Here is a 576,716-nt window from a genome sequence, read left to right on the forward strand (position 1 = left end):
AAAAGATATTTGCAAATGACATATCAGATAAAGGGTTGGAACCCAGAATCTATAAAGAACTCACCAAACTCCACACCCAAAAAACAAATAATCCAGTGAAGAAATAGGCAGAATACATGAAGAGACGCTTTTCCAAAGAAGACATCCAGATGGCCAACAGACACATGAAATGATGCTCAGCGTCACTCATCATCAGGGAAATGCAAATCAAAGCCACATTGAGATACCACCTCATGCCAGTCAGAGTGGCTAAAATGAACACATCAGGAGACTATAGATGCTGGCGAGGATATGGAGAAATGGCAACCCTCTTGCCTTGTTGGTGGGAATGCAAACAGGTGCAGCTGCTCTGGAAAACAGCGTGGAGGTTCCTCAAAAAATTAAAAATAGATCTACCCTATGACCCAGCAATAGAACTACTAGGAATTTACCCAAGGGATACAGGAGTGCTGATGTATAGGGGCACATGTACCCCGATGTTTATAGCAGCACTTTGAACAATAGCCAAAGTATGGAAAGAGCCTAAATGTCCATCAACTGATGAACAGATAAAGAAGATGTGGTTTATATACACAATGGAAAACTACCTGGCAATGAGAAAGAATGAAATTCTTCCATTTGCAGCAACATGGATGGAACTGGAGGGTATTATGCTGAGTGAAATAAGTCAGTCAGAGAAAGACATCATATGCTTTCACTCATATGTGGATCTTGAGAAACTTAACAGAAGGCCATGGAGGAGCAGAAGGGGGAAAAATAGTTACAAACAGAGAGGGAGGGAGGCAAACCATAAAAGGCCCTGAAATACAGAGAACAAACTGAGGGTGGGTGGGGAGTGAGGGAGAGGGGAAAGTGGGAGATGGGCATTGAGGAGGGCACTTGTTGGGATGAGCACTGGCTGTTGTATGTAAACCAATTTGACAATAAATTATATTTAAAAAAAGAAATTACATTTATTTTTTATATGGGATAATGGTTTTGTGTCTTTTTTAAAGAGCATATATCTTTTGAAGATGTATACTGAAGCATTTAGAAATAAAATTATGTGAGGTTAGTATTTGTTTCAAAATAATCAAAGTTAGGGAACACTGGTAGGAGAGTAAAGATAAAATAATATTGATCACATATTGATAGTTTTTGAAGCTGATTGGTGGGCATATTAGGTTCATAATATTATTCCGTTTTTATATATAATTATAAATGTTCACAATAAAAAGTATATGCATACACACTTATGTGCACTTGTATAAGCATACAAACTTATGTGTTTGTATATGTGTATAAATATGTCAAAATTATTTTTAATAATCCCAAAGTAGAAATAACCCAAATACTATCAACAATAGAATGAGTAAATGAATTAAGGCATATTCATGCAATGGAATACTACATAGCAATGAAAATGAACCCAGGATAGCTTCATGAAAACATACTCATGAATCTCATGAACATAATTTGAATAAAAGAAACCAGATGCAACAGAATACACATTGTGTGCTTCCATTCATATACAAGCCAAAAACATTCAAAAACTAACCTAAGGTGTTATAAATTAGGACGGGGCTACTTTCAGAGGGAGGACAAAGATATGATTGAGAGGAAAATGAGGGGTCTTATGAGGTATCACTAATACTCTATTTTTTCTATTTTTCATTTTTATTTTCGAAGTATAGTTGACATACGTTATACTAGCTTCAGGTGTACCACGTACTGATTCAATTGTCTACGATACCCAGTGGTCACCATGACAAATGCAGTCAGCTCCTACCACTGTATAACATTATGACAATATTATTGACTATTCCCTATACTGTTCTTTTGATCTCCGTAACTTATTTCATAACTGGAAGTTTACCTCTTAATCCCCTTCACCTATTTTGCCTATCCCCCCCACCCCACACACACACACCTCCTTTCTGGCAATCACGGTCTTTTCTCTGTATTTATAGGCCTATTTCTGCTTTTATTTGTTCATTTGTTGTTGTTGTGCTTTTGATTCTACATATAAGAGAAGTTGTATGGTATACATCTTTTGATCACTTTGCATAATTCCCTTTGGGTCCATTCATGTTGCAAATGACAAGATCTCATTCTTTCTTAGAGGTGAGTAATGCTGCATTGTATATACATACCACATCTTCTTTATCCAGCCATCTATTCATGGACACTTAGGTTGCTTCCATATCTTGGTTATTGTAAATAACGCTGCGATACCCATAGGGATGCATATATCTTTTCAAATTCGTGTTTTCATTTTCTTTGGGCAAATACCTAGTAGTGCAATTCCTGGATCATACGGTAATTCTGCTTTTAATCCTTTGAGGAATCTCCCTACAATTTTCCACAGTGGCTGCACCAATTTGCATTCCCACCGATAGTGCACAGGGTTCCCCTTTCTCCACATCCTCACCAACGCTTGTTATTTCTTGTCTTTTTGATATCCAGTGCTTCTTAACCAGAGAGATGTACACGGAGGTGTGTTCACTTTGGGATAATTCACTGAACCCTTATGCTTTATGCACTTTCTGTATGCATGTTATACTTCAATAAAAAAATAAAAGCATTAAAAATAAAGAAGAAATAGGCTCTGAAGGAGTGCTTGAGGAACTTTCCTTTTGTAACACCTCATTTTTACTTTTGAAACTGAGAACTTGGAAGAGTCAAGGTCAGGCACCCAACAGGAGGGTGCGGTGGCTACAATGAAAACTGTGCAAGAATGAAGACTGGGAGTGGGAAGGGGTGGGCAGGAACCTAGTCACCAGTAGGAAATGCCTACTCAAACCGGAGCTATAGGGACAGCCCAAGGTCAGAGGTTGGTGGGAAGGAAAGGGTAGGCCACCAAAAGATTGTGTAGCATGTTCTGACTGCACTCTCTATTAAGGAGGCAGTGGGGCAGAAGGGCCACAAGGCAATGAGCAACACTGGGGCTTATAGCACAGAGGTCAGATCTGGACCACGGAGCTTCTTCCCAAGGCATCCATGTGTGTGTTCAAATCTAAATGAATGTTTACCCCAGGGTGAGCTGGGGGAACTCCAAAACAAATGGATAGGGCTGAAAATGGGGTTAAAAATCAGAGTAGAAAATCTGGCCTAGATTGGGGGGTCAGGATGGTCAGTAGATAATTGAAGACTCGGAGGCACTGTAGTCGATGGGAGTTCACAGCTTGTCCATGTTGGTCATTGGACGAGGGGAGGTGGGAGGTCGGTGTCCAGCTTTATTCAGATATAGGGTCAAGGTGGCCAGGCCGTAGGACTTTAACAGGGATGAAATTTACTGTAGTACAGCTTTTGCCCACTGGTCAAATCTCGAATGCAGAGAACTCTTAACCCAACCACCAAGACTTACAAAGAAGCTCAGGTTGAGAGAGAGACCTGTGTTCAAATCCTTGCTCTGTGATTTAATAGCCAAATGAGTGTGAGCAAGTCATTTAATCTTCCCATGGCTTAATTTCCTCATCTATGAAATGAGCACAATAATACTTACTTCAGAGTGGGGATGGAGGAAGAAACAAAAGGAAACACAGGCAAGGTGTCAGGCATACCCCAGCTATCATACTGTAAATGATGGCAGTGCCTTGAACTACCAAGTTCTGTGAGCATTAGTGGATAGACACTATGAAGTCTATTTTGGCAACTCTGCTGTGATTTGGAAATATGCCAAATTCTTAGCTGTGCTCGGTATTGATGAGATGCTGGGCTAGGCAGCCTTGCTTAGTGAGCTAGGACTGTTTGTTGGTTGGGGTTCCGTGAAGGATTTTGCAGATTCGCAGGCACAGTTCCCAAGATGGCTTGCCTTGAGGAAGAGCCCCTTTGTTGCAGGACGGTCCCTGCCATCCATTCTGGGAGGGAGTTTCTGGCATGGAATTACCTCAACTCTAGGCCCGTCATCTTCTGCAGCCTCCTTTGGCCCTGGTCCATTTGGGGGTCGTCTAGAGCTGGGTAAAGTCAAAGTGCCCTTTGAGTCTCCATTACCCCCTCTGAACTTCCCTAAAGAACCCCAGAGCTAACATTGCAGGGCCTGCTGGGGAGGGCTAGGCCCCCGCCCAGCTCAAAGATGCTCCAGTCTGGCTACCACATCCTTTCTTCCCAAAGGCTCACCTCCCGCCTCCTCACTTGGTTCTCTGAACTCCCTCTGCAAGGTCTACAGGCCGCTTCCGGCTGAGCCTCCCAAAACAAAGCAGGAACTCGCACCCAGCCACATCCCCTCCCACCCACCCCAGTCGGGCTGCATCTCCACTATCGATTTCGGTTTGGATAACCATCGTTTAGCCCATCTGGTTCACTTGACCACATCACTTGACAGGTATTGCACCCAGAAAACTCAGAATCAGTGTGGCTGCAACACATAAACACAGTTCTTAATATTCATGGCATATCCATGCAGTGACCATCATTGCAAAAGCAGATTCTGTTTTAGTTGTGGGGTTTTTTCTCGGCGGTGTGAGGTCAGGGTAAATAATGATTGAAATGTGAGCGTTGTCATATGTTTTCCCAGCCTCTGCTCATTAAAGAGGATTCTGACTTGTACTACTTGGATTCTTAGCCTCCCCCCACCCTCCAAGGAGGACCTTGTCTGGCTAGGCCAGTTCTTGGGCTTTTGCGATGGGTGATTATAAGACTGAAGAAGGGAGAAAGACCACAAGATGCACGTGGGAGGGAGGGCTAGAGAGTCGTCCTAGGGGGATTGTCAAGGCCAAGTGCAGTTGTAGTATATGAGGACAGTGGGGGTTAGGGGAGAAAAAGGTTCATAGTGGTTGGTAAACACGAGCTTTTCTGACATCACTTTTTTGCGTGAATTATGTTTCTTTAGCCATAACTCAGCTTCAAAACTGGACCGCATAGATCATGACTTTGTGAATGGTACAGCTGCAATGGACAGAGACTCAACCACATTTCTGAGAAAACTTGGGGAGGGGATTTTAAGGACACAGAAGGGTTTGAATTGGAATTGGGGCATGTCTGAAACAGAAACGGGCCCAGGGGGTGATCTCCTCGATCTTCTCGTGGGCTCCATGGGCTCTATCGGCCGGAACGTCTGCTTTCTCCATTGCCCCATTCCCTCATGCCATTGGATAGCCTCCCATCATTGCACATGGTGTCTGTTCCCACATAACCTTCTGATCACCCGTGGCTCCCACGACCTTCCTGCTCCACTACTGAACTAGTGCCTCATAATTCCTGGAAGAGCAAATCTGATTAGCCCAGCTCATCTTTTTTAGTTGGCCCCCATCATTAGTGACTGCTCAGACTATGGACTGGCTGCCTTGGCCTGGGACACACTTCTAATCCCCTCAGAGTGGCTCAGAAGTGACGGGCTCACCTCTGTGGCTTTCCCGTGAGCAGGGCTGTTAGTAGCATAGTTTCACTTTGTAGGGGTGTTGGGTGTTGGCAAAATGAGGTCCAAGGGTCTGGTCCTGGCACTGTGGAAAGCACAGGCCCAGTATCTGGTCGTGGCTCCGTCTGGTGTTGTGACCTTGAGTAAGTCATTTCACTTCTCTGCACCTCAGCTCTCTCATTATGACCCCTCCCCTCTCAACTATCACAGGGTTATGAAGGAAGACTAAATCAAATCTTATGTGAAAAGTCTCACAAAAGGGGGGGAGCGGTGCCTGGGTGGCTCCGTTGGTTAAGCATCTGACTCTTGATTTCAGCTCAGGTCATGATCTCACGGTTGTGAGATCGAGCCCCACGTTGGCTCCTTGCTGGGTGTAGAGCCTACTTAAGATTCTCCCTCTCCCTCTGCCCCCTCCCCTGCTCTCTTTCTCTCAAAAAAATAATCTTATGTGAAAAGCTATTTCAAAAACATATATGCACCCCTATGTTTATTGCCGCATTACTTACAATGGCCAATTTATGAAGCAGTTCAAGTGTCCATTGATTGATGAATGGATAAAGATGTGGTATAGACATACAGTGGGATACTGCTTAGTCATGAAAAAGAATGAAATCTTGCCATTTGTTATGACATGGATGGCTCTAGAGAGTATCATGCTAAATGAAATAAGTTGGAGAAAGACAAATACCTTATGATTTCACTCATATGTGGAATTTAAGAAACAAAACAAATGAACAAATCAAAAAAAGAGACAGGGTCGCCTGGGTGGCTTAGTCGGTTTAGCGTCCGACTTCGGCTCATGATCTCACGGTCGGTGAGTTCGAGCCACACGTGGGGCTCTGTGCTGACAGCTCAGAGCCTGGAGCCTGCTTCAGATCCTGTGTCTCCCTTTCTCTCTGCCCGTCCCCTGCTTGCGCTCTGTCTCCCTCCCTCTCTCAAAAATAAGCAAACATTAAAAAGATCTAAAGAGGGGCGCCTGGGTGGCTTGGTCGGTTAAGCGTCCGACTTCGGCTCAGGTCATGATCTCGCAGTCCGTGAGTTCGAGCCCCACGTCGGGCTCTGTGCTGACAGCTCAGAGCCTGGAGCCTGTGTCTCCCTCTCTCTCTGCTCCTCCCCTGTTCATGCTCTGTCTCTCTCTCTCTCAAAAATAAATAAACATTAAAGATCTAAAAAAAAAGAGACAAACCAAAAAAAGACTCTTAACTATAGAGAACAAACTGATGGTTACCAGGGTGGAGGTGGTTGGGGGGAGAGGTGAAATAGGCAATGGGGACTAAGGAGGGCACCTGTTCTGATGAGCACTGGGTGTTGTAAGGAAGTGTAGAATCACTATATTATACACCTGAAACTCCTATTACACTGTATGTTAACTAACTGAAATTTAAAAAATCTTGGGTGAAAAGGCTTGGAAAATTTCTAGGGATTCACAAATGCAATAATGCTGACATGCTTCTTTAATACCAAGATACACATTTCTCATTTTATTGGATTTTAAAATCAGACATCTTACAATTTATGCCTTATAACATTTAATGTTGTAGTTTTTATTGTTTCCCTAAATGTTAGAAAGTCTGTGGTATGTCTTACCATCAGTGGCAGATCTTATAAGTAAATAAAATCTGCATTTGCTTTCTATCTCTGTGGACCATAATTTAGCAGTTAAAGCAATGCCCATTTATTATCTCACAGTTTTGTGGGCTCACCTGGCTTTCTCAGCTCAGAGTCTCACAATGCTGAAATCCAAGTGCTGGTGGCCAAGAGTGCTATCACACCTGAGGGTCCGGGTCCTCTTCCAAGCTCGCCAATTGTTGGCAGAATTCGGTTCTTTGCAACTGTAAGACTGAGGCCCTCAGCGCCTAGAGGCTACACATATTTCTTTGCTATGTGATCCTCTCCAAATATGGCAGTTAGTTTCTTTAAGGTTACTTTCTTTTTTGAGAGAGAGGGGGGACAGAGGATCCAAAGCAGGTTGCGTGCTGACAGCAAAGACCCCGATGTGGGGCTCGAACTCACGAACCATGCGATCATGACCAGCACTGAAGTCGGACGCTTAGCTGACCGAGACACCCAGGTGCCCCTAAACCCTCTTTTAAAGTGTTTACCTGATTGGGTCAGGCCCACCCTGATGATACCCTTCCTTTTGATGAACACAGAGTCAACTACTTAGGCACGTCTGAGAAGTCCCTTCACCTTTGTCACACAGTGTAACCCAAACAGAAGACAGAAATGCCACCATGCTCTCATGTCCCACCCACTCCACCCACTGTCCTGGGGAGGGGATTATATGGTGTGTGACCCCTGGGGCAGGAATCTGGGAGCCATCTTAGAAATCTGCCTGCCACGGTATCTACAAATATAACAAACATGACACTGTTATAAGGAAAATTGATTACGACTCCCAGTTTCCTTTTGTGTCTTCCTGCTGCACCTCCGGGCTGTAGCTCTCAGAAGCCCCCAGTGGAAAGATTAATCTGTACTTTTTCTGTAGCCTTTCATTGGGTCACCAATGGCCGGGGTGGCAAATAAACTTCAGCTCTTTCACCAACCTGCTGGGATAGCTAGTCACTGCCCAGTGTTACCTGTCGAGAAGGACTGTCAGATTGCATGTGGGTTCCCCAGAGAAGCAAGCCCCAAGGCCCCAAGGTACTGGTTATAATACATTAACTTCTCCCTTGTGCATCTACAGTGTGATGAGTTGTGTAAATTCTTAGGGCGATCGAGAAAATGGTCATTTCTGTTCTCTGATTCTGATGAGGAACTCCGGTTGAGATCAGGCGGTCTGACATCAAGTGCCGACAGTTGTCACGGGGGGTTGGGCAGGGGACTGATAGTGTGGGTGCTGTGACTTTGCCGTCCCTGATTCCCTGCCTTCAGGATCTGGGGCATCATCATCATCACAGGCCAGCCCCTCTCCTTGAATATCTCCCATGGAGGCAATTAATTCTAAGACCTCTGCGGTAGTGTGCACAGAACACAGGAGAGAGAGGACCTCCCTAAAAGCTGAGAGGTTGACAAGCCTCCCCCCCTCCCGCCCCCCACCCCCCGCACTCACTTTCTAGCTGTACCGTGCTTTGTATCCCTCCTAGGATTAGGAAAATGAGTCAAAGTTCACATCCCTTGAGCTAAAGCTGAAGGCACTGGTGATCTTGGACAGATGGGGATTGTCCATAGAAAGCCTTGCTTTGCCTTTAGGGAGTCCCTAATACATTATTGTTAGTAACGAGAACGCTTGACATCTTCAATCAAATCAACAGAAACCATCCTTCCTCCTTCTTTAGCCTACAACCTGTAAATGCACTTTTCAACAATAACAGTCAAGCGTATTCCCACTGCCGTCTCTTGTAAATAGCTGGGGTGTCTGTTTTGTCTGCACGTTCCACGAGACTGTGAGTTTCTTTTCTTTTTTTTAAATTTTTTTAATGTTTATTTAATTTTGAGAGAGACAGACAGTATGAGCAGGAGAGGGGCAGAGAGAGAAAGGGGGGGGGGGGGGGATACACAGAATTGGAAGCAGGATCCAGGCTCTGGAGCTCAGAGCCCAACGTGGGCTCTACTTGGGGCTACGTGGGGCTCCGACTCACTACCTGTGAGATCATGACCTGAGCCGAAGTCAGATGCTTATCCAACTGAGCCACCCAGGCGCCCCTAAACTGTGAGTTTCTTGAGGAAAATGGACTGTAGCATGTTTTCCCATTTTGTTCCTACTGCCTGACATGTGGCCGATACATAGAATATTCCTGAGGGAATAAATGAACTAGCACATGAATTTACTACCAGTCCTTCATGGACTCAGCACCAGATAGTCCTGGTTTTGTTGTTGTTGTTGTTGTTGTTTGTTTTTTAATAAAGTCCAAAAGTGCAACCTTTCTTCTCCCTTCATCTTTATAAGGCAGTTTGGTTTATTTCAAGGAAAAAAAAAACCCAAACAAATCATGGGAAGAAGGTAAGCGAATGACATCAGGATCTGAAAGGAAGCAGATAATGTGAGTGATTGTTCTTGTGGGCTTGTAACAGGCAGGATATAAATATATGTTAGAGAAGAGGAAATTCAAAACAGGCACAGGGAAGCAGGTTCGAGATTTTGAAGAATAGCGTGTTTAGAACCTGCTTACTCAGGGGCAATCAGACTATGACCCCAGGCAAAGCGTGTTTCACTTTGCTGTTTGAATGTGATGAAATTTCATAAGCCCGGGAGCCCCACCCCTTCCTGCCTGTTTCATTGGAGCATAACTTATTTTTCAGGGGGTGAGGTTTGGGTTCAGGATGAGTACTTTCCCCTTCACTGTCAGCCCCGGTTAACAGAGGGGGTTGCTGTCTTTCTCCTTGGGGATCCTGCCTGCACTCTGTCCCCTCTTTCATGCTAAACTTTAATTTTCAAGGCATTCATGAAACATAAACCCCTCGATTATAGCTTTTCACTAGACATAGTATGGACAACTTGAGTTTATTTTGGTTTTTCAAAAAAAAAGGTAGTTGCTTTCATCTAAAAAAAAAAAAGTAGTTTAACACACAGATGGCTATTTTGAGTTCAGGAAAATGACTTCCCTTGCCCAAGGCAACTTGCAACCAAAGGAACTCAAAGTCCTTTAACTATCCCTTAAACTAACTGGTTGCTACTCTAAATGGCAAGATGGGGTCTGCAAATTGCTCTCCCAAACACTGCAGGGATTCAGAGGCCACTGCTTTGCAAAGAAAACTCCGGGCCTGATGGTGATGTCTGGTTCAACTCCAGACCTGGACACATAGGGTAGACAACGGGACACCGAGGGGTAATGTTCAAGCGCTTGGCTGCCACAGAGCTAGCAAGTTTGGCAAAAGGCAGGAAAAAACACAGAAATTCTCAGAACATTCTACTCCCTCGAACCTTCTACCTCAGTGTGCCCCAGTTGCCTACCCGCTGTGCTCCAGCTCTGGAGAACCCAGAGGCCCCCTGTTCCTAAAGAACTTTAGGCAAGGACTCAGCCTGTTCGGCCTCTCTTAACTTGCTCACACTTTGCACAGGATGCGAAGTTCATAAAGCAGGGTCCTTGCCACCATGTGCTGATAGGAGAAAGATCTGTGTTTTAGACAGTAGATATTCGATATGTAATGTGTCAGATAAATATCCGGGCTCCCAGGTCTCTGATGCATTCCCAGAGTGACTGGAAAAGGGGCTCAGGAAAGCTTCCTCATCTGGCTTCAGGTGCTAAAGAAAGATTCTTCCAGAGTGAAGGCCACATTAACACTGAAATGCCTTCGGGGCCAGGCAGGGAGTAAAGGAGCATAAGTGGGGAGATTATGACAAAGGACAAAGTCCATTCCCTGCCTTCAGGCATCAAATTCAGTAGTTTGTTTAAATCACAGACCCTCCAGAGCATACACGGCTGTGGACATCTTTAGTTGCTAGGCCAAGAGTTTTCCACACCCTGCCCAAGTGGTCTCCTGGACAGGTTGAATGGGTTGTGCTGGCCCGTATGGACTTGGCTGGGAGGGTCAGATAAGCCCTGCACAAGCACTACCCACTTGGTGACTTTAGACGATAACCTTCCCCTCTACGAGCCTCAACCTCTTCATTTGTAAAATGGAGATAATGCCGTCCTCCTAAACTCTGTGTGCGAGGATTCAGAGATTCTGAACATTTGCCACGGTTTAGAAGTAGCAGCGAACCCACGATCACACAGGCTCACACATCAAGCCCCAGATACACAGCATCTCTGGACATACAGCTGGGTCCCACCTAACACCTTGGAGCCTCAGCTCACACACCTGTCTGGGTTCCTCACCTCCTGATTCACTCCAACCCCGGGTCCTGCCTCCCAGGCCCACGATCCTCCTGGGCCCCTGCTGCAGATTTGGTTTCTCTGGTTTGACCCTGGGGGCCCCTTCGCTCCTTTGTGGGAGAGGGTTTGCATCTGTCCTCCAGATCTTTCTAGAGGCACAGGGCCATTCCCCCAAGCGGTGCTTGGACAGAACGCATTGTGCAGCCTCATGTCTAGGTTTTAAGGGGTCCAGGCTGCATCACCCATAGTAGGTATAGGATGGAGGTTCTGAGAACCCACTGAAGATTTGGGACAGAGGGGCTCGGCTTCCATGGCCCTTCTTGGGATTCCAGCAGTGGCTAAATTCTCTATGGCCTCAGAATCTTCACAGATTCTCCTTCCTTGCTTCTCTACTTTTCCCTGACCAAATCCTACCCATGGGCTCAGTCTCAGCATAAGTATCCCTTTCTCAGAGAAGCTGTTATGATTGAAGGTTTATAGGCTCTCAGATTTGTGTCTCGAAGTGCTGACTCCCAAAGTGATGGTATTTGCAGGTGGGGCCTTTGGGAGGTAATCAGGTTTAGATGAGGTCGTGAGAGTGGGGCCCTCACGATGGGGTTAGCACCCGAGGAAGAGACCAGAGAGCCCTCTCTCCCTCGGCCACGTAAAGACACAAAGAGAAGGCAGCCATCTACAAGCCAGGAAGACGGCTGGATCCTCTCACCAGACACAGAATCCGCTCACACCTGGGTTGACAGAGGGGGTTGCTGTCTTTCTCCTCGGTGATCCTGCCTGCACTCTGTCCCCTCTTTTATGCTAAACTTTATAATTTTCAAGGCATTCATGAATGCCAGTGGGTCCATTGTGTAGTATTTGCTAGAGTAGCCTGAACTGACTAAAACCAGAAACCTTCCTTAACTGACAATTATAAGTTAGGGCTCCCTCCCAGATTCTATTCTCTCAGGAAAAATTCTATGTGGTTTTTTTCATTGCATTTATTATAATTTGTACTTCTACAAATCATGTACTTGAGTGATGAGTGTTTTTCAATCTTTTCTTCCCCCGTATTTATTTGGCTATTTATGTAATCTCCGAATGACTTAACAGAAGTTTATTTCCCTCTCATGTGAAACTCGGGGTCGCAAGGGCAGCTCTACTCCACAGAGTCACTTGTTTTGCCGTCCCTAGATGTCACCTCATTTATAGGGTCCAAAATAGCTCAAACAATATCCTCATTCCTGCCAGTGATAGGGCTGGAAGGGGAAGGGTGGGAGCCAAAAGGTGCCCCTGTCATATCCAATCAAATCCCATTGGTCAGAGCCTGGTCACATGACCACATGCAAATGCAACTACAAAGTAGGCTAAGAAATGCAGTCTTTATTCTGGGCACCTATTTACCCAGCTAAAATTTAGGGATACTGTTGCTCCAGGGGAAGGACGAGTGGATGTTGGGAGACAATTAGCAGACTCTACCTACTACCCTTTCTGTCTATGGGGTTAACCTGGTTGCAGGGACCGACTTTCTGTCTGTCAAGACCTTGTACTCAGTGTCAAGCCTAATGCTTGGTCTAGGCGAGAGACGGAATAGATAGCAGAGTGGGGATTTGGAGACATGGACGGGTTTGGGTTACAAGTGACGGGGAGGACCAACAGGGCTTTCCAGGAGGGATAAGCGCCGGCATCTGTGGGAACCGCAGAAAGGCACTTCACCCAAATGTGAGTTTACCTCTTGTGTTATTATCAACCCTTTCAAGCATTTATTCCTTAGCCATCCAGCTCCATCCTAAGCTGTCCAAGCTGAAGTCCCAGCAGAATGTAAATATGGGTTCAAATCTGACTTCTACCATCTAACCAGCTGCGGGCACTTTAGCCCATTTTCTTATCTGTAAATTCAGGATTAAAATACTCCTCGTGGGAGGAAAGGGACTAATGAATGTACATGCAGAGCACTCGATAAATCAACTGTGGCTCTGACACTGCTATGTAACCACTTACCCGTCCTAAAGCGGGCACAGGGAGTATCGATCACTATTTGTCAGTGGACAACACACACACACACACACACACACACACACCCCAATTTCTAGAGAAGAGCTGGTGTCTGCTGGATCTCTACCTGACTTCTGGTTTACAGTGGTGCCTTCTCAGTGTGTTCCAATTTCCCAGGAAACAGACTCTTTGTCCTCAGCTGGGCAGGCTGACTTCTGTGGAGATGACTGGTGGCCCGACACCCACACCCAGTTCAAATGTCACCTCTTCTGTGAAGCCTTCCCTGACCCTTTTCCTCCCATCCGCTTCCTGCTCAGAAAGGCCTGGAAGAATGACTCACTTCCCCCGGACTCTTGCTGCTCCCTGCCCATTGCGATTCAGGCTTTTCTCTCTCTGGTAACAGGGGGAGGTCTCAGGCTGGCTCCATTTGGTATCATCCAAGCACAACCCCATGAGGCTTTCCCTTCTACCCCTTAACTACTCAGAGCCTTAGACCATCAAACAGACACGTTATCCGTACAAGAATAGTCAGAATGTGGTGGAGCAAAATCTTGAGGGCACACATGGGCGCCATTTTTGCTGATTAACAGACAACACGCTGGTTGCCGATGAGATCGAACGCCACGGAGGACAAAGAGCAGAGCTCCCCAGTGCTGGTGATCTGCGCTGCCCAGAGGCATACAAAAGGCACAGGCTATAGATCCTAATCAAGTCTCCAGGACCCCCCCTTGCTTCTGACACTGGGCGGTGTTTTCTGGAATGAACTCTGCACCACCCTGCTCCACAGGGTTCCTCTTGGCCGGGTGGCACCTTTCATCTTGAGCACCATGGGCCCCACTGACCTCTCCCCTCCAGATTGGCCTCAAAGACTGGCTTCTAGTCTTGGAGGGGAAGGGGAAGCTTTACCCTGCCTCACGTTGCGATTTCTAAACCTCCGGACTCCGCAAGGCCAGGCTTTTGACAAAACATCCAAAGCCTTTTTCTCTAATTCTTCTGCATCCTCTGCTCGCCAAGGCGCAGATGTAGGACCATCCGGTTGTCTGCAGGGAAAGGGGGTCAAGGCAACAAGAAGCATGAGTGGGTGCTTGGGGGAAAAACCGGTTAAGGTTTCAAAGATCTTTCAAGATCTTTCAAAGACATCACATTGTCTTGTGGTTGTTGATGCTCGTCTCCCGTGTTAGGCAGAGAGCTTCTTGCACACTGGCACTGTATGTTATTGTTTTTGCATTCAAGGCCTGCATTTGGGCCCCATTTCTGGTAAATACGTATGAAGTGAATAGCCACAAATGTGCAGGAGAATTCTTTGTTGGAAACTGTTCATAACTTACATTTGTAGGACCTTTACAAAGATTTGTCTCCATCCCTTTGTTTAACCCTCAAAACAGTGTCAGTAAGGAAAGACAGGCACTATTATTGCTTTACAGAAACCAGAGAATTGAGAGGCTTGCCTGGGGTAGCCACTGGGTGGCTAAAAGCAGGGCTGAGGCAGAGACCAAAGTCAGCTTGCCTCAAGGTCCATGTTCTGTCTGTTGGGAGGGAGAGAGAAAGGGGCGGTGCCATTATCAGAACCCTGGGTCCCCTGTTTGCATGCTTGGCTGTCCTTTGAAGTAAAGCCTCTTATTTTGGGGTCATATGGAAGCCTGGAGTTTGGGAATAATTTGGACAGGATGTTAATGTCAGTCAGGGTAGGTTAGACTGTGGCTACTTAGCCACAGGCTGTGGGCGGGGCGGGGGTGGGAGGTGGGCGCTGGGACCCCTGGACAATGCGTCACTTGATCACAGTGGCTAATAGGAGCCCTTACCGCTTTAACATAAAGCAGTTCAACTTTTCAGTCCCCTTGACGTTCTTAAAAATTATTGGGGACCTGGGGCGCCTGGGTGGCGCAGTCGGTTAAGCGTCCGACTTCAGCCAGGTCACCATCTCGCGGTCCGTGAGTTCGAGCCCCGCGTCGGGCTCTGGGCTGATGGCTCAGAGCCTGGAGCCTGTTTCCGATTCTGTGTCTCCCACTCTCTCTGCCCCTCCCCCGTTCATGCTCTGTCTCTCTCTGTCCCAAAAATAAATAAACGTTGAAAAAAAAATTAAAAAAAAAATTATTGAGGACCTAAAAGAGCTTTTGTTTATATGGGTTGTGTCTAGTGGCATTTGCAATAACTGAAATTAAAACTGAGGAATTTTTAAAATATTTATTGATTAGTTTAAAAATAAAGAAGATAGGGGCGCCTGGGTGGCTCAGTCGGTTGAGCGTCTGACTTCGGCTCAGGTGACAATCTCCCGGTTCGTGAGTTCAAGCCCTGTGTCGGGTTCTGTGCTGACAGCTCGGAGCCTGAACCTGCTTCAGATTCTGTGTCTCCCTCTCTCTCTACCCCTCACTACCCCTCTCTACCGCTCACACTCTGTCTATGTCTCTGTCTCTCAAACATAAACATTAAAAAAAAAATTTTAAATAAAGAGAGTAAGGATCATTTTACAGTTTTACGTCTTTAACATGAAAGATGCTCGGCGGTGGTGGAATTTGTCTGCAATGAACATCATTTGCCCATCCCTGTATGGGCAGTGGCTCCCAAGTAAAGGGGCTCAGTTCCCACTTTGGGAGTTGGAGGCAGGGACTTGGGAGGTCTTCAGGCGCAGACCCCCCACCCCCTGCACTGGGTGCCAGTTGTATTTGGAGGGCCCACACCCCCACCCAGGGTAGGTTAGATAGTGTCTACTTGGCCACAGGCTCCTGGGGGCAGCAGAGAGCGTGGGCAGGTGCTGGGACCCCTGTCCTAGGACAGTTAGAAGTTTGAAACACTCCTGACCCTCCAGTAGCAGTTGTAGATTAGGGGAGGTTGGTCCTCATCCCTAGGGGATTTTGGAAATTTGCCAGGGTTAGGGGGCCAGGGACCCTAGGTTTGGGAGGGAGTCGTTAAGAGCTAGTAGAAATGTTCTGAGCCCCGAAGACAAGAGCTGTAAATTACAGGGGGCCGGGGCTGGTTGGGGCTCAGCTGTGCATCAGATTGGCTTCATGGAACACAGCTGGAGTCTCCACTCTGTGTCTGCATTCTGTCTCCCCTGACGTGTTTTTTTCAGTTGAAGTACCTGTAAGAAAGTCCAGCCTCTTGCAGCTGGGTAGCAGGGAAAGCAAGGGGTGATTTGATCGCCTTTTCACTTACTCGTGGATATTCTTCCCTGATGCTCCGCAAAACTTGACAAGTGGAAGTTTCCCAAAGATTAGTTGCATTGCGGAATCCAAAACTGTAGCAATGAAAGTTTCATACTCCATTGTATTAAAACCCATTTCCGGATCTTACGTTTCAAGTGGATCTTTGACCCGTGCTGATTTGCATTGCCATGTACTGGCCACTTGGAAACTCTCAGTTTACTGAGTTACGCAGCTCCTCTAAGTATAAGCACATCTCGTTGTGCAATCTCAAAAAGTCACATGTCTTGTTATTACCACTACCATTATCAGAAAAGTCTTAAGTATTGGAAAGCCGTCAAGCTCAAAGGAGCAAATGAGGTTTTTTTTTCCCCACAATTTTGATTTTCACTCAAAAGCTCGAATTTTATCATTAGCTAAAAATATTGTTTATGTGACAGACAGCCTCACTTTGTTCATTTGTGAACAAGCCAGGTATCCAAGGCTGGATGCCTATAGTCATCAGTCATTCTCTCAAGTACAAATTGTATTCCAGGAGAGAAAAGAGGACAGTTTAGCTTGCAATTCAAGTAACTACAAAAGCACTTTTCCTCAGGATAACAGTCTTGCTTTGGTGTGCAGCAGAAATGTTTTTTGTATAGTTCCCATCTAATCACAATACAGTGTGAAACTGGCTATTATTTTCCCCCTGTGAGTGGATGGGGGTGAAGAATACAATGACAGCCAGTGTAGGTTGGGACCACTACCTCGGTTTGCACTAAGGTGTCAGCATTTCTACCCACTTTTGCTTTTGCACCATTAGTGCAAATGTCAACACAGTGAAAAGGCAAATAAGGTCTTAGTATTCTTAGGGAAATAGCTTTGACCTTGACCACCCTCTGAAAAGGTCTGGGGGAACCCTGGGGGTCCCATAGACCAGCCCTTGAGAGCCATTGACCTCAAGCAATAATTAGTGGTGGAAATTCAGAGTCAGCTGGAAGAGAAGAGTAATCATTATTCTTGATATCAGGAGATTTGTGTTTGGTCCCAGCCCTTCTCTGGGCCTCAGTTGTATCTTCTGTAAAAGGGGGTAATAATACAATGATCTTCCTTACAGAATTGTGAGAATTCATTCAGTCATGATGATGCAGCGAAAGCATGTGGCCGTGGATAAAGCTCTGGGGGGAATGAAAAGACTATTTTTTTTCAGGGTCTCTGAGTATTCTTGAGGAAGGGAGAGCTTGTCATAATGCCAAGATGACCATCTCCTGTGTCCATGTGACTCGAGCTAGGAGGGAAGGACCTTCTACCCCAAAGAGTCCCTTCCAGTGAGTAGAAAGTGCCTTGAAGCCTATTCCCTTGCCCATCCCTTTGCCACCCACCCCTGAATCTCAGGTGGGCCCTCGGTTCTGCCCAGCAAACCCTACGTTTCTGTCATCAGTTTATGCTTCCACTTCCCAAGACAACCATAGCAGGCAAACTAAGGGCGCTAGGACTACGTGCAGGGTTCTTACATTTCCACCCAAAGCACAGTCAGTAAAAGGAAACATTGGTGAGCTGGACCTCATCAAAATTAAACCCTGTTGCTCTGCAAAAGGCTCTGTTAGGATGAAAAGACAAGCTGCACCCCAGGAGAAAATATTTGCAAGTCACTTATCTGACAAAGGACTTGTGTAAAAAATAGAAAATGAGCGAAAGACAAAAAATTCACTGAAGAGGATATACGGATGGTAAATAAGAACATGAAAACTGTTCAGCAACATTACCATTAGGAAAACGCAATTAACCACAGCGAGCACCCATGGGGGATGATAATTACACTTAGTTTAGCAAGATGTTGCAGCCGCGGGGAAATGGGACAAGGATACACAGGATTTGTCCGTATTATTTCTTATAACTGCATGTGAATCCACAAGTACTTTGAAATAAAAAGTAGAGTTTAAAAACAAATAAATAGATGATGTCACAGCCCTGTTCTGAAACCCCAAGAGTTTCCTATCACACTTAGAATAAATCTCCAAAATAGCATCCACACTGTCATTCCTGCCACTCTCCCTGCACTCTGATGGACGATGCTTGCTTGTTTGCATATTGCCTATCTCCACGAGGTGAGACTACAGGCTCGATGTGGGTGGGGTCCTTGCCTGTCATGTTCACCACTGCATCGTCACATGCATGGCACATGGTAGGTGCTCAATAAACCTTGTGGGATGAATAAATGAATATAAAAATGGCAAGTCGGTGTGCATAAATGTTTGCTTTGCCACCCATTACTTCATACTGAGTTTTCTTTATTTTCCTGCACAGTAAATCTGCTGAGGCCCTGGGAAATCATTCCTCAAAAAGAAAGACCTAGGTCTAAGTCCCACCTCTGACACCGTAGTGGCCATGTGAATTTGAGTAAATCACATCAGCCTTTTGAGTCTCAGTTGCCTCATCTGAAGTAGGATTGCCCTAAGGAGCCTAGGCATGATAGGACCTCAGTAGCTCTGCCCCAAACCCGGGCCTCCTCCTGATTGGCGTCTCAGCACATGGCACCACCACCCACCCACGTGCCCGAGCCAGGAAGCTGGGTGAATCAGTCTCTGTGCCTTCCTTCTTCACTGCTCCCCAACCCCAGCAGTCGCCAAGTCTTAACCAGTATACTTGTAAATCTCTCCCCCATGTCTCTTCCACCTTTCTCTCTCTCTCTTGGCTACTCAACGTCTCTTGGTCAAACCATTGCAATATCCTTCCTAATTCATCTTTCCCATTCCTCATCCATTCCACTGATGGAGAAATTTTTCTACAATGCAAATCTGATCATATCAGTATCTTACCTAAAATCCTGAAATCGTTCCCATTGCTTTCCAGATAAAGAACAAATCCCTTACCCTGGCACTGAACTGCCCCTGCTCAGCTCTTAATCCCCCTGCCCATCCCTCCCCAGCACTTCCCTGTAAACTCCAGCCATAGGCTGAGACAAGCCATTCTCAGTCACCTTTGCCTGGCTTTGACGTGTTGTTCCATGTGTCTGGATGCCTCTCTATGCTGCCTGACCCCTACAAGACTGTCAGGGTTCACTTAGCATCACCTGGGGGGGCATCCCTGACTTGTTGGTCTGTTCAGAGCCCCCCTATACTTCCATGATAATGTAGATGTATGCCTAGCCCTATCACAGCACTGAACTCAACACATGAGAGGCACCTAACGAATGTTTATCAAATGAATGATTTATGTTAGACATTGATTAGAATGCATGGGGTGCCTGGGTAGCTCAGTCGGTTGAGCACCCAACTTCAGCCCAGGTCATGATCTCACTGCTCATGAGTTCGAGCCCCGCATTGGGCTCTGTGCTGACAGCTGGGAGCCTGGAGCCTGCTTCGGACTCTGTCTCTCTCTCTCTGCCCCTCCCTCTCCCCTACTTGTGCTCTGTCTCTCTCTCTCTCTTAAATACAAAATCAAACATTAAAAAGACTTTTTTTGAAAAAGAATGTGAAACCTGTAAATCTTTGCATAAGCTGTAATGAGCTGTTAAGAGACGTTTTTCTTTTCCCTAGCACCCATTTAAGATAGTTAGTTACAACCTTCTGGAGATAAGCTGGATTTCACCCTGCCCAGGGGCGAAGAAATGAACAAGATGACCTCTGAAATCACCCTCTTCAGACTTCTTCCAGTTCAGTGTGTGACCTTGGCTAAACAATGAAGTCTGGATTCAAAGAGATGTGGGTTTGAATCCCAGCTCTGCCATCTCCATCTAGTAGCTGAAGGACCTTGAGCCTTAACCTCCACGAGGAAAATAATGGGACGTCTACACAGGGCTGTCACAAGCGCTCAATAAGACCGTGAGGGAAAAACACATAGAATGGTGCTTGGCACGTAAGTGTCCAGTAAGTTTTAGTATACCTCCATCTAGTGGTCTTGGCACAAGGAAAGAAAGAAAACAAACAAATAAATAGAAAATGACAAGGGGCAAGAGGCACCGGGGTGTTAGGATAGATGCGGGGGAACAGACGGTATGAACTTGGCAGAAAGTTCCTCCGTCCGTGCAGAGCAGATGAAGTGGCCATAGAAAGGCAGACAGGGACGTGGATGGGAAGGAGCTTGTGAGCGTGGACGTCACTATCTATAGACAACTAGAGCAACTAAGGGTTAGGGGACTGGGAGGCTATTCCCAGCCGTTGGGTAGATCTGTAGCAACTGAGATATTTTCCAGAGTTAGAGAAAGAGATGGTCAAGGCCCCCTGCCAGCCTTTGGCAATCCTGTCTACGGATCATTTCCCTACCCTCCTTCCAGCAATGTATTCTGAGCCAATGCTGAGTCCTGGCTGTGCTGAAGGCTGAGCCCCTGGGGTGAGGACTAAAAGGGAAATCCAAAATGGGCAGCCTGAGGTCCTGCAGAGAGCACTGCCTTTGGAGTCTGGGTAGCCTGGGTTCCACGCTAGGTGAGCCAAAGACCAGCTGTGTGACATTGGCTGTGCCATGTAACTTTTCCGGCCTTCAGTTTTCTCATCTGTAAAATGGGGAAAAACTACTTACTTCAAAATCTTCTGAGGTATTAAATGAAAGATGAGAAATGTTTAGTGCAAGAGAGACGATCTAAATGGCAATTCCCCGAACCCTTTTATCCAACTTGCTGGGTTTTCTTTTATGCTTAGCACTTATGACCTAATATTTTATAAAAGGTATTTCCTTGTTTTCTTTTCTATCTCCCACACTAAAACAGAAACTTCACGAGAAAAGGAACGTTGTTTAGTGTCTTCCTTGCCACTGTAATCTCATCTCCTGGCTGTATCTAGTGGTACTGAGTAAATACAGAAATAGGTTCTATTCCTTTAATTCTTCCACTAGAATGTAAACTCCATGACAATATGAGTGCATCAGTTATCTAGTGCTGCGTAACAAATCACCTCCAAACTTAGTGTTTTAACACAACAAGAGTCCTGGTGTCTGTGGGTCAGGAGTTTGAGGGTGGTTCAGTAGGGCTTCCCCCACGAGGCTTGAGCCCCAGATGCCAGTGGGGCTGTCATTATCTGAAGGCTTGAGAGAGCCTGGGGGATCCGTTTCCAAGGTGGCTCACTCACATGGCTGACAGTTGTTGCCTACTTGGTTCCTATCTTCTTGGACATTTGTTGGGACTACCTTGACTGTCTTCCTGATATGACAGCTGGCTGCCCCCTAGAGCAAGCAATCCAAGAGACCATGGGGGAAGCTGACAATGCCTTTATGATCGAATCTCATAGAACACTGACGTCACATACCCTTCCTATTGCCATAATCCGTGGGTCACATAGTTCAATATCCATTCGGGTGGGAGGAAACCATATAAGGGCATGAATACCGGGAGAAGAGTATCGTTAGGGCCATCCTGAAGGTTGGCTACCACAAGGATAGTTTATTTATTAATGTAACGCCCGTGCCTGGCACATGGTCGGCACTCAAAGAGCATTTGTTGAATGTGTGAATGAATGCACGTGTATAGATGCCGGTCATAGGAAGGAACTCGGGCCCTGCCTTCAGTGGAAGAGACAGACACAGAAAGGGACATAATTCTGTGTCCTGCAGCAGATGATCTAAAAATTCCAGGGAGATGTGTTCAGTCTCCTGGAGATCAGGGAAGTGGGTGACATGTGGGCTGGGCTCTGAAGGGTAAGTTGAAGGAGGAGGAGTAAAAGGAAGCAGGACAGCACATGCAAAGGTCCAGTGGAAGAAAAGGAGACAGGAGCAGAGAGAGGATGAAAAGGAGAGAGCGATAGGTATCATCCGAGTCATGTTTATTTCCTTTTTATATACATCAGACTTCTATCAGTACCTTTGCCTATAGCAACAATATAGAATATTAGTAATATGCTATGAATAATATGGTAGTAACAATATATAGTATTATAGATAGTAATATATCATAGTAGAAATATAATAATAATAAACCACATAATAATAAAAGACTGAGGGGAGAATTGAGAACACGTTGAGATGATGTGTTGCTGAAGTCTATTATCTCAAAGTGGTGTCTACTCAACTGGGTACCCAGTACCCCCCGGGTGCCAGGCTCCAAGTTAGATGCTGACAATATGAAGATAAATAACACATACGGCCTATGTAGGCAGCTAGGGATTAGAGGGAGAGGGGCAAAGGCACGTACACAAATACTGTGACCAAAACCAGAGTAATACAAGTTCCTCGAGGCACGTGGCAAGGGCTCAGAGGGCTGGAGGACAGCACTGTTGCAGCCATTGGGAGGAAGAATTAAGAATATTTAAGAGACCAACTTGATCCATTGTCAACAAAGATCCAGCTCTTTGTACAGATCGATTCAGTGCTTTTTTTTTTTTTTTCTGATGTGTATTCTTGAGAGAGAGGAGAGAAGGAGAGTGAATGGGGGAGGGGCAGAGAGAGAGGGAGACACAGAATCCGAAGTGGGCTCCAGGCTCCGAGCTGTCAGCACAGAGCCCGACGCGGGGCTCGAACTCACGGACCGTGAGATCATCACCTGAGCTAAAGTTGGACGCTTAACCCACTGAGCCACCCAGGCGCCCCGATTCAGCGCTTTTTAAACACCCTTCCTGCATGCCTTCATGAACCAGCGAGAGGCACATCCCACCCTGCCTGCCTGCAAGCCCGGGGAGAGATGACCTGGGGTGGCTGTGGCAGGGGGAGTTGTGGGGTGTTGTGGACATCCCCCCCTCCACCCCGGCCTGCTGGTCTCCTTCAACAGTGTCAGGCCTCAGTGGATGGGCCAGAGACGTGCGAGAAGGAAAACGGGGACAGCAGGCGGCCACACTCCCCACACCCTGGATCCTGACCGCTTGGGCTTGAATTATTACTTAATATTGGCTCTCCATGGAGCTTCCTCTGCATCCTCAGCCCTGAGGAAACGAAAGTACTTCTTCCATGTTCTCCCCGGGCACCCGCTGCCAAGTGCACTGCATGGAGGAACAAATAATCGCTCCCTTTTAAAACGAAGGACCTTGAAGCCAGGGACGGTGGCAGACTTGCCCAAGCAGCCAGGTAAGGGTGAGGCAGGGCTTCTGAGCACCGACGACAGGGTGACGAAAGGCCTTCAGAGGTGGCCTGGGGAAAGTCTCACAGGAATGCGACAGGAGACGCCTGGGAAGGCACCTGTGGGAGGGGCTCCCTTCTCCCCTCCCCCTCAGAAAAGGGACTGGCCAATGCCACCTGACACTAGAAGAGAGCTATACCAGAGCCCGGGCCAAGAATCTCCGTCTGGTACTTTCTACTGCATCATGGACTGTCTCTGGCCTCACAAGACCCCTCTGGGAACTTAAGGAATCTAGAACCCAAAGGACATTGGCCAGCTCTCCCCACCTTTCCTGACCTCTCTATTGTCCCAGGGGAGACCCCCTCCAGGCTCGTGAGGGTTCCCCTACTCCCCAACCATGCTACACACCCCCAGGGCATCCTTCGGCCACCAATGCACTCTTCTTTACATTAAGGGACATTAACTTCACACCTGATCATTATCACCCACGCCACTGAGACAGTGAGAAACACCGTCTCCAGGCAGCATGAATTAATGAGGCCACAGCACCCATAGTGATATCCATAGACCACTAGCACGTGGTGCTAGTCACTGCTGGTGACAAAGTCATAATGCATAGCCTGGTTACAGCCAAGCCCAAGGGAGTAAGAGGTCAGTTCTCCAAGCAGTGGGGGCAGGACACATTCTGGAAAGGTTTCGTGGAGGAGGCATCCTTTAAGCTGAACCCTGAGAACTGTGTCTGTCACACAGACTGGATGGGGAAGGCATCTTGGGGAGAAAACAACTTGAACGAAGACAGAGCAGCACGTGGCATGGGCACGGTGAGTAGGCAGCTCCACAAGGCTGGAGACCCAGGGGGTCAGGGGGACGCGCGGTGAGTGATAAATCCAGACAGAGAGGCACAGCCCAGGTCACAGAGAACTCTGAGACCAAACTCAAAGTGTGCATCCTGCCCTGAAGGTCAATACGTGGGGAGCCACTGAAGGTTTCTAAACCAGAGAGTAACATTGGCGCAGACTTTCCCTTTTAATGGCTGTGTGACCCCAGACAAGATACTTAACCTCCCTGTGTCCCAGTTTCCATATCTGTGAAATGGGGATAATGAAGGTATCTTTTTTTATACAGTTTTTAGGGAGATTTTTCAAGAGATTATGCTTGTAAAGAGCTCAGCACAGTGACTCCCACATAGTAAATGTTCCACACATCATAAACTCATCATTGGTGTTTTAGAAAGATCACCCTAGTTTCTAGGTAGAGAATAAGGCAGCAGGGAATGGGAGTGGACCCAGAGGGCCACATAAGAGGCTATGGCCACAGTCGAGGTGTGAGTGAAGTGATCGTGGCCTGAGCCAGCAATGGAGGCATTGGAGAAGGATGGCACAGGACTGGAACAGGGAATGTTAAGGGCAGAGAACCCTCTGGAATGAGTGGCTCTTGGCAAGTGGGGGTGGTGAGGGAGAGGGAGGAATGCGGATTTGCCTGCTAGTCATGGAGATAGAAAATACCACTTGGGAGACCGGACAGGGGAATGATTCAGTGTTTGTTGACATGTTGCGTTTGAGAATGTTCTCTACCCAGGAGGGAGCAGGGTAGCTAGGCTGGAGAAAGGTCATCCGGGGAACGGTGAGAGTCAGCAGCACAGAGCCGGCAGCTGATGCCATCAGAGAAGACAGTGGCTTCAGATGGCTCAGGAGCTGGGGGTAGCCTCAGAGAGAAGCCTGCCAGGATGTTGGAGACGGTGGGGTGAGGCCTCCCATCACCCACAACCAAAGCAGGAAGTAGACCCTTGAAGTTCTTGACTGATCTGTCATTAAGAATGCTGTTTTTCTGGAAATTGAACGTTATTTTCCATGTCTTAGAAGAGGTTAAAAATAAAAGTGGGACAATCACCTCTTGATGTGATGTATTTTCTAAACAGATTTTCATACGTTGGGTAACAGGATCCCTTTAATGGTTGAAATTTGAAACAAGGCATGACCCCATCTCATGGTTTTAACCCCATCGCCTCTGTGGTCAAGGTCATCAGAGAAGAATTTCCCCACTCTGCTGAGCCAGGTCCCACTGGCCTTTCTAGACACAACGTAAATGCTCCGTCCTCTACCCACTCTTCCTCTCCTACCCAAGGCAGCCGTCGTGGAAATTGTTCTGAATTATGTTCCACAGCAAAAGAAATGAGACATGATTTTTTTGGCAAAACGAATCTCCCAACCTGCCTACACATTAGAATTACCTGTAGAGTAAAAAAAACAAAACAAAACAAAACAAAACAACAAAACACCCTACACAGGCCCTTCCTTAAAGCTCTCAGAATCTCATGGGAAACTTGCTGCGAGGCCAGGAGCAAGAACCTTCGGGAATGGTTTCCTCATCTGAGTGTCCTGGGTGCTGGTCACTGAGGGGATGACACCATCACAGACCTGAGTTGGAGAAGGGCAGTCCCCAGCTGTCCCATGAAGGAGCGATGAAGGCGCTCCTCTGGCCCCAGACCTTATGACAGGAGCCTGCTCTAGCTTGGTTTGCCAGGCCTGAGGGAGTTGGCTAGGTTAGCTCTCCACATCTCTTCTAGACCACCGATGTCTCAAGTTGTGTGGAAAGGACTCTGAGCTAAAGTTTCGGCTCCTTCTTATCCCAGCCATCCCTCTGTGATTAAAAAAAAAGACTCCCTGGAATATTCCTTCTGGTTAGAGAGTGTCCCTTCAGTGATTTCTGTTGGATAAGCCTCTGGGACAATCGTCTCATTATTCTCTTCTACCTTGCGTGACAGTTGTCCTGTCCCATCCTCGTCACTATTGACATCTGGTGCCGTGCCATTCTTTGCTGCAGGGCACTGTCCTGTGCATTGGAGGGTGTTAGCAGCACCTCCAGCCTCTACCCACTAGATGCCAGTATCTGTACCCCCTCCAGTTGTGACAATCAAAAATGTCTCCAGATATGGCCAGATGCCCCCTGGGGGCCCACATCACCCCTGCTTGAGAATGAGTCCTCTAGGGACAGAGCTGGAGGGCTGTGTTCATGGGTAGGTTGGCTCTTTATTTTCTTCCAGAGCTTGTCCCAGTGCCTGGCACTTGGGAGTCGCTCTCTTGGTGGCCGTGAGGTGAGCCCCTGTCCGCGCAGTGGCTCCCACTGACAGATGTGGGGAGGAGAGGGCTTTGTGAGGTGGTGAGGTAGGATGTTTCCCCCGATTGTTGCCCTTCCCTCCTCCCACTCAGGCATGGAGCTGGTCCTGCATTTCTGTTTCTGGAGAGACTTGTGCCTAGACTTTTGCTTCTAAAGTCCATTGAGGTGATCAGGGTTTGAGAACAAAAGACTTTCCTCTGGAGTAAGAAGAGATCTCCAGGGATTTAGGCAGGAGGTAAGAGATAGGTCAGTGGGTCCCAGGAGTCTTCCGGGGTTGTGGCTGGAAATGACGCACCAGGAGACTTGGCCCTGGGCAGGGGCCCACGGGCTTGGCTAAGACCTTGGGCCCCAACTGTGGCAGAGAAATGGCAGAGACTCCTAGTCAAAGACAATGGCCATCCGAGTGGATGGGGGGCTGATGACCAGCAGGACCCTCTGGAAACCTAAGCATTTCATAAGATCCCTGGTACAAACTATGGAGGACTTGGGGAAGAAAAACCAAGAATGACTGAGCTGGGAGATGAAATCTAGGTGACTTATTGAAAAATAAAGAGATGCCATTATTTCTGGCACACCTGACTTTCTGGCCTCGGATCTGTACCATGATAAGTATAAAGTGCCAAATTAATAATAACTAATAATTGTTGAGTGTCTATTATGTACCAGATGCTCTCCTTTTAGCTTGTGGTGAATTGTCTCCTAATTTTCACATTATTCCTCTTAGTAAGCTCCCTTGTGACTGCCAAGTTAAGAGATAAGGCATTCAGAGACATAGTCCAACTGGATGACGCACTCAAGGTCTCGCACACCTGAGTGGTGAACGCAGAATAACAACAGCAAACATGTACAACACTGCATCAGGTGCCATATCCTGAGCCTTACAAGCATTAATTTACTTAACCTTCACAACAGCCTAATGAGGTTGGTTTTGTCACCACTACAGAGAAACAAATGGAGACACAGTTTACATAAATTGTCCAAGTCCTTCAGCTCATAGTCGGTAGACTTGGAATTTGAACTTGGAAAGCCTAGCTGCAGAGTTAGTGCATCTAATCACTAAGCCATGCTTCCCAGACTCTAGGACCTCAGCTCTTAACCACACACGGCTGGATGGGTACCTAGATATTCACAGATGACCGTGTGGTAAAACAGGGTTTTGGTAGGAACCAAAGGATCGTTAGAACCAGAAAGGCTTGTTTGTGTTCCAAAAAGAAGAATCAGGCAAAGCTATGAGTTGTTGGCCTAGCTCTGGAATTTACAACTAATAACTGAGCTCAAGACCAAGTCACCCCCCCCACCAAGAAGTTATTAGCTTTCCTTATCTCTAAAGTGGGGACACCAGGGCTGATCTGAGGATTGATGACTGAGGAGACCATCTGCTTATAATGTGTCCTCTAGGGACAGTAACCACCCGGAGCATACAGACAGGAGAAGACAGGGAAGGAGGAAAGAAACCATATCACAGAGAAACAATGGAAGGAATTGAAAATGTTCAACTGGGGGAAGTTCCAGGGGGAACACAGGTGTTTTCAACGACCCTGAGGATCTGGGGTCGGTATCTCACGAGGCTTCGCAGTTTGTTTTCAGCCACCCAGAGGGCTTTGGGCTCATGTTTTCTCAGTTCCTGTCCCAGAGCAGGCTCCCCGGACAGTGAGTGGACTTTGTTTAGACGCTGATTTGAATGAACGGCAAAGGCAGTTGGTGGGGTTTTCTTTTTGTTTTAGATAACAAGAGAAATATAAATTTGGACTTGATAGTCCGTGAAATCAACAAATTCATGTTATTTTTAGCAGGTGTGATTGTGGCCCTGTAGTTTAGCGAGAAAGTGCTCTGCCTCCGGCCCCCGCCCCCCACCTTTTTAAAAAAGATGGACGTAAGAGTGAAATGACTTATTACGTGGGGTTTAGGCTACAACTTCAGCAAAAATAGGTTGAGCTAGATGAAACAGGTGTGGCAAACCTGGGTGATGATGCCATTGTTTATTGTGTCTTCTATCTTTTTATTATGTTTGGAAATTTTTACAATAAAAAGTAACAAATTTATCCACATGTGATTTTTACCCATAGGTATTTTGACAAGTAAGAACTACAGAGGTTAGATGGCTAACCTTGACTCTCAGATTTCTTGATGTCTCATGTAATGGAGTCCAGCAGCATATAGAGGCAGGGATCCGGGCGGAGCCCCCACCTCCACTCATTTGTACACTTGTGTCAGCCTCACCTGAGGCGTCTTTAAGAACACATCCCAGGCGAGTCAAGCAACATTCTCTACGGGGATAAATAAAAATCCTTGCTTGTAGCAATATACAGCAGTGCTTAGTATGGTAACTTTTGTACCAGAAAGGGTGTAACAGATAGATGTCAGGATGCATATAAAATACATATAAAGACGTATTTGTATTTTCCAAAAGAAACAATGGAAGGATAACCCCAAAAGTAATGAAAATGGTTATCATAGAGGAAGGGAGGGCACAGGGTGGGGAGATGGAACTGAAGCTTCTCTAACGATATTGATATTAAACATTACATTTTACGTGATTTAAAAAATCAGACTAAAAAAGAAACTACCTGGCCACATATTTTGACTTTGGATCAATAGAAATGTTTTACACAAGTTAAACAAATATAAAACGAGTAAAAAGCAATCTGTAAAACCTGAAAACCTGGGCATCTGGGTGGCTCAGTCGGTTAAGCATCTGACTTGGGCTCAGGTCATGTTCTCTCAGTCCATGGGTTCGAGCCCCACCTCAGGCCCTCCACGCGGAGCCTGGAGCCTGCTTCAGATTCTGAGTCTCCCTCTCTCTGCCCCTCCCCCACTCATGCTCTGTCTCTCTGTCTCTCTCTCTCTCATAAATAAACATTAAAAAAACAAATAAAATAAACCCCCTCAACCCCTGAAGCAAACCTAACTGTACATCAAGTTGAAGACATAGCCACACAGAAAAAAAAATAACCTCAAAGAACTTTAAACTCAGTATTTTGACTGTATATCCCTAGAAGTCTTTAAATTGAAACATTTTTGCCCCCCTCATTGGGCATTTGGCAGTGTTCAGGGGCTATTTTTGCTTGTCACAACTGGAGGGTTGCTGCTGGCCCAGAAATGAACAGAGGGTAGAGACTGCCAGGCACAGGTGTGTTCCCACAATAAAGACTTATCCAGCCCAAAAATGTAGTGCCGAGATCGGGAAATCCTGCCCTAAAGGGATATATTGCAAAGACAAAAAGAACAGAACATTATCTTTTCAAGATCACAATCTCCGTATACTGCTAACAATATCGGCATCCCTCTTGTTGTTTGAAATGTTTAGAGGCACACTGTAAGGTAAAGTGAGCAAGTGATTACGTTGACGTCATCAGGATTCAAGAGTTGGCGCACAGGACAAAGAGACGCAAGAATACAAGTGCAGAGAAATCACGTGAAAATTCTGCCATCGTGACTGCTCCCCTGTCTGGCACCTCGGGGCGCCTCAGCCTTTCTCTCTCTCTCCGGGATGTCTGGCCGTCAGGGCCTCTGCAGGGACTTCTCAGGCCGCTCACTGCATAGTGGTCTCAGAGGCCAGGCCGACTTGTGACAGAGCACTGGCTTCCCAGGGGTGGCCAGCAAAACCCAGGCCAGGAAGGGCCATGCCCAAGGTCGCACGCCATCACTTGCGCCAAGTTCCAATGGTCGCGGCAGTCCCGCGGCCTGCCTGGCTTCAAGGAGGTGGTGAGACAGACTCTATCTCTCCGTGCAGAAGTGGCCAGGTCACAGCGCAGAAGAGCATTCAGGATGATAGGTACCGTGTTGCCAGCTTCAGAAAACGCCATCGGCCACAGCGAGGCGGTCGGTGGGGACAGAGCAGGGCCGGCTTCCCCGCCGGTGGCTACAAACAGGGCTTCTGACTCGAGGAACCTCGGGGCTCGGCAAATTCCCAGCCCGCTTTCCTTCCACCCGCCGTTAGCCTACTGACTAACCCTTTAAGATTCATCGAGAGTCTTCCCGAACTCTCTGGGTTATTCCTGATTTCCAGACACACCTGCATTTCCCCCTGGGGGAAGCGAGTCGAGGCCCGGTTACCTGGGAGAGGAAGCCCACAGCTGCCTCTGTATTTAAAGGGGCTTAGGCTTGGAAATCCCCATCCACCTGCCGCTTCTCCTGATCCGGGTCCTCACAGCCAGGCTGCCACCGAGAGAGAAGCGGCAGGGCCAGGAAAACTCTCAGCAGCACTGAGCGCCTGCACTGCTCCGCTCCACCTTCTGGCCCACATCTGCCTCTCGCCTTCCTGCACCAAAACCTGGGAAAGCTGGAGGCAGGAGGTCCCTCCAGGAACTCTGGGCAGATGGGCGCAGGAAGCATAGGAGGTTGGAGGGGCCCAGTTGCAAAGGAACAGATGTCATCCAAAGGCTTTGTCATCCTGACAGCTTCTCCAAACATGGGGAGACCTGCAGCTTTGTGGGCACGGTGCTCATCCATGCTCAGAAAACTCTAGAAATGAATATGTGTGTGAAGGGAAGAGCCAGTTGGAGAAAGTGGGGTCAGGTGGGGGGGAGTGGGGGACTGTGCATAAGAATTGGGGTGGTGTGGAGGATGGTGGCCTCTGCCCTCTCCCACCTCCCTCCAGGGGTCAAGGGTTTTCCTGGGAGCCTGTTCATTTCCCCTCTTTCAGCTGGGGGCCTAACTCCACACTCAGAGGCTGTCAGCTGCCCCATCAGGGCAGGAGAGGAGAGAAGAAGTTTGTCCTCAGCTTCCTATGGGTGAGACCAGGGAGAGGGCTGTGGCAGGAGCAGACCACACTCAGGTGGGCTACTATCAGTGTCGAAGAGGAAATAATGCTTCCTTGTCTCTGTTCGGTTTCTATCCTGGTCCACTCTGATCTGATCGTCCAAAGTAACAGTGAACTCCTGGTAAGGGGGCAGTTCAAGAGACATGGCCTGGGTTTTAACAAATCTTTTTTTTTTTTTTTTTTTTTTTTTTAAAGACAGAGAGACAGAGTGTGAGCAGGGGAGGGGTAGAGAGAGAGGGAGACACAGAGTCTGAAGCAGGCTCCAGGCCCCAAACTGTCAGCACAGAGCCCAACGCGGGGCTCAAACCCACAAACCGTGAGATCATGACCTGAGCCAAAGTTGGACGCTTAACCAACTGAGCCACCCAGATATCCCAAAAAAATCTTATTAAATGAAACTAGAAGTAAATGTTACTTAGTAGTTCCATCTTTACCAAGCCTTCCAGGTCCTAAAGAGCACTGTTGTCCCTGCTGGTGGCCAAATGTCCTGGGTCTCTTTCATTTCTTCTTGCCAAACACACTTTCCCCTTTGGTCTAATAGCACCTCCCTCATTTTGGGTGGGGGGTGAAGGGAAGCTGACTCTTCTGCCCTTTATGTGGTCCTGACCAGGTCCCCTATCATGATGCTCAACACTATGGTGGACAAATGACTCAGGCTAACCAAAGATCTCCATCTCCTGGGTATAATGACTGATTCAGGGTAGGCAGGTGACATAAACCGGGCCAATCAGGAACGTCTCTAAGATTTTACGCATGGGTGCTGGAAGCGATCATGTGCGTCCTCCTCTAAAATCAGGACTCCGCAGGCTTAGCAATGCTGGCGGGGCTGGCCTGGGAATAAACCTGGAACACAACACAGCCGGCAGATGGAGAGTGAGAGAGATCTGATGACACCATCTGAGTCCCTTGTGGGGTGGGGTGACGGGTCTAAGGAGCTTTAGCAAAAAATAAGACTTTGTCCCCAAGCTTTTCTCAAGCACCACTATCCAGAGTTGTCTGCCACGTGGCAGCAGGAAAGACAGAACTAAGGATGTTGCCTTCCTACTCAAGCTATTTATTCAGATGAACTTGGGGCAACTTACATGGAGACATGGGGGCTGGGCGGAGCACAGAGGTCAGTAAATAAGGTTTTTAGACTAAACCTAGGCCAAACTAGATCTCGGCTGTCCTTCCTTATTTGAGCAGATAGACTTAAAGCCTATGTGGGCCTTCTTAGGGAATTTTATTGCCCCGGAAACTACAGGGCTGACCTGACAAAGCCCTTGACCCAGATGCAGGTCTAGGCTCCACCCCCACACCTGCAGGAAGGGACAGTGAAGGCGCTGTAGCCCCCACAAGGGCTACATCCCAGGAGGACAAGGCAGACCCTCCCAAGGGGAAAAGTCAATAGCCACAGGGCATGTCAGCCAAGAGAGGTTCCCCTGGGGGCAGAACCAGGGTTGCCAGAGGGGCCCCTCACATGACTCACTTGCTGGCAGAGAAGAGAGTCTTTTCTGTTCCTACCCAAAGGGATTTGATCATTGCTCTGACACAAAGACTTACGTGTGTTTTCTTTTATCCCTCTTCCGAATGGGACTTTTTACTGCTCTTTCCCTGCTCCTATCCGGCATTCATTGCCCATTGGTGCAGAAAAGTTGGGGGAGTTTTTCTTCAAGTTTGTGGTACCAGTAGGAACCACACTGCCCCTGATTGCTTACCACTCGGGAGCTCCTGGTCGAGCTAATCAAAGCATCTGGGCTTTGGGGCTCATCCCCCTTGGAGAAGGGGTAAATGTGTCTATGTGTGAGAAGACAAGGACCCATAAACACTTGGTGGCCGGAAGCATGGAAAGCGGCAGGCACTGTCAGACATCATCCCTAGTTCTTCCCTGCTTTTAGACTAATAAGACACTCAGATTTTTGTCTGGGCACCTGGCCAGGCTATTTCCAGCCTCCCTTGCTGCTAGTGTGGCCAAGTGCTCAAATGAAAATGAGCAGAAAATGAGCAGAAGTGATATAAACAACCTTGGGTTAAGCTCCACCCCCCACCCCCGCTGCTGGAATTCAGATGTGCTGTCACACTGCTTTGGACCGTGCAGTCAAGGAGGATCCGAGGAAGGGCTGGGTCAGAACTCCCAAACCCACAAACTTTTCCTCTGGGGGCTTCTCTAAATTCAGCAACTCTAAGAAAGGGTAGAAATCATATCCTATAAAAGTTACTCTAAGGGGCGCCTGGGTGGCTCAGTTGGTTAAACGTCTGACTTCGGCTCAGGTCATGATCTCGCGGTCCGTGATTTCGAGCCCCGCGTCGGGCTCTGTGCCGACAGCTCAGAGCCTGGAGCCTGCTTCTGATTCTGAGTCTCCCTCTCTCTCTCTGGCCCTCCCCCGTTCATGCTCTGTCTCTCTCTGTCTCAAAAATAAACATTAAAAAAAAAAATTTTTTAAAAAATGTTACTCTAATACCGGAAAGATAAAAAAGCAAGAGCCCTGGGAAGCTGTAAATTAAGAAGATTAAAACAAAGAAAATAAACAAATGTAACTGCATGAAACTAGCCCTTTTATTTCTGGTGTTAGCAGCACAAGGGTATTAGACGACTTTTCGGGTGGGCTACGTATTAGTCAGGGGAGACCGTTCTCATTCTTACCCTTGCTCTCCCTCTGTCTGTAAAGCGCCTGATAGAATTAGCTAAGGATGCAGAATGTTCTCAGAAGTCTGGCGTTATAAAGAGCAGAAGTGGCTAAAACACACCCATAGTGCAGCCCGTGGCCCCCAGAACTCCCGAGAGGAATACTGGAAATACTATCCTCAGGGTTGGGGGACTGACAGACTTAGGTTCACTTCCAGGGCACCACAGCCCCTGTGTGTGAGTGCTTTGCTACAGGATTAAGTATTGTCATTCTGGAAAAATCAGCACCAACGATCCATGCCCACAATTGAAGTAAGCTCACGGGCCACCTCCTAGGTTCTGAGCCACACAGACTGAGCAAGACTCCACCTCATAGGAGAGAAGAGGAAAACACAGCTCATCTCCACTCTGGCTTTCCAGTGTCTCAGAAAACCGTTCTTCCACGGTGTAATCTTTTCTGTGATCAACGTGACATTTTGTGCACACGTTGTCTGCTCGGTAAGGTGTTGAGAGCACGTAAAAGAATCTCATTTATTAGATTCATCGTTTTAATGATTTGTTTATGTAAGAGCTTGATTGCAAATTTGTAATCAATGTTTAAACGTCCGGGGAAATTTAAAGTTAAGTTTTTATGCTTTAGTTGATTATGTGTAAGTAGCGAATAAATATTTAGAAACGTGAATGCCAGATATCAAAGGGAGTGTTGTTTTAGAGATTAATGAGTTGGCACGTTTGTTACATAAAAGACAGGTAAGTTTTTCTCTCGGATTTAACAGCACTTGGAAAGTAATGCCATGCCTAGCCAAGCATAAGTGTGATAAAAGCTCGTTTATTAACTTCTGGGAGTCTCTGTTTCCTCATCTCTACAGACAACGGGTTGGATTCAATCATTGCTAAGCCTTCATCTCTAAGACACTGGATTATTATTAAAATTCAAGAGCTGTTTTGTTCACGTGATACCACATTTTTACCATCCTGGAGCCATCAGCCGCACAGATAAATGAAGTCCTACCCTTCATAATGACTTAGACTTCCAGCATGCCTTCATTCTTTTATAATATCCCAGCTGCCTCTGTGTAAATAGACTGTCAGCGTTTCATCAAGGCACATGGCTCATTGATAGGTTTGCCAGGCACACTTACAATCAAAACTCAGCCCGTCTAGCAGATAATTACCAGCTTCAGCGCATCTCAGCTGCTGTAGTACCCTTTCTTATTCTGTGCACCAGCTTCCCACCACAATGGAAAACAAAAACAAAAACAAACACAACCCCCCCCCCCACACACACACACACAAAACCGCCCGATTCTTATGACATCTCCATCACAGTTTCACAAAGGCTGAACGTTTGGAAAGTGTTTCCCGGTTTACAATTTCCTTTTCTCACAACCACCCTTGTTTTGCAGATGAACTAAAGCTCCAAGAGGCCAGGTTGACTCCTCAAAATCACACAGCTCGTCAGTAGCAGGTCAGGACTGAAACCCAGGCTTCAGCCCAATGGCTTTTCTAGAAACGTACCCCCAATTTATAGCAACAGCTATGGACCACGTAGGGTTGCCAGGAAACAGCCTTCCACGTTGCTTGAACGTTTCATGTAGGCCTCCAGTTGTATAGAACAGCAACACTAATTCTAATACCTCCTTTTCACTATATCAGCTCTGGCAAAAGGTCTCTAAAGACAGGGCAGAAAAAATTTTAAAAAAGAGAAACAACCGTGGGCTTAATTAAAATGTGTCAATAGAGAATGAAGAGGAGCTCTAAAACGTCAGTGCCCTTCCGCCAGCTGTCTGGCCCTAGTGCCTAACTCCGCTAGGGCGCTAGGGAGGAGTGTGTTTCTTCCCTCTCAACTGTTAACTGCCAACTGCTAACTGCTAACTGCCCAGGGTTGCCTTGCTGATGATGTCACGCCTGGCCATGTGACTCGCTTTGGCCAATGAAATGCGAGCGCAGGGGACCTGCCCCACTACCAACAGAAGCTTTGAAGAGCTATTGTGTATTTCCACTCTGTCTCTTCCCTATATCACGAGATTGGAGTATTCTAGATTGCGGCTGCTCCCACTAGCTTGGTCCCATAACGAAAAGGACATGGAGCAGAATTTCAGCCAATCTGTGAAGATCAAGTCAGGCGAGGGAGAAGTAAACTTTGTTGTAAGCCACTAAAATTTGGGGGATCATTTGTTACTGCAGCAAACGATTTCCCCTAAACTGACAGAGTCAAGCAATGATGCCATTGTATTGGAAATATCTGTCAAGTGTCAGGAGGCTCCTTGAGCAGGTATTATTGTTTAAGAATTGAGTAAATACCTTGTTTAATGTTTATTTATTTTTGAGAGGGAGACAGAGCATGAGCAGGGGAGGGGCAGAAAGAGAGGGAGGCACAGAATCCGAAGCAGGCTCTGGGCTCCGAGCTGTCAGCACAGAGCCCGACATGGGGCTCAAAGTCACAGACAGTGAGATCACGACCTGAGTCAAAGTCAGATGCTTAACGCACTGAGCCACCCAGGCGCCCCAAGCATTGCGTACTTAGTATCTTTCGATCCCAGAACCTATAGCCAAGGGCCCAGCATACAATAGGTCACAAGTGAATCTTTTATGACTGACCTGCTGCGTCAAAGGAGGCTGGATGACCGGTACGATATGAGAATGATACTATGAGTTCAAAATGGAGCACAGATGCCTTAGGATAGATAGAACCCTGCCCTAGTAAAGCTCACGTGGTTACCACTCTGCTCTGATTTCACCAATCCCACTGCTATCCAAGTAATCATATAAGGAGTTGCTGATTACCTCATACCTTAATATCCCACCTTCTATCATCCAAACCTGCACTCCCTAAAACATCACCTCTGGACCTTGCTATCCCCGTCTCCATGAGTCAGCAAGGTCTGTTGACTTGCCAGTAAAACCCAGCAGGAAACATGACATAAGTACTATCTGCCCTGTCTCAGCCCCTTACAGGCTGTCCCTCCAACCCGCCATGACCTTATGTACTAGAAAAGGCAACAGTGCTGGGCCTGAGTTCACCAAGAAGACACTGTGATGCTTCTTTCTTCGTTCACCCCCTGCTGTTTTCTGCATGGTTCCATGGCAGCAGAAAAGCATAGTATTCTGGGTACAGTCTCGACAGAGCCAGAAAGCCCTTGATCAAATCTCGATTGCACTATTTGCATGGCACTAAGGCGATGTAGAACTCTGGAACTAGAAGGGCCCTTTCAGGTTATCCCAAGTGCCGCGGGGAGAAGCTGGCCTCCATATCCCCACAACAAGCAGTCATTGGATGTAGGCGAGAGCAGGAAGGTCCATTTCTTGAACCCCCTTTTTGCTCTCTAAGCCCCCAGTTACATCCACAGCCTTTCTGTAGTGCGGCCTGTTTGCTGTGACTCTGAACTCAGGAAACTGGCGGGACCATGGCTTGGGAGCAGGAATATGCAAATCGGAAGGACCTATTTGAAAACTTTTCTCCTTGGGGCACCTGGGTGGCTTAGTTGGTGAAGCGTCCCAACTTCGGCTCAGGTCATCGTCTCACAGTTCATGAGTTCGAGCCCCGCCTCAGGCTCTGTGCTGACAGCTCAGAGCCTGGAGCTGCTTCAAATCCTGTGTCCCCCCTCCTCTCTCTGCCCCGCCCCTGCCCATTCTCTCTCTGTCTCTCTCAAAATAAATAAATACACTTCTAAAAAAACAAAACGAAAACAAAAGTACTTTTCTCCTTGCTCCTCCTCTACTTCTGACAATAGACTGAGGCATTTCACCAGATAGTGCCCCTAAAAACCTGATCTGAAGCTGTCAGAGGACAGGTCAGTTGTCACCTGCTATATCATAAAGTCCTTGCAGTCATCAGGAACTTTTCCTTCCTGCCACCTGCTTCCTCCTAAACCACAACCCAAATGACTCTGCTGCTTCCAGGGGCAATAGAGGTAACCTACATCCCATTCTTTTCTTAAAATTTTTTTAACGTTTATTTTTGAGACAGAGAGAGACAGAACATGAACGGGGGAGGGTCAGAGAGAGAGGGAGACACAGAATCTGAAGCAGGCTCCAGGCTCCGAGCCATCAGCCCAGAGCCCGACGCGGGGCTCGAACTCTTGGACCGCGAGATCGTGACGAGAGCCGAAGTCGGACGCTCAACCGACTGAGCCACCCAGGTGCTCCCCCGTTCTTTTCTTTTCCTGTCCTTAATGACTGACTTCCGGCACCCCTTTCTCCTCTGGATCTTTGTTCCACGCGGGACCCGTCATCTACGGACTCGACCACTCCATTTCTCTGAGGAGTACTGTTGACAGACTATACAAAACACTGCGCCCAAACAGCGCAATGCCAGGCGCTCTCCACGTTTTGACAGCATGACCTCAAGTTTGCATTAAGGTCCTTAGACTCTGCCACTTTTCTAAGGTGGTCCCACCAAGTTGCCCACGCGAGAGGAAGCTCTTCCGGCAAGGGCCCTCAGAGGCTGCCCCCTCCTGGCGCCAGCCTCTTCTCTCGCTCTGTCCTGACTCTCCCAGGCCACATCCACCGCAGACGTTCTTTGACTAGCAACGGGGTAGGGAGCTCATGTCATACCAGGGAACTTGCCCCTGCACAGAAGCTGTGAGGAGTCAAGCCATAGACTGGGGAGTGGCAAGGGGGCGTGGGATGGTGACACGTGAGAGGATGCAAAAGGTCTGGCCAGGGGCCTAACACAGGTCTGTTCTTATAAGTCTTGTTCAACTTAAAGTTCCAGAGACTTCGTTGGAAATTTTGGCTCATGACGGTGTTTCTCTGAGGAAACAGAAACAAATGCAAAGGGCAGTCCCATGAAGGGGGATTCCGTGACACATTTCTACCAAATCTTTTCAAGGGTCTTAGTTCTTAGAAACGTGGAGAAGTCCCAACATGCATGGTGGGTGCCTGGCGCCATGGGGACAGGAAGAAGACAACCGAGTACATTTCCTGTGCTCCAGACCCTGTTCTCAGCACCTTTCACGTATTCACCACGCTCCTCCTCACAACCTAGGGGACAGGCTCTGTTAGGCTTGGGCCCACTTTGCTGATGAGGAAACTGAGGTGCACGGGCATCCCAGAGCTTGCCTCAGCGGCAGCTTTGTCGGGTGACTGCAAAGGGGCGAAGCTGGGTTTCACGTGATACCAACACTTTGGCTACACGGAAAGAAACTTGGAGTCACCCAGGCGCTCGGTTCTCTAGGTCTCTAACTGGAGCTCTCAAAAACCCTAGATAAGTATCATCACCTCCTATTCTACAGATGAGAAAACGCGACTCACAACAATTCAGTGACTTCGCAGTGTCACAGAGCTAGCAAGCCAGGACTTGAATGCTGGGCTGGAAGTCTCCCTTTTAAGGCGGCTCAGCAAGAGCAAGATGTTCCTTTCCTAAGGCTTTCCAGCTTTTCATGGCAGGAAGTGGTAATGAGCCTGTGTGGTGAGCATGAGTACTGCCCTGGGTCCCCACAGATGGCCGCCTTCTGGCTCCAGAGCCTTGGCCAGCAACACTCCCATCTTTGTGCCCATGACCCAGTTTGGCTCACCCAGTTTAGCTCTATGGCCTATTTCTTCCCGAAGAATTATTTCATAACATTTGCCAAGTAACTATGACAGGCTGAGCACATGACATTCGTGAACTTGGAGATGAAACCAACCCAACGTTCCTTCACATGTGTGGACCAATATTTGCCATCCGGGTAGAAAGACCAGGAAGGGTTTTTTTGTTTTTTTGTTTTTTTTTTTTTCTTTTTACCAGAAGGGAAATTAAGAAGAGTCTCAAGCCTGCCCTTTCAGGTTGGTTTCCTTTTTACAACAGCTGCCCTAAATCACAGGCAGTTGGGGCCTGGATTGCTCGACCAGCGCATACAGAAATTTCTACAGCCTATTAGGATAAAGTCTTTCTTGACCCTGCTTTTGGCAATGCATCTTAAGTACGTCACGCTGGTTCCCTATTGCCAATAAAATCCACTGTCCACGTAGGGTCCGGGGGCTGAAATAAAGGCGCGTGAGTTAAATGTTGGTAAGAGACTTAGAAGTGTTAATTAGGCAACGTAATTCTATACTTTTGAAAGGGCTGAGCCATAAAATGCTGTGATTAAGGGTCTGTCTATACAAGTAAATGGATATAATTACGTGTAAAAGCTCTCTTTCTCCCCCTTTGTGCTCCTCAAGCCCAAACCTGCTAGTTCTAATGTTTCCTTCCTTCCTTTTTCTTTTTTTTTTCAACATTCCTTGGGGACTTGGCTGGTTTTCTTCCCCTTAGCCACAGGCCTCCTACTCTGTCTACTGTTTGGGGGTTACTTATCATCAACTCCACCTGATGGCCCCATTCTCCAGAAACAAATTCATGAGGCTTAAGAGTTTCACAGAACATGGGGTTACAAAAAGAACAAATATAGGGAAATTAAAAAGTCTACAAATTTCAGGGTGCCTGGGTGGCTCAATGGGTTAAGCATCCAACTCTTGGTTTTGGCTCAGGTCATGAACTCTCACTTCATGGGTTTGAGCCCTCTGTCAGCACAGAGCCTCCTTGGGATTCTCTCCCCCTCTCTCTGCTCCTCCCCTGCTCGCTATCTCTGTCTCTCCAAATAAATAAAGTTAAATTTTTTTTTTTAAAGCCTACAAATTTCTTACAGACATGGCCTTTTGTTTTTAGCTCTTGGCTTCCTCTCTGGGTATTTCCTCTCTGGGTACTTCCCACTGGGTACTATAGGACTCAACCCTGATGAGGGTGCTAACCCACTGTTAACTCTCCTGACCTGACTCCCACCCTGGACCATCTTTTCAACATCCAAAACAGGACGTCTTCCCATACTGATGAGAGTACCTCCAGGCTCTTTACCTGGGCCTCCCGGGCCTCTGTGTTCTGTGCTCTGCTTCCCTAGCCTCACCTCTACCACTTTGCCATTCATCCTGTGCTCCAGCCCAGTCTAGTCCTCTTGCTGTGCTTTGAACAGCTCCAAGTCTTTCCACCTCAGGGGCTTTGCACTGACTAGCCCTTTTCCCTAGAACACCCTAACTACAAGCTGGCTCCTTCTCATCTTGTGGGTCTCAGCTGAAATGCCACCTCTTCAGAGAGGCCTTCCTGGATTACTTTATCTAAAGGAGGCCTCCCTCATTCCAGCCATTCCATTCCTTATCATATTTCCCTCTTTTATTTTCTTCAAAGCACTTAACCGCTACCAGAAATTATCTTGCTTGTTCATGTGTTTGTCTCTTGATTGTCCGCATCCACCACTAAGCTGGAAGCTCCATATGAAGGCAAAGACCATGTCTGTCACACTCACTGTTGTCTCCCCAGAAGCAAATCGTGCACATGGGGGCCCTAAAGGAGCATATTGTCTTATTTCACCCGCCACCATCTGGTTAACCGGAGTCACCCTTCATTTCATGTCCAAGAAGCCATTGTTGACTATGACCTTTACATCACACACTGGGTTACCTGGACTGCAGTCATTCATTTACTAAGCATCCATGTTAGAAGGCTATGTGCCAGAGGCTATGTTAGGCAATAATTTCACCAAGTCAAAGGAGCGGTAGGTCCTGCCTTCAAAAAGTTTCTAATCTAACGGGAAGGCAGACAAGTAAGTTAGTGAGGGCGATCCCTGCAGGATGATCTGGTAGGAGAATACCGAGTGCCAAAAGATAGACAAGAGGGGCCTCTCAATCAGACTAGAGGGTTCTGGCCAGGCTTCTAAGAAATGACTCTTGAGCTAACTTTCTTCATGTAAGAGCTAGAAAGAGAACAGCAATATATTTTGGGGTGAGCGAGTCCCATGGGCTAGAAAACCGTGGTGTGGGCACCATGTGCTGGGCTGACCTAAGCAGGCAGTGGGCTCTGGGGAAGGTGTGCTAGGCAGGGAGTCTGGGGAATTTGTTTCTGCCTAGTCTGTTTCTAAAGAGCCGTGTGACTGTGAGTGGGTCCCCTCCCCTCTGAGTTTCAGATTCTCTCTCTGGCTGGCATTTAGTGAAAACTGAACTTGTCTCAATATTCTAGACCTTCTATTCATTCTGTAAGTATTCAGTCTCTATAGTCACTGTCCCCTAACACCGACTTCCTGTGGGCTCACTTTATGCCCAGCAGAGCACTAAGTGTTCTAAAAAATAAAATTAATGGCAAATGCAGTCTTTGCTCTGGAATGCAGTCACAATTTGGAGAGGGAGAAAACAAACCATAATAAAGTTAGGAAAATGAAGCAGTTTAACGCATCTTACATCTTTTGCTAATTGTTTCCCGTGTACTGGTCTTGTGGTGCCATTTACATGCCCTGTGTTCTAATTCTATTTGATCCAGTCTCCCACTTTCTCGCTATAAAAGTGGCCTAGTTCTTTTACTTTTCTAAGCTTCTATTTCAAGATCTGTAAAGTGAGGAAAGTACCAAACTTACAGGGTTGTTGTGAGGAACGAATGGGTTAGAATACGCGAGGCATTTAGCATAGGGCCTCACACACAGTCTGACCTCGATAATAATTGCATCTTCCATGCTGCTGGACATTGGAATGCGCAACAATAGAGATGAAATGTTAAGAACAAGGTTGAAGAGCGATCCATGAAGACTGAGACTATGCACCTTCTGGAAGACCCTTGAGTGAGTTTTTTAAGGAAGTGAGTTGGCTGAATTGTTGGTGAAGAATCAGCAGGAACACAGGTAGAAGGCTCTTGTAATGGTCAAGGAGAAGGTGAGGTCAGGACTGGAATGGAATGGAAGGAGACACTGTGGAGAATCAATAGGATCTTGATGATGCTCCTAGTTAAGGGCTTTGGTATTTTCTCTGAAGGATCAGGCCACCAGCATTTTTTTGTCCCTCCCAAATACCTGTTGCACAGGCTACATTCCAAGTGCGTGAAGCAGAGGTCTGGGGCTGCCTCCTTCCACCTAGCTCCACTCATAAGATAGAGGATTATGGGGGCGCCTGGGTGGCGCAGTCGGTTAAGCGTCCGACTTCAGCCAGGTCACGATCTCGCGGTCCGGGAGTTCGAGCCCCGCGTCAGGCTCTGGGCTGATGGCTCGGAGCCTGGAGCCTGTTTCCGATTCTGTGTCTCCCTCTCTCTCTGCCCCTCCCCCACTCATGCTCTGTCTCTCTCTGTCCCAAAAATAAATAAATGTTGAAAAAAAAATTTAAAAAAAAGATAGAGGATTATGTACATCCTACATGCTAACTTGCCTGTGATCTTCAAGGGTGTCAAGTTCATGAACGTCAAAGGTAGAACTGTTCCAAGCTAAAGGAGACTAGAGGGCCTTGACAACTAAATGCAGTGTGTGGTTCTGAACCGGCTTCTTCTGTGGGAATCACTGACAAAGCTTGAGTGAGTTCTGAGGATTAGATAGTCCTAACTATCAATGTCAATTCCCTGACTTTAATGTTTGTATTCGGGGTACGCAGAATAATTCCTGAAAAGCCATACTGATGAAGATAAGCAATTGTGGTAGCTTGTCTCCAACGTGACCAACCACCAAGTATTTCTTCTCCCCTGTGCACACAGCCAGAAGTACGGTCGGTTCCTGTGCTCCCTGGAATGTGGCCTAACTTATGACTGCTCTAAGCAACAGAATGCTACTGAAGTCATGCTGTGTGACTTCTGAGGCTAGGTCCTAAGAGGCCTTATAGCTTCTGCCAGTGTCTCTTAGAAGTCAACCTCTACCTAAGAAGTCTAAGTGCCTGGAAACCACCGTGCCTGAGGAAGCCCAAGCCAATTCTAGTGAGAATTGCCCCACTGAGCATATCGGGCCCAGAATTCTGAAATACAATAATAAATTGTGTTAACCACTATGTTTGGGGTTGTTACACATTTATATACAATGAGACAGTAGCTATATTTGAATGGTAATGCATTTGTATAAACTTCTTGGTGGTTTTCTCTTTCTTTTTTTGCATGAAGCATATGTTAAGTTCATAATTAAAGAAATCACTTCTTGGGTCACCTGGGTGGCTCAGTCAGTTAAGCATCTGACTCTTGATCTCAGCTCAGGTCTTGATCTCAGGGTCGTGAGTGAGTTCATGCCTCATGTTGGGCTCTGCACTGGGCATGAAGCCTATTTAAAAGAAAAATAAATAAATAAATCACTTCTTTTTCCCCAGTACTTTGAGTTAAGAGTAGCATTGTCTAAATTGTATCTTCCAAGATATGGTTATTTCCACTAGACAGAATAAATTATTCACCATGATGTCTATAGCATCCAACACAATGGCTCATTGCAATGGGGGCTTTGTAAGTATTTATTGAATAATTGATGAATGAAAAAGCATTGAATAAATTCTCCAAGGATGGAAGGCTATTTACTTATTCATTCATTTATTACTTAAAGAGATTTATGTTAGTTTCACATCATACTTTTTTCCAACTAGTTCTATACTCTCTTTAAAGATACCCAAAAGGGGTGCCTGTGTAGCTCAGTCAGTTAAGACTCTGACTCTTTCTTGATTTCCTCTCAGGTCATGATCTTATGGTTCATGAGATCAAGCCCCTTGTCAGGCTCTGTGCTGACAGTGCAGAGCCTACTTTGGATTCTCTCTCTCTCTCTCTCTCTGCCCTTTCACCCCTTTCCTCAAAATGATTAAATAAACATTAACAAGAAATAATAAAAATACAAAAAAGTGAGGCCATGTGTTGAAGCTATGATGTATTATTTTTTTCCCCCTATACATTTATCTCTCCATGTGATTTTCCCTCTGCTTCCCTCTGTGACTTCTATTCTAACTACGTGGGCATTTTGCCACCATCCTCCTCACTTAGTACATGTCTAGGCATAAGCAGCATGAAAACTAGAATCATAAATTAATCTTTTGGGGGAATAAAACTTAAATGACATACTGGGGCGCCGGGTGGCTTGGTCGGTTGAGCGTCCGACTTCGGCTCAGGTCACGATCTCGCAGTCGGTGAGTTCGAGCCCCGCGTCGGGCTCTGTGCTGACAGCTCAGAGCCTGGAGCCTGTTTCAGATTCTGTGTCTCCCTCCCTCTCTGCCCCTCCCCTGTTCATGCTCTGTCGCTCTCTGTCTCAAAAATAAATAAATGTTAAAAAAAAAAACTTGGGGCGCCTGGGTGGCTTGGTCGGTTGAGCGTCCGACTTCGGCTCAGGTCATGATCTCACGGTCTGTGAGTTCGAGCCCCGCGTCAAGCTCTGTGCTGACAGCTCGGAGCCTGGAGCCTGCTTCAGATTCTGTGTCTTCCTCTCTCTCTGCCCCTCCCCTGTTCATACTCTGTCTCTCTCTGTCTCAAAAATAAATAAACGTTAAAAAAAAAAAACCTTAAATGACATACTAATAGCCCAAATTCATCAATATATACAAAGAATTACACTCGTGATCAGGTAGGATTAATTTCAAGAACACAAAAGATAATAAAACATTAAAAAATTTGTTAATTTTTTTAATGTTTGTTTATTTTTGAGAGAGAGAGAGACAGAATACAAGCAGGGGAGGGGCAGAGAGAGAAGGAAACACAGAGATCAAAACAGGCTCTGAGCTGTGAGATCATGACTTGAGCCAGTCGAATGCTTAACCAACTGAGCCACCCAGTTGTTAATATTAATAAAGTATGTTTCACAGATCAAAGGAGAAAAAATATAATCATCCCAGTTTTTTAAAAAATTCTTAGCAAACTAGATCTTGAGGAATACTTACTTCTTTAATATAATAAAAATTTTTACCGAATGAACACTTATTGAGATTCAGCATAGGCAAGTCACTGGTTTAAGTTTTAGGGGTTAAAACATTAAATAAGGCAGGTCCCTGCTCTCAAGAACCTAGATCATGTCCTATTAATCACAAAACATTGCCAGTTTCCTTTTCTGCAGCAGATTTTCTATCTCACAAGTGGGAATTAATCCAAAGGAAATATTTGAAATTAAGGTATTTCCACAATGTTCATTGCAGTGCTATTTTTAGTAGCAAACCTTTGGTCCTTAATGTCCAACAATAGGGGGACAGTTTTGGAAATTCCTTCATATTAACTCAATGGAATATTATGCATTCATTAATAAATTTCATTCAGTACCCACAATTCAGTTACCAACAACATGATACATAGACTAAATCAATTGGAAGATGCATAGTAATATTGGATTACTGTATGTGAAGTAAAGTTAGTTGTAAAAAGTGGAACAAGGTTTCTCAACCTTATTGTTTGCATCAGATAATTCTTTGTTGGGGGATGTTTATTTAGCAGCACCCTGGCTCCTCCCAGTGGGCCTCTAGTGAACCCCTCTGCTTAGTTTTGACCAAAAATGTCTCCACACACTGCCAAATATCCACTGGGGGGAAAACTTGCCTTTGGTCAAGTGCAACTCAAATTCAACATACAATACAACTATGTAAAAACCTGTATGCGAACAAATAAAAATGGGAAGAACGATGAAGAAACAATACTTGCTATGATTATCGGTGGAATTCTGGTCGTAATTTCTTTTCTGAGATTTTCGAATTGTTTTAGCAGTAAACACAGCCCATGTTTAAGATGTGCTTTCTAGGGGCGCCTGGGTGGTTTGGTAGGTTCAGCGTCCGACTCTTGATTTCGGCTCAGGTCATGATCTCACCTTTCGTGGGATCTAGCCCTGCGTCAGGCTCTGTGCTGATGGTACGGAGGCTGCTTGGGATTCTCTCTCTCTCCCTCTCTCTCTCTCTCTCTCTCCCCTTACCCCCCTCAAAATAAATAAACAAAAAACCAAAAAAAAAAAAAAAAAAAAGACGTGCTTTCTAAACAGCCAGATGTAGGAAGAGTTTTCAATTCAAGCATATCAGCAATGCTCTCTGGCTGTGTCAGTTCCCCTGGTGGGCTGATGCGTCATCTTAATTTCCTTTCCATCTCTCCTGAGTTCTAGCACTCCACCAGATGCCTTGGCTGGCTGCACATTTATTTATATGTGCACTAAGATGATGGACTTCTGCTTACAGCAGTTCCCAGATGACCCTTCATCATTTCCGGTGCACCTCTGATACCAGCGTGATGATTAATGTTGTGTCACCTTGACTGGGCCACCTGGTGCCTCGATATTTGATCAAACACTGTTCTGGGTGTTTCTGGAGGAGCTTAACATTTAAATCCAGTGGATTGACTAAGCAGATTGCCTTCCATGCGGTGGGGGTACTTCATCCAATCATTTGAAGGCCTGAATGGAACAAAAAGGCTGACTCCCCCTGCTACAAGACAGAAGTTTCCTGGCTAACAGGCTTGAACTAGAACACTGGTGTTTCTCCTGTCTTGGACTCAAACTGCAGCATTGGCTGTTAGGTTTCAGGCTTTTGGACTCAGACTGGAACTTAACCGTTGTCTCTTCTGGGTGTCCAGCTTGCCTCATCCCTCTGCAGATCAGGGGACTTGTCAGCCTTTATAACTGCATGAACAAATTCCTTAGAATGAATCTTTTTACCTCCCTCTCCTCCCCCTTCCATCTCTTACTGGTTCTGTTCCTCTGGAGAACCCTGACTAATATACCAGCAAAGATTCACCTCCAGTCCCAAGGACGGGGCCTTTCCAGAGAAGTCCCCAACAAGATGTCACCAACTTCGTAAGTTCGTCAGAATCAAACACAAGCACCCACTACTTTGCTCTCCACGTCTAATTCTCACAGGGCTTTGATGTTGGCCTGGCACCATGCTGCTACCCTTACTCAGATGGGACCTTTCTCAAGGTGCAAACCCACAGTAAACTTTCCCGTTGATTCTTCTTTTATTCTAAAGACATGATTTTGGCAAAGTGTCTACATGTACCCTAGAAACAACTTTAATTGGCTTTTGTATTGATTTCACTTCTCCACCCTTACTGCAGGAAGCTGATAGAAATCAGCGGTGCCCTGCTCTGGCTGAAAGAGGACAATTCTTTCCTTGTTCATTGAGGGGTTTTTTTTTTGGAAATGCAGCAACAATGAATTGTGACAGATGCCTTTGGCTCCTGTGGTGCCTTTGCAAACACAGCTATGCAGAGTGGGCTCAAAAAGGTGGCTCCTGTCATGGGACATTTCTTTACTGCCCTGGTGACGGAGAGTGAGTTAGACAGGACACAGCACACGCTGACACAGCCAATAACCCGGCCACATGGTAGCCTTAGGATGCTAATGAGCTTTTAGGGACAGGCAAACTTGCTTCAAGTTTCCAAAATACCCACATGCTACCAAATATCCAAGTGATGTGGACCAGGGGAGAGTCTAGACCTACAGACTGAAAGTGAGGCATCATAGGTTTGAAGATGTTGTTCTTAGCAGAACTCAAAAGGTTTCTGACCAGGTCATGCTGTTGAAACAGATAGCCTGGTTGACAACAGAAAAGAAATTCAGCCAGATGGGCTTAGTTTTCTTCCATCCTATCCATGTAATGTATTTTGTAAAGTGTTTGTGCGAATCAAATGAAATAAAAATGACAGCAATAGAAACCCCTTACACAGCACTTCTTACATGACGGGCACTGATTTAAGAACTTTACCTATATGAATTTATGGGTAAAAATATTAAAGGTGAGAAAAGCATTCTGCAAAGGTAATGTGCTATCATTAGAAATATAATTACTATTCATCGTGATCACGCATTTTTGCATGAGTAGCTATATCCAGAAGCAAGTTCCTGCCATAATAGGGACCACTGAGATATTAGATATTAACGGTGACCAGGAAACAAATCATCTAGCCATCCAGATGGGGCAGTCTCTACCCTTCTAGGAAGCCTCCAGGCCTTATCCACGTGACAGAATCTGCCTTTCCCAGCAGAAACACACAGACACTGATAATAACACTCGAGCCGTTTGCTGCCTAGCTGTCAGGTCATGATTTACTCAAGTTGTCCTTCCTGACTGTTCTCATCAGCCTCCTACTCGACATCCTACTGAAGCCACTTTCCTTCCTTCCTTCCTTCCTTCCTTCCTTTCTTCCTTCCTTCCTTTTTTTTTTTTTTAAGATCTTATTCTTAAGTAGTCTCTACACCCAATATGGGGCTCGAACTCACCACCCTGAGTCGCATGCTCCACCAACTGAGCCAGCCAGGCACCCCTCCCTCCTTTATTCTAATTGCATCTGCCAAGTACTGGCCATATTTCCTGAGCTTTGGGGTCCAGGCCAATCAAAGGTAGGGAACTGGCTCCTCATTATTTGACCCAACCAGGTCCGTTGATCGAACCATGTTGCTTAGGACTGAAAAGTCACTCGCTTTCAAAAAAAAGAGATGAACATTTGTATCTCCTGCCAAAGAGAAAGGAGCAGGGCAGTGTATGGGCACCTGTCTCCTCTGCTTCTGCCCTATGATTAAGGAGACTGTTTATCCAATTATTCCTGAGACAGTCCTGGTTTCCAGTTATTGTCTCAGAATAATTTTTCATAGAGCCTCTTTTCACTCTCCAAGGTGTCCTGGTTTGGGTGATAAATCACATGGTCACTCTATTGGTGGCCCACCGTGGAGTGCTGCATCTAAAGACACTGTAGAGCCAGACACAGTGGGAGTGGGGGCTGGAAGACCAGGGCTTTAAACCCAACTCCACCACTGGTTCAATGAGCTTAGGGACCTCACTTCCTCTCTCAGATCCTCAGTTTTTCTGTCTGCCAAATGGTCATGGTTCCTCCTCTGTTCTCTTCACAGACACGTGGTGAGGAGTAAGTGGCATATTGGTCGGGAAGCACTTGGTCAGCTTTGCACCACTAAGCAGATGAAAGCTCTTTTTATGATGACAATATAGATCAGGAGCCCATTATTTCGTACTATTGTCCAAGAGCTACTAAGAGGTTTTTTTCTTTATGTGAATAAAGAGACTCCATTTTAGAATAAAGACTGCTGGGGCACCTGGGTGGCTCAGTCGGTTAAGTGCGTGACTCGGCTCAGGTCACGATCTCATGGTTCATGAGTTTGGGCCCTGCTCGGGCTCCTGTGCTGACAGCTCAGAGCCTGGAACCTGCTTCGGATTCTGTGTCTCCCTCTCACTCTGCCCCTTCCTCGCTCACACTCTGTCTCTCTCTGTCTCTCTCTCAAAAATAAATAAAAAAGAAAAGAATAAAGACTGTCATGGGTAACAAATGACTTGCTCTGCACTTAGACTTGACATAATGCAGATATCATATTGTAAAGTGCCACACTGTGGATTCTCTCTCCCTCCTTCCCTTTCCCACCCTCATAAGAGTCACCAGGTAATTTATCCCAAAGGAATGTGGTTGATCTTTCCGGATACTGGTAAACAAAGAACTGCATGGTCCCAATCCTTTGTGAAGATGCACGTTCTTGGTCACTCAGCCGGGTGTTTCCTTGGACATTTATTCTTTTGTGGAAAAGAAAAGTCCCAACGCTGATTGCTAAATCTCAGTGACCCGAGGGCCCTGGATTTCCTGCTACAATTGTCTTCTAATGCAGAATCCTGCCTTCACCTTTTCACCCATATCCACTTTCTACAGAGATGATGGATAAGGAGGTATGACTTCATTCAGTGACATGACACGCTTCTTTGGGCAGCTACACTGAGACCTAGTGCCCACTAAATCCACGACCGAGAAGGAGTCACCACCATCCACGTAATACATTCCCAGGCTTGCTCGCCAGAAACAGGCAGGCATCCAGGACATCAGCTCTATTTTATACAGGCACTTTCTGAACAATCAGTGGCCCAATGCCATTAGAGATATCATTTGTCACACCGTAAACTCTGCAAAGGAATTCAAAGGAAGCAAACGCAGAGTACAAAACAATGAGCACTGAGTCAGAGATGTGCCTGTCCTTAGATCTTTCAGGATGAGAGTTTATGAAGCTAGTTCTTAGGATTTCCTCTGCAAGTAGAGGAAATCCAGTGAATGAGTTCAAAAGCTTTAAAGATATCCTCTCACATTAAATAATTTCTTCTTCTTCTTTTTCTTTAGATGTGGAAGGGAGATGAAGAAAAAAGAAAACTCACTCATTCACTCAGTAAATATTTACTGAACTGTGAGGTACCGTTTTAAATGCGTGGAATATAACAGTGATTGCATAGACAACCGCTTCAGAGAGTTGACATGCTAGTTGGAGATAAAGACAATAAACAAAGAAACTAACAAGTATACAACGGAATGTCAGGTAACCATGAATGACCGGAGTGCAATCTCAAGACAGGGTGGCCCGGGAAGAAGGAGGGGCCCTTCTTTCCTGCTCCCAGTGTTAACTTTTCTAAATCTAAAGCTGTCCACCTTTGGCCAAAGGCTTCGTCTCAGTCTTCTTTCTGGAACCTCCATAGGAAAAACTCTTTGAAACCCAAAGCAGCCCCTTCATATGCTAAAGGACTTTAAATTATCCTCTCTCTTGGGGTGCCTGGGTGGCTCAGTGGGTTAAGCATCCGACGACTTGGCTCAAGTCATGATCTCACAGTTTGTGAGTTCAAGCCCCACATCAGGCTCTGTGCCGACAGCTCAGAGCCTGGGGCCTGCTTCAGATTCTGTGTCTCCCTCTCTCTCTGCCCCTCCCTAGCTCACACTCTGTCTCTCTCTCTTTCAAAAAAATAAAATAAAATGTTAAAAAAAAGGTTTTTTAATTATCCTGTCTCAAGACAAGAGCTTGGCAGAGAATGCCATATTGTCTTGCAGCAAAATCTTATTTCTGAGGGTCAACAGCTAAGTATCATCCCAGTCTGTCTCTTTTTACGGTCCCTCAGGAACAAGTGACATTCCCCCAAGCAGGGGAATGGCTCAGTGAACTGAGACAAAAGGTAAAATGCACGTAAGCACGTCAATAATTTAGAAGGCATCACGCCTCACCATTACTAAACTCCTACTGAGTGCCAGATGCAATGCTAGCTCTTTACAGGACCAAGCTAAATAAGATATGGTACCAATCCCTGTAGCCAAGACTACACTGTATGTTAACTAACTTGAATTAGAACAAAGAAACAAATAAACAAACAAACAGGGGCACCTGGGTGGCTCACTTGGTTAAGCATCCGACTTTGGCTCAGGTCATGATCTCAAGGCTCATGAGTTTGAGCCCCGCGTTGGGCTCTGTGCTGACAGCTCAGAGCCTGGAGCCTGCTTCGGATTCTCTCTCTCTCTCTCTCTCTCTCTCTCTCTCTCTCTGTCTCTCAAATATAAATAAACATTTAAAAAAACCCAAACAAAAACAACTAGAAATAAGATTAAATACATTCCAAAAACTGACAAACAAAACCAAGATATGATACTTTCCCTCAAAAACAGATCTAACAGAGCTATAATACGAAGGGCTGGGACTACATTGGTGTTTCTCTAGAGGATGCTACTAGCATTTGGGACAGGGCAATTTCTTAGTGTGCAGAATCTGCCATCATACACTTTGTAGGGCATTGAGCACTTCTGTCCCTTGCTGTCCTAGTTTGCTAGGGCTTCTACAACTAAGTAGCACAGGCTGGGTGACTTAAACATCAGACGGTTATGTCTCACCATTCTGGAGGCTGGAAGCCCAAGACCAAGGTGTCACCAGGTCTGGTTTCTCTGGAGGCCTCTCTTCTGGGCTTGTGGATGGCTGTCTTTTTGCCGTGTCCTCACCACGGCCTTTTCTCTGTGCCTGCATATCCTCGGTATCTCCTCCTCTTCTCATCAGGAGATCAGTCCTATTGGATTAGTGTGACCAGTCCTACTGGATTACATTCGCGTGACCTCGCGTAACCTGAATCACCTCCTCAGGGGCCTGCAAAGCCCCTTAAAGGAAATATTTTTCCAAATTTCCAAATACAGTCACATTGTGGGGTTAGGACTTCAGCGTATGAAATTTGGGAGGACACATTCACGTCACAGTACTTGCCCACTAACTACTGGTAGTTATTTTATTTATTTATTTTATTTATTTATTTTAATGTTTATTTATTTTGAGAGAGAGCGAGAGAGAGAGACAGAGCATGAGCGGGGGAGGGGCAGAGAGAGAGAGAGAGAGAGAGAGAGAGAGAGAGAATCTGAAACAGGCTCCAGGCTCTGAGCTGTCAGCACAGAGCCTGATGCGGGGCTTGAACTCATGAACCTCGAGATCATGACCTGAGCTGAAGTCGGATGCTTAACGGACTGAGCCACCCCAGCACCCATTTACTGGTAGCATTAACCAATGAGAACCAAAGATAACCCAAAACTCCCACCTATTCTCAAATGTGTCCTAGAACTCTAAAAGGACTTCGCATCCTACTGCTCTACAACATGGAGAATTTCCACATTTACTTGAAAGACTTACAAAGGACCACTTGTCTGTCACTTTTGGCTATCATTTAAAAAAAAGTTTTTTTAACATTTATTTATTTTTGAGACACAGAGACAGAGCATGAGTGGGGGAGGAACAGAGAGAGAGGGAGACACAAGATCCAAAGCAGTCTCCGGGTTCTGAGCTGTCTGCACAGAGCCACACATGGGACTTGAACCCACGAACCGTGAGATCGTGACCTGAGCCTAAGTCGGATGCTTAACCAAGTGAGCCACCCAGGTGCCCCTGTTTGTTTGCTTATTTGTTTCTTTGTTCTAATTCAAGTTAGTTAACATACAGTGTAGTCTTGGCTACAGGGATTGGTACCATATCCTATTTAGCTTGGTCCTGTAAAGAGCTAGCATTGCATCTGGCACTCAGTAGGAGCTTAGTAATGGTGAGGCGTGATGCCTTCTAAATTATTGACGTGCTTACGTGCATTTTACCTTTTGTCTCAGTTCACCTGAGCCATTCCCCTGCTTGGGGGAATGTCACTTGTTCCTGAGGGACCGTAAAAAGAGACAGACTGGGATGATACTTAGCTGTTGACCCTCAGAAATAAGATTTTGCTGCAAGACAATATGGCATTCTCTGCCAAGCTCTTGTCTTGAGACAGGATAATTTAAAAAAAACTTTTTTAATGTTTTATTTTATTTTATTTTATTTTGAGAGAGAGAGAGAGTGTGAGCAGGAGGACAGCAGCAGGGAGGGACAGAGAGAGAGGGAGACATAGAATCTGAAGCAGGCTCCAGGCTCTGAGCCATCAGCACAGAGCCTGGTGCGGGGCTCAAACCCACGAAGTGTGAGATCATGATCGCAGCTGAAGTCGGACACTTAACCGACTGAGCCACCCTGTCACCCCTTGGCTATCATTTTTTGATGACAGGTAAGATGTTTCTCTGAGAGAGTGCCTTCTTAACTGACTCCAGTGGAAACCCAGAACATTACTTACGTTATTAGGTTAAGCTGGTGATGCCATCTCTCTTTCAGAGCGTGCTGGCCCAAAGCAACACGCCATTGGGTACAGGCAGGTGGACCCAAAACTGTTATTTATATATTCCCTGCCTAGACTGAATACATTTTTCACAAATGAATATCATAAAAATCAATAACATTCTGTTCTGAGATCTAATGTAAAAAGGATTTAATGAGAAATTTAGAGGGAAGAAGAGTCTCAGGGAAGCTAACAGGTGAATTCTAGATAAAAGGAGAAAATAAAGCAAGACCCTCCTGCCAAGCTGCAGGTATGATATTAAACACACTAACCAGGAAGACTTTTTGCATTTGATTTCCATATGAACACCAGCCCCACGTACTGAGTAGTTATAGTGCCAGGCCCAGTAATGTGAACAGTCCATATATGCTATCATTTCATTGAATATTGTTCCAAGGCGAGTGAAATATGTAGATATTTCTGTAGCTCTTCATTCTTCCTCAACACCCTTACTGAACCTCAAATTTCCAAATGGTGTCCTCCTCTTCTAGATTCCTGTGTCATGTGAGACCAGTTTTGTAGTTTCTGACGGCTCTGTGACTCCAAGAACTATCCCCAAGAACTGGAATTCTCCTCTGTAGCCAGGAATGAGGCCTGCCTCGTCTTGGCTTTTGCCTTCTGGAGGAAGATTGGCTTTCAACAAGGTGGGTGCCAAGATGAGGACATTTGAAGACAACTAACCTTAGGGAAAATCTGTGGCCGAGGAGGAGAAGTGACCCTAAAATTCTAGAGAGTGATATTTGGCACTCAGGACAACATAGTCTCTCTTCCTCTTTGGTAATTAATTCCAAATGGTTCACATTAGAGAGAGAATCCATAATCCTCATAATCCTCTATTATGCCCAGGTTTATTCTTGTTAAACCTAATTGGTACAAATATCACTTTATGTTTGCACGAAGACCCTTTGAGATCATACAAGATTTGGTTGCTCTGCAGTCACTTATGTTTTGCAACAGTCTCACCAAACAGCTGCCTCTAGGGCCACCTGCTGACACACTTCAGAATCTTGAGCATTTAATGTGATGAAGGAAAGAGCCATCCTGATCTATTACGAGAGAGGCACAATCTGGCCTCTGCTCTGTTGATCCCCTAAACTTGCTGTAGCACCAGAATCCAATCATCCTGGACATTTCTTTCCCCTCCCAACCTCCACACCCACTTTCCCGCCCACCTTCAGAAAAGATGTTGCAATCTCCTTGGTATCAGGCTCAACACAGGCAATCCTCTGTGTCGGTCATCGATGGCTCTTGGGCGTCTGATACTTTTGGTGCTCTGTGCCAGTCCATAATCTCTCCCTAAGCCAAGTTTCTACTCTGTTTGGCTCCATCCTGGAGGCATTGAGTCAGGTGCAAAGGTACGTGGAACAGTGATGGTTGCAGTAACAATTCTCCATATATATATATATTCTCCATATATATATGTATATTCTCCATATATATATATGTATGTATATTCTCCGTGTATATATGTGTGTGTGTGTATATATATATATATATATATATATATATATACACACACACACACACACTTCCAGGCCAAGTAATGCAGGGGGAATTGGAAAGGGGGATGATGAAGAGAAGAAAAGGATCTGCTGAGATCATCAGAAAGCCCACCACTGAAAGCAATCAAAATAATCCTCCTAGAACGCTGGGGAAGATGGGTATCACTGTACTTCAGTATGCTACTGAGGCTTAGGGAAATTCAATTTCTTGGTAAAGGGTCACATCTTGTATGTGAGGCAAAGAATTTGCCGATTAGGCCATCACACTGCCCCTCACCACATAGCTTGGCATTACCTACCACTTAGCGATTCCACCATTTTAACCACCTTCTCTTTTGAAATGCAAATAACCTGCAAAGAATAAAACCTGACATTGGACAATTTAGTGCAAGCTGTTAGGATCACATCACCAGCTCAGTACTGTATTAGTCAGCTCAAGTAACGGAATACCGTAACAAAGTGCCATCGACTGGGTGGCTTAAGCAACAGACATTTAGTTTCTCGTAGTTCTGGAGCCTGGAAGTTTGAGATCAGGGCACCAGAATGGTTGGCTTTTGGTGAGAGCTCTCTGCCTGGCTTGTGACAGCTGCTACTGTGTCCTCACATGGTGGAGAGAGTGAGAGAGAGTGAGATCTTTGTGTCTCCTCTTTCTTTTTTTAGAGGTGGGGAGGGGCAGAGAGAGAGAGAGAGAGAGAGAGAGAGAGAGAGAGAGAATCCCACGCAGGCTCTGTGCCCAGTGCAGAGCCCAATGCAGAGCTTGATCTCATAATCACGAGACTGTGTCCTGCGCCGAAAGCAAGAGTTGGATGCTTAACTGACTGAGCCACCGAGGCGCCTCTGTTGTCTCTTCTTATAAGGGTACTAATCTTATCATGAGGGCCCCAATCTCATGACCGCCTCTAAATGTAAATACCTCCCAAGGGCTCCGTTGCCGAATACCGTGACTTTGAAGGTTAGGGCTTCAACATACGAATTTTGAGGGGACACAATTCAGTAGACAGCAAGTACCAAGCCCCTCTCTCAGACACAGGAGGACTTGGGGCTCCTTAGTCTATTCCAGTACTGCCTGCTTCAGACATTTCTTAAGTGAATACTAAAGTCCTATGGTTTAAACAACTGTGAGTAAGGAGCGCTGTAATGTGAGACAGTAAACACTCCCAGTTGCAACTGTTATTCTTATTGACACTGATGCCTGGAGACATCCATGGCTGGGGGAGGGCAGAAACCCCTTCTAGTGCCCCAAGTCAGCCAGCGGGGGGTGGGGGGGGTGGTGAGCGGGCAATCTATCCCAACTCCTGTTCAGGGTGACTCTCTCAGGAAGTCAACGGCAGATGACATTAACTATTTGTTGAATAAATGAATGAAAGAGCAAAGGAAACAAGGGAAATGGAAGGAGAAATCAAAGGACTTGATGGATTTTCCCAGCTTCACAATAGGATATATCCCCATCGCCTTCCAGGCCTTGTACCCTAAGAGTTTATTTAAGCCTTCAATACTCAAAGGCTCTTACTATGTGCTCTGTGCTCAGAATGTAAGAGCGAGACAGGATTCTGTCTCAGCTCACCTGCTGACCTGGGGGTTAGATATCTACCCAGCCTACTACAATAAGACAATATGGTGAGCAAATTCACTCATTTTTAAACTGGGTTAAAACGTCAGTGGGAAGCCATAAAATGGCAACATTGCGAGTACAAAGGAAAAAAAAAAAGCCGAAGAACTATTTTGGGATGGAAGTGGTAGAATTGAGAGGTTAGTTGATAGTGTAAGGACTTCAAGAAGGCAGGAAGGAAAGTGAGTAGCAGTAAAGGGCTCGTTTTAAATGTGAAGGACGAATCTACTGTTGTAACCGGAGGGAAGAAAGAGAGTGGCCTGGGGCGCAGACATAAGTAGATTTGTAGGCTTGAATGGGGGAGATGCAGGGACTGCCTTCCATTTTCTCTGTAATGGAATACTAGGGTCTAGGTGCTTCTCCGAGGGTTATTAATAGCGGTGCCTTGTAAACTAATTGTTTTATATGTGGGTGGATGCCCCAGCTGTCCTAGCGTTTCACAGGTGGCTATATGTATATCTATCCCTGTGCCAACAAAAACAACAGGAGCTTAATAAATGCTCCATTCATTTTTCTTCTGATGATGATGATAAACCCAATGATGCCCTGAAGGGAAAGAATTCGTTCCGATGGGACCCCCTATTATAAGGCGCCTGACAAGTGTGAGGTTTGAGAATCAAGCAAACAAAGGACAGCTTGAGGGAAGGAAATCCACCAGCACGCCCCTTCTGAGCCGGGATCTCAAGCGTTAAGACCAACGAGAGCTGGCCATCCCTAGTTCCTAGAGAGGCTCCCGCAAAGCCGGCCTGGGGGGAGGGGGCTAGGGTAACTTCCTGTTTCTGTCTTCCGGGCTCGAGAGTTTAGGACCCTGGGTTGGTGGGGTCAGGAGGAGCTGGGGGCTACTTGCTCCGGGACAGCTGGGCCTGCTGGGGTGCTGGGCGCCTTGTGTGTGGCCCCCAGAACAGTGAGTTCCTCCCCGGGGGTAGGGAGCCGAGGGCTGCGGGCAGGAGGAGTGGCCACTGCAGCACCCAGGCTGCAGTGTACGCCCGGAGAGGGATCCCGCGGCCGCGAGGGGCCGAGGCCCAGCGTCTCCCCGCCGCACGGGCCACCGCGCCGCCCTCGCCTCCCTCGCCTGCCGGGTCCCTTAAAGGAGCTTGTTGATCTGGCCTCCTGGAACTTCATCCCACAGTGCCCCCAGCGTCTGCCCCTTGCCAACGGTTCTTAAAGCTAAGCTGCAGGCAGTGCGTTTTCTTTGGAAGATTTTCTAATCTAAAGCATGGCCCCATCCTAAGCCCCTCTGCTTCTAGGACAGTGCAAACAGCCCTTCTCTGTGGCGTGACATCTAAGGGACAGCCTTGTAATACCATTTCTGGCCTGTAGACCGTTTGCTTAACCGACTGAGCCACCCAGGTGCCCCTCCCTGTATACCATTTGCTACCGTTTTGCTGAGCCAGTGCTGGGGACCCCTACTACCAGAGTTAATAGTTTCTTAGGGAAAACGGTGCACGGGTTTCTGTTCCCCAGCCTCTTACTTCGTTTGTAAAGACCTTGGTGGAAATCTGTAACTCAGACAGCAAAACATACTATTCCATTTGAACAATTTTTCCTTTTAGGTGTATGGGGTGCCCCCCTCCCCTACTCAAACGCTAGGGCTATTTGTAATTTAGACTAGTTTCACCTCTTCCTGTAACAAATCCCTGGTTGCTGAGGACGCTTAGAGAATGCTCCTCTGTTTGGTATCATGTCTAGAGATATAAATCTAAAAAAAACCAAACACAGTGTTTTCCAAAATAAAGGTCCTCTTTGAGATTGTAGTTTGGGATCACACCTAGCTCTGCTTCCTGCTCTAGTTTCATTGTAATAGGTAAACGAGTGTGAACTTATCCAAACAGGCTTGGGGCTGAATCCTACTCTACCACTTACTCGTTGTGTGACCTTGGGAAAGTCTCTTAATGTCTTTTTTGTTCACCTATAATAACATGCTGGTAATTGTTCATACACCTCCAAGGGCTATTGTGGAAATTACATGAGAAATACTATGTGTAAAGTATTTAGCTCGGTGCCTGGCACATAATAGGCAGTGGCAAGGTGAAAATTAATACCATTTTTTTTGTTTTCCGTGTGTGTGCCTTTGTGCATCCCGATTCTAGGCTCTTGTCTTTCCTGAATTGTGCTGTTGTTTATATCCTGAAATGGATTCCAAGCCCATCTAAACCTGTCTTCCAGTGGTAGATCACATTTTCCAGTCTCTTAAAGTAGGTCAAGAATTGTAGTTGGCTCCAGGAGATAAAGTTTAGGCTAAAAGGGATATTGCGATTATGATAGACTGAGAAAGTGAGTCACGGAAGAATTCATTAGCTTCCCTTTTATATTTAGGGGTTATTGGCTATAATTTTTCTAGCCCTCCTTTGTCCCAACTTATTTGATTTTATTTATTTATTTTTACTGGTTATAGAAATTCATTCTTTTGAAATTGAACTTCAAAGGTTTCATCCTTCTGTCAAGGGCCAGCTTCTTTCTAAACAGAGCACTTTCTCTTTAACTGCTCCTTATTGATTTTTTGAAGTCTTGTTACCTTTTCCAAAAAAACTACCTTGTGTTTTCAATTAAAAGTGTTTCTAAACCCTGAGTGGACAATGAGTATTAGTATTCATTCTAGTTTTGAAGCTTGATGCTCGGACTTAGACTTTAATGTGATTTAACTTTTTTTTTTTTCCCTCGGAAAAAGTAAATTGGCTTAACCCTTAATTCTTTTTTATTTTTTAAATTTTTTTTAATGTTTTTATTTATTTTTGAGACAGAGAGAGACAGAGCATGAACGGGGGAGGGGCAGAGAGAGAGGGAGACACAGAATCGGAAACAGGCTCCAGGCTCCGAGCCATCAGCCCAGAGCCCGACGCGGGGCTCGAACTCCCGGACCGCGAGATCGTGACCTGGCTGAAGTCGGACGCTTAACCGACTGTGCCACCCAGGCGCCCCAACTTAACCCTTAATTCTAAACACTTGCATCTGAGGTGAAATTTTTCTAAAAGGAATTCTAAAGACCATGTTGTTTTTTTCAGTCTGGTCCACAGAACAGTCTGTAAGCACAATTGGTATATTGCAATGGTTGGGAAGCAAGGAAGAAGAATACGTTACAGCAAAGGCCTGCAAACATAACCTGTTTCCCTTCCACAGGATTTCTGACCCCTAACTTGGCCGTGCCCACCACTGATGGAGCAAGAGCAAAAACTGTTGATCTCAGATTTTAGTGGCTTCACGGAGAGGGAGAGTTTGAAAAGCCCTTTTCCAGGTGAGGGATTGAGAAGATTATCCGAATCCATTGGAAATTCAGAGAAGTTGTGCCATGGAGTGTGTAGAAAGAACCAGGGCATTTGCATGGGACAGACTTTAGTTTGATTCCTGTTCTGTTGCTTACAAGCTATGTTAACCTTTACAGCCTCTCTTTTCTCATCTTGAAGAAAAATGCATAATATCTTGTCTCATGGTTTCTTGGGATTAATGAGATACTATATGGCACACGATTGTTCTTAATAAATAGCAGGTACCATTGTTATTTCTGTATTTTCTCAGATTTTAACTAAAGTATTGTTTTCACCTTAGAATGTGTCCTATTCAGTTTCTCCCCTATTCAGATCCCCTTTTTTCTTGTAAGTCTTCCAGAATGAAGCTTAATGAGGTGTTTTTTTTTTTTTAAGATGAATATCCCCCTTGGCAATTACTGACAACTATTTAAATACTTCATTAGTGCTGTTACTGAGCACAGAAAATCCATCTGCTTCTAATGAGCACTTGAAGTAAAACTAGCTTTAAAAACTTTTTTTTTTAATGTAAAAGAATTTATGAGATTTTACTTTGTTATTCTCTCTCTTCCATTGCATTTCAGAATTTCCTTCCTCCGGTAGAGATTAGGGAATATGTTTAGAATATTTGTTTATTCTTACAGGAGATGCAAGTAAGAATCATTTGGAAACTGTACAACACAACTCCAAGGCAGATAAAGAGAGCGCCTCAAAACGGTCTAAGAGAGATGGCCCACAAAATTGTAAGCATGAGGATATAGAAGAAAGTCCATTGATGTCGTCCCAAGGCAATGAGATCTGGTGCAGTGATTCCTATGAGAAGGACAGCAAGTCAGAGAATCAGGGAAATTCTGCAGGAGAAGAAGAAGAAAAACCCAGTCACTGGGGATGGGCTCCCGGGGAATGCCGCAGTGCCTCTGTCCAGCAGAATTCGACCTCCAGGGACAAACCCTACAAGTGTGCTGAATGTTGGAAAAGCTTCAATAACAGCTCTCATTTGCGTATTCACCAGAGGACCCACTCAGGAGAAAAACCTTATAAATGTTCTGAGTGTGGGAAATGCTTCAGTAACAGCTCTCACCTGATTCAGCACCTGAGAACACACACAGGAGAGAAGCCCTACCAGTGTGGCGAGTGTGGGAAAAGCTTCAGCAATACCTCCCATCTAATCATTCACGAGAGGACTCACACGGGAGAGAAACCCTACAAATGTCCCGAGTGTGGGAAGAGCTTTAGTAGCAGCTCCCACCTTATTCAGCACCACAGGTCGCATACCGGCGAGAAGCCCTACGAATGTCCCGTGTGTGGGAAATGCTTCAGCCACAGCTATGTCCTCATAGAACATCAGAGGATTCACACGGGAGAAAAACCTTATACGTGTCCTGACTGTGGAAAGAGTTTTAGTCAGAGTTCTAGCCTGATTCGCCACCAGCGGACACACACGGGAGAGAAGCCCTACAAATGTCTCGAGTGCGGGAAAAGCTTCGGTTGTAATTCGACTCTCATAAAGCACCAGAGGATTCACACAGGAGAAAAACCGTATCAGTGTACAGAATGCGGCAAGAGCTTCAGTCGAAGTTCGAACCTAATCGCACACCGGAAAACACACGCAGGAGAGAAGCCCTGTGAAAGTCCCGAATATGAAGAAAGTTTGAGTCGGAACTGCAGTGCGATAGAAGAGTGTGGACTCCAGCCTGGGGAGAAACCCTACAAGTGTTGTGAGTGCGGAAAGTGTTTCGGTCTCAGCTCCCATCTCATTAGACACCAGAGAACACACACAGGAGAGAAGCCGTACAGGTGTTCGGAGTGTTGGAAAACTTTCAGTCAGAGTTCCACCCTGGTGATTCACCAGAGGACGCACACGGGAGAGAGACCTTATAAGTGTCCTGACTGTGGCGAGGGCTTCAGCCAGAGCTTTAATCTCATCAGGCACCGGAGGACTCACGTGGGAGAGAAACCTTACAAATGCACCGACTGTGACAAGTGCTTCAGCAGAAGTGCCTATCTCACTCAGCATCGGAAGATGCACCTAGAAAAGTCTTTCGAGTCTCCTGAAGTCAATGATTTTCCTCCTGGGTGGACTTGGAAAAACTGTCCAGGGGAAATGGCCCTCATCTCTTCCTTTTCAGTCCCACGTCCATCTTCCTCTTGAGTCCCAAAGCCCATTTATTATTATTATTATTATTATTATTATTATTATTATTATTTCTTTTCTTGCTGGATCATTACAATTAAGGCGTTGCTACAGAGTTTCTTTGGTTTGTTTGCCATAATGTCTGGAAAAAGTCAAGCTCCCAGGTTGGAGGATGGGAAGGCCCTGATCACCAGCTCATTGTATCTGCCCAGTGGGAGATGTTTCCAACGATGGAGAAGAAATGTTTTTTGATTTAAGGTAAGATTGGAATAGCTTCAAAAGAAAACATAAAGAGAAATTCCGGGAATAAGGACACCTGAGAGCTTGAAGCCAAGCTAGCCCTTGAATTTCCCTATTTCCTCTTGCCTGAGTGGGTGGCAGTAATTCATTATTGGCCTCAGGGAGTTATCCACAGAAAGATTCGTTTTGAACAAATAATGTGATTTGTTTTGGTGGGTCTTAAGAAAAGACTCAGTTTTCTAAACACATTTTTATTTGCTGAAAATGAACTTTCATAGTATTTAGAACTACACCGGCTAATCCCGTAGCCACTAGTCACCTGTGGCTATTTAAATAAATTTGTAGTAAGATTAAATGACATTTAAAATCTGGCTCCTTAGTGGCACTAACTACGTGCCAAGCACTCAGTAGCCACATGTGACTGGTGGCTGCTGTATTGAATATCATATAGAGTTTGTTCTTTCAAGATTATCATTCTTCACAGACTCATGAAGGTTTCCTATGAGACTGTAGGAAATGTGCTATGAGGTTTCTGCTCCAAAGGAATTGCAACATAGACTAGAAATGGGATAGAGTTTTTAAGGCACTCCATCTAGAGATTGGCCATTCTAATGCTTGTATGTCTTCTGTTCAACCATCTTGGTAATCCAGTGATACGATCCTGTTGTCTTGGCCAAAACCAGAGTAAGAGGTAGAATTCTTGAATTTTGTTAATAAACTTTGGGCAAATAGGGACACCTGGGTGGCTGTGTTGGTTAAGCATCCAACTCTTGGTTTTGGCTCAGGTCATGATCTCACAGTTTGGTGAGTTCGAGCCCCACACTGAGCTCTGCGCTTACCGTGTGGAGCCTGCTTGGAATTCTCTCTCTCTCCCTCTCTCTGTGCCCCCATCCCCACTTGTGATGTCTCTGTCTCTTGCAGAAATAATGAACTTTAAACAAAAATGAAAAAAGATTTTTGACAAATAGTCTTTTCCCTTCAGTTTTCTCATTATGTAATTCCTGGTTAGATCAGAAACTGGGTTCTTTTTCTAATATTTAACCCCCTGAATCTGAGCCAATGTGCAGGGACAGTGTGCCATTGGAGTCCGAGATTCCTTACTTCCAGTCTTGACAGTTTTCTTTTGCCTTTTGACTTATGGGATGTATGGATCCTCCCTGTTCGCCTGTCCAATGGAAATGATGTTTTGTAAAGTAATAAGTTATTTTTTATGCTCCTAGCCCCTATTTTTTTTTTTTTTTTTTACTGCCAGTTCAAGGAATAGAAAGTCAGGACTCCTAACTTGGTCAGGATTTCTGGCCTCATTTTTAGATTCAAAATATATTTTATGAAGACTGTCTATAGAGATACAAATTAGGAATGTGGAGCCAGAAGAGGCCAGTTAGAGCTGCTGCAAATGCAGAAGGCTGTAGCCGGTAGGTAACGGAATTGCATGGGGATTCGTTCTTCTTTCATGATTGTGGTAGTATGCCTGATACCGGGGAGTTCATTAAGTCTTTTCGCGTTGTTACAAGATTAAAAAATAAAACAAAAGTTAACAGAAGACTTAAGGAACATTTGGGTGATTTTTCTGCTTTCAAGAAGGGGGAGAACATTAAGTATCATTGGCTTTTATATGATCCTCATCTAAGCATCTTTTCACCTTTGTATGTTAGGCACTATTGTCCAAATTGTCTTAAACTCTAATATCTGAGGGCAAGTGTTTACAGTATTTTACCACAGACAACTAAAAGTTTGATTAACGTTTGAGAGTTGAATGTGGGCATTTGCTGTTGAGGCCGAAATTCAGTTGCAAGGCAGTAGCTGTTGGAGTGGTACCCAGTCATCCATTACATTGTGTGTGGCCAGTAACCACTCCTAACCTGCGTCCTCCTCTGTAAAGCAGAGGTCGTGCCTGCCTTGCAGGGTTTCTGGAAGGATTAAGTAAATGTTTGCAAAGCAGCTAGCACAGTGCTTAAAATATTAACGAGGTCTAAATACATGGGAATTAGTTATTATTAATTGAAATAAATAGAAAAATGTCCTCCACACATTTTCAGAAGTAGCAATGTAAGCCGTACCTATCCTACTTGTGAATTCTTAATGACCAACCTCAGGAACCCTGACGAATAAGGTTTTGTAAAAGCACAAGACTGTAGAGTGTTTCAATTTTGCAGACTTTTGAAGAACGCTTTTATGTGATTCGACGTACTGAATATTTTTGTTGTTCTTGAAACAGGATTCAGCGTAAGTCAGGAAAGAACAATATAGCAAGTTCAATGTAAGTTGATTTGTGTCTGAAGACATTAACAGGTACAGTTTATGTCCTGTTAGCATCATTGACCCTGTTTTATGAGTGCCCACAAGTACATAAAACCTATTTCACAAACCTCAGTGTCTATAGAAACATAGATGTTCACATTTTAGATGAATTAAGATAGGGTTTCCTCCATGAAGAAAATAATTTAGCAAGAATCCTTATCTCTTTTGATTGAAAACTAGGAACACAGAGGAGAGATTTGTTACTTATGAGAACACAATAGTAAATTTAATCATATTTGATGCCTGTATCTCAATTTCATTAATCAGCAAATGGGTTTTTTATTTAGCTCCCCAAGAAATAAATATTCTGTATTCCTTATTTGTTTTGCCAGCAAAAAGAATTCTGCACCTGATTAAATAAAGCATTCTTATTTAAGTGATTTGTTTCATAGTTCCTTTTTAACTAAAGAGAAGACTCTTCTGTTCATTTTCCTACTCAGAGAAAGGGCTTATATTTTTTTCCCTACAGTGGAATGGGGAAATCCATGTCAACACATAGGCTCACAAGTGTCGTGGGGAATTCAGTCCCTAGCTGCTGTAGAGTCTGCCAGAAGGCATACAAGCAATAAGAGTCTTACCATAGTGCCTGAGCTGAAGGTTTGCTCCCATCGTTCCAGGCCATCCAAGCTGGATCTACCAAATGAGCCTTGTCCTTAGTGCTCTACATGTTTCCTCATTGATTGTGAGAGGTAGTGGACTATGGCTTGTGACAGTTGCCCCTCATGCACTGGTCCAATATATTCCATCTCTGCCAGTCTCTCACTTTCTGAAATCATGGTTGTGACAAAACCGTCATTGCTTCTTTATTCCGTATTTGAGTTTATGTAATTCCTTTCGAGCGGTATGATCACTCAGCAAAAATTTGCCTGATGCCCAATATGTGTGCAGCAGGAGTTGAAATGACGGCGGGAGGGGCAAACGCATGGATAGACTGATAGGAAAATGTGCAGCTTTTCAGGTGACTACTTTCTCCTTGCCAACTCTTGAACTACAACTTACGCTGAACCCTCCATCTTCAAATCTAATAATTTGATAATCGAAGGAGCTAGAAATAACTCTATAGTAAAATGGGCTAGGTTTGCTCTGTGAAAGCACAAGTGCTTTGTACATAGTGGCGCTCAGTAGTTCTGAGTGGGTATCATATGCTTATATGTTTTCTGCTAATGCTCAGGAATATGCCCTTCCAGGATATGCCTTCCCATTAGACTGTCCACTCCCTGAGTGCAGAGAACAGATTTCATTTCTGTAATCCCAGTGCCCGACACAAAGCCTGGCGTGTGAAGTGTTTAGTGGTTTTGGATGAAAGGCATTTGCCAGTGGTGAAGTTTACTGGAATAGGCTGTACAGTCTCAGCATGCCCCAGGTCCCTTTGACATCATTACTTGTCCAGTCCACGGAGTCTGGGCTAGCTCACAAGTGAAAGTGACAGGCCTGGGAAGCTGGGTCTATCCTTCACGCTAACCCCTAGAGGACCCTCAATTGTCCCAATTGTTCCAAAGCCTATGGAGGGAAGACCTGGGCTTTTAAATTCACGCTGTCCAGGACAGGTTCAGAGTCTGTTTCACATTCATGTTTCAATCACTTTGTACTCTGTTCTTCGCTTGTAAGATTTAGTAAGCAGTGAGTGAGGTGAGGTGCCTGGCATATTCTAGGTGTTAAGAAAATACTGTCGTTCTTCCCTGCCCACCCTCATTTTCTCATAATTTTGCTAAGGATAGGCAAATGCACAGAAATTAATCACTGCTTGAATTGGTTATTTCTAGGTTTCTAAAATAAAGATATTAATAACATTTAGCTCATGGGTTTGTGGGGAGGATCAGTGAGAAACTGTATGTAATGTGCTTATTAGCATTGCTAATACCTCAGTGTTAGCTGATCTGTGATAAAGTGGCTGTATACAACCTTGGGTCTTTGAATCATCTTTGAAGGTAGCCCCAGAGACATGGGTGTCCCCTGGGGCCACAAAAATGGTGCAGTCCTTTTGTCTACCCCATGGACACGAGGACACGAAGGGGTATGACTACACACTAGGAGTGTGTAGCAAGCTGAGTGTGTAGGCTAATAATGTAGCTAATAATGGCAGCTCTGTGGGCAACTACTGCCTTTTCTATTTAAAAATTGCCTTTCCTTTCATTCCCCATCTCTTTTATTTCATTTTTATTCTCTTTTACTTCTCTTTGGCCCTAACCTCTTCTGCCTTGTCCTTGCATATTCTTTTTTTCGCCCCACATGTTGATTTATTTTTGAGAGAGAGAGAGTGCAAGTGGGGGAGGGACAGAGAGAGAGTGGCAGGATTCCAAGTAGGCGCTGACAGCTGAGAGCCTGCTGCAGGGCTTGAACCCACAAACTCTGAGATCATGACCTGAGCTGAAGTCGGACGCTTAACCGACTGAGCCACCCAGACGTCCCTTTCCTTAAATATTCTAACCCAAACTTAGGCTTTTTCTACCCTTTATTTCGTTTCCCTTTCTTCCCTCTCCTCTCTTCCCCTCCCAGCGAAGTAGGAATGAGGTCAAAGCTAAAGATGGTCCAAACACTTGGTTATAAAGATCCAGATGGAAACATGATGCTTGGCAATCATGACTTCATGGGATGTAGCCACTTACAAGCAGAGGTAGCTTGAAAGTGCTAAGTTGGTGAGGTTTGTGATCTAACATTGCATGGCTGGTAAAATCAGTAGATATCCTAGGATCTGACACTGGGAGGGATGATGTGTAAGCTTTGGTTGAAAAAGGATCATGAGGGGCGCCTGGGTGGCGCAGTCGGTTAGGCATCTGACTTCAGCCAGGTCACGATCTTGCGGTCCGTGAGTTCGAGCCCCGCGTCGGGCTCTGGGCTGATGGCTCAGAGCCTGGAGCCTGCTTCCGATTCTGTGTCTCCCTCTCTCTCTGCCCCTCCCCCGTTCATGCTCTGTCTCTCTCTGTCCCAAAAATAAATAAATGTTGAAAAAATTAAAAAAAAAAAAAAGGATCATGATTAATTTTGAGTCCTGTTAAGTCATGTGGATAAATAGATTAAAGAAAATGCTAGTTGATTAGACTGACAAACACAGGTGTAAGATTTCCCCCTTAAAATAATAGCTTATTCTCTAATTATTAAAGTAATACTTATTGCTGATTGTAAAATATACAGAGAAGTATAAAGTAGGAAATGATGTAAAAGTGTGAAGATCAAAAGAAAAATGGCCCGTAATCATTTTTTACAGAGATCACTCACCATAAAAGTTCTGAGATCTGTCCCAATAACTTGTTTTCTAAGCATATATCTGAATAAATGTTAAAAAAAATTGGATCATGTGGGGAGTGTGTGTGTGTATGTGTGTGTGTGTGTGTGTGTGTGTGTATGTATGTATGTACGTATGTATAGTATTGTGTCTTGATTTCCTAATCTTATTGTCAGTTTACTTGTTTTAATGATTATGATGTTTTTAATGACTTCATAAAAATAGACTGAATAATTTACGATAACAATTCAGTTCTTAATTGTTGGATGTTGGTGGGTGTTTATAGTATTTCTAGCTGTTTGCTATTAAAAAGAACACTGTTGTGAACAAGGTTTTTTTGGTTGTTGTTTTGGTATTGTAGTTATGATTGTTTTGCTTTTTGTTGGTACACAAATTTTACTTTACATCTCAAATTATTTCCTTAGAGTGAAATCCTAGCAGTGACATTATTGAGTCAAAGGACATAGAAGTTTTTATTTTTATTATTTATTTATTTTAGAGAGAGAGAGAGAGAGAGAGTTGAGCTGAGCCTTGGAAGGGCAGAGAGAGAGGGAGACACTGAATCTGAAGCAGGCTCCAGGCTCCAAGCTGTCAGCACAGAGCCCAACGTAGGGCTCAAACTCATGAACTGCAAGATCATGACTTGAGCTGAAGTTGGATGCTTAACTGGCATAAAAGTTTTTAAAGGCATATTACTAATCCCTTTCCAGAACTATCTATCAATTTCAGTTGCGCAGTGAAATAATTTTGTTAAACACCTTTTGGGGGAGGGGCGGAAGGAAACCATGTAATTCAGTTCAAGGCCAGTATATTTAAATGTTGGAAACCTCTTTTAAGGTAGTTTGTTTTCCTTTTTCTTTTTTCTTTTCTTTCTTTTTTTTTTTTAAACCCCTCTTTGCCTCTCTTGGGTTCGGATCAGCTGAGAGTCACTTTGGGATGAGTGATTCTAAGAACTATTTGGATTTTTCCTCCCGCGGCCTCAGGCCCGATTCCAGTAGAGGGTGCTGGAAGCTGCTGGGAGACCTAGGGATGTGGCCTGAGGCCCAGAGCCTGGGAGAACCCAGAGGAAAACTGGTTGATGAACCGGCTGGCTACTTAGCTCAGTGTCTCCTGTCACCTGGTTCAGACAATGAAGTGCACCCCAAATCTAGGAGACGAAGGTAAATTCAGGTTTGGTAAATGGAGAAGTATCTTTGTGTTTGTAAAATTGATGCTGAGGAAAAAACACATTGGAAACTTAGGAAGATACCAAGTTATACTGCTCAGAAGACTAGAATCCTCATCTTTCCCATCCTGCTGTCATCACTAATTCAGTGAAAAACTTGTCAGCTGCAAGGATTGATGTTTTACTAAGGGAAAAAACAGCCATACTGCGGGGGGTTGGGGGATGTAAGGTGTGGTCATTGCCATTACCAGAGGTTATACCTGGTTACTCCTAATTCTTCAGATCTCAGCTTAAACGTAACCTCCTCTGGTAGGCACTCCTTGACCCCTAGGCCAGTTTATATCTTGTTACCCTCCAGTGCAACATGTACTTGCTCGTTTTTGGACACGTATCACATCCTTAATTACCTGTATGCTGCTGTCTTCTCTGTTAAACTCTGAACCCCCAAATGACAAGTACTATGTCTGTTCAGTGCTTTACTCCCAACACCAAGCACAGTGCCTGACACAAAGTAGACACTTGATCCCCATGTATTACATTGAATTACATTTCGGCTCAGGTCATGATCGCTCAGTTTGTGAGATTGAGCCCTTTGTGGGGATCTGCCCTGACAGTGCAGAGCCTGCTTGGGATTCTTTCTGCCCCTTCCCATCACACGGGCCTGCATTCTCTCTGTCAAAATAAATAAATATTAAAAAAAGTATTTAAAAACATTTTTAAAAAGTCTTTATGGGGGCGCTGGGTGGCTCAGATGGTTAAGTGTCCAACTCTCGATCTCAGCTCAGGTCATGATCTCATGGTTTGTGAGATCGAGCGCCGAGTCAGGCTCTGAGCTGACAGCGTAGCTCCTGCTTGGGAGTCTCTCTCTCCCTCTGTCTCTGCCTCTCTCAAAATAAATAAACTTAAAAAAGATTTTCTCCCTCTATCCCTCTGCCCCTCTCCTTCACTTGCACTCTCTCTCTAAAGTAAAAAAAATAAAGTCTTTATGGACAGGTTGGATGGTGAGCAAGTAGCTTTAGAGGGTTTTGATCTAATGTGTTACAAACAAAAACATAAATGAAAAAGAAATTGCTCAGTTTGGTACCCCAAAAAAGAGGGGATATAAAATGATGAAAGGAAAGATTGTACTTAATACGTTGAAAAAATGCTTACTGTATACCAAGTGCTGAGTATACAACTATGAATAAGACAAGGTCCTGGCCTTAAGGAGTTGAATCTCTTGAAAAAGTTATATGTAAATTGACAATTATGAATCGGTGACTGCTAAGGCAAAGAGGTGGAGTTATAAAAAGACATGATGATTAATCTGGGTCTTGGGGCGCCTGAGTGGCTCATTCGGTTAAGCGTCCAACTCTTGATTTCGGCTCAGGTCATGATCTCAAGGTTCGTGAGTTTGAGCCCCAAGTCAGGCTCTGTGCTAAGCAGTGCAGATCATGCTTGGGATTCTCCCTCCCTCCCTCTGCCCCTCCCCTGCTCTCTCTCTTAAAATCAATAAATACACAGAAAAAATCTTTAATCTGGGTCTTTAAGAATGGATAATTGAAGAAAGAAGGGCAAGGCTTTTTCTTGAATTGAGAATGACACTTGAAAAGGCACAAGTCTAGTCCTGACATGCCGAACTTAGGCCAACAAGAAGAGGTGGCAAGAACAATTGTGCTCTTTGTTTTAATAACTAGATCTTTGTAGGGCGAGAAAAAAATGCATTCTAGTCAAACGATCCCGGATTCCTGAACCAGATTTTCTGGGCTTGGATTCAGGCTCTGCTACTTACTAGCTGTGTGACCACTTTTCTGTACATCGTTCCTTATCTGTAGCATGGGGCTAAAAACAGTACCTTCCTCATAGTATGGTTGTGAGGACAAAATGAGCTAATATATGAAAAAAGCATTTAGAACGCTGACTATAAGTATCAGCTCTTGTCATGACTACAAAGTATTTTTTTTACACAAATCTAACATGGCACTTTATTAAAAAGAATGATACACTCTGATGAAGTTTTTCTGAAGAATGGAAGGCTGATTCACCATCATCAACTTTGTTAATGTAAGATTTCACTACACTAAATTCACTACATGAACAGAGTAATATATACATACCAGTATATGCTAAAAAGATTTGATTGTTAAAACTTTAATGGAGAAGTTATAAGCAATTGCAAACATCCTATTGAAGACTGAAACAATAGAAATAGTCCCACTAAAGTCAAGACAATGAGAAAAAGAATCAGGAGGCATACATATTAGAAAGTGAGCCAATCCTAGGCCTACCTGTGCTCAAATCTGCTCCTGAAATACCTCATGCTTTGCTGTGCATCATAGGTAGGCCAGTCCCTGTGGGCTGCGTTTCCCAAACTTTCAACTGGTGGCCAGCTAAACCCAACAGGTGAGAGACCACTGGTGGGTGACTGGGCCAAGCGAGGGGAAACAAGGTATTTCTCCCATTTCCTCTCAGCCTCCTACAGCCTCTCTGGCCACAGCTAAGCCTCCTCCATGACTTCTGCACCAGACAGGCCCACCATGCTTTCAGTTTCTTTGGGGTTACCCTGGTCCCCAAGGTGTAGTAACACCGCCTCTTCCTGATTACAGAGTATTTTTCATGGAGTGTATTCTACAGTTTATTACTTTCTCCTAGTAAGTGGCTGATTTTGTGTCATATTTCATTGCCTTCGCTTCAGGCCTGAGTGACAGATTTTTAAAAAAAAATATTTTTTGAGCACACGCAAGTGGGGGAGAGGGGCAGAGGGAGAATCTTTTTTTTTTTTTTTTTTTTTTAAGTTTATTTATTTGGCAGGGGGGGAGGAGCAGAGAGAGAAGGAGAGAGGGAATCCCAAGCAGGTTCCATGCCACCAGTGCAGAGGCTGATGTGGGGTTCCAGGCCAGGAACCATGAGATCATGACCTGAGCCGAAGTCTGATGCCTAACTGAGCCACTTAGGTGTCCCAAAAGAGAGTATCTTAAGCAGGCTCCAGGCTTAGCTTGGAGACATGGCTCAATCTCAAGACCTTGGGATCATGACCTGTGCCGAAATTGAGTTGGGCACTCGACTGAGGCACCTAGGTGCCCCAGTTTTTTGTTTTTGAATAAGCAGAGCCATGCCAAGATTCAAACATAGTTAAATGATGGTTGGCTACTTGATAAGAAAAAAAATCCACTTGTGCTAATTTCAAGTAGAGGGTAATCAAGTAACATCCTGATGATACTGAATTCTCATTTGTAAGAGCTGCTAGAGCATTCTATCATGTTAGCAATATAGGAACCACAAGCAGTTTATTAAAGAATTGTCTTTAGGAAAACGATTTCCCACACATTAAATTGATTTTCTTGAGTCTTTTTCTTGAGTCTTTGTATATTCTAAACAGCCAAATTTGTTGATACCAGTGAGGGTTGTTGTCAGGGAAAGAATTAAAGTCTTGGTTTTATAATGGAGGATTGTTAAAGCAGTAACTGATAATTAAGAGTGATTATTGAGAAACACAAGATTTGGAGGCCAGGAGTTTAACTCTTGGTTTCATCAGTTATCTGCTGTGATCTGACCAAGCCACTTAACCTCTTTGTTTCATTTTTGTTATTTGAGGGTTAAATAATGAAAGTATTTTGACACATAATTACTTTTATTAGCACATAAAACATATATTTGGGGTGGAAAATGGGGACAGTTGCCATACTTTCTTAAACTCAGCAAAGTGTTACAGGATTGCAAAGATTAGATTTCATGAAGATATGAAATCTCTAGAGGTTGACTCTCTCTAGAGGTTGACTTTTGTCTTGTCCAAGGTCACAAAGGTGGTGACAGCGAGAACCTAGGTCTCCACATTCCGGTCACTTGGTCTTCCTGCTGTGCCATTATCGTTCATCACCCATTCATTCACTAAATACATTTTTATGGAAGATAAAAATGGAGCTTAAAACGTTGTGCTAGGTGTCGCTGATTCTGATTTATCAGAGGGAGGTCCTTCCCTTATAGGGACTAGTGGATAAGGCTCAACCACGGCGTCAGAGATTGGGTCAATAAAAATATAACCAATTTAGGCGACAGATGACAATACAGCCGTGCTCCAAGGGGCAGAAACAGAAAGGATTTGTACATTAACTGTGGGGTTTAAGGCACAGGGCGAACCAATGCAATGGTCTCAGCCCTGAATGAATTCCAGGGAGGTCCAACGTTTCGGAACAAAGGCCATCTCTCACACTGCAACTCTTGCACATGTTTTTGTTTCCCCTGGAAGGCTTGTCCTGGACACAATTCATGTAACTCCGGAGGCCTTGCCTAGTCCCCTCCAGGCCCAGGCGGAGGCGAAGGGAAGGACTGCCTCGGGTTCTGCGGTTTCTTGTTGCACCCCCACTCTCGGAGCACTTACGACACACCTGTACTTTCTTTGCCGGAGGACCCCCCCCCCCCCCCCCCGCGTTTCTGATCTCCAGACAACTGGGGCTACGAACACCAGAGCATCTTTAGGCTGAGCACAGTGACTACTACGCAGTGCCTAACAATTTGGGGTGAAGGAAGAAACACCTGGCACATCCTCTTCTTCCTTCTTCGGGCAAACATCTGCCTAACTCGTCGGCTTGAACATCACGTTCTCCACACCGGTTTCCACCGCCCTCTACACACACTAGGCGTGGGAGAGAAAGGACCCCCGGGCCTGACACATAGTAAGCGCTCAATACACGATCGGGGGACGAATGGCGGAACTCCAGGCAGCGGCTTCCCGGGAACAAACTCCACCTCTTCTCCGGTAGGACCCCAGCTGCCGGGGCGGGGCGGCGGGCAAGCTGACCGCGGAACCCAGGGCTCGGCCACCTCCGCCCCTCCGCCCCTGTGGAGCCAGCGGGTGCCTCACCCTCCGCCCACCGGGCGGCAGGCCCCCAGCTCACGCCCCCGCCTCACACCACGCAACATCGCCCTAGCGCGTCACCCGGCGACGCCGCGCCGGCCGCGCCGCCCGCGATTGGCCAGACGCCGCATAGCGCCATCTCGGCCTACGGCGCGGTGCGCCCCCTCATTGGCCAACGGCGGCGGAGGGCGGGGCGGGCGCATTGGGCGCGCAGGGCGGGGCGGGCTCTGGTCTTGCGCCCCGCCTCCTGGTCCTCGCCTGGGCGGAGCCCCTCGGCCGCCCCGGGCACGCCGCGCCGGCGGCTGGCGAAGGGCGGGCTGCAGTTACTCTGGTTACTGCCGAAGCGCCGAGTTGGGGAGGGCAGCGGCCGCCGGCGAGGGATGCTGACGAGGAGGCCGTCGGGAGCCGCCGCCGTCTGAGGAAGCTCCTTGGAGACCGCCGGTCACCCGCGGGGAAACGGAGTCACGGCCTGGAGGGTTCGTGGGGCAGGTGACCCGGAGCGTCTGCAGAGCGGCCGCGCTTGCCTGGGCTGGGGCCGCAGTCTCGAGTCCAAGGCCGTCCTCCGTGGGAAGAGGCAGCCCCGGCGCCGCCCGAGCGTGGGCGCTCCCGCCCCTGGCCAGGCCGCCCCTGCCGCCGCGCCGGGACGTTTCTTTCGTCTCCCCACGCCGCCTGGAAGGGCACCTGCTGCAGGTGAGCGGGCCCGCGTCACCTTTGACGGACATCACCTGCAGCAACCCAGGAGAAGCCCATCCTGGGGAAGGAAATGAATGGGTTGCCGGAAAGATTAGAGTCTGCTCGGAAGCGGTTGCAGCGGGCGATGTTTTAATACTGCTTTCTAAGTCTGGCCAACTTTCCCCTCTTCGCGAACTGTTTTATTCCACCGTGGTAGGATTTTGTAAACTCGTCTGGCTTGAATTGTAATCCTGTGACGGTGTTGGCGGGAGCTCGGCCGCTTCCTCGCGCTCCGTCTGGTGACACGTTTTGGGGAGAACCTCACATCACCAAAACCCCGCAAGGAAAAAGAGGATCTCAACGCTGACCCGGGGTCACCGAAGGAGCCTTTGAACCATGTGGACTTTCTTGGGCATTGCCACTTTCACGTATTTTTACAAGAAATGCGGAGACTTCGTCTCTTTTGCCAACAAGGAGCTCTTGCTGTGCGTGCTGGTGTTCCTGTCCCTGGGCCTGGTGCTGTCCTACCGCTGTCGCTACCGGAGCGGGGCCCTGCTCGGGCGCCAGCAGAGCGGCTCCCAGTTCGCGGTCTTCTCGGATATTCTGTCGGCCCTGCCTTTCATTGGCTTCTTCTGGGCCAAGTCGCCCCCGGGATCAGAAAATAAAGAACAGCTTGGGTCTAGGAGGGTAGGTTGAATTTTAAGTGGGCAAATGAAGGAGTCTCTTTTTTAACAAATTAGGATTGGGGGTCGCTCAAATGTAAATTTTCATCTTTTCTAAAGGACAGAGGCAGCAGTTTAGATATTCTGGTATGAATTCTCATTTAATTTTCGTGGGTTCTTTTTTTTTTTTTTTTTTTTTTTGGTTTTGTTTTTAAGCCCTTGACTGTTCCTTGGCTACATCCTTGACACTCTTGGGGGTGATGGAAAAGATTTGTTCCATTTAGTGTCCGTAGAGCCAATGCTGTCATGACACTGATTTGATTATGAATACAGCTTTGCTTGTGAAAGGGGATGTGAAATATTAGAATCTCATTTTGAAGGAGGACAGAATCACCTTCTGTGATTGGGGGAAAAAAAGATACTTAAAACCTTAGGTAAGGATTGTGTTTGTACCTGAGAAGAAAGAAACCTGCTGCAGGTTAAGTCCACTGCTTGTAAATGACAGCTGGGTGGGGAAAATAACAGAACAATTCGAAAAGTTAGTGGAATAAAAATTAGTTCAGCATTTCGAAGTCTTGGGCAAAACACCTTCCTCTCCCCATGTCGGTGGAGCCTTGAGTAAATCAGTGGAGTAGTGACCTAAGTCATGTGAGTAATTGAGTAAGGTCCTCAGTTCAGCCATGTTCCTAATTCAGAAGCTAGTCGTCAGTCATGTTTGAGGTTATGCCTCCCGCAAAGACAGTGGTAGATGAGGGAGCAGTGGTCATTGACGCCGGAACGTTTAGAGCCTGTTGGCCATGGGTGTTTGGATTTTTTTCCCAAGAGTACTGGGGGACTTTTTAATTTTTTTTTTAACATTTATTTATTTTTGAGAGAGAGCACGAGCAGGGGAGGGGCAGAGAGAGACTGAGAAAGAGGGAGAGAGAGACACACACAGAATCCAAAGCAGGCTCCAGGCTCCCAGCTGTCAGCACAGAGCCCGATGCGGGGCTCGAACTCAAGAAACCGTGAGATCATGACCTGAGCTGAAGTCGGATGCTTAACTGAGTCACCCAGGTGCCCCTCGCTGGAGGGTTTTAAGCACGGGCGTAACAATACTGATTTTTACTTTTTAGAAAGAACATTCCAGTTGGTGTGTGGAGAGTGGCTTGCAGGGCACGAGAATGGAAGCAGGCTCTCAGGTGAAAGATGGCAGTCGTAAGCCAAGTGAGGCATGATGGTGACTTGGAGTTAGGGCGAGTGGCCTCAGAAAGTGGTTTACTCTTTGAGGCTCCGGATTGACATTATTTAACTGGATCCACAGTACAAGGCTTACAGAAGGGAGGACTTCGTTTAGAATTTTGGTTCCACCACTTCTGTCTCTGGGACCTTTGGCAAATTGCTTCGTTTCTGTAAGAACGAGTTACCTCTTCTATTAGATGGGGGTGGCGCTGGTCTTGTTGCCAGTTAAGGAGTTAAATGATTGTGGCTCATAATGAATAAATGGTAGCTATTAAGATTGGTGTAAAAGCGCTCATCTGTTAGGAACCTTTTGACTAGTGCCGCGTGCAGCGATGTGGTGGGTGTGGGTGCCAGCAATAGGAGAGGAGGGAGAGGCAGTCTTTAATCTCAGTTTGAAATCTTCAGGGGTGTCTGAGGTAACTTCTGCCAGGGTCACGGACTGCTCGTTTAGGTGGCTGGAATGCCATTACGTCATGTGATGTTGAGACATTTTGGGGAAGAGAAAATTTGATTACCAGCCATCAATAACTGGTTCTGTATGTGAATGCCTCAGGCTTTCTGCTGCTTCTTAAACACCAGGGAGTTGGTGCAGGAACAAAGTTCCCATTAGTGCTTCGTCTGTTGACCCTTCTTTGAATCACTTAACCAACTCAGGTTCCCCTTCCAGGATTGTGTGTGTGTGTGTCTGTGTGTGTGTGTCTATGGTTTAACAGGGAAAAGTTAGGAAGAAAAACTGATAAGAAATGGCTAAGATGACAAAAAGGGTTTATCTTGCTCTCAGAACTATAATTTAAAAAAAATAGTAATTCTGGTCACTAAGAAATACTTCTGGGAAGAGAAGGCTGTTGTCTTTTCCTCCTGGTAAAGGGCAAAAAGGTAATTTCTGTAAGAGAGACGATAAAAAGTGGAATGGACCCGCCCCAGTCCATGCAGAGTTAAAGGAAGACTGGATGAATATTAAAATCACAGAGAATCAAAATTCTAAGATTTTTGGTTTTGTCTCCTTCCTTTTTGCCCAAGGTCTTTTATTAAAATCCCTTCAAAATGGCATTTGGGCTTATCTTAATCATTAAGGTCAGAGAACTCAAGAAAGATGGTTCCTTGCAATTCTGTATCTGAAACACATTTATATTTGTCAACCCACATACCGGGAAAAAATACTTATTTCGACCCTGAATTATTCATTTTAGAAAACCCAAGAGGCACTGTTATTCTCAGTGGGCATAAATCTCAAAACTGGACTTTTTCATCCTATGAATAAAGATTTTATTGTCAGCCCAATTAGTGATAGTTTTGATATTTATTCCTAAATGGACCAACTGTTTGACTAGGCTCTCTTAGACTGTCAGGATGGGGCAAATGAAATATGTCCTTATATATTAAGGGCTTAAATGTGAAGGGGTTGCACCCCACGGGATAGGATGAGTTATTTTGAACTTTCAGAATTTTCTTGAGTTAAATAATTCTCAATTAATAGATTAATAGCTAGGATGTGACAGTCTTTTTGTTATATAAAAGTAATTTTAGGTTAAGATTTTTCAGATGAAAATCCAAAAGGAGAAAATAAAAATGAATAGTGGAAATAAAAATGAATAGCTGTATAGTTTGCAACATGAAGTCAAAATAGAAGTCTTATGTGATTTGCATTTGGTAGATGCTTAGTATGTACTTGAAGAACTGAGTAATTAATGATAGACTTTTCCCTATAATAAGTCTTTGGAGCCCCTTGCAAACATTGTTTATATTTGGCCTGGTGTGGATTTCTAAATATATCTGTATAACAGCATTTTCTAAATATATATGGAAAATGTAGTATGTATTTCACTTTATTGGGGTATTATTATACATTTTTATTTAATACTTTGATATCATTGGGTTTTTAAAAAAAATTTTTTTTTAATGTTTATTTATTTTTGAGACAGAGAGAGACAGAGCATGAACGGGGGAGGGTCAGAGAGAGGGAGACACAGAATCTGAAACAGGCTCCAGGCTCTGAGCTGTCAGCACAGAGCCCGACGCGGGGCTCGAACTCACAGACTGTGAGATCATGACCTGAGACGAAGTAGGATGCTTAACTGACTGAGCCACCCAGGCGCCCCGGGTTTTTTTTTTAGTGTTTGTTTATTTTTGAGAGAGAGAGACAGAGCGTGAGCAGGGGAGGGGCAGAGAGAGAGGGAGACACAGAATCCAAAGCAGGCTCCAGGCTCTGAGCTGTCAGCACGGAGCCTGACGCGGGGCTCGAACTCACGAACCATGAGATCATGACCTGAGCCGAAGTCTGATGCCCAACTGACTGAGCCACCCAGGCACCCCAGTATCACTGGTTTTTATATATGGTCTGGATTTAAAAACATAGCACTGCATTTGGTGTGATAATATTTGAGATGAAGTTTTTGCCCAAGATAGAAAAGTCCTGAGTGTCTATGTAGTAGTAGCATGATTTACGGATAGCAAATGTAGGTACATAATTAACTTTTTTTTTTTTTTAACACAGCCCAAAAAAGGAACCAGTATTTCAGAAACAACCTTAATAGGAGCAGCTGCCTCTTCATCAATATCTTCTCAGAATGATCCAGAAGTTATCATTGTGGGATCCGGTGTGGTTGGCTCTGCTTTGGCAGCCATGCTTTCCAGAGATGGAAGAAAGGTGACAGTAATCGAGAGAGATTTAAAAGAGCCTGACAGGATAGTTGGAGAATTTCTGCAGCCAGGTGGTTATCGTGTCCTTAAAGACCTTGGTCTTGAAGGTAGGTCCATGTTAATTTTTAGGAGTTAATGTGGTATAAGCGAACCCTCTTCACTTCAGACTGTCCTATAACTGGTAAAAAGATATTTCAATTTATTTACATTTCTAAAAGTCACTATACTCTTTACCAACCAATTTGCATGAAAATGAGAGCAAAGGAGAAGATAAGAATTTAGTGGATGAGGAGATATAAAGGAGACTTAGTGAGATACAGTGAAGTGGCTAAAAAATAGAAATGGTCAAAATTAAAGATTGGAAAACTAGAATGAGGGCATGAAATTTAGTGAAAAGTGAAGGGAGCTGTCATTGGTGGAGTACGTATTATGTGCTCGTTACGGAATCTTTAAGTATCATCTATTAAAGCAATGATTTTAGAAAGTTTTTTTTTTAATGTTTGTTTTTGAGAGAGAGAGTATGTGAGCAGGGGAGGGGCAGAGAGAGGGAGACAGAGAATCCGAAGCAGGCTGCAAGCTGTCAGCGCAGAGCCCGATGCGGGGCTTGAACCCATGAGCCATGAGATTATGACCTGAGCCGAAATTGGACGTTAAACTGACTGAGCCCCCTCGTCACCCCTAAATGATTTTTAAACACTAGCTGTTCATTTAGGAAATACTTACTCAGTGTCTACTTTGTGTGAGGTGCTGTACTTGGTGCCGAAGATATACCGGTGAATAAGACAGATTCATTGGCTACTCTTAAGGATCAGAGTACAAAATATGTCGGGCTCTGAGTTAAGAAAGAGCTTGCTTGGCTCATGTGGTCGGGAGGGTAGTGTAATAATTATGTGAATTGATTCTGGAACTAGATTGCCTGACTTTGAATACCAGCTCAGGCACTGAAAGAGCTGTATGACCTTGGCTAAGTTATTTAACCTCCACAGCACCAGTTTCTTTTTTTTTTTAATTTTTTTTAATGTTTATTTATTTTTGAGAGAGAGACAGAGAGCGAGCAGGGCATAGGGAGAGGGAGACACAGAATCCGAAGCAGGCTTCAGGCTCCTGCTCTGTGTACCCGTTTCTTAATCTGTAAAATGGACATTGTATGTGAGTCCTTGCCTCATAGGTTACTATGAGGCTGAAATGAATTCCTATACACAAAGCACTCAGAACAGTGCCTGGTACGTAGTAAGCATTATGTAAATGTTTGCTGTTTCATTCGAGGAGCTGAAAAGCAGGGCCGTGTCGCTAGAAAGTGTTGGGTGATGGGGAAAGGAGAATGACTTGAGATCAAGGTTGGAAAGACAGGCAGCAGCCACATCATGGAGGGCTTTGCAGTCAGTGGAGCAGGAGTGTGGCGTGATCTTGTTCATGCTGTACGTCTAAAGTGGCTTCAGACCTTTGACAGCCACTCACAATTACAAACACATTTTCTATCCTGACCCACCACATACATACATATATAAATCTGGCTGAAATTTGTTTCATTTTTCTTTTTAAATACTTGTCATGATTCTACCCAAGTGTATAATTCACAACTTGAAATTCATTTCATAATTTATCATTGCATCACACCGTGAAGTTGGGAGAATGCTGTTTTAAAAGAATATGTGGAGATGGTGTGGTCCATACACCGTAAGATGGTGGCAGTGGGGTAGCGACAGTCAGTGCAGAGTCCAGTGCGAACTCATTGCTAAGTCCAAATGGTAGATGATGGTGGTTTGGGCTAGCATGGGAGCAGAGGATATAACGAGAAGTGGCCCAACTGATGTTAAAAATGGCATGACTGACTAAGGGATTGGTGTGAGATATGGGGAAGAAGGAAATATTAAAAAGGATTCCTGGGTTTTGGTTTAAACAGCTGGTAGCTGGTATCATTTGCTGATACGAACAGGCATTGGGGAGGAATTTGTGGGACATGTTGAGCTATCCAAGAGGAGAAGTTAAGCTGAATATGTGAATCTCGGGTGCAGAGGAGTGGTTTGGGCTGGCTGGAGTTAGAGATTTCAGAGGTGTCAGCCTATCTGTAGTACTGAAAAGCCACAACAATGATTGAGGGCATGTAGGGAGAAAAGAGAAGACAGGATAAACTAAGTCCTGGGAAACTGGTATTTGAAGATCTGGTAGAAGAGAGAAGCCTGAAAAGGAGTCTGAGAAGGAGCTGGTAGAATGGCAGAGAAAGCCAGAGCGTTTGGTGCCACTTCATCCAAGAGAGGAGAGGGTTTTGGGTAGGCGGGGGTGGGTATGTGTCACGAAGGGGAAGGGCACTATGTCACGGTTTGCTAACGAAGGGCCAGTAAGATGAGTACAGAAAAACGACCATGGGATTTTGCAGTTTTGAAGGTTGCTTGTGATGTTGACAAGAGGTTTCAGCAGAGTTGTGGAGACAAAGCTTAGACTGAAGTGGGTGGGAGTTTAAAAAATTTAGACTAGGAAAGCACTCTTTGAGTTTTTCTGTAACAGAAAACAGAAGTAGGGCAGTAATGAGATGTAGATGTGAAGATAAAGAAGGTGTATTTTGATACTAGAGCATGTTTGGTGACGGAGATGATCACGTAGAGAGGAATAAACTGATGGCGCAAGAGAGAGAAATGACTAAAGGAGTGATGTTCATTCATTCGTTTAATAAATATTCATTTAGCATGCACCATATTGTAGCTGCTGTTCTAGATGCTGAGGCTACAGTGGTGACCAAAACAGACACAAACTGTTGGAAGAGTGAGAAGGGAAAATAATGTTGAATGGAGTGGTGTGAGGGAAGGGGAGAGGTAAAGAGTGGGCAGATAGTGGGGGCTGAGACCATAGGATTTGATAACCCACTATGTGGATTTGGCTCATATTCCAAAGGGAAGCCATTGGAGAAGTTTAAGGAGTTATTCAATCTCATGTTTTAGAAGTGTGTTTAAAAATATTATTTAGAAGTATTCATGTTATTCTGTAGGCAAAGAGTGGCAAAGTCAGAAGCAGGGGGATCTGTTAGGAGACTGTTGCAGAATCGGTGAGAGTTGATGGCTTGGAACATCCTAGGATCCCAGCGATAGAGTGGGTGGGAAGTGGTCACACTCTGGAAACGCCTTTTGAAGGAAGAGTCAGTAGGACTGGCTGGTAAGTCACATATTAGGTATGAGAGAAAGAGAAGGGTCAGTACTTAAACAAGACTAGAAGACATTACCAGGAAGAGGTCCAGGACCGAACCCTGGGGAACTCTGATGTATGGCGATCAGTGAGGCAAGTGGAAGTGATAAAGGGGGACTGAGGAAGAGCAGTTAGTAAGGAGGAAAAGCAAAAGCCTGCAGGGCCCAGGACCCAAGTGGAGAGAGTGCTTTATGAAGAAGGAAAGTTCTATCTCTGTCCTTTTGGGTTCCCTAACCACCATCTTACCGGAGAGGTTCACCTGAAGCAGATGTAACAGTATCGTGAGACAGGATTTTGTTGCTTTTATAGTTGAACATTAGGCACCATAAATGCTCTCAAAACTGATGACTGTACATAGAACCATTTAGAGATCTAGCTTCAGGAGATACTTCCAAGGCTGTGGTAACAAGCCTCAGTGGATTTTTTTTTTTCAATATATGAAATTTATTGTCAAATTGGTTTCAATACAACACCCAGTGTTCATCCCAACAGGTGCCCTCCTCAATACCCATCACCCACGCCCCATCAACCCTCAGTTTGTTCTCAGTTTTTAAGAGTCTCTTATGCTTTGGCTCTCTCCCACTCTCACCTCTTTTTTTTTTTTTTTCCTTCCCCTCCCCCATGGGTTTCTGTTAAGTTTCTCAGGATCCACATAAGAGTGAAAACATATGGTATCTGTCTTTCTCTGTATGGCTTATTTCACTTAGCATCACACTCTCCAGTTCCATCCACGTTGCTACAAAGGGCCAGATTTCGTTCTTTCTCATTGCCACGTAGTAGATTTTGATATGTAGTTCAATGCAAGAGTAAGGAGAGCCTCTAAAGTATTTTATCGAGTCCACATACCATGAATACCTTTAATATTACAAATACGAATTTTTATTAACATTCATTATGCTATGAATTTCCCCTGAGTTGTGATGAGATGTGGATGATAGAAACACTTGGAATAGTTACTTTTTAGAGTGTGGATTTTTAACATAATATGGACTGATCCATCCTGAGTTGTGTTTTTTTTTTAATGTTGATTTTTGAGAGAGAAAGCACAAGCCGGGGAGGGGCAGAGAGAGACAGAGACACAGAATCCGAAGCAGGCTTCAGGCTCTGAGCTGTCAGTACAGAGCCCAGGGCCCGACTGGAACCCATGCACTGTGAGATCATGCATGGCCTAAACCGAAGTCGGATGCTTAACCGACTGAGCCACCAGGTGTCCCGAGTATGAGTTTTTAATAAGTGATTGCTCTATGGGTTAAGTTTAATATCTAGAACTCTTTTTGTTTTAAAAAAGTTTTTATTTATTTATTTTGAGAGAGCCTGAGCAGAAGAAGGGAAGAGAGAGAGGGAAAGAGAGAATCCCAAGCAGGCTCTGCACTGTCAGTGTGGAGGCCCACATGGGGCTCAAACTCACAAACTGTGAGATCACGACCTGAGCCGAAATCAAGAGTCGGACACTTAACCGACTGAGCCACTCAAATACCTGCCCCAAGAACCCCTAAAATTAATATAAATGCTATATCTTTCTAATAACTCTTAATATCTGGTGGGGAACCTCTTATTTTCTTTAGGATTATTTTGGCTTTTCTTGGCCCTTTTGCTTTTCTCTATGTAATTTAGAAATAAATTTTCAAAAAAACTCTGTCAAGATTATGACTGAAATAGCACTGAATCTGTAGCTCAGTTTTGGAATAATTGGCTTAGACTTCCTGTCCACGAATGTGGTATACTCCATTCAGTTAGGTCTTTAATGCATTTAAATAAAGATTCATAAATCTTGTATGTTTTTTGTTATATTTTTTCCTTGATTCTGGTTTATATTTGGGCTTTCAAAAATGATACCTAATTTATTATATACTGTATACTTGGTTTGAGGTTCAGAAGTTATATGAGGTCATGGCATAAAGGTATGTTTGGATTTTTTATGGATGACTCCACCCCTAGCCTATGGTGAATGGCTTACTTCCATATGCCATGTCTCTTGGTATTGAATTTTTTGTGGTTTCTGTGTTATTGACAAGACATTTATGTATGGTGCTACGTTTCATTGTCCCTGGTCATGGTGGCTCCTATCTCCTATTCAGGAGTGGCCCTTAAAACTCCACTTTTACACTTGTGGTTCTGATGCCCTTATGCTGTTGCCTTTAAAACTTGTTCACTGATTTGACTTTGAAGTTGCTTTTCATTTTTAGCATAGGCAGGTTTTTGTGTTTTGTTTTTTTCATTGTTGGTTTTATTTTTTAATTTGCCTTTTTATAGCAAGCAGTTCTGCATTTTTCTAATGTGGAGGAGTGTTTTCCATGTCAGTTTATGTGATATACTGACCAGTAGTCTAATATTGTAAGTGTGGAGCCTTATGATTAATAGATAGTGATAGCTCTGTTATGTCACTGGCTTCAAAGTTATTGATGTCTAGTGTTCATGAAGCACGAATTTCATTGAAGTGTAGGGTAGTCTTTTTGCCTACTTAAAGTAAAAGTGTGCAAAGTCTGTCGTGTTTGATTTTATCACTAAAGTTGAGACAGAAACAGATTTAAAAAATCTTAAATAAGACCTTATTTATATACTTGTCTTAAGATAGTTTACCCAAGGAAAAATTTTACTGTGCTATTACGCTTTTAACATTTTCTGGTATGTTCTAAAGTGGCCTGTGTAAACATTTCAAGTACTTTCATAATAGAGTTATGGGTTAAGAAAAACAAGCTGTCTCAGTGGCTGGACAAAGCATTATAGAAATATTAAGTGGGCTTCAGATATTTAGGTCAGAAAAGATTGGCAATTTGCTGAGACCCAAACTGAATACACTGCTACTTGGCAGCTCTTAGGATGTCTGTGCACTTTTCTCTGACTGAATTTTAACTGTAATAACTTAAGAACGATACTAAAAAACTAAGTAATTTTGATTCTAGGTCAGAAGTCTAACAAAATTCAGCCAGTTTGTCCCCGACTTGACCTTAAGGGCAATTAAAAAGCATATCAGAAAGCTAATTTATTTTGATTTTAGCTTAGATGTGTGATAGAATTCTTTGTGAAGATTTTCTTTCATCATTAGAACAATTAGAAATTATTCTAATGCATTTCATCTTAATATATTAACTTTGTTTATCATTATGATTTTAGGCCTATGCATAGTTTTTTCTCAGTTGATACTTCATAATGTACTCTACCTTTCTAAGATTAATATTTGGTTTGTTTTCATTTCTTCTTTATTAGTGATAACACTATAGTAAACTTATTCTTATATATAACTTTAAAAATTCTTAAAACTTGGGGCACCTGGGTGGCTCAGTCAGTTAAGTGTCTGACTTCAGCTCAGGTCATGATCTCATGGTTCCTGAGTTCAAGACTCGCATGGGGCTCTGTGCTGACAGCTCAGAGCCTGGAGCCTGCTTCCAATTCTGTGTCTCCCTCTCTCTCTGCTCCTCCCACCGCTCGCACTGTCTCTTGCTCTCAAAAATGAACAAACATTAAAATATTTTTTTTAAATTCTTAAAAATTAAAAATTATATTTTCAGGATGAACATAGATGAATTCCCAAGACTAAGGTGATTAAATCAAAGGATGCTAACTTCTTTGTGGTTCTTGATAATTATTGCCACCATTACTTTCTAAAATGTTATTAATTTACAGTATGACCAGTAATATATAAATTTATCAGTTTTATCATCTCACCAGCAGTTTTCATAGATTTGGTATCTTAATGTTTCAGTTTATTTCATCGATTTGTTTTTTTTTAATCAGGTTTTGAACATTTTCCTGATCTGTTCAATGTTTCCATATTGCTTAATGTGAATCATCCTTAAACTTTTCACACATTGACACTAGGATCTTAATATTTTTCCTATAGAATTTAATCAGTAGATTTTCTATATAAATATTAATCTTTTGTGATATTACAGATTTGCTCAGAGGGTTGTCTTTCAGATGCATTAAGACTTTTGAAATAGTTACTTCTATTAATGTCCATTTGTCCAGATGGTTTCAATCGCTTTATGAAGAAAGAGACTCATTTTCAATGCCTCCATGTCCTTTGGTGCCTCATATAACTCTGGGCATGTTAACAAAATTGATTTTTTTTGAACTGAATTGTTTTGCAGATGCAGTGGAAGGTATTGATGCTCAGGTCGTACATGGCTACATAATTCATGATCAGGAAAGCAAATCAGAGGTTCACATTCCTTACCCTCTGTCAGAAAACAGTCAGGTGCAGAGTGGAAGAGCTTTCCATCACGGAAGATTCATAATGGGTCTCCGGAAAGCAGCGATGGCAGAGCCCAAGTAAGACGACTCAAACGTATGATGTTAAAGAAACACATTTAAACTTGGCCTTTGCACAAATAACCATTTCATAAATTGTCATAAGTGTTTGGGTATGGGCTGGAACATAGGTATTACTAAAGTAGACTGCAAGTTAGAAGAATGTTAGATCTTCAATGCCTTTGTCAAGAATATCATGTGAAGAATTTCCATGTGAATGACACAGAACTATTGAGATTTTTCCTTTGACTAAATAGCGTTTCTATGTTGTTGGATTTAGAGGATAAACTTTTTAAAAATTCTTTTTAATATTTATTTATTTTTGAGAGGGTGAGAGAGACAGAGTGTGAGCAGGGGAAGCGGCAGAGAGAGAGGGCAACATAGAATCTGAAGCAGGCTCTAGGCTCTGAGGTGTCAGCCTCTAGAGAGCCAGACGCAGGACTTGAACTCACAAACCGTGAGATCAGAAGTCCGACACTTAATCGAGCCACCCAGGGGCCCCTAAAGGATACCCTTGTAATTAAGGTTTAAGTCCCTGTCTGCCTATTTGGGAGTTGGGGTTTGTGCTTATGGTATTTTCTGTTAAAAGTCAGAACAGAGGACTTCAAGGGAAAATCCCTTTTCCATTCTTACAAAGGAAGGACCTAGTCTGGTAGGACTGGCTTCTTCTCTTAATTATTAACTTCTATTTGCCCCTAGCCTTTAGGCACTGTAATTGAGGAAGTTTCAAGCATGAGAACCCTCATATCATTGGCAAAGGCTTAAGTGTTGAGTAAGCTAGTGAAGAAGTAAGTGGACTTACCCTTAGGACTGAAAGAATTTGATGTCTGTGGAAGTAGAATATGTTCATTGTAGAAAAATGGAAAAATCCACAGAAATGTACAGAGGTTTGTAAAAATTATCCATGACTCTTCTGACTAGAAGTAACTACTGTGAATAATTCGGTGGATAAAGTCCCAATTCTGTTTTCCCATCTGTGTATGAATTTGTGTGGGTGTGTAAAGTTTTTCTGCATGTACTTTTTTTAATGAATTGAGGTAAAAATCTAATGTTACTTTTAAAACCACTTTTAAAGATCATTAGATTAGTACCTATGTATTCAGTTTTAAGAAATTAGAAAATAAAAACCACACTTAATTCTGAAACCCATTAATGATGTTTTTGCTTATCATTCTAGACCTTTTCTGTGTACATGTGTGCACACGTGTGTCCAGTTTACGTGGGTAAACTGGAGATAAGGAATTTATCTTTTCTTATGTAAGTTGTTTGAGCTACTCTGTTGTGATTTATGTCTGTGTATTTATCCTTTAGTACAAAATTCATCGAAGGCATCGTGCTACAGTTATTAGAAGAAGATGATGCTGTAATGGGCGTTCAGTACAGGGATAAAGAAACCGGGGACATCAAGGTGAGAGATACCAAATATTAGCTCTTCCTAAGAGATTTTGTCTTCCTTCTTTTTCTCCTATTGCTTTAAAAAAGTAGGCCCACCAATTTACTGCTTGAGTTCTCTCTAAGCCCTCTGCAGCAGGATGGGTTTCAAATTGCAACACATTGCCCATTACAGCACCTCACAAGACTATACACACAGCTTTGCAGACACACCACTGGATTAGCTGTATTAAAGACCGAAGTGAGAAAAACAGAAAAGCAGAGGAGCCTGGAAGGCAAAAAAAACCAAGGATTCGATACAAAGGAAATGATTAGAATAAAGTAAACAAATTGTTTCAAATTGTTTAGATCTGAAAAGGGAAAAGTACCAGAATGCCTGGGGAGATGGCAGAGTAAAATAGTTTCCAGTATTTGCTCATTTTGGTTTAGCGAAAGAAGAGAAAGAGTGAAAGGCTAATCTGTTGGTTTTTGTGGATGGGTCACCACCACCTAGAAACTGTACTCTAATGGGGGTGACTGCAAGGTAATATAAATACATATATCCACATTTACAAAAATTCTTCTAAGCCCTAGCCACTGGTTGAAAGCATTATATGAAGTTAGAAAATTCTAGAATAGGGGAGGTGGGTAGGGGAATGGACTAAATGTGTGATGGGCATCAAAGAGGGTACTTGTTAGGATGAACACTAGGTGTTACATGTAAGTGATGAATCACTAAATTCTACTCCCCAAACCAACTACCCTATATGTTAACTAACATGAATTTAAAGTAAAAAAAGAAAAGTAAAGAAAATGCTAGAATAAACATTGGACTCGTCCTTGGACTTTGTGATGATGAGATTCAGTCTTCTGTGGTCCACACTTGCTTTGTAGTTGATTCCTCTGTTGTCTATCAAAGTGTAACTTAACTCCCAGATGATTTGGATGGTAGTACTTTGAAGGCAGGCAGTCCCTCAGGAGAGGAAGTATTAATGTCTTATGCATTAACTTAAGTTCCATAACAGCTTCTTTAGTAGCGTTATCTTCATTACCCTCCATAATGTTGTCCAATAAAATATGTAAAATGTGGTCCTTTTACTTTGTATGTCTAACCATTTAGCTGAGTATTGTTTATCTTTGTTGTAGGAACTCCATGCTCCATTGACCGTTGTTGCCGATGGACTCTTTTCCAAGTTTAGGAAAAACCTGATCTCCAATAAAGTTTCTGTTTCATCTCATTTTGTTGGCTTTATTATGAAGGTACTATAGGAACATAATTATAGAAAAATAAACACAACTTGAAATTTGAAAATTATTAATTCTTTTTTTCCCCCCTAGCATGCACCACAGTTTAAAGCAAATCATGCTGAACTTATTTTGGCTAATCCGAGTCCAGTTCTCATCTATCAGATTTCATCTGATGAAACTCGAGTACTTGTTGACATTCGGGGGGAAATGCCCAGGAATTTAAGAGAATACATGGCTGAAAAAATTTACCCACAATTACCCGGTAAGAAAGAGATTTCATCCACATGGTAATCTGTAGTCTAAAATATCACAAAAGGCTGTCCATCTCCGGTTCTCACTAAAGCTGTTTCTAAATTAGGCCAAAGATAAACATGGCAGGTAAAAAAAAATGCATCTCGTCCGTCAGATACACTGGAGTTGAGCTGTTTTAGCACGTTGAAAAAAACAACCTTCAAATTAAAAAAATTTTTTTCAATATATTTTTTCATATTAATAATTAAATCATTGCTTTCAGGATAATTATTAATATTGGCATATGTGGTACTTTTTAAGGTGGTCCAAATAGCAATCTAAGGTCTCCGAATTCTAGAAATCTCTCTTATACTTAATTACCTTTGTGCTTGGTTTTTGTAGCAATAGTAGATACCATTTATTGAATATCTACTATAAAGTGCTTTATAAACATAACAATCTACGCGATCACCCTGTGAGGTAGGACATCATGATCCCCATTTTATTAATGAGGGAACTAAGAATCAGCAAAAGGTCCTCCAAAGATAAACGATCACTAAGTGACAGAGCCAGTGTGAGGCCAGTTGTGTGTGGCTCATAAAGCCCCCTTTCAGAATGTTAGAGATGTAAGCAATCTTCAAGGTCATTTTTAGTTTTGAGTTGAATACAGAAAGGCTTCATGAGAGTTCAGGCATCTTTGCAAAACGCTCCTAAAAAATGACTTTCTGACATGTTTTTTTGAGACTTGAAGATGTCAGTTAAAAAAAAATCTAAAAAATTAAGATTATTAATTGAAATATTAAAATATTGATAAAATTGAAGAGAAACCCTTTAATATGATTAGATGATATGATTATAGTAATAGGAAACTATCTGTGGTAGGTGTATATTTTGTTTAAAAATTGTTTCTTTTTCAAGTTTTTTTTGTCCTGTTTTGTTTTTAAATAAGCGCCGTGCCCAATGTGGTTGTTTAAACTCATGACCGCCAGATCAAGGGTCACGTGCTCTACTGACTGGGCCAGCCAGGTGCCCTCTGGTTATCTTTAAATCTGTGTGAAAACACTGTTTAATAAGAATATAAACATCTGAAGAGGACTAAGATGGACTTAGATTTTTAATAATGACATTTTCAGGACGCCTGGCTGGCTCAGTCGGTTGAGCGTCTGACTCTTGATTTTGGCACAGGTCATGATCCCAGGGTTGTGGGGTCGAGCCTTGCATGGGGCTCCACCCTGAGCGTGCAGCTTGCTTAAGATTCTCTCTCTGTCTCTCTGTCTCTCTCTCTGTCTCTCTCTCTCTCTCTCTCTCTGCCTCTCTCTGCCTCTCTCTGTCCCTCTCCCTTTGCCCCTCTCCCCACCTCGTGCTCACTCTCTCCCAAATTAAAAAAAAAGACATTTTCAACATTTCAGTATATTTTCACTTAAGCCATTTTTGAAGCTTTTAGGAAAAATGAATTATTCACATTTAGGAAAAAGATAGTCAATAATGTGATATTTTTATTTTTTATTTTATTTTTTTATTTGTTTATGATTTTATTTTTAAGGAATCTCTATACCCAATGTGGGGCTCGAACTCACAACCCTGAGATCAAGAGTCGCACACTTTGGGGGCCTGACTGGCTTGGTCAGAGCAGTGTGCGACTCTTGATCTCAGGGTCATGAGTTCTGGCCCCATGTTGGGTATAGAGATTACTAAACAAAAATAAAATTACAGAAAAAAAAAAAAAGATGCATGCTCTACCGACTGAACCAGCCAGGCGCCCCAATAATGTGATATTTTTGGCATTTTTTTTTCTTTCACTGTAGATTGCCTTTTCCAGTACAGAGGTTCAGAACAGACTTCCCTGAGATCATGGTGGGAAACCATTTGTAGATTTATATTAATATTAGTTAGGTTATTGAAATTCTACTTATAGGAATGGAATAGCTTCAACGTAGGCGTTCTGCGCCTGTATTCCCAGATTACAGTGAGAACTGTATGAAAAGACAATTCATTTCCGATACAAGTAGAAGCATAAAACTTTAAAACTTGGGAGTATCTGAGAGATGGGCTAATAACCAAAGCATTTCATTTTATAGATGAAGAAACGGAAGCTCAGAAAAGTAGAGCTCTCTGCATCTTACCCTTTTTCTACCATACATATATTCCTGCTGTTTGTGAATTGGTAGTACATTTCATCTGTCATTACCAGGTTATGGTGGTGATGGTAACCTAAGTGTTAAATCTGATCCCTGTCAGTGAACATTTGGAAGAGAGGTGGGTGGTTTTTCTCCGTCTCCTCTCCTCTGAATTTGCTTCACTCTCTTCGCTTTTTTGTTCATTCAGCTGTGTGTATCTATTTATATTAATTTTCTCAGATTTCTTAGTCATTCCTCAGCATGAATAACTAGGTGCTTAACCAACAATTGTGTTAATAAAATAATTAGTTCTTGATTTGCCACCAGGATATATGTAGCAACCATAACAGAAGTATAGAAGGTATTTGTTTATACTTGATTAAGAACATGTGATAATTGAAAATTGAATTTTATAAACCATTGGGATTTATTGCAGATCACCTCAAAGAACCGTTCCTAGAAGCCATTCAGAATTCTCGTTTGAGATCTATGCCAGCAAGCTTTCTTCCTTCTTCCCCAGTGAACAAACGAGGTACCATTTGATTGGAGTGATTTATAAAGTATATTCCAGATATGTAAATTCCAAATATTCCAAATATAATATGTGATTAAATGTATGCTGCTGGGAATGATATGTGGGACAGAGAAGTGGTTCCTGTGGATGAACACATTACTAACACCAGAATTAGTTTTATGATATCTTTATTATTTAATGTTGAGTGCATTTAAGTCATTATTTGGGATACGACAGTTAAATATAGTCCTAAATCTAGAAAAGGCAGTTTTCTGGTCAGGGGTATCAGCTGGTAATTTCAGAACACTGTTGATAAATGCTGCAGTCAAAGCCCACTCGTGGTACCACAAGATTCAGTGTGGCAGGGAGGGGAGCTTGTGAACTAGGAAGGGTGATTTGGGAAGACATGTCTCAGGCAAGAAAACGGGGGTTGGGGCAAGAAGGGTTAGTGGGAGTTCACTAGGTGGACAGTGAAATGAGGGACTTCTAAGTAGATGGAATAGCATCTGCACAGGCCACGAAGGCTGAGAAATGGTGGCACTTTCAGTGAACTCAAGTGGTTTCCTGTGACTGGAGCGTAGGCTAGGTGTCAGAGTGGTAGAAAGGTAAGGTATTTATTTAAAGTTTAGTTTTCATTCTGTAGACAGTGGAAAGTCATTGCAACTTTTTTTTTTAATAATAGCTTTTCTGAGATGTAATTCATAAATCATATGGCTCATCCATTGAAGTTTACAATTCATTTGTTTTTAGTATATTCATAGATCAATGCAACCATCACCACGGTCAGTTAAAACGGACTCTAAAGAGCCTTTTTAGGGGCGCCTGGGTGGCGCAGTCGGTTGAGCGTCCGACTTCAGCCAGGTCACGATCTCGCGGTCCGTGAGTTCGAGCCCCGCGTCGGGCTCTGGGATGATGGCTCAGAGCCTGGAGCCTGTTTCCGATTCTGTGTCTCCCTCTCTCTCTGCCCCTCCCCCGTTCATGCTCTGTCTCTCTCTGTCCCAAAAATAAATAAACGTTGAAAAAAAAATTAAAAAAAAATAAAAAATAAAAAAAATAAAGAGCCTTTTTATTACCCCAAAAAGAAACCCTATATCCATTAGCAGTCGCTACTCATTTTCTCCCAACTCCCAGCCCCAGGCATCCATTAGTCAGTCTACTTTTTGTCTCTGAGGATTTGCCTATTCTGGACATTTTCTTTTTTTTCTTTTTTTTTTTTTTTTTTTAATTTTTTTTTTTCAACGTTTATTTATTTTTGGGACAGAGAGAGACAGAGCATGAACGGGGGAGGGTCAGAGAGAGAGGGAGACACAGAGTCGGAAACAGGCTCCAGGCTCCGAGCCATCAGCCCAGAGCCTGATGCGGGGCTCGAACTCACGGACTGCGAGATCGTGACCTGGCTGAAGTCGGACGCTTAACCGACTGCGCCACCCAGGCGCCCCTGGACATTTTCTATAAATGAAATCAGTGGATCCTTCGTAAGTGGCTTCTTTGAGGTTCATCCACATTGCAGTATGTGTGAGTCCTTCATTTGTTTTCATGGCAAAATGATACTCCATGTGTGGATATACTACATTTTAACTAGCTATTCATCAGTTGATAGACATTTGGCTTGTTTTCATTTTTGGTTATTATGAACGGCGCTGCTGTGAACGTCTGTATATGCGTCTATGTACAGACGTAATTTTCATTTTTCTTGGGTTTGGTAACTCTGTTTAACTCTTTGAGGAACTGCCAAACTTTTCCAAAGCGGCTGCCCCATTTTACATTCCCATTAACGATGTATGAATGTTCCAGTTTCTCCACATCCTCAACATTTGTTATTATCTATCTTCTTGCCCATAAGCACTCTAGTAGGTGTGAAGTGATATCTCATTGTGGTTTTGATTTGTATTTCTGTGATGGATAATGATGCTGAAAATCTTTTCATATGCATATTGGATATTTGTATATCTTCTTTGGTGAAATGTCCATTCAGCCGGCACATTTTTTAATTGGTTAAATTAATAAAAAAAACTTTTGTTGAGTTCTAGGAGTTCTTTATATATTCTAGATATAAGTCCCTTGTCAGATAAATGATTTGCAAAAACTTTTCTCATTCCATGGATTGTCTTTTCACTTCTTGATGATGTCCATTGAAGTTTTTAATTTTCATGAAGTCCAGTTTATCTGTGTTTTTCTTTTGTCACTTTGTGCTTTTGATGCCATATCTAAAAAGACTTTGCCCTAGGAGCGCCTGGGTGGCTTAGTGGGTTAAGTGTCCCATGATCTCATGGTTTGTGAGATTGAGCCCCTCTCTACACTGAGGGGGCGGATCCTGCTTGTGATTCCCTCTCCCTCTCTTTCTGCCCCTCCCCTGCTTGTGCACTCTCTCTCAAAATAAATAAATAAACTTAAAAATACTAGCATGGGAAACAGCAGTATTTAAAATAAATAAGTAATTAAAAAGGCTTTGCCCTATTCAAGATTGTGAAGATGTAATCCTATATGTTGTTCTAAGAGATTTATAGTTTTAGCTACTCCATTTGGGTGTTTGATCCATTTTGAGTTAAATTTTGGGTATGGTGTGAGGAAGGGGTTCAGCTTCATTTCTGTGTAGATACTGGTTGTCCCAGTACTATTTGATGAAGAGTAGTCTTTCCCCATTGAAGTGTCTTGGCACTCTTGTCAAGTTAGACTGTAAATGTAGTATGAATTTTCTCTTTCAACAATATTTTGTAGCTTTCAGAGTGTTTTATTACATTTCTTTTGTTAAACTTATTTCCAAGTATCTTATTCCTTTTCATGCAATTGTAAATAGACTTGTTTTCTTAACTTCATTTTAAGATTCTTCATTGCTAGTGTACAGAAATACAATTGATTTTTGCATGTGTATCTTATATCTTGAAACCTTGCTGAACTCATTTCTTTCTTTTTTTTTTAAATTTTTTTTTTCAACGTTTATTTATTTTTGGGACAGAGAGAGACAGAGCATGAACGGGGGAGGGGCAGAGAGAGAGGGAGGCACAGAATCGGAAACAGGCTCCAGGCTCCGAGCCATCAGCCCAGAGCCTGACACGGGGCTCGAACTCACGGACCGCGAGATCGTGACCTGGCTGAAGTCGGACGCTTAACCGACTGCGCCACCCAGGCGCCCCTGAACTCATTTATTTCTAATAGTTACTTGGAAAGTTTTAAATGAGATGGTGGCACGATTAGATTTTTATCTTAGAGGTAATACTCTGTGCTGTCGAGAGTGGTTTGGAAGAAGGGTCAGGCAAAAGCTTACATTAAGGCCGTTGTTCCACGAGGGTGGTGGTGAGAGGTTGGAACGCCGGGCCGTGGCAGTGAGAATGGAAGGTAGGGAGTGGAAACGTGTGTCTCTGGGATGTAGAATGCATGAAAGTTGGTGACCCGTTGGCTGTTGTAGTAAGGGAGAGAGAGGTCCCTTGATGGATTCTACGTTTCAGGCTTAGATGATTTTGCCAGCTGTTTGCTAATATTGGAAATACAGGGAAAAGAACGTAAGTTTAGCAAGTGTGGGAAGGGGTGGTGAGTCGGCTCTCGGGCATATTGTGTAGGAAGTGCTGGCAGGGCGTTGGAGGAGAGGTGCGGAACACCCCTGACAGCCTGAGAGCAGGTCCCCAGAGACAGGTGTGGGCGGGAGCTGTCGCTACGCGGTGGCTCCTGAACGTCAACAGATGGAATTTGCTATGGGAAAACATGCATAATAAACTACTAATAGTATAAAGAAACTAATGCAAAGCAGAATGAAGAGGCCAATGCCAAACCGATATAAATAGCATGCCAGCAACAATTGGTGGAATTAGAAATGTTCCTTGGAGAAGGAGGAATAAAAGCTGTTTATAGTTTGTGGGTTTTTTTTTTTTTTAAATGTTTATTCCTTTTTGAGAGACAGAACACAATGTGAGCTGGGGAGGGGCAGAGAGAGAGAGAGGGAGACACAGAATCCGAAGCAGGCTCCAGGCTCTGAGCTGCCAGCACAGAGCCCGACGAGGGGCTTGAACTCATGGACCGTGAGATCATGAGCTAAGCCCAAGTCAGATCCTTAACTGACTGAGCCACCCACGCACCCCATATAGTTTGTGGTGTTTTTAGTGAAGATATTAGAGAAATACATAAGAAATGTGAATTAATATTTAGAAGCTACCTTTTTAGAAGCTAATATTTATGTGTATTCTACAATTAGTTACAAATGTAACTGTGACGTTACAGAAAATAGTTACCCATAATCTTGCCACCTTCACATTACTATTATGGTTGTCTGTGTCTCTTACAAATACAATTAAATAAACGCTTTGTTGAAATGTTACTCAAGTCTTACGTCATTAAGTGGGCTGACAGGGGCCTGGGGAGCGCGGTCAGGCCGCTCAGGCAGGCGCACCTGCAGTCAAAGGGTGGCGCCTCCTGCCTCTGCAGTTTTGAATCAAAGAGCTGATTTTCAGGTAAGATTCAGTCAGGGCTTATTTGTCCAAATTAACTTCAGATAGGTTTGGAATATCTGCTTGTTCCTGCTCTTTAATTCAGACTGCAGCATGGCTGGGTATCATCTTCCCAGGGCCTGCTTTCTTTATTTAAAAAAAAAAAAAATTTTTTTTTAATGTTTATTTCTGAGAGAGAGAGACAGAGCATGAGTGGGGGAGGGGCAGAGGGAGGGAGACACAGAATCCGAAGCGGGCTCCAGGCTCCGAGCTGCCAGCACAGAGCCCAACGTGGGGCTCGAACTCACGAACCGTGAGATCATGACCTGAGCCGAAGTCGGTCACTCAACCAACTGAGCCACCCAGGCGCCCCAGGGCCCACTTTCTTTAACTTCAAACTTTACGGACATTTCTCTAGAGTGTGCTGGCAGCCAGTGTTGCCATGAAATGTCAGACCTCTTCATTTTTCCCATGTCGAAGACTTGCTTTTTGTGCCAAGATTCTTTTGGTGTTTTCATGAAAGAGGCCTTATGCGTATGTGACAGTTTGACTTCACCTTTGATTCACATGTGACTTTCCCGAGGGCAGGGACCATGTTCTCGTTCTCACTGTATCCCCAGTGTCTGTGACCTACTAGGTGCCCAATATGGACTAACTGAATTTTTGCATCAGCAAATTTTAGGCATGATTTGTTCCCTTGTATTTTCACATCTTGATTTTCTGGCTCACACTCATGTTTAGAAAGTAACAGACGATTTTTTTATGTGTCTTAAGGGATGATGTCATAATCTAAATTCTCTCATTGTAGGCGTTCTTCTTCTGGGAGATGCGTATAATATGCGGCATCCTCTTACTGGAGGAGGAATGACTGTTGTTTTTAAAGATATAAAGATATGGAGAAAATTGCTAAAAGGTATCCCTGACCTTTATGATGATGCAGCTGTTTTCCAGGTAGGATATTCAATCATTCTTTGACAGAGGTGCCTCAAGACAGATTTCTTTCTAGGCCTAAGAGGAATGGGACCTCCTTGGGGGGATCTGTACCTGGGAGGAGCCTGATCCTAAGTCATGGTTCTCAGGCGGCCTTGTTACCGTGTAAAGAATCTGGGAGCCTGTGCACCCCATGAATCTTACCGAATTTCTGTTTTTTTGTTTTTTAAAAATGTTTATTTATTTGAGAGAAAGAGAAAGCGCGAGCAGGGGAGGGGCAGAGAGAGAGAAAATCCCAAGCGGGCTTTGTGCTGCCAGCACGGAGCCCAACACGGGGCTTGAACCCGTGAACTGGGAGATCATGACCCAAGCCGAAATCAAAGTCAGATGCTTAATCGACTGACCCCCCCCCCCAGGTGCCCCAGTTTCTCCATTTTTGTATGAATATTACGTAGCATTGGTTGGCACGGGCCACTTTGCCCGTAGTGATTGTACATTTAGCTTCAGAGTCATGGAGCTCATTGCTCTGGAGATGTGTTCTTGTGTGTGCGTGTGTGCATGTGTGTGTAAATGATGAATATAAGGCTGCATTACTTGTAGGTAGTCCTCAGGATAGACATCAGCTTGAGGGGATTATAAGCACTCATTTGTGCTGCCCCCCAGCTTTACCATATAACAAGTGATCTCTTTCTTTTTTAGGCCAAAAAATCATTCTACTGGGCAAGAAAAACATCTCATTCCTTTGTTGTGAATATCCTTGCTCAGGCTCTTTATGAATTATTTTCTGCCACGGATGGTAAGTATATCTTACTTTCTTCAGTTTTGTTTGTTTTTTAATTTATTTTGAGACAGGGAGAGGGGCAGAGAGAGAGAATCCCAAGCAGGCTCCTCACTGACAGTACAGAGCCCAGTGCGGAGCTCAAACTCATGAACCATGAGATATGACCTCAGCCAAAGTCGGACTCTTAACCAATAGAGCCACCCAGGTGCCCCTAAGTATAGATAATTTTTAATGGAAATTACTGATTTTTAAAATTAAAAAATTGATTTTTATCACAGGAAGGGAACTGAATTATAAGAAAGTTAGTCGTTAGGCCACAAATAGAAATATTTACCAAGTCTACTGACTCCCAACCGGTGGCCCTTAACTCCATCCTTGCGCAAGACTTTTAGCCTCTAGTTATCACGTATCCACCACTTTGTGGGGAAGTGTTAACAGCAATACTTCAATAATGTGTCTATTCATTCCTCTGGCCCAAATCCGCTCACGCAGAGCCACAGATGCACAAAGTCGTGATGGAGGGTCTTCTGGCCGTGGATGAAAACGAAACAGTTGTTAAGCCTTTTCTTCCTTGAACACCAGTTTCGATTTCTGTTCGTTGTATTTTGTAAAATAAGTAATGAGCTTCGTAACAAGGTTAGATTTTTGTCTCCTGCTATGATGCACGAATAGCAGAATGCGTCCCCCTTCTAGTCACTTGAAACGTTCCCATGCTTTTGTATTTGCTTCCACATTGTAAAGTGGCGACGGTCAGTCTGTATATTGAGGAAAACGTGATGCAGCAGAAGCAGTAGAAACGGAGGAGGAGGCGACTGTGCCACGATGAAATCGGACGTTTACGTTTTCAGGAATAAATGTGACTCCAATCCTGTTACCTCAGATATTTACAACAAGCCTACTTCCGTGAACTGGCGATCCAGTTCTTTGGTGACCTGATATGGCACAAGTGCCTTCTGTGGCCTCCATACACGTTATCCTCGCTAAAAGAAAAAAAACAACTCATTGATGGTGGTTTGCCAATCTACCCTCTCTTGCTAACTGGCACGGAAGCTAAACTGGCGGGGTGGGCAAGCAAAAAGAAAAGTTTTGAGTTTTTCTAAGCACTTCTTTTTAAGTTTTCCTAAGCTCTTGAGAGTCTTACATTATGAATTTCAATCTGCCAACAAACAACTTAAAAGAAATTATGATAGAAGAGGAAAGAGTTTTATTGGAGTGAGATTACCTATTATATCCTTTTTTATCGTTCTAAAGAAAAATCTTAAGTATACCTGAAAAGAACATTGATTCTAAATAGATTATTGGTTGATAATACTCTGTTGTGAAGGTTTGACAGGTTACTTTGAAAAGTATGAAAAAGTATACAAATATAAGGCATTATTAATATTTAATATTCACAGCTATTTTTACTTGATAATATGCTCAGAAATACAGGTTGGGTATCTTAGAGATTGGGAGTTTGGGTTCTAGAATTGTGTTTTTATGACCAAAAGAATTTACAACATATTTGCATCATTTAATGAATTTACAACACAGTCAAGGAAATAACACTTAAACAACTTTAACTTCTGAGACCTGCATGCTTTTTACAGTGATTATTTACTAACAGAAAAGTTTGTTCACACTTACGCTATTGCCCATAATGCTAATTATGGAATTTAAAAGAAATTTTGAGTTGTTGAAATTCCAGGACTAGATTTTTTAAAAAATTATAAGGTTTGGTCTATGTTACATTTTTTTCTGACAGATCATTAGCACCCTAAAATAAATGTGTGAATATTTTGATTCAGAGTGATTTTAAAATTTTATTTTAGATTCCGTACATCAACTAAGAAAAGCCTGTTTTCTTTATTTCAAACTTGGTGGAGAATGTATTGCTGGTCCTGTTGGGCTGCTTTCTGTGTAAGTTGTATTTATTTATTTAAATATATTTAATGTTTATTTATTTTGAGAAAGAGTGCAGACAGGGGAGGAGCAAAGGGAGACAGAGACAGAGAGAGAGAGAGAGAGAGAGAGAGAGAATCCCAAGCAAGCTCTGTGCTGTGAGTGCAGAGCCCGATGTGGGGCTTGAACTCCCACACTGTGAGATCATGATCTGAACTGAAATCAAGATTCGGACGCTTAACCTACTGAACCACCCAGGCACCCTGGGTTGTTTCGATGACACAGGAACTGGGTATTTCAGATCTTCTTTGGGACTGCTCAGTTTATTAATTACTGCAAGTCTTTCTTCCTTATACATTTTGTCACTTTACTATCCATTAGAATCTCAATCAGAAGGTAGCTCAGAGAAAGGAAAAAAGCAACACTTAGTCCTGTGTTTTACTTCTGGGAAAAGTGGTGAGCAGAAGTTGGTGGTAGAGGGGGCTAAAGCCCTGATTAAAATAGAAACTTAGTTTTTGCTGGTGGGTTTAACCACTTGATCTGATTGTTGGGAGCCACAGATAACAGAGGAATTTGTATTTAAAACTTAATTCAGTTGACGTGCAGGGACTTGTGAAACTCAGTAATGGTTTTGACAGTACAGGCATACATAGAATTATTCTTGAAAAGTCTGCAGGGTAAAATTCTTCAAGTCTCTTCTCATTCATCTATGATCTGATCTATTATCTTTGGAAAACCCAAGACTCCCACAGGTCAGGCCATCCAGGTACTTCGGACTGAGGTCTCAAGATCAGTGGGACAGCTCAAAACATACAGTTTATGTGAACTAGACTAAGAGTTGCTGGCTTCTCTGACAGGGGGTAGTCTAAGGAGTTTCTTGTAAGAACATGTATCTGTCCCTGTCATCATACAGCGGGCCACACAAGCTTGCAGAGTCCTCTAAAGTGTAGAGCGTGTGTTCAGCTTTGTAGATGATACATAATTAGAACCTTTTTATGAGTGAATTTTAATTGCCGGGTCTTACTAATATATATATGGTTTTTTTTGTTTGTTTTTTTCTGTTACAGACTGTCTCCTAACCCTCTAGTTTTAATTGGACATTTCTTTGCTGTTGCGATCTACGCCACGTATTTTTGCTTTAAGTCGGAGCCTTGGATTACAAAACCCCGAGCCATTTTCAGTAGTGGTGCTGTCCTGTACAAAGCATGCTCTGTAATATTTCCTCTGATTTACTCGGAAATTAAGTACTTGGTTCATTAAGCTAAAAAGGGAACCATTTGTGAACGAATATTTGGAACTCACCAAGTCCTAAGAGACTCTTGGAAGAGGACGTACATAGCAGAGAAGGAAACCACTTCTAAAGTGGAAACTCTTGGACCAAGATTGGGGTTAATTTGTTTTTGAGGTTATTTGTATATAAACATGTAAATATATACTTTGCAATTTAAAACGAAGGGTAAAATAGACATTTGAGAGAAATGATCGTGATCATAAATTAGTGCTAACACTGAGGCTCTGCAGTTTTTCTTTTGACTTTGGGGATTTGGGCAGAGTCATGCGGGACATGCAAATAAAGTGGAGAATGAGCTCGAATGTCTTTGACTCTGTTGTGGACTCTATGTAGCTTCAGGATCATGTTTCCAAAGGAAAACCAAAGCCGGACTGAAAATGCAGAGGGAAGCCTGTTCTGCCTGTTCTGTTAAATAACCGATGCTGGGGAAGTGGCCTTAATCCCTCTGTACTCTACTTTCCTCACGTACCCAACCAGTCAGATAAGGTTCTCTTCTGGGTTCTGTGAAAACGTGTTCACACAGAACAATCAAGGGCTTTAGAAGTTCCACTGTATAACACGAATTAGCCAGGCTGGGATTATGTGAAGAAACGGTGAGTGAAGAAACAAGCACTTGTGATGTCTGGCAGAATGCTGAAAAATCCGAATTTACTGAGTTTTAGTATATTTGGGGAGATCATGGACATCAGAAAGGTGTCATGGAATTTCAGTAAACCCCCAGATATCACTAAAGTAAACTCCTCAAAGAGCAGTAAAACATGACTTGGAATAGTAAGTAACTACTTCAGATGATAATGATAAGGGCTAAAAGGACTTGAAAAGCGTTTATTAAATTTTTTTTTAATGTTTAGAGAGAGGATGAGCAGGGGAGGGGCACAGAGGATCCCAAGCAGGCTCTGCACTGCCAGCACAGAGCCCGATGCAGGGCTCGAACCCACGAACCGTGAGATCATGACCTGAGCCAAAGTCAGACGCTTAACTGACTGAACCACCCCAGGTGCCCCTAAAAAAGGCTTTTATAACAAAAACTTCTCTTTCTCACTTTTTCTCTCCATCGAGGACATTTGCCACATCACAGGTGGTGTTGCTTGCATACCTCATTTGCCTCACTTTAGCACGTGTGGTAGACTCATTCACTTGGTTTTGTCAAAGTCCCTCTAGGGTATTCCACACTTCCATTTTCTGGTTTAAATCTCACGTTCTTAGTCTGGCCTTTTTAGCAGCTGGCTTTCTTTGGGGGCCATTTTCACAGAGAACTAACGATCTCACTTCATGCAGTTAATGTTACCTGATTACAGATGGAAAACCGCAAGGTATTTTTGAGATGCTGCTGGATGGCCACGGACTGAGTTCTCGTGTGCCATGCCAGCCTCCCATGGGGGGGCACTTCCAAACTCCTTATGTATTGGGCAACAATTTGCTGGAAGAACAATTTTTTTTTTAATGTTTCTTTTGCTTGAGAGAGAGAGACTGTGAGCGGGGAAGGGGTGGAGACAGAGGGAGACAGAATCTGAAGCAGGCTCCAGGCTCCGAGCTGTCAGCACAGAGCCTGACACGGGGCTCGAACTCACAAATGGCAAGATCATGACCTGAGCCAAAGTCGGACGCTCAACTGACTGAGCCACCCAGGCACGCTGGGTGACCGTTGACTTTAAAAATTCTGTGCTGGGCCTTGACTAGGCGGGGCTGCTGGGGTGGGGACGGAAGGAGCAGCTGACGTTGGAGAGACACCCAGAAGGCATGCTGGGAACTGCCCCCTCCCCACCCCCACCCCCACCCCCCCCCCGCCGGGGTTCTATGGCTGGAAGAGAACAGTGAACCTCAGACACCAAGAAACTTCCACAGTACATAGTCCGTGGAGCATGTGGTCTCTGGTCCCGGTCTGGCCATCACCTGTGCCTGCCAGCCTGTTGTGGGGGTATCCATGGGACCTACCGGATTCCTCGCTTACCTTCCAGAGGTTTTTTTGTTTGTTGTTTTTTTAAACGATGAATACACAGTTTCGGAATCATAGGCAGAAGGACCCCTTCAGGTACTGGCAATTACTATTTTACTGAAAATCCCGAATTGCACAAATAGTTCTTTAGAACATAAAACTAAATGGATTTATATGTAACAATTACATTCGGCATTTATAAGAGGCGGTACAAAAATGTATTCTGCTCCTACATGATACAAATTGCATATAATACCATGATTTAAACAATATTAATTATATGAACGAGTGCCGTGAGATACATCTTAATACCTGACGTTTCCCACAGTTAAGGGGAGCGATGCAGTTCTACGAGCAGCTGAGTTTCTTCATTTCTAAATTCATTTTAGTCATGGGAAGACTGAAGGACAAGCCTTCGACTGAAGACGCAGATGTCAAGTTACAGGACTGTTCTGAATTCATCAAAGATGAAATTAGGCACGTGTGCTTCAGCAACCTAAAAAGAGTAAACAGAAGAGTTACTTTTTCCCTAGTGTTCTGATTCAGAACAAGGTCACAGTTTTCCACATGCAAGGAAAACAAAAACACCCTTGGCAGCAAGGTGGGTCTCAGGCAAGTGGACTCACAGGGGAGGAGCACTCCCTGAAACCCTGCCTCGCGTTGCTGTCCTTCCTCACACTGGTGCCTAGCTCCTCGGCCCTGCTGGCATCTGAGGGAACGTCCTACGGTGCTCCCGCCACCAAACGCGGTGCTCCCGCCTCCAAACGCGCCAGGTGTGAGCTCCTCGGCTCGGCTCAGCTCTCAGGCTCCCCGGCTCCCCGAGGCACTTGAGGTGCTAGGAATGCGCACGCCTCTGGGAAGTGCTGACAGGTGATCTCAGGTCACCTCACAACTGATCTATGACCCACCTGGGAAGAACAGCGTGTCCCAAGGGACAGGTCGGGGGTGGGGGGGTAGGGGAAGGGCCTCAGCACACAGTCCTGAACTGTTCTTGGGGGAAGCCCAAGGAGGGGTGGGTAGGGTGAATGGGTGGGATGTAGGGCTAGGTGATCTCCAACTGCTAGAAACTGGAAATTTTTTTATTTTTATAGACGGCAAGAGCATGAGCAGGGGAGAGGGGCACAGGGAGAGAGAAAGAATTTTTTTTTTTGTAAGTTTATTTTGAGAGAGCATGAGGTGGAGAGGGGCAGAGAGCGAGACAGGAAGAGAATCCCAAGCAGGGTCTGCACTGTCAGCGCAAAGCCCAACGTGGGGCTTGAACTCCCAAACCAGGACATCATGATCTGAACCAAAATCGAGACGCAGATGCTCAACTGGCTGGGCCACCCACCCATGTGCTCCAAAATTGGTTAGTTTTTAAAAGCAGCGTTTAATTTTTTTCCTGATTATAAAGGGATCATCTGCTACTCGGAGGAAAGTTAGCAAATGCAGAGAAGCATAAAATGGAAACAAATAATCTTTAATCTTAAACCCTTAAAGAGAAAACTCAAACTGGTAATTCTTTTGTACGAATCCCTCCAATTTACACACAACACATACTCAAAATTAGGATCACATAACCTTGTGTCCTTTGCCTCTGCTAAATCTTTTGTTGTTGTTGTTTATTCATCTATTTTGTGGGAGAGAGAATCCTAAGCAGGCTCTGCGCTGATGTAGGGCTCGATCCCACGAACTGTGAGATCATGAACCTGAGCTGAAATCAAGAGTCAGGACGCTCAACTAACTGAGCCACCCAGGTGCCCCTGCCTCTGCTAAATCTTCTGTAATGAACATCCCTGCACACGCATCTTGGTGAACTTTTGCACATATACCCAGCAGATACATTCCAAGCAGTTGAACTGCATGGACCAGGTGAGAATATTACGAGTTATTTTTGAATTAAGCCAAATGGCACTCCCATAGAATAAACAATTTACATTGCCATCAACAGTACTGAGAAGTTAAGAAGTCCTATTTCTCTAAAGATTTCCACGCAGCGGGGGCCCAACATTTTACTTTTTATCAATATGATGGGTGGAAACGGTAAGTTTTACTGTTATTGTGATGTGTGACACCTGAATTAAGGTTGAACATTTTTACAAATGTTTATTGGCCATTTGTATTTCTTTTCCTGAAAACTGCCTATTAATATCCCTTGTCTTTTTTTCCCCCTCCTATTGGATTGGTTATCTTTTTCTCACTGATGTAAAAGAACATGCCACACATCAAGAAAACTGGGCCTCTGTTGATATTTTCCCCGTTTTTTTTTTTTTTTAAATTAAGAGACACTTGACAGAATTGTTTCATTACATTCAGCATTCATGAGATCAAATCTCTAAATCTTTTCCTTTATGGTTTCTTCCTTTGGTGTTTATATAGAAAGTTCTGAGAGCTCATACATAGTTGTATAAAATTTTTGTGTTTGCTGGTTCTATTTTCCATACTAGCCGTATGGATATAAGAAAGATGTGAGGACACTAAGTGGCTATTTTTTGACTATCACATAATGAACTAACGGTGCTAGCACTATTGACTAAAATATTTCCTTACTCCCCTAATTTATGATGCTACTTTCCCTTACATGCAACTGTATGTAAGGAGGCTACATATTCTTTTTTTTGTTTAAAAATTTTTTTTAAATGTATGTTTATTTTTGAGAGAGAGAGAGAAAGAGACAGACTGTGAGTGGGGGAGGGGCAGAGAGAGAAGGAGACACAGAATCCCAAGCAGGTTCCAGGCCCTGGGCTGTCAGCACAGAGCCCAACACGGGGCTCGAACTCACAAACCGTGAGGTCATGACCTGAGCCAAAGTCAGGCGCTTAACTGACTGAGCCGCCCAGGTGCCCCAAGGAAGCTACATATTCTGACCTATTGATTCATCTACTGAGTTTCATACCACTGCCACACTATTATGATCTTTGTAGTTTTACAATAGTTTTAAGTGTTTGGTATGTTTTAAATGTCTTCTTTAAAAACAATCTACTTTTGGTCTGAGTTCTATAAAATTTTTAAAAATCCCCCTCCCCAATGTTACAAAAATTATCTGGGATTTTGCTCATAGCTGCAATAAACCTATAAACAAATAAAAACTACTATTTGAGTTTCCTTATTCAGAATGATGGACTCTGAATTTTTATACTTTGTTCTAAACTGTTATTAAAATATCAAAAATAACTTATTTTTTCTAAACCGTGTTTCTTGCAGCATTTTAGCTTTTTTTTTTAAAGTTTGCGAGACAGTGAGCTCATGAGTGGGAGAGGGGCAGAGAGATGGAGAGAGAATCCCAAGCAGGCTCCGCGCTGTCAGCACAGAGCCCAAATGATCCTATGAACCACGAGATCATGACCTGAGCTGAACTGAAGAGGTTGATGCTTAACCGACTGAGCCCCCCAGGCGCCCCTCCTGTAGAGGTTACTACTCCTGGCTACGCTATTTCCTTAATTCTGTGAATGGGATCTTTTTCACACCATGTGTTTGCGTTAGTTATTCGTGCATTTGCCCTGTACGTTCTCTAATCAGCTTTTCTGTAGTCTTAAATTGGAACAGTTTTCCACATGATTCCAGTGGGTATTCAAGGAAGACAATTACATCCTCTGTGAACAATACAAATTTGTCTTCCTTTGTGCATTTTTTAATTGTCACTTGGTTTATTGCCTTGAACCTGTATGGCCAAAGCCGCGGTGAGAGTCGGTACTGCTGGATCACTGTTACGGCGCTGACTTTAGGGGGGATGCCGCTAGCGTTTCACTATAGCATAAGATGTCGCCAGTTAATTTTTAAAACATCGTCTTTGGCTGTTGTTACGAAAAAGTAACCTAATTTAAAAAAATCAGAATGGCTTTTCGGAATCTATCAAAAGTCTTTTGTATTTTAGTACAAAGCTTTCCACTTTGAGCTGAAACTTACCAAAGTAGAATCATTAGTGAGAAAGGAACAGGAAAGACTATCTTGGGGAGTAAAAAATGAAGCCACTTTTGGAAACCCTGGGTAAATATGATGTTAGTTGTGGTGTGAACTGAACTGAAATTGCCGTGGGAAGCGGGGGAGAAACCACCCACACGATTATTGCCTCCAGGATTCCCTCCCGGACTGCCCATCTATTCCTCTGGAACCAGAAGCAGGGCTGGGCGAGCTGCTTGGGAGCGGGGCGTGGCAGAGAGGGAGGAGGGGGGTAGGTGCGGCGAGAGTCGGGCTTGTGAAGCACCAAGCGCGGTGAAAGGAGGGGCGCTCACAGCTGCGGGCAGAAGGGGGCCCGGGGGGCTCAGAGCATCCACTGGGATGAGCTCCTGGACCGTACCCCTGGTGAGTCCAGGGCCGCTCTGTTTTTTAATTAAAAAAAATTTTTTTAATGTTTATTTTATTTTTGAGAGAGAGAGAGAGAGAGAGAGAGAGAGAGAGACAGAGCATGAGCACGGGAGGGGCAGAGAGAGAGCAAGACACAGAATCCGAAGCAGGCTCCAGGCTCCGAGCTGTCAGCACTGAGCCCAACGTGGGGCACCAACCCATGAACTGTGAGATCATGACCTGGGCCGAAGTTGGACGCCTAACCGACTGAGCCACCCGGGCGCCCCTCCAGGGCCACTCTTAATGGCACATTTTTACAAAAAGGGCTTTAATATTGTCCTTTGTCTACTGCTTACCCTCCTAGGTAGCTTTGTGTACCGAACATAATCCTCCAGAAACAGGAGGGCACCCACGACGTCCGCAGGCATTTCAGGTATCTTCTGGCTGCAACAGAGAACAGTCTGGATCAATGCACCGCTTTGCACGTGGTGGACCCTCAGTCAAAATACTGAGACTAGAGAAACGACAGACCACTAAAGTCAAAGGAGAAAATCTCTAGACCATCCTCTCGATTCATATCATTATCCTGTGGCTGTGTTCTCAGAACATAACCCAGAGGATGCAGTCTGCGCTGAATGGCTTACGTGGACCTCCACCACACGGCCCCCGCTGTCCGTCTAGACTCACTGCTCACCACCCTGCACTTCGTGATTCAAGAACTGGCAGGTCCCTGAACACGCCGCGCTTCCCCAGCCCCCGGTCTCTGAGGCTCCATTTGCTCTGCACGCCTACTTTACAAGTAAATTTCTAGGCATCTTGCCAGTTCCAGCTTAGGTTCTTCCTCCTTTGAAAGGCCTCCCTCACTCCTCTGGGCAGATGGCCTTTTCGTACGCTTTGAGCATCCTTAGCATTCTCCCCCAAGTCTCGGAGGTTTTCAGTTGTTTGTATGTCGGTTTCCTCGAGGGCCTGGGTCCTGTCTTTAGCCTTCTCTCCTCAGCATCTGGGACGGCACCTGCCCCCTACTGTACATTCGAAGGGGTCCAGTACAGCGTCCAGTAACTTCCCATATGGATCCTACTCGTTCACTCACACAACCGCCACGCTGCCCGAACCCTTCCAGAGCTGCGGATGCAGCAGAGGACGTGGCAGGCTTCTCACGGAGCCTACACCCTTTCTTTACAGCGGAAGGAATCTCCAGCTCTTAAAACGATTTCTAATTTACGTACAGAATGGCATCTTCTGATTAATGAAGGATTTCATGGAACTGGATTACCGATTAGTTTCCCTGACGATGTTTTGCTTTGGAAAAGCAGGTTGAAGAGCGGTTACACCTGGAAAAAAGCTGCCGCTGCTCTCGATCTTTCAGTGCAGGACCAGGGGGGCGAGGGAAAGGGAGGGCCTCCGTGCATCCCACGCTCCTGATGGCACTGCACTTGAACAAACCAGAAAGCGAGCCGCGGCCTGATGCCCGTCTCCTGGTGACCTCTGTCAGGGTCACCGGTAACAGGCTGTGCTACAGCCATGCTTTGTAGTCACTGGTGAGGAAGAATCAGGAAGGATTTGCCAGCTCCTGACAGATGGGGGACTGGGGTTGGGGTGGCCCGTGTGGAGGTCACTTCCCAATCGCCTTGGACCAAGCTGACTGTAGCCCTGGCTTCCTCTTCATGGCCCGGAGCCAGATGCACTAGGTTTTTGGGTGCTCACTGCTGCCCTTTGCCACCGACCTCGTTTTGCAATTGCTGCAATTCCATTTCTGAGACTTCCCCATCCTTCTGAGCTACCTTCTGTTTTTTAATTGTTAAAAAGTTGGCTGTTGGAAGCAAGTCTCAGCATACGTCCTAGAAAGACACCCAGCGTCCGTCTGTCGTTGGGTCCGCTAACCAAGATGGGGCAGAATTAGCCCGACTGATGCTCTCGGGGAAAAGAGGTCAGGGGTTGAGAAGGTTGCAAGAGGTCAAGAACCCGGTCCTGCAATTCTAGCCGCACTGCACTCCACACGGGACCCGGAATGAAGGAGCTCATGACCCTCTGCTTTAAGGGGTCAGCTGTTTTTGGAATCCCGGTGTGGGGTTGGGAAACCACATATTAAGTGGTGGGATTACCAACTGGAACCCCCAGAAGAGGTCACAGATGCGGTGAGTGGCCACGGCGTGGTGCACAGGAACAGGTGGAAGTCAGCTTACCTAAAGGAAAAGACCTAAGGCAACCGCTGACATTCACAAAGGAAGGAGACTGCATTTCTTCTAATTTCAGAGCGTGGAGGGAGGCCCAGAGAGCGAAATCTCCGAGAGACAGGATGGAATTTTCCATTCATCACAGTCAGCCACTTTCCAGTGACCAGGGCTGTGTGGCCTTGGGAGGTGATGAGTACCTCACCCAGGGGGGGTGTCCGAGCAGATCTGGATGGTTCCTACCAGGGGCATCTGAGCGCTGATTCACATCCTGGCTGAGGTAAACTAAACGGCCTCTGAAATCATGTCCAGTCAGGGGTGCACTGTGAGGACCTGTAAGGTCATTCCCATTAGTCTTTAAGTTACACTGACCCAAGTGACCAGGCGGTACTCTTCCAGACGTTGGATGTGCAACATGCCAGAGAAATTTAGTCAGCTGGCCTGACCCTTCAGGGTAACAGAGGAGGCTCAGGACCCAGCATCTCCTGCAAATAACTGTTTTTTTCTATCCCAGAGAAGCCACATTTTCGGGGGGCGGGAAGAAGAAAGGGTTTACGAGCCTTGTATCCCATAGGAGCTTTGATGTGACTTCTGTTTCCTCATACACCAGGAACCCAGGCCGTGCCCAGGCTGACACGGACGTGCTCCCTGACTCCCGCTGAAGGCTGTGGGGCCATCCTATGCCAGTGGCCTGGCCAGAGGGCCGGGCTCCCTGAGCTCTGAGCACAGCACCCAGGACAACAGAGGAACAGGCCTGCACTCTCTTCCCCGCGGGGGTCGCGAATCCTGGTCATGACTCGTCCTTGTAAAATCATTGTGGAGCGCACCGAGGGGGCTCCCCCAGCAGGGTGACTACGGATGGGTTGTGTTTAGTTGCTACGAACAAGGTGGGCCCTGATTTGCTTTACACAGCAGGGTGACAGCAAGTCCCATCTCTACGAGAGAGACAACAGGAGGAACTTCGCACGCAAGGTTTATAGCCCATTCTGTAACATTGATTGTTCTTTCCAGACCGGCTTTCGGTACCTTGTGCACTGCTCCACTGTGGAGCGGATAAACTGGCCGATCAACGCCAGGAACTGCTCGGTGTACCGGGAATGAAACTGCTTCAGCAGGGTGAGCAATCCCAGGACGAGCGGTGGCCAGTCCACGGGGTCCGCAGGCTTCCGGCAGACCATTCCTGCAAAAGGAGCGACAAATCACAAATTATGCCGCCAAAGCCAAGGGCTTGCCTTTGGCGATGTTCATTCAGCATGAATGCTTGTGAATGTCAACATGTTTGGGGGCCGCGCCTGCACTGGCAGATGAGTATCTGGGGAACAACAACTCTGGACTACTGTTTGGATTCGGCCTGGGATTGCTGGGGGCTTCCGGTGGTCTGATCCAACAGAGTCAAATGGTTACTGATTTTTATAACCATCGTCACTGTCTCTTTTGGATAATACCATTAACACACGCCGTTGCAGACAAGTTTAAAGATCTGTATCTTTAAAGGGAAACGAGAAAGTAAAAATTAGCTATAAGCAACTTCTGTTCATGGCAGCATGGCATGTTAGCCATGCTGAGCCAGTCTCTTACACGAAAACAGTCTGAATCCCGAATAACATTTCTAAGACGTATCTTTAAACACAACGTGGAACGTTATGTGATTAAAGAATCTGCAGAAGCCTGGACGGTGGAAGAAGGAAATTCGTGGAATGGGTGAGGGCCAAAACTGGCTTTCTCACTAAGGACTTCTGCCCAAATCTGGAGGCCTTGGCCTTCTGCCCAGGTGGCTGCCTGGGGAACAGGAGCTAGAGCTTAGAGTCTTTGAGGGGAAAGAAACACAATGTTGAAAAAGAACAAAGTTGGAAGACTTACATGGCCTGATTTCAAGACTTCTTATAAAGTTATAGTAATCAAGGCAGTACGGGCATGAGGATAAATAGATCAATGGAACAGAATAGAAAATCCAGAAACAGTCCCGCCCTAATATGAACAATTGGATTTCCACACATATCCAAACAATTCAATGGAGAACAAGAAATCTTTTCAATAAATGGTGCTGACACTGGATATCCTCACATTGTACATAGAAAGTAATTTTAAATGGACCACAAACCTCAGTGTAAGGGCTAAAACCACAAAGCTTCTAGAAAAAAACCATAGGAGAATATCTTCGTAACCTTAGGGTTAGTCAAAGATTTCTTAGACCGGACACAGAAAAGGACGATTATAAAGGACAAGTGGATAAACTGGACATTATTAGTATTAAAAATTTCTGCTCATTAAAGTCACCAGTAAGAAAATAAATAGGTGGGGTTCGCCAGGGGGGTTCAGTCACTTAAGCATCTGACTTTGGCTCAGGTCATGATCTCACGGTTCATGGGATGGAGCCCTGCATGCATGCAGAGCCTGCTTTGGATTCTCTCTCTCTCTCTCTCTCTCTCTCTCTCTCTCTCAAAAATAAACATTAAAAAATAAAAAGAAAAAGAAATGGAGCCATGTGAGTAGTGGGTACCATTTAGATTAAAAAAAAAAAAAAAGAGTATCCATAAATATAAATAACTCCTACAACCTAGTGATAAAAAAGCAATCAACCTAATTTAAAAACAGGCAAAAGACTTTAACGCTTAACAAAGAGAGATATGAAGAATGGCCAAAAAGCACGCAGCATCGTTAGTCATTAGGGGAAGGCAAATTAAAAACCACAAGATACCATACACACCCAACAGATCAGTTAAAAGTAAGAGGACTTACGTTGCCAAACGCTGGTGGGGTGTGAAATGGCCCAGCGCTTTGGAGAAAGGCGTTAAACTGGCCAGACCTTCAGATCCCATCTCTGGGCTCTTGTGAAGACCGGAAACTCTCTTACTTAACCCAGAGATGCCAAAACAAGTTATCCTGACTTCCCTAACCTGGGCCTTGGCAACTCTGAATTTGCTCAAGGATCTACCATACGAGACAATAACGGCAGTCAGAACATGGAGAATTAACCCTTTCCAGGCACACAGCGACCACGATGCTTCACAAAAGGAACTTCCGCTCTGAATGCGGCACCGTGGAGATGCTTCCTTAAAGGACAGACCAAGGTAGGCAGGGGTTTCTTAGATCAGTCTCGAGAGCAACACTCGCAAGGTGCAATAAATGTTTTCTTGCGGTCCAAACACCCGGATGTTCCTTCCTAGTCCTCTTTTTCATTATTTTGGTCCCCAGATTAACACGTCAGTTTAATTCATGAAAATAACTGCAGTCAGATAGAGATACATCTCCAGGACACTAAAGGTTTCATTTGTTTTGTTTTGTTGAGAGATCTGGGAATTCAAGGGAATACTTCCTATAAGCAGCTGTACAATGGAAGAAATACCACCTAAGAATGAGACCAGTGAACAAACACTCTTTAATAAAAACAAGATTATCTTTATGCACTGACAATCCATCACTATAAAGGATCATATATTCTTTTTTTTTTTAAGTTTTTATTTATTTTGAGAGAGAGAATGAGCAGGGGAGGGGCAGAGAGAGAGGCAGCGGGGGGAAGGGGGGGGGCGCGGGAGGCAGGGCTCAAACTCACGAACCATAAGATGGTGACCTGAGCCAAAGTCAGATGCTCAACCGACTGAGTCACCCAGGTGCCCCAGAAGTATCATATATCCTTGTTTAGTTGTAACAGGGACCACAGAAGGAGAACGTGGCTCGGAGTCTTGAGATGAACTCTTAAATCCACCTTGGGGTGGTTCTTTACCCTGATTTTGACCGATATACAGAAAAGGGGTTAGCATCAGTGGAGCACTTGCTCCGGGCCAGGTACTATTTCTGGTTGGCCCTGAGAGGTTAAGTAACTTGGCCAAAGTCACAAGGTGAGCCCTGGGAAGTGAGCAGTGGGAGAGCCAGAAACCGGACACATGTCTGTTCCTCATTCTTGCAGCAGTGTTTATGGGGCCACCGTGGTCTGCAAGTCTGTGCCAGGGACAGGTACTGTTACGGGAGCTGTGCCTGGGATCAAGGAGTATTTTCGAATCAGAGAGTAAAAATCCTAAAGAGACTCCACATCTTTATCCTAAAAGGGCTTATGAATTAGGAAGAGAAATACTTCAAGCAAGAAATTCATTTCAGAACTTCTGGTTGAAAAATAATAGAGTTACATTTATAGAAAAGCTCTTAAAATATTTCTAAAGTAAATTGAACTCTATAGCAGACTGTACAAAGCTCCACTTTGATACAAAGTCTGGAGGCAGAGGAAGTACCTGGGAATCTATTAGAAAAGTAAGAGATGATAAAAAATACTCAAGGTAAAGTGCCCAATGGCAAACAAATTCGGGCTATGTTGCTGGACAGGACACACACACTGGAAGGTCCTGGTAGCTGTTGCTCGTACCGAGTATTTTCACATGGCATCATATACACGTCTTAAAGTTTCGATATTCTGGTGTCGGTCTTCTCTCCTTCACCGTATCGTTACTTTTCATACCGCAGCTCCCGATACACATGGGAGGCTCAGGACACTTGTTGTGAGAAGGAAACATTAACCAAGTTTCTCTCACACCATGATCAGCTGCCTCAACATTAAGGACAGGAGAGAAGCAAAGATCCCACACATTTTACAGGTTGGATAATGTTTGGAAATTAAAGGCGGACCGTACTTAGTTCGTGGTAAATCCACTGTAGGGGGACCCGGGTGGATCAGTCAATTAAGTGTCTGACTCTTGATTTCGGCTCAGGTCATGATCTCATGGTTTGTGAGTTCGAACCCCACATCTGGCTCTGCACTGACAGTGCGGAGCCTGCTTGGGATTCTCTCTGTCCCTTCCTCACTCTCTCTGAAAATAAATAAATAAACTTAGGGGCGCCTGGGTGGCTCAGTCCGTTAAGCATCCGACTCTTGCTTTCAGCTCAGGTCATGATCTCATGGCTTTATGGGTTGGAGCCCCGTGTCGGGCCCATGCTGACAGTGGAGCCTGCTTGGGATTCTCTGTCTCCCTCTCTCTCTGCCCCTCCCCGACTCATGCTCTGTCTCTGTCTCTCTCAAAATAAATAAACTTTAAAATAAACAAACTTAAAAAAAAAAAAAAAAGGCAAATCCACTGTCCACATCACGAAGGAGCATCATATTTCACAGGCCCCAAGACATGCACTTTATAAACACACAACGAAGGGGCGCCTGGGTGGCTCAGTCGGTTAAGTGTCCGACTGATCAGGTCACGATCTCACAGCTTGTGGGTTCGAGCCCCGCATCGGGCTCTGTGCTGACAGCTCAGAGCCTGGAGCCTGCTTCGGATTCTGTGTCTCCCTCTCTCTCTGCCCCTCCCCTGCTCACACTCTTGTCTCTCTCTCCCCCTCAAAACTAAACATTGAAAAAAAATTAAAAAATAAAAACAAACACGCATCGATCGAACTAAGGAAAGGGCTCGTAGGTGACGCAGCATTCTCTGTACGAAGAGCTGTTTGGTTAGGTATGAATCCACTGTTACTGTTACTTATGGCAAAAAATGTCATACGGTACCTAGGTTCTTGTTGTACTGAAGTTTTGGCAACTGCGCGATCAAAAATAGGAAGTTGACAATTGGAAAATAGGGTAGGCGCTTGGTTGTTATGTATATCTGGAAAGAGAAAGGGAAGCAAAATTGATGGTCTCTTCACCGTGCGCGATACCGCAGAGCACATTTTCAAACGGGAAGCTTCCACGTTATTTCAATTTGCTCTGCAGACTACCTAAAACTAGGAGGGTTCCGTTAATTTGCCGCCTTCAGAGTCATTTAACGCCACTGACCCCTGCAAACATAAATCCCTATATAAAAATCAGCCCTTCTGGGAAGGGAACAATTTTGCCTAGAGAATAGCAGTTACTTTCCCCGGGAATCCTCTTAATGTCGTGAACCACGGGAGAGGGGGGATGGGCTAAATGGGTGAGGGGCGCTAAGGAATCTACTCCTGAAATCATTGTTGCACTAGATGCTAACTAATTTGGATGTAAATTTAAAAAAAAATAAAAAATAAAACAAGTTAAAATTAAAAAAATAAAATGAAAATAAAGAAGAAGAAGAAAAAAAAGAAACAACCGGAGAGGGGAAAGTGTGATGAAAGCAAAATGCACAAATTCAACTGAGAGCTGTAGGGAAGGGCAGAGGGAGGGAGGGGGGAGGGAGGGAAAGGGTTGGGCAGGAGGAAAGAAGGAAAGAAGATCCACCCAGCCAGCGAGTGGTATTAAGTAAGTAGAAAGCAAGCAAATGTCTCCTGTGTCATTCGCTTTCCCTTGTGCAATGTCACAGAGCAGTCTCCGCCCCCCCGCCCCCCACCAGGTCTTGTGCAGCCTGTACGGTCAGGGCAGATCCCGCTGTCTCCCTGCTTCCCTCACCGCCCTGGGAGGCGGCGTGGCACTCTGGCCAGCAGCCCCAGCTCTGCTCCAACTGGCTGGCTCTGCTACAGTGGAGCCCCGGTGAGGTCATCAGCCTCTCGGCCTCAAGTTCCTCAGCCAACCACGGCACGTTTCGGGGAGCTGCTGAGATGGAGTGATATCACCCACGGTCGGGGTTCGCAGTGCTTGGCACGTGGTGAGCACTCAAAAAAAAAAGGTCAGCTGCTACTCAGGCTCGTGATCTTTCATCCAAGCCCGGGGGGATCATACAGATTTTACAGATTTTAGAGAAGTAATAAGGGGTGTAGGTAACACCTTACCACCGAAGTCATCGGTATTTCTGCATCAAAACACGAATATTCACAGAAGCATAAACAGCCTCATGTTAGTTCGGGACAAGTTTTGCCACCAAATGAGATCTGGCACCAGCTTGTGAAAAGACTTTCAGCTCTCAGAGGTTTCTGGAAACTAGAAGTACAAAAAAGCGTCCGTGGCCCCCAGATGATGGCTGTGATTACTATCAGCCACGGAGGGAAGCGTGTTTGGGCATCAAGGATCAATGCCATCATTTAGCAGCAATTCAAATCCCCAACCCCGGACAAACCTAAAACTGATCTCCCACAGACAGAGTACTTCTCACTTTTCAAGGAACTGTGGCAAACACCGTGTCTCTCGATTCCCACGGCCCCTATCAGGCAGGGAAGGTGTGATTCTCCTGTTACTCGTGGGAGATTGAAACTCAGGGAGAGTGAGGGCTTAAGAGAAGGGAGGTTCCGGGATTGGCACCCAGGTTCTCCCAATATTTTAGCAAGTGACCAAGTGACCAAGTGACCGGGCCGAGTCCCCCTTTGTACCATGCGCCTCCCACCACTCTGTTCCTTATTTTCATCGTTGACCTTATTCAGTGGGTTGTGGATGCCGGCTGCCTCCAGGTAGGCTGTGATCTCATACAAGAGTGTGTTGTCTTCTTTAGGGTAAGGAAGTGAAGGGTCTTGATAGTGGGCTTCGATGTCTGCTAGGAGAGCCCTAGAGGAGAGACACAAAACAACACGAAGCAGGGATAAATGTCAGCGATGAACGCAATTCACGTAGCAGTCAGTACGGGCTATGACGTCATCTTTCGGGGCCTCAGTTTTCTGATCTGTAAAACGAAGGCTTGATCCTTCCAGTTCTCAATTTCTGTACCTGTGACTGGTTATAAGTGGAAAATTTGACCTAGGATTGTTTTCTCTTTTGGAGTTAACCCAAATCAAATGCTTTTACTGTTCCAACTTTTTTGATTAGAAAGGATTTTGTTTCTTATTCTTTAATGTTTGACAGAGTGTGAGCAGGGGAGGGGCAGAGAGAGGAGGGCAGAAGATCTGAAGCAGGCTCCGTGCTGACAGGCTGATGGCGGCAAGCACGATGTGGGGCTCGAGCCCACAAACTGTGAGATCACGACCTAAGCTGAAGTTGGCCCACTCAACTGACTGAGCCTCCCAGGTGACCCTCACTGTTCCAATTTTTCTGAACTGACTGAACTGTTTTCAATACCTGCTTTGTCAAAAGCACTGAGTTATTTATTTATTATTAAAAAAAAGTTTGTTTTAATTTTATGGAGAGCACACACGCATGAGTGGGGGAGAGGGGCAGAGGGAGCCCAAGATAGAATCCCAAGAAGGCTCCACGCTTAGTGCAGAGACTGACATAGGGCTCTATCCCACGACTCTGGGATCATGACCTGAGCCGAAATCAAGTCAGATGCTCAACCGACTCAACTGAGCCATCCAGGCTCCCCCAGATGTTTATTTTTAAGTAGAGGCTGGAAATGAGAGCAGGTTGCTGGTGAGGTGGAGGATGTGACTGCACTCCGGGATGTGTGCCCACGGCCACTGCTGGTAACTAACACACTTCTAATTGCCCTCCGGATGATCAGTGACCTAGTCCTGTGGAGATCCAGCTGTGCATTTGGTAATAACTGCTTTCTCAAACTGTGCAAGAATTTAGCACAAGGTCTGATGTGTACTAAGTGATCAGTAAACGTTGGCTGAATAAATGAAATCCATCAATAGTGAGTAAGAGAGAGAGAGAGAGAGAGAGAGAAAGAGACTGAGACCAAGAGACAAGACTGAGGGAGGAGGCTTACAAAGACGGGTTCGATTCTGTCTTCCCTGGGAGGGAAGGCCATAGGTGCAGACAGCCTCCTTACCCCAAAAGAACGTAAAAGAGTACGTACTGAAGAAACTGGGGTGCTAACCGATAACGAACAATCCGGGCCCACGGATGGCACTTACTTATTGAGATTCTCCAGAGCAGCTGCCAGATGTTTGGAGTCAAACCGACAAGAATAATTTAACTCGTTGGCAATCTGCTGTCTCAGAATCTGCATCTGCCCCACCTGTGAACGAGGAAGAGGAAGAACAGGTGGAACACGCCACGCTGCAAAGGGACGGCAAGGAGGCAACACAAAGACGACAAGTTTTGACTGGAAGGATGACAACATTCCACAGGACTGGACTGGCTCCCCGGTGAAGACCAGCGTCATCCTTGACGGAGCATAAGGAACCCTGCAAGGGATGTGTGGACAGACGCCTATACGCCAACCTCAAATATCCCCAAAGTCCGATATTTTACAAAGTGACCCATTAACGTTCCGTTGTTCATGTATCAAAAAGGTGTCTGTATTGAAGCTCTATTTACGACCTTTTGCAATAAGTTCTCCAAGCTTAGTAGCTGCGAATGAGAAGCCCTCCTTCCTTTATTTGTCCTAAACTGAACTTTCTAGAGTCCTAAGGATGCCATTGTACTCCGTTATCCTAAAATTTGGTGAATATAAACCTATCTGTGTCACCTAGGATTACAGTTCACATAATCTTCTGGGTTATAAAATAACTTACATAAATTTTCCAAAAAGGCCCTTCTAACAATGATAAGCCCTCATCCATGGGTTCCTAACCATTTTTTTTTTTTTTTTTTTTTTTTGGTATCCTGGACCTCTCTGGGAATCTGGGGAAGCCTACTGACACAGTCCAAGAATAATTCTTTTTTTTTTTTTTTTTAATGTTTATTATTTATTTTTTAAGAGACAGAGACAGAGCATGAGCAGGGGATGGCAGAGAGAGGGAGACAGAGAGAGCACGAGCAGGGGATGGCAGAGAAAGGGGAGGCAGAGAGAGGCAGGCTCCAGGCTCCAAGCTGTCAGCACAGAGCCCAACGTGGGGCTCAAACCCACAAACCTTTAAGATCATGACCTGAACCGAAGTCAGACGCTGAGGTGACTGAGCCACCCAGGCGCCCCAGAATAATTCTTTTAAATGTGCAAAATAATTTTTTTTTTTCAACGTTTATTTATTTTTGGGACAGAGAGAGACAGAGCATGAACGGGGGAGGGGCAGAGAGAGAGGGAGACACAGAATCAGAAACAGGCTCCAGGCTCTGAGCCATCAGCCCAGAGCCCGACGTGGGGCTCGAACTCACGGACCGCGAGATCGTGACCTGGCTGAAGTCGGACGCTTAACCGACTGCGCCACCCAGGCGCCCCTAAATGTGCAAAATAAAACATGAAGGATAACAATGGCAGCCAGTTGTAACCAAGTGTAATTCTCAAACTATTCAAAGAAGAGATCTGTGGTACAGAATTATGTTAGCGTGGTGGATCAAGCATGTAATTTCCGAGTAGTGATGAGCATAAGCGATACGTGGAGACGTCTAGGACCCCTGCCAGGTGACGGGAAAGTACCTCTGGTCAGGTCTGGGGCGGAGTTCACATCATTCCAACAAAGTCCCAGTTGTTGGCATCAGGAAGTCAAAAGTAGACTGTAACTTTCTGTGCCAGTGAATTCCTTCTTGTCTGTTCTAGGGAAGCTATCCCAAAAGATTAGCAAGAGAGAAAGAGAGGAGGAGGAATAGGGGGAAGGTGTTTTATAATGTTAGCAACAGTGAGGGAGGAATAGACACATTTCCTCTGAGTGGTTGGCAGCAGAGAAAGGTTAAGAAAAAAAGAGGGGCCTTCCCGAAGAGCAAAGAAAAGATATTTAGATAAATGGAGCTCGTAACAGTTAAAAGTGTTAAATGGCCTCAGATGTATTACTTTTGGCCACTATTCTTACTAGATTATTATTCTACTTACATGAAAAAAATAAAATCCAAAAAATGTTTTTATAAGAAACCTTTAGAAATAGAAAAATACTATTATTTAAAAATTAGAATAGGGCAAGGCCAAGAAGACAGTGGGTTCCCATCAGGCCACTCAAAAATGTCCTTTCAACTTTGATCTGCCCCACGTAATTCCTTCTTTTTAATGTTTATTGTTGACAGAGAGAACGAGAGAGTGAGCAGGGGAGGTGCAGAGAGAGATGGGAACACAGAATCTAAAGCAGGCTCCAGGCTCTGAGCCGTCAGCACAAAGTCTGAAATGAGGCTCGAACTCACGAACCATGAAATCACGACTGAGCCGAAGTTGGATGTTTAACCGACTGAGCCACCCAGGTGCCCCCCACACCCCTGCTCTGCCACGTAATTCCCTCTTAATTCTACTCTATGTCCAGGATTCCCTTGAAAATACCAATCTAGAAATGGAAACAGAAGTAAAGGCAGTTTAACCTAACTTACTCTTATTTAAATATTGAATCTCAGTGACCAACATTTTCTCTTCGGTGCTCACCTACTACAAGCCTTTAAGAAGATTCTGGAGAGACTAAGGAACCTGGGAGGTGATGCTATCTACCTATCTAGAGAGATCTTTGGGTTGTCATCTTTCTCCGTTTCTCTAGAGTTGCAAGGATAGGGCAGCCACAACCGCATACGGCTATTTAAATTTAAACGGATTTAACTGAATAAAATTTAAAATTCAGTTCCTCACTCCCACAAGCCATGTCTTAAGCGCTCAGTACCTACATGGGGCCAATGGCTACCAGCAAACAGTGCAGAATATCTCCATCACTGTTCCAGATCACCAAAAGACAAAAGGACAAATTGGTCCTTTGAGGGCTTTATGTAAAGAGCACTGATTTGCCGAAATACTTGGGTGATTACTGAAGGACCAGCAATTACGACTCACAGAGGTCTGTAAGAGCCACTAGGGAACCTCTCTGACGCATCCCTGCAACCTCCCTCAGCCTCCCACAGAGGTGAGACTCAGGCCTGTCCGACCTCAGGTAATTCTCCATTCCTCCTGAAAGCTTTCCAGCAATTAGACACTTAGCCTGAGAAGCTCTCAATACCTGGACATCACGTGGCTGAGGGACGTCCAGACATGGAACAAGAGGACATCCAGCAGAGCCAGAGGCTCTGTGTGTTACTTAATCTAAGTTTCCAAATTAAAACACATTTTTTTCACTGCAATTATGGGAAATATATTGTGAATTTGGCTGAGGCACCACGAGTACTGTCTCAACGAACAACTAACAGAATTGGGAACAAGAGAATGGAACTTCCGCAAATTCCCACAGCAGCCTACACTTTTCCTGTGGTAGGTGATGTCTGTAATCACGGATTCGTTTTCCACCAGGAAGCCTCCTCTTTCCTCCGAGACAGTACGTAGGCTTTCTGAGGGGGGCAGCTAGTGTTTCCTCCAACTCTGTCTCGTAGCACATGACAATGATTTGCACATGAGTGGTCGACAAAGCGTTGCTGAAGGTCTTGGATCATCATGTGATGAGAGAAAGACACGCGGAACACGCAAAGCCAATGCCACAGCGTGAAGGCAGGAGCACAGATGAGCGACTCCTAAAGTGACTTGGATTTCCATCCGCCATGTTAATCTCTTCACCTCACTTTCTTACTCGTTTCCAAAGACCCAGTGTTCTCTGCAGGGTGTAAGGATAACTTGTGTCCTAGAGAACTTGGCTTTGTAACATCTGTGCGGACACAAGAGGGGAGAGAGGCAAATGTCCTGTTCTAGCACCTACTTGGAGAGGACCAGGGCTAGACACTGACAGAGCTGCTCAGTAAATAAACCTGTCACACCTCAGGACGGAGCACCCCTGAGGGAGGAAGGTTTCCATCTCCTAGTGTGAAAGCACTTCTTGCTCCAGGTCGTTCCAGAAAGAAACTGCTTTCTTCAGGTTAAGCAAAACGATGGGCCACATAAATGAAAACATACTCGAGAACAGCCCAGAAAGGAAGATAAAGGACAAATGAACTTAGAAATAATGATAAAATGAAGTGTTGTATTTTTGCTTTGATGACACAAGAAAGAAGAGTAGCTTTCTTTGGGTGACAAAGTTACAAGAAGATAATAGTTGAAAAAATACAGTACTGATGATCACCCTCTCTCCCATAACATACCTTCATTATAGCCTCGAGATACGCTGTCCAAATCTTCTGTGTTTTGGCAATGGCGGAAAGATAAATTTTATTCGAATTTGCTGAAAGGTGAAAATAAAATTTTCTATTTAGTAAATCTGGAAAAGCTAGTGTTACCTCCATCTCAGACTGGTTTCAGAACACTTACCCACTATGCTTTTTAGGGGGCTGACAGCATTCATAAGGGTTTTCAAGGTATCCTGCACAGTTCTGTCTCTCAGGATAATTTTCTGAAACATACTGAGGAAATTCTAAAACACGAAGACACAACAGAAGAACCAAACATAATGAACAAAATGAGCAACACTCCAATGAACTCAAATGTATATGGAACACAGCCTGGGCTAAGTCATAAAATGTTATAAAGGGTGACAGGGAAATGGCAACTTCTAGGTCCTGTTAGAAATACCCCTTGCTCGGAGGAGTTGTTGGTTTCAAAGAGTCTCAACTTCCTCACATGAAACTCTCAAAACCGGTCCACCCAAAAAACTACTGTGTTGGCCAAGGAAATTCTAGTTTATTCTCAATTCTTATCTACCTGACAAGAAGCATGTATGTGTGTGCCTCGTGTCAGGATAGGAAAGCATGAAAGAAAAGTTAAATCTCTCCCAGGGTAGCAGGAACCATGCATGAAGGCCGAAAGGCTCACCTGTAGCTCTTTGACAATCATAAAGCACAGAAGCCTGTCTAACCCGTTCAGACCGAAAGTCCCCAAGGTGGTCTGGATTTCTGAGAAGAGCCGGCTGCTGGTCACTTCTTGGTGAGTCTTCATATCATACCAAGTGTTCAGCTGGTCAATGTGACATGTCATTCTAAAAGAAAGACAAAAAACTCAAAACCCAAAAGCAGCTCAGAGGTCACCCTGAGGAGATGGGGGACGTAACAGGATCTGGGCACCAGATATAAGGGATGACATGACGTGATTCGTTTCATAACGTCTGCATCCAGGCACCCAGTGTATCTCACGGTGAATGCCCAATGGGCCAGGAAGGCAAAATTCAGTGAAATCACCGTTTCCTGCCCTATGCCAGGTCACCGCTTGGACTAATTCATTTCCACTGAGTTGGACTGTTGTTTGGAGCTGAGCGGAGAGGCCAAGGTCGGATTTGGCTGTCAGGCTGGAAGGCATTAGCGCCCAGTTTTCGCTCCACGGCGTCTTTCCTTAAATTCCCAAAGATGGGGATGTAAGAGGCTCGTGTCATTTCCACTTTGACAAGAAAAGAACTTTGAATCCTGCTGCCCTATCAAACATCTGTGACTACGGCAACAAAGACCTTTCGTCTCTCCTCCCAGTTCTGGTCACCAACCAATGATTCCTTTTAGACTCAGGAGTGCGCGGACGGCAATGCTAACAACCAATGGTATTTACTGAGCACTTCTTCGGTGTCAGGTTCTGTGCTCTTCGGGGTCATTGTCGTCACGGCTCTGCAATACATAAGCTGTGTGACCCTTGTTTTACAGATGACACAACAGAGCGAGGCCTGATTCCAACACCATATCCTTAACCACCATCTTCCTGTTCTCAAGTGCTGGCACGGGGACCTTAAATCACTTCAAAATATGTGCCCAGATCCCATTCCTGGGGTTTGACTCAGCAGGTCTGGGGTGGAAGCCCAGCCTCTGAAATTCCAGTAAACTCCACAGACGACACGCCCCCAGTTCTAAGACACATCTTTAAGGACATATCTTTAAGAAATGAGGCACGGGAGCGAAGGAAGCTTACATTTGGAAGTAAATGGGAAGAACAAGATTTCCAGAACTGCATCCTACTTTAAGGCTTCGAAGAGTCCTGATTCGATCACCCAGTGCTGGCACTCTGAATGTGTCACTTGAGAGGCTCCCCGTGTCGATGAGTAAGCCAATAACATGACATGGAAATCCCAAGCATGCTTAATCCTTCCTACAAGTCTTAACATGGCATTAGGTGGATAGTCTTCTAGAAGGGCTTCGGTGACCCACCCATGGGTACCCAGAGAGCAGGTGTTACAAAATGTTTTGGATCATTTACTCCTTTTGGCCCATGAGTCACAGACAAAGTTCATTTATGCTGTAACTTTTGGAAGAAGTTTACATACAGTGTGCCAAGTTGCATAACTTTTGAAGAGATAAAATAAGCCAGAATTTGAAGGCTGTACAAAGGAGACATGTCATAAGGCCATTTAGCTTACACAAATTCAACTATGCATGCGCAGCCGGACAGAGAAAGAAGAGAAGTCCTCTTTCCTGGGTAATCCCACCAACCATTCTACTCAGTGAGCATGTGCACAGGGGTAGACAGGACACAGAAAACGCGAGCCTGCCCTTCCTTCAGCTGGGCTTCGTACCGACTACCTCATCAGAAGCTCAACTGAGAAGGAGACGTAATGAGGGAAGGAGCGTGCAAGGGTCTCCCATGGTGCCCACCTAAAATATTCTTAAGGGTGGTTTTGACCACAGGAGATGTTCACTCATGTGACTGTGTATATAAACTGTGATCCACTGTATGCAAAGCTATGCAGCCTGCCCTTAACAGCACGGCACTTAAGAGCTGGGCCCTGGAGTCAGAGGGCTGGTGTGTATTCTGGATCTACCATTTAGACCCAGATCTTGGGCAAGTGACTTAGCTTTACTAAGCCTCAGTTACTTCCCTTTAACATGAGAAGAATAACAATGCCTATGTCAGAGATGGCTGTAATGGGTATCAGGGATGAGTACAATGTGCTGAAAAGTGTGTACAAGGTAAATGTTACACAAGTGCGTGGGTGTGGGGGTAATCTCCAAAGGTCAGGGTCTGATAAATGTAAGACCTGGTGGCTGGAATGGAGGAGTGTGCCACTGTTACAGGTACAGATGAGCAAATCCGTAATAAAAAAAGTTTTAACATACTAGGGAGTCTGCAGGCCCAAGGGAGTAGAATGTTAGTTGGAAAGTGAGAAGAACATAAAACTAAAAGGTGGCTGAACAGACCTGAAAGTTATTTTGATCTCCACTTCCTTGGACCGGGGTCTCCTTAGTCCCACTGCAGAAAATACCCAGTCTCAAAAAAAGTGACTCTAATAAACCCACTAGATCCAAGTGTAGTAGGAACAAGGGTGTGATTTGAGGAAGATGTTCAGAGACTTCTATCGTCCACAGTGTTCAAGGCCCAGTGGAATTTAGATACACCTACTTTGGGTCTGTGATCCTCAAGATTTCTCTGCAGAGTCGACCAATAAATGTTACAGACTCGTCCACAGGGGTAAACTTTGGTATTGGGATATGAGTAGACTGGTACATACTCTGCCAGTCCTGAATCTAGAAACAAAACAAAACAAAACAAAACCATGAACATTTAGTACAGTGGGCCCTTGAACAACACAGGGGCTAGGGCGCTGACCCACACAAGGTTGAAAATCCACATACAACTTTTGAGTCACCTAACACTTAACTACTAATAGCCTACAGTTGACCAGAAAAGCCTTATCAATAACATAGTCCATTACCATATATTTTGCATGTTAAATTGGATTATACTCTGTATTTGTACAACATAGGCTAGAGAAAAATGTTAAGAAAATCACAAGGAAGAGAAAATACATTTTATAGTACTGTACTGTATCTATTGGGAAAAATCAGTGTATAAATGGACCCCTGCAGCTCAAAATGAACCCATGCAGCTTAAATCTGTGCTACTCAAGGGTCAACCGTACGTCTTTGATAAGATAACCAGTTATTCTTTTTTCTACCTAGTTTTACAAATATGATGTTGCATAAACAGTGACAATAAATGCTCCTTGGTTTGGAAGAAAAAAACTTAAAACTGGGGTAATAGCCCCTGAGAAATGCTACATGTAACATTTATAAAAGAAGAAATATTTGTGAAAAGTGAAGTGACTGAGGAGAAGTTAGAAGAGAGATGGGAATTTCTGGCTTTTTGTCTTCTAGGTTAACATGCATCGACATGATAATCAGATTCCAAAATATCACAAGGCTGGAAGATGCTTAAACCTTCAAAAACGTCACCTGAATCACGTCAGTTCCCTAATCAAAAACCTACTCCTTGTCAACTACTGACTAAAAATCAAACTTCTCAGCCATGACACTTAAGAATCTGGTGTTCAAACGACCCAATTAAAAAATAGGCAAAGGACTTCAGTAGACATTTCCCCAAAGAAGACATCCAAATGGTGAATGAGCACACGAAAAGATGCCCAACCTCATTAGCCACCAGGGAAATGCAAATCAAAACCACAATGAGATACCCTTTCACCCCTACGGGGACGTCTAGAATTTTGTTAAAAAAGCAAAACAAGAAGCGTTGGCAAGGATATGGAGAAATGAGGAACCCTCAGATGCTGCTGGAAAGAATGAAAAATGCTGCAGGTGCTGTGGAAAATGGTCTGGTGGTTCATCCGCAAGGTAAACACAGAACTGCCACGTGACCCAGCAATTTTGCTGTTACGTGCATACTCCGATCAGGCCAACTGAACTCCTTGATCAAGCCTTCTGAACTCTCGATCACGGGAGTTATGACATTTACAACAGCTTCATTCTGTGGCCATTTAATTACATCTCCCTCCTCCTTAGGACGGTAAACTCTTGGAGGTCAGGTGTCCTGTAAACTTTTCTGGAACCCTCACGGCTCCTGAATGTACTCTGAAGGGATCTGTGAGTATCTAATGCTAACCGATTTTTAGTAACTATTTAAATAAATTTTCTTATTGCTATTTCTGAGGTTCAGGGCATGTATTTTAAATGTCTGAATAACAAATACGGTCCAGAATTTTACAATTTATTTAGATACCTTTGTTCTTAAGAAGTTATTACACTCTTGTTCCACATTATAATTTATAATACGAGAAACTTCTTCCTGCCAAATCTTCAGACCATAAATGTTGACGTAGTCCTGTATGTACTCAAAAGAGCGATGGAATCCATCCATGGTAGCCCCCAACTCTTTCAGCTTGGGCATCAACTCACTTGGCTGTGCAAAAGAGGAAACACAAATCTATTACACTGGGCTAGACTGTCAACCACTAATATCTACATTAGACTTTAAATAAGACCCCTCTCTAAAACACAGTGAGAGTTTAAGAGAGCTTTGGGGAAATACCCATTTCCTACCTCATCCAGCATGAGTGGCAACTTATGTCAGATATTCAGCAAAGAAGAGGTTTCATTCATTTGGGAGGGGAGTCTCACACAAAAGAATATGGAAAATGAACGCTGATGATTTCTCTCATGTCATTTGATGAATACATCCAACCTTCAAGTACTTAAAATATTTTAAATTGAATTTACTGGAATGAAAAGAACCCTAGATACAGATTCTAGGCCCATTTTTGTTTTCTTCCTGAGAAAAATGATCTGTTAGGTCAAGGCAAATAAAAAATTACAGGCCAGGGGCACCTCAGTGGCTCAGTCGGTTGGGTGCTGACTTCAGCTCAGGTCATGATCTCGTGGTCTGTGGGTTCGAGCCCCGCATCAGGCTCTGTGCTGACAGCTCAGGGCCTGGAGCCTGCTTCGGATTCTGTGTCTCCCTCTCTCTCTGCCCCTCCCCTCCTTGCTCTCTGTCTCTGTCTCTCTCTCAAATAATAAACATTCAAAAAATTAAAAAAAAAAATTACAGGCTTTATAGTCCCGATCTGCTTTAGGGTTAAGAAATTCTTTTAAGAAGTGACCCTGAATCACAGATATCCGTTCAATTCTTAAATTGGGGGATCAACAAGTGAAGGAAAGGGCTGGTTTTGGTAAGGATTTTCTTATCATAAGAAAGGATTACAACATAGGATCAAAAAACACATCAGTGTATTGCACTGACCATCATATATCAGGTATGTGTTAGGAGGAAAGGTGTTGTTCACGACAGTTCTGCAAGCTGGGAAGAGAGAAAGGACAGACCCACTTGGTCATCTGGTACCTTGGCTCGGGGGTTGAAGATCAGTCCCTTATGAAGAGCAAAAGCAACACGTTTAACTAGCTCCTTTCTTATTCCATCTTCCAGCAACTGTTTTGGATCCACCTACGTGCAAATCAAAAAGCAATAAATGGCCGTGAGGAAAAGTTCAGCCATGACGACATCCAAAGGAAAGACAGTTTCTGGAATCTGCAGGGAAGCACTTTCCCACCCCATTTCCCAATGATTGGGACTTTTCTCCTTTCCCGTCTCTTTGATCTTGTGCAGCTTGGACAGAATTGTGGAACCTGTCACCTCTTTAGGACTCGGCTGGCCTCCGTAAAACTCATGATGGTAATTTTACAACATGACATCCCAAAGATGGTGGGTATGAAGAATTTTAAAGTGCCTCTCTCATTTTAGTCATTTCATTGAAAGTAAAAAGTGCCTTTTCTTCTCACCAGGAGCAGAGGGGAATGAATGGGCTGGCCTTGCCTTTCTTCCAGACGCCACCTACATGCGCATGGGCAAGCTCAAACTTGGGGTTGGACAGACTTAACAATTCTCTTTTCTTCCAGCATTCTTGGAATGCTGTTTGTAATTAGGGAGATAAAACAGGAAGGCAAATCTGCTATCTACCTCTATAAGCTGATTTGGCTGGTTCTTTTTTCTGTAATGAGAAAGCATCCATTATTCCCTAAAAGACAGTCTCCTGTCAAATCCAGAAAACATCAAATAGTTTTAACATAATCCCTTGAAATTCCCTGCAACTTGTTTCTTATATTTTCAATTTGCAAGGTACCATTACTTTTAAAAGTCATAAAGACAAACGGATGGGTTCCATCTGGGTTTGATTATATTTAAACTGTAAGAATGGCAATTGCAATGAAAGTTACACAAAATACAAGAGCCAGGGAAACATGCTGAGCTACACCATGACTATACAATCAGCAAAAGCCAGACTTCGGACAAACAACAAGTCAGAGGCTGTGCGTTCCTGACCAGATAAACTGTGAGAAAGGAAAAGAATGGAGGAGAAACCTGAAGACTTAAAAGATAGAATGTATTTTTTTTTTTAATGTATTGTCAACAGATTGACTTTAGATAATAAAACTCTAAATGGAGAGACTAGGATTAGGTCAGGGCACATGAGGAGGATCCTGGGGTAGGAGCTGGGAAATTATATTTCTTGACTTGGGTGGTGGTTGTAATAACCCATTAAACTATGTAATTGGATCTACAGCTTTCAGTATTTGTGCCCTATTTCACAATACAAAGGTAAATTATAACCAGATATAATCAACGAGGAAAAAGAAATCAAAGAAGTAACATGACGTTTTCAAAGAAATACTCCTTATAAAGAACAGATTTAGTGAGGGGCACCTGGGTGGCTCAGTCGGTTGAGCATCCAAGTGTTGATTTCAGCTCAGGTCACAATCTCATGGTTCGTGAGTTCAGGCTCTGAGACCAGCTCTGCATTGATGGCGCCAAGCCTGCTTGAGATATTCTCATTCTCTCTCTCTCTCTCTCTCTCTCTCTCTCTCTGTGTCTCTGCCCCCCCCCCCCCCGCCACTCGCATACATGCACACACGTGTGCATGCTCTCTCTCAAAATAAATAAACGTTAAAAAAAAAGATTCTTTATTAAAAAAAAAAACAGATTTAGTGAAAAAGAGTTAACTGTTTTCAAGAAAACAAAGGTCTTAAATGGTCCTTCCAATTTTTCTAAACCTTTCACCAATCTATAGAGTGCTTGCAGCTTAGAGAATGCCCCTTGCACACAGCCCCTTCCCTCACATTTCTATCCCCTCCTCTGAAGTTAATAACAGTTAACCCTTTTCACATGGATCCTCCAGACCTTTCTCTATTAATTTCTACACATAAATTTTGTCCTCAATACATAGTTAATTTAAAAAGTCTAAATGGGACCATAATACGTATGTACACACACACACACACACACACACACACACACACACACACACTGTTCTGCAATTTGCTTTTTCCACTTTAAATTTTAGAAATCTTTTGGTGGTAAAAGCTTTTTTTAACTTTTATTGCTTTTTGAGAGACAGAGACAGAGTGCGAGTGGGGGAGGGGCAGAGAGAGAGGGAGACCCAGAATCCGAAGCAGACTCCAGGCTCTGAGCTGTCAGCACAGAGCTTGATGTGGGGCTCAAACCCACGCACTGTGAGATCGTGGCCTGAGCCGAAGTCAGAGGCTAACCACCCAGGTGCCCCGAGTGGTAAAAGCTTTTTGAACGGCAGCCAAACAATCTCCAGTAGGAACACACCATGATATATTCAGCCATTCTCTCACTGATAAATGCTTATATTATTTCTATTCTTTTTTTGTATGGCTACCTCTGACAGTGAACATCTATACATACATCTCTGTGTATATCTCACTTGTTTTACGTCATATGGATTAAAGGACACTTACACATTTTGTAAATGTCTGAAATAGATGCTTAACATTAGTTGGCTGAAGACTTGTGAGGGCCACCGGATCTGTTACCGAAAGCCGAACTGTTAGACTGGCAGAGAAAGTCTACTGGGTTGAATATGGTCAAGATGATATTCTCCCTGGCTCTCGTCTAAAAGACTATAGCAAAAGATCTTCCTTTCTCGTAAGCAGGTTCTCTTTTGATAATTATTGTTAATTATGAGGTTTTATCATACCCTTTCTGTGCTGGTCATTTTGCATGTAAGATGCTTAATCTGGTCCCAGGATTTATCACCACTTTATGGATTAGTAAGAAGTGACTACCTCCATGTATACTCTTTGCATATCAACTGAATTAAACTGGCATCCGGTCTAAAGGATGTTCAGTGGGTTCTGTGAATATTCTAGGAGTACAATGGTATTTCAGCACACATCCAGAAACCATACACTAAAGTTTCATTTCTATTTAGGTTTTCTTGGATTTTATTAACATAAGTGTTAATCTGGCAATTCAATAGACACACATTTTTTAAAATAAAAATCAGAAATATATAGATTCTACTGATGTCTGATAAATGAAAAAGAAATACAAGCACCATGAACTCTGTGAATGGGCACATCTCTAGTCATCATAGGATTACAAATTAAAATAGTATGGAGATAACACTTGATACTCTTTGGGGAGCAAAAACTAAAACACAGATAGTAACACATATTGTCAAAAATGTGGACAGACACCAGAGAAACAGTCATTGCAGAAGGCAATCTGGCAGTACTGAGAGAAATTAAGTATAAATACACTCTAAGACCTAGTGACCCAGACCTGGGGAGGCAGATTTCAGACACAGGCCCTACAGCAGGGACATGTTCAGAGATGCTCATGATAATGGGGAGCGTTGGAGTGAAAATGACAACAACATAGGTGTCTGGGTCTTGGGGAATGGTTAAGTAAAATGTATCACTCTACACAGCAGTAAGAAGTAACCAACTGCCCAACCCACAGCAATACAAACAAATTTCAAAAGCAGTAACTGGCGAGAAGAGTTGGAAAAAAGAATGAGCCTTAGAGTACAATATGATATAGACAAATCAAACACATGCACACATGAAGTAACACCTCATGTTTAAAATACGGGATGACTTGCCTCTTTAGGGGCAGAAATCAAACACATAGAGCGGGTGCTATTGGGGATGGAAATGGGAATGGGTGTCCAGATGAGAAAGAAAGGATGAAGAGAGGAACGAACACGCATCAGTGAGGACAATGGCCAGACAATGACGATGGGTTACGATCAGCTCAGCTCTCTGCACCTGAGATGCAATATAAAAATACTAAAAGGAAAGAAGGGTGGGAGAGAGTGAGCCAGCTGTTTGGCCAAAGGGAAACGAACTATTTTGTTTCATTATTACAAAAATTCAATAAGTGGCGGCTGGGTGGTTCAGCGGGTTAAGCATCCAACTTTGGCTCAGGTTATGATCTCATGGTTTGTGAGTTCAAGCCCCGAATGGGGCTCTGCACTGACAGTGCGGAGCCTGTTTGGGATTCTCTCTCTCACCCTCTCTCTCTGCCCCTTCCCCACTCTCTCGGTCTCAAAATAAATGATAAAAAAAAATGTTTTTAATAAAAAAATTCAATAAAATGGATTTTTCTTAGATTTAAGTAACTCTTGGGCATGATGAAAAATCAGGATTATAATGCTCTCCCTTCCTCCATCAACAAACGAGTAAAATGAAGATGGAGAGCTGCATGTGAAGTAGTAAGGGACCCAAGATGACAATCGCCTTCCCTGTTCCCCATGGGAGAAACACCCTGGTGACCCAAACTAAGAGTCTTATTACTACGAGGCCACGTGGATGAGTATCAAAGCCGTTACCTTGATGATGCCAACCAAAGTTGTCTTCATCATTAAGATGCCTTCAGTAAAAATGGAAATAGCGTGAGTAAGCTTGGCAACCTTTAACAAAGAAAAAAAAGTTAATGAAGTACTTCAGATAAAAGACCCATCCTTTCTAAGGGAAGTGAAAATAACTGGCTGACAGCCTGAAATGAACAAAGACAGCGGGAGTGATGGGCCCCGGTCAGAAATGAGGTGCTGTGGTGTAAGCAAGGCACTGCCATTGGACATGCTGGGCAGGGTCAGCAGACATGAAATAGTTCTTAAACGCTGACCAATCATCTCCCCTTCTTTGGGCCTCAGTTTCTCATACATAAAAAGCAGGCAGGATTCAATGAGATGGATGGTCCTTTCCAAGTAGAAAAGGCTCACCAAGAGTCTAAAAAGTTAATCTTTACCGTTTTCTACGAGTTTTTTCAAGCCACACCGGGAGGCACTGATATGGTAGACAGGTGCTGTGTTTTTGAGTTAGAATAAATATGTAAATTTCAAGCTTGAAGATTGAAATTCCTGATGCAATTTTTGGAGCTGTGTCAGAGGTGGTAGAAATTGATGCTGGGATGAAAGGTAATGACAGTGGACTTCATAATGTCAATTTCCACTTGATTTCACTTTTTTCACATCTTTAATTTTAAGTTCAGGAGAAAGAAAAGCAGAGGTATTTGGGAGGAACCACCTCTGGGGCTGCTTACTTATTGAGTGGCTTCACAGTCTGGCTGTAGGAAATGGTTTAATGGAATCCAGATTACTTTGAGCCATTGATCTGATGTACAAAGCAGGAACCTGAATGCAAAAGGTCTAGGCAATCTAACCCAAAGAGAAGAAGGGCTGGTTCATCAGGACTGTTCACGGAGAAAAGAGGCCAGCTGAGCTCCCCGTCCTCTGAGAACACTCAGGCAGGCAAGGCCTCAAATAACCCAGGACGCGATAACGAATGAAGCTATCACAGGAGAGTAGGAAAAGACAAATCATAATTGGTCTGGCGCTCCTAGGGATATGGCAGGCGACACAGACCCGTGACACATCGTGGTTTGGGTTCTAAATCATCAAAAGGCAGAAGTTAAAGGGACACGCCACCTCGTATCGTGGGCCAAGCTGAGCATAGTCCCTCAGTTTGTCTTTGTCCAGGCGGGTTGGCACTTCAATGATATCGTGGGTCTGAAGCTTTATGATCTTTAGAAGAGAGGTAAACATGCTTTCTGGAATGATCTGCAAAACCTTTAGTGAAAGAGAAAAGAAGAAAAACAGTTGGATATGTCTTTTTATTTTTCTCAGCTGATAAATGCCAGGATGGCAGTTAAGACAGCACCACTTTGTACACACAGGCATTTGTCTACAGAAAGGGACGGGAAGGGACGTAAGGGGGTACTTTAATATCTGCTTTCAGGCCCACGGCTACATTCTTTCAAATGTTAATTGCTCACAAGATACACAGCTAATCCCCATACACGTGCAGCAAAAAGATGTATCTTTTCCACGTTATAAACTTGTAAAAGACTGAGGTTCGGAGATGTTAAGTAACGTGGCCGTAGCGCAGTCAGCAGGTGACACAGCGAAATTTTGCAGCCAGGTCTGTCTGGCTCCACGCTGCACCGTAAGTTACTGAAACGAGGACCAAAGTTCCCGGGAAAACTTACAGCTCCAACTGGGATGTGCTGGATCTAGATCTGGTTCTTTTACCAACTAGCTCTTTTACCAACTGGTTCTTGACTTTAAAGAAGCCAATATAATCTCTATTCCTCAGTTTCTGTTAAGCACAGAATGGGAGTTAATACCACCAGCACTTAAAAACAGGTGCAAAAGTTCCCTGAAAGTAAAAACACATCTGCGTATCCGCAATACCAGTAAGAGTAAGTTTATTTTCAGGTATTGCAAGTTTCTGGAATCAAGTTAAGAATAAGGGAAAGGAACACGGGTATACTTTTCATAGGGCCCCAAGCATCCTCTTTGTATTTAGAAGAGCAGTCAGTTTGCCAATAAAATAAATGTCACCTTGATGCATTTCTTACCTTTCTCACATAGGACACCAATTCACCAGAGTAATATTGAGACACACTGAGAAGGTCAGGACTATTTGCTTGATTAATACGAAGAAGGGGAAGATCGAGGGCAGAGGCAAGCTGCAAGAAAAGTAGGTACATGTGTTTCTCCATTTCCAGAAGTCCTAGAAATCTCTTTCCAGAAATAGTAACATACCACAGAGCTCTGGGGCTTTACCCAAGATAATGCAACAACCACTGACTCATCAAAGTCATTAATAGTTTCTGACAATGATACACTTTCTAAAAAAACGACAGTAGTCTGCTTTGGTAGTGGTTCTCAAATTGTGGTCCCCAGACCAGCAGCATCAGCATCAGCATCAGCTGGGACTTGTTACAGATGCCAATTTTTTTTTTATGCTTATTTACTTTTGAGAGAGAGAGAGAGAGAGAGAGAGCGCAAGCACAAGCAGGGAAGGGGCAGAGAGAGAGGGAGACATAGAATCTGAAGCAGGATCCAGGCTCTGAGATGTCGGCACAGAGCCCAACTCGGGGCTCGAAATCATGAACAGCGAGATCATAACCTGAGCGGAAGTCAGACGCTTCACTGACTGAGCCCCTCAGGTGCCCCCCCCCCCAGGTGATTCTGATGCCCCTCAAGTTTGAGAGCCACTGTGTTCCAGAAGGCAGCTACTCTTCTATGGAAATCAGACACTGTGACTCATGGCTGACTGTACCCATTCCAATCTGAGAGGTCACAGCATAGAAAAAGCACCATTATCTTCTGTACCACTCGGAAAGCAGCGAACGTGCTTATGGTGAACTGTGATGTGCCGTCAGTTATAAAACCCATCCCCAATTAGAGAGATTTTTAAATACGAAAGAAAGTGCATCTCAGAACTGATACATGAGGTAACTCTGTCAGAAGACGCTGAGTAAATTTTTGCTCATTTATCTCGATCTGGAATTATCTTGGGAGCACAGCTATACTTGTGTTGTCCACCACTGTTCCCTAAACTTTGGAGGGGATCCTAGCTTGTAGCAGAGGCTCAACAAGAGTTTTTTTAAATGAGTAAGTAAAAGGACTTACGTCACATCTGGGGAAAAAAGGACCCACATTTTTAGCATACTGGTAAAACTTGAAAAAACGTGTTTTTTAATTTAAACACTACCTTCTATAAGACATCCAACTTGTATTAATTGAAACTTCCAATATGCGTGGCATCTTTTCAAACTTTGCTCTCATGGAAAAACTAACAATTTTCAGTTTATAAAAATACTTAAATTACCTAACTTTTTTTTTTAATGTTTATTTATTTTTAAGAGATAGAGGCAGAGCACCAGTGGGGGAGGGACAGAGGGACAGAGAGGGAGACATAGAATCCGAAGCAGGCTCCAGGGTCTGAGTTGTCAGCACAGAGCCCGATGCGGGGCTCGAACCCACGAACCGCGAGATATGACCTGAGCCAAAGTCGGACGCCCAACTGATTGAGCCACCCAGGTGTCCCAAATTACCTAACTTTCTAAAAGAATGAAATCTCGGGCTGAATTTAGGCATGAGGTAGTAACGAGGACCAATTCTTCCCTAGTGACTAAGAACATGACCTAACTGTTCTCTGCTTACCTTCAAGAATGTAGCTCTGAGTTTAGTGACCATGGACGGGCTTACCCTTATGCTTTCTTGCATGATAGATGTGAAACTGTGAAGAGAGAGAAATGGTAAGGAGACATCCGCAGTGGCCTTCATCCAGGGGAAATGGTAGGCTGGCCATATTACCTGTCAATTAATTGCCAAGCAAAAGAAAGGTCCCCAACGATCTGCATTGTGATCAGGACCTCCTCTTTAATGTTAATGGTTCGGATCATCTGGTGAAGAAACTTGCGAGTGTCAGCAAGAAACTGACATACTTGCAGATTTGATTCCAACTGGTGAAATTCTTGAACCTGTGTTACATAAACACATTTAATTAAAAAATTCCGAATGGCTTCCGTGGTGTTCATTTTTCCCTGAAAACATTTCAAAAAGGCATGTCATGCACTAAGAATTTCCTGGCAAAATTTCTACTTCAAACGATAACCCTAGAAATGTATAAGCCAAGTCATAACGTAATGCACAGGCTTCTAGGATTAGAAAATGTTCTGCTCTTTTTATTTTCTGTACATAGATGACATAACGAGTGGGTGCTTCTATCTTCCATGTGAGTGCTGATAAAGGCATATTAGAAAATCCTCTTAATTTTGAAGATTTGCAGGATTGCTAACACACAGAGTAAGTCACATTATACCAGGGTGTTGGCACTTGTACATTAAGTTCTTATGTTGTACTCCTTAAAACAAAAGAATGACTCCCCTGTGTCCTGAAGTGTTTTTTCTGTTTTTTTTTTCTTTAACATTTTTTAAATTTATTTTTGAGAGAGAGAGAGAGAGACAGAGCATGAGCAGGGGAGGCACAGAGAGAGAGGGAGACACAGAATCCGAAGCAGGCTCCAGGCTCCGACCTGTCAGCACACAGCCCAATGCAGGGCTCGAACTCACCGACTACGAGATCGTGACCTGAGCCAAAGTTGGACGCTTAACTGACTGAACCACCCAGGCACCTCATCCTGAAATTTTAATGTATGTAATTCAAGGTGCCTGGGCCACGGTCAAAATAAATAGCCCAAATGATAAAAAGCATCTGAGATTCACAAAGTTGTTTGTAGTTGTAATGTAGACTAGAAGATCCAGAAAACAACCAAAATAGGAATGGTACCAGTGGGCAACTGTTTGGAATGGCTAAGGAAACCGACAAGTTCACAGTGGAGTACTGTTTTGTATTGCCATTCATAGGGATCATAAAACCTCTCAAAAGTAATAAGAGCCTGTAAGAAAGTATGCCGGGGCTACCTGGCTGGCTCGGGCCAGAGAGCATTAGACTCTTGATCTTGGGGTTGTGGGTTCTAGTCCCATGTTTGGGTGTAGATATTACTTAAAAATAAAAGAAAGGATGCCAAAGAAAGCATTCATTATATTTCTAAAGATATATAATTATCCCATCTGGACAGGGTTCCACATAAGTATGGACAATGCTTTAAATAGTTTATGGTTATTGTTCTCATGCGTTTATTTTCCATTTTAAACCTAGTTTAAAAACCTAGTTTAAAGCTAGTTTAAACCTACTTAAGCATACAATTAAAATTTTAAGAGTCGGGAAGTATAACCCTTCTTTTTTCAATCTGAGTAGATAATATCTGAGTAGATAAAAAACAAACTATTTTTTTTCCAGAAGAGAAAACATCACATATAAGCATATGATCATTCTACAACTGTGGTCATTGTTGCGCATTCCTTTGTAGTTTTTCTCTCCCCAAACTCTCTCCCAATCTAAAAATGGTGCCTACTTGTTGGGATGAGCACTGGGTGTTGTACGTAAGCGATGAGCCACGGGAATCTACCCCAAAAACCAAGAGCACACTTTACGCATTGGATGTTAGACAGTTTGACAGTAAATTATATTAACAACAAGACAAAACACAAAAAAAAATACAGATTTTGCTTTTACTGCCTTTCCACAATCGCCCAATGTTTCCATGTTGTCTTCATCATTATTAAATATAATTATGTTTCTGCAAGTTGAGATATCATCTTTGTTAGCATTCTTTTCACACTGGTCACTGCATTATTTTCCCAATTTTAGGACACTGGATATAATACCACAATGAGCATATTTTGCTTTTTTTTTTTTTTTTTTTTTTTTTTGCTCTGATGAAATATTCTCTTAGCTGTATTTCCAGGACCAGATCTTCTGGGTGGATCCACAAGTATGATTTGTGATCCAAGAATTGTTATTTATTTATGTATTTATTTATTTATTAGTTTTAGTTATGTAAGTAATCTCTTCACCCCATGGGGGGTGAGAACTCATGACTCTGAGATCAGGAGTCCTACACTCCTCCAGCCAGGTGCCCCATGAACTGTCGCTTACAAAGAGTTTTCTTACCTCCTCCAAAGCTTGTATTAGTTGCACGGTTTTTCTGCCCGCGGCCGTTGAATCATCATAATTTAAAGACAGTATTTGTTTCGAGATCTCCCTGAACCAAGCTTGAAGGTTTTCTATTAACACAGAAACAAGGAGAGACTGCTGAAATCCCAGAACTGTGGTAGCTGTGGCTTTGAATTTTATTCCACAGTCCTTCACAAATCTAGCCCTTATTCACAGACCTTTCCCTCAGTACCTGACATTGCCCTTGGGATTCTCCAAACAGGAACCACCAAAACGCCTTGGGTATGTGACCTAGGGGAGAGGAAACTTTCTACTGAAGTAGCTCAGTCTAACACCCGGCAGAAAAGGTGTAAAGGCCTGAGTCTGTGGTGTGAACCCCAGTGTGCAAAGGTGGTCACTGGAGTGGGAAGGAGTGGGGAAGGAACTGAAAGATTGTGACAGGAAGTTACCGGGAACAGTTTCCTGGAGAACCGAGGGTGAGTAAAAGATCTGAAAAAGGCAGAGAGGGGCAGAGGGATAGTTTGTCATGAGGTGAAGGGACAGATGTGGGCAGAAGCTTCAGGACAAAAATAACAATGGCACGCCTTGGGAGAACAAGGGGCAACGTGTCAGGAGTGTGAAGAACGTGTGGTGAGTTGAGGGGACGTCTGAACAGCTGAGGGGTGCCATTTGCACTCACAGACCAGTTCCACACAGCAGAGAAAGGGTCATTAATATGCCCTGAGGACCCTCAAGGTGGCCGGCAAAGGTCTGAGCTTTTCTCACTGAATCTTTACAACAATCTATGGGGGCAGGAATTGGAAGGCATTTCTCAGGTAAGGAAGCTGATGCCCAGAGACGTTAAGGAGCCCAGGCAGGGTCACACAGTCACTAAACAGCAGCACCAGGCTTTTCTCAACTGTCTGGCCAGATTCAAAGGCTGTGCTCATTTGATCTCATCAAGCTGATTCCCTAACATTTTTGTTTGTTTGTTTATCAATGGGATAAAACTTCACTTTAATAAAAGCACTTACGGACTTATAATGTAAGTTATTTCACGAATTGGCATGAAGAACACTGGTTGTAATTTTAAAGATTTTTTTTTTTTTTTGGTAGGACTGAGGGACAGCTATAGAGTAGTAGATCAAGCATGGCATTCAGAGTCTGAGGTGACGAGTTCAATCCAGGCTCTGAACCGTTGTTACCATCAGCAAGTGATTACATTTTATAGCTTTGATTTCTTTACATGCGGAACAAGAATAAAGATGTCTACCTCATAAGGCTGTAAGGCTCAAACGAGAAATATTTGTGGAAGCATTTCCTAAGCTAAAATATGCTATATAGCCAAAAAAAAGTACCAGATGCTGTTTTGAATGACCTTTAAAGTGATGGTGGGGTTTTCTTTTCTTTTTTCTTTTTTTTTTTTGATGTTGGGATTTATAAGAACCTAAAAGAGACTAGAACAGAGATGAACGTGCCTGATTCTCAAAAATTAATCTGGTTAGACTGTTACAGGCGGTTCCTTGTTTTTCGGACAAAAATGTAGTGACCTGCAAAACATGTTGCTAATTTATATCACATTATTAAAAACACACCAACTTTTCCTACTAGGAATAATAAAGTAATTTGGAAATATATTTTAGGCTAACCATTCGACATCAAATACATCAACAAAAGCCAAATATAGTAATCACAAGATCATACTGATTAAAAGAGTAATTTTTTCAAACAAAAAGCTATACTTTTGAGAAATTCTACTGTATAATTAACTTTTATCAGAAATGAGTTTCATAGTTACAACATTAAGCATTAAAAAAAAAGCTTCTCATCTTAAAATTCAGAATGGTCATTCAGGGGCACTTTGAAGGGTTTCTATCTATATAAAAATTTTAAGTGATACCATGATTTTCCCACAGATAAAATTTCCTAAAAGAAGCAGGATTAATATGATTAACGTTAAGTAAGGCTTGAGCTATGTTGTTTCAAAAAGTCTGCATGTCCCCTCTTCTGCCACTAGATGGCAGGCACACGAGGAAAAAAAAAAGCAGAAAACATGAGAAGACAAGATTCCTGGATACCATCTATGTTAGCAGTTACTAATATTCTTTTATTAAAGATTTTGTTTATTTCAATGTTTATTTATTTTTGAGAGAGAGAGAATATGTGTGCACATGCAGGAGGGGAAGAGAGAGAGGGAGAAAGAGAATCTCAGGCAGGCTTCGTGCTGTCAGTGCAGGGCTCCAATCTCATGAATCATGACCATGACTTGAGCCGAAATCAAGAGTCGGACACTCAACTGACTGAGTTACTCAGGCACCCCTATGTTAGTAGTTAGTAATATTCTTTTTTTTTAATGTTCATTTATTTTATTTTGGAGAGAGAGACAGAGAGAAAGCACGAGCCGGGGAGGGGCAGAGAGGGAAAGAGAGAATCTCAAACAGGCTCCACACCACCAGCATGGAGCCCAATGAGGGGCTCAAACTCACGAACCGTGAGATCACGACCTGAGCTAAAATCAAGAGTTGGGCGCTTAACCAACTGAGGCACCCAGGTGCCCCAGTAGTTAGTACTATTCTTGAGTGAAGTATCCTGAGATGATCAGGACAGTTATAGGTCCTTCTCTTCCTCCCTGCAAATGCACATAAGCTGACACACTATGGTGAGGCTGGGGGATGAGTTATGGACCTACGGACTATGAGTCAGAGTATAACAACCCCTGTAGCCTAACCTCATACTTCAAAAATAAGAAGCCCCAAGTCCAGAGAAGATATGAACATTGCCAAAAGGAGCCCAAAGCTAGAGGCAGCTAAGACTAGGCTTTAGACGTTCATCAGCAATGTCCTAGCATACAATGATGACAATGTGGTTGAGTTTTTACTTTGTGTGTTTCCAAGAATTCGTGTGTACATTTCAAACACAATTATATTTCCTCTTTAGCAAATACCATTTTTCTCCACACGGGTTAGGGGTTTCACTCCCGAAAAGACATCAGCAAGCTCCGTCATCCGCTCTGAGCCCTCCTTCTTGTAATGCTCCCATTTGGCTTGCTTTTCTGAAAGCATTTGCTTGAACATCTGTTGAAAGAGACAGAAGAGATTTACTTACTTAAGAGGAAATCCAAATAAGGCAGTTTACAAAGAAAGCCCTGAGTGAAACCCAATTTATTATAAAAATATGTATCTAAAAGTAACATTACCCCTGACGTCATCTCTTAAGCTGCACTACTTTGTACAAATTGAGGGGCAAAGCTAGACCACTGCATTGGTTTTCAGACCAACTGCACATAAGCATCATCTCATCATCTGGATGGCTTTCAAATGTTGGGATTCTCAAGCTCCCCCATGAAGATTCTGGTTCAAAAGGTCTTGGGTAGACCCAGGAACCAGCATTTTTAATGTGAAATTAAATTTGGTGGCCACTGCTCGAAGGTCCTTTGCAAGTAATAATTTCTGTGGTTGCATCTATTTAAAATAGGTCAGGGAAGGCTGAGCATGATCCTTGTCTGATGAGTGGAGAATGAATTAAATTACCCACAAAAATCTTTTCTTTTGGATCACACAGTAAGTCTGTTTATTAATTCACTCCTTCATAAAATTAAAGGCCTGTAAAGAGTTGAGCACAGGAGGAAATGGTATAACTCAAGGTTTTGCTTTTTCCCCCCTTGAAACAAATTTTAAAAACCTATTTAAAGTGTGTCGCAAAACTACAGGGATTTATTTCACTGGGATCCTAAGAGGTAAATATGAGAATATACTGATTTTTCTCTTAAGAAATTCTTCATTCCTCAGCATCGAACTGAATGTTAAAAGACGAAGACTTCATTGTAGATGAAAGGATAAAGACTGGTGGAATTTTGTGGGGCCAGAGAAAGAGGAATCTTAGTGATCAGGCAGGGTGAGGAACAGTAGGAATTATTTATAGAGTCCATCCTGTCTTTTTGAATGCCTAGGACCGATCAATGCCATTTCACGAAGCAGCAGTGACAAAAATAACACTGTGAGGCCTTCATTACAGACCTAATAGCTTGAAACCCTTCAGACACTCATTCCCAGGTTGACCTCACAAGTTTCATATCTGGTAAGATGGAATTTGGGATAGGGGATGGTTCTCAAGTTAAGAGATGCACCTTCATCAAAAGATTAGAAGAAACACAGGTCTAATTAGTGTGTTTCTAAGAGAATCGGAAGGTGATTCTGGAAAAAGGGTTGGGATGGGAGGTGGGAGAGATAGAGATAAAGGTTAAAGAACCGAGCTGAAATGTCAGACATTAAATATATCTTTGTTTTGCTCAATTTGTATTGGGCAGTTATTTTTATCTTTCTACCAGATCCTTCTCTTTTGAAGATCTTTAATGAGTTGGTCTTCTTTTCTCTCCAATAGAACAGACAGAAGGAAGCTGCCCATTCTATTCCAACAGATTCCAGAAAAAGATTAACGATTAGAAACGCAGGCGTGGTCGGGCAGATGACCCAGATCTGTCCTGATTCCCACACAACAATATTGAGCTACAGAACTCTTGGGTGACTGGCGTCCTGCTTCAGGATCCTAACTGGACGGAGTGCACTGATTCCTTGGGGTGACTCTCACTTGCCTCTGAAGTTTGCTTTGACCAACAAATAAGATGCCTGGTTCCTGCTCTTGGATCTTTCTTGGTCTCTCATTTTGGCTTAATCTGTCTCTCTTCCCCACTGTACTGAGAGCTCCTGGATGGGAGGGACATGCCTTGTTCATTTTTGAATTCCTAGCACCTAGCTGGGAACAGAGCAGGTATTCAATAATGACTTGCTATTGAGAGGGAAAACATGAACACTCTTAAAGAGATCAAAAAGGGGTAGCGTTTCTCTGATCTTACAGAATTATACCGAGACAGGTTACTGAATAACACTCAACACACGCATGTGCATGATGTTAATAATCAGCATGTACTTTTCCTTAGCTACTGAACGGGGGAACACAGTGTCCTCGCACCTAGAAGATAAAGAAAAAACCGGCAGACCACTAACCAGACTGAGGCAAGGAGAATATCAGTTTGGAATGGGCCTTAACGTCCATGGCTAGCTCCTGGCCCACCTGATCCGAACCGCCAAGGCTACTGGTTATAGAACCTAGGCACTCCTGGGTATCAACCATTTTTATTATGCCCACAGAGGCTCTTTTAGGCATAAGACTAATCAACCTTAGAATTTCCTTCAGGGAGCTCAAAATCCTTAAAATCCCTGAGTGGACCTTGTTTAAACACAAATCATCCACCCTACTTAAAAGCCCTTTCTAACAGGTTCTCATGGCTTTGCAGATGAAGACTGAAATCCTACAAGGCCTACATGCCCACCTTTCGACCTCATCTCGTATCACTTTTATCTCATTCTCTCCCCTCTAGCCAACTGTTCTTTCTGGTCCTTGAACTGGTCATGCTGTTCCCTACCCAAGAGGATTCGGGCATATTCTGTCCTCTCTCTGCAATGGTCTCCAGAATGCTCCCGACCTTTGTCTTAGCTAACTCCGACAGGTTCCTTCTTCAGGTCCCTTCAGAAGCTCCTGCTTCTCTTCTCAGGGATTTTAGGTACTCAGAGAACAATGTTCCTTTCCCTTAGAGCACGTATCTCAGTTTGTATTTACGTTTTCATTAGTGCGATTCTCTGATTAATGTCCACATTCCTCACTAGACTGTCACCTCCATGGTCCTGTGCAATTTTCCCCATCACTGTATCCCCAATGGCAGTAGGCACTAAATGCCTGGTAAATGTTTAATCCTGTCCTTTTAGTATAAGAACAATCTCAGACTGCTAGAATCTGTAGCCTGAATCAAAGACTATGACTCGTTATTGAATCTCAACCCTTTAAAAATATTTTTAAGCACAGAAAAACTAAGATGTTGGCGATTATTCATTAAAGATCTTTACCTCTTTGAGTATAAACTCAAATTGTGCAGTGTCCAACAGCAACTGAAAGAGGATCTTGGGATTGTATCTAGAGTCTGTTAGAATCTGGTCCTTGATTTGACGAAGGCGTTTGTTGTTTGGGTCATAAGCTAGAAACAGGAAGAAAAGAGTTCCCAATTTATTCGCTGTGCAGAAAATATGAAATCTAAGATGAATTATTAAAAACGTGCCTCCATTTTCACTCATTTGGAGCATTTGAAAAAGTAATAAGCAAGATGAGAATCAATAATGCGTGACGAAATCAATTACAGTAGATCTACGCCATGAAGTTAAGTACAACTGAACGCCCTGACGTGGAATGTCATCCATGATATGCCGTTGAATGAGAAAAAGCAAGCTGCCGAACAGGGTTCCAAAGCCTGGGGGAAGTGCCTCCAGGAGGCCAACAGGAGGGAAGGTAAAGAATATATGCTCTCCTTCCTGCACATCATGACCCGAACACCACAGAAACTAAATAAGCACTTATCTTTCCCACGCATGACTCACCATCAGGTAAATCACTTGTTTCTGGTAAATCGTGACCTGTGCAATCAGGTCAGACAATTGCCAGGCACAAAAATGGGAAACAGACGTGGCGGAAGATAAATGCACAGACCACTGGCAAGACGAGGTTGTCCCTGGAAGGGTCCAAATCCAGGAGACTCCTGGCTCACAGCGAAGGTGAGGAGGAGGCTGAGTCTCTGGAAAACCACAGTTGGTTTTATGATAACGATAAAGCGAGGGCCTGAGTTGTTCATGTGCTTGAGCATGGAAGACTTTGGTAAAGATTATAAACTGAGTCAGTGTGGTAGAATCCTCAAATTAGAACTGGAGTTTATGGACTGACTAAACGCGACTAACCAACACCAGATCCATTGGACGATTAAACCTCGGCCACGGTGCTCATGCTGTGAGCGAATGTAAACTGGAGAAGAATCGAGGCAAAGAACCAAATGGAAAAAAAACAAAAAACAAAAAACAAAACCAAAAACTGGAAAGCAGCATTTTTTGAGAAAGAGATTTCCAGGATGAAGAGAGAAAGCTGAGGAGAAACGCCACATATTTCCAAAGATACAAAGGATGAAGACGTCCCCCTGCTGTTTTCGCTGCCTAGCACCCACAGGAAGTGGGACCAGATGGAAGCTAGAGGAAAGAACATCTTGCCTGGAAGAGCTGTGAGACGGGCTCTGTGTTACCAGGGGAGGCTGCAGAGTAATCTGGAGTGGACAGTTTACTTTGAGATACTGCCTTATCTGAAAGAACACGTGTTGAAGGCAGTACCTGTCTCAGGGTGGCTCTCAAGCAAAGTTTGTTGATGAAAAACAAAAAGCAGGAGGCTTCACGGGGCCGCTGGATGACAGCCATGCTTAGCGGGAAGGGCACGCAGCTCTGGGTGGGGGAAGCCATTGGTTAACTAACACTGATCCAGCCTTCACTGAGTACGAGGAACTGTGTCAGCTCTGAACAAGCTCAGGTTAGTCCAACCTACTTGTTTTTTCATTAAATCGGGAGCTTCTTAAGTCATAGGCTCACAGACCCTGTGAAGGCATTTCATACAACCTGTGAAGCAAACGAACTTGACGGCCAATAGCGTCTCCAAGAGGACTGTGGGCCAGAAAAGGTTAGACTTGATCTACCTTTATGAGGCACTCAGGTTCAGTCTGTTTATCAACTCTGTGGGCCCATGGCTTCCTGTACTTCCAAAATCGTACCTTTTCCCCCCATCATTTCTCCAGTCTAGAACTTCTTTTTACTTCAGAATCCTTCCTGCCTCCTGTATGGAGCCTTCCCCAGCCACCTTCACCCACTACCCCAAGCAACATTTCTCTCCTGCTCTGGACGAAATCCCACTAAGTGTCTGTTTTACACATCTGGCTCTTATTTACTGGCTTGGCTCTTCAATTAGTTTCCTGCTGTAACAAATTACCACAAACGTAATGGCTTAAAAGGACACAAACGTATTCTCTTACAGCTCCAGAGAGGAGAAATCTGAAATGGGTGTCACTGGGCTAAAATCAAGGAGGCAGCAGGCCTATGCTCCTTCTGCAGGCTCCTTCTGGAGGCTCTGGGGAAATCCTGTTTCCTTATCTTTTTCAGCATCTAGAGGCCACCATATTCCATGGCTTGTAGCCCCTTCCATCTTTAAAGCCAGGAATGGTCTGTTGAGGCTTTTTCATGACTCCACCTCTCTAGTTTTGACTCTTCTGCCTCCCTCTTCCCGATTTAAGGACCCTCGTGATTATACTGGACCTACTGGGATAATCCCGGATAATCAAACCTGACAAAGGGGCCTATTCAGGTGAGCTGTTGACTTGTCCAAGTAGACACAAAAACGACTAACTTAAAAAGCCACTTGATTCTCATCCAAAGGCTAAACAAGTTTTGCACCGCGGGGCATATCTTAGCTCTGAAAGCCTTTAAGTGGAGCCATACAGATGGGCACACCTTTCGCCCATTACCTGAGTCTGCTGTGTGAAGCATCAGCCATCGGATGGCCACGTTACAGTCTCTCAGGCAGTTCAGGAGCCTTGGGATATTGTCCAGAACCATCTCTTCCCTTAAATACCCTTCTTTCAGAAATTGTTGCACTTGAGTGTGCACTCTTTCACTGACGGTAGCGTATCTGCTTGACTTTGAAAAAGAAAAAGCCTGAATTACATTTTCAAAAAGAGAAAATTACTTTCCTAGAAAATGAATCCCATACAGATGAACCCATTGACAAGTAATAACATTTCTACAGGAGGTGAATAACATGTGGACCATAGTTGGTAAGACTCAGAGGCAAGTGGTTTGTTGGACATTTTTTTCTTAATGTTTATTTTTTAGGAGAGAGAGACAGAGCGTGAGGGGGGAGGGGCAGAGAGAGAGGGAGACACAGAATCCGAGGCAGGCTCCAGGCTCTGAGCCGTCAGCACAGAGCCCGATGTGGGGCTTGAACTCACAAACTGTGAGATCATGACCTGAGCCGAAGTCGGACACTTAACTGAGCCACCCAGACGCCCCGTTGGACACTTTTGAAAAGAGCATTGGACTCAGAACCAAGAGAATCCTACCTCCTACCTCTAGCTATGATTAGATATTGGTTTGACTTTGGGGTTAACCTCTCCCTCCTGGTTTCTTCAAATGTCAACTAAAGAACTGTATCCAGTGGTTCCCAGGGCCCCTTCTGTTCTCAACTTGGATAGAAAAGAAACATAGGCTCAACTGTCTATTCTTCCCATGATTCTTGACAAAGGAGGCAGGGCAGAAATATCCAGGAGAAGAGGCTTCTACAGGCAGACGAGAGCACAACAAAAATACACCTCTGCATATTTTTCAATCCAGTGAATTTTCAAACCAGCCTTTGGGGATTTGGGTCATTCTACTTTCTCTGAAGCAAGAGTTACATGTTAAACATCATTAACCTCATCAGGTTAGTTTAAAACTACCACAAGGTGTTTCATCAGACAATCCTGAAATCTTCTTAAAGTGGCACCAGAGAGAAAAGGCAATTTTGGAAACTAATTACAGTAATGAAAAAATTAATGCTCTGATGCCAGTAAGCATCAGAAGCATCACTTTCTCTAATATATTTCCAGGAGACATGAAGTTGAAATTATTTTATGCATTATTTATGGAATGTAATTTACTTGAATAAAACATGCTGAAGTTCTTGGACTCAATGTCGTTCTATCTGCCCCGGAAACTCAAGAACTCAGACAGCCAGGCTGAGGAAGATAACTTAGAAATGTCAAGGATACTGCCCAAAAAAAGATTTGTATGGCTCTGTTTACTTAGGAATTTCCTCCTGCCTTGAGCTCTTATCAAAGAGATAGACTGTAAGCATTTAAACTTTAAGGAGAGGAAGGTCTTCAGTCTTCCTGCTGGTTTCATACATCAGAAATGATAAATTTAAATTACAGTGACGGGGCAGCTCTTTCTGCTTACAGGTCCTGTCCCCGTGCTTTAATAAAAACACCTTCTTGCACCAAAAAATTAAAATAAATTAAATAAATTTAAAACATAAATAGAAATTACAGTGACAGGACGTATTGCGTGTGCTCAGTTACCATCCTCAACATGCATCCTACCAATGAAAACACTAAAATTCCAGCTACCCGTGAAAGCCATTCCATCCACATCGACAAGAATAAACAAAGTCAGCTGGGGCCACGTGACATACCGATTTGTCTTAGGACGCTGGATCTTAAGACCCAAGCCTCCCATTTACATATACCACATAAGTCACAAAATCTGTCATAACCTATCTTATTAGGATGCGCAAAATTCACCTTTCATTCGTCACTGCACTAAAATGTCTATGTGGACATTTTCCAAATTCCTTGGGAACTCTACTCATTTCCCACGCCATAAAGCAGGCTTGTAGCTGTGACAGAATCCTTCTCCGTTGGCCAGCACCTACCTGTTCTCTGACGTTCGAAAGGTCCAGAGTATTGTTTAAAGCAGTCTTTGCAGCTTTGTAAGGATCCCAAGCATCTGCTAGATTAACTGTGATCCCCATGTAAATACTAATTACCTGAAAGAGGACACATTCATCCAGTGTGTTAAATACCTACTCGTCTGGAGGCAGAGTTACAGAAAACACTGCCCACTCCCTCTGGTTCAAATTCCACTGCAATGAAAAACCCCGATTTGCCAAAGATATAGGTAAGCATTTTCTTAGGAGCACTTTGGAACAAGGGCTACAAAAGCCATTGACGGGAACGACTAAATCAGGGTTGACAGAAAAGCAGACTGACTGAACAGTGGCGTTCTCAAACATTTTCACCTCAGCTTTTACGCAACTCAAAGTTACTGAAAACTCCCAAGGACTTCTTGTGTTTTTTTCAAATGGGGTTCTATCTATTGATATTTATCCTATTACACATCACAGTCGAGACATTTCAAAAAATACTTATTCACTTCAGGTAACAGTACACCCATTACATGCTAACAGAAAACTGTTTTTAATTAAAAAAAAAAAAAATCAGACTAAAGGCTTTCCCAAAACGTTTTGTGAGACGCGTGGCATCGCCTTTCGGTTTCTTCGAGTCTCTGCAGCGTCTGGCCTGACTGAAGACAGCCGGGCTTGGATCCGGATTCCGCAGTGGGTCTCCCGCGCTGCCTGCCTCGGGGCCCCTGGGAGTGCCGTGTGGACTTGGCAAAGGGGGACAGGGCAAGGCGCAGAGCACTTCACTCTGTTTCTACCTCACGGACCCCTTGAATGAGCCTTGCGGACCCCTAGGGCTCCCCAGTTCACTTGAGAATCCTTCGAGTAAAGGAAACAAAGCGTTCCTTTTGGGGTTCCTCACCCACCCACTTGAGTCTGTACAAAATTGCGATTATTTGTCCTTGAAGCTTTGCTCAGGGTTGCCTGTGACATCCTGCGGTCCCGGGGGTGCTCTTTTTGGTGGGAGTGGCTGAGCAGGGAGGTGGATCCCCAGCTCCATTTCTTCAACAGTCACTGGGCTTGTCATGCTTCCCTTTTCTTCTCGAATCAGATCTAGTCGTTGTATTTTTGAGAGAATTTTCCATTTTTCAGAGTCTTCCAATATATCGGCATAAAGTTGTTCGTAGGTCTTCTGATAACTTCAAAACTTCTTTATTGTATCTCGGGTCTGCTTTTTCAATCTTCACATATGTAAACTTGCCTTCTCTCTCCCTCTCTCTGATCAGCGTTGCAAAATATGTTTTTATTACTCTTCAAAAAACCAGCCTTTGTGGTATTGATCTTTTAGTTTTTTGTTAAACGTTTATTTTTGAGAGAGAGAGAGAGAGAGACAGAGTACAAGTGGGAGAAGGGGCAGAGAGAGAGGGAGACGCACAATCTGAAGTGGGCTCCAGGTTCTGAGCTGTCAGCACAGAGCCTGATGCGGGGCTCAAACTCACAAACCACGAGATCATGACCTGAGCTCAAGTCGTACGCTTAACAGGCTGAGCCACCCAGGCGCGCCAACATTTACCTTTAAGAACAGTTTTTAGGGGCGCCTGGGTGGCGCAGTCGGTTAAGCGTCCGACTTCAGCCAGGTCACGATCTCGCGGTCCGGGAGTTCGAGCCCCGCGTCGGGCTCTGGGCTGACGGCTCAGAGCCTGGAGCCTGTTTCCGATTGTGTGTCTCCCTCTCTCTCTGCCCCTCCCCCGTTCATGCTCTGTCTCTCTCTGTCCCAAAAATAAATAAACGTTGAAAAAAAAATTTAAAAAAAAAGGAACAGTTTTTAGTCATTCTCGTAAGCTTCGCTTTGTAGTGTTTTGATATTTCTTCATTTATATTGTGATTTCCTCCTGAACACAAAAGTTAGTTTTTTCTAAACATTTAAAAATATCTTTTAAGTGTTGGTTTCTAATTTAATTGAGTTACAGTAAGAGAATACAGTCTGTAGACTAACATCGTTTTTTAAAGCTTTCTTAACTTTGTGATCTAATGTTACCCAACTTGTATATGTATCCTTTCAAATACACACAGAACGTCTATCATGTATTTTTGGGAGAGCAGGATTATGTACAGAAAGAGGTATATTAAAATTTCCCATCATGATTATGGTTTTCTCAACTTTTATAGGTTATTTTGAGTTTTTGCTTTATGTATTTTGAGTATGTCACTGGGTATGAATTTACCTTGCATTATTCTTTCCTAAAAATTTTTTTAAGTTTATTTATTAATTTTGAGAGAGAGAGAGACAGCATGGGAAGTGGAGGAGTAGAGAGAGAGGGAGAGAGAGAGAGAATCCCAAGCAGGCTCTGTACCAGCAGCGCAGAGCCTGATGTGGGGCTTGAACTCATGAAACCGTGAGATCATGACCTGAGCCAAAACTGAAGACTCAGACGCTTAACCAAGTGAGCCACCCAAGCACCCTGGATTATTCTTTTTAATATCATACATGAGCCCTCTTTATCCCTACGCAGGTTTTTCTTTAAAGGTCTCTATGGTGTGATGTAAGTATTTTCTTACTGGATTTTTACTGGGTGGCATTTGCCTGGCATCTCACTCGCTTTTTAAATTCTTTCATTTTTAGCATGTCAGGGGTGTTTTTCAGGAGGGTCTCTTGTAAGCTTCACATAAGTGGGTTTTGACCTTCCTTAACACTAAATGTGTTACTGTTTCTCATTGTAGCACTATGGTCGAAACTCTTTATTATGTTTAGCAAATGAAACCAGATTATCAGAGTTTTCCTCCTGTTTGCTCAGCTCCTAGCTTATAAGCATGATGCGTTCGTGGGTAGGAAGCATCACATCTCACTGCAGGCTCCCTAATCACAGTCTGTGATTCAATGACTGATAAGAAGTGAAACAGAATCTGTTCCCTGAGATCAGGATCCAATTCACTGTACTTTATCAAAACCTCTACGTACAAGGAGAACATCTCATCTACACTGAGTACGTCAAGTCAGCCTTATGTTTTTAAGATTTGAGTTTTGGGGCACCTGGGTGGCTCGGTAGGTTAAGCGTCCCACTTCAGCTCAGGTCATGATCTGGCGGTTCGTGAGTTCGAGCCCCGCATCGGGCTCTGTGCTGACAGCTCGGAGCCTGGACCCTGTTGCTGATTCTGTGTCTCCCTCTCTTTCTGACCCTCCCCTGATCACATTCTATGTCTCTCTCTCAAAAATACATGAACATTAAAAAAAATTTTTTTTTAAAGAATTGAGTTTTGAGTGACACAATGTTAAAAAGTCACAAGCACATCTCTGCAACAATATAAACTTTAACAGCCCCATCAACGTTAGCTTACAGATAGATAAAACTTATTATTAAAGTAACACTCCTATTCGTAAAGTAACAGATTAATTTTGCAAGCTTAGATTCATAAACTAGAAAAGAAGAAAGTATGTTTTACTGCATGTGAAACAGTTACAATTCAGCAGCTAAAGCGAGAACATTTCAATATAGGGTTTTACCTTCAGAGTATCCATTTAAGAGAGAAAAAACAAACCCATGGGCTCTTCACCAAGTTTTACTGACTTACTCCCTCATGTCATGATTCAGGAGATTCTCCACACACTTAGAGTAGTTTCGCCAATGTGACTTAATGTCTCATTTACAACATTCTGATCTCTGGGCTAAAGGCCAAAAGAACGCAGAGTTGGTTCCCTAACAGGACTATTCCAGAGGACAAAAAGACTAATGGTGATACTTGCCCAGTTGTCTGGAAAGTACTTGTCCACAATCTCTCTCATTTTCGCTTGATGGGTGTGAAGAATGGCAGGTTCAAAGTAGAGGGTCACGTACAGCATGGCGGCCTGAGTGGCCAGGGCCGTGCTGCGGTGTTCTGGCAAAGGATATGCGGAGACCTGCAACACAGAGACAACACCCTGAAGAGGCAGCTGTTGGTGACTTGTGAACTGATACACGTGCCCAGTAAATGATGTGGTTCCAGGACGTCCCAGTCTCTCAAGAGTCCATCCCCTCTGGGAATTGGACCCCGCATGCGATCCTCAGACTGTGGCCTCATTAGAGTACAATACAACCAGGGCCGTTCTTCTTGCTAACCACACAGCATTCTCTTCCCTCCAGCCCCTGACTCAACTGCAACTTGAAGTCTTTGCCTCAGGAGGAGAAAAATGTTTTACCCCCATGTCTCCTGCTAGTTGTCCATTTCTAGGTCTCTCTTAAAAAAATTTTTTTTTAACGTTTATTTATTTTTGAGACACAGAGACAGAGCACAAGCTGGGGAGGGGCAGAGGCAGAGGGAGACACAGAATCCAAAGCAGGCTCCAGGCTCTGAGCTGTCAGCACAGGACCCGACACAGGGCTTGAACCCACGAACCATGCGATCATGACCTGAGCCGAAGTCGGACGCTCAACTGACTGAGCCACCCAGGCGCCCCTCTGGGTCTTTCTATCACAGACAGTCTTTCAGAACTGACAGACCCCACACCCGGTCCCCATTTTCTCACTTCCTGTTCATTCTACAGCTCCCTGAAACGTGCCCTGCACCATCGTCTATGATCTCTCCAAGTCACTCGTCACCTCACAATCACGCTGCTCCAACAGCCTCTGTTTCACACTCTCACTTCAGTTCTCTCAAGGTTCCCAGACGCCACCCCTGTTGCCCTGCTTTGCTGGGTGTTCCACTGCCTGCCTTTCAGGTGCTGGTGCATCCCAGGGCTCCATCACCACACGGGTCGGTGACCTGGCTGCACACAGTATGCGTCACCTCAAGGACCACAAACACAAAGGGAGGAAAATGCTACGAGGGTGGACATGGCGACGTGGCAGGGAACCCACAGGCAGGAGTGTGGCCGAGCTACAGGAAGGGTCTGGAGCTGTGGGCCACAAAGCCTTCACCGTTTCCACCCCTTGATGTGTTTGCCCCTTCTCCCTTGCTCCTCTCATCTACACGTGGGAGAATGGGGCTGCCCCCAAATTCCAAATTTTGCATGTGAGGAGTAAACCCACGTGCAGATGATGTTTCTGGGGCCCCATTCCAAATCACCTAACAGGGAATCCGATCCGTCCTGGGTCAAGTGACTGCCCCTGTCCAACCCACCATGACCAGGGACGGGGCAGGTGCTGGGCAGCGAGTGGGGTGGGTACACAGCATACCACAGCCGAGGCCCTGTGTTAGTACGGTCATGGGGCAAGAGAAAACTGAAACTCACTGCCTCAAGACACGGACAAGATGGACCCCATACGAGGCAGAAGGGGTAAAGACAGGCAGTGAGAAGTAGCATGGCCCCTGAAGTCGTATAGACCCAAGTTCAAATTCGGGTTCTGATACTTAGTTACATGACCTTGTGAAAAATTATGAAGCGCCCTAAGCCTTATTTTTCTCAACAGCAACATGAGGATAATGTTGTCCACTCTGCAGGACTGTTCTGAGGAGAGAGAGAACAGTTCATGAAGAAAATCAACTAGGATTCTGGTTGGTACCGAATTCTCAATAAATGGCAACAAATTATGAAGACCCAGTATCTGCAGGTGGCTCCTGATTTTGAGCCGTTTTTAAAACACACACACAAACCTCTTTTATTGATACTTATGATATTCATAAAGAAAACTAACCGGGTACTTGCAGAACTGGGTAGGGCAGCTGTGCTCTGTGACAAATGATACCCGGCTGTTATGGGTCCAATTCTTTGGTAAGAAAAATACCTGATACATAAAATTATGTATCTTTTTTTGTTTTGTTTTGTTTTGAAGATTTTATTTTGAGGTCATCTCCACATGCAATGTGGGGACTTGAATTCACAACCCTGAGGTCAAGCATCACATGCTCTATTGACTGAGCCAGTCAGGTGCCCCTAAAATTATGGTTTTCTTCAGGAAATTGAAGTCACGTGGTAATTTTCCTTGGTGCCCTCTTATATGAGCGATACACATACTGGAGAGGAAAGGGAGGTAACTTCTAAATGTCACAGGGTCTTCACGGCCCTGCTCAAGCCGCCTCCTCGTAGTGACCTCACGTCCCCTTCGCCACCTGCTGCAATCTGTTGCTCCTGTTGTACGCTCCGTGGCACCCTGTGCTTCCCCTAAGCTATCACTCACCTTGCTTTACAGTAATTCCTTTACTTGTCTGTCTTCTTTTCTCAGCTACAAGCTCATTATGGGCAGGGACCATGACCTGTCTTTGTCAGCGATGGCCTCCCAGCACCCAGCTTGTGGACAGGCATGTAACACACACTCAGTAACTCTATGTTGAATGAATGGCTGAGAGAATGATCTTTTTTCCAAATATAGTTCAAATCCCCTCCTCTCCCTGAAATCTCAAATTCTTCCCAAGTTACTATCCCTTTTTCCTCTACCAAACTATAGTAGACCTCAAAAAGTTTGGGCTTTTTTAGGTGCTTTTGTTCTTCTGAGGAATAAGGAAGGGAAGGAGTAACTGAGGAGGAAAGTGAAATCAATCTTTCAAACAACGAAGATGTTGGTAGATTTGATCCCCACCTGGTTGTAAATATCATCAGATCTCAGTCGACCAATGACCATACTGATGAAGGCTTCATTGATAGGCACTCTCCGGAAATAACTCTCAGGATAGTTGGGTGGTCTTTTGGCTCCTGGTTGGCTGGAATAACCTGTACTTCGTAGCAGCTTACAAATATCATCCATGTTTGAATCAGCAGATCGAGCAGCGCTGAACCACGTTCACAATGGGAAACAAAGGGCCAAACAAACCACACAAACCACACAGCTTAGAAACTCAAAAGTCCAAAAGAGCAGAATTTCATCATAACTTGACTTCATGTAGTTTTACATAAGACTCCTGGTCAATCTATGTCCCCGGAGATTCACAATTGCATTTTCAAAAAGCCTGTTATAGCAAACTTACCAGACGGATTCTTACATGTATGTATAGTTAGTTCTAAAGTTGAGGTCCACAATCCCTTGTCTAAAATCTTTAGGGCTGGATTTGTTTCAGAATGCTGCGTTTTTCAAATGTAAGAAATTAACATGGCGTGTAGATCGTATACAACACTTTAGTAGGGTCTCAATTAGCATTACGTGATCAGCACACGTTAATATTTCTGCAGCAAAATTTATGAATTGTCATGCAAATGAGATAAATAAGGACCATCTATAGCCCCCGATCTTGACTGATCAGGTTTTGACTCCAAATGGCTTCAGGTGAGATCAGAGTTTGCTGCCAGGGGAGTTACTATGTGCACGCATGTGTGTGTAGACATGCATATATTTTCTTTGAGAGCTCTTTGGATTTCAGAGTTGTAGATAAAGAATGTGATCCAGTACCCACATTTCATAAGTTAAAAAATAGTTAAAAAAATTTTTGTAATGTTTTTTTATTTTTGAGAGGGAGAGAGAGAGAGAGAGAGAGAGAGAGAGAGAGAGAGAGAGAGAAAGGGAAACACAGAATCTGAAGCAGGCTCCACGCTTTGAGCTGTCAGCACAGAGCCCAACATGGGGCTCAAACCCATGAACCGTGAGATCATGACCTGGGCCGAAGTCAGATGCTTAACCGAATGAAAGCGCCCCGGCTAAAAAATAATTTTAAAAGATTATGTCAACATAAAGTGGGATATATAATCATCGTTTTTTGTTTTTTGTTTTTTTTTCCCTTGGCAAGGTGTACCTTCTACAGAGATTGAATCAAAACATTTGTGATTTTCAGGGTGGTGTGGAGTGGTAATCCCTCAGACTCAAAGAATCTTAGACTTGAGGATGACCTCCTATTTGATACAATAATCTCCTTTCCCACAACTCTGACTTGGCGATTGTTCAGGGTCACTTCAGTAATGGGTCCTCACATTCTAATGAATTCACTGTTGTACCCAAAAGGACAAAGCAGAATTGTTAAAGCTGGCCTTGATGAGCGAACCCTTTTTTCTCCTTCTTTATGTCATTTGTTATTTTTGGTTTTCCAGGTACTTTTGGAAATAGACACAAGGGCATTCAAAGTTCATTTTTAAAGGGCGCCTGGGTGGCTCAGTCACTTAAGAGTGAGACCTCGGCTCAGGTCATGATCTCACGGTTCACGGGTTTGAGCCCTGCGTCAGGCTCTCTGCTGACAGCTGAGAGCCCGGAGCCTGTTCCAGATTCTGTGTCTCCCTCTCTCTCTCTCTGCCCCTCCCCTGCTCATGCTGTCTCTCTCTCAAAAATAGTAAACATTAAAAAAAAATTCAAGTCCATTTTTAAAAACATGGATGATAAAACACCTCATGGTCAAACTGATGTGAATGAATTATGTCTGCTGCAGACACTCTCCTCACATACTGATGAACCTAAGTACATGGGCTAGTTGAGCAGCCTGCAATGAAGGGGCAGCAGTAGCAGATGTCGCTGAAAAGATGATGTCCCCAACAATCCCTTTCTGCTGAGGATCTGCCCCTTTGTCCTATTTATTTTGTCCCAATTTGTAAGTTTAAGAATGTGAATTCTAGGGGCGCCTGGGTGGCTCAGTCGGTTAAGTGTCCGACTCTTGGTTTTGGCTCAGGACATGCTCATGGTTCATGAGTTTGAGACCCATATCAAGCTCTGCATTGACACTGTGGAGCCTGCCTGAGATTCTCTCTCTGCCCCTCCCCTGAGCATGCTCTCTTTCCAAAATAAATAAATAAATGTTTAAAAAAAAGAATGTTAATTCCAGTCTGCACATCTTCAGCTCACATTGCTGATTCCTGCCTATCATTTGTTTCTTCCCAAATCTTGACTTTTTCTCTTATTTTTTTTAAAGTTCATATATTTATTTTGAGAGACAGAGAGAGCATGCATGTGTTGAAGAGGCAGAGAGAGAGAGAGAGAGAGAGAGAGAGAGAAAGAGAGAGAGAGAATCTGAAGCAGGCTCTGCCTGATGTTGGGCTCGAACTCACAGACCATGAGATCATGACCTGAGCTGAAATCTCTAAGAGTTAGTCGCTTAACTAAGCCACCCAGGCACCCCTTGACTTTTTCTAATATTGACCTTACATCCAGATTTTGACTCATTAACTCAGCACGTTGAAATCTGTGTGGTAGATACTGGAATTATAGAACTTTAAGGTGGCTTCTGATTTAAAGACCCTACCCCTTAAAGTCATAGTCCCGGACAGACATACGAAACACGTGATTGTGATATGTGCTGTTGTTTTGTTTCCACATATATTCAGGTGAGAATTCACTTCCCACCTAACTCTGAGAAATAGCTTTCCAAAGTCATCAAACCAAAAATGACACCAGAAAATTTATTCATGTCCCTACATCTGCCAAGGTGTAATATTTAAAAACTTAAAAAAAAAAAAAAAAGAACATTCATTAGACTTCCAACATTCCCAAATTTACCTTTAAGATAAAGAAAATTCAGATTCCTTTTTTAAAAAAAAAAAACAAAAACTGAGGTATTATTGTGGACATGATGATCTATGTGTCTCTAATAATCTAAAACACATAGGCTCCTTTAAGTGTAATATATAGATTACATGATATACAATCTATTATTATGGTAATGATACAAATCTAGAGTAATTGTTACATTTCTCCATTACGTTCAGAAGAAAGAAGAATCTCACGCCTTTCATTCTACATCGTACCGCTGCCATTTACGACGAAAGTAGTACAGAAACTACTTCATTTTACCAATAGCAGTGCTTTTGGGGGGTGCGGTCCCAGCCCTGGGATACCTGTATCGATAGTAGGAAACCAGCATTCTCTCTCGGACCTCTCCTTCGATCTTTTGGTCGATAACCAGCAGCATGACTCCGTACAGGTACAGTGCTTCACACTATGAAGAGAGAAAGACAATGGCCCAACTCACAGGAGTCTACGTTCTTATGGAATGAAGTTGACGAGGCTTAAAAAGAATCACTTTGTTCCTATTCCTCCTAAAGGCTTCATATTACAAGGAGAATGCAGATTTTCCCAAAGGCTCTCACCTTCTGTACAGAATGGGCTTTGAAAAATTTATGGGAAATAAATTTTAATTTGCAGTGATTACCTTTCAATTGGCCTATTTTTGGTATTTCGCTTGGGGCCCCAAATGGAGTCCCAACATTATGAATACCTCTAAACCCTTTACCTGTTTAATGAACTTTTCTTAAGTGACTATCACGTACTAGTTTCCAAGGCTACAGGTCTGGGATGCAGAAGATAAAGAAGATAGGACTGCACCGAGGAAGTTTTCACAACCACCCCATGACTTCCACTCACTTGTAATTCTGCTCAGTCTACTATGTCCTAAATTCAGATATTGTTGATTAGAAGAGAACTGTCAGTTTATTTGCTTCCCTTTAAAGAAGGGTACTTTGTATGTCTTTGGGACGTATGGGAAAAAAGTTGACATTCTTGACTTTCTATTTTAAGTGGCTACTATTACTTACTAGAAGCTGTTTTCCATCTTCATTGAGGAGCACAGTTTCTAAGGTTTGCTGAATATACACACCTTCATTGAGATCATCTAGATATCTAGAAATGAAACCCCAGGGCAAGTTATTCATTCTAATGAGAACATGACCACTTTTGAAGAAGGAATATAAAGATTTTTAAAAGATAAAGACAAGACACCAGACATTCTGGCCTTCAAACGTTTGTGGCCCTTCATGCTCTTTAAGAATGGACTCGTGAAATGGAACTCCCAGTGGTTAGGGCCACAGGTTGCTAACACTGGCTACTCTAAGCAGAAAGAACCGTCTCTAGTCCCGATTTATGAATCATAAGTATCTTAGAAGTAATGTTATAAAGACGTGGAATAGTTTAAAAACTGCTGAGTAATGAATTCTTAAGGGCTGAAAGGAAGAAAATACTGGGTAGTTAGGGATGAGAAGGCAGGCTACGGTTACTAATGCTATAAAAATAAGCTTTTTCTCCACTTCTCCTAAAGAAGATGCTAAAATATGATCATAAGCTACAGGATGGAAAGCCAGATGGCTTAATACAGAGAACAAACTGACGGCTGCCAGAGGGAGTGGGATGGGGTGGGGGCTGGGTGGGCAAAATGGGGGAAGGGGCGAGGGAGGTACAGGCTTCCAGTTATGGAGTCCCAGGGGTGAAGGGGGTGCTGCACGGCGACAGACGGTAGCTACTTGTGGGCACCGCAGAACTTACAGAGCTACCGGATCACTATGCTGCACACCTGAAATGAATGTAAACATTATGCGTGGACTACGCCTCAATGAGAAAAAAAAAGAAAAGAAAGAAAGCCATGACTCAGTACAAGCCGAGGTTATCATACCGCTTCACAAGAGCAGGAAAGCATAACAACACTCTAACATACTAAAGGTGACAAGTGCCACTGGAAGCAAAAGACAATTACGCACAGTAGGAGAGGAACTCAGGAAGGCGTGCACGCTCTGGCACGTTCCTTCTGCACTATTTACCCCCAGAATAAGCTATTACTGAATTAATACCTGTTTAGGTCTACAATATATTTATGCACACTTTGAAAGGCTAAATAAAATCTGGTCACAATTTCTATGTGGTTTTCACGAAACTCTTCATCTAAATCCTGTAGCTCTGGCTTAGCTTCCAGCTTGCTTTCCCATAACTCTGGACCCTAAGAAGAAAAACACATTCATGTGAAACGTCAATAAAAGCATACTTGTTGGTAACATTTTCTTTTTTTTTTTTTTTTAATTTTTTTTTTTAACCTTTATTTATTTTTGAGACAGAGAGAGACAGAGCATGAACGGGGGAGGGGCAGAGAGAGAGGGAGACACAGAATCGGAAACGGGCTCCAGGCTCTGAGCCATCAGCCCAGAGCCCGACGCGGGGCCCGAACTCACGGACCGCGAGATCGTGACCTGAGCCGAAGTCGGCGGCTTAACCGACTGAGTCACCCAGGCGCCCCGTGTTGGTAACATTTTCTAAACAGTCTTTTAAAAATCTGTTCCTATGCTTGAAAAAGGGGATGAGAAATTGAAAGAGGAGCAACAGAAAGGAACAGAGATAACAGACGCCTAGATACGGAATCCCCTTGAAAGAAACAAAGTTGGATTGTAACCATGATCGGCAAGCTTTTAAGTGTGGGGTCCTTCACTGTAAAATACGTTTCACCAAAGTTATCTTTTTAAAAGTGTGATTATGTTATGTTAGGGCTTCCACACAACACCTTTATATTATTTTCAAATTAGTTAGCTGACGCTAAATGTGGTATAAAAGCTTTCCTCTTTAACTCTTTCTCCATAATTACTTAGCCTCTCAGGGTCCCACGCTTCCCAGAGAAAGCATGCTTTTGTAGGAAAGATAGTGTTCAAAATGCTATGGAGGAAGGTTACCTTAAAATAGCTGAAATCAAAGATGATATCTCCATATTTCTGTAGATCGGCTCGGTCTTTAAACCTGAACACAGCAGGGATAAACTCCGAGAGCCTCAGGAGTTCAGCAATGATGGCATTACCACAGGAAACAATCCTTAGGATTGCCTGGCCACACAGGTTGTTCTCAGCTAGGAAGTCCAACATCGTGCGGATGAGTGCCTGGCCGGGAGGAAATGTTTCACTGGCTTCAGAGCTGAGGTCTGTAAATCATTAGATGAAACCAGGTCTGCTGACAGATTGGCTGCTCCATTAAAGGACCTGTATCCCAAAAGGAAAATATAAAAAAAAAAAAAAATCTCCATTTTTAAAGGGAGCATATGTAACACATGCATGAGTTCCAACATGAGGGAAGGGCCTTTATTGTCCACTCCTTCCGGTGTTCCATGTGGATGGACTTTGCTAAGTGAACACTCTTGGCCTGTTTTCTTTTTTTTTTAAATTTTTTTATTTTTTTTTCAATATATGAAATTTATTGTCAAATTGGTTTCCATACAACACCCAGTGCTCATCCCAAAAGGTGCCCTCCTCAATACCCATCACCCCCCCTCCCCTCCCTCCCATCCCCCATCAACCCTCAGTTTGTTCTCAGTTTTTAAGAGTCTCTTATGCTTTGGCTCTCTCCCACTCTCACCTCTTTTTTTTTTTTTTCCTTCCCCTCCCCCATGGGTTTCTGTTAAGTTTCTCAGGATCCACATAGGAATGAAAACACACGGTATCGGTCTTTCTCTGTATGGCTTAGTTCACTTAGCATCACACTCTCCAGTTCCATCCACGTTGCTACAAAGGGCCAGATTTCGTTCTTTCTCATTGTCTTGGCCTGTTTTCAATCCTTTATTCACTTCTCTCTGTGAGAAAGGACCTGATGCAGCTGGCAGGAGCCAGTGAGCATCGCGGTTCCAATGTGCCCTATGTTGGGCACTGATTATTAAATTGTCCTTACGGGAGTTGTCTTACCTCTGGAAAAGATAACTGTGCCTCAAATCCACTCGAATTAGGTGAGGGAGCCACCTTGAAAAAAGTGTTTCTCATACGGAAAACATAGGAGGCCCTTGTTATCAAGGGTAAGACATACTTGAGAAATACTCCTGAGTGACGCTAGAGACAAATGTTTCATACTGAGCGGTGGGAAAGTTTTGATTAGAAAGGTATCTCGGAATGATGTAATTAAAACGTATGAAAGTAAGTTCCGTACTTACCCACAATTTAGAGTAAAGTTGCAACAAGGGCGTACTAACTCAAGGGACATACCAAGAATGCGCTGAAAGTTGATCTCACCAAATTGTAATTTTGATAATACATATTTTGTACTTCAGAGCTGACTTTCATAGCATGATCTTAGAAAAAGGTAATTTTTGCAACAACAAAAAAAATGTTTCGAGGCAGCATTCATTTTCCCAAAGGCCTCTTCCAACTCTTTTTTCAAATCATTATCTTTGAAAGTGTTAATTTTGTCATCATCTTCGCTGTATTGCTCTCCTCTACTTGTTAATTTAGCTAAGTCATCATTGGGTCAGCTTCATGCAGGCCTGAATTATTTTTCAACTTCGTGAAGGCTTGTGTACTTCCTAACATTTGCACTGGCACTGTGTCCTATCGACATGACATTAGCATTAAGAAGAGTGACCACATTGGGGCGCCTGGGTGGCGCAGTCGATTAAGCGTCCGACTTCAGCCAGGTCACGATCTCGCGGTCCGTGAGTTTGAGCCCCGCGTCGGGCTCTGGGCTGATGGCTCAGAGCCTGGAGCCTGTTTCCGATTCTGTGTCTCCCTCTCTCTCTCTGCCCCTCCCCCGTTCATGCTCTGTCTCTCTCTGTCCCAAAAATAAATAAACGTTGAAAAAAAAATTTTTTAAAAGAAGAGTGACCACCAAAAATAAGAATTCAGCCCAAGAGACTCTTTAGTACATGAATATCTGCAAGGGAACTCATCTTACAAGTGATCATTACCATTTTTATATCCATGCCAATGTTTACGTTCATATGTAATCTGGCTGCAGGGACTCAAAAAGTAAACAGTAAAATAGTGAGGACTTCACTGTACGCAAAACCAGAATGTGGGAAAGACTTTGGACAGGAGAGGGCTTCCTCTGCAGCCCCAGCAAAACATTCCCCAACCCTTGTCACATATTTTCAAAGCTCACTCGCGCTGAGCTACCTCGTGTAGTTATCTTTTGTGTAACCCTTAAAGGTTTTCTTGTTTCCTCTCATAAGGCTCTTCTTATTGATTCAGTATTTAGAAATGTCTTCATTTCCTAGGATGCTGTTGACTCTCCAACAATAATTCCCTCCCTCCTTTCCCTTTTTTCCTATAGAGGACAGAACAGGTGGATCCTTGTTTTCTCATTGCCCCCGAATCTAGGCTACACATGTGACTCAGTTTCGACCAAATAGACGTAAGAGGTAGTCTACGGCAGACCCGATAGGAAATTTTTTTTCCCCTCCTGCGATAAGGAGAGAAGCACATGAAATTTCTCTCTTTCCTCTATCCCTCTTCTTCTTGTCTTTGAATGTGGCCCAATGAACATGTCTTGTCTGAAGTTTCAATAGCCACCTTGAGACCATGAGGTGATGAGCCTAAGAGAAAAAAGGCCCCAAACCTGCAGATTGTGCTTTGGAAGGAAAGAAAGACTCTAAATTCTTGTTGAGGTGACTGGCTCCTTGATTCAACTGTTGCGCCACCTATCTCTGTAATCCTTGTAAAATGAACTGTTTTTATGCTTTATTTACTGCTAGTTGGCTTTGGGATTGTTTGTAGGTGGAAGCATTCCTAATGCTACAGATTCATTCATTCAGTAAATAGGCATCTAGTGCCTACTATGTGCCAAGCACTGTTTTAGGACCTGAGGCTACTTCAGTGAACAAAACTGAGTTCCTGCTCTCTCTCATAAAGCCTGCATACTATTGGGAGTGGGGAAGAGACAATAAACAAATAAATACATTAGGTATCAGCCTGTGATCATTGCTGGGGAGGAAAAAGCATGATAAAGAGACGGAGCGTGTGCTGTTTTAGTTTGTGAAAGCCTCTCTGATAAGATATTTGAGCAGGGACCAGAAGGAAGTGAGGCAGCAAGCAGTAAGGGTATCTGGGTGTTGTCAGAAGCCCCTAAGACAGTCCCTGAGGCCCTCCTTCCCCTTATTCATGCCCTGTGGAGGCCCCTCTCCTTGAGTGTGGCTTCCTATCTCTTAAAGAACGGAATATGGGAGATGTAAAAGACATCACTTCTGAGATTAGATTGCAAAAAACCTGTGACTTCTGGCTGGGGCGCGTTCCCTAGCTTGTTTGCTCTGGGAGAAAGCAAACTGTCATGTTGTAAGAGAGCCCTGTGATGAGGGAGTGAGAGGCCTCCCAACAACCACCTGAATGAGCTTGAAAAGGGACTCCCCCCCACAAACCGAGCTGAGCCTTCAGATGACAGCATCTATTCACAGCTAGGCTGCAACCTCCCAAGAGCCCCTCAGCCGAACGCACCCAGCTAAGCCACACCAACTGATTCCTGACCACAGAAACTGTAAGACAATAAATGTCTTTTGTCTTAGCCACTAGGTGTTGGGGTAGTTTGTTATTTTACAATAAGCGATGATCTGGGAGAAGGGCATTCCAGGCAGGATTTACAAGTAAATGCAGAGGCCCCAGGTCAGCAATGCACTAGATGTGTTCCAGGAACAGCAGAGTGGCTGATGTGGCTGGTGCAGAGTGAGCAAAGGATAGAAGCACAGATCAGAGGAAGTGGATGGGGTTGCTCCAAGAGCAGGGACTGCTAAGAAGCCATTACAGTTGTCTAGAACTCTCTCCAATGAGGGTATCCTTTAATATACATTAAGGCATAAATTATTAACAAGGCCTTTCATTTTCTCATGATGTTTACTTGTGAAGGCACGTTGATCTCTGATAGGCTGAATTTCAGATAATTGCATTCCACCTCTTTTTTTTAAATTTTTTTTTTTAACGTTTATTTATTTTTGAGACAGAGAGAGACAGAGCATGAATGGGGGAGGGTCAGAGAGAGGGAGACACAGAATCCGAAACAGGTTCCAGGCTCTGAGCTGTCAGCACAGAGCCCGACGCGGGGCTCGAACTCACGGACCGCGAGATCATGACCTGAGCCGAAGTCGGCCGCTCAACCGACTGAGCCACCCAGGCGCCCCACATTCTACCTCTTTTAAAGTAAACTCTACCCTTAGCGTGGGGCTCCAACTCACCCCAAGATCAACAGTCACATGCTCTACTGACTGAGCCAGCCAGGCGGCCCAATTTCACTCCATTTTTTTTGCACTGAATGGGTGTGGCTGGGAAAATGAGACAAGAAAAAGGAGGAAATAATGGCAAATGGGGGGGGGGGGGAGGGGGAGAAAGAAAAAGTCACTGAAGTCCTCTGAAGACCACCAAACTAACCCAGAAGGATCTAAGGTCTGGGGATACCAGGTCTAAGCAGGAAGAAACTCCAGACACAACTGCAAAGTGGACAAGCTATGTTTCACTGCTGTAACTGCAACCAGATTCTGGATACCAACACAGGCCAGACAATGGGACCATGGAGAAAGCATCTTTTTTTTTTTTTTTTAATTTTTTTTTTTCAACGTTTATTTATTTTTGGGACAGAGAGAGACAGAGCATGAACGGGGGAGGGGCAGAGAGAGAGGGAGACACACAATCGGAAACAGGCTCCAGGCTCTGAGCCGTCAGCCCAGAGCCCGACGCGGGGCTCGAACTCCCGGACCGCGAGATCGTGACCTGGCTGAAGTCGGACGCTTAACTGACTGCGCCACCCAGGCGCCCCGAGAAAGCATCTTTAAAGCAAAACACGATTACCTGCCTTCTTCCCTTCCCTGCCCAAGCAAAAAAAAAAAAAAAAAAAAAAAGATGAACAGATACACTCAGCACCTGCATGCACATGGTCAGGTTAGCTTAGGCCTGGGATAATGACATGGCAAGACTTTTGTGTATCTGCTGCTTATTGTAATCCTTAAATCCTTCCACTGTTGGCAACATTCAAGATATTATTTGGTTACATTATTTGGTAAATACCCCAAGGTTGGCTGAAACACTTGCCCTAAAGAACAGAATCTAAGAACCAACATTAAAGATGCCTAATCATGTTGCAGTGATTTCAGAATTATGTGGCTTTATAGAAGGTGCTAAGACTTGGTTGAGAGTTTTAAAAAATCACTCTAGAGTGAGGTGCAAATAAACACTGCAGAAAAACCCATATTGAATCTTCTATTCAGTGGTTCTTTTGCTGCTAGAGATGAAGAACATTCATAAAGACCAGTTCTTCTCAATATATGCTGCATTACTATTTGGCATGAAATGAAACCAGAGATCCCACTCAATTTCCTAATTTTCTTTTATAAAGCACCCAAAAAGTAGCTGTAACTTTATTTTTAAGAAATTAGTGTGGGGGGAGGAGGTTGGGGGAGAGGGGAAAATAGGTGATGGGCATGGAGGAGGGCACTTGTTGGGATGAGCGCAGGGTGTTATATGTAAGTCAATTTGGCAATAAATTATATTAAAAAATAAAATTAAAAAATTATTTGAAATTTACATCATGTTTAGCTTTATGCAAAAGTAACCATCCTGAAACTATTAGTAATGGTCAATATGTGTGTATATTTGGTAAATTTGTGTGTATAAACACATGAAGGATTGAAAGTGAGTGTTTAGATTAGAATGAATAATATGTACTAGATACACTCATAAATGACTTTTTAAATGTTAAAAAAAATAGAATTTAGTATGGAACTGTGGTTTACAGTTCGGAAAGTAATCCTAGACAATAGACAACATGTTTCAAGAATGCAGCATGGCATCATTATACCAATTACCGAGTAAGTACAGAACTGAATTCTGAAGGAAATAAAATTGTCCGGGGACAAACCGCTGTTTGCCCTACTCAGAGGACAAAACAACACAGGTCTATTTTTATCCTTTCATAAGATGTCAGTTCCATAAAAAAGGAAGCACTGGTCTCCACCTATCCATTATCAGAAACAAAATATAATGGTTGTTGACCAAGATAAAAGTGACCGACAAATCTCTTCCAGAAAAGTTCTAAAATGAGTCTGATCACTCTAGTCCCATTCATAAATCCTGGAAGGGACAGGAGAAAGAGAAACGGGAGGTGCTCCTGGTCGTGGGCCAGTAAGACCTCTCCGTTCCTTCCCCTGACTCCATCACCTATGTTGGAGTAAGCTCCGTGCATTTGGAATCGGGACACCCGGCTCCATTACCGGCTCTGTGACTTATGTTTTCGACCGTGCGACCATACCAGTCAGGACCCTTGGAACTGTTTTGAGAAATGCAAAGAACTCTGGCACCAGCATGACACAGGTGAGGGAATTAAGGTGCAGAAAGCAACAATGACTTGCTCCAACTCGCAGCCCACGGCATTACCAGAATTCAAACCCGGGTCCATCAGACTCTACGAGACTTCGCGAACCACTCAATTTTCTCGAGGGCAAACGGAGGGATAACACTATCTACCCAGCACGGCTCCTGGAAACTTGGAAGGTACAGATGCGGGCCAAGCAGTTGAACATCACTTCCCAAAGCGCCCAGGCGGCGTGGAAAATTCTGTCCACCTAAGTGCAGATGAGGAGCCTGGACTGCGGCCCCGCCCCAGGAGGCCCCTCAGTCCTCCAAGCCGGGCTCCGCATCGAGACCGCACCGCACGCCGCAGACGCCCCTTCGGCCAGCGCGGCCCGGCCAGGGGCTGGGGAGGGGCCGGGGGACCGAATCGAGGGCGCGTCCCGCCCCAACTCACCTGTCATCCGGGCCACGCCAGGGCGCACGTGCAGGGCCGGCGATCGCGGACTGGGTTGGTACCTGGGTCCCCACGCCGCCCTCTCCGCACGCGTCCCCTTCTAGACGCAGCCCTCGATCGCCAGCCTGCGGGACCCCCGCTTCCGCCTCTGGCTCCCCTGGAGGTCACATGATCAGAGGGGCGGAGAGCAGGGCGGGGCGTCATGTGACCGTTCGCCGGCGCCGGCTGATGACGCGGGAGCCCGCGCTCGCGGTTTCAGCGACTAGAGAAGGGAGTTGAGGAAGGAGTTGGGGTCCGGGTGGGGGCAGTCCGGGTGCAGCCAGAGAGAGCTGGGTCGGACATCCAGGTAAGGCAGAAGCGAGGGGTGGCGATGGCGAGGGTGGCGGGAGGTGTCGCCTCCCTCTCGGGCCCTCCGCGGGTGCCCTGAGCTGGGGTCCGTCCACCTGGGATACGGTCCTGGCTCTGCACGTTAAGCAGTGAGGCTTGGGCAGGCTGCCCCCCTTCCCGAGACGCCATCTCTCCGTCCTTCTGCCCTGGTAGGGAACTGATCACGAATTCTTGGTGCAGATTAATCCAGTTGGAGCTGTCTTTAGAAGCAGGGCCTCGGGCAGGTCGTTTAAATAAGCTCTTGTGTCAGTTTCCTTTTCTCTCCTATAAATGGTTGTGAGGATTAGGATAATGAGAGTGAAGCGCCGGAGCACCCGTTTATGGGGAAATGGTGGTTGCTGTTATTGTTGTCAATCTCAGTTCTTTATTGATCGCCGGTTTTGTGAGAGGAGCTGTTTTACATGCTGTAGAACGTGTCAGAGTTCTAGTTTAAGCTGCTCCCAGAGTGAGGGAGTGGTAGCCACGTGAACGAATAGTTGTGATGAGTTTTATAATTGTGTGTGTGTGTGTGTGTGTGTGTGTGTGTGTGTGTGTGTGTGTGTGATGGAGAGAGAGAGGGAGGGATAGTGGTAGCTTGGCGGGGGTGGGGCAGGCAATTGCTTGTATGGCTAGGAGAAGGCTTCATGAACGAATAGTTGTGATGAGTTTTATAATTGTGTGTGTGTGTGTGTGTGTGTGTGTGTGTGTGTGTGTGTGTGTGTGTGTGATGGAGAGAGAGAGGGAGGGATAGTGGTAGCTTGGCGGGGGTGGGGCAGGCAATTGCTTGTATGGCTAGGAGAAGGCTTCATGAAGAAAGAAGTATCCTTGCATCTTGTAAAGGGAGATACAGCTCTGGCTGGACTCCTACAGGTCCCCATGGGCTTAAAGGTCAATATAGTGTCTGTAAATTGTTTGCTTTGTGCTTACCACTGTGCTGTACAGAAAGATGAGAGAGGGAAACAGTATTTAAAAATTTTTTAAATTTTTTTTAATTTTTGAGAGACACAGAGAGCCCCGGGGGGGGGGGGCAGAGAAAGAGGCAGACACAGAATCCCAAGCAGGCTAGGCTCCAAGCTGTTGGCACAGAGGCTGATGGGCCCAAACCCACAAGCTGAGCGATCATGACCTGAGTTGAAGTCCAACACTTAATTGACTGAAACACACAGGGGCCCTCCGGGGAAACTTTTTTTTTTTAATATAATTTATTGTCAAATTGGTTTCCATACAACAGCCAGTGCTCATCCCAACAAGTGCCCTCCTCAGTGCCCCCCAACCACTTTCTCCTCTCCCCCACCCCCCCATCAACCCTCAGTTTGTTCTCTGTATTTAAGAGTCTCTTATGGTTTATCTCCCTCCCTCTCTGTTTGTAACTATTTTTCCCCCTTCCCTCCCCCATGGTCTTCTGTTAAGTTTCTCAAGATCCACATATGAGTGAAAACATATAATACTTGTCTTTCTCTGATTGACATTTCGCTTAGCATAATACCTTCCAGTTCCATCCATGTTGCTGCAAATGGCATGATTTCATTCTTTCTCATTGCCAAGTAGTATTCCATGGTTTATATAAACCACATCTTCTTTATCCATTCCTCAGTTGGTGGACATTTAGGCTCCTTCCATAATTTGGCTATTGTTGAAAGTGCTCCTATAAACATTGGAGTACATGTGCTCCTATGCATCAGCACTCCTGTATCCCTTGGGTAAATTCCCAGCAGTGCTATTGCTGGGTCATAGGGTAGTTCTATTTTTAATTTTTTGAGGAACCTCCACACTGTTTTCCAGAGTGGCTGCACCAGTTTGCATTCCCACCAATAGTGCAAGAAGGTTCCCTTTTCTCCACATCGTCTCCAGTATCTATAGTCTCCTGATGTGTTCATTTTAGCCACTCTGACCGGCATGAGCTGGTGTCTCAGTGTGGCTTTGATTTGTATTTCCCTGATGATGAGTGACGTTGAGCATCTTTTCATGTGTCTGTTGGCCATCTGGATGTCATCTTTGGAAAAGCGTCTATTCATGTCTTCTGCCCATTTCTTCACTGTATTATTTGTTTCTTGGGTGTGGAGTTTGGTGACTTCTTTATAGATTTTGGATACTAACCCTTTATCCGATATGTCATTTGCAAATATCTTTTCCCATTCCGTTGGTTGCCTTTTAGTTTTGTTGATTGGGGAAACAGCGTTTTTTAACAAATATTTATTTATTTTGGGAGAACACAAGTGGGGGACGGGCAGAGAGAGAGAGGAGGAGAGAGGATCTGAAGCAGGCTCTGCACTGACAGGCCGACAGCACAGAGCCGGATGTGGAGCTTGAACTCCCCAACTGTGAGATCCTGACCTGAGCCAGAGTCCCAACGCTCTACGGCCTGAGCCACCCAGGTGCCCCAGAAACAGTATTTTTAAGTTAGCTAATAACTAGTCCTGCCTGAAGCGAATCTTAGACCTGCTGAATGTTTTTGTCTTTCTCCTTCCCCCATTCATATGTTGAAATACTGATGCCAGTGTGGTGGTATTAGGAAGTGGGGCCTTTGAGAGGTGCTTAGGTCTTGAGGGTAGAGCCCTCATGAATGGGATTAGTGCCTTTGGTAAAAGAGGCTCTTCAAGCTCCCTTGCACCTTCGACCTGTGAAGAGGAAGACTGAGAAGGCCTGGGGGCTATGAACCATGAAGAGGGCCTTCAGAATGCAACCCAGCTGGCACCTTGATCTTGGACTTGCCAGCCTCCGGAACTGAGAGAGAAATTTCTGTGGTTTATAAGCCACCCAGTCTGGTGTTTTATTACAGCAGCCCGAATGGCCTAAGACAAGGTCTGTTAGGGGAGGCAAAATAACATGCTTGGGAAGAACTCAAGAAACCTCGTTTTAAACTTTCTTGGTAATCATACGTTCAGGGAACAAAGAGATTATTCTTACTGGGGAAGACTCCCAAGTGGAGGTTGATTTAAACCTGGGTTTCTCAACCACTGCGTGATTGACATTTTGGTCCTGATGATTCTTTGGGGTGGAGGTAGAGGCGGGTTGCCGTCCTGTGAGTTAATGTGCTCAGCTGTACATAGTGGTAGAAACAGGGAAAAGTGCGTCTACGCCATCTGTCCTCTCCATCCATTCTCTTTGCTTCTCAGTCTGAATCTTTTCCCTGGAAATACTCCAGCATTACAGAAGGAAGTTTTCCCCAGCTCTGTGCAAGGGTAAAGTTCCATTCGCGTAATGTGAATTTTGCACGCACATCATAAGGATAGCTACCATGTGCTAGATACTTCCCATTTATCCTGGATTATATTATTCCCTGTATACACTGTGTGTTTTTGTCAGCTCCCGCTGCTATTGAAAAATAGCATAGACTGGTGGCTTAAACAATAGAAATTCATTTCTCACAGTTTTGGAGACTAGAAGCTGGAGATTGGGGCGCTGGCATGGTTGGATACTGGTAAGGACCCTCCTAGTTCACAGTAGGCCACCTTCTTGCTATATCCTTACAAGGTGGAGAGAGAGAGAGAGAGAGAGAGAGAGAGAGAGAGAGAGAGAGAACGAACTCTGGTGTCTCCTCTTCTTCTAATAAGGACACTGATCCCTTCCTGAGGGCTCTACCCTCAGGATGTCTAAACCTAATTACCTCCCAAAGGCCTCATCTCAAAATACCATCACCATGGGGGTTAGGCTCTCAACATACAAGTTTGGTGGGGGTTGAGATGCAGTTATTTCAGTGTTCTTCGTACTTGTTTGCTTTTAAGAATTATCTGGGGTTATTCATAAAAATACTGGTTTCCTAGAGTATCCACTAGGGACTCTGATTTAGTAGGTCTGAGAGAGTACCTGTATATAAATCTGTATTTCTTTTTAAGTTTTTTTATGTTTATTTTTGAGAGAGAGAGAAAGACAGAGTGTGAGTGGGAGAGGGGCAGAGAGCGAGGGAGACACAGAATCCAAAGCAGGCTCCAGGCTCTGAGCTGTCAGCACAGAGCCCGACATGGGGCTTGAACTCATGAACCACGAGATCATGACCTGAGCTGAAGTCGGATGCTCAACTGACTGAATCACCCAGGTGCCCCAAATCTATGTTTTTGAGAACCATGTCAACTGATTCTTAAGATCAGACAAATTTTAGAAAACTACAATATTTGATTTCAATAATGCTGTGAGATAGATAGATAATTTCCTTCAGACTGAAGATAGAGAAGGTAAGCAACTAAACCGGGGTTGTGAAGTTTTAAGTAGCATGGATGGGACAGAATTTTCAGGCATCTCTGCCCATTGTCCATTCTTGTAAGCACTACTCTGTACTGTCGCTCACAGTGTTACAATGATGAAGTTGATGGTAATATTTGCTTCCACTTTTAAAGATTTATCTGGTGGGCATTATTTTCAGTGTTTTATTATACACCTTAACTCATTCAGTTCTCACAGGAATCCTTGACCTAGGCCCTGGATGATTCCTATTTTAGGAGGGGGAAAAATGAAACACTGAGAGGTTAAGTAATTCGCCTGAAGTCATTCAGTTACTCAAATGGCAGAATCTGGCTCTTAACTGAGATAGTCTGGTTCTAGAGGCTACATGCTTGACCACTACTCCATATGGCTTCCATATTTTGCTCTATAATGTAGAAAAATTCTGCTTTTACTGACAGAGTCTGGGATCTTACCAAGTCTATAAATCTGTTAGAACCAGAGGACTGTCAGGAATTTATACAGTATCTATATATATACATTTTATTTTTTTTTAATTTTTTTTAACATTTATTTATTTTTGAGACAGAGAGAGACAGAGCATGAACGGGGGAGGGGCAGAGAGAGAAGGAGACACAGAATCGGAAGCAGGCTCCAGGCTCTGAGCCATCAGCCCAGAGCCCGACGCAGGGCTCGAACTCACGGACCGCGAGATCGTGACCTGAGCTGAAGTCGGACGCTTAACCGACTGCGCCACCCAGGCACCCCTATATATATACATTTTAAATTTATATTTAATATAGTATGGTTTTCAGAATTTAATATGCATATATGTCAGATAAGTTAACAACTACAGATTTTGGAGTTCTCTGTATTAAACTATTTTACTTTTACTACTATCAGTTTTTAGAAAAATGCATCAGATGAATAGTCTACTTTGTCTAACCCCTTTATGTTTTAGGTTTCATAAAACTATGCTGTTGTTGAATTCTTCCGAGAACCAAGGAATGTTTTAAAAGAGGGTATTCTCCCTCCTTTAAAAAACGAAGACCCTTTCCCCTTGTATTGAGCACATCTGTGTTTGGTGGCCCAGATGACAGCACAATGCTTTAGCGTCCCCTCCAGGGATGGAGAATGTTCGTAATAGTGTGGCACTTGTGGGATAGTAGATACATTCATATGGATGTTTATAGCAGTTTTATTTTCTTATGCAGTTATTTTTCTGACCCCTAAATCTTATTTTATTGTGTTTGAAAACTTAGGTAACAATTTCAAGATGCCCGGACGTTCGAGTTCAAGTTCAGGCTCAACTGGTTTTATATCCTTCAGTGGTATAGAATCTGCTCTCTCCACTTTGAAAAACTTCCAATCCTGTATCAGCTCTGGAATGGACACAGCTTCTAGTGTTGCCTTGGATCTTGTGGAAACTCAGAGTAAGTAACAATTAAAACTTATTTCTTCTGTGTTTACTTTGAGATAACCTGGTGTGGAGGCATTCTAGGGATATGAGATACTGCTCACCTTTTGAGTGTTCCTGGGGCAATCACTTAATCCCTCTGGGCATCTGTTTTCTCATTGTGTTCTAAGTACCGCATAACAATGTACTGAGAATTAAATGAGATTGACTTATTCATGTTTCTTCAAATAGTTCTATGCCAGAAGAAACTGCACTAGAAATTTACAGGTTAAAACAGGAAGGTTCCTGTCCTCAAAGATCATTCAATCTAAAGTATGTGACATTTGTGAACTGTAAGGTATGCAAATGCATTATAATAAGGTTATTTTGCAGTAGTTTAAGTCTTCGTGCTTGATAGACTAAGGTTATGCTAGGGGTACCAGCTAGGAAGGCCTCTACCAAAATAGGAGAGTTCAGCTTTGATGAACATTTTTCACTCAGAAGATTTAGAAAGATGTTATTTGCTTTCTTTGGATTAGGGTTGTTTTTATTTTATGTTATGTACAGAGCAGGGGAGCAACAGATTTTTGTTTTTAATATCGCTAGTTTTTAGCGATTTGATTGTGATGTGCCTTTGCATGATTTTCTTTGTTTATTGCCTTTGCATGATTTTCTTTGTTTATTGTGTCTAGTGTTCTTGAAGCTTTATGGATCGTGGGCTTATAGTTTTGATCAAATTAAGAAAAAATTTTGCCACCATCTCTTCAAATAGTTTTTGTGTCCCTCCCCTCCCTTCCCCTTCTGGAACTCTAATTACACGTGTATTGGACAGCTTGATAGTGTCCCGTAAGTCACTGAGGCTAGTTGATTCTTTTCAGGTCTTTTTCTGTCTGGCTTCAGCTCGAAGTGCCTGTTGCTGTGTCTTCAAGTTCATTGGTTTTGTCTTCTGCAGCGTCTACTCTTGTTAATTCTGCGCAGTGAATTTTAAATTTCAGATACCGGATTTTTCATCTCTGGACATAAAAAAGAATTAAATGGAATCTTATTTCTGTCTTCTATCGCTCTTCATTATGTTCATGTTTTTCTCTATATTCTTGAATATACTGAACATATTTATAATACCTGATTTAATATCCTTATCTGCTAATTCTGTCTTCTCTTGTCTATTGCTGCTTCTTCACGTGGACATTGTGTGCGCTGTGTTGCTAAGTGTTTGGATTTTGTTGTCTTCCAGTAAAGAATTACGGCATTTGTTTTGGCAGGCATCAAAGTAATTTGTGGAGTAGGCTAATCCTTTCCAGGTTAACTAAACTTTGTCAGTGCAGGTCAAGTTGGTGTAGATTTATCTTAGGGCCAATTTTGCCTTGTTACAAAGGCCTTCCTGAGTCTCTGTTGATTGCCCGGAGGGTTCAGTGAGATAACTCCACTCCACTGGATGCAATTTGAAGCTCTTCCCATCCTGTGTGAATTCTGGGAATTGATCACTGTATAGCTCCCAGCATTTTTTTCTTAGTAGTTTAGGATTGAGGGGATCTCTGCAGATTCCTTGAGCGCTTTCTGTGCATAGCTCTCTCCCAGTGCTGTCTTGAAAACCCCTGTTGTCTTAGCCTCCCTGAACTCTAGTCTCTGTCTGTCCTTGGTCCTTGAAGATTTGCATTCCCTGCTTGGATTCCTCCTCTCTTGTGTAGGGAGGCGGGCAATTGCGTGACTTACCTAACTTGTTTTTCGCTCTCTGCAGGACTCAGTTCTGCCCTGCCTATTGCCCCAATGTCTGAGAGCAGCTGTCAGTTTTTATTTCATCCAGCTCTCTAGTCGTTCACTGCAGGGGGGCTTACTCCACACCAGTTCATTCATGGCCAGCAGCAGAAATCACCCATAATTTTTAGTGGGTAGCCTTCTAAAGTTCTTAACCTTGACTTGAAGTCTAACTTGGATAAAAGTCATAATAAAATCTTCAGCCATAAGAGAGAAGAGCAGTTGACTATGTTGGAGAGCAGTGACTGGATTGGAACAAATTAAAGTACAGAAGAGCATGTGGGAAAGTCCATGAATTATCTTTGTAACAGAAATGCTCCTTTTCTTCGCCTCTAAGATTAGCACCTTTCTGTTTCCCTTCTGGGTTGCCCAATTTCATCACAAATTAGAATGAACTTTGTTAAAAGAGATGTTAGTGATCACTGAGGTACCATTTCTCACTCCGCGCTGCAATTCTCTTGTTGGTAAGGGGGATTCTTGTTCCCAAGAACTTGGAGGGAACTGATGTGTATTGTTTCGTTTCCTGTTGGTTGCATTTTCCTATACCAGGTGGTTGTCCTTGTTCAACTTCTAGCTCATTTGAAGTGATCACCTTTCCCTGTGCTATGTTATAGGATGTGTATCTAGGCAATTGACTTTTACTGTTGCCATGTCTACTCCTTTTTTCTCCAAGTGTGTTGGTTATTCTGGGAATACTTTCTTTTTTTTTTAATTAAAAAAATTTTTTAAGTTTATTTATTTTGAGAGGGACAGAGAGAGAGGGAGACAGAGAATCCCAAGCAGACATCACTGTCGACGCAGAGCCCGACATGGGCCTTGAACCCCTGAAATCGTGAGACCATGACCTGAGCCGAAACCAAGAGTTGATGCTCAACTGACTGAGCCACCCAGGTGCCCCTGGGAATACTTTCTTTCTTACTTAGTTGTGAAATGAAATTTCTTACATTAGGAGATTTTTCAGGTAGCTGGGGCTTATTTTTCGGATTTTTAAATTTATTGTGTATTCTTCTGCTTTCTTAGGCAGAAGTACTAACTTAATTTATCAAAAGTGTTGTTGTTGGGGCGCCTGGGTGGCGCAGTCGGTTGGGCGTCCGACTTCAGCCAGGTCACGATCTCGCGGTCCGTGAGTTCGAGCCCCGCATCGGGCTCTGGGCTGATGGCTCAGAGCCTGGAGCCTGCTTCCGATTCTGTGTCTCCCTCTCTCTCTGCCCCTCCCCCGTTCATGCTCTGTCTCTCTCTGTCCCAAAAATAAATAAACGTTGAAAAAAAATTTAAAAAAAAAAAAGTGTTGTTAATATCATCTTTGAGCAGTTGAATTCTCATAAGCCCTTTAAGTTTAGTTAAATAAAATTGAGGAATGGCCCTTTTTTTTTTTTTTTAAGTTTATTTATTTTGAGAGAGAACGAGAGAGTGCATGCACGTGCACTCAAGCTTGTGACCAGTGTGGGGAGGGACAGAGAGAAGAGAGGACCCTAGGCAGGCTCCGTGCTATCCGTGCAGAGCCACACGCTGGGCTCGATCTTAGGAACCACGAGATCATGACCTGAGCCGATATCAAGAGTCAGACACTCAACCGACTGAGCCACTCAGGTGCCCCTAGGAATGGCCCTTCGAAAACATTAATGTACCTCAGGTTGTGTCCTCTCTCCTCTCTGCCAGGAAAGGAAGGGTTTGAAAAGAAGGAAAAAAAGAGTTTTGTCAGAAACTCATACTGTTACAGGCAGTTGCTCTTAAAATGTGAGAATTAAATAGTTGGTCTCTGTACATATCTAAATTAATATTTTAAAAGTGCACAATCAAAACTAATCAGTAGAGCAAGTCTTTGAAATTCCTTTATGTGCTTATGCTGCCTCTATTAACGTCTTTGATGTCACCTGTCACATGAGAGGCGTGGGTTTGCAAGACTTGCTTTTCAGAGTTGATTTTTTTCCTCCTGATAGTTTTGCAGTTACCCACAGAGTAAGGGATGGCACTAAATTGTGACTGTGTGGACCACAGTCATACTGATCCATTTTTTTTTTACTTCAAATATATAATTCTTTAATTTTGAGTAAGTAGATATTAAAATTCAGGGTTCTTTTTTTTCCAAAGGAGGGCATAATATAAAGTTGAATTTAAAGAAATGCATACTTGTAAGTAAATATTTGGACTGCTTTTACTGAATCCTAGGTGTTTTAAGTTGCTGTATGAGAAATTAAATAAGTTCTCTAAGATCTAAATAGAAAATAAACAACTTAGCAAGGCTTCATTAGATCTGCTTTTCTCCTGATTACTTTATAACATAATTGCACAAAGCAGATGTATGCAGTGAGCTTTTCTGTGGCATCTATTCTCATTAGGGTAGCTGACTCTTAATTTAAAAATCGGCAGTAGTCTACCTCCTTGGCTTTTCATGTGTTCCCAGGTAAGCTCCGCCTCCACTTAAAATGCAGTAACATGCCATATCCCGACATCCTGAAACCAGTTAATGTTTTCTCTTTGTCTCACGGTTGTTGTTGTTTTTCGTATTTATATTGTATTTCGCTGTGTTAATATGTCTGATCTTCCATTTGAACCTGGTCTCCTTGGGGCAGAGACCTCAGGGTGCTCATCGGTTTTCAGAGGTTGGGACTTAATTTGATGTTTGTCAGGTGTTGAGTGTGTATGAGTTACATAATAAGTGTCTTTGAAGACTGTTCTCCAAATACAGTTATTTGAATCCACTATGTAGAAAATTAAGTTGTTTTCAAAAATCAGAAATTGTGCATTTTAATTTGTAAACCTAGTTTTTTAAGGCTTTGCATTTAATTTTTGTGTAAGAGCTAATTCAGTGCGTCAGAACCACTTAGAGAGGTTGTTAAAACACAGATTGCTCAGCCCCACCATCAGAGTTTCAGTAGGTCTGGATGAGCCCAAGAATTTGCATTTCTAACAAGTTACCAGGTGATGCTGATGTTGACGCTGCTGGTCCATGGACCTTACTTTGAGAACCAGGTGTAATCATCATTTCCTAGTTGGCAGGAAACTTCCACCACTAGGTGGCACCAGAATACTTCTTATGAGGTAGCCTTTGGCCTTAACGATGGGTTTGTTGACTGCGGAGTTCAAGATTGTGCAAAAGGTAAAATCGCTGAATTGTTGGCATTTTGTAGCTTAGAGCGTGAGTTATTCCATCTATCTGAGAAAACAAACATGCTGACTGTATCAGACCAGAGAAACTATAGGCCTATTAAGGTTACATTTCAAGGTGAACTCTTCCAGGAAGGAGGAATAACCGCACATTTCCACTAGCTTCGTTTTCAATTACGCAGGCTATTCATTTGCCAGTGATAGATGTTGACCCTGTCATAAGGCAGAAACATACACTGCTGCTTTGTTATTTATTACTCTGAGTTATCAGATCTTGATTTTTGTTGTTGATTTCATTTAAAAACCACTCTTAAAAAGGTTTACATGTTCTGTTCACAAAAATATGTCATTTTGTCCTTATACTAGAGGGCCAGTAGTGTTTGGGCGGTTTTAGGAGGTTAAAAAGTGTGAAATGTGCTTTCCTTTCCCAACTGGCTTCCTCGGTCAGAAAGTTGAGTAGTTTCCTTTTTGAGCGGGGGAGAGGAAGGTTTGAGCAGTTTGCCTCACCTCACCTCCTGTTGCTGTGTTTTCCCACCACAGAAACTTCCAACCGTCCCAACACCTCCAGGTTTTCTCTCTTCCACTGGCTGTAACGACTTAAAGGTTTGCATGGTTTCTCCGCACGATGGAATGTGTGGAAATCACTGCTTCTGTGCTCTCCTGTTTGCTAAGCTCTCCTGTTTACAATGGGATGTCACTTTCTGAAATAGTAAATGAGTCATCTTTTAGTTTTTGAAACAGAATATGTATAGTATCTGAATACCGCCTGGGTTCTTCTAGACTCTTAATAATCTTTCCGTTGATTCTACGTATTTATATTTGGAGCAAAGGCATGAGTTAGGTTTCGGTGACCTAATAGGGTATGAAAATGACTAATGCAGAAAAAACGGAGTTGGAATCACTTGATCAGATTTAAAAATTAGACTAGCACTTTATCATGTTATCTTTGATCGTTGGAAAGAATTAAGACTAGTTTCATGTTAGGCAAAGATGACAACTCCAGACAGAAGAACAGACTTTAGGATCGATTTTGAAACAGCAGTTTCCTTTTTAGAAAATAAAATTTTGTCTGGTGGTAAGCAGAAAGGAGCTTTTATTAGGTTGGTGATTAACAGTTGAAACCAATTTGATCATTTTAGAGAAGATTGGTATCATTCAGGCCTATTTCTCCTTCGGTCTGTACTTTGAAACTGAGGTTATATGTTCTTGTGCGTAAGTGTGAAGCATTATCTGTATATTACAGCACCGTCCAATAAAAATACAGTGTGAGCCACATGTGCAATTTAAGCTTTTCTATTATCCTCATCATAAAAGGTAAGAGGAGAAATGAAATTTAGTAATATTTTATTTAATCCCATGTGTATAAAATATTATTTCAATATGTAATTAATATAAAAGTGGAGTTATTTTTACATTTTTTTGGTACCAAGTTCAAAATCCTTCAGTCCATCTCCATCTGGACCAGCCACATTTCATATGCTGCTTAATAGCCACACGTGGCAGGTGGCTACGATGATGGACAGCAGCGGTTATACAAGTTATTTCATTTTTCAGTGGCTACCAGAGGACGGCAAGAATGTGAAAGGGTAGTTACATCAACTAGTTTTGCAGCTTTTTCGCAGTTTTGGTGACTATTCAAATCAAACCAGTTGGCAAGATGAGACCATACTATTTACTGATGTGCGTGTGTGTGTGTGTGTGTGTGTGTGTGTGTGTGTGTGTAGTTGTTACTCCTCTACCACTGGTGGGATTGTCATTTTAAGTTTTTCCCCAAATTGTTTAGCCAGCTTAAAATTACTTCTGGGGATCTTATTAATATTTGGTTCCGTCTGAAATGTCATATGCTGATTTGACTCCACACCTACAGTACTTTGATATTTTGTAGCTAATGTGGTAAATTAGTTTCTTAGGATATTGGGCAACCCAGAAGGGTCCAGCCTCTTAACTTCTGCAGCCAGAATACTCTAGTCGCTGTAAATAATTAGGCCAGTCTGCAGTTGACCTTGGAAATGCTAATTTGTTTGTCCCTGGGTGCTGCAAAAGCGGGCTTTCCCTTTCCCTCCCAGGATGGGAGTTAAAACCTTGTTTGGGGAAGTTCTAAGGCACTTGGGGCTGGCTCCTCACACACCTGCTTTGTGCTCTTTTTTGCATTGGGACCGAGTTAAAAGAGGAGTATTCCTTGCAAGAATTTCTTTGAAGGCCTCGTGGAGTTATGTTTTAATGGACTTTGAGAGCAAGTTTATTTACCTTTGGATCTGCCCTGCTTCCTAGCACCATTCGCCATAGTGATGGTTGATTAAGAAGGATTTCATCGCTATTTCATTATATTTCTTAAATTTATTGAAAAAGGACATGGAAGCCATCTTTTATCCCTTCGATTTAGTATTTAATCAGTGCTGTTGTGGCGTCAGATCCAGAAGAAGGTAGCTAAAAAAAGAAAGTAGAAAGAAATGTTAGTTGGAAAAGTTACACCCACTGAGAAGTTATAGGCAGTATTCGGTAGATAGAGGAGGAGAGAGAAAATTTATGAAATCCAGAGTTTCTGTCTCTAAACTGGTGGTGGCAGCAGTGGTGGCTTTTACTTTAAGACAAAGATGTAGGTTTCCTTTTCTTTGGGGCGGTGCTCAGGCGAAGTAATTTTCCCTCTTTACTGTACAATACTGATTCAGAACATTTGTTTGAGCTTACTTTTCACTCTTCCTAGATAATTGTTAGCACTTTATGTTGATCGGTCACCAATTGTTTATTGGCCCATGCCTTCAAGAAGCTAATAATTGAGTTAGTGGATAAGACAAGTACGCGTAAAGATAAAGGAAAAACTTCATAGTAGTAAATGTCTGTTCTAAATGAGATTGTGAGTCTTTCTGTCCTCTTCATGACTTTTTACGTTCTGACCCAGCAGCCTGATTTTATATCCAGTAGGCACACGTGATTTCAGACTGTACATATTGGGCAATTTAACAATAGTGAACGTAGTGCTTTTTGTGTGGCAGCCATGCTCTAAATGCCTCATAGGTATTCGTTTAATCTTTACAGCAGTGCTCTCGGGTAGGAAGGTAACACAGTCACTTTAACATAGGAGTACACTGAGCCTTGAGGTTGAGGAAGGACTGGGTACCATTCTCTCACAATAACCTATTTCAGATTGGAAATAACACATTTTACTTATTTACTCTTTGCATATTCTCAATCTGTTGTCCTTGTAAGTGTCACTTTCCCCTTAATTGCAGCAAGCTTTGAGATAAGTCCCCTTATCTACTCAAGTATTGCTTATACCTGTGCTTATTATAGAGACAACCCGTTTGCTGGGCTCTATCACCATTGTACCTGAAGATGAGAGCTTCTCATTAAAACAATTTGGAGAGTCCATTCCGTGCTAATTTTTGACTTAGAAGGTTCCCTTGCTGAACTTACAAAAAAAAGTTTTCCCTAGGACTATATTTATAAATCTCAATTACCATGTTGTAGATCATCCTTGTTTGATCATGTCTCTAGCCATGACCAAAGCATCTGGCATTTACTCTCTGCAAATAGTAGCTATTAATTTCTATGCCCGTTTTAAACCAGAGAGCATAGTGTACAAGAATGTTCATGATGTCACCGGCTACACCCCTCTGTACACCCTGTCAGAGAGACTGGATTTAGTTCTACCAGGGTGTGCTGTCAGGCCTCCTTGCCTGTGTTCACATGACTTCCTCTCCCTAGAATGCTCTCTCTCCCTATTGACTGATGGAAGGGCACCTATTCTCTTTCAAGGCCAAGCTTAAGTATTATCTTTTTTTCTACAGGTAATTCTTCTCCCACCTAGACCGTACTGAGTTTCCTCTGAGTTGGCCATGCATTCATCCATCACAACAATAGAGTACTTCTTTGCATTTGATTGTTTATAAAATCTATATTCCTACCACTAGATACAGGAGTTTGAAAAAGTCAGTTAATAACATCCTGTTTCCCAACCAGATTTTGGCTTTCTGTCTCTGTTGCAGCTGTCCATTTCTGCTGTAAATAATCTCTATAAGGGTATACTTGACTGACCCCTGGTCTAGACCAAAGTCTTCCTGTTCATATATATACATACACACATATATATATGGCAAAGAATGGGTTGAATATAATGTATAAAGTCTATACTGATCCCTGGTCTAGACAAAAGTCCTTCTGTGATAGTCTCTATTCATATATGTATATAAGGTGAAGAATGGGTTAAATTTTGCACAATCAAAACACAAAGTGATATCTGAAAAGGGATTGTGGAGAGGATAGCAGAAATGTTCTTACAAATAACTTTTTTCCCTAACTCATTAAATTACTGGTAGAAAATAACTTCTGATTTTACATAAAAGAGTATAATGTGAGCTTTAAGAGCTTCTGTATCAAGCTTCTGTATCATGTGAAAAATCCTACTTGTAAAGGTTTTCTGGTCATGTAGATCCCCATTGAAGTGGATGTGCTTAATCATGTTTTAATTTTCTCCTTTCCAAGAGCCATTTATGTTTTTTAAAGTTAGTTCCATGGAGCGCCTGGGTAGCTCAGTCGGTTAAGCGTCCAACTTCAGCTCAGGTCACGATCTCGTGGTCCGTGAGTTCGAGCCCCGCGTCAGGCTCTGGGCTGATGGCTCAGAGCCTGGAGCCTGCTTCTGATTCTGTGTCTCCCTCTCTCTCTCTGCCCCTCCCCCATTCATGCTCTGTCTCTCTCTGTCTCAAAAATAAATAAACGTTAAAAAAAAAATAAAGTTCCACAAATTGTTTACTGAGTACCTAAGTGACAAACACTATGCTAGAAATGTAGAGATAGGAAGATACTCTCAACAAATTTCTAGATCTTGCTACAGATACTTTCTTTCTTAATAATCCCATGAAAATGAAGTAGACATTGGATGGAGGAGAGGGGCGAAGCTCAGAGGGGTTGAGTGATGTGTCTGAATCACAAAGTTTAGTTTGACTGGATGGTACTTATATCCAAGATAGCTTCTGCTCCGTGTATGCGCGCATGTGCTTATGCGCACGCGCACACACACGTGCACACACACGCACTCATTCTTGTGTATGTCATCATGTCCTCTGCCAGTCCTAATTGCCTTTGTATCTATAGGTATTAGGTTTGGTGCCATGAATAAAGAATCCCTCATTATGGGATACAGTTTTGCTGTGATGAAATTTATTTCAGCAACTTACGGTCTATCACCTTAATTCACCTTCATGGCATTTTACTCATGCTAACCTAGTTTTCTTTTTAATCCCTCCCAATCACTCTTCTAATCTCCATTAGCTCCATTATTCTTTTGTTTGGTGACTTTTTAAAAATAACCGCTTTATTGAGATATAGTTCACATACTTTATCATTCAAGTATCATTCAAGTATGTCTAATTTAGTTGTGTCTAATATATTCACAGATACTTTATTTACTCAATTTTAGAACATTTTCATCACCTCCAAAAAAGAAATCCTGTCCCCTTTACCTGGCGGTGCCTTTCTATCCCTCCCCATTCTCATCAGCCCTAAGGAGCCACTAATCTGCTTTCTTCCTCCATAGATTTACCCATTCTGGACAGTGGATGTAAATGTAATCACATAACATGTGGCCTTTGTGACTGACTTTGGTCACTTAACATGATGTTTTCAAGGTTCATCTGTGTTATAGCGTGTACTTAACCACTTCATTCCTTTTTATGACCAAATCATATTCTACTGTATGGTTAAAACACATTTTACATATGCATTCATCAGTTGATGAACATTGGGTTATTATTATTAATATTATTAAGAAATATTATCTTATTATTAGGATATTATTAAGAAATGCTGCTGTGAACATTTGTGTGTGAGTTGGTTCTCCTTGTGGGTTTGATTTGCATTTCCCTGATGATTAGTGATGTGAAATATCTTTTCATGAACTTACTGGTGACTTGTGTATCTTCTTTGGAGAACTGTCTATTCAGATCCGGTGCCCATTTTCAAACTGAGTCATTTCTGTTTATATTTTTGAGTTGTAAGTGTTCTTTATATATTCTAGATATGAGTGTATTAACAGATATATGATTTGCAAATTTTTTCTCCATTCTTTGGGTTTTTAAATTTTCATGATAGTGTTCGTTGAAGCGAAGTTTTTAATTTTGATGAAGTCCGATGATGTGCTTTTTCTTTGGTTGCTGTGCTTTTGGTATCAAACCTAAGGACCCATTTCTCAATCTGCCGCCTGGCGAATTTATCCCTGTTTTCTTTTCTAAGAGTTTTATAGTTTTAGCCCTTACAGTTAGATCCATTTCGAGTTCATCTGTAGTTTGAATTAAGAGTCCAGTTTCAGTCTTCTGCATGTGGCTATTCAGTTGTCCCAGCACCATTCTTTCCCCTGCTAAGGGATCTTGGTACCTTGCTGCACATCAGCAGACCATAGACACACAAGAGTTTATTTTTGGATTCTCAGTTCTGTTCCACGGATGGAATTCTGTTTGCTTATCTTTATGCCGATACCAGCCTGTCTTAGCTGTTGCTTTGTAGGAACTTTTGAAATCAGGAAGTATAGTCCTCAAGTTTTGTTCTTCTTTTTAAAGATTGTTTGGAATATTTGGAGTCTCTTGTACCTCTGTATGAATTTTAGGATCAGTGCATCAGTTTTTTTCTACAAAGAAGCCAGCTGGGATTCTGATAGGGTGGCATGGAATTGTAGATCAATTTGAGGAGTTATTACCATCTTAAAAATATTAAGTCTTTTGATACATGACCATAGGATTTTTTTCCACATTTATTTAGATCTTTAATCTCTTTCAGCAGTGTTTTCAGAGTATTAGTCTTACACTTCTTTTGTTAATTTATTTCAAAACATTTCAGTTTTTTTGATTCTATTGTAAATGTAATTTTCTTAATTACTTCTCAGATTGTTTATTGCCGTTAAATACACTTGATTTTTATGTTGATCTTCTATCTTGCAACCTTGCTGAACTCGTTTAGTAGTTCTAACAATTTTTTTTAGTGCATACGTTAGGATTTCCTATATACAAGATCATGTCTTCTGCGGATAGACATAGTTTTATTTCTTTCCAATGCGTTTGCCTTTATTTATTTTTCTTGCCTAATTTCCCTGGCTAGAACCTGCAGTATGATGTTAAATACAAGCGGCAAGAATGGACATCCTTATCTTGTTCCCGATCTTAAGGCGGAAGCATCCAATCTTTTCATCAAGCATAATGTTTGCAAGAGAACTGCCTTCCTCCTGCAGTGTGCTTCCCGCACCCTCTACTGAGAAAGCTTAGCATAATGCTCACTGTAAGGAGAAATACTTACTGCAGTTTCATCCATTATCACGGAGTGTGTATTAAAAAGCGAATTTTGAGCCGGAAGCCAATGCAATGATTAACTGGCACAGCACACACATGAGCCAGTGGAAGAAAGCTTTCAAGGTGCTGTGAAAGAAGCCATGTTTCCGGAAACAATGGGGGGCGCCCTGGGGTTAGTAGTTCATTCTCGCTGAGGACCGTGGGGAGAGGAGAAATTTCGTAGAGGAGATGTTGACAAAAAGATGAGTGTTTCTCACGGAGTGGGAAGGGCTATTTCTGAGGGCAGCAAAGGTGAGAAGAGGTGTGGGGAGCCTGCTGTGGAGATCTGTGACGCGTCTGAGGCTTTACCCCCCCTTGCGAGCCAACAAGTTAGCCTGCCACAGTTTCCTGGGTGCTGGCAGAAGACGGGAGACTCCTGGGGCAGAGACAAAGGTCTTTCTTTCTTGTTGCACGTTAAGTAGTGGGAATATCACTTGTCCATAGGGTCGCCTTGCTGACCGCCACCTCAAGTCCTCCCGGGGGTGATCTGGAAGGGCCCAGGGTGGTACTGCAGCCTGTCTGTGTCACGGCTGAGGACCCTCCAGCTCGGGGTGCCCAGATTTTTATAACGGGGAAGACACCTCCCCACCTTTTGGACCTGGAGGAAGAGACAGTATGTTTCTTACACATCCCTCTGCTCTGGAGGAACACGCTCTCTCAGTTTTCTAAAGCTTTATTCATGATACAGACATCCTTGGAAAGATAGTCTGGAACAAAAGGGCAGTTAGTGCCTCTGCTTCAAGATGTACAGAGATGTGTGGGAGCCCTCAAGAATTGATTCCCAACACCTGACAGATTCAGGGAGCTTTGATTTGGGCCTTTCTGATATTCTTACCACCACATCTTGCAGCGTCAGCACTTAACCTCCATCAAGATGTAGTACATCTCTCCACGTAGCATCGCCATTTCCCTTTTGGCCAGTTAGGGCCGCACAGTGCTTTGGTTGGCTAGGCAGAGTAACTTAGGACTTTGAGAACCGGTTCTGGAATCCAAGAATCCGGTTCTGGAATCCAAGAATCAAGCTCAGCTCTGCCAGTTATTAGCATTGTGACTTTAGGTAAGCTTTGGTTTCTTCATTTGTAAAAAGGGGATAATATTGTAAAAGAGCCACTAATATCTAATGAGTATTTAACTGTGCGCCCACACACGGCTCCCTTGCACCCTCCTACCTTATTTAGGGTTGACACGAGAATTAAATTACGTGTATAAAATGCTCTCCACTATGCTTAGCCCACAGTACTCACATTTTATTGGTCAATTATTTTGTTTTCGTTAATAATTACGTGGGCCTTTTGCAGGTGAGAGAGCTGGATCCTTAAGAGCTCTTGGTGCAGAGTTAGTATTGTACAAAATTAGTGTTGTACACTTAGCCCTGGTTAAAATGCAAGTTCTGCCGTCTACTGTGTGACGTTGAACCAGGTACTTCCCTGCTTTGAGCTTCCTTTTCATTGCACGCAAAATATAGACGGTGTCTTCTTTTCATGGTTGTTCCTAGTTTGGAACAGTTTATATGCTTTGAATACAGTGTTTTACCTCCTACCTTGGCTGGTCAGTCTGTAAACACTGCCTTTGGTCATAAAGAGAATTAGCAGAAAAACATTTAAAGCATATACTTTATAGTTCAGATAAGGAACGGCACCAAGAATGTGTGTGGAGTAAAGGCCAAGTGTGCGGGAGACAGGGGAGGGGAAGGTGGACATTATCTCCTTCACAGGAAAAGGAGTGACATGTATGATGGCATTTAGGAAGCAGAAACGTGTTCTCGTTTTAGAAAATTAGTGCAGGATTTAATTTCAAGCAAAAAGGATCAGAGCTCCTGTGGGACAGTCTAAAATAGACAATTAAACCAGTTAACAAAGAAAGGTAATGTAATGTGTTGCACAGAAGATGCAGTTTTTTGTTAGTGTTCTCTGTTCTCTTGAAATAGAGCCTTCCAGGGTTTTTTGGTAGTTTTGGAATTTCTTCAGTTTGAAAGAATTCCCTTATACCTGCCTTTTCTTTGTTCTCTTAGTGCTAAACTTATGAGAGCGTCTGGATCTTGACTGGAACTTAATAATATTGAAATGGGTAGTGTTAGCAGCAACGTGTTTTTTTCATTTTTATCAATTTTATCACTTCCAGAGTGCACTGTGTACCTGTGTTTAGATACTAATTGGGAAGCAGGATGCGAATGGTAGTTGTTCCTGTAAGGACCCCCCTGCCAGTTTCACATTCCAAATACCGAGAAACGTATTAGACCCAAATCACGTGAGAGATGACCGGGAAAGTTCTACGAGGTATCCCAGATGCTCACCTGTGAAGCAGTTTCTTTCCTCTTCCTCGTTCAGTTTTTGGCTAACTGATCATATGTTCCAGTAATTTACTTTTCACCCAGATATTTAACAAATATTTGCATATTCACCGCAAGGACACTGGTTTTGCTTTTCATCCTTAGCATTCTTGGCCATAGGAGGTTCCCAAGTGGGGGAACCGGTCAAAATATAAACAAAATTCCTTACATAATCCGCTTGTCACATTTTCAGATAGTTGCGGCACAAGGAGAGCAAGTGACTGCTGTGTGAACAGAGATTTTAACATACTTTCGTTCTGTATTTATTTAATGATTTTGGTTGGTCCCAGTTGAGTACCATGGAAATAGATTTCTCAAAAGAACCTTGAGAAAATACATTTGCTGAAATTTGATTTCATCTAGTAGAGTTTAACAGGTGACTGATTTAACTTTGCTTTTTCCTGAAGAAATCTAGATCTGGTAAAGCAAAGCAATTTAAAATACAGGTCAGGTGCACATACTTTTATTAGAGGTATTGCATGTTTATCATGTCCTTCAGTAATTATTCACCAGTGGTGGCCCCCAGCAAATCTTCCCATCGTTGTACTTGCATGGTCTTCCTCACATCAAGATAAGGAGCTTACTGGGGGTAATCTGTTAAGTAGCAGTAGATGGAGTTGGTACCAGGAACGAGAGTTCAACACACGTTGACACGTGCCCGTATTGCTGTGAAACAAACTACCTAAAACTTAATGTTTTAAAACCACAGACTTTTCTTCTTCTTTTTTTAATGTCTCATGATTCAGTGGGCTGACTGAACTGGGCTGGGAGGCTCTTTCACTCCATGTGATGTCAATTAAGGTGGTGGATATTGTGGGGGGGCTCACCTGGGTTGCAACTTGCAAGGTGACTCACTTACACGGTTGGCAGTTGATCCTGCCTGTTGACTGGACACTCAGATGGAATTATTGATCAGAGTTTGAGGATGCTATTTCATATAGCCTCTCCATGTGGTGTGGGTTTTTCCCAGCATGGTAGCTTTTTTAAGAGGAAGGAAGTAGAAGTTGCCAGACCTGTTAAAACCTGGGCTCAGAAGTTCCAGAGCATCACCTCCAGTGTAACTGAATACATCAAATCCATCACAGGGCTAGCCTCAGTTCATGCAAAAAGAAAATAAAGTCTGTCTATCACTGTGAAGGTAGCATTCATATAGGGATCAAAGGCTTAATACTACATGTACTAGGTATTGCAAATACAGCAGTGACTAAAATAGACCTGGCCACTGGGTACTGAACGGAACCTGGAGAGAATTAGGAAAGGGTCAGAATGTGGTGGTAGGCTCTCATAGGTCAAGTTAAGAAGTTGGGGTTTAGGGCAGTGGAAGCTGTTAAAAAGTTTTAAAAACAGGAATAAGATAGTTGATATTTTGCATCAATTCTCTGGCTGTGATACGGGGAATGGCTTCCTAGGAATGAGTGTGGAGGAAGGCCACCCAGTTGGCGGGGTGTTGCAGTTAGTCCCCTGGCATTAGATGATAGTGACTTGGACTAGGAAGGTGACACGGGTGACGAGAAGTCAGATTCTTAAAGGAGGAATAATTGATGAAACTCCATGATTTATTGAATGTGAAAATTGAGAGAAAGGAAGAAGTCAACGGCGGTTATTCAAATTTTTGTCTTTAGCATAACCATATTGATAGAGGCTCCCACTATCAATTTACTTTACTCTTTTGACCCTAGAGATGCATGTAAAACAGTTTCAGAATTATTAGCCTATACCTCCATGACAAACAGCTTCACTTACAGTGCTTAGGTACAGGTCTTTTTGTCTTTGGTCTTACAGTTTTCACTCAAAACACTGTGTAAGGCTACCTCCGTCAGTTCCCCCTCGCCCTTCAGTGAGGTTAAGTCAAACATTTGTAGTAGAGTTAAATTTCTTTGGCATAGTCTGCATTCTGTCCTCCTTCCCCTGATAACTGATGGCTGCTTTGTTGTTCTCATTGTCTTGTATACATTAAAGTTCTTAGGGAGTTAAATTTGTATGGATTTTGACGCTTTGCAGTCTCTTTTTGAAAATGTGTACTAACCAAGGACATACCGTGATATCTGCTGGCAGCACTGTTGGAAGTGTAAGGCTGAAAGCAGGACTCTGAATGAGGCCATGGTCAGGTTTATAGGTCAGGATTAATGAATCAGGGTTAATGAATCTTCTGTTTTTAGAGGTCAGGAATAGCCCTTATATCAGGAACTTGCATTAGTCACATGCTTGGTGGGGTTTAGAGGATTAGGCAGAGCTCAGATATCAGGTAAAGAGTTGAATCAGGGCGTAGATATTGGAACTTAAGTGATGGCAAACAGAATCTTCATGGAAGGACCATATTAGCTGTACCTGTTACACAGCCAACAGGTGCAACACTCGTAACTACGGCGGGTTCTGAAATGGAAAAAATGCCTGGAGATTGTAGGTACTTGAAGGAAGGGATTCCTTCTTTGAAATCCTGCAGAAATATTTCTTAAACTGCGGTCCTCAACCAGCCTGCCTCAGAAACATCTGGGAGGCTTATTGAAAAATTGCAAAATCAGAGTTTCTGGAAGCAGAGCCCAAGAATCCGCGTTTTAAACAAACAACCCAAGTAATTCTGGTACATCCTGAAGTTCGAGAAGGAGAATCGTTGTGTAGTGAACGGTGAGGTGCCTTGCACCAAGTAGGTGCACTCTATGTGTTTATTAAATTGAATTGCACATTAGCTCTGATAACGTTCTGATAATAGTTCTGAGTAGAGGGCTGACTTAGCAAGCAATACTAATAAAAACACCTAATGCTTACTAAGCGTTTATTCTGTACTAAGTGCTCTTTGACGATTAGCTCATTTAATTTGTATGAAGAAGATACTGTTGTTATCCTCTTAACAGAAGACTGATAAAAATAAGGTTCAGAAAGTTTAGATAACTTGCCCCAAATCACAAAAAGTTCTTAAGTGGTAGGTCCGGAATTCAAACTCAGGCATTCTGCCTCTAGAGTCCGTGTTATTTATGACATTGAGACATATTTGGCTTTGGGGGTTCGTGCTATGCATCCCCATAGTTTCAGAGACAAACCAATCTAAGGAAGAGTAAGAAGCTTAAAATCACACTACCATTTCAGTGCTTCTGCAGCTAAAAGTTTGTGTGTGTTCACATTTTACTGTATTCAGCTTTCTAGGGAGTAATGGTGTAGTGAGTGATGTTCTTGAGTCCTAAGGAGAGGCACGTCTCTTAAAACAATGTCAAAAATAGTTAAAAACAGATACAACTTTAAAGAAAATAATTTGTCAGTCCCACATTAATGTAAAACTATAGTACCATAGAGCATAAGGGTGAGAGACCGGATTTATAGACCTTTAGACCTGAAATGGCCTATTCAGGTCATCTACTCCAGCTCCCTCTTAAAAATAAGTGAACTGAGCCCCAGAAAACTCAAAATCTCTCAGCAAATTATCATTAGCCCCAGACGTCCCCATTTCCGCTTTCATTTTGTTTCTATCTTACATCTCTTTATGAAACAATTAAAATTTGTAACTAGAATTATTTTAAAAATCCATTCCATTTAGATGAACCTAATTAAAAGTTGCACTGATATTCACTGGAGGTTGACAATTTGTAGCTGAAATTAGAAGCAAATCTATTTTGGTAAATTTGGAAGGAACGTTGGGTGCAAAAATAGATGTGAGTAAAATGACTTGGTAGAAAAGTTTGTTTTAAAACAAAGGCTTTTGTAGAATGCATTATTTATGGGACCTTACGTTCGGTTTTGGTTTTCTAGCATTTTAAAAGGCCTGAAATAATTCAGGAGCATAAAAATAGGAAAACAGCTGGTTGAGTTCTAGATTTGTTGAAAATGTAGATTTGAAGTAACAGTTCCTCTTTGTCTTAAAATTCTGTGAATTCAAAAAGAGTCTCAGAGAAAAGGCAAATTCATTATGATAACTTTAAAACATAAATTAAAATGGTGGCTCTCAAATTTTACCACACTTTGGAATCAGATCGCTGTTTCCCACCAGATCCAGTTGTCTGGTGGACGGCCTGAGAGCCTGCATTTCTAACAAGTTCCCAGGCAGGGCTCATGCACCTGGTCGGGCGACCACACTTTGAGAACTACTGCATTGGAGAAAACAAATTGTAATAAAAAGCAATCATAATTTTGTGAGGTAATTATAGACTAAAAGCTGGTTTCTTTGATACCTGCTACGTAAAAAATTTCTGTTGACTCATGTCTTCATACTTTTATAGGAATAGTAAAACCATAATGAAGACACTGAGAGACGTTATGATATTTGAAGTCCCTTCTGAGTCATTGTGATAAGATGAAATTATAGTAAATGTGGTCTATATTATATGGTAGAATGTGATCTTTTAGTAATATAGTTGTCTGAAAATCAGGAATCTGTGTGGGGGATACATTAGGGTAGTTCTCGTGTCCTCATCAACACTTGATGTGGGCAGTCTGTCTTCCTAATTTCAGCTATTCTAATAAATACGCACTGGTGTCTTATGGTGTTTCAGTTTGCACTTCTCTACTGACCAGTCATGCTGAATACTTTTTCATGAGCTTATCTGCCATGTACCTCTTTGGTGAAGGGTGTATCCGAATATTGTTCCCATTTGTTATGGCTTATTATTATTATTATTATTATTATCTGATACTGAGAATACATATACGTATTCTGAATACAGTTTTTTTTTTATGGGATATATGATTTGTGAGTATTTTCTCCCAGTCTGTGCTCTTAACAGATTATTTGGAAAAGCAGAAGTTTTAAATTTTTGTGATGTCCAATTTATCAATTTATTCTCACAATTTACAGATTGTGCTTTGGTGTATTTAAGACCTCTTTTCCTAACCCAAGATCTCAAGGTTTGGCTTCATAATTTTTTTCTAGAAGTTTTATGGTTTGGGTTTTACATTTAGATCTGTGACCCGTTCTGACTAAATTTCTGTATCTGGTTCAAGGTGTGAGATATGGATCAAAGATGTTTTGTTTTGCGTATGATAGCCAGTTGTATCAGCAGCTTATTGAAAAGATTATCCTTCACTGGATTGCCTCAGCTCCTTTGTCAAATCAGTTGTCCATATACGTCTGTATTTCTGGACTCTATTTTGTTCTATTGATCTGTTTGGACTACCACCCTATTTGGATTACTGGAGTTTTACAGTAAGTCTTGAAATTGGATAGGGTTGGGCCTCCAGCTTTGTCTTTTTCAAGTTGTTTTGGCTGTTCTAGGTCATTTGCATTTTCCATATGAATTTTAGAATCTTGTTTGTCAATTTCTACAAAAAAAAAAAAAGCCAGCAGAGATTTTGATTGGTACTGTATGCCCTGCAGCCTAAAAACTACTTGAAGGTTGTTAAGTGATGGGACAGTTAACAGGTTTCACCTCATGTTTCCTATCACTCTGCTCCTTCTTCCTTCTGTGATGTCTAGTATCTTGCAAACCATTATTTCTTTATTTTTAGTTGGAACGTTTTGGTTGTTTCAGGGAGGAGAATAAATTTGGTCCCTGTTACTCAATCTTGGCCAGAAATGGAAGTACTGTGGTAGGTTTTTGGTAAACAAGAGAGTAACCTCAGATTTGTTGCTGAGCATTGGGAACAACATGGAAGAAGGATTGGAGGGAGAAGAGATTGAAAAAGGAAGTCACTAAAGAAGCAAATCCATAATCTGAGGAAGAAATAATAAGGATTGAAATTAACACAGCTGGAGTTGGGAAGGGAGGAAAGGAGAGAATAGTGGACTTTGGTGGGCTGAATTGGTAGAACCTGGGGAGTAGTTAGGTGTGGAGGATGCTAGGAGGGGAGGGATCTATGGTAACTTCAGGGTTTGGGTTTTGCATGTGGTTCAGTTCACTGCGGTTGCCGAGACTGGTGCCTGGATGTGGAATGTGATTGACTAGAGCCTCCCATTTTAGAAATAGTAGCGTACTGTTACAGAACCAGTTAGTTACTCATTGAATATTAATAGTTCTTTATTTCTTACTTCGCAGTTCACTATAATTGTCATCCAGGAAAAGATATTGGTAGGTGATAATTCCCATTACAGAAGTAGTTTACTGTCCCCAACAGAGTTCTCTGAGCCGTTTCTAGTAGATTTAAGTGTTTACGGACCAATATTTCTTCAATATAGAGGAAAGAGGTTTTTGAAGATGGCAAGACAGAGGGGCGCCTGGATGGCTCAGTCGGTTAAGTAGGCTCGGGTCATGATCTTGGGATTCGTGAGTCCGAGCCTGGCATCGGGCTCTGTGCTGACAGCTCAGAGCCTGGAGCCTGCTTCGAATTCTGTGTCTCCTTCTCTGCCCCTACCCCACTTGCACTCTGTCTCTGTCTCAAAAACACATAGATGCGAAAAAAATTTAAGAAAGAAGACAAGACAGAAACAGTATTGGGAGTCACTACCAATTTAAGTCAGTTAAAATAAATAAAACATCTTAGAAATAATAAGGTGCACAATGGGAAAAAGAATTACTTTGTAACTTACAAGTTCCTCTTAAGAACCTGCTCTATGTGTATGTACGACTATACATATGGAATAGTTATTATAATACTTGTGGTAAATTATGATAGATTTATTTTCTGGAGCTGTCAGTAATTTAAGTTTTAACAGATTGATTTGCCATTGTTTTCATGAAATTAAACTTACTTATTTTTTGATTTGACTGTAGTTTGACACAGTGTTAGTCTAAAGTATACAGCAGAGTGACTTGGCAAGTTTTACATTATGCCATATTCACTACAGTTCAGATTTATTTTACTTTCCCAAAAACACAAGCATAGAAATTATCCTCCAGCAGACAGGATTATGACATACAGTTGTTCTCTTCTTTTGTGATTGTGGCTCTTATGCTTTCCTTAAATGTTTCTCAGGTCTTATGCTTTCCTTAAATCTGTTTCTCGGATGTCTTAGATCAACATTTGGGAGGTAAATTATGAAGATATGCAGTTCCTATCATAGGTTTGTAATCCAATAAACTTATCAACAAATCTCCTCCAACTTATTTTTATATTTTTGGGAGACTTAATTTCTATTTAATTAAAGTGTTTTTAGCAACTTTCTATTTTATTTTTGTTTTTGTTTTTTTTTTTAATTTTTTTTTTCAACGTTTATTTATTTTTGGGACAGAGAGAGACAGAGCATGAACGGGGGAGGGGCAGAGAGAGAGGGAGACACAGAATCAGAAACAGGCTCCAGGCTCCGAGCCATCAGCCCAGAGCCCGATGCGGGGCTCGAACTCACGGACCGCAAGATCGTGACCTGGCTGAAGTCGGACACTTAACCGACTGCGCCACCCAGGCGCCCCTCAACTTTCTATTTTAAAGTAGACTCCCCATTTGTAATTTTTTTTTTCCTGGTATAAATTTATTTAAAATGAGTATAGAGATAGGCTGGTCTAAGGCAGTTGCTATCCATGTGTAAGCAAAAAGATCATTAACCTTTTTTTGAGTCGCGATCTCATATTTATGAGCTTATTTGATATTTTTGTTCTTGATCACTCTAGTTCCTTTTCATACCCCCCCACACTTTTTTTTAAATTATGGTGACTTCCCTGCTAAAGTAGGGATGCTTTTTAATCTAACAAGCGTAGATCTTAGGAAGACATTTGACACAGAGTCTTACAACGTGTAGAAATGGGTTATGCCCAAAGGGTGATGATTCTTGAGATAGGAGAATGGATTCAGTTGTTTAATAGACCCCAGTTTGAATGTTCCCTCTACAGCTCATTGGCTATATAACCTTGGTTCAGGGTACTTACCCTCTCTGAGCCCATTTTTGTTGTTCCATCAAATGGGGATAATGGTAGTGTCTTCTTCACAGACTTACAAAGTTTGAATGAAATTGCTTAGCATGGTGTCTAGCACATAGTGCTCAATAAATGTTAGCTGTGATTTAATTTCTTGAAAGAACTGATAATCCACCCATGATCACAGGGGTACACATGTAATGAGTATTGTTACAGCCTTCATTTGTTCATCCATGGCTGTACTTGTTTTTAATTCTGGAATACATCTATAAAAGGGACACGAGCAAATAAAGCATGTTGAGATAAAGGCCGGCCAACTTGATGATCATTATTTATTCTGGAGAAGCAAAGGCTCACAGGTAGGAAATATTTCATAGCCATCTTCAGATCTTTGAAACACTGTGATCTGAAAGAGTTGACTGTTTTTGTGTGGCTCACTACATAGCTCTTCTGCAGCTCCGCAGTTGAGGACCAGGGTTCAAGTCCTACTTCTGCTATTGAGGCGTGATTTAGGTGGAATCTCTTAACCTCCCTGAGCCTCAGTTTCCTCAACCATATGACACCGAGAGTAAAATCACTCTGTATGGATGGAGGTTATGAGGTGTAAATAAGTTAATGTGTGTGAAAGAGTAATTCACATTTATTGTTGTCATTGCCTAGAATTGTTTTAGGGCGATGATTAATCAGCTCTCTCTTTGGAAGGGCTCTAATAATTAGAGGAGTTTGGCAGAGAACAAGCTTTCCCACCACACCTAGAGCCAAACAAAGGCATAATAGTCATATCGGGGCTTTTTAGGAATTTTTGCATGGAGTGGAAGTTTGTATAAGCTGTTTGAGAAAAGTTACAATGTTTACCTTGTTTGCTGCTCTGTCCAGGGCACCTAACACAGTGCCAGGCACATGGTCTGTGCTTGGTAAATATTTGTCCGATGAGTGAATGGAAGTTCCCCTCTAACACCCAAATTGTATTCTTCTTTAGCATCTCTCCTTTCTTGTTTTTAATATGTTCATGATGTTTCCCAGATAAATTTGTTTGCCTTAGATTCCGTTGTCCTTTTTAAAAGAAGGTACCTTATACATAGAATATTAACACGGAGTGGAAATACTTCCTCATTACGGTGGTTGCTCCTGGGGAGGGAGTTTGGGAATTGGAGACACCACATCATTAGACTATTGGAATTTTTCAGCCGTGTGCTTAATTAATTTCTCAACCGTATGCTTTATTAATTTTAAAAAGTGGATGAGATGACTCCATGATTTAATCGGTACTTGCCAAAAAAATAAAATAAAATAAATGAGCAATCGATACTTGCTTAAGTGAAATAGAAGATTTGTATTGGGGCATATTGCAAAGTACACTCAGTTAACAGCAAAGTAGACTGCATTTATTAAGAGTCTGCAGTGTTTAAGACAGCCTGTTGGGTGCTTTATCTATGTTCTCATTTAATTTCCTCAATAGTCACATGAGGTTTAAGCCCACTTCCTTTTGTCTTTGCTGCCACGAGTTCATGCCATCACTTTGGTGTTGAACCAGGTTAAAGCCAGTATCTGTTCCTTAAGCCTCCTGGGATCGTCACATTTTAGCTAGAATTTGGTCACAGCCGAGGACTTGAAGACCAGGGAGAGATGGCAGTCATTGAAATTATGTTGGTTGGAAACGCTGCTGTAACTATTGCTTGCTGCCTTGAATTGACTTGTTTCTTTCCAGTCTGTGAGAAGATTAGATAGGAAGAAATGGGCAAGAAGGGTATAGAAAAAGGGTTTAAGTCATAGAAAAGACAGATTTGACCTTGAAGACTCAAGGGCCTTGTAATAGGTAGCCAAAAAAGGCCAGTGGGCATGTTTTAAAATGGTAGATAGTCATCACCTGACATTCATAGTGCTTTTGATGACTGGTAGAGACCAGATTGTATCCAGAGACCAATTTCTATGATTTTGTGAACTTAATCCTTCATAGAATTTATTTGAAGCCATATTTTGAGTTATACCTTTACCATGGTGGTTTAATATTAACTATGTGTTCTAAGGAAATACCTGTCTATATAATGAAGCATGGTCTCCATTCCTCTGAGGTAGAACTATTTAAGTTAATTTCACTTTCTCTCTCTCTCTCTCTCTCTCTTTCTCTCTCTCTCTCTCTCTCACACACACACACACACACACACACACACACACACACACACAAGAAAGTAATGTTTAGGAGAATTCCTTTAGCTAGAGAACCAATTATTTATTACTCCATGACTTTTGCATGAGCGTATTATTTATTTCTGTGTGGCAGTTCAGACCCTTGTCGCGTGTGCCTTCTATGCTAACTTTAACTTGGACCTGAGGTCAGTTCCTAACTCCGCCATTTGTTAACTGTGTGACCCAGGGCAAATGAGTTAACCTCTAGGGGTATCAGTTTCCTTATCAAATTACATTTAATGACACCTAATTCATTGTTGCAACAAAGGATAGAATGAGTAGTATGTTCAAAGGGCCTGGCACATTGTCGGTGCTCCGCGAAGATTTATGTGTTCCTTCTTTTAATCTCTGTCATGCTCCTCTTCTGGTCTGAGCATTTAAACTTGAAGTCAGCCTCTGTGGAAAGGGGTGAGAGGCGTGTTTAGGCGCTGCTTCAGTCTGTGAACCTCTGGTGCACACTTAACTCGCCTCTCAAGGTATGACACATTTATCCCCTCACCTGTTGAACCTTTTCCTACCTTCTGTGGGCAGGGTTAGGTGCTCCTTGCTTGAAACCACCCCGCCCCCTCACCTGGCATATAGTAAGTACTGAAGCATATATTATTAGGCAAATGAGTTTCTGGACATTAGTTGGCATGGGGAGGTTTACAGAGCTTCTCTCATTGAGCATCATAGTTTTGTGGGTTCAGCTTAGTGCTTTGGTGTCAAGTTGGTAAAAACAGCCAAGAGAGTTTAAGGAGGTGACCTTCACTTGATAACTTACGGTTCTAAGGGTAGAATGCTTTCAGCATTGAGACTGATTACATTTGCAGAGTAGTTCCCATTCTGCAGTAATTTTAACAGCAGATATTTTGTTTGCGCTTACTGTGAGCCAGGCCCCGTGCTGATCGTTTTGTCTGTTTTCTCCTTTAGTCTTCATATCAGCTTTATGAGTTAGATATGGTTATTGTACCCATTATACAGAAGAGGAAACTGATCTAGTGACTAACCAAAGACCACATAGCTAGCAAGTAATATAGCCTAGATTTGAATGTAAGCTGACTCCAGAGCTGGCTTTTTGAGTTTACCATATTATTGTAACTCAATATTGTCACTGTATTATTAATCCCTCTTCTGTATTATTGACAAGAAAATTGTATAGATAAGTAAAGAGGATTATGAAGGTCAATGTTTCTTAAAGATTTCCCCCGTATTCACTGTGTTTCTAGTTGGCAGACCACTTCATGCCATACACTGTTACATTCTCCACCATTACTTCTGGTGGGAGGCAGTTACAGAATGTGGATTCGGTTTTAACTTTTCCTCCACACTAATATCTGTGGGGAGGAATAATTATGGCTAAAGTACAGTGTAGTGAGGAGTAACAAGTTTCTATTAAATATTGCTCAAGCAGTGAGTAAGTCATTAAATTTGACTCCTGATGAATATATAATGATTGCTTAATACTAGGCTGCCAGGAAAAACACACACACACACCCACTCATAGAGGTAGGTGTGTATGTAGATATATGTTGCTAGATATGGTTGGAGCTATATTTTAAGGGAGGAAAGGGTGTGTGTGTGTGTGTGTGTGTGTGTGTGTGTGTGTGTAGAGAGGGAAAGGTATGGTTTATATCATCCTTTATTTGAGTTCACCCAGAAAGAAGAAATTTCTTGTTTATAAAATATAGGCAAATCACTGAAGAGATTAGGAAGATATATCTCTGTTTCAGAAAGTAAACTCTTTCCATTCCTTGGCCCATCTGGTCTAGGAAAGTTAAAGGACAATCAGGCAATTCCCCTGCCCCATTTTCTTTCCTGCTCCTTGCCAAAATGGACACATGTACTCGATGGCATTGAATATTTATCAGATCCTTCTGAGTGTGTGATTCATGTTGAATTGGAGTCAGCAACCCCATAAGAACACTAAATGGCTGCTTTGTCTTAGTCTGGCATTTTATTGATAAAGTGCATGGAGTTGAATGTAATCAACTCTATGTAATTGGTATTGTTCCTGTTCAAAAATGCTTGCGCATGACTTTGTAGGGGGGAAAGAACACCCGATTCTGCAATTTTTATTTATTTAGGACAAAATTTCAGGAAACAACTTAGCCAGGGGCAAAACTATACATTTGAATCAGGAACAAAAAGTTGAAAAGGTTAAGTAGGTGAAATTTGTCTTGGGCGTGCCCCCTAACACACACACATTCACATGTGTCCTAGTTGTAAAAGTAGAGAAGTTTTATGGACCTATAAGACATAAAGCATTTAGTCCTATTCTGGAGATTAGGGAGGATTCTGGAAAGGGATCTGTGGCTGAGATCATAGAGAACAGCAGAGCAAAGCGAAGAGACATCTGGTAGTGTAGAGAGGTAATACAAAGATGTGTATGGACATGCTAGGGGAAAGAGGAGGGAGAATGTCCTCTTTTTCATGTCTGTTTCACTGAAGGCAGTTCTCCTGAGGACCGGAAGGGTGGTAAGAGAACTTGGCTCTAGGTGCTGTGTGCTCAGCCGCTTCAGCTGTTGCCCAAACCTCAGGGCTTGGGCCTAGGGGAAGAGAGTTTATTTCTCTCCGTACATACATGCCTTAGGCTGCAGTTACAGGCAGCGTGGCTAGGGAGGGGCCTTATTTAGAAAGTTGGTCAGAGGTGATACCTTCCATGCTTGCCAAAATGGTCACTGGTCTGGAATGAGAGCTTGAGGTCCATGCCCACTGGACTTGGGGAAGCCAAGGTAAAGAATCTTCAGCTTCCCCATTTCTAGCCATTTGCCTAAAATGGCACTATATTGAGCAAATAAGGTGTGAACAGACCCTCACCAATCTTGGAACTCACCCTGGATAATAAACTCTTAGGAGTCCACACTGTGCTACGGAACAATTCCTGTATTGCTGCAGGCTTATTACCTGCATCTTTGGTCCTAAATAGGGGACTTGGCATTTGTCTTACGTGAATCTACATTTGTAAAAATAGCTACTTTGTCACCTCCCTTCCATTCCTTTTCTCAGATCTATTTCTTCTCATTTTGCCCTGGTCTTTCACAGTCAAGCAACTGGCATTGACTGTTACTGTTCTGCTTTTATAACTTGTTCCTGCCATCACCTTCCTCTCATTGAAGCCTCATGAATTTTGTTTTAAGTTGAAGCGATTGCAACACGAAATCACCCACTTCTGCTTAGTGTGTTCTACAGATCGTGTAACTTTAATGCCTATTCGACACTTCAAACGGAATAGTAATAGTTATAATATTGCTGTTAGTGCATTTTGACATTGAGTAACAGATGACGTGTCTAATGAATAGCGCGGCTGCTTAGATTGCATAATTATAGGTTTGTTTGACTTTAGGAAAATCATATGCAGGCCAACTGCATCCATTCAGAGACTTTTTGTACTATAAAAATATCAGAGTGCTTCAGTGTAAAAGAAGCCCTCCTTCAGTGACTATCATTTTTGATTTTTCTAAGGTTTGCCACTGAACAGGAAAAAGAAAAATCAAAGAAAACCCATCTTTTTAAAACGGGTTTACTTCTGTGGCTCTCTCTGGTCTAAATAACATTTTAAAAGTTCTTCCAGTGTTTGGGATGGTGCTGACCAGGATCTCGGGGTGTAGACACGCAGATTTGTAGGAGGATATCCCCAGTACTGGCATACTTACAGAAACAGTTATCACTTTATAATGTAAATCAAAGATTATCTGTGCCCTCTGGACTTGATTTGCCGGGGTGGGGTGGGGGGATATATTTCAGCTAGTTATTGTGCTAACTTCTTGGAACAGTTCCCTAATTAGCGTGCCAGATGTGTTTGTTATACGGGATCCGTGGACTCACCAAGCTCTCTCCATGAGACTTCCCTGTGTATTTATTGGCTTATAAATGAATGTCCAAGTGTATCACCTATGTATGTTCATTTTATTAATAACAAGCAAGGCTTGATTATAATAAATAAATGCTTACTGAATGGCACATTGAAGAAATGTAAATATTCCTAGACTCCCCAGACCCCGTTTGGCGGGGGGAAGGCAGTCAGAGGCGTAGGTGATAGAAATGGTTTGCCACAGGCTCTGCTCAGAAGTATCTCTGCAACACGAAGACTCCAGGACTTTTCCCTCCCTTCCCCTTGAGCATTGCTTCGCTGCTGTGCTTGCCTGGCTGCTGCTTCCGTGTCTCTTGCTGCTGCTGCTGCTTTTGACCTCATGCAGGTTTGATTTCTTAGCAGCTGGAGTCCATTTCCTTATCTCCTAGCATTTGGCGGGTGACTTGGTTGCGCTCCCAGCCTCTCCAACTGGCCTTGCTGATGTGCAAGGTCACTCTCTTCACCGACATGAAAACTTAGTAATCTTCTAAAAGGGAACAATCATTTTCTTTCTGTTATCGGTTTCGTCTATGTTAAGGAACTCCGATAGCATTTGAGTGGCATAGCCAGTGCCTTACTTAGAATGGATCAGGGGCTGAGATGAAGCTTGGGGCCAGGACTTCGTCCCCACCGACGGCTTGTTCCCTGGATAGTCACGGAGGAGGACTTGGAGGTGCTTCCTTCTCCTCCTGTTTAAGCACCTGTTAGCACAGATGGGCGAGCGCACAGACTTCGCCACCGGGAAGCCTGAGTTGGCCGCCTAGCTGTGCGCTCACTACCTTCATGGTGCTGAGCAAGCTTCTTCCGCTGCTCAGTTTTTCGCTTTTCTCATGTGTAAGGTACATATAAAAAAGTTGTTGTAAGGTTTACTGTAAATGGTGTGCTCAGTATAGTCTTGGCACATAATAAAGTGCTTACTAATTGTTAGCTACAGCTATTATTATTACGTATTTTTTTCATCGTTTGTTACTGCTTTCCATGCTTTATCATCCTCACCGATCTCTTGTAATGCCAGGCTTTTGTGGTACAGTAATAATTTCCTCTCCGAGATTGTCATTCAGTACATTTTAACATGATTTGTGTGCTTCTCCCCTCCTCGCCCGCCTACCTTGCCTCCACGTGTTGGTGCCAGTCTTTTTCCGATGGAAGTCACAATGAAAATATAATAGGCAAAGCAGTTGATATCATGTGTCGTCTTTACATTTTATTTTTTGAATATTTCTTTTGAGAGAGAGAATGTGTGTGTGGGAGGAGGGGCAGAGAGAGAGGGAGACAGAGAACCCCACGCAGGCTCCGAGCTGTCGGCGTAGAGCCCAACGCAGGGCTCAGTCTCACAAACCATGAGATGGTGACCTGAGCTGAAATCAAGAGTCAACACTTAACTGACTGAGCCACCCAGATGTCCCTCTTCCTTACATTTTAATTCAATACAATATCTGAGGCAGGACAATTCACAGTTTGGCGAAATTTTAATTTTCAAATTTATTAACGGCATGTGAGAACATTGATGGAAGAGGCGCTATAATTCTTTATTGGATCCCAGGATCATTAAGGCATCGTTCTTGCGGTCAAATGGGTTCCACTGTGTTTGGAGAGACAAACGCATGTAAGAAAACAAGATTGTTTGTGATTAAAAGTACCAAAGTATCAAGTATAGTTGTTAAGAGAAATTAAGTGAAGGAGGAGATCCTCCTAGGCTGGTATGGTTTAGAAGCAGGTAGGGCAGGGGCGCCTGGATGGCTCAGTCATTTAAGCGCCCAACTTCGACTCAGGTCATGATCTCACAGCTTGTGAGTTCGAGCCCCAAGTCGGGCTCTGTGCTGACAGCTCAGAGCCTGGAGCCTGCTTCAGATTCTGTGTCTCCCTCTCTCTCTGCCTCTCCCCCACTAGTTCTCTCTCTCTCTCTCTCTCTCTCTCTCTCTCTCTCTCTCAAAAAATAAACAAACGTTAAAAAAAAGGGGGTGTCTCCCGGGTGGCTCAGTCAGTTAAGGGGCCAACTTCAGCTCAGGTCATGGTCTCGCGGTCCATGAGTTCGAGCCCCACGTCCGGCTCTGTGCTGACAGCTCAGAGCCTGCTTCTGTTTCAGTGTCTCCCTCTCTCTCTGCCCCTCTCCCATTCGCACTCTGTCTCTCTCTCTCTGCCTTTCAAAAATGAATAAATGCTAAAAATTAAACAAAAAAAAAAGCAGGTAGGGCTTGAGTTCATCCCTTGAAGGATGTGTAGGATTTAGTTTGGTGTAGATTTTCAGGACTTTCCTGTAGGCTGGGGAAATCTTGATAGTGGGAAGATATATTGTGTAGTAAAAGAGCAGGCTGTCCACATACCCACCCCAGCCCACGCCCACTCTTTAGACAACAGCCAGCCCCGAGTGTCCTTGGTCATTCCCAGTTCCTCTTGAATCCTTTGGGGGATTTATTTTGGCCTGTTTGCCTTTTTCATGCAACACTGTGCTCTTTCCTCACGTTGATTCTTTCGTAGGGCAGGACACAGGTTCCCTGTGCCGTTTCTGAAACGTGAATACATATCACAGTGTTAAAAGAGATTATTATCGCAGTTGGGAAATAAAGGTTAACAAGAAGAACACGAAAGAATCCTAAAGATTGCTACTTGACGGGGATGCCCTCCTGGCCTTTCTTCCGGATTTCTTTTGCCAAGGGGCCTCCTTCTAGGTCTTAGGTCTCTGGTCTACAGCCCTTTTTGTGGCTCTGCAGCGGCCCCAGACACTGCCTTTAGCCCGAAGTTAGCGGACTGGGCACTGGGCGTCACCTTCAGGTGGAGTGTGATTCTCAGTTCCTCTCCGACTGGCTTTCTGATCTTTTCTGGTGTTTTCCCTCTCTTGCCTCAGGCTGCACTATTCATCACTTAGGTTCTTCTGCTCGTCCCAACATTCTTTGAGCCCTGGAGCCTTAGGTGAGGCTGCAGGAAGCCACAGATGGCCTCCAAAGATTCTTCCCTCAGGCTTCATGCCGTCCAACCCCGACCCAGCAGCTATCACTCGTTTTCTCCTTTGTGGGGAAGGTTTCCTTGGCCTTATATCTGAGATTGCCATCTGGTTCAAGTCTGGCTAGCATCTGTGGGACCTTGATAATGAAAACTGTGATCCCATTTATTTTATTTTGCAAACTCTTTCATAGCATTTTTAATGTCAAAGGCACATTTTTACTTGCTTTCTAAAATAAAGTCATTTAGTCCCAGAGGGAGATTGCTAACGGTGTATTGAATTCCACTGATTAACCAGACGCAGTAAAATGCCTGCCTTATATAAGTCACAAACCAAACAGTTGTTGTCTGCATAGCACCGGATCCATGTTGGTACCAGCAACACCTCAACAGCTTGTCTCCCTTGTTAACATGTGGACATTTCACAACACTGACCTGTGAGTGACAGTCTAACAGTTTTATTTGGAATATGACTTGAGTCCTTTCTCATACACCATTTTGTTAAAAATGTATTTAATTTGGGGAACGTAAATACAGGTTTTTCTTACATAAACATTGCCCCTTCCCCTTCCTCAAAAACAAACGAAAACCCCTGTAATGAGATACGCGTACAGATACAGTGTGGATTCTGGGTGTTAACAAGCTAGGAGGCATTCTACCAGAAGCAGGTTCATCCAGGAGACTCTTTCTAAAATGTGCTCATCACTGACTACTGTAAGATCAAAACACCACTTTAAAGTCTAGGAAAATCACTTTCAAAAGCCAAGATGTAAGTGCGTTTTCCGTTATTTCATGACTTTGGGATGATCTGTCACATTGTTCTTCCGAGTAGACAAGAAATACTGACATTTGTGTGAGCTAAGGTATGTGAATGGACTATGGGCATTCCCAAATGTGATTGCGTAAGTTAGTTTTACTTTCTTTTTGTTCAGCTCTTTTAATGTTAACATTTGCATTATTTCACGCTCTTGATCTTTTCCTGATCTATTAAATTGTATGTTTAGAGGTTGGCGGGAAAAATACATTTAAAAGCACTTAAGAACATTATCCCGCTTTTCCGGTGTTCCAGTCACTCTTCATAGTCTCTTGTTGCATCAGGTATCTTATCAACAGAGTAAGCATAGTTGTTTCATATTCTGACTAGTAGAATTCCAGTAACTGGTAGAATATTCCAGTCTCTGAAACATTTGTGGATCTGTTTCTGCTGATTCTTACTCTTGGTGTCTTGTTTTCTTGTGTTTGTAAGGTTTTTTGTTGTTTCACCTTTTCCCCCTGTGATCTGCTCATTCTCCTTCGTAATTACTTGCAGGGATTATTTGAGACCTAGGATTAAAATGTCTCCTCCAGAGGGGAGTACCTGTGGGTGCTTTCGGGGTGAGACCACCTCACGCCAAGATCAGAGCTTAGGTTCCCCAGGGCAGCCTAGGCTGCAGAACCAGGAGAACTGGCTTGTGGTCACACTTTTTAAGAAACAGGTTTGTTGTCTCTCCCTCTTACCTCTGTCCTGCTCAGTGGCTAAGGCCAGCCTTGCCACAGCCCGGAAGAACAGGGTGGCATTACCTCTGGTTCCTCTATTCCAAGGAGTAGAGACCCAGCTGCCTGGGGGCAAGCTATGCAACTTTGGCGTTCTGTGCTCTGCTTTTCTTTTTCCGTTTTCTTTAGATTTTGCCTGATTGTTTCTATCTTGTGACTCTTGTTTTTAAGAATTCTCCCTCCCTCCCTCCCCTTCCTTCCTTCCTTCCTTCCTTCCTTCCTTCCTTCCACCCTCCTTCCTTCTTGTTTTACCTGAGTGTTTTTGTGGTTTTCAGTAGAATTGGTCCACATAACCTAACCTACTAGAAATGAAAATCTTTCTTATTTGATCTTTAATAATCCCGTGAGGTTCATTTGCAGATACATGACTGGGCTGCTTTAACCAAAAAGGAAACTGAGGCTGAGCGAAGTGTCGTGGTTGGTTTAAGATCATACAACTAAGTGGCACAATCTTAGGAACTCCTAGGTCTGAGTCTGCTTTTTTTTCCACTCCAACTTTTGAGCCTTCTTCTACAGAGTATATTCTTAGAATTTTGAGTGAAACAGATATATGTTAAGGAGGTCTTCAGACAACATGTACAACCTTTTACAAAATTGCTTAGATGATAATAATTAGATTGGAGCAACTTTTTCAGAAATGACATTTTAAATTGAAAACAATAATTGCTTTCTTTTTCTTTCAGCTGAAGTGAGTAGTGAATACAGTATGGACAAGGCAATGGTTGAATTGGCCATGATGGATCGGGAACTAAGCCATTACGTAAAGGCTGTTCAGTCTGCGATAAATCATGTAAGTTTATACTATTCACCTGGTAATACTTGGTTACAATTCATTGACCTGAAAACAGAAACACAAAATCAAAATTTCCTCCATCCTTTCATATGTCCCTAGCATTACTGTAGCAGCTGTTAATTTCTTTTTAATTAAGTAGTTTATAGAAAAGGAATCGGAAGTGTTTTCCCAGCTAGGCCACCTAGGTTTAATTAGAATATTATGCCTGGGGCGCCTGGGTGGCTCAGTCTGCTCAGGTCATGATCTCACAGTTTGTGAGTTCGAGCCCCACGTTGGGGTCTGTGCTGACAGCTCAGACCCTGAGCCTGCTTCAGATTCTGTGTCTCCCTCTCTCTTTCTACCCTTTCCCCACTCATGTTGTGTCTCTCTCTCTCTCTCAAAAAAAAAAAAAAAAAAAATTAAAATAAACATTAAAACATTTTTTTCACATTAGAATATTATGCATTTTTTTGGTCTTGAAATCTTCAGTGTAAGCCTACTTTGAACGTGAGTAGATTTTTATAAAATCTAAAAACTGCATAGAATGTGTTTTTATTGTTACGTTTACTTCCGCACACGGTTTAGACCAGGCTTAGTTACTCCTTCTCTAGCTTTACCTAATATGCAGCTATTGTCAAATTCATAGGATCAGATAATATAGGAGAATTCTAGAGCGAGTTTAAAAATAAAGAAGGCTGACATTTTGGTTTTTCCAGGAGCCAAACTTATCTTTGTTGACTCCAGCTGTCACAGGAACACCACATAAGGCAGTTAAGGTGGGAACATAGCAACATCCGTTTCAGCAGTACCGGGTTGAGTAAGAAATGAGCAATATGATTGCAGTAATATTTCTGAGAAGTCCTTTGTCCTCTGAGCAGTGGAAACTCCCCTTTGAACTGATTTCAGATACCTGTGTAATAGGGTATCTGGTACTTCTGGTTTCTTTATTTGCCTTTTCTTACTTCTATCTATGGGAAAATTCCAAAAATCAAATATTTTATAAGACTGGCTACTATTCAGTGGAAGATACGTTTTTGAAAATAGTTTATTACTTAAGCCATAATTAAATGAGCATTGCATAGTTATATGTTCATAGTTCTATGAAGTTTTTAAAAAATTAAAAAAAAAATTTTAATGGTTAGTATTTAAGTGTAGTATTTGTGACTTAAGAATATCTGCTTTGTATCCAAGAAGTAGTAAACTCATTCATCTTGTAAAAGTATGATGTTTCTTACCATTGTCGCTATGAGTACTGGGACTGGGAGTATTCCTTCCATAGGAAAATATGAAAGTGACATCACGTTGGGGCATTTGAAACTGGATAACAAAAAGCGCTTATTAGACCAGAGGTTTTCAACTCTAGCTGACCCTCAGAACCAGCCCGTTCCTATTCTAATGAGATTCTGATTTCATTTCTGGAGCAGGATTGGGGCACCAGTATATTTAAAAAAAAACTCATTCTAATATGTATTCAGGGTTGGAGAACACTGACTTAAAAGAACAAGGCTGACTTTATAGACTAAATATATTTTCAACCAAGATCAGGGTTAGGCCTATTATATGGATCAATTCTGCTTTGACCCTTACATTCAGTGGAGGTTATTTGATCGGCCTTTCTATCTTTAACTTGGCTGTTGTGCAAATGTAATAGCACAGGGTACAGTATAGATAAGAAAATAGATTTGGGCAGTTAAAGAACTTAATGTGATTTTTTTCTCTGTTAAACTCTAGGATTCACAGATGTTTAAGGTGTTTTATGTAAAGAATTGACCTCTTCCTCCTTCATAAAGCCAAGTCACTCATTAAAAAAAAAAAAAAAAGACAAGAAGAACGAAAAAAAGAAAAGAAACCTTCACCAATATTCATTCAGTAGTTAACAGCATTTCTTTTTTCTTGAGACGCTACCCTATTATCCCCACCCTACTAAACAGGAAAGATTATACTTTGAGTTTTACCCTACTTTCCAGCCCTAACCTTCCACTAGATTTTGGAGCAACTTGGATTTAGTGATTCTGGTCTTTCATTAGCGGAGAAAACATGTTTTGTGTCTTTTTCTGATGCAAAGTGGTGCCCTCCACGTAAGTGTGATACAAGACCAAGAATCGCAAATCATATTTATGAGGTTTCTCTGACCTGAAACCATGTGGGGGCATAGCGGGAGATATGACCATTATTATTTTGAGGGAAATACTTTACACTTTATATATAAGCTGCGTACTCCTTACATACTTGAAGTTATGGACATTGCTCTTTCACTGCTTTTTTTGGCAAGGAGTAAAGAGTGAGCAGCACTTTGAGAGGGGCCAGAGTGGTGTGGCTCTTTGGGAATAGCAGTGGTCTAGGGATCAGAGACTCTTCCATCCATAGTTCTTCCATTTGCTAAGTTAGATCCTGAGTCAAGAAAGTTAACCTTTAGGAACCTCATGCTCTTCATCTATACAATTCTTGGCCTGCCTATTTCATAAGATTATTGTGTGAATCAGATTAGAGACTATGTGTCAAACCTTTGACATTCATAAAATTTGATGGAGACGTAAGATACTGGGTTTGTGCAAACTCAGATGTCCAAACATTCGTTTAAAAGGTGGAACAAGATCTTAAAGGCAAGTCGTGTTTCCATCGCTACATTTGCCAGAATTGCGATCCACCCGCTGGTCTTTCTGTTTGTGAATTTTCATACAGTTCTAGAAATTTAAAAAAATGTCTTTACATCATCACAGAGTATTAGAGTTTATTGTTTAAATAGATGTCTCTCTCCTACTCTCACCTTCACAGGATTCTGAAGGTCATACACCTCTGAAAAGGTGTCAGAAAGTTTACTTTGGAACCTTTCAGGTGTGGATCCATTTGCCAGCAGTCTCTGGGAAGTCCCTTTGGCACACAGCAGAAGCTCTCAGATTGCATTTCTTTGTCCTTGGAGAAAATAGAGCTCCTATGATCTACAATGCCTGAAGATGTTATTTAGAATCAGTATTTATTTCAGAGCTCTGAAACTTAAAAAAAAAAAAAAAAAAAAAAAAAAAAAAAAAAAAAAAGACTTTGTCCCAGCTGGTTTATAGAGGGAATATTATGCAGTGATCCCTAAAAAAAATTTCACAGTCTGTAAGTCATTCATTAAAACTTTCGGGATAAATGGGTATATCGTCTAGCTGTCACAGCTCTTTAAAACATTCATGTCAAACCACAGAAAGTTGTGCATGAACTTTTGGGAGACTTTCAGTCGTGAACCACACACGTGATGAAAGCTCTTTGAAACCTGTAAAACGGGACATAGACACTCATGGCACCGTTAACTTCTTTTACCGCTGTGACGGCCAGGGGAAAACTTCCCTCGGTTTCATGTCGAGGACAGTGATGTTCTGAACATTATGCTTTTGATGACCTCATGTTTCTTCCCTTGATTTCTAAGCTTTTATTATTTGAGTATATTGAAGTATATTATTCTCATTGTTCTCAGAAATGGGTTTCTTGTTTTCAAACATTCGTTGAATAAATACTTACCGAGCACCTATGTGCCAGGCAGTTCTAGGTGCAACAAGTTAGGTCAGTCACCAAAGCCCACATGCCCACCACCTTCAGGATGTCTGAAGTCTAGAGAGAGGGACACGTGTTTGACAAAGAGCAATACAAATCTTATTAGTGACTGGTGCTGTATACAACAAAGGGAAAATAAAGTGTTCAAGGAGAGTTCATAACTCAGGGGGCATAATACTGCTGAGTGGTTGGAGAACTCCTTCCTCAGGAAGTGGTATTTAATGTAAGATGAAGGTCAAGCGAGCCTCAGCATGGGGATCGTGATGTATAGCTTCTCTGTCTTTGCCACTTCTACATGAAATGGAAGCATCTTTTTACTGGCTGTGTCAATGTCAAGAGTTTCAGACAATTTGAGAAATGAGGCCAGAGAAAGCCTACTGCTTTATATAGAAAGTTTAAAGTATGTAGAGTAGTGGTGTAACATACGTAAGGCTGGCCAGTGATTGATTCATCCACAGACAGGGGTGCCTACTATGAGCCAGGAACTGTGAGTAGTCATTCAAGTCATGGCAGCAGTTGATTTAAGAATAATTTTGTTTCCGCTCTTCTGCTTCTCCGGCCATTTGACTAGTCGAGCAGGGGTCATCCCTCCCAAAGAGAAACGGTGAATTGGTTTTGAACAAACGCTGGTAATACTGTGCATCTCTGTACTGTGTATTTCAGTGCTTATGTGATTCTTTTAAATTAAACCTGTAGTCCCATCTTGGGGATTCAGATTCTAGAGGGTGGGAACCAGTTTAGTTCAAGAAATCTTCAGGTCCATTTTTCAGGTGTGTGTTTTTTCAAATAAGATGCTAGAGTCCAGCCACTGTCGTGGGGGTGATCCTTGCAACTTTCTAACCTTAATTCTTCTGGAGAAAAAGGATGGGCATCACGAAGCTGAATGATAAACATCCTAACAGGCTCAGATGAGTTACTCACATTATTAGCAGTCACAGATTAAAATACACATCCGCTGTTCTTTTCAATGAGCAATCCAGTCCTAGAAGCTTAGCGGACATGCACATTACACTTTGGTGTTTATGTTTTTGTCGTGATGCTTCATTGTGTAATGTTACTTGAACAGACTTTCACTCTTTGTCTGATTTTACCTGTATGTTGTTCTTTTAGTGTGCTGCTTCCACATGTTGTAAACTAATATGGTGAGAGTCAAAAGGGTAGAAAGACACCTCATGTAAGCTGTTGAAACTAACACAATCTTAGATATAATAAAAGAACAAGGTGGGTCAAAGGTATAGCTTCCCTCAGCCTTGTTATTATGCAACTACATGATTTAGAATGTTTTTTGACATATCACTTCCCTATGCCTTCTCACCCTTCACCTTTCATCAGTTTGTAAGCTTTGCCTTTTGTAGATCTTATTTTCAAGTTACCTTAACATCCACTACTTTGACGTGAAATCTTACGAGGTATCTTACAACTTGAGAGTTGCCGTTTCAGTTTCACCAGATTTGGGGAGCATTCCCCACTTGCAAAGTGAATGTTTCATAGCGCCTGAAGGAAGTTTCGGGCCAGAGGATGTAATTTATTAGCTCTGACCATCTACCGACCGAACATAAAAATGTACTCCACATTGTGAGTCATTGACAAAAAAAGAAGGGGAAGTTAGTTTGGGGGTTACAAAATTTGAAGACAGAAGATTCCTGAGCATGACAGAAATTACTGTTGTCAGCACAATAGCAGGAAGGTGAGAGATGACCGTGGAATTAGTGAAAATCTCTTGGAACCATTTGGGAAAGTACTGGAGAAGACCCTGTGTTCCATTCCCTGCCCGCTATACTTGACACAACAAAATGGTGTGTGATCTTTTACCATTTTTCTCGTAAAAAGTTTCCTAATGCTTCATATAGAGCCTTTTGTCTATAGGAATATTGCCCAGGTGTGGGAGTTAAGCAGGAAAAAAAAAAGTTGGTTTTAGGTATTCACTCTGCAGCTACTTGGCCCAGAATATGTCTGTTTCTTTGATTACTGGTAATTAATTTCTGTTCTAGTGCTTTAGAACTCCCGCTGCAGTTATTCCCAAATTATGATGGTGTTTGGTAGCATTTTGTCTAATACACAGAGAGAGTGGTTAGATCTGGCTATAGTACTTCACTAATTGAGTTGCTTCTGTAGGAAAGAATCTAGATCTAAATCTTCTAGGTCACCAAGTGCTGTAGATGCTTTTTATGGGTGGTTTATAGAAGTCCACCTGAGTGTTTTGTAGGTATTAAGTGCTGGGTTTTATTCAAAATTATAAAATGTTTACACTCTACTTGGCGTTAATGTAAGTCTCTAGTGCAGCATTCAAAAAAAATTTTTTTAATGTTTTTATTTTATTTTATTTTATTTTTTCAACGTTTATTTATTTTTGGGACAGAGAGAGACAGAGCATAAACGGGGGAGGGGCAGAGAGAGAGGGAGACACAGAATCGGAAACAGGCTCCAGGCTCTGAGCCATCAGCCCAGAGCCTGACGCGGGGCTCGAACTCACGGGCCGCGAGATCGTGACCTGGCTGAAGTCGGACGCTTAACCGACTGCGCCACCCAGGCGCCCCAATTTTTGAGGGAGAGAGAAACAGAGCATGAGCGGGGGAAGAGCAGAGAGGGAGACATAGAATTTGAAGGAGGCTCCAGGCTCTAAGCTGTCAGCACAGAGCCCGAGGCGGTGCTCGAACCCACGAACTGTGAGATCATGACCTGAGCCGAAGTCAGATGCTTGACCGACTGAGCCCCCCAGGCACCCCTCTAATGCAGCATTTTTTAAAGTTTGCTCCATAATACTAATTAATCAGGATGTGAATAAGTATAATAGGAAAAAAGGATTTCGTGGTCAAATAAGTTTGGGGAATGCTTGATTAAAAGAATTTCCTTAAAGACACCAAAGCCTTTAATATGCTTTTATGTATTGTGATTCTCCAAAGGAAGTACATTTAGTAATTTCTTAAACTTCTTTAACTAGAAAATCTCATTGGAGGAAGAACTGATAATCTACAGAATCCAGTTTGGGAACTGTTTCTATAGTGTCCACCTGCTTATATTACAGAGGAGGCTAAGAGGTCAGCCCAGCAGATTGTGGTAATCTGTGGCATCCAGGGAACCGGGGAGTGCATCAAACTCCCTATCTGAAATTCTGAAACGGGCCTGGGAGGTGTTAGTGTGTCAGATCAGGAAAGGGCCAGGCCTCTGAAAAGACCACGCAATTATTCCAACAGCGAAATGGAGAATGGAGAAAGGAAAAGTATTTTTTATATACGCAGCAATTGCTTGGCTATCGGTCTGTGAAGCAAACAAGACCCCTGTGTGGAGCATCGATTCAGGAGAGCGGAGGGAAGGAAATGTTTTCGAGGAGAGGAAGACAGGAGGGTACAGGGGAGGCAGAAGGAACATAGCAGCGATGTGTGCAGGGAAAGCAAGCAGGACTTTGAAAGACCTGGTTCACCACCCCACCCCAGTTAGACGCTGAGCATCTGGGCCGCAGTGGCCCCCACGCAGTCCTGGCAGCTAATTACTTGTGTCATTTAAATGACATGAATGTTCTGTGATATAGCCACCTCCCGTTTTGTTTCTGACATCGAGCACAGCCCATCTGTAGCGTCAAACCCTTATTTTAGATAGTTTAGCTCCTTCCACACATATCAGACTTTTCAGCACAATTGGTAAGTATTAAAGAGCTTGAGATTGAGGCCTTCCCGATTCTCTGGCAGTGGTGCTGGTGGGCCGGGAAAGGGCACGGGCAGGGGCCTGTGCTAATGGGCAGTGAACGGACAGGAGCAGTGGAAGAGAGGTGGGGAAATAGGTCGAATGGGGACTGGGTCACCAAATGTTAAGGTTCACTGCAAAATGAAAGCATTTTCTTAGCATGGAGCTGAAAGCGGTTGTTTATCAGTCTCATAATTCAGTGGTTCAGTTCCTGCCAGTATGCTTGGACTAATGAAGATCCGAAAGCCTCTTGACCTGTATATACAGAATTGCTAAAAATAATGTTAACAGTGAAATCATGTGGCAGAGACCATCACAACCTACTTCAGAAATTCAGAGTAAGGGAAAAGAGCCTTTGCTTTTTTTTTTTTTTTCTTTTTTCTTTCTCCTGGCTTTTCTACATTTGAGCCCCAAGCCTCAGTTCCTTCTTAAAGTAGGGGTGCTAGTATCAATTAGTCCTAGAGTTCCGGTAACGATGGAAAACGATAGCACGAAAGCACCTGGAATAGTTCTGTCATACTAATTTATAACCTTGCCCAGAGCGTTGTGTAAAGGAGAAGTCATTTCCTGTGATCAGATTTAAATAGCATCTGAAAGGGAATTTTGAGTTAAAATTCAGAGAGGAGATGGGGCAGTAGAAAACCACTGGGGAAAGGCCAGAGATGATGTTCCTTCGGAGGTTGAAGGCAGGGCCTCTCTCCTTAGAAGGCATCTGGTGGTGGTGGGAACAGAGCCTGGGGTTGGAGGGACGTTAGTCCCCATGGTGGTGTGACCAGGAAGGGGTGGGCAGAATTAGGGGGCGGGGCCCTTGAGGAGGCCAGCAAGCAGCCTGGCATTGGCGGTTGAGTTCGAAGTTCTCTGATCACGAAGTCTATTTAACGTCTGTAGCAACAAGCTACAAGAGATTATACCCTAGTTAGTGGTGGTTGAAGCGGGGGTCACACTAGAGGTAAGAACCAGACAACTGAGTAAACACTTTGGTAATTCAGGACCAACTTGAGGTGTCTTCTTAGATAGCCAAAAATTACTTAAAGATGTAAGCAAGATAGTTCAATAAATAGCATAACTATATACCTGTGTGCACAGAGGAAGTCCTCGAGCTACATTTCCATCTTGAAGTCATTTGTGTTTACTTTATTGGTAGCACCCATTTGAAAAAATACCGGGAGAGGAAAATGCATTGGATTTATTGCTCTGATGCATTCTCTGCAAGTCGTCAGCTTTATTTCAAATGTGTGATCCCCATGAATTGTTGACAAGTGAGAGAATAGAGTGTAAGTGGGGAGAATATAAATGGGCTTCATTTTCTCAAGCTCTATGTGAGTTTGCGGTTGTATGGGTAAGGAAAAGCTTTCTTTTAGAAGTGGAGCCAGTGCCCAGTGAACTGTCATTGAGAGTAAACGGTCTTTTTAACTCTGTTCCTCTCTGAAAGCCTCCAGCTTCTCGAAGTAGTATCACTTTATCTTTCCTTCTTTTGTGACATGGCCAACCTGATATTTCAACCACTGGAGCTTTTTGAATTTCATTTCTTTCTGCCTTTTTTTTTTCTTTTTTAGTTTATTTCTTTTGAGAGAGAGCATACATGCAAGCGGGGGAGGGGCAGAGAGAGAGGGAGAGAGAGAATCCCAAGCAGGCTCTGCATGGTCAGTGCAGAGCCTGACGTGGGGCTGGGTCCCATGAACTGTGAGGTTATGACCTGAGCTGAGATCAAGAGTTGATGATGGCTTAACTGACTGAGTCACCCAGGTGTCACCCTCTCCCCCCCTTTTCTTTTTGAAGGAAAATTTATGTCCCATAATACAGCATTCTTTAAAATAGTGAAAATCCTTGTGTTCCTTTCTCATGGGCTAGAGTAATGCAATCAGTTGTTATGAACAGTTTGTAATTATTTCTTCTATCCTGTATTTCATCTTAAAATAATCACTTAGTTATCTTCCAGTAGAAAGTGAAATGTAGGAAGACCAAATCACTGTTACTTAAAATTGGACACGGTGACCAGAAATAGTTTAATCTGATTGCATCACATGATTAATCTCCACGTCCTTGACTTGGGCTTGCTTTTTACCTTTCCCTCTGCTGACACCCAGGGTCTCACACGCTTCAGTGCCTGCCTTCTCAATGCCACAGCTATTCGTGGTCCTTGGAATGTTACTGGTACCAAGGAGCAAACCCTCTCCACCCATCACACTACACTCTGTCATCCTGAGGTTTATTTTAGCCCCCAACATTGTAACAGAAGCCAAAAATGTCACATGAAATACAAAATAGGAACTTTAAATGGACTAAACCCTAGGCGTGCTTACAGCGTCCCTCTTGCAAAATCAGAAATTAAATTTGCTGTGCAGTGTGGTTACACCATGTTTTAAAAAGCCCCAGCAGAAACATTGCATGCTTAGTGTTTTCTTAGAAGAAGTTCTTAAGACATTACTTAAAGCACCTATAAATAATACAGATGAAATTAGGATATGTCCTACCACATTTTCTGTAATAGTGGTGAAATTGCTCTACCAGAATATGAAATTCAAGTGTTTTGTCTTTGTGGCGTAAAAATGTGTATGATCCCATTAACCGTGGTAAACTGTTCGGTGTTAATTTAATTGAATTTAATGAGTGAGTTTCCTTTGACGCCTGTCCACTGAAGAGCTGCGTGACCTTCAACAAGTTTGCAAAATGAACTCCATAGTATCTGTTCATTCCTATCTTAGAGTAATTCTTTGATTACACACTGAGATATAACATACATGAAAGCCCTGGCGAGGGCAAAGTGCTGTATAAAGGCATGGTCTTAGCATTGTCCTGTTAACTTTTAATTTCTTTCTCTTTCCACAAAAATGTCCACTACATGGTGATTTAAATCGGCGAACTCTTCTGAACTACCTGAACTGGGTATTAGTGGTGATGGGTGACTTATTTCCTCACAATTATTTTCCCATCCCACAGTTTAAACTGTGGAAGTTTTACATTTCACTTTTTGTCCTTAATTTAGTCATCTTTTTGGGTAAATGTTTATTTTTGTCTCCCCTCCCCGCCCACCACCCAAGAGTTTTGCATAAATCTCTTGTAACAGTTCAACAAGTGACTCATGTAGATGGGGCTCGCTTAGTCCCTGAGTCACTTTATTATGAAACACTTGAAGTTGAGTATCTATATATAACAATGAGGAAATAATTTTAAACAATTTATAATGTCTGATCTGATAGTTTCAGTGACTAACTCATCAGGCAACAATGGAGAAGGAAATTAATGAAAATTCACAAAGCCAGGCAAAATTAGTCTAAGTAATTAGTCTAAATAAGTCACAGTCACCTTTACTTCCTTCTCCCCCCTTTCCTGAGCAGTTGGTGTTTGATTGATAAGCGTGTTGGGTTGGGAAATAAAGATCTGGCTTCTAATACTCTGCTGCGCTGTAACCTTGGAAAAGTCGTGCTAATTCTATACTTTAGCTTCCTCATTTCTAAATCAGAGTGATAATAGTATTTGTCCTGCATACCTCACTGGCTAGTGGTAGATAAAATGAAATTATAAACAGTAATGTGTTGTGGACCCCTCCCCCAAAAAGATGAAAGGTGATTATTCTATAGTTAACTACATCCTGACAGTCCCCGTCTGACATTTCGTGTCTGAGTGGCCACAGGACTAGAGTGACAGAGACTTCCTGATTCTGCCAAAAAGAATGGGAAGGGAGTCTCTGTTGTTAGCTCTTAGAGCTGGGAAGAGGAAGATCATTCCCAGTGTTTGGATTTCTGAATTGAATCATGGAACACCATCTCCTATACAAGTTACTGTTCCAGTCTAGACAAATTTTTAAGAAGGATTTAATCATCAGTAGTTCGTTGTCATCCAAAGTCTATAAAACCATAACAAAGCCCAGTTGTAGTATGGGTATCATTTTATGATTAAAATGTCCTGGGGGCGCGTTCGACTTCGGCTCAGGTCCTGATCTCGCGATTTGTGAGTTCAAGCCCCGCGTCGGGCTTTGTGTTGACAGTTCAGAGCCTGGAGCCTTCTTCAGATTCTGTGTCTCCCTCTCTCTTTGCCCCTACCCCACTTGTGCTCTTTCTCTCTCTATCAAAAATGAATAAATGTAAAAAAAAAAAAAAAAAAAAAAATAACATCCTGGAAGATTTAGCCTAAGTCTGGACGATAATGAATTTACTTCTCTTGTGGCTTCCCATATTATTTGATATTTGCCTAGGGCTATTGATAGTTTGATTAAACCAGATTTGGAAGTGTCCCCTGGTCAGTCCCCTGGCCCCTGGACTAAAAGTCTGAAACCAGTTTCCTTTGCCCAGGGTGAAGGGTGAGAAGCCCTCTGGGCCCCTAGACCTCTTTAATGATCACAGCAACCCTCCAGGTTAGGAAAAGTAGATGTGATGGACCCTGAGCCTCAGGGAGGTTAAGGGACATGCTGAGGTCACATGGTTATTCTCAAGAGGTTATTCTGAACCTTGATATTTTTTGTTTTTAAGTTTTGTATGTTTACGTAATCTCTACACCCCACATGGGGTTTGAACTCATGACCACCAAGATCAAGAGCCGCATGCTTCTCCAACTGAGCCAACCAGGTGTCCCTGAACCTCTGTGTTTTGACCTGTGATTCAAGGTTATTGTCATGCTTCAAGACAGTTCATTGAGTTTACTCTGAGTTGTAGATTTCATTAGGGAGTAAGAATGCCTTTGTCTAGTGCCATTTATAAAGTAAGCTTCTGATCTTACACCTGTCTTATTACCAATTTCCCAAAGGTAAAGTTTTGGAACATTTAGCTTAAACAAAAAGTGATGCTTCACACTGATCTGACATGGATAAGGGAGGGATTTTGTTAGTAGTAAAGAACTACTTGAGGAAAAGAATATTGCTATATGGAACTGTTATAGTAGAAAATAATTATGTTAGAAAAGATTTCATATTCTAACACTCTATTAGAAAAGACTTTAGAGCAACCAGTATTGATCTTTCTGAAACTTTGTGTCTGTTATATTTTAAAAGTGGCAGTGGGGGGCGCCTGGGTGGCGCAGTCGGTTAAGCGTCCGACTTCAGCCAGGTCACGATCTCGCGGTCCGTGAGTTCGAGCCCCGCGTCGGGCTCTGGGCTGATGGCTCAGAGCCTGGAGCCTGTTTCCGATTCTGTGTCTCCCTCTCTCTCTGCCCCTCCCCCGTTCATGCTCTGTCTCTCTCTGTCCCAAAAATAAATGAAAACGTTGAAAAAAAATTTTTTTTAAGTGGCAGTGGTGTGAATATGAAAGAATTTTAGGGATTTGAGATAAAAATGGAGTAAATTTTTTGTTCTAGATTTTATAGTTTTTATATTTTTCCTAGTTTTTATAGATGCTTTATATTTGTATTATTAAAACATTCTGTCCTTTCCATAACAAAAGTAAACCTTGCCAACATTGCTCTCTTGCTTGCTCTGTGCCTCCCGGTGTGTTAAGTTGTGTTTAGTTAACTCAGGTTGAGTAACCGTTTTCTTCTTGCCAGGTTAGCCTGTAGATTTGTTCATGATTGATTTTTAGAAGCACTGAGGGAGAAGTCTCTCCATGGTCAGTGTGTGGCATGTTATGGAACATGTAAGGAATGTTCACTGGGTTAGTGGAAGGAACACTGCAGTTGAAATCAGAAGACCCAGACTCGTCCTTGCTCCTCCAGTGCCTGACTGTATGACGTTGGGCTAGTGACTTGTCTTGTTGAAATCCTCAGTTTCCTTATCTGTAAAAAGAGGGTGACGCCTCATAGGGCTGCTACCAGGATTAGATGAGATAATGTAGGTAAAATACTTCATGCCTCATAGGAAGTGAGGCTTCACGTAGTAGGCATTCAGAAAATACTAGTTGCCTCTTTTAATCTCCAGGCACAAGGCTGTGAAATTAAATTGGGAAACAGAGTAGGAAAGCTGGTTTATGTTTACATATCATCCCTGTGGAAGGTGGTATTTTCCATTGACTGCCCCCTTTTTTAGTACTTCCAGGGCAAAATATGTGGGAGAATCAAGGAAAATAGGTTGGGGCTAGAAGATCTGGATTTACAGGGTGGCCACCAAGTCTGGAAATGTAGGTGAACACACAATACATGGCTTAATTATATAATATTACACTGCATTATGAAATAGTATTATCTGTGTTTTCAGACTTGGTGGCTACCCTGTGGCCTCAGCTCTGTTCCCTATTAGGTGTTTGGTTCAAGGAAGTTACTTAATCTCTCTGGGCGCCGAGAATCAGATTATGTAAATTATTCTAAAAAGTACTGTATACAGACTAGGAAGCATCCGACCGGTTTTGTCTTGGTCATTGTTTTAATTTTCCTGGGTATAGTAGCTTTTTGATTAGGTTTGTGATGGATAGAATTCATTTTCATTTAGTCAGGAAACCTTTCTCACAAGAGATGAATTGGAAGGGAAAAGGCAATTTGATAGCTTTAGTAGTGGGAAGTAATTTCAAATATCAGGAAGCCATAGTAATTATAGAGAAGGCAGCATCTGAGAATTTGATAGGCTGTTAGGCTGGAGTGAATGGAACAGGTAAGGATAAAGGATCATTAATGAACTACTGGAGCATTAGTAATTCCAGAGTCTTTATCGTGTTGGGTGAGATGTGGTAACTGAGGGAAAGATCCAGCGTCTTATCTATGGATTGCCCTCATTCCATGCTGTAGATGTGTATGTGATATAAAGATAGGGGATTTGAAATCAGAGGTCTATTTACTAGAATCTTTGTGGCACTTAAGAACGTTAGAAGTTACGGACCGAGAGGGGAAAATGTAGTATTTCCGAAATCGGTATTTTGCCTTCTTTCTGGCTCCTACAGTCATACTAAATAGGTTTTCTGATGGACACTTAGCAAGAACAGAAGGAAGAAAACCACTTGCGTTTCCCTTTCTTTTAGATGATAACGGAAATGCTGAATTCCGTCTTTCAGTTATTGAGATCCTCCAGTGACTGGAAGACCCAGGGAAGCAATGGAACATGGTGGAGACGCTCTTGCTCCCCAGCGGTTCCAGGTGTTAAAGGCTGGTCTTCCTGCTTCCGAATGCTCAGAAAGAAAGCACTTCTGTGAAACGTAGCCTTCCCCAGTCTCCTCTCAAGTCTGCTTTCTTCAGGAGAGAGAACCCCAAGTATGTACATCCCTTCTCCTGCTGTCTCCCCTCCACACACTCACACGGAGACTAGAGCAAGGAATACGTCCTTCATTGTTGAGATTCGAAAGCAGGGCGCCTCTTTACCACCAGAGAGCCTCAGTATCACCAGTGACTGCGGACTTGTATGGAAAAGGGAAGTTTATGTAAATGTGTATAAGAAAATCGAGATCCTCAGTAATTGGGGCTTTTCGAGGAACCTTGAATTTGATGGGTGTAACAGAATAAGCAGGTAGGGAAGGGCACATACTATGGGCTTCATGTACTGAGAGTTGCATTGAAAGAATTACAAAGTCAGTTCCGCAGCAAAGAGGCCGTGGAAGAAATAGGATGGGCATGGTTATAATATGGAAAAAAATCAGTGGAACTCTTTTATGTAAATCTCAGTGTTTCTTACATTAGAAATGCAAGTGGCAGAGACCGTGTTCTCAGTCTGTCTTCTCTGCCCCCCCGAAAGGCAGTGCCTCAGTCCTTGATAAGAAAGCATGCGCAATCTGGGAAACTTCTCTGTGACTCTCATTTGGTCAGTGTCGAAACTAACCTGAAAGTCCATTGGTTGTTCAAAGGTCTCCTTAATCATGTAGTTAGAATGTTCATTTGATAAACATTACCTGGCTTATCATTTCAAAAACTGTTAGGAGAATTTTTGAAATCACTAACCGATGGGTTTAATTTCTGTGGGACTGCTCATGAATTTAAGCTGCCCTTCTAAAGAACATAGCATCCCGTCTCACAGACTCATGATTGTCTTAAAAGGCTGTGAAAACACGGTTCTTTGTGTAAACTCTGAGAGAAACTTAACAGGGCCCCTTTGACAGGCTCATGGGAATGGCTGCATTCTAAGCTGCATCTAGAAGGAGGGAGAAAGGAAACATCCGCAGAAGGGCGGAAGAAAAGGAAAAGGACTGTCGCTCTTTTCTGCCACCTGCTCTTTGTCCAACCGCACGTCTCACTTCACGGCCATCGTTCCGTGCTTCCTACCTCTGTTCTCTTTGTTGCCATGACCTGTCTGACCTACGTGGCGACAAAAATAGAGCAGTTTTTAGTGCTGCGTGTGTCTGAGGCTGCTGGTACTTCTTACACGTTACCGCGTATCCTCACGACAGCCTGTGCAGTGGACGGTGTAATGTTTTTGGGTAGAGACGGAAGCTGAGGCGGACAGTTAGTGACATGCCCGAGGTTTTCCACACCTTGTGCAAAATCCGGTGGGTATTGTTCAGTCAGTTCCTCGCGTGACTTCTCTGCTATTGACACCCTCTCCCTGCTGAATTGCTGTGTTCCATTGATGCCCACGCACGGCTGTTTTTCTTCGTCTAGCTCCTTGGCCACTTCTCCATGGTCTCCTTAGTGAACCCTCCTGAATGTCTCCCCGCCCACTCAATCTTTGTATTCTGCCTGTTCTTGGGCCCTTTTTCTCACACTACACTCTCTTCCCGAGAGAGAGAACATCCGTGCTTGTAACTTGAATCGTCGTCTGCCTGCTGCTGAGGCCCAGATCCTCATTTCCGCGCCGGGCACTCGTCTGAGAATCACGCAGACAGATTCGCTCTTCTCTCTGCCATCCCCGCTTTACACGGGCTCCTTAGATTCAGCCTGCGTCGGGGAGAACTTGGCCCCCGATCTTCTTCTGAGCTGCCGTAGCTTGGTGAACGGCGATGGCGTCCGCCCAGCGTCGCACACCACAAAGCGTCTCTTCGTCCTTCCTCCCCCGAGCTCCTTCCAGCGTGCCGCCCGCCTCCAGACTTGACCGACTCTCAGATAGCTCACCGGCCTCCTCCCCGTCTTCGGTCTTCAGTTTCCCCTGGAGCGTTTGCTGCACAAAGCTGTGCCGTCTTCCAGTGTTTTCTGTCTAGTAGCCCAAGCAGTCTTTTCTAAGCTGGACATTTTCATTATTTTGCCTGCCCTTTTCACAGCTTTACCGTCTTCAGCTATTCCTTAACTACTATCAGGATTGAATACAGACGTCTTTCCCTGACATATTCCCCTGCTTAGTCTCCTTTTTTTACCATTCTTCTATGCTAGCTCTTAGAATGTTCTCCTGCCTCTGGCCTCAGTACACATCATCCCTTCTACTGGGAGTGCTCTTCTCTCGCTTTGGAAGCCCTCCCTGGAGGGCCCGATGTCTGTCTGTCAAGTGGATTTCTCTCCTGTGCTCTTGTAATGCCATGTACTCGATCATTGTTTGTAGCGTTTGTACCTATACTCCGCCTTCTCTCCAAAACCGTGTCTCACGTATGCAGCTGTCTTCTCGTTTCCACTTCATTTCCTCCCCGCTGGCGTTTCACATTCAACCTTCCAAAACTAAACTCTTCATGTGTTTACTCCCACATCAGCTGTCCCTCCAGACTTCTCCACCGCAGAAGATGACAGCTATACTCTTTCATTCAGTCAGGGTAAAACCAAAGTTGTCCCAACCTCCTTGTTTCTCAGCCCGTACTCGGCCCATCAGTAAACTCTGTTTGTTTCTATCTTCAGAATGTATTTAGAATGTGACGACCTCTTGGCGCCTTCTGTTGCCGTCACCCTCATCCGGCCATCGTCACCCTTGCGTAGATGACTACAGCGGCCTGTTTCTGCCCTTCCTCCCCCAAATTGTTTCTTATCACAACAGCCAGCGTGATCCTTTAAACAGGCAATCAGATCTCCTCACTCCTGCCCGAGCCTTCCCATCTCTCAGAGGAGGGGTGAAAGGCCACACACACTGGCCTCTTCGACCTGTCCCACCCTCCCTCCGTGTTACTTGTCACCTCACCTCCTTTTACTCTGCCTCAGGTCTCTGTTCATGTCATTTGCTCAGTGAAGCCTTCCCTGACTGCCCGTCATAGATGAGGGCACCTACCCCACCCTGCCTGATTGTTGTCCGGGACGTATTCTGTACGTCATCGCGTGCTGGCAGAACTTCCTATAGAAAGTGGAAATTTTCCGGATCTGTGCTGTCCGGGAAAGTAGCCGCCAGCCACTGGCATTTGAAACGTGACAGTGTGACTGAGGAACTAAATTTGAAATTTTGTGTAATTTTAATTCAGATTTAAATAACCACCTGCGGCCAGTGGCTAGTGTCTTTGGATTTCAGAGCTCCAAATTCCTTAAACATATTAATTCATTCAATATTCATGACAGCCTCTGACTTGATTAGAGTGTACATGAAGAAATCGGGTTTTTGAGTGGTTAAGTAACTTGCCCAAGATCACGTGGCCAGTGGGACAGCAGAGCTGAGGTCGGAAGGTTCTGTCTCTAGGTAAATCTGGTTCCAGGGGCTAGGCCGGCACCCTCTATTCAACTCCCTCATGTCATTCTCAAGAATTGAGGTTCCACAGGCCAAGGGCCATCATGACATCTGGGTTCTTACTGCAGGGGAGGCCAGGAAAGCAAATTTGGGGTTCCGGCCCCAGTGAGGTATCTCTCATAAGGCGGGACATTCCCCAAACATAGGAAAAGTATTCGAAAGGTTCTAGACCAGTGAGCTTAGCTGCTCGACCTCTGTATATACTTTTCTCCCAGACTTAAATTTTCAAACAGCAGGAACAATAACAAAATATGCCCTACTTACATACTGCAGCTGTCTCTCCTCACATGCTCTCTCTTTCCCCCAAAGGTGGACCGGTCAAACATCTTATTAGTTACTGTTTGCAAGTCCAGGATATTTGGGCCACACTTATTTTTTGTGTGTGTTATTGTTGTGTTCTGGTACTCCATAACTAGTGAGCCCCCAACTTTTCTTTTTTAATGTTTACCTATCTATTTATTTGAAGAGAGAGAGAGAGAGAGAGAGAGAGAGAGAGAGAGAGAAAAGCACGCATGAACACATGAGTGGGGGAAGAGCAGAGAGAGGGGAGAGAGAACCCCAAGCAGGCTCTACCCTCGACATGGGGCTCAATCTCAAGAGGCAGATGTTTAACTGACTGAGCCACCCAGGCACCTCGCCACCAACTTACATTTTCTAAAATATTAGGAAAAGGGGAAAGGGAGAAATTAATTTAAAATCTAAATATGTATTTGTCAAACTAAGGAAGAAATATGAAGGGACACTTCTGTCTTAGCTTTTACCATTAGTCCTGAACCCATAACTTCTTGGTATTAACTCCTTTTCTCCACTACCCATTCCATGTTCCCTTTGTTCGCAGCCAGCTCACAGCTGACTGTAGGTTTTTATCTGACTAGAACACGTCAACTTTCACTCCTGGGGTATCTGTGTTCCTGCCTGTATGGAGTTAGTTACGACTTCCGTTATCTTTTACCATTAGAAATGGCAAAACCAGGAGTTATTTCAGGTCCCCGACACACACCTCTCTTTTCTCACTCTGGAGCAGCTATCCTCTTTACCCTTGAAAATCAAGATTCATTGGTCCAACCAGTTCTGTAACCTCATCTGTCTGTCTGTCTGTCTTTTCAGTGTCACAAGGAGCTCAGAATTGCTAGGTTGCAGTTTAGGCTTCCAAATCAGTGGAGGCTTTGTTGAGTCCCTCGGTGAAATCATTCTGCTCGTGGGTACCGAGACTGTTAAACCAGCAGAACTAGAGTTGCAGCCATGGGAGGTGGGGGGGCTGCAAATTGGTCATTAGGTATGGTGACGGGGAGAAGATGTGTACTTGTTCCCTGCTTCCTAGCCCACATATTCTGGCTATTAGAGAACGAATGTCACATATTATTCACTGGTTACAAGCATCCTGTGGGACATTACTCTGACCTTATGAGGTGTTGTCTCCCAGGTAGCACAGGAACTGACTTTCCAGTAAATGCTTTAGCATTCTGAAAGATCGTCTTTCTGGATCATGGGGTACTTGGTACGACCAGAAAAATCACCTTAGCGTCAAGCCACGGCTGTACTTTTTTCACTACAAAATCCTGAGTGAAATACCATAAGGGTAAATAAGGCATTGAGTAATTCTGTGGATGACAGAGGCGTGGCGGACAAGAAAGGCAATTTCAAATTCAGAATAAGTGTCTTTCATACAAGAACTGACAAATGGCCACTGAAGGTTGGGGATATATGCTTGAAATCAACTATGTCTTCATAAAATTAAGATGGGGTGTAAAAGTTCATTCTTAATTGTTACTTGGAGGCACAGGCAAAGCGAAATTAAATTGAAAGGAGATTTGAATGAATGCAAACCATTGGTCACTGACTCAGCATGACCTTGGGCAAGATGCTTAACGGCTGGTAGCTGTCCGTTCCTCACATCTGTGAAACTGGGATCATGACACTTGTGTATGGAAAGCTTTGAACCCCTCCGGTGAAAGGTGCTGTGCAGGGCAGTGTCTGAGACGAGTCTCCCCCTCCTCTCCCCTCCCCGCCACGTGACCTGTGTTTAAATTGCGCGGTGCTTAAAAACATTGCCCATGAAAACGATGTCCTCAAAATTCATGTTGTGCATGCTCTCCCAGCATTTGGTGCGTTTCCTTCACAGCGCTTATCACAGTTGCTGATAGTGTATTTGACTATTTGAATAATGCTTGTTTCCTCCATGAAATCCCAAAACGCATGAGAACAGCAGGGTGCAGGTTAGTCTGCTCACTGTCACATCTCCAGTGCCCAGCTCAGTGCCTGCGTGTGGTTAGGTGTTCAGTAAATATTTATTGAATGGGTGAATAAATGAATAAATCAATAATGCATGTTCACATGAATTCTGCCCAAAAAATAAAGCAAAAAGTAAAAAATACTCGAGAGGCAAAATTAGGAGGGTGGTTCCCCTCTGCCCCCCATATGGGAATCTAATGCTGCATCCCATATAAATAAATAAGTGATTCCCGTTGGTCATAATCTTATGGTGGGAAAGATGCCATGAGAAATTTATTGGAGTAATTTTCAACAGCATAAATGTTTAGTAACAGATGCACACACATGGCAAGTTGCCTCATTCAGCTGCCATCTGTTAGACAACTATCCTAGCAGGACTGGTCCATTAGAATGAGACCAACAGCTCTCTCACACATGTTTAAGTTCCATTTTGAAACTTCTTCTGAAAGCCTTGAAGGAGGAAAGATGTTCCCATGCCTGGTAGGCAGCTGCTCAGTAATGGTGTATTACAACACCTTGGCGAACCATGGAGTCCATTCGATGTGTCATAATGCTCAACAAGGAAGTATTTTCTCCTAAGCGTTTTGTCAGAAGTCAAACTGAATAATGGCACTAGGAAACTCACTCAACTACAAATAATTGGGTCCAACCGAGTTCACTGCAGATTGTGCAATTGACAACAGAAACTGGCATGAGATGAAGGCTGTAATCCGTGCTGGTCATCATTAGTGTCTATGATAAATATATTATTTTCAAACAGGGCAAAGACAGTATAGTAAACTCTGTAGAAAAATATAGTGTATCTCCATATGTACGTGCAATTAGGTTATACCCAGTGAAAGCATAATGTTTCCTGGCCTGGACATGCCTTTCAATAAAAACTTTACCAAGCTTTTTTTGCTAATATAAAGATGGAGACAGTATTGGCCTATATAAATTTACCTTGTGCATGACCAGTTAGGTTGGTGATGTGTCATAAATGTGGGCCAACTTCCATAAATGTCTCAGTGCTGAGCGTAATGCCTGGTACCCAATTGGGATTTAGTAAATATTTGTTGAATGAATGTTTGAGGACCAAGTGAGACAATTCCCTCTGGATTCCCAGCATGAAAACAGGTCTCGTAGCTTTAGATCAAGCGGACTATGAATTAGAGCTTGGAGTACTTAGTGCACCTAGCAGAACACAAAACAAATTGCTTATCATGACTGTGTACACATAATAAACTTCTGAGGGCTATGTGATTTCCAAAATGTAAACCATCAGGTGTGTGTTATTTTGGGAGCCAAACGTCTAACAGTGGCTGTTTTGGAGAGTAAATCCATCTGAGTCTTGGTTTAGTTACAAGAATGACTGATTTTATACTAGATTCTCACATGATTCAAAAGTGTGTGAATGACTCAGCCCATTAATATCCTTAGCTCCTGTGATCTCCCCTCCCAGTGAAATGATAGCTATAAGGCAATAATGATAATTGGAGGAGGAGGAAACCTTGACTTTGCCCTAGGGCAATAAAATGACATACTTAGAGTAATTGCATATGTATATAATACTGTTTGAAAGAAATGAGGTAGATTATAAATATTTAAAATTTTACGTTAAAGCATGTTGGAAATGATACAGGTAAGGATGAAATCCTGCCGTTTGTTCCTACCGTAAACACTTTTCCTGAAACAATCAGCCTCTTCATGAGGGAAAGAGTCACCAGAGACCTAACTTGGTTGTTAACAGCTCATTGATTGCCTTCTCCTTGCTGACATAGAGAAATATTACAGTCACAGGAGTGTTGGGTTCCAGTTAAATGTAGCTAAACATTCACAAGTGATCTTGAGCAGAAACTGAGCAGTTAGTTGGAGAGCCTGTGGAACTTTTGGGTATTTGTGTGTTTTTTCCTGTTCGGTCTCCATCTTTTTGAAACAATTAATTGAACAAAAGTCTGCATATTTCAGAGTCTGTACTTTGTGCATGTCTCTGCTTTTGCTAAAGTCTCCAGTGACCAAGTCACCAGGTCTAGTGGGCAAGTCTCAATCCTTATGTAGCTTGACTTTTCTGTAGCATTTGACAGATCTTGAAATTCCTTCCTGGACTTCAGGGGGATTTTCTTTTGTTTGTCATCTTAGCTCTTGTCCTTCTTCTTTTTAGGTTCCTTTAGCTGCCCCATAAGTGTGGTATTCTCATAGTTTTATCCTTGGTCCTTTTTTGTTTCTATTTATTCAGTCTTCTTGGTAACCCTATTTGTTTCCATGGTTTCTATTAAAATCTATACAGTGATTCTTCCGTGTGGTGTTTCCATGTCAGGCTGCTGAGCTGCTGACCTGTACATCCAGGCACCCCAAAGATAGATGTGTAATGAGTGTTATTGAATATTGAGTATTGAGTGTGTGTTATTGAGTATTCTCTGTGGTTGACAGCTCACTGCTTCATTGCTTCCTTCCATCTATTTTTCTCAAAACACTGTGAGGCAAATACTGTGATTCTTTTCTCTTTAGACGTGAGGAAACTAAGGCTAGATGCACTTGGTAACTTTTCCAAAGTCATTCAGTTAGTAGCAGAGCGTCACGTTTAATCTCACGTCTGGAGCCCACATTTTTAATCATAAATCCTTTGGGTGAGCATATCAAAATGGAATCCTTTACTTCCCCCTCTCTTCTTCATGATTTTTCCCAGTATTCTCTGTCCTGCTTGAAAGGATCGTATTTCATCACTCAGGTAGAAATCTGGGAGTTACACTGGATCCGTAAATATTGTGGATCGCAGAAGTACTTTTATTTTTATGGCTAAAATGTCTCCTCTGCATTAAATAGAGGTTTCAAACTCGTGGGCTTTAGGCTGATGTGTTGTCTGGACTATGCATTGTTTTGAAAACTAGAAAATGTGTCACAAAAATCTAGATTTCTGATTTTTCTTTAAAAACTCAGACTTGCTCTGTCACCGGGCCACAGACATCTGGAGCTGTGTAGCAACTTCCTCTCACCTGGGGCTTGTACTGTCTGCTTACCAGGGTCCTCACCACTTCCTGTTGTCCTTTATTGGGGGTTTCCTCAGATCTTTGCTTGACCAGCCCTGTAGGCATTTATGACACCTGGTAAAGGCTGTGGTTTTGCTTTCCCAGCTGGTCTTGCTTCCTCTCTAGTTTTTGCCCTTGTACTGGAATGATTTTCTTAAATCTGTTACCTGCTTTCTCTTAGCACTTGTGATTTATGTTTCCCCACTGGCTCCTCCCCCCTTAGCCCACAAACGTGTTCAAGGCTGTATGCCAGAGGTAAAAGGAAAAGAACAAAAGTTTTTTAACATCCACAGTGTGCCACAGTTAAACACAAGCATGATTTAATTAATCCTCACAGCGCTGAAGTCGGTGTTCCTGATTCCTAATTCAGAGGTAAGAGAAATCGGAGGCCTGGAAGGATTGTCCCAAGATCCGTACATAGGGTTGTTTCAGATCTGTCTGATCCCGGGTTATGTTCTTTTTCCTCCGTTATGTCACTTTGATTTCAAGCTACTCTTAACCTCTGTGCAAATAAAGGAGTCTCTCCCATCTGTCCCATGATCGACTCCCATCTCTCTCTTCCTTTACTGCCGAACTTTAGTTCATCTGTTAACGCAGAACTCCCTTAATCTCTTTTCTCCTCTCAAGACAGTATCATCTGGCTGCCCCATAGTTCACTTGTTCCTCAACATCTTTCAAGCACCTACTGTACAACAGGAAGTGCGCTAGACCCCAGGCAAACAGCCCTTGCCTCAGAGAAGCTTCACAGGCTGATAGGCTAAGATGGGTACATCGTTCCGCTCCAGGGTACAAAATCCCTTGTAATGAAGTCCAGTCTCTGTTTAGACCTTATCTTACCTGAGCTCTCTTGCGTCATTTTCCCCCAAGGACGAGCATCTCTGTCAAGGAAACTTTCCCTTTTCTTTCTTCTGTGGCATTCCTCACCCCTGGTTTTCTTCTTTGCTTCTTTTAGAGTTCCTTTTGCGTCTCTTTTCTTTCTGTTCCCATCTCATTTAAAATGTCTCTCCCGCTGTGTACCAGATCTCTCCACTCAGACAGACGTTCAGGATTGCCCCTTCTTTCCTCAAGAGAATGTCCTTTCCTTGGTTGCCCATATTAACTGTTACAGATCTTGGAGTCACCGCTCTCTCAAAAAGACTTGGCCATTGTGCTTTAAAAATGGCATCGTGATGCGGTCCGGTTGTCAGCCCCTCTGCCATTAGTCAACCTACAGCAGTAACTTCCTCCCCCCTCCCTGTCTGAAGTGCATCTTATATGCTTGAACTACAGCAGTGATTAAAAAAAAGTTTCTTATGGTATTCTTACTTTACTCCCTAAAACCTCCTAAAATTGTCGTTCCTGCTGCCATCAGGCCAGGTCTCACTTTCAGAGCTGTTCACCACGTGCTCCTGATCGACTTTTCTGGTTTCTCTCCAGTGTAGCTACAGTTCTTAGCACATGGAAGGCACTCACTGAATAGTGGAGAGGGCAGTGGGTAGTGAGTGAATAAAAACCTGACTTTTTCTCTCCCGAGGGCAGAATCAAATTCCCATTATGTAAGTATGGTATCTGTTAAGTTTACCTCTCGGTAGTTGCTATCGTTTTTAAATTATAATGGCATAAAGATTAATAATCTCTGAGGTGTTTAAAAAAATTCTGCTTCAAAAATTTATTAACCCAGTGTATGTGCTGAATTGCGTTCCCCTCGAATTCATATGCTGAAGTCCTAAACCCCAGCACCTTAGAATATGACAGTTTTGGAGATGGGTTTTTAAAGAGGGAGTTAAGTTAAAATGCAGTCATTGGCATGGGCTTTGATCCAGTGTGACTGGTACCCTTATAAAAAAGTGGAATTTGGACACGGACAGCTAGAAGGAAGACCATGTGACAGATGACACAGGGAGAAGGTGGCCATCTACAAGTCAAAGACTTCCCACCTCCAGATCTGTGAGAAAAGAATTTCTACCTAGAAGCCACCTCGTCTGTGGTATGTTGTTGTGACAGCCTTAGCAAACTAATACACCCAGTGTCTTTTAATTCACTTAGGTTTTAAGTCCTGCATCAAGGGACTTGATCTTTGGGAAAGAAATGGACTAAGGATCCAGTAAAATCTCCGGCCATGTCACATTTCTTTGAAGTATTTGGGCTTTGTCCTGGGGAAAGAGGGCCATCCTTACCTTTTTTGGACTAGATTACACTTACGATCAGCTACCCAAAGAATGGCTTCTTTCCTTCTCATCTTGGGACTGTACAACATATTTCTCTTGAAGATACAAACAAAGCAAGAGTCCATGAAAAATATCCTTAATCCCCATTCACTGCATTGATTTAAACAGATAAGGAGTTCGGTATTTTCCAGGCTCTCGTTTTGATTGCCAGAGCCCAGTAAGTTCTGTCTACCACGCATAGCTGTGCCAACCGCAGCATCACATTTCCAGAGAAGATACGAAGATACTTGCTGCAGTGAATTTATGTGCTTTCCGGCAGTTCTATTGAGGTTCTGGCCTTGGGGGAAATGAGTATTTTGAATCACGAAATTTGGCCTATTCAGGTTTTCCTAGTCCTATTTCAGGTCGCCATGTTGTCAATCTCAAAATGCCTATCCTTTCTCCATCTTCCCCGCCCCCATCTTCCAGCCAGCTCTTCTGCTTGGGTGGTAATGGGGCTAAGGACATTAAATATGTTGAGCGGGCTAGAGACTTTACTGGAAAAGAACTTTTGCCTTTACTGATCATCTGCTCAACTCTGCTCTGATTGCCCCAGATTAAATAACAATTTCAGCCCAGAAAAGACCTTGAGAAGGTCTTTTATACCTGCTTATAATAGCACTATTCACGTCTCAGGTGGATGTGAGTCCATTTTATTTTATAAATCCAGAGAGAAAGACTATAATTCTTTTCTGAGAACTTGTCATTTATTTTCTGTATCTACTCTGAACTTTTCATGCTACAGTCTTGAACTTGTTTCATCCTGTCCTGTCCATTATAGAGGTAGAGGATAGCTAGTCACATGTCTAACACATCTCCTATTCTTGAGACATGAGGCATTGTTAAACTGCCTCCCTACCTTCTCTTTTCCAAACTGAGCTTTATTGGTTCTTTAGCCATACAGGACTTATTTCAAATTTTTAATTATGTATAAGATGTGTCATTAAAGCCTCTCCATATTTCTCACAGCTCTCTTTGATGATGGATCCAGCACTGGTTGAATATCACCCATGCAATGAGAAAACAGTTTCTACACTCTGTACCATAAATTACATTTAGGCATTTTGGTTTCATGGTTAATTTTCATTTTTTGATTTTAGCTAATTAAAGTGCATAGCAGTTAAACAAAAGAAGATTATATAATTCTTTTTTCCATGACAAAGGGTAATTAAAACAGATAAATTACAGGTAGTCTTTTGACTTCACACTAGTTGATACTCAGATTCAGAGAGATGAATATATCCCATGGACTGGAACCAAAAGCAAGAATTTGCTGTATCTATTTGCAGTCTTAACACTGCCTCCAACCAACTGGATTATAGTAAACAAGTCATTTAACTTCTTTCTATATGATTTTATTTACTTATGAAACTGAGGAAGGTAGACATCAAGGTTAGATGACCTCTGAGTTGTCTTCCAGCTTAGAAATTGCCCTGTATGCTCTCCTAATGTCAGTTAAGTCTATCATTTGTGGGTTTTAGTGGGGAAGTATATTTGGGGCATGTAAGATTAATTTGTTTGAAATCTGTCAAGTACATATATTGAATACTATCTACTACATGCCACGTGCTGGCAAACGCAGTGATAAATCACACATTTTTCAAAGAGTCTGCATTTTGTTAGGGGAAGTAGACATGTAAAAATAAATGCAGTCGAATATTAAGGGGGCTATGGTAAAAGTCTAAGTAAGGCATGTTGGGCTTAAGGGAGAGTTGGGCTGCAAGGGAGAGTTTGGTGAATTTTGCTTGGTGCAGGGGCATCAGGAAGCCAAATATGAAGGCCTAAAGAAGAGCAGTCACAGTGAAGGGGGTGGGGAGTGGGGGGCGGGGGCAGCAGCTTGACGGCAGTGGCTAAAGGTTGAGGTCAAGGAACTAGAAACAGTGGGTACAGATGATTTTTCCGAGGAGCTAGACTACGAAGAGAAAGTACCTGAGCGGAGCGGGCGGGGGTTAGAGGAGTTTGTCTGTTAAATTGGGGAGTAAGGAGCCAATTCAGAGGTTTTGGGGGAAAGAAGGTGTGGCCTGACAGACGTGAAGATAAATTAGGAATGAACTTGAAGCAAGATTAAGGATGGAAAGAACAGATAGATGGATCGCTATGGTGATAAAGTGAACATAGCAAAATGTCAGTTGTGGCATCTAGGAGGTAGATGAGTGGTAAAATACAATTCTTTCAACCTGGCCACATGTTTGGAAGTTTGACAGTAAAATATTGGGGGGGGGGAACAAAAAGAAGATAGATTGACAGTTTAGCTTTGAACAGAACAGGGGACACTTATTCCTTGTGGCTGCAGATGGCAAAGTTCAAGATTAAAGCCTCAACTTCTTTGTGAAGTAGGAGCCTCTCTCTCCTGCTGGGACAGAGAGCCAGAGAAGAGGAGGCGAGGGGACTGAGCAGACCTGACAAAAAGGAGGAAGCCATGAGGAAGGAGGAAGACTGAGCAGACCTGACAAAAAGGAGGAAGACATTGGAGGGCACAGGGTTGCTCTGGTGTGAGATTTTTCCCTAGTAGTTGTCAGGAGACAGGAGGTTAGTCGGGCATTGGAGGGAGGGTTTAAGAAAGTGATGAGGAGATGGGATGAATGGCTCCCCAACCGTTTACCGGCCATCTGTTCTGGAACGAGTCCCAAGCTCTCTGGTTCTGTTGGGATTGTGTTTTCTACCTCACTGTATTTTTATTTGAATGAAATGAGATAAAAATAATGTTCACAAAGCGGTGTCATTGTTAAGCTTAAACGAAGGCAATTGTGTTGTCTGTCTTCCTCAGGTAAAAGAAGAACGTCCAGAGAAGATACCAGATCTCAAATTATTAGTGGAGAAGAAATTTTTGGCTTTACAGAATAAGAATTGTGACACAGACTTTCAAAATAATGCAAAATTTGTACAGTTTAAACAACAGCTGAAAGAACTGAAGAAGCAATGTAAGTCCGCATGCTTCGCTTTGGTTTGGCTTTTTGAATTTAGGGAACTGACCTGATACGCCGCCCCAGAAAACTGATTTTATAAAGTCTGCCTATCTGCTTGGCTTGATCCTCTTTCTAAATTGCTTTTTATTGTTGTTGCAATTCTGTATTTTGTCTGACTTTTGGTTCAAATCAGCCTGTCCATTTCTGAAAGCCAACAGTTTCCACAAAGTGCTAAGAAAATACCCCAGCAGCCAGACATGGTTACACTGTATTGTCCCACTGCTGGGGAGAGGAATTGGGAAATTAAAACGGAACTGTCTTATTAAAATAGCGATGGTGTTTTTCAAATTTTAAACTGCTGTGCCACGCTTTACAATAACCAGTTTGATTCTGGTTTTGCTGCTTTGGAGTAGTAGCACCGTTTTCTCAGACTAGTTTTTCCTTTTCAGTTGTGGACCAGAATCTTCTTGATCCCTTCTGTCTTCGTAGTAGCATTAATGCCATGCGATCGCGATTTGGATTCCAACATAATTTTGATTTAAAAGCGAGATTGGGAAAAGAAGTGATTCATTGTCCCAAAATTTTGTAGACGGTATTTGACAGGAATCTGTCTTTTCTGTACAGTGAAGTACATCTGTCCTTCTCTTTTCCTCTTTGTCCGCTTAATCCACTTAACAACTTTATGTAATTTGATCGTTTTTGCATTTGCATTGTTTGTCATTGCTTTCGGCTCATGACTCTTTTATTCCTTACAGAATCGTACAGGGAAGCAAATAACTTTTTTGTAAACTTTAATTTCCCATCACCTTCATTTGCATACGGCTGGAGCACTGTGGTAGGGCATGTAAATTTACTTCATGTCCTTATTTGTACTGAGTGTAGGGATTCCTATTTTGAAATAAGCTTTCTTTTAAATATAAGCATTTTCTTTAAATTGATGCTGAGATCTCAAAAAATGACTGAGGAAGCAGCTTTACTTTTGTCTATCTTACAAGTAACTTAAGTTTCACAATTTGGAATGTTTTGCAATCCTGATGAGACTTTTGCTTTAATGTGGATTTAAACAGTAAGCATTTTCTCCACATTTTAGTCTATTTTTTTCTTCTTCAGCCACCAAAATCCTTCTAATATAAATTGCGTGGTTCCCCCAAATGGGTAATAATCCCCCAAACAGGTAATAAAATGATTTGCTAGTGTCTTTCTGATCTTAAAGATGCTAGTGAATTTCAGTTTTTGGTGTTGGTCAAAGTAGCCACATGTATTTCATTTTTCTGCTTGGAGCCAATAATGACAAATTACCCGATCATAATCAAGATCAAAAATTCTTGATTTTTTAAAAAGGTATCTTATGATACATAGTGAAGGATAAATATCCAAAAATATAAATTTCTTCCTCCTTTGTTATTGTTTACAAAAGTATTATTCCCTAAGAGATAGCTGTAAAGGTTTGTAGAATCGTACACTCACGGTGACGCACTTTCTAGTGAAGAGTGTGCAGTTCAGCAAAATGATACGTGTTGGAATCGTGGTTATTATTTCTTTAATTCTCTCTCAGATGGTCAGGGGATGGTGTTGGGGGTGGTTTCCCAAGGCTGGCAGTACTTCACATCATTTGGATAGACAGTTAAACTTTAAACTTGAGACAAAGTAGACTTATACTGAAAGAAATGCTTCCTTATATCGGGTTCCCCTATATACGTAACACTGGAATTAAGACAACTTTCCCTTTTTGTTTCTCCTAAAATACTCTTTTTAAATCTCAAGTGACAGAGCAAGCAAAATAGTAATGCCCTCTTCAAGTGTTCTCTAAGATGTGCGCACACGACTTGCAAATGCGATTTTCAGTGCGTTATTAGTGCTGGCAAAGTAGCACCGTGGGCGATGGATTCTGTTTCTTTAGATTTAATGCTGCTGTGAGGACGCTCATTAGCATCGGGAGCCCACAGTTTTTGCGGAGCCAAGTCGGAGGGACCAGGCTTTCTACAGGAGCCAGTGAATATTTGTTTTGAGAGATGTTCTGAAGGGAAGGAATGATAATAATAATTTTTTTTTCTTTTTTTATAAAGACTGGAAACTACAAGCCAGGGAGAGAGTCTTGCTTCAAGTTGCCTAGTTTGGCAAAGTAAAGGCTGAAACAGTTTTATTGGTCTGCACAGAGCTCAAGGGTCCTTTCATGAAAATCACCACCACGCTCTCACCACCTTTATTTACACAAACCTAAATTGCGTGGGCTTCAGTTTTGCCGAGTGGGGACCCAATCACAGCAACGCCAGGAAGCCCTTTGGTGGGGACAAGTCAAGATGGAGATTGAAATCAGGGGGTCTGAGGAAGTGGCGTGCAAGCCACCTCCCCGCACCCCGCGGCCAGTAAGTTAACCCAGCTGTGGCTCGGCAGCTGGTTCTCAAACCGTCTGGTCTCAAGATCCCTTTACATTTAAAAAATCTACCGAGGGCCTCCGGAGAGCATTTGTTTATTACATGGGTGGTAGCTATTGACATTTATCACGTTAGAAATCAAAACTGAGACCTTCTTAAAAATATTAATCTGTTTTAAAAATCAGTGATAAGTCCCTAACGTGTTACCGTAAGGAGGATTATGAAATATAACCATGTATTTTCCAAACATGACGGAAAAATGAGTGAGAGGTGTGAAATTGTTTTCCATTTTTGCAAATCTCTTCAGTTTGTGGCTTTAATAGGAGGCAGCTGGACCCTCGCATTTGCTTCCGCATTCAGTCCGCTGTGGTACGTTGTTTGGGTTGAAGCCTGTAAAGAAAATCTGGCCTCACACATCGGTAGTCGGGCTTGCTGAAAGGATCGTGCAGACCACCCGAAGTTCTCATTTTGAGAACCACAAATTTGGGCCAGAGGTCAGCGAACTATAGCCTGTGAGTCAAGTCCAGCCTGCCTGTTTCTCTAGGTCCTGAAAGCCAAGAATGCTTGTTTTTTGCCAACATATTTAAGTTGCTGGGGGAGAATTTAAGAGAAGAATAGTATTTTGTGACATGTGAAAATTACATAAAATTCAGGTTTTAGCATCCAAAATAAAGTGTTATTGGAATGTAGACACACTTACTCGTTTCCACATTGTGTGTGCTTTACACTATGATGGCAGAGTTGAGTAGTTACATCGGAGACCATCTGGCAAACAGCTTTTAGTGTTTGCTACCTGGCACCTTACAGAAAAAGTTTACTGACCTCTGGTCTAAACCATAATCAGAAACAAGGACAGTTTTGGGGAGGGAGTGTTTGTTTTCTTTTTGTTTTGTTTTGTTTTGTTTTGTTTTAGCTTTAGATTTTTCCAGTAAATACCACACATTTGTCTTAGGTGCGTTCAAAACACTTCGAGGGACTGCTGTATATAAGTGATTGCATTCGGTGCTCCGAGATAAATAAAAGGCAGAGAAGACAATATATGAAAACATGAAATAATGTGAGAACTATTAATAACAAATCAAAAGCAAAGAAAAATGCGAGAAACCACTGCTGTACAATATAGGAGAGAGTGAGACTAGGAAAATGCAGCTTTTATTTGTATGGCTGATACAACACTGCCAGTCATTTGATAGGCGCTACGTGGAGCTGTATGTTCAGAAAGATTCAGAGGCTGAGTTCAGGCCCAGGATTACGGTGGGAAAGAGTAGAGATAGTACAAAAATCTGGTATTTGCCGTCCCGAGAATGTAAACATAACAGGTACGCCATACTCATTTCAAGATACGATTACTCAAAAGGTAACGTATTTACACTGCACACAGTAATTCTTTTATTAGTAGTTATTTATGTCTTAAGGATATTACAAGGCATCGGATACAACTTCTTTGGACAGTTTACAGACCCCTGGTCTAACTGCAATCAGGGGCACCTGGGTGGTTCCGTCGGTTAAGTGTCCGACTCTTGATTTCAGCTCAGGTCATAATCTCATGATCTGTGTGATCGAGTCCCATGTCAGCCTGTACACTATCAGTACAGAATTCTGTCTCCTTTCTCTCTGTCCCTCACCTGTCCCAACACTCTCAAGTGTCCCAACACACTCACTCTCTCTCTCTCTCTCTCTCTCTCTCTCTCTCTCTCCCAAAACAAACATTTAAACCACAGTCAGAAACAAGGGTAGGTTTTTGGTTTGGATTTTTTTTTTTTTAAACTTCAGATTTTCCTGTAAATACCATACCTGGGGACCCATTGTGTTGTATATTAGAGATACTATGTCTGTCCCAGCTTCCCAAGATTATTACCAAGATCTAATGCGATAATGGATCTTGGCAAACTGAAAGCTTGCTTTAGATTTCACTTATTATTGATATTGAGAAAGGGCCAGTAGAACATGGTGGAAAGAATATGAGCTTCGCAGCTAGAAGACCTGGGTTTGAGTCACTTAATGCGTAGCCTGGCCTCCCTGCTGGTGCCACCCATTTTTCTTAGTTGTAATTCTTGGAGGCATATAAATCAAGATTGATCGGAGATCATTTTTACCTTTGGCAGTGGCGATGATAACTGAGTTAGGGAACAATTCCAAAGAAAAAAGATTCCATTTCCCTAAACGAGAATCATGTTGTTAATTAACCCAAGTTGTGAAACCCAGCAATATGACTTGATTTAGGGAAGACATGACTGTACTTTCTTGAGTAAAGTGATTTTCATTTATCTAAACAATATGTTCAGGCGATTTTCCTTGATGCTTTTACTTAAACTGTCTTCCCTATTCCAACTCCTGGTTTCCTGCACTTTTGCATCAGGAGAACTTAGTTAGAATGTGCGGTACCCCTGTACGGACACTTCCTCAAGTCATCAAGCAATCTTCCTGCCATCCTTTATTCACTCACCAGCTATAGAATTAGCAGGCATGAGAATTTGTAGTGCAGCTCAGCCAGGCAGAACTTGAGGACATTAGACAATAATTTGATATTTAGAAACCTTTGAAATATAAGGTCTTCACTTTGTGATCAAAAGTAGAATGGACTGAATCTGTGGTCTTTAGTATTAAAAAATCTAATCTGAAATGTAATTTTATTGGTACATTGAAATGCTTAGAGGAAAGGCGAACGTTTACTAATCTGAAGACCTTCACCAGAAATTTAGACGTATTTCTGAATTGTATATCCTACATAGAGGATGTAGGATATAAGGTGTGGAGATCATGGAATCCACGAGTGAACTTAGAAATTGTTTCAGTGATGGGGACATTTTATACTGTAATCTTGTAATTACATGGACTCACAAATCAACTCTGTACCCTCACTTTAACACACTTAATTTAGTTATCAAAGGTGATAGAATAGTGAGTGACCATTCACGTCAGAGAAGGATTTACCTGGGCTGCCATGAATGGGGAGCTCCTCAGGAACATTAGAATACCTTCACTTCGCTATTCCTAGTGGGTTGCTTTCCTTTTCCTTCTATATCTTGTCAAAACCACAATGCAGTTCCACAAGGGTGGGGACCTTGATGTTTTGCTTACTGCTTTAGTCCTTGAACTCCAGCCTGATGTCTGGGCACATGGTACCTACAGCACAGGTCCTTGACGGTCACAAGGATCTTCAGGAGAACCTGCCACGCATGCCTGTCTGTTGTTGTTGGGGATAATAGGTGAGGACCCACTGTGGTCAGATCCTGAGGTTATCTGGGGAAACCCAGAAATTCAACTGATTATTTTTCCATTACCAGTTGTTAAAACACTGTGCAAACAAAACTGTCGGTTTGTGACCATTGGTTTTACCTTCTCATACTACCATTTTTCAGTGCTTTGTTAGGCCCTTGACGAGCAACATCAGCTTTAATTTGGCCAATTAACAGTAGACTATGATTTCTTCAGAGAAGGGGGTGGTTTTGTTGTCAAGGCCAGGTTGTGCGTTTCACATCATTTGGGAGTATATAGAAGCCTGGTGGGTTCTACTGAAAAGCAAATGGAGATTTTTGTGGATGGAGGGGCGGGATCTGGGAGCTCTTAAACAGGTGCAGGTGAACAGTGGGGTTAAAGAGAAGATTAGCAATTTCGAAAGCCGGGAGGCCATGCGTGAGTGTTGAAACCTGAAAGGAAAGAGACGAGAACAAAGGTGGTGCCAAGAGGCAAAATGTTTGGCTGTGCCTAGAAATATGTTGGGTGCTTTTCAACTGGGCAAAGTTTTGACCAGCCTGACTCAGTCCTGATAGTCTTCAACGCACAAATCTCTTTGTCATATGATAGAATATAACCACCTATCCAAACAGTGTGCATTGCTGGCCTGCCATTAACCAAGAGCCCAGGACCCTTCAAGGCAGGAATTGCTTAATCCTCCCTATATTCCTTTTGCTCCTCACATACTCAGAGTTTGGTTAATATTTATAAAACTGAATTATTCAACTAGAAAAAGAGGGCCAGACCCTAGTGAAGGCATTGTGATGATAACACACCTTTTCTCTTCAATAATACCTCATCAGTAAAGAAGCGAATAAGAAGACAGCTAGCGTTCAGAAGGTTGGGATCTAACATGAGCAAAGGTTAGCAATCTATATTGTCTTGGAAAATCCTTTAAATTGCTCAAAAATTCAACATAAATGATTTTGTGTGCGTATCCGTTTACCTACTGGTGCAAACGTATGGTGTATATGCTAATACACAGTTTTCAGTGTCAGGCAGCACCATGCTTAGGAATTAAGTATGGCTCTGTTTAAGTGTGACTGCTTAGAACATTTAAGCATTTAATGCAAACTTAAGTTGCTGGCTCTTCCTTAGACAGTTTTATCATCTCTGTGGCCCTCACTTGGTCTTCATGTTTTCCTTGATGATATTGATCAAGCCATTCCCATTTACTTGCTGGATGACCATTAATTGGTGGGAAATGCTAAAAATCATAAGTTTCACAACAGAGACTGACTTTTTCAGGCTGGATTACAACCCCGACTAAGGGTTTATGCTCATTGAGTGAGATTTCTGTCCCATGCAAATTTTTTATTCCTGTGTGTTTGCCTCTCTCCCTCTTCCTCTTCTCTGAGTCAGTGTCTGTCTGACTCCCTTCTGTGTCTCTCTCCCCTTCTGCTTTGTGTTTCCCACCCATGTAGTTTCTCTTTCCCGTACATCCTTACTTGCATCAGTGAAGCTAAGCGGTACCATTCCCATCTTCATGATGAAGCAGCTTCAGAGAGGGTAAGTGATATGCCCAGGGTTACAAAGCTAGTAAACGGTGGAACCAGAAGACAAGAGACGCCAGGGATAAAAAGAGAGCATTAGGGCCAGGTGTAGCCGACCTCCTCCTCCTCCTCCTGTTTCATAGAGTTGTTACTTTCCAGGAAGTTTTACATTAAGGCAGGATTTTCAGTACCAAAGAAATAACTGAGTAAGTGAGGAAAAAAAGTGCATTCAAATTAGATTGATTCTGTTGTGGTGTTTTAATCAGGGCACTAAGCTATCAGGGAGCTCTTTGGCAGTGAGAAATGCCCTTTTTACGGAGCAGTAAAGACACCATCTGCTTTGCCTTCACCTTAGATTTGCCCTAGTCCTTTTGGAAAATAGGAATAGTCGAAGTGATAGGCACGCTTCATAAAGAGCTTGATGTATATGATACTTCATGATTCCTTGTTGAGTTAATGCATAACTGGATGCAATGTTTGAGTGCCTACCCGTGCAGAGGGTATGGTACCTGCATACTTTGTCTACCTTACCATTTATTTCTCACAACTCTACAAGATAACTATACCCATTTTACAGATTAGAAAATGTGCAAAGAGAAGTAATATGACTTCCCTCAGATCATAAATGCTGAAATTCAGACTCGGGTTTGGGTGACATCAAAACCCGTGCTCTTTTCCCTGCGTACCACACTAACTCTTTAAGACACGTGCCTATTTGGTTTTTCTCTCCCTTCAAGCGTTTCATTTATCTCTTGAAGATTTGATTTGTCGTAAGACTCTTGGGTAGTGAACAATTTATTTGAATCTCCCAGGTCATAGATCTGCATTGCCGTACTCTGAGGACACTGGGGGAATCTGCCTCATCCAGCTGAGAGTGAGTCTCTTGCTTGGTCACGTCTACCAAGCAGAGGTCAGAGAGCGGGAATCATACCAGACATTCTGTAGTAGTTTATTTATGTGTTTCATACTGTCTTCAAAGTATGCCCTAGAGAAACAGGTACTTGAAGTGGGGCTCACAGAAGGGAAGCAGTTGACTCAAGGTCACAAAATTCGTTACGTAGTGAGATTCAGACCCAGGTCCTCCTTTTCCAGGTCCTGTGGTTTTGGCAATACACTCAGGAAATAGTGCCTAAGGATACCGTTTCCGGTGTGAATAGTTGCTGTGTTACGGCAGAGAGGAATAGGGTATTTATTGTACTTACAAGTTCAGAACAAATTCCATGAAGTTTATTTCAAGCATCACGACAGTAACCCCGTGCCCGTACATCATCTCTCCTAGTCTTCACGACATCCACATGCGAGGGAGGAATGCACGAAAAACGCAGGCTCTGTTTTTAGCAGACTGAATCGGGGAGGTGACATGTTTACGCAGTGTCTCACAGTCAGGAGGTCACAAGGCTAACAAATACATTCCTGAGGAAAAGGGAAGCTTTAGGATGAGACATGGCTATAATTAAAGTTATTAGGAGAGAAAGGTTCAGTTATCAAGGGTGAAATGAGTCAGTGGCAAGTTTAAACACAAACTGTGAGCCCTGGGTGGTTTTTTCCTCCTGGGGGCTTCCTTTGAGAGTGTGGGATGCCGTCCATGCTCAGAAAGCAGCCTGAACCTAGAATGGGAAGGACCAAATCATGTGTCCTGGGGACGACGTACATCATACTTAAGAAAAGAGTTGTCTTGTCAAGTTATTATTTCCTGAGGTTGCAGTCATTTCCATTTTGTGGTGGTTTAGACGTGTATAATGATACAAGGGGCGGCCCTCTGTAGTCGAAGCCTCGCCCCATTTTTAGCCCCTGGCAGTAACTGTTTTTGTTTCTTTTTCTTTTTTTTCTCTGTACGGTTCTAACTTCTCCAGAATGTTGCATACATGGAATCATACAATATGCAGCCATTTAAGTGGCTTCTTTCATTCAAATGCAGCCTGCATTTGAGATTCAGCCACAGTGTTGTTAATATCCGTGGCTGGTTGCATTGTGTACTGTGACTGGTGCTCCACTGTATGCATGTATCATAGTTTATTTGTCCAGTCACCAGCCGAAGGGCATTTCACTTGTTTCCAGCTTGGGGACGTTATAAATCAAGGTGTTACAGAACATTCGTGTACAGGTTTTTATGGGAATATCAGTTTTAATTTCTCCTGGATGAATACCCAGGCATGGGGCTCTGGGCTGGTATGGGAAGTGCACGTTCAACTTCTGAGAACCTGACCGACTGCTTTCCAATATGGTGAACCCCCCTGTGTCCCCTTGAGCCGTGCAGGAGAGGTGTGTTTGCTGTGCATCCTCACCAGCACTGGGGTTGTTTGGGTTTTGTTTTTAATTTTAGCTATTCTAATAAGTATGTAGGGGTGTCTCATCATGGATTTAATTTATGTTTTTCTAATGATCAGTGGTATTGAGCATGAAGTTCTTTTAATATGTAAATTTTGTATATTTTTTCATGTCTTTCTGTTCACCTATCCCTTACATTTATTCTTTAATTCCAGAGACATTGTAGATGGTGTGCGCAGCAGTCAACCTTAGGGTGTGCTTCTCAGCCCTGCATCAAGGTCACCTGGAAATTTATTAAAAATGCACATTTTCAGGCACCACCCCAGACCTCGTGAATCTGCATCTCTGGGGGTGGGGTTAATCTTAGCAAGTCCTCCAGGTCTCCTGTACACCAGAGTTTGAGAACCATTGGTTTATAGTAATGGCACTTACCTGTCACTGGGTATCATAGCAAATGTGAACGTTAAAAATAAAATCAGCCTGTCCCCACTCTCAGAGATTTAGATTTAGTTGATATCTAATAGGGCTCTCCAGGCATTTCTTTTTAAGTTCTCCAGGTATCATGCTAATGTACAGACAGGGTTGAAAATAACTCATCTAGTAAAGGTTGGTTAATCAGGCACTCTAGAGGATTCAATATCTGACTTCTAATTCTAGATCTCACACAGTTTATTACCTACAGGGCAGGAGCCGTATGTGCACAGCATAGTTATAGGCACCTACCTACAGATTACTCAGGAATAACCTAATGACTTAGATGGCACCTGGTCTCCTGGGTTTGATATAAATTAACTTCATTCATTCTTCTATATCTGAAAGCCTCACTTTTGTATTCCATGTTAATACTTCTTCATTCATTCGGCAAGTGTTTGTTGAGTACGCTGGGAATAGGGCAGTGAACAAGAAATACAAGTCCTGGTGCTCATGGGGTTTACAGTCTAATCTTCGGCACCTTGCTAGCATCTCCTTGTATTCTTAGTAGTTCTGAAAGGTATCTATTCATGTGCATAATTGATAGCCTTAATAATGATCATTTTTGTGTATTTTAAGTACTGTCCTTACATTCGCTAAAGTTTATGTTAGTCAGGAAATCGTATTCTCTTGCTAACTCTTAAACTCATGTATTTAGTCACCTAGATATGTTGAGAACAGTGTTAAGGGTAGAAACTGTCCAACCCATGGAAAGATCTAGAATTTGGAATCTGAAAATAGAAATTCAGATTCTTGCTCAACCAAGTGATAGTTTGTGTTTTTTTAATCAGATCAATGGACTTTTACTTTTCTGTGAAGTATGAGTAATATAATAATAATAATAATAATAATAATAATAATAATAATGCTTCCTAGCTCACAGAGCTGTGTGAGGATTAAATCATATTTAAAAATGAAAAGTGGAAGTGTTTTATAAACTGTAAAATACTCCCCATATTTTAGTTAACCTGATCTTTTTAAACTTGCTTAATGGCATTTTACTTCAATAATTTTTACTTTAAAGGACATACGTTTTATGTTATTAGCAATTGGCATAAATTCTGAAATGCAACGAAGCAAGCTCAGAGTGTTTTAGTCACTTTGTTAAAGTGTTAAAAGACTAAATGAAAGATAAAATATTGTTAGACTATTTAGTAGTTAAGTAATATTCTGTCATTGACAAGGGTGTGAACAAAAAACATGTTGAAAAGGTAACAAATCACTTTTCAGTACAATATTGGTTTTGGCAACCATCTCTTGATAGCGAAGCAGGGAGTGAAGTGTAAGGAACGACGCTTTTCACGTAGTGAACCACCCTGTGTCTGGTGAAATACATTCGTTATGAACAAATATAATGGAGCATATGTTATAGAGCTGCAAGTTTCCCTAACTGCTGCATGCTCCTTTACTGTGTTAGGGATTCTTTTATGTATACACATGAGATTTAACTGGAGAAAATTGGCTCTGCTGTTTGAGCCAACCTATTTACTTAGCTTTTTTTTTTTTTTTAATAGATCACCCAGTGACTTATTTTAAATTCTGTTTTTTTAGTAAACAGTTACCTCCTGTATGCAGAGCACTGTGGTAGGTTCGAGGAACATAGGGAAATAATTAATGTCTCGGGAGTGAGAGAAAAAGGAAACTGGTCACCTGTGATTGCAGGGCCTAGAGCTTGACATGCAAACTTTGGAGAAGAAACAAGAGAGTGAACTAGAGGGTTGATGAAAAATGTTGAGTAGAGTTTTTCAGCATAAATGTGGTCTGTTTATTTATTTAGGTAAAATAATAAAGATCTGGGGCACCCGGGTGGCTCAGTTGATTAAGCGTCTGACTCTTGATTTCAGCTCAGGTCATGATCTCATCCTGAGGTCAAGCCCCACTTTGGGCTCATGCTGGGTGTGGAGCCTGCTTAAGATTCTCTCTCTCTCTCTCTCTCTCTCTCTCTCTCTCTCTCTCTCTCTCCCTCCCTCCCTCCCCCCCCCCTCTCTCCCCTCCTGCTTCCTCTGCCCCTTCCCTGCCCACACTCCCTCTGTCTCTCTCTCAAAAAGAGATAATGATAATAAAGATCCCAGGGTCAGATGCACTAATCAGTTTTCTTTACTATGTAATTCTTCGTGTTTATCATGCAGTTGGATTAGAATGTCAGTTCAGTGAGAGCAGGTCCTTGTCTGCCTTGACTGGTACCATTTCTGGTGCCTAGACTAGCACCCAGCGTGGGACCAATGCTTCATATATACTTGGGGCATTGAATGAATGTTCTCCAGGGAACAAATATTCCACAGCAGACACTGTGACCCACACTGGTCCTGGGAATGGGAGGATGGGGCAAGGTGTGGTGTCCCTTTTCACCCAGATTGCTTTAGCACACCTGGCTGATGACCGCAGTCTGGGTCCAAAGTGTGGCTGCCAATTGGCAGGGGGTATTCCCAGACTTCCTGGCAACTCTTCTCACCCACTTTCTCTTCCCCCCCTACCTCCGGGGTAGGAGGCTGTGTTCACCACTGGGTGCTCACTGATGAGAAGTACTTTCTTTCTCTTCACCCCCACCCCCGGGGTAGGAGGCTGGGGGACCGGGAAGTGGGGGCTATTCTTTGACTTCATTCTAGTTGCGTAAAGTAGGAAATTTCCAAGTTAGACTCTAGAGCTTTTAATTCCTTCCCTGACCATCAGCCTTCACAGCCCTCTCTCCTGTTATGTGGTAGCGTTGACTTCCCTCCTCACACATTATTAAGTTAACGATGCTTTTTACATTTGTTGATGTGGAGCCAAGAAAATACAGTGGTAGTTTATTTAGGTATATATTTTTTCTGCTTCAGAGCACAGTGGTTTTATTTTCATTTACCTAAAGCAAAAGATTATTTCCACAAAGAGAGGAATAGGAATTATTCCTAGACAGATGTGCTGTCTAGTCCCCTTCCCAAAAGCCTCTACCAGTCTTCTCTCCATTTCTTCTCCCACTGCTACTGCTGCCCTCTTTCCAGTTTGACTCTCAGCCTCCTACGTCCTCCCTGCAGCAGACTTGCCTTCTGCCAGTTTCTGCCGGAGTGATGGATCATCCTAAGATAGGGTCATGGTTGTTTGCCACGTGGTCTTCTGGAGACTCCCCGAGCCTTCCAGAATAAAAAGACCCTTGTGGCACCAGGTTTCTGTTCACTCTCTCACCACTCTGCTCACCGCTTTGATCCAGACACTTGCCATCTCCAGAGGGTATTGTGTTCTCTTTTACCTGCGGACTTTCACGCTCACTGATCGCTTTGTGGAGGATACTGCTTTCTCTGCTCTCTCTCCCTCTCTCTCCCCCCGCCCCCCGTCTCTGTCTCTTGTCACTTGCTTAGGACAAATCCATCTTTCTACCTTAAATGCAGATATCACTGACTTCGGGAGGGGGGGGGGGGTCTTCCCCAAGGTAGGATAAGTGCACATCTATAACATGGGATCTTGAAAGAAGTTTTAATCTGGACAGTGATATTGGATATCAAAAATTAGGAGGATTCGAACATGCAGTTGTTTACAAGAAGAATTTGAAGCAGTTTATGGTGGCTTTGAAATATGCTCATTGTTTGTTTGAATAGTGTGCAGAGTGGAAGCCAGTACTAAAAGACCCGATTTATTATTTGATACTTGAAGAGGTATTAAAACAATCCTTTAGAATAAAATATTCTAGGCACCTGGGTCACTCAGTCGGTTAAGCGTCCGACTTCGGCTCAGATCATGATCTCGGGGTCTGTGAATTCGAGCCCCGCGTCTGGCTCTGTGCTGACAGCTCAGAGCCTGGAGCCTGCTTCAGATTCTGTGTCTCCCTTTCTCTCTGCTCCTCCCCACTTGTGCTCTGTCTCTCTCTGAAGAATAATAAACATTAAAAAATTTTTTTAAATAAAATATTGGGTTTTCAAAATTTTTTTTTAATGTTTATTCATTTTTGAGAGAGAGACAGAGAGTGAGCAGGGGAGGGGCAGAGAGAGAGGGAGACACAGAATCTGAAGCAGGCTCCAGGGTCTGAGCTGTCAGCAGAGATCCCGACGCGGGGCTGAAACCCACAGACCGTGAGATCGTGACCTGAGCCGAAATCAGATGCTTAAACGACTGAGCCACCCAGGCGCCCCTAAATAAAATATTCTCTATGCAGCGCTTTGGGTGATAGTACATGCCAGCACAGACATACTTGACTGAAATACATTAACTTTCTCATCTTGGCTGACTCAGTTGACTTGACTAGCAAGTCCTGCCATAGCCCCACCTCTGAAAATAGAAAGTGTATTATTATGTTTTCAGAATTCCAAGCTTTAAGAAGCAGTTAACTATTCTTTGGCTTTGCTCTGAGGGCCAATGGCCTACGGCTGAATTCTGATAATTGCATAGGCTGGAGGTCAGAGTTGGAGAAGAGGAGGTCCTCAAGGAGCAGAAGGTTGAGAGGAGCGTTTTAGAATTCTAGGTTATACATGCCAACATTGTAGTTAATAAAACACACCAACTACATCTGAGGATCAGGCTAAGCTTTGATAACACAATGGTAATTTAAGACAACTCTGTCAACTGAGTATTACAGGCACAGAATGTGTGTCAAGATTTTATAATGTTTTGCTGGTAATTGTTCTTTTGGGACTCGATTCTAATAAAATAATCCAAAATGTAAATGCATTTCATATGCAAAGATATTTCTCAGTGATATTTGGAATTTGGAAGCAATTGAGATTTGTGAAGTCATTAATCAAAAAAATTAAATGTTTAGAAAATGTTTCATCATGTTAAATTTTAGAGGAATAGAGATACTGTATATGTAGTCTGATCACCATTACCAGGCAAGGAAATACTGTAAGCCATGAAATGAAGTAGAAAGAGGCACAGGGCATGAAGACCAGCAGGTAATCCAGTTAGACTGTAAGTACATGGGAGTTAAGATTACCAGGGTAACTGGGCTCATTTATAAAGTTATTTGTTGCCTTGAATAAGACAGTTTAATTAATAAGTCATGGGGAGTGTTAAGTTTTTCATTAGGTGAGCCATCTGATTAGATTCTGACTCTAAGAAGGTAGATCTCGTTGTGGTCTATAGGATAAATTGGGAAGGGAAGAGGTCTTGTTATAATGATCCAGTCAAGTGCTAACCATATCCTGAATTACTGCAGGGGAATAGGGAAAGAGAATTAATGCAAGAGGTGTTGCAGAGGTAAGATCTGGAGGACTTGTCAACTTATTTAAAATAATAACAAGCACAGGGGAATCAGGAGTTGAAGGTGGCTTTAAGGATTTTAGTTTGAGTAACTGGGGAAAAGGTGATACCATTAAAAGTAGCAAGATGTCTCATGAGTTGCTGGTCTTTTGGTGGGAGAATGATTTTGTCGAGTATACTGTGTTTAAGGTGCTGGGTTTTGGCATAGATTGTTGACAAATGGTTAGAAATTAGGAAAGTTTTGATGTCCAACCATGGCCAGAGAGAGGGAGAGAAAGGCTCTCCACATGCTCCCAGGTGATAGTTGGAGGGCGGAGTAGATGAGCCGCACAAGGAGAAGAGTCCAAGAGCAAGGAGAGGAAGAAAAGGAGGAGCCAGCAAGGAACCTTCAGGTGGCTAGAAGGAGGACCGAGGGGCAATGGGCCAAAAGCATTAAAGGGAGAAAGAGTTTGTCTTCCTGACATCATTTGCTTCTTTTAGTTGAATTTCCAGTTACCAAGGATGCACAAACTTCTCAGTCCAGAATGGAAAATTATTCATATTTTTCACGTCTCAAAATTCATAAACTAAATTTTATAATCTAATGAGATTGGGGGTGTGGAATTGGCCATTGTCTATTTTCTGTGTTTCTACTTTCTGTTGGAAGTATTAACAAATACTTTTGGCCTTTCCGGATACGGGTATTTAAAGCAATGAAGAGTGGAGCTCACACCTGACTTCCTCTATTCAGTTTTGTAAACAAGAAATGCACTGTGTAGTTTTTTTTTTTTTTTTTTTTTTTTTTAAATTTTTTTTTTCAACGTTTATTTATTTTTGGGACAGAGAGAGACAGAGCATGAACGGGGGAGGGGCAGAGAGAGAGGGAGACACAGAATTGGAAACAGGCTCCAGGCTCCGAGCCATTAGCCCAGAGCCCGACGCGGGGCTCGAACTCACGGACCGCGAGATCGCGACCTGGCTGAAGTCGGACACTTAACCGACTGCGCCACCCAGGCGCCCCTGCACTGTGTAGTTTTAAATAATTCTCACAGTGGGTAGGGGGATGGAAATGAGGTGTAATAATTTATAATAGAGAACAGGTTTTAAAAAGTCCATCAAAAATTGGTAGTAGCAGTTACTTTTTATTCAGGAGTTGTGCTGTAATCACAACTAGAATATTTTATTTAACAATTAGAATTTTAAGAATATTTAAAAATAAACATGACACATCTAGGAATGGTTTGCATTGGCTGTAAAGCTGAAGCTGCTATGGGATAGAAATTAATATTGTGGAACACACCGCCCCAAAACTTAGTGCCTTAAAATAACCATTTATTTGGCTTGTGATTCTGTGGACTGGACATTTGGGCTGGATTTAGCTGGGTGGTTCTTCTGCTGGTCCATCTAGGCTCACTGCCACGTCTGCAGTCAGCTGCCTGAGTGTCTCGGAGCTTCTTGGTCTCGGGCACCCTCAGGTAGGACAGTTTTCCCTGCTCTCTGTGGTCTCATCCTCCAGCACGCTAGTTCAGGTTCACATAGAGGCAGAAAGGAGAGAGGAGCCTCAAGGCAAAAGCAGAAAGTCTCTGGAGGCCCCAGCTTGGAAATTGCACAGCGTAACCTTTGCCAGACATTTGGTCAAAGCAATCTCAAGGTGGCCCAGATTGATGGGGTGGGGGAACAGACTCTCCTCTCCATGGGAGGAGACAGAAGTACCGTGGCCAGATTTTCAGCCTCCCACACCAGTTCATATTTGTTCATTTCGAATACTCAAATACCAGATTTTAACTACTGGAACAGTGTGTGTGTGTGTGTGTGTGTGTGTGTGTGTGTGTGTGTGTGTGTTACTAACCGTCTCTTCTCAATATGCAGCTCTCAGAAGCGAAGGGTATTTGAAGTAACCTCACTTTTGTGAGTCATCCGTTTGATCAGGGACATGTTTATTCAGATACCAAAGCAACTGAAGAGATAATTTAACATAAGTAAAACTAGACTACAACTGGTTTACTTGCACAATATTTATTGAATAGCTTTGAGTGCCTCCTTGGTGCCTGGCACTGGGATAGGTATTTATGAACACAGAAAAAAGAAACATGGCATAATCTTTCAACAAATTTGTATTCTTATAGGATGAGCAAAATGTATGCCCGTTCAATCCCAGAAGCATATATTATTAATGTGTCAAGGACTGGGCTTTAATCAAAGATCGTACACAGATGGACATGGCTTAGTCTTTTTAGTGGAGCAGAGGAACAGATACTTAAAACCACTGTAATTCAAAGCGAAATAATAAGTTCCATGAGAGAAATATGAACTGAGCGCTATTGAGTTAGGAAAAGAATAGGAGGCACATGACCAACTGCCAGGATGTGTGATTCATATAATTAACACCTGAGTAGGAGAGTGCTTTGAAACCACAGGTGATGGCTTCATAGAGAAAATGAGTTTTGAACGAGACTTTGAAGAAGAGGGAGAATTTGAATAAGTGGAGAGGCGAAAATCCTACTCAATTTAGGACTGAGTTGTGTTTTCCCAAGAAGATAATTATTTAATTAAAGAGAGAGCCTTTTAAAGTGGCAAATATTAAAGAGCATGAGATAATACAGTAGGAAGACTATAGAAAACATTATGCTGGGAAGATGGCTGGCAAATTTTTTTCCCTTTGATGGTGCCAGGGCTTAATCTTTTTATCAGATATTTGTGTCGTTTGGTTGGAAAATTTGTAGGGAATGCTTATTTTACTTCATAAGGGCACTGAACGTTTTCATTTTCATTGAACAGCGCTCTGTAGTCATATTGGTTTAAAAACTAGAAACAAGTATTGTGTGTTCTTGTTGATAAGGAAATCCAAAATTAACCAAAGTAAGGAAACCCCCATTAAGTAATGTTGGCTGGTACTTTCTGCACGTGTGTCCAGACAGACATAAGAGCTGAGCTGCTAGAAAGAAATTGAGGAGATTCCTTTCCTAACTTTGACAGGTAAATTTGCTTTTCAGTCTTTCTGTTCTCCTTTGTCCTGTTTAAACAATTTAAACTATTTTGAGAAGGAGAAGGATTGATTATAATCCATTTTACTTACTGCCAACTGAATAGTACAATACTTAGATATACACCGGTTGCCAAAGTGCTAAACTTACCTGTGTAATTAATAATAGAATATAAGAATCGTAATTTTTATTTTGGTAAATCAAAGGCAGTGTTTCACTGTTTGAGTGGCCTTTACAGGACACAAACATCAGTAGCTAGTCTATCACTGTTTTTCCTTTGAAAGTCAGGCCTTTCTCTCTGGAATCCTTCCTCTCTTAAGTTTTGCATTTTCCTCAGATAGAGAGCTCATTGAGGACAAGAACTGGGCCTTACTAAGTTTTATGTCCTCAGTATCTTGCAGAATTCCTGGCTCCTAATAGACATTCAGTAAGTGGCTGGATTATATTGTACATTCATACACATGCCCCATTAAAAGGAAAGTACTAGAAGAGAAGTGTGGGGAAGGGAGTAGCTTTTCAGTGTCTGTGTAATGTTCATCTCTCTTTCTGAGCCACTTTGCAGACAAAAACTGGCTTCTTATGGCTTTCTCCCTCTGCAGTCTGGCCTCTGGGGCAAGTCGCAGCCTTCCCTGGCCACCTCCATCTCCCCCCTCCTCGGGGCACATCTCACTCAGAGTGCCTTCTGTGGGAAACCTTTGCTACCCACTTCTGCTCAAGATAGCCTGCTCCTTTCTGTAGCACTTCTTCTATATAAATATGCACACACAGAGGCGCCTGGGTGGCTCAGTCGGTTAAGCGTCCAACTTCGACTCAGGTCATGATCTCACGGTTTGTGAGTTCAAGCCCCGCATCGGACTCTGTGCTGACAGCCTAGAGCCTGGAGCCTGCTTCAGCTTCTGTGTCTCCCCTTCTCTCTCTGCCCCTCCCCTGCTCTTGCTGTCTCTCAGAAATAAGTAAACATTAAAAAAAATTAAAGGGGCGCCTGGGTGCCTCAGTCAGTTGAGCATCCGACTTCGGCTCAGGTCATGATCTCGCAGTTGACAAGTTCGAGCCCCGCGTCGGGCTCTGTGCTGACAGCTCAGAGCCTGGAGCCTGCTTCCGATTCTATGTACTCCGTCTCTCTCTCTGCCTCTCCCCTGCTCATGCTCTCTCTCTCTCTGTCTCAAAAATAAAGGTAAACATTAAAAAAATTTTTTTAAATTAAATACACACATATATTCCCTGCCCTTCTTTAAAGTTTTTATCTTTTTGATTGGGTAATATATGCATATAGTATAAAATTTACTAAGTACACAAGACTATGTGATGAAAAGTAGGGTCTTTGCCTCCCTGGAGGCAGGTACTGTTGCCTGTTCCTTTTGTATCCCTGTAGAAATATCTCTGTGTCTGTGTATGTCTCTCGATGGTATCATGTTAGCCATACTGTTCTCCTTGGCTTTTATCACTTGAATATTTTGGATCTCTTTTCATATCAGTACAAATAGGGCTTCTTTATTCTTCTTAATGACTACACGGTAGCTCGTAATTTTTAATCAGTTCCCTGATGATGAGGATAATTGACAATTACCCACATTGCTGCAATAGTCTTACACTCCACAGACAAAATTCCACACAAGTAGGTCTGCATCTGTAAGAAAAATGCTGGTGAAGTTGCTGGGTCAAAGCATATGTGAATTTTTTGCTTGTCCTGTGGAGGACAAATTGCCCTCCGTGAAGATTATATTGGTTTAAATTTCTATCAACAATGTGTGGGAGAGCCCGTCTACTACATACTGGCCACTTCAAGTTTAATTATACCTTTTGGGCCTTTGCCACTTATGTGTCCCAGATAAACTGTTCTTATTCTGTTTCTAATGTTTGTTATCCTTTCGAACATTTCCGTGTATTTCCCTTGCACTATCAGTGCTTTGCTGATCATCTGATCAGATCATCTGATATTTGCATTGACTCTGTATTTCTTAACTTTCAGGAGAATTCTTGTTTCTGACGTTCTTTCCCATGAGCATGTACCTGTCACTTCCAGGTTTGGGTGTGACAAATAGAGTCATGCTGTTCTGCGTCTTTGTGTTGTTTCCCCTCAGTTACACCCAGTGCTCTGGGAGTGTTTATAGATTGATGATCCTAAGTGGGCAGAATGTATCCATGTCACTTTGGAGAAGAGAGGGTTATGGCTTTCTAAATATTTTACACTAGTTCCTGCCTTTGTGTTGAATATTTTAAGGAACATTATTAGCATCTGTTACTCTATATATCAATCATTTTCAGGGCTCAAACCCAGCCTGTTTGCTTTTGACTTTTACCTTGTGAGAGATGCTAACACAAATTCACTTAAAGGTACCAATAAGATTTTATGGTCTGTTTCCTACTAAGGCCTAGATAAAACCTTTCTGGATCCACTCTGGCTGAGAACGTGGGAGGAAGAATCTCTCGAAAGATGCCCTTTTGGGGTAATGAAGAAGTAGAGGGACTTGGCTGGGTTAACAGACTGCCCCTGCAGAGCTGAGGCACTGAGAGCCAGGTGGGAGCTGTGCCGGGAGGCCTAGTTCATAACCAGGCTACGATACCACCTCTCCAGACAGCAAAGTGAGAAGAACGGGGTGGGCAGGGCGGTTGTTAGCCAGCCTGAAGTATTTGACGGGAGGAAGGATTCAGGTCAGAGGTTCCATATGCGACCACTGAAGGTCATTGCGAGAGTTTGAAGTATTTTGACATGTTAGATAGTTTGTAAATTTCGGGTGGTCCATCAGGTGAAGAGAGAGAGACACGGTAGGCTAGAAAGTACTGATTCACAGAATCCGAATACTTCCTTTATTAAAGTAGCATTTCTAGCTGTTGGGTTACAGTTGTATATTATGTGCTGCACAGAACACCTGGCTGAGGAGGCAAGGCTTGATGAAATGCTGGCCTGTTTTCTGATCTCCAAGGCCTGTACCCCGTGTGCCTTGTCCTGATTCATCTGCTAAGTCAGATGCGCAAGGTAGGCATGCAGAGGCTTTGTTCCATTTACCTCATGTAATCTGTTAAAAAAAAAATTAATCTTAGGATCAATGTGTAACAATATTTCTAATCCAAAAATTGCATTTAGTCATAAATAATCGCTGGTCATAGTTAAGTTCCCTTGTAGAAAAAGAGAATAGGGACGAGAAGAACTTCCTTACTTGTACGAGTAGGCCCCTTTATGAGAAAGGAATCTTGGAGATTTGTGCTTTTCTTTTTCTTTTTCAGCCTTTATTCTCTGCCACACGATTTTCCCTTCGAGGAGACTGGAGGTAAAATGAAGCCCATAGAAGAATGTCCTTTCACAGGGCTGTCTGCATCTCAACAGCGTGCATGAGACCAGTCATGTTACTAATTGCGTTCTCACTTGGCCAGAGGGTTAGCTGTTCTGAAATGTGATTTGAACGCCCATATCTTTCGTAGGCCTAAGCTTGTCTCTGGTCTTTTAATAAATAAACATTTTTATTGAGTGATTCAGCTCAAATTTATTGTCCTAAATAGTAGAGTCTACATAAGGCGCTCATACTTCCCCTTTCTTGTTTCTTTCTCCCTCTCCATCTCCCCCTCCCTCTCCCCCTCTCCACCCCCTCTCTGCCCCGCACCATTTGGCAAAGCACACAGAGGTCTGGAAGTCTGTAGGCCACATTAGCCTGAAATGTAAGTTTTCTTTGGCTCGCACAGTGTTGAGATTTGTTGTTTTTAAAATGCACTTAGGTAAGAATTGTGCTTCTCATTGAGTCACTGCTCTGACCATTCGTGTTTGTCCTCTGCTGGTTCACTTTCAGTGTCTTTCCCCGGTAGGCAGTCAAGTTTGTAGTTCTCGCTTTATGTTTAGGCCACCCTGTGAACATAGAATTAATGCAGGAGATTGGAAGGTAAGCTAAAATCCTGCCCCTCAGAGCATTGTAGAGAAGCATTTCACACCGAGTAAAGAACTCTTAAATAAAAGGGGGGGGAGAAAAAGAACTCTTATTTCTGTTTTAAGAAATGTTTGTGAATGTTAGTACCATTTCCTACCAGTATCCTTCCCCCCAGCACTCCTCAGATTTAATTACCATTGGGATGGGTTGGGCCTTACAGTAAGGTAAACACTGGCTTAGCAGACAGAATTAGGGAACTGTATCAAGGTTTAGAGTACCAAGGGTCAGTAGTAGGCTGGCCACTTGCAGCCAGAATATACACAGACAGTGAGGTCAAGACAAGTCATAGGTCGTAGTGAGTTAGACAGACTGGGGAATAGTAATAGCATCCTTGGCCGTGGGGCAAGAGAATGCAGAGTCCAGGCCTCTGGGACTAATGTGCACACGGACGAGTATGAGATGAGATCAGAATAGGCAAGGAGGCTAAGTCGTGGGGGCTCTGGGTCCCAGATGAGGAAGAAGGTCTCTGGGGAGACAGTAGAGGGCACTACGTGGAAAAAAAAAAAAAAAAAAAAAAAAAAAGGACTTTGCTACAGAACAGCCTCCTTTGGTTAGCTCTTTCTTGTTTATTTAACAGACTTTCTTTTTTAGAGCAGTTTTAGGTTTACGGAAAAATCGAGTAGCTAGTAGAGAGATTTTTGATATGCTTTCCCCTCCTCCCCATTTCCCTATTTTTAGCATCTTACAGATTAGTGTGGTGTATTTGTTATAATTGAGGAGCCAATATTAATACAGTACTATTAACTAAAGTCCATCATTTACATTAGAGGTCACTGTATTGCACGGTTCTGGGACGGGATTTTGATGGTAAAATATTTCTAACATTTACTTACCATTTCAGCTGTTTTTCCACGTTTGGTTCAGTGGTGTTTACTACATTCACATTGTTATGCAGTCATCACCACCATGCGTCTCTAGCACTTTTTCACGATCCTGCGCCGAAACTCTGTACCCACGGAACGGTAACTCTGCGTCACCCCTGGTAACCACTGTTCAGCTGTCTCTGTGTATTTGACTCTTTTATGTACCTCGTTCATATAAGTATGTCTGGCTTATTTCACTTGGGACAGCAGTGTCTTCAAGGTTCATCCGTGTTGTAGGGTGTATCAGAATTTCGTTCCTTTTTAAGGCTGAATAACATGCCATTGTACGTATAAACCACATTCTGTTTATCCATTCATCTGTCAGTAGACACTCGGGTTGTTTCTGCTTCGTGGCTATAATGCTGCTAATGAAGATTGGTATAAACATACCTGCCTGAGTCGCTGCTTTCAATTTTTTTATGCCCAGAATTGGAATTACTGGATCAGATGGCCTGTGGGTTTCTGACAAATGCGTGATGTCATGCAATCACTATTACAACACATAGAATAGTTTCGCTGCCCTGAGAATCTCAAGCTTCAACTATTCACCCCCCGCCATCTTTGCTTCTGCTCAGATTTTACTATGTTCCTTCTGTGGACATTTAACTACTTGTTTATATTGCACTCAGGTAAGCTTTCAGGTAAAGATGAGTAGAATCCCAGAGCTATTAGAGTTAATGAAACCAGAGATCCAGGGACTCAGAAAGCAGAAAATTCTGATAAGTTGTGGTCCCTTGGGCTTTTAGATTCGAAAAGTTACCTATGCAATAAACATCTAGGTAACAAATACAGAGCTTTACACTGCGTGGGTTTTAAGTTCGATGTTTGTGGGTATGCAGTTTTGTATTCCATCTGTTTGTTCTGCAAAGCTTTATTAAGCACCTATTATATGCCGACCCCTGCACTAGATACTTTCCGTGGGAATTCACGCTGCCGTTCAGGCAAGTTAGAGACTATCGTAAGAGCTTCCATCTTTTGCACCAAGGAACCCTGTTTGCACTTGTTCTCCAAGAAACACGTGTTTTGTTTCGAAAGATGTCCGTTATGTGACTACACTTGTGCTAGGCTTTCCCAGCTCTTCACTGAAAATAGCTTTTGAACCTCCATGATCATTTTCAGAGAGTCTTTGTGGTTCTCGGTGTCTTGATAAGAGCACTGGTCAGCTTTTGTGCAGAGCGTGATGAGGCTGTGTGACTGTCTGCTCTGTCCTGTCATTACAGCTGCACCAAGGTACTTTGTGCGGCTGTCTTCCGGACTTGGCTTGCTCACATTCCCATTTCTCTGTCTTCTCCAGTTGCTTGCTGACCTAGCCTTTTCCCCTGTACTTCCTTTATGCCAGTGACCATGTACACGTAAAAAACTATACTGGAATAGAACATGAAGGGAAGAGAAGGCTCCTTCCTTCAGGAGGCTGTGTTCCTTAAAGCAGGGGTCTCTGTGCATTTTCCATTGACCTCCCCTATCAGAAGGAGCGTCCGCTTCCCGATATTTTGTATATTTATACATGTTCTGCATACAGTGTGTACATTATTAGTGGAACCTAATATTTTTTTCCATTTTTTAGGTAAAAGTTTTAAATAGAAATTCTAAGATTTTGCATACCACAGTGCATGCATGTATCTTACTTTGAAAACCGGTGCTGAGATGGCTAGCTTTCATATTTTTTACTGAGCCAAATACCTCACCACTCTGTCAAACTGTAGCATAGGGTCTGTCAGTAATGCCAAGGAGTCTAAACATGCCAAGGAGCTATAAACAGACAGGTGTGTTTCATTAGGGAAAAGTCCTAGCATCTATTTCTTTCTTTTAATTTTTTTTAATCTTTATTTTTGAGAGAAGGAGAGAGAGAGTGCGAGCAGGGGAGGAACAGAGAGAGAGGGAGACACAGAATCCAAAGCAGGCTCCAGGCTCCAGGCTCCATCTAAGCTGTCAGCACAGAGCCCGATGCGGGGCTCGAACCCACAAACCGTGAGATCATGACCTGAGCCAAAGTCGGATGCTTAACCGACTGAGCCACCCAGGTGCCCCATCCTACCATCTATTTCTAATTCATTGTGCTACTCAAGTTTAACTCCATGTGCATTTGTAATAGAAATTAGCATGTTCTGAAAAATTGAGATAGTTTCAGATCAGATGCTAGCCATTCATCTCCCACAAAGTTTTTTGCACACCTTCTGAGTGTTCACATTACTACGTTACCAGACTCTGATCATTCACTGTACATGATACCATATAATGATTCCAGTTGACATCCGTAGACCACGTTTTCTACTGTTTCTGCTAGATACTTTGTAAGTGTTGTTTTCTCCTGTGGCTGTACCATCAGAGACATGTGACCGGTTATGCCTCCTAATACGGAGCCAAATGAAATCCATGAACAGCAATCCACTGAAGGTACTTTAATGACACAGACTTTTATATGAATGATTAATGCTGTACTCTCTATATATTGGCTGTTTGGTCTCTGGAAGAGCAGATAGAAGCAGATGGAAGAATAGCCTGAGTTGCATTTAGTGTTTCCAGTGTTCCGAAGCCTGGATGTAAATGAAAGATGAGCATTTCTACTTAATTTATCTGGCTGGATTCCTGTGCCTAATGGCTGCATATATACCATAAACACTGTGAAGAAGCAGCCATGGAAACACTTGTTTTCTTGTTGGGCTAAATTTACTCTGGGTTGAATATTAACACAGTGCCTGGCAGTACTTTAAAAGCAAAAATAGCTTAAGCGTGACTCACTCTGAGTCATTTACTGCTAGTGCTGCTATATTGCCTAGAGCTTGACATTGAACAAGTTGGCAGCCTGTATTGCTACATTTTTTCTAGGAACTCTGAACAGATTTCATTCTTGTGAATTCGCTTGTGCAACGATATTAAATAGAGTAATATGTTTATTTTGTTTCAAAGTCAAATGAATTTGAGAATGGTGAAACTGAAGTATTTTTCTTGGGCTTTCTGGAAAAGCTAGATTCTCAGAATTCTCCTGTGGTTAAAAGACTTACTTTATCTTTTAAAGAATTAATAAAATGTCATGGAGGTTTTGTTTTAGATGCTTGGGCTTTTCTGATCAAAAACATCATACTTCCTGAAAATCATTATTAAAAAACGAGCTTAGTAGTACTACCAAGTAGGAGTCATTAATTTTCTGACATTAGCTGATGAGATGGAAATGTGCCATCCTGAAAGCTTCTTCTCTCCTCCTCCTCCTCCTCCTCCTCCTCCTCTTTTTTCTTCTTTTTCTTCTTTTTTTTAATGTGGTGAGGCATGTAACATAGCCTGCCTTGTAGTTAAGCTGGGTGTATGACCTGTAAAGTTCTCTCTTGTTATTAGAGATTATATAATGGGAAGTTCATTGGTTTTGAAAGGCAGACCAAACCCACCCACGGGATTTCTGTTGGCCCTTTAAATACACATATCGCATGCCTTCCCCCGAGTAACTGTGTGGCTGAGGAGAGAGTGAACAGCTTGTTGGCCAACTGTAGGAAAACTATTAAGGATCGTCAGTTGGTCTCATCTGAGCTGGGGTCAGGATGGCTGAGAATCTAAAACTATATATATGAGATTGGTTTTCCCATGGTGTTGCAATCTTTTATTTTAACATGTTTTTGTGTTTAGTTTTTGGAGTTGCCTAACAGTATAATTTCAACTGAGGCTTAGTTTCAACTCTTTTATTATAATCTGTGGGAACATGGGTTGTTTTTTGTTTGTTTGGTTTTTTTTTCTATTTAAAGGCACTATCATTTTGCCTTAGGATTTCAATGATTTATAAAGAGAGTTTTCCTATGATAGCCTAAAACCAAAATGAGCCTAACCTAATGCTTGATATTATTTTGAAACTGTTTTACCATAAAATTCTTACACTGGGAGATGCAACTCTGGCAGAGAATTTCAACATAGTTGCATAAATTGTGTTTCATATTACAACTTGTTCTCTACTTGACTTCATTGAAATTAATAAAAGGACTCTTTCAGAAGGATCTGGTGAGTTAGCATCATTATTTAAAAAAAAAAAAAAAAGTAAAGAACTTACTCATAATGTATCCTGTGTTGCTAAGTTTTCAAAGTTAGCTATCTCAGCCACACCCGAAAAGCCCTTTCAGAAGACTGAAATTCACTTACCCATTTACATCGCCTTAGAATTTTCTTCCCGATAAAGGAAAGAGTAAAAGAGCTGAGATCAATATGAATTTTCCCTATGACATATGGTGATTTCATGAAAACCTAACATTTGAAAACTGGGTTGCTGCCAAACCTTGAGTGTGAAATGTAGTTCCTTATTCTGTGGTTAAAGAGAACCTTTAAAGCCGGGCTTTCTGGCTTGGACCCTGTGAGTGCTAAAAATATCACCAAGGTGCTTTTTGTATCCCAAAGGGATTCCATCATCCTGCCTTACTTAGATCTAGAGGATCTAGGTTAAGATGCGAAGGCTGCCAGGTCGTGCCGTAGCATTCTCCGGTGTCGTGGTCACACTGACCCTCTGCTGCTACGTTTGGGAGGTATATAAACGAGTTATTTGTGTGGCTGGAAAATTAACTCAAGGTCTAGTTAACCAACGCTTCTCAGGCTGTAAGCTGAAAGGGCTAATCCAGATAAATCTCAGCATAGCCCAGTAGCCACTCTGTGTTTATTACAGTTGTGTAGGTGGGTCTCGTCCATAGAAATGTACAAAGATAACCTAAAGTCTTCGTGCGGGGCCCAGCACACAGTAGGTATTCAATAAAAGCTCACTGAATCTGAATGTACTTCTATGACCAGTAGTACAACTGCTCACCATATGTAGTCAGCCAAGTTTTGTTCCGTTCCTTTCCTTCATTTCTGTATTCAAACGTTTATTGAGCTCTTATACGCCAGAAATGTGTGAGATATTTGAGATAAAAAAAAATTAATAAGCCTTCAAGAAGCGCAGTCTTCACTTGGAGAGGCAGTTAGGCAAATTATTAAATACACTCATCATCTGCTTTTTTTTTTTTTTAAAGTCTAGGTACAAAGATGTCATGACCTTGTGGTAGTAACTTTTTTTTTTTTTTTTAAGCCAATAGCAACTGTTGACATTGTATGAGCACTTACTGTGTACCAGCCGTGTTCAGGGTGCTGTGAGGTGGAGATGGTGGTATCGTTCCCATTTTACAAAGGAAGGTGTTGAGACTCAGAGCTGAGCAGTTGGCCCAACTTCATATTCATGATTCATACCCAGGAAATCTGGCCGCAGAGTCCATGCCTTTAACCATTGCATAAACTGCCGCTTGTTGATTGGCTTTGCTGAGGAAAAAGAAAGGACACTTAGAATAAGTAGGAGAAAGTGGGGGGTCAGTACACCAGGAATAACGGGATCTCTTTGGTGGAGCATTAGATTTTTTTTAAAAAATGAGTGATGATTTTGGAGTACTTTTGCTAAAATCTGTGTTGCTAAAACAAAGTGCCTTCGTAAGTAGGCTAATTCTGAGAGCGATTTACCACGTACCCAGCATATCTTTCTTAGGCTATATGTGCCAGTCCCTGAAATGAGCTGCGTCTGAGGACTCAGTGTTCTTTCACATGACCTCAGAGACTAAAATCAACTCTTAAACCAGTGCAGGGTTCTGCCATTCAGAGAGCAGTGCCTGGAAACAGCTCAGCTCCAAGTAAAGTTTTCCATCATCCGAAGGCCGTGTTCCTTCCCTCGTGTCGTGGCTCTTCTAAGTTCTCTGACAACCTCATTCTGTCCTGTCAACTCCATTCACCTCCAGCCCAACGATTTTTTTTTTTTTTTTATAGTCACCACTACCAAACAGTTATTCAGACCCTGCAGCTCTTGTTTCTTCCTTGGCTCTGTCCACGTTCCCGATGGCTGCAGCTGAAGTGGAAGAAGTGAAAACCATCAGCTGGCCCTGCGCCCGCGTCCTGTAGGTGAAGCACCTCCTGAGAAGCAGGGCGTCCAGGGACAGGGAGCAAAGAAGCTTTTCCAGGGAGGCCCCCTGGCATTTTGTGTTAGTTTCAGTGCTTTGGGGGACATTTGTTTTCTTTGGTAGGGTATTTTTTAATGTCTTGGCCAATTTTATAAGAAAGGGTTTTCTCTTAACATGGCCCACCGTCCTTATTTGCTGAACAGAGTTGTCTCCAAGGACCCTGTGGTTCTCACCTCATGCAGCCCAGCTTTGGTCCACTGTAGGCAAATTATGATTCGGCTTGGTGGGTATAAACGCATTTCCAGGCATAGTACCCGCAGTTCTTTTTTCTTTTTTTTCTTTTTTTTATTTTCCAGTAATGATTTCCAAAAGCTGGATTTTTAATAGACTTGTTACAGCTTCATGGAAGTCACCGAAGTTGCCCTCACTTAGCACCCACATATGTAACACTTAGCAATAATTTACGCTTTTGATTCAGTACACACACTTTATATTGTTAAAAAAAAAAAAAAAAGCACATACAGTTTTCTTCAAGAAAACCAGAATCAAACATTTTGTCCCGGGCTTTTTTCTCTGCCTATTAAACTAACGTCAGGGATCAAGATGATGCGCTGTGGAAAGAGAGGCATTTGTTCCCTGAGGGCATGGCGGCTTCTGACTAAATATTTCTTGCGCCCCAGTCTTTGTGTGAGCTTTCTTTTCAACTTGTCTCATCCTGACATTCTAAAATAACATTTTATAAATTCACCGGAAAGGGAAGGTGACCATACAGTTATCAGATGGTGAACTCTAATCACGGGGCGTTCGCGTGGGTCGCCTGTAATTGAAGACAGTGCATCCTTTGTAGTTGAAGTGCAAGTGAGGACATGGGATGCTCAGGAACAGAAAGGAGACGGGTGGACGGCCGCTTTCCTGGCACTGTGCCCCCTCCCGTCTGTAGCCGGGATAGGTTCTAGATGGCATCCTTGACACCTCGGCGCCTTGAGGGCTTGGGATGCCAGCTTGGGCTTTGCCGGCCACGCTACGTGAGTGTTTCCCGAGATTTTCACTTCCTGACTCCGGAGGAAGCCATGCCACCTGTCAGAGGGAGTGGGGGTCACTCCTGAGAATACAGATGTCATTTTGGAGATGCAGCTGTTGGGGTTGGGAGAGAATATTTGTGGGCAAGATAAAGAAGAGGAAGGGACAACTTTCCCTCTCCCCCTTGCTCCTCCCTGTTTGACAGCCTGGTTGTTTCTGCTTTCTCCCTCGGCTTCCTCTTCTCTGTGCCCTTTAGACGGCACTGCCTTTTAGAACTTGCTCTCTCCCTACCCCCCCCCCCCCGCCATCTTTCTGTGTCCTTCTTAATCCCCACCCTCAGCAGCTTCGTTGTGGACCTGTCCCCCTCGCAGAGGTATCTGCCAGCGGGATGGCTGCTTCAGTCTGAAGTGCTGGTGGCCACTCAGCACCTGCTTCAGAATCAGCCTTTGCTGCCCAGCAAGCTTAGCCAGACCTTCTAGTCTCTTTAGTTTTTTGTTTGTTTGTTTGTTAATGTTTATTTATTTTTCAGAGGGTGGGGGGAGATACAGAATCCAAAGCAGGCTCCAGGGCCCAAGCTGTCAACACTGAGCCCGATGCGGGACTCGACCTCACAGACCGTGAGATCACGACCCGAGCCAAAGTCGGACACTTGACCGACTGAGCCACCCAGGCCCCTTGTGTTCTCTTTAAGTGAGAGTGAGCCCCCCTGTACTCCTCATCCATCTTCAGTCAGGTGGATCCTGACAGTCCCCAGATCCACGCGACACGAGGCAGAGGAGCACCTGCCGTGTTCTAGGCATCGTAGTAGAGATTTCGTAAATGGTGTCTGCACCTGGGTAACAGGGAGAAGGTGGGGGGAGGTACCCCCTGATTTGTGGGTGGGGTGACTACGGCTCAGAGACAGCAAGTCACACAGCTGACAAGTGGCCCAGCTGAAACGCCAGCTGAGTCTTTCCCCGTCCAGAGTTGGGGCTTTGCTGCCTACCAGCTGGCTAGTCCAGTGCTCACTTACTCTTTCTGTGTGCAATCGAGGAAGACTTTTATTAGTATCTTTTTCTAAGCTCTGGCATTAGCTTTTGGTTTTTAATTATGCCTGCATAATTGAGATTAATACTAAAAATCAGGAGGTCTCTTATTGGGCCAGTAAGACTCCTATGTATTTGAAAATCTGATTCAGCATTAATTAGAATTTCTTTATATTCAGTCTTTTCAAAATTACTTTGCTAACAATCGTGTATGTTGTAGAAAATTCAGGTAATATAAGGGTCAAAAAATATAAAGATCACCTATAATCCCACCACTTAGAGATAGCCACATACTAACATCTTCTGTATTTCCTTAGTCTTTTTTCCTATAAAATACACGCTTGCAAAATTGAGATCAGGCTTGTGTCCTGATTATTTCGCTCATTATAATGTGAGCTGATTAAATACTTGGAAACATGATTTTAAAATGATGCCTAATATTCCATTTTATTAATGCACCAGGATTTTCCTCATTGAAACACTGTCCTCTGTTATATTCACTGGTAGTCAGTGGATAATAATGGATATTATCATTTTTTAAAGTCAGCTTGGTAGTTTAAAAATAAAGTTTTTTGCAGTGAGTCCGCACTATCAAAATGCACCATTGTTAGGGCACTTCTTTGCTATTTTAAATTTTATGTATTGTAAAGATTAAAGAATGGTGTATTTTTCAGGGAGAAGTTGTTTTTTAAAGATTACTTCAAAAGTTGGGCCAAGTGGTTGGTGTTTTCTTCTGGTAAAAATTTACTCCTTTTGCAAATGCTTTGATACATCTGTTTATTCAGTCAGCAGACATTTATGAAATCGTTCCTGTACAAGGTGTTAATTGCTGAGAATAAAAAGAAGAAAAGCATGCTTTCTGTTTTCAAGAAGCTTACAATTTATGCAGGTAACATGTATGTAAATGTAATTTTGCTTTTAATATAATTATAATGGTTTAGTATGAGTCAGCGAAATAAATACTAAAGTAAAGCTGCAAGCAGTGTGCAGGGAGAACACAAAGGAAAAGTGGTTAATTCTGATCGGTGGAATAAAGGGAAGACTTCCTGGAAGAGTTGACATCTGAGCTGGGCCTTGAGGCTTGGGCAGAATTTCGCTTGGAGAAAGCAGCAAAGGGCATGTGAGGCTGTGAGTATAGTATAATCCGACCCACAGGCGGCTGGGAGTGCATGGCATGTTGGAGAAAGCAAATGTTCCAGAGGGGCTGGTGTGTCGCGTGCCAGGACCATGGGGGCAAGTGTAATGGGAATGAGGCAGAGGGCAGTAGCAGCTAATGAACCCAGAGCTCGTAGGGGGTCAGACAGTCGGTGCTCAGTTAGTGTGTGCCTGGCTCTCTGCTAATAAGTTCCTGCCCATATATAATCTCAGTTGATTTACATGACAGTTTTGTGAGCTATTTTTAGCACTACTCAAAGATGGAAATAAAAGCTCAGGAAACCTAAGTGATTTCCCCCAAACTCACAAAGCTTGTAAAAGGCAGGACCAAAACTCAAATGTAGTCCTGAGATTCATGGTTTTTTTTGTTTTTGTTTTTTTTTTTTTTTTTTTGCACACTACTTTCCTAGGTGGAGATAAGAGAATAGAAAGCCCTGAAAACTATGTTAGGTGTTTGTAGGCATTGCTGGTTTTTTGATGAGTGATATTATCTGACTAGTGAAGATAATCGTGGTGACAGAGTGAAGGGTGAGTTGGGAAAAGATATCGCAAGGAGCGAGACAAGATTGACAACTACCACAGAAATCCAAGCAAAATGCGTCAACGGTCTAAGTACCGTTGGAAATACAAACACGGGGAGAAGAGATTTGGATGGAGAATTCACACACTGGGAAGACAGATGACAGATGGTCTCAAGGCAGCGAGGAGGTCTAGATTAGGTTTGTGGTCTCAACTTTTTTTTTTTTTTAATCACATACTCCTTAATGGTTACTCTTTTTCTTTCTTTTCTTTTTTTTTTTTAAAGTTTATTTATTTATTTTGGGATAGAGAGTGTGTGCGTGAGCTGGGGAGGGGCAGAAAGAGAGAGAATCCCAAGCAGGCTCCACACTGTCAATGCACAGCCCAGTGCGGGGCTCGAACTCACAAACCATGAGATCATGACCTGAGCTGAAATCAAGAGTCGGAAGGAAGCTTAACTGACTGAGCCACCCAGGTAGCCCGATAGTTAAATACTTTTGAGTATGTATCCAGGACAGAAATACTACTATTTTATATTACTCTCCTTTCCAGCAGATTTTCTTGTGTATATCCATTTTAGAGGTCACTGGAATTAAGAAGAATGGTTGTTTGGGAAGGTTGTCAGGAGGAAAAAGTAGCAAATTAGAGTTTCGTTTTGGACATACAGAGTTTGAGGCACCTAGAGGAGCGCAGTCACTTGGAGATGCTTCATTCAGAGTTGGAAGTGAGCAGTAAAGATTTTAGGAAGTAAAATCATACCAAGCCTCTGTTCTAGGTGAAATTCAGCTTTATCCTCAAAATAGAGCCCAGTTTTTTTTATTCCCTAGTTCTACTTTCTGTAAAAGAATAATTACAGATTAAAAAGTCAGGAGTCTGTTTTATATTATTTTTAGCTACGTAATCTTTAGTTGATTGTTTTAGTATTTTATCATTTGATTCTCAACTAAATATTTACAGATTTTTGAAAATGCTATCCCTGGTGCTCTAAATTAAAGAGTGAGTATTCTTGAAATAACTCTTTTGTGTAGTCTAAAACATGAAAATCTTTTTTTTAAGACCTTGTAGACTGTAATTCATTGACCTATTCAGACTTCCTTAAAATATTCAAAGGTATCAACCCTAAGTGTCTCTTCCAAACAAAGAGATTCATCCTAAGATCAGGATGTCTTTATAAATGGCTTATGCTTTTCAGTAACTTTCTCAAAAGTAGAATTCTCATTTCCTTCTGGCTAGTCCTCTGTTACTGAGTTAATACCTATAAAGCATAGCCCAGAATACTTTCCATTTATTAAGACCCTACAATTCTATGATTAAAGGCACAAATGCTGGTTGGTGTTTTGGGGGTGGTTCAGTTTGGTTTGATTTTAATTAAGAATACTGTTTTTTCAACCTTCAGCCAACAAAATCTTTTACCCTTGATGTTCAAAGCATCTCCCCCCCTTGGGGAAGTAGGGATGAAAAACAGCTGTAGTTCCTCCATCTCATGAAGCTCAGTTCACTTACTTCCTTTTGTTTATTTTCTATTCAGCATCAATATCAGTGTCCGTGATGAATATTTATTGAATACGCAGTGAATAGTGGTACTATTGTAAGCTGATCACATGCTGATGTGGGAATGCACCTTTTCTTTCTTTGTTGCTTAATGGATAAAAGGCACAAAGAACTTAGGAGACTAGGTCAAGTTCATGAAAAGAATCTTTGGTTCACTTGGGCAAATGAGCCTCAAAACACCTACGTAAAAAGGAAACATTCCAATTGGAAGAAATGGCAAAGCAAAGTCAAGTTGATGGGTCTCCCTGATCTTGCCCCTGTCTTTCTTAGACAGCAGAGGGCAGCAGCAGGAGACACTCGTTCTCCCGGAGCCATCAGCTCTCGCTCGCTACCTCTTTCCTTCACTGAGTGTCTGTACAGCTGCCCTGCATTGACAGCAAATAGTTTGAGACTCTTGAGATAGAGGATTAAAGCACTGAACAAAATCATGGTATAGACCGGTAGTTAATAAAAATGACAGTATCTGATTTTACGTTTTTTTTTTAAATTTCTTTAAACGTTTATTTATTATTGAGAGACAGAGAGACAGAGAGACACAGAGTGTGAGCAGGGGAAGGGTAGAGAGAGGGGGAGACACAGAATCCGAAGCAGGCTCCAGGCTCTGAGCTGTCAGCACAGAGCCCAACACGGGGCTCGAACTCACAAACTATGAGATCGTGACCTGAGCCACAGTCAGTCGCCCAACCAACTGAGCCACCCCGGCGCCCCGATTCTAGAGAATTTTTGAGAGGACAGATATTTAGGACTGTTAGTCATAAAATAAACCTGATAGTCTCAGAATGTTCGTAATGGTTTTACAGATGGAAGGAAGCAGGGTGAGCCAAGCTACAGGAAGTGCTATGCTGCAGCGAGGATTTGGTAAATGTGAATGAATGGTTGCTGACATGTCTTCAAGAAAAGAGCTTGTTTCTGTAGCTTATCTGGAATTCACAGTCGGTTGCTGCTTCGTATGTGTCTAGCATAAAACAGCAGTGATTGCCAAAGTAAAGTGATTAAAGCATCTCAAGACTTTTGTTCTAGTTCTGCCACTTTAATATTGATACGTGCTCAGACACCAACCTCTTGAAAGCTCGTTCTCATTCCCTGGGACAGAGTTTGCGTTTCCTTGTGCATTATTACCTCAGAACTCTGATTGTAGCTCTTCTGCGCACTGTAGGTCACACCCCACTAGTGAATAATGACATCATTGTAAAAGGTCTTGACCAGCATTTTGCTATAAAAGATGCTGAACAGGGTAGGTTAGAAAATGCCACATGCACCATGTGATTTCATAAAACTTTTGTCCGTTTCAACATATGTTCATATACACTGAGTTGTGACATAAAATGTCATCTCTTAGTGCAGATCATGTTTAAAGTTTTTGAAAATCACTGCATTGTACCATGCATCACATCATCATGTAATTCTGTCTGTAAATCTCTCCCCTCTACTAGACCAGGCACCTCTAGAAAGACGGAATCACATTTTCACGTTTTCTTTGTCTCTTAATTCCTAATACCAGGACAGATCTGCCTGACAGATACGAGGTGTTCAGTAAATGTTTGTGGAATGCATGCATGCATGCATGCATGAATGTCACTTAATTTCTCTGAACCTCGTATTTCTTTCTCATAAGTTGGAATGTTACCCACCGTATCTCACAGTGTTATTCTAAAGATCAGTTGAGATCATGTATGTGAAACTGCTTTACAGAACAGTTATGAGCGTAATCAGGATTATTGTCTGCAGTAATTTTGTCGTTGGGCAAATATAAGCCTCAGGAGTTGTAGAAATCTTAACTCAGTGTTCTCAGGATGATGTATTTTTTTTTTTTTTTTTGTAGTTCTGTTCATAAAACTGTGATAGTCCTTCGTAGACACCGAGCTAGGAGACAGTCTTGAAAAACTGGGTGGGTGCCTTTTTTAAACTTTTGATTATGAAGCCTTTCCACATACAAAGTAGGTACAGGGAGGAAAATGTTTGCCTCTACCCTTCTGGGTTCCTTAGACTGGTCTATTAATGAAACCGATTTAAGATTAACAGGAGATTAAAAGGAGAAAGACAAACCTAATTGCCTAGGTCCAGGAGCCCCACAAAAATATGAGAGGCAGCTGAGGTTTCTATGCCACCCCGAGCTAAACAGAAGGTGGCAGGAGTCTGGCGCTTCAGAGGGAAGGAAGACACCTCGCAGGGAGATGGGAAGAGCCGATATTTGGTAAACAAATGTTCGTCATGCCATCCGGAGCCAGTGGACCACAGAGAGGACTTCGAACCAGCAGGCTTTGCCAGCTCCCCTCAGCTCACCACACCCAGCTCCCGGTCTCTGTAGTTATCTCTGGTGGTGATTCTCTTCCAGGACCAAGCCCTCTACTTAAATTGTTAGAGGCAGTTAAGCGGGAGGTGAAAAGCTCTTCCTGACTCTTGTGGGCCCTGATTGTCTTCAGCTCAAAAGAATGCACAGGCCACAGCGGTGCATTTCGGGGAGGCTCATTCTGAAAGCACAGTTAGAGGGTGGACTTCTGTGTTCTCACCCCCATCTTCAACAGCCAGCTGCTCAGAGCCAGTTTTGTTTCGTATGCACCCTCTCCTACCTCCCCTTCCCATCTTACTGTGAAACAAGAATAGATTTCTTTTCCCCTCCTCCCTCTCCTCCTCCTCCTCCTCCTCCTCCTCTTCCCCCCTCCTCCTCCTCCTCCTCCTCCCCCCTCCTCCTCCCCCCCTCTTCCTCCCCCCCTGTTTAGTTTGTCAAGTATGTAGAAATTGCCTTAACATTCTTTTAAATGAGTTATTCTCTGACAGGAACTAGCAGGTAAACAAGATACATTATTTCCCAAGATTTTCATATGATGGTGAACAAGTATATTGCAAAACACAGATCACATTCCAGAGTTGTAACTAGTTCTGGAGGCTTAGTTACACAATTGCCAACTCTGTCCTCTTCTGCAGAGATGTGGTCTTACAGAAAAGTAGTCTGAAGCATGATAGAGGAGCACTTTTAAGCTTTTGGAATTTTTGCTTTCTGTCATATAATATTCCTCGAGCTTTTGACCTTGAGCTGGGCAACAAAGTGTATCCAACTGAGACCTCTGGAATACTGGAAAGCAGTAATAAACTCTACTTCGAGACCACAGCGCAGGGCTGTAACATGGAACTCAGAAGTCAAGAGTCCCCTTAGAAGCAGGGAATTTTTAAAACACAGTAAATAAGAATCACTTATTTTATTAATTTTTATTGAACTTTTTTTGGTTTCATAATTTTGCGATTCAGGTCTTCAGATGATACAAATAATTTTAAAACAAAGATGTTTAATTCTGTCACATATTTTATTTATCTAGAATCTTTCTTCCTTCAAGTCAAACATGGAGCTCATTTTGATTTGTCATAAGGTACTGCTAAATTTTGCCCATTGTGGTAAATGAGTTGTCAGTGACTTTTGCGTGTCTCCGTTGTCTTGAGGTTTTTAATGTATCCTGGACATTTTTTCCCCAAATAAAATAGATATAAGTACACTTTTATGTTAAAATATTTCACGATCTATTTATACTAACATAAGGAGGTTGCCCCAAACCCAGTGGGGAGGGTTATGGGTCGGGAGTACCAGATAGTGGAGGTGAAAGTCATGTGATAGGAGTGTCCTGACTCCAGAGATGTTGTGGATCGCAGATCTGGGTAGATTTCTTTCAGGGACATGACCATTTCCCCAGTCTCCCCTGCTGGATAGCTAGAAATCATCTTTTCCTCGGTCATTCCCGGCATCCCAGAAATAGATCCTTACTGATTATTTATTTAGAAAAGTCTCAGGCTTTATCTTTTTCATTCCCTTGGCCAGGGCATCAGTTTTTATTTTTATCAGCATACATCTGGACTCTGATAGCGTTGAGGAGAAACGAACTGATACATTGTGACCGTGCCATTTTATGTGCACTTAATCTTCAACAAACCTGAGAGGCAGGGCCGTTACCCGCACGTCTCAGGTTGTGAAAACTGGACGAGCTCTTACAGGTGTATTCTGTTGCTGAGGAATCTCCTGGCCCTGAGTTTTTCTGCCCCTGTTTGGTACATTCTGTGCCAAAATACCATGATAACCTCCCCAAAATGTAACTCTTGCGTAATAAAACCTATCATTGCTGATGCAGCACTTTACAAATTACTAGGGATTTTTCACGTTTGATTTCATTCTGCACGAAGTACTCCACGAGGTTGGTATTCTGTTACTGCCTTGTCAAGTACCCTGTAGTGACTTCTGTTTCCCATGAAACCAGTGATAAGCTCTTAATATTGATGACGTTGCCCATTTGATGCTGTTTGATGCCGTTGTGTCTGATTAGACATCACGCCCCTCGGTATAAACTGGAGTTGGAGTTAACCTGAGCCAGGGGAGCTTCCTTGGGGTCCTCTTCAGGTGTCGTTCTCGTCTCTTCCTAACATGTGCTCACGCACAGCTCTTGTCCGTATCGCCCTGCTTTTCCCTCACCTCTGTCCTCCCAGTGTGAACTCTACCAGGGCCTGGGACTCATTTCAGGTCCTGCCTTTTTGAAGGAGCCTTCCCCAATAATTTATGTCTTTCTGTCTGTTTTTTCTTCTTGATCTCTCTCATCAGATATGTTTCCCCTTGAATGGAATTTAAAAGTTTCTCTCCTAACTATCAAAATAATGTATTGCTTCATGTAAAAAGATTATATAGGACACTTGAAAATGAAAAGGTTAACTCCTGGCTTCCCAGGCCCCGTTCATAGAAGTAACCACTGCTACGTGCTCTCACAGCCATTATTTCTGGCCATAAACAAGAATGTGTGTGGGCACACACTCACACACATGCCTGTTTACACACGTGGGAGATAGAGATAGATCTGTCTTATACACAGACACCGTCTTACAACTTTCTTTTTTCACTTGACAATGTATCTTGGAAAACTTCCCACGTTGGTGAGTGGAGGTGATTTCGTTGAAAATATTGCCTTGTTGCCTCAAATTGTTTCATGTCAGATCATTTTATGCATCCACATCTCCTCTCCCTTCGAAACAAGGAAATGGCAACCCCTCCGGAACAGGTGTAATTCCATATTCGTTCTCATGTCCGTTCCTTTGCTCTGTACTCTTTGTGCATTGTCTGCATATTTCACTGTGTGTGCCGTGGCAGATTAAGAACGTTTGCCTCCCATAACCCCCAAGGAGTCAGGATCTAGTAGGTAAGACTCTACATTTATACATATAACTGTAACACAGAAAGAAGTTGACAAGTGACACAGATTTCTGTTACTGGAAATACAGCCCATCACATTACTTGAACAATCCTCTTGCTGAAAACAACCCCAACTATTGAATATGTATAAGAAAACATCCTCAGAGCAGCAAAGGACTGAAAATCAGAGGAAATATAAGAAACAGTGAGAATCCATGGAGATTTAGAGAACAGAAGCTGCTGTTGCCCTGAGGGCATTTGATGCAGGCTAATTTGAGCTTTGCCTGCCTCACAGGTAGTGAGACTATACAGAAAGCTAGGAAATGATTAACATAAGATTCAGCATGATGATATGGGGGGGGGGGGCACAGGGGTTTCTGGGGCACTGAGAATTTTCTGTTTATTGACTTGGTGGGAGCAAACAGTAGTTTGGTTTCTAAACAGCATATTTATTTTTTGTACTTTTTAAAATACATGTTATAACTGACAACAAAAAATTAAATGTAGAAGAAGTTATAAAACAGTATATATATTACAATCTCACATATGTGTATATATATTACATAAATGGGATGTGTAATATATAAATTTTGCATGTTGATATAATGTATAAATTTATGTTTATGTATATAAATATGTGTGTTTGGGGCTGCTGAAGCGTGTGCGTGTATGTGTGTGTGTGTGTGTGTTTCATATATGTAGAAAAAGATCTGGAAGAGTATTCACTGCACTACTGGGGGCAACCTTGAGAGGGTGGAGAAGTAGAAAGGAAGGAACTTCTATTTCATGCTTCACTGTTGTTAAATTTTTAAAGTAATCATCAGTGTTATTTGTTTTCGTTTTTGTTTTTGTTTTTTTATTTAAAAATTTTTTTTTCAACGTTTATTTATTTTTGGGACAGAGAGAGACAGAGCATGAACGGGGGAGGGGCAGAGAGAGAGGGAGACACAGAATCGGAAACAGGCTCCAGGCTCTGAGCCATCAGCCCAGAGCCCGACGCGGGGCTCGAACTCCTGGACCGCGAGATCGTGACCTGGCTGAAGTCGGACGCCTAACCGACTGCGCCACCCAGGCACCCCTGTTTTTGTTTTTTTTTTAATCAGACTTACAGAAAGATGTGGCTTCTGTCTCTCTGCCCATAAATATAAAAGGACTCCCTCTGCCATGCTTTATATCACTTGGCACAGCACCTTCTTCTTTTTTTTTTTTTTAAACACACGTATCTTGTTCCTTTGCAAGACTTAAAGGGAACAAGACAATATTGTGTTTATCTTTATATTTCTTGTACCTTAAAAAGAGAGAAAGGCTGTAGGCATCCAGTGGATACAACATTTCCTTAGAGGCTGTTTTGAATGTTATTTTGTACCTGGCACAGCAGTGGGCATAAAGTTGGCACAGTGAGTACAGGTTGATTTGACTTTAACTGACACTTTGTGGAACCTGTAGGCAAATGTGGAGTCCACCTTGCGGTGCCCCTCTTGATCTCAGAAAGCAGGGAAATGAAAATACTCTCTGAAAATTAATCGAAGAAATGAACATCTAAGAGATTAAAGCCAAGAGAGCCATTGTGATCTTAAGAGACATAAAGACTCCTTGGACAGTAAAATTTGACTATACCCTAATTGAGGGTATTGACATCTTAAAACTGCCCAAACATATAAAATCTTCATCAGATGAGCATTTTCTCTGTCTCTCAAACAGAGAAAAAGAAAACCAATCAATTTAATTGTGGTGATACCCAGCAAAGCACCTTCTGAGCAGTGGCACCTGCCAGGCTGAGGCAAGCATCCAGCCTGCCTGGCAGGTGGGTAACCCTCTTGTAGAGAGCTGCAGAGACTTATGCCATTTGGTGCTGGAATCCTGTGTAATTAACTCCACTTGCTCTGCTTCCACGCCCACCACGCTTCCCTGCGGTAAATTTTCCTTCCCAAGGAGATAATTCACTATCAGGCTGATACATTCAGTATACCTGATTCTTCTGTTGTTCACTGTAAATAATAAAGTCGCCTTCTTCTTCTTCTTTTTTTTTTTTAATACATCTGTGTCTTGTGAGTTTTGTTAGCATGAGTCTGCATTCCTGGGTCCAGTCCATGAGATCGGGTGTCAGAGTCTGTGAGGCCCCTCAAGGTAAATACTACCTTGAGGGCATCTGTGGGAGCAGACTGCTGGATGTCCCAGGTGATGCGCATCCATGTCGCCATGCCTCATGCTTCCTTCCCATTCCACACTTCACAAGAATAATTCTTCCCAGAAGTAGTGTATTAAGAACATCTTCATGATGTGCACATTTCACTTAGTACCAAATTAAATGATCTCAGCGAGAGTAGACCCTTTTCTTCTGGGTGAGTATTACTTGTTCGGTTTGGCAGATTTCACCCCTGTATGGAGGGGTGGAATGTATACTGTAGACGCCTCATCATGAGCATCTCTGACAACTCATTTCCAGTTCTGGCTTCTCGGCCTCTTCTGGCTTCACTCTGGCTCTCATCTCATTGTCAACATTGATCCTGGCATCATTCTCAAGTCACACTTCCTAACCTGGGTCTCTCTTGCAGCAGTGAAACCTAAAGAAGATAGAAGACACAATGAGGTCGACAAGATTAAGGATAAGGATTCAAGTAGAGCAGGCAATGGACGAGGTTATAGAATTTTTTTCTTCCGTTCTCATCTTTCTCTCTTTCCTCAGAACAGTCCCAGTAGCATTTGAAAAGGTTTCAGATCCCACACACTGCTCTGGAAACAATACAGCCCAGTTCTCAGTGACATGTTCAGCTCATCTATGAATATAACGGAACTTAGACCAGATTTCAATAAATCATTAACCGCAATTTCTTGCTAAGAAGGATATCAGGGCAAAACCCGTTACAACTCTGAAGTGAGTCCCGGAGGTTTGTTTTTTTGTTTGTTTTTTTAAGTGAATATGGCATCAAATATTACACTGTCGGGTGGGACTTTACTAAATTATAATTTTTCCCCTTTCTTCTCTACTTCCCCTTTCACCCCAGCTTCCAGCCAGAATAACCGATCACTAAGTTTCCCCATAAATGTATCAGGAATTTACCCAGAGCAGTCCTCACTTGTCACTATTATTTAAAGTAATACATTTTTGTGAGTAGATTAAAACCTCACAAAAAGTCCAGATAGAATAGTTGAATATAGAATCTTAAAGGGATGTTTTACAAACTTGGTTTTGAAAAACTATTTTTGTAGCATTCACGATTTTGTCCATTTACACAATTGGAGTTCTGCAGCAGAATTAGGCACTAGTGGATTAATAGTATGTATAATAAATTCATGAGGCTCCCATCTGTGTGCATCACGAGAGCTGTTCTTGTGTGTTGTTAAGTGATCCCGGGGCTGAATTGCTAGACAGGTAGTGTGGACCATTCCTGATTACCTAGATGCTAATTAACTGGTCAAGAGAATTCGCCAGGCCTTTGGACCCAATTCACCAAACGGGCTTTCATTTCCTTTGGATGAAAGATGCTGCTAATGAGGACAGGGTCCAGTTTCCATCTGTTGTAAGTGAGGTTTGTTTCACACCTAGAGACATCTTAGATGTAAGATCAGTAACTACCCTGCGGACTCTGCAGTGGGGGAAGTTAGGCCAGCTGGCATTGAAACACAAAGTAATCAAGCCTGTCACCACTCCGAACCACCTGTCCTACCTTTGTGGATTAGTAACATCTCAGACCGAGGTTAACATTTTCTAAAGCAAACCAGGCAGTATGCTGATATGAAAACTTACCAAAAAAAGAAAGAGCATGTTCTCTTTCTTTTTTTTTTTTTTTTAGATTTTTTTTTTTTTAATGTTTTATTTATTTTTGAGACAGAGAGAGGCAGAGCATGAGCGGGGGAGGGGCAGAGAGAAAGGGAGACACAGAATCGGAAGTAGGCTCCAGGCTCTGAGCTGTCAGCACAGAGCCCGATGCGGGGCTCGAACTCACAAGCCGCAAGATCATGACCTGAGCCGAAGTCGGACGCTTAACCGACTGAGCCACCCAGGCGCCCCATATTAAATGTTTAATTAATTCAGGGGAGGATGCACATGGTCAGCATTTATTAAGAAAAAAGGAAACCCTAGAACTTTCAAAACTGCCTGTGTTTTTCAGAACTTACATACATTTTATCATTTGACCAAAGCGCCTGATACGTTGTCAAGATTCCTGCAATTCAGGAAGTACATAAACTGTACTATGAGTGGAGGAGTAGAGTGAGCCAGGGAAAGAGGGTCACCTGAGATGTGATGAGGGTTTGACCTCCCCCCCCTTTCCTGCGCCTCCCTTGTCATAAGCCTAGCCCACTGCCTTCCTCTTCCTTTTCTCTTGCCTTTTGTTGAAGGTCAGAGTCTAGATAGGGAAGTCACCGGCCAGAACTGAAAAGACCAACTTCCCTGAAGTTGAGCAGCATCATGGCAAGCTGAAGTTTTCAGTTTTCAAAATTATACAGATCTCTTCAGACTTTGATACCCTTTGCATGGAAACCACCCTTTCACACACTGACTGCATGAGGACCCCGTGTAAAATTGTCACGGAGACAGAAGTTCCTTTTTTCTCTCTGTTCTGCCTCAGATTGCAGCCCTCGACTCTCTGACCTTGTCCCTTTTCAGTAAAAGCTTTACCTTAAGGCTGGGTAGCGTTAGGGCAATCCCTGTGTGTATATGTGTGTTGTATGTATGCATCTGCATTTTGGTTTTGCTAGTTTGTAATACACTTCAGAAGAGTCCTTTCTAATCAAGCATTTCTTAAATTTTTAGGATTATTGACTGTTTAGACAGTCTAAAACTGTCAGGATGTATATCCTGTCAGGATGACAGTCTAAAACTGTCAACAAATGTATATACACATAAAATGTTGGGTACAATTCTGTGATGTTCATGCACTGTTGATGCCTGTTTACGGATCTCCACTGATTCGGAACCCCTCTGCCAATGATAGAATTCCAAAGTTGTCTGCTTGCATGGTCACTTGTGGTATATGAAAATGTATTCATTCACCAGATGCCCATCAAATGCCTACTCTCTGCCGGGAACCATGCAGGGCACTGAAATACAGTGTAAAGGACAGTGGCCCACCCATCAAAATTTCCACCGTAATTGACGAGATAGACAAGAAACAGACAATTACAACACAGAATTGATGCAGTTGTAGGGGAAATATAGACTGTTTGGGGGAGCACATCAGACAAGTGTTTAATTCAGCTTTGGTTCCTCAAGAAGTTCTCCTTACAATGACACTGGAGTTATTCTCCCAAGTAGTAGGAATGCTATGTACAAAGTCAAGGGCATTAGACACTTGTGGGTCATGTTGAGAAGTTCAGATTTGATTTTATTTTTAAATTTTTTTTTCAACGTTTTTTTATTTATTTTTGGGACAGAGAGAGACAGAGCATGAACGGGGGAGGGGCAGAGAGAGAGGGAGACACAGAATCGGAAACAGGCTCCAGGCTCTGAGCCATCAGCCCAGAGCCCGACGCGGGGCTCGAACTCACGGACCGCGAGATCGTGACCTGGCTGAAGTCGGACGCTCAACCGACTGCGCCACCCAGGCGCCCTTCAGATTTGATTTTAAAAGGACTTAGTGGAGGGATGATAAGAACTGACCTGTGAGGAAGATAAGAGACTGTGGCATGGAAAATGGGTTGGGACAAGCAGGACGGGAGGCTGGCAGACTCAGCAGTAAACGAAGCAGACAGTAGTAGTGATTTTCACTAAAGTGCTGACTATGGATGAAAGGAAGGGGATGAGTGGGAAGAAAATGAATTGGAAACCATAGGACTTAGCGATTGATTGAATTCATTGCTTCAACAAATACTTGTTGTGCTATGTATTAGGCACTCTTTGTTGTTGTTGTTGTTGTTGTTGTTGTTGTTGTTGTTGTTATTTTTTTGCTGGCCACTCCTGAGCCCTTTGATGTGAGAATTCATGATTCCCTATTTAGCTCAGGTTGTGGGGAATGTGTGAAGTTTAATATATAAGCTCAGGTTACCATCTCGAACCAGAAGTCTATCTGGCACATCCTGATGAGTGGTAGCAGACTAGATGAGACACCATTTCCGTCCTCATGTCCAGCGGCAAAGACATGCAGGCTTCTGGAGTGGACAGCTCAGCAGATGATGGTGCTGGTCACCAGAGATGGAACAGATGTGTCTCAGGTGCTGGGCAGGAGAAGTGTTTCTTCAAGCTATAAATGCCGCTCCTGAGATTTCAGGATATCCCTGTAGTTGAGAGTCAGCATGCTTAATGACATGTTGCTGATGGGAGAAAGTTTCTACATAAACAGTATTCAGGGTGGGGCTTGAGAATCACTGATAGAGACGACAGTTGGAGCCAGGAGGAGTATGTAGAATGAGAAGAGAGGAGGGCTGAGGATTGGACCAGGCAAAGCCGTGGAGAAAGAAGAGGAATCTGATGAGAAAGCCAAAGAGTATAAAGAACGTAATGCCTGTTCCAAGGTGGAGCCCGGGGAACAGAAGGGAGGAATGGCAGTGTGGCAGCAACAGTCAGCTTCAGGATGGTTGTGGGTAGGCTTCTGGTTCAAGAGCGTAGCCTGAGCTCACATATTAAACTTCACACGGTCAGACTCCACTTTGGCTGAAGGGAATCGTGAATCTTCACATCAAAGGGCTCAGAGGTGGCTGGCAAAAAATAATGAAGATATTTTATGCTATATGAATTGTATCTCAGTAAAGCAGTTATTAACAAAAAGAATAATGATGAAAAATCCTCTTTTAAATGTATTCTGACATAATTGTTATACTTAAAAAAGGAATAAACTGTAAGCATCCCGATGTGTGGGGATGGGATAGGGTGGGGTGAAGGAGAAGATGTCCACAAAAGGAGAATAAATTTGTGCCCAGTCACCTACCAAGTTTGTGTGAGGAAAGCAGTGGCGCGTCACATTAGACGTTAGCGGGAGAGTGCTGTTATTCCAATTCTACAGCCAGCTGGGGCGTCATTGCTTTCATTGGAAGGGCACAAAAAGATCATCTTTGACATTGAACGACTTGCAAAACATCCCACTTGTGTACTTGTCCTGAAAAACAAACAAAAATGCAAAGACATGCTAGAGCCAAGCAAGTAATTAGAATAAATTAAACTCAATGAAGGGAAGAATAGTAATAGAATTTTTCTTAAGTGGTATGGAATTAACTATGAATAACAGTTATCCATTAAGTAGTGAGCCATCGTTATGCTAACGATAAAGGATCCCTCAAAAAATGAATGTAACAGACTAATAATAACAGGGACCTACAATTATAAAAATGCTTCGACAGTTTGGCAGGCAGAAGGAAGATATAGGAGTGCCAAGAGACTCCATGCTATCTTACTATTGGCTTCTGTAAAGAAATAAGAAATGAGAGAAATGAAGAAAGCTGTGAGTGAAGCAGGGCTAGCGTAGAAATGGGATGGAAAGTTTCTTGATTGGCCAAGAGTTGGGGGAGACCTTTTAATATGGCTAAGGGACCGGGAGAGTGGTAAGGAGAAAACAATTTGGAGGCATTAAAAAGCAGAGTATAGTTTAAATTGAAACTGAACATATTCATTACCGCGCAACATAACTACCCTACTCTGTTAAAAGACAAGTATTCAAATTGATTTTTTTAAAAATCCAACCATAATGTGATCCAGAGTCACAGGTTAAAAAAAAAAAAAAAAGGTATATAACCACAGATGCAGAGGGAATTTTTTTAAAAAACAATATTTGAAAAGAATAATATTTTTAACCCTATGACCATAAATTCAATCTATAAAATGAATGACCAAAAATAAATTCTTCAAAAATTGACTCTAAATGGCTAAAATGGGCAAAAATCAGACTAAAAGAAAGATTCCTCCTCAAAAATGCAAATTCTAGACCTATTTATCAGTCATTTCTGTCAGATCTGAAAAGAGCAGATATTTCCTGTGCTTTCTAATGCTACTTCAAAGCACAGAAAAATATGGAAAACTTCCCTGTTTGTTTTATGAAACTAGAATGGCTATGACCAAATTCTGTGGGTTTTTTTTTTCTTTTTTCTCCAGAATTACGAACACTGTCACTTAAAATCAAATGTTTGAAGTCTTCGGTCTGATATTAGCAAATGAAAACCACCAGCTCACTGAAAGAAAGAGTACCAGTGATCAGTTCAGATTTGTTTTGATAATGTAGCATTTGCTTGTCCTTAGAAATCAGTAAGGTGGTAATCACACTGAGGGGTCAAAAGAGGAAAGCCTTGGGGCGCCTGAATGGTTCAGTCCGTTGAGCATGTGACTCTTGATTTTGGCTCACATCATGATCTCAGGGTCGTTAGAGTGAGCCCCACCTGGGGGTGGAGCCTGCTTCAGATTCTCTGTCTCTCTCCCTCTGCCCTTCTCCCCTGTTTGCACGCTCTCTTTCTCCCTAAAAACAAAAATAATAATAATTAATAAAATTAAAACGGGATGAAAGCCTTTTGTCTTCCTCTCATCCAAGCAGTACTCTGGTGATCCAACGATGAACCCAAGTAACCAGCTCCCTTTCTTTGTGAAACTTAGTTCCAGTAGGAGAACAACAATAAATAGACAACTGTTGTAATAAGCACACGTAAGATTTGGCTGTGTGATTGATTTCAAGTCAGTGGGGGAAAGTTGGCTTACCCACGAAAAATCTTTGGAACCATTGGCTAATGTTTCAATAACCCTGTTTTAAATCCCCAGTTTATACTTTACATTAAAATACATTCCAGATGAATTGAAGAGTTTAATGTTAAAAATTGAAACCAAACTGTGGAAAGAAATAAACAGTGATTATTTATGCTACGTTATGTCCTGTTAGACCTTTTTAGTCATGTCAGAAGTAAAAGTGCTTAGGAAGACTTATAGCCTGAAGGATAATGTTGCATTGCTTCTGAGACAATAAGGGCAAAAACAGCTACTTTAAACTCGCAAACATTCAACGAAGCATAACATGTTTGCAAGCTTTATTTGGAGGTTTTTATCTGAAAAGAACCGAAATATCTAGGGGGTAAACGCAACATCATTACTTGATCCGTAAGTCCAGCTGTACCAATAAGACTAACTTTCTCAAGTGCTTGGTACTTGCCAGGCATTGTTCTGATGCTTTACATGTATTCCCTCACGTAGTACTCAAAACAGTCATCTGAAGTAGTTACATGTAGTACTTTCCATATTTTCCAGGTAAAGCTCAGAGGCACAGAAAGGTCTCAAGCTTGCCCTAGGGCGCCCAGCTAATCACTGGAAGAGCCGGGATTCAAACCCCATCTGGTGCCAGAGTCTGCTTTCCTAATATCCCTTAAGCTGTACCAAACATGTCTCTTAATTTTCTGACTTACTAAAGTTCTCAAAAAACAGATTTCTGATGATGAATCCAGGTAGGGGAAAAATTTAATCTGTCTGAAGAGTAAATTTGGGTGAGAGCTTCCCAGTTTGCAGCTAAAGATCCTCTGGGAGCCTTTGAGGGATCCTTTTGTCACCTACATCCAATCTTTGCCAGATCTCTGGCGAGTGTTTGGAATTCAAGTTTCAGTTGCCAAAATAACTTCCAGAAAAATCACTCTGAAGAATTTTTGTGTAAAAGATTTCCCCTGTTTACCCCAAAACAAAGGAGTGGACTTTGAATGTCACTCCTTTCATCAAAATACATTTGCAAGGCTGTTTTTTGTTTTGTTTTGTTTTTTTCCATTTGTGACTATGAAAGCAATAGCAGTGTGCTTAGCATGGCCCACGTTTAGTTCTCTTTTCCATGCCACTGAGGCTGGGAGGCAGAAGATTCCAGCAAGCAAGAACAGTCAAGGCTTACATTCTTTTTAAGCAAATGTTTCCCCCCAAATCTGCCATTATTTTAGTATTTTAAGCTTAGGATTTGTAAGCTTATTTAAAGGTGGCATGGACTTTAAAAGCATTGAGAAACGCTTTTATAGGTTTGCTTATTGGTATGGACGTGTTAAGGTGTTCACAAGATGTTTTTCGAAAACAGCTTGCCTTTCTGTATCCTCCCAGATTTTTCTAGCCGTGTTACTTTTCTGAAAAGGCCTGAAGTGCTGTTGCCATCTCATGATACCAGTGAATTTCAGTGTATCCTTCTATTTTTCAAAGTAAGTTTAGTGTATCTCTATTAATAAGAAATGTGGAAATGCTTATAGCGTAAAAAGTCCGTGATTTCCTTATTGTAATAAGTGTAAACACTTACTAATGAAAAGTAACCCACTTTTACTTTTTTCACTCGTATTCTCTCAAATTCAGGTTTGTCTGAAGTTGTTATAGCTATAATTTCTTATAATTCTCATTTATTTTTGTCAGGTCTCTTCCAGCCATTTATTAGTTTTCATATTTTAAATTTATCTGAATCCTGATCTTTAAATGAGATTTATGCTCACAGCTGATAATAATGTTGATGATAACATTAATGTTAGCATACATACATAGCCTAAATGTCTATATATATTACAATAAAACAGCATGTGCAACATCTCATTTTTGGAAAAGAAGCCAAAAGGAAATATACACAACTATTGATGGTGGGATTACCAGTGATTTAAATATTTATTTGTATGTATATCAAAGTTTTGATAGCAAAAATGTGTTATTTCCATAATTTAAAAGTGCAAATAATTAACAGTGGAGTAAGATAGCTACAGAACAGAATAGACAAATGTCAATAGGTATCTTATTCACCAGCCATACCCTTAGAAAGTGTGATGGGGGGAAGGACAAAATAAATAAGCAAATAATATTATCCTCATTAGTAACATAATACATAAAATGCCCAGAAATGAATTTAAGAAATATGTACATCTTTTCAAAAAGAAAACAAATCTTTCTGAGGTACTTGACACAGTGGAAAATTCTATTATGGGCTCCAGCGGGAAGACCACAATTTTTAACTGGGAGAGGCTTGAATGTGTTTAAATGCCCATGCAAAGAGAAGAAAATTCAATTTTTCACACAATGGAAAGAATGATAGTTCTTTAAGAAGAATCGGTAACATTTGGTGCCTGCGTAGATGTGGAGCTCAAGGAAGTACTAAGGGACAGTGATTCCAAATTCCCAACTTAAGCTCTTGGACAGAAAAGGATCTCACTAATAACAGCAATAAAAGAACCATTTATTGAGAACCTGTTTGTATTAGACACTATAACAGTTATTTTCATAAATTAGCTGATTACAGCTTCACCATCTGAAAGTTATTCTTATTAACCCCACTTTTTAAATAAAGTGGGGTTTTATTCACTTTCCACTTTAATCTGTTCTAGGAGATTTTTCAATTTCTCAGATTTCAATTTCAATTTTATCCACTTTCCACTTTAATCTGTTCTAGATTTTTCAATTTCTCAGATTTCAATTGCAATTTTATTCACTTTCCACTTTAATCTGTTCTAGGAGATTTTTCAATTTCTCAGATGTTATACTGGGCAAGGGTAGCTGCATAAACATTGGGTAGGTAGTGCAGATTATGTTATAAATATATCTTTTAGTTTGTCTTATAAAAGCAGCATTCCGTCCGACTTATCTGTATTATGGAATTGCCAAATTAATGTGCCCCTTCCTCCAGATTGCTTAAAGTGAAGTCATATAGGCAGTCTAATTTACAAGGTAATTACATTTCCTAAATGTTCTGCCACACAAGAAGAATTCCGAGAAAAAAAAGTTCATTCTTTTGGGGAAAACCCATTTTACTTTCTTCATAAAATGCGATGATGTATTCAGTTAATTGACAAATCCCACCAATTTTTTTTTTTTTAAATAGATTATCTAGTGTTTTGGAAGCTCCTCAGAAAGCCTAGAAGAGATTGAATATTTTCAGGTCTGTTTAAGTGTGTGCTTCTAAAGCTATAATGAGGTGTCTGTCTGAATTCAGCAAACTAATTTATTATTAGTTTTTTATTTAGTCAAGATTTACTTTTGGAATTAGGCTTGCAGTCTGATCCTCACTGATGTCACATTATTTCATTTCCTTTGACTTTAATAATTACATTTAATGATTCAAAGTCAGATACCTCTGTTGTCTGTGTGATTCAGTCATGTTTAAAGATGTCTAATAACTGAATGAGGTCTTATGCATTCTTTCATATTCTGTTTAATGGCTAGATGCATGTCAATGCGTAGTATTTGAGTCATCACTGTGCCACAAAATATATTACCAAGACATACAGTGCATCATCAAGTAATCAAATTACAACTATAGCTGTAAACAGGACCCAATTTGCAAAAGTAAATAGTGTGCCCTTTAAGAGAAAGAAAATTTAACGATACTCATCATGCAGGTTCTTGGGTTTAATTAGCTCTGGCTTGCTAAAAGAAAACAAAAAAGCTGAGCGTGTAAATAGGATGCACTTCCCATATGTCACAAATTCTGAATCATTGCTATTTTTTTGTATAACTGACCCACAAAGATTCTTTGCTCTGTTTTTTTCTCTGTGTGCCTCAAGTTTTGAGTTTGTTTTTGTGTTTTGTTTGGCAAAATGAAGGACTAGAATTTGATTAGCTCATAAAGCCCTCCCATTCTTAAACTACTATAAGACTTTAAGTCTCATTTCCTTTGGGCCTTCATCCTTTTGCTAATTGATGGGGCCGACTTGTCTGGAATAGAATCTCCGTGGTGCAAATGACTGACTGCGACTGTGAAGTTCTGTGTAGGCAGTTTGGTCCAGGAATGAACCCATTCGCCGAGCAGGTCCATGCCATGTCTGTGACTCCGTGACTCACGCAGTCCAGTAGGGGAATGTGATGCTTTTAAAACATGGCTCCCAAAGCTCTTGACCACTCCTCCCATCGGTTGATGGGGCTGTGCCCTCTCCCCTTGAATCTGGGCTCTGTGCCTGCCCAACAGGAGACGGTGGCAGAAGGTTTGTTCAGTTTCTGGGCCTAGGCCTTAAGCAACTATCAGCTTCCACTTCCTGTCTCTTGGGACACTCACTCTTGGAACTTTGCTACCATGCCGTGAAGAAGCCTAAACTGCCCTGTGGAAAGACCTTGGCAGAGAGGAACTAGCAGCCAGCACCTGCTCGTCAGCACAGTGAGTGAGTCATCTTGGAAGTAGATTTTCCAGCCCTGGGAGAGCTGTACCAGCTGACACTGTGTGGAACAGAGACAAGCCATGCGCACGGAGCCCTGCCCAAATTGCAGATTCCTGAACAGAATAAGCGACTGTTGTGTCAGGTCCCCAGGTTCTGTTGGTGGAGCAAGGAGGTAGTCACATAAACAAGCAATTTTGAAGCAGCGTAGAGTTACAACGGCAGCAATATGTACGGGGCATCCCCAGAACACCGCCAAGAGACGGGTAATCCTTCTGCATTAAGGAAGACTTCCTCAATGAGAGCACAAGTGAACGGAGTCCTGAGGAAGAGTTAGCCAGGTGGGGGGCTGGGGGGGGGGGGGGACGGAGGGTGAGGTGCTCTGGGCAGAAGGGACAACCGTGTGATCAGAAGCAGAGGCGGGAAGTGGCATGATGGACATGAGGAATTAGGGACCCTTAGGGGTTGCTGGAGCATAACGTCGGAGATGGGAAGCACTGATTGATGTAGCCCGAGAGATTAGCAGAGTCTGAGTCCTGGAGGTCCTTGTACGCTAAGTGAAGGCATATCGTGTTCAGTCAGTCTGGTGGTGGTGGTATTGCCTCAGGTAGTGTTGGAGGGAGCCATCTGGTCACATTGGTGTTTTAGATGGATCCTTCTGTGGAACTGTAGGCCAAGTGGACTTTGAGGGTACGAACCCTTCCTAGGGTTAGGTGACCACTGCAGTAGTTCAGGCAAGGACAATGACACTGCGTTAACAGTGCAGTGATCGGGAGGAGCGAAAGAAAACACATTCAAAAAATATTTAGGGGGTTCAGAAAGAAAGTATGAGGTAAGAAGATAATGTTTAGTAACTAACTGGGAGAGAAAGGACAAAGTGAAGGAAGACTTTCCGGTTTCTAAGTTGGGTGACCGGCTGGATGCAGGTGCCACCAGAAGGGGGCAACAGGAAATTTAAAGCAAAGTCAAAAACTAGAGGAGATTTAAGCTACAAATAAAGATTTGGGACAGATACTGTCATAGAGTTGACAGTTGGAATTATTGTTGAATGAGCTCACTCAGGAGAAGAATGAGAAAGAGAATGGAAGATAAAACCCTGAGAGTAGTACCCTGACATTTAAAAGGTGGTCAAAGGCACGGGGTGGGTGGGGGGGTGCTTGGGTGGCTCAGTCGGTTGAGTGTCCAGCTCAGGTCACGATCTCGTGGTTTGTGAGTTCGAGCCCCACGTCGGGCTCTGCACCGACAATGTGGAGCCTGCTTGGGATTCTGTCTCCCATAAATAAATATTACAAATAATAAATAAAAGGTGGTCAAAGGAGCTCATAAAAGATTTGGAAAAGAACGATACGAGAAGTTCCAGGAGAACGAAGGAGTTGTCACAGTAACCAAATAAGTCGTTTCAGGTAGGCAGTAAATCTTTTGTGTCAAATGTAAGTAACCAGTCCAGTAAGCTAGGGATAGATGAGAACACATTTCTGACTTTCGCCAGGCTGGACAAATGGGTGAGTGAATGGGAAGTTGGAAAGTAGACGCCGATCATGTAGCCGAGGGAATGGAGACCAACTGGAGAAGAACACAGGGCATGAGAAGGTGTGGTAGTGATGGTGGTGGCTTGGGGGCGGCGGGATGGAAGATGTAAATGCTTTTATGAGCCGAGGAACTGAGGCCAGTAAAAGGAAGTGGTTGGAGAGAGAAGAGTAAGAAGATGTGATTCATACAGTAACATCTGCCTGGAGACAGAAGGGCATAGGATCGAGGGCAGTCCTTTGAGATTGGAGGAATACAGGAAGGGTGGGTATAGATGGATGTAACTTTATAGGAGGAGGACGGGAAACTGAAGATCAGAGTTGATGGACTTTATTTTTCTCTGTGAAACAGACAAGTTTGTGCACCGAGAGAAGGGAGCAAAGTGGGATTAATAGCTGCATGGAAGAGAGGGACTTGTTTTAGAGTAACGTTTTAAAGAAGTGCAAGCAAGGACTGGCTAGCAGTGGGCGAGCGGGATGGCAGGAGACCCTGAAGGCCCCCACGATGTTGGAAATGATAGTTTTGTACTAGCAACCGTCTGCATGGTTGATTTTATCCAAGGGAATGCCCTCATCTCCAACCCACTCCTCCCCCCCCCCCTTAACTGGCCCCTTTGGCTGCAGAAGTGGGGAAAATGTGCAGTCTCAACCATGATCTTCAGTTTCCACAGAGAAGGAAGCAGAGCCTCCAGGAAGAACGATGTTTTGTTTACAGCAAGGCGATAGAGCACTCTGGGTAAAGCTGGGGAATGATTTGCTTTGTTTTTTTTTGTTTTGTTTTGTTTTGTTTTGTTTTTAGTAATGACATCAGGATTCCCAAAGGCAAAATAGAAAAGATCTGGAAAGGAATCAAGAATGAGAAAAGCCACAGATGAGAAAATGCCAAAGAGTAAGACGTTGGGGTAAAGGAGAGAGGTAATGGGACTTCCTTTTATTCGGTGGCCAGAGGTGACACACGGAAGGGAATTATTTGGAAGAGAATACCTGACGTATCTTTTGTACAAAGCATTGTGGGGATACGCCTGACCAATGGCCCCCAGCGGCTTCTGGCTTTCTCACAGAGCTTTGTAAAGAGGAAGTGAGAGTCCTGCACCAGTCGGGACGGATTCCTGATGTTCAGAGCAACGATGTGGACCCTGGTTGAGTTGGGGGCTCCCTCTGGGCAAGGGCAGCCACTGGCCTTGCAGCAGGGTACCAAGGACCTTGTTTGGGTCTCCCCAGAATCATAGAAAGCCATATTTTCATCCCTTGTTGCTCTCCTCCTCCCACAAATTTAACAGTAATAATCCTCATGAAAATAGGGCTTATCTTAATACAAGCTTTATAGTTTATAAATTGATGCTTTCAACAACCCTGAGAGAAAGACAGGGTAGATAATGTTAGTGAATCTCTGGGGTTAAGGTCATACTGCTAGTAAGCGGCTGAAATAAAAATAGAAACCAGATCTTGTAACTTTTCACTTTTTTCAGCTACGCCACACTGTAGTCTGGGAGCCGAAGCTAAATGGGACTCATCTAAACCAACCCCCCCTTTTACAGATGAAGCAGCTGAGGCAGCAGCCTGGTAAAGTGGAAAGAACCCAGATACCGCAGGTTGGGTGTTCTGGGAAGCCGATTCTGAGGTGGAGGTTGAGATGCAAAAGTTTGCTAGGGAGTGATCTTGGGATCAACACCTGGGGAAGGGAAGGGAAGGGAGGAGGATTGGGCAGAGAGAGAAGTCAAGCTGATGATACAATCTCAGCAGAAGCGTCAGCAGACCCTGCAGGGAGTTCTGAAGGTGGATGACCCTTCAGAGCTGTTCCTGAGTTGGGAAAATAAAGCCAGGCCCTTATACCTCTTTGAGCAGCCGTCAGATGCCAGTCAACTCTCGGAAGGGGCATGGTCTTGAGTGAGGTGACTGTGTGTGTGTGTGTTTGATGTTTGTTTATTTTGAGAGAGCGCACTAGCAGGGGAGGGACAGAGGGCAAAGGAGAGAATCCCAAGCAGGCCCCACACCTTCAGCACAGAGCCAGTTGCGGGGCTCGACCCCACAACCTGTGAGATATGACCTGAGCCGAAATCAAGAGTCGGATGCTCAACCAACTGAGCCACCCCAGACATCCCAAGGAACTCTCTTTTAACTAAAGTGGTCTCCAAAGGGGGCTGGGAGCAGAGGTCTTGCTGGCCACAGCCCTCTGGCTGTTTTCATTCCTGAGGAGCATCTGGAAGGTGCCTCACGACGTCCACCATGGTGGACTCAGGTTGTCTAGACATGGGCTCGAATCCTGGTCCCGCCACCTCCTAGCCACTAGTGGCTAGTCACTAGTAAGCTAGTTATGTTAGGCAGGTTCTGGGTGAGGATTCTTAAAGCCTCAGGATCCTCTACTTTCAAATAGGAAGAATCAAGTGAGAACTAAGCCTTGGCTTCCTTATTTGTGAAATAGAAAGAATACTTGTACCATCCTTAGGGGAAGGGGAAGAGGATCTGGTGAGATCATATCCCAGAGTGCCCATCGCTTTTAGAAAATTCATTGTTCTCTCTGTCAAAATAAATAAACATTAAAAATTTTTTTGAAAGGGGCGCCTGGGTGGTTCAGTCAGTTGAGCATCTGACTTCGGCTCAGGTCATGATCTCTCAGCTTGTGGGTTCGAGTCCCGCATCGGGCTGTGTGCTGACAGCTTAGAACCTGGAGCCTGCTTTGGATTCTGTGTCTCCCTCTCTCTCTGCCTCTCTCTCTCTCTCTCTCAAAATAAATAAACGTTTTTTAAAAATTAAAAAAAAAGAAATGCGTTATTACTATACTATATATAAAGTATCTAGTTCAGTGCCAGATACATAATATTTACCATGAAAGTTGCTCAAGAAATAATTCATTAAAAATGTTCCAGAACGTGTCAGTGACTTTCCGGAGGCCAATGTCAGTGTCAAAGCCAGAGCTAGAATGCATCCTACAACACTACTCTCGGTTTGGGGTTTCAAGTCAAGGAATATGGAAGGAGATTTCTCTGTGGAAGTCGGAGTGGGGTGGAAGGGAGTGGGCCCCTGAATGTGATTTTGAGAGAGTCTGATTCCTCGGGCTAAGTCAGTGGTGTCAGCCCAGTGTGAAAATGCATGTTTCAGAATAGAACCAGGAGGGTTAAAATCAAAGATGAAGTCATCTGAGTAGCAGGACTCCATCAAAATAGCACTGTAGCAAAAAGATGATTACAGTTTGGGACAGGTTGCTTTGATGCACTGGTCTAAGTGTATATTGTATGTATATGACTGCACATGTATATAACATACGACTGCACTTGTGTGCATCCCACCCGTTCTGCCTGCTTCCCTCAGCAGATTTGGATTCGAGTCCTTTTGGTTCCTTCACATGTTTGGTAATGAACCAGGGATAATTCACTTTCTGGGCTTGAATTTCCTTTCCAAAATGAGGATTTAGATCTAGGTGAGCCCCTTTATCTACTATCATGATTTAAATGTTTATTTCCCAATATACCCTACAGCACAGATATTTTAAGACAAAACATGGCCACCGCATCCCACAGATGAATGATCTTGTGTGTGTGCAGAGGAGCACCATGTGTTGAACGGAGCCTACAGAGAAAAGCATGCAATAGCCCTGGTAAAGAAACGCCTGGTACTTAACATTTCAGTAACGAAGGGGAGAAAAATCACTGTTTTGTGAATCAACCAAAGTACTCCGTAGTTATCACAGAATTCCTGTCCTTACCTGCAGTTTTCTGTGGACTTACCTAGTTTGTTGTGTAACATTTATGTGGACACTTTTGGGCTGGATGGTGTGCAAGAGCGAGTTTATGCAGGCTGAACCCCAGCTTCATTCATCTAGGGAGAGAGTGCGAAGGTGGTCAAGTTTGGAAGGTTGGAAACGCTAGACTTTTTTTCTTTCCTACCAGAAAACGGCACTTAATATTCATGTGTAGTCTGGATCCAGTATCATAGGCTTTTACTGTTTATGGAGACATAGGTTTTTGTTTTGTTTTTTTTTTTTTTTTTTTTTGCTTTTTTAATTTAGCTTCTGTCCTCTGCTCTTACTGTTCTTATGCATTTGGGCTTGTGACTTGAGTAGCTTTTGAGAAATAGCAGCTAAAGCTCTCATTGGAGGTTCATCACACATGAGGCCTTTTGATACAGCTCTTTTATTAGTATCTTCAATTCTGAGAATTTAATCGGTACTTACTCTTTAAATTTCTTCTTGCCTGAGCCATTATATGTCTTCTCAGAACAAATATTTGGTCCTTATGATTTTGTAAGCATGGGGTTTAAAGATTAGCTTTGAAAATAGGTCAGGGAAATTCACCTACTTAGCTTTACAGCCAGTCAGGTAAGGCAACTTATAAAAGCAACTCAGAAGCTTTTGAAAACCATTTGTGAAATCAGTCTTTTGTAATTCTGTGAAAGCTGCTATCTGTATAGCTCAAGTACGAATCAGACCTTCCTTCAGTTTTGCGGGCCCCTCATGCATCTGTTCGTTATTATTCATCCATTCATTGTTCATGTATTAATTCCTCGCATACTGCTGTAGACACGGGGGTAACAGAAGTATATATGGAAGCCCGTATTTGTGCCTGTTCTTTGCCAGGCGCTTTGAAACTTGAGCAGTCAATGCTTCTAATAGCTGCACAGGCTGGTTGTGATGGTGTGAACGCTACAGTGGGGGTCCAGGTGCTTTCTTAAACTCCCTGGTAATCTGTGGGACTTTAGGTGAGGCCGATTCTGTGACTGTTTCCTCATCACTGAAATCCTCTTGCTCACCCTCTTTACTTCATGGCTTTGATGTGATAGTGAAATAGTGATGAGATGAAATAAGATAGTAATAATAAAGTAATGAAATGAAATAGTGATTTTGAGAGAGATTTGAAAATTATCAGGCATGGCGTAAAGACGTGGTAATCTCGTGACCGTGATAGTGGTTTGGACCATTTTCTTGCCGCTTTGGACAGGATTAAGGAAGAGTACGTTTTTATTGTTCTCCGGAACCAGATCGGTGTGTAGATGATGGACAGCCTTAAACCGTTTCTTCCACATGTGCCACTACCTTATCTGCCATCCATGGGGCATAGAGTTTCTAGAGATGTCACTGTGGGAGTGATGCCTATAGCTGGTAAAACATATTTGCAAGTATTACACTGCATGAAATCAACAAGTATTGGTTAAGTGCTCAGACTAAGTGGGCAGAGAGAGGCATAAGGGATAAGATGGCATCTGTCTTCAAAGTGGCCAAATATAAATCATTACCTTAATTGCACCTTTCTAAGAACTTGTACAGAGATGTCCAGTTGGCCCTATAATGTTTCCAGGGGCCCTGTCTTTTAGATATCCCTTGTATCCCTTTTGGATCATGGAAGAGATCATCTTGTGAGGAAACTAAAAAATTACTTCTAGCTTCACGTTTGACACACTGCTAAGTGTTGGGTCTACCGCACTGATGCTCTGGGAGGAGACGACAGGTGAAACCCTTCCTAGAGCAAACCCAGTTTTGGACTAACTCAAGAATTGCTCTGAAATATCAGTCCTACATTACAGAGAGATTATTGGGTTACACTCACTGCTATTTCCCATTGCCTAGAACAGTGCCTAATGACAGACTCACTAAAAATGTTTTGAATAAATAGAAGCCTCAGCCTGCCGTATAGAGCTCTTCTGATACTCTGATAATCCCAGATGGTTTTTTTATATATAAAAAAAAATGTTTATTTTTGAGAGAGAGAGAGAGAGAGAGAGAGAGAGAGAGAGAGAGCGCGCATGAGCAGGGGAGGAGCAGAGAGAGAGAGAGGAGGACAGAGGAACCGAAGCAGGCTCTGTGCTGACAGTACAGAGCCCATCGTGGGGCTTGATCCCATGAACTGTGAGATCATGACCTGAGCCAAAGTCAGACACTTAACCTACTGAGGTACCCAGGTGCCCCCAGATTGCTTCTTGAAGATAGAAGCTATACTTTATCCATCTCCAGATTTCCAGTGTGTGACATATAACTGGGTGTTCTAGGTGTTTGTCAGATGAACACATGGACCAGAATAACCAGGACTGTGACGGATGCCCCACAGGAGTGCCTGATCTCTTTCTAGAGAAGCCCTAAAAGACAGAGAAGGACTTGCTCCCAGGAAGTCTGAGGCATGGTCCAAAGTGGCCCGCAACAAATGGGAAGTTTCACTGAAGCTTCTTGTCTTCGTTTCGGTTTTTCCTAAGCTTTTTGATTTGTTTTATTTTATTATAGTATAGTTCACCCACAGTGTCACGTTAGTCCCAGATATACAGCAGTGGTTGAGCAGCTCTGCATTATGCTGTATGCTCATCTCAGGTGTAGGCGCCATCTGTCCCCATGCATCGCTGTTACACTGCCACTGACCGTGTTCCCTGTGCTGTACCTTTTATCCTCGTGACTTACGCATTCAGTAACTGGAAGCCCGGATCGCCCCCCCCACCCCCCCCCGCCCACTGCCCCTTCACCCATTTTGTCCAGCCCCTCACTCCCTTCCCCTCTGGCAACCACCAATTTGTTCTGTATTTATGGGTCTGTTTCAGCTTTTTCGTTTGTTTCATTTTGTGTTTTAGAGTCCATATGCAAATAAAATCATACGGTGTTTGTCCTTGTCTGACTTACTTCACTTAGGATAATATGCTCTAGGCATCCATGTGGTCACAAATGGCAAGATCCCATTCTTTTTTATTGCTGAGTAACACTCCATTGGAGTAACACTCCGTTGGATATATATACACCGTGTCTTCTTTATCAGTTCATCTATCAGTGGACACGTGGGCTTCTTCAGTATCTTGGTTATTGTAAATCATGCTGCAGTAAACAAAGAGGTGCATATATCTTTTCTTCTTTTAATTTTGTTTAACATTTACTTATTTTTCAGATACAGAGAGAGACAAGAGTGCAAGTGGGGGAGAGGCAGAGAGGGAGACCCAGAATCCGAAGTAGGCTCCAGGCTCCGAGCTGTCAGCCCAGAGCCCGATGCGGGGCTCAAAGCCCACGCCTAACCGACTGAGCCACCCAGGCGCCCCACACCTATCTTTTCAAATTAGTGTTTTTGTTTTCTTTGGGCAGATACCCAGTAGTGGAATAACTGGATCCTGGGGTATCTCTGTTTTTAATTTCTTGAGGAGCCTCCATACTCTCTTCCACCATGGCTGCACCAGTTTGCATTCCCACCAACAGTGCATGGGGGTTCCTTTTTCACCACATCCTCACCAACACATCTTATTCCTGTTCGAAGGCACCTGTTCTGACGGGTATAAGGCAGTATCTCATGGTTTTGATTTGCATTTCCCTCATGATTAGTGATGTTGAGCATCTTTTCTGTTTTAAATGTTTAGTTATCTGTTCATTATGAGAGACAGAGGGCACGAGCAGCGGAGGGACAGAGAAAGAGGGAGAGACAGAGAATCCCAAGCAGCCTCTGCGCTGTCAGCGTGGAGCCCAGCACGGGGCTCGAGCTCCCAAACCGTGACATCATGACCTGAGCCGAAATCCAGCGTCGAGTCCCACGCTTAACTGACAGAGCCACCCAGGCTCCCCCAACATCTTTTCATGTGTCTCTTGGCCTGGAGTTTCTGTTCTAATCTTGGCTGTTTTGTTTTAGATTTTCTACTCTATTCATGTCCCTTTCAAAAAATAATTCTCCGAAGAATGGATACAATCAGTATTCCAAGAAGCTACCTCGGGTATACCCTCTGCTGAGTCCTCTCTGTGTCTGTTACACGCAGTGGCACCTACCTGCCCATGCGGCCTGGCACAGGATGGGGCAGGCTCTTCTTTGAAGCCACTTGAGAACCACGGAAGAGACCGAAAGGCCCAGAGAGCACTGGCACAGGAGAGGAGAGGGGAGCGGGACAGCTGGCCACAGTTACCTCCTGGGAGTTTTATTGGGCCATCTTTCTGCCTCGTGACTCCATTCTTCCTAAAGTAATAACAATATTTTTTAAATGTCCTCACCTCTTCCAGTCCCTTGCCCCATGCAAGTATCTCCTTTACTCTTTGCAGCAACCCTGAGAAAGTGATGGTTCCGTGTTTTCAGTGTTCCCGTTGCACAGATGAGAAATCGCAGACCAGCAGCAGGGCTAGAGCTGGGGAGAAGTGAGTGAGGCACTTGCCTGGGGCGCAGAGTTTAAGAGGCTGCCAAAAAGTCAATAGGCAAGATAAATAACATTTTGTATGCAGTCTTTAAAAAATTAAAATTCGCAGGATCTGACAGGGCCAGGATTAAGGTGAGTCGGGCAGTTAAGTGCAGGATTGGGTTCTGTCCTAACATAAAATTTTACTTTGTTCATCATGCATTTCTTTTGGGCGTTCATTTTGATGGCTCGAATATCACGTTAAAATAGGACTTGTTCTGATTAGTGAGTTTCTGTGTACTCTCTTCACTTTGGCCCCCAGGCCGCTGCCTCCCTCACCTCCCCCAGGATGCAGCCCGCCTCACAGATAGATGCCCTTGATCATACGCCTGTCTATAGCAGAGCCTACTTTTGGAGCAAGGCTTCTGGCCTCTTTCTGTCACACCACACAGCTACCTAAAATACCTAATCTTCTTTGCCTCTGAGCCTCTGTTGGTCTTTTGTTGTCGTCGTTCATTTTTTCTTCTGCCTTTAAGCCCTGTTATGTGAGTCTCTTTATTACCCCCTCATGGTCTTTCCGCATATTTTTTTCTGTAAGTATGTAATTATGTACCCTCTATGGTTTTAAGTTATTTGACTTCTAAACATTTCTGGATGAATCTTCTCTCAGGGGCACACTATGAAATCCCTGCCTTGCTTAGAACTAGATTCTGTGACTCAAATTAAGAACGTATGACTATAGCTAATTCTACATGAGCTGAGGGAGAGAAGGTTTTTTTTTTTTTTAAACCCTCAAATTATAGAATGATTTAGTGATTAGAATAACAACAAGGAATTCAGCAGCATGTCCCTGAAATCAAAATTCCTACCGACTTTGCTCTTTAGTGAGTTTCTTGGATAATGAAAACAGTCCATGGTAATGAGCAAACAGCACTGTCCGTGTTCACCTTCTATGGCGGGAGGGTGCATGGGACTACAGGGAGGTATAAATGATGTCTTTCTCTGAAGATCATGTTTTTCTAAAGTACTTATCAATTGGTCCTGCTATATTGTTGGGAAGGACAGATCATTTTCCTTATGCATGCCTTACTTCTGAATAATTTACAAGCATCCTTGAGAATTTCAGGTCTAGTATACCTGTTGGTGGAGGGGTCGGGGTGGGGTTGGTGGTGAACAAGAAAAGAAAGTACTGGAAGTTTTGAGATTAGAAATAGAAGGGACGGGCACCTGGGTGGTTCCATCAGTTTTCTCTCTCTCTCTCTCTCTGTCTCTCAAAATAAATACATTTTTTAAAAAGAAATAGAAGGGAAAATAAAAGACAGCAGTGGTAGAGTTTGGGGGTTTTTGTTTGTTTGTTTGTTTTTTGCAACTAAGTCTTATCAGAGATGAAGGGAGTCGAGGGCAAGGAAACAGACCTTAGAATTATTTATGCTGCAGTGTCTGTTGAGAAGGAGGAGGAGTGATGTTAGCTGTTACGGCGGCCCTGAGAATTTCACCGGATAAGAACTCTGCTTTATAAACAAAGGCCATGAACATTTGGTTTGAGGACCAGACAGAACATCTGTCCTCTTTATTGCTTTCCTTTGGTGAGCACAAACATGTCTGTAGGCTTCCATCCATGTGGTATTTTTATGGGAGATTGTGAGAAGTGAGACTACAAGGTCAGGACCAAATTGCTGAGGGAGCTGAATGCTGTGCTAGGAAGTGGATATCTCACAGGTGATACTAAAACTACGGGAGACTTTTGGTATAAACAAAAGTCTATGCCAAAAAAAGGTTTATATATGCAAACGGTTTAATCTGGTGTCATGATGAAGGCAAGAGAAGAAACTGGAGGCAGGGACGATACTAGTTCGTGTGTTAAAGCAGTAAGTATTTTGAACACTGTTTTTGGTTGGCTAAATTCAAAAGGTAGACTGCAAGCCATGTGTCAGAGGCCATTGGCATTCGTCACCAGCATATAGACTGGTTGTTGGAAGGAAGGAGAGGGGCAGGTGGGTGGCTCAGTCAGTCGCACGTCAGACTTCAGCTCAGGTCATAATCTCGTGGTTCTGAGTTTGAGCCCCAAGTCAGGCTCGCTGCCGTCCGCCTGTCGGCACAGAGCCCCCTTCAGATCCTCTGTGCCCCTCTCCCTCCCCTCCCCTCCCCTCCCCTGCTTGTGCTCTCCCCAAAATAAATAAATATTTTTAAAAAAAAGAAAGGAGGGGGGACCCCCAGGTTTTATCATGAATGCCCTAGAGAATGGCCAATCTTTACCCACAAATGCAGAAGGAACTGTTTGCGAGTGAAGGAAAAGACGGTGTGTTCCATTTCACACATGTTTTCTTTGAAGCAGTGATGTGATGAGCAATTAAAATATCCTTTAGGTGGTTGGAGCTGCAGCCCTGGGACTGGGAGAAAGAAGAAGGCTGAAAGTAATTATTTAGAAGTCGCACACTCCAATATAGCGTTGAAGTTTTAGCAGACACAACACAGAGAGCTGACATGGACACACACATCCATTGGCTAGGAAGAGAAGGGAACTCGAGGCTGAACGGTCTGTGATGGACGACTGCTGGACCCCAGAGGAGCAGCAGAGCCAAGGGAGGGAATGATTTCAGGAGGGCTGGTGTTGCCCCGCAGTGCTGGAGCTTGGAGACCAAAACTAATGAGTAATCGCAGGAACAGACTGGGGCTTAGAAAACGAAAATCGAAATCCAAGAAGAGGGAGAGTGTCAGGAAGTTAGAAGCTAAAATCAGAGGTGATTCTGTTGGAAGACCATTGTGTGAACTTCCAATGAAGTTTAATCCTTAGACTGCCATCGATAGGTGACATTTAAATCTCTTGTGTTGTATCGATCTCAAAGACTCATCTTTTTTAAAAAATATTTCAGTTGTATAGTCCAGTTCTTTTTTGTAAAAAAAATGTTTATTTATTTTTGACAGAGAGAGAGAGACAGGGCATGGGCGGGGGAGGGTCAGAGAGAGAGGGAGACACAGAATCCAAAGCAGGCTCCAGGCTCCCAGCTGTCAGCACAGAGCCCGACGCGGGGCTTGAACTCACAGACCACGAGATCATACCTGAGCCGAAGTCGGACGCTCAACCGACTGAGCCACCCAGGCACCCCAACAGAGACTTATCTTTTTAATCAGCAGATATTTGGGGAGAGATCTTTTGTATTCGCACCAAATATGAGCTTCTTAATGGCTGCTTTTGCTCATTCCCCAGAATAGATGAAGATAAATTTGGCTCTTTTACTTTGAGTAAGAGAAGCCGGTTTAAACATGTGGCCGACTTGGTTTTATGTGTCTAGTAGCATTCCAGAGCAAGGAAGTAAAATACTGATTTCCTTTCATTTTTTTCCTCTTCAATCTGTGGCGCAAACAAAACCGCCCCATCCTAAAACGGCCTTCCTCTGTATTCCACTTACTGCTTGATTAATTTCTTTCCTGTCCCTTGACATAACTTTGGAAGAGGAGGGGTTTTTTTTTTAATAGTAGGAGTTCTGATAGATGTGAACATTCCGTGATCACAGCTTTCTACAAAATCATTAACGCTCTTGTTTTATGCTTTGTGTTTGCTTCTTGGCAGTAGTTCATGGAATCGGACTGAATCGAAAAGCTTGCAGGCAAACTTGAATTGTGTAGCTCCGTATTACAAAGGACAACTTAATTCACTGAGTCGTCGTAACAAGACATCCTGAATCAGTTACTGTCATCACCTGCAGTTAAAAATAATCGGTCAAGAGCCTTTTACCAAGCTGAGGGCACAACAGAGTTATTAACCAGTGTACCTGGTTAACCTGTCCACTGGAAGCTTTTGCTCATGCACTCCGTCATTCATTTAACATTTATCGAGCACATACACACTTCGTGCCAGGCTGAAGTAAAGGCCAGTCACTGACCTTGGGGTTCTTCAGAACCAGCATCTGGTACAAAGCACACAAATTTTAATCCCGTGTAGTAGTAGATGTTACTGTAGCAGTAAGCATCGGGAACTGTAAGAAAGAGCAGTGTGAGGAGAGTAGGATAAGGAAAGAAGTAAAAAATGAACTGGAAACAGTATATGCGATTATGCAAATCCTTATGACAGATTTAAGGAGGAGGGGAAACTGGCGACAGGAAGGCAGGAAGGAGACAAGTCTTCCTGAAGGTACTGTTAAGGTGGGCACGGAAAGAAGGAACTGAATTCGAGAGGTATTTGGGAAGTAGCAGTAACGGGTTGAATGGAAAAGATAAGAGGTGGTAAGAGACGGGATAGAGAGTCAAGGACAGGTTTGCAGCTTAAATGCCGGGGCGGTGGGGGACAAAAGACAGAAGGGTCAGCCTTTGGCTATCTCTAAACATGAGAGAGATTACAGCAGCTGAGTCATCCAAGGCTGATTCAGTCCCGGACATGAATCCTACCTGTTCATCTCTGAAACCAACCATGAAATAAATGGCTTTTGGCCTCTCTGAAACTGAGACCTTTGGAACAGTGCTGAATAGGTATGAATCAGGGTTCATGAATTAGGGTTTCTGCTTCAGGGTTCTGGAAGATGCATCCTTGCTTTTATTGCAGTAGGATACCCTTTCAACAGTGGTTTCCGGTTGTGCTTTTTAATAACTCTAATCATATGTATGTTTTACATTTCACCTTGATGATGATTATTATGACTTAGCACTGTGTATCTTCAAAAAAAAAAACGCCAACAACATTAAATAATTAATCTGCGTAATATCCCTGTGAGTTAGTAGGTGATTACTGCCCCATTTTCCAGATGGGAAAACCCAGAGAGATACTCAGTGACCGACCTGCCCGAGGCTCTACAGCCTCACCTCGGCAGAACTGAATTCTACATCTGCAGTTTCCTTTATCTTATCGCACTCAATACTCATGTTCATTGTCAGTCTTAACTTATTAGATCATGTTTACTATTTCACTTAGAAATCTCAGCATTTAGATACAGAAAAGGGCAAGCAAGATACAGCAAAAAGTGAAAGTGACCAGATGACTCAGCCCTGCCTATGTGGAGGCGGGGAGGGGCCAGGAATAGGAATATAAGCAAGTCTTAACTCCAGTATATCCGGGGAAGGAAGGCCCATTTTCCAGTGGAGCAATGATATCATTCCAGCTAACAGACCAGCCAGTCATTATGTCAGGGAGCCTCCGATGGCACTTCGGTGCAAATTTACCAGTACTCCGCAGCAAGAAAACAGTTATTATAGAAATTGTCTGTCTGTCTTTATATACATAAGGCTGTGTGGTGTGCTGGAAAGAAAAGTGACTTTGGAGCTAGACTGACCTGGGTTGAAATGTCTTCCAAGAGGGAGCTGGATGACACTAGCCGGATCCTCTTCCCGCAGCAGAGTGGGAAAGATTACAGGGTGACGTCGGTCAGCTGCCCAGCATGCAACCTGACAATTACTGCTTCATAAACGGTTGCTGTTATTTGTATTCCCAAAGACGAGATGTGATGCTGAGAGAGCCCTCTGATTTTTTTTCTGTCGGATGACAGGACCAGGTAAATTCAACTTCTGATGAATTACAGACTTTTCTTCAAGGAGCCGTTGAAACATTTTGACACTGAGTCAACTAGATAGGGCATCACCCCTTGTTCACTGACAAATATGGGAAGGTAATTTCAGTAGGTCAGTCATCAGTGTGTGCCTTCCAAAACATTATAGTCATGTTACAGTAAACTTTTTATATTTGTTGCGTCACAAAGATTTATTGAAGTGATAAAAGTTATTATGGAAAACAGTGTGCAGTAACCATGGTAACAGTTATTTGATCTCACAGTAATTAGCTAAGCATTCAGTTGCACAATACTTTCACAATGCCTTCCTGGTTAGTTCATTAAACAAAATTAGCTTTTGTTTGAACTGCCTTCCTACGGCGTCCCAAATTTGATTTTAGTTCAAAAGAATTAGAAAGCGTATTTTAAAACTACCTTTCCGACTTACAGCTTATGGACATATTTGAGGTTGCAACTGGTGTTTATTTCATTCTTTATTTAGACCACAGTATGCTGGCGATTCTTCAGATCATCCCCTGAAGTGTGTGTGTCTTTCAGTTTAGTAAAGGGGGCTTAGGAACGAACGGTAGAGTTGGGAGACCAGTTTCTTAATTCTGGCTCCATTCCTGGCTCAGATGACAGGTGAGGGTCACCTGATATCCTTTCCCGTGACTGTGTTTCTATCCCTATGAAGTGGGGTTGCTGGACTATAAATCTTAGAATCCTGAGATCTCACCAATGTGGGTGTTTCTTGACAACCTGCCTGTCTCCTGATGGGGCAGCCTGGAGCCAGTAGGTGCCCACGTTTTCTAAAGCACCCCGTGCCAGGTGCCTCTTCTGCCCCGTGTAGCTTAACTCATGCTGTATTCAGGTCCCTCTCCTTCCGCGAGGTGGAACATATTATAGATGATTCACGTTGGTGATGATGTCATTCTCAGAGGACTTCCCAGAGCTCTTGAGACAAGGGCGTCTCAAACTGTGTTTAAGAAAGGCATAACTGCTGTATACCCCATCCTCATTCACCCCAATATACAAGTGAAGCTTAAGCCATACACACTCTCTGGCAGATTGGAGGTCCCAACCGCAAGGGAAGGCTTCAAGCATCCAAGATTTCAAAACAGAAAATGAAACAAACAAACAAAAATGTTCCAACTAATTTACTGAAAATGAGGAGGTTCTAAAGTTAGCAAAACAGGATTTTTAAAACTTCAGGGCAAGATTTTTGCATGCATTTATTTTTAATTCCTACCAGCTTAATGACTTTATTTTAAGCTCATTTAATATTTTTTTGAAAATGATACTGGCTTTTAAAAACGAGTTGCTTTCTGATTTGTCAGTCAAGGTCTTCTAAGCTCAGTTAACTGGATGTCACCTACCAGTTTTCAGCTGGGCAAGTGTTTTTGCATATGGGCTATAACATTTCCAGTTTCATGAATATTTATTTGCCTAATTAGGTTGTTTTCTGTGTATGGTAAATGCATGTTGAGTTTCAGTGACTAGGGTTAGAATCTAACAATAAGAATCTATTCTTGATTGGTCTTAAAGTTTGTTTTGGCCAATTTGAAGAGAATAAAAACAATAACAAGAGAATAATAGGTTATCCTAGGTGACCTCAGCCCCTGACTCATTCTTTTCCCCTGTCTTCCTCATTCCTGCCTTTGTCCTGTGTGATTTTGACATCTTTGCTGAAAAGGCCCCTAAAACTCTTCACACTTAATTTCTGTTCCACATACTCTTCCCTTTTCGTAGAAGAGTGGTTTTCTTTCACTGCGTTTGGGAAAAATTTTGATGACCTTTGATGCAACTCTCATTGCTGTTTCTGTGAAAATTTCCCCAATTTCTCTCTCACCTTGTCCCCTGTCCCCTAACCCTCTCGTGTCTTTTTTGCCTAATTCTGGGGCACACTTATTATAACCTTCAGTTAAAATGATCTTCACAATGAGCTGTGAGCTCCACCAGCAGGGTTCCATTCCATATTCCTCACTGTAACTTTCTATGTGACCTCCAAGACCATGCCCATGGACAGCCAGCCAAACCAGTGGCTTCTGATCTCGCCACTCCCTGACTTCTTAATTCTAGGCATTTGTAATTTTCATCTACCGCCCAGCCCAGCCACACTGGATATTTACCGTCTAACTCCTTCCTTTTCTGTAGACCTACACAATTTTCTATTTATGGACCTTCAGTCACTTCAAGAAAAGAGGAAGAGAAGTACTATTTATTGAGCGCCCAGTGCATTTTAGGTACTGTCCAGTATGTTTTAGTCATTTCCACAACCCTGTGAGGTATGAATATTCACATGTTTTATCCTGAGAGACTAAGGTTTAGAAAGATTGAATGGCATAAGAAGCTAATAATTGGAAGAGCTGTAACTTGAACACGGGACTCTGTCTCCATAACCCAACCTTTTTCACTTTTCCCAATTTGTTGGCTCCATTTTCGTGACTCAGCCTGACGTGAATTCCACACTAAGCCAATTCATTAAAGCAGTCACCACTACCCTATATTCCTTTGATCTCTTGGCCTTCCGCTGGGCCATAGTCAGAGATCTACCTCCCCCACTGGGTCTTCTGTCCTGCTCTAGTTTCTAGGTCTCTGCTAAGGAAATGACACACATTCTTCCGGATGTGACTCTTTTCAAAGACAGTGCTCAATTTCGGGTAGACAAAGAATGCCCTATCTGCCACTCACATATTACACCTAGCCCCTACAATGCCCGTGATGGACATTGGCAGTCATGAGTTCATTTTCAATATGGCCTTCCAGGAAGCCATTACCAACCGATGAGAATTGATATAGTAGATTCAACCCATCTGCCATTCTGTTCTACCCCCTAACTTACCGTGGCTGAGTGGTTTTCCTGCTCTTTGTTGGTCTTAACCACTGACAGTAACAAACATCCTAAAACCCTCTTCCTCACTCCTTCCTCCTTCCTCACTTCCAAAAACTGGGTGACTGATTGCTCTCTCGACACACTTTTGCTTTTTGCTTTTGCTCACACTGATTCTTTTGCCTGGCCCACCTTCCTCGTATCCTAGAGTAGTCTCTGTTACAAGCTTCATGAAGGCAAGCTGATGTGTATTGTCCATTGTATATACAGTGCCTGGCAGAGCCTCTGACACATGGTAAAAGCTCATTTAAGTAAAGAAGAAAGGAAGGTACATTTGACACAGGTAGTGTACCGTACATGTATATATCTTTGCGATTCCTGACCCAGTGAAGTCAGTGTTATTGTCCCAATTACAGATGAGCAAATGAAGCTCGTGGTTACTCTGCCAGTAAATGAACCTGCTGAAATGCCATCTCTTCTGGAAAGCCTTTGACAGCAGCATACCCACCCTGCCTCACATGCTGTCTGAAAGCCCTCTTTCCCCCACTCAGTAATGAATTCCTCGAGAGGAGAGAACATGCTTTCTTCATCTGTGTCTCGTGTGAGACATAGGCAGAGTGACTGTCGAACCGTCCGATACCCTGTCTGCTGTTTTACTGGGTTGCAGCCCCCACAACAAGCTTCCATCGGCCATCGTCTCCTTCACCTACGTTTCCCTCCCTCCGTGCTCCCCCTGTGTCTTTCCTGCAGTCCCGATGGAGGTGTCTCCCCCTCACATTGCCTCTCTGGCTATACTACAGTCAAGGCCATCGTGGTAATCATTAGGCACGAGGGGCACAATGACTAAATAATATCGTTTTTAGAACACTCAAAGTGTCGGAAATCTCCAAAGAAAAAACATTGGCTCAAAAATAGTACGGGATCAACAATAAATGTTTAAGCAAACAAATACAGAATCAGGTTTTTTGTCTTCAGTAGATGTTAAATGTATCCATGATTACTGAGAAATCATAGCCAACTATGGAATAAATGAGTAGCAGCCAAATGGTTTCAAAAACAAAGGCAAAAATTCTTTCAAAAATGCCTTGGCCATCAGTTGTGTGTTTTTTTTTTTTAATTTAATTTTTTTTTTTTAGTAATCTGCACGCCCAGCATGGGGCTCAGACGACCCCGAGATCAAGAGTTGCATGCTCTTCCGATTGAGCCAGGCAGGCTCCCTGGCCTTAAAATTATTTTTTAATTTTTTTTAAGTTTATTTATTTATTTATTTTGAGAGCAAGAGAGCAAGGAAAGGGCAGAGAGGGAGAGAGAGAATCCCAAACAGGCTCAGCGCTGTCAGCACAGAGCACAACATGGGGCTTGATCTCACAAAGTGTGAGATCATGACCTGAGCTGAAATCAAGAGTCAGATGCTTAACCGACTAAGCCGCCCAGGCGCCCCATAAAATTATTTTTTAAATGTGGCTTATGAATACAACTTTTAGCATGTTTGATGTGATGTTGACGCTGGGACTCTAAAAGTTAAATATATTTGATATCTTCCAAATTGCCTGGGTTCTCAGACCCAGACAGTTGGATTAATATCCAATTAATGCTGGATGTTAATTGATTGTAGTAAAGTAACAATGGTCATCATCGTTATGAAGGGAAGGAAGTAAGGATATTTTGTTATTCTATTTAAGTTCGTTTTATTTTATTGACAAAAAGGAAAAAGAGACTGAAGGGAATTTCCCCCCACTTATGCAGAATGGGTGCCACATTCCTACGGAGACGTTGAGCAATCTTTGGGGCCCTTGGGTGGTACCAGTAAGAGCCTCTTGAATGTTCTGCCTGGCCCTGTTCAGTGTACTTGCCACCCTGTCTGGTTCTTTTCGAGGATAGGAAGCTGGGGGCGGCACAGAAGCCCTGAGGGCAAAACTTTGCTAGAGCCGATGAAGCAAAGGGACACCGCAGCCAGGACCGACCTGGGAACCGTGCGGGAGCGGAGGGACCTGCGGTGTTTCCATTGTTTGCTTGTGCCAGGCATGCCGGGACTGACTTTCCACTTGCAAGCCGTTCACATCTAGGGGGCTCAGAGTGCTTAACCACTGTTTTAAGTACTGATCATGCAGTGACCATGTGGACGGTGTGGTCGAGGTATTTCCTCTGCAATGAGCACCGAATATTTAAAAGTTCGGTAGATTTTTGGTATGTTTTTGCTGCATCAGGAGGAATTCCCCTACCCGGTTTTCTTTTCTTTTTTTTTTTTTTAACTATAATTTATTGTCGAGTTGGCTAGCATACAGTGTATACAGTGTGCTCCTGGTTTTGGGGGTAGATTCCCATGATTCATCGCTTACATACAACACCCAGTGCTCATCCCAACAAGTGCCCTCCTCAGTGCCCATCCCCCCTTTTCCCTGCCCTCCCCGCCCCCACCAACCCTCGGTTTGTTCTCTGTATTTAAGATTTTGGGTGCTCTTTTCTTTTTTATTCTGCAACATAAATTGCAGTCCCAGAAGCTAATTTGCTTTAACCTGTTCAAAAACCACTCTAGACCTTCATAGCTTTCACTAGCCATGTATCATGTTGGTATGCCGTTGCCTCTGAAGGTTCATACCTAGTATTGTCTCCCTCCTAACCATCTAGCAGGGATTCAACTCACAGTGAGAACCAGGATGGCATTAGAAATGAGGCGCACTCGGGGCGCCTGGGTGGCGCAGTCGGTTGAGCGTCCGACTTCAGCTCAGGTCACGATCTTGGCGGTCCGTGAGTTCGAGCCCCGCGTCGGGCTCTGGGCTGATGGCTCAGAGCCTGGAGCCTGCTTCCGATTCTGTGTCTCCTTCTCTCTCTGCCCCTCCCCCCTTCATGCTCTGTCTCTCTCTGTCTCAAAAATAAATAAACGTTAAAAATTGTTTAAAAAAATAAAAAAAGAAATGAGGCGCACTCAGGGGCGCCTGGTCGGCTCAGTCGTTTGAGCGTCTGACTTCGGCTCAGGTCATGATTTCACATTCATGGATTCAAGCCCCACATCGGGCTCTGTGCTGACATCTCAGAGCCTGGAGCCTTTGCTTCGGATTCTCTGTCTCCCTCTCTCTCTGCCTCTCCCCCACTCGCACTCTCTCTCTCTCTCTCTCTCTCTCAAATCTCTCTGTCTCTCTCTCAAAATAAATAAACATAATAGTAAAGATTTAAAAAAAAAATGAGGCACACTCAGCTGTAGGTTAGAGCCATAGTCACAGGTGAAAATATAAAGCATATTAAATATATTATGTGTTTGTATAGTTATTATAATACATTAATCACCTTGGGTTTTTTTTTTAAATGAGTAGATTCATGCAATCTGTCATCTCCAAAAGTTTAGAAATGCCAGTATATGGATTTTTCAAAGGAAATCATCAAAAAGGACATTCCACTCTTATTACAAAGCTATTCTAGGGGTAAATATTTTGATAGATGTGGTTCAGTGCACCTGGGAGCTGAGACATGGTTGAGCCCGAGGCAGTTAGCACAGATGGAGCACTGAGATATATTAAGGGTTGTTTCTCCCCCCATATATATTGTAAATGGTTGATTGTGGCAGCAGAAACGTTAACATTTTCTGAGCCACTGTCTGAATCAGTTCCTTGTGACAAATGGTCTTATTACTTAAGAATGATAAGGACCGTGCTGACTTCTCTCACACGTAGATTTATTATGGTGTGTGATATATGATACAAGCATTTTGTTAAGTAAGGGAACTAATTAGAATCAAGTCACTAAGTTGCTGTGAAGTCCGCTTGGACTTCTAGCAGATACAACGCGAGCGTTTAGCGTTGGGGCATTTATTGGTCATAAGGCAGAAAAGGATGCATTCAGATGGGAAGATTACTACTTTGATTTTTCTTTTTGGAAGCTAAGTGCTGAGACACTATACAGACTTAAAACATAACTTATAATTTATTAAAGTGATCAAGTACCTCGTCCAGTTTTGCTGGTAGGAAATAGGCACGCAATTGGAAATGTTGGCTGCCTGCCATGCTTGCGTATCTTCTTGGGAGATAGGTTACATTAAGTGACGTTTAAACGTTGTAACACTTTTTCCTCCTTTGAGCGGAAGCCCTGTCTTTCATCAGCCTTCAGAAGTTTGTCCTTATGCAGGTGGCATTGTTTATTAGAGGAACGACTTAGTACACCCAGCCGTCCGGAACTATGTAACCATGAGCTTGTATCTTGTCATTTTCTGTGTTTCTGGTGGAACATAAGTTCCTTGCAGGCAGGAAATGAGGCACATCCTTATGTCCTCCTCTGAAGAATGTTGAATAAATGTTGAAGGATTCATTGCTGAGAAAGCGACAATATTCTTTCAGACCCCAAAGCTGTCAGCGAACAAATGGTAAAGATGTCTTGGAAGAAACCACCAAGATGTCTTTATTAGTAGGAACGTGGGTATGTGAGCTACTTAAAGGAGTTACACTCCCTCCGGCCCGCTTTTGCTGGGAGCTGGCTCATGGTAAACTCAGTCTTGTGTGTCTGCTAGAAAAAGAAAAAGAAAAAAAAAAGCCCAAATACTCCCTCAGAGAGAAGCTGTATAAAATCAGCAACTGAATTTCGTTTTCCAAAGTGTGTTTCTAAACTGAGGAAATGTCCTTTTAAAACCATTTACCTAAAATGTTCTATGATTGCAACATCTGCTAAGCCTATTATGTTCTTTTATTAAACAATTTTATTGTTCTGTGTGCAAACTGCTTATTTGAAGCAATAAAGCTGAGTTGATTGCAGACTTTCTAACAAGCAGGCATTATTTTTTTTAACAGTGAAAGAAACTGCGTATTTCCAATCATACATAGTTTAAAAAAATCCTCTTCAGAAATGATCCCATTAACTACATTTTTAAAGTCTCTCTTTGAAGTCTAGCTGATTGTAACATAAAATGATACTGAATGTATAATTCTAGCAATACTGTTGGCCCCTTCTAGGTTTTTAGTGTTTTGTTTGCTCCCCAGACAAGAGAAAGCCCTTAAGTGTCTGTAGATTATTTAAGGCATAGGATTCAATAGCAAGCCACTGACCAATGGAGGAAATGTTTTTCTTACATTATAATCCAAAATTTCAGTAAGGGCAGTCTCCTTTTATACCAGTGTTGTTCATCGGTGGCTGTGTTTGGATTGCATAAACCTGTCTGATGTAGTGATTAAAGACTTTCTCAAATGCATGTTTAGTTCCCTGCTTGCGGCTCTGCAGACCTCTGGTCTTCCTGAATAGTAGCACAGCTGCAGAGACCACAGAATTTTCAGGACGAAAACCCTGCTCGCCTACCCAGAAGGGGGTCAGTGAGTGCGAATGTCAACTTTTTGCCTACACCCTTGTGACAACTAATAAGCTGATTAAAGGTGGCTTTTTCAAAAGATTCAGTGTTTTTGCCAATGACCACCTTTCTTCCTTAAAACATATCGGTGGGATATAGTTTGCTCTTTGCCCCACCTGTAAAGCATCAGCATGGAGCATCGGACCCGCAGCCATCGAAGGGACGCTGACCTGATCGTTTTTGTGGTAGAGCTTAAAGCTGGAGGCATTCTAGATTTGGTGACAAGTAAACCAGGTTGAGAGTGAGCAGTCAGTTTATTTTGTCCTCTGAGGCAAAGATGACAGCTCAGTCACCAAATGACCGAAATTTCAAGTTACTGTATGGCAAGACTCGTAGAGTCAACTGTTGGGTTGAAGCAGTGATTCAGGAACCTTAGGAGACTCCTGTGTACTTCCAAAGCTTCTTCTGCCCTCTGTGCAGCTTCTGAGGTTCACAACCTCAGAATCCCAGAGCAGCCCCGGAATATAAATAGATAAAATTGGTCCCATTGCGGTTGGTGAGCTAGCCAGCCGATACCCCATCTAGTGTCGTGTGTTTCAGTTTTTCTAGAGAAACTGGACATTGGGACTTTTCTTATGAAATCTCTTAATTTTTAAATATTGGCCATTGATTAGAAATTTAAAGGCAATGTGTAGTTGAATAGCACCTGTCTGCAGGATACACATAGTTGGTGGGTCACATACTTACTTCTGCTCTGCTGATTGCCTTGAATTAAAAGTCGAAACTTAGCCTTTTGGTTTCAGGCTTATGTCGCTTAATTTTCAACTGCAGTTATAACCAGGAGACGGTCTGTACTTCCGTCTGTGTTGACGAAGACTTGGTAATTTCCATTGGGTTCCACTCAGCACACGGTTGCCATGATTGTCTATATGTAATACAGTTGTGTTTGGACACTGAGAATAAAGCTATGTAGTCGGTGCCCTCAGAGAATCTGTGAGCCGCGCAAGAGCAGGATACCCCAGTGCCGATGATCTGTGTTATACATGACTGAGAGCTCCAGCGGAGGCCATATTAGGCAGCCCTGGACTCTTCTAGTGTATATTTGCACGTGAATTATGGATGGAAACCATGATGGCAGCAGCGATCTATTGTAAGAAGGCAAATCTAGCGTAATTGTCGAACGAGCAAGCGAGAAAGCGATTCTCGATTGTACGTCTTGATAGTTGTGAGACCTTGGGCGTATTACGTAACCTCTCTGTGGTCTCGCTTTCCACATCTGTGAGTGGGGATTGTAATAATATCTACATCACAGAGTTCCTACCATGATGAAATAAGATGACCTTGTATGTGGAGCTCTTAGCTCAACGCCTGATGCGCAGTAAATGCAGAGTACTTCTTCACCACTGCTGCTACTGTTGTGTTTAACTCCGAAAGCACTGAACTGAGAATCAAAGGAATTGGGCTTAGGCACCCGTTCTGCCTCTCTTTGTAGCTGGGACCTACTGGAAACCACTTAACCTCTCTGAGCATCAGTAAGATTAGGATAATATGAAGATGAAGTGTAATTAAGTATTATAACACATGAAGAGATGCACAGATGAAAATTGCTGTCCGATGGCAGGGGAGAACTGTGAGCGTAACCACATGGGGAAGGCGCACGGCCCTCGTGACACAGCACCGTCAACGTGGCAATCGTGGAGGAACCCAAGGCCAATTTTGCCCATCCCTCGGTTTCTGCTCAGACACACTGGTCCACAACACAGCCTTAGGATATTATTGGCTTTAGGCAGGGTGGGGGGGTTGGGTTGCCTGGGCGGATCAGTCGGTTGAGTGTTCCGTTCTTGATTTCAGCTCAGGTCATGATCCCAGAGTTGTGAGATGGAGCCTTCTTGGGATTCTCTCTCAAAAAAAAAACAAAAAAGAGAGAGAGAGAGATTGGGAGAGAGAGAGAGAGAGAGAGAGAAAGAAAGAAAGAAAGAAAGAAAAGAATATTATTGGCTTTAGAATGACTAAAACAAAAATTTACAGAATGTAAATTTGACTTTTGGGTACTCCCACTTTATTAAAAAAAAAAATACCCCCCTGAAGAGAGATTTTTCTCAACTCTCACAACTTCATTATTTGATTTGCTTTTGAAAAGGTCCTCACCGTGGCTACCACTCCATGGCACAATGAGGCAGGCCCATGACTGTGGTCTCCTGCAGGGCACAGGAGGTTCTAGCAAGCCGCCTGGGATCTGAGACCAACCAGTCCGTGAGTCCTTGTTTGAGAAGTGAGGAAACTGGTCTACGGACATTCCGGCCTCGTCCAGGACTGCTGAACCAGTGACCTTGGCCCCACCCCCAAGATACTTAGGTTCACGTGCTTTCAGGATTTTCAGCTGTTTTCCGGACTTACCATGGTGTTGAAGACAGGTCATTCAGGCTTGTTTCGATGTCTTTAAACCGCTTTTCCTAAGCAGGAAAATAACGTAGTGGAGATGGAAGCACTCCCAGAGTTTTGTGTTCCATCAATATTACTTGAATCGGAATCCAAAGAAAGGATTTTATCCAATCACCTCATCCTATGATAATATTAGAATAAGTGCTGACAGCAAGAAGGGAACAAAATTGCAGTGGCACAGCCCAGGGAGAACTTTATTTTTGTTTTGCGGGCAAAAAATCACTTAATACAATCAAACGAAAACAGATTGATCGAAACAGCGAAAACCCTGTTCCTGTCTCGGAACTCGTAGGAAGAGAGCCCAATTTGTACATATTCTTTTTATAGCTAGAGTGCTAATTGACTCAGAGATGACACCTGTGTAACTTATTTTTGAAAATCGTACCAAAATCTACGTCTCGGTAAGATTCTAGGAAAGAATTCACAGCAGCTGGCCCCACATCTGCTCGAAGGATGCGGTGTGAAAGGGATGCTAAATATAGTTGGAATTTGAGTCCAATGTACTTCCATGCTGTGCTACAAAGTGTCAATGGAGCTAGATCTGAAGGAGCTTATCATTAAAACAACCTAAAACTGAAATGGTATGGTTTGCTCTGGCAAGCCACAAATATTTACCTTCAGCAATCTTTGTTAGCAAACTTGAAATATAGCTGGTCCGTTCCCACTTGCCAGATGGAGGGAAAGATTATACCAGAGCTTAGAGGAGTAAAAATAAATCACATCAGCACGAGAAAGTGACTTTTTTATAAGACGTCTTTATTCATTCAGTAGCTCGGAAATGCTTTGTCTCTGTTTTTGTCAGTCCTTGGATTTCGTAACACCTGTGTCAGTATTCTCACTCTCCATCTCCTTCCTTCTCTTTTCCCCTCTGCTTTTCCTGTCCTTCTTCCCTCCCTCTCTTCCTTTCTTCCTTCTTTCAGCAAACATTTCTTAAATCCCTGCTCTGTGCTAGAGACTTTATTATACCCAAGGATGGAGAGAAAAATAGAATAGAGGTAGTTTGTGCTCTCAGTTTTAAAAGTTCAAGTGACCGGGGCTCCTGGGTGGCTCAGTCAGTTGAGCATCCGACTTCGGCTCAGGTCATGATCTCGTGGTCTGTGAGTTCGAGCCCCGCGTCGGGTTCTGTGCTGACAGCTCAGAGCCTGGAGCCTGCTTCGGATTCTGTGTTTCCCTCTCTCTGACCCTCCCTTGCTCATGCTCTGTCTCTCTCTCTCTCTGTCAAAAATAAATAAACATTAAAAAAAATTTTTTTAAGTTCAACTGACATAATAGATTTTATACTTTTTTTTTAAGATTTTTTTTAAAGTTTATTTATTGAGAGAGAGAGAGAGAGAGTCCTCATGTGTGCACGAGCCAGGGAGGGGCAGAGAGAGAGGGAGAGAGACAATCCCAAGCAGGCTCCACACTGTCAGTGCAGAGCCCAACATGGGGCTCCATCTCACAAACCGTGAGATCATGACCTGAGCTGAAATCAAGAGTCAGTCGCCCAAGCAGCTGAGCCACCGAGGTCCCCCTCGATCCTATACTTTAAACATTATGTTTAGCTAACACTATACCTTGTAAAGCTCTTAGTAAGTATCAGTAAATAACAGCTGTGTGTGAAAAAAGGCTTCTGTGAAGCCTACAACAACAGACCCAACATAATAGCTACCATTAATTGAACACTTACAGTTAAACACACACACACACACACACACACACACACAAATGCATGCGTGCATTATTACACAGATACAGACACGTATTTAATCATTACAGCATTCTCAGAGTAGAGGTTGTCATCCCAGTTTACAGATGAGGAAATGGAAGCTCAGTGCATTTGGATTGTCTGAGGTTACGCGGCTGATACGTGACAGAGCCAGATTTCGAACTCGGGTTTGTCTTGACTCAAACTTGAGCCCTACACTGTGAGGATACAGCCTGGAGTCCTGTGGGTACAGTCTCCGTTGTGCACTGGTGCCCCCTGCCTCCAGGGACAGTGTGTGCCCCTGTGGCCCCGTTTCCCTAGGCTCCAGTCCCTGGGAGAACGAATTTGTATTCCACCCTCAACACCTGACCTTCTGGCTCCTCAGGATTGCAAGGAATTGGTCTTCAGTGAAAGCTGAAGGTCTTGGCTTTAACGCTCTCCTTTGTAATTGATATGTCTTTTTACAGGGGTAACAACAACAAAAACTGTGCGTGGGCTTTGCCCAATTTTCTGAGACTTCAAATCCCATCTTTACGTGTGTATCATACACCGTCTATTTGCAGAGAGCGTGCTTTTTTTTACAGAGCACTTTCAGGCCTGTGAACTTGCTTAAGCCTCACCATCTAGGCTTGCGGCATCAATCGCTTGGCTCCATTTTATAAGTCAAGAAACTGAGGCCTAGAGCAAAGAAATTGCCCAAAGCTGGTAGCTAATCTCTAGCAAAGCTGAGACTCAAACTCAAATCTGACTCCTTTGCAGCCCAAGAAAGTGCTGTTTGTGCAGCAATTACAATCCCTTGGACTGGGGGCTGTGTTCCGTCGTTTATTACAGAATTTCAGGAGATGCAGACGAGGGGGGTGAACTTTCTAATCTCACTACACGTGCCTTCTCTTATGGGGTTTTACCGCACAAGTCAGAAGCCTCCAGGATTAGTAAGGTAGGGAGTCTATCTCCTATTCTCTGGGGTTGCTCCAAGCCCAGCACCAGTTGCCTGCCTGCTGCTGCTCCTGCTTTCCACAGATGCTCGACAACTCTCCTGGCTAGACACCATTAGAAGCTAAAATTTGTTAAAGTAGATGACCTCATTAGGACAATTTTCCCCTTTAGGACTGTTTCCTTGAGTCACGTTCTCTTGCCAATACTTTTAGTCTCTCCATCTCTGCCGGCTTTCCTCTCAGCCTGGAAACCCACTCAAGTCTTTTAGTCTTTTCCTTTAAAAGTATTGATAGAGAGGCGCGTGGGTGGCTCAGTTGGTTGAGCGTCCAACTCTTGATTCCGGCCCAGGTCATGATCTCAGGGTTCGTGAGTTCGAGCCCCGTGTTGGGCTCTGCGCAGACAGCGTGGAACCTGCTTGGGATCCTCTCTCTCTCTCTCTCTCTCTCTCTCTCTCTCTCTCTCTCTCCCTGCTTGGGATCCTCTCTCTCTCTTTCTCTCTCTCTCTCTCTCTCTCTGCCTGTCCTTTGCACTCTGTCACTCTCTCTCTCAAAAATAAATAAACGTTTTTAAAAAATAAATAAAGTATGATAGATAATAGAGATCGGGACTGCGCTTCTCTCACTTCCCCTTCTCTGGCAGCCTTCTTACAAGAGTGATCTGAACACCCAGGGACCACTTCCTCCCTTCCATTCACTCCTCCATCATGGCGGCCTGACATTTGTGCCACTGTACAGAGCCTCTCTCGAAGATCTCTCCAGCCTTCTGCAGAGTCTAAACTTTTTGACTCAGTATCTTACTGAGTCTTGACTCCTGAATCCTCCTAGAGACTCACTGCCCCCGACTTCACCTCCTTTGTGAGCTCCTTCCTGAGCTGCTCCTGCTATTTCTCAAGGATTCTGCTTCAGTTGTGCTCCTCGACACCGGCTTTCCTCGCTTCGTGTCCGCCATCGTGATTTCAGCTCACCTGCCGTTTGTGTTCCTGAGAAAACTTCCTTAGCCATAATCCCATTTTTCTCCTTCTCTCTCCACTTGGATGTGGCCACGCCGCAGCTTCCACGTGACCTTTATTCCTTCCCAAATTCCTTCTGCGGTCCCTGCCTCAGTTAATGGATCGTCCAGTCAGTCAAAAAACCTGGAGTCAAATCGACTAACCCCCTGTTTCGCTCTGAGCCGTCCCATTTCAGTTGTATTGCTTCCTACCTACTTGTCAGATGTGTTCTCTCCCTGTGCCCTGGTCCTTGTCCCTGCCAGTTGTTGCTCATGTCCCTCCCCGTTCTGAAATGCTTCTCTCACTTTGTTGTTGTTCCCATGGCTAATGTGTTCTTATTCATCCTTAAAGGCTCACCTGAGGCTGTGTTGTCCCTTGGCTGATACACACGTGTCCTTCTGAACCGTCTCCAGATGCTGTGTGTCTGCCTTCCTGGGACACTAGGGCTGAGTGTCCTTAGGACAAGTACTATTCCCTCGTCTTACTCAATCTGTGTACTCCCAGGGACTAAAAAGTACCTAAAACTTACTAAATTCTCAATAAATATTTGTTGAGCTGAATCAGAATTTCTAGAGCAATCAGAACACAGGAAAAGCATTGGAAACAGGAGCTTTGGGGGAAAATACAGGCAACTATCCAGACTTGTTGGTGCAGCTGTTACCCTAGATCTTAGCATGTAGACCCTCTTCCGCCTCACATTGTTGCCAGTACATGAGCTCCTTTTTCTCAGCAAATCTGTCTCTGCCTCTCCTCTGACTCTGCCTAACTCCGGCTAATTCTGTAGGACTCAGCCCAAAGGCTTACCTCAGGACAGATTAGATGCCTCTCATCCGTATTGGTATCTCTGGCAAGGCGCTTATCAGAGCATGGAGTGATGGTGTCCTGTTTCCTGTCTGCCTTTTCCAGTATACTGAGCTCATTTAGGACAGAGACCAAGTCTCACTCCCCTTACATTCACAGCGCCTGACATATCTGTGCGGAACAAAGAAGAAATGGGCTTTGGAAGTAGCAGATGTTTATAGGTGTGCTGTTACAGAACTCTCTAGTGTATAATATAAAATTTAAGTATAAATGTAACATGAATATACGTGTAAAGCTGTAGTTACATAAAAGTTTAAGTTCCTTTTCTTGAGTCGGACCTTCAAGCAATGAATTTTAGGTGTGCTCAGATTCTAGGGTCTCCAGTTAACAGTTGTTAATCAGACTAGCTGATCAACTTACTGAGCTCAAATCAAAGCGTTCATTATCAAAGCCTTTTTGTTTATGAGTACAAACACACCATTGATGTTTATAAGAAGAATTATTTTCTCCCCTGAATGTTAACTAGCCACAAAAGATGGTGCACACATGTGATAGTGTTTTTCACGGAGTTTAAAGAAAATTGGCCTTTGATGTTCTGCCCTTGAAAAGAAATGAGTCTGCAGTATAAAATCACCAGTGAGGAAACAGGGAAACTTCTGGGCGAACACCTGAGAAACGCTGCTAGAATTCCTAAGTGTTCAAATGCAACAGATGCAATGTTTGTCACATAGAAAAAAGAGCTGCATTTTTTGGTGATAGTACATGTGTCTTACACTATGAAAGTGAGTGAAATTAAGTAGAATTGTGCATATTTCATATTAAATAGAAATGTCTCTGTCCAGACGTGATTGAAAACAGAAGACACTCATAAAATAGCTTTCGCAAAAAGAGAGAGAGAGAGAGAGAGAGAGAAAAGGGCCATAAAGTACAGATGTCTCATGGGAGAAGTTGGTTGCTGCAACGTAGGTCAGTAGTCCTCTGTGGTCCGAGCAGTTGCGCAGAGTCATGTGATACAAATACAGTCACGTTCGTAACCATATGAATGCAAAAGAGGCAGTTCTCAAGCAGGCTGGGCCATCAGACAGACAGACAGACAGACAGCCCCACTACCACCAAGCCAAGGATGCGTGAAGTGAAAAGTACAACATAGGATTTATCCCAGTATATGTTATTTATAGGCTTATTGCCTGTTTCCTCCACCAAAGTACAGGCACGTGGAAGCCGGGTGCCTTACCTTATTTATGTCTAATTCCCCAGTACCTGCAACAGTGTCCGACAATAGGCATTCAGTAATATGTATTGGATGAACAGAAACAGATAATATCGGCTGTCCTGGGTGTTACAGTCTGATAATAAAAACAGTCAATAAACAAGCAAATAGTTTTTAGCTGTAACTGTAGCGAATACTAAGAACTTTTTTAAAAGATGAGAGAAAGGAGTTACTAAGCAAGAATAGAAAGTATGGTGGCCATATTGACTTTGCTTATTCATCCCAAGAGGCTGGAGACAGTAATCGTAACGGATTCCATTTGTGTTTTATTCCATTTATAAATTTAATACAAAAAAATTGTGGTTTATATTAAATGCATGGGCTACTAAAAGATTGCTATAAAGAGCCACCTGAAATGTATAAATAAATATAATTCAAATTTGCTGATGACTTTTAATTTTTATCTGACGGTTTTCAATTGGCCGACTCCTAGCCCAGGACTTAGTGTAATTATAAAGTAATTCTCTAAGATAGTGAATGATTGATTAAGTGCACAGTAGCAGCTATGCTTTGCCCAGCTCTGCAGAGAGACCTGGACTGAAATTACAAATAACATGATGCAAAGGACATGTTCTCAAACGGGGAAGGTGGCAAGATCAGATGGTCCACCAGGATGTGTTTCGTCAATATGATGGAAAGGGTGTATCCAGTGATCTTGGTGATAGTTAAAAAAAAAAAAAAAAAAAAAGACTAAAGGCAAAGGGATTTAAGAAATGTGCTTTTTGGGTGTACTTGTTGCCAATATCTAGCAGAGATAGAATTACTCTAGATAGAAGCAAACCAGGTCTCCTAAGCAATAATTACCAAAGTTTTGACCTAGCTATATTAATTAGAGTAACTAACATGAGCTTCTGTATAAACAACTCCAAAACCCCAGTGGCTTATTACTGTGTATATTTTCCTATGCAGAGTTCAGTGCAGATGGGGAAGGGTGACATCTCTATAAAGTTATTCATGGGCCCAGGCTCCTTCCATCTTGGGGCTCCCTCCTCCTCCTGAGATCCCTCCATTCAAGCTGGTCCATGGGGAAAGAATGAGTTTGGGCCAGGCCTACACAAGGAAACACACATTACTTCCACTCACATTTCAGTGGCCGGGACATGTACCACACCTACCTACAGGGAAGGCTGGAAGAAATGTATTTTTAGGGACCTAGGAGGAAGAAAACAAAGTCGATATTGGTGAGTATTCTCAGTGCCTGCCATGCTAGCAATGTGTAGATTCGAGAAGCTGTGGGAAACATGTGGAAAGGGAAATATTGTGGAAAAGGCCTTTGTAGTTTCAAAAGAATTTTGTTGATAAAATTCGAAATGATTCCAAGCAAGTTATTTTTCGAAAGAAAGAAAGAAAGAAAGAGAGAGAGAGAGAAAGAAAGAACGAAAGAAAGAAAGAAAGAAAGTAAGTTAAAGAATTTAGGAAATGTCTCTCAGAAACCTCTTACCACTGGTAATGTTGTTCACCTCTACAAACCGCTTGTGGTTCCCTGTCAGTGATGGAAAGTCCACAAGAAAATTAAGAGCATACAGATTCTGAAGATTGTTGGTATCTGATCACGGTGGTGGTAATTCTGATCCTCTTGTCCAGAGTACAGCTGTGGTCAGGACATACCCATCAAAGGTATCTTCCTCTCCTCCAGGAGGGCTCTGCAGTGCGAAAAATAGAATGTAAACGTTGGTAGGTTGTATTTGTTGCACACCTCCTTCAGTCTGGAGTAGCACTTCCCAACCAAGAATGGAGGAAAGAGTGTGATTCTGCAGCTTTACTTCGATCCGTCCAGTGGACCTGGCTTATATCCGATAACGTATGGTCCTCTCTTGGAACAATGGCTGTCTGTGCCCGAGGCCTGTGTCAGGGGCTCTGCAAAGTAAGCTTTACTACAAAGTAGCTTACATTATTGAGCACTTACTGTATTCCGGGCATCCTTCTATGTGTTCTCTGCCCTCACAGAAATCTTCGTGTGGTGTGTGTTAGTATTGTCCTCACTTCACAGATGGTGGGACTGCAGTACCGACCTGTCGAATAATGTGCCCCAAGGTTAAACAGCTAGGAATACGTGGCAGAGGTCGAATTTAAACCCAGGCAGACTAGCTCTAGAAGTCATCCTCATCAACACTAAGCTGTAGTATCACAAACCAGAGGACCTCCTGGGGACTTCCTGGCATTAAATATCAGAGAAACAGAATGCCGCCTTCCTTGTACTCTCCGGGATCCTGTCAGTTAATCCACGTGAGAAGTAGCTCCTGCCCAGGAAGTTTCTGACTTTATCAAGGGACAGACACACCGGGCAGTTGAAGAGCATCAATCTTATTGTTGTCACCAGGACTGACTAAAATTTGAGGGACATGATTGCATTTCACATGCCCCAGGTTTAGTTTGGCAAGTAGCTGTTAATGGTGCTGATCAGCTGTCCTCGGGGCAAAGTGCTCTTGGTTTGATTTTTTATTTACTGACTCCAGTTGGTTATTTTTGGACATGTATGTAAATGGGATTCGATAAATATATGAGCATCTACTATGTGGAAAGCTCCATGCTACTTACCGTAGGGAATACAGACAGGGGGAAAGCTTAATCGTCAGTGTACTGATAAGTAGGAGCAGTAGGATTACATTGAACATTAGTGAGGTCGCTGAAACTCTAGAAGGCTATTCTTGAGTTCTTGAGCCTTTAGCTGATAGGTTACACACTGAATGTTGTGAAGGAGGTTGACATTAGGGTCCCCAAAGAAGCGGTCCTTACTCTGGTTAGATGATCTGATCAGATTTCCTCTAATCTCTTGTGTTAATATTAGCTGCTTTATTGAGGTACAGTTCACATACCATAGAGTTCACCCATTTAAAGTACACAGTAAATGGTTTTTAATATATTCGTAGCGTTGTGTAACCATCACCACAGTCAATTTTAGGGTATTTTCAAAAAGAAACCCTGTGTCCATTAGCATTCCCTAACTCTTTTCCTCCAACCCCTCCCTTCCCAGCAACCACTAACCTACTTTCTGTCTCTGTGGATTTGCCCGTTCTGGACATTTCATGTAAATATGCATACGGTCTTGTAATTGGCTTCTTTCACGTAGCATGTTTTCAAGGTTCACCCGTGTTGCAGCATGTACCAGAACTTCATTCTTTTTAGTGCTGAATAGCGTGCCATCGTACGGCTGTATATACCACGTTTCATTTGGATTGTGCCTGTGTTTTGGCTGTTGCGAATAACACTGCTACAAACATTCGTGGACAAGTGGGCGTATGTTTTCATTTTCATTTCTCGCGGTATTTGTCTGAGCGTGCAGTTGCTGGGTCATGTGGTAACTCTATGTTTATCCTTTTTAGGAACTGCCAGACTGTTTTCCAAAGCGACTGCACCATTTTACATTCCCACCAGCAGTGTGTGAGGGTTCCAATCGCTCCACGTCCTCGCCGACACTTGTTATTATCTGTCTCTTTGATTGTAGCCGTCCTCGTGGATGTGAAGTGGTATCTCATTGTTTTGATACGCATTTCCCTGATGGATCAATATTGTAATGTTTATTTTGCCAACCTAAGGCAACGGCTTCAGTCTTATACTTTCTTAAGCACATAATGTCTAATGTTCCTGGATTGACTTTCTAAAACAAAACCATAGTTCTATACGAGACATATGTCACTTACGAGCTTAGGGCTGTACCTAAAAGAACGCCAAGGAAAATGACGCGGAGTCAAGATTATGCACTTATCTGGGAAATTTGTTTTGCAGTATGAATTCATTCACAGTGCTTCTGAGGCCTTTATCTAAGCTACTCAAGTACCATTATGTGACATTTACTGGATAATCCAGACAGCACTGGGGTTAAATCGACAGAGTGATGTCACCCAGTAAACACTTGAAAGTGGAGATGTGTGTCTCTTCTAGTTCTATCAGTCGAGATTAGCGGTGGTTCACAGCACAGCGAGCTTTTTCTCCTCTGTGATCCGTCAGTCTGTCTCTCGTCGTGGGCCAATAATCTGTCACCTGAAACTACTTAAAATAGGTTGGACTTTCTTAAATGCCGTGTTGCTGGGATGACATCAGGTTCTGGCTCCAGAACGAGGGAAAGCACCTTCTCATGACTTTTGTTTGCCTCCAGATCCCTTGTTTCCAGGGCAAGCATTGTGATCTTTAGCTCCTTTGCTTAAATACCTACAATTTATGGGTGTACCTTCCGTGTCTTTCCCTTGCATAGGCCCCTGGTGTGATTGTCTTTGTGTTTCTGTCAACGGAAGGAAAAGATTCAGGGCTGAGAAGGTGTGTGAGAGTTCCACCGTCTTGCTTGCACCGGCTAGCAGATGTCTGAAAAGGGCCTGCACGAGAGTCATCTGGGGAGAAAAGAAACAAAAAGTTAATCAAAATTCGGGGGATGTATGCTTGAGAGAGGGTCTCAAGCTCTCCCAGACAGTGTCCCCCAAAAGGGGACCCTACTGGTAGACTGATCATCCTTCCTGACCCATAGAGAGAATGCCCACCCAGGTCTAGATTTTCCCTGTTGGGCTCTACATGTCTGTCTCCAGTTAGCACAGCTCTGAGAAGGTCTAGGAGGGGCAGAGTAAGGAAGGAGAAAACGAAGAGTGGATAATTAATCCCTTTGTAATACATCATTTTATGTTCTGCCTTATTTGGTCCTTAACTTTTAATATGCGTTTGTATAGCAAGCACATTTGTGTTTGGCAGAGATGGGGGTAGTATTCTTGGGAGAATCAATTAGATTTATGGGAAGAGCTTGAACTTTGTCTCTCCAAAGTACAGGGAAGTAAGAACTTTATACATTTACGGAGCTGGCTTTGATTAGTTTTTTTTTTTTTTTTAACCTTTAGGAAATTCTGTTTTGAGCATTCTATTAACTGAAATACTATTTTGGCTAAAACTTAAGCCCGTCGTGGCCCAATGATCATTGTTGCCTCTAATGAGGATCCTGAACTACTGCACAACCATGACCCCTGTGCCTTCAGAATTATCAAGGAACTAAATAGTATTCCTTAAAGTATTAGTAGGAACTTGAGTTCAGATTCTTATTTTTGCAAAATGATTAGCTCTTGAGGAATAGTTAAAAAAAATAATAATTAGCACTTACTGAGCATTGACTATGTGCTAGGCATTTTACTCCTAGCTTTATGATGATCTCATTTAACTCTTTCCATAGCCCTCCGGAATAGGTCCTGTTACTAACCCCATTTTACAACCTGAGGTTTAATGACATCTAGCGCTTGCCTTAACCGGGGCTTGCACCCTTGACCCCACAGCAAACAACCTCCCCTATGTACATGGCATATCTAATCATGAGAAACCACCTTTCCTACAACGTATCACACACTAGAAGTGGCAACGTGGTGAGACAGAGTGTATGGATGAGGGAATGAATGAATGAGAGGTAGCCCACTTCAAGAAGGGAAGCAAATTAAGTTTTGCTGTGGTAGAGTTTTGTATTTTCATTTTTGTCATGATGTTGTTAAAGCTTTTCCTCCTTTGTGTTCTTGCACAAAAACTGCTAAGGAGAGGCAGACCCCAGGCCGAATATTCCTGTAGGAAAATGGCCAAGATGTGTCTTCCACAGACCAAAAATAATCAGAGATTCTGCTTGTTGTTTTCCGTTCAGAAATTAGAACAAAAAGGAACGTTGCTTATACCAGTTCTCCTTCAGAAAACCAAACACCTATGATTACTTATTTTGCATAGAAAAATGGGATATATTTAGAAATTCAGGAAGTAGTTGCTTTCTCGTTGCAAGCATAAAGTTATTGATAGTCACTTGTTCAACAAAGTTGCTGTAATTGCTTCCCTGGCCATTTGACTATGAGATATCCCAAAATCAATGATTGAATTAACACCTCTCTCCCTCTCTCCCTCCCTCCCTCCCTCCCTCCCTTCCTCCCTCTCTCTCTCTCTCTCTCTCTCTCTCTCTCTCTCTCTCTCTAACATACACACACACACACACACACACACACACACACACACACTTTGTGCCTACATGCTCATCTTTAACAGCCTCTGTAGCATACCTTTCATGCCTTTTGTCAAAGTAAGTATGAGAATAATGTAACTACAGTTCTCTTCTTATAAAAATGCCTCAAAGGCAGCACTTCAAGCTAGTAATGTGCTCCAGTGAAAACCCAGATCCCCGGGGTTTATCCCCCACACTTCTTCCCCTCCCCTGCAAAGGTAGCAGTTCTTGAATCTGCTCTTTGTCTCCACTAAGTAGTCATCTTTGATTGAGGCACCTCCTGGGATAGGCAGCTCCTTCTGTTTTCAGGGAGTTCTAAGTGGTGGAAATGATTTCCGTTGTGGAGCCAGACTGCGTGTCCTTTAATGCCTGCTTCTAACACTAACACTTCCTTCTGGGACTGAGACACAGCGAAAACCAGAGTGAGATATCTTAATTCATAGACATTTATTACCTGCTTGCAATATGCAAAGCAATTATGTTTGGAGATATTAACATGTGTGCTTCATGACATTAACCCTTGATGTGGAAGAAAAAGCATGGGCTTTGAAGTCTGATAAGAGCAAAATAATGCTGACTGGACGCCAAGCACTTTCTATAAGTTAACTCCTTAATCGTGACCACAGCCCTCTGAAGTATATACCAGTAATATCTCCATTTTGCAGATGAGAAGACTGAGTCATAGAGTTAAGAAACTTGCTCAAAATCACCTGACCAGTAAGGGTCAGAGCCAGCATCTGAAACCACGCAGCCTGGCTGCGGAGACCCTACTGTCTGTCTCCCCTTGGTTGTGCCGACTTTCAGCCAGAGCTTCAAATCCCGTGACTACACCTGGCTAGCCAGGTGGTGTGGGGAATTTCCTTAAACAGCCTGCACTTTAGTTTCCTCATCTGTGAAAATAGTTTCCTCATCTGTGAAAAGAATCAAAATGGAATACCACGGAACATGACCAGTGGTTCTCAACATCTGTCCTTTTTTTTTTTTTTGAGTTTAGACCCCACCCGAACTTCTGATTCATGTAAATACTTTGTGGTATGTGGTTTGTTGTCACCGACTTGAGACTCTTGTCGTTGTTGCTTCAGAATAAGGAGGGTGTTTTGTGTTTTTTTTTTCATTAATCTTGATAACTACAAAATTCAGTACAGCGTTAGTCAACATTGATAGGATTAAGTTTGGGGTGATATTAAAGAGTCTGACTTCATAAGTCCCATCAGGGTTGTTCCTCAGATACTTAAAATGCACTCTGTTGCCCCTTTTATTGCTGAAATATTTATCTGCGTGCATACTCAAGGCAGAACATTTCATGAATAGCTGATGCTAGTGAAAAGGAATGTATTGTTATTCTCCCTGTATGTGATATTTCTTTACTGCAGCCCAATGAGCTCTTCGGAAAGTACGCTCTCAGGAATATTAATAGCATCACCTACAAACATTTTGCATTTTTAAATCTGTACACAGTGGGACTCGAGAGGTTATAAATATTCTGGTTGATGCTGGCTTTCTCATCATCAAATGTGTTGGCTGGATCAAGAGGAGATACTTTATCATTGTGCTGTCTTTTGAAAGAGAAAGGAAGAGCCTGATGGAAAATGTGATGACTCCTTTAACACACTTATTTCACGAGAATTTGAGGTGATTAATTTCATTGAGAAGAGTTGGAGAACTTTTGAGTGTATGGCAAGAGAATGCCATGCAGCATGAAGACTGTTACTCTGATCACATAGTTTTGGCTTTCTCGAACTGGTCACTTTAAGGGCTGCGCCATTTAGGTCCGTCTGAGTCAGATCAAAGATGACAAGGCAGATTTGGAGATCTAAGGGGTTGTGGTATCTCAGTAGGGTGGTACTGTTCCATTCAACAGTCATTTGTTGAGCACGTCTTATTCACTAGGCACTGGGGACACAAACATGCGGTGGACATTGTCTTTGAACTCAAGTCTACAGTCCATGGGGGGGTAGACAGGTGACTTCAGTACAGTTCAGCAAGTGTTGTGGTGGAAGAAGATACAGGATGCTTCGAGAGTAGAGAGGAGGTCACCTAATGTAGCGTCAGGGAGGGAGGCAGGAGGGTGACGGTGGGGCTGGTCTAGGAAGCCTTCCTGGGAGGCAGAGTGCTGACATGAGTCCTAAAGAATGGATTGGCGAGAGCAAGGTGAAGGGATAGAGGGCATTCTAGCTGGTGTCTGTATCCTCTTGAGCAGTCCTTAGCCATCCTCCCTAACCAGCAGCATCAGCTCCAAATAATGTCCTGTCTGACCCACTCACTTCAAATCCTATCATTATTTAACTGTTGAAGAAAACAGTCATTTCTGTGTCTTAATGATTAGCTGGCTTTGTGAAATATAAGTTCTAAGGAGGAAAAAAAAAAAAACACCCTAAGGCATTTCTGTCCCTGAGATGAACAGTCTGTCCTACCCATTTGGCCTGACCTCCTCCATCATTGAGCAGATTGGCTAGGGAATATGCTAGAACCCCAGCAGCATGGCTGGTGGGAAAGCAGGTCCCTGAGGAAAATCCCCAGCCTGTGTAGCTGACATCCAGAGGAGACTGTAAAATCAGTGAGAGCTGGATAGTAAGCAGCAGCCAAAGTAGTCATCAGCCCTGAAGGTTGTTCCCTGGCCAAAAATAATAGTAGACAATGGCTTGTGATATCCAGCCTATATCACTTGCTAGCTTTATGACCTTCAGCAAATTACTTCACTTCTCAGTGGTTGTTTTTTTCTAAAATAAGTCCTAATAATAGTTCCTCGCTATATCTCACTACAGCAGGATGGCAGGTGGGGTAAGGATTAAACTAATTCATGGAAAGCACTTGAAAGTTTCTTGTTAGGTGTTGGGGGCCAGAGTCCTTGTTCCCTTAGAAGGGGACCCAGGCATATCAAGACCTCTGCCATTAGTGAAGTATTTAGTACAGAACTCCAATTCTGCAAGAGATCCTAGTTTACCACACAGGCCAACGTATCCATTCAGGACTCATTCAACATCTATTTAGTGTATGTCTTCTATATGCCGGGCACTGGGGGAAAATTAGAGCGATCAGTCCTTACAAAGGTCCTAATGTAGAATGGGCCTGGCAGGTTCCAGGAATGACAAGCAGGGCCATATGGAATGAATAAGGGAAAGAAAAGAGAGGACATCAGAGGTAATAAGGGACAGATCTTGCAGGGCCTTACAGGCCATATGCCATTGTTGGGACTTGGAGGTCACTTTGGGGTGAGAGTTGAGAGAGGAGTTCTAACGACTACTGCTGATTATTGAGTTTCTAGAATATAGCAGACACTGTGCACAGTGTTTGACCTGTGTTTTCTGGCTTAATCAGATCCAAAAAGCAGATTAGAATCATGATGTAAAGTGAATGACACTTGGCCCCATGCAGGAAATATGAGGGCTTAGGGAGCTTGCCTGTGTACTTGAGCCCAAATCTGAGTGACTTCGTGACATCACATTGCAATTTAGTGAATATGGGAAATGTGTTTGGCACCATACCGGTGGTAGCAGGGCTAATTTTAGACTCCACTTGACCACACCGCAGGACCCTCGGGGGACCTGGGTACACACTTAGTTCCCGTGCTTCCGAAGGACTCCGCAAATCAGGGACAAAGAATCTGCGTGGACAGCACTCACCACACAAATGGTTCTTCCTGGGCACCAAGCAGGTGGGCATAGTATCAGAGCTCTAGCCTCAGGCTTCCAACATCTTCTCTTTTCCCAATGGGCACGTTAAATGTGCACACCCCTGCCACATTCAAAGACCCCAGTGTCGCTAGGCGCTTGTTAAGGGCAGGGTAGAATCAAAGCCCAAAATACCAAAGGTTCAGTTTCCTGTTCCTAACCACACTACACCAGCAAATGAGGCGGCTTTCAGAACAGCTGTCTCTGCCCGTGAACCTGCAGTTCAGCTTTGACTCAGGAGCTTGTGGGAACTGCCATACTCCTTCCTCTGCAAGATGTTGTTCTCAAACCCCAAAGTCAGGCTGCTCATTTGTTTTGCAGGATCAAACGAGGACCTACCTGAGCATCTTAATTCATACTCCACGAATTTGAAATATATCCTGATCGTTGAGGGAGCTGAACTGTGAGACAAAGTAGAGCGAGGGTTGATTCTTCTCAGCACGTGTGTAAACGAGCTGCCTGTTGCACGCAGCATACAATGCCCCGTACTAGGAACGTGAAGTTGGGTGGTTTCTGTCCCCCTAGCTGTCCGGGGGTGCCGGTAGTGTACAGATGCTTATGGCATACTCTCAGTGCTCTGCTAGCCAGAGATTCCAGCTGCTAGATTCGGATCGAACTGTGCACAGTGAGCAAAACGAGACAGAAAAAGACTACAATGAAATAGTAGACGTGTTACCTGTCAGCCACTTCTCTGTCTTGTGTCTGCTGAAGAAAAAGCGTCCTTTCCACCACTAGAAGAAATACTGGCTGCATTCAGCCCCTCTGAGAGGTTGTCTTTGATTTACATGGGATTTTCATTTTATGCTTTGACTTCAGAGTTTGTTCTCTGGATAAGATGTGAATTCATTGTACCGACTGATGGACAGGCTGGAGTCAAACCGGCTTGTGACTTCTAGTCTTGGAGTGATTTCGATGCAGGTGAATTTTTTGACTAGTGATTAGCTTCACGTCTTAAATCTGTAAGGCAAAGATAATTGCATGTATTTCATTGGCATGGCTGCAGTGATTAAGTGAAACAGAAAAAGTAAACTAAAGATCCCGACCAGTTATTTGTCATAATGAGTGACGGTTCCTACCCCCGTTCCTAACGAGTGTGGCCGTGGACTTTACCTGTGGGAGCCACGGAAAGCTTTTAGGCCGAGGGGTGATTGATGTTGGTTTTTTTTTGTTTTTTTTGTTTTTTTTGTTTTTTAATTTTTTTTCAACGTTTATTTATTTTTGGGACAGAGAGAGACAGAGCATGAACGGGGGAGGGGCAGAGAGAGAGGGAGACACAGAATCGGAAACAGGCTCCAGGCTCTGAGCCATCAGCCCAGAGCCCGACGCGGGGCTCGAACTCACGGACCGCAAGATCGTGACCTGGCTGAAGTCGGACGCCCAACCGACTGCGCCACCCAGGCGCCCCTGATGTTGGTTTTAACAGAGGTGACTTTGGTGTCACTGTGGTGTATGGGCTGCAGTGTGGGGACACCGGAAACACAGCAAGGAACTAGCCAATGGTGACAAGGGTTCAGACAAGGGCCGGAATGAAGACATGCACTGGGTATGGAGAGGAGCCCAGTGTGCGAGTCTTAACGGTAGAACGAACAGAACTTAGAGACTTTGACTTAAGAAGCAGTGAGTTTTCCAGCTAAGGAGGTTTTTGGGTGTATGGAGATAATGAATTGAACTGGTATAAAGAACAAATCAGAAAAGGCCCTCGTTTACTGCAGACGGAAACTATTTGCTTATACAGTTAATATATTACTTGATTTAGTCCTCATGACAACTCTGTGGAGTGATACCAGATTTTACTGGCGTGATATCAGTAATATCAAGGCCATTTTACTGTTGTAAAAACCTGAACTTAAGAGAAGCCTAATGATTTGAACATCGATTTGTCTGACACCGAAGCCTTGCTTTAAACTACGGCAGGAAATAAGCCCTCACTCCGGAAAAGGGGAAGTGGAATCAGGTCGGGAGGGAGAAGATAAACCTTAGTCCTGGAAGTGTTACCCTCGTGCTGCTTATAGTAAGGCAGAGATATCTTGAGGGCAGTTGGAAAACCAGACCTGTCGCTCAAAGGAGGGGCTGAGGAGAGAGGTGAAAATGTGGGTGGTGCTGTCCTGTGGCTGATGTCAGGGAGCAAATGAGATCACCCAGCAAGGCATGTAGAGTTAAAGAGAAACAGACTCTAAGTAAATGACGGTTCAAACGTGAATGCTCTGAACTCCTGGTCCAGGAGTTTGGAAACACTCATACCCATATGCGGTCTAATTTTTCCTGACCCCAGCATCATGCTTTGGTATATAAACTTGCATGGCATTTCTTTTTTCAGCTAGGTATTGAGCGCAGAGTATTTATCAGTCACTGTTAGCCTTCACAGAGCTTTTAGTCGAATGATGAGCCCTAATTTTAAAAGGCAATTAAATGGGAGCACCTGGGTGGCTCAGTCGGTTAAGCATCCGACTCTTGATTTAGGCTCAGGTCATGATCTCATGGCTCCTGAGATCGAGCCCCACATCAGGTTCTGTGATGACAGAACAGAGCCTGCTTGGGATTCTGTGTCCCTCTCTATCTGACCCTCCTTCTCCCAAAAATAAACATTTTTTTTTTTAAAGGCAATTAAACAGTAGTAACAAGCCATTATCAATTACAGCATAGGCTTAAGTGTTGTTATTATAGTGCCCTCTGTTAGGGTCCTATGTAAGACCAACTCCAAAGCCAGACTGGAAAGTCAACAGCCAGGGAATTAGGGTCACAGGTCATAATATGGAATTAGTTTATATTGAAGAAACAAATTACCGGGCCTAAAAATCACCGTAGATCATATCTTTCGGAAATGCTTAAGAATGTTTGCAAGGCAAATTGAGATCATACATCCTGAAATTAACTTGGTTACAGTTTATGCAGGAAGCTGGAGTTTCTAAGTGTGGAAGGCAAAAAGAAAATACACTGCAGATGACTTGGGAGGCTGAGGCACCATCTCTAAGTCGGTCCCACTCAGACATTTTTTCTCAAGTGTTGCAACTTTTTTTCAGTTGAGCACCAGATGAAGTAGTTGGCTTGCCTTGAGGAGCTGTGTTACATGAGAGAAAAAACAACAACGACAAACCAACAGCCTTCTCTTTCCATCACAGATTTGCACTCTACCCAGTAAGAGGGTGCGCTGCACAGTGAGAGGCTTTAGGGAGCTGAGAAACGGCTATTCCCTGCCTCCCACCCCGTCCCTTTATGCACCCCCACTGCGTGTTTCAATTCTGTCTCCACATCTCTCTTCTCTGTCTCTGTTCCCCGCAGCGAGTATGCTTGAGTCTCTATGGATCATGATACAATGTGGCTCCATTCAACCCCATATTGGAGTCCAATATACACACTGAAATTTCTTAAATTTCTTTTTTGCCCTGAATGAACAGTTGCACCTAAAATGTGAAAGTAGCACATTTCTTTTCCACTGACCATCGGAACAGAAAACTTCTGAGCCTTCATATTGTACGGCAAGCAGCCTGGTCTCAAATTATGGCCTTCGCCTTCAGATCCAGTCTTCTTTTGAGAGGTTGTCTAGCTTCGTGGTGAAGAGCATAGGCCCTGGAGCCAGACTGTCTACATTTGAGTTCACATTCCCCCCATCACTAACCGTGAGACCTTGCACAAAATACTTAACCTCTCTGTGCTTCAGTTTCCACATGTGTAAAAGGGTGGTGATAATAGAACCTACATCCTTAGGGTTGGTGAAGAATAAGCAAGTTAATACGTGTAAGCCCTTAGAACTGCACCTGACACATATATAGTAAGCCATCTATAAAGGTCAGGTGTTAGTGGTAGTGCTTCATTATCCAGTGGATGAAATAACATGTCAAGATGGCAGCCAGGCCAGTGAGGACAGATTTCCCCAGCCTGCTGTCAATGAGTCCCAGGTCAGCTCTCCTTTCGTTTAGTGTGGAAGGGAGAGTACAACATTTGTCTCCTCTTCCTCTTTCAACACTGAGGATCACTGGCCCGCAGTAGAACTGAGTGAGTGATCAGTTCAAGCCCCATAGCCAGAGACGAGGAAATTTCCCTTCTCAGAAACCCCCTTCCTTCCCAACGCACGTGCAGTGGCTATGTTTAGAAATCTTCCAGGAGCAGTACAGGAAGGTAGCAAGAAGTGCGCTGTGTGACGTCATGCCTTGTGTATGATAAGGAAGATAGCCAGCCAGCCATGGTGGTGTCTGTGTTCTGTGATCTGTCGTCAGATCACAAGGGGATAGGATTCTTTTCCCTGTGGCCGAACTTCCCCATCAGTCCTATTGAGCTGCCAATCAGAAGACGTTGGTTGACACGTTTCTTGGGCTCATTTGTCTCTGGCAGCAGTGAAGAGGAACAAAGCCTGGATGTTTAAATAGGTGGCCTGAGCTCCCCCTGGAGTCAGCTGGTCACACCTCATATTGCCGTGCCAGCGAACATCTCCCTTCCTAAGCGCCTTCCCTGACTTGTCCTGGTCGTCTCCTGATCCAACCTCCTCCCAACAGGGAGCTGCAAAGTTGTAGACTTCATATTGTCAGTAGAATAATCTCATCAACTTCTTCGAGTTATTTTAGAACCCCACACAGTAGAATCACAACGGGCCTTTTGACCAAACACCAGTGTAAGTTAGTCCCCAGAGGATGTGTCAGATCTTGTTCCTTTCTAACTGCTTAAGGGTTAAAAACCATCACTGTGATCACAGAGGTTGGACAGCAGAGTCTTGTGAACGGGATTCAGCCCACAGATGTATTTGGTTTGGCCCACGTAGTTGTATATACATGTATCAGTTAGTTGCAACATACAACAATTGGTAGATTTCACATAACAATCTGCATCTCCAACGCCTGGTTATAGGAACGGAAGATCTGACAACACTGGATCTTTCCTCCCTCGCATGTGGAATAGTCTGCCTGAGTAGGGGAGCAGTGCCTCTCTGGCCTCTCCACTTTGCTGTAGCCCCGCCTGGCCCACTTCCTGTCCTCCTGCTCATGTCCAGAGTGCACTGGAGTTAATACATCTCTTAGAGCCTGGTGCTATTTTCTTTTAATATAATCCCAAATGAAAAGCAAAAATTCTTCTCATTACGCTCCGTGACCTAAATTGACTAAGATGCTAAATACTGAGTACCCAGGCCTTTGCTCTCTGACTTAAGAGGAAAAATCCCAAGGAAAGCGTTTTTTGTGTCATTTATTTAAAAAAAATCACACGGTTGAAAATTATCCTCACCTGATGATTTTCCTGAGTCAGAGAACAGTCTTTTTCCTTTGACCTTTTTCATGGTGGCATTTTATGCTTTTCTGGTTTCTGCCAGTAAGACAGGCTAAACAACAACCCAAAGCTGAACCCTCTGGCCTTGTCCTTAGTCATCTCCTTTTGGCTGCTGAGAGATTTGAGGTGATAGGCTGGATCTGGGGAAGGGAGCGAGAAGATCTAAAGGGGAAATAGATTGTGTAGAGCCGAAAACTGAGTCATGGGGACACACGATACAAAGGTACCGTGTGCAGAAATAGCCATAAGTTACTTGTGTTGAGAAGCCACTCGCCTCTCTCCTTCTGAGCTACATGGCCAGCCTCTCCCCCAGTTTCCACAGGCCCCTCGTCCAGGCCAGCACGCCTCACTTGGTGAGATCTGCCAGACTCTAAATCTTCCTCCTTTGTATCATTTCTTTCTTTTGTCTTCTTTGCTTTAATTTTTTTTTTAATGTTTATTTTTGAGAGTGTAGGGAAGGGGTAGAGAGAGAGAGGGAGACACAGAGTCCGAAGCAGGCTGTCAGCACAGAGCCTGACACGGGGCTCGACCTCAAGAGCCGTGATACCATGACCTGAGCCGAAGTCAGATGCTCAACTGACTGAGCCACCCAGGCACCCCTATTTCTTTATTCTGAAGTTAGAAGGGCGGGGGCAATCATTCCTCTTTACCAGCTGCCAGCCACCTGAGGGCAATTGGACAGTACAGAGTATAGTGAGTACTGTGCAGAAGTTTATTATCAGCTCACAGAAATGCAGTAAACACTTGGGGGCTTTGGATAGGCAGTCATCTATGAATATTAGTCATTCAGTCCATTATCATAGTTTTCAGTTTACTGTAGAACTGCTCTGTCCCTTTGTTCACATTCCCATGACTCCGATTTCACATGAGGTCGTGGGCTCCTCCATCGAAAAGTTTTTAGTGGCTCTGGTAGGTCTGAAATTTCAGAGTATTGAGCAAAGGTGTCTGCCGAGCTAGAACACGATCTAGTAAGACTGAGCTGTGAAAACACGGAGCACCCGGCCGTGGTCACCAGGTTTTTAAGAAGGGATCATGCAAAGCTCTGGTTGAGAGGACCTCAGAAAAGCAATAAAGCTGGTTTCTTTTTCATTTTTCCTGTGAGAGGTGGGACATCAGCCTGTGTAAGCAAGGCGCTAAAGTGGAATGAGGTGTGGTTAAACAGAAACAATAGGTGATATCTTTCTTTTCGGAAACTCTAATCAGAAAACACTTAGAACATTTGGCTAGGGTCCCAAAGGGTCCCTGGGGGAAACCAGCTCCAAAATGCCAGAGTGGAGAAGATACATATCAGTTAATAACTCAGATGAGTTGGTTCCTAGCCTGCCAGCTGTGAGATTTGGGGCCAGTTATTTAACCTTCTTGCTCCTCAGTTTTTTAAGCCCTAAAATGGGAACTGAACACTATAGAATTGTCATGGGGATGAAAAAGAGATCATGTGTGGAGAATTCTGGGAGCAGTACCTAGCATGTGCTAGCAGCTGCTATCCCGTTAGATGGAAATACATAAAGACTTGTTATCTGGGTATTCAATAGGGTTCTCAAAATAATAACCAATATCATAGATAGTTTCATTTCTAAGTTTTCCATAATTATATTTAAATCCCCAGGCACTTTAAGCCCCTTTCCTCAGTCTCCTGTATGCCCACCAGTATCTCCTTCCTTACCTTTCCAGGGATTTTTGCTCTCTAAGCTAGTCCTCCTCTAATGAATAAAGGCTCGAGATCCAGTCTAGTTGAAGGTTTAGGCTGATTCTGGAATGAGTCACTTGAGATCTGTTTCAGCCTTCTGGAGCTTTTGTTGTTTTCTGTTCGTTTACTGAAGATGATGGTTTTGGCATCATACCTACTGCTGAATTACAATGTAACAGTTGATGAGATTTGTTTATGAAATGCCTTGTGTTTGTAATCACTTATAATAAAGCATTAATAAAAACTGTAGTTTATTTATGGATTTATATAGACTACAAGGGGGAAATCCCAGGACTAGATGGTGATCTCATTTTTAATATGTTACATAATTCCTACAATTGAAACCTAATGGACTTTATCAGATAAACTGGGAGTCAGAGTCCCATCCTGGTCGTTCCTACCTTCAGACTGTCTTCTTTTTGTAAATGGGGGCTGGGGGGTGGAGTATTTTGTTCTGGGGATCTATTGCAGCATTTGCCTTTACCCACCTGCAGTGAACTTTGATCTGTGTACCCAGAGCTAGAAGCAGAAGCAGACCATTTCTCTCCTCCGGTGAATAATAGAAACCACAAAGAAAAGCACTCTCTTCGATTCTTGGATGGAATTAGACACCAAATAAGAATTCCCTTTAGCTAAGTTCTTTGCTTCATTTATAACCTAGGATCTTTGTAGAAGTCTGGAGGAAAAAATAGTTCACAGATTGTTCCCTTTTTTCCCGTAAAATCTCCAAAGAAGGGAATCTTATTTCACCTTGGACTATCAGAAACCTGGACAATAGAAATAGTTCATTTGCTCTAACATAGTTTATGATTTCAGTAGAAATTCTTGTTAAAATTGTCAGCGTGAGTATGCCATTCAATTAATAAACCATGCTTTGTTCATGGTATGTTGTGCAATATGTCAGCATTTCCCCCCTTCTTTCCTGTAAATTGTAACTTTTCTGATGATTCGCATTTAAAGTCTTTTCCTGATTAAGGAATTGTCAGCTGAAATCATCAGGGATTTCCCCATAGCGATTTTGAAAGAAATCTGAAGAATTTAATGTGTTGCTTGGAAATTAAGAAATTTGGAACCGTTTGTGTGAATCTAAATGATGAAATGGAATCAAGCAATGATTGTTTTTCTTGAAAAAAGATAACGACAGAGTCCCAGAGGGAATAGTGCAAACGTTAGAAATAAAGTCTAAGACATTTGATAAACCTTAATGTCTCTGTTCTGTGCTTTGCAGAAGATGTATCTGTTATATTTTAGGAGCTAAACTGAAATAGAAACAGTAAAATAAAACTTCAGATGCTTGGAAATTTTTTTTTTAATTTTTTTTTTTAACGTTTATTTATTTTTGAGACAGAGAGAGACAGAGCGTGAACGGGGGAGGGTCAGAGAGAGAGGGAGACACAGAGTCTGAAGCAGGTTCCAGGCTGTGAACCAACAGCACAGAGCCCGACGCGGGGCTCAAACCCACGGACCGCGAGCTCATGACCTGAGCCGAAGTCGGACGCTTCACCGACCGAGCCACCCAGGCGCCCCTGGAAATTTTTTTTTATTTGATTTCTTGATGTAACAGAAACCTCTTTGTTTTGTTTTAAAGCATTGGATTTTGTTTGAAAGCGTGGATTCACACTTGAATCCATGTTGCATTCACAGTGCCGCCAGAACAAGATGCCGCCAGATGGTGGACCAGGGGAGTAGAATATACTGGGCAGGGCAAAAGGCAAGAGAGATCTAGTTTAGGTGTAAGGGTTATGTAACGAGCTTTCCGCCCAGTGGCAGGTTGGGGTAGGGCCAGTGAGAGACAGCTGGTTGGTGTGGCAGAGGGGGTGTACTGTTTGAGAAGAGTGGTCAGGGGAAGCCTCTCAGAGGAAGTGACCTTTGAGCTAAACCAGAAGGAACCAGCAGGGAAGAGCTCACATACATAGGAAAGGAGACCACATGTGCAAAGGCCCTGGGGCTGGAATGAATGGCTATTCGGGAACCGTGAGCAGGCAGACGTAGCTGGAGCATAAGACAGGAGTGGTGGGATAAGACCCTAAAGGAAGAAAGAGGCAGCTGTGATAAAAGTCCATTAGCAGGAGACAAAACTTAGCAGTTGGGTGAATTTTATGAAAGCTGACTACTGTGGTTCAGAATTCTCCCGACTTTAAAAATGGCATGTGGAAACCACTTTGAAGAAATAGTTAGGGCCTGTATGCCAAGGCTGAACCAGCTGCCAGCTCTAGATTTGTGTTCGATGACAGACAGGCAGTACTCAGTGGTAAAGAGCAGGACCTCACAATTTGCCAAGCTGACACCTTGTTTTGTTGGCAGCTTGCACATAAACTAAGGAGACTGAGACAAATCCTCAAAATCGGTTATCTTGGGACTGCTCTCCTCCCTGGACCCTCAACCCCAGCATAGTAGTCTTCTCACGCCCCATTTTCCTTCGTGGACAGTGGGACACTGGTAGCAAGTCCGGTAACAAAGGAGGAAAAAAGAACCCCCACACTTTCCCTTTGCTTCTCTCAACAGGTTTAAGAGAATTGGTTTTGCAGGACAAAATGAAAAATCTAAGGAAGCCCAAATGCTAGACCCGAGATCCGGTCTACCAGCTGTTACACTGAAATAGTGGCAGAAAGTTGTGCATGCTCTCTTACTGTCACCCAGCCACTAAGGCCTCCTGGGCAGCCCTGTTGGATCTACGTCACGCTATACAACATTTGCGAGACAGTTATTTAGAATCGTAGAAAGTGAAAAAGACGGGCATAGGGTATTCAGAGGCATGACGTATTCGAGAACTGGAAATCACAGGCACCTGGGTGGCTCAGTCGGTTAAGCGTCTGCCTCTTGATTTCAGCTCAGGGCATGGTCTCACGGCCTGAGAGTTCGATCCCTGCATCAGGCTCTGCTCTGACAGTGTGGAGCCTGCTTGGGATTCTCTCTCTGCCCCTCCCCTGCTTGCGTGCACGCTCGCTCGCTCTCGAAAATTAGACTTAAAAAAATAAATAAGTAAAAGGACTGCTAATCAGGTAGGGTAGCAGACATGCAGAGATCTGAGTTACGTGGATGTACAAGGTGATGTGTTCGAAAGAATCCAGCAAGGAGAAGCAAGGTCTCTAATGCATAAGTGGATATCAAAACAGCGGGCTAATTCCTCCCTGCCACTAAAAAGCTTATGCGGATCCCATAAATCAGTAATGTGCTTTTCTAGGTTTGCAGTTTCCTTTCAAGGGGCTTTGCATTTTTCAGCACTCAGCCCCTCCCTGATGATAACCAGGCCCAGGCGGTGGTTGGGTTGTCGGCCAGTTATCTTGTTCACATCTCCGGGAGTAGGGCCCCGATCTGGCGCTAGCTTCCTTCCTCAATAGTCAGTGCCGTGCAGCGACCTCTAGGCCTTCATTCATGCTATTGAGTTCATTCATCGTGCACCATACCTGAACAGTTGTGCCCCCTGTTGAGTGATACCGCAATTGAGTCAGATGCGAGGTGGGGTCCAGACGGGGAACGGTAGAGGGTGAGAGGTACCGTAATAGCAGAAGTGTGAGAGCAACAATTCAAGAGAGGGATCAAGGAGGCCCTCAAAGGAGTAACTAGACTCGCACTGAACAGTTTAAAGGAAGAAGATATAATTAGGCACAGAGAATCACATGAGCTACGACACACACCGAAGAATGACCGTGCACGGCTTTTCTCGTGTGACTTTTCTCATGTGACTAAACCTTCTTTTCCTTTTTGTGTGTGGTGGTGGTGGTGTGTGTGTGTGTGTGTGTGTGTGTGTGCATGCGTGGCACACGCATGCACTGGAAACAGATGGAAGGAGAGTTACAGGGACCAAAAGGAACAGGTGGAATAGAGTAGGGAATGTGAGGCTCCATGTATTGAAACAGTAATATACGAGCTGTAGAGTCAGAAATATCGACACAGTCCTCAGGCAGTTCCATGACCTCAGAGCTCCAGGTTTGCACATCGCCACCATGGGAAAGCTTCTGAGTTGCTCTGAGGAGGAAATGAGGTGTGTTGTGGTATAGACAGGGGCTGGGCTTGGAGTCAGCTAGACCTGTGTTCAAATCTCTCTGTGTTTAAGTCGGCTAGACACGTTTTGCATGTCTCTGAATCTCAGTTTTCTCACTTACAAAATGGGATAATACTGTCTCGCTCATGGGTTTGTGAGGATTCAATTGTCTCCTTCATGAAAAGTGCTTATTAGGACGGTGCTGGGTACATGATAAGCAATAAACGTTAGCTCTTCTTCTCCATCGTTACATATCATAGACCCTTGCTGAAGATTAGCTCTTTCCTCCTAAAGAAATACGACACTTTGCAATTATAAGTCCCTCATTAATTTATTCACTGACTGCCAAGAGAACCTAAGAGAAAACATGACCATTTTTAACAGTTATATTTTCCATGGAGGGAACCTTCCATTCAGGCCTCACTGCATCCATTTTCCTTTGCTGGACAGTAGCCTCGTCTTGTCAAATGTCAGATGATGACAAATGCCATCCCCAGGCAAGCAAATGAATAGCATACCCTCCTCTTGAATTCTGACTCCTAATTGGAGGTAGTTTTTACCCCGTTTTCCTGCCTTCAATAGCACATGCTTAAGCTCAGTACAACTCAGCTTGTTCAACTGTGTATATCTCTAAGCTCAATGTTGTGGGGAAGCATACGGCCCAAGGCTCTACACTCAAGTGACTAACTGCCTTGTTGGGAAAAATAAAACTTAGGCAACAATATGAAGAAAGTACATATGACAAGGTACAAAGTCTATTCTATGTATGTTTATGACACTGGCAGTAAGTACATTGGTCATCCAGGGGAGGGAGAATTTGCTGGAGTTTTCAGGGGAGGCTCCAGGCTTTAGGAACCAGCTTACAGCCAACCAGCATGTCTTAGAATAACCTTTGCTTTTGGTTTCATATCATCCCTCCACCTTCCCAGCAAACCCTAAAGTTGAGTCCATTCTGGGAAAAGGCAGACCTTGCTTTAAAGCCAGTGGTTCCCCAAAAGTTCTTTTGTTATGCCTCTGCTTTCCATCATGCTTTGTAACTCTTCCTTACCAAACTGCATTTACAGGTAATAATTTACATCTTCCATGTGAAGAAATTTGCCCATTAGGGATCTTGATCAGCATTAGTTACGTGAACCCAGTGTTGCAACACTATTACCAAATTTCATTTTGTAGGAATAAAAAGAAACTACATTGTCTCACTTATTAATTCTGAATCTAAGATATAAACTCTTATTACTATCATGTACCTATGTGTACCCAGGAAATATGCAGAACCCAAAAGTCACAGAGGAAAAGGTTGATAACTTAGACTATGTAAAAAATATAAAAATTATTCATGGCAACAACAACAAAAACACCACCCTGAGGACAGTAAAAATTAACCGGGGGCGGGGGGAGGTGAGGGGAATTGTAATTCATATAATAGAGGGTTAATCTCCCACAAAAATTCTTAGGCAGTAGGAAAATGAAAACTAATTTTCTAAACATTCAAAGGACATAAATAGGCAGTTCCAGAAAAAAACAGTGCCCATCACCAGTAAGCATGTAACAGGAGGTTTAATCTTACAAAAGAAATGAAAATAAAGTAACTTTTTACCTATCAAAATGGTGAAGATGTATACATTTGGTGATACTTAGTGCTATAGAATATGTGGGGAAGTAAGCATTCTCAAAAACTGTTAGTAGAGGTATTATTGATTGGTAAAACCTTTCTGGAGGGCAGTTTGGCAAAAGCATTTATGTTTAAAATGCACCTATCCTTCAATCTAACAATGACACCTTAAATAATTTATTCAACAGATAGATCCACATATTGACCAGAGGTATATATGCAGTGACAGTTACTGCAGCATCTATTATGTCAGCCAAAAACTAGAAGCAAGACTTCAGCTTCTGATCAAGATGAAGAGGGACCACACTTAACCTCCACCTGAAACCTTAAAAAAAAAAAAAAAAAAAGAAAGAAACAGTTGTGTTTAAGACATTGGACATCACACATCAGAAGGCAATCATCTTTGAAGACAGAAAACAAAATGAACCCCATGGTTGCTCTAGCCTACTGCCTGGAGAGTCCCCAGGCCACAGTAGTGGGAGGTGGAATGTAGGCAGAACCCTATGGTCTCCCTGATTGGAAGAGATGTTGCTGGGAGTCTAAGAAAGCCAAGATGGCTAGATTAAAATAGAGAGCTGCATAGAGACAGAAATCTGGAGAGTTGAGGTCTCCCTGGGGTATTGAACTGCGTACAAATGATGTCATGCATATAAGGAAACGACCCAAGGCCAGAGAAAGAACAATGTAAAGGATTAGAGAGAACAGTGCCTGAAATTCACAGAGGGACAGAAAATGGTGTCCTCAACAGCCAGAAAGGAAAAAAAATGTACAATTAAAGGGTATTCATTACTAAGCCTTGCTGGGTAGTAGTGGAGAAAAATTAATCGTAGATTAATCGTAGATTAAACATAGCTCTGGTCACCCTGAACAGATCTTAAAAGCAAGACCTAAAAGGATCAAACTGTTTCCAATTAATTTAACTACATCTCAGAGCAAAACTCAAGAATGTTTATAAGAAGACAAAAATAAATTATCACCCCCACAATGCCTAGCATCCAATCAAAAATTACCAGGCAAGCATAGTAGCAGGAAAATGCAAGCCATAATTGGCGGGGGGGATCAATCTATTTGAAAACGAACTGAATAGATATAAAAATAAGCAAGATCATTAAAAGAATTGTTATGACTGCATTTCATAAGTTCAGAAAGCAAGAGGAAAGACTGCCCATGTTAAGACGTGGAAGATACATATATTTAAAGACCTAAATTAAAAAGATGAAGTCTGCAGTGGCTGAGATTTAAAGGAAAAGAAAAAGACACTGAATGGGATTAGCAACAGCATAGACACTGCAGAAGAAAAGACTAATGAACTAGATGACATTGCAATAAAAAACTATCCACAATGGAGCACAAAGAAAAAAAAGGATTTAAAAAAAAACAAGGCACTAGTGACATGGGACAGTTTCAAGGGATCAAATATATGTGTCACTGAAGTTCCCAAAGAAGAGAAGAGAAAGGGGAAGACTGTGCAAATATTTAAAGAAATAATGGCTGAAAGTATCCCAAATTTGATGAAGCCTGTGAACCCATAGATCCAAATTCAACAAACCCAAAGCACAAGAAATAAGAGGAAAGTGACACCAAAGCATATTGTAATCCAATTGCTTAAAACAAGTGATAAAGAGAAAGATGTTAAAAGCAACCAGAAGGGGAAAAAAATATGTTCCATACAAAATTTAAAAAATGCATAAAGATGACAGATATTTTTCATAAAAAATAATGTAAACTGGAAAGCAGTGGAGCAAAATCATTAAAGTACTAAAAGGGGAAAAACTATCAATCCAGAATTCTATGCCCAGAAAAAAAAATATATATATATATGTATGTATGTATGTATATATATATATATATATATATATTAAGATGAGATAGTTTTTCAGACCTAAAAAATGTGAAAGAACTTATCACCTACAAACCTGCATTATAAGAAATGTGGAAGGAAGTTCTTCAAGGGGAGAGAAAATGTATAGCCGGGTCTACACAAAGAAATTAGAGCCCTATAAGTGATACACTAATATAGGTATATATGAGGGTTTTTTTTTCTAGTTACTTTAACCTCTTTAGGTGATTGTTGACTTCTTGAAGCAGAAATAATAACACTTCATATTATATGTAGAAGCAAAGTATATGACAGCACAGAAGCCAGGAGGGGAGAAATGGAAGTATACTGTTTTAAATCTCTTATACATGAGTAGTATATTATCATTTGAAAGTAAACTGTGAGAAGTTACATATGCACTGTGATCTAAAGTAATCACTAAAATACCACAACGAAAGATTATAGTTAATAAGCCTACAAAGAATGCAGTCAAAACAAATACTCAGTTAATCCAGAAGTTACCAAACCAAAGAGAAAAAAGAAGAAGAAAGAACAGATGGGACAGGGGTGCCTTGGTGGCTCAGTCGATTGAGCGTCTGACTTTGGCTCATGGTTCATGGGTTTGAGCCCCACGTCAGGCTCTATGCCAACAGCTCAGAGCCTAGAGCCTGCTTCAGATTCTGTATCTTCTTCTCTGTCTGCCCCTCCCTGGTTCTTGGTCTGTCTGTCTGTCTCTCTCTCTCAATAAATAAATAAACATTAAAAAGATTTTACAGTAAATAAAAATTAAGACACAAAGAGACTAAAAGTAAAAGAATGGGAGCCCATGATGACATTAATGAAAACAAAGCTGATGTGTCTATGTTAATCAAAGATTTCAGAGCAAAGCATATTACCAGGAATAAAGAGGGTAATTTTACAATAATAAAAGGATCAATTCATTCAGAGGATATACATTGATATACCTCATAGCAAAGCTTCAAAATTCATGAAACAAAAACTAATACAACTGCAAGGAAAAAACATCCCTAATTACAAGACAGAGATTTCAACAATAAAAGTATCTCCAATCTTCACCTGATGGGCATTTACAGAATTTTCTAACTAACAATAGCAGAATGTTGATTCTTTCCAAGTACATTTGCAGCATTTACTAAAAGAGACCACTTTCTGGGCAATAAAACATTTCTCAGTACATTTAAAGGATTCAAATAATATTAAGCATTTCCTGGCCACAGAATTCTAATTTCAGTTAGAAGTTAATAACAGAGGCACCTGGGTGGCTCAGTCGGTTAAGTGTCCTACTCTTGTTTTGGCTCAGGTCATGATCTCATGGTCCTGCAATGGAGCCCTGTTGGGCTCTGCACTGAGTGTGGACCCTGCTTGGGATTCTCTCTCTCCCTCTCTCTCTGCCCCTCCCTTCTCCTGCTTGTGCTCTGTTTCTCTCTCTCTCTCTCTTCTCTCTCTCTCTCCCTCCCTCCCTCCCTCAAAATAAATATTTAAAAAGAAGAAGCTAATAACAAATATACCTGGAATTTTTCTAAATATTTGCAAACTAAATTCTTCTAAATAGCCTGTGGTCAAAGAGCGATCAAAGGGGAAATTTAAAAGTATTTTGAAATCTAAATGAAAATGAAAAACACAGCAGATCAAAATATATGAAGTGCAGCTAAAGCAAAACTTACAGAGAAATTTATAGCATTAAACACCTGCCCATATTAGAAAAGAGGAAGTCTCAAGTCAATCACCTCAGTTTCCAGGCTAAAAACTGTAAACAGAAGAGCAAATGAAATCCAGACTAAGGAGATGAAAGGAGAAATAAAAATCAGATTGGAAATAAGTCAAATAGAAATCAGAAAATCAATAGAAAAGGTCAGAAAAAGCTAAAAAGCAGGCTGTTTGAGAAGATCAATACCATTGATAAGCCTTTAGTCAGCCTGAGAAGAAAAAAACAAGGAAAGAAAGATTACACTATTACCAGTATCTGAAAATAGAGAAGTTACATCAGTATAGGTACTATACTGATTAAAAGGATCATAAATTAATATTATGAACAGCTTTATGCCAATAAGTCCAACAACATAGATGAGGTAGACAAATCCCTTTAAAGACTCAAACTACCAAAGATCACTTAAGAAATCAGTAACTTAAGTCATGCTTTCTCTACTAAAGAAACTGAACTGTATTTAAAAACACTTCCACAAAGAAAACTCCACCTCCAGATGGCTTCAAGATGAATTCTACCAAATATTAAGGAAGGAAATCATACCAAGTCAACAGTAACTCTTACAGAAAACTGAAGACGAGAAAATACTACCCAATGCATCCTGTGCAGCCAGAATTACCCTGATACCAAAAACAAAGTTAATACAAGAAAATTGTGGACCAATACCCCTCACAAGCATAGATGCAAAAATTGTAAACAGATTTTTAGCAAATGGAATCCAAATATATATACATATAAAAAGATAATACATCATGACCAAGTGGGGCTTAATTCAGGCATAGAAGGTTGATTTAGCATTTGAAAATCGATCACTATAATTCACCATATTGACAAACCAAAAAGAAAAATCATCCCACAGGTGCAGAAGAAGTATTTGACAAAATCCAATGTCGATTCTTTTTTTTTCTTAATTAAAAAAAAATTTTTTTTAATGTTTATTTTGAGAGGTGGGACAAAGGGGGGGGGGACAGAGAGAGAGGGAAACACTATCCCAAGCTGGCCCCACTCTGTTAGAGCAGAACCCAACTCAGGGCTTGAACTCATGAACTGTGAGACTGTGATCTGAGCCGAAATCAAGAGTCAGACGCTGAGCTGACTGAGCCACCCAGGCACCCCATGTTTTTTTAACTTTTTTTAAAATTTTTTTTTAATGTTTATTTATTTGGGGGACAGAGAGAGGCAGAGCATGAATGGGGGAGGGGCAGAGAGAGAGGGAGACACAGAATCGGAAGCAGGCTCCAGGCTCTGAGCCATCAGCCCAGAGCCTGACGCGGGGCTCGAACTCACGGACCGCGAGATCGTGACCTGAGCTGAAGTCGGACGCTTAACCGACTGAGCCACCCAGGCGCCCCTTTTTAACTTTTAATTCCAGTGTAGTTAACATACAGTGTTATTTTAGTTTCAGGGGTACAATACAGCGATTCTGCACTTCCATACATCACCCAGCGGCACTCATCACAAGTACACTCCTTAATCCCTATCACCTATTTCACCCGCCCTGCACCCACTTCCCATCTGGTGACCATCAGTTTGTTCTCTGTAGTTAAGAGTCTGTTTTTTGGCTTGTCTCTCTCTTTTTCTTTTTTCTCCGTTGCTCATTTGTTTGTTTCCTGAATTCCACATATGAGTGAATCATATGGTAATTGTCTTTCTCTGACTGAGAAAAAAAGTATCTGGATTGGAAAGAAAGTAGTAAAATGTCTTTATTCGTGGCGGACGTGATCATCTGTGCCAAAAAAAAACCCAATGGAACTTACAAAATGTGCTACCAGAACTAACAAATGAGGTTAGCAAATTTGCAGGGTACAAAATCAATAAAAATCAATTCTATTTTCATACTATCAACAATGAGAAATTGGACATTTGAGATGCCATTCATAATATCAAAAATATGAAATACCTATGAATCTGTCTGACAAGATGTGCAAGAAGTGGACGTTAAACACTACAAAACATTGCTGAGAGAAGTCAAAGAAGACCTAAATAAATGGAGAGATGAACCATGTTAATGAGGTGGATTACTTGATATACCTAAAACCTTATTTCTCGCCAAATCAGTCTGTTGATTCTAGCGACCCCAATCAAAATCCCAACAGGTTGGCGTTTTTGTTTTTGTTTTTGTTTTTTAATGTGGATACTGACAAGCTTATTCTGCAATTCATATGGAAATGCAAAGGACAGGACCGAGAGCCGCCCAGATAACTTGGAAGAAGGAACAAGTTAGAGAGCTGCTCTACCTGAGTTCAAGACTTAGGAAGCTCTAGGAAGCAAGCCAGTATAGTAAGATAGACACAGTTACACAGGTTAATGGAACAGGAAAGAGTCCAGAAATAGATCCTTACATAGGCAGCCAATTAATTTTCCACAAAGGTGCACAAAAGACAGTTCTGTGCTTCTCCACAAACACGCAAAAACAATTCAGTGGAGAAGAGTTTTCAACAAATGATCCTGTAGTGATTGGCTATCCACATATTTAAAAAATAAACTTTGAACCATATTTCACTCCACATATAAAAATTAACTCAAAATGGGTCTTGGGTCTAACTGTCAAATCTAGAACCGTGGAGAAATCCTGGAAGAAAGCAGGAGAAACTGTGACATTAGTTAAGGCAAAGATCACTTACATTATAGCACAAAGAGGTGCAAGTCGGGTGGTTCAGTCTGTTAAAAGTCCAACTTCAGCACAGGTCATGATCTCACGGTTTGTGAGTTTGAACCCAACAAAGGGCTCACTGCTGTCAGCGTAGAGCCTGCTTTGGATCCTCTGTCCCCCTTTCTCTGCCCCTCTGCCATTCTCTCTCTCTCTCTCTCAATCTCTCTCTCTCTGAAATTAAATAAATTGAAAAAAAGATACGGCACAAAGAAACAATCCATTGTAAAAATTATTAGACTTGATCAGAATTAAGAACTTAGGCTCTTTTTTTTAATTTTTTAAAATATTTAGAGAGAGGGTGTGAGTGTGTGGAGAGGGGCAGAAGGGGGCAGTGGCGGGGGTGGGGGGCGGTGGACAGAGGATCTGAAGCGGGATCTGTGCTGACAGCAGAGAGCCAGATGCGGGGCTCGAACTCACAAACTGTGAGATCATGACCTGAGCCAAAGTTGGATGTTAACCAACTGAACCACCGGGCACACCAAATTTATGCTCTTTAAAAGCTGCTCAGCAGAATGAGAAGACCAGTGGCAGACTGGGGTATGTTATTTACAAATCACAAATCTAATAAAAAACTTGTATCCAGAATGCATAAAGAACTCTTATAGTTAATAATAAGAAAATAATCCAGTAAAAATAGAAAAAAAAAGGTCTTGAAAAGATACCAAAGTGGACAAAAAAATATTGAAGTGAACAAGTACTTACAAGAAAATACTATGATCTGGGGCACGTGGGTGGCTCAGTTGGTTAAGTGTCTGACTTCGGCTCAGGTCATGATCTCAGTCTGTGGATTTGAGCCCCATGTCGGGCTCTGTGCTGACAGCTCAGAGCCTGGAGCCTGCTTGGGTTTCTGTGTCTCCCTCTCTCTCTGCCCCTCCCCTGCCCACGCTCTGCCTCTCTCTGTCTCTCAAAAATGAATAAACATTAAAAAAAATTTTTTTAAAGAATAGACGTGACAAGCACAGGTAATGATTCTCCACCTCTTTAGTCATTAAGGAAATGCTAATTAAAACTGCAACAAGATCCCACTATACACCCCTATTAGAATGGCTAAAATTTAAAACAAAACGAAATTGACTGTACCAAGTGTTGGCAGGGATATGGAGTAACTCATTCTCTTTCACAGCTGCTGGGAATGTAACAGGATACAACTTCAGAAAGCCAGTTCAACGCTTTCTTTAAAGATGAAAAATGTATTATGGTGCCTGGGTGGCTCAGTCGGTTAAGCTTCTGACTCTTGATTTCAGTTCAGGTCACGATCTTACTTATGATCTCACAGTTGTGAGATCAAGCCTGACATCGGGCTCTGCGCCAGGCACACTGGTCTGGGAGCCTGCTTAAGAATCTCTCTCACCCCCTCTCTCTCCCTCTGCCCCTCCCCTGTTGCAGGCACTCTCTCCGTCTCTCTCTCCAAAAAAAAAAAAAAAAAAAAAAAATACACTTCCACATGACCCAACCACCCCATTCCCAAGTGTTACACAAAAGCATTGGAAGCATATGTCCCTAAAAAAACTTCTGCACAGATATTCATAGCAGCTTTATTTATATTCGTTTAAAGCTAGAAACAATCCAAATGTCCATCAACTGATGAATAAATACTCTATCATAGAATGTCATACTACTTAGCAAAAGCAGGAACAAAACTGCTCATACCTGCAGCAAGGAGACAGAGAAAAGGAGAACACGTAAGACATGAATCTATATATAAAATTCTTTACATGCACATTGACCTCGAGTGGCAGAAAACAGATCAATTGTGGACTGGGGGAGGGGCAGGGGAGCAGGAAGGTGTGGAAGGGAAGGATTACCCAGGGCACAAGGACACTTTGGGGAAGATTGATATGCGCACTAGTTTAATGGTGTTGATGGTCTTATGGATGCGTACACATATGAAGTTAATCAGATTATACATTTGAAATGTTAGTGCATTATAGGTTAGTTATACCTCAGTAAAATAGGGGGTCAGAGGCTACTTAAATGTTAATTAAATAAATTCTGGATGCCTATAAAACAGATTAAGAAGCTATTTTTAAAAATGAAGTCAATCTGTATGTGCCAATATGAAATGGTCCCCCAGATATATTATTAGATCCAAAAAGCAAGGTGCAAGACAATATATATGAACATATCCCTTTTTGAGTATAAAATAGGCATTATATATATGTATGTGTGTACATATAATGTTTAACATATATATAATATGTATATACATATACATACATATATGTATATAGTATGTATATTCAAATACGTGTGTGTGTAGTGTGTGTGTGTGTGTGTGTGTGTGTGTGTGTGTGTGTGTAAAGATTTCTTGAAACATACACAAAAACCTAACAGTAATTTCTGAGGATTGGAATTGTGGGTTTGTGGGCAAGAGAGCAAGGCTTTTACTTCTTGTTTTTCACTTCTTTTGAAATTTTTTTAACCATGTGTGTGCACAGTTCTTTTTTTTTTTTAATTTAAAAAGGAAAACTCTCATTTAAAAAGATACAGAGAGAGGGGCGCTTGGGTGTCTCTGTTGGTTGAGTGTCCAACTCTTAATTTCAGCTCAGGTCATGATCCTGGGGTCATGGGATCGAGCCCCATATCAGGCTCTGTGCTGAGCGTGGAGCCTGCTTAGGATATTCTCTCTCTCTCTCTCTCTCTCTCTCTCTCTCTCAGTCTCTCTCTCTGCCCCCTCCCCCGCTTGCATGTGTGTGCTCTCTCTCTCTCTAAAATAATTAAAATTTTAAAAGATACAGAGACAGAAAGGAAGGGAAGGAAAGAGAAAAGCAAAAGTTGGGAATTGTCAGTTGAAACATAATTGCCGATTGAAAGAGAACTGAAGTATAGTCTGGTTTGTTTTTCATTCTCTTGAGTCTTACAGAATGTCATCTTTTGGGGAGATTTTAAAGATTACTCTGGGTTAAGAAGTTGAATTTATGGCTTTGTCCCAAATAACTAAAGTATCCGATGCTTCACTTCTTGATCAGATTGAAGCAAGAGAGTATTATTTTTCAAATGGCCTTATACATTGAGCTAAAAATTAAAGTTCTTAGTAGTATGTAAGAGCTACCACTGTATTACAAGAGAGCAGGCACAGAAGGAAGGAGTTTAGAAGTCTTTTTCATGTAAGTATTGGGCACAGAATGTAAGGAAATAAAAGGTGTTGAAAGTAAGATTTCTTTGGGTTTATTATAGGCTTGAGCATGTGACGTGTAGGACCCCGTTTCTCCAGTAAGGTGTGAGTAAACCACAAAATGGAAGTATGTAATTGTTGAAGGATTTAAAGGCAAGATCGTGTTAGGTAACTAATTACCGTAGGGATTGTCATGAAATGGGTTTACAAAGAGTCTCAGTATCTCCGAGTGTGTCAGCACACTGATGAATAGATAATCTGGGGACTCCCTTTGAATCTTTGGAGATTAGTATGCATTAAAGAGCTCCTCCTCGAGAAAAGATTGCCATATTCAAGACCTAGCATAGTTGCAGGTGAACTTTTCTAGCACAAAGAAAAACATTTCTTAAGCCTGTTTGCTTTAGGCAGACTAATTTTAAGGAAATAGCACCAGCCAGTTTTCCAGGTTGGCCAGTGACTTTTTCACCCAGAGACACTTCACTGGCCCTCTTCTACAGATTCTTTTGATCATATTTTTAGTTCCCACTTGGAAATGGACTATCAGAATCACGTCTGCAAGTAGCATATTCTAAACCCGGTTGTAGGAACCTTCAGGATGTCTTTAGAAGAGATGCCTAAAAATTAGTTACGAGATCATACATTAGTGCAAGGTGAAGGGGAGCTAAATATGTCCCCCGTTGGAGGATCGATTTCCATGCCTGTCGCATCAGCCTCTAGTGAAAAGAAGTGCATCTAAAAGCATGCGGAGGGACGCCTGGGTGGCTCAGTCGGTTGGGCATCCGACTTCGGCTCAGGTCACGATCTCACGGTCCGTGACTTCGAGCCCCGCATCGGGCTCTGGGCTGATGGCTCAGAGCCTGGAGCCTGTTTCCGATTCTGTGTCTCCCTCTCTCTCTGCCCCTCCCCCGTTCATGCTCTGTCTCTCTCTGTCTCAAAAATAAATAAAATGTTAAAAAAAAAAATTTTTTTTTAAAGCATGCGGAGAGCTATGGGTGTGTAAATGACCCACCGTCTTGAGTCCCCAGGGCGGGACCGGGTTTGGTGCCAGCCCAAGGAGTATTTCAATACACATTTTTCAGTGGAGAAAACCTGTACACTGAGCCCTGCTGGTTTGGGAACTTGATTCACTGCCAAGCCAGAGGTCGGTGATGAGTAGTTCTCTTGTGAGAGCCCAGCTCAGGGATTTTCGAAATGTGGTCTTGAGGATCCTCCATATGATTCAGAGGCTGGTGCACAAAATCCCAACCTTCACTGTTTGGTTTCTAGCATGAATCAGTGGTTAGGAGATCCACCACTGGTGTTTCATCAGAAACCGTTTCAGCCTTTCCATTCATTCCAGCCAGCTGACTTTCCATTTTCTGGTGTTTTTCTTTTCTCTTTTTAGTGGCAGGGCGTTATAATGTTAACATGTTATAGCTAGAAGTGATATCCCAGGCCATCTGGCCCCAGCCCTCTCATAGACGAGGAAATGTCTGGTTACTGCCTTCCTGGGACCCGGAGTCAGATCTCCTGACCCACGCTCAGCGCCTTCTCTGCGGCCCACACCACCCCTGTCCCCTCAAACCGTCTGCAGACCAAAGACACGTGAAGAGTATTGTGCAGACCTACCCAGGATTGGGCTGTGAGTTTAGATCCAGAGAAAACCACTCTTGAATCCTGATGTAGCAACAGCAGGGGGGCCCTCCTCTCTCGGTGACACCCCCACTCTAGGAAACTTCAGCTGAAGTCACAAGACCGGCCTGACGTCAGCCCACAACAGGGCACCCTTTCGTTATAGGTTAAGTAGTTAAGATGTTCTTGGGCGTGTTTGAAAACCTGATGCGGCCCTGCTGTCACATCCCCCGGTTCCTTCAGCCTGGGGACAGCAGCAGCTTCTCTGCAGGAGCCCCCATCCGTGCCAGGACTGGCCGATGTCAGCTTGGCTCTTCCTTCAAAGCCACCACAAAACCTTTGAATTGCCCCCTTTTTTGGGGGGGTATCCTGTTTCCTTTCTTTTTAGTTAATAAGAACATTTCCTTTTGAACCAATATTGTACTTTGCTTATATTTGGGGCGAGGTGTTTATGTCGATTTCTATGTGGATCCACATCTACCTTTGATTACAGACAAGCTCACTGCCAGGTGATCTTATTCTCCAGCCACACACCTTTGGCTTGCCTGGAGACAGCCACCACTTGGGGAGTCTGGAGGCCCTTTAGCTTGTGGTCCCTTTCACAGTATAGAGTGGTAATGAGTATGGCCTCTGGCACCATACCTATTAGCTATGTGGCGTTGGGTAAACTCCCCTCTCTGTGCCTCAGTCTCCTTGTCTGTAAAATGGGGATAATATTTGTAACCTGTCTCCTAGAGTTGTAGCGAGACACATTGTGAATTGGGTTCATGTTCGCCGAGCGTTCCCTTAGCACAGGGCTTGGAAACATAGCACTTAATAAAGCAATTGGAGGTAGCAGTGGTCCCAGGGGTGGTATTAGTAGTAAGAGTGATCATTACTGTTTTTATTAATCGCCCCTTCTCCCCGGGCCCTTCCCAAAGAACCACCACTACGCCACTACCGAGAACTGTTGCCCTCTGGGCCCCTGAGGTGGGGGGTAGAGCCAAAAGCGGGGGAGGGGCGACGGCTTAGGAAGGGGAGGAAAAGGACAGCTTTAAGTATTCAGGGTGTGCAGCTTTCAGAGCGCTGGAAATAAAGCTGCTATAATGAGAGAGGGGAAAACAGCCAGCTTTTGTGGGAGGAGGTGTGGAGATCTACTCCACAGTCCTTTTGATCATCTCAAGCCTCAAGGAGGAAGGTGAGCCTCAGGGGAACACAGATCCACTCTAAAGGTTTGAGGATTTCATGGACTAAACGGTAAGCTTGCACCCAAAAGACTCTAGATTCAGTGCCACGTCTTGTGATTCATTTCTTAAAGCCTTGAGTGCGTAGTAGATGCTAAAGAAAATAGAATTTACATCTAGCCCTTTAGACCTGCCCATCCCAACAAGAAGGGGCAGCTGATGTGGGAACCTTTGTATCTCGGATTTGGATGAGCCGTGGGCATCCCAACCCTGGGTCCAGCGAGCGGCCACCTTCAGTCCCCACCTCCTCCCAGGGCCCATCTGCCAAGTGCAGAGTTTGCGCTGGATGACCCCAGGCTCTTTTCAGTTTTATTTATTTTTTAATGTTTTATTTATTTTTGAGAGAGTCAGAGACAGAGCATGAGTGGGGGAGAGGCAGAGCGAGTGAGACACACAGAATCAGAAGCAGGTTCCAGGCTCCAAGCTTCCAGCACAGAGCCCGACACGAGGCTTCGTGACCTGAGCCCAAGTCGGCGGCCTAACCAACTGAGCGACCCAGGCGCCCCGGCTCTTTTCAGTGTTAACACGATACCCAGCCCACTAAAAGCGAAAGCCAAACCTTGTTTCCTCTCCGCGTAGGGGTTTTGTGTTGGTACACGCACTCTGAAAGAGGTGATAAATGTCCTATGTTAAGGAGAAATTTGGGGGGCGCCTGGCTGGCTCAGCCAGTGAAGCCTTGCGACTTGGTCTTGGGGTCATGAGTTCCATCCCTATGTTGGGTGTAGAGATTACTTTAAAAAATAAAATAAAATCCTCAAAAAAAAAAAAAAAAAGAGGAGAAAGGTTTCTCACAATTCTGAACAAGTCATTAGACTTCGCTGGCTGTTTCCTCACCTGTGAGCCACTTATCAGTACCCGGGGCCCTCCCTCGGAGGCTGCTTGTGAACATTAGATAGTAAACAGATTGTAAAACACTGTGTAAATGTCAAGTGCTGTGTCATAGGAAAGAGTAACCTCAGATGAAGTGGGAAAGCTCAGCATGGGACGCGTAAACCCTGTAAATTCTCTACTTCTAAAATTCAAAAACGTATTTTCTTGACTTTTCGACAGAAAACAACCGAGGTCCTATTACACACTTTTTTTTAATGGATGCTTTATAACAGCACGGTCTGAGGACTTTCAAAATCAGACCAGTGTGGTAAGAAGGCACCTACCTCACTTGTTTGCCAGCCCAAATTGTCTTGCAAGGAACTCGAGACAGGCTTCCTGTGCTTCGAATTCCAACCAGCAACAGAGGCACAGTGGGTAGCATAGCCCACTATTTGCAGTCACAGATTTGTTTGCAGGGGCGAAACTCGGAAAGTTCAGAGAACAGTGGAGGAGGTCTGGTCTCCAAGATGCTTCTTAGAAGCTTCGGTCGGCTACAGGCTTTTCGAGCTCGAGCACGAGCACTGTATTCGTTTGTTTTGGTACCTTTCTCTGAGGAGATCAAAGCTGCTTTGTGGACTTAATCTGTTTAATCCTCACAACATCCCTGCCTTTGGAAGTGGCTCCTATCGTCGTCACTCTGCTGATAGGGAACCCACAGCCAGATAGGAAAACTGCCTTTTCAAGAGCACACACACAGCAAACCAACATCAAGAGTGGGGCGTTGGATTCCCAGTTTTCTGGGCTATATTTATTAATTACCCTCTTCCCATGTGTCCACATTCCCCTTCCGTAAAGCAAATCGAAGAATTCCATACAGAATATACTTCTGTCTCCAATTCACAGATTCTTCCAGAATTGGCAGATTTGCTCAGTTCTCCGATTTGGTGTGAGATTGTCGAGAAATCTTGACCTTCAGTGCTTTTGGTACTAAGATCATCTTTGTCGTATCGCAAGGTTTCTGGGGCCAAATGTACCCGGGTTTGTCTAGCTCTGTGAACTTAGGTTTTCACTAAAATGTGACTAACAGTACTTGCAAGAGAGCTGTGTCAGTGAAATGGAACAGTGTGTATAAATGCTCAGTGTAGGGCCTGGCACACGTGGTGAGCCTTCAACAGATAAGAGCTCTCATGTTATACAGCAAACGGGTTCTTGGGTGAGTTCTTCTCCTGTTCGTAAGATTTTAGCTGAATCTTTAAGGCTGAGTCCAACAGAGCCAGAGACATCACAAGTTTTCTTTTCGAAAGAACTTCATATATTGCTGTCGCAAGCCCACGGCCTTCTCCCCTTCCTCTGTCCTGTTCCATGTTTGGTTACGAGAAGCTGGCTCAGGGAGAAGTTCCCGCACTTTAGCTTGGATTTCTGTTAAGACAAGATTACTTCTTTATTGCCTTGTGAGTCTCATGAACCAACCTTTGATTTCAAAATTCTTTGGGTTCTCATGAATGTGGTAAGGTACCATGCAATATGCTTGGAAATCGTCCAGTTTGGGTTCTCCTCAAGAGAGAGAGAAGATAAGACGATCTAATGGGTTTTGGAACTGGGAAGAGACCAAGTTTTCTGAGTGAAACACTGAACTGTGACTCTAGTGCCGGGCATTTATTGCTGCCTTTGTTCCCATATTGGGGGTGGGGTGGCGGAAAAGGGGTACATATGCAGAAAATAGAGTCCTGGGTCCCGCTCCAGACCTACAGAATAAGAATCTCCAAGAGTGGATCTGAGGATGCAGATTTGTTTCTCGTACAGTTTTCCTTGTGGTGCTGATACCCCGCCAGGCTTGGGAACCACCGCCCAAGGCCATTTTCCAGACAAGGAAAATATGGCAGAAGTGCCTCCTCCAAGATCACGCACACGGTTAACGACAGAGGCCTGCCTGGGACTCAGATCTCCCTCGCTGTCACTCCATGGTTTTTTCCACTACGCCCTCAGGCCCCTGGGTCCACTGTTGACTCAGGAGAAACGGATGAAATCCGTCTGTGTCTGTACTTTTTCATCTGTATTCTAGAGATAAAAACCTCCGACCTTAAAGGGCCATTGTGAGGTTACATTAGTTAAAGGGTGTCCCGTTCACTTCGTTCTTAGAGTCTGTTCTTCAGACAACTGAAAGGGTGCTAAATTAAGCCATTTTGCAGAGAGGTATGAGTCATCTAGTGGCAGCTGTCTGTGCCTCACTGGAGGTGCTTTGATCATTGTCATCGAAATGCATGCGTTAATACTGTCTGTGGCACAGCGCTCCAGGCTGCGCTAAGTGAGTTACCCAGATAATGGGCTCTGCCCTTGAGAGCAGCCTCTGAGGGCTGGGGACATAAAGGTGGTTCACAAAACTACAGAACAACACTGATAGGTGGAGAAGACAGGGGATCCGAGGATACCGAATTCAGAGAATCTAATCTTCCAGCCTGGAAGCTCCAAGCTTCCTGGGGTGCATCCCTGGCCTAGAGAAGTTGACATGCTTCCGCTGTGGTCACTTAGCAAGTCAGGAGCAGGTTGCTTGACCCCTGGGAGTTCTTCCCACCTCCCTGTGCTGGAGTGGACTTGGTTTTTTTTTCTCAAAGTTTGGAATCTAACTGTGTCCATTGTATTTAATCAGGAAAGGCTTTCCTTGGGAGTTCACATTTCAAGGACGTCTTGAGGTGAGGCTTTGAGAGCTCAGGATGCGGCACAGGGAGTAGTGGGCAGAGTGCGTTCGAGAAGGAGTTGGCCAGGAGGGGCTATGAAGCACCTCGAAGCAGTCCCGAAGGAAGTCGTGGCCTCTCTGAGAATACTGAGAGGCATAGAGGCGACTAAAAATTACCCTTTTTGCCTAAACACAAAGAAAGGAGTGAAACGAGGAATGATTTCACAGGCTGGGGGCCGAGGGGGCACACAGGCTCTGGCGGTCGTCTGAATTTTGCTCAAAAAGGGACAAGTGGAAAATGGCCAGAGATTTCTCACTGGGCAGACCACTGACGTGGTGATGTGACCCAGTGAGAAGGAAAAGAGGGATAAGCATGTGTCCTATATCAGAAGAGTTACTGATGATTTCAGGTGTTTCAGATGGAGAACCAGGCATTGCTTCCCCAAAGGGGAAAGGTCACAGTGGGTAGGTAGGTCGATGTGGGACCTCCACAGATGATGTGGTGGCACTGGGGGAGATAGGTCCTCAGAAAACATTTATGGCTCTGTGTTTACTAAGACACTCTAGCAAGGGAGTGAATAGCCAGGACCAGGAAAGTGACTAACTAGGCGGGGCCATGTATTATCACACAGCACCTGGTAATGCAGGGAGAAGCGGGGCAGCACCCCGGTGCCAGTAGGAATGGGTCATCGAAATGGTTTTGAAGAAGATGTGAAGGACAGAGTTGAAGCAGAAGGCAAAAGCAGATACATATCCAGTATCTCAGAATACAGGGAACGGAGAGAGGAAAGGGAGAAAAGAACTGTCAGGTGCTTTATTATGTGCCGAGTACGTTAAATAATCAATGACTCGATTAAATGAAATGAGGCACTCAGTTAAATGCTCAGTCCTTACAAGAGTCCCATTTTACAGATGAGGAACCTAAGGCTCTGGGATCTTGGTGGTGACTTACCTGAGGTCAGACAGCTGGGGGAGGCAGGGTTCCCCTAGCTGCGACCCCGAGCCCCTGGCCCCTTCCACGCTGCACGCTGCCTCGGTCAGAAGCAGGGCACCGGGAAGAGGGGAGGACGGGTCCTGTGCAGAGTCAGAAGCAGTGAGTGGAAGGCTGGTGAGGGTCAGAATGGAATCCTTGGAGCAGTGATGAGGATGCTGGTGGTCTTGTTGAGTGGAGCTGCTGTGGAGTAGACACGGGAGAAGCAGACCCCGGGGAAGTTCACATGGTCGGTAGCACAGTTTCATTCACCACGGTGACACGTTCCCGTCTGCACCACGGAGGATTAAATATCAGCCGCACCCAGCCCGCTCCTCTGGGGAATGTGAATTCCTTGTTGGAAAATTGTTTGTAAGGCACATTTTAGTACATGGGAGCAGGCTGGGCTTCCAGGTTGGTGCATCTTTAAATAATAGTTCCAGGAAAACCCTGGTTCCCGTGTGTGGTCTTTCATATTTTTAAACTGACGGTTCTGTTGGCAACGGAGACATTGACACGAGCAAGTCCCCCGAAAGCTAAGGGAATCTTCCGCCCCGACTGTGCCATGATTTGGCCATCTACGTCCAGTAATATCCCCGGCTCCGACCTTCTTGCCCTTTCGATGACCGATGGGCTACTTCAAATTTGTGAGATGATGTGAATTTGTACGCATTGCAACTAATTCATAGGAGCCTTTGAAAAAATAATTATAATTTGGGAAAACGAGGTTAATCTATATGAGGATTTTGCAATAAGGGGGAATAACAAGAAGAATGGGCAAATGTTTTGCTTTAAAGGTCCCTGGTTTGAAGAAGACTGCTTCATCTCACTGGGAAAACATTCTAGCCACGGATTTAATTTCTGTTACTGTTGCTGACTTGCAACCCTCCTCCTCCTCTAAGTATGTGACAGGTCTGAGCATAACTCTTCTTTGTAGTTCATTGACTCTTGTAAAATAATGCTGTGATTATAAGGTTTCCTGAATACAATTTTCAAAATGTTAGTAATAACCACATTGCACCTACCTGCTATACTTGGGTGACCATCTCTCTTGCTCAATTCCTACTTCATATTGGCCATAGTGAAACATGTTTTCATCACTTGAAATCCAAATTTTATTTGCTAGGTTATTAATGGCCACCTATTTCTGTAACATAAATCAGGATGTTGTGCAAGTTTGGCTTGCAAATAGATTGACTCTTGGAAGCAACAAGTTCGCCTTGAGATCAGTGTGAGCAGTCATTTGAGTGGACTACCTAAATATTCAATAAAACCTTTTTAAATTTTTATATATTTTTCAGAGAGAGAGAGAGAGAGAGAGAGACAGAGTGGGAGTGGGGGAGGGGCAGAGAGAGAGAGAGAGAGAGAGAGAGAGTGAGAGAGGGAGACACAGAATCCCAAGCAGGCTCCAGGCTCTGAGCTGTCAGCACAGAGCCCGATGTGGGGTTTGAACCCACCAATCATGAGATCGTGACCTGAGCCGATGCTGGACACCCAACCAGCTGAGCCACTGAGGCTCCTCAAACCTTTTTTTTTTTTTTTTTTTTAAACATAGTCTGATTCCTCTCTGGGTAAAATTCTGATAATGATTGTCCGAATAAAGGATTCAAGACCATGGTTTTTGAGATGATAGTCTAGAGACCATCGTCTACCCTGCCTCCTATTCTCATCCTATTATTTCTCAGGTAGTAGAGAGAACAAGGTCAAAAACCTTCCAAGTCTCACAGCTGATTGGTGGCAGAGCTGGGAACTTCCAGTCATTCCGGGGCACTTTCCACCAAAGTACTATTTTCTTGTAATTGGCAAACAGTTGACTTGGAGGCATTGTGTTGTTCTACCCTAGATGTTGATTGGGGGAAAAAAATGTCTATTACATAAAAGCTCTTGACAATGTTTCTTATACAATCAGATCAACAGAACACAAGTCTCCTCCTGCCAGATTTCCCCAAAGTCCCCTTTGCTTGAATTTTCTTCATTTTTCTCCTGAAAAGCCATGTTCCCTTTGCACTTAGGAATAAGGAATCTTATTTGTTCTGACAGCAATGTGCAAACCTCTGTTGCATCAAAATTCCCCAGTGGAGTGAAAAACCGATGGTCCTTTTCTGAATTTCATTAGCAATGGCAGCAAACAGTTCATCTCAGAATCTCGGGAGCAGTACAGAAAAGAAAGAAAGATCAAGTTAGCAATTATATAGTTAATATTGTACAAGATGAAAGCCTGCATTATAAAATCCTGAGTGTTGTAAACTCTACTTTTAAATCTGCCTGCAGGCTGTCTGTCCTTTCGAAATCCAGTGTCTGTTGTCAGTAGTAGAATTATAATAAATGAAATTTATTGCAGGAGTAATAAATGAAGTATGTATGGTGAAATTGAACATTTATGGAAAAGGTTTTTTGATAAGGATTGAATCAGGCCATCACAGTGCTTAAGACATCGTAGGATCTGAAATCAGACCAAAGGTTTCTAGAGGATTCTCTGAAAACTTATTTATAGCACTAGCCCTGAATTTATAGTTGACATGAAGGACAAGGATGAGCCGACCCACCGGGGAGGGCACGGAGCACCTCGTCACAAGGTATGACTTACCCTGGCATCTTGTCAAAAATGTTCTATGTTCGTAATTCATATTCGGGGAGGATAAATTTCCAAAAGGGCCCTGACACCTCGCTGCCACGGATGGGTCACTGCCTAGCAGTGAGAAGCTTGGAGAGAAGCACTCCAAGCTTCCTCTCCGTAGGTGCTCCTGAGCCACACACTGAGTTCTCCAGAGGCACCTTGATCTCTTGCCCACGGGCCTGGCAGGAGCCCCCCATGTTGCCTGCTTAGCTTTGCCTCTGGAACCCACAGTTGAAGTTCATAGAACTTAGCCCGCTGTATTTTTTTTTTTAATTTTTTTTTAACGTTTATTTATTTTTGAGACAGAGACAGAGACAGAGCATGAACGGGGGAGGAGCAGAGAGAGAGGGAGACACAGAATCGGAAGCAGGCTCCAGGCTCTGAGCCGTCAGCCCAGAGCCCGACGCAGGGCTCGAACTCACGGACCGCGAGATCGCGAGATGGCGAGATTGTGACCTGAGCTGGAGTCGGACGCTTAACCGACTGAGCCACCCAGGCGCCCCAACCCGCTGTATTTTAATGGCATTTTCTGTGCCAACACTAGACAGTGAGTCCCTTGGTGGGGGACGGGGGTTCCGTCTTACTGACCTTGGTGTCCACAGGGCCCACCACGCACGATGGGCATCAATCAGTGGTGGCGGGTGTGTGGGTGGAGGAGGAAGCAAGCAGACAAGCCCCTGTGTAGCCTACCTTCTTGGAGGCATTTACATAAGAAAGACTGCTGGGGAGATGCTAAGTAATATCAGAATGCCTGACTTTAAAACGCTTTTCTTGCTGGGGTGCCTGGGCAGCTCAGTCAGTTGAGCACCAGGCTTGATTTCGCAGTTTGTGGGTTCAAGCCCCGCATCGGGCCCTGTGCTGACAGCTCAGAGCCTGGAGCCCGCTTCAGATTCTGTGTCGCCCCCTCTCTCTCTGCCCCTCCCCGCTCACACCCTCTCTCTCTGTCTTTCAAAAATAAACATTAAAAAAATAATAAATAAATAAAAATAGAATGTTTTTCTTGCTTAATTTGTTCTAACACGCATGACAGGGTATCTGCCCCTGTGATCAGAGTCACTGAGAATGACGGAGTGACAGACAGGCATTTTTTCTCTCACACTTTGGCCTTCGGTCATCTTACTTCCTTTTCCTTCAGGAGTCCTGCCAGCGCCGCCGTCCCTCCCACAGTCACGTGCAGAAACCTCCTGTGAGCTCCCGAGGTCCCCCAAGCTCACAATGAGCTCTGGGGCAGCCTTCTAGGCTCTCGGCATGTGTTTTCTTGTCCATTTCAGCCCCGGGACTTTGCACCCTCGGGGCCTCGGAAATCGCCGAGGTCGGCGGACATTTACCAAATGAAAGTTGCATGGATCACACCCTGGGCTCCTAAATGAGGAAGAGAAAATACATTTTCTTTACGTTTTACGCCTGGCCCTAAGCCTCCAATGCTGTAGTCTCTTAAGTAGATGAAGTGTCACCCTGTTGAGGGCTCTGGGTTTCAGCTCTCTTCCTGCTGTGAGAACGCTACTAGGTGTCTTTATGAGACCAGGTAAAGCTTTGAAAGCGAATGCTCTTTACCAGTTACTGACAGTGATTAGGTTTAGTTGCCATCTTTGTATTAATTCTGAAACGTAAAGTAACTGAATTCGTTGTGGAAAGTAGGAGAAACCAGGCCTATTTTTAGTAGCCCTTTTTGGTTAAGTCTCCGCTGTAAATCTGTTGTAAATTGAAGCATGTTTGACTATCTCCCATTCCTTTTCCTTGTTCTCACTTTGCCGACTTTGATCTCCTCAGATGTTGAATCATATTTCTGGAATGAAATAGTCACAGGCTTTTTTATCATCTGCTCCTTTACTATTTCATTTAGAACAGAGAACAGAGTGATAAAATTAGACACAAGAGGCCTCTGTGTGTCATCAAGTAACCTAGTCTGCTTTTGGTAACAAAAATAAAATTCCCTCTAAATAATTTCTAGCTCACTCTGAACCAGCCTTGTTAAGATGAATGGCCCTCCGTCTGTGTAGAGTATGGGAAACTCACCTCTCCCTCAGTGGGCCCAACCAAGTTTTTCCTGACAATTAACATTTTCCTTTCCTTAATTTCATTCCATTGCTCCTCGTTATGACCCCTGTAATTAGTGTGCTCATTACCTCCCCTGCATAATTTCCCTGCCTCCTTGATGTTCGCCCTTCGTGTGTTTTGAGCCTGACTCCACTGCTTGCTTTCCAGTCCCCTGCTGCCTTTTCCCTGGACAGGCTCATGGTCAAGGGTGTCACAGTGAGACAGAGCCTCCTCCAGTCACCCCACCAGTTGCCCCAACTGTTTTTCTTTTGTCTTAAGAGACCTTTTAGGGGCACCTGGGTGGCTCAGTTGGTTAAGCATCCAACTCTTTTTTTTTTTTAACATTTAAAAAAATGTTTTACAATGTTCTTATTATTTATTTTTGAGAGAGAGAGAAATGAGTTGAGGAGCGGCAGAGAGAGAGGGAGACACGGAATCTGAAGCAGGCTCCAGGCTCTCCGTACAGAGCCCCACGCAGGGCTCGAACTCATGGACCTCAAGATCATGCTGAGCCAAAGTCAGACATTTCACCGACTGAGCCACCCAGGCGCCTCAAGCGTCTGACTCTTGATTTTGGCTCAGGTTGTGATCTGACGGTTCATAAGTTCAAGCCCCGTATCGGGCTTTGCACTGACAGGATGGAACTTGCTTGGGATGCTCTCTCTCTCCCTCTCTCTGTGCCGCTACCCCACTCTCGCTCTCTCAAAATAAATAAACTTTAAAAAAAGGAGAGAGCGCAAGAGAGACCTTTTAGCTAAGGAAGAGAGCTGGAGTCAGAGAAACGGAAGGCTTTGTAGGAGAGGCTTGTCCTGCGTTGTTGGGGGATGTGAGCTGGTATTTGGTGCCATGTCGCCACTCAGCCCGATCTAGCTTAGACCCCCGCTGCAGGCTGGAGAGTGTGGCTGTAAGCCAGCAGCATCCTTAGCTCAGAAAGGGAGTTGTCCGAGGTCTCCGCATTTTCCTGGAGGGTTTGTAAAGCAAGCCCTGAGAGCCTGTGTTTCTCCTCTTATTCTCCTTTCTTACTTCCTTGGTCTTATCCCTGCTCACCACTCCCTTCTTTTGCTCACATCAGTGTAATCTTCTGGAGCTTATGAACGGCTGTCGGAGTGCACAGCCTTGACGCCCCTCCCCCACGGGCTTTGAAAACGAAAACCAAGATCAACCAGTCACCCTGCTTTGCGCTTTTGGAAACTCTCTCCCGGGTTCTCCTTACCCAAGATGTTTTTGTTGCTGCCTTGATGCATTATTAGGTTTTTTCTTTGAACGAGGCAAAGACATTTTGATTTCATCTTGACTATCATAATGAAATAGACATGAAGGGTGCTAGCCTGCCGCAGAACCGAGCGGTGCCTGCGTCTGGACTCCACCCACCCTCCTGAAGTCCATGCCTTGCAGAACTCTTCTCTGGGTTGTCTGTAGAATCCCTTCTCCACAGAAGAGCTAGGGCATGAACAGAACCAGGTTTAAGCCACCAGGGACCCCTGAAGATTGGATTCCTGAGCCCCGACCCTGTGCCATGCACTAGGAATACAGAGATGAATAGAAGTGGTCCCTGTTTCTGGTCACTTACAGATCAGTCGTAGAGACAGTGGCATAAACAGATAAATACATGAAGTGTCCAGGGTGGAGTGGGGCGGGGGGGGGGGTAGGGGGGGTTGCGGGAGGGGAAGTCCCTGAGTGGAAGGTTTCCCAGAGGAAGGCAGGGCCCTGGTGAGATGCTCTCCTGGGCTCCTCAGTTCCATACGCTCCTGTGTGGCCCGGCCTAGATGCGTAGACCCTGCAGCCACCGTCAGTCCTGCTTCTGCTTCCCTGTCGTGCCCCCGCTTGTTACCTACCCTGGAACAAGTGAGCTGTCAGTGAGAAAGAGAGTCGGTCCCTCTTGACACTTCGGGTGTGGATAAGGAAAAGAGTCGGTGTTCCACGCTAAGCATATTGTCAAGTGCTATGAATGTCATGAAGGAGGAAGTTTTAAAAGTGTTATTTCTTCATGTTTACAGAATGAGCAAATGACTCAGATCTATTGTACACATTCACAAGAGCCATGTCCTAAGCTGATCCTGATTTTGAAGTCATGTGTCTTCCTTTGTATGTGGGGAAGGCTCGAAAGAGGGTGGAAAGTGAAGGGGGGCGTGCGGAGAGGAAGGAGGGCCTACAGACGAGGACTTGGTCCTAGGCTATGTAAGCGCTGGTGCCTTTCCCTGGGCTCTGTGGTATTGAAGATTTCCTACATCCCTTAGTTCCTGCCTTCCTGTCTTGTCTTCTCCTCTCCCCGCCCCCTCCTTCTCCTACTCCATTCCTCTCCTCCTCCTCCTCTTCCTCTTCCTTCTCCTCTTTCTCCCTTTCTCTCCCCCTCTCTTTCATTTTACTTCTTCTTTCCACTTGGCAGCCTTTTTGTGTGTGTGTGTGTGTGTGTGTGTGTGTGTGTGTGTATGTTTTCTGTTAGACTAACTTTAGACAAGGCCCCGAAAACCAAAACCAGATGTCCAGGAGGACCAGAGCAGAATGTCTATGGATTCCTTACTGTTGGAAGTTGGGCTAACTCTGCCCTGACTGGCTCTGAGCACTGCACGCTGGGAGCTGAACTACCTTCCAGTGGCTTCGCTGACTTCGTTGTTGCTGACAGCCTTGTTAAGCCTCACCAGATTTGGACCCTCAGGCTCTGACCTTTTTAAATTTCTTCCATATCGAATGCACTTTGGGGATTGTTCCCCTTTCTTTCTTTCCTTCTTCTTTTTTTTAATATGATGACATTGTGCCATCATCAAAAAGAATTCTTAAGTGTATCAAAAAACAAGTGTTGATACTCCTTATCATTATCATTTGTTTTGAGAAGCTTTACCAAAGTATGCTATTAGGGCGAACTTTATTCTGTTATTAAGGCCTCATTCTATTCTGGTATTTCATTATTCTGTCTGGAGCTCGAATGTGAGGGGCCATCAATGGGGGGAGAAGATAGTATGTAAACTAACTCGTGACATTTTGCCTTGGCGGGGAGCAGATTCGTTTGAAATACATTGTTAGGATACTACACCGAGAAACTACCAGGAACTGAAATGGTGTCTTAGTGCCCGGGTTACCCAAAGTTGAAACTTGGCAGTTTTAAAGTTGAGCAAGTATAAATTTTAAAGTTCCTTTTTTTAATGTTATGATCTCTGGACTCGATTTCATAATGTGTTTCAGTTTGACAAGTCAAATAAACAAATCCATTCCATCCCTGCTGCTGTCATCCCTACTTACCTCATTCATACCGCTTGGTCTCATGAAGAGTACTGGACATGGAAAGTGCCAGCTACATAATTATTCCTCAAAAATCTTCGATGTCTTCATTGATTCCTGCACCATCCGTTCACATATATAGTAGTTACATCGTGGGGACCCGATGGGCTGCAATATTTTGTCAGATTTTCTTTCAGTCTTTTTGTTTCTATGTACCCCTTTTAAAAATTAATTCGTGCTACGCATACAGTTTTAATTTCATTGGTTTCCACCTTGTTGTAACATCAGTGTTTTCCGATGGTAAGGATTGTTGTGAATTACTGTCAGATCTTGTGAGTGGTGATGCCATAGGTCACTTATACTTAGTCTGTCAGATAAGGAGAGCCCCCCGGTGTTTCTCTCTTACAAGAACTGCTGTACTTGTGCATGTACAGTCTGCCCTACCTGGGGAAACTCAACACACTTAAGATAATTTTCACATTCTCTTTTTTTTTTTTTATTTTTTTAATGTTTATTTATTTTTGACAGAGAGAGAGAGACAGACAGAGCATGAGTGGGGGAGGGGCAGAGAGAGAGGGAGACATGGAATCTGAAACAGGCTCCAGGCTCTGAGCTGTCAGCACAGAGCCCGACGCGGGGTTCGAACTCACGGACAGCGAGATCATGACCTGAGCCGAAGTCAGACGCTCAACAGAGCGAGCCCCCCAGACGCCCCAATTTTCACATTTTCGATGACTGATAATTGTACTTTCCTGTGAACGTAGATGGTTTGGGGGCAAGAGAATAGAATCAGAATCAATCAAAAGACATACTGTGGAATAATTTACTTCTTGGAATAGGACCTCTCTCATCTTGCATTTTGGTAAATAGCTTTTGCGCAGAAGTGGAGCAGAGACTATATGATAGAATGACACGCGGTACAACACGGCTCCCTTCTGGACAATTTGTAATTATATCAAGGACCAGGTTGTCGTCTTCCAAAATATTTGCCTTTAGGGGCCTCTGGGTGGCTCAGTTGGGTCAGCGTCCGACTTCAGCTCAGGTCATGATCTCACAGTCTGTGAGTTCGAGCCCTACATCGGGCTCTGTGCTGACAGCTCAGAGCCTGGAGCCTGCTTTGGATTCTGTGTCTCCCTCTCTCTGTCTCTGCCCCTCCCCTACTCATGCTCTGTCTCTCCCTGTCTCTCAAAAATGAATAAACGTTAAAAATTAAAAAAAAAAATATTTGCCTTCAAAACAGTCTTCACCATTTTCATCTTACTGTCAATTTATGTCTAAGTGTAGTCAAAGCATTGTCTTGCTTCAGCAACCGGTCATTCAGTGAATACTTACTAAGTTCTTGCACCTTGCCTGACTCACTGAAAATAGCAAGACAAATAAGGCAGAGCTCCTTTCCTTCAGGAATTCAGTGTGGGAGGAAGATAGACAAGTAAACAAATGATTACAGCATGTACAAAGACCCTTTGGGGGCTGAAGGAGAAATCAATCTCTGCTTTGGGGCTTCACCGAGGAAGTACCTGAATCGTGTATTGAAGAGTGGTCAGGGATTGGTCAGGGGAGGGGCTATCAGGGATGCACAACAGCATGGCAAGTGTGGACGAACGGTGACCAGTTTGGGGTGCATATGGCGGATGGGACCAAGGTGGGGAGCAGTAGGACCCGAAGACGCTCTGGGCCGGCTAATGAAGTCTTGTTGTGTGTAGGAGGCCATGCTCTTAGAAAGACAAGTACCTGGAGTAGGAGGACTAGAATGGGGAGAGACTGAGGCAGAGAGATGAATAAAGAACTTTTTGCAACATTCTACACAGGAAATGCTAGGGACTTGAATTAGGACAGCAGCAGTGAGAACAGAGAGGAGGAAAGAGCGTGAAGGTAGTTTAAAGACAGAGATTGGGAAGGGTATATGAAAATCTCATGTACTGTCTTGGGTACATGCATGAGTGGTACTTAACAACCCTCTAAAATAAGAATACATAAATGAGCCCACATGGGATTTCTCACCTTCTGATCTGTGCTGGCTTCTTCCTCTGCTATGGATCTACAGAATTGAGAGTTGTAGACCCTCTGAGTGCCGGCTAGTCAGAGTTTTCCTGTCATGTGTTGTGTAGCTAAATTGCCCAGAACAAAGAAATAGAATGTGTGCATTGGATTTTCTGATTTCATCTGGTAACCTAGAGAAGATCATTAAACCTCATCCTCTAAGAAGTACTAAATGCAAGTACAGAGTCTGGGGAAGTTTTCGGTGTTTATTGGCTTGGAATGGATACTGTATGACCAGATCTTGACTGATTGGTTTTTGTTCCACCCGTAGAAGGCACTGGGTTCTGTTATTTTAAAACCTTCATATTTTGACAATACTTAAATAAATGGAGGCAAATGACTCCATGATGTCAGCTGAGGACAAAGGGTATGTCTGAAACAACAATAGACAATTAACAGGTGTGTGGTAACGTGAAAGGGTCCATCTTGCTAAATGTGAGCTCATTTGGGGGTGCCTGGCTGGCTCATCAGAGGAGCATGAGACTTGATCTCGGGTCCTGAGTTCGAGCCCCACGTTGGGTGTAGAGAGTACTTGAATTGAAAAACATAAATAGGGACGCCTGGGTGGCTCCGTCAGTTAAGCATCAGACTTTGGCTCAGGTCATGATCTCGCGGTCCGTGGGTTCGAGCCCCACATCAGGCTCTGTGCTGACCTCTCAGAGCCTGGAGCCTGCTTAAGATGCTGTCTCCCTCTCTCTCTGCCCCTCCCCCACTCACACTCTGTGTGTGTGTCTCTCTCTCAAAAATAAGCATTAAAAAAAATAATAAATAGGGGCGCCTGGGTGGCGCAGTCGGTTAAGCGTCCGACTTCAGCCAGGTCACGATCTCACGGTCCGTGAGTTCGAGCCCCGCGTCGGGCTCTGGGCTGATGGCTCAGAGCCTGGAGCCTGTTTCCGATTCTGTGTCTCCCTCTCTCTCTGCCCCTCGCCCGTTCATGCTCTGTCTCTCTCTGTCCCAAAAATAAATAAACGTTGAAAAAAATAATAATAATAAATAAATAAATATTTTTTAAAAAATGTCAGCTCATTTGGAAGAAATAACCCGAAACTCTTCGCTCAGTTTACTTTCAGGGTCTTGGGAGAGTGTGTCGAAAGAGCCATGGAAGTGAAAGCGGGCAGCAAATTGAAGATGTTGATAGTGCTGTGTCAGCTAACAACAAGTGGGCTCATTTAGACCTCACTCCGCCCTGGGGCATGGAAGGGCTTGTCCCATTTAGAATCCTGGGTTGGACAGTCTTCTGGTTTCTCTTTGGGTGATTCCATAGCACATCATTTTTATATTTAATTGAGCATATATGTGGGCACACACCCCCTCCATGCTAGCTCTGTGGGAATGCTGAGTAACAATATGAACAATCATAACAGCGTTTATTGATCACCTGCTATTTGCCAGACACCATTCTAAGAACCTTTCATGGATTAACTCATTCATTCCTCATACAGCTCCATGAAGTAGATATGATTATTAGCTCCATTTGACAGCTGAGGGGATTGAAGTAAAGAAACATAAAGTAACTTGCCCAAGAGCACCCAGCCGATAAAGTGATGGAACCAGGATTCGAACCCAGGAAGGCTGTCTCCAGAGCCCATGTACCTAATTATAGTAGTTCCCTCTTGTTAAAACACCTCCCTAAAGAACCTGGCTCAGTCAGAACTTCTTTTCGTTATTATTATTTTAAAAATGTTTGTAATGTTTTATTCACTTTTGAGAAAGAGAGCGTGAGCAGGGGACGGGCAGAGAGGTGGCAGGGGACAGGATCCAAAGCAGGCTCTGCACTGACAGCAGCGAGCCCGACGCAGGGCTCAAACTCCCGAACTGTGAGATCGTGACCTGAGCTGAAGTCCGCCACTCAACCGACTGAGCCACCCAGGCGCCCCTGGTTGTCACTTTCTCCTTGAGGCTCATCTTGGTTCCTCACCCCACCTTCAGAGATGGTGTAGGTCATTTGCATACTTTGTACAAAAACACATTTATTATTTCACATTTGTTATCATTACGTTCATTGCACAGGTGGTTGAGTGTTTGTAACCTTCTCCCCTAGCAGGCCCGATCTTCATACTCTGTATCTACGCCTGGCGTCTGGGTGGTCTTTGGCAAAGAGCGGGTGTTCCATAAACGCGACTTGTGTGGAGTTGGCTTGACTGGGACACACAGTGCTTGTCCTCAAGGAGCTTTCAGTGTACCTGGAAAAGAATTTCCGTCTGTGGGAAACAACTGAATAATGAAGAAGTTTAAGCTAAGGATACAGCACAGGCAACAGGTGTTTTAGGATTTCAAAGAAGGGATCAGTTGGATTGACGGCTTCTCCAGCTACAGAGAATCTACATGAGTAGACAGATCATAGCTGAGAAAAGGAAGAACACTAATCAGAATATTGACCTGAGGTGGCTGTGAATGAAATGCTCCTATTTAAGGGAGAGCAGAGTCGCACCAGCAAATATGCATAATCCTCACAAGACCGCTTTGCACTCTGTCTCTGTCGTCCCATGTGACTGAGCCCCCAGAGGGCAAGGACTTTTTTGCCAATGGCAGGGATAGTAGCTGGCACATAGCAGTAAAAGTATGATAAGTTAACGTTTATTGGATCCTTATTACATTCTAGCCAGTGCCCTGATCGGATGGTACTAACTCAATCTCTGCTTATTGAAAATTCGTTTGTTGACTTTGGCCATCCTGGGAAAGTTAATGACATCTAGGGAATCTTTGATTATGTAGGCCCTCTCTGGACATGATCTTAATTCTGCAAAAGCTGCACAACACACAGCAGGGTCTGAGCCCGCGCCAGAGGCTAGTGGAGACTAGGAATCGGCTTGTTCGGCGGCAGGCTGGCCCAGCATTCAGGACGGGCCACCAGTCTCCGGAAGAAAGAGATACAGTGGTGGACAACCAACAGCACAGTGGAGTGGACCTCAAAACGATACACGTGCCCTTACTTCTAAGCCAAAGGGACTGAGCCCGCTGACCTACTTCTTTTCCTACTTAAGAGTCTAAGATATGTTCACAGGTGGGGCCGCTGGTAGACCCAGCCGTAGGTTACTTGGTAGGAGAAACAAGGCAGGCATTGCCATAAACACATACTGCAGAAACTATGCAGTTGGAAACTCTGTTAACTAGATAGCCGTAGCGTTTCAGACTGCAACTCCGTGTTCTTTTACACATTAGGGAGGCCCCCACATCTCTCCCCTGTACCAGCTCAGCCCGTCCAAATACGCTGTCTGGAATAGCAAGCAAAAGAAATCTGGACAGTGCAATAAGCATTTCGAGCAGACAGTAAATATTTGCGAAGTATTTTCTTCAGATGCTGCTAACTTGCAAGAGAAAAGTACTTTTAGAAAAATGTTCAGGCTTAATTGAAAAAGCACACAGTAATCAACTTTTTTTTTCCCAGCTGGCATAAAACTGTCTTACTGGTAGCCAAATTTGGGATGCCTGAAGACAGACAAATGACTAATACCAGGGCTGTGTGTGGCCAGGACCAAATGTATTTTCTTACCACAAGACCATGTCTGGACTCTCCTTTATAATTACCACACGGCCTACTATAATTGTAAAACTTATATTTACTTCCTGCATTTGACATGTAATTCAGGGTCCCAGGCCGCACCCCGAGCCAGAGTGAAGTCCTCTCTGTTACTTGCTTAAAAGCTGTAAAACCATTATTGTGTGAGGGTGTGTGTGTGTGTGTGTGTGTGTGTGTGTGTGTTACCATGTCTGTTAAATACATGAAGTACATCCTTGTGAAAAATATGCCCACTCTTGCCTTGTCAGATGAAGCACTTTACTAATCAGACGTTTATTGAACATCTACTCCTCCATGCCAAGGACACTTAGACTCTAGGAAACATCAGTGAACAAGACAACAAAGTCCCCACTTTCCTGGAAGAGAACGGGGGAGGGGGGAGGGACATACCAGAAAGCAGTACTTTGCGGATACGTGCAGTGCATAGTCACAACCGTGTCATGTGACAGAGCACACTTGGGTGGCCTCTTTTAGCTCGGGACATTAGAGAAGGCCTCTCCAGAGAGATAACATTTAAATTGACATTTTAAAATGACAAGAAGGAGTAGGAAAAGCAAAGATCAGGAGAAGGAACATTCCAGTCAGGTTAGTGTATAGACCCAAAGATGGGAAGGAGTGTGGCATGTTCCAGAAACAGAGAAGAGACCAGTGTGAGTCAAGCGTGGTGGGTGAGAGGGAGACGGGTCAGGGAGGTTGGCTGTGAGCGCCACTCATAAGGAGCGTGCACGGGAGCATTGCGACCCTGGTCAAGGCGGAGATTCTAGGCAGGAGGCTACGGCAGAGGTCTGGGCGGGAGGCCATGGTGGTTTGGACTGGGATGTAGTAGAAATCGAGAGAAGGGGCTAGATTTAGATTTAGGGAGTGGAGTTTAGAACCAGTCAACAGAACTTGCCAATGGTTCAGATGTGAGGAACGAAGGAAAATGAGTCAGTAAGAATAATTCCAATAGCATCTAGAAGGATGATGGCTGACTGGGGCAGGCTGAAGACAGGGCTGCTTAGCTCCTCACTCCCCGTCAGAACTAACCATGAACCCACATCTAGGGGTTCAACAGTGTGCCCTCCCTACCCCCTAACTTTACATCACTAGGGAATATTCATAGACTTTTGGAATTCCTCGATTGTTGACTTAATTACTACCTCAAGCATTTCCACGGCTTCTCTTTCCTTTTCATGTTCATTTTATGACATCCGAAGAAGTCACATTCGAGTTACTACCTCATACCTGGACACATCCCTGCTGGGTACTCTGTCAAAAGTGTTAGGGGCGCCTGGGTAGCTCAGTTGATTAAGCATCCGACTCTTGATTTCGGCTCAGGTCATGATCTCACAGTTTGTGAGTTTGAGCCCTATGTCAGGCCCTGCATAAAAAAAAAAAAAATGTTTTTTTTAAGTTTTATCTTTGGATCAGCGAAATCAGTGTGACTGATATTTATTGCCAGATGTGACCTTTTGTTAGCACATTGTAGATCCCGACATTAATATCACTTTCTATAAATAAAGATTTCGGGTGAGGAAATGTTCTATCTCAAGAGAAGTTTAGCTCTTGAGAATCTTTCTCTTTTTAGACTCTCGGGCCATGGGCTATTACTCACCGCATGGCATTCTTCCTCAGTCTTACTTTTGTTACCTTCTTTCGTGATCACGGATGTTGATAGCCACCTACAGTTTCTGAGTTCCCCACTCAGCCTTCCTTAGTGGTCGGCATTGCATTTGAGTTGTGCTTTCTTGCTTCCTCTACCTTTTGAAATTTAAAAATAGAAAATAGAAAACAAACCCACAGTCTTTCACATTGGCTGAATTCTGTTATTCATCTCAGATTTTCTGATGAATTCCACAGTATAACATATACGGTCAGAAATCCGTTGTCAGTTCGGAATGAGCCCTGTAAGAAATGGACAAAGAGGGACCTTAAGTTTGACTACCCAGCACATAATCAGAAATTGGCAGTAGCTGCCCACAGGAGGAGGCTTTGGAGAGTGAATTAAAGAGACAGAATGTTCTTAGCTCTGCTTCTAGACTTTTCTTCTTCTCCAACTTTCCTGAGCCATTGTGAGCAATCACTGGGTTGAGAAAGGACTCCTCTAGGAGTCTAACTCCTGCTCCGTGAATACCAGCAGGTCCTGGGAGACCCAAAAACCCTTCATTGGCCCCATCCCACATCACAGCAAACATACGAAAGTAGGGCAGCCTCCACATTAAATATAATTTTATTGCTGACAAAATTTTTAAAAAAGATTTTCATGGTTTTGCTTTAGAAATAGGTTGGTCACAAGTGGCTTATTATTGCCTATTTATCAGAAATTATTTTAGCATACTTGGGAATTACGAAGTTAAAACCTAAATCCAGCCTGCGTATTGCTTCCAAATGAAATATTTTTGATTGCCAAGTCAGCAATTAACGAAGTTAACCTAACATTACATTTTGTAGACCTTTATCATTTATTAATTCAGCTTTGTAGTTAGCCTGTTGTGAAGCCAACAAATAGTTTTCAAGGTCTCAGACATTTTCACAGCCCTTGAAAAGTTAGAAGGCCCCGGGCTCCGTACGGTTAAAAATGCTCTGCCCGGGAAGTCCTAAGCTCTGAGGTCTCCACTCTTGCCTTCCTCAAGGAATGAGAGCTGCTTTCAGGGACATTTCTCTAGGAAAGTACAAGCTGGCGTACAAATAACAGTAGTCTCCTAAAACAAGGTGAAACCCCTATAAAAAAAAAAAACAAACCAGTAACTGGAGGCAGAATCCCTGGGTGGCAGCCATTAGTTCACTGGGTGACCTTGAACAAGCACTCTGTGGCCCTTTTCCTGCCCCCAGTAGTACTTTTCTGGACAGACACTCCATCTGGCAGAGGTAGGAGGCTAAGGCCATCAGTTCTAGGAACTGAACGATGTGCAGGACCATCCTAACCTGAGACAAGGGTTTCCCTCACACCGTGAAAACAAAGCAATTTTCAATGTTGATGTTATTTTGCCAGAATGAAGAAGGAAGGGAAGGAAGAAGAGAGTAAGGACAGGAAAGGGAGCAGGGGTATGGGGGGCAGGGGAGGAGGAAGGAAGGCACCATCAACACTTGTGTTTAAAGAGCTATTGATCTTTGATGTTTGTGCAAAATGACGTCTCCCTTCTCCAGAAAGAAAAGCTTTCACATGAGAGACTTAGTCTCATTATCCTGTTCAGAAGCCACCCAACATCTCAGTGAGGGGCAAGCGTGACGAAATGAACAGAACATAGATTTCAGAATCAAATAAGCTATCCGAAGGCAGCCCTACCAGGCATGTGTTCAGCAGTTCTCAAAGTGTGGGCCAGGGACCCCTAGGGTTCTCTGAGAGCTTTCTGGGTACCCATGAGGTCAAAACTGTCTTTATAATAATACTAAGATGTCACTTGTCTTTTTCACTATCTTCCCGTAAGTGTATTTTTCCAGAGGCTGCACAACGTGATATCACGACAGACTAGATGCATACACACATATCAAAGGCTAACTATCTTGTCTTAAGCCAAACAGTAAAGATATTTTCAAAAATGTAAAAACAATGCCACCTTTTATCTCTAACCCTTTTTTGTTGTTGTTCCGGAAAATGTAATTACTTAAGTTGTGTTTGTTTAAGTAATCTCTACACCCAACGTGAGGCTCAAACTTATGACCCCAAAATCAAGAGTCACATGCTCCCCCCCCCAACTGAGCCAGCCAGCCGCCCCTGGAGTTGCTTTTTGTTTTAATGAATTAATAAATGCATATTTTTTAAACCCTCAGTCTTAATATCTACTATGGCAAATATTGATAACTATAACCCCAAAGAAATTTTGGGGGGTCCTCGATAATTTCTAGAAGTATAAAAGTGTTCTAAGACCAAAAAGTTTGAGAACCCCTGAGCTACCTAGCAGTAGTAACCATTTATTATTGAGTGTCTCCTTGTGCCAGGGGCTGTGCAAAGCATACTACATTCTTCGCCTCTTTTAATCTTTTCACCAGAGCCATAAAGTAAAGGCTTTCAAAAAAGATCTTGCCAGCCCAAGGTCCCTCAGCTGGAAGTGCAAGAGATAACCAGGTCCTTCTGACTCCAAAGCCACACTCTTGATTACTGGACAGTACTCCCTCAGAAATTAATTCTCTGTCATTTTGAAAAAGCTATTTCACTGCTCTCAATCTGTTTCCTGATCAAACATGGGCAGAATCCTACCTACCCTGCAGGATTCTTTCAAGAGCAAAAGAGTTAACGTGCATCCAAGTGCCCAGCAAGGTTCCCAGCAGACACTGGGAAACAGTTAACCTCCTTCCTTCCGTTCCTTCCTGTCCTTGGCACACTGTTAGACCAACGAGGCTCAGCGACTTCCCTTTTTCCCTCTAGATGGTCTTCAAGCCGACAGAGAGGTTGATGGAACAGAAGGAGTTGATGAAGATATGATTGTGACCCAGAGCCAGACCAACTTCATCTGCCCCATTACACAGGTACCGTCTCCTCCTCCTTCCCAGAAAGACAAAGAGGCAAAAGACTCCTGTTTGCTTTTTAACTTGATCTTACATCCAGGGTAAGGAGGGACGAAAGGAGAGTGATGAGGCCCAAGAGGATAGGTCCAAGACTTTTCAGGCAACCATGCCCTGAGGGATCAAGAAAGAAATTCTTGACCCATAGGCCAACTGACATCGGAGCCATGCACGGTCTCCCTGCCTTTTCCTCTGTGGCCATCTGCCCTAACAATTATCTAAAGCCATGAGATGGGGAGCTTAAACATAGGAAGCCCCAAGATGAGGAAAAAACAGTGCCAAATAATTCGGTGACTTGGAGAAGTTACTGGAAGTGGCTCATTATCATTCCTAAAAGCTGAATGTCTCCTTGATTGCAGGTGGAAATGAAGAAACCGGTGAAAAATAAAGTGTGTGGCCACACCTATGAAGAGGAAGCCATTGTTCGCATGATTGAGTCCAAGCACAGGCGGAAGAAAAAGGCCTGGTGAGTCGATGCAGGAAGGGAAGTGAGCCTTCCCAGTGGTGGTCAGTCAGAGGTGGTATGCTCATGCTAGAGGAAAAGATACTTAAATGTTCCCCCCCGCTAAAGCCCATTCACCTCCCTCAGAGTATAAACATGGAAGCTGGCTTTCTGGAAAAACAATACATGACGGAAAAATTAGTAGTCTGTTCAGGAAGAAGCTAAAGAAATTTCAGCCACACCTTCGAAACAGGAGAGAAAGGACTCGGGTGGCATGTTCATCATTAAATAATAGGAATTTTTATGAAATTGTGCTATAGCCTGAAAAAAAAAAACAAAGGAGAACTCTGATACTGAAAGATTTCTTTTTCCCATTCCGTGTATACTCACCCAAGAAAGAATGGCAGTTTTGGGGGGGGGGGGGGGGGGTTGTTTGTTTGTTTGTTTGTTTGTTTTGCATCCTGCAGTACAGGTAATTTGTTTAAAATGTTCTAGGGGCGCCTGGGTGGCGCAGTCGGTTAAGCGTCCGACTTCAGCCAGGTCACGATCTCGCGGTCCGTGAGTTTGAGCCCCGCGTCGGGCTCTGGGCTGACGGCTCGGAGCCTGGAGCCTGTTTCCGATTCTGTGTCTCCCTCTCTCTCTGCCCCTCCCCCGTTCATGCTCTGTCTCTCTCTGTCCCCAAAATAAATAAACGTTGAAAATAAATAAATAAATAAATAAATAAATAAATAAATAAATAAATAAATAAAATAAAATAAAATATTCTGAGATAAGATTTGTATCCAGAGGTCTGAGCAAGATTTAATTGTCAGGGAAAACCTTTCGCATCTTTAATTACTTAAATAGCTTCCCAAAAGGTTCAAGTGAATTTTGGGGTCACTTCCGTGAGAATTTTTTTCTTAATTGGAATGTTTGGAGAATCTTCCTCTTACACCTTTTTTATACACCTGTTTCACATATATATTTCTACCCCCCACCTGCCCATTCCTACCCCTCTGGCGCTCAACCTGGGAGGACCATGGCTGTGTTCCTGTGACAGTATGGAATCCTGAGTTGGCCCAACTAGCTGAACTAGCCAATTCAGTTTGGCATTTCTTGTGCTCTTATCACAGGTTTGTCCTAGGAATGGAATTGCAGGTGTGACCAGGTCTCAGTGGACTTTTGATAACAGTCACTTTGAAGTGTAGCTCCCTTCTCCATCACCCAGAAATTTGCTGGTCCAGACCCAGAATTGGAATTCCCCACCACTCCTCCTGTGGGTGTGGACCCAGAGATAGGGTATTTGAGACTGTACATAATCTTGATGGTCACTAAGTCAAGTCATTTACCCTATTTACTCTAGAAGAATGGCCTACCGGTTGCAAAATTGAGAGCATTCGAGCACATTTTTTGAGTCCCAGTCGAGACGTTGTATTTCCCTAGTCAACCTTCCAGATTCCCTGTGAATATAATTTCCTTTTGCTTCTCAACGTCTGAGCCTTCCCTTTCTGCTGACTTTTTTTCTGTGTTCGTTCTCGGAAAAACAAACTGCTGGTTTGTTAAAATGATAATTGCTAAGAACAGATATTCCCAGATAGTCCCATTTCACAGCTCGTCTGTCTTAAAGTTTGTGATCTTCTCCCCGGGTCAGATGCGGGAAGGGCGGGCACTGATAGCAACGTGCGTTTCTCATGAGCCTCTGGACGGGGAGAGTGACTACAAGACCCGGCTCACATTTAAATGGATCTTCTTAATTACCTGTTTGACTCTCTAATATCCTTTAGCTTTTTTTTTTTCTTTTGAGGTATACGCGCTATTTGAGCACTTGAGTAACATTTGTCATTTAGAAAAGTTTCTTTTTTTCTGTCATACCTCTCTATAACTTAGGGCAAATTCTGCAGATTCTCATAGCTTAATAATAACAGTTAAATCCAAGTAGAAGGAATGCGGGAGAGTTACAGAGAAGGTACTGTTTTGACTGGGCCTTGAAAAAATGAGAAGGATTTAGGGGCGCCTGGGTGGCTCAGTCGGTTGAGAGACCGACTTCCGCTCAGGTCGTGATCTCCTGGTTTGTGAGTTCGAGCCTCGCGTCGGGCACTGTGCTGACAGCTCAGAGCTTGGAGCCCGCTTCAGATTCTGTGTCTCCCTCTCTCTCTGCCCCTCCCTCACTCGTGCTCTGTCTCTCTCTGTCTCAGAAATAAACATTAAAAAATAAAAAATTAAAAAAAAATAAATGAATAAACCCGGTGTCCAGAAGCGGTGGAGGGGGCTGGGGGTCATTAGCCAACTGAGAGGGCGGGAGCGCGGAACACATTTAGGAAGGATTGTGAGAGGCACAGTTGGGGGTCATGCTGACCTTGAAGTCCCAGCAACACAGCCATTTGGAAGTGTCCAGGGGGTGCAGAACACGTGACGTTTTGGACCAAGGAGAGAGCTCTGAGCTCGAGATGTCGTTGTGAGGTTATTGGTACAGAGGAGCCCAACCCCAGAGGGGCAGCTCGGGGCACGTGACAGCTGACTGAGAGCAAGGACAGGACTGTGACCTGGCTCCGGGCAGCGCCAGGCCAGCCCTGCTCTGCCCGCCTCACCCCCCTCAGCACCCGCCTCGGGGCCCCCACGTGGACCTTCAGAAAGGCGCTTCCCTCATTAATGAAAAGAGAGTCCGAGGAAGAAGACCCCAGTGACGCCGTCTGAGACGTAGCCAGGCGAGAGAGGAAGAAGATGGGGGGGCTGCTTATCGCGGGAGCAGCAGATCACCACTGCCGGGCCTCTTCATCACCTACTCCAGAGCTTCCTGAGTGAGCATGAAGTATTGTCATTTCCCATGATGCATGTGAGCGTGACGAGCAGTTCTGGGTCCCCTTTGTTTAAAAATGCCTGTGACACATCCAGTTTGAGACATCTCAGTTCTCCCTCCTAGATGGTTCTAGTTTACGTCTTGTTAGACTGCAGTTCCAGTCCATTTCCTTACTGGGCGCCGACTGAAGCTTCCTGTCCATGCTTCAGCCTCTGGAAAGACCCCTCTCCACCGGCTCGAGGAGGAATAAAATTGTGGCGACTGTAGCCCTCACGAAATACAGCAGTTAAAACCGTTTCCTGAATAAGTGGGCTGGGTGTGTTCTTACTGACAAAGCCGCCTTGTGAGTCTCATATTAATAACATATTTCCAGTGTTCCACAGTCATTTCTTTTCCTTTTTTGTGAAAGAGCAGGAACCGTGTTTAACAAACAGTCACACTGAACAGCATGTAGAATGAAACCAAATTGACTGGGACTGTGTCGTTGAAGGGCCTCTCTCTCTCTCTCCATTGGCCCACGGGGCATTTCGCCTCCCAGGGCCTCAATTTCTTCACCTGCAGAGTAGAAATGACAGTAACGTCTCATGGAATTTTAGGATTAAAGAAGCAGCGGAGAAATTCCAGTCTAGATCTGGACCAGGACATTTCTTGGCAGTGGAGAAGCAAACCACTTAAGAGAAGGCTCCTTTTGAACTACAGAACGCTAAACAAACAGCGGTCAGGTTATAAAGGTCGAGAACGTCCGTGTTATTACTTACCTCACTGCTCGGTGACACATTATTTGAGACTCAGAGGATGTAGGACAGAGCTACTCGGCGTGTTTAGGTATGATGGGAATCCATCCCACTCAGACTTCCAGAGATATCCATAGACCTCTTGTAGAGCTGAATTGGACCCTGGAATTCTCGGGACCCAGATCCAAGATCTCACAAGACTCAGAATCTTGTACCTTTGAGCTGAGACTGAGGCCAGGGTTCCCTGCCGCCTTCTGGGACCCCTGAGACCCGTGCTCTGTTTGTTCAGTAGACACTTGCACGTTTGCCCACTGCTCTGGTGGCGTCTTCTGCCCTCAGTGACCTGAGTTCAGGACCCAGCCTCTCCTTTGAGGCCGGTAGGTCTGACTTCTGCACAGCAATGACGCGAGAACTTGGGATTGGGTATTGCCACACTTGGCTTGCTCACCAGGATGTCCTGGGGATTAACGAACTAATGCTTCTGTAGAGTGTTATTTCTCCAGAGAAGGAGTGCCCTGATTCAGTATCACGTCATTATGGCCTCATCTTACCCTTTGTAGCTAAAAAACTTGTGTTTGTTTATTCGAGATGGGGTGAGAAACAAGGTTCTCCCCCAGCTCCTGCATCATCTTCTCCAGGAAGTCTCCCTGAGCCCTCATTCATGCTGGGCGGAATGCCCTCATTCATCCTGCCACAGCGCCCCGTGCACCGTGGCCCGCCCGTGGCCCGCCAGCATCATCAGTGGGCTACCTCCTCTCCACGGGCTTCTTGGGAGCTGAAGCCATGGACGAGGGCAGAAACCGTTTGTGTGGCATCTGAGCCAGTTCCATAACCCTCATCATACATTATCCTACTTACCTCTCACGGCGACCCTACGTTCTGTCTCATCTTCATGGAAGAAGAAACGGGCACAGGAAGTAAAGCCACTTGCCCAGAGGGTCACAGCCAGGAGACTCGAGCCCACGTCTCTTTCACTCTTGAGCCTGTATTTGTATCAAGAGGCCATCAGTTCCCCCTTGGGAGGGCTTTTTAGTTAATGCCTCTGTGCCCAGAGTCGATCCCCTCAGTGACGTCAGAATTCTGTTTGACATAGGTCACCCTGGGCTCCATCCATTGTCCTTTGAGAAGAATGTGCCTGTGGGCTCAGCAGTGAGCGTGCAGTTGACCCCATCAGACGTTCTCAGAGTCCTCACACTCCCCCACAGGACCCCTGATGTCACCAGAAGTCCTCCCCACCTCAGCCTCCCCTTCCCCCTCCACGCTTATTCATCATCTGGCTGTAGGTGCTAGAGATTCGGTTCTAGGAAGTGGGAAGAGACCCAGGCCCACCGTGACAGTGCGTGTCCACCAGGCTGGTCAGTATGAAGCGAGGGTGACCCCGGCACACGTTGTCTGAGTGTGTGGTGAAAGTGTCTATATCCTCATAATCTCAGCTGTTGGCTGTCACGGTTGACGAAACAGTTCACTTTGGGAAACCAGTGTGAGACCTTTCTCAAGTGCCCCCAGTCCTTACTCTAACACAGAGCCAAGTCTCCAGAAGGAGGCATCCCTGGGCAGATCACCCCGGTCCTCTGTCCTGTGAGGGCCTTTTTATAGTCACGTTTTAGCGCATGTACCTGCCCCTGTGGGGCTCATTTCAGTATTTTTAAAAATAAATATTGTTAGCAAGCATATTGTCCATTACACTTCTTTGTCCCTTCTTATATAAAGACGCCTTGGTCCAGAAAGCACAAGTCCAGAAGATGTTTCTCCTTCACGTTGAAAAGCTGGGCTTCCTACCGCTGGACAGATGAGTTCCCGCAATCAACTTTCTTCCCCTTCTGGTTTATGTCTTTCATCTTGTATTTGTTATTTTTGCTCCTGTCTTGTAGCTGTTATTTCGTGTCTTAATATACCTGTGCTTTTCGGAGAGTTGTCTCAGGCCACTGGGCTGGAGCTCTGTGTGGGCAGGAACCTACATTTGTATTTCACAGTTGGGTGCTTAGAACCTAGCACAGGACGGACCACACAGAAGGTCAAATGCATGCACGAATGTGCGGCATGCATACAGTAGGTGTATGCAAGAGACCGAGAGATCAGCAAGTTTAAAATGTATGGAAGAGAGGTGCCTGGGTGGCTCAGTTGGTTGCATGTCCAGCTGTTGATTTCGGCTCAGGTCATGATCCCAGGATGGTGGGTGGGATTCTCTCTCTCCCCGCCTCTGCCCCTCTACCCCACTTGCTTGCTCGCTCGCTCTCTAAAATAAAAAATAAATTTAAAATCAATTTTAAAAAAAACAAAATGTATCAGAAGTATGATGATCAGGGATGCTAGGCACCGAGTTGCCTTTAGCCCTGGGAAATAGGAATCCTGCCCCCACTTCAGATCGGAGGGAATAGAGGCTCAGAATGCTAGTAGATGTTGGCCAGATTCAAAACCGGGTCACCCTAAGTCCAGACAGAAGAAACCAGGTGACTTCATGCAGCCCGCTGCCCCCAGAGGAGACCACATCTAAACACAGCCATGGCGTCAGGCACCTCCCCCTCCGTGGGTGACTCACGCGCTGATTTCTTCAGCCACAGCTTTTCCTCTGAGTCTCCACCAACCCACGCAGTCTCCCTCCAGGAGGGACTAGTGGGCATTTCGGAGGGAATATATGCCAACCAGGGTCTCCTAGATCCATCCCCATCCCCAGCCTGGTTTTCCAGTCGTTCTCTTTAGAGATAAAGGGCACTGCCAGTTACCCATGGGGCAGGGGAGGGGGGCAGACTCTGACGAAGCTCAGCCCTTCTTTTCCCTTCCGCTCTGCCTCTGACCCAACAGCGAGTCCTACAGGTTCTGTGTCCGCTTCTGCCCTGAAGCTGGCCACTGCCACAGCATCGGCCACACCGCCCTCTCGCCCGGACTGCCCAGGGCCCTCCTGTTTTCCTGCTTCCACTCTGCTTGTCTTCTGCATTAAGCAGCCAGGGCCATGCTTTCTAAACATGAACCAAGTGGCATCCCTCCCCGATCTCAAACTCTCAAATTCTCTTCATATTTCACATAAAATCTAGGGGTGCCTGGTCTGACTTCGGCCCAGGTCACGATCTCACAGTTTGTGGGTTCGAGCCCCACGTCAGGCTCTGTGCTGACAGCTCGGAGCCTGGAACCTGCTTCCAGGTCTGTGTCTCCTTCTCTCTGCCCCTCCCCCACTTGTACGCGCGTCCTCTCTCTCTCTCTCTCTCTCTCCCCTCTGCCTCTCAAAAGTAAACATTTTTTAAAAATACATAAAAAATAAAATCCAAAGGCCCCCTGACCCTCTGACCTCCTCTCCCAATGCCCTCCCTCTAGCCCTGGGTGTTTCAGCCATATTGACCTTGCTTTTTCACTCCAGGCCACCAAGCTGCTGCCTCCTAGGCTCCTGCCTCTGCCTGGGCCACACACAGCACTTGTTCTCGATAAGACCTGCTCAGTGAGGCTTGCCCTGACCCAGCTAGAGAAGCCTCACCCCGCACTCTCCCCTTGACCTTGCTTCCTTTCCTTCAGAGCACTTAACGTGAATAAACGTATAGGCAGCACTCTTTGGTGACTTATCGGTTATCTGTGTCCCCACTGGAAGGTGGGCCCTGCTTGGCCATGGCCTATGCCCCCAGCACCTGGCCTGGCTCCAGGAGGCACTCGGGGAATAAATGAGTGAGTTTGCATCAGTCCTGATTTCTCAGACATGCTCCTTTGGGGTAAAATGTCTTCACTGAAATACTCGTATGTGAGAGAAGCTCATGCTGAAGGCCTCAAGTTAAGTGATCTTCTTATCCTTTCCAGTTGCCCCAAAATTGGCTGTAGCCACACAGATGTGAGAATGTCAGACCTCATCCAGGATGAAGCACTTAGAAGGGCCATCGAGAGCCACAACAAGAAGAAAACTCGTCACTCCGAGTAGGACAAACACACCTCCCTACAGGGATGTCTGCAGCCTACCTCCTACCCCAGCCATCTGGAGAGAGCGGTGCTTGTCAGAGCACTTCGACTGGCTGCAAAGTATACTTTGTTGGGGTAAAACTCGAAGGTTTTAAGTGTAATCGGAAGCATTTTTCTATGTCACAACAAAACTTCAAGCATATTATATTGTTTATTTTTGAGTGTCCTATAATTTGAAATAAACCTTTGGTTACCTGCGGCGTGCCCTATCCGTGCACCCCCCGGTGTGTAAACTGTTCCAATGGTGCAGGCATGGTGGGGCCAGGCCTTTCGATTCCTAATATTTCCAACTGTTTTTTTATTATAGTTTTAACTGAACAACGTCTTTCAAAGGATATTGACGTGGAAACGTATAGAAACATCCCAGGTGCAAGCATTTTCTATCAGCATCATAAATAACAGCCTGAGGTTCTAAAGCAAATTTACTTTGTCTACTGACAGTTCCAAATATGTAAATGCTTTCATTTGTCATTCTGACCAGCCCAGAACGCTCCAGTAACTGGCTTATCAGGGCAATGGTAGTTGATGCCCTTAATGGAAACTTCGCCACAGCCCTCTGAGAGCCTAAAGTATCGTCAGAAGCAACCACATCCTGACGGTCTCTGCCTCGCTCAATGGCTCTCATGCCCCTGGGCCTTGGGGTTTTCAACCATGAAGTGGAGATGTGAAGCGAAATGTTCTCTGGTGTCCCTTTGGCCCTGAAAGTCTGTGGACTGAGGAGGACCGGCCAGGTCTTTAAATTGAATATCTTCAGATATATTCGAATTGTGTGAAGAGTGCTAATCTATTAATAATTTCCGTAGCAACCTTTTATCAACCAGATACACAAGGAAACCGAGAAACGTTAACAATTGCTAACATTTATTGGGCACTTACTGTGTTCCAGGTGCTGTTCATATCTATGTTCACTCCTGTAGTCTTCACTGCCTGATGAGAGAGGTACACTTATTATTCCCACTTTACAGATAAGTCCAACGAGGCACAGAGAGGTGAAGGAGCCCGTGGAAGGCCACAGAGCTCCTAAGTGGCTGAGCTGGGACAAGACCTCAGGTAGCCCTAGTCCCAGAGTCTGAATTCTTAATCCTGTACTCTCCTCCTCCCTATTGGTTTATTTAGATCTAAAAACCTATTCAAAGACCACATTTAAAACATGAAGCTTCTGTAAATAAACAAGCATATCCATGCGTGTATGCAAAGAGGTGCATTAGCCGGAGTTAACGTCTACTAGGCAGCGAAGGCCATAAAATAACGCATAGTTGAGTTTAAATGCCTAGTCTAAATGGCAGAGTTAATTTTGAAAACACGTTCATGGAATTCAGAAAGGAGGATGACATTCGGTTGTCTACAAACCAAGTCAATTTGAATTTCTTAAGCTGCTTCGTCTGAATCAGACTTCCTGAGGAAATGATTATGTTTTAAGCCAGAACAAACAGGCTTTTCATGGAATGTGGTTCTTTTGTGAAATACTTTGTTTCCTAAACAGATAGCGACAAACATGAAATACTTGCCCAAGATTTGATTTGTGTTTTCCCCGACTCTTTCTAAAGAGAATTCCAGAATATTGGTGTGGACACCAGTATCCGTTCGAAAAATGCCAAATAACACCATTCCGCTGTGGAAGAGGTGCAGCCTTTCGTATCTTGTGAGGTTTTTTTCCTTCTTTTTTAGTCTTCAGAAGCTATGTTTCATGAATTTGTCTAGCCAATTAAACAATTTGAAGTTTTATATAGAATTTATTTTCATCTTTGAAGATTTGCCATTTGGTTGAACTAACATATTTGTTAAATTTCTGTTACAAGCGTTTTCCAAAAGAAGTGAAACCTTTTCTTCAATGAACTCGTATTGCTCGTTAAAAGGGGAGCAGCTCTAGTCGAGAGGAGTTTCTATCCCCTTCTGCCAGGGCGGCCCAGAGTCCTATGTGAGATCACCCAAGGCCCCGCAGGTGACATTTGAAAACCCTACAAGACATTGTAGCTAAATCAATTTTTTCCCGTATGTGACATTTCAGACTTAGACCACTGTATGCACATGGCATCTTTTTAAAAATGCTAGTTCCTTGGGGCACCTGGGTGGCTCAGTCGATTAAGCGCCCGGCTTTGGCTCAGGTCATACATTATCTTGCAGTGCATGAGTTCGAGCCCCGTGTCGGGCTCTGTGCTGGAAACTCAGAGCCTGGAGCCTGCCTCAGATTCTGTGTCTCGTCTCCCTCTCTCTCTGCCCCTCCGCCACTCGCACACGCTCTCTCTCTCTCTCTCTCTCTCAAAAATAAATACACATTAAAAAAAATACTTTTTTTAAATGCTAGTTCCTCGAGGGGCGCCTGGGTGGCTCGGTCGGTTGAGCATCCGACTTCAGCTCGGGTCATGATCTCACAGTCTGGGAGTTCGAGCCCCATGTCGGGCTCTGCGCTGACAGCTCAGAGCCTGGAGCCTGCTTCGGATTCTGTGTCTCCCTCTCTCTCTGCCCCTCCCCTGCTCATGCTCTGTCTCCCTCTGTCTCAAAAATAAATAAAAACATTAAAAAATTTTTGTTTTAAATCAATAAATAAATAAAAATAACAATAACTTCTAGTTCCTCGAAAGTAACTTCCAGTGAAGTTTAAAACATTTCCACACACTCCAAAAGATAAGACAGTTTATCCTTTACCTTGTGTAGAACTTCAAACACGGGGTGTCCGGTTTAAGGCAGTTCCCAGTGAGTGTGGCTTCCTGCCCACTAGTCGCCTCCTGAAAGTTCACGCGAGGACAGGAGGAGGAAGCCCCAAGGCCACCGTGGACTCATCTCTGGCTACACCGCAGGCTCGGGTCTAAGTACCTCAAATGTATCACCTAAGTTAATCCTCCCCACAATCCCAGGAGGTTGTTATCACCCCTGTTTCACAGATGGGGAGGCCAAGGCTCAGAGTCATGAGGTCATTTGCCCAAGGTCACTCGCTTGTGCGTGGAAGAGCCCACATTGGGCTGGAACGGTGAGTGCAGAAGCAGCCCTCTGACACACGAGGCCATTTGCCCCCCGGGGTGGCGGAGAACACATACGTGATCAGACCTGCGCGTCTGCCCCACCTTCCTTATTCCCAGTTCTGAGACCACCGTTTCCCAGGCTCACAGACTCCGTCATCCCCGGGCAGAACCCCCCAAGTCTGGGCGCTCCCTCTCTGTTTCACGCTCAGACCATTCTCTGACCTCCCGTCTGCCCCCTCGCCATATTAATCTGCTAGAACACCGATGGGACGATCTCACATCCTACTCAAAAACGTTCATTCCTTTCCTACAGAGTGGAGTTCAGGCCCGGCACTCAGGATTCTGCCACAGACCAGCTCCCCCCTGTTGCCTCAGTATCCCCTGGGCTCCCCAGCACTCCGGTTCCCCTCTCTTGACGGCAGGTTTCCTCTGGGAGCGGCTCGCCCCGGTACTCCCGCCTGCCACATACAGGCGACCTTGGGTGAGTCACTGTCCCTCCAGGCCTTAGAGTTTGCGGGTGAACCGAAAGATTTGGGCTTCTCCCCAAGGTTTCCATAAACTCTTAAGATTCTGTTTCATGTGTTCAGTGGACAGGTCCTAAGGGAGTATAAGCCCTTTTGAAGGAAAACAGGCTGATACGGAAATTAGTATATATTTGAACCCAACGTGCACATCGCCTCTTCAACTGCTCATTCAACAAATACTCTTTAAGGCCCGCTCTGTGCCATGTTTTGTGTTAGCCTCTGGATACAAAAATCTCCCCTCCGGAGGGGGCTTAGTGTCTAGTTGAGGCAGACGGATATTTGAAAAATAAATCCCATAAGAGGTCGTGTATATAGACCGTGTATAGACGATGGTGGCACAGAGAAAGGAAATAGAGGAAAATGGTTGAGTAACCAAACACTAGGAAATCGGGTACCAAGACTCAGACCAAGTTAAGGAGTCTGTGAAACGTGTTTGGGAGAATGGGGAGTGAATCGTGAGGGTGTCGTTGGAAACTTGTTTCGTTTGGGAGATCTGCCTGCCGGCTTGTGTCCGACTCCGAAGAAGGGACTCACTTCTGAAAGGGAAGCAGTTACAACAGCAGAAGGAGGAGCCCTCCTACCTCGCTTGGGGAGATGGGAATCGGTGCAGCCACTTTGAAAAGTCGGGCTTTTTGAAAAGGTGTTCAACATGGGGCTCAGTCAGTTCAGCATCTGGCTCTTGATCATCCTCTCAGGTCATCATCTCACGGTCTGTGGGTTCGAGCCCCGCGTCGGGCTCTGTGCTGAACAGTGTGGAGCCTGCTTGGGATTCTCTGTCTCCCTCTCTCTCTGCTCCTCCCCCACTCTCTCTCTCTCTCTCTTCCTCTCTCTCTCTCTCTCTGTCTCGCAAAATAAACACACACCTTTTAAAAAAGGTGTTAAACATAAACTTACTGCACAACCCAGCAAATCTACCCTTAGGTATCTACCCAAGAGAAGTAAAAACATGTTTGCACAAAGACTCGTGTGTGAACGTTCATAAGTAATATGATTTATAATCGCGAAAAAAGTGGAAACAATCCAACTGTCCAGCTGGTGAGCGGATAAACAAAAGCAGGAATGGCCACGGTCGGATACTACCTGGAGATAGCTGGAGTGGAAAACTTACGAGCCCATACTATCCTGTGGGACTGAGCATTAGGTTATGTGGAAGAAGCCAGGCACAAAGATCATGTAGTGTATGAATTAATTTCATTATATGAAGTGACCAGAAAAGGAGCACCTGGGTGGCTCAGTCAGTTGAGTGTCTGACATCATCTCAGGTCATGATCTCACCGTTCGTGAGTTCGAGCCCCGCATCGGGCTCTCTGCTGTCATTTCAGAGCCCCCTTTGGATCCTCTGTCCCCCTCTCTCTCTGTCTTCTCCACCCCCAACCCCCGATTGCACAGGCGCGGGCGCACTCTCCCTCAAAAATAAATAAGCATTTTAGAAAAAAGAAGAAAAGCAATGTCCAGGAAAGACAAATCCATAGGGACGGAAAGTAGATTCGTGGTGGCCTGGGGCTGGGGATGGAAATGGAGAGTAACTTGCACAAGGGATGGCTTTGGAGTGAAGGACGTGTTCTGAAACTGGATTGCACGCCTCGAGATTTTCTAAAAGTCACTGAATTCAACTCTTCCAACAGTGAATTTTATGGCATATAAATGTTCCAAACCAGCTGAGTGGAGATCGCTTTACAGGTCAGGGAGGAGAGCGCTTTCTTCGTGATCATTTGGAACAAGCCAGCAGCTATAAGAAGCTATTGGTGCCCTAAATTCCACCGGGAAATCAAGGCTGAAGAAACACAGGATTAAAAAGTAGTAGTTACTAGGGGCGCCTGGGAGGCTCGTCAGTTAAGCGCCGACTTCTGCTCAGGTTGTGATCTCACGGTTCGTGAGTTCGAGCCCCGAGTTAGGCTCTGTGCTACTAGAGCCTCTCCCTCAAAATAAACTTAAAAAAAAAAAAAAAAAAGTAGCAATTACTAAGGAACTGTTAAGGGTTAACGAGAAGCTAAGGCTACTGACTGATAGCCCTAAGAAGCTTAATTTTACCTATTTCTATTTCTTTATGTCCCTATTGTGTAGGTATCTTATATGCATTGATCACTAATAGTAACCAATAGTTCTAATCGACGGCTTTATTTTATGCAAAAAGGTGATTTTATTAAAGCACGGTGATAGGACCCTTGGGCAGAGAGCTGCACTGGAGTCCTGAGGAGCGACTGATGATATCCTTTTAGGTTTGGCGGGGAGGGGCGGTTAGAGATAAAGTTAGTTTTTAAGGGATTTCTGTATGCTGAAAGCAGGGTCTCACAGGACCTGAAGATTTAACTGTTGACAAGATAAGGTTGCTTTCAGTTTTTAAAGGAAGTGTACGCATTAAGGCACACACATAAAGGTCTTGGGGAATGTTCACCCTGCAGGCGTCTGACATCTGTCAGTGGGCTGCAGGCTGTAAGGAAATTTAATTTAAGCTACATTTTTCTTGCCTTTGTTTCCCTCATCATTTTCCCCCCTGAGCGATTTTGATCCTTAAATCTTTAAGGTTGTTGAAAGCGGAAGGTCTCATCTCCCGTAGCTTCTTCCGGCTAGATAGGGGCGTAGAGACGTCCCTACTTATGGGTCAAGATTGGTCAGTTGAGAATTTAATAGGAGTTAGGAAAGCCTCAGGCAGCTGTATCTAGAGCTGATAACATATGGGAGTTTTCTCGAGCAGAAAGGATCATCTGTTGGCTTGAAGTTGTGGCAGTGAAGGAGTGGAGAGACCAGGGAGAAAACAGCAAAACATGTTAAATTAACCAAAAGAAGAAGCCCAAATCTGTCCTTTGACAGTTGACAAAAACCTTCCTTTAGTCCAGGAGTTTAACCAATTATTAAAGGGAGAGGGGGATCATTTAAAGCACCAATACGGGTACTTGTCAATTAGAGACTCAGATTTTTGCGGTAATCTGGAACGTATACACAGCATTTTGTTTTTATGAGAGCACAAGTTCTACCTTGTACAGCAGTGAAAACATCTAATGCCGTTTTATTTTGTAAAATTATTTCGTGCATTCGAGTTATGTTAGTGTTTAATAATATAATGTTATTTTGAGAGTCTTTTAAGGCCTTGATTGTGTAGTGGGTGGTGTTAACCGTTGTATAGACTCTGTTTTGCTTAGTAAGCCGTCAGGTAATTAACGAGAGGTACTTTTACAGAAACAAGAAAACTGTAGGTTGATGGTTAGAGCAGGTTACAAACCCAGTGCTGCCAGGGAGAAGATATTTAGATGTCTGCCTTGACGCCTCTTCAGATGGGAGTGGGAACAGGCAGTGGGAATCAGATGGGTTTTTCAGATTTGTAACTCAAATGTCTGTGTCCTCTTGAATGACCCAGAGGACAACAGGCACAACCATTTTCTCTACATGAGTTTTTGTGACGATTTCTCTGAAGCTTACCTCAAGTCGTGTAGTTTGGGCAAGCAACAAACCTTTAAAGACCACCAGAAGTAGAATTTAACATCCATAAAGGTGCGTTGATGAAACAGAATTTTTCTCTCGAATAGCCTTCATTTCCAGAGGTAGCCGAATCAAGACTAATTTGTTTGTAGATCAAGTCCAGTTTTAACACACTCGGCCTATTTGTTTACGTAAGCTCAGCCAGAACGGCGATTGGTCACGTAGATCTTTGAAAATTTGTTTTGCTGGAACTTTTTACAAGGAATCTAGATTGAACTTATAGTAGCCTCTCCAGGCCCAGAAGCCAGGCCAAGTACTTGCCAACAGACATGCCTGCAACACCTGTCAATTTGGGCGAATTCCTCTTCACGAGGTCCCCAAGATATCCTGAGGTTCCTGCACCTGCCGGGAAGGGACATTCTGTGCTCACCTGGAGAGGATGCTGGGAACTCCGTAAGTGACGTATCTGGCCAACATTTCCCGGGGGCCTTATTGGCTTCATGCTTCATAAAGTCAACCTTAGAATTCCTTACAACTGTTTGGTCTTATCTGAGTCTGTGAATGTCGGTCTCAAATACGACATTCCAGTCAAAGCCTTGGTAAAATAACCAATGTTTCCAACAGTGTCCTGTTACAAGGAGAACAGAGTCTTACTGAATCTATGCAAATAACTAACTGCCATGAAAAGAAAGGTTACTTACTGAGAGCTTTTGAATTTCAGAGGGTTCAGGTAGAGACTACTCTTTTTTTTTTTTTTTTTAAGTATAATGGAGTAAAAGTTCTGGCCATTTCTGTTCTCTGTTCATCCTGCTGTTGGGAAGGAAAAAATTCAGTCCCTAAAGATGACCTCGTAATCATTCAGCGGATGGCAGAATGACCCAATGTAACGATGCCATAAACATTTCTGGTCACAGAAAGGAACATTGAGTGGGGATTTTTTTTTTTAATTTTTTAATGTTTATTTTTGAGAGAGAGAGCATGAGCAGGGGAGGAGCAGAGAAAGACTGGGAGACACAGAATCGGAAGCAGATTTCAGACGCCCAGCTGTCAGCACAGAGCCCAGCGCGGGGCTCCAACCTATGAACAGCGAGATCGTGACCTGAGCCAAAGTCAGACACTTAAACAACGGAGTCAACCTAAGTGGACTCAGGCACCCTGAGTGGGAATTTTTTTAGTGAGCAAATACAGAACTGGTTTTAAAACAAAAAGAAAAAGCAAGATACAATTTTGAAAGGAAGCAACCCAAGGATGGCCATCCTTCGTCGTAAACGGAATACAAACCAGAAGTGCAGGACATTAAGACGGAGTCCGTATGCTGCTGGAATGTATGAGAAAGGTTGTCACTCACCGTCCAGGGACACTCCGGCCATTAGGCTCTGCATGGGAGCCCCCAGCTGAGTTTCTAGGCTACTTTTAGTCACCACAGTTCACAAAGAACACAGAGACTCTGATTAGTCTCTGATTAGAGAACAGCAAAAGCCAGGCTAAGGATGATGAAACATGGGTCTTATGCAGAAAGGATTTGGAATGTTGTTGCCACAGAGAAAAAAAAAAACTGAGGCTTCTGTTTTGTACCAAACAGGGGACTTTGTGAGGAATACGCTCCAAGACAATTGACACTAAGTGCTGTGAGAGGGCCAATGACAGGATCTTCAATACTCAGAAGAAAAAGTACTGTTACATCTTAGCCCAAGGCTCTCATCCGGGAAACCATGGGCCCCCAGGGGACTGTGGATAAAATTCAGAAGGTTTATGAATCAGTCCGGGGGAAAAATTACATCTTTACTTTTACTAATCTCTAATCGGAACTTAGCATTTCCTACAATTATAAACTGCAGTATAATTAACAGTCCCTGTGACTTTATCGCCAATAAAAATGATAACTATTTTCCTGTTGCATTGCTGTGGCTATAAAGGTAAATTTACACTCACCTCTTGAACGACTAAGTTCCGTTCTGTTGTCCGATGGACAAACAGGCATGGGATTTGCCCTCTCATCTTTTACAACTAAAAACCTGGACAACATCTATGATTTTTCAGATGTTGGACAACAGGACATTGGACACTGCCCTTGCTTATTGCCTAGAGAGTCCCTGGGCCCCTTTAGAGAGAGGGGGATCCAGCAGGAGCCCTGGTGGTCAGTCTATATTGAGGAGACAGAGCTGAAGGTTCAGGGAGGGCAAGCAGCTAGAATTTGCAGAGCAGAGGACTGGAAAGGAGACAGCTGCCCAGAGAGGGAGCTCTGGAGATGTTCAGAGGGTCCCCCTGGAGTCCTCAGCTAAGCCATCATCAGCTTGTGCCAGTGAAGAAGCTACCTGGGGTGGGGAAAGAACCTCCCAGAAGATCAGAGAGAACACACATCTGAACTCACACAGGCCTGAGAATGTTCCTTCTCCCACTGGCCAGAGTGGGGCAAAGTTAGCCCTGGACTACAGGATGTTCTCGTCCTATGTAATGATGCTTCAAAGCAAATTTCAAAAGCAAGGATAGGCAAGTTTTTATGGGAAGGGCCAGCCATTAAATATTCTTAGCTTTGCAGGACATCTGTTCCTTGTTGGAGCTACTTAACTGTGCCGTGGCAGCATGGAGGTATAGCACCGACAGGACGTGAATGAATGACGGTGGCTGTGTTCCCATAAAACTGTATTTACAGACACTGCAACTTGACTCTAATTTTCACATGCCGCAAAATATTATTCTTTTTCCCAACAGCCTTCACCAAAATGAAAGATAAGAGTCTAGATCATGGAAATGATTCTCTGCCAGATGGAGGAGTAATGCTATGAGTAAATATTCAAGGTCTGTTGGTTAAGCACCCGACTCTCGATCTTGGCTCAGGTCATGATCTCATGGTTCATGAGTTGGAGCCCCGCGTCGGGCTGTGTGCTGATGGCACAGAGCCTGCTTGGGACTCTGGCTCTCCTTCTCTCTGCCCCTCCCCTGCTTGTGTGCTCTCTCTCTCTCTCTCTCTCTCAAAATATATAAATAAATAAAATAAAAAAGAATTGAAAGAAAAGACTAAGGTTGGTTGAAATACAATACTGCACAAGCATGGAACCTTCCGGAACAGGATGCTTTGGCACCCATGGGCTGGGTGATGGTGGTGAGAGCTCCCTTGTACTTTATTTCTGTTCTCCTACCACATGAGGTACTTTCTACCTCATGATTTATTATGGGTACGTCATCTCCCTCCCTTGGCCGTGTTCTCTTGAGGGTGGGGTCCACAGCTGAATCATGTGTATTTCCTATGCACCAAGGTTTGTCAAAGTAAGGTCCAGGAGCCCCTTTATCAGACACTCTGAAGAGCTTGCTAAAATGCAGATGCCCAGGCCCCACTCTAGACCACTGAGTCAGAATCCTGGGAGGCAGGCCCTGCAGTCTGCATTTTAACAAGTGTTTTGGCGGATTCTGAATCACACTCCATGTGGAGACCGAATGCACCTGGCACACAAAGTTATTAATGTTGAGTTGATAAAGCCAAACAGAACACACACACACACACACACACACACATGAGTTACAGCTATCTAAACACCACACTTTTGTGTCAAAAGCTCCAAAAAGACTGTAGGTAAATACAGAAAGTTTTACATCTTTTTCTTTCTTAATGTTTATTTTATTTTTGAGAGAGAGAAACATAGCATGAGCAGGGGAGGAGCAGAGAGAGGGAGACACAGAGACGCAGAATCCGAAGCAGGCTCCAGGCTCTGAGCTGTCAGCACAGAGCCTGATGCGGAACTCAAACCCACAAACCTCAAGATCGTGACCTGAGCCAAATTTAGACACTTAACAGCTGAGCCACCCAGGCGCCCCAGTCTTTCTTTTCTTTTGAAACGATAGTCTGGGGGCAGTCTGGGGGCGCCTGGGTAGCTCAGTCGGTTGAGTGTCCGACTTCAGCTCAGGTCATGATCTCACATTCCGTGAGTTCGAGCCCTGCGTCAGGCTCTGTGCTGACAGCTCAGAGCCTGGAGCCTGCTTCAGATTCTGCATCTCCCCCTCTCTCTGCCCCTCCCCTGCTCACACTCTGTCTCTGTCTCAAAAATAAATAAAAACATTAACAACATTTTTTTAAAGAAATAAATAAAAAATAAACAATAGTCTGATGAGTAGAAAGCCTTGTGATGCAATTCATCTCAATTCCATTCATCACTGTCTCCCTACCTTTTCAGATTTCACTTCATGGATTTTCTTTAAAAAAACAAAAAACAAAAAACATTTATTCATTTATTGAGATACAGAGAGGGAGGGGCAGAGAGAGAGGGTGGTACAGAATCCGAAGCGGGCTCCAGGCTCTGAGCTGTCAGCATGGAGCCCAATGTGGGGCTCGAATCCACAAACAGATCATGACCTGAGCCGAAGTTGGACACTTAACCGACTGAACCACCCAGGTGACCCTCATGGGTTGCTTTTAATTTACCCCCTTGACAGCATCTCTTCATCTCCAATCCCCAGGGCCTCGGATACGTCAAAGTCTTGATTAAAACAAACCGGAACAAAAAACCTCTCACGCACCTTTCCCCTTCCAAAAGTTCATATACATTGAAAGCATGGAAATAGACCACTGTGGTTCCTGAAAGAGATCTCCAACCATCCCCCTCAGCTGGATCAAGGCTCCATCGATATTTTTGGCGTGGACGTTGGATTCCCCGAGAAAGTAGTGTTTCTCAAAACTCCAGTTGTTCCAACTCCCCCATCAGAGGTTTTGCCGTATCGACTTGTAGCCTGTGTTATTATTTGCTTAGTTTTCTACTCTAATCAAGTCACTCTAAAAAAAAAAAAAAAAAATTTAGCCTTCTCCTAAATAATAATATATGTGAAAATACATAATTACATGAAATTACAGGCTGGATGTGCTAAGTATATTTTAAACATATTAAAGTGAATACATAATTACCGAAATGAAAGAAATAGATGTTCTTGAGGGCCCTACAATCATCCTGGGTGGCCCTTTGGGCAACTCCTGCATGGAGCCCTACTAGGGGTCCAGGCCAGCCCCCAAAGCCATTCCACACCCACCAGGTTCCCCTAAGGACCTCCCTCCACACGCTGCCAGCATTGAAATAAAGAAGTCCCTTGAGAGCGCGTTGGCTCCAGCACGAAGCTTGGACTATTAATCATCGAGGCCCGCCGGCCCGCCCGCCCGCTGCGGTTGGGATTTCGGCACGCATGGGCAGAAAGAGCAGGCCCGGGAGGGGTTGGTTCGTGCTGACCACCTATCCGAGTTTCACTTGAGAAGTGTGAGCCGGGGAATATTTCTGAGCCTCCGGGGCTGCCAATCCTGGGTCACGCCCACAGAGTTCGGCCAGGCACCCCTCATCTCCCCTGGGTCAGTTGCCGTGAGCTCCCCAGCATGTCCCATCTGTTTCCTTGAGGCAGGTGACTTCCTTGTCATGCATGGGAGCTTCCTAGGGGGAAGCCAGCTCTTGGCCCCGGGGAGCGCTTGCGTTCTACAAATCCGTTGTTGCTGTGGGTCTGTGTTTGCCCTCGAGGCCGTGTCCTACACCCCCCTTGTGTCCGAGGTGACTACTTTACGCCAGCAAAAGAAAACAAGCTTCACACCTCACGGAGCTGAAGGTGAGGCGACAGCTGGCTGATGACGGCTCATGACTCACCCATGTGGATCCTGGACCACAGGCGTGAAAGGAGCTCCCACCCAAGGGCACATATCAAGTCACAGATGAGAACCCGGGTTTGGCTGCGCGGAGAGCGACGAGGGATTGCGACATGTTTTCAGCTAACCTCAGCTCTGCAGAGCCGAGCACTCGGGGAGTGAGGTTTAGGGAAGTCAAGCGTCCTTGGGTTGGTTTCCCAGAACAGCTGGGCATGTCAGAAGACGTGAGTTCCAATTTCACTCTCTTTCTTACTAGCTCTGTGACCTGAGGTGACTCCATCAACTTCTCTGCGCCTCTGTGATTTCACCTGTGAAAAGGAGGGATTGCCCTCTGCTCCGCTTGCCTCCTGGGCCGTCCGGATCCAGGGGGACCTCACATGTCGAAGAAATAGAACAGGAATAGCAGAAGCCTGGCTGGACGCCTCAGCCCCTGTTCCTGCTTTCAAGGCGAATGCATTTTGTTTGCATACGTGTGCATGAAGGAGAATGAAATAGTACAAAGTATCAAGCAAACTCATAATGGGCTACCTTGGGAGGGGGCAGGGGCGGGAGGAACCAGGTGTGAGGGTGGGGCGGTTCATTTCCCTAGAATACATATTCATATCTTTGCAGTTATTTTAGTCTTTTTCAAAGATAATTGCACAGCATCGAATTGTACTGCCGGATCCGTGAGGCAGACACAGTCCTTCAGGAGGAAGGAGAGGAGCTACAGTGGTCCGAAGGATTTTACGGACTGGGAAACTTGCCTGTGGCGAGGAGGAGGACTGATTTGGATAAATGGAAGGGAGCAAAGGCATTCTCCCAGGGGACCGGCATGAGCAAAGGTCCTGAGGCCAGACCGAAGAGGAAGGAGTGAAGGGGAGGGGTGGTGAGGGAGAAGAGAACCCAGATTCATACTGGAGATCTGGGGATTTGCGCACCCAGGGACACACTGGTTGCTAGGTCAGTGTGCACTTAGTGCCCGAGTATGCAAGGCCTGTAGCAAATACCAGAAATGTTAGCACTTGTTTCATTTAAGCGACAATGGAGAAAGAAACTCTCAGGTTTAAAGAGGTGGGGGGGGGGGGGGGGGAGCCAAAACCATAAGCAAAAAAGACCCAGGGAGAGTTAAACCACAGAAAATGTAGAGAGAAGCCGTGCTCAGGGATTTAATAAAATTTCCACATCTTAAAAGTGCACTGGGCGGGGTCTGGGAAGTGAAAGACGGAGTCATTTGTACCATCCTTTTCTCGCCCAGGGGAGCCAACTAAGAGCCACCCCAAATGTGGGCTTTGGCTGACGGAGGAAGCAGTGGGGGAGCTGCACCTGTGCAGGGGGCAAATCTGACCTCTCCCCGCCCAGACCAAGGAGTGTGGCAGGAGATGCACTTGGAGCTCAAGACCAGCAGCTTCCCACCCTCTCTGGACGCCGCTCCCTCCCAAACTGCCCGGGGACAGACGGGGCTGAAGCCTGCCGTTCTGGGCTAGAGCCCCGTCCAGGAGCCCCAAGACTGGCCATGGGATTGGGGGGCGAGTCCCTGACCCCTCCCAGCCCTGGGCCCCCATCCCTGAAATGAAGGGATGGGGCCCCTGACACCTTGCAGCGGTGGCCAGGAGGGTGAAGTGAGACCAGGGCTCAGTCGGGGCACCGCTCTCCGTCCAGGCCGTTTGCTCACAGCACGAATGAGAAAGTTGGATGCGGCAGTGGCCATGAGAGCAGGCTCCTAGTGACAAAGAATGCTTCCTCTGCGAGGCCCCTCGCAAGCAGCCTCTCCTGGGTCTCCCGGACTCCCAGCCCCACCAGGCCGCGTGTGAACCGCAGTGGGGGAGGCAAGAGCCAACCCACTTCCGAAGCTGTCCTGGGAGGCACCCCACGCAGGCTGTGGGAAATGGCGCCCATTTCCAGGGGGTCCACCCGACAGACTTACCCGCAAACTCGGGGACCCACGTGTGTGAGATGGAGGCCTCGCGCCAACAAGGTAGGCAACGCCATTGCCTTGGATTTGCATTTCTGTCCTCTTGAGTTTCAACACTTTTTAACGCTCGTTTGTTTTTGAGAGAGAGACAGACAGACAGACAGAGCCTGAGAGAGAGGGAGCCACAGAATTCGAAGCAGGCTGTCGGCACAGAGCCCGACGCGGGGCTCGAACTCACGAACCGCGAGACCGTGACCTGAGCGGAAGTCGGAGGCCCAACCGACGGAGCCACCCGGGCGCCCCGGTAGCTTCATCTTAAGATGTGTGTTGAACAGGTGCTATGTGCCCAGCTAGGCTCTAGGGTTACGGCAGTGAACAAAACAGACAAAAGGTGAGGGGACGTGGACAATGAAGGCAGAGGAGCAAATGCAGGGGTGTGGGGGTGACAAGGGCCAAGGGAAGAGACACGGCAGGGCCAGGGGAAGGCGTAGAAGATGCAAATAGGCTAACGGGCTGGCGGCGAGCTGCTCGCAAACTCTCCAGGGCCACGCCAGCTCCGGGGCTCAGACAGGCTGAGGCCTCTGTCCTAGTTGCCTTTCACGTCGATGTCCCAGTCTGTTTCCTCTGCTCAGTCTGCTTCTTCCGCACCCCACCCCACCCCCACCCCGATGTTGCCCGCGAGAGCGCACCCAACACGCCTGCATGCAAATCTCCATCTCGGAAACTATTCTCAGGGGACCCGACACCAAAGAAAACCCGTATTTCAGAGCTGCTACCTACACTGTACCTCCACTCCATCATGGGTCCCGCTGGCAGTGCGGGCTCGCCTCGGAGCCCCCGTGACTGTCCCAGGGAGAACGCATTCAGAGGGAAGACCCAGGACAGAGTTTCCATCACGATTCCTTGGGGAGAGGTGGGCCTCAGGATTTCCAGGCTGGAAGCGGTCTTTCTTTGTGGCATTCTCATCCAGGGCTTGGCAACCTTCACCATCTGGAAGTTCTTTCTTACTTCAAACCGGAATCCCTCCTTCTGCGATGTATCCCCATTTCCTCTCCCTTTTCCTCCGTGGAGCAGTATTCTTGCCAAGAAAGAAAGTTAAAAGGGAACAAAGACATATGGTTTTCCTATTAAGACGGACGCCCACATTTAAGCAGAAGAGAGGAAAGCGTTCACATTAGGGCAACGGAAATACATTTGCATGGCACCAACATCCGAAATTGCTTTTTTTTTTTAAAGTAACCAAAACAATGAGTGCCTCTTTTTGTGCACTTTATTAAACTTTTAGACTATTAAGGAGACACTGGGGACCCCTCCTCGGAGGCCAGGGTAGCACAGAAAGCCCTTGGATGTGGAGTCCTGACATCAAGCATTCAAAACCCGTTTCTGCCACTCGCAAGCAGTGTGACCATGGTGGTGACCACGGGGAACGCTGTTTGTCTTTGAGACTCAGTCTTCCTTGTACAGTGGGGGACACCAGCTGCCCCGGCCTCTGTCACAGGGCTACTGAGAGTTGATGTGAGGACGTGGAAAAGCCCAGGAAACCACAATGTGCCGGAGTGATGTGAATACGCTACACCAAAGTCCCGGACGGTTTCCTGAGCAACCACCAGGGACAGAAACTCACCACATTGTTTCTACTTGAGAAATTGACGAACCGATAGTAAAATTCATATGGAAACGCAAAGGACCTAGAACCATTCTTTGGAGGAGAGCTAGGGGCACCTGGGTGGCTCAGTCGGTTGAGCGCCTGACTTCGGCTCAGGGCGTGATCCCGAGGTTCGTGAGTTCGAGCCCCGCGTCGGGCTCTGTGCCGACAGCTCAGAGCCTGGAGCCTGTTTCAGGGATTCTGTGTCTCCGTCTCCCTCTCTGCCCCTCTGCTGCTCATGCTCTGCCTCTCTCTCTCTCTCTCTCTCTCAAAATAATAATAATAATAATAAATAAACATTAAATATTTAAAAGAAAAGAAAAGAACCAAGTCCTATGGCAAAGCTGCAGTGGTCAGGTCGGTGTGGTATTGGTGGAATGACGGACAAATGGAGAGTCTGGAAACAGACCTGCGCGTGTATGGATAACTGATTCTGTTTTACATGGGTGCAGAGGCAGTTCTGTGGAGAAAAGATAGTCTAGTCAACAAATAATGCTGGGACATTTGCATATCCATATGCTAAAGAGTGAATTTGGGCCATACCAAGTGCCAGAATACAAAATTTTTTTTGAAAGCGTGGAGGGGTGCAAGTGAGTGAGGGGCAGAAGGAGTGAGAGAGAGAGAGAGAGAGCGAGAAACCCACAAGGGGCAGAGAGAGAGGGAGAGAAGAGGGGCTCACCTGAAGCAGGGCTCGAGCTCACAGGACGCCGGGCTCAAACTCACAAACCGTGAGATCATGACCTGAGCTGAAGTCAGATGCTTAACTGCCTGAGCCGCCCAGACGCCCCCAGATACAAAATTTAAGTCAAAATAGATTATAAGTGTAAATGTAAAACCTAAATCTATGAAATCTCTAGAATAAAAAGTATAGAGGGAAAACTTGGTGACCTTGGGTTAGGCAAAGACTCTCAGATGTGACTTCAAAAGTGTAACCTGTCACATAAATGGGTACGTTGAGTTGCATCAAAATTGTAAAACTTCTGCTTTTTTAAAGCTACTCTTAAGAGACAGATGAGCTAAGCTACAGACTTGGAGAAAATATTTGCAAATCGTATTATCTGATAAAGGACTGGCAACCAGAATATATAAAGAGCTCTCAAAACTCAATAACGAGAAAGCACACAACACATTTACAAAATGGGCAGAAGAGCTGAAGGGACACTTTGTCAACAAAAGATAAACAGATGTTATCGCTCACTCTCTCTCTCTCTCTCTTTCCATTTCCCCTCCCCCACCCCCAACCAGGTGAGAACACAGAAGGCATCAATCTGCAAACCAGAGCGTCCTTACCAGAACTGGACCAGGCTGGCACCCCGATCTCAGACTCCCAGCCTCCAGAAGCGTAAGAAAATAAGTTGGTGTTGTTTACACAACCCAGTGCGCAGCGTTTCTTATGGCGGCCCGAGCAGACTAAGACAGTGGCTAAAGTTGAAGACTGATGATACCAAGTGTCGTCAGGGAAGTGGAGAAAGCGGGACATGCATACACTGTGAGGATATACACGGTACAACCACTTTGGAAACCAGTTTAGTGGTTTCCTACAAACCTAAATTATAACTGCCGTGATCCACCCATTCTTGTCCTAGGAATCTGCCCAAGAGAAGTGAAAACATACACCCACAGAAGGACTGGTTCACGAATACTCTTCGAGACGTTGTCTGTAACAACCACAAACGGGAAACAACCCAACCTTCCACCAGCATGTGAATGGATAAGCAAACGGTGGTGCCTCTATCACATAGAGGACCAAGGCAGGGGGCCCCCTGCGCCATGGGCTGAGTGCCCAGTCCCCAGGGCGGAGCCTGGCAGGTTCCAGGTGGGCTGTCTGACCAAGAGCTGGCCCGGTCCTGCACAACGGGACCCTCAGAGCCTGCTGGGGCCCGAGAGCAGAGGTGACAGCCGGTGGCCATCTGAAGCGTGGGTCTGCAGGCTAACCTGGCCACGACTCGCCCCTCGACCTCAGGCTGATCCCTGAATCCTTCTGGGCCAACAGAAATATGATTCCGACTTCAACTGAACTTCCTCTGGAATTCCCCTTGACCCCTGACCCTCCCACACAAGCCTCCCCACTCTGGGCTGTGCCTGCCTTGTTGTTTGGTTGCTCCTCCACGAGGGTGGCCACACGCTTGTTCACCATTGTTCTTAGCAAGTGGCACACAGTAGGTGTTCAACACGTTTGCCAATTGATCAGAAACATCTCCCATGGGGCGCCTGGGTGGCTCCGTCGTTTAAGCGACCGACTTCGGCTCAGGTCATGATCTCACGGTCCGTGGGTTCGAGCCCCACGTCGGGCTCTGTGTGGACAGCTCAGGGCCTGGAGCCTGCTTCGGATTCTGTGTTGTGTCTCCCTCTCTCTCTGCCCCTCCCCTGCTCATGCTCTGTCTCTCTCTGTCTCAAAAATAAATAAAAACATTTAAAAAAATCTCCTATATGCTAGGCACTTGACATATGACCGCTCATTTAATTTTCTAAACACTCCTGCAGTGTGGGTCTAGTCATCCCCATTTTAGAGATGAAAACACTGAGGCTGAGTGAAACGACTTGAGGTATCCAGAGACACGGGGCTGTAAAGAGGTGGTGGTGGAATTTGAACCCGGCTCATTAGACTCCGAAGCCCCTGAGCTTGCTGCCACACTGGGCTCCCCAGTCTCTCATGATGGGATGACTTGACCTGACCTTTCCCCCCCTCATCGTTGGACCCCCCTGAGACAGAGCCTACAGAAGTGCCTGGCAAGGCTCGCTGCACAGAGGGGAATGAGTCAGGCTGGGTGGCTGGCCAGCGGCCTCCAGTTCACCTGACTGGCTCATGTTTGGGGTATGTCACCTGTGAGCCCGGTTGGGTTTCTTGCAGGTTCCCACGGAGACCGGCCTCTTCTGGGAGCCGTCTGACGCTGCCTTTCCTCCCTGACCAGGCGACGACTCCACTCGCTCTTCCCGAGGCCTCAGCCTTCAGCCCGACCGAATCACGCAGGGAGGTCAGAGCTCATAATTATGTCATTAATCCTCATGTGGCAACACACTGGAGGTTGTTTTCTTAGCATGAGGCAGGGCCTTATGGGGAGCTTCTCTCTCTGCGGCCTTGCCCTGTCTGGGTCCGCGGGCCGGGAGCGGGGAACCTCCTTCCACAGAGCCCAGAGGTGTGGAAATGTGATGCTGGGTCTCCCGCACCCAAGAACCTGCACCCCGCTGTGTGTTGTCAGTCTCCTGGGGCTGCTGTAATAAATTACCATAAACTTGGTGGCTTAAAACAACAGAAATTTATTTTCTCACTGTCCTGGAAGCCAGGCCAAACATCAAGGGCCTATTGAGATGATCCAAGATGATCTCATCTCAAAATGCTTAATAACATCTGTAAAGACCCCTTTTCCAAATAAGGTCACATTCACATGTTCCCAGTGGACAAATATTTTGGGGGGGGCCACCATTCAGCCCCTACATTCCAGAAGTTGCCCCCACCAGTGCCAATTAACCGCATAGACCCTTCCCTCCTTGCTAGATGCTTCTGTCGTCTGTCCTTTCCTCTCCATCCCAACAGCTACTATCCTATTCAGACTCTCCCTTCTATTGCTGGGACTGGTGCAGTAGACTTCTAACCTGCTCCATTTTCATTTCTCATTCTTTTTACTGCTCCAGAAGGATTTTTCTAACCACCAAATTACCCTATATCATTCCTGCTTCACACACTTTAAAAGCGCGAGTCCAAACTCCCAGGTGTGGTGTTTGAGGCCCTGACCGGCCGCTCATCTGCTTGTCCCAGCCTCTGCTGGTGCCTTCCACCAGACCCACCAACACTGTAAGACCTTTAAACAGACCATCCTCTCACCTTGCTTATGCTCCTTGTTCATTTCCCAGTCTACCCGCCAGAACTTCTGGGAGGTCTTCCCCAGTCCTGCCACGCATCCCGAGCACCTCCGTCGGCCCCGGCACCTGTCACTCATCAGCATTGTTCGCCGATATGCCCAGGGTCTTCTTCAATAGAGCTGGAGCTCCTTGGGGGCTGGGATGGCGCATTCTTTACTTTTGTAAAGAGCTCGGCACATAGCGCGTGCTGCGTAAGGTTCACGGTGTAAGTGGCCTCGTAATGGTAAGTCGTGCAGAAGCGGAGACCCTGCTTAACTCATTGGCTTGACCCTGACAGCATCTTCCCCACCCCTCATATCTTAAAGTTGTGGGAACTGAGCTCCTACAAGGCACAGCGGAGTATGCTTGAAAGAAGCAAAGCCTGCCTTGGCCACTAACACTCTGTACAACTTGGGCAGGTCACTGGGTTTTTGGGAGTCTCTATTTCCTCATCTGAAAACGGACACTGATTTTGTCTCCGTCAGAACAGTAGTCGTGTAAACACAGAGTCACGACTTGGCCCAGAAATTCTGCTCCTAGGTATACGCCCCAGAGAAATGTGTCCACAAAAGAACCGGTACATGAATCGTCATAGCATCGTTATTCATCATCGGCAAGAGGCGGAAACAACCCAAGCGCCCATCGGTGGATGAACCGAAAAACAAGATATAGCGTATCCAGACACCAGAATATTGCTCAGCAGTGGAACGGAATGAAGTACTGACATGTGCTACAACGCGGATGAACCCGGAAAACGTGATGCTGAGTAAAAGAAACCAGCCACGAAAAATCACGTATTATGTTTCCATTTCTATGACATGTCCAGAAGAGGCAAGTCTATAGAGACAGAAAGCAGGTTAGTGGTTGCCTGGGGCTGGGAGGGCCTGGAGGGGGTGGGTGAGGGGTGTATCTAAAGGGCACGGGGGTTTCTTGGGGGGATGATGAAAATGTTCTAAACTTGTGCAGCCTTACGAACCATTGAATTACGCACTCTAAAGGGTGAACTCTATGGTATGTGAATTATACCTCCACAAGCCCGTTCCGAAAATAACCAGTGGTGGCAATGCCCCAGAAGGGTCCAAGTGCCTAGGTTCTGGGTTTAAACAGATCTGGGTTTCAACCCTGGCTCCACCACTCACCAGACACGTGAGCTCGAGGAATATTAATTAACTTTCTGGAACCGCAGTGTTTTCATCTATAAAATGGACACAACCCAAATACCTACCTCCCGGGGATGTTTGGGGGATAAATTAGATGAGGCTCATAAGGTCTTTGGCACAGAAAGGGACTGCTTGACACGGCCTGTGATCACCTCACCGTGGGTTGTCGGGGACTTCACAGCACACGGACGAAGGGAGAGCTCGGTTTGTGAGGGACGCTGTGTGGTCTCAGTGGCCGGAGCTCCCCCCAGCGACCCCCGGGGCTCCGGGCAGTGGTCTGCTCCTCAGGAAGCAGAGGAGTGGCTTCTAGTGCGGCCCCTAAACCATGCCATCGCCCTGTGGTGATGCCAACCAGAGAGGGGGAAGGCGGCCATGGCTGCCGTCCACTTCTCCCCCTTGACTCTTTATTAGCGGTAGTAGTATTCTCAAGTTAGTTCACATACAGTGTAGCCTTGGCTTCAGGAGTAGAACCCAGCGATTCATCTCTTACATATGACACCCAGTGCTCATCCCGAAAAGTGCCCTCTAATGGCCATCACCCATTTAACTCACCTCCCCATCCACCTCCCCTCCATCAACCCTCAGTTTGTTCTCTGTTTTTTAAGAGTCTCTTTTGGTTTGCCTCCCTCTCTGTTTTTATCTTACTTTTCCTTCCCTTCCCCTAGGTTCATCTGTTAAGTTTCTCAAATTCCACCTCTGAGTGACATCCCATGCCGTCTGTCTCTCTCTGACGGACTTCTTTCGCTTTGCATAGTACCCTCCAGTTCCATCCACGTCGTTGCCAATGGCAAGATTTCATTCTTTTTCATCGCTTGTAGTATTCCGTTGTGTATATAAACCACATCATCTTTATCCATTCATCAGTCGATGGACATTTGGGCTCTTTCCATAATTTAGCTATTGTCAATAGCGCTGCTATAAACGTGGGGGTGCATGTGCCCCTTTGAATCAGCAGTTTTGTATCCTTTGGATAAATTCCTACTGGTGCAATTGCTGGGTAGTAGGGTAGCTCTATTTTTAATTTTTTGAGGAACTCCCAGGTAAGCATGACCAAGGACGGCTGCCAGGGCACCTGAGGGCACTTTGGATGTAGTGAGTTCATCACTCGCTGTGGTCATCCACACACTCGGTCTGGACCCCTAGTTGCCCTTTCCAGGCCCGAGGGGCCGAGCTGGCTCCCTTTTCAGCAGCGGACCCGAGCCAGAACTTGTCCACAGGGCCACCGAGCGAGCCACGGAGGCGCTCCCGCCGCTGAGACACCCTGCGTCCCACACAGACCAAGCCCTCCCTTTGTCCGGGTTCCTCGGTTTCTTCCTTCACCAGCTCTTTGCTGAGTGCTTGCCGCCTGTTGCATGCCGACCTCGGGATCAGCAGGTACCTGCCCCAAATCCTCAGCAGCATTTGACGACGTTAATCCACCCTTTCACTTTACTTGAAGAATTCCAAGAGACATCTTTTAATTTTTGTTATTTTTTACTTTTTAATATTTTAAAACGTTTGTTTATTTACTTCGAGAGAGATAGAGAGAAGGGGAGCATAAGCCAGGGAGGGGCACCCAATGGCCATCGATGGATGAATGGATAAAGAAGATGTGGTCTGTAGGGGCGCCTGGGGGCTCGGTCGGTTGAGCATCTGACTTCGGCTCAGGTCATGATCTTGGTTGGCGGTTTGTGAGTTCAAGCCCCGCGTCGGGCTCTGTGCTGACAGCTCAGAGCCTGGAGCCTGCTTCGGATTCTGTGTCCCCCTCTCTCTCCGCCCACCGCTGCTTGTACTCTGTCTCTCTCGTCTTTCAGAAATGAATAAGTGTTAAAAAAAAAAATTAAAAGAAAAAAAGAAGATGTGGTATGTATATACGGTGACGTATTACTCGGCTGTCAAAAAGAATGAAATCTTGCCATTCACAACTACGTGGATGGAACTGGAAGGTATTATGCTAAGTGAAATTAGTTAGAGAAAGACAAACCTCGTATGACTTCACTCATATGAGGACTTTAAGATACAACACAGATGAACATAAGGGAAGGGAAGCAAAAATAATATAAACACGGGGTGGGGGGGCAAGACATAGGAGACTCTTAAATATAGAGAACAAACCGAGGGGTGCTGGAGGGGTTTTGGGTGGGGGGAATGGTCTAAATGGGTGAGGGACATTAAGGAGGACGCTTGTTGGGATGAGCACTGGGTGTTATAGGTAGGGGTGAACCACTGGGTTCTACCCCTGAAATCATTATTGCACTATATGCTAACTTGGATGTAAATTTAAAAATAAATAAATAAATAAATAAATAAATAAATAAATAAATAATACATAACAACAACAACAAAAAAAGCGGGGGAGGGGCAGAGAGAGGGAAAGAGAGAGAATCCTGAGCAGGCTCCACACTGGCCGCACAGAGCCCGACACGGGGCTTCAACCCTCAAACCATGAGATCATGACCTAAGCCAAAACCGAGTGTGGGACGCTTAACCGACTGAGCCAGCCAGGTGCCCCAGGACATCTTTTAAAAAGGCACGACGTTCTCTCTGTATTTTTCTAATGCTCATGAAAACAAACGCATACGTATTAAAGTGGAAATGATCCATTCAGGCACCACCTCAGATCACGTGTTAGCTCCGGTGGACGTATGTGCCCCCTCTGGGCACCACCCGCCCCCTCCCCAGACTGTCCCTTCTCCTTTTGGTCCCCACGGTCTCTGACTCGCAGGCTGCAGGGAGCGCTCACTGTGGACCCGGTACCCGGGGGGTGGGGCTCTGCACAGCCCCAGCACCCTGTACCCTGCCTTCACCCAGCACCCTGCCTTCACCCAGGCTCTCCTGACCTCAGCCTCCCAGGAGCTGCCTTCACAGCCGCCATCAGGAGGCTTGCATCTAAGCCCTGCCTCCTGACGGGGTCTTTCAAATGTGCTTGCCCTCCCCTTAGGGGGCCAGTCTCCCAACCCAGCAAGCTGGGAACCGTCCTCCCCTGAGCCCCCTGCTCCTCTACACTCACCCTCCCCACCCTTTTCTCTGGATCTTATGACCGTCTTAAGTGGGTCCCCTCCTCCCCACCTACCACTCTGCGACTGCCAGTGCCTTGATGGGACCCTCGCCCTCCCTGCTGCCGGCCTCTTACAACAGCTCCTACGGGACCTCCCTGTCTCCTGGAGCCCTGCCCCTTCCGCTCCATTCCCGGGAGGCAGCCAGGGCCTCTCTGACGCTCGGTCCCCTCCAGTGTTCCCCTGCCCCCCTCCCCATTCCCTCCTCTTCCCTTCCCCCTCACCAAACTACCCAGCATTCCAGAGCCCGTGGTGCCCTCAGAGCCCCTGCTCAGGCTGAGCCCTTTGCCTGAGATGCCCTTCCCAGTGGCGGCTCGGCTATCACCTCCACCAGGAAGCCTTCCCTGATCTCACCCCAGCTACACTGATCTCAGCTGAGCTTTATTAGGTGGTCCTGCTCTGTGCCTCCAAGTCACACTGGGTCCTGCTCCTCTCCTCACTCTGCTGAGCTCGTCTGCAGATGACTTCAGGGTCCTGACTGTGACCGGTCAGTCTCCGCACCCCAGAGTCTGGTATGTTGGCTGCACCCACTAACTGTTTGAATTGAGCTGACTTTTCATAAGGCCCCAAGACTGTGGCAGGAAACAGGTTGTCACCACGCTGAGGTACACTGGGGCCAGCTGGGAGGAGAGTGGTTTCCAGGGCGGGGTGGGGACGGGGCGTGGGGGGGGCCTTCTCACATCCTTAGCAGCGGGTGGAAATGGCTTTGGGTAAATATGTAGGAAACGTGACTAATACTCAGGCTTCCCCCTGGCCCGCCCCAGCGCCCCTGCGTCGCAGCTTATGCAGGTCCAGCTCTGGGGCCCAGGGCTGGTCCGCACATTCCCAGACAGGTGCTCTGAGGGGCAAGAATCCCAATTGTTCATGTTCTCCCAGAAAAACGTCCATGGTGCTTAGAATATCTGTGCCACCTAGGTCTGGAGTAGTGGACCCCATGTTTCATCCACAGGGGCCATGCGAAGATGGGCAGGGGAAGGGATTTTTGAGATGCTCTGCGGTGTGATCGGCTTGGCCCTCACGATGCTCTATGCGCTTCTTGGGCAAATAAACATCGACAAGAGGGGTCCCCACCATGAGCGCCTCGGAGCCTGGAGCGTGCCCTTGAGCAGCGGGCTAAAAACTCACCGCGTCTTTCCCCAGCTAATCCTCACAAAGGGTCCCTAGGAGCTGGGTGACCCTCGACTCATTTCAGCTTCAGGAAACTGGGTCAGAGAGGCTAAATCAGCTCCCGTGAGAGAAGGAGGCAGAAGGTACAGGGCTGCTTGGCTTTGGACCGTGTTCTTTCTGATGGGCTCTCCGAATAGACAGTGGTCATAACATAAGCTTGTTAAAAACAACAGAGCAGTGGTGCCCGGGGGGCTCTGTAGGTTGAGGGTCCCACTCTTGATTTCAGCTCACTTCATGATCCCAGGGTCATGGGATGGAGCCCCGCGTCAGGCTCTGCTCTGAGTGTGGAGCCTGCTTGGGATTTTCTCTCTCTCTCTCTCTCTCTCTCTCTGTCTGTCTGTCTCTCTCTCCCCCTCCCTCCCTCCACTCCTCACCCCTGTTCAAGCCCTCTTTCTCTCTCTCTAAAAAAACCAAAACATGGGGCTCCTGGGTGGCTCAGTCAGTTAAGTGCTGACTTTGGCTCAGGTCATGATCTCACAGTTTCTGAGTTTGAGCCCCTCGTCCCTCTGAGCTGATAGCTCAGAGCCTGAAGCTCTTTCCGATTCTGTGTCTGTGTGTGTGTGTGTGTGTGTGTCTCTCTCTCTCTCTCTCTCTGCCCCTCCCCCGCTCACACTCTGTATCTCTCTCTCTCAAAAATAAAATAAACATTAAAAAAAAAAGTTTTTTAATTAAAACAATTTAAAAAACCAAAACCCAAACCAAGCCAAATAAAAACCAGACCCGTGTCCACATATGGGAAGAAACCAAAAGCAGGCCCTGATTTTGAAGGGCTGCATACTCCCCCAGGAATCGAAAAGGCCCACCCAGCCCTCCCCCCACCCCCAATACATGTGGCCGACGCGGCTGTCAGGGCGCCTCCTCTCACCAGCCGGGCCGGGCCTGTCCTCCGAGGCCTGCCCTCCTCCAGGTGTGCAGGACGCTGCCAGGGTCAGATCCTGCAGGATTCACCTGGTGTCCGGGAGCTAGCCCAGGGAACCTGGGCCCCCGGTGAACGTACCACTAACCGGGCAAGTGGTTTCACATCTCCAAGCCTCAGTCTCCACATCTGTGAAAAGGTGGGTGGAACCGCAGGAGTGTGGATAAGAGGCTCCAGCGCAGGGAGGCGTGGGAAAGCCCCTGACAGACAGCCAGCCGGTAAAGTGATCCACCGGAGGGGAGGGTCCTGGTGTTATTATCACCATCTGAAGCCCTGAATGCACTTCCTGGTTTCACCTGGCTTCCAGGAGTTTCCCTAGAAAGGGAGCGATGGCCCATCGCTGAAGGAAGGGCAAAGTACAGATGTCCTTATAGGGGATCCGGAACACAGGTAATTGGGGAACTCTGTAACCCGTTCAGAGGACGCCTGCCCCACCCTCTGTCGCCCTGCATAGCTCCCAGTTTGCCGAGCAATTGCTGGGACTCTGAACCACTTGGGGCTGGGGTGCCCTGTGCTCGATCAGCCACCAAAAACGGGACCCACTTGGCCACGTGGCCCACAAGACACAACACCTAGTGCCCAGGATACTCACAGGGGCCCCCGAAAATGGCTCAATTTTCATCTCTTTTGAAACCAGAAGGAAAAAAGAATATAATAATAACGAATATGTAATCACGAATCCAGCCCCGATTATGTTTATCATTACACCGATGCCCTCATAAAATAGAATATCTATTTGTCTATCTATCTGTCAGTCTTATGGAGGAAGGGGCCATGGGAGTCAAAGTGCTGAGAATCCACGAAAGGCCCAGTGAGGCCCTGAGGAAGAGCAGCATCCAGGGAGCAAGGCATAGCCTCTCCTTGTTTGGGACCGCCAAGCTGGAGTGAGTGGATTGCAGACTGACCACAATCCTTTGCAGGACTTGTTACTAAAGAGCAGAAGCAGAGTCTGTTTACCCGGCCCTGGAATCTAGGCGGGCTCTCACACTGGCTTTGGACATCCAACGCGGCAGAAGTGACATTGGGTGAGTTCCGAGCCTCGGTCCCAGAGCTCTTGCAGCTTCCGGCCTCTTGCTTTTTATTTTTTTATATATTTTTATATGCTTGTTTATTTCTGAGAGAGAGAGAGAGAGGGAGAGAGAGCTGGGGAGGGGCAGAGAGAGAGGGAGACAGAGAATCCCAAGCAGGGTCTGCCCTGTCAGTGCAGAGCCCGACGTGAGGTTCGAACTCACGAACCGTAAGATCCTGACCTGAACTGAAGTCGGATGTTCAACCGACTGAGCCACCCGGGTGCCCCGAGGGGATACATTTCTAAAACAGTGCAAAGAAACAGGAGAGATTAAAGTTAGTAATATAGTTTATTTAACCCCATGTATCCAAGATACTAACATTGAACACCTGATCAATGTAAAAAATATTCACGAGCTATTTTACGTTCTTTTATCATATTAAATCTTCATCATCCAGTGTCTATTTCATACTGGTAGTGCTACCTGACTTGGACCAGCCACATTTCACGTGTTCTATAGCCCCTTATGTCTCGTGGCTACCATAGTGGTGGCACAGACCCAGGCTGGTGTTTCTGAATGTTTGAATTTCACTGGCCAGGAAATATTTCCCTCATACTTTTGGAGGCCAATGTTGCCCATTTTTTGTTTGGTTAAAACGGATGTTAAAAAAAAGGAAAGGTCCCACCGTCTGTTGTCATCACATCCCAAGAGAAAGAACTTTAGCTGCTCCACAGAATAGAAGGGATATGATCTCAGATAAAGGGTATCTTCAAACTGAACACACTTACCTCCAAGGAAAACGTAACGCACTCTGGTCATTTTTCTCGTTTTGCCACAGATAACAGAACATATCACTCTGCTCCTGAAACCACAGGTCTTATCCATCGGCCCTTAGAATCACCTGGAAAGGAGCTCTAATGGTATTGATAGCCCACTTAATCTGAACCTCGGGTGGGGGCCGGCATAGGTATTTTAAAAAATCTCCCCCCCAAGTGATTCTAATATGTAGTTTGGGTGGGAAACCGCTCCTTTGGTTCGAACTTAAACCCCTTTCTTTCAGAAATGGGGGAAATAGGTTAAGAGAAGGGAAGTGAGAGGGCCAGCAAAGGAAGGAGGCCCAGGACTCCATGCCCCGAGCCGAAGCCCTTCTCCCCCAACCCTTACCCCGTAAGGGAACAAGGAATGGGGCCAAGGGCTGCCTGGGCCCGCAGAGCAGTAACTCCAAGGGAGCCAGCTGCTGAGATCAAGGTCAGCGGGGTAAGCAAAGAGGAAGGAAGACAGCACTCCCTGAGTTAAAGAAGTAGGTTTTCTTTGTAAATACAAAAGCCTGACACAGCACGTATGAGTAACCTCCACCTTGAACACCTAAGTGACTTTGTTCTTGGCATTTCTTTTGGCTCACGCAAGGTGGGGACTTATCACCTCTGTGAGAGATAGTGAGCAGCCCTTTGTTAGAGTATCCTTGGCTGTAGCCTGAGATAAAAAAAAAAAGATTTAAACGACTCCCTTTGCATCTGGGACCCAAGCTCTGTCGCCGACCAGCAGTGTGACCTTGAACAAGTCACTTAACCCCTATGGATGGGTTCCCACGTCCTGGATTTCTTGGGAGACAGAAATGATGCATGAAAGTGCTTATCCAGGAGCGCTTGGGTGGCTCAGTAGGTTAAGCGTGTGACTCTTGATTTCGGCTCACAGTTCCTGAGATTGATCCCCACGTCAGGTTCTTCGCTGACAGTGTGGAGCCTGCTTGGGATTCTCTCTCCCTCTGTTCCTCTCTCGCTCATGCTCTCCCTCTCTCTCAACATAAATAAATAAACTTAAAAAAAAAAACAAGAAAAAGAAAATGTTTATCCAGAGCCAGGCCGGAGGTAAATTCAATAAACGATAGCTATTATTATGTGAATTATTTTATAAGCATGGTTATGTGCCAGGGACTATTTTAAGACCTTTGTAAGTATCAGGTCATTCAATCCTCATTACAAGCCCATGAGATAAGCCTTTTTGTCATCCTCATTTTATGGATGGAAAAACTGAGACACAGAGTGGCTAAGTCACTTGCCACAGTCACACAGCCAGATGGTGGCTGAGTCATGATCTGAGCACAGGTAGGACTCCAGCATCTGTGCTCTTTGAGGTTCCCTGCGGCTACCCACGTTCTTTCCTCCCCTTCTCTTCTCCCTCCTGGGCTCTCCCCAAGTGCAGACACGGGTCTGCCGGAAGTAGCGACTCTGGGAAAGACGGAGAAGGAGCCCAGAGGAGAGTGAAGAGACGGGATCTGGGAGAGGCGCCCCGTGGCTGAACACCCGTGCTGGGCCAGGCAAGAGGCCAGATGCCTGAGCACGGCCACCCCAGTCCGACTCCCGGCGCTGGGCGCCGGTGGAAGGCTGGTGCTTTATCTCGCTCTCCAGAAGAGCCGGGTGAGGCTGTGACGAGTGAAGGACCCTGCCCTGCAGACAGAGCTCCTTGGAGGGGCTGCCCCCAGCCTGGGGCTCTGCATGGGGCTCTGGGGGAAGTGGACCTACCTTTCTCTGCTCTGCTCATCCTTCCACCGGGAGCACGGGCCATGCCACCCATGCGCCCAGCCGCGGCTGACCGTGCCAGGGAGGGAAGCCAGCACACAGGATCCTTCACTGGGGGCCTGTGGCTCGCCCCATTCTGCTGCCGCAGGCCAGGGAGCCCTCTCTCCTCCCCCCCTCTCTCCCTCTCCGCTTCCTTCCAATCAGCCGCCATTCCATTTGGCCTGCTTTTCTTCCTTCCTTCCCTCCTTCCTTCCTTCCCCTTTTTCTATCGATAAAGGGTGCCTGAGGACACACTGGTAAAAGAAATAGATGTGGTTGCTGGCCTGCCAGCACTTGTGGTCTAGCGGGGTGGGGGTGGGGGGAGACGCCAAACGAATAATTGCACAGAGTTTTCCTGTGATGGTCAGTGATACAAAGGAAGCATCATTGGATGCTGGGGGCAGGAGTAACAGAGCGACCCAGCTAAGTTAGTTCAGGGGTTCGGCGAAGGTGTCTCTGGGGAAGGGGCATTTCAGCTCACACGTGAACAATGGGTGGGAGTTGGTGGGGAGAGGAAAAGGGGTGAGTGGCGAGGAAGAGGCTTCTAGAAGAGGATTTCGCTGGTGCCAAGGCCCTGGGGCAGAAAGTGTCTGCCACTTTTATATACAGAAAACTATGTGCCTGGAATATGATGAGGAGATGAAGTTCGAGGAGGCAGGGGCAGGGCTGAGCAGCCTTGGAGGAATTTGAATTTCATCACACTTGAGAAGGATGTGACACGGTTTCGGTAAACGTTCTCAGAAGTCGCCTCTGGCCACCCCGTGGTGCCGTGCCCTCCCTCCCTCGGGCTTTACTCCGAGCCATCAGCTATTGAGGTCCGGCCAGGCGTGCTGCCCTGATGTCTGATCTCTGTGCCCGCAGAGGGCACACTGACTCGCTCGAGGCACCCCCGCTCCCGCCGGCTCACGGCAGCACCTGTGCTGGGGCCCGGGCCACCTCGTTTGGCACCCCCGGCCCGTGGCCACGCACGTGTGCCCTGCCTTGTGGGAGCAGGCCGGCAGAACATCTGCAAAGCTGGGGCCCCCAATGCGGTCGCTTGGTCCGTCCCCCAGGCACTCCCTTGCCCCACGGATCGATGGTCTGCAATGCACCTGTTCCTCAACTCTGCCCACAGCCTCCCCAGCTCCCCCAGTCTCCTCTCCCCTGCCCACAGAAGCTATTCCCAACTTCTCCCGTGGCCCTCAGGCTTCAGGATCGCCTGCGCCCCTGTTCCCCACTCTTGCACCGTCTCCTGGTGTCTGCGGGTGTTCAGAGTGCACTCGCGGGGCATCCCCAAGTGCCAAGCAGAGGGCCTCCTGGCTGTCCCCTCTCTGTCCCGGACAGGATGGGCTCAGGCCTCCTGGCTCCGGAAAGGGGCACCTCGTGTTCCCGAGAGCTCCCCTCCTCTGTGTGCGCCCCTCCCCAGGAACTGCCTCCGTTCTGTTCTGCAGTTACTGACACTTATTCATGTGCAGGGAGAGCAACAATGGACCACAATCAACCTAGTGTTTCCTGAGAGGACATGGCCAAGGGCCGGCTCTGAGTCACCCTCAGCCTCCCTGGCCGCCCCTTCCGGGAAGTGCGTTCACACTCCACATCCTGCCTCTCTAGGGGAAGAGAGGCAGTGGGGGCCATAAGGGCTTTGTAGTCCGATGGATACTGATACCACAGGGCAGGTCTTTAACTCTGTCACTTACCAGCTGTGCCACCGTGGCCATTTAGCTGAATCCCTCTGAGCTGGCTCAGGAGGAAGAGAGCGGTGAGGCCACCTTGCAGGGCTCTGTGGCCCCTGAGGGACCTCACGACTGCCGAGCACCTGCTGCATGGGGAAGGGGGGCAGGGCTCACACCAGGAAGGCACCACAGACAGTGGCAGACATGATGGCAGACGGCCCAGGGGCCTCTGGGAATGTTCTCATTGTCTCCCCCTGCGCCCCCCCCCCCAAATCTGGCTACTGCCCAAATTCACGGGACACGGTTGAAACAACGGCCACTCCTGGGAGAGTGACATAGGCCCCCGGGGCACTGCCCTTGTCTGGGATGGGCCCTGCTTGGGGCATGTGAAACCACCAGGCAGATGGGCTCAGTGCGCGGGTCAGAAGGCAAAGGGGAAAGAGGCCCTTCTCGAGGGAAATTCCTGCTCTAGCCCCCAAAGACAAGGTGCCTGGATATGCCCTCCACCATCTTCCCCAATTCCCACTGGAGCACCCACCCTCCCTGGCCCCACTGGTGTCACTTGTGGTTCTGGGGACACTCTCCCCAGGGCACGGACAGCTGAACCACCACCTCAGAGGGTGTATTTTGGGGGGAAGATTTAGTTTGCTCCTTACGGTAGGCTCAGGGCGCTGAGAAAGAAAGAAAAGTCAGCAAGAAGGTAGGCAAGGTACGTTTCTGAGCAGTTTAATTAAAAGCACTTATTGGACGGGCACCTGGGCATCTGATTAAGCATCTGACTTCGGCTCAGGTCGTGATCTCACGGTTCATGAATTCGGGCCCCGCATAGGGCTCACTGCTGTCGGCACAGAGCCTGCTTCGAATCCCCTGTCCCCCCTCTCTCTGCCCTTCCCCTGCTCACATTCTCTCTCTTTCAAAAAAGAAAAAAAAATCAGAAAGTAAATAAAAGTGTTCGTTCATTGGAAAGTTATGTCCATTTCTCATTTCATCATTTGATCAACTCTGCAACAAGCCCGTTTTATAGAAGAGGAAACTGAGGCTTAGTACGAATTTGCAGTGGAGGAACTCAGTCTGACCTGTGGCTCTCCCTACTCTAATATTGATGGCAAAATTCAGCTCTAGCTTAAATTTCAATGAGATGACAAAACAAAATAACCCAAAAACAGAGACGAAAGCTCATATTCCGTGGAGCTGTTCCTTCAGAGTCCTGGGACATTTTAAGCTCTCCTGCTTCTGGGCTTTATCCAAGCTGTCCCCTCCACCCGGGATTCCCTCCCAAACCAGGAGAATTCTACTTTGCTTCCAAGATTGTCCCTAGGTGGGTGTCTTTTCCTCTCCCAAAGAAGCTTCTAGAAGCAGCAGCAAATTGCTACTCTCTTTCCCAACCTATAGTTGAGAAGGTGGTGGACAGTCTCAGAACTCCTTGGGCTGGCAGCTGCCCCCCTCACCCCCGATGCTGAGTGCTCCTTAAAGGTGGACACCATTAGCATCACTGTTCTCCAAGCCCACGTGGAATGTTTGTGGAGTGAGTCCACGGATGGGTGGGGTGGATGAGAACCGTCTCAGCTCCGCTCCTGGGTCTGCAGACAAATCTGTGGAAACCCTCAGTTTACGCGGACTGGGGAGCACACAGGCCTCCGCGGCCTGTGGGGCTTCTACACCCTCGATCTTTTACAGCCCCCTCAGCAACCCAGTGAGGGAGACAGGCCAAGGGTTTTGATACCCATGTTACAGAAGAGGAAACTGAGGCCCCAGGGAGGCAATACAAGACTTGTACAGTCCTACAGCTTATCGCTGGCAGAAGTCAGGGCCCCACGCCACGTCTGGTGATTCCAGGCTTCTGTACCTTCCAACACCCCCCGTTGCTACGACACAGAACAAACTTCTGAGTCGTCTGCGGAGGAACGAGAAGGAGCTGTGTGGGGGACGCCACCCATCCTGCCAGCCTCAGGCCGCAGCCCCTTCTCCAGGCTGGACCCCCAAGAACCCCCTTTTTCTGGACTCCTGGAACAACCGGGTCTTCCCCTTCACTTAAGTTTCCACGCTCCAGGACCTCACCACAAGCTTAACACAGGACGTCCCCTGGGAGCAGTAAGCCTGACCTAGAGCAGGCTGTCCTACAGACTGCACTTGACCGGTTCCCTGCTTACTTTGCCTTTGATCCTTGCAACTCCTCAACTAGTTGGTAGGTTTAAAAAATTTTTTGTTGTGAAATAGTACGTATATATATATATATATACACACACACACATATTCACACACGGGAATAATATAACCCATTTATAGCAGTTGTAATGTGTCCTTCTAATCTCTCTACTTTTTTAAAGGAACAAAACATTAGAGCTTCAAGCTACGTTCCCACCTCCTCTCCCTTCCCTCTCCCACGCTTATCTCCTCTCACCACATGCAATTTTCCATACGAAATGTACACCATTGTTTTATGTGTTGTGATTTATGTCAATATTATTTTGCACCTTGCTGTTTTTCACTTACGACGTGTTCATGAATTATTCAGGTTGATGTGTGAGGACTTGGCTCATTTATTTTAATTACTATAAATGTGCCCATCATAGAACTAGTTTCTTTGTCCTCTCCCATCAGAGGATTGCTTTCACTTACTTCTAAAAATAGGTGTGCAGGGGCGCCTGGGTGGCGCAGTCGGTTGGGCGTCCGACTTCAGCCAGGTCACGATCTCGCGGTCCGTGAGTTCGAGCCCCGCGTCGGGCTCTGGGCTGATGGCTCAGAGCCTGGAGCCTGTTTCCAATTCTGTGTCTCCCTCTCTCTCTGCCCCTCCCCCGTTCATGCTCTGTCTCTCTCTGTCCCAAAAATAAATAAATGTTAAAAAAAAAAATTTAAAAATAGGTGTGCAGTGAAAAATCCTTGCACACGCCTTCTTTGTCCATGCGGGAGAGTTTCTCCAGGGGCTTGCAGCCCCCTCGAGGACAGGGATTATAGCCTTCCTCCACACCAACCCTGTCCAGAAACGGGCACAGAGCAGGTTCTTGATCTGGATGTTTGTTCGTTGAGTGAGTGAACTCAATACACTCAAGACCACCCAGACAGCACAGGTAAGGTAACTTCTGCTAACAGCCGGCTCAGCATCCACTCCCCTTTCCTGGCTAACGGAGGATGCCTCCCGAGTGGTAGACGGTTATTGGCTTAAGCCAGTCATAATAAGCCGGCTCCTGCTTCCCCAGCTCCCCACGCCGCCCAGCTGCGGCCACTGAGATTGAAGGGACATCTGGCGAGGAGTCTCGGGGCGGGGGGGACTTTGATCCCCAGACCAAAGGGGGCTCCGAGACTGTCCGCAAAGGCAGCCCCGATAAGATCTCCCATACACACGCGCCTTTGCAATGCGACCCTGCCGTTCCTCCGTTAAGAGGTAGAGTTTATTTTTCACCTCTGTGACTGGCCTTGGGACTTGCTTTGTTTGACCAAAATGTAGAGGAGGTGACATTGTGGGACTTCCAAGCCTTTGAACGTCCAAGAACTTTAGCAGCAAAAGCTTGCTCTCTTGCTTCTCTGAAACCACCATGCAAGAAAGCCCGGCGAGCTGCTTGAGCAGGAGGAGGGCCAGAGAGGAAATATTTTAGGCTCCGTGGGCCATACGGTCTCCATCACAACAACTCTGCTGCCGTAGCACGAAAGCAGACATAGATCATCTGGGAGAGAATGGATGGCCAGGTTCCCGTATATCTTCACAAAATCAGGCAGCGGGGCCTCAGAGAATGAGAGAGCATCTGAGGGAGACAGTTTGCTATTGCTGCCATACTAGAATACCACAAACGCGGAGGCTTAACACGGATTTATTATCTTACAGTTCTGGAGGTCAGAGATCCAAGATGGGTCTTACAAGGGTAAAATCAAGGTGTCAGCGGGGTTGTTCTTTCTGGACGTTTTAGGGAAGGGTCCATTCCTTGACTAGTCTAGCTGGTAGAGGCCACCCACACTCCTTGGCTAGCGGTGTCCGCCCCCCCCCCCCCCCAGCCATGACAATCCTCTGACCTCTACTTCTGTCATTGTATCTCCCACTGCAGCATCCAGTGCCAGTGTGAGCAAGGCCATCTTGGACAATAGGCCCCCCACGGAGCCATCACCTGACTGCCGTCACTGAGGGAGCCCCAGAAACCAGTAGAAGAACCGCCACCTAATCCCAGCCCCAACTCTGACCCTGAGTCACGCGCTAATAAATATTTGTTGTTTTGAGCCACTAAGTTTTGCAGTGGTATCTTACGCAGTGGTAACCAACTGACTGACACAGGGACAGACGTTAATAGAGCCACTTTTTTGTGCCCTTCCCTGCTTTTCCTTTTTTTCAAAATTTTCTTTGTTTTCTTTATTTCGAGACAGAGACGGTGCAAGCAGGGGAGGGGCAGAGAGAGAGAATCCGAAGCAGACCCTGAGCTGCCAGCGCAGAGCCAGACGTGGGGCTCGAACCGTGAGATCATGACCTGAGCTGAAACCAAGAGTTCGAACGCTCAACCGACCGAGCCACCCAGGCACCTCCCCCCCCCCCCACCGCCTTCTCTCCTGTTCTGCCGAGAGAGGAGATAGGATTATCTGGAGCTGCAGCAGCCACCTTGCAACCTTGAGGGAAAACAAACAGAATCACGATATGATTCCACATTGGTGTGCCGCCTAAATACCAACGGGTTTTGTTCCCTTTTGAATTTCTTTTCACGCGAGAAAATCAACCCCTGTTTGTTATAATACTATGACTTCTCAAATTACTATCGTACTATAAGTTCTGACGAGGGGGAGGTAAGGAAGTGCTGAATCACTGTATTGTACACCTGAAAGCAACATTACACTGTATATTAACTAACTGGAATTTAAATAAAAGCTTGAAAAAAAAATAACTTCTAACGAATACACAGCAAGTTGCCAGGCCTCTGAGGTAGCTGGGAAAGGATTAGGAATAGCCAAGAATTAATTTTTTTTTTTTTTTAGTGTTTTTATTTTTGAGAGAGAGAGCATGCAAGCGAATGGGGGAGGGGCAGAGAGAGAGAGAGAGACACACACACACACACAGAATCCGAAGCGGGCTCCAGGCTCTGAGCTATCAGCACAGAGCCCGATGAGGGGCTCAAACCCACAAACCGTGAGATCATGACCTCAGCTGAAGTCAGATGCTTAACCGACTGAGCCACCCAGGGGCCCCCCAAGTAACCAAGAATGAAGAAGACAGAAACGCCGTTTCACCTGACCGTGTTCTGTTTCCTCTCCTGAGACCGACATGGCACCGGCAGAGCACTCAGGGAACGTGCTCCCTGGGGAGGGAGAGCACGGCCAGGACCCAGACGCAGAATATCTGACAGGTGCTCGGGCCCAGCCTCACCGATAAGACTTGGAGCTCTTGTCCCTTGGCCGTGTCTTCTGTGAAGAGGGGTGACTCATGGCTGTTAAGAAACTCTGAGGCCCATGTGTATTTACATGTTGCCCTTTCACTGCTCTGGCCAGGGAGGTTTCCAGCTTGAGGTAGTTATCCCAAGGGAATCTTGTTGGGAACGAGGAGTGGCTGGAAGGACATAGCCCTTGACTCATAGGGAAGAGTCAATAGAGCACACAGGTGAAGGCCAGGTGGTTGTTTCAGAGGAGGGAGATATCCCAGGGCCAGCCTGGGTCCCCTTCTGCTGCACCTTCCTTCTTTCTAGAAGGTACCAGTGCAGTCTGTGGAGAAATCCCCACACTTCCTTACACAGACACACACAGAGACCCCTCCCCCCGCCCCACACACACCTGGACACAGATAGACACAGACACAACCCCCCCCCCAAACCAGTAATGTGACCTCCAAAAGCCCTTTTCTTCTCCATTTTGCAGATGGCAATAATGGCTAATGTTTACTGACTGCTTACCATCACCCAGCGCCCGTGCTAAGAGCCTCACTTGCATTAGCAAAGAAAATTCTCACAGGAAGCCGTAGGTGGGTTTTTTTAAATGCTCATTTGACAGGCAAGGAAACTGAACACAGAGAGGTGTGAACCCAGAGCATTGTCCAAGGTCACGCAGGCTGGAAGCTGGGCAGCCGAGATTAGACATCTAGCATTCTGACTCCAGAGCTCAAACTCTTAGCCACACCCCTGTTCCGCCTGCAGAGAAGGAAAGTAAGGCTCAGAGAAGTTAAGTGACTTGCCTGATGTTGCAGGCCCGTGGTTTGCAGTCTTGATACGGGTACCTTGCTTTTGTTCTCTCTCTCTGTCTCTCTCTCTGTCTCTCTGTCTCTCTGACGCCCCTGGCAGCCTCTGGGCCCTCTTGACAATATCCCCCGCCGTCCCCAGCGCAGGCCCTGGACTGTGGCGAAGTGAGCACTAGACCACGAGTGGGAAAGTCAGATTTGCACCTCATTTCTGCCCTTCACTCATTCCGTGACCTTGGGCAAATCAGTAAATCAGTGCTGTCATCTATAAATCGAGACCGGGGTTTGCCCCTGCCGGCCGAGAGGATTTCATTGGTCAGATGTAGTTAGGGGTGTGGACACCGCTGGATCAACTGCGGGTTGTTGGTGGTGTTTCTGTTGTTTTTCTGATGCCTGGCCTCAGGGAAAGTGTTCTTTGGGACTAGCATTCGACCTGCAGGGCCTTGTTGTGGCAGCTGGGTTTAAGTGTGGGGTTTCCTGCTCCTGCTCAAAATCACCACCCTCCATAAAACGCTCGGGGATGCAAGGGTTTAGCAATCGGTTATTGCGTCAGGAACACTGAATAGCCCCATTCTATCCTCTTCTCCGCCCAGGTGCTGGCTCGTTGGCTGACAGGAGGGAGGGCACCCGGGGGAAGGATAGGTATTTCCTCTCCCGCCACCCGCAAGTGCCCGTGGTAAGGATGTGGGACTTGGGGTCTCTCCCCAACACCTCCTGCAAAGTGCTAGTCCTCTGGGGAATAGAGAGTCGGGGAGCCAAAGCCAGGCTCGGGAATGGGGTGCGGGGCAGGAAGGGATTGGGCAGCGGCCCCCACCTCACCCCCCCCACCCCACCTGCAGAAGCCCCAGTCCTGTCCTGCCGCTGATCAGCCCTACCACAGGGCAAGTTGCACGCCCTTTCTGAGCAGAATGGGAGCCATAGCTCAGCCCCATCCTGGAGGGAGGTCAATGTGCATTTGCGTCCGCACTTTTTTGAACTACGTCTTCGGTAAGGGTCAGCCGTGGCCATCGTTATTACTCTATGACTCTGTCTGGCCTGTTTGGCCCCAGAGGCACTGTGGAAAATCCACAGTTTCAGTCCCTTGGGTCCTGCCACCATGACCTTGAAACGGTTCCCTCCGGCCCCCACGAACCTCCTTTTTGGGGACGGAACTACTCCCACCAAGTCTGTGGGGGCAGTGGTGTGAATTCAATGAGAAAATCGGTCTGCAGGACCCAGCCCAGTGCCTGGTGCAGAGGAAGTGCCCATCAATGGTGGCCTTTATTATGACTCGGGCTTGGATGGGACCCTGAGGGAAGAGGAGCCCGGGAACAGAGGAAGGATTGTACGGAGGTGAATGGGGGAAGGGGGGCTCCGGCGGGGAGCGTCCTCGCCCTCCTGCGCCGGCTGAGCCCTACTTGCACTCCATTCTTTGGGGTGGCGTTTATTCTCACAGCCTGGGAACTGGCGAAGGCGAGGGATGCTTCCAGGATGCAGCAGCCTGGGGATTTTCCCATGCCCTCTGTTTGTTCCTATCCAGGGGCTCGCGGAACATGTTTAACCCTTTCCTACCCCACGAACCGTTTTCCCACAAACATCACTTGCGATGTGGACTCTCAGATGATTGTCATCCCTGAAGGCAAGAGACACTCAGAGGTGTCCCCGAGCAGAAGTGTGCTGGGGCTGCCGGTGGGTGCATCTCTTCCCCATTCCGCGCTCAGTGACCTCCTGTGGGTACTTGAGAACGGTCCTTACATCACAGACATCAACAAATATTACAGCCCAGAACCAATGGTCAAATATGGGCCAGCACCCACTGTCCCCCAAGAACTTGGAAATGAGGTATGGTCAGAATTAAAGCAGGATTGGGGCCCCTGGGTGGCTCAGTCGGGTTAAGCATCCGACCCTTGATTTCGGCTCGGGTCGTGATTTCATGGTTCATGAGTTTGAGCCCCGTGTAGAGCTCTGCTCTGAGAGTGCAGAGCCTGCTTGGTATTCTCTCCCTCTCCCTCGCCCTCTCTCTCCCTCTCTCCACTTCTCTCTCTCTCTCAAAATAAAAAAATAAAACTTTAAAAAATGTTTAAAAAAAAAAAGAATTAAAGCAGGGTTGGTCTTCAGTGGTGGAAACCAGAGAACAGACCATGCAACCCCCAGTTCCTAGCAAGGTGAACTGGAGAGTGAAGGTACTTCGGTGGGCAAATAGTTGGCCTGAGGTCTATTTGGAGAACGATAGGAACGGGCTGGAGTGAGCAGAAACGGAGCTGGTCAGAGAAGAAGCTTTAAGCAGCACCGATGGGGTGAACGGAGCCATAGCGTCTATCACCCGCATCGCTGCCTGGGTACCCATCCTGCCGACTTCCTTCCCCAGAACCCTGACTTCCCTCCCCCGTGTAGCTGGGCGCCCCACCAGTGGACTGGTGGACCATTTTCTTACGGTTCTGGAGGCCAGAAGTCCAAGATGGAAGTGTCAACACGGCTGGTTTCTTTTGCGACTTCTCCTTGGCCTCCAGGTGGTCACCACGTCCTCACACGGTGTCTCTTGCCATGTTTGTTATCCGTGTCCTAATCTCCTCCTCCTAAAAGACGCCGGCCATATTGGATTAGGGCCCACCCCTACGACCTCGTGTTCACTTACGTACCTCTCTGAAGGCCCTATCTCCAAATACAGTCCCAGTCTTAGGTACTGGGAGTTATGGTTTCAGCATATGCTTTTGGGAGGTAACACAAATCGGCCCGTAACCTCAATGACTGGTCAAGACATGGGCATGTGACCCGTGTCTGGCCAATAGTAAGAGAGGATGGAGTAGGGGTGGAGTAGGGGCCTCTGAGGAAAGTCTCCTTCCTCCTAAAGGATAGCACAGGGTTGACAGCACAATTGTCTCCCTTTGAAAATTGTCACACTGGGATGTGATATGGGAACCTGCTGCAGCCATGCGGAGGCCAGCCTGTGCGTGGAGTGGATGTGGAGGATAGGGACAGGGAGCACCCCGTGGTGGTGGTGCTGGTGAACCAGTCAACCCTGGAATCGGCCCACAGTTGTCCTTTGGGTTTAAGAGGATATAAATGAAATCATCCTGAAACATCCCGGTCTCCATTTGAAGCAGAGATGGTCAGGGGTCCGCCTACATACCTCGTCTTTCCATCCACCTGTGCGGGTGGCGGGACACATTTCCCGGCTTCTCCGGAGGTTGGGTTGACTGTGTGACCAAATTCTCACAAATGGAATGTGCAGACGAGCAGAGGGCACGTGCGTCATTCCCAGGCTGACGTGGGTGTGCCCCCTTCACGCTCTCGCCTTCTTCCAGCCAGCTGGAAACTGATGCGGCCGAGACCAGGAACCCCATGTGGATGAGATATAGGAACCCCAACATGGAGACAACTCGTGTCCCTAAATTCTGTCAGTCAGGAAGAGTCACCTCCAGAAGTTACAGGGGAGAGACACAGATTCTGTGTTCTTTTTTTTTTTTTTTTAATTTTTTTAATGTTTATTTTTTGAGAGAGAGAGAGAGAGTGTGTGAGCAGGGGAGGAGCAGAGAGAGAGGGAGACACAGAATTCCACGCAGGCTCCAGGCTCTGAGCTGTCAGCACAGAGCCCGACGCGGGGCTCGAACTCACGGACCGCGAGATCATGACCTGAACCGAAGTCGGACGCTCAACCGACTGAGCCACCCAGGCGCCCCCAGACTCTGTGTTCTTTAAACCACTGTCTTTTGGCTGTCTTTGTCACAGCGGCAGAGCTTTGCCCTGACTAGCAACCCTGCTCCGTAAGGGTGGAGGGAGTTTTGCCAGAGCAAACTTGATGACAAACGTTTCCTGCAGAAGACTTTCCCTTTAGGGTCAGAGATGGCCTCAGGCTGCGGGCCTGAAATAGACTTCTTAATATCTGCCAAGTCCCCTTTGTGGATTCCGCTAGTGCACGCAGCTTTCCGATAATGTGGCTTCCTGTGGGCGGCTCATCTAGGCGAAGAGAATGTTTTCATTGATCTGCCGATGCACACATCCTGGTCTCTGGATGCCTGCCTTTATCAACGTCATTCTCACCAAGTACCGAGTTCCGGGAACCCTGCTCCAGGGAATCTGCCTCTGCCGTGGGTCCACACTCTACAAGGACAACTCGGCTTCCAGAGTGTGGCCCGTGCAGGGCCTTCTTGCAGAACTGACCTCTCCTTCCTGCATGTCCCTCTCCTCGTATTCACTTCATTCTGCTCGTGTTCAGGGCTGTGTAACACGGCCTCCTTCCCCATTCTGCTGGGAGTTCACTGGGGACAGGGCAGCTCCATACTTCGGATGTCTAACATGATGCTGGGCACCTGGCAGGAGCTGGGTAAATGTGGGCCCACTGATGCATGACTCTGGCCATCGATAAAGACCCCTTCCAGAGCCCCAGTCCAAGTTCGTCTCAATGTACAAAACAGGAGTGTTCTTCGAAGGTCTCAGAACAAGTTTTGAGAAATTGAATTGTGTTTTACATGAGCTATGCAAGGCACCCCCCTCAAACCTACACGTGAGGCCTCATGTAATCTCACCCCATAGTTTAAGCAGAGGCACGTAACTCTGTAGTTTCTTAAAGAGAAGGAATAAGAGACAGAAAGAGCAAGTGGGAAAGCACCTGAGGAAGGAGGTGGAGAGAAGGAACCAGGGGAGCACAAATGCCCGGACACGGGTTTGAATCTTGGCTCCCACCTTTCTAGCTGTGTGACCTTAGGCAAGTCACTCAGCTTCTCTGATCCTCTCTTTCCTCAGCTGGCAAATGAAGATAATATCTATTTGCAGGACTGTTGTGAGGATGGAGAGAATGTATGCAAAGCATGTGAGTGACATAGAGCGGGTATCATCAGCAGAGGCGGGTTCCCTTCGCCAACAAAGCAAATGATCTCTGAGCCGACATTCTCCCAAGGAAGGGGGTTGCCTGAACCCACAGGCTATGTGGACACCTACCCCTCAGCAATCTTTCACAGAAAGCCAGGCTTTGGTCTGCCAGGTTCGTGTAAAGTGAGTTGTAGTGTCTGTGCAAACCCCTTGTCAGCTGCCTCTGCTGGGCCTGCAGAGGGGAAGAAACCTCCATGCTGAGAGCAGGGGGATCCAGAGCCATGAGGGAGAGCTGCGCCTCCCCCCCCCCCCCCCCCCCCCCCCCCCCGCCCATGGCCTCCCTGCCACCCTGCTGACAGGGCCTTCCCACACCCTCTGTAATTCTCATGAACTTGCATGTGGAGATGTGTGCACACAGCAATTGGTGACCGAAGTGCTGTGCCCCAGCCCACTTCATCCTCAGCAATCTGTAGAAGAGGCACACATCCAGAGGTTTGTTTGTTTCTTTTCTTTTCTTTTCTTTTCTTTTCTTTCTTCTTTCTTTCTTTCTTTCCTTCGTTCCTTTTTCTTTTTCTTTCTTTCTTCTTTCTTCCTTTCTTTCTTCCTTTCTTTCCTTCCTTCCTTCCCCTTCCTTCCTTCCTTTTAATGGAAAGCCCATGGGGCTCCTGGGTGGCTCAGTCGGTTAAGCATTCAACTTCAGCTCCGGTCATGATCTTGGGGTTTGTGAGTTTGAGCCCCACATCGGGCTCTGTGCTGTCAGCACAGAGCCTGTTTCGGATACCCTGTCCTCCTCTCACTGCCCCTCCTCCACACGTGTGTGCAACTCTCTCTCTCAAAAATAAATAAACATTTTTAAAAATAAAATAAAAGGAAACCCAAACCCAGAGCCCAAACAGTCCCATGCATGGAGCTGGTTTCCTTCAAGAATGAAGCGAGATGAGCTTGGCCAGCTGCCACTACAGGCTAGTTCACGCTGAGTGAGGGAAAATGGTATGTTTGAAGAGGCAAGATGAATTACTTCAAAATAGCCTGCAGACCTCAGATTAGATCACGGTAGGGTAGGACCTTTTTTATTTTGTTTATTTAAAAAAATTTTTTTAAATGTTTTTATTTATTTTTGAGACAGAGAGAGACAGAGCATGAGCAGGGGTGGGGCAGAGAAAGAGGGAGACACAGAATCTAAAGCAGGCTCCAGGCTCTGAGCCATCAGCACAGAGCTCAACGTGGGGCTCAAACTCATGGACTGTGAGATCATGACCTGAGCTGAAGTCAGATGTTCAACTGACTGAGCCACCCAGGCGCCTCAGGGTAGGACCTTTTTTAATAAGAAAAGAGAAAAAGCAGCCTGTAAGGATATGTATGTGTGTGTTTATGCGTGCGTGTGAATATTTTAATATACATATTTGTATATATATTTTAATATGTATTTTATTTTATTTTTTTATTTTTTTAATTTTTTTTTTAACGTTTATTTTTGAGACAGAGAGAGACAGAGCATGAATGGGGGAGGGGCAGAGAGAGAGGGAGACACAGAATCTGAAACAGGCTCCAGGCTCTGAGCTGTCAGCCCAGAGCCCAACGCGGGGCTCGAACTCAAGGACTGCGAGATCGTGACCTGAGCTGAAGTCAGACGCGCAACCGACTGAGCCACCCAGGCGCCCCTTTAATATGTATTTTAAATGAATGTTTTATGTGTTGAGATGATTCACTGGTGAGGCAGAGATAGTAAGGTGTGAGCACGGGAGCCTCCGCAAATCCTGGGAGATACTCAAGGGGACTATGGGGCAATTATGAGCGTTTAGAAAATGCGTCCCTTCCGATCAGCATAGCTCATGCTGATCCTGGCAGAACAGAAGAAGATGTCTCTGGTCAGCAGGGGCACATGATTGGGAAATCCAGGCTGCACTCTGCTGGCTGAGCCCTCTGCCCCAGTGTGGGGTGGTACCCACGCAGAGGACAGGGTACCCTTTTTTTTTTTAAATTTTTTTTAACGTTTATTTATTTTTGAGACAGAGAGAGACAGAGCATGAATGGGGGAGGGTCAGAGAGAGGGAGACACAGAATCTGAAACAGGCTCCAGGCTCTGAGCTGTCAGCACAGAGCCCGACGCGGGGCTCGAACTCATGGACCGTGAGATCATGACCTGAGCCGAAGTCGGCCGCTTAACCGACTGAGCCACCCAGGCGCCCCCAGGGTACCCTTTTCTAGTTAGCGTCTAAAGGTGTCCTATGGGTTGGTGGGACCCTGCCTGATAGACCTCCTAATTTATCCAGAATGGTTCCAGAATGTTGCTTCAGTTATCTATTGCTGTGTGACGAACCACGCTAAAACTAAGGGGGTTAACAATTCTGTAGATCAAGAGTTCAGAAAGGGCACGGTGGGGATGGCTCTTGTTTGTTCTGGGTTCGTTCTGGGCGCCTCAGCTGGGAAGGCAGGGATGGCTGGGGCTGAAGGATCATTCTCAAGATGGCTTCCTCACTCACCTGTCTGGCACCTGGGCTGGGACGGCTGTGGGACAGGTTCCACCGTGTCTGTCCTCTGAAGGGTCTCTGGAAGGCCCACCTGTGGCCTCTCCAGCACTGTGTCCTCAGGGTGGACAGAATTCTTACCTGCCACACAGGGCTCCAGTGAACATGTGTCCCCGTGAACAAAGCAGGTGCCACATATGCCCTTTTAGTAGAAGTCTCAGAGAGGCATTTTTGCTGTACTTGATTGGTCAAAGCAGTCACGAACATGCCCAGATTTGAGACTCCCTGCCTCTCAAGGGGAAAAGTGGAAGAGAAGTTGCAGTGATATTTAAAAAAAATTTTTTTTTTAAATGTTTACTTATTTTCCAGACAGAGAGAGCGCAAGCAGGGGAGGGGCAGAGAGAGAGGGAGACATAGAATCTGAAGCAGGCCCCAGGCTCCGAGCTGTCAGCATAGAGCCCGACGCGGGGCTGAACTCACAAACTTCGAGATCATGATCTGAGCCAAAGTGGGGCGCTTAACCGACTGAGCCACCCAGGCGCCCAGCAGTGATAATTTTAAAACTGCCACAGTGGTCTCCTGTGAAGAGAGAAGGGCAGCCATCATAACTAGACCATCCCACTCCGTCTTGATTGGGGTTGTCTGTTTTCCAGGTTCTGATCCTCTCTTTTCTGCTATCTCTCTCTGTGTGTGTGTGTGTGTGTGTGTGTGTGTCTCATGGAAGAGAGGCTGTCAAGGGAGCATTTCTGCAGAAGCAAACTCAAAGACCTCCAGGGGCCGGGTTGCTAATGTGTGAGGTGACAGGTGTCCCACAAAAAGGAGCAGTGAGGACTGTGGTGAATTAGACAGGGCATGCCTCACTCCTGCAGTGGCCTCGCAGATTGGATCTGGCCTGGGAGCTCCTGGCCTGTGACTCCTGACGGTAAATAAAAGAATCAGTGTTAGAGATGGGTGAGGCCTCAGGGATCATCGGACCAGTGATTTTCAAACTTATTTTCTCTAAAGCAGTGGAAAACTTTTCTCAAAACAAGATCGTACAGAAGAAGCATGATGCAGAACATCTGATAAAGCCTGGAATCCCACACTGGCCTCCTGTTGTCTTCCTAAGGTGCCAACATGGAGCCCTCAGGTTCCAAGGAACCCAGCTTGAAAACCACCAGTTCATATCTTTGTGCAAAAAAAGGAGAAAAGTGAGGTCCAAAGAGGGGAAGTGACTTGCCCAAATTCATACTGGGAGTTAATGGCAGAGATTAATTTGAATGTTGAACAAAGAGACTAGGTCAAGGTCTAGCATAGCGAGGAAACTCAGTAAGTGTGTATTTTTTTCCTGGCTTTTGGGACCTCGTCTTGAACACTATTGTCTTCCTTGGATGTGTCCTGATTTTTTTGTTGTTGTTCATTTGCTGAGGAGTTCGGGTGGGAGCATACTGGATCCTGTATGTGGCTGTGAAGCCTCATGTACCATGAAGCAGGGAATCTCAGCTCCAAGAATTTCCTAGCATTCGAGAGTGGGCAGAATGCTTAGCACCTTCCAAATGTAGCTGCCAAGCACTTACCTGGGCATGAATGAAAACGAACCAAGCCTGAGCTTATGAGAAGCCCAACCTTGTCTAGAAAAATCATACAGGTTTTCTCCATAGTACATAATATGTGAGTTCCTGAAAAGTTGGAGGTAAGTCAATTTCTTCCCCAGTTCAACATGTCCCGAGCACCCAGCGTCAGTTCAGCATCGTGCTGAGGCCAGGGATGGGTACATGCACATACACATGGATGGTCATGATTCTTGTTTCCGACATTTTTTACCAAGCCACATAAGACATACACCAAAGGAGGGGTACCGGGGTGGCTCAGTCAGTTAAGCTTCTGACTTTTTTTTAGAAAATGTTTATTTATTTCTGAGAGAGAGAGAGAGAGAGAGAGAGAGAGAGAGAGAGAGCCTGAGTGTGGTAGGGGCAGAGAGAGAGGGAGACACAGAATCCAAAGCAGGTTCCAGGTCCTGAGCTGTCAGCACAGAGGCCGACCTGGGGCTCAAACCCACAAGCCATGAGATCATGGCCTGAGCCGAAGTCAGAGGCCTCACCGAGCCACCCAGGTGGCCCAGCTTCTGACTCTTGATTTCAGCTCAGGTCATGGTCTCACAGTTCATGGGTTTGAGCCCCACATCAGGCTCTGTGCTTTCAGCACAGAGCCTGCTCTTGGGATTCTTGCTTCCAGGTTCCTACATTTTTACCAAGCCACATAAAAAATACACCAAAGGAGGGGCGCCTGGGTGGTTCAGTAGGTTAAGCATCCGACTCTTGATTTCAGCTCAGATCATGGTCTCACAGTTCGTGAGTTCCAGCCCCGCACTGGGCTCTGCACTGACAGTGGGGAGCCTGCTTGGGATACTCTCTCTCCTTCTTTCTCTGCCCCTCCCCTGTTCATGCTCTCTATCTCAAAATAAATTTAAAAAAATTATTTAAAAAATACACCAAAGGAGCTTGCTAATGGTGTCATATAAAATGGTGTCATTTTATAAAATGGGAAGAATTACTTCCTAATTAACACCTTATGTCCTCATTTACAAATATTTGTATTTGTCAATTTGGATTTTCATAGTAAAGGGCTTTTTCAGTTCTGGCATATGGCAAGTCTTTAATGAATGAAAATTTGTTGACGAAAGGAACATAGTTCGAGAACGGTCAAGGAATACCCATACTTGATAATCACATTTGTGTACGGGTACATACCTCAAACATACTTTTCACATATTGGTACCTGTTTGTTTCCATAAGAACCTCCTGGGGGAGGGAAAGTAGGCGTTTATTATGCCATTTCGCAGGTAAGATAACTGAGGCCCTATAATGAGCTTCCTCAAATTAGTATCTGAAAAAGGTCTGATGGAAGTTAAGTCCGGACTTTGCCAGCAGGGGAAGCCCCAGCCATGAGATCAAGACAACGTTAGCTCACTCGTGCCGTTGGCTGACCTGATCTCAGCCCTACCAGGTGTACATGTCCATCCCCCGCCAGGCATTCAGGTAGGAGGCCTCAAAAGCTTAAATCCTTTTTTCTTTCCCCAACCGCCCACATCCTGCCGCTTTCCAGGGCCGGACATTGAACTCTGAAATCTGGGCCCTGCTCCTTAGCCCCCACATCTGCCCAAATGCCTGTTCTCCCTCCTCACCAACCCCGTGGGTGACGCTCTGCCCTTGAGTACATTTATTTGGTTGACATTTACGAAGCCTCTCCTTTACAGTGGACACTGGGCCAGGGCCCGGAGATATACTGCCAGATAAAACATGGTCCCTGCCCTCTGGGACTGCTGTTCAGTGGAAGGAGCCTTAAGAGAAAGCTAGGTGGAACACTCAACAGCACTCAGGAGGACATTTAAATCTGACGGTGGTGCTGGGGGGGGGGGGAGGGGAAATCTGAGTGGTGTTTTGAAGAATGAATAGGAGTTCACCAGATTGGCAGGAGAAGGGGAGGGAATTCCACTGAGAGGAACGGCACAGGCAAAGGTGCAGAGGTACGAGTTGCCCTGGCATGTTTAGGACCCTGGCAGGAGATGACAAGGGGAAGGGAGGTAAGGAGACAAGGTGAGGCTGGGAAGGGAAGCGGGGCCAAGGAGGGGGCCTACATTTCCACACTGTGGTCTGGCTTTCACCTGAGGGTCCCTGCAAAGCCTTAGGCCTGGGCCTGATATGATCAAATTCCAATTTTAGGAAAAAAGTACTCCGAGAGGTGTGCAGGGAATGGAGTGAGGAGGGAAGGGACACATTTTGTTCGGCATACCACCCTGTCGGCACCTCATGGGTGCACTGGCAGAGTGGGTGCTCACTGTTTGTTGACGGGATGAAGCAGTGACCCAGCAGGCAGCTTACTGAGGAAATCCGGGGGAAGGTCCTGAACAAAGATCGTGAGAATGGAGAGGAGGGGCTGGACGTGGGGAAAGTACAGGGTTTGTCTGAGTCAGGGTCTGGTCGGGGAAACAAAACAGGCCAGGAAGTTCGATGTAGAAGGTTAACAGTGGAGAATTAGTTATAAAAGTATTGGAAGAACAGAAACGCAACAGAACGACATGGTACAGGTGTGGGGGGGGGGGGGGAGGGCGGGATAACCCAGAGATCAGCAACATCAGGAAGCTACTGCCACCCTAGGGCTGGAGGGACAAAAGTGGTGTCATCCCAGGAACCAGAGTCCCTAGAGTAAACCAGGAGTGAAGAGGGAGGGGTGCCAAGGTTGGGGTCCCCAAGGAGCAGACTCAGACATGGAGGCTAGCATGTAGTGGCCTTCCTGGGGAATGCTCTTGGAAGGGAAGGGAATGAACAGGGTTGGCCAGAGGGAAAAGCTGGGCTCAGTGCAGTCTCAAGGAGGGCCTCAGGTGACCCTAAATGGGAGGTCTGAAGCTAGGATGCCCTTCAGAGTCCAACCAAGTTGGGGCAGGGAGGCCGGACCTTTATACTCCAGCCACTGGATATAGACTTCCAGGCAAGGTAGCTCTTCTCAGTCAAGGCAGTTTTCAAAAACGGGTCCCAAAAGGCATCCTGGCAGGTTGGGGCGGATAAATTCTTCAGTCCAGAAGCGGAATCTGGTGGCACGTCCCAACAGCCGTACAGAGGGACTGCCCAGGTGGGGCTGCAGCCGCACAAGTATAGCCAGTGCCCCGAGCAGAGAGAAAGGGAAGAAGTAACTGCTACTCACCTCCCCATCAGGGGTAGGGCCTCCCACTGGGAAACTGGGCTGGAAGCTGGTGGGCAAGAGCCTGGGAAGAGTTTGCAAGGGGAAGCCCCAGAGAGCTGCACAGGGGAGAGCAGGGGCCGGCTCTGAGAGGTCTGGGGTGGCCCCAGAGACTGGCTGTGGGGAATGGGGGAAAAGGGCAGATTCGAGGGGAAATGAGTGGCCTGGAGGGTGGGTGGGGTGGATGGTGGGGACGCCTTTCTCTCAGAAGGTGCAATGAGGAAGAGTAGCCTTGGAGGAAGAAGCTGATGGCTCACGTGGTGTTCGCCATCCAAATGCAGGTGCCTAGCTGGCAGCTCAGTGGATCTTAAATACTGGCACAGAATGAACGTGAAAGAAGGAAAACCTCAGGTAGGCTCCCTCCTGGCCACAGGACCAAGCAAACCTCCTCAGCATGGCACTGGAGCCCCCCAAGACTTCTGCAGGCTCAGCTCCCACCACCTGTGCAAGCCCCTTGGCCTCACTGAGCCCACCTTGAGTCCCCCACTACTCACCATTCATACCCGCTGCTTGCTGCCTCCCCACCCCCTGGCCCCCCACAGCAACAATCTCACAATCCCACACATTCCCCAGGTCAAATGCTGCCTCTAGATGGGACTCCTCCCTAGTCCTCTTTTCTCCCAAACACATTGTAATCCCTCCCATGAGTCCCCATGAGTGCTTCAGAGCCTGAAATCACCACTTACTACCTACTGGACTCCAGCAAGGAACTTAAAAATCTGCAGGTTTCTTTCTCTCTGAAACGGTACAAAAAATAACCCCACAGGCTGACTGTAAAACCGAAGGGATTATGCATAAAGTGCTAAGAACAGTCCCTGACACATTATGTTAGCAATTATTGTTAGCATTTATTAATGTTAGCAATTCTTTGCATTTTCATCTTCTAATCCCCGGCATCTGGCCCTTAGTAGATGCTTAATTAGTGTTTGTTGAATGTATGGAGATTTAATATTAAAAGGATTTATCCTTGGGGCTCGAGCTGGTTTTAGAAAATTAAGCGTTTAGCAGGAGTGAGTACAGAGCCTCTCTGATAAGAGTTATCTGTGTCGGACGTCTAGAGACTCCAGGTTGACCCGGATCTCTCAAGAAAGAGAAACGATAGAGTTTAAATTCCTTTTTCAAGGAGGTTTTTTGGTGCAGGGTCTGGCACACATTTCATGCTCACCCAAATCACGTTGCACGAATGTACGCACACAACCTGGCAGGGATGTCCTGGTGTAGGCAGTATCACAGTCGGTGGCCAGAATGACTTCTACTCCCCTACCCGCCCACCACGGAACCAGGGCTGGCACCGGGCCCCAGACCCTGCTCCGCGTGCGGAGGCCGGGAAGGGGGCAGGAATCCGGCGGCAGCCACGTGGGCCCCTTCCGCTAGCTCCCCACATCCTTTGTTTCCCACCGGCCCCGGCTCAGGAAGCTCTTTCTGCTAGTCACCGCGAAGGGGCGGCCCAGGAGCCTGGAGAAGCTATTTCCGTGCAATCCGGGAGGGCGGCAGGCGCGGGAGGGGCGTGGAGGTGGAGGCAGCGCAGAAGGCCCAGTGTTTGCTTTTATTTCATCCAACAGAAGGTTCTATTTGTGGAAGCGAACAGACGCTGGGGATTAGAGCTGGGAGGGAGAAGGAAAAGGAAAAAAAAAAAAAAGCCACATCCACTACCACGCAGAGGTCTTCCCCGGAACTACCGCGTGGGGGTGAATGACTGATTCTGGAATTCATCACCTTTCCTATCCTGCCTTCCTCTGGCTGCAGCGGGGCCTGGGCGGCGCCCACGGCTCCAATCGGAGGTCTCAGGGCGCGGGGCGGTGGGGGTTCCCTGAAGCGAACGACGTAACCGTCCGGCTGCAGCGAGCTGCTGGTGCAGGGAACTGTGGTGCGCGCGCCCATAGTCCATTGTGCTCGGTGTGAATGGGGAACGCGCACCAATCAGCGGTCGCTTCGTCCCCCGCGGCCCCGCCCCTCCTGCCCACTTCCCCGGGACGCTGACGTCACGGGAACTTTTCCTCCGCCCCCTCCCCCGGCAGCTCGAGCTGGGCCGCTGGCCTGCGGGAGGGCGCGCGCCGCCTCCTGCCCAGCCCGGGGCGGGGGGTGCGCGCGCGTCCCAGCCGGCTCGGGACACACCACCTGCGCCCGAGCGCGCGCAGCTCGGAGCATCCCCAGCCTTCGGGCCACCCCCATTGCCCCCGCCGACCCAGCTCCACCTCCTCTCCCTCCCCCCCCGAGCCTCCTCCCTCCGCTTCGGTGACTGCTTGCCGGGCGGCAGGGCCCGAGTCGTCGCAGCCACCTCATTGCTCAACCCGGCTTCCCAACTGTTTACACAGCCCGGCCTGTGAGTGTGTGTGTGTATACAGCGTGAGTCACCGAGAGGCGGAGGAGGTGGAGGAAAAGGAGAAGGAGGAGTGCACTGGCCGGGATCCGTGCGGCGCACACACTCACTCACTCACACTCAGTCACTCTCTCCGAGCGCGTCTCGCTCGCTCACACACACGCCGGGAGCCCAGGAGCGCGCAGGATCTCGAGCGCCGCGGAAAAGTTGCTCCGGCTTTCTCTCCGGGATTTGGGCTTTGGGAAGTGCATTTGCTCCGCCGCTCCACCGAGCCTGCGGAATCCTGCCCTCGCGGCTCGGGACGTTGGGAACACCAGCCGCCGCCTCCTCTGCCTCCGGGACTGTCGGCGGCCTCGACAACAATAGCGGCAGCCGCCCGGGGCCAGGCGCCCCAAGCCGGTGCCCGCGGGGCTCCCGGGACCCGAGCCGGCCTCTGCTCCCCGGACGCGCGGCCGGCGTGCTTCCAGCGGGCAACGCGAGCGCCCGGGAGCGGCTCCTGCCTTGACCCCCGTGGGGGCCGAGCCGAGCTCCGTCTGCAAAGTCCACCCCGCCGGCTGGAGTAGGTCGCGGCGCCGGCTCCGAGCCCTCAGCGCCTTTCCGCGCGGATCCCGGGACATACAAAGCCGGGGCCGGCCCGGCCCGGGACGGGATGCGGGTCGGTCCGGTGCGCTCTGCCATGAGCGGCGCCTCGCAGCCCCGCGGCCCGGCCTTGCTGCTCCCGGCCGCCCGGGGCGCCCCGGTCAAACGCCTGCTGGACGCGGACGACGCGGCGGCCGTGGCGGCCAAGTGCCCGCGCCTCTCCGAGTGCTCCAGCCCGCCGGACTACCTCAGCCCCCCCGGCTCGCCCTGCAGTCCGCAGCCGCCGCCCGCCGCGCCGGGGGCTGGCGGCGGCTCCGGGAGCGCGCCGGGGCCCAGCCGCATCGCCGACTACCTGCTGCTGCCCCTGGCGGAGCGCGAGCATGTGTCCCGGGCGCTGTGCATCCACACGGGCCGCGAGCTGCGCTGCAAGGTAGGCACCCCCGGGTCGGGACCCGCCGGGGCGGTGCGGGAACGCGGTAGCCCGCAAAGGTGCTTGGGGGTCTCGCCCTCCGGCGCCGGGGGCCTCAGGTGCCACCTGCAGTGACTCGAGCGTGGTAGGCGGCATTTGGCCAGGTTCACCCTTTGGGTGATTGAGGGGTTTCGGACGGGGTGGTGTAATGGGGGCTCTGCGAGCAAGAGGAAGTGCGGTGTTCGGTGGCTTTATCTCTGTTCTTTCCGTAGCGCCCAGTTGAGCGCACGGCGTTCCAAATAAGTTGTGGAATTGAAATGGATTCCAGGGCCATGCCATTCCCCTTCTCTCATTCTCCTCGCTTCCCCCGCCCCTTGTCCTGGAAGGACGCCCTGCAGTGGGTGCCTCCTTGGAGCTTGGAGCAGCTGGCGGCTCTCTTGCTGGGGTTTCAAGGCACCCGGGCTCAGCTGTGGGTGGTGAGGGAGTGGGAGGATCGTGTCAGGCTCGGGTCTTGGGGATTCCGGCTTGAACCCGCACCCCCGGGGATGAGAACCTCATCCCCGCTCCCCACCCCACCCCACCCCGACCCCAGAGATTGGTCTGAGATGGCCTTCCAGTCTGGGCGGGGGATTTGTCTGGCGCGGAAATGTTGGAAAGCCCACACCGGCTAGGAACCCTCGCTTCCATTCATGTCTTTATTTTTCCGGCCAACGATTTTCTTTTGAATATGAGAGATTCCATTCCGGAGGAGGTAGAACTCCTAGAAACGGGGTCCTCCCGCGTGCTCCTCCAGCGCCCATAGACGCAGAACATTTCCCGCAGCCCAGCCTTTGCGAGCCTGACTCCCGTCTCGGACCTCCCCGAGGATCGTCCGGGCTGCTTCCTTTCAACCCCGAAAGATAGGGTCACCCCTCAGTTGAAGTCGCTCTTGGGTTTTCCGCAACTCACCTGAACTCCACCCGCGTTCCCCTCCCTGGGCTTACTGCTGCCACCTACTGTCCGACCTGAATGAAATTCCAAATGCCATCTCAAGCCCAGTGGAAAGGTGGGGGGGGGGGGGGAATCTTTCCTTCTCTGGCCCCCGGGCTCAGAGCGGTTAGGGGAAGATATGTGTGTGGGGTGGGGTGGGGTGAGGGAGGGGGGCGGCAGAGAGATTTTTCTAGCTGGTGCTAGGGCAGCCAGGCCTCAGAGGTGGGGTGGGTCTGGCCATTGTGCAACCCCTTCCAGTTCCTCTGAGCAGATAATAGCTGAATCCAGATGGTGACAGCCCATGTGTCACCGTTTCCAGTTGAGTCTAGGATATGAGTAACCGGACTAAACAAAAGGCGCTTAAAGAGACCAGCTAGCTTCTGAGAGGAGATACTACCCATTTTCCTGGTGAAGGTGGGGCCAAGGAAGGGGGGGGGGGAGATAAACAAACAAATGAAAAAACCTTGGACAACATCCCATACCCCTCCTGTGACAATTTTAACTCAAGGCCGCTTATACCTGAGTCAGACTGTAGGCAGGTTGTTTAAGGCTGTGTTGTCACAGCCTTTCTTCGAGTCATCTGTTCCTTCTGACTAATGACAGATCTTCATGTTCCCCAGCCCCTCCAAGCTTCCACTTGGAGGTTGCAGACTGGCCACATGCTGTGCTCTCTGTGCTGAGCACTTTGGGTCTGCAGGAGGTCATGCATTTTCAAGGACTGCTTTTTCGCTCCTGGAGATCCCAGGGGGCTCCTGCAAACAAGGGAGGGCCACAGAAGGCTGGGGCTTTAGGGCTTAGCTCTCCTGTGCGGATGGCCTCAGATGGCCTCATGAAAGGAGGTGACACATATATGGATGCTTTTAAACCATCCTTATTGTAATCCAGTGGTTATTTGCTAGCCCAGAGCCCTAGATGTTGCCAGTCTGGGGTGTTAGAGGCAGGTGGGGCGGCAGAGATTGGGGGGGGGGGGGCGGGTGTGAATGAAAGGAGCCTTGCTTTCGAGCACAGCCCAATGATTGAGAGCTGCAGCCTGGAATTTAGACGGCAGCCTCTGTCTTCCTAGCCTCCTAAATGGGTCCTCTTCTCTCTGCAGGTGTTTCCCATTAAACACTACCAGGACAAAATCAGGCCTTACATCCAGCTGCCATCACACAGAAACATCACTGGCATCGTGGAAGTGATCCTTGGGGAAACCAAGGCCTACGTCTTCTTTGAGAAGGACTTTGGGGACATGCACTCCTATGTGCGAAGCCGGAAGAGGCTGCGGGAAGAGGAGGCTGCACGGCTCTTCAAGCAGATTGTGTCCGCGGTGGCCCACTGCCACCAGTCGGCCATCGTGCTCGGGGACCTGAAACTTAGGAAATTTGTCTTCTCCACGGAGGAGAGGTGAGCAGCCTCCGCAGCTCCTCCTGTGGCCTTTCAGGGCGCAGTTAGGTGCAGTTAGGTGCAGAGTGTTGGTTCAAATCAGAGCCAAGGGCTCAGTTGTCCCAGACTTAGTATTTAGAAGTCCTCTCCTGAGGAGCCGTGGCCAAGGATGGTTTATTCTGCACTCTCGTGGATGTGGCCTGGGGACATCTTGGTGCTTCTTTCTGTGGGATGTCATATGATGACAGGATGCCCTCCCCACTTCCACTCCAGGATCAAGTTTATTCCCCATTGTTGTCAGAAAGGTCAGTTCTTCTGGGGTGCGGATGTCACCCTGCCCGTCACAACCTGGACCCCTAAAGGAAGTTTTCAAGTCCTTGCTTCTACCAAGTGGGGCCTTTTCTTTTGTACCTAGAAAGTATCACAGAGCTAAACTGTTGTATTTGCAGAATTGTGCCCTCCTCCTCTGTACCATATTCCTGTTTCCTTTGTCTGGCCCCCAATCCTTTCTTTACATCCTCTGGTGACTTTTTAGACCTTTTGTTTGGATACATCTTCAGAAAATAGCCACATTGAATAATAAATGGAAGTTGGCTGGAATTGGTTGCTAAGTATAGATCATGACTTACCTCATAAAGGACAAGATGAGCTTGATAAGAGAATAATGAGACACTAAGATTCAGACTTGTGGTTTCAGACCAGGGAATTCAGGAAGCCGCAGGAGATAAACCTCACCTGATTGTAAGAGGTGGGCCACATCCCTTATGGGGAGGTTAAGAGCAGTACCCTTGTAGAATTGTCGAGGGGTGTGTGTGATTTTGTTGTAGCTTTTCATGCGGGGCTTTCCCCCACCCGTGCACTTTTACCCTTACCTCCAGATCGTAGGAAAGATTACGGGGTTGAGTGGCCATAAAACATGGCTTTGTATCTGACCTTGCAATACTTATTGGAACATACCGATTAGCAAAGAAAAGCCAAGTGTTTGCAATGGAGAAGTTTCCAATTCCTGGAACATGCTCCTTCGATATGTTGATGTGTTTTCTGAAACATGCCTTACACACCTCCTTACCAGCTTTTGAAATCTGCATTGCACAGGCGAATGTCATGTGCACGGAGTTTGGCAACCCGAGGGTTAAGCAATGGCAGGCTGACGCTATTCGTGTAACCAGCACAGGTGCAGGGTTTTAGTACTACAGCAGCCAATCAGGGGCAGACAGTGCGGGTTGAGTCATATTTTCCGTTTACAGAACCAATGGGTATTTTACATAACGACGAGGAGGTCAGGCTGAGGACATACCGAAGTTAGCACATGTATACTACACTCCAGGGAACAGGAAGGCAGGAAGGAAAAAAAAAAAACAAAAACAGCCAGCCCTTTGAGAGGAAAAGAAATTGACCCATTAGCCAGTACCAAATGTTTGCATTTGACTTCACAACAAGTGACTGACTGATACCAGGGCTATTTCAGAGAAGCAGGAAAGAGCATAAACTGCCAGCAGATAATAGAGGTTCCCCCCACGTGGCTCTGGGTTTGAGGGGAATCGGTGAACCGTGGGGGGCTGGTTCTGAATAAGGAGGCACCCGCACCTTCGTAAGAGCCTCTGATTAAAGATGTTTCAGACTTCAGCTGTTACCTGGACAGATAACCCCCCACGTAGAGTAAATCTGCTTCGGTGTTGAGGTACCATCCGCACGTCTGTAGGCCCCGCAACCTTCAAATCCATTAGCCACTTGTGTTTGCTCACATGACCTCTCGGCCCAGGCTAAGTGTTCTTTGCAATTAAACACCCCAATAAATGTAATTAACATTCCTGGCCCCTATCTCATCACAGTTACCACGGTCTGGGCCCAGGTGGACAGAGTTCCCTTTGTGTGTGTCTGTCAGCGTGACGTATGTGCATAATAGCAGTGACTTTGGGCCCCATGTTCTGTGATGCCAAGTGTGGGCCCATGGAGCCCTGGCAGTTTAATGGCATAAGAATAAGATCGGCCTGTAGGATGCTCCAGGCGGGGTGGGGTGGGGGGGCTGAAGAGGTGGGATACACTGTTCTTCCCTGATACCGTGTGTAGAAAATGTTAGCAATTCCCCTGAGACCGGCTCCCACTTCTGCAATGTGAACTTTGTAAATTGTGTAACCCTATTAGGATATCTCTTCTAAGCTCTAGCATAATGAATAGTATCTGGGGCTTTGCATCATACCCTCCCGCCCCAGGCTCTCTCTCGATACTTTGCAAATGTTTATTGCGGTCTGTATTGGTTTGTGAAATCCCGAGTCCTGGGTGGTTGCAGGGCACTGCTTACTGGATGAAGGGGTAAATGGCATTCCTTGGGCCCTTGCCTTTAGTGCCTGTGGGCACTGTTAATAGAGAAGGCCTTGTTTTTCATAGCAGCTGATCTGGAAGTAATAGCTTGTTTCCTCTCCTGCAGAAGCCAGCTCAGACTGGAAAGTCTAGAAGATACACACATAATCAAGGGAGAAGACGACGCTCTGTCAGACAAACATGGCTGCCCAGCCTATGTGAGCCCCGAGATTCTGAACACCACGGGGACCTACTCTGGAAAGGCAGCAGACGTTTGGAGCCTGGGGGTGATGCTCTACACCCTTTTGGTGGGACGATACCCCTTCCATGACTCAGACCCCAGTGCCCTCTTCTCCAAAATCCGCCGTGGACAGTTCTGCATTCCTGAGCACATTTCCCCCAAAGCCAGATGCCTCATTCGCAGCCTCCTGAGACGGGAGCCTTCCGAGAGACTCACTGCTCCTGAGATCTTACTCCATCCCTGGTTCGAGTCTGTCTTGGAACCTGGATACGTCGACTCAGAAATAGGAACTTCAGACCAGATTGTTCCAGAGTACCAGGAAGACAGTGACATTAGTTCCTTCTTCTGCTAATCCCAAAACCTCAGAAACCTCAATTCTCACACATAGCATTTCCATTTCTAAAGATGGACAGGCCTTTTGGCGTGGTGCCAGCCAGACATGCGATGGCGTAAAGACCGTAGCTGCTGAACTCAACGTGGCCCCCCCCCCCCTTATTTGTTATGATGAGTGACTGTATTGATCTGAGCGGCACACACTCTGATCCGGCTGCCCCGCAAAGTTGTTTCCCTTCTCAATGAACCGTCAGCAACTGTCCCGCTGTCAGATGCAGGGGTGGGGGCTGGTGGGTTCTGCGTCTTCATAGGTGGCAGAGAGTATGGATGTCCTACAGGGCGTGTGGTCAAGTGAAAGGAACTCCAACATTTTAAAGGGAGAGGAAGTGAGTCGCACAGTGGCATTTTGGGCAATAACCATATTTCGGCAGGGTGACAGATCATTTGGGCCAATGAACCTGCCATCTTTGAACTTGTCTTTGGGAGCTAGACGTTTGCTACCCCAGCTTCTCTATTGGAAAGTCCATTTTTTTGGGGGGGGGTTGGTTTAACACACACCCTTTCTTCACACTCACAGTTACCAATGACCCTGCTCCATTTTTGGAGCGGACTGTTTTTGGAGCAGAGGAGCCTGCCTGAACTACGAACCCAGACTCTCCTCCATTTCCTGCCAAGACCTCATTTGCACTAATGCCTTCTATCTGACCTTGAAACGTCCCCTTCTTTGCTGTCAGCACTTACCAGCTAACCGTGGAGAAGTATCACAAGAGATTCGAACTCCTGGCTATTTCGGAACTCTAAGCTCAGAGAGACTGCAGATTTTTAACGTTAATTTGAGCACTTGGAAACCGTTAGCTTTGTTGGTTCCCCTGAAACGGGTCAGCCTTTATCCTTTTTCCCCAAGACCATCTCAGGGTGGAGCATTTTGTCTAGGAGAAGAAAGATAGGGAGACTCCTCGCCTCTCCCAAGAGCAAATGGTAAACCTCTCTGTGCTTCGGCGAAAGTGGAGTTTGGATAGTCTTAGACGACTCTCAGACCCACGCATCCCCTTCATGGATATGGTCTGCCCCTGGTGTTGTGTGTCACGTCTGCAGTTTTGCATGATGGGTTGTTAATATTTTAAATTTGATGTGGTTTATGAATACATCTCTATGATCGGCGTCTGGAGTGAAATAGCCCCAAATCTTTCAAGTTGGAAGAGACTTTCAAAGTATCCAGTCCAACTTTTTTCCTCTCTCTGCCATCTCCCAAAGCAGAACCCCCCCCCCCCACCCCACAACTTAACCTTCCTTCAGGTGGGAATCCAACATCTGTTTGAAGGCCTCCAGAGATGGGAACTCACTACCTACGAAAGACATTGCTTAACAGAGAAACTGCAACTCGCATTAAAAACGAAAAAAAACAAAAAAAAAAACCAAGAACCCAAGAAATATCAGTAAATGTCTCAGTACTGAAATCAGGTGGTTAAACGGGTAAACCGAACATACTGTATTTTGAGAAATGGCACAGAGACAGGCAGGCCATCTTCAAGGGCTCCGCCTAGGCAGACAACTAACCTGCATTGTGAGAATGTTGTCAATACCTCACGTACTGTGTACTTTGTATATATATTCTACCTTTTATACCTGTTGTCCGATATGTGTTGTTGTTTTGGCTCTGAGGCTTGGTTTGTTGTCTGTGTCTGTCTGAATAACCTGCGTGTCTAAAACCACGTGAAATGTGAATGATTATTGGCAATATTACCTTGACAGAATCATGGGACTCGGAGAAGAGGGAGGGCAGAGGCCTCTTGCCGCACTAACGCGCTCGTGGTTGCTCGACTGTTGTATCTGTGATACGTTACCCGGCTGAGGACTCTGGGCTGGCTGGGGCTTCTGCCGGGAAAGCTCGAAACACTAGATCCTTCCTGTACATGTGTATATATGTGAACAGTGAGACGACCGTTTCTGACTTGTAGAGAAATTTTAATAAATCGGGTTTCGTAAATAGGCGCAGTGCATTTCTTGGGAGTCCGATCTGCCTTTGCCTTGTGCAATTTCATGCTGGGGATGCAAAGGTCTCTGGCCGCAGGGTTTGGAATATCACAGGGGACACACAGAAGTAAACAGATGATTATTATGCATGACCTTTGGCAGAGTAGAACCCTTTCACTTTTTCCATTGAAGTGGGCAAATTCACTTTGATGGGTGAAGCCGGTTTGGTGACATCAGGGTGGCGAGGGCCGAGAGTTGAGACAGAGCCGAGAGACATTAAAGAGGAGCAAACATAAATAAGGCTTGAGTTGGAAGAATCCCTCTGGCTTTTTTTGATGAAAGCTATGGACACTTAGAAAAGTATAGATGTGTATGCAAATCCACCAGAACTTTGAGGTCTTCATGTGACCCTGAGGGCATCCCAAGCTTCGTGCTGGGATGTAGCCTCCCCGCCCCACTGGGGCATTCAGCTTAGTTAAAATGGCTAATTGAGACATTTCCTCCCCCCACCGTAAGTGTAAAAATGGAAATAAAGGATGGAAAAACTAAAGGCATTATTTTGAAACACAAAGGCAAAGAGAGAAAGGATTTTTATTAGGTTAATACCTTCACTGTTCCATCAGAATCGATTTTAAATGAAATAAATTAGCATCGAGAGTGATTTAAAAAAGAAAAAAACTTTAGGTTGTAAAGTGTAACAAATCTGCAGAAAAATGCACACGAAAGTGTTCAGCTCTGAATTTTCACAAACCCAACAGGAAGACAGTGGCAGAACCAGCGGTCGGATCCAGATCACAAAAGACTGCCCGGATCCCAGGAACATCTCCCCGTCCCTTTCAGTTCCTAAGGGATACCCCTGCCCCGCCCCCACCCCCACACTCCCGAGGGTCACTCCCATGGGGCAGAATTGTGACTCCTCTTTTAACAGTAAAAATTAGAATGGAAGAAATGAGTTCTAAGTTTAAATGGAAAGGCATACAGAAGTTACAGATGACACAATTGCCTTTTTCTAGGACTCAGGCTGAGATCACCCAAGAACGGAGACCTATGACACCAAAGTAAATGCAACTCAGGCCTCGTGACCCAGGAACTTAAAAGAAATGGAAAAAACACATCAGAGGCAGCGCGGGGTGGGGGGAAATGGCCAAATGCCTGAGTAGCTTAGAAACTTAGGAAGCTGGGGGTTGGTCTGGGGCCATCCCAGGAATAGGACCCTTAAACCCCAAAGTTCCTGGAGCCTCAGAATCTGCATTGTCGTGTCTCCTTGCTCCCACAAATCCAGATGAAGCTCGGCCTAGCTCCCTGGGCATACAGAGAGAGAGGTAATACTTTGGACTTCCCTGAGCTTTTTAATCTCAGGATTTCAAAACACTTTGCAAGCAATTAAGGTTACAACACCTCTGAGTACTGTTGTTACATGCATCGAATGGAGAGAAACATGGGTCAGGATTGGCTGGGGTGACATGTGATGCCGCAGATACATGAATGTAATCTTTTCAAAGGTAGGAACAAATCAGGGGCGATTTCAACCAGTCCCATTATAGAAGTTTGGAACAAGAGTGTGCAAACACTGGCTGGGAAGCTGATCATTTGTAATTCCCCTTGTGTTCTCAATGAATGAGCAAATCATTCAAGTAACATCTCCATAACCTTTTACTCATAGTGGAACTTTCTAGAAGTGTTACTCTTTCCCTCCCCCACCCAGTTCCCTTCCCCCTTTTATATTCCCAGCAGCTGAGTGAAATAGGCAAGTCAAATATTATTTGCTCCATTTTGTAGACGAGAACACTGAGGCGTGAGTGCCTTTCAGTAGTTACTCAGGAGTAAGCAGCTCGGAGCTGGGACTCGAACTTGGGTCTTTGGACTCCTTGCTCAACGTTGTTGTTGTTGTGTCTGCACACTGTCCCATGAAGTCTTCCGGTAGAATGATGAGTGGACAAGGTGGTTTGAGATAGTTACAAATACTGAGCCTTAACCCCACTAGTCTCGTCACAACGACCTAGCACATCAGTCATAAAGGTGGGAGCGTCCCACAAGGTGAGAGATACATAAATCAATAAACACTTACTGTGTACCTACCGTGCGCCAGGCACTGTAGACCCTTGGCAAACAGATGACCCCACCTCAGTCCTCCTAGCTCATGGAGTGGGAAGCGCCCTGGGGTCAGGGACTGTGACTGTCTTGTTCAGCCTTGGCTCTCCAGAACCCAGAGCAGTGCTTGCCACAAGGAAGGTGTCCAATGTCAACATAGATGGACAGGTGGGTGAATGGATGTTGGATGCATGGGTGTCTTCTGGTAGGTCAGGGAACCATGAGCAGGGAAGCAGAAATCTTGTGACTGGGGTATCGTTCTAACTCTGAACCCCTTCTGCTGTATGCCTTTGAAGAAGCAGATCTGCCACTGTGGTTCTTATTTGCTCATCTTTATATATATTTTAATTTGAAAGAAAGAGAGAGAGCATGAGCGAGGGAGAGGGGCAGAGAGAGAGAGAGAGAGAGAGAGAGAATCTTAAGCAGGCTCCACGCTCGGTGTCGATCCTACGACCCTGGGATCATGACCTGAGCCGAAATCCAGAGTCAGAAGCCCAGACAACCGAGTCACTGGGCGCCCCTTTATTTGCTTGTCTTTAAAGGGGAGTGATACTCCTTGATTTCTTCCGTCCCTTCAGCTGCTGTTTTGTGAAAACAGAACGGTTCTGTGATTCTGTGAAAACAGGTCCTATAAGGATCCTTGTCAGACTGACCATGGGAATAGTTTCGTGCTTCCTTTTAAAATAATCCAGCAGAGTGATTGGGTTCCCCGTCTAACTTTACTCTGGACAAGGAAAGGCATTGTAGGGACGAGGATTATGGAACTGGCTTGTCAGCAGAGCTCTGGCTGGGACAGGGAAAGTGAGTGCTTAGTAAATCACCCCCTTCCTTCTCCTCAAAAAATAGAGGAGTGGGATCTCCTTACCAACGCCCCACAACTGCCCGTATCAGATTTTGGTGGATTTCTCTAATGATCCCCAGCGCAGTCAATGACTTGGTGGCTCCTAGAAGGCGCAGAAGAGAAAGATGTAGCCAAACATCACACCTCAATCTTCCTGGATGTTTTATGGCACGCACCTCATTCTCTCTCTCGGCAGCCCTGTAAGGTGGGCGATTTGTTCCCGTTTAACAGATGGGGATGCTGAGTTCCAGAGGTTGAACAGGCTGCCTGAGGTCCTGTGGCGGGAGCGGTGTGTCAGACTCCAACCCGGGCCTGGTAACTGTAGGTCTTTGTCCATTCCCGTCCTGGGCTTTGCAAATTGAGTCTGACGTGTTAGGCCCGTGACATGTCTTCTTTTTGGAGCAGCCATTTTGCTGGGGCATTTTCTGCCAGGAAGCGTAAGCATGCTGGAGCAGTCCTGGTTTTGGGCTGTGATTTCTACCAGTTGAGATTTATCAACAGGCTGCTCAGAGCATACTGAGCGCCTTGAAAAGTGCCTCACGTAAATTAACAAGTGATCACCTCACAGCAGCCCTATCGAGCAGTACCGCTATTGTCCCTTTTTACAGATGAAGAGCCTGAGGTTCAGAGAAGGTAAGGGATTTGCCCAAAGTCGCACAGCACAGTCTTCGTTTGCTCATGAACACACCCAGAGCTCTTACTTCACCATGAAGGCCTATTGTCCCTTTGCTTTTGGAACTGGGAGGGGACTTTCTAAACTTTATAAACTATTTAGTCTTCAGTGCAATGCGATATCCTGGAACAGAAAAAGGATATTAGCGGGGACATGAGTGAAATCCAAACAAAATCTGGAGCTTAATCGATAATTTGGTGTCAGTGTTGGTTTCTTAGTCGTGACAAATGTACCATGGAAACTTGAAATGGCGGCACTGGAGCCAACGCCACGAAGATCTCTACGCTATCTTGGCGACTTTTCTGGAAATCTAAAATTATTCCAAAATCACGAGTTCATGAATAAAAAACACTTGAGTCCACACTGCCCCCGCTTTCAGCGAGGGGAAATCAAGGCAGAGACCCAGAAGCCACAGCCAGCTAGCAGCAAGGACACGGTGCCCCCAGCTTCCCCAGGCCCTGCCCTGCTGGGAGCTGGCTGGTGTGCTGTGTGTGACCTTCCAGAACGCGTCTAGAGCACAAAGGGCTGAATGTGAGGCGTGTCCACGGAACGTGTCAGAGGCTCTTCTTGACACAGGACATGACATTTTGAAAAATCAGTTTCGAGGTCTGACCTTTAGATGGGTGACTACTGAGTGTCTCCGGCAGTTTCCTCATCTGCTCATGGCTCTTGGTCAGCCATAGCCGGTGAGCCAGTCTGGGGGCTGTTCCCCGCCTCACCAGCACCAAGGCAGCGGGAGTGAGAGGGGAAATTGCTGCCCAAGGCAGGATGAACCCGCCCCGTCTGAAGCGGAAGGCCTGTGGGACTCGGGGCTCCCGGAACACTCCAGACACGTTTCTCATCCGGGCTCCAAGGCCCGAGGGTGTCTGGTCTCTGGGACGCGGAGAGCCAGCAGACCCGCTCCCTGCCTCCCCCCCGGGGGGACGGTTCCTCACTCTGTGCCCTGCGCCCGGGGAGGGGGGAGGGGGTAGGGGGTGGGGCGGGGCTGCTGCAGCCCTCAGTGGCCCGGAAGCAGTTCTTTCAGGTTCACGCTCGTGTTAGAGACGGGGAAGCCGCGCCTGAGACGGGAAAGAGCGGCCAGTCGGCCGTCGAGGCTCGTTTTGTATCTGGAACTTTCTTTCTCCGTCGCTGGAGTTACAGTTGGGTTTCTGAGCTCCTGCTGATGAGCATTCTTCTTCCTTCTTCGCTGGGGAAACGAATCTAAGCAGGACATTTCCCTGGCAGCCCCCCGAACGCTCCGTATTTCTCGGAGGCGCAGCTCAACAGCCGGTGCCTGCCGGGAGCAGAGAGAAGGAGTCCTTGGAGGCACGAGAGGAGCCCACACGTCTGGAGCTTGGTGCTCGCCCAGCCCTGCTTCAGCACTTGATGAGCACAGACTCGTTTCATTCCCAAGACCCCTCTGTGAGGCAGTAATCCTTTTTAAAAAATTTTTCTTCAGTGTTTATTGAGAGCGTGAGCGGGGCAGAGAGAGAAGGAGGCACAGAATCCGAAGCGGGCTCCAGGCTCCGAGCTGTCAGCACAGGGCCCGACGCGGGGCTCGAACTCACGAACTGTGAGATCACGACGTGAGCCACAGTCAGATGCTGAACGGACTGCGCCACCCAGGCGCCCCAGAGGCGGGAATTCTTATTTGTCCCATCTTCCAGGTGAGTACGGGAAAGCCCAGAGAGGTTAAGTAACTTGCTCAAGGTCACACAGGGAGTGAATGGGATCCGAGCGTGGAGCGGCTCACTCTAAAGAGTATGCCTTTAACAGGCGGGTGGCCTGCTGCCCCATTTCGGGAGGCGTCACTTTTTATATTTTATCCGCACAGTTCAAGTCCTACCATGTCTGTGTGCCCCGACCTCTCCCGAGAGAGGATGCTGGGTATGACACTTTGCGAAGTTAGCGGTAAAGAGGCAGAGGTTTGAACTTCGGGATTAGGAAGACCGAGCAGCAAACCCTGGCTCTGTCGCTAATTGGCTGGAGGGCCCGGACAAGTCGCCCCACCGCTCCCTGCCTCGGCTGCAGTCATAACCGAAACGGCAGTGAGAACATCTACAACAGAGGCCGTGGCCGTGAAAAATACGTGAAAAAATGCTGTGTATCCAGCCCCAGCCCCAAGGTGCCACACAGCTGGCTTGAAACTCAGGCAGATCGCTTCGCGGTAGAAAGAACCCAGGCTGGGAGGGCAGACAAACCCGGATTTGGATCCCAGCCTAGCTACTTATTTGCTCTGTGACCTTCAGCAAATTGCAAAACCTCTCTGACCCAGAATGTCCTCATCCATAAAATGATACATAACCATAAGAGCTGCAGGCCTCCAGCAGGGTTGGTGATAAATCACACCAAGGGCCCGGTCTGGACGGTAGGCAGAGACTAGTGTTCCTCTTGTCATTCTTAAGCATTTTCCCTTCCCTCCTTTGTCTTCCCTGCTCTTTCTCTTTCGGTTCGCGCGCTCGCCAAAGTCAGAGTTTTGGCTGTTTTGGGGTACAGCTTGGAGGGGAGGGTAAAATGGCAGGGAACAGGGCAGTGCCCAGGGGGTCAGCCTTCCTACCACCTGGGGGCCTGCTGACCTTGATCTTAGTCGTTCAGCAGCAAGCAGTCTGGCTTCTCTGACTTCGTCCAGCTGTCCAGCTCCTCCGGGGTGTCAGAAAACTCACCCTGGTGGGGGAAGGGGTGGGGGGGTGACTTGAAACTGCCATTTTGTGGATACTACCTTGATTCCGAAACGGAGATCTCACTGGGATCCCACAAGGAGAGAAGGGATTAAAACAATTGGCACACGGCCAGCGTCTGCTGAGGCAGGGGTAGTTCAGTTCTAGCCAGTAGGGTGGCCAAGAGAGGAGCCTGGAGTCACAGAGGCCCGCGGTGTGGCCCAAGTACTTAGCCATCTCAGCTTCAGTTGCCTTATTTGTGAAATGGGGTTAGTGAGAATTCTCACCTCCTGAGACTGTGCAGTTGAAATAAGATCCTGCCTGGAGGGCGTTTCCCTGACATACACAAAATGCACAATAAATGTTGGTTACCAATAACCAGGGTCAAAGATGGTCAGAGGCAGTAAGTCAACCCATCAGAAAAATATACTAAACAATGCTTCTCGTGAGTGGGCGTGGGGGATCTTGTTAGGATGCAGATTCTGGGGCACCTGGGTGGCTCAGTTGGTTAAGCCTTTGACTCTGGATTTCGGCTCAGGTCACGATCTCATGGTTTGTGCGTTCAAGACCGGTGCCGGGCTCCGTGGATCCTGCTCGGGGTTCTCTGTCTCCCTCTCTCTCTCTGCCCGTCCCCTGTTCTCTTTCTCTCTCTCTGAAAAATAAATAAACATTAAAAAAAAAAAAGATGCAGATTCTATTCACTGAGGCTGGAGTGGGGCCTGAGAATCTGCATTTCCAACCCGTTCCCAGGTGAAGTCAAAGCCGCTAGCCTACCAACCACAATCAGAGCAGCATGGGGTTGAAACCCATTTCTAAATACAGACCTGTTAGGTCTCAGTTGAGATGAGCTAATTCCTGAAAACGGGTCTACTTTGGGTAAATCCGGAAGGAGGGGAGTGCAGAGAAAGTACTGTTTTGAGTAGCTGCTTGGCATCGGGTGTGTTGAATGAATGATCTCTTCGGATCCTCACGGCATCGTTGAGGGATGTTCTCATGTCCACTGTACAGATGGGACTCAGATGTTCAGCGCTCAAGGTCCCAAAGCTTAGCAAAATGTGGGCCCGAGATATGGCCTCGGGTCTCCTTGCCTCCAACCCATCCCCAATCCTGTCCCTCTGTACCTTGGATGCAATGACAGGAGCCTGAGAACCCAGTTGGGACGATCCTACACCAGCCGCCTCCTCCCTTTGCACCTCAGTTTCCCTGTTGGCAGTGAGCAACTCGGGTGTAAGTGACCTCTAAGCCCCCCCCCGCCGCCCCGCCTCCCCACCTCCTGTTGGAAGAGTTCATCTGTCCATGTGTGTTCCACTCTAACTCAGCATTCCCTTGGCTGCGTCCCCACTCTGCTTCCTAACTCGGTGCTGATGTTCTAATTGCAGACATATCGATGTCACCCGTCTACTTAGGAATACCAGCAGAGCTGCTGGACACAGATATCTTTGCCGCCAGCTGGCCAAGCGATATAGAGGCAACCAGAATAAACTCAGCACCTGGTCCAGACAGAACATTCTTCCATACCCCAGGGATGAGCTTCTCAGCGTCCCTGCAGGTAGAGAAGGCCACTTGCGTCAACTTGAAGTCATGTGGGATCTAGTTTCACCTGGAGCCCAGGCTTGGAGTCTTAACCCCCTAGGGCCTGAGTGCTAAAGAGATTCGTTTGAACCTACGTGTGGAGAGGCAGGCAGACAGGCCCCTGTTCCCTGCGTGGGCTCCCACATACCTCCTGGGCTCGTAGAGAACTGGGCAGGGTTTCAGAAGAGCATGTCGGCCAGAGTTAAAATCTCTGGGTTCAAGTCTTGGACTATGACATTGGGCAAGTTATTTAATCTCCCTGGGCCTCAGTTTCCTCTTCTGTAAAATAAGGCAAATGTTGGTAGTTGTCTGGTGCGGTTCTGGTGACAAATAAATGAGCTAATACATGCATACCGTCCCATGCAAGTTGTCCCCATAAATGTGAAATCTGTTAGAGCAGGGATTTCTCTGTTGTGTTTACTGTTGGATACCTAGTATCTGGAATGGTGCCTAGCACATGACAAATGTGCACAAATATTTATTCAATGATTGAATCGGGACCTCTAGAGCGGTGGTTTTCAAACTGTGTTCCAAGGAACCCTAGGGTGTCTGGGACCACAGAATGGTGGGATGGAGAGTACGAGAAGAAACACTTGAAGAGGAACCAGCATCGTTCTGCTCCCTTCCCCTGCTCAGATCCTCTCAGATATATGTGGTTTTCTGGGTAAAATTTTATCTGGAGGAAGATTTTTGCAGCTGAAAAACAGTTGGAACATGACTCATATCCCAAATTTATTTCCTAGACCACCTGCCTTAGATCATGCAGGGTGAGGGTTAAGAATGCTGATTCTCTGACCCCACCCATGATCTACTGAATCATATTTTCTGGGGAAGGAACATGCATTTTTAATCAGTTTCTTAGGGCATTCCTACTCATGTTAACATTTGAAAACCACATGTCTAAATCATTTTATTAGTGGGGACACTGAGGCCCTGTTCGGGGGGCACCTGGCTCAGGGTCTCCAGGGGGATGTTGGAAAGGCTGATGTAAAGGTATCTTAACTCCTAGACGGGTGCTCTTTCCAGGATGAGGCTTCTGTGACCCTAAAACAGGAAAGCGTCTTGTGGAGACCTCTATCGGGATGAGAGGGGTTGTGGGAAGAGACAGGAACCTGGTCAACACTATCTCAGCCTTGGGGCAACTGTCTGCCTCCTGGAGCTTTGACTTTGCCCACATATTCCCCAGGGTAGGCACTCAGTGGGTGTTGGTCCAATGGAAGAAGGAGTGAGTGAAAGAATGACATTCTTATGGAGAGATATAAACAGTGTACCATATAATGGCAGATAGTACTAAGCTCTGTGAAGAAAAGAAAAGTAGGTAGGGGACAGAGAGTGATACGTTGGGGAGCTATTTTGGATAGAACATTTAGATACCTTTTTGGAAAAAAAGCTGCTTCTGAGGAGGTCACACTTGAATAGAGACTAGAGATATGCGGGAGATGAGTTGTCTAGTGGAACATAAAGGGGACAGCAAGTGCAAAGGCCCTGAGACAGGAAAGTGCTTGGTGTGCTTAAGGACCTGCAAGGATTGTTTGAGGCTTACATGAGACAATGTGGCAAAATGGGGACAGTGCCTGCTGCATGTTGGCTGTTATTATTGTCATTTTGTCCTCATGATGTGAAGGACAAGTACCATCAGATTTACCTTTTACTGTATTTATTTATTTTAGTCTATTGTTTATTTAAAAGTCAAATTCATCAAGATATAATTTCCCTACAGTAAAATTCACCCTTGTCTAGTGAATAGGAGGATGAGATTTGACAAATGCTTCCATCGTCAAGCAAATCTGGGAGCCATATGGGTATAATCTTTCGTGTCTGTGTTCTTCCACTTCACGGAATGCTTTTGAGATTCCTCTATGCTGTTTATTGTATGTATACCAATTTGTTTAAAAAAATTTTTTTTAATGTTGATTTATTTTTGAGAGAGAGCGAGAGAGAGAGAGAGAGAGAGAGAGTATGTGTCAGTGGGGGAGGGGCAGAGAGAGGGAGACACAGAACTTGAAGCAGGTTCCAGGCTTTTAGCTGTCAGCACAGAGCCCGACTTGGGGCTCAAACTCATGATCTGTGAGATCATGACCTGAGCTGATGCTTAACTGACTGACTGAACCACCCGTGAGCCCCATGTTCTTTTTTTCTTTTTAATTGCTGAGTAATATTCCATTGTGTGGATATACCACATATTGTTTATCCATTCATCAGTTGAAGGACATCTGGGTTGTTTCCAATTTGGGGTTACGAGTAAAGCTGCCATAACCATTAATGGACGTATCTTTGTGTGGGTGTATGTTTTCATTTCTCCAGATAAGTACCTAGAAGTGGGATTCCTGGATTGTATGTTTACCTTGCTAAGAAATCACTTATTTAATATTGTAGCCATTCGGTACATGTGTCACGTATCTCGTCGTGGTTCTAGATTCCATTTCTGCAATGACTAATGAGGTCCAGTGTCTTTTCCTGGGCTTGTCTGCCAACTCCGTCTCTTCTTTGGTAAAGTCTCTGCTCAAGTATTTTGCCTACTTTTCAGTTAGGATGTTTGTTTTCTTTTTGAGTTGTGGGAAATTTTTTTATATTCCAGAGACAAGCTCTTCATCCAATAACATGTGTGTTTTGCAGATAGGTCTTCCTTGTGTATAACTTGTCTTTTTGGGGCTCGTGGGTGGCTCAGTCAGTTAAGCGTCTGACTCTGTTTCAGCTCGGGTTATGGTCTCACGGTTTTGTGAGTTCGAGCCCCACATTGGGCTCTGCGCTGACAGCACAGGGCCTCCTTGAAATTCTCTCTCTCCCTCTCTCTCTCTCTCTCTCTCTGTCTCTGCCCCTCCTCCACTCACAGTGTCTCTGTCTTTCTCAAAATAAATAAATAAACTTAAAAATTTTTAACTTGTCTTTTCACATTCTTGAAGAGTACCTTTTGAGGAAGTGAAGTTTTAGCTTTAAAAAAATTATTGATTTTTTAAAATTCCAATGTAATTAATATACCGTGTTATATTAGTTTCAGGTGGAGAATATCGTGATTCAACAATTCTCTGTATTTCTCAGTGCTCATCATGACAAGTGTGCTTTTCATCCCCTTCACCTATTTCACCCATTTCCCCCCCCCCCTACCCCCACCCCTCTGGTAACTGTCAGTTTGTTCTCTACAGTTAAGAGTCTGTTTTTGTTTGTTTGTTTGTCTGGTTAAAGACGATGTGGTATACATATATAATAGAACATTACTCCACTGTGAAAAAGAATGAAATCTTACCATATGCGACAACATGAATGGATCTAGAGAGGATTAAGCTAAATGCAACAAGTCAGTCAGAGAAAGACAAATGCCATATGATTTCTCTCAGATGTGGAAGTTAAGAAACAAAACAAACAAAAAGGGTTTTACATTTTTATTAAGGCCAATTTGCCACTTTTTTCCTTTATGGTTTACATATTTTCTGTTATAAGAAAAGTTTTGCCTGACCCAGTGATACAAAGATTGTTATCTATCTTGCATTTACTTTTTTTCCTAAAAGCTTTAGAATTTTAAGTTTCACATTCAGGTCAATGATCCATTTTGAAACCTGAAGTTAACTTTTATATGTGATAGAAACTAAGTTTTATCTGTATCCATCTATCGCTCGATCGATTGTCCAATTGTTACAGGAACATTTCCCGAAAGATCTACTATACACACAGCAAGACAGAGCGATGTAATTCTATACAGAATAGAACTTCCAATCTGTTGTGAGAGAGGGCAGAGAAGGGGTGAAGGCATAGATTGGAGGAAGCCTCGTTTGAGGAGCGGAGCTCCGAGCGACCCGCCAAGTGGCCTGCAATGACATCGAGGCAATGACAATGACATCGAGGACCTCCATGAGGAAACCACCCGCCCAAAAGGGGGGTGCCGGCTGGCCAGGGAGGTGCCCGGTGGGGTGTTTCTTTTGGTGTTCTCAGAGATCTGTGCTCGTCCTGCGTAAACGTCAGATGAGGAAAGCGTTAGGGAACGAGAGGGCGGCGAGAGGGTGGCCGGGACATGCCACACAGCAGCCCGGCGTGGGCCGCGGACTGCAGCCTGCGGGGACGGCCTCGCCTCGCCAATCAAACAGAGCTGGAGCCAGGACACGGATGGCGTCTCCTCTCCCCCCTGTAGCCAGAAGGGAGATGCTGCTGGGTCTGGCTGGTGTCTGGAGCCTCCGCGGTGGCAAAGGGACAGGACGCTGGGAGCCCCGGAAGCAGCCTTGTTTATTCCATTTTCAGAAGGAGGCGAGTCACAGGGGTTTTGCCCAGAGGCAAGTTAGCAACAAATAAAACTCATCGCCTTCCAGCCCCGACATCGACATCGCCTGCCCTCCTCCAGAGCCACTTAGATGTCGACCCTTGCCACTTTGACGTAGGGACCGAGGAGGGACTTCACAGGAAGCTGTTTCTTTCAAGCTTAGTACTGTTGTGGCTCCCATATTTATTGAGCACCTACCATGGGCGCACATATCTTCTCATTTATAGGACCGAAGGATGATCCCTGCGCTCTGGGTGCTTACGTTCAAACTTTGGAAGACATGAATTCGACACGTATTACAAGTGGAAGGGAAACTGACCTTGGCCGAGGGCCTCCTCTGTGCCAGAAACCACATCAGGGTCTCCAGACATTATCGGATTTGTCCCCACAGCAACTCGGTGAGAGTGAGATGGGCGTCCTCATTCCTAATGTAGAAATCGGGGCTCAGAAAGGTTAAGTAACGCACCCACGTGTGCACAGCTAGTAAGCATACGAGCCAGAGCGTGAACTTGAGACTGTCAGACTCCGGTTTTGTGAATCATGCTGCCATATAGGTACCAGACCGGAGCTCAGCTGAGGGCTGTGGGGGTTCCAGAAGGGAACGAGCTGCAGTGTCTAACCACAGGCCCTTACTGCCTGGTGATGGGTGAGCGGAAAGCCCTGTGGTCCTGAGATGATGCAGACAGGTCTGGGTAGCAGTCGTGGAGGAAGCTCATGTCAGAGGGGTCTTCAAGGACAGAGGGCTGTACTCTGTGAATGTGGGTGCTGGGGAAGGAGGTGCTGGAGGGAGGGAGCTGTGGTGTCGATAATAACCACAGACCCAGCATTATTATGTGCCCGGCCCTGTTACACTTTGCAAATATTAACTCGTTTAATCCTTGCAACAGTCCTAGAGGACTGTTAGCATCCCTATTCCTATAAGGGTACTATACTGTTACTATCCTCATTCCACCGAGGCCCAGAGAGCTTCCAGAACTTGCCCATGGTGACATGGCTGGTAGATGACAGAGCCAGGCTCTGGAGGGGAAGTGAAATCAGCCAGAGTGTCATGTCAGACTGAAAGGGTAGGTTGGGGCTAGCTCAAAGAAAGTTCATAGCGAGGCTGAGGAGTCTGGCTTTGGTCCTGTGGCCTTGCTGAACTCTAGGAAGCTTTGGGGTAGGGGAGGGATGTTGGCAGACTTGTGTGTAGGCAGATGGCTTTAGCAGAAGGGCTGGAGATTCAGTAGATGGACCATTGATCCGGAGAGGAGGCAAGATTGTAGGTGGGTCACGGGTGAGGAGGCTGCTGTCCTTACTCCAGAGGGTACTGGAGGTGGAAGCCTGCACCAGGCCAGTCAGTGGGCAAGTAGACAGCCGTGCCATAGGCTTGGGCACTCAGTGGGAGTTGGATGAGCTGTGACGTGTGCCCAGACCCAAAGGAACACCACTATAGCATTAAAGGGCACGGTGTTGGTGTCCACGGAGATGTCGCCAGAATCTGGGATGTGGAAGAAGTGAGATTCCCGTGGGCTGGCTTGGCTGGGGGCAGCTCCAGGGCAGAGGAGGGAGGTAGGATCCTCCTGGAGGCCGAGCAGATGGAAAGAGGAAGTGAAGCATGGCGGCTTGCTTTGAGGACGGAAGAGCGTGGCCAGAGGCCGAGAGGCCAAATCTGCAAGGGCTGGTGTGTACCACCTTCTCTGGGATTTCCCCAGGGGGAGGAGGATAGCAGAGGCCCTACCGCTTCCCTGGCTTGAAAAGGAAATTTGGCCCCAAATGGTAAAGCCTACTGTTCCCAGAGGAAATGCCTCTCTCCAGCCCCGATCTCGCTGCCTAACTCCAGATCTGTCCGTTCACCTCCACCTGGGTGTCTGCCATCTCCACCCAGATGATCAACCGTCTCCGGACTTGGAGAGCCCAAAGCTGTGTGCATCATTGTCCAACCTAACATTTCTCCCACTTTCAAGTTCCCTGTCTTGATGAGACGCAGACATCAATCAGCCTAGTTGGTTGCTCAACACGAAACCCTGGGAATCATTTTAGATTCTGCTTTTCCACAATCCCACATTCTTTCAATGTCCACCTGCTCATTCAGAGTCCTATCCCTCTGCTTCCTGGTTGTCTCTGGTGTTAACGATTATTGGTCATTTAATAAGTGTATATGAGAGCCCGCTGTATGCCAGCTAGTGAGCACAGAGCAATGAACCACAGAAAAATCTCCATCCTATGCAGACAGTGGGCTCCATCTTTTCATAGCCATTGTCATCTCCTGGTTGAGGCCTTTCTTACGTCTTGCCTGAGCTTTGACAACATTTGTGTGGTTGAACCTCCTTTCTCTGGCCTTGACTTTCATTTTTTTTTGGTTTTAAATTTTTTTATTGTTTATTTTTGAGAGAGAGAGAGAGAGAGAGAGAGAGAGAGAGAGAGACAGAGCGTGAGTAGGGGAGGGGCAGAGAGAGAGAGAGGGAAACACAGAATCCGAAGCAGGCTCCAGGCTCTGAGCTGTCAGCACAGAGCCCGACGCGGGGCTTGAACTCACAAACTGTGAGATCATGACCTGAGCCGAAGTCGGATGCTTAACCAACTGAGCCACCCAGGCGCCCCTGGCCTTGACTTTCTATAAGCTATCCTATATAGTGCTTCTAAAATGCAACTCTAATCATGCCATTCCCCTGCTTAATCCTGCAATGACTCCCCATTGCCCATAAGAAGAAAGTGAGACTCTTTACCCTGACATAGCAGGTCCCCCATGATGTGATATGGTCCTGAAAACTTCTCAACTTCCCGAGTAGCTGGCCTGGCCTCGGTGACTTCGGGTTCCTCGGCCACCTCTTCTGTCTTGTTGCTGTGACTTTGTACCCAATGCTCCTTCCATATGGAATATATTCCTCCTTCTCCTCCTGGAAAACTCCTGCTTATGTTCCAAGGCTCAGATTAAATGTCTTCTCCACCTAAAAGCCATCCCTGATGTCTCCAGGCAGAGTCGAGAGCCTTCTCCTTTGCGTTCCTGTGTCTTCCCATTCATCACTATTTTCCAGTACTTTGTGCACTGAAAGAGTCTAGCCTAGAGAGCTAGGACTGGGCTCTATTCATGGTTAACACCTAGAGCATAAGGAAAGCCTGACGCATAGTGGATGTTCTGATACTCTTTGTTGAATGAGTGAATGAATGAATGAATGAGTGAATCAATGACATAGGACACTATGTTCTAGCTACCAGAATTAGGTCTGGGTAAAGGAGATATCCCACAGTCAGGTGCTGAGGGAACTGTGGGTGAGGGAAGCAGGATATGCAGGTTGGCACAGAGAAGGAGCCAGTGACAGTGAGAAGCCACGTGGTATTGGAAGATAAACCCTGGCCTCCGCTTTCTAGGCCCAAGTCTTACTTTTCCTGTCCAGGTGCCCTTGGGCGAGTTACTTTACTCCGTCTTTGTATTATTACTATCACTGTGGTAAAACACACATAACATAAAATTTACCATCTTAACCATGTTTAAGTGTACATTTCGGTGGCATTAACTGTATTCACACTGTTGTGCAACCACAGCCACCATCCATCTCCAGAATATTTTACATCTTCCCAAAGTGAAACTCTGTTCCCGTGCCAACACTCACTTCCCATTCTCCCCCCGCCCCCTGCCTCTGGGAGCCACCATTCTACTTCCTGTCTCTGGGAACTGGACTCTTCTGGGCACTTCATATATAAGTGGGATCGCGCAGTATTTGTCCGTCTGTGACAGTATTTCACTCAGCATAATGTCTTCAAAGTTCATCCACGTTGTAGCGTGTGCCAGGATTTCCTTGCATCTTAAGACCGAATAAATATTCCATTGTATGCGTAAACCACAGTTTGTTTCTCCATTCATCTGTCCGTGAACTCTTGGTTGCTTCTACCTTTTGACTGTTGTGAATAATGCAGCTATGAACCTGGGTGTGCCGATATCAGTTTGGGTCCCTGCTTTCACCTCTTTTGGGTGTATACCCAGAGGTGGAATTGCTGGACTGTGTGGTAATTCTATGTTTATTTTTGGAGGAACTGCCGTACTGTTTCCACAGTGGCTACACCGTTTTATGCTTTTTAAAAAAAATTTTTTTTAACGTTTTTTTTTTTATTTTTATTTATTTTTGAGACAGAGAGAGACAGAGCATGAATGGGGGAGGGGCAGAGAGAGAGGGAGACACAGAATCAGAAGCAGGCTCCAGGCTCTGAGCCATCAGCCCAGAGCCCGACGCGGGGCTCGAACTCACGGAGCGCGAGATCGTGACCTGGCTGAAGTCGGACGCTTAACCGACTGCGCCACCCAGGCGCCCCTTAAAAAAATTTTTAATGTTTATTTCTGAGAGAGAGAGAGAGCACAAGCGAGGGAGGGGCAGAGACAGGGGGAGACAGAGGGCCCGAAGCGGGCTCCACACTGACAGCGGAGAGCCTGATGTGGGGCTCGAACCCATGAACTGTGAGATCATGACCTGAGCCGAAGTCGGACACTTAACAGACTGAGCCACCCGGGTGCCCGTACGCCATTTTATACTTTTATAGGCAATGCACGGGGCTTTCCGCTGTCTTGATGGCCTCATCTGCCCATTGGGGTTGCTGCTACCTGACTGCGTCATAGCTTTCACAGGCATGTTTCGAAAATCAAATGAAACAATGCTTGTAAGGCACTTGCTGAAGTATCGTTCTTGTGCCCACATAAAAAGGTGCTTGATTCCCTGGGGAGCCACCGGCACCCGTGGGAGTTTCCTTACCTGTCATCAGACACACAGCGCCTTCTGGTGACTTGGAAAAGGGACTTGTCTTCTGATGACAGCAGGCTCTTTCCCTTTTCTACAGAAGCAGCGACTACAGGAGGGCTTTCCACCTTGGGGCAGAGTAAACTTACGTCTCCAGGCCCAATTAAAGAACTCTCGGTCTTGTTTAATTCACCAAACCTAAAGGGCATGATGCCAAGCCAGGGAGCATGGCTGTGACTAGTGCCCAGTGCTTCTTTCCAGAAGCTCTCAGTTTAGTGGCCGATACAGACTGTTTGTGATAGAGTATTATTGTCCCTCCTTTAGGAGGCTTGCCCATCTTTGTCCTGTTCAGCACCCATGTGGTCATTTAATGTGCTTTGAACAATGAAATGGGAAAAGAATGAATGTGTATTACTTCTGGGTGGAAGCCTTAAAAGTCAACACCTTTTTAAACTATTTTTCTTTTCTCTTTCTCATGACAACCAGCAATATTTCCCAAATGGGCTGTCCAGTTGGGTTCCAGAGTGAAGCTGAGCAGAGGGGCAACCAATCTGTGCTGGACACATAGGGTGAATGAAAAATAAACCTGTGCTGTTGTGGGCCACTGAGAATTGGGGCTATTTGTTACTGCAGCATAACCTAGCTCATCCTGACTAATACATCAGCCAACAGGTCATCCTAGTGGTGAGGAAAGTGTGGGAAAGGAAATGGATAGTGTTCCATGGGAACACAGAGGAAGGGAAGAGGGAACAAAAATTAACCCTGTAGGGAAAGGTTTCTGATGGTTTCTACTTTTAATCTTGTACTCATTTACTCTTTCCAGTAACTTCTGAGGTAACAATTATTATCCTCATTTTTCACGTAAGGGACTTTCAGCTCAGAGATGTTACATTTCTTAGTGTCTTTCAGCTTGTCATGAATGGAGATGACATTCAACTTGAGGTCTCTCTGGTACCTACATTATAGATTTTTAATAGTAATAATAGCTGCAACTTATGGAGCACTTTTTATGTGCAGGTATCTGATGATGTTCTAAGATCTAGGCATGAAGAACTCAGTTAACCTGTATATCAGCCCAAAGAGATAGGTGTAGTATAATCCATTTTATGGATAAGGAAACGAACCAAGTGACTTGCCCCCTGTCACACAGCTGGCATTTGAAGCCCAGAAGTCTAGATCCAGAGTTCATGTTCTTAACCACTGCACGATGCTCAGTCTGGCTCTTCCATGCTTATGGAGAGACATACGAGCACCCAATAACTCTTCCCTCCATGTGCTCTGCCTGGTTGATCTCAGCAACACCCATGGCTTTAACCATTATCTACCAACTGTTTATTTAGCACAGATCTTTTCCCACTTCTCATTAAATCTCCTTACCTGGATGTCTGGCAGGCATCACGAGCACCTACTTCCAACCCTCTGGAGGTCATCGTTAGACTCCGATTTGCATGCTGTACCAAGTGATCCTCCTGCTGAAAGTCTTTCCATGTCTTACCATTGCCTTCCCTTAGCACTGGTACCCTTGCTGTTCCTTCTGTCTCTTTCTCCAGCCTCATCCTCCTCTTCCTCCCTTTGCTGATGTCACTTTCTGGAACATTCTTCTCTAACTGACTAACTTCCATTGTCCTTTAAGACTGAGGTGAATAGCAGCTTTATTCACGATAGCCCCAAATTGGAATCTATCCAAGTGCCCATCAGCTGGTGAATAGATAAGCCGACTGTGGTACATTCACATGAGAGACTACTGCTCGGCCGCAAAAAAGGAATGCACTGATACACACAACAACATGGATGAATCTCAAAAGCATTAGGCTAAATGAAAGAAGCTGGAAACAAAAGACTACACACTGCATGATTCCAGAAAGTTCTAGGAAAGGCAAAACTGTAACAGAAAACCAATCAGTGGTTTCCAGGGTTTGGGAGTGCAGAGGGCAGGGATTGAGTATAACAACGTAGAAAGGAAATTTTTAAGGTGATAGAAATATTCTACATCATGATTGTGGTGGTGGTTACACAGGTACCCACATTTGTCAAACTCATAGAAATGTATACTTAAAACAGATGTGTTTTGTTTATGAAAATTATTCCTTAATAAAGTTGATTTTTATTTATTTAAAAAATGCTTTATTTTTTTAAAGTTTATTTATTTTTTGAGAGAGAGAGAGAGAGAGCACCATGAGTGGGAGAGGGACAGAGAGAGAATCCCAAGCAGGCTCCAAGATGACAGTGTGGAGCCTGACATGGGGCTTAATCTTGTGAACTGTGAGATCGTGACCTGAGCCGAAACCAAGAATTGGATGCTTGACTGATTGAGCCATCCAGGTGCCCCTAAAGTTGATTCTTAAAGAAGCCTCCACTCAGGGCATTTGGCTCTGGGATGCCTGGTGGGTCTCGGCTCTATACCACAGCACCCCTCACACTGTATTTTCATGGTTTGTTTTCTGGTTTGCATCTGACGCTAGACTTTGAGCTACTTGAGCCTTTTATCACAATATCACTATCTCCTTGCACAGCAGCTGATACTCCCTGGACACTCAAGAAGTGTATTTTTCTTTTTTTTTTTAATTCTTTTTTTTTTTTAAGTTTAAAAAATTATTTTATTTAGTTGAGAGAGACAGAGACAGCGTGAGTGGAGTGGGGAGGGGAGAGAGAGAGAGAGAGAGAGAGAGAGAGAGAGAGTGAGTCAGTCCCAAGCAGGCTCCACACTGTCAGCACAGAGCCCAACCTGGGGCTCGAACCTATGAAGCCACGAGATCATGACCTGAGCCGAATCCAAGAGTCAGATGCTTAACCAACTGAGCCACCCAGGCACCCCAAGGAGTGCAATTTTCTGGTGAAGGGTTATTAATGATTTTTCAAAGTAATGGGGCCACATAAGAAATCTTTTCTTGCCGTCAGGATAAAATTCAGACCCCAAATCACTTGGGCTAGAAACAGCTTTAACCTGAATGCCACAGGCTATATCAAACCTCAGTTAGCCATCTTTCTGGCCCAAAGAGAAGTGAGGCCAAAGGGTGTGGATGGCTCCTGACCACCCACCACTGCACTTGGAGCAGACCCTGAGCAGAAGTTCTCTTGGTCTGTCACACCCTCATCCCTTTATTGGCTCACTTGTTTACCATGCATCCTGGGATGTAACTATAAGCCCCAGGAGGGAAGGGGCGATGTTTGCCTTTCTCATGGAAAGTTCTGGAAGCTTGGCCTGCAATAAAATCGCAATAGTTTTTTTTACATGCCTACATAAATGGTCAAGTTTGGATAGGCAAATTGTTAGTTTGTAGCTAAAAATATTAGAGTCATTTTAATTTTTGAAATAATGAAATGGGGGACAGCCCAGAAATGGATCATTTCCCCAACCCACCCCAACTGTCTTCAACCTTAAATGGTGGTCTGACACTTTGGGAGGAAGAGACACAAGGCAGGCGAAATCTTTGATGTGTTAAAATCTTGGTGACCAGCTACATTTTGGAGGGGGTAGTGAGTGGGACAAGGTGGTTGACATTTTAGAAAATTCTCTGCAGTGATTTTTGTAAAAAAAAAAAATAAACTCTATATTTTAGAATAGTTTTAGAGTTGCAGAAAAATTGCAAAGATAATACAGAGACTTCCCATATACTGTGTACCCCGTTTTGTCTAGTATTGTCTTATATTAGAATGGTATTTTTTTCTTTTTCTTTTTTTGCAATTAATGGGCCAATATTGATATATTATTAATAGCTAAAATTCACAGTTTATTTAGATTTCCTTAGTTTTTGTCTAATGTCCTTTTCTTATTCCAGGATTCCGTCTAGAATAGTACATTACATTTTGCATCATAATTACTTAGGTTCCTCTTGGCTGTGACAGTTTCTAGGACTTCATTTTGGATGACCTTGACAGTCTTGAGGCGTACTGGGTGGGTATTTTGTAGAATGTTCCTCAGGTGGGATTTTTCTGATGCTTCTCGAAGGATTACTCTGGAGTTATGGGCTTTGGGGAGGATGACCTTGGAGATAAAGGGTTGCATTTACTTTTAAGATCTAAATTCAGTTAGTCTAGATTAAATTGTGTTGTGGTTGGCATCATATACTTGCAAAATCACCATACTGATGAGGGACCTGGACCCATGATGGAAACAAAAGACATCGTAGAACCATGTTTTCTGTACCTAACTTCATTCTCCCCTCTGACCCCAAACCAACAATTACTGCAATTTCTGTATCTTGATAACCCTTTCTAAATGGAATTAAACTGAGAGAGAGCCAGGAAACTTGTGCACTTCCTCCTGGCCTCTTTCTGCTTCCGTGTTTCCTTCCTGAACAAATCTTCTCAGCATCAGAGGTAGGGAAATGACTCTGTTCTCAAGGATCTGCCCCATCAGGGAGCCCTCTGCTCTCTCCCACCGATCCTCACCCGTCTATTAATTCTGTTATGTTCCGGGAGCAAAGCTTGGACTGAAAAGGTGATAGACACAGGGCCGCTGCCCGCAGGGAGCTGGGGTTTGGAAGAAGTCACATGCAATTGAACGAAGGCTGCCATACCTCATAGGTCCTGGGAGAGTGTTTATGTACCTGGGACAATGTGGCCCAATGGAGGAGAGGCCATTCGTTTGGGTTTGTAAGAAGCTTGCCAATCAAATGTAATTGGACAATGTAGGATGCCTATCAGAGAATCCCATTAACGAGCTAGGTGGGCTCCATCTGTCATCAGGATTTAACAAGGAAAGTCTTTCCCCAGAGGTGACGTTTCCCTTTCAAGTTCTGCCTGTGCGAGGGTGAATGGTTTGCCCTGTACCCAGGCTGGCCCGTGGGAGGTAACCCAGCTTATCCAGAGGCTGTGCTATGTTGTACCAACCTCTAATCCTTAAATCCTTGGCTCTTTTCCCCAGTGCTTATGTCAAACCAACCTCTTGAGTGCGCAGGATGGTGCTTTGCAAAGTGCTCTGAATCTTGAGCTAGAAGGTTTGGGTCCAGTTTAATATTAATGAGAATTGCCTCTCTTTGGGAGACATATATGAAAAACCAGCTCCCATGCTAAATATCTTATGTGCATTGTCTCTTTCGATCCTTCAAACAATACGTGATAATCATCACATCGATGATTGTTACTGATTACTGAGCATTTATTTCTTGAGATAATTATGATATGCTTCTTTTGTTTTACTTATTTTATTTTTTTCCAGTTTTAATTGAGAAAACGATTTACTTATATCGCTGTATAAGTTTAAGGCACACAGCCCTATAGTTTAGCTTACATATACTGTGCGATGATTACCGCCGTAGGCTTGGCTAACATCCGTCTCTCATACAGATAGAATATTGAGCCCTTCTTACGTGTCAGGGCTGATATAAAGAGCTTGCATAGATGACCGCATTTAACTATCACGACAGCCCTCTAAAGCGCATAAATCTCAAGTATGGAGCTGGATTCGTTATTACCGATGGGACCACCCATCACCTAGGTTAAGATAACAGAGCATTTCCCGCAAGGCTCTCTCGTGCCCCTGCCCAGTTATTACTATCTTCTCCCCAGCCTCAACTAAACCACTCTTTTGACTTCTAGCCCTGAAGGTGAGTGTGGCCCATTGAATAAATAAGTAAGTAAAAAAATAAAATTTTATTTAGGTGAGATTCACGTCACGAAACTAACCCTTTAAAAATAACACAGTGGCTTTTCGTGCATTCACAACGTTGTGCAGCCGTCACCTGTTCCTAGTTCCAAAACATTTTCAGCACCCCACAGGAAAGCCCCATACTCATTGAGCAGTCGGCTCGTTTTTGAATAGCAAATAAACGAATCACACAGTGATTTGTGTCTGACTTCTTTCTCTCCAACTCTCTTGTTAGAGTTACTCGTGTGTGTGCAGTGGGTACCAGTATCATTCCCATTTTATAGATGAGGAAACTAAGGCACAGAGAGATTGTATAACCTGCCCACAGTCATTCAGCTGGCAGTGATGCCTGGCAAGGGGGCCCTAGATCCCTATTCCTGGGGGACACTCCATACTGCAGAGGAGGGAACCAGCTCCAGAGAGCGAGGTAACAAGCTGAAGGCAGCTGGCTAAGATTTCAGAGATTCCTCTGACTGCCATGCCCAAAGTGTTGACCACTAGACTATTTTCCCCTTGACTAACTGTGTGACTTGGGGCCTTTTTCTGGGCCTCAGTTTCCCAATCTCAGTAAAGCCACTGAACCTTCCTTGTCGGGCTGTGGGAAGCTTGGTTGGGAGCCCCTGTAAACTGCGAGGTGCCACACAAACACAGTCATCAGGATGTAGCTATGATATCTCGGTTCTTTGGGAACTTGGCAGGGGCTGGATGGGCCCTGGGGGAGAGCTGCACTGAATGGGGGTGGGGACGGGGTAGGGGTCGGGGGAGCCCAGCCCTTCCTGTCCTCTCTGTTTGTACAGCTCTGGTATTTCCTGTGCTCTGCTCCATCCAGAATCATCATGTCAAACACCTACAATCCAGGATCTCTGCGTTTAAGGAAGGTTCCCCCCCGACCCCACCCTGCCTTATGAAATATCCCTTCCCAGTCTTGTGGCCTAGAATATGCATCAGGTGCTGCTGGAGGTCCAAGGATGGCACTGGTCATCATTTATGAAATCAGTCTTCTGTTAGTCCAGAAGTCAGATTAGGAGAGAAAGGGAGAGTCACATAGCCAGACTTGGAACGGGTGCTCTTTGAGGCACTGCTGCTGTTGAAAGTGTTCCCAGTGGCAGAAAGCATATTGTCATCTTCCACAGTGATGGCTTTATAGTTTCAAAACCTACGAATGAATGAGCAGTAAGGTCATGTCTTGGAATGTCCGAGTCCTGAGTAGCATCTCTTGTGTCTGCCAGGGGGCTGGGATTCCCATGGAAGTCAGCTCTCCTCTGTGTGGGAGCTGTTCTGTGTGTCTGCTGGCAGAAAGGGCCGGGGGCGGGGGGCCTGTGTCCCCACAGTACTGCTCTACTGTCCCTTCGGGCACCACGTCTTCCACTTCAGCCTCGTTCAAATCCCAAGGTTTCCCTTTCCAGAAGGTTTCTGAGGGGACAAATAACAAGAATGTTCCAGAATGCTCTGCTGGCCCAGGGATGATTTGTCAGAGCAGTTTCCTGGATTACGGCCTCTTTCCGCATCAGCAAATCATGTGAAACAAAGTCCTGTCAGCTGTAAACCCTGAATGTGGGAAAAAGAGCTGACATACAGGACTCGTTTTCGTAAAGTTGACATTTCTCATGAATAGCAAATTCCTGAGTGTGGGCAGTTGACCAAGGCCAGGAATTCTCATTAGCTGGTGATAATCAGGCATGACTCGGCCTGCGGAACGCAGCTGGGAGGAGAGGCCGTCCGTGTGGGCAGGGACGATCCATCCCTGATAATCAAGCGCAATCTGGCCAGAGTGGTGGCTAAAATAGTGCGATGCTCTGTGTGGCCTCTAGTAATCCCCTCTGCCTCCCCAGCAGTGCTGCCCTCTCTGGGGACCCCCGCCGCCCCCGAATCCAGCAGCGAAGGGGGTCGTGCCGAGACCCAGCAAAGGTCTTCCAGACAAGGTCCGGCTGGGGTCTGGGACCGTGGCAAGCCTGTGGATAAAGGCCATTCCTGTGCTGGCTGTGGGGCAACTGTTCCTTCGCTGGGCCCTGCAGAGACAGACGCAGGCTTCGGCCCCAGCCTTCTTCCTGCTTCCTGAGACCACGACCTCTTTGGAGTTGAAGGGCATCTAGGAAATGAGTTAAGCTGATTGTTTCCCATCCAGGAGCTCAGACCCGCCCTACCGCAGCCACGTTCCCCAGTCAGTATTAGCGATTTCTTTTTCCTACGGTCACCTCTGTAGCATTTCCTGGTTTTCCCAAACAGAATTAGTCACTTCCTTCTCTGTGTTCCCATAATACTTTGAAGTCACCATATCTCCGTGATGCAACTTTATTTTATGAACACCGTGATGTTCTCTTACGGGCATGTGAGAGCTTGAGAACATTTCTTTTTCTTTTTTTGCTTTGGCTCCTGGGAAGCTCAGCACTAATTTGCAGCTCCCTGCAATCCAGTGGTTAATGTGTGCTCTGTGAGTTGACTTTCTCCTGGCTTCATCTTATGTTCAGCCTTTCTTTCCTCCATTTCTTTATATATATGTGCATTATATCCACCTATGTGGATGTAATTTTATTTTCAAAATAAAAAATATTTTTTGCACTATCAATTTCAATGAGGTGAAATTTACATAAATAAAATGCATCCATTTAAAAAATGCTTATTTATTTATTTTGAGAGAGAGAGAGAGAGAGCAAGCCTGGGAGGGGCAGAGAGAGAGAGAGAGAGAGGAAGAGAGAGAATCCCAAGCAGGCTCTGCGCTGTCAGCACAGAGCCCGAAGCAGGGCTCGATCTCAAGAAATTCTGAGATCATGACCTGAGCTGAAATCAAGAATCAGATGCTTAACTGATTGAGCCACCCAGGCGCCCCAAAATGCATCCATTTTAAGTATATAGTTTGATGAGTTTGACAAACGTATAGACCCCTGTAATTACCACCATAATGATGGTATGGAACACATTTCTGTCATCCCAGTGTTCCCTTGTACCTGATCCCAGCTACCACTGATGTGCTCTCAGCCACTATGTGTGAGATTTGCCTTTTTCTAGAGTTCTATATAAATGGAACCATATAGTAAGTGGTCTTTGTGTCTGGCTTTGTTCACTGTGCATAATGCTTTTGAGATGCACCATGTTTTCGTGTATCCCAGCAGTGGCTCCTTTTCATGGCTTAGTAGAATTCCATTGTATGGATAGATTATTATTCGTTTCTTCATTCCCTGTTGATGGACATATGATATATTTCCATTTTTTGGCTATCATGAATATAGCTACTCTCACCATTTATAATACAGTTTGTCTGTAGGAGAAAAAAAGACAACTATATTAACCATGGTTCTCCAGAGAAACAGAACCATAGATCCTATTATCTATCTATCTATCTATCTATCTATCCATATCTATCTATCCATCCATATCTATCTATCTATCTATCTATCCATCCATCCATCCATCTGTCATTTATTTATTGGGGTTGGTGCACATGATTATGGAGGCTGACAAGTTCTCAGATCTGCAGTTGGGAAGCTAGAGACCCGGGAAAGCTGATGATGTAGTTTCAATCTGAGTCTGAAGGCTTGAGAACCAGGAGAGTTGATGGTATGGTGCCTGTGCAAAGACTAGCAGGCTTGAGACCCAAAAAGAGCTGCTATTTCAATTTGAGTCTGAAAGTGGGAAAAAAGTTGATGTTCCAGATCAAAGGCAGTCAAGCAGGAAGAATTTCCTTTTATTGTGGGGGATAATCGGTGGTTTTGTTCTGTTCAGGTCTTCAACTGATTGGTTGAGGCCCACCCACATTCAGAGGGCAATCTGCTTTACTTTTTTACATGTTAATTTCATCTGAGGACATCTTCACAGAAACAATCAGGATAATGTTTGACCAAATATCTGTGGCCCAATCAAGTTGGCACATAAAATTAACCATCATCGCTAAGTACCAGTAAACACAGAAACAAATACATAATTGAATTGGGCCTGTTTCTCAATTAGGAATGTATTTATCTGCAGATAATAGAGTCTGATATCAATGGCTGGGGCAGAGAGATGTTTCTTTTTCTCACACGTTTAGAAATGTGGAGGTGGGTGCATTAGCTGAGCATTAGTTCAGAGCTTTTATCTTTTTCATCTTCCATATCCTAGTGCTGTGTCCTCACGATCACAGAATGCAAGGTCACCATCCCCAGGCCTTGGGTCACAAGTGAATCCTCAGGTCTTAGGTCACAAGCAAGGCAGAGGAAGGAGCATAGAGAGGCAGGAAGATTGGGAGAGACAGCTGAGTCTGTTCCTTTTTATCGAGAAAGCAGAATCTTCCCAAAGGAAGCAAAAATCATATAAAAACAGGGAGGGGGACAAAACATAAGAGACTTTTAAATATAGTGAACAAGGTGAGGGTTGCTGGAGGGGCTGTGAGAGGGGGAATGGGCTAAATGGGTAAGGGGCTTTAAGGAATCTACTCCTGAAATCATTGTTGCACCATGTGCTAACTAACTTGGGTGTAAACTTAAAAATACGCGAATTATTAAAAAAAAAAAATAATAGAGCAGAATCTTCCCAGAGGCCCCACCTGGTGGATTTCTCCTTATACCTTATTGGCCAGAACTGGGGCATGTTATGACCTCTAAGTTGTGAGGACACTGGGAAGCAGGACTATCACGTCTGGTTTAGTCCAAAGGCACAGTGTTCCCCCAAGTGAAATCAGAGTTCTGTGGCGATAAAGGAGTGTGGGTTGGGCGTTGGGCCAACAGTTAATACCCCCAACACTCCTGAAATTCACTGTTTGTGCCTTAGCATGGCGCCTAACACACAAGGGTGCTTAAGGAACGTGTGTTTGCTTGGGTTGATTTCAGGAGCTCCCTGGATGGGGAGACGGAGTTGGACCATGAATCACAGAAATAGGGGGCTTGGTTTCAGCCCTGCCGTCCCTGGCTATATGACCTTGAACAAGCCACTGAACTTTATGGAACCTGTTTCTCAATTGGATAAAATGGGACTAATTCTTCCCATTCAGATAATGTCAGTAAGAGCACTTTGCAAAGGACAAGACAGATATTAGTCAAGGCCACTATGGCCATGGAACCGCAGAGGTTGGGCTTTCTCTGCGCCTCTTCCTAATGCTCCCGTCCCCATGGGAGCCCATGGGGTTTCATAGACCCCAGGGGAGAATTGCAATGGTGTCCACCCTCTTGACTGGACTTCATCCTCACTATCCTGAGAGTCACGTGGCCAATGGAGTGATTCTCCAACTCTCCTTTCCCCTCCTCTGAGCACACTCCTGGAGACTTCAGGTGGAATCCCGCGCATTGCCTGCTACTCCCTGGGCCAGCACTGTGTCACACAGCTGCTAGGGCTGTTTACTTCACTGACCTGGCTCTCTATCACTCATGAGTCAAAGTTGTGCAAGCTCATCCAACAGCCCCTGCGAAGGATTGTGCTGAACAGCTCTGTGGCCTGGCCATTGGCTTCCACACATGGACCCAACAGAACTCCTGGTTCCTGATGGCTTTCTGTCACTGTCTAGTCTCCTTTTCTTCCTGCTGCATTTTAACGTGCCGAGATCTTCCCCGTCTTGACGTTATCACTTGACCCCACTGGCTTTAGTTTTTAAACTCTCATCCTTTTCCCCTCTGTGTGTTCTTTTTTTTAAAAAAATTTTTTTTTAACATTTATTTATTTTTGAGACAGAGAGAGACAGAGCATGAATGAGGGAGGGTCAGAGAGAGGGAGACACAGAATCTGAAACAGGCTCCAGGCTCTGAGCTGTCAGCACAGAGCCCGACGCGGGGCTCGAACCCACGGACCGTGAGATCATGACCTGAGCCGAAGTCGGCCGCTTAACTGACTGAGCCACCCAGGCACCCCCCCCCTCTGTGTGTTCTTAACTCATTCATCTGCCCACCTCAGCGTTTCGACTGCCTTCATCCCCCATCGCTTACCCTGAAATACATGACCTCCCAAAGCCATGCGTCCTGGGCATGTGCTGGATCTTCTGTTCCTGGTGCTCTTTGTGGTGTCCGCATTCTCCCTGTCACCTCCTTTATCTACTCTCTCTGGTCTCCTTCAACCCATCCTCCTCCAGCTGACCCTTGAATGCTGGTGTGTCCGCTGTGCTGATCTCACCCCCTTTGTCTTTTTCCTCACTCCTCCTGAATGGTTGCTTCTCTTTCTACTTGTTGATGTTGCCCAGATCGGTATTTTCAGCTCAGGTCTCTCTCTTCAGAGCATTCTTTACCCATACAGAAGTGAGATGCACAGATGTTGGGAAATGTGTCCATGTCAGCATTAACCCCGGCTGTTTATTTCATGGACTTGCTCTCAGACTGTCTCTTGGGGAGGAAAAGGAAAGGTGCTTTCTTGAGAGCATACCACGTGCCAGCGACTAACCGTGCTGGGCACCTTTGTGTCATCGCAAATACCCCTTTGTTGTTTCATTAATCCCTGTTTTATAGATGAGGAAACTGAGGACCAGAGAGGTGGAATAAATCGCTCTCGATCACACAGCCAGTAAGTGGTGCAATGGGGCTTTAAGTTCGGGCCTTCTGACACCCAAGTGCAGGCACTCTTCCCATTACACTGGGTATCTCCTGAAAAATCCAGATTTAGACAGGTGGCCTTTAAAATCCAATTAATCCAGGCCCTGTGACCTTTTATGCCATCTTTGAGCTGCAGAATGGGCCCATAACCCAGCAGCAGGCACGGACGCGGTCTCGAATTAGACTGGCTCAGCAGTTGAAGGCTTGGGTGCTCGCAGCCATGTAATCTCATGCAGTGTCAACCCTGAAATACCTTGGGCTGGCGCCAGTGAGATCCAGGGCCAGCAGGACACTGAGAAGGCCATGGAAAATATGCTATCTACTCTTGTCCCTTCCTGGTAAGCCGGGACTCAGATTGTTCTGGAATTGCTTGCTGGTTATAACTGCAGGGAAGGAAGGAGTTAATCCTCCTGGCAGGACCATTTACAAGAAGCCTTGTGCTTTGGTTAGTACAGTCTGCTCAACATTGGAGGGAATAAATGGGCCCTTCTGGGAGTCCAGTTGAGCAGTAGAATCCTTTTGTCTTGGACAAGCCCAGGTCGGGGGTTGGCCTGTCCATAGGTTTCAGATGGCTGGCTCCAGGCCCATGGGTCCTGTCTGTCACATTCTCCTACTCATTTGGCAAGACTCTTTCATCTGTTATTTTTTGAATCAGTCTTCTGTCAAGAGAGTCTTGGGCTCACAAAACTTCTGGACTGCCTTTTCATGTTGCCTTGTTTCTTTCTCATTTGGTGGCCCTTGTCATAAACAAAGATTTTAAAAAGTCACAACACACCATACAAAAACCCAGTAACCTGCCCCCAAAGAAGCAATTTTGGTATGTGAATTTAACCTAAAGTCATCCAGTGTCATCCTGCAAAGAGATGTCTCTCTAGATGAGGCATAAACACAATTTTAAATCATTAAAAGACAAAATGACAAAATAATAAAAAACTCAAACCACAAAGGAAAAAAATGATAAATTTTACTTTATCAAAATGAAAACTCATGCTTTTTAGAAGATGCTGTTAAGGAAATAAGGTGACAGGCCACAAAGTAGGAGAAAACATTTAGAAGATAAACTATCCAAGTAAAAAATGGTCAAAAGACTTTTTAGAACTGCTTTACTGAAATATATATAAATGGCCAATAAGTCTGTGAAAAGATGCTCGGTATTATTAGTGATCACAAAAATGTAGATTAAAACCACAGAGAAATACCAATACATAGCCACTGGAATGACCAAAATTAAAAAAAACTGACCATGCCAATTACTGGTGAGGATTTGGAGCGACTAGAAGTCATGCATGTTGCTGGTGGGAAGACAAAATGGGATAACTGCTTTTTATTATGACGGTAAAAAAAAAAAGAGTTTATTATATTTAGAATTAGCCAAATGGGCTCTGTTTAGATGATTCCAATTTTTTGGCGACATGCAGAATATTATAGTTAGGGACCAAATATATGCCTTCTCGCCATGAGACCTGGCCAGAGCATTGGCTTCTCAGTCTGTTTGATCTGGTGCTTGCTGGCCTTGACGTCCACGATGAGCACCCATGTGATTAAATCGTCATGGCCAACTTCATGGTGGGAGTACTTGATGGTGGCAGTGTTTCTCCTGGTGATGCTCTTCTAAGATTACTTGTATTGCCTTTGGAGCCACAGCATCTTGGGCTGCTGAAAGTAGGTGACATGTGGATCTTCATTGTTTTGGTGGCTCCTTTTACCACTGTCTTCCTAGTCTCCAAAGCCTTTGCTTTGGAGTAGGTTTTTGGTCGAGACAAGGATTACCTATTCCTTTCCTATTCTTACCCGCTTTCGGTGCCTCCTTCATAAAAATCTGGGAAACCATTTGAATGTTTGGAGCGCCTTTACTTGTAATAGCCCCAACCTGGAAACAACCCAGATGTTGTTTCAGCTAGTGAATGGATAATAAATAGTGGTGCCTCCATGCATCACAGTAGTACTCAGAAAAGAACGAAGTACTGATATCTGCAACAACATGGGAGAATCTTAAAATCATTATGCTTAGTGAAAGCAGCCAGACCTGAAAGGCTGTGTACACATATAGATGTGATACTGTGTGATTCCAAACTACAGAGACGGGGTGCCTGGGTGGCTCAGTCAGTTAAACATCTAACTCTTGATTTCAGCTCAGGGCATGATTGCATGGTTGTGAGATCAAGCCCTACATCAGGCTCTGCACTGGGTGTAGAGCCTGCTTAAGATTCTCTCCCTCCCTCCCTCCCTCTCTCTCTCTCTCTCTCTCAAAAAAATAAATAAATAAACAAAAGTATAAAGGCAGAAATTAGGTCAGTGGTTGCCAGGGTCTGGGGGAAGGGGAATCCAAGGGCGTTGACTGCCAAAAAGCACAAAAGACCTTTTGGGGATGACAGAAATGTTCTATATCTTGATTGTGCAGATGGGTACATGACTGCATTTGTCAAAACTCGTGAAAATGTGTTCCCAAAAGGATCAGTTTTATTGCATGTAAATAACACCTCAATAAACCCGCCTAAAAAATAAGTCATAAGATTTGTTTTGAATGGGGGCTTTGGAATCACTGGGTTTGAATCCCTGAGTCCCACATATTATCTTTGTGACACTGAGAAGATATCTTGACCTCTCCCTGTGACCGTTGCTATATTTATAAAATGGAGTGTGCTGGTCAGGGTAGGCTCAATGGCTGTAGTAAATAGACCCCAAATGTAGCATCAGTCAAGAAGGATGTTTTTTGTTATATCACAGTCTAAGGTGGTTCCAGGTTGGCGATGGCTGTGCTCCATGTAGTCATTTGGGGACATTGACTTCCAGTGGCTTTGCCATCTTAAATATGTAGCTTTCAAGGTCACCCTGGGGCTCATTTCAGCCACCCATTCAACCAGTAGTTAAAGAGTGCATGGAGGTTTTATGGGCCAGGCCTGAGTATCACCTCCATATATATTGCCCTGGAGATAACTCAGTCATATGGCCACACCTCACCGCAGAGGAGGCTGGGCAATATAGTCTAGCTGTGTGCTGGGGATGAAAAGAAGAACATGGCTTTGGTGGATGGGAAATGGGAATAAAAAGCAAATGGCAGTATAGAGATAAGACACATAATAGAGGGCAGTAAGTGGTAAGATGGTTGGTATGCATCTCAGGCGTAACATCTCAATAATATTTCCCAGCCTCAATCATTATTATTATGAGTGATATTAGAGAACAAGATCCCCAGGCTCAAATGCCTACAGGAGCCAAGCATATGAGATAACTATGTGAATTTGGCCTGTGTTATAAAAATAGGGAGTGGAGAGCTTCGTGGCAGAACTGGAGAGAACATCCTCTGCCTAATGGCTCCTCCATTCCCCCAGATTGTGAACCCCTGTGTTGAGTGAGTAAAACATATCTGAGAACCACTAATGGTGACTTACAGCAAAGTATCATATCTTGTGGATGGTTGATGACGGCCAGTGAGGCTGTTGCTGTTTATGAGTTGGTCACCAAAACCCATTCTTCTATTTTTCCTATTATTAGAATTGTAGCCAGACTTGTGGATGGACCCTTAGACTGAGTTCTCATCATTCCCAACAGTTAGGGGTGCCGCTGTGCCAGAGTCCCTGCCGGTGGGAGCGGGGTATGCCACCGGCAGGTCTGACTTCGGTCACTGGGCAAACCTCTTCCTTGTTCTGACAACTGCACCCCAGCCATGATGATGACCCATCCTGGACCACGCAGACATCAACAGTACTCTAGTCTAGGAAATGGTAGAGAAACCAGATGTGGGAGCCTGGGTCCCTGAATGACCATGAGGATCAGAGCTTCATCAACGGCTTGGGTGGCTCACCTCGGGTATTTCTCGTGAAAGAGAACCTCCGTATTGTTCAAGCCATTGCATTTTGGGGCCTCTTTGTAATGGCAGCTCAGTGTTCATCTAAGTCATATGGAGAGACTAAAAGATGTGCTCCTTCTACCAACCTTATTGCTTCCGCAATTCTAAGCCAGGCCTCTGCTAAATTCAAAACCACTAGGTGTCAGAGGCCTCCAGGGTTGCTCATGAAGAGTCAAAACTACTGAATGTGGAAAATAATAAAGGTCCAATCAATCAGTCATTTGGTCAACCAAAAGAACATGTCTGCGAATTGTTTATTTTCAGCCTGGGAACAAGAAGGATGCATCTCAGGAAAAGGAGCAGGGAAGGAAGCCCCTTTCTTGAGCACGTTTGATGTGTTGGGTGCTGGAGTAGGTATTTACGGACGTGATCCCAAGTTCATGCTCGTAAGAGTCCAACCACAGGACTGCTGTTACTTTACAATGCAGATGAAGAAATTGTGGTTCAGAGAGATAAAGTAGCTTGGCCAGTAGGTAGTGTCGAGTCAAATGAATGAGCTGGCCCTGGTGGCATAAAGGAAAGGGGCCTTTCGCTGTCTGAGAGGTGCCTCTCACCTTTTGCAGACTCCCTCTTGGAGGTGGGAGCCTGAGGAAGCCCGGATGTTTATGAGGGCTGGTGGGCAGAGCTTCCAAAATTGTAAATCTCACCACATTTTCCCCTCGTTTACAATCCTTCAAAGGGCCTTCATTATTGTCTTCCAGATAAAACCCCCCAGATCTTAGCAATGAAGCCTTTAGTCACTTGACTTCTTCTTCTTCTTCTTTTTTTTTTTTAAAATTTTTAACGTTTATTTATTTCTGAGAGATAGAGAGAGAGAACACCAGTGGGAGAGGGGCAGAGAAAGAGGGAGACAGAACCCAGAGCAGGCTCCAGGCTCTGAGCTGTCAGCACAGAGCCCAGCATGGGGCTCAAACTCACGAACTGTGAGATCATGACCTGAGCCAAAGTCGGTCGCTTAAATGACTGAGCCACCCAGGCGCCCCTAGTCACCTGACTTCTATCTTCCAGCTTCCCCTGTTGTCATATTCCATTTGTATTGTTCACGATTTCTTTGCTCCCTGGCCTCTTGCCCTTTCTGTCCCTTCTTTTGATACATCTTCCCCTTGCGGACCCCTCCTTATGTTTCAAGTGCAGACATCACCTCCTCCAGGAGGCCGTTTCTCCTGACACACCCACTGCTCCTGCTCGGGTCCTCCTCCGGGCTCCCCTCTTTTGGAGCTGTTGATTAGCTGTGTGACCCTGTGCGCATTATGTAACCTATCTGAGCCTCAGTTTCCGCAGCTGTAAAGTGGCAGGCAATCGTCCTGACAATACAGAGATGTAGCAAGGTGGAAAGAGATCATCTCTAGAACCCTTCGCGTCGTACCTTGCTGCAGTAAGCACTCGATGTGTGTTAGCCACTCAGCACCTTTAGCAGAGCTTCGTGTCTGAGTCTCTGCCTCCTGTAGGAGATTGGGATCTCCTAGAAGACCCCGCACGGCGTCTCCAGCATCCAGCCTGGGGCAGGACATGGTAGTAATCAATAAATGTTTGTGTAGGGACCAACCCTTAAGGAGCTCCTCTCACTACTTCCTTGGGGGAAGGCCCAAGTAGACTAATTACGTGAATGACTTAATGGAGCAGTGTTTTAACCAGCAACTGTGGTTTAGGGATATGCGGCGACCTGCCCAAGGCCACACACACAGTACCTGGCGGAGCCGAAACTTCTGTCCTCTGCTCACAAAGGCTGCTTCTCCCATAGCTACCTCACTGACTAAGACAAGGAGATTTTTGCTCTGGCGTGGCAGGGAGAGGGGACGAAGAAGGCACCAAGACCCGTGCCTTTCTCCATTTTGCCCTCCAGAGCTCCAGCCTGAGATGCGGAATCCTCAGCAAGTGCATGTGCTAACTTGAGCAATACCGGCCCCCGCCATGCTCCAGCCCCTGTGTTCTGATGAAGTCTTCGTGGCATTACCTTGCTTATCTGCACAGGAATCCTTTCGGGTGGGAACTATTTTAATCTCCATGTTACAGATGAGGAAACTGAGGTTAAGTAACTTGCCAAAACCACCCTTCGTAAGTAGCAGGTCTGGAATCCAAGCACAGGCCGTGGGTCTTCGGACCCCACACACAAACCTCCGTGTGACGCTCTCTCTGGCTTTCCGATTCAAGTCACACCAATGACCTCGCACATCTTTTCTGTCACCTCCCGGAAAGGCGTCGTGCTAATGCAGAAATACAGAGGTTCCCAGAGGAGGGAATGAAAGAAAACCATGTCCAGTCGTTAGCCCTTGCTAACACTGATGCAGAACTTAACGAGGGTTTGGGTGCTATTCTAGAGACAGGGCGTGTATTAGACTTTCTTGATTCTCACAATGAACCTTCGTGATACTCCTCATCGTACAGACGAGGAAACCGAGGTGCATAATTCCCAAACGGTAGAGCCTGGATTTCAACGCAGAGCCACTACCCCTTGCTGCTGTGTGGGGTGGAGGGAATGCCAGGGGTAGCACTGGGAACGGGCTTTGAAAGAGAAAAGGTCGAGGAGAGATGGACACGGCTGGGAGAGACACCTCACAACGGGGTAGCTGGCGCATCCTTCCTGGCTCGAGCTCAATCTGTGTGGTCATCCACGACCCATGTCTGGCATCCTCCCTGGAATGGGCCTGGGACGCCTGTGAGGAACTGAGCACGAGAGCTGAGCAATGCAGCTCCATTGCCTAGGAAGTGGAAAAGTCTGACAATGAAGGTTCTGGGAGTTTGGAGAGGCAGGGCCGCAGGTCTGAGGGTCCCTTTCATTTTCTCATTCTTCCCTAAACTTGCCCTGCCGGTTTCTCTGTGTCTGAGTCTTTTCTGTTGCCTGGGCCTATAAAGCCTCCTCCCGCCTCCTCCTTTTCTGCTCTTCAAGACCCCTCATTGCCTGTGACGCCCCCTCCGTCCCCAATGCAGAGCCAGCCACACCCCTCCCTCCCCAGTGCCCGGTGGCTGTGGGTGCCACTATCAACACCACTCTGGAAGGGTCAGGTGAGCCTGGGTGCTATCTGGTCTCTGGAGGCTGACCCACCTGCATTGAAGCTGGCAGAATAATTATGATAGTGACTGAACTAGTCCTGGACTGATCAGGATTGAAGGTCCAGAGAGGTAAAGCAGATCTCTGCAGGCCACAGAGAATATTACTAGAGCATTCCTGCCCTGGTTCTGCTGAACAAATCTGAGCCTTTAACATGGGGATTGTGAGACCTTTCAGGGGCAGCGTTTCTCTTCCTGCGGTGTCAGTGTAGACTTCAGCCCTGCTCCCCACCCAACTTATTTTGTCTTTTCAGATGCGTGTGCTTTATTTTATGAAACAGGAAATCAGAGGTCAGAGGTCCTTCCTTAGAGTATTTTAATAACCCTGATAGAGCCTTGCTCGTAAAAAACTCTCAAAAGGTGTTGATTAAACTTTCTTACATCATGCACAAAAATAAATTCAAAATGGACAAAAGACCTAAATGTGAGACAGGAAACCATCAAAATCTTAGAGGAGAAAACAGGCAATAAGTTCTTTGACCTGGGCTACAGCAACTTCTTATGAGACATGTCTCTGGAGGCAAGGGAAATAAAAGCAAAAATGAACTGCTGGGACCTCATCAAGATAAAACGCTTCTTTCTGCACCTCAAAGGAAATAATCACCAAAACTAAAAGTCAACTGACAGAATGGGAGAAGATATTTGCAAACGATGTATCAGGTCAAGGGCTAGTATCCAAAATCTATAAAGAACTTATCAAACTCAACACCCAAAAAACAAACAATCCAGTGAAGAAATGGGCAGAAGATATGAATGGACAGTTTTCCAAAGAAGACATCCAGATGGCCAACAGACACATGAAAAGATGCTCAACATCACTCATCAAGGAAATACAAATCAAAGACACCTCACACCTGTCAGAATGGCTAAAATGAACAACTCAGGAAATAACAGATGTTGACGAGGATGCAGAGAAAGAGGAATGCTTTTGCACTGTTGGTGGGAATGCAAAATGGTGCAGTTACTCTGGAAAACAATGAAAAATGGAACTACCCGATGACACAGCAATTGCGTTCCTAGGCATTTCTCCAGAGGATACCAAAATGCTGATTTGAAGGGGCACACGCACCCCAATGTTTATAGCAGCACTACCAACAGTAGCCAAATTATGCAAAAAGCCCGAATGTCCATTGAGTGATGAATGGGTAAAGATGATGTGGTGTATACATACAATGGAGTACTTCTCAGCAATGAAATAGAATAAAATCTTGCCATTTGCAACTACGTGGATGGAACTAGAGGGTATTATGCTGAGTGGAACAAGTCAATCAGAGAAGGACAGGTATCATCTGATTTCACTCATGTGTAGAATTTGAGAAACTCAACAGATGAACATGAGGGAAAGGAAACAAAAATCAGATAAAAACAGAGAAGGAGGCAAACCATAAGAGACTCTTAAATATAGAGAACAAACCTCAGGTTGCTGGAGGTGGGTGGGTGGGAGATAGGCTAATGGGTGATGGGCATTAAGGAGGTCGCTTGTTTGGATGAGCCCTGGGTGTCATATATAAGAGATGAATCACTGGGTTCTACTCCTGAAACCAGTACTACACTGTATGTTAACTAACTTGACTTTAAACAAATTAATTTAAAAAATAAAGGGTAAAATTAAAAAGCAGATGTTTGTTAACAAAAAGTGTCCAGGGCCAAAGCAAGGTACAAAATCCCTGGGGTTATTTTGGCATTTTGGCTGCCATGTCAAAATATTGCTCTTCTGTCTCATAGGGGTTGACTTTCTGGAAAAAGCTGTCCTGGACAGACAGGTGCTAGGCAGCCATCCCAGAGTGAGACCCCATTTTTCTACACTCAGCTGGGTGGAAGGTTGCTGAATGATCATTAAAGTGCTCTTGCCAGCAGGCGCCCAGGTCCCGGGTTGAGACAGGCGGCCTCAGACAGCCTGGGTATTAAAACGGCTAATTATGTGGATTGCTTCACTGGGAGATGGCAGATAGGATCAGGCTCCGGGAGTCCTGGTGGGAAGGTGCTGTGGGACCCAGCCCTTGGTGTGCTCATCGGTGTGCTGTCTGGGAAAATGGAGGTGCCCCAGCCAGTTCCTGAGGTGGCTGGTCCCTCGCAGCTGCTCCCTGTGACAGTCTGCGTCCCCAGGAGGATCTTGGCGTGGCTGTGGAGGGAGAGATGGGCCCTCCGGGGAGGGGAAGCTCCCGGGCCAGGTAGAGTGGTGGTGACAGATGGCTTGATAATGATCAAGAGGTGTAGCTCTGAGGTTAAGGAGGGAAACACAGTCCCCTGGAAGTAGAGAAAAGAAAGGAAAACTGCCAGGGACGTGTCCTTGAGGAGCTTTTGATCCCAGAAAAGGGCAAGACAAGTCTGGTTTCACCCTTGATCTTGGCTTTACCATATTTCTGGCTCTGAAGGGGGTAAAGGTTTAGGCTGTATTTCCTGTTCCCTATGGCTGGAATTGTCCATACCTGTTGAAAGGAAGGAAGGAAGGAAGGAAAGAAGGAAGGAAGGAAAGAAGGAAGGAAGGAAAGAAAGAAGGAAGGAAAGAAGGAGGGAAGGAAGGAAGGAAGGAAAGAAAGAGGAAAGGATGGAAAGAAGGAAGGCAGGAAGGAAGGCAGGGAAGGAAGAGAGAGAAAACCAAAGATGAATGTGTCATTCACAAAGCTACTGATGAGCAAACAAACAAACCCAGTCCATTTCCCTGAATCTCTGCCCTCATTGCAGGTGCTCAAAGCCCAGAGGGTCTCCTCTTCAGAGATAGCAGATTTGAGATTTGAGCAAACCCAGCTCAGCAGCGAGTCAGGGTGGTTTAGTCAGTCAAGCAGAAATGAGCCAAAACTTTGGAAAGAATCGTCAAACACAGCTCTCAGAAAACCAAAGTGCTGTGTTTCCTACCTATTTAAAAAGATGTCTCCTAGTTTTTGTAAAAAATGGCTAGAAAATACTTGCTGTGTTTGTATATGTTAAAAGCTTGTTACAACGTTCTGAGAAAACACTGAGTTTGGTCAGACTGTCATTTCCTCGGTGATGTTCTGGGGGGGTGGCGGTGGGGATGACGGATGTGCAAAACAAGCTGGCTGCAGAGCCTGTTGCTTTCCAGGAATAAGGCTCGGGTCCTTTATCATGCTAAACTGGAAAAATGTTTCTCCTTCCCTTATAAATTCCTTCCCTCTCCTGATATTTGATGAGATAAAAAGGGTGATACTTCAAGCACAATCCCGGTAGATGCCTGATGACTGCCTCTCTTCCGGGGCCTTCCCCTCCTTGTTGTCATGACAATGTGCCCCTCTCCCCCCGCCCCGCTTGATCAGAAGATGTTGTATTGATTTAGTAACAGCCTTTCTTTATTTATCTGTTGGCAAGGCTGGGGTGTGTGGTGGAGAAAAATGCTGATTGCAGGGGGTACCCTGATGTCCGCAATGTTAACATTCGAAAAAGGAAAGTGAATCCTAGAGCCAAGGGATTCCATAGCTTGTTTGCATGGGGGTCGCGTTGCTCGGAAAAAGAGGCATGGTCAGGGTGCTTGGCAGCCTTTGCTGAAGCTGACCACATCTGTCATCTGGAGACTTTTGCTTCTCTGGCTGTCCAGCGGCATACACTTCTCTCTCTTTCTCTTCAAAAATGTTTCCCCCCAGCTTTATTGAGATGGATTGACATCTCACGTTGTGTAAGTTTAGGGTGTACAACGTGATGATTTGATGCATGTATATGTTGCGAAATGATTACCACAATAAGGTTAGCTACATACATCTGTCACTCACACAATTATATGTGTATAATTTTATATGTTTAATGCTTATGTATATATATTTTATTGGTAAGAACTTTTAAGGTTTACTCTCTTAGCTCCTTTCAAGTGGACGACGCAGTGCTGTTTTAAAATTTTTTAAAAATGTTTATTCATTTTTGAGACAGATAGAGACAGAGAATAAGTGGGGGAGGGGCAGAGAGAGGGGGAGACGCAGAATCCGAAGCAGGCTCCAGGCTCTGAGCTGTCAACACAGAGCCCGATGCGGGGCTTGAACCCCCAAACTGTGGGATCATGACTTGAGCTGAAGTCAGATGCTTAACTGACTGAGCCACCCAGGCGCCCTGTGTATTACTTTTATATTAATGACAATGATAATTTTAAAAAGTCTTACCAACCTCAGTGAAGTTTTAGGAAAAAAGGTAATGTAAGATGTATGTAAAGCCCCTGATAGATAGAAACTTCTACATCAATATCAAGAGACTTTAGATGCAGCCCCCCTCCTCATAGCTAAAGAAGAAAGACTGGCAGAAGGTGAAGGAGGCAGCCATCAGCCAAACCACGTAATTCCTTTACTCTGCATAGGCCATGGGCTGTCTCACCTCCCTGCCTTTCCTTAGCGGTGGCCCTCTCTCGTTAAGACGATGCGCACGCGGCCCTTCGGGGGCAGGGGCCTGAGGGCCTTATGGAGAGGTGCTGGTGGGGAACACACGGGCGGGCCCCGGCTTTCCCACCTCCATACCTTTGCTGACTTCATTTCCCTCACCTGGAATACCCTTCCCGCACCTTCCCTGGTTGCACCCTGTCCATGCATGCGTGCAGCGAGCATTTGTTAAGCACCTGTGGAGGGCCAGGCGTAAAAGTCCTGGAGCGCTTGACAGATGTGGGGAAGGTGTAGGGGGCCCGCGGGAGGACGGGTGGATTCCCCTTGGCTTAGGCTTCTTTCCCTTCTCTTCGGAGCTCACGGTTGCTGGAAGGCAGGAGCTCAAAGCTGGGTCTGGTCCCAGTGGCTTCCTACCTGGAGCCTCAGGCAAGTCGTTGGCTCTTTCCAAGGCTCACCCAAAGTCTCCTGTCTCTTGAGCACATACTCGGTAGGTACTTATCAAGCGTTTGGTGGAGGTAATTAAAAAAAACAAAAACACAACACTAGAACTCTCTGTTCCTCGGTTTCCTCAACTGCACTGTGAGGAGGCACCAGTACTCCTTGTACAGCTCATAGACCTCTCATGAGAATAAAATGAGACATATGACCTCTTGCTGAGGCAAAAGGCTCATGTGACTACTTGTAAGGAATCACTAGTCCTACAACGCAGGAAGAGGGCCAGGATCATTTACCATCTTCCTGAAAGGAAAATGGTTCAGAGATGTTAAGTGACTTGCCTGAGGTTACACAGCAAGCAGGAGGCAGTGAGAAATATTTCTCTGAACTTTGGTAAAAGAGCCAGCCCTCCCTCCTGCTCCTCCACATAAACCAGGGCCATAAGAGTGCTGTCCGCTTTCCTCTCCAGTGATGACCTTTTCTTCCCTGAGTTTGGGGCCGGTCAGGAAGTTTCGGCAAGGTGGCTGGGGCTTGGGCTGCCTGATCGATGCCCAATGGCTTTCTGTTGGCTTCTTGTCTGATGGCTGGGGCCTCTCCTCCCCTATACCCTGGGCTCTTTTTGGAAACACATAGAAAAGGGTCAGGAAAATGGGTTCTGCTCAGGCTGCAGTTGTTTACTGGGTCAGGCTAACTGATTGCAAAACGGATATTGGGAAAGGGTGCATGGGGGGCAGGGCCCGGGATTTTGGGCTGTGGTTGGACCCCAGCAGACCCTCTGACCACAGTCAAGTGCACAGCCAACGTCAGTGACAAGTGATCCTCGGGCCCCCCTGCCTCCTCCGAGGGCATCAAACTTATCAGCACTCTGTAAAGCCCGTGGCCCAGGTGGATGCTGGGCTTAGAATACTGAGGGCAATGCCTGGCACATAGAGCACAACTCATGTTAGCTATTGTCATATATTTTTAAGTTTATTTATTTATTTTGAGAGAGAGAGAGAGTGGGACAGGGGCAGAAAGAGAGGGAGAGAGAATCCCAAGCAGGCTCCAACACTGTTAGCACAGAGCCCGATGTGGGACTCGAACTCACAGACTGCGAGATCATGACCTGAGCCGAAGTCGGGTGCTTAACTGACTGAGCCACTCAGGTGCCCCGGTTATTGTTATTACTAGGATCTCTGTGCCTGGCCTTGCCGGGTGCTCGTTCCGTTAGAACATGGCCGCATCCACAGCCTGTCTCCTCCCTTGATGACTGGTCCCACTATCCACCCAGGAGGGCAGAGTTGGCTCTCCGGATGTGGTGAGAGGGGTAGGCAAAGGAGCTGGCTCTCTGGACATCTCAAGCCCTAAAATAGCAGGCAGACAAGACTTGACTTCTTCCCTCTGGGACTGAGCATCCATTGGGCCACCTGGAGTTACTGAGCTCGACACACGCCAGGTGCCACCAGGTTGATGCATGTTTCTCCATTCCAGAAACAGAGACCGAAATGGATGGCAACAGACACAGAGCACTTGTGGAAGCAGGAGGTGGAAGAGGGCCCTCCCAGAAATTAAGGGGCTGGCCGCTCATACGGATCACATGACCTTGCATCTGAGTCTTACCATGAAGGTGGCCATAGTTCTTGCTGAATCCCTTTGAGATTCCTAGAAAGAATTCCTGGAAAGACATGAAGGGGCAGAAGCTGAGGGTTTAACTTCGAGCTCTGCCATTTATTAGCTTTATGGCTTTAAGCAAGTCAATGTGCTCTCTCTGAGCCTCGGGATTCCCTCCCGTACAGTGGGGTATCACCATACCAGCAGCGGGGGCTGGTGTGGGCTGTGTGCAGACTCCAGTCACAGCAGTGCGTGTGAGAAGAAAGGTGGAAAGCAATAGCTAGGTCCGGAAATGGGCATCCACGTGGGCCTGCAAGCACAACAACAGCCCTCAAACACGGTTACTCTGCATTGTCTCCATCTCGATTTAAGACCAGAGCACCTGCTCTTTAAACCGGAGCCCCTGCTTTGCATCGTGCTTAGAACCTTCCTGGGGAGGGGCGCCTGGGTGGCTCAGTCGGTTAAGCATCCAACTTCAGCTCAGGTCATGATCTCGTGGTCTGTGAGTTTGAGCCCCGCGTCGGGCTCTGGGCTGACAGCTCAGCTCGGAGCCTGGAGCCTGCTTCAGATTCTGTGTCTCCCTCTCTCTCTGTCCCTCCCCCATTCATATTCTGTCTCTCTCTGTCTCAAAAATAAATGTTGAAAAAATTTAAAAAAAAAAAAAGAACCTTTCTGGGGAGACGGACACCAGAAACCCACACAAACGTTGCACGGTAAGCCGTGGTAATCATAAGAAGGGTTCTGGAGTCAGGGTGCCTGGGTTCAAATTCATGCTCTACCTCTTCCTAGCTGTGTGCCGTTGAGCAAGTCAGTTAACCTCTCTATGCCTTATTTCCTTTTTTTTTTTTTTTAATCTAGTTTATTGTCAAATTGGCTAACATACAGTGTGTAAAGCATGCTCTTGGTTTTTGGGGTAGATTCCTGTGGTTCACTGCTTCCATACAATAGTCAGTGCTCATCCCAACAAGTGCCCTCCTCAATGCCCATCACCCATTTTCCCTGGCCCCTCACCCCCACCAACCCTCAGTTTGTTCTCTGTATTTCAGAGTCTCTTGTGGTTTGCCTCCCTCCCTCTCTGTTTGTAACTATTTTTCCCTTCCCCTCCCCCATGGTCTTCTGTTAAGTTTCCCAGGATCCACATATGAGTGCAAACATATGATATCTGTCTTTCTCTGACTGACTTATTTCACTCAGCATAATACCTTCCAGTTCCATCACGTTGCTGCAAATGGCATGATTTTATTCTTTCTCATTGCCAAGTAGTATTCCATTGTATGTATAAACCACATCTTATCCATTCATCAGTTGATGGGCATTTAGGCTCTTTCCATAGTTTGGCTATTGTTGAGAGTGCTGCTATAACCATTGGGGTTCAAGGGCCCCTGTGCATCAGCACTCCTGTATCCCTTGGGTCAATTCCTAGCAGTGCTATTGCTGGGTCATAGGGTAGGTCTATTTTTAATTTTTTGAGGAACCTCCACACTGTTTTCCAGAGTGGCCGCACCAGTTTGCATTCCCACCAACAGTGCAAGAGGGTTCCCTTTTCTCCACATCCTCTCCAGCATCTATAGTCTCCTGATGTGTTCATTGTAGCCACTCTGACCGGCGTGAGGTGGTCTCTCGCTGTGGCTTTGATTTGTATTTCCCTAATGAGGAGTGATGTTGAGCATCTTTTCATGTGTCTACTGTGCCTTATTTCCTAATCTCTAAAGTGGGCATAATAGCAGGGCCCTCCTCATAGGGCTGTTGTGACGTGAGTGTTTCAGAGCGCCCAGAGGAGCACTCCATCAGCACTTTTAAGTGCAACAAATGACCACCCTTCCTGAAGATAACGGCTCACTGTGTCTGGCCACTGTCAGGAGGTGTGGACAAGGAGAAAGCAGGCCTTTCATCTCCCTCATCCTCAAAGCATTTGAGGAAGAGGGAGGAAGGGAGAAATCACTTGCCTGTGGGCTTCCCCTAAAGTGAGAAGTGGGGTCTGTTTTCTGCACTGACCACTGTGCGAAATAGCTGTCTTTTGGCAACAGGTAACCAGAAACCCGAACTGGTCACACCGGAGCACCTGCCCTCCACCCCCACCCCCCTCCGCCCTCCACCCCTGATCTCTGGTCCTATGCGCTCCCGCCCATCTGTCCAAGCAGGGGCAAAACTCCCACGAGGCACAAAGGAGGCGGGCTCAGTCCAGGCCCCAGGGTGCGGCCTCAGGTGGACTCAGGACTGGACTCGGAGCCCATAAATCGAGTTCTGGGTCCGGGTCTGGCTTTGGTTCTGGGGCAAAGTTCTGAAGACTCTCTGAGCTCCAGTCTGCCCTTTGGTGAAATGGGGTTTGTCGTTAACACACCTGGGAAGCAGTAGGTGCAAACACATTGTAAACAGGAAAGCTCAGTGCGTTCTGAACAGCGCGGAAGGGCTTTTCACTGCGTAGAGCTTCCAGCCACCTGGCGACTGTCCAGATTTCTGCACAGCTTGTCCTTGGGGAAGGTACAAACCTTCAGTTCATCGTGTTGATGCTTAGGAGAACCCTGCATGCTGGTGGGACTTGAGAGGTAGGAGGCTGGTCATGGGTTGAGAGACGTGGCCATGTCCTTGATCTGCAGTCAGGAGGCCCGAGTACTTTTTGGTTTTAAATTTTTTAATGTTTATTTATTTTTGAGAGAGAGAGAGAGAGAGAGAGAGAGAGAGAGAGAGAGAGAGAGAGAGAGAATCTGAAGCAGGCTCCAGGCTCCAGGCTCCAGGCTCTAGGCTCTGAGCTGTCAACACAGAGCCCGATGCGGGACTCGAACTAACACAAACCTCGAGATCATGACCCGAGCCGAAGTCGGACACTTGACCAGCTGAGCCACCTAGGTGCCCCAGGAGGCCTGAGTTCTTATCTAGTCTCTTGCTGTGGCTTCAGGCAGGTCACTTTCCTTCTCTGAGCCCCAGTTTGATCCTCAGTGAAATGAGAGCATGTGACAGGGAGCAGCAGGGTATAGACCAGGTAGGTAAAATAGTTGAAATAGTTTTGCAAACTGTAAGGGGTGACAGCATGGAAACAGCACAGGCCAGGAGCTTTAGGCTCCAGTTCTGCCTCCAGAGCAAGCACCCTGTGTGACCTTGGGCAAGTCACTTCGCTCTGAGCCTTGTTTTCTTCATCTGTAAAGGGAGAGGCTAGGGCGGGATCAGTAGTTCCCACACTGGGTACACTTTCGAGTCAACTTGGTGGGTGAGTATGAGAGACGAAAATACCCTACCCTGTCCCAGGCCAGCTTGATGAGAATGTCTGGGGCGGGACATCCCGATCATTTCCAAGCTACCCATCTACTGCCAATGCACAGCCTCTGGCCGGAACATCTGTCCACTTGATCCAGAGGCCCCTTTCCCCTTTTTGATTTTTAGGAAGTTCGTGAGAGATGGTGATTGCAGGTGTTGCCCACACTGGGGTCACCCTCCTCCCTACCGAGAACGGGTCATTCCCAGCAACTTTGTTCTTAATTCTGTGCACTAGATTCTCTTGGGGAACTTTAACAACGTAAAAAACCCCCATGATTTGACTCCACCCAGAGCAGGTGGATAATATCTTTGGGGATCAGGCATCCTTATTTTAAAAGAGCTCCCGGGAGGCCTGGGTGGCTCAGTTGGTTAAGTGATTAACTTCGGCTCAGGTCACGATCTCACAGTTTGTGGGTTCGAGCCCCGTGTAGTGTCAGGCTCTGTGCTGACAGCTCAGAGCCTGAAGCCTGCTTCTGGATTCTGTGTCTCTCTCTCTGTCCCTCCCTCACTTGCAGCCTGACTCTCTCTCTCTCTCTCAAAAATAAATAAACTTTAAAAAAAAAAAAGAGCTCCCCAGATGATTCTAATGTACAGAGTTGAGATCCACTTTCAAGAACAATAAGTGAACCAGAGAAAGCAGAGACTCCAAACTCGTAGCTCATGGGGTCTTTTTTTTATTTTTATTTTTATTTTTATTTTTATTTTTATTTTTATTTTTTTTGTGCAGAGCATTCTTGGCCTGACGTAGCAGATTGTCAGCCTCCTTGTCCTGGATGATGTGCTCTGAGTGAGGCAGGTGGTCTAGAGGTTAAGGGCATGGACTCAGAAGCCAGGTGGCCTGGGTTTGAATTCCATTTCTCTCTCTTTACTGGTTGTGGGACTTGGGACAAACCACATAATCTCTCCGAACCTCAGTTTCCCTGTGTATAAAATGGGGCTAATGATAGTGCCCACCTCAGGGAGCTGTGGAGGTTGAATGGGGTGATGCATGGAAAGTCTACAGAACAGGGCTCGGCAGGCAGTGAGTGTCAGCTATAATTTAAAAGCAGGGATGGCGTCTTGGCCAGTCCAGAGCCCAGGGTTAGACTCTGCTAGTTCTAACAACTTCTTAGGTTGGACTGAAGAGAAGCCTGTGTATAAAAGATAGGCACATGTCCCATTTGTCTGGATAGCCTGCCTTGATGTTATGAAGCTTGCTTGCTAACCCAGTTAATCCTGGTTGTGGGTCAGAATCACTGGGAGAGCTTTTGAAAATGCAGATCACCAGGCCCGGCACCGCCTTACTGCCCTATCCCTAATCACAGTTCTGATCCAGGAGGTCTGGGGTGGGGCCCAGGCAACTGGGATTTGGAAATGCCTCTCAAGTGACTTGAATGTTCAACCAGGCCTGAGTAACTCAATGTGAGGAGTTCTAACTCGAGTATAACTCCATGGATAACTCGATGTGAGCCCATTGACTTACCTTTACATACACATTCATGAATCAGACAAAAGTTCTTTGTCAGTCTGGGAGTTTGGTTTTTGATTCAGACAACATAACTTTGCCAAATTATTTTCTGGTGGTGGGGAAAGTTTTCCACGAAGATACTTATATTTTGTCACCTTGTGGTAGACTGAAAACCATTTAGCAGCAACTCCAGTGGAGAGGCAGAGTCTATTCTGCTACCCTTGAACCTGAGCTGGTCCTGTGAGTCTCTTTGACCAGCAGAAGGTGGTGAAGTGAGGCTGTATGAATTATGGAGCCGAGGCCTCCACATGCCTTGTGGCTTTCACCTTTGCCCCTTGAGAATGCTCTCCCAAGACCACCACGTAAGGAAGCCATTTAGCCAACTGGAAGATGACAGGTCATGTCAAAGAGAACTGGGGTGCCCCAGCTGACAGCCAGCACCACCTTCCAGACTTACAAGTGCGGCTGTCTTGGTTCTTCCACTCCAGCTGACCACCCGCTGAACACAATGGCACGAGTGAGGGAGCCCAGACACAACCAGCAGGGAAATCGTCTGGCCAACCAGCAGAACTGTGAGGAATCATTAGTCATTATTGTTTCACACCACTATGTTTTGGGCTGGTTTGTTATGTAGCAATAGATGCCTGAAATACATCTTATGCTTGCCTTTCTTTTTTCTTCCTTAAAATTTTTTTTTCATGTTTATTTATTTTTGAGACAGAGAAAGACAGAGCACAATCAGGGGAGGGGCAGAGAGAGAGAGGGAGACCCAAGTTCCGAAGCAGGCTCCAGGCTCCGAGATGTCAGTACAGAGCCCCACACGGGGCTCAAACTCACGGGCTGCAAGATCATGACCTGAGCCGAAGTCGGGTATTCAACCGACTGAGCCACCAGGCGCCCCTTGTGCTCTCCTTTCAACTCAGGAGCTCCATCAGCAGGAAAGGTCTTCAGAATAAGGGGCAAAACTGATGGACTAGAACGACCAACACTTTTTCCCCCAACCCCATAATGGTTGAGCCAATGAGCTAAACAGCCCCAGAGGCACACGTGAGGGCCACTGGGGCCAAGGTGATGTAGACCCCATCTGGCCTGTTCACCTTTGAAAGCTTCATCCCATAGAAGGCCTGAGCCTCCAAGTGTCTCCACCATCCCCTGTCTACATTGTGGCAATATCCATTCTGTGGCCCCAGGGCCTTGGAAAACCTGGCGCAATCATGAATGAGTTAAATGCTATCTGATCATAAGCCAGAGGGCCTGTTTTCATTTTCAAAACTCTGTGTGTCAGTGACTCTAATGCAATGTCCAGCAATGTCTTGAGCAAGTGACCGGCAGGGGACATAGGATGCTGTTTACTCAAGATAGCCCCATCACGCAAAAGCAGCTTGCTTAACCGGGTTTGTAAGCAATTGTTACGAGACCACCATTGCAACAGGGATGGCCCTGGGTGATGGTCCCAGGAAGGGGCTGGTCCCCCCAGGCTAAGGTTGAGGCCATCTCCCTCTTTTCAGAATCTCTTGAAAGAGCAGAGAAAAAGCATAGTTAGGAAATCCCACTCAGATGAGAAATGGTCCTTTTCAGGATGGGTCCTGGGGAGGAAAGCTTCAGGCTGCCTGGAAAGAGACAGCCTGCAGATCAGAGGAGGCTGGAGGGGTAGCTGGGACTTGTGGAGGGTGAGAATAATGTGGTCTGGCTCATAGGCCAGTTGCTGAAAGAGTCTTTGAAAGTGTTGGTTTGGGTGATGGGTCTATGGGGTTGGGATGCGGGGGAGGGGGGAGGCTCATTCTCCAGCACCAAAACCATGGTGAGTAGGTAGCCATATGCTCTGCCTACTCTCAGGGCTGGTCTTGTGGGTGTTTGCCTGAAGGTCAGACCATTGAGTGCTTTATCCTTTCTGTCCCTTTCTCTTGGCCAGAATCTCAGTTACTGCCACCATCCACCCCCTCATCTGAATAGTTCTTTAGTATTTAAAAGTACTTTCATATGCTCTCTCAGTTAATATAGCAACTCTAAGAGATAGGCCTTACCACACCCGTTTTACTGTTGGGAAAATTGAGGCTCAGAGAAGTTAAATGTCTGGTACAAGATTCTAAATCTGTGTGTCCCATAGGAATAGAAAGTGAATCAGAAATGGGACCTCCATACATACTCTGATTCTGGTAGTCAGTCACATTTAAAAAAAGTAAACATAAACAGGTAATGTTAATTTTGATGATATATTTTTAACCCAATATATCCAAAATATAATCATTTTAACATGCAATCAATATAAAATTATTGAGCAATTTAACATTCTTTATTCATATTAAGTCTCTGAAATCTGGGGTGTATTTTATGCTACAGCACTTCTCAGTTTGGACTTGTCATGTTTCTAGCACTAACTAGGCACTTACGACTAGTGGCTGCTGTACTGGATGGCATAGTTCTAGAACTTCTGACTCTGTGCTCTTTCTCCTTCCCCACAGCTTCTCAGCCCCCCGTAATATGCATTCCATTTCCTCCATTTCTAAAAGGAGGTTCCTGGGCCAATGAATTTCCAAGGTCTTTTACAGCGCTGAGGTTCTCCCATTCCAGAAGGAAGCCAGGATTCTGCCCAGGCTTCTCTTAGTCCCATGACACAGAGGATCCAGGAAACGTGGAGAAAGAACCCTGAAACCCGACTCAGGGGACTGTGTTTCTTCCTGCGTGGCCTGTAGGGGCGAACAGTGACAGGCACCGGATGTAGGGACACACAGATACACAGGCACATGGACACGAGTTCCCCCAGACTCCCAGGTACAGATGCATGGCACACGGTGACAAAGACAAACAGAGTCACAGCCCCCAGAGGCTGGTTGAGGGAGAGCAGGGATGACAACCCTGAGTGTGTTCTTTCTGTTCTTGTACACAAAACCCAGTTGTCACAGGGGCTGTCCTGCCACTTGAGATCCAGATGAAACTACACTCCAAACCCACACTCCCGCCCATCTCTTCCATTTTTTTCCTGTGCATCTATGTGTGTATGTGTGCATGTGTGTGTGTGTGCACGCGCATGCACACACAGGTCACTCTGTACACGTGTTACTGGGTTACGGTGTAAGAAGTATGTCTGACCACAGGCTGTGGTGTGACAAAGTTTGACAGTAACCATCAGGAGGTTCCCATGGCCCCTCCCAGCCTCACCCGGCCACCCACTCACCTGTCAACGTATTTATAATTCTCCTCCCCTCCCCCATACCCTAAACAAAGGCAGTTGTTTCTTTCAGAGGAATCCTGGAGTCAGCTCTTAATTCCCACACTTTTTCTCACTGTGATCAGTGGATTAAGATTATGACTGGGAGGGAATTTTTAACCTGGCCATCTCCAGCCCCTGCCCCTCAGCCCCACCCCCCCATTTGCCTACCTCAGCTCTCGGGAGGCTGAAGGCGGGTGTCTCCTGGGGAGGTGAGATCTTTCTGCCTGCCGCGGGGTGCCTGTCCCCTGTCGCAGCATCTGTGTTCCCACATGCATGAGGTACTCTTTTCAGTGTCTCATCTAATCTCATCACATTTTCAACATAGTCCTGTGGCGTTCATACTAACTATTATTACCCAGACTTTACAAAAGATACAGTTGAGACAGGGAGGTGAGTAACTTGCCCAAGATCATGCAACTTGGAAGGGGGGTCACTGGGATTCTGTCCTGGTCTCCTTCGGGGCTTCCTGGCCTGGTTCTGTGCCCACAGGCCAGCTCTGCATTGGCAGGCAGAGCTGTGGGTGGATAACAAAATCATCCTGTAGATGGTAGAGGGGTTCAGGATCCGGATCGGAAGGGATGGGATGACTAGTGGTCAGCCTCTCTGGTCGGGTGAGGCTGGCACCAACCTCCTGCCGTCACACCATGAGTTATTGACTCCTGCTCTCCTCAGGGAGGTGGGCTCAGAACGAAAGGTGTTGTGTCTGAGCGTCTGGATTTCTCCTCCTCTTTCTCCAGTTCCACTGTTCCCCACCTACTTAAGTGAGTGACCCTGGCTTGGCCACTTCCAAGGCCTTTATAACTCCGATTGCTCACCCCTGTGTGGAAGGATGTTCCCTGAGTGTCTCTCTTGGCCCCTGGACGTATTGCCCAACGCCATGTTTGTCAAATGATCAACATGGCCCAGTGTTTTGAAATAAAGTTCTCAAAGAGAAGGCAAAAGGTTCTGTTGTTTTCTTTTTTGTTTTTGTTTTTCACACAGAGCAGAGTTTTTCTGCACAGTGGAGGGGTGAATGATCTCAGGTGGGCAAAGCAATCTGTTCTAACTCAGAAAATAGAAACCTGACTGGACTCCCGTTGGCCTTGGGGAGACATTGGTTGTCTTCCCAAAGCAACTGTGAGATGGTGGAGGCAGTTAATGAAGCCCAGCGAGTGGGGAGGGGTGAGGGGGGCGGGGATTGCTCTAAGGTGAAAGGTGGGGGAGTGTAGTGGGAGGGTTGGGTGACAGAGAGTAAGCTCTTGGGCTGTCAGGTGGAGAAGAACATTTGGTTTAGGGGCATATGCGTTTAATGGGTGCCAGGATGTCATAGAAGGTCCAGGGTGGTGTCCCGAGTGGGAAAGTGATTGGGTAGGTTAACAGTATTAAGGGACGGTGCTAGGGTGGGACTTGGGGTTGTCTATGTGTATTGGTTGGAGTGTGGGGTTACAATTTGCATAGTGTATCAAGAGTGTGTTCAGGACAAGTAATAGAAAACTCAATTTGCTGCGGTTTAAATAATGAGGGGAATATTTTTTTCTCATAAAGAAGTCTGGAGGTGGGCAGCCAAGAGCTAGTGCAGAAACTCAACAATATTATCCAGATCCAGCCTTTCGCTCTGCCATCTTGGTGTGTTGACTTCCGGCTTTCTGGTTCAGAGATGGCTGCTGTGCCTCCAGGCATCACGCCCATGGGCCATGCGGGAGGAAGGAAGGAGAGATCACACCAGCTGGGGCTGTTTACTTTTTCTTGGGAAAGTCATAAATTTTCCCAGATGCCTCCCCCCGCCCTTCCCAGCAGACTTCTGCTTACATTTCACTGGTCACAACGGTGCCATATGGTAACCCCTCAACTGCATGGAGACGGGGAAGTTGGTTATTTGGCTTTCCCGCCTTTCTACTAGAGGAGGGTCAGTGTGGGTCAGCCAAACTCTAGTGCTGCCCCGAGAAGGAGATGGAGATGTGTGGGGGTGGGTTGCAGCGTGGGTAAGATGGTGGTAGGGAAGGCGGGGAGCAGGAGAAACACGGCCTTTTTATTAAAGACATCATGCGGTTCAGCTCTGCTGGCCGTGGAGTTCTTGGCGAGCTGCGTACCTTCTCTAGGCTCTGGTTCCCATGTGTGTGTCCACCTTCCTTGTAGGACGCATCAGCTGCTGTGTGTAAGTGCCCAGCACAGGGCCCAGCGCTTAGGCGGTGCCTAGCCACGGGGACTTTGTCAGGATGTGTGCAGGTGTGCATGAGGACCGGTAGCTTCAACACGGAGGGGAGGGGTACTCAAAGTCTGCTCCCCCCATCGCTGTCTTGACCAAACTTGTTCTTGTACAAGCTTTTTAGTCTCGAGTCACTTCTTTTTCGTGTTTCAGGCAGGATCTCTCAGAAGAGCCTGTAGGGTGTGTGTGTGTGTGTGTGTGTGTGTGTGTGTGTGTGTGTGTGCTTGGCTCCCTCAGGGGAGAAGCCCAACGGAGCACAGAGGAGGCAGCCAGAAGGGTGTGGGAGGGAGGCTGACTCCACCCTTCCTTAAGAAGGAGTGGGTTCAGGCAGGATGTCTATCACTTTCCTCGTGGTGCCTTCCATGAAGTGCCCTAGACGACCCTAGAAGGTGAATGTCATCATCCGTTCTAAACACTAGGAGAGTGAGGCTCGGAAAGGCGAGCTTAGTTGTCCAGGATAGCGCAGTGTGTGGGACCTGTGGGTGCAGAGGAGGGCCCAGGGCATGTGGGGTTGGAGGTGAAGGATACCCGGGGCTGGGCGTCCTGGAGTGGGTGGGCGAGCGGTGCTGCCAGTGTAAGAACGACACCCAGTTCCCGGCAGCAGGCTGTGAAGAGACTGAGGGCACTGCAGTGAGGAAACTTCTGTGACTCATTTCTACCTGGCTTTTCCACTGGAGAGCTCCGGAGCCCCGGCAGTCCCGCAAGGACCTTGCTCGGAGTGTTCTCCCAGGGCCTCCCCAGGGCTGGTCTCCTTCGGGCTGTTGTCCCTGAGTCTTTGTACATGACATTCCATTCCTCAGGTGGCCCTCCCTCTTCCCCGCCGATGCCCGCTTTCACAAATATGGTGCAAATCTTGCCTCCTCCAGGAAGTCTTCTCTGACTGTCCCCATGCACCACACACACCTGCTACCCAGCATCAGCACTTAGAGAGCGCCTGGCTTCTGCAGGAGGGGCCGGCTTTACACAAGATGAAAATGCAGATGCTCAGGGAATAGAGGGGACTGTTCTTAACTTTAGAAAAGATCCAGCACCGGCCTTTGTTAAATGTCAACCATGTGTTAGAAAATGATTTGATGTGCGGAAATTAGATTTTCGCCCAGACCACCATTAAGGCCTAGGAAGAAGGGTACTTTTGTTCATATTTAATCATCTACATGTCATTCATATATATATATATATATATGTATATTGTTTATTTATGTTTGAAACAATGCGAGAGACAGAGTACAAGCAGCGAAGGGGCAGACAGAGGGAGACACAGAATCTGAAGCAGGCTCCAGGCTCCGAGTTGTCAGCCCAGAGCCCGACTCGGGGCTCGAACTCACAAACCGTGAGATCATGACATGAGCTGAAGTCGGACACTCAACTGACTGAGCCACCCAGGCGCCCCTACATGTTATATATTTTTTTAAAAAACAAGTTGAATTCCTTCCCTGCCCCCTTTCTCCTTTTGATGGGAAAACAACATAAAAATAACATTAAAGATTTCTTTTTTTGGAAAAAAGAGAAAAAAACCTTTCCACCACCCATAAAGCCTCTTATTTTTGAACATTCCAGTCTCTGTTCACATGCATGCTGATTTAAATAGCTGCAATCGTGGAACTTTACTTGGCTGCTGGGCCATGAGCTTCCTGAGAGGAAGCGGAGACTGATGTCATTCAGCAGGCAGCCGGCAGAATCCCAGCCAGTGGCGGACACCGGGCACAGGGTTATTGTTACCATTGGCCTGGTTGAGTAGAGGGACCAAGTACTTTCATCTGGCAAGTGCAGGCACTCCCCCGATGTGAACCTCTCAACCCTCTTGTGGGGGAGATGTTCTTCCTCCATTTCTCAGAAGAGGACAGCCAACAGGCTGTCCCTTAACAAAGGGATCCCTTAACAAAGGGATCTGCCGTAGTTACAGAATTAGAAAGTGGCCAAGCTGGGATTTGAACCCAGGACCTCTGGGCTTAGAGCCCATATTGTCATTGCGGTAAGTTTTCTCCGCCTCAGCGCTGTTCGCATTTTGGGTGGATCTTCCTGGCTGTGTGGGGCTGTCCTGTGCACCGTGGGAGGCGGAACAGCATCCTCGGGGTCCACCCACCGGCTGCCTCCTGCACTCTCCCCTGCCCCACCAAGCTGTGACAACAAAACACGTCTGCAGACGTTGGCAATTCATCCCCAGGGCTGAGAACTACTGCGATACAAGAAAGAATAGCAGCCCGTGGTGCTGTTTCTTTGATGTTCTTTTCCGTGTTCAGGGCTGCATATCCAGTGGGTACGATGCGTGCGGTTGCCTGCCAGGGCCCCTGGCTGTGTGGGCGAGTGGTAGGTGCAGAGTGAGGCCCAGGCTACGCAAGAGGTCCGAAAATAAGGACTCCTGTCTTCTCTGCAGTCCTACCTGCCTGGCTCAGCCCAGGGGTGACTGCAGAATCTCCTGACACCCTTGCTAAGAATTTGGGACTTACCCGCCCCTTCTCTATCCAGATGTGTTTGGGGGGCGGGGGCTCACATCTACGAGATGAGGGCTTGACTGCTGTTGACACAGTCAGCGGCGTTGTGCAAATTGAAAAAATGCAGCCCTCCGTCGGGCTGTTCCAGGCACAAGGATTGGTGAGCAGAACACGGGCTGGGTTCTTGCTTCCGCTCACCACCTCGGATGCTCTTGCAGAGTCCAGCACCTGCACAGCCGTTCGCAGCGACCCTGACTTAGAAGGTTTCGCTCTCTTTCCCTTCTCCCCTTGGCAAAGCAGGGCCTGGGTAGTGGAAGCCCACAGGTACAGCCTAAATCTGCTTTTTGACCTAAGACTCAACTTTTTCCTTGCCCAGCTTTGCCTTGCACTTCCTCGTTTATTCACTCAACAAACATAATAAACATCTACTTTGTGCAAGCCCCATTTTGGGAACCTGGGGTTGGAGCGTCACAAATGAGGCAGTATATGTAGTGTCGCGTTCCTCAGACTCTTGTTTAGGGATACTTTGAGGAGATTTTGTGAGATTCTAGGCTTTTCTTCCTCTACTTTTAACTCAGATAGCGGGTTATAGCATACTGAAATATGCTATGTGGCAGGGACGGACACCCAGCTGTCTTCTCTTAAGTGCAACATTAAGGTTGGCCAAATGTCGAACAGTGACACCCTTCTAATTTTTGTTTTGTTTTGGAAAGTATGATAATTTTTCATGAAAAGATATGATTTATGCTAATATAAAATGGGGTTGTTATTAAGTGGATTAACAAAGAGAAACGTCTCCTGATTTTTAATTCCTAATGTAGCAACTATCAATAGATATAACCCACAACAATGAAAGCTTGCTGGGACCTCAGTTGTTTTAAGAGTGTGAAGCGCGCCTGAGGCCGTAAGTTCGAGGCCTGCTCCTGTGGCGGACACAGCCCTGGGCCTGGAGGCTGGCTGGCCTGGGCTCCAATACCAGCCCGGCTCTTCATTAGCTGATTGTGAACCTTGGACAAGTTCCTCAATGTCTCAGAGCCTCAGTTTTCTCACCTGTAAAATGGGAGCCCGACGGCCCCCTCCGAGGGTGATGGTGAGAATTTCAACTCGCTCGTTGGAACCTGTGTTCTGCTGGGGGTGTTGCTGGTTCTCGGGGAGAGAGCTGGGGTGGCTTTCAGGGGGACGGGTTGAGTGGAGCACTGCCACGGGGCTGGGGGGTTTAGCAGCCTCCCCCGCAAGGTAAATATGTGAGGATTGGGAAAGTTGGTCAAAGGGAAGGAATTCAGTTTGTGAAATCGCTTCAAAGAGGAATTGGAGGCGACCTGCTTTGCCCTTGATTATTCTGATGGTAACCACTTTTCAGTCCTGTAAACTCGGCTTGCTGTCTCCGTCTCCCTCTCTTTTTCTTGGATAGAGAGGCCTTCTCAGGGTGTGGAGGAGCTGTGCCTTGCTGAGCTCACTAAGGGGGGCTGGCAGCCACCGCCACCGGGCACGTAGCCCCGGGAGTGGCATTAGAGGAGTCCGAAGGCTCAGGCGGGGCTCTGGCCACCGGGAGGCGGTGGGGGGGGGGGGGCGGGGGGGAGCCACAGATCAGTTCCGAGCAGGGCCACCGAGGCGGGGCTTCTCCACCGTGTCTGCCGCCCTGGGGTGGCCAAATGCCTCCCCGGGGAAGCCTGTTAATGGCGCTGAATTTCCACCACGTGCCATTTCTTCCTTGGGCTGAGGTCCTTGTTTACCAGAAAACTCCTACCAAAGGATGAACGACAGAACAGCTTGTCACCAGCCACTAGCACTTTGTGGCAGTCTTATTTATTTGATAACAGACAGCAGGGCTTCGGGGCTGTGGGATGGAGGGCAGCTAAGTCTCGAATGTCCCAGGCTCTACTGAGTTTCCAGCCTCTGTGTTTTGGCTGTGGAGGCCGGAGCCTCACCTGGGCCTTCGGACTCCTCTAATGCCACTCCCGGGGCTGCGTGCCCGGTGGCAGTGGCAGCCAGTCCCCCTGAGTCAGCTCAGCAAGGCACAGCTCCTCCACACCCTGAGAAGGCCTCTCTATCCAAGAAAAAGAGAGGGAGACAGAGGCAGTACGCAGAGCTTTACAGGACTGAAAAGTGGTTACCGGCGGCCCCTCGGACCCATCCCTGGTGTTACGGCCTGACCTGGAGGGGATGGGTCTCAGATTTTAAGTCTCTTGCACCTGTTCTCCCTGTCGCTCAGCTCCCTTTTGCCTTATTTGTCTCAATTCTGGGCTCACATCTTTTATGACTCAAGCTAATTTCGTTAAATCCTGGGAAATGCCAAACTGAAAATTTGCATTATAATGCTTAGGAACCTGGAATGACGCCTGAGGTCTCCTAGTCCTGATGATGCTGTTTACCTACTGTCTTTCTAATGAATTTCTGGCTGTTTCATTTTGGAATCTAGTTGGTGCGGTGGGCAGAATAATCCACCCCCCCCCCCCAATGTCCTAATGCCTGGAACCTACCAGTATGTAACCTCACATGGTAAAAGAGACTTTGCAGCTGTGATTAGGTTAAGGCTCTTGAGATGGGGAGATTATCCTGGATTATCGCGTGGGCCTGATGTAATCACAAAGGTCCTTATAAGAGGGAGGCAGAAGGGTCTGAGTCAGAGAAGGAGGCCTGATGTGGAAAGCAGAGGTTGGGTTGATACCATTAATGGCACTGAAGATGGAAGAAGAGGGTCCCGAGCCAGGGAATGCGGGCGGTCCTGAGCTGGAAGAGCCAAGGAAACAGATTCTTTCCTGGAACCTTCAGGAAGGAATCCCATCCTGCCCAGTGAAACCCATTTTGGACTTCTGACTTCCAGAACCGTGATACAATACATTTGTGTTTTTTAAGCTGCTAAATCTGTGATCATTTGTTATAGTAGGAATAGGAAATGAATGCAGTTGGGAATAGGGGTCAGCAGAAGCTGCTACAAGGGCAGGAAGATACCCGTCAGGGTGCTGTGAGGTCTCCTAGTGTAAATCGCACCGTGGGCTCTAGCCTCTCGGGGCTCACTGTCTAGCCCTGGGAATCAGACTTAACGCAAATGACTCTGATGACAGGGGCAGAGCCATAAGCACCAGGGCGAAGCTCAGGTCATGTGCAGACGACAGAGATGCTGCTTCCGGTCAGTGGGTTTAAGAGAGGATCGGAGGTGGCATTTGGATGGGTCTTTAAAGGGACGGGTGAGGTCCCACAGATGGGCAGAAGGAACAGCACGAGCTCTGGCGCAGACGTGGGAAAGCACAGTATGAGTGCAGAGGCGGGAAGAGAGTTGGGTTTGGAGGCAGGGGGCGTAGCAGGACCTGGCTACAAGCAACAGAAAACTCCGGCTCGTTGGTTGCACCCGGAATGTAGTCCCGAAGCAGGGCCCTTCCAGGTTGGCCAACACGATGGCTCAACTATCTCGTCAGGTGCCCAGGTTCTTTCCCTTCTCTGTTCCGCCGCCCTCATCTCACAGATTCGCCGTGGCCTTGTCCGCCATGGCCCCAGGAAGGCTGCTGCTGGTTCAGGTGGTGCCTGTAGACATGACACTGTCTAGCAGAGAGAGGGTGGGGAACTATCTCTTCACAGGAATTTTCATTTATCAGCAAAGAAGCCTTCCCTAGAAGTTCTCACTCCTCTGCTCCTCTGCATGTTTCCAAGGCCAGAATTTTATCTCCTGCTTACTGGCCAGAGGACTGGCCTAGGGAAGCATGCGTGTGGAAGGGGACAGATTATCAAACAACACTGGGGTTCTGTTAGCTAGGAAGATGAGATGTATTTTTGATAAGCGGCCAAAAATGTGTGCCACAAGACCTGTGGAATTGGGAATGGGCGAGGGAGGAGGGGAGGGACTTGAACGCCAAGTGGGACTTGTCAGTTCATTTTCTCGGGTTTGGGGAGCCATGGAAGGTTCTAGAGCAAGGGTCTGACCTGACCGGAGTTGAGCTTTTGAGAGACCCTTCTGACATCGTTATGGAGTGGAGAGGTGTCCCTGGAGGCCGAGAGGCCAGCCGGGAGGCTACTGCTCACGTCCACATGAGAGGGCAGTGCGAATGAAAAAGAGAACAGAAGTGAGAAGCATCATGGGGGTAGAGTGATGGGACAGGGAGCTGGTTCCTTCTTTCTCCACGTCAGACCCGTCACCAGGTCCTGTTGGCACGGATCCGTCTGCTCTGTCTTCACAGCCAATACCCCAGTTCTTGCGTGCAGCTTCTCCTGCCAAGCTCACTGCCCTGGCGTCTTCCCCACACTTCCTGCCGCCATTTTTGTTCTCCTCTGACCTGCAGTGTCTTCAGCTGGGCGCTATCAGTGCTGTGGGTCGGATGATTCCTTGTGGTGGGGGGCTGTCCTGGGCATCGCAGGGTGGTAAGTAGCGTCCTGGCCTCTACCCAGGATGGGCGATGGATGCCTGTGGTGCCCCCACACCAAGTTTTGACAACCAAAAATGTCTGTGGATGTGGCCACGTGTTCCCTGGGGGCAAAATCACCCCCACCGGGAGCTGCTGTTCCGTTCCTTCCCCTCCATAGCCGATTGATCTTTCAAATGGCAAATCTGATGGAGCCACGCCTTTGCCTCCCATCTTTTTTAAAACGTTATTTTATTTTTATTTATTTTATTCATTAAAAAAATTTTAAACGTTTATTTATTTTTGAGAGAGAGAAAGAGTGAGAGACAGAGAGCAAGCAGGGGAGGGGCAGAGAGAGAGGGAGACACAGAACCTGAAGCAGGCTCCAGGCTCTAAGCTGTCAGCACAGACGTGTGGCTCAAACTCACCAACTATGAGATCGTGACCTGAGCTGAAGTCGGGCACTTAACTGACTGAGCCACCAAGGCACTCCAAAAATGTTATTTTATTTTTAGAGAGAGAGTGTGTGAGCAGGGGCATGAAGGGGAGGGAAAGAGAGAATCTTGAGCAGGCTCCACACTCAGCAAGGAGCCTGACGTGGGGCTCGATCCCAGGACCCTGGGATCATGACCCGAGCTGAAATCCCACTGAACCACCTAGGTGCCCCTTGCCTCCCATCTTAAAAGTCTTCAGAGGCTTCCCCTTACACTCCTGACCCTGTGGTTTCTGCAAACCGTTTGACTTTTAACCCAACTACTCCTCCCTTTCCCCCAGCTTGTGTGCCCCTGCTCCGCCCCCACCCTGCCCCAGTCACTCTGGTCTTCTCTCTGCTCCTCTAGGCCTCCCCATGGAGTTGTTTCCTCCACCTGAAACATCTCTCATCTCTTTGCTTCCAAGCATCCTTCACATCTTGGATCCAATGCCACTTCCTCCAGGAAGCCTTCTAAGATTCCTCCAAGTCTCTCACTTCATGGGGCGTGTCTTCCCTCTCTGCCCTGGGTTGCTTCAGTAGTGCTTGTGTGTGTGCATGTGTGTGTACGTGTGCAGGAGCTGGGTGAGGAGGGGGCCGCCGTGACCCTAGCTCCTTGGTCTCAGGTAGTCAGGCCATGCCGACAGCTTGGTGGCCCTGCCTGCCCACATCTCGCACCTCACCCCAGGTGGCTGGAGGCAGTCAGTTGGGAGTGGTTGAGTTTTTCACAATGAGTTTCCTGAAAGTCACCCTGACTCCGGGCTGGGGATAGCTGGGTGCAGGCCAAGGGGGGAAACATAGAAAGAGAAAGGCACTTCCTGTTAGAAAGCAGAGGCCTGGGAGGTGGGGCTGAGGGGGCAGTGTACCCGGGCCCAGACACAAAGGGGCTGTGGAGGGGCCTCCACAGACGCCGGGACCCTCACAGTCCCATCGACAGGGGCCGGCGTGATCTCCTGTGGCCGAGTCTGGCCGCGTCTGTCCACGTTGTCCTGCAGACGTCTCTCCTGTCCCTTGCCTGGTCCCATCCAGGTTGGGGCACGGCCCTCTGTCCAGCTTGACTGAGGTGGCCACGTCTTTCAGCGCCCCCTGGCCCTTAAGACCCCGGACCGGTTGCTTTCAAATCTGCTTAGGAGAAAAAGGAAGGAAGCAGAGGACTTCCCTCTCACAGAGGCCACCACCCCAGGGAGGCCAAGCCACAGGAGGAGGCTCCTTCTAGCTCTCCCGTAGCTCCAGGAACGAGGGGCCTTCCTGTCTACCCAAGACCCTCCCCTGCCCCAGCCCCCATCCCACAGAACACTCTACTCTCCCGGGCCACCCGTGGGCTCCTATCTCAGGAGGAATACTAGACATGTTTAATAACCAGCTTGCTGTGGGTTCTGCCCATTCATAATGGACGGACACCGGCCATAACGCCTCCTCCCCAGGGCGGCCAGATTCGTTGACTATGCCCCGTGTCTTGTTTCTTCCCTCAGGCCCCAAATCGTATCCACTTATCCCTCTTTTGCAGCTGCCCGCTGGTGCTGGGATCTTGAGCAGGCTTTATCACCCGCCCTGAGCCTTAGTTTCTGAACCTGTCCAATGGGGATGTAACACTAGCATCTAGTTTTCAGAACTGATGTGACAATTCAGTGATGTGGGAAGCTGCTGTCACTGAGGCTGGCACATCACGGGCTCACGGTTCCTCCGACCACATGTTCTAGTTGGCCTGGGGCAGTCTGGTTTGTGCCTGGTGTCCTGCTGTATTTATTAATTGCATCCCCTTTTTTCACTCTCAGAATTGTCCCAGTTTGGACAATAAATGACACAGTCACTGTCTGTTCCGTTCCCTGTCTTCATTGCTGGAGTCTCTCTTCCTTTGGCCGATGGCAGCCGATGTGGAGGCAAAACACTGGGTTCTCGTACAGCCCTGCCACCAAGCTCAGTGTGGCCTCCCTGCGCTCCTGTTTCCCCGGCTGTGTGGAAAATGCCACCCACCCACCTGCAGGGCACGCCTTGTGTGGTCGTGGTCTGTGCCCCCAAGGCCTGGCACCCAACAGGTGCTTAGTTGGGCAGACGACTGCGAAAGGGGCAGCTAGGATTGGAGAGGTCACGCCTGCCCTTGCTTTGCACTCAGGGGGATTCCTGGTGTCTGAGTCAGGGCCGGCATGTGCCCGGTCAGTGCCCCTGAGCCGCCCCAACCCAGGCCAAGGCAGAAGAGAAGGCCCGAGGCACGGGCCCCAGCTTGACTCCTGTTGCTCTGGGCTGTTGCCCTGACTTCTCTGAGCACTTATTCCTTTGGCCTCAGGCTGAGAGATTGGGCAAGAAGGTCTCTCGAGCTGCTGCCTATCGGGCCGGGTTCCTGGCCTCAGGTGTCACATGTTGTAAAGAGCTTACGGACACCGAGTCCTGGGTTTGGGTCCTGATTCTGCCTGTCAGCGACGCTGGACCTCTCAAGCCGCTTAACCTCTCAGGCCACCGTTTTCCCAAGCGAACCGTAGGAACTTCATAAACATCTGACCCTCCCGCCAGGCTTTGCTTGGAACAGGGGTCCTGCTCTCCTCCATCCCCCTCCACCTGACATGTCCCCCTGGGCGGGGAGGCTGGGACCAGACATCCTCGGGAGGCTGATGGGAACCTGGTCATCCGTCACCGTGTAGTATCTGAGTCCAGAGACGTGTGGCCTGTGGCCTAATGCAGACGTAAAATGCAATTTTACCGAGAGGAGAAGGTTCAACAAACCACTGTCCTTGAAAGTGGGCGAACGTGGATAGGACATCGGGCTAGTCCCACCTATTTCCCTCCTTCTTTCAGGACGCACGTTTCCTGAACACTTACTAGGTGCCACTCCCGTGGTCCGTCTTCACTGTGACTCTGAGAAGTGGGTCTCGTGACTCTCCTTCAGGAGGAAGCTCAGGGAGGTCGCCTTGCCTGGGGCGTTCAGACTTACTCCCAGCAGAGGGGAGACTGTCACCATCCCTGCCGAGGGTGCCCGGGGGTTCCTTCCGTTCCTCCCTGCCAAACAGGTGCTTGCCCCTGGGGACTGCCTCTGTTTCCCTCCCCCCCCATAACCTGACACTTGCCGCCCACCTACTTCTCAGGGACGCTTTGAAGACGGATGAGGGTGTGTTCTCCCAAAGCTCCCGGGGCCTTCTGGGCCTCACTGGGGTGGTGTGTTATTAGCGAAAGCACAATGACAGTCGCGCAATAGCCGTAATGAATGCTCTCTAGACATCCTGTCGCTGAGGCCAAGGCAGGCATCATCGGCTCCATTTTCGCGATGGGAAAGCTGAGGCCAAGATCCTCATGTGTGACCTGCCCACAATGTCATGATGAGTCAGTAGAGGCCTCGTGCAGCCTTTCTCTCCATCTGTTCTCCTTCCGTCCCGGGAAAAGGAGGGTGAGAAAGAAGAATTGCCATCCATGGGAACCTCTGACCTTTCCTTAGACAGCAGAGGGGTGCGGCGGATTTGGTGGCCCCAGCCTGGCAGCGTCGGGGAGTCCAGAGCCCCCTCCCTCACTGGACACCACCCCCAACCTTTTCCAGCTGTTATTTTGAGACTAAGCCATGGCCAAGGTGGGGTCAGGAGTGTGTGTATGTGTGTGTGTGTGTGGGGGGTGTGTGTGTGGGTGTGGGTGTGGGTGTGGGTGTGGGTGGGTGTCCTGGTTCTTTTAGCCTGAAAAGGAAGAAACTGAAATGGAGGAGGGAGGTGTTGAGGGAGGGCCAAGGACACATGTTTGCTCAGTGCCTTTCATGTTCCACGTACTTTACGTGCAGTTTGCCATCTCGTTCCCATTCTACTGATGAGGCAACTGAGGCCCAGGGGCATAAGCAATTCATATCAATTGCACAACAGGTGAGAGGCAAAGTTGAGATTCCATCCCAGGCTCACTGGCTGGAAGGCTGTTGTTTTGGAAGTAGCCCACCCTTCCCCTTTGGAATTTCTCTGGGAGAGGTGTGGCCTATGCAGTGTGCATGAGTGTGCAACCCGTACGATCGTATAGGGCTTGCGTTCAGAGGGACTCTGCCCTTGGTTTAGTTGGCTCTGCTCTCACTGTCTTGAAACTCTTATTAATTTGTGAGCAAGGGGCCCTGCGTTTTCAATTTGCACCGGGCCCTGTAAATTATGTGGCTTGTCCTGGGCCTGTGTGCCAAAGGGCCAGATGCTTCTAACTTGTCAAGGGCCTTGAGCCAGTCACCTCAGCCCAGTGTCCCCATCAACACCACAGGGGATCTGGGGGGGAAGGGCCAAGTCGGGCTAGCATCATAGTCACAGGGGCCGAGCCACGAGGGCCTGGTGAGGACCTCTTGCGGGAAGAAGGGCCCTGATGTGGAGAGATCTTGGGGTTCAGCCTCAGAAGACCTGGAACCTGGTAGAGCTTTAGAGTGACTGCCAGGTGCGGAGAGCCCCAGGCTGCTGTGGGTTGGTGGAGGGCCCTAGTCCAGCTCTGAGTTCAGGAAGTTGCTGAGAAATTGTTGACCTATATAATTCTGACTCTTTGATGGTCAAAACTGCGAGGGAAGTGTGACCAGATTTTTCTTTTAAATAAACACGCTTGGACTACTTTCAAAGTCGTCACCAGAAGAGACTGTGTGGACTTATTCCAAAGATGTCACTGCAGGGGATGCTTTGGTGACCTGAGCTCATCCCTGCAGCCCGTGTCTGCTTTTAGCTGCACTTCGGGTGGGCGGAGGGTTCTGTGTGCGTTCTGACACTTGCTCACCGCCTCCCACCTCAGACGCCAGACATGTGACTCTGATTTTCTGCCTCAGGCCCAGTAGTGAGGGCCCACTCAGCCTTGTTCAAGGGTAGCCCGGAAGTCAGAGGTCCCAGAAGAATCTAGCTTCTGTGCTTACAAGGGCAATTTCAAAAGCACACAGTTCTATTGACTTTTTCCTCCTTCTCTGACTTATGCCCCATTCTTCTCATTCCTGCTTCTTGAGGTCACCTCCTAAATAATCTGTGTGAAGCCTAGTCCTTGTCTCAGGCTCTGCTTTTTGCGGGACACAAATAGTTAGAGTCACTTACAGCATTGGTATTCCCTCTTCTGGACTGAGCTTCAGAAGCTGAGACCTGATCTGGTATATCTCTTTGAGCACGGCAAACCTTCCTCTTCCAGGAGGGGGAGATTTCTGGCAGCACGTGATCTAGAGTGAAGCTTGGCACTGAGGTAGGGGATCCAATCTACTTGGTGTGGAAAGGCAGCTGGAGTGGAGGCTAGAGTAGAAGACTGGCCCTTGCCGTGACTTGGGTTCAAGTCCGAGTTTGGTTGTGTCCTTTGCTGTGTGATCTTAGACCAGTGACTTTGCTTTTCTGGGCTTTCATGGGCTTCATCTGTAAAATGGACAGCAGCGTCCAGCTCCCTGATTTGCCGTGAGGATCGAGCATATTTGCAAAATCATTTTGTGGTCAATAAACAGCTGCACACACACAGGTTACGATTGGTTGAAAACAAGATGGCGACTATAAAGTCAAGAGCTGGGGGCCGGTAAATTGTGAAGGCAATACCCCACAGGAGTCTGAACGCATTTGATCAGTGCGAGCATCATTAGAAAGGCCTCCCCGGGGGGCTTCTGGGCTGGGGCAGATATTTTCTGGTTGTGATCACCCTGGTGCGCTGGTTCTGAAGCAGCGTTGGTCCTCCATGGGCATGCCTTGGACACATTACTGTACAGAGAAATGGTTTGGGTTCTGAGCTTGTTTCGTGGGCATTCCTGAGCTAGTCCTTGAAGACAAACATGTGACCTCAGGGCTTGGCAGGCAGTCGGTACCCTGGCCTGGTGGGTGTGGGCGGGGGGCCTGGGTGCCCGTGGGCACCCTGTGCTGGGGTCATCCATCCATTCAACAAATATATTTATTGAGCAACAGCTGTGTGCCAGTCACGGTGCGAGTGTGGGGGGCACGCAGGGAGCCGTGGCTCTTTTGGAGCCACATTCTAATGGGAGAAAAGCTGGTAAGTGAATACAGACAGGAGAGCAAGTTGTGTCATGATGGAAGATAAAGCGAGGGGAGGAGACGGAGGGGCAGAGAAGGCTGCTGACTGAGAATCACGAAGGGTTTGGGGTAAAGGCAGGGGAAATGGGCACTTAAAGGCCCTGACGTGGGTGAGAGAACAGAGAGGGGAGAGGAGAGAGAGGGAAAGTGAGAGGAAGAGAATAGGAGAGAGGAGACAGAAAGTTCGGAGAGGTAACAAGGCAATGCGGAGCGGGGGGTCATGTAGGACTTTGTAGGCCAAGGTAAAGGTCAAGTCTAATCTTTCCCACTAGCTGCTGTGCGACCTTGACTATGTCCCTGTTACTCTCTCAGCCTAGTCTTCTCAAATGCAAAGTGAGGGTTTTTACTAGGGAAGTGTCCCAACTCTAAAATATCTGCATTTATTTATTTATTTATTTATTTATTTGAAATTTATTGTCAAATTGGTTTCCATACAACACCCAGTGCTCATCCCAATAGGTGCCCTCCTCAATGCCTATCACCCACTTTCCTTAGGGCACCTAGGCGGCTCAGTTAAGCGTCTGACTTCTGCTTAGGTCACAATCTCGCAGTTCATGAGTTCGAGTCTCACATCAGGTGAGCTCAAGTCCTGCTTCGGGGAAACACAAGCCCTGTTTCTCTTTCTCTCTCTCTCTCTCCCACTTCTTTCTCTCTCCCTGCTGCCCCACCCCTTCTGGGATTCTCTGTGCCCCTGGCTCAGTGCAGCCTCTCTTTCTCTCAATAGAATAGAATAGAATAGAATAGAATAGAATAGAATAGAATAGAATAGAATAAATAAATAAAATAAAATAAAATAAAATAAAATATCTGCTTTTGAAAAGTAGGCCCAGGCTCTGTCCCAGCCAGTTGAGTCAGAATCTTTGGAGATGGGGCTCCAGCATCCGTGATTATTACACCCCACCCCCTCCAGGTGACTGTGGCCAGCTAGAATCAAAAAACACCTGACTGAGTCTTGGGGGCCGGCAGCAGGAGCTCCCGATGGGCACGTCCCCATCCTTCTGTCCATGCTGCTGTTTTTCCAAAGCTGGGACCACTTTCTGCCAAGGCCAGCGGCCTGCTTCGCCAGCAAACACCCAAATCTGCAGAAAGAGCAGGCCAGCCGCGTCCAGGCCCTTCTTCCTATGCACAGACCCCAGGACCAGAGGGCACAGGGCAGAGGCCACCCTTGGCCCAGGGAGATTTTGTTTACGGTGCACATTTCACTTCTACAGGAGCCGCACAGCTGCGATCTTGCCTCATAGCCGTTGCCAGCAATGGGGGGCGGCCTTCACCCCGCCTGCTAATTTCCCAAGTTCCTCTTTTGGGCATGTGCCTGTCCCTCCGCGTTCCCGTGGCTGCGTGGAAGTGGACCGAGGCCCAGAGGGTGACTAAGAGGGGAAGCCCCTGTGCCGCAAGGCTCCCAGCGGCTCCTGGATTGCGTAAGGGCTATTTTTGAGGCGGTTGCAGACGATGTGATGAATCATAGCAAGCACACATGGCTCTGGCGGGGGACAGTCCTTCCTCATGCTGCTGTGGAAAGAGGAGCTTCTGAAAATGAATCAGCAGCAGCCGAACCCCAGGTCCGTGGGAGGAGGATGAGGGTGCGAGTTACACATTTCCAAAGTATTGGGGTGCGGCCTCCTGGAGCCTGGGCCCGGGGGGTGTGGGGACTCCACTCTTCGGTTTCCTCCGTGACTCAAAGGGCCTCCCTCACCCACTCGAGCCCACCACCTGGAACCGAGTGACACTCCGTCATGGAACAGAGTCCCTTGCACTTAACTGGGGCCTTGAAAACAGAAGAAAGTCTGAGGAAGTGTGGCCTGGGGTTGCTGCTTGATGGTGACACACAGGCTCTGAATCCAGAAGCCGCAGAAGCCTGCCCTTGACTGGGTGGCCCATGGGAGAAATTCCTGCCCATGAGGAGAAGGCCTGAACCACTGCTCTTAGGGAGAGGGGAGGCCGCTCCTGCTCCCCAAGCTCGCAGGCATGTGAGCTGAGAGGCAGAGCTGACTTTGGAATTAGACAATACTGGGGTTGAGGTTGAAATCCAATATGGTGCTTTGGAGTAAGTCTGGGGCATAGGTGAACCTCGGCGTTCTCATTTGTAAACTCAGGAAATAATATCTGCCTGGTGAGACTGTTATTAAGAACACACAGGGGTATATAGGGCAGCAGGTTATATATGCTAAGAACCCAGATTCTACAGCCAGGGGTTTAAGTCCTCACTGTGCTACTCATTAGCTGGGTGTCTTTAGGCAGTTCACCTAACTGCTGTGTGCCCCAGTTTCCTCATCTTTAAATGGGGATGATTTAATAGCAACTATGTCATAGAGTTGATAAATAAACTAATATATATAACATTGAAAGAAGGATGCTGGTCCATAATGAGCTCTCAGCAAGTGCTGTCAATTGTTATATAAACTGAGCATCATAGCAAGTTATGATACATACATTTATTATAGCCAGAGCTTAAGAAGGAATAGTTACCATTATCATCATTATCATCATTACTATTTTTTTTCCAGAGAGCTGGAGTGGGTTTGGATAAAAGCTGGGGCCTGAATTGGCACTGGGGAGAGGAAAATCTGAAGTCAGAAACAAAGAATCCTAAAATTTGTACGAAACCTCAAGAGACCCGAAATAGCCAAAGCAATCTTGAGAGAGAAGAACAAAGTTGGAGGCATCATGCTCCCTGATTTCAAATTATACTACCAAGCTATAGTAATTAAAACAGTATGGTATTGGCATAAAAACAGAGACATAGATCAATGAAACCAAATAGAGAACCCAGAATAAACTTAAACGTATACGGCCACTTAATTTACAGCAAAAGAGGCAAGAACATACAATGGAGGAAAGGACTCTTCAATACACGGTGTTAGGAAAACTGGATAGTTACATGCTAAAGAATGAAAGTGGACCACTATCTTATACCCTACAGAAAAAAATGAACTCAAAATGGATAAAATGGATCAAAAACTTGAATATAAGATCCGAAACCATAATACTCCTGAGCAAAAATATAGGTGGTCAGTTCCTTGACATTGGTCTTGGTGATGATTTTTTGAAACTGGCAGACCAAAAGCAAAAGCAAGAGCAAAAATAAACAAGTGGGATTACATCAAACTAAAAAGTTCCTGCACAGCAAAGGAAACCATAAACAAAATGAAAAGGTAACTTACTCAATGGGAAAAAGTTGCAAATCGTGTGTCTGGTAAGGGGCGAACATCCAAAATATATAAAGAATTCATACAACTCAATAACAAAAAAAAAAAAAAAAGAAGGAAAAGAAAGAAACAACCCACCCCACCCAAGACAATATGATTTAAAAATGGGCAGAGGATCTGAATAGATGTTTTCCCAAAGACATCCAGATGGCCAACAGACACATGAAAAGATGTTCAACATCACTCATCATCAGGGACATGCAAATCAAAACCACAATGAGATACTACCTCACACCTGTTAGAATGGCTATTCTCAAAAAGAAAAGAAGTAACAAGTGTCGGCAAGGATGTGGAGAAAAGGGTACCCTTGTGCACTGTTGGTGAGACTGTAAGTTGGTGCAGCCGCTGTGGAAAACAGTATGGAGTTTCCTCAAAAAATTAAAAATAGAACTATCATATGATCCAGCAATTACACTTCTGGGTATTTATCTGAAGAAAAGGAACACACTAATTTGAAAAGACATTTGTACGACTATATTCACTACAGCATTATTTATAATAGCCAGGGAATGGAAATCACCTAAGTGTCCACAGATGGGTGACTAGATAAAGAAATTATATAATGGAATATTATTCAGCCATAAAAAGAAGGAAGTGTCTTGCCATTTACCACAACATAGATGGACCTTGAGGGCATTATGCTAAGTGAAATGAGGCAGACAGAGCAAGACAAATATTATGTGATCTTTCTTACGTGTGGAATCTTAAAACACACAAACACACACAAGCTTATAAATGTAGAAAATTGATTGGTGGTTTCAAGAGGCAGGGGGTGGGAGGTGGGAGAAATGGGTAAACGTGTGTGTGTGTGTGTGTGTGTGTGTGTGTGTGTGTGTTTAGTTTAAATGAATAAAAATTTTTTAAAAATCTGAAGTCAGAAAGATGGTGGAAGTCAGACTTTGGGCCTCTTTTATAATTCTGCTTGGTTTGGTCAAAAGCAGAAGGAGACTTTGCAATTAGCTGGGCTGTTGGAGAAAGATAAAGGGGAGAGTCTGCTTTGGAGAAGACTGGAGCTCCAGGGCGACCCCGTTTATCTCCCTGCAAAGACGGAATGACTTCTCGAATTGCCCAATCCATATGGTGCAGAGAAGACCCCTAGAGATACCCCAGCAGAACGCCCGGTCCCTCAGAAGAATCAGGCTGCTTTGACTGAGATGAGAATTTCCACTCACACATTTTGTCAGAACAACATGCTGTATTGGGCAAGAGCTAAAAATTCAAGAGATTTTCTGTGGCCGCCGCTGCTGGTGAACATGTTCCCTCATAGATGTGTTGTTAGTAGGGTTTGAAATTCTGGCTGGTAGCTCTTCTATGCATAAGCCTGACAGCTGGGCTTGAGATTAACCTAATTTCTATAACCAGAATGTCCTAATAGAGTGGTTCTCACCCTTGGCTGCAAATTTAGATCACATGGAAAGCTTTGAGAAATAATGGTGCTTGGGCCCCACCCTCGACTAATTGAATCTGAATGGGTAGATGAGGCATTGTATGGTTTAAAAGCTCCCTAGATGGTTCCAGTATGCGTTGAGGATTGAAGCCTATGACTCCACTCCATCCAGCTGCTCTGAATTGACTTTTGTTCTGTTTCTTTCATACTCAGCTACCTGCCCCTCCCTCCACACTCTACCTGGCTCCCTCCGTTCCATGATTCCCTTTTATGTTCTCCTCCCTCCGCTTCATTTTACTGTGATCCTTTCCATTTGTATACATTCCAATGAGTTCGATTTGTTGAAACGATGCAGTCATTCCTGTAGTATTTATTGAGCGCCTGTTGTATACCTGGTATTGATCTAGAAAGGGCAGACAGCAGCATGAAGCAGGCAAAGACAAATTCCTGCTCTCATGAAATTAGAAGAGGAGGGGCGCCTGGGTGGCGCAGTCGGTTAAGCGTCCGACTTCAGCCAGGTCATGATCTCGCGGTCCGTGAGTTCGAGCCCCGCGTCGGGCTCTGGGCTGATGGCTCAAAGCCTGGAGCCTGTTTCCAATTCTGTGTCTCCCTCTCTCTCTGCCCCTCCCCTGTTCATGCTCTGTCTCTCTCTGTCCCAAAAATAAATAAACGTTGAAAAAAAATTAAAAAAAAAAAAAGAAATTAGAAGAGGAAGTAGAAACAAGCTAATATATAGAGGATGTTTACAAATGGAGATTAGAAAAATAAATCAGGGAAAGGGCTGTGAAGAGTGATGGTGGTCAGAGCAGGTGACATTTGAGCAGAGACCTGAATGACATGAAGGAGCTGCTCTAAGGTTATGTGGGGGTAGAACATTCCAGAAAAAGGAAAGAAATTATGGAGGCCTGAGCAGTGAGCACACTGAGGACATTTTCTTCCAGCTCACTCCATTCCACTGTTACATCTCATCCTTTTATCATCCAACCCATCCCAACCCCTTACGGGCTCTGCTATTTTATTATGTTCAGTCCCAACTAGTTTCTTTTGAGTCAGTTTAACCAACTAGGCCACTAGTCCAATGTAAGGTAACAGGTGGAGATACAACAAATGCCAATTCAGAGGGCTGCTGATAAAGACAGTGCTGTGTCCTTGGGCTCAAATCTGGATAGCTGTTCTGCCTGACAACCACATGTTAAAACCATGTGCAGGTTTGGAGAGAAGATAGAAACTGGTTGCCTCACGTGTATTTCCCCACGTGCAGCCCTGCTGATCTCATGAATTTTTTGTTTGATGATACACTCCAAAAATAGGGCCACAGTAGACATCAGAAACCCATCAGGATTCAACATCTATTCTCTTATTCCTTTTCTTACCTGCCGTAGTGTCTGAAATCGCCTTCTTTGGGTTGCTCAGTTAGAAGCCTTCTAGAGATGAGCATGTTTAACAGGGATCAGGTGTCCACTTATTTTTTATTAGAATCTCTTAAAGTTGTACATAGACTGAGATCTTGAGGGAATAAGATGTGAGACAGTGTCTTAGTCTTCCCGGGGTTCGATAACAAAACACCACGGACTGGGTGCCTCAAACAACAAATATATCTTTCTCACAGTTCTGGAGACTCAAAGTCCAAGACCGAGATGCTGGCAGATTTGGTGTCTGGTGAAAACTCTCTTCCTGGCTTGTAGATGGCTGTCTTCTTGCTGTGTCCTCACATGCTGGAGAGAAAAAGACCTCTGGTCTCTCTAACTCTTCTTATAAGGACCCTGGCCCCATCATGGGGGCGCCACCTTCATGAACTCCTCTAAATCTGATCACCTTCTCAAGGCCCCCCATTTCATCTGGGATTAGGACTTCAATGTATGAAGTTTGGGAAGGGAGAAACATTCAGAATTCAATCCCTAATAATAGGCAAGGTTTGTTTGCAAAGAGGGGAATGAATAGGAAAAGATCTGGTAAAGTAGGGGGCATCAGGATACGTGTGCATATCCCAGGAGAGTAGAAGGGCACTGCGGCCATAGAGATGGAGTGAACAAGGAAGGTCAAAGCCACACATGTCTACATCAATGTTCTATCAATGGCCAGACTGGTATCTTGTGTGGCAATTGTGAGACTTGTCTGCAAAGTCATTGACACATCTGCCACTGAGAGGTGAGGTCTATGTCCCCTCCCCTGAAACTTGAGCTGGCCCTCATGACTCTCTTGTAAGCAATAAAACGCAGTAGACTTTCTGCTGTGTGACTTCCATAAATGAGGGCATAAAAAAGCCCATGGAGCTTCTGCCTGGTCCTCTGGAGTCACTCACTCTAGAGGAAGCTGGCTGGCATGTATTAAGTCTAACTACTCTAGCACCACCATGCTGGAGAGGCAAATCTGAGCACCTAGCCGAAACCCAGCCTCCACTACCAGCCATCTGCAACTGGGCCTGGATGTGACTGAATAATTTCGGATGTCCAGCCCAACTGAGCCTTCAGATGAGTGCAGCCCAAATCGGCATAGACTCCAATCTCATGAGAGGTCTGAGCAAGGACTCCCAGTCAAGCCCTTTCTGAATTCTCAACTCATAAGAATCATAGCAACATAAAATGGTGATTATTTTACAGTACATAAGTGTTGGGTAATTTATTTCATGGCAACAGTAACCAGAACACCTTGTACCCAACCAGCTCTTTGTGGCCTGTGTTTATGGGCTGAACATCCAGAAAATGGCAACAGCAGCACACAATGGGCTGTCCTTGGGTAATTGGAAAGGAGAGAGGGGAAGAAAAAGGGCTTCCAGAGCAAAGAACTTAAAGACTTGGAAATGATTTTATTTTTATTTAAAGTTTATTTATTTTGAGAGAGAGAGAGAGAGAGAGAGAGAGAGAGAGAGAGAGAGAGAAAGAGCGTGAGCAGGGGAGGGGCAGAGAGAGAGGTAGAGAAAGAATCCCAAGCAGGCTCCCTGCTCAGTGTGGAGCCTGATGCAGGGCTCTATCTCAGCACTGTGACATCATGACCTGAGCCAAAATCAAGAGTTGGTTGCTCAGCTGATGGATCCACCCAGATGCCCCTGGAAATGATTTTAGAGAGTATCTTGCCCAATGCCCTTCATTGGAGAGGCTAGGGGAAGTGACTTGTCCCAGGATCATATGCCAGTGACCCAGGGCTGGGAAACAAACTCCCACACCTAGACTCCTGTTTTCCTTCCTCAGTTTTCTAGGGCTATGGGGATGGGGCAGTAGGGAGGTTGGTTCCAGTTCCCTGGGATGGGTTTGGATTTCATTAATTAAACACCACTCTAGACCCCTCTGGAAGTGACTCCTCATGGAATTGCTTGCCTAGAATGTCCTCCCTCTCTTCTTCTGTGTGCATCTAGATCCCCCCCCCCCAGGCCATCTTCTTTTTGATGCATTCATTGATTTCATACGTAAATATTTACAAGGCACTTCTTTTTTTCAACGTTTATTTTTATTTTTGGGACAGAGAGAGACAGAGCATGAACGGGGGAGGGGCAGAGAGAGAGGGAGACACAGAATCGGAAACAGGCTCCAGGCTCTGAGCCATCAGCTCAGAGCCTGACGCAGGGCTCAAACTCACGGACCGCGAGATCGTGACCTGGCCGAAGTCGGACGCTTAACCGACTGCGCCACCCAGGCGCCCCTACAAGGCACTTCTTATTTGCCAAGTGCTGCTCTGGGATCTGAGGGTCCCCTTATTGAATGAGGTGAACATTGACCCTGCCACTCTGATCTCCTCATTTGGAAGAAACAGCGCTTACCTTGAACTCCAGGCCTGTTGCCTTTACTTTCTGTAGGATGCCACCCGTCTGGGTAATAATGGGATTCACGACTCATCTCTGGAATGTAAGCTCCTCCAGGACAGGATTAGTGTCCGATGTGTGCCTGTCTCCTCTAAAGCACGTGGCTCTCAGCACCTTGACACAGCTGCCTTTGTAAGGTCTCGAGTTCCCTGCCACTTTCAGATTGGGGGTGGGAGGACTAAGGTGTCAGAGGATTAGATAGGGATCAGCAAAGGAATCAGACACAGGTTGATTTCTATGCCCATATTTTTCAAACTGGAGATTGTTAATTCTTAGTGGGTTTTGAAATCAATTTAGTGGATCATGATTAGCATTTAAGAAGGAGATGTAAGAGAAAACATGGGTATATTGTTTGTAGTAAGCCTTAAAGATTAATTTCTGAAAATATTTTGTTAGATACATATGCACATACTGGTGTGTGTGTGTGTGTGTGTGTGTGTGTGTGTATGTGTGTGTGTGTTCATGTTCTGTGTCATAATGCAAAGTGCATTTCTTGGTCAAAAATATTTGAAAGCCACTGCTCTAGGCTGTATTGCCTTGAACACACCAGTCATAAATAACTTTTTATTGAGCACCTACTGTGTGCCAGGAATTACTCTTGAAACTGAATAGTTCCTTCTCCAGAGTGGAAGTGAAGTCCCTTTGACAGCCCCTCCTGTCTTCTCTCCCCACCCCAGCGAGTTGACATCCCAGGTCGTCCCCCACCCAGCCTGTGAAAAGGGAGCTGCCCCAACAGTCTCCCAGGGAGGCCAAGCAGAAGGTACTGGGCTGAGACTGAAGGGCTCTCTCACCGGAATGTGTCCTGTACAGACAGCCACCCCTCTCTGGGCAGCACCGCAGGGGTGAGATCTGAGGGATATGCATCACTGAGCTGCTTGGAGTCCGGGCCACCATCCCCACACCTACCCCAGCTGGGAGGTTGCTCAATCTTCCAGGCCTCTCGCTTTCCAGGGTGTGTTTTTTTCATTTATTTCCATTCTTAAAGTGCAAACGCAATGACACGTATCCATGATTGGATGCAGGCGGGTGATTCTAACAGGAGCCACAGTGAGGAGGACAGACGGCCCTTGCCCTGCATTTTCAAGTTGTGGGTCACAGAACATCAGGGCAGGCAGAGTGTCCAGCCCCCTAATTTTATGATGGGGAAAACTGAGGCCCAGAGAGGGGATGGAGTTTTCCAGACAGCAAAGCCATGATGGACTTAGACCAGTCATTCTCCTGCAGCTGGGTTCTGTTGGTGGGTGAGGGGGCGCTGGCTGTTGTTGGCAACGGAAGGTGCCTTCACACAAGCTCTTCCTCTACAGCGCCGAATCCCTGCGACAGAGTCTGTCCCTTAGCCTCACCCCTGACCCTGCACCTCCAGGGGAAGCAAGGTTCAGGGCAAGTCAACTCTGCTGCCGTGTGGGATTGACACATACCACAGCCTCATGAGAAAAGGAACGATACTCGGTTTTCCAAACTATCACAAGATAGGCTTCAGCTAAAGCAAAGGCAGAGTCACAGGAAAGATCCACAGTTCTTACTCTGACTAGAAACACGTTGGCAGTATCCCTGACTGGCTGGCACTCTCAGACAGCCCATTCGGAGCCAAAACTCCTTGGGAGAGCGTCAGAGAGCCTTTTCCTGGGCAGCTGTTGGCAAGGCACGCGGGCAGAATTGGTCCCCAAACAAATAAGACCAATAGAGACCCGACTTGAGCAAACCCATGGTAAGAAGGATCTATAGAAAAAAAATCTGGGTTGGAGGGAGTCTTGAGAGCTTTTTACTCAGTGGTTCCCAAAATGTGTTCTGTGGCACCTTAAGGGCTCCCTCCCCTCTTCAGCCAGGGTGGATCTGCCACAGGAGTAGACGCTGTGAGTCTCCTCCTAAGGCTGGCTGTAAACTCCACCACACAGCATCTTTCGCCTTCAGATTTGCCTCTAACCCCATGGAGGCTTACCGCCATTTGTGCCCTAACCGGGACCTGCTGCGGGGCACTTTCTCTTCTGGGTTCCATTCAAAGCTGGCACTCTTGTGTGTGACTTGGGAATTGGCTTAGAACAATAGTCTCCTGTGTGGAATATGTTAAATCCAGAACCCGAAGAGGCTTTCCGGGCGGTGTGCTTTCATCTGAGTCACGTGAGGTGCAAGACGCAATAATTTGCCCTTCGCTTTGGAGGAGATGTCCTGGCCTTTCCCAGAACCCATTAAATCTGATGTGGCAGGACCCTGAATCTTGGTGGGATCCATGTCCGTCCTCTGGAGTGCTTGCATCTTCTCCAGACCTCCAAGGTGCTTGCTACTTCTTGCTCATTGCCTACTGGTTAACAGGAAGTCATTAATATAGTCGCCTGGTGCAACGTTGTGTGGAATGTCCACTTCTCTTCAGACTGTGATATGCCAGGGAATAGAAGGGTCAGGGTGACCCTGGGGGGAAGGCTGTAAATGTAGAGTGTTATCCATTCCACAGGAGTGTGAGCCGATTCTGGTCCTCCTTCCCGAGAGAGATGGAGAGAAACACACCCACCCCTTCAGCAGCCACGCTCCATCCTGGGCTGTGTTAACCTGCTCACTAGACATTACATACAGCACAGCGGTTACAGTTAGAGCTACTACTTCGTGGTGTGGACATCAGTGTCAGCCTCCAGATCCTTCTAGTTACTTTTAGTGGCCAGGCTGGCACATTAAGTGAAGACATGGTGTGGACTACTATTCCTGTATCTTTTAGATCTCTCAGGGTGGCATTAATCTCCGTCATGATGCAATATTGATTTCGATGTTCTGTCTCAGCTAGTGGTGGGGGGGTGGGTGGAGGCAGTTTCAGAAGTTTCTGCTTGCCCTTACCTCACAGGCCAAGCAAACAACATGCAAGTTCTGCCCACTGTCAAGTGTGTCCATTCCAGCTGGAGTCAGGGGCTGAGGAAATGACTACTGGGTGAACGCCTGGAACTTCTATGAGCTACGTCTGAGCAGGGACTCCAATTGTTACCTGACTCCCAGACATTTTTTTTTTTGAGAGAGAGAGTGAGCACGGGGGTGGGGGGGTGGGGGGGACAGAGAGAGGGCAAGAAAGCGACTCCCAAGTAGGCCCCATGCTGACAGCGCAGGCCCCGATGCGGGGCTCGAACTTACGAACCGTGAGATCATGACCTGAGCTGAAATCAAGAGTTGGTCACTTAACCAACTGAGCCACCCAGGCACCCCCCAGACATTCTTATTCTAACAGGGGCCGGGATAGTATTTTGGGTTTCATGTGTCAACTCAGACCTTGTATCCAACAGTCCTCAAAATTGAAAATGGGCCGAGGTCTGGAAACTTGGCAGGAGATCCTGATCTGTGATTTATTCTGATTGTATACATTGAGCAATCCCCTTGCTGGCTGCTCATCTAGCATGCCTTTAGGAATGTCGTGTTTTATTAACATCTTCATAGCCGTTTGTGGGTCAGGCCCCTAGCTGCCTCCATGACTTTGCTGCTTATCACAATATTTGCACTTAGCTTGTTTCTGATGATTAAGTGCCATCTGGCATCTATTATTTTGGGATCCTATCATTCTCATTCCTATCAGAGAAGCCTGGCAGACCCTATGTTTCCTGGCTGAATAATAACTTGGCCTCTGTTAGGAGTTTGGCAGTTGGGAGGTGATGTGTGTGCTTGTATGTGGGGTGTGCCTAAAGTGACCCAGGGTGGGATTGCGGGGTGGGGGCATCATCTTTAAGGGATGGGAGAGCACTAGTATTTACTAGGAGTCCTAGGCCACTTCTGCAGGCTTAGAGAGTTCTGGATGTTCTGAGGCTTCAACGTCCTTGAGTGCATCCACACCAGAGTCTCTATCCCAAGTAACAAGGCTCCACTACTTTCTTCTTCTTTTTTGTAATGTTTATTCATTTTTTGAAAGAGAGAGAGAGAGAGAGAGAGAGAGAGAGAGAGAGAGAGAGAGAATCTGAAGCAGGCTCCAGGCTCTGAGCTGTCAGCACAGAGCTTGATGTGGGGCTCGAACTCCTGAACCATGAGCTCATGTCCTGAGCCGAAGTCGGATGCTCAACCGACTGAGCCACCCAGGCCCCACTACTTTCTAATTAAAGCTCCAAACTTGGCATAACAGGATTGCCAGGGTTGAGATTTTTCTGGTGATCTGTTACTGCTACAATGAAGACCTGGGCCTGATTCTCAGTCCTTTCTGTCTTCTGACTGTACAACATGAGAGTTCTTCAGATGGTGCCAAAGAGGCCTTCTGACTTCTACACTTTTGCCTTAAATGGGTGATTTTCATTCTTCTTCTTTAGTACATTAATGGCATTCAGTGAGAGCCATCCAGTTTTATTGTCATTATAATTGGAACCTCATGCAAGCCTCTCAAAAGCCTGAGGCACTGCACCCCCCAGTTCATTCCCTCCCACAGATAACCCATTCCAGTTTGCCACCAGTAAAAAGGCTTCAAGTTTACTTACTGTGAACTTCATGTTTACAGCCCAGGGGCTGGAGTATCTGCGCCAGCCAGCCAGTGAATGGGCGATCCCGCCCCCCAAATCCCGTTTAATCTGCTTCCTTAGACCACCCCACTTCTGGTACCAACTCCCTAAAGTCAGACACTCTGGGAGATAGATTCTGGGACAGAAATTTGAATCCAGGGTGTATAATGGGAAGTGCTTTGGGAACGACACCTGCAAGGGAATTAAGAACGTGGGATTTGGCAGGAGGCGAACTGAACTCTGACGCAGTCACGAGAGAGTCCTTGGCCGATCCCAAAGGGAGCTCTGAGGCTGAGCTGGCCCTGCAGACTCGTCCCAGACGGAGCCCTTGGAACGTCTACATTGACCAGTAGGCTGCTCGCAGGAAGGAGAGATGACTCTGGGTAGGGCAGGACCCTTCCGTTAAGAACAATTCCTGTGGGGGCGCCTGGGTGGCTCAGTTGGTTAAGCGTCCAATTTTGGCTCAGGTCATGATCTCACGGTTGGTGAGTTCAAGCCCCACATTGAGCTCTGTGCTGACAACTCGGGGCCTGGAGCTGCTTTGGATTCTGTGTCTTCCTTTCTCTCTGCCCCTCCCCTGCTCACGCTCTGTCTGTCTCAAAAAAAAAATTAATTAAAAAAATAAATGTTAAAAATTTTTTTTAAAAATTAAAAAAAAAAAGCAATTCCTGTGGAGGGACAATCCCTGGGTAAGCGAGGACCTGGGTCCTAAAGGGAATCTGGGCAGAGACCACAGCGTAGCGGTACAGCTGTGGTTCTCAAAGCGGGTCCCCAAACAAGCAGCATCCAAATCACCTGGGAGGTTGTCAGAAGTGCAAGATCCTGGGCCCCACCCCAGACCCGCTGCTGACTCAGAACTCTGGGTATAAGATCCAGCAGCCTGTATTCCCCCCCCCCCCCCCCCAGCAGCCTGTATTTTAACAAAACCTCTCAGTTAGTTTGATGCTCTGGAAGTTGCGTTCCACCATCCTACAAGGAGCAAGATCTAGCAGATCGTTAATGAAGAAAAGGATTATGGGAAGTGTCTGCCTAGTGGTAACTATTTATAAATGGCTTCCTTGGTCTATTCTCAAAAAATGCATTCATTCATGTCAGGACTAATGCACGAGGGCACCTGGCTCGTTTGTTTTACCGGCTTTGGCCCTGCGGTGTTTCCCAAACGAGGTTCCAGCAGCCTTCGGGAAACACCAAAATCCCACTGGAAAGGGTGTGGGCATTGGCATCAGGAGGACCTGGGTTTGGAGCCTGGCTGTCCGGCTCCTCTGATGGCGCGATCCGAGGAGACCACGTTCCCTCTCTTCTCGGAAGAAGGAAGGCTTTGATGTGAAGAGCTACAGGAAATCACAGCTCTGACTGTGAAAAATGTGCCCCCCTCCCTTGCTCTGCCAGTGTCCAGGGTTCTAGCTGTGGTCTGCCATGGCCACAGATGTGGTTGCAGGCACACCCCTTCCCTTCCTGGGGCTGGCCCCTAGCTACACGGCCCAAGGGTCTTGACAGATCCTGAGCTTCCTTGCGACCCACTATCCGACTGCGTATGTGTGGGAGTCTACTTGGCCACCCTTGTCCCCCAGACTTTTGGGGCCCCAGGAAGGGAGCAGTCCTCCAGGATATTTAAAATCTCCCTTTGAATACAGTCGTAGCTCCTGCCATGGCGCAGGAGGCCCCGCTTCCATGATGTCGAGGAACTGGAGACCTCTCGGATCTTACCCTTCTCATCCTGCATGCTCCCGCCCACTCTGTCCCTTCCTTGTCCTGGGGCAAACCAGCCTTTCCCATCCGACAGCCTCTGCATTTCAGTTCAGTCTGCTGGAACACTCCGCCCCAGCTCCTTGCATGGCTGGCTCCTTCTCCTCCTCCTCCTCTTCCTCTTCTTTTAAGTTTATTTATTTATTTAGAGAATGAGCAGGGAAGGGGCAGAGAGAGAGGGAGACAGAATCCCAAGCAGACTCCGCGCTGTCAGCACAGAGCCCAGTGCGGGGCTCAAACCCACGAATCACGCGATCGTGACCTGAGCTGAATTCAAGAGTCAGATCTTCAACCGACCGAGCCGCCCAGGCCCCCCCTTGTCATCTTGTGGGTCTCAGCTTCTTGCCACCTCCTCAGAGAAGCTTTCCTGAATCACCCCCACTCAATTAGCATCCACTCCCTGGCCTCAGCTGCTGTCGCATCAGCCTTCGTGGGTCTCCCCGAAAGCGTTGCTCACAGTCTGAGGTCCTCTTGTATCCTTTCCGCGCGGGTTTACTTGGCTGTGGTCTGTGCCATCCACCGGAACACACAGCTCTGTGAGGCCGGGACCTCCTGTCTGGCCCCACTCATGGCAGTGTCTCCCGCTACGGACCCTAGTACACGGCGCCCAAAGAATACATCTGAATGGGTGAGAGAGTGGGGACCCGTTTCTGGGAACTCAGGCTGAAGCTCTCGCTCTCTCTCTCTGGCTCTCGTCTCTGAGAAATGGGTTTCGTCAGGCAGGCCGGCTTCCTGACACCACCACGTTACTGCCCCCATGGCTCATGCCATCCAGCCTCAGGAACTTCTGGGTCATGCCAGATGGGCTGGGCCTGGCTCTGCTGCCGTGAGTGCCCCCTCCCAGCTCCTGGCTCCCGGCAGCCTTCTCAGGGCTCTGAGGCCAAGGGGGGGGGGGGGGGGAGAGAGAGAGAGAGAGAGAGAGAGAGAGAGAGAGAGAGAGAAGAGAAGAGAAAAAGAGGCTGGACTTGGCTTTGCCCTCCAGTAGAGCAGCAAACCAGCGCAGTATCTGGTTTTGAATTTCAGAGAGGATGTGAGCACAGCCTTGGTTACGCCAGCCTGGGTGGGTGGGGAGGGGGATGGAGGGGGTTATGTCACTGGTGAGGTGCGGTGGTGTAACGTAGGGTGACAACACGGGGCCGGATGTGGTGTCAACAAACACGGGCAGGAGCTGGGCTGCTGGCTGGGAGGTGGGGAAGTGTTGGGGTGACCCCTCAGGGAAAGGAAGAGAAACGGTCATTTCCTGAGCAGGTCTACCAAGGCGCCAGGTGCTTTCTCATGGAGAGTTCCATGAGGCAGGGCCCGTATTACTGATGTCACTTTTCCCTGTGAGGAAATCGAGTTTAAGAGTTGAAGTAACGTGGGGCGCCCGGGTGGTTCAGTCGGTTAAGCACCCGACTTCGACTCAGGTCATGATCTCACAGTTTGTGAGTTCGAAGCCCACGTTGGGCTCATGCTGACAGCTCGGAAACTGGAGCCTGCTTTGGATTCTGTGTCTCCCTCTCTCTCTGCCCCTGCCCCTCTTGTGCTCTGTCTGTCTTTCTCTCAAAAATAAATAAACATTAGAAAATAAAAAAGAAAGAGTTAAAGTAATGTGGCCAAGATCCTTTGGCCCAGGAATAGAGAAGGATGCAAAGGCAGTTCTGTCTCAGTTTTGTTCCCTCCTCCTTGGGACTCCGGGTAGACATTGTCCCTCAACTACTTCCCAGCCCTGTGAGGTCGGACAGGTTCCTCACCCTCTCTGTCTCTATTTTCTCAGTTGCATGGTGGTGTCATTATCTTCCCTGGCCCAGTTGAGGTAAGGGTTGAGTGAGTGGCTCTTGTGGAGCCCTTAGAAGAGCTTCCTTCCTGGGAGCACAGAAGTCCCAGCCCTCTGGCCTGGGGAGCATTGGGGAGGGAGGGAATGTAGAGGTGGGAAATGAGATATCCTCTGACCAGAAGCTGCCTTTAGGCCCCTGGAGCTGGAAAAAGTGGACCTGCTGTTTTTCTGAGGGTCTGCTCAGTAGATGTCTCTGTCCACACTGTATGGTGACATCCGGGTCCATCTGCCTCCCACCTTCTCACACTGTTGGCGATAAGAGCGGAGGGAATTTGCAGGGGGAGCGGTGGCTGAGAGTCCAGATGAAAGGACTAGAATGAGGAGTGGGTGCCCACCATGGACCAGGCCCTGGGTGTGGCACTTGAGATCCTAGATCTCACTGACCCTACCTGAGACGTGAAGTTGACAGTCATCCCGGCTCTCTTTGTTCTCCTTTTCCTGACCAGCAAGGTGAAGTTGGAAGGGGCGAGGCCAGATCAGCCGTCACACACCCTCTAGTGATACAGCCGCATTGGAACTCATGTCCACCAAGGAAACTTGCATGGCTTCTGGCTTTGCTGTGACTGACCAGCTCTGTTGGCCCGTGCTTCTCCTCCTTGGGACTCAATTCCTACATCTATAACATGAGAGGTTGGACCAGATGACCTCTAAGAGTCCTCGCAGCTCTAACACTTCCTGGGCCACCATCTTGGAAATTCTGGCCCAGGTCTTGCTTTGTGAAGCCGTTCATTCCCTTGTCTTTCTTTTGCTGCAGAGCTGGGAGGTCCCTTAGGTAGGACCCAAATGGCAGCAACTGGGCCAGTTATGCTGGGACCAAGACTTAGTGTCATTTGGGGTCTCTGGCTCTAAGAAGGATTCCTAGAAACTACACTCTACAGAAGACATGGTATCTTTTTTTCCAGCCTCAATCCAACCAAGAGTTGAGTATGTTTTCTCAGTGTTTTTTTTTTGTGTTTTTTTTTTTTTTTTTTTTTGGTGGTGGGGAGGCTGTCTCCTCTCTCTCTCTCTCTGTCTCTTGATTGTGCTAAGATACACATAACATAAAATTTGCTATTTTAACCATTTTAAAGTGTATAGTTCAGTGGCATTAAGTGCATGCACAGTATTGTACAACCATTACCCCACCCACGCCCAGAACTTTCTCATCATTCCAACTGAAACTCCGCATTATGCAACACCGTAATAAACCCCTGATGCCATTTTGCTTCACCCCTCTCCCCCCAGCCCCTGGTTGCAGTACTCTCTTACACCAAGACTCCATCATACCTGAGTCTCCAGGCGCAGGGAGAAAGAAATGGACCCCAAATGTGACTGATTTCCAAAGGGTCAGGCACATTCGTAAGCACGGGGCAAGAGAGTATGTGTTAGGTTCCATGGTTTGAGTAACACAATGCAGCCTCATGGCTTCCAGTCATCTCTGCCCGAGAGGCGGGTGCACTATGGATCTTCATCAATTGTCCTTTCCTGGGGGTTCTCTCTTTCAGTGTCACTCCTTGTGTTCTTTGACTCTTAGAAGCACAGCTGGTGTTATAAGAACATTGGGCCACTGAGGGTCGGGAGACCCGCTTTCTAGTTCTGGCACTGCCTCCGAATGTATGATCTTGAGGAACCAGCATGGCCTCTGTAGGCCTCAGAAAGCCAAGTGGAGCTAAGAACACCCTCATCTGTCAAGTGGAGTAAGGTATCACCTCTTCCAGGGCTGGGCGAACCAAATGAGCTACTTCATGAAAAGGTGTTGAGTGGAGCTCGAGTAAAAGGGAGAACAGATCAAAACTGTGAGGTCAGCCCACTTATTTCTCCTCATCTCAGGAAGCGGCTCTGAGGGAGATGGCATGGCAGCCTCAGGCCCCTATGGCTGGTTCTAGAGATGCCTCATGGGGAAGTTTGCCAAAGGCCAGAGCGGGTTTTCAGCCTCCCTTATTACCCACCTTCCCCACGGGCTTGGGAGTTTGCCAATTTTAGGCAATATTTTCCTTACGCCTTTGAGGTAGTGTATCCCCCAGCCCAGGGATCGGTCCGAGTAGTGAGCTATTTTTACTACCACACTTCTGACTCCAACCGTGTGGGCTTTTTTTTTCTCCCACAAACCAGTTCTCCAACTCTGCAGACAGCAATCTGGTGTCCTAAATTCAATTCAGTTCTGACACTAACTACCTAGAGTTAGTGCCAGACTCCACGAGTTTCAGGGCTCAGTCTCATAGGATTGTCTTTACTTCAGAGGCTGGTCCCAAGTGTTGGGTCCCTAGGTTACCCACACTGCCATCTGGACTTGGTTATAAAGTCAGGAGGTTCTCCACACCTTCTCCTTTTAAGGTTGGATAATTTACTAGAATGGCTCACAAAACCCCAGGAAATATTTTATTTGCTTTTATTGGTTTATTATAAAGGAGACAAAATGAATAGCCAGATGAAGAGGTACACAGAGCAAGGTCTGGAAAGGTCCTGGGCACAGGAGCTTCTGTCTTTGTGGAGTTGGGGTGTGCCACCCTCCTGGCACACGAATGTGTTTACCAACTCAGATGCTCTCTGAACCCCATTGTTTAGGGGTAAAGTTTTATGGGTGTTTCATAAGGTAGGCACAATTGATTGAAATATTGACCATTGGTGATTGGCTTAATCTCTAGCCCCTCTCCTTTCTCCTTAGGTTGGAGGGTAGGACTGAAAGTTCTAAGCTTCTAATCAAGATTGGCCCTTTTGGTGACTAGTCCCCGCCCTGAAGTGATCTAGGGGCCCACCTAGAGTCACCTCATTCGCATAAAAAAGACTCCTATCACCCTATCACACAAGAAACCCCAAATACTTCAGGAGCTCTGTGCTAGGAACCAGGGACAGAGACCAGAAATCTTTGTATGACCCCACAGGCAGTGAGAAAGGCCCTACTCAACGTCAAACATGAGGTTTAGCCAAATAGAGCTGGGATGTCATTCTATATCATGTTCCTTAGTGAAACCTCCATTCACCAAGGGCATAAGCTGCAGGGATGCTGAGTTTTCACCCCCCTTCCCCATGTGTAAAACAGAGATGTATTAGTTAACTATTGCTGCGTAACAAATTACCCCAAAACTTAGTGTTTTAAAACAACAAACATTTGTTATCTCACCATTTGTGTGGGCCAAGAATCTGGGTGCAGCTTAGGTGGGTCCCCTGACAGCTACTAGGAAAGGGGGCCCCCTGAGTGGAAAGAGCATCAAAGGGCACTGGAGCTGGTGCGTTTGGATGGATAGAGGGATGGATAGACGTGCTTGGGAGGGAGGGAAAGGAAATTTTCATTCATCAAGTGTTTTCTAATGTGTGAGATGCACATATTCCTCTTTCACCTCTACCACAGCACTGTGATGTATGCATGATCATCTCCACTTTATAGAAGAGGAAGCCGAAGTTCCAAGAGATCAAGTGTCTTTTGGTGAACCGCACAGCTTAGGAAATGGCAGAGCTGGATTTAAGAGCAGGCCCATCCAACTCAAGAGTCAAAGCTCCTTTCACATGAAGAATCTTAAAATGTGAAGGTCTCCATCAAGTGTAAATTTTAGTACCATGCATTATAAGAAGGAGAATATCTAATTATCCGTCTGCTTATGTATTCAACAAAAACTTAGAATTCTTACTATGTGTAGGACATTTTAAGGGGTTGGGGATGGTGCAGGGACTAAAACAGACCTGTTCTGGGTTCATAGAGTTCATCATTTAGCCCCCAAGTCTTCCTCTAGGAAGTTGTGACTATTTATCACTCACTCACTGTAGGAACTTGTGACTATTTATCATTCACTCACTGGTCCATCCATCCATCCACCCATCATCCGTGTATTCATTTGGTTGACTCACATGTTTATGCTTTAATTTTTTCATATGCTCACTCATGTACTCATTTAACCATTTTGTCACTCTTTCCCCTCATGGATTCATTCAAGCCCTTAGAAGTTTTTTCTTTGATTCATTCATTTATTCATTCAGATTCATTCTTCTATTCCCTTGCTCTCTTCATTGACCTATTTAATGATATACTAATTCATGTATTCACTCACTCTCACATTCATTCATTTTTTTCAATCATTTACTCATCAAACATTTGTTAGGCCTTTTTGTGTTCCAGGGGACCCAGACACGGTCATCTGCAAGTTCTGTAGAAAGGCGGTTGCCGCCCTTGTCTTTTTTGATGAGCCAGAGAAGAAGAAGCCTCTGTGGTGTCCATGTAGTGGGAACCGCCAAGCAGCTGTGGAGGGCAAACAAAAACTGCAGCCCGCCATCGCTCTCCCCGAACTGGGGAGCCTCTCGGGTGAGGCAGCCATCTTCCCACAAAGCGTCACGCGTGGCCACCTCCTTAGAAGTGATCGGCTCTCTGATTTCCCTCCTTGCCCCCTCAGAGAGGGCGCCCTTGAAGCTACTGGTCTTCCCAGCTCTGGGCGAGGGCTGAGAAGGGACTGGCAGCATGGAGGCAACGTCCAGGGAGATATGAAGCCTGTTCTGTGAGGCTTATCTCAGGCCTGTGTGGCAATTAAAGACAGAAGCCACAATTGGAGGAGAAGCTTGTGATCTTATCAGCAACTGTTGTTTTTGTATTTATCTGGGGGTAGGGATGAGGTAGGGGGGTGGGAATGGGATGGGGTTGTCGCAAAAGGAATTTAGATTAGACACCTGGAAGAACTTCCCAGCGTCAATGCTGTGAGGTCAAAAGGAGATCCAGAAACTGCCTTTTACCTTGAACCCCGTGGTCCAATGCTAATTATGAACAGGTGTTCAGTAAATACTCACTGAACACAGGCCTAGGAGTGTAGAGACTTCGGTCAGAAACCCCTTTCTGTCAGTCATTCCCACTGGGGCCGTTTCTTCTCTGTATTTTATTCCTTTCAGCCTCCTGTCTTTATCAGTCTTATAGGGTTGTGGAGGGAGTTAAGTGCCCCAATGTGTCAATGCCTGGCACAAGGTGCATGCTGGAGAAGTATTTGTGGCATCTGAATTCTGGAGTCTCTGTGCCCCATGGTTGTGTCATAAAAATAGATCCAATAAATCACTAGCATGATTTAATTTAGGGGGGCACAAAGCGTTCATCTACGTTGGTTAGCAGCCAGCGGGTTTTGGAGTGAGACAGACCCGAGCGATATTTAGAGCTGGGTGTGGGATGTGGGGTAGATTAGGGAGTGGGAAGGGAGAATGGACTGGAAGAATCAATGAAGAAGTCAGGAAGACTCTTAACACACCTCCCAGCCTAGTGATAGGAGAGGTTTGGGAGGGAAAGAAAAAAGCCATTGAAGAATTTTAAACAGGAGGAACGCCCGTTCAGATTTTGCTCTTTGCAAAAAGCAACCTGGCTGCCAGGAGAGGATGCATCTAAAGGGTGAGCAGTGGGTGCAAGGTGTTCAGTCTAAGGCGAGGCACTGTGATCAAGGGTGAGGCTCAAGGTGAGCTGGGTCTTAGCTGCCTTATCTCTTTGTGAGGGGCAGGGGCAGGAGGTATTGACGGGAGGATTAGAAATTGTTCTAGGCGATCGGCCATAATACTGTGACCAGAATGGACCCTACGCTCCTTTTGGAGAGGATTTGCTACTATGTATCTGAGGTCTAACCTGTCTCCACTGTCTTTGATTCAGTAATTTCTCTGGAAGACAATGCAAAGAGGTTATCGAAACTATGGAGAAAGGTTTTGGCGGGTCTGGGATTCTTCACTGAAACTTACAATGTGCTGGGGCCCTGGTCAGGGAATGTTAAGGGGGAAATACACCTGGGAGAGTTTCTGGAGGGCTGCTGAGGTCTTTTGTCTGGTCACTCGATCAAATAATATTTACTAAGCACCTGTTAGGTGCCAGGATCCGTCAAGGCTTGGGGTTTACAACAAGGAACAAGACAGACAAGGTGGCTGCCTTCTTGGAGCTCAGGGTTAGTGGGCCAGGAAAGTTTGAGTGTTTGAACCAGGCTTCCCTGCTCCCCCTTTAAATGACATTTGGTTCTTCTCTCATATGTTTTCCCCATCACCCATACTCACACAGGTGGGGAACTCATCTTTCTTTCCCAAATCCCCCTAAAAGTCATCACACGAGGCCTTTCTATGTGCAAAAAACTTTACTGGAGGTGTAGGGGCATAGGGGGAGTTACATAATGAGAAGGCAAATGTATTGGTTTTGAGTAAATTAACCGTTATGTCCCTTCAGATTCTGTTTTTTTTTAATGTTTATTTTTGAGAGAGAGAGAGACACAGAGACAGAGCACGAGCGGGGGAAGGGCAGAGAGAGAGGGAGCACAGAATCTGAAGCAGGCTCCAGGCTCTGAGCTGTCAGCACAGAGCCTGACGTGGGGCTCTAACTCATGGAGCGTGAGATCATGACCTGAGCCGGAGTCAGGTGCTCAACCCACGGAGCCACCCAGGTGCCCCTGCCCTTTCAGATTCTTTGCCCAGAAAATGGCTTGGCCACCATCTTTCTCTCACGTTCTGTATCTCTGCTTCCTGGACCATTCTCCTCAGAGGCAGAGGGGCTCCAGTTGTCCCCGGCATCTCTCCCTCTTGGCCATACTTACAATCATGCATACAAAGTCTGTGATTCCTGTTACACTGTAAGCTCCTTGGAGCACTTAGTTCAGAGCCTTGGCCATAATGGACGTTTTGGAAAGAGTCATTCAGTGAATAAACAAACAGATGAATGAGACCTCTTTCAGATCCCTACAAGGAAATTGTGTTCTCACTTCTTTGAGAGAAAGGACAGCAAGCTAAATTTTATCAAAAAAGATACCACGTGGGATTCCGAAATTACAAGATGAAATCTAAACATCTGGGTTTAACGTTTGGCCTTTTGTCTTCCCTATGGCTTTAGTGTCGGATGGTGTGGGTTTGAATGTTGGCCCTTGCACTGTGTATCCTTGGGCAAGGTATCTCTTCTATGCCTCAATTCCCTTACCTGTATAATGGGCAGCTTAATAGGACCACATCTAGGGGAGCGGTTCAGACTCTAGAACTGGACTTCAGACTTTAAATCCCAATTTTACGATGGGCACGCATTGTAGTCTTGTTTAAGTAACTTATTTTCATTATCGTGTTCAAAATAGAGATAGTAATAGAACTGACCTCATGGGGCGGCTGGCATGATTAAATGGGTGGATATATATAAGGCACTGGAACAGTGCCTGGCACATAGCAAACACTGCATAAGGTCAGCTCATGTTATTGCCTACCTGGAGGGAAGATGGCAGAAGGTAACACAGGAAGCTACATGCTCAGTACATTTCCTGGGGTGTTTGTATTAGCTGTCACTGTTCCTTGTTTTGATCCATTTAAATGCACATTCTCTTCTTTGTATCATCTCCAAAACGGCATGCACTTCGAAGTCACTTTCGGGATGAAGGCATTCATGATGTAGTTTTCAATGTGGTCAACGGGTTGGAGGACCACCGGGCAGACAATAGTGAGGTGCTCTCTGAGTAAGTTCTGCATCCTTCCTGTGATCGTCCCTGTGTTCCTGATGGCGCAGAGGACAACGATGTGGGAAAAACCATGCATGTGGACAACTCTGAGCCAAAAAGGGATTCGGAGGACGTGGATTCTGAATGCGACGGTTTTAGGATTTACCGTAAACAATTTGCCTCACCGTGACTTTCCTTGTCGTGCATGCGTGAGATGGCTATACAGCAAAAACCCACGCCAAATAGGTCTAAAAAAGCTTTCAGAAAGTATAAAATACACCTTCTAAGTAGTAAAGATGACTGTGTCATAATTTAGTAGGTAGCATTTCTATCTTTCTTACAGGTACATAAAATGCTGGCTCGCCTTGTGATCACAGGCATCCAAATGGATCCATTACGGCGCTGTGCATATCCACCTGCCCGCCAGTGTGGTCTGGCCAGTGCCAACTGTAGTGAGTGCTGTTGGCAGAGAGTCAGAGGTGGCAAGAGGACAAACAGACACTGAGGTTCTTGCCTGGAACTGGCCATATAGACTCTTCCTGTGGCCTGGGGCATTGCCTGGGGCAGTCTACGCCTCCTGTGTTCCGACCTTAGCGGCTTGCCGCCACACTGACCTGCTCCGGGTTTTCCTGGGTGGCCTGGTCTTGGCTCGTCATCAGCTTTCAGGCAAGTCAGTTGGCTTCACCTGAGCAGGTCGCAACCGCCTGGGCCGAGCCTCTCCCGTGACTGCTCAAGAGACAGGTCTGGATGGGGCAAGGCAAGTAGGTCTGATAAGGAGGATGGGGCAATTTCTGGCTGACACCACCTTGTAGGGAATCTGGGCTTTCCCTCCAGGGCTTGGGCCATGGGCAAGGGAACGGAGGGTGGGGACTTGTACCCAGTGAAAGTGACAGGCTTCTCTGAACATCGTTGAGAGAGAGCAGGACAGTCTCAAAAGTAGGCATGTCCTTCTGTTTCCATGTTTCCAGGGCTTGTAAGACATCAGGCAGTGATCTTTGCTTCCCGTTCCCCTAAAATGAAATTCTCTAGGCTTTCCCCTTTGGTTTCTAGAGAGTTCTGTGGGGAGAGGAAATTTTGTTTGCCAAGAAGAACAGGGGATGATCACTTCATTTGGTGACATCGGGTACAGGTGGTGGCATGTGGATGGCAGGGAGGGGAGGGCCCAGGATGGGGTAAGAGGATGAATGAGCTGGCTGATTGTAGCCAATGCTCCCATTATCTGTGGAGGAGAATCACAAGCACCCACTCTTTTCTGAAAACCATTCCCGGGGTATGAGCACATATGTGTGTGTTTTAACTCCCAAGTCCAAGTTCTCTAGCTAATTAGTGATAATTAGAATACACTGGGCACTGTGAACTGACTTCCTGGGAAAGGGATAGTTGATTTGGTTGGCCATTTCTAATTTGAAAAAAAATTTAAAGAGAGAAAGAAGGAAAAAAGAAAAAGAAGAAAGAAGATCCCACAAGAATGATTCCTTTCTGTGTTACAACTGTAGGATATTGCTACCTTGCTATAATTTATATATTTCTTGGTTGGTTTTTGATTGATTAATCCGTCGGGCAAACACTTAATGAATGCCCAATCTGAGTCAGGCGCTGTGCTAAGAATAAGAAGCATATGCTAATGAAACAGAGGGGCCCTGGCTTTAAGGAACTTTCAAGGTAGTAAATAAGCAAATGTGGATGATAGGAAACATTTGCTTGAGCAACCTGATCCTCACAACCTCCCTTTGAAGTAGGCATCGTTATCTCGCTTCCAGATAATGAAACTGAGACTCCCAGAGGTGAAGAAACAAGGGTAGATAGAGGACTTTGGGAGTTCAGAGTGGTGAGAAATGATTTCCATTTGGGAGTAGTCTGGAAAATCTCTTTGGGGGGGGGGTGGCCGCCGTTGAGATGAAGGCAGAGCCAGCCCAGAGCAGGTGGAGAGCAGGGACAGCCAGCTCCAGGGCTTGGGGCACAGCCAAGGCGATGGCAAGGGGAGGTTTAGCTACTCAGAGAGCAGCCAGCGAGGCTGTTGGCTGAGTCTGAGCCCCTGGGACCTTCCACTGGGGGAAGTCCTGTTGCATGAAAACAGGTCAACACCCCAGGCAGACAAAGAGTAGTCATCGCAAAGCTGCCTTGCCTGGAATTGCACAACTCCAGTGGGATGTGTTTGGAGGGATAGCTCAGAGCTGGGAAGAGCAAAGGCATGGCTCCTCTGCCTCACCACTATCTCCCCTGAGCAAATTGGCTTAGCCACATGGGGCCCCGAGCCTACGCAAAGCAAGGTGAGTCTGGAGAAGGCAACTGTGGGCAGAGGGTTCAACAGAGGCTGTGGCCTCTCTTGCTCGTTCATTCATTCTGCAAATATTTACTGGGTCCCTATTATCTGCCAGATGTTGTGGTAAAATAAACAATTAAGACCCCGTCTTTATAATCAAGGACTCAGCCTAGTGAAGGAATGGAGCAGAAAACAGTAGATGACTGTGGTGGTAAGTAACAAACACTTGCTACGTGTCAGGCATTGTTTGAAGTGCCTCGTATGTGTTAACTCTTGGAATCTTCACCACAGGTGGGTTACATTCTTATTCTTACTTCAGGGGTACAGAGAGATTAAGTGACTTGCTCAAGGTGACAGAGCTAGTAAGAGGCTCAAGATTTGAACCTAGGCAGGCTGGTTCCAGAGCCCAGACCCTTAACCACTGTGTTACACCACCTCCTGTTCATACAATCAATTGTTTACTCATTGTGGGATGACCAGTGGCAGCAGGGGAGGCCATAGGCACGCGCAGGAGGGATCCGCCGTCCAGCTGGTGGGGGGTCTGGAAGCACTTCCTGGAAGAGACTCCATGGAGGCAGGAGGGATGAGTGGTGGGCCCCCAGGCTGAGGGGAGGGGGGGAGAATGTTTTTGGCAATGGACTGGAACCAGAAAGAGCTGCTGGCCTTAAAAGGGAGCACAGACTGTTGAAGGAACTGGGAGAAGTCCACGGTGGCTGGAGGGGAGGTGGGAAGGGTGGGGTGGGGTGGATTAGGCAGGGGTCATGTTGGAGGGAAGCTGGAAGTGGCTCCCTCTGGCCCTGTGTTACCCTGGGTTCCCAAGAACCCAGGGCTGTAAACATACTAGTCATATGCGGGGCCTCTCCGAGGGCTGGATCGCCTTGGTGTAGATAAACAATGCCTTGCATAAATCGCTACACACAGTGACAAAGGTACCTACTGAGGCCATCCCTTTAGGCTGACTTGGGAAAGCATAAAGGCAGTGACTTGGCCTTTCTGAACTTCAGTTTCATCATTTATAAGATGGGATTTTGAAATAATCTCAGCCAAGGTGGAGCCTGATGGGACGTTCGTGGGGGACCCAGATTCCTTCATGTTTTCAGCAGATTTCCATACAAGGTACCTTCATGAAACAAGTAAGGTGCTCTGTGGGAGATTTCAGGCGAGAGCTTTCAAATGGGGCTCTCAAAAATCTCTGAATGTGCAAGAATATGCTAATAAAAACAACATGATTATTGCTATTATGTCAGCATCCTCTCTGGAAACAGTGTCCAGTAGTTACCAGGGGAGCGGGCCTTAAAACTTAGAATTCAGATTGGATGTCAGCCATGGCCAGGGGCCAGTCGGAGTGGATGGTTCTGATAGGTGAAATGACGTCAGTAAAACGCTGCCTGCCTCTCACGCTTCACAGTCAACTTCTCCAAATACCACTGGTTCTTTCCTTTGAGGTCTATCAGTTTCATTACTGAGTCATTCTTAATAACCAGTAAAGGCTAGCACACTTCACAATATGTTTGAAGATGTTATGGAATACGAATAAGCATGTCCACCTGCTCTAGCAGTTGGAGGAAATGAAGCAAAACGCAGTGGCTTGAGACATCAGAATGTTCTGGAATAACAGGTATTGGTTACAATCGATGCGCTTGTAAGGGAAATTAGACTTTGCATCATTCCTAGGAAAATGAAGTTATGGGGCCACATTACATCATATGTACATCTATATTCTTGGACATTTTTATGTGTTTCATTAACGGTTTATTCCATGTATGTACATGTACAAAATCTCAAAAAAATTTTAATGCTTATATTCTTAAAATGTAGATTTAAACTTAGTAAGTCAGGATCCGATCTTTAGTAAAAAATGTCACTGCTATATTGTTTTCTGGAAGAAAAAAGAAAAGGACTATCTAAATTCCCAAGATCTTTTTTCTTCCATGGTATTTTGGCTACTCATTTCAAAGGAGGATTTCTTAAGTCCAAAAACTTCCCTGATTATTTTTGGCACGATTCTACTCTGGCCTAAATAGTTTTGAGATGTTTATTGCTTTCCTCGGATGATGAATAATGAAGAAAGAACAAAAAAGTGTATAATGATAACTTCATTTTCAGTCCCTTGAAAGAATTCCTGAAATACTTAATATGGGATCCATTTCAAACAAAAGATAAATTCATAGCCGGAAGTTAATCCCAACACCCTGCTCAATTTATGACATTTGATCTTTTAAGAAACGTTTAATACAATTTCCTCAGTTTTATAATCTCTGAAAGGATGTTAAACCCGAATGAACACAACATACCATAATGGATAGCCTAGCACTTTCAAGAAACAACACAGCTTCCTGCCTGTTGCACCTTCCTGTGCATGGATTGCTTTGAAAAATTGTCAGCTTTTTCTCAGGTGCGTGAATTGATAGTGTTGAGAGCTTTTTGGAGTTCTTTTCTTTCTTCACTCACAGATCAGAACTTACTATGACTGAATCTCAAACCTCCACGTAACCGTGTGTGTGTGGAAATGCTCAGCTGCCTTTTCATCGTGTTGCTGTGAATCCAATTCAATTTTCTGCTCCTGTTAGCGACACTATGACAGGGCCGGCCAAGAATTTTATTCCAGCTGACTCCATCCTGCGAAGCCACTTTTGCAACCATGTGCAGATCGGTTCCAGTTTTCCCTGCAACCTTGATGAGCCTAACAGCCTTTCTTTGTTGACGCCGGGCCTCGAGGTCTTCTTGGGTCTCTTTTGCGCAAGTTGACAAGACTCCTTTCATTACACTGTCAGTGGGTTCATCACATATTATTGACTAAGCCAGGGAAACACTGATCTCATTCTCAAGGCCCTGAAACATGTCATTCTTCATTGTTCCTTTAAAGATATCATGAAAAGAATACGTGCACTTTTATAGTGATTAACTAGGAAATCCCTCAGTCCAGGTAAATTCTGTGAGGATGGGACTTTTGTCTATTTGTTTGGTTTTGCTTTTTATTCTTCGCACAGCTAGACTTACAGTAGGTGCTCATTAAATATTGGCGGAATGAACAGATGAGGTTCTTCTTTTCTTTCATGGTTCATTCTGATTTCAGACATACTCCTACATAACTGTTTGGCTTTCCAGACAGCATAGCTTCATGGTAGCTGGCACAGTTTTTCTGTAAAGTGCCAGAGAGTAAATGTTTTCGGCTTTGTGGGCCATAAACTCTCTGTCACAAGGACTTACCTGTCATTGTAGCGCAGGGGCAACCGGAGAAAATATGTAAATGAATGAATGTGGCCTTGTGACAATAAGACTTTATTTACAAAAAGAGATTGGGGGGGGGGCTAGATTTGGCCTATGGGTCATAATTTGTTGACCCCTGTTTTAAACTACTAATTACAAAAAAAATCCCTTTCTCTTTCCTGAAACTTATTTCGGCTGAATTAGTGATACTTCTCCCCCAGTGGCTTCACTACCTATAAATCACTACTAAGTATCGTTGCAATATTATTTCTCTCATGTTTTCTGAAAATTTTCAGTTTTTTCCCCTACCAGAAATAGAAAGTCCCCCTTCCCACTGCTAAATTTTTCTGGCCGCATAATCAGTCGGAGGAACAGGATGCTGTTGAACTCCCGCCTTCAAAAATCTGTTGTCCGGAGTCTTCACGCTTTGCAATTCACCCTGAACTTTTGTACTCAGAAGGCGTATTTGGGTTGATACAGCGCCACTGTTTCTTGTATTACGCATCCCAAACCATGTGCAGGATCTCAAGCTGAGATGGCGGCTGTATCCTGCTTCTGTGCTGGTCCTAGATGGCTCCCATTGCAGTATGGGTGGGGATGAAACTCACAGTCATTCAACACTCCCATTACCCCCTGTAGCGTTTGACCTGCCCTCTAAGCAAGTTTTGTGAAGAATGATTATACGGGCCTTCCAATAATTACAGGCATCAGGGAAGAAACCACAATTGGTCAGCCATAAAATATCTCAAGTCTATAGAGAGTGAAGTTTTTCACTTGCAAAAATTTTGCCAAGAGAGGCAGAGCACTGACAGGAGCTGCAAAAAACAAAGGTGGGCGACAGGCAGGACAGCGCTGAGGCTTGGTGAAATGTCACCATCAGTTGACTGGTATCAGTTTGCTCATAGTTCTGCTATGATGACGAAAAACAGGTTAATACTGTCATGGATGAAATAAAACTGTGACATCCATTTCACAATTTGAAACTGCTTCCATATAACAGGGGTAACAACGAGGTAGTTGCATTTGCTGAGTATTTACTATGTGCCGGGAATTGTACTAGACTCCTGGTATGGATTCTCTCGCTTAACCCCCACTACAGCCCTAGCAGATAGGCACCTTGACCGTTCCCAGTTAGCTGTGCTTTACAGACATTACGTATCCCACCGAAGCTCACGGAGTTAGCTGGTATAGCGCTGGTATGTGGGTTTCTGATGGGCACAATTTTCCTTTCCTTTGAAAAATGTGGTTGGGGGAGAGAGTAGGGTGAAGAACAGGGAACATCCAACTCTCAATGGACTCTCCACCACATCCTGTAACCCAGCCCCTCATTACACCCGAAATCTTCCCCTCTTCTGCAAAGATGAAAAAACCGGAAGAGAAAGTTCCAACTTGGTTGTAGGGGTGAAGGGTTGGTGGGGGCAGGGGTGACATCAAAAGGCTCCCAGTTATACCAGGAGCAGACCGGCCAGGCTGAGGGGAAGGGAAGGCAAGGGAGAAGAAGACACTGGAAGAGCTGTGGGGAATATGGCAGGTTCATCTAGATCTAAACAGGCTGAGGGATTTAGAAGATTGGCTTATTTAGGACTTATCAGTAGAGAGCCCAGCCATGCTCTGGGGGTGTGGTACATCTTCAGTGGGAAGACAAAACTCAGAGAAAATGTTCTAAGAGTATGTCAGTCAGGGTTCTCCAGAGAAACAGAACCATTAGGGGAGAGAGAGAGAGAGAGAGAGAGAGAGAGAGAGAGAGAGAACCAGGGAAGCCAGTGGTATAAATCACAGCCTGAGTCCAAAGCCTTGAGAACCAGGAGCATGGATGTCCAAGGTAGGAGAATAGGCAGGTTCCAGCACAAGCAGAGAGAGCAAAATTGCCATTCGTCTGCCTTTTTGTCCTGTGTGAATCCTCAACAGACTACTGGTGAGGGCCACCTTCTTTACTCGGTCTATCAGTTCAAAGGCTAGTCTGAGAAACACTGTCACAGACACGCCTGCAATAATGTCCTACCAGGTCTCGGGCATCCCTTAGCCCAGTCAGCTTGACACATAAAATCAACCATGTCAAAGAGCGGGGTGCTGCCCAGATGCTTACTACTATAGAGGGAATCTTGTGTCTATGAGAGTTTTTCTCAGAATAACGCCAACCACCACTTCCTGACTACAGTGCTGGGCACCCTACAGCCACACTACGCACAACTATCGTCATCAACCCCACTTTGCAGAAGAGAAACCCATCACTCAGAGAGGTAAAGTGATCTGCCCAAGGCCACACAGCGTAAGAAGTGGCAGAATCCGGATATCAGGACAATGCAGAAGAAATCCTGGTGATTCACAGGAGTGCGTGTCGTTCAGTTCTTTACTGACCGGTGATTGGCCAAGGTTGTGGCTGGCCTTGGATTAGATGAGAATGAAGGGGGTGGGGGCTAATGACCTTCGCTTCCTCTGCACCATGTTTAACAAGCCTTAGCTTCACCACTGGTAATTAATAGAAGTAACTGCTTGGGCCTGTGGATTGTTAAAAAAGCACTTTGGGGGCGCCTGGGTGGCGCAGTCGGTTAAGCGTCCGACTTCAGCCAGGTCACGATCTCGCGGTCCGTGAGTTCGAGCCCCGCGTCGGGCTCTGGGCTGATGGCTCGGAGCCTGGAGCCTGTTTCCGATTCTTGTCTCCCTCTCTCTCTGCCCCTCCCCTGTTCATGCTCTGTCTCTCTCTGTCCCAAAAATAAATAAACGTTGAAAAAAAAAAATTTAAAAAAGCACTTTGACCTCCTGCATTACGTTTAATCCAGGCCTGTCTGTGATGTCGGGTCTATTTGTTGCTCCCATTTTACAGATAAAGGAGCTGAAGCTAGAGTTCCTTCCAGGCTCACATTCCTGTGAGTTGAGACATTCAAGCCAAGCCCAAAAAGGAGAGCAAATTTATCAAATATGGTTAAGAGCAGTGATCTGAGGTGGACTGCCCGGATTGGAATCTTGGTTCTGTCGCTTCCCAGCTACACAACTGGAGGAGAGGTTAGGGTGGGGGGCATTTGGGGAGAGGGGAGAGAGCTTTCCAGGTGGAGAGAAAGACAGTCTGCCCCAAACAGTGAAGCAGCAGTAGGGGCCATTGGTTAAGAACAAGGGTCTTGGAATCATTTATTTGCACTTGATCTCGTCTCTTATTAAGTTGGATGTTGATGGGAGGGTCAAAAACTCCCAGCCTACAGGGTGGTGGTTGTAAGCAGCAAATCGAGACAAGGGCTCCCCGTGGTGTTCAGCCCACGGCCACACATACAGCACTAGCAGCACAGGACTGAAATGGGTTAGGGCTGGAGAAGCGGGCCTGTGCGTTTGAAGCCGTTGCAGTCTGGGGACTAGGGGTGTCTCAGGAGCAGCTCTTAGGGAGGGGTGACGAGATTCAGTGACCCTACAGAGGGACCGCCCCCCACCCCCAGCGCTGGAATTGCTGAGCCTGGGCCCCACGGCCAGAAGACTCGCCACGACCGAGGCTCCATTCCTGGAAACCACGGACACGCGGCTCCTGGAGACCCTTTCCTTGTCTCTCCTTTTCTATAGGCATCTTCGTGGGCTTTATTCACTCTTGGCAGGAGGGACTGTGTGAGTTGTGGGGCCCGGGGTAAACTAAAACCAGGAACTCCTTTTGTTCAAAAACGAAGAATTTCAAGATGGTGTCTGTAGAACACTGAATCAAGTGGGGGGAACTTTCTGAGCACGGGACCCTGTGCAACTGCACAGGTCACACGGCCGTGAAGCCGGCCCTGACTCGTGGCCTGGCCTGTCTCTTCCTGGACATCTGAATAAACTCTGAAAACCTCCGTCGGCTGCCTGGGTCCTCTGGATCGCACACCAAGCGCGTAGACATTTAGCAACATCCACTCTTCTATGTATTCTCTCTTCGATCGTTTATTAAATGCATTGGAAGGCATTGGTGAGACCCATACTTTAGAAATTCAATGTCTGGTGGGAGACACACACAAACACATACACGCGGTAATTAATAAATTAATCATTCTATTCATTCAGCCAACACACAGTTACAACTACCTGTCCTGTGTCAGGCACTGTGCTGGGCATCCGAGGTCCAGAAATGAATCGAATACCATTCAAAGCACAGAATTTGAAGCCGCGCTGTCGGAGTTCGAACCCTACAATTTTAAGGCTGTATGGCCTCGGGTGAGTTTCTTAGCTGCTCTGGGCCTGAGGCTCGTCACTTATAAAATGAGGGTAATTATAGTACTTTCCTCACAGAATTGCTATGAGGACTAAATGAATTAACCCTCATATTTAATGAGCTAACAGGAGACTTTTAGATGGGGCAGTCTACGTAAATTATTATTTCCTCAAGGAATTAAAAGTCCAGGGGCAGAGAATGACACGCGCCCGTACACAAAATGCACACGGTGATTAATTTATCTAACCGATCGTTGATCACTCTTGCCCCATCCCAATGTTTGTGTGCGGCGCGAGGGGGATACAAGGAAAAGCAAGATGTGGCCTCTCTCCTGCCCACCTGCCCCCGGGCCTACAGTCCTGCGGGTACATGATGGCCGAGCAGGACCTTGTGGTGACAAAACCACCGTTTCAAAATGTGTTATCACTTCTCTGTTTTATGCTTTGTATAATGATGTGGGGCGAGCAGATGTGCGGTGGGAGGGTTTACAAGACAGGAGGAGAGGGGTCGGCCGAGTGTGGAACAGTCTCCCCTCTTGCTCAGGAACCTCGCTGCCATGCGGAGTAGACCCAGACTCTGGCCTCTGGCAGCGTGGATGGCAAGACAAAGCCCAGCAGAGCCCCATATTTGGCCAGGGAGAAGTTCACTTCACCACACACCCTCTGACTCACCCTCCCAGCCCAGCAGCCCCAGGGCTGAGCTCACAGGCCCTCTGACTCAGGCACCGTGAGGTGTCCTCATCTGGGCCAGGGGAGGAGGCCGTCCTGCGCCCTGGGCTCCGGCCCCCAGTGTGCTCCCCTCCCTGCCTCAGCCTCGGCTCTCTCAGGGGCAGGCGTGCCGGGTATTCAACCTGCCCGGACCCCCTTCCCCAGCGGGCTGATGCCCACACACATCCAAAAGCAGATTCGGCCAGACCTACTCCTCCATGGGGAGTCACGGCCTAGCGCCCCCTCACAAAGTGAGCGAGGCCGTGCTGTCTTTTGGATGAGCGGGTGAAGTTGCCCGGGCGGGGGGAGGCAGCACTGTGTGATGGGAAACAACAGAGATCAGGCTGTGTGACCTTGGGCTGCTCGCTGCCCCTCTCTGGTCCTTGCTGCTGAAGGCGCTGACGCGTCTCCGAGGACTCGGGGGCTGTGGAGGCCAGCCCGCGAGGTGGGGAGGGACACATGGTAGCAGGCGCTGTCTTTTGGCCCCTTGCCTCTCCATGTGTGGTCCCTGGAAATGCAGCATCCACATCCCCTTGGAGCTTGTTAGAAATGCAGACTCTCGGGCCCGCCCCCGCCCTGCTGAATCAGAACCTGCATTTTAACAAGGTCTCCTGATGATGCACCTGCTCGTTGAAGTCTGAGAAGTGTGTGAACTTGGCTGCACATGGGAATCCTGGGAGTTTTGAAGAATTCTGCTGAGACTCACTCCCAGAACTTCTGGTTCTATTAGGCTGAGGTGTCGTGGGCACCTTCGAAGCTCCCCAGGTGACCTGAAGGTGCAGAAGCCCAGGCCTAGTGCCTCGGGGTGATGCTGTGAAGCTGGGTCCCACACTCAAATAAATGTACACAGTGTCCAGTCAGGCCCAGAAATGAGGCGGGCGAGGCCGTGTGTGTATGGTGGGGGCCACAGAGGGTGGAGGAGGGCTGTTGCCAGGACAACAGGGACCAATCAGTGGCTGTTGAGCTGCAGCTGACTGTTGCCATGCCTAAACGCACACCCCCCGGGGCCAGATCTCCCCCCAAATACAGCTGTCAGTATTAACGCCTTCTGATTAAAAAAAATTTTTTTTAAGTGTTTATTTATTTTTGGGAGAGAAAGAGAGAGACACAGCGAAAGCTGGGGAAGGGCAGAGAGAGAAGGAGACAGAGACTCTGAAGCAGGCTCTAGGCTCTGGGCTGTCAGCACGGAGCCCAACGTGGGGCTTGAACCCATGAACTGTGGGATCATAATCTGAGCCAAAGTTGGACGCTTAACCGACTGAGTCACCCAGGCGCCCCTACACCTTCTGATTTTTAAACATTGGCTCAATTTTATTTTTAAAATACTGTGTGGTCCAAACAGAATGGGTGAGAGGTGGCCCGAGACCAGCTGGTTTTGTAACCTCTGTTCGAGATAAGGTATTTGTTCATCTGTCCTGGTTTGCCCGGAACGGTCCTGCTTTAGCACTGAAAGTCCAGCATCCGTGACAATTTCTCAGTCCCAGACAAGCCAGGAAGGTGGGTGTTGGTACAGCGTAGCTTATTGGTTGAGGAGTATTGATTTCGGAGCTGTGTTTCCCAGGTTTGAATCCTGGCTCGGTCACGTCCTCGCTATGTGATATTGGTCACATCATTTAGTGTCTATTAACTAACTAAGGCTCGTTCCTTCATCAGTAAAAGGGAGCTAATCAGAATACCTACCTCTAGGCTCAGGAGGATAAGATGAATTCATGTACATCAAGTGTTCGGAGCAGTATCTGGCATTCAGTAAACCCCACACGAATATGATCATTCAGTTATTGGATGCTCAGGGTAACCCATCTAATGTCCCAACAACACCAAAGTATCTCAGAGTGTATGCGGTGAATGAGAGATCTGGATGCAGAAGATCTGGCCCTGGGGCCCAGCACTGCCACCCAGGAGCTGTGTGGACTTGAGCGGGTTGCTTAGCTTCTCTGTGCCTCATTGCCTCAGTTGTTAAGCTGGAATAATCACACCTATCTTCTGGAACCCTGTGAGGAACAAATCAGGTGATGTGTGTGACTGTGGAATCCAACCGGGAGAGGGAGATCCTTGTTGTGGGTTGATTCTGATTCTTCATGTTTCAGGAATGTTTAAAAAGGAGGGCTCAGGGTGACTTTTAAGAACTGACTTCTTTGTAAAGATATATAAATTTTTCCGGAAATTTAATCAATCACTTTACTACATGTTGTATCATCTCAAAAGGGAGTCACACATGTATTATGCCAGCTTCCGCTGTTCTTATGGTCAGAAAGCTAGAGCCCTTGGGGTGCCTGGGTGGCTCAGTTGGTTAAGCGTCCGACTTCAGCTGAGGTCATGATCTCGCTGTTCTTGAGTTCGAGCCTCGTGTTGGGCTCTGGGCTGACAGCTCAGAGCCTGGAACCTGCTTCAGATTCTGTGTCTCCCTCTCTCTCTGCCCCTCCCCCACTCACACTCTGTCTCTCTCAAAAATAAATAAACATTAAAAAAACAAAACTACAGCCCTTGCTGCATTATAATATTATATAATATGTAATAATATTATACAGAAGAACATCATATACAAATAGTATGTATAAGAATATTACATCACATTGCATAATGTATAAAATATCCCTATATTCTTTCGTTGGTTATCCTTCTCAAAAGGCAGCCCTCGATTTGACACAGTTTCATTAAAACAAAAGGTCCTTTGCAAATACTTGGTGGTGATTTTGTTGCAGGATTTTTAGCTTTGGGTTTTGTTGTTTTTTTTTTTTTTTCCATTTGAAAAATCACCTAGAGTTGATCACTTTGTTTGGAAGCTACGTGACTCAAATAATTTGTATCAGTTATCTGTTGTTGTGTGACAAACCACAAGCCACTCCAAGACTTTGTGGCCTGAAGTAATAGCTATCTATTTAGGTCACAATTCCACCAGGTGCTTCTCCAGTCTAGGTTGAGCTTGGACGATCTTGGCTGTCCGTGGTGGCTCACATGTCTGCGGTCGGCGGGGGCTGTCTGGTCTCAGGTGGCTTCACTCACGCGTAGGGCAGTTGGCAGCTATTGGCTGATAGCGGGAGTGGACTTCCTGTCTTTCATCATTCAGTGGGCTAGCTTGGGCTTCTTCACGTGATGGCGGAGCTCCAACCCCAAAAGTGCAAGTGCCTTTCAAGCCCTTCATGTGGTCATGTTCGCTACTCGGCCGAAAATCGGCCGTAGGGCCCGGTCAGAAGCAGTGCCGGGAGCATACTACCAAAGAGCATGAATTCAAGGACAGAGGAACAAATTGGGGCATTGACTGAAGTCAGTCTACCGCATAATTTTTTTTTTTTTTTAAATTTATGTATCTAGGCGCGCTTGGGTGGCTCAGTCGGCTAAGTGGCCAACTTCAGCTCAGGTCATCATCTCTTGGTTCGCGAGTTCGAGCCCCGCATATGGTTCTGTGCTGACAGCTCAGAGCTTGGAGCTGCTTAATACTCTGTGTCTCTTTCTCTCTTTCTGCCCCTCCCTCCCTCTCAAAATAAATAAACATTAAGTAAAACTTTAAAATTATCTATCCATATTCTTTTTTTTTAGGAGAGAGAGAATCCAAAGCAGGCTCTGTATTGCCACCATGGAGCCCGTGGGGCCTGATCCCACAAACTGTGAGATCACGACCTGAGCTGAAACCAAGAGTCAGATGCTCAATTCACTGAGCCACCCGGGTGCCCTTACCACACACTTTTTAATTAAGAAAAGATCAAGATATATAGTCAGTGATGACATTTTTTCTGTCATTATTATTACCACTTTTCTTGCTTTTTCCAAGGTATCAGGCTCCTTGTAAAAATATCTGTTAGAGAAAAGTATGATTTAAGAAGGGTGAATCCTTCATAAGCCTGCCATTCCAGAGATAACACCTATTAACAGTTTGGGTATATATCCTTTGAGTTTCTTTTTCTATGTATATACTAGCAAATGCCACACACAATTTTCTTTTACAGGAATTCGCTCATTCAACAGCTGTTTATTGGATGCCACCTATATGCTGAAGGGCACATACTGGTGAACAAAACAGCAAAGTCCGTGCTGAAATGAGATCATATCATAAAGATAAAAGGCAATTTGTCTCCACCCCCCTGCCCCCCCCCCCCTTACTATATCCTGGACTTCAGTCCATGAGAGTATAACTGTCACTTATTGAATACGATGCCTAGTTTGTGACAAGCCCTGGGATAAGGACATTGTATGCATTACTTCATTCTACTACTGTCTAGATTCTCCAGTGAGGAACATACTGTCATTTTCTTTTTATGCGGAAAAAATTAGGCAGAGGGAAGTTAAGGAATGTGACACAGTCTGCCGTGGGTGGAGCCAAGATCTGAACCAGATCTAATATCTGGCTGTAAGGCCCACACTCCTAACCACTTTGCCTAACTGGCTCTTGTTTCCAGTGGAGCTGCCTTTTCTTTTTAGTGGTTGTGTACTATTCCATTACAAGAGCATTTTTTATTTTTTATTTGAGTTATTATTATTTTTTTTATTTCAGAGAGAGAGAGAGAGAGCACAAGTGGGGGAAACAGGGAGAGAGAGAATCTGAAGCAGGCTCCATGCTCAACATGGAACCTGACGCAGGGCTTGATCCCACGACCCTGGGATCATGACCTGAGCCGAAGTCAAGAGCTGGTCGCTCAACTGACTGAGCCACCCAGGCGCCCCCCATTACAAGAGCATTTTGACATCCTAAGTGTTCAGAGTGTGTGTTTGCTGTGATTAAAATTACCCACCCATCCTTCCATAGTGTCCAATGTGCTGGATGTGCTTTGTTCTTCATGCCTGAAAAGTTCTTTCCTTTCCTTATTCCTTGTAATTTGATTCTGTTCATCTCTCAAAACTCTCTGCAGATAGCACCTCCTCCAGGGAGCCTGATGCAACATTCGGTCTATGCTAGGTATCATCATCCCATGGTTTTCAGGGCTTTTGTCACTCACGACGCTGATTTTTCCCTGTTGTAAATTTATTTGGCTGGCTCCTCCCTCTTGACAATGAGCTACAAGAAGTCAGTGTCTCTCTCTCTATTTTCCTTCACGGATATACATAATCCCAGGCCGTAGTGCTTGCTTGGGGGCATAATAAACCCTTACTCAATGTTCATTGAATGGATTTATAAATGGACTTTGTACCCATGGCACATGTTCTATTAAAATTAATTAATAAGCTAATTTACAGGTGAACAGAACTGAATGTTAATTTTCATTATGGAAATGACACATGTACATGGTAAAAATTTTAAAGCAAGGGATCCGCCAAGGAAAAAATATTTTTTTCCCACTTTACACCCTCAATTCTACTTCCCAGAGGTAATCACCTTCAGGAGTTTTTGCGTATCACTACTCCGATTTTCCACGTATATAATCTAAATGTGCATAAAGAGTCTCAAAAACACTACAAATGGTAGTGTACTATAACATTGGTCTGCAACCTGATTTTTCACACTTGGTTTATGGTGGATGTCTTTCCATATCAGTGAAAGCGGTCTAGTTTTTAAAAGTAGCCCCATGTGGCGCCCGGCTGGCTCAGTCAGTTCAGTGTCTAACCCTTGATTTCGGCTCAGGTCATGATTTCACGGTTCCTGAAATGGAGCCCCAGGTCGGGCTCTGTGCTGACAGTGTGGAGCCTTCTTGGGATTCTCTCTCTCCTCTCTCCTTTCCCCTCCCTCAGTCTCTCTCTCTCTTTCAAAGTAAATAAACAAACTTGAAAAAAAAGTAACCCCATAATATTCAGTTGTAGAAATTATACCGTTTTGAATTTAAAGGACTCTTATAAATGGGGCTTTCACTCATTTTATCTTTATTCATTTATTTTGAGAGAGAGAGAGAGAGAGAGAGAGAGAGAGAGAGAGAGAGAGAGAGCATGAGTTGGGGAGGGGCGGACAGAGAGGGAGAGAGAAAGAGAGAATCCCAAGCAGGCTCCTCACTGTCGGCACAGAGCCCGATGGCAGAACTTGAACCCATGAACCTCGAGATCATGACCTGAGCTGAAATCAAGAGTCGGATGATTAAATGACTGAGCCACCCACGTGCGCCTGAGGCCTTTCATTTATTTTTAGCTTTTTTGGGTAATTTTTACTATTACCAGATTTGCTACGGTGAATGTTCTTGAATGTCAACGTGCTTTTATATTTGAGTTTATCCGTAGGGTCAATTCCTAGAAATGAAATAGTTAAAAATTTTTTTTAAAAAATGACCTCTTACAGAGGTGATAGAAAATATGGCTACAGAAAAGGAATGGTACAGAGGACTGACACTGAGCTCCATTCTTGAAGTTGTCACTTCACCTTTGCAGAGGGCAGAAGGCTCTTCAGCTGCCCAGTGTCCACACTCCTTCTAAATGTGGTAGGAACAAGGCCATGCTGCAAAGCACTAAAGGGGCCGATATTTCCTTCCTGCCTCCTGGCAATGTTGCTGTTGGACACTGGGGTTTAGGACCTACAGGTTCTGGTATAAAGGCAGGGGTCTGACCAGGATTTACTCTCAGGGAGAGGAAAACCCTCTTTTGCAGGCGATCAACACCCTTTGACTTTCCTGAACCTTCCAGTGTCCTGCCTTTGCCATGGCCTCTGCCTGGAATGGTGGCCCTCCCTTCCCACTCGGGGAAGCTTTTACCCAGCTTTCTAGACTTACTTACTTAATTTATTTATTTTGTAAAATGTATTTATTTAAAAAAAATTTTTTTAAACGTGTATTCATTTTTGAGACACAGAGAGACAGACCACGAGGAGGGAGACACAGATTCCGAAGCAGGCTCCAGGCTCTGAGCTGTCCGCACAGAGCCCAACACGGGGCTCGAACTCCTGAACCGTGAGGTCGTGACCTGAGCCGAAGTCAGATGCTCAACCGACTGAGCCACCCAGGCGCCCTCAGACTTTAATATCGCCTCCTCCACAAAGCTTTCTGTACATTCACACTGAATCATTCATTCCTAACTTTATGCATTCAACCTACAGGTATTGTTTTTTTAAAGCACTTGCTTCCAAAGTGGAAATAGGACTTGATTCCAAATCCTATTTGAGACATCTTATGCCACTTTGGATTTTCGCCTCCATTCTGTGTTAAGGCGCCAGGCCTGTGATTAAGAGCCTGGATTCCAGAGCCAGACGACCTGAGTACAAATCCTAGGATTGTTGCTGGCCCTAGGACAGAGATTTCCCAGCTAAAAGCAGCACTGCTGGGTAGAAAGAAGGCTGGGCCTGGGTCCCCACCTACTTGCCCTTCCTTCTCTGGGCAGTGGCCCTGGAGGGGTTGCCGCGGAACCTGAAGTTCTGGGAAGTGCTGGAAGGACCAGTTTGCAAACGTCTACTTCACCCCCTTCGCTTGTACATACGGGGAATGTGCGGCCTGTTGAAGTTTGGGGACCTACCCAAGGTCCCACAACTAAGGCCCAGCTGGCCCATCTAAAACCAGCTCTCCTCACACCCAGTGGGATGTTTATTCCAGTGCGTCACAGCTCACTGGAGCCAAGCCAGGAGGAGAGAGGGATCCAGAGCCGCCTCTAGTGAACTGAGTGGAGTTCACATGATCATTCGTTCATGCGCACCCTTATTGCTGGTATCGAACAGCTCCTGCCCTCTAGGTGCTGGGCTGGGCACCTGGGAGGCAGCAGGGCAACAGCCGTGATCCCTGCTCACAGTCTAGTGTGGAGACAAAACAAATGATTATTCACACGCAGAAATGTGTTCTCATAGACGAGGATAAGTCTTCTGAAGGACAGGAAAAGGGCGAAGGGTGAGGACATCCGCCATGGCCCCACTGCCCTGCTCTTCCTGCTAGTGGGAGGTGCTGTGTGCTCAGGAATTCTGGGGGTCCGGCTGGGGGTGGGGCGGGGGCTGGGCACCACTCCCCGCCACCAAGAACGTGAGCACCAGGCCTGCGGAAGGGCAGGGGGGAGGCCACCGGCTCACACCGTTCCCTCTTCAGGGTCTGGGTGCTGGAGCCAGGTGAGATGTAAGAAATACACTTCTAGGATAAATCCACCATCCACATTCAGGGACATGTGGCCAGAAAGCTATTTTTAAGCTCCAGTTAAGGAATTTCATGATTTCAGGCACGACCGTCGTGAATTATTACACATGCAGGGCAGTCCTGAGAATTTGTGCCAGGCCTAGATATGAGCAAGGCAGTTGGGAGTGTTAACGCTGGCAAAAGGGAGGGGGGCAGGGGCAGAAATGGGGGGTGGAGAAGGAAGCTGGAACCAGAGAGGGGCCCTCTGGTGTCTAAGGAGGGTCCACTATACAGCAGGCACTCAAAGAGGCTCCGTCTCTACAGAGGATCGACAGAGCTGCTGTTCTCCAGGAACTCCCACTTAGATGCACAGTGAGGACTTTTTCCTGGGGAGTGGCAGACCCCCACCCAGATATTTGACCTTTGACCTTGCCTTTCTGGTCACGGCAACTGCCAAGCTCAGACGCATCGAGTATCCTTCTGATCTGCCAGCCTGACCCGAAAGCTAAAAATGAAGTTCGCTGTATTCATTCACAGATTTTATTTTTCATGGCTAACTATTGAGCAACTACTTGGCCGCCATCTAGGCAAGGGGGACACAGAGACAGGGTCCCTGTCCTGGAGAATCTTCTTACTCAATCGGGGGGACAAAATGCACCCCAATGTTTTCTGTTTGGGGGGGGAGAATTAAGGGGCTGAGTGAAGAAGCAAGTGAGTCTCTTGCAAGTGAGTCTGGGAGCACTTTTAAATCATCTCTTTTTAAGTTGTTAACTTATCCCATCACAGGGGCAGCTAAACTCTTAGTTCCTTTGCTTTGGCTGGAATTAAATCATCAAGGCAGGGCGTCAAGTACTTAGATTGGCTGTTGATTACATCCTAGGCATGTTTGGAATATGATTAGCAGACCAAAAACATGGTAGTCATGGTGCCCAAAGTGAGCATATCCAATTATAGATAACACACACACACACACACACACACACACACACACACACACACACAACCTTGATTAAGAAGTGGGGAAATGTATTTGTTATTACTCAATAAGTGCAGTTTGTTTGTTAGATGAAATCTTTCAAAACATGAAGTCCAAAGGGAAAAATTATGAAAGGGCCCTTGAGAATAAAAAAGTGTGGGAATCGCTATAGCCATCTGTTGAAAACTGACTCGTCGTATCTCCACCAAGTGATCGGCTTCTGTTTGCCTCCTTCCAGTGACAGGGAACTCACTACTCCCGGAAGCGGGGCAGCTGTCTCACCTGGGCTCAGGCCCTCAAGTTCCCCCCTTCCCACCACACACACCATTCAGTGTCTCACTCCCCAGTTCTGTTCCCAGCTCTGTTGCTAAATGGCTGTGTGCTTTAGGCCACTTAGTCCCACGCTTTGATGCTAAAAATTTCTATCTTCATGACAGAGGGGTGAGACCATGTTGGAGTGTGGTGGAGAGTGCTGAAGTTCACCTCCATCCGGCTCCTCTCTCCTCTCCAGCATGTGAATAAGCCATACTTCCCAGCCTCTTTCGCATCTAAAAGGTGCAATATGACTTTCTTTGCCTAATGGAGCATAGGTGGAAGTGATCAGTGACATTTCCAGGCCTCGCTGTTTACACTAAGAAACATCCCTCGGCTTGATGTTCCTTCCAAGGCTTTCCCCATCTCTCAGGGCTGGGAGATTCCCGGCTGATTTGAAAGACACATAATGGTGGCGATACAACGTTAAAGCAAACTGGGCCCCTGAGTCACCCTCCTACAGCAGAGTCTTTTGACCAGAAACCCCATCATTGCACTTTGTGAGATGAGAAATGCAACTTCTTTTAAAGGTTTATTTTTTTATATTTTGAGAGTGCATGTGTGTGCACATGCTAATGAGAGGGGCAGAGAGAAGTGTGTGTGTGTGGGAGAGAGAGAGAGAGAGAGAGAGAGAGAGAGAGAGAGAGAGAGAATCCCAAGCAGGCTCTGAACTGTTAGCACTGAGCCTGACACGGGGCTCGAACTCACGAGCTGTGACATCATGACCTGAGCCAAAACCAAGGGTCAGATGCTTAACCAACTGAGCCACCCAGGTGCCCTGAGAAATACAACTTTTACTGTGGTAAGATGGTGAGATTTGGGGGGTGTTCATAACAGCTGTCAGCATTAATTATCCCAAGAGGCCCAAAATGACTCACTCCTTCACTTCCTGCCCTCTGAACTCAGAACCAAAAGACAGATGGAGATAAAAATATTGACTTCTTTACTGATGAAACTTGGCTTGAAGGATGTGGCACTGGTATGTGATCCCAGTGACTGAGCTTCATAACGTTGCTTCCCGGGGTTAGAAAGACTTGATCGGCCCGTCGATGGATACTCTGGGCATCTCAGGATTTCCCCACATGGACATGATCCTGCTTGCAGATCTTAAGGCAGATCCCAAAGAGAGAGAACCCAGAAGCACTTATCTGTTTCTTCCCTCAGACTCATTGATCAGATGAGGCTCCACCTCTCATGAGGAATGAACCCAGTGGGGACACAGAAAGTGTTGCCCTGGATAAGGTTCCTCCACAGGGAAATGTGAGTCCCGGAAACCAAGGTTGTTCCTAGACATGAGTCTGTGAGAATCTGGGAGTGTCCGCTCTCTCAGGATAGGAGCCACATTTTCTCCCCGCTGTGCCTCCCCACACAGCACCTGGCACAATGTTGGCACAAAGATGGTGCTGAGATAGTGCTTGCCGATTGACCGGTGACACCTCATGAGCATATGTGACATTTCCCCTACTGGGTCACTCCAGAAGGAGCAGAAATTGCTGTGGTTTGACCCTTCACACTGCCAGTCCTTGCCTAACCCAACAGTTCGGGAGTGTGAAAGCCAAGCTGATGACCCAATCCTTCCTTGGGGAGATACCAGCGCTCTCCTTCTGCCCACCAAGTCCCATCCTGGGCAAAACACTTGACCCTGGCCGGCCAGTCGCCCTGGGGGTCACTGAGTGTGTCTGAATCCCACTGTTGGTTGTACGTTCCTGAAGTCACTGACTCAATCGTACTTATGGTGTCAGTTGAGAAGTACCTTTAGCAGGTAGTGACTAAAAAAAGTCACCGTGTTAAGAAGATAGGCCTGGGATGACAGGTGTATGACATCACTGATGTCCTAGTTTCCTTTTATCTGTCTGTCTTACCCTCCTTAGCAATGGCTTCCATCCTCAAGGTTGACTTATGGTTATAAAACGGCCTTGGCCGTCCCAGCCCTTATGTTCACAGTCCAGAGAGCAAGAAAGAGAAGGGAGAAAGAAATATAAGGTTCCCCATCTGAGTCTACTCATCCTCTTTAGGGGTTTTCCTGGAAGCAAGAGAAAACAAAAAATGCCTATACTACACAAGGCAGAATATAGCCAAATGGTCACCTCTCTCTGCAAGGGTGGCTGGAAAATAGAAGTTTTCAGAGGATCCCATTGTCTCCCCTACAAAATCAGGACTGTTATTAAGGGAGAAAGGAAGGGTAGGTAATGGAAGTCAACCCAGAGTCTCTGCCTCACTCATCTTTAACCCCTGCAGCACTGACCGTTAAGGCATGTATACATTTCATTCATTCAAAAAAATATTCACTATCTATTCAGGGCAAGCCATATGTCTATATATATAAAATAAACAAAACTATAATATAATGTTAGGTAATGATACGTGCTAAGAAGCAAAATAAACCAGGGCAGGGGTTGGGGTGGAGAACAATGTCAGATTGGGTGGTCATGGATTCCCTTTTAGCTGAATGAATCAGACTGAAGCAAGGAATAAGGCATGCAGGGTCTTGGGGGAGGGATGCTTCCCGAAGCAGCCCTGGTGTGGAAGTATGGTAGGTTCCAGAACAGATGGCCAGCCTGGAGAAGTAGTCAGGATAAAGATCATGTTAGGCTTTGTCAGCCATGATAGGAACTTTGTAGTTTCCCCCCAAATGAGGGAAACTATTGAAGACATTGAGGAAGGAGGTTGATGTGTTCAAATTCAACCGTTTCCTTAATCTCTCTCGCTTCGTCTGGCCACCAAATTAGACATACGTTAGACGACTCCTTCTGTCCACCTTGTTTGTTTGTTTGTTTCTCTTTGCAGCGCAGTTATTGATAATTTCTTTAGATTTGTTTTCATTAATCTTCCCTTCAGATGTGTTAATATTTTGTTTCAGCAATCCATTGGGTTTCTAATTTTGAATATTATACCTTCTAATTTCTAGAAGGTCTATTTAGTTCTTTTTCAAATATGCCTAGTTGGTTTCTTTTTCCTTTGTTGTGTGTTCAATTCTCTCTTTTATTTCATTACCTGCATTGAGCACGATTGATTTACATGTTGTATCTGTTAGTTCCAATATCTACAGTGTTTATGAGGCTGGTGCCATATTTTGTTGATCCTGCTACCTCTCATTTAAGAGGATTTGTTTATTTGTGTGTTTATGATTCTTGATTGTGAACGTATGCTCCATGGAAAATATTGTGGTAATTCTTTGAGGAATAGCTTTAAAGTGTACACCTTCAGGGAGTATTTGTGCTATTTTTGCTAGGGACTAGGTCTATTTGGGTTGCTTTGGGCTACATAGGAGATACAGATAATGGTCCCAAACACTGTGAATTTGGGTTTGGGGTCAGGAATTCTCTAGGGAGTAGTTTTTTTATTTTTCTTTGTGCAGGTTTTCTTCAGAGCCAAAGCCTTGACCAGCAAGATTCATTCTGTGGAATCCATCTTTCTTCTTCATTCATACGCTGAGGTTGCCATTTGTGAGGGTACCTTTTTACGAGAATCGCCAGTCTAACCTTCCACCTTGCTAGGGCCCCAGGCCTTGTCTCCTGCTCCCCACCCTACTGCTTACTACCGCTGTGAACAAGATCCATTAAGACCTCCTTTCTGCCACTGGGGATCATGTCCACCTCAGGCACATGTCAACCCCACTGTTTGCTCACCCCTATGGATTTAAGCTTTCTTGTTGTTTCTGGCCTTTAAGAGATTCCTTTTTGGGGTGCCTGGGTGGCGCAGTCGGTTAAGCGTCCGACTTCAGCCAGGTCACGATCTCGCGGTCCGTGAGTTCGAGTCCCGCGTCAGGCTCTGGGCTGATGGCTCGGAGCCTGGAGCCTGTTTCTGATTCTGTGTCTCCCTCTCTCTCTGCCCCTCCCCCGTTCATGCTCTGTCTCTCTCTGTCCCAAAAATAAATAAACGTTGAAAAAAAAATTAAAAAAAAAAAAGAGATTCCTTTTTGGTTCTGCTAGCTCAGCCATTCATTAAGGAATATATATATATATATATATATTTTTTTTTTTAACCCATCCCCTCATCCCCCTTCCCTCTGGTAACCATTAGTTTGCTCTCTGTAAATATGAGTCTGTTTCTTGATTTGTCTCTCACTCTCTTTTTCCCTTTGCTCAATTTTGTTTCCTAAATTTCACAAAGAAGTGAAATCATATGGTATTTGTCTTTCTCTGACTGCCTTATTTCACTTAGCATTATACTCTCCAGGTCCATCCATGTCATTGCAAATGGCAAGATTTCATTCTTTTTTTATGGCTGAATAATATTCATATATATATATATATATATATATATATATTCCTCATCCATTCATCTACTGATGGACATTTAGGCTGTTTCCATAATTTAGCTATTGTAAATAATGCTGCTATAAACATAGGGGTACATGCATCCCTTTGAATTAATATTTTTGTATTGTTTAGGTAAATACCCAGTAATGTAATTGCTGGATTCTACGAGGGTTTTATTTTTAACTTTTAAAAAAAAATTTTTTTTTCAACGTTTATTTATTTTTTGGGGGACAGAGAGAGACAGAGCATGAACGGGGGATGGGCAGAGAGAGAGGGAGACAAAGAATCGGAAACAGGCTCCAGGCTCCGAGCCATCAGCCCAGAGCCTGACGCGGGGCTCGAACTCACGGACCGCGAGATTGAGACCTGGCTGAAGTCGGACGCTTAACCGACTGCGCCACCCAGGCGCCCCTATTTTTAACTTTTTAAAAAACCTCCATGCTTTTTTTCCAGAGTGGCTTCACCAGTTTGCATTCCCATCAACAGTGCAAGAGGGTTCCTTCTTCTCCACATCGTGGCCAACACCTGTTGTTTATTGTGTTGTGGATTTAGCCATTCTGACAGCTGTCAGGTGATACCTCACTGTAGTTTTGATTTGTATTTCCCTGTTGGTAAGTGATGATGAGCATGTTTTCATGTGTCTGTTGGCTATCTGGATATCTTCTTTGGAGAAATGTCTGTTCATGTCTTCTGCCCATTTTTAAATTGGATTATTTGCTCTTTTTTTGGTGTTGAGTTGTAGAAGTTCTTTATATATTTTGGATACTAACCCTTTATCAGATATGTCATTTGCAAATATCTTCTCCTATTCCCTAGGGTGCCTGTTAGTTTTGTTATTTCCTTCACTGCGCAGAAGCATTTATTTTGATGTAGTTCCAATAGTTTATTTTGCTTTTGTTTCCCTTGCCTCAAGAAATATATCTAGACAAGAGTTGCTTCAGCCGATATCAAAGAAGTTACTGACTGTGTTCTCCTCTAGGACTTTTATGATTTCACCTCTCACATTTAGGTCTTTAATCCATTTTGAATTTATTTTTGTGTCTGTTAAAGCAGTTCAGTTCCTTTCATTTTGCATGCTTCTGTTCAGTTTTCCCAACACCATTTGTTGTAGAGACTGTCTTTTTCCCATTGGATATTTTTTCTTGCTTTGTCAAAGATTAGTTGACCATACAGTTGTGGGCTTATTCCTGGGATATCTTTTTAAAAAGATCTCATCCATTACTTTTTTTGTGTTAACCTGGGCAGGTTTCTGCCCTATTCTAGGAAACTCACGTGGCCACATTTATAATTTAGAAGGACAGTCTGGCTGTGGGGAGGAGAAAGGATTGTAAGAAGGAAAATTTCACACTGAGAGACCATTTAGAACACAATTGTCATAGTCCTGGCATAAGATGTGACAGCTTGGACTAGATGGTGGTGCAGTGAAAAAGAACTTGGGCTGAGTTATAGTTTGAAGTGGCTAATGACAAGATTTGCTGATGCTTGCATATGGGGTGTGAGAAAAAGAGAGGAGTTAGAGGTAACTCCAAAGTTTTTGGTCTGAGTATCTGAGCTCAGGATACAACTCAGTGAGTGAGGGAATGAACAAAGAAGGTGACCATGGATGTAGGTGGATGGAGTCCTTTTTCTAGGGTCTGGTCATTCTTGGGTAAGTTGAACAATGAGTTTCTAGACCCCCCCCCCCCCCCCCCCCCCCAGAGAGAAGGATCTAATCTTGAAGTGTAGGGAGGCTGCCCAGGCCTGAAAAACATTCTCCATCATGTCACCACATTCCTCCTCAGTTAAGTCTGCTCTCCTTTTGTCATCCAGGCTTAGATATAAAGCACAAAATGAAGTCCTGGTAGGGTGGGGAGTGAGTGCCCCAGCACTTAAGTGTGTGCATACGTGGGATCAGTGGTTCCCAGGTTTTTGGATTATGGCGATGTGTAATATTAAACCAAGCACCACCGATGGATGAATGGATAAACAAAATGTGGCATATACATATGGTAGAATATTACTCAGCCTTAAAAACAGAAGGAATTCTGACCCAGGGTGCAACATGAATGAAACTGGAGGAAATTACGCCAAATGAAATAAGCCAATAAAAAGAACAAATACTGTCTGATTCCACTTCTAGGGGTATCTACGGTAGACAAACTCTTAGCGACAGAATGTAGAATGGTGGTCGCCAGGGGCTGGGGAGAGGTGAGGAGAGGCAGTTACTGTTCAACGGAGGCAAGTTTCAGTTTGGGATGATGGAAGCGTTCTGGTGGTGATGGTTGGAGAACTATGTGGATGTACTTAATACCACTGACCTGTACACTTAAAGGTTGGTTAACAAACAAACAAAGCAAACCCCAAAACAAAAAGAACACCCAAATAAGCCAAGCAAACTAACATCATAAAGTTGTCAACTTTTTAATTTTGTCCACTGAAGGCATTAAAAATCAAACTTCAGTTGGTTATAGCCATCATGCCATCCAAAGAAAGAATATTTTTAAAGCTCAAGAAGGCAAGAAAGATACGTTCTCAAGGCCTAGGCTAGTTTTTTGAATGGGACGATACTGGTTTCACAACAAAGCCAAATAGTTGAAATACATTACTCTAATTTCTTTTACATTCCTTAGTGGATTGTGTGATCATTCCTTAGTGTGTCTGTGAAGCTGGGTGACCCTTTGTTGGAGAAGGTGAAGAGGACTAGAGGATCATACAGGAGAGGTGGATTCAATGTCTTTGAAGATTTTTGCTCCGGGGACTTGGTGGGTGGTTGGAAGGTGGGCTTCAACTAGGGTGACACAAGAGACAGTGTCATTTGGACTAGATGCTCATTGCGATGATTAATAGTGCTCTGGGCCAGACTCAAAACTTCTCTGCTTTGGGGGCACCTGGGTGGCTCAGTTGGTTGAGTGTCTGACTTCAGCTCAGGTCATGATCTCACAGTTCATGAGTTCGAGCCCCGCGTCGGGCGCTATGCTGACAGCTCAGAGCCTGGAGCCTGCCTTGGATTCTGTGTCTCCCTCTGCCCCTCCCCTGCTCACACTCTGTCTCTGTCTCTGTCTCTCTCTCAAATAAATACACATTAAAAAATAAAATAAAATAAACCTGCTCTGCTTTGGATGCTAAATGGGCTGGTCACCCTGGCTCTTATCTCCTGTGCAGGGCGAGCACTGGACAGGGAGCTGTTCTGCTGGGAGAATCTGCTCAGTGAGGATCTCAGTGTGGTACTGTGTTTGTAAAGAGCCTTCCTAGGACTTGGTGAGCAACAGGTTCTTAATAAATGGCGGTTATTTTTATCCAGGCCATCTCGAAAAAGCACTGGCTTCTGAGTCTTCAGATTTTGGATCGGATCCCTATTTACTAGGGCACTGGCCTTCAGCAAGTTACTTAAATTTTCTGAGCTTCAGTTTCTTATCTGTAGAGTCAACAAAACCTTTCTCACAGGGTTGTTTGGGAGCCGCAGTTAAAGATAGCAGTATTTAATAATGCGTGTAAAAGTAGGTAGATTGGTGCCAGGCACATAGTAGGTCCTGGAAAAATATCCACCCTTCCTTCTTTCCTTCCTTTCTACCTGTCTTCCATTTTTTCTCCCCGCTCCCTTCCTGTTTTCTGTTCTGCCTTTCTGCCTTCTACAGATGGATAGCATATCTAAGCTTCCTGATCCTAACCCCTTAAGTGTTTCCCCAGACCCAGCTAGGGGGAACCTTCTAGACTAGCTAGGAGAGATTCAGCTCTGTTGAGGTATCTACCTCTCCTGTTCAGAATGGCTTCCTGGAGTGCGGTCTTAGCCTTTTTGGGCTACTATACAAAAATACCACAGATTGAGTAGTTTATAAAAAACAGACATTAATTTCTCACAGTTCTGGAGGCTGGGAAGTCCAAGGTCACAGTGCCTGCAGATTCAATGAGGTAGTTATTGAGGGATCACTTTCTGGTTCACAGATGGTGTCTTCTTGCTATGTCCCCAGAGGGATTGCTCTGGGCCTCTTTTATAAGGCGCTAATTCCATTCACGAGGGCTCCACCTCATGATCTAAGCACCAACCAGAGGTCTAACTCCAATACTATCAACTCTTGGAGTTAGGATTTCAACATATGGATTTTGAGGAGACACAGCATTCAGGCTATAGCAAGTACATTCTGCACTATGGATGTCCCTGCTAGGAATTTAAGTATGAGGGTTGGGGAGGAGACGGATGGCTACCCGGACTCAGAAAACACAAACTTCTCTTCTCAAGGGCCTTGTAGCTTCCCTGGGCTCAAACACCTGCTCACCGCTTGAAGCAATCCAAGAATCTTTTCAACTGGTATTCTCAGGGAGGATAAATTTTCTCTTCATCCCTATCTCTGATTTTCTGTGAACTTCTAAATATGACCAGTTTGGCACCCAATGGAGGACAGGAACATTGCTTCTCTTCTTGGAGCCTAGCATAAGCTGGGGGGGGGGTCTCTTAGCTCCTCTAAGCTACTCTTGGGCCTCTATAAATGTCTTCTAGTTGGCTCATGAAGAGGCTGAACTAAGTTCATGGGTCCAGAGGAGATGGTGAGTTAGGGGTTGGTTGAAACCAGAAAATGATTCCTGCCAGGGAGATAATTTTCGCTAGTGTTTAAAGGCTGGCAAGCAAGGGTTGGGAGGGAGGGTGGGAACAGAGCTCTGCTGGAATCCCCCTACATCTGGCTCACCGTCCCTGGCCAGCTTTGGTGTTCTGTCTGGTGCCCAGAAGGCACTTCACAAACACTGGTGAAGCAGAGCCTTACCTTTCAAGGCCCGGCTCACGGTTCACCTCTTCTGAATCCTCCTGGGATTGTCCAGACAGAACAGTCACTCCTCCCCCTGGGCACCCGGAACCGTGCCATTGTGACCCCCATCATACTGTATTGTAATTCTCCGTGGGCTCTGGGCAGAGAAGTCCTTGAGGGCAGAGGCCGTGTCATTGCCCTCTTGCCCCACGTGCCGAATGACTGAGAAACACGAGTCAGCCTGTCTGGCACTGGTAGTGGTCGGGGGGGTCCTGAGGAATTAGGAGGCTGGCTGAATACCAGGGGCCACTGAATATCAGACTCCAGGGCTATGATCTGCTTGGCAATAACTATTCCACATTTTCCAGAGATTGTTCTCGTAATACATGGGCAGCATGCCCAAGCCAGGCTCTGACTAGTTCCTAAAACAAGTTAAATCTTTCCTTTTGGGACACTTCCATCAGCGGGCAGATGACATGCTTCTCTGACAACTGTGGCTCTCACGGTCCCCACTGTTGGGCCATTTCCCACTTGGTTCCTCACGGCCCCTAGCAGCAGCCTATTGTGCTTGGCTGGGCTTCTGGCTGGTGAGGAGATGAGCTCTGTCTTCCCAGATCTTGGGGTGGAAGAGAATTACATCCACACCCCCACCCACAGCCGCCTGTGCATGGCTGTGATGGAAACTGGCTCCTCCTCCAACAGATCTCAGTGGAGATTGGAAAATGCTCGTTGGAGGAGGGTGTTGTGTCATTGTTGGTACATGGACGGAAGCCAGGCTGCAAATGAGACCACAGTCTTCCTATTTGCCCGTGCTTTCCACTCCCATGGAAGGACAAAGCCAGCTGCAGGAAGCCTGCGCGTCTTCCTCGGATGGCCTGACTGTCATCAGATGAGGGTCATGGAGGTAGACCCCAGGGTGGCCAGACAACGGGAGGTGGGAATATCGGTGGAGATGTCGCAGTCCTAGGTACTCCCTAACTGCGGGATGGTGCACGTTAACCCTTCCAGTCCCACTCAACATAGCTGGGGCGTGAGCATGATTTATGGCACATACGTTTGTAAATTGGCCCCAACCTGAGTCATGTCAACAGTCTCCACCCTGCACATGAGAGCCTAAGATTTGAGCTTTGGGAGTCCTTTCTGCTGAATCCTTTGAAGAGGGGACACGCCAGGGTCTTCTTGTTATATATATGTTTGAAGGGAGTGCACAGATGATTTAAATCTCTCACTGAAAACAGGAACACAGATTCATTTCAGAAGCAGAATAGAGGACTAAGGAAGGAGTGCTGGATCAGGTGGGGGTCAATTCCAACTGACATCTACCCAGTTCTGTGAACTTGGGCAAGTCCTATGTCTTTCATCTGTTCCTGAAATTCACTTAACAAAGATTAATATAGTACTTAAATAAGTAAGTAATGAACTATTTTATGTGCTTTACAAACATTAACTCATTTAATCTTTACGACAATCTAGGATGTAAGTATGATTATTAAACCCATTTTATAGATGAGGAAAGTAAAGACAGAAGTGTTAAGTAATTTGCTCCAGGTCACACAGCTTATGAATGGTGGCATAACTCTAAACTCTCCTGGATCTCAGAATCATTATCTATAAAATGGGGATAAAACATGTTACCTTGCTCATCCCGGCAGTTAGTTCCTTTGGGCTCCCGCTGGCTTTCACGTGTACCTCTGTGGTTACTGGAATGAGATACCCTTAAAATGCAACCGGGATGAGGGTTTGGTTCAGTGTTTTGTTCATTGGTCACTACACAAAGGGGCAGTGCAGTTCCTGATGTGTGGTGGGTAGTCAATAGATGTTAGATGAACAAATGAATTGACCCCATCCCTCTGTGTTGTGTTGAAAGGGACCCAGCTCTTCCCCAAACATGGCTTTCTGAAGCCACAGCCTGTGTCTTATTTATCTCCGAGTCTTTAGATCCGAGGAGGTTTCTGGCAGATAGATGCTCACATTGAATGAAGGAAGCCCCATTTTTGTCTTTTGCCTAATGTCAGAAGTCACCACCTAATCGTGAAGACGTGAGCATATGTAAGTGCCGTAAGTCTATGAACATTGACACCTGTGAGTTATGGAGTAATCTTTTGTGGTGAAAAAAAGATAAGGCAGAGGAAATGGGGTTCTTTCAATTGCCGTGTCACAAGCCACTCCAAATGTAGCGGTTTAAAACAACAAGGATTTATTATTCCTCCCCAAAGTTGGGCGGTTTTCTGTTCTACATGAAGTAGCCAGGGGTAATCAAGTAGCTGCGCTTGGTCGGGAGCCTGCCAGGGCTGGGACATCCAACATGGTTTCTGCTCCGGGCATTTCTTCTCCACACGGTTTACCATCATTTCTGGTCTGGCAGCTGGCTTCTAAGAAGCTGGAGACGGAGCTCTGCACACTCTTGAGGCCAGGCTCCAGTGTCCTGGGGCATCATGGCCGCCACACGGGTGGTGCAAAGTAAATCACAAGGCTAGACCAGATTTAAGGGCAGAGAAAATAGACTCCACCTCTCGCTGTGAGTAGAATGCACGTACAGAGATGGGAGAAGCTGTTGGCAGCCAGACTGGACACGGTGCCACAGCGGTGGATGAGGGCTAGTGACAGGAACCCCAAATTACATGCATGCAAAAGACTAGCTGTTGGGGGTTAGGCTGTGGTTTGCCTGCAGAAAGTAACTGGTTTCTTACTCAGGTGATCCCCTGGGATGTACAAATTGCCCACCTGGTCTGGGAGGTCTGAGCTGATCAGGCTCTTGGAGAATATCAAGTTTTTTTTTCTTCCCATTTTCCAGGCGATGAAACAGAGGCATGGAAAGAAGTGGTGTGTGAACATCATATCACGAGTCAGTGGCAGGCTGAGGGCTGCTCTTGCCAGGTGGTTAAGAGTGTGGACGTCGGGTTCAAACATTGGTTCTGCCACCAAAATGACTGGAAGTTCCTATAATCTTGCCGGACCTCTACCTCTTCATTTATTGGTGGTGGATAATAATGCCTACTTTCTCTGGGCTGATGGCTCAGAGCCTGGAGCCTGTTTCCGATTCTGTGTCTCCCTCTCTCTCTGCCCCTCCCCCGTTCATGCTCTGTCTCTCTCTGTCCCAAAAATAAATAAATGTTGAAAAAAAAATTAAAAAAAAAATAATGCCTACTTTATAGGGCAGAATAGATAGTGGTGAATAGGATGAGTTCTGGAGCCAGACGAGCTGAGTTCAAATCAGGCTTTTCCACTTATCACCTGTATCACCTAGGGATACATCTTTAATTGCACTATGCCTCAGTTTCCTCTTGTGTAAACTGGGGATAATAACTACTACTTATTGTATAGAATTGCTGGGAGGATCCAGTTAGTTTAACAATTTTTTAATGTTTATTTTTATTTTTTTCAGAGAGAGAGAACACGAGCAGGGGATGGGCAGAGAGAGAGAGGGAGGCACACAGAATCGGAAGCAGGCCCCAGGCTCCCAGCTGTCAGCACAGAACCCACAAGCCGCGAGATCATGACCTGAGCTGGAGTCAGGCGCTTAACCGACTGAGCCACCCAGGCGCCCCAGGATCCAATTCGCTTAAACATATAGAATCTTCTTGAACAACGTCTGGCACATGATTCACAATCAATGGATATTATCTGTGATTATTCGAGTGTTTCTAGGAGAATTACAGTGAGATCATGCTTACAAAAGCCTTGTATGTGTTGCACCCCTAGTAAGTGATAGCTCTCATTAGTGGGACACGAGCCCTTCGGTCCATTCGCCCTCTTCCCACGCTCATACTTGGGGAAGTTTGGAGCAGACAATCCCGACTTCTCTCTAATTGTTGTGCAAGCAACCAGTGTCTTCTTTCATTTGCCACAGTTTGCTCCTCACTGTGCTGTTTACTCGTGGGCAAGGAGATTCTGCCTCTCAAACAGGAAGAGACTTCACCCTCTTGCCCCTCTGCATGTGCTCATTTCCTGCCTTCATGGGGGAAGTCCACCTCCGAAGAATCCTTCCGCTGGAGGAGGTATCCCTCTCTCCCTTTCTGTCCGACCTGGTAGATAAGTCCCAGGTAAACTTGGGATTCGATGCTTGCTTCGACCGTTACTGGTTTGTCATTATTATCTCAGTGTCCTCACCGGTATACAGTGTATAACAATAGTATCTGCCTCGTAGATTTTATTGGAAGAATGAAATTAGACAGTGTATATGAGAAGGGTTTATATAGTATCTGCCACATAGCAAGTGGTCAAGAGTAGGTAATGGATTACTGTTACCGTTTTTGTTATATGTATTCCGAGGCCCAGCTAAAGTGCTCACTCCTCCAGGAAGCCTTCCTGAGCCTCTCCAGATGGAAGTTAACATTTTTCTCCCCCTGGGCTTTCTTCTCACCCTTTCTGTAGTTTTTTGATATCAGATTTCTTCTCTAATGTTGAGGTAGAATAATTGAGAAAGGAGTCTTCTCCTTCATGGTAAGCTCAGAGACGAGGTTTTGTGCTGGAATCATCTCTTGGGCTCCACTGGTCTGTTCCGGTCTGGGCACAGAGCAGGTGCTAAAGCAGCATTCAGAGCAGATATCCATTATATCATTTACAATGATAATATGTTTAAAAAACGGTATCACTGGGGCGCCTGGGTGGCGCAGTCGGTTGAGCGTCCGACTTCAGCCAGGTCACGATCTCGCGGTCTGTGAGTTCGAGCCCCGCATCGGGCTCTGGGCTGATGGCTCGGAGCCTGGAGCCTGTTTCCGATTCTGTGTCTCCCTCTCTCTCTGCCCCTCCCCTGTTCATGCTCTGTCTCTCTCTGTCCCAAAAATAAATAAACGTTGAAAAAAAATAAATAAAAAACAAAACAACAAAAAAAAAACGGTATCCCTACCTATCTATCTATCTATCTATCTATCTGTCAACAGAGCACCTACTATGTGCCAAGCTATGTTCTAAGGGCTATAATGAACCATTCCTTACCTCTCTTCCCCCAAGGTAACAGCCACTCTCTGGCCTCACACAGCCTTTTGGGCTTCTTTTCTGGGATTCCTTTATCTCTTTCAAGCTGCTCAGGCTGTTTCTTTTAGTTGGGCCTCGTTTGCGGTAACCCCTGTGGGTGGGGGCAAGTAGGGGCCTCTCCAGGCAAGGAGAGAGGGCTAAAGCACCTTACAGTTGTCTAGCTTTGGGTCTGTCAGCACTCTGCCTCATTTTCCTCCTCTGGAAAGCGCTGCACTCTGTGTTGTGGGATTAAAGAGGATCCTATGTGTCAAAGTGCCTGGCAGACAGTAGGCCCTTCCCAAATGTAATTACTATCCTCTGGCTATGCCCTAAAATTTACTGTACATGTCACAGGTGTGCTAACAGGAGGTGCCCTGCTGGAGATTTAACTTGGGCCTTTGTCCTCCTCTTTCATGAGGAAGTTGCCAGTCACATCAGGGTGCAGGATGGAAAAGAAAGGCACCAGGGCCAGCTTCCCTGAGAAGGACAGGTGCAGAGCAAGTAGCCCTCATGCTCTTGAGGGAAGGGCATGAAAAGGTGTTTCTCTTTCTGGGTATTTAAAAGAGAGAAGGTGTTGGGGTACCTGGGTGGCTCAGTCGGTTAAGCACCCGACTCTTGATTTTGGCTCAGGTGGTGATCTCACAGTTCGTGAGTTCGACCTCCACATCGGGCTCTGTGCTGACGGTGCAGAGCCTGCTTGGGATTCTCTCCCTCTCTGTTCCTCCTCCACTTGTGCTCTCTCTCGCTCTCAAAATAAATAAACTAGGGGCGCCTGGGTGGCTCAGTCGGTTAGGCGGCCGACTTCGGCTCAGGTCATGATCTCGCGGTCCGTGAGTTCGAGCCCTGCGTCGGGCTCTGTGCTGACAGCTCAGAGCCTGGAGCCTGTTTCAGATTCTGTGTCTCCCTCTCTCTGACCCTCCCCCGTTCATGCTCTGTCTCTCTCTGTGTCAAAAATAAATAAACGTTAAAAAAAATAAACTTATGAGAGAGAGAGAGAGAGAGAGAGAGAGAGAGAGAGAGGTGTTCCCCCAGTGCTTGTGAGGCAGGGAAAAGGGATTTGGTTGGGGTGGAAAGTCGAATCAGTCCTGTTAGAGGGTTCCTGCTGTCTTCTTGTGCCCTGGGAAATAACTAAGCATGAGAAAAAGAATTGGAAGAATCATGCTCTCAGAGCTCTACACGAAGCCCCTGGCTGCTCGTCAGGGGCTTGGTTCCACCTTCGTATGTATCCAAGAAATTGTGTAGGCGTGAGTTTCAGCAGGGACACTGTGTGCTATCAGGAATGTGTGACAGAGACAATCTCTGGAAGTTCTAAACCGAACAGATTCCAGCTCCTCTCTGTCCGGTATGTGCGAGGACTCATTTTTGTTTTTACTTGGCCTGTCCCCAGGGCTTTGGGACAATTCGTTGGGAAGGGAGGAAATCTCCAGGGGAAGACACTGGACTTTCTGCTTTCAATGCAGATGTGTGGTTAAGAGATGAATGGGAAAAATAAGTGGAATGTAACCATATTTGGGCTCTGAGTTTATGGAGCAGTTCATATCAGCTATTCTAATGATCCCAGAGGGCATTGTGAAATGTTAAAAGAGATTTGGTCTTAATTAACTTTTTAATTAACTGTTTTTAGGGTTACAAGATGAATAGCTCTTTTGAGGGCAGGGGATCGTCTGTTTCCTGGGCATGGAGGTGATGACGAACAAGGTATGTTTGGGACCCAGTCAGCAGGCTGCTGAGTCTGGGTCTTAGTGTCTGTCAGAGTAGTTGGAGAAGATATAAATGCAGGTTATTTCTGGGCCAGGGAAGACCTCAGGTGTCTTGCTAAGGGGTCTGGAGTGGCTCTTGGCACTTTAGAAGGAGCAGTCCTGTCTGGCCATAACTGTAAGGGGTCTGGGGACTGAAGAGCTGTCCCATGAGGGCTGATGCAGTCTCCAAGATGGCCGCCCACCTAGGACTCCTAGCGCCCTCAGCCCTCAAACTCCTTATCCACAGTCCATGCTCAAAAAACAGCCAACGCGGCAGCTCCGGGTGGCCAGGATTGCGACACCAATGTGTTTGTTCCCCGTGTTTGTGAAATACCTCAGAGGCACCGTTCCAGTCCCACCTGACTAGTTTTCTGATTGCCACACGGCCCTGGCTCTATCTGCCAATACTCGACCAGGGCTGACGAGTCAGAGATTTTGAGATGTTTGTGGGTTCAGAACCTAAGAGCCCTCATTTCTGTCTGCCCGAGTGAAGAGATTTTACCTTCCAGAAGCTTCTGAAGATCATCTGTGGGGCTTGGAGACACCTCTGGTACCCTGGAGTGAGTAGGGTGGCCCTGGGCCAGTCACTTGACCTCTCCAAGCTTTTGTCACTTTAACTGCATAATGAGGATAGTAATTCCTATCTTGCAAGATCATGACCTACAAGTATACCACCAGATGGAAGGTCAGGTACCAGGTCACTTACTAGGCTTCCTTTCCCTAAAGGTCACTGCAAGCAAAGTTGGCTTCAAATTTCTGAGTCATTAAAATTCAGTCTTGCATTTAATTCTTGCAAATGAATTGCTGTCAATCTTTGACTGAGAGCAGGAAGAAGAGGCCTAGCTAATATATAACATAATGAGAACTCAGAAGCCTCTGGAAATTGGCTCAAGAACATGGCCAGTGTCTGAAACCACAAAAATCCTAGAAGAGAGCACAGGTAGTAATTTCTCTGGCATTGGCCGTAGCAACATTTTTCTAGATATGTCTCCCGAGGCAAGGGAAATAAAAGCAAATATAAACTTCGGGACTACATCAAGAAAGCTCCTGGGGCGCCTGGGTGGCGCAGTCGGTTAAGCGTCCGACTTCAGCCAGGTCACGATCTCACGGTCCGTGAGTTCGAGCCCCGCGTCAGGCTCTGGGCTGATGGCTCAGAGCCTGGAGTCTGCTTCCGATTCTGTGTCTCCCTCTCTCTCTGACCCTCCCCCGTTCATGCTCTGTCTCTCTCTGTCCCAAAAATAAATAAAAAACGTTGAAAAAAAAATTTAAAAAAGAAAGCTCCTACACAGTGAAGGAAATAATCAACACAACTAAAAGGCAACCTAGGGAATGGAGAAGATATTTGCAAATGACGTATCCGAAAAAGCGTTAGCATCCAAGATGTATAGAGAACTTATATAACTCAACAGCAAAAAAAATCCCAAATAATCAAATTAAAATTGGGCAGAAGACATGAATGGAAATTTCTCCAAAGAAGAGATCCAGACACCTGAAAAGATGTTCATCGTCATTTACCGATAGGGAGTTGCAAATCAAAACTACAGTGAGATATCACCTCACAGCTGTCTGAATGGCTAAAATCAACAACACAAGAAACAACAGGTGTTGGCCGTGATGTAGAGAAAAAGGAACCCTCTTTTACCATTGGCGGGAATGCAAACTGGTGAAGCCACTCTGGAAAACAGCATGGAGGTTTTTCAAAAAGTTAACAATTAGAACCCCTCCGTACTACTGCATTTTTACCCAAAGAATACAAAAACACTAATTCAAAGGGATACATGCACCCCTAGGTTTACAGCAGCATTACTTACAGTAGCCAAATTCTGGAAGCAGCCTAAATGTCCACCAATAGATGAGTGGATAAGGAAAATGTATATAGATAATGGAATATTATTCAGCCATAAAAAAAGAGTGAAATCTTGCCATTTGCACCTATTGGGATATGGATAGAGAGCATAATGTTGAGTGAAATAAGTTAGTCAGAGAAAGACAAATACCATAGACTACACTCATATGTGGAGTTAAAGAAACAAAACAAATGAACAAAGAAAAAAAAAAAGACAAACCAAAACACAGACTCTTAACTATAGAGAACAAACAGATGTTTGCTCCATCCCAAAGGGGAGGTGGGTGGGCATGGGTGAAATGGGTGACGGGGATTAAGAGTACACTCATTATGATGGGCCCTGAGTAGTGTAGAGAATTGCCGCGCCGCTCTATTATATACCTGAAATTAATACAACATGTATCTTACCTATACTGGAATTAAAATAAAAATAAAGGAATGTGGTCAGTGGTATTCAGCCCATGGAAGCGGGCAGCACAAGACAAATGACCTTATACCTCATTTCCTTCCTCGACCTCCTTCTACCAACGGGATAAAACCTGAATTTGGGGAGGGGCAAGGCTAACAATTATTGAGCTTCTATTATGTGCCAAGCACCGAGAGAGTAAGAGTGATTATGCGTATGTTCTCTCATTTTGTCATTTCCCCAGTCCAAAGAAATAGGCGGCATTATCCTTAAATAACAGTTGCTCGTTTAAGTAATATTCATTGAGTTATTATTAGGTACCAGGCATTGCTTTGGGAGTTAGAACATGTGAGAGAAGAGGCCTTGCTCAAGGTCACGCGGCTGGCCCATAGCCCATCAGGATAAGATCCCTCCTTTATGGAGGCTTTATTCCAGAGCTGTTTTCAGTCTGAGATGATGCACAGACAGACAGACCCTCAAATATGCACACACGTGCACACACACTTACGTGCCCTCTCACACACAATACACTCACGTACCATGCCAATGCACATATTCTCGCACATGCACTTGTGCTCGCACACAAACACACACGCGCACAAATATACCCACCGGTGTGTGCATGCACACACCAGATATGTATATACCTGCACGTATATTCACACACACCGTTCTGTTCATTGGGAACATTTTTTTAAACTCCTGGGATCTCTGAATATTTCAGGTCAGAAATATTACAGATACAATCCTGTAAGTTTCATTCCATTAGCTTCCCTCCCTCCCCCTGCTTGTCTTTCTCCTTCCTCCCTTTGCCCCTTCCTCTATCCTTCCCTCTCTCCCTCTTTCCCCTTCTCGCTCCCTCCTCACCTCCTTTTTTTCCGTTTCTTCCCCATTCCGTGACCAGACCTCTCTTCCTGATTTCTGCTAGCACTGATGTCTTAGGGAATTATCAGGCCTGCCAGGATCAGGTCGGAATACTTAGCCAGAAAGCAGACTGTCTAAGGCTACCAAAGGCTGAATCTGTTTGCCAAATTCTGCCTTGGTTGTCCTCTCCCCCATGCGGCTGCACTAATCCAAAGTCCCCTTCCCACCCCATTCTCTGCCTCTCTGCCACCAGACATGACATGCTCAAGTTCAAGTGCAAACCTTGGCCGGGAGTCCTCAGCCCCAGCGCCCACCTCCCTTGCCCTCCCTTGCAGGTGCCAAGTGCCTGTGGAGGCTCCTTCCAAGTGTTTCATCACGCCTCGGGGTGGGGATGCATCTATTTTTGTTTCAACACTTTGCTTCCACCTGGCATTTCATTTGCCAGCTAATATGTGAAGTAACTCATCCCGATGCTGGCGGCATTGGAGGGTGAGGGGCGGGGGCGGGGAGGGGAGGGGGTGCTGCACTCTGGTCTGTAAAGTGTTGGTGGGGGGCTCAGCAAGTCCTACCAGTTGTCCTTTGTGGTCACATAGGAGGTAGGCTGGGTGCTGGGTTTTAGCTCAGCTCACCAGTGTAAGCAATTCAAATTCTTCAGAATATTTCATCATCCAGGCAGCTCAAGGTGGGGGTGGTAAAATTTGACAAACTTTGGCAACTCCCAAGTCTCAGTCCCCGAAGAGTGCCAAGAGTCACCTTACCCGACTCATCTATTGTCCTGTGGTTTCGGGGACCTCTCTCCATATACATATCGAAAACACTTTACCTTTACTATTAAAGGATCTTTTTTTTTTAAATTTTTTTTAACGTTTATTTATTTTTCAGAGACAGAGCATGAGTGGGGGAGGGGCAGAGAGGGAGACACACACACACACACACACACACACACACACACAGAATCAGCACAGAGCCCGGCTCCAGGCTCTGAGCTGTCAGCACAGAGCCCGACGTGGGGCTCGAACCCAAGAACTGTGCAATCGTGACCTGATCTGAAGTCGAACGCTCAACCGACGGAGCCACCCAGGAGCCCCTGAAGGATCTTAAAAGTGTGCTTACAGACTTCCAAGTACTCATTGAAACCTCTGGACCCCAGGGGCTAGCATTTACCCTCTCCGTGGCCATTTGGCCACATTACCCAACTGGGTGAACTTGCTGGAGGCAGGCTGTTGAGTGGAAACACTCATAAACCATTCTGAGGCACAGGAGACAGCACATTCTGCAGACAACCCGGGAATGGTTGTGACAACATGCACTTTGGGGCAAGCTCGCTGTAACACACACGTACACACACATGCTGTCTCTCTCGAAATGCAAATAGGAGGTCCGGTGAGGACGGTGCTGTGGAAGAGAACACCCCCCAGTGAGAAAGGGAACTGAGTACCCAAGTGCTCGTGGGTGCGGGGCCAGACTTCGGTATCATTCAATGAGAAAGACACGGAATTCTGGAGGTGGGGTTCTCTGGGGCACTTAGCTGATGGTCTTATATGGTGATTGCTTAGGATCACGTCTTGACATTGCAACCAGGTCACCAACTCTTAGTACCCAGAGATCAGAGCCTTCCTTTCCCTCTGCTGTACCGACCTAACTCAGATCCTTTTGTGCAGGGCGTGTTCAATCAGTGCAGGAAAGGAAAGGAGGCTCGGCTACATTTATATGATGCTATGTCATGTTCAAACCCCTTTACGATGAGTCATCCCCTTCTGGTGGCTGAGCTCACTTTCAGGCATGTGAACCCCTCACCTCCCTTTTCTGGTGCCCGTTTTGGTATATAGCAGCGTCAGGCCGTGGCGAGGCATCTCCTAGCAAGGAAGGCAAGATTCACACATGCAGAGTGTGACCACAAGCTGTGGTGGGTTTACCTAAGCACCGTGATGTTCAGACCACATGCCCTACAGCAGACAGAGGCATCTCCCCTCATGTTACAGATACAGAGGAGGCCTTCTCGAAGCCAGTGGGACCGAGGGGGGGCTGCAGGCAAGAAAAGGAGACGATCCAGGCAAGAGTACAGCACAAGGTAAACACGAGGTAGGGTTGTGCGCGCTTTCATTTGCTCATTATTCTTCGTGTTTACTCACTCATTCACCCAAAACTACTTCATGAGCCCTGTTCCACGCCGGGCACCGTTTCAGCCTCGGGGAGCAGAGCAGTGAGCACGTCCGACTTACGAACGTGTGCAGAGCCAGATCGTGAACAACGATCACAAGTGAAAAAGCATCATCTGGAAAAGACCAGCGTGTCACGGAGGGTGGGACAGGCAGGGGTGGGAGGAGGAGGGTCAGGGAAGGCTGAACCCGAAATGATAAGTGGGCAGGTCAGCCTGGGGGACAGGAAAGGGTGGGAGGAATGGCAAGAACTATTCCAAGCATGAAGCTCCAGGAGCAGAGAGAGCCAGGCGCTTGCGCGACACTTGAACAAGTCCTGTGTGGTCAGGGTGCAGAGAGGGGCAGAGGGAGGAGTGGGTGAACAAGACAGGGGTGAGGAGGTGGGGAGCAGGGGTGGGTCAGGCCGGAAAGAGGTCACGCAGAACCTTGTGGGCTATGATAGGGATTTTGGACTTCATCTAAAGCAGTCTAAGCAAGAGATGCCATTGGCTTGCGTTAGGGTGCAGAAAGCGTAACAGTGTGGCAGCTTGGCAAATCATTTAGGAAGGGAATGTCCTACCCCACCCGAAGATTTTCTGTAAGGTTGTTTCCAGCTTGGCCTTTTGTGATTGCACTCCGTGCTGTGCTTGCTCGGCCCTCCCTGGGGGCCTCTTCCTTCCTGTGCCCTCCCTCCCCCCCCCCATTACATCTTCTTCCTCCATTGCCCGCTTCAAGGGGTCGATGCCCCCCAGTTACCCTATGTCCCCCAGTTACCCCATCGCTTTATCCCAAGGAGCTTGTGGCTCTCCTTCCCTCGGACTAAAATCCCCCTTCCACCCTCAATCGAAGTCCTTATTGGGCATTAAACGCCAGGGTGTTTCGGAGCCTGCTTTTCCTCCTCCTAGCTGGGAAGCTTGTGTGTCCCCAACCCTGGGTCTTGAGTAGAGAACGGGTGACAGCAGTGCCTCCTGGGGCAGCTGTGAGGGTTTACAAAGCTGCCACTAGGAACGTGCCTTGCCCTGGCCTGCCTCATGTTGCTTCTGTAAATGCTACCCGTGGGTACAGTCATGGCCGCCCAAGCCCTTCCCAATGGCCCCCCACTCTACATCTGCATCATTTCTATCCCTTCTCCGAACTGCCTCACCTCCCCAGCCATAGTGGACGCCCCCCCCCATCCCCGAACATGGATTTCTGTCTTGCTCATGCTGTTCCCTCAGCCTGCAATGCCCTTCCTTCCCTCAGCACCCTGAGGCCTAGCTCATGTCTTGTTTCCTTTGGAGAATCTTCCATGCACACTCCTGCCAGTCCGACTCTAAGGCAGATTTAACTCTTCCGTTGAGTCTCCCCAGCGCTTGGGGGCCTTGCTTTGTTACAGCACACACGGATAGGTATTTCTGTGGCTGTTCGGGCTCTGTCTCCCCTCACAAGTATGTTTCCTTGGGCAGGGACATGTGTCATTCACCTGCCGTGCTGAGTACTGGGCACAGAGTCCAGCGCTCAGAGCTAGCTGGGTGAATGAGTGAACCAGCCTGGTGCCCTTACCCGCTCGGAGGCAAGGACTGTGTCTAACTGATCTTTGGTCCCCCAGTGCCCGGCTCCCAGTAGGGGTTTGCTAATTCTCCTTGCCCACCATGGAAGGGTAAGTCGGGCAGGTTTTGGTAGACGTGTTGAAGCAGGGAAAGGCATGGAGGGCCAGGAGGAAGGGCAATCTGGACGATGGGATCAGACACCAAGAGATGATTCCAAGCTTCTTTGACGAGAATCTGGGGCTGGGGAGCTGGAGTGTCAAGGGAGGCTCAGCCTCTTTTCCCTGGGCTGGACCCTTTCCTAGCCCTGTGGGAGGGAGGACACCCCACCCAGGCCAAAGGGGAGTATTAACGTGTCAGAATGACTCCCAGAATATTTCACGGTCTTATCTGTTAATAATAAAAATGAAATTATATTAAAAATACAGCGATGTGTGGGTTGCAGAACGAGTTAATGATTCCTCACGTAGTTAGATGCGTACCCCTTTAATTGAGGCAGGTAATGACTGTGGTAATAATACCTTGGACCTGTTTATGGGTTCTTTCTTCGGAGAAGCTCAAAGCACTTTCCCTTCCTATCTCATCCGTCTCCCCAACTTCCCAGGGAAGTGTGTCTTATTATCCCTACTGCTTAGGTGTCTGTGCAAGGTGACTCATTCCATGGCTCTGAAGCTCACCTCCTTGTCCCCTGGCCAGGGTGGGGCCCACGTGCCCCTTTCTTCCCTGACTCTGGGCCTGGAGCACCCCATTTCCTGGACAACCAAGAAGGCCTGGCTTGCTGTGCAGGACCAAGGGGTGCCGGGGCACCAAAGGAGCAGAGAGATGGGGGCAGGGGAAGAGGGAGGGCGGAGAGACAGGAGGGCCGGCAGAGAAAATGGGAGAAAAGGCAGAATGCTAGAGCGCCAGCATTGTGAGGGTAGGGACCATGTCTTGTTTACCTTCCCTGCTTCTGGATCAAGCACAGAGCTTGGCACATTCTGTGATAGATGGCAATACCTACGGTGGCATTGAAAACCCAGCTCAAATGTCACCTTTTCCAAGAAGCTTTTCTTGGTTTCCCCAGGTGTCCCCACCACACGGCCACAGGGCTCTCCTAGCCCTTGGAACCTCTGTTTATCCTTCTCAGGCAGCTTTGTATGCAAGTTAAACTGTTTAGGTATCAGCCACCCCCATTCAGGTGTGAGCTCCTAGACCAGGCTCCAGTCTGACTCATCCCCTCTCCCCAGGATCTGCCAGCATAGGGCTCTCACACAGTAGGACCGCACATAAGGAGTGCAGGTAAGAGAGGGCTTTGAAATCAGAAAGACCCAGATTCAAACCCTCGTTCTGCCTCTTACCAACGGTGTGTCTCGGGAAGCCCCTTGGCCTCTTGTAGCGTTCCCTTCCTTACAGAAAGCGGAGCTGAGAAAGCCCACTTTGCAGGATTGTGGCGAAGTTAGCCACAGCGACCCTGCTTGGCACCTAGTAGGTGCTTATTATTCATTTCCTATGATTAATTTTAGACCTGGTGGTTCCCGGCCCTGGCTCCACATCAGAACCGCCCTTCTCAGGAACAGACGTCCTTGGAAGCCCCCTGGGAAATTCTTAGCCTGTGGGTCTGGGGTGGGGCCGAGGCGTCCGCCTTCTAAAAAAGCTTCTCTGGTTCTTCTGATGTCGAGGGTCTCAGTGTTTGCCAAATGGAACATAAGATTGAATGTAAAATCGTACAAAAGTCATCGATTCCTCTGGTGTCTAGGGTCCAGTGCAGGAACAGTGAAATCTTGTGGGTGGAATTGGACCCCAGGTGGGGTGCCTGTGGAGGCAGATAGAATGGAAAAGGGAGGTTCACCCTGGCTTCACTTCACAGTGGCTCTGTGAGCCCAGCCAGCTGTATACCTTCTCCGAACTATATCTTGCTGCTTTCTTTGGGATGGAATAATCATAAGGGCTGATTTCTCCATGTTTTTACATTTGAGGTCCAGATCTGGTGGGCAAAACATCCCCGCAGACTCCACGGCCATCAGCCAACGGGGTCTTGAGGTGTTGTGTGGTCTTTGATAAAATTTGCCAAGTTTATGAACCAGAGTTCATAAGCATGTGTGGCTCTAGCAGGCATCTGACGGACCCCTTTGCGCAGACCGAGGCGCCAGCCGAACCTGCTTTCTGGACAGGATCCTGGACCTCTCCAGCCCTGTAGAGGACAAGCGTCAGCACTGCAGAAAGAGCCCAGGCTCTCTGTCCTTGAGACATGACCCGACAGTGAGAAATTCTTTTTCAAAGGCTTATTTATGATCCTGGAAAAGAATTTGATGTCGTGGAAAAAGACATTTGTCCCAGGGATGAAAGATAGAGTTGCCAACAATGGGAGTCCGGAAAGACCCACACCCATAGTTCAAGGCGGGAGTTACGGGGTGCTGGAGATGCGGAGTCTGGGGTGCGGGGCTCATGGG

The 576,716-nt window shown here is 45.3% G+C and overlaps 5 protein-coding genes and 2 long non-coding RNA genes across 11 annotated transcripts; 6 read left to right on the forward strand and 1 right to left on the reverse strand.

Moving 5' to 3' along the window:
• The first annotated feature begins 57,637 nt into the window (after positions 1-57,637).
• ZNF572 (zinc finger protein 572) lies at positions 57,638-63,314 on the forward strand. Of its 2 annotated transcripts, XM_047842966.1 has the most exons (3): positions 57,638-57,756; positions 59,970-60,084; positions 60,739-63,314. In XM_047842966.1, the coding sequence occupies exons 2-3, from the start codon at positions 60,006-60,008 to the stop codon at positions 62,244-62,246; spliced, it is 1,587 nt and encodes a 528-aa protein (XP_047698922.1). In that variant the 5' UTR covers positions 57,638-57,756; positions 59,970-60,005; the 3' UTR covers positions 62,247-63,314. The 2 variants fall into 2 exon arrangements, with proteins under 2 accessions (XP_047698922.1, XP_047698921.1); XM_047842965.1 differs by lacking the exon at positions 57,638-57,756 and having other exon boundaries at positions 59,663-60,084.
• Positions 63,315-74,274: 10,960 nt separating this feature from the next.
• Positions 74,275-101,698, forward strand: SQLE (squalene epoxidase). The gene is made up of 11 exons (XM_047841827.1): positions 74,275-75,350; positions 79,041-79,293; positions 86,455-86,635; positions 87,926-88,022; positions 89,132-89,245; positions 89,324-89,495; positions 92,018-92,113; positions 97,322-97,464; positions 98,143-98,239; positions 100,036-100,123; positions 101,173-101,698. Exons 1-11 carry the CDS (start codon positions 75,060-75,062, stop codon positions 101,363-101,365), a joined length of 1,725 nt encoding a protein of 574 aa, XP_047697783.1. The 5' UTR covers positions 74,275-75,059; the 3' UTR covers positions 101,366-101,698.
• A 1,731-nt stretch (positions 101,699-103,429) lies between these two features.
• Positions 103,430-168,017, reverse strand: WASHC5 (WASH complex subunit 5). Of its 3 annotated transcripts, none has more exons than XM_047841825.1 (29): positions 167,855-168,017; positions 161,053-161,253; positions 160,186-160,331; positions 159,160-159,244; positions 158,464-158,564; positions 155,297-155,486; positions 152,548-152,700; positions 148,839-148,952; positions 146,896-147,067; positions 144,419-144,546; positions 141,463-141,592; positions 138,537-138,649; positions 136,335-136,501; positions 136,182-136,257; positions 134,588-134,698; positions 133,656-133,796; positions 132,558-132,638; positions 128,264-128,365; positions 127,148-127,327; positions 125,534-125,658; positions 123,035-123,197; positions 122,534-122,636; positions 122,368-122,447; positions 118,374-118,477; positions 116,997-117,126; positions 115,249-115,345; positions 110,793-110,946; positions 107,952-108,039; positions 103,430-103,828 (listed from the first exon to the last, which is right to left on the reverse strand). In XM_047841825.1, exons 2-29 carry the CDS (start codon positions 161,236-161,238, stop codon positions 103,772-103,774), a joined length of 3,477 nt encoding a protein of 1,158 aa, XP_047697781.1. In that variant the 5' UTR covers positions 161,239-161,253; positions 167,855-168,017; the 3' UTR covers positions 103,430-103,771. The 3 variants fall into 3 exon arrangements, with proteins under 3 accessions (XP_047697781.1, XP_047697780.1, XP_047697782.1); XM_047841824.1 differs by having other exon boundaries at positions 161,053-161,352; XM_047841826.1 differs by lacking the exons at positions 160,186-160,331; positions 167,855-168,017 and having other exon boundaries at positions 161,053-161,225.
• Positions 168,018-168,072: 55 nt separating this feature from the next.
• NSMCE2 (NSE2 (MMS21) homolog, SMC5-SMC6 complex SUMO ligase) lies at positions 168,073-384,828 on the forward strand. Of its 2 annotated transcripts, XM_047841705.1 has the most exons (7): positions 168,073-168,200; positions 173,641-173,811; positions 207,167-207,273; positions 235,072-235,225; positions 375,079-375,179; positions 375,575-375,681; positions 382,948-384,828. In XM_047841705.1, exons 2-7 carry the CDS (start codon positions 173,655-173,657, stop codon positions 383,063-383,065), a joined length of 744 nt encoding a protein of 247 aa, XP_047697661.1. In that variant the 5' UTR covers positions 168,073-168,200; positions 173,641-173,654; the 3' UTR covers positions 383,066-384,828. The 2 variants fall into 2 exon arrangements, with proteins under 2 accessions (XP_047697661.1, XP_047697662.1); XM_047841706.1 differs by lacking the exons at positions 375,079-375,179; positions 375,575-375,681; positions 382,948-384,828 and adding exons at positions 276,838-276,921; positions 284,262-284,507.
• LOC125156071 (uncharacterized) lies at positions 251,302-256,466 on the forward strand. The gene is made up of 3 exons (XR_007148463.1): positions 251,302-253,178; positions 255,557-255,633; positions 256,412-256,466. It is a non-coding gene; the product is annotated as an uncharacterized LOC125156071 (long non-coding RNA).
• On the forward strand, positions 289,638-295,278 carry LOC125156070 (uncharacterized). The gene is made up of 3 exons (XR_007148462.1): positions 289,638-290,393; positions 292,278-292,396; positions 294,781-295,278. It is a non-coding gene; the product is annotated as an uncharacterized LOC125156070 (long non-coding RNA).
• Positions 384,829-434,833: 50,005 nt separating the features above from the next.
• TRIB1 (tribbles pseudokinase 1) lies at positions 434,834-443,109 on the forward strand. The gene is made up of 3 exons (XM_047842753.1): positions 434,834-435,932; positions 437,974-438,266; positions 440,674-443,109. The coding sequence occupies exons 1-3, from the start codon at positions 435,573-435,575 to the stop codon at positions 441,137-441,139; spliced, it is 1,119 nt and encodes a 372-aa protein (XP_047698709.1). The 5' UTR covers positions 434,834-435,572; the 3' UTR covers positions 441,140-443,109.
• Positions 443,110-576,716: the final 133,607 nt, after the last annotated feature.

This window comes from Prionailurus viverrinus, chromosome F2, assembly GCF_022837055.1.
Source record: "Prionailurus viverrinus isolate Anna chromosome F2, UM_Priviv_1.0, whole genome shotgun sequence".
Classification (NCBI taxonomy): Eukaryota; Metazoa; Chordata; class Mammalia; order Carnivora; family Felidae; genus Prionailurus; species Prionailurus viverrinus.

Coding starts and splice junctions, on each gene's coding strand:
- ZNF572 (XM_047842966.1), top strand. CDS start 60,006: ATGGAGCAAGAGCAAAAACTGTTGATCTCAGATTTTAGTGGCTTCACG. Junction 60,085..60,738: donor TTTGAAAAGCCCTTTTCCAG/GTGAGGGATTGA, acceptor TTATTCTTACAG/GAGATGCAAGTAAGAATCAT.
- SQLE (XM_047841827.1), top strand. CDS start 75,060: ATGTGGACTTTCTTGGGCATTGCCACTTTCACGTATTTTTACAAGAAA. Junction 75,351..79,040: donor AACAGCTTGGGTCTAGGAGG/GTAGGTTGAATT, acceptor TTTTTAACACAG/CCCAAAAAAGGAACCAGTAT. Junction 88,023..89,131: donor AAGAAACCGGGGACATCAAG/GTGAGAGATACC, acceptor TCTTTGTTGTAG/GAACTCCATGCTCCATTGAC.
- WASHC5 (XM_047841825.1), bottom strand. CDS start 161,238: ATGTTGGACTTCCTAGCTGAGAACAACCTGTGTGGCCAGGCAATCCTA. Junction 122,637..123,034: donor TGATTGTCAAAGAGCTACAG/GTGAGCCTTTCG, acceptor TTCGTGTTTTAG/AATTTCCTCAGTATGTTTCA. Junction 103,829..107,951: donor ACACAAAGCTACCTAGGAGG/GTAAGCAGTAGA, acceptor TACTCTTTTTAG/GTTGCTGAAGCACACGTGCC.
- NSMCE2 (XM_047841705.1), top strand. CDS start 173,655: ATGCCCGGACGTTCGAGTTCAAGTTCAGGCTCAACTGGTTTTATATCC. Junction 375,180..375,574: donor TCATCTGCCCCATTACACAG/GTACCGTCTCCT, acceptor CCTTGATTGCAG/GTGGAAATGAAGAAACCGGT. Junction 375,682..382,947: donor AGGCGGAAGAAAAAGGCCTG/GTGAGTCGATGC, acceptor TATCCTTTCCAG/TTGCCCCAAAATTGGCTGTA.
- TRIB1 (XM_047842753.1), top strand. CDS start 435,573: ATGCGGGTCGGTCCGGTGCGCTCTGCCATGAGCGGCGCCTCGCAGCCC. Junction 435,933..437,973: donor GCCGCGAGCTGCGCTGCAAG/GTAGGCACCCCC, acceptor TTCTCTCTGCAG/GTGTTTCCCATTAAACACTA. Junction 438,267..440,673: donor GTCTTCTCCACGGAGGAGAG/GTGAGCAGCCTC, acceptor CCTCTCCTGCAG/AAGCCAGCTCAGACTGGAAA.